This window comes from Plasmodium vinckei (genome assembly GCF_900681995.1).
Source record: "Plasmodium vinckei vinckei genome assembly, chromosome: PVVCY_14".
NCBI classification, from domain to species: domain Eukaryota; phylum Apicomplexa; class Aconoidasida; order Haemosporida; family Plasmodiidae; genus Plasmodium; species Plasmodium vinckei.
Genome location: NC_051306.1, coordinates 1,760,827 through 2,173,600, shown reverse-complemented (window position 1 = coordinate 2,173,600; position 412,774 = coordinate 1,760,827). Strand labels below are relative to the sequence as shown.

Below are 412,774 nucleotides of genomic sequence, written 5' to 3'. Positions count from 1 at the left end.
TGTTATAAAGTTATCATCTTTTTTTCGGATATTTTAGCAATATCAAAAGATAATGAAAAAATATCGAAATTAAATTTCATTTGTGAGTAGCGTCATTTCATCATCACTTTTGTAATATCCGTTATTTTATAACAATAAAACATCACAAATACTATAGCAATGATCTTGACTAAGTATTCGTCGACAAAATATCTTTTAATTTTTCTCTTACTATGTAAAATTTTCAATACCGATAATGTACCACTGAGTGCTCTATAAAAATAAACATACACTATAAAAACCTTCCAATTTATGTATTAATTTTATATATTTTGTATGCATATTGCCCCCCATTTTTTAAATAATTTATATTTTTTTAAATGACCAAAATAATAATCCTTTTTATGATATGATTATTTTGCTAAAAATCATAAATTATCCACATTGAGTTTGCATATAGAAATTAATATACCAAAACATACGTATTTAATATTATTTTTATGCAAAATAGCTACATTTTACGGTTTATATATTATAGCTAGCTATTTTTTTTATTTATAGCTAGTAGTTATGCTGTTGTTTATTATATAATTAAAAAAATGAATGAATAAAAGTTTTACTTAATTTTATAAGCATAATCAAAAGAAAAAGGTTAAAGGATGAAAATGTATAAATTATTATATGACTTTGTTCTTCAATCAGCTTTAATAATGCAATATAGAGAGTAGCATTTTCCTTTTATTGTTTTTTTAAATGGGAATTAGCAAGTAATTTTATTTTGATAAAATATAGGATATACATTTTTTTATATATTTATTATAAAGAAACAATCATATACAAAACTCATCTTTGCTACTCATCGGAGAATACATCTTTTCGAAAATTGTGGATTACGACAGACTTAAAAAAAGGTATATTACCAAGATCAATCATCAATTTTTACGAGGAAAGTAAATATAATGAATAAACACACATTTTCAATAAACATAAATAGTCATAGATTTTTTTGTAAATTATTAACAAGTTCAAATTATTTATAAAAAAAAAGTAAAAAACATTTTTTGTCTCATTTTAAACATTAATTTATTTAATTTATAACAACCGAGCTTATATGCATAACCCATATTTTCTCTTGAAAGTACGTTGTACAAAATATTTTTGCACGAAGCTATAATAAGATCATTATTTTTACTTTTTTAGAATTTTGATTTTGTCACTGCTTGGTGTATATATATACCATTTTATATTTAATTATTTGGGGAAATCATAAATACATTTATTTTTCTTATTATTTATATGTTTATATTCCGAATTAGCAATAAAATAAAATTCATCCATTCTTATTTTCTTATGAAAAATGAATGTAAGAATTAAAATTTGTTAAAATAAAAATATGTAATGAGAAAAAGAAAAAAAAGGAATAAAAGCAAAGTCGAAAGAAATATATACAAAAAAAGTTTTTCACACATTCAGCGAAAATTAATAAATAAAAATTACATATAATAATAAAGGCATAATTTGCACACAATATGAACTTATCTGAGGCAATATAACTATATAATCAATTATATGAATATCCTTTTTTTTCTTTTCTCTCACCACATTTTAAACTTCAAAAACAGGGCATAAGTTAGCGTTGTAAAAGAGTAGCATATATTATTGAATAATAAAACATATCACTAAAGTCCCAAAGATATAGAAGACGCGAAAGCGTAATTTTAAGGGGAAATAGTTTCCCCCTTTATATTTTTTGAATTTCTTTTACATTTTTTTTTTATATTTTTAAATGTAGAGAAAGATGGTGAAGGCACGGAAAAATATTGAGAATATGGAAATATATGATTACATGAAGGAGATGGACGCAAAGATATGGGAATATTTATTTGATGACTCATTAGCACATGAAACAATATTTAACTCACTAAATGAATTAGAGCAAATTATAATATCTAGACTATTGTTTATTCAGCAAGTAGTTTCAGAAAGAGCTATGAGATTATGGATTAATCCGAATTTTTTGAAAAAATTAAGTGAGAGTATAAAAAATTTAGTTGATGTTAAAATATTAGTTGAAAGTGAAACAAAAAAAGATAACTATAACCAATATAAAATAAATGATCGATTCAGATTAACATTATTAAATAAAATATATCAAAATGATAAAAATAATATTTTTATATTTAATAATAATATAAAAGTCCAACTAAATAAAGAAAAAGAATTATATGAAAAAAAATTATTTCCTACAAAAGAAGGTATTCTATGTTATGCTAGTACAAGATGGAATACTCTCTTGCATTTTATTGCATCACCAAATTTGAATAGTTATAAATATAGTCATAGTTATAGTGGTAGTTATGCTAGTACATACCCACACAGTAGTAGTATCCATGGTGGTATAGAATCCCCTATAAAAACTGAGATGGGGGCTTCAATCGATGGAAATAATGTTCATTCTTATGGAGGAGATTATTCTTATAATAATAGTTTGAAAAGTGTAAAAATGGAAAAAGGAAACTATTATCCCACTCAAACTAAAAAAAGCAAAAAAAATAATGAAGACAGTGATGAAGAATATCAGCCATATGGTGATGAAATGTATGATGAAGAAAATTATGGTAATGAATCATTTTCACAAAGAAGGAAATATAAAAATTATGGAGAATATGAAAACACAGGAAATGATTCAGAATACGACGAAGATGAAGGTTATGACGATGAAACAAATGAGCAATACGACAATCAAACACGAAATAAATATTCACAACATTATAATGACATTGAAAATAGTACTAGTGGTAAATATTTAAACACAAGAATGGGTAATAAAGAAAATGTAAATTTATATGATCCGAATAAAAAAAGAGATGGAAGGCGAGGGAGAAAGAAAAAAAAAGGAGTATATGCATATAAACAAAATAATTTATATTATAAAAGTCTTCAAAGTAGAGAAAATAATAATATGGAAGAAGAAAATAATGATTTTTTTTTTTCTTCATCAAATATTAAAAAAGAAGATTTGTTAGCATGTGCACCATGTGGTAGTTTGATAGAAGTTTTGAAAAAAAAAAAATTTATACTTGATGATGTAAATAATAGTTCGAATATTGCTAATAATAACAATAATAATAAAACAATAAATATGAGTAGAGAAGCATTTTCATGGTTTTTAAAAGATATAAGAAGTAGAATAATATCTTTAGTTATTGAATATTTGCTAATAATTGATGATGGGCATGTAACAAACATAGGTAAGCAAAATTCAGCTAAACATAAAAAAAAAAGTAATTCAGAAAATGCGACTTCTAATGATGGAAATGAAGCTTTACCAAATAGTTCCATCTCAAATACTCTTATAAATGATTATAACAATAATGATAATATGAATAATAATGTGAATGGAGGAGAGTGGGGTACTAACAACGAAGATATGAATAATGTAGATGGTGTAAATATGAGCGCAAAAGATACACAAGATTATATAACAGATCTAAATAAAAATTCTCAAAAATCGGAAATATATATAAAAGAAACATTATTATTAATTTTATCATTAACCCAATGTAATATTGGTCAACCAATATTTTTAGAAAACTTAACAAAAGCTCAAAAAGAATTTGTAGATTTTGGTATACATATAGGTTTATTTTTAAAAACACATGATAGTTATATATTTATAACACCATATGCATTATTATTAACAATAAATAATTTAAATGTTGAAAATTATATATCTATATTAAATCATTTATCTGTAGAAAAATTTTGTGAAGAATCTGGTTATAATAATAATGAAGATGAAAATATTAAAAAAAAAGCAAAATTAAGTGAAATATATTTTCATAAATATTTATTAATACAAAATACGGTTCGTGTGAAAAGTGAGCCATTAATGGATGAGGACGAGAAAAAAGATTTGAAAAAATTTGAAACAAAAAATTATATTTCTCAAGACATAACTAATCATAATATACATTCAGAAAAAAGACTAAATGAAAATGATAATTTAGAAATAGGATTAATTATTCAGAGTAATTTTAAAGTTTATTTATATACTTCGTCAATTTTAAAAATAAATATTTTAAGCCATTTATGTGAACTACAAGCAAGAACACCAAATATGGTTGTTGGTATATTAACAAGAAGAAGTGTGCTAAATGCATATAATTCAGATATTACTGCTGATCAAATTATTAAATTTTTAGAGTCTTATTCACACCCTGGGAAAACAAAATTAAAAAGTATAATACCAATTAATGTTATTACTCAGCTTAAATTATGGGAAGCTGAAAGACATCGATTAACATTAGAAGATTCTATTGTTTTTAAAAACTTCGAAAAAGAATATTTACCACATTTATATCAACAAATTGTTATTTGGGCTAATAGCAAAAATTATTTATTACATTATACCCCTTGGCCAAAAAATACAAATTCCCCTGAATTTGATGCATGGATGAAAACAGAAAAATATCTATGCTGTATATATGAATCTAAAAATGAAATTATTGATAAGATAAAAGAAATTCGTGGTAAGTTAATGAAAAAGCGTCAAGCAATATGAAGCTATAATAAATGATTCTTGAAACCATGGGTTTCTAATATTTCCGTCATTTTTTTTTGTTATATAATATTTTTAATATATATATTATTGTTATATGCATATATTTTTAGTTTATTAAATATAAATAAAACTATTTTAAAAAATATAAGAAATAATTAATTTATATATATGTATAAATATATTCAAATTTTGTTAATAATATGCCAAGTTCCAATGATCACTTGCATATTTGGGATATCAGTCGTATGAATAATCCTTTCATTTAATGGTCTTGATTTATTTTATCAAATTACGTTGGATTTATATTAAAGCATATGTACAAACATTTTTTCTTTTGATCTAAGATCTTTGAAAAGTTTATACTCATTATGTAGATGCCACTAATTGTTATAGTCTGGCCATTCCAAAATGAGTAACCTTGTTGCATTACTGTATTATTTTGTTTTGGGGCGGGTTTACTGAAATGCGGTTGCCAAAGGATATACCTCTTTACACAATTCCTAAATTAAAAACGACATGAAAATTTATATAAGTCAGATGAAAATTGGCTATATATGCATGAATATATTATTAGTATATATATGAATATTTATGAATTACCTTAAATCGGTTTGTTGCTTCTGATAACTCTGAATGATTTTTTTTGTGATTAATTAAAAATGTAAAGAATTTGAAGCATCTTCCTAATTTGTTTTTCCTTGGATCCATATATTTATTTAATAAAATATCGTCGCTTATTTTTTCATTACAATGTATGTAAATTTCGAGGGCTACAAAAAATCAAAAGTGGGAATCCATAATCATGTATATGTAAAGAAATATAACTCGAGAGATGATATTAAAAAGTGGTCATTTTGATAAGTATGCATTTTTAGACAGTTAATAATTACCTGACTGTAAATATCTTAAATCTCCTTTTTTATTTTCATTAAAAAATTTCATAAAATTATTGATATAGTTTGTTCTCTCTTTCTTTAGAATTTCCTCATTGTATGTATCATAATTTAATCCTAAAATTGTGTTCAAACTTTTTGCAATTTCTTTCATTTTTTCGTCATCAACATTGTCCTTGGATACTAATAAATGGAATAATTAATTAACAATAATATGTATATAGAAAAAAAAACAAAATTATAATAAAATATATTTGAAAGTTGCATATTTTTATATCTATCAAAACTAAAGTGCAAAATAATACCTGAATACAAATAGTGTGATATTAACGGTGCTAGTTTGTAGTGATAATTATGATAAGGGAATAATTTTTTTATCTCATTAATTATGTTGATAAGTTTGATATAATCATTTCCTGCAAAGGTGAACAAAAAAGAAATCAATGAATGCAATATGGGGTAATATATATTAAGAAAAGAATACATTCAGAATGTGTATTAATATTGTTTTGGTTTGTTGTTTTAATTTCTGGGCGGTTTACCTCTTCTTCTTTCAATCTCATAATTCAAAGCGTATACGGAAATATCTGCATTAGGTTGTGATAAAAATGTATTCATATATATCATCGCATTTTCTAAGGGATCCTTTTTCATATGTTCATAAATTTCTTTATCTTCATTAGGATTCGGTGTAGTATTAGATTTATTTTTTTTTTTATTATTTTTGCTTTGATCAGTTTTAGGTTTCATTCCAATATCATTCATATGTATGCAAATTTTAATTAATAATTTTCCAAATCTTCTGTAAAATCGGCTAGAAAAAACATGACCAGACATATACAACAAATGTTTATATGATCTGTACAATACTTTTCTTAACACATAGTAATAGAAACATAAGTGATCTTCATGTATATCAATAAACTGTTTATGCCCTAGATGCAAAAAAAATAATGACTTGCTATAATCATTATGCTCATTTAGTGAAAGAAGATCATTATCTGCTATAACTTTTGAGCTTAGTGTAATTTGCTCTCCTCCATTTTCATCGGAAATAACTTGGCCTAAATTTAATGCAGATACATCATTAGATATATCATTTGATGAGGCCGTTTTAAATTGATAGAACTTTTCTCCTTGTTCACTAATAGATCCATTTAGATGTATATTCATATGTCGGTTAAAATAACTTAAGGCTAATGCATATTCAATCCAAAAACATTGAGTATCGGTTATATTTTTTAAAAAGTTGTTATCTAATGGGTTAGTAAAAAGTGTAGCCATTTTTCTTGAATATTTTATAAGTCCACATTTTAAACCTACCTTAACTGTTTTCGAATTTATAAATCTATCACCAATATTATGATTTCTACATATATCTAAATATTTAAATGCCATTAAATAATTTCCATTTCTTTTATAAATTAATCCTTTAGTAAAAATTAATTCATATTTAAATTCTTCATTGATTTTATGTTTAATATTATTTATACATTTATCGATAAAATATAAAGAATCTTTTACACAATTAATATAATCATATAATTGACTTATAAATGAATAAATACAAAGCATAAATATTTCATCTCTTTCTTCTTTAGTTAAAATTTTTTTATTTAATTTTGGTTTTATTTCTTCTTTTGGTTTTTTATCTTTAACTTGAGTCGTGGTTCCTTTGTTCATTTTATTTTTATTGTTTATGTTTCCATTCTGCATTCCTTCTACATACATTCCTAGTGAAGAAGATGATCCAATCATATCCTTCATTTTATTTTTTTCGTTAGACATATAATTTTCCTCAGTTTCTACTTCATCAGATTTATTATTATTTATTTCTATTGTACCATTACAACAGTTTCCATCTTTTGATGTTTTATTTTTGTCTAAATCCCCATTGAGGGTTTCATTAATTGAATCTTCTCTCTTTTCAAAATCATTTTTTTCAATGTTATTTATGACATAAGAATTTGAGTTGTTATCTCTCGAAGCATAATCATTATCAAACTCACACAATTTATTGGTCTCATCATAATTCTTTATATATTTGTGTAATAGGAAAAGCAATATTTTAACATTTTTATATGTAAGAATTGGTTTTATATAATTAAATATAGTAAAACATTTTTGAAAACATAAATTTCGGAATAACTTTTCTATATAATAAGAAAATTTTGTTTCATTATAAAAATATAAAGGGAATATTTTTAATAAATTTGAGTTTTCATATTTATTTTGTAAATTTGTAAAATATGTTTCAATGCATTTTTCTTCTTTATCATTTAAATTTTTAATCTTATAAAAATATAAAATATCCATAGATTTTTCTACTCTTTTTTTGGGGTAATAAAATAAATCAAATCCTATTTTGTTTGACCATTGAATGTTGTTATAATTTTCTACAGTATTATTACTTATATTTTGACATTCTTTCTTTATATCTTCTTTTAACAATTCTATAAATTTATCTATATTACTTTCGTCGATTCCCTTTTTAAAGTTTTCAGGATTTATTGGATTTATATTTGTAAAATTTTTTAATTCAGACACAGTGTATACATCATACTTTTTCATTTCAAGATTATGACACACATAATCATTTAATATATTTTTATCAATATATGATAATAGTTTTAAATTCTTTTTGGATCCGTATATATCTAAAATAGACTCATGTAACAGTACCTTTACATTTTCATTTATTTGAACTTTTTCATTCATTTTATGTTCATCTTTATAGTCAAGATAAAACAAGCTAGACAATGATCCATTATCACTTCCTTCCAATTCCCCATTTTTATTATTGCTACCGTTTTTTTCTTCATCAATATATATTTCTTTTTCGGTAAACAAAATTAACAAAAGAATATTTAAATTTTCTGAATTTACTGAAAAGGCTTCCTTAAAATATGTATTGGCTTTGGACATATCATTTTCATATAAATATATTAAACCTAGCATTTGATTATACCATAATTTATCATTTTCAAGTTGTTTATGTTTGTTTAAAAATTGTATACACTCTTTGTACATTTTCCCTTCTAATAATATTTCTGACATATAAACTAGTAGCTGATGTTTTTCATTTGCTGTTATAATATTATTATTATTATTATTCGTTTTATCACTTTGATCATTTCCTACATCTATTTTGGATAAATCTTCTTCTACTTGTTTAATAAGATGATAACATTTTTCATATTGCTTTAACAGATGATAGGAAAATATAACAAGAGCTTTATCTTTTGGTCCTTTTGCACTATCTTTATATGTATCTATACGCAAATCTTTAAATTGTTCATATTTATTTAAATATAATAAAAGAACGGATGCCTCTTTTACTGCTTTATGATCGTGCCTATTTAACTTAATTGATTTCATATAACATTTCAATGCTTCCTCATAATTTTTATAATTTTTATATAAACATCCATATAGATACCAACAAAAACTACTCGATAAGTTATTTATTATACCTTCTTTTGCATATTTAAATGCTTCTTCTTTGTTATTCTCATCTATCAGATTTAACAAATAACCTTTTACTGATAATGTTTCACCATTTTTAGGATATTTTTTAAGTATTTGTTCGCATGTTTTAAGTGCCTTTTTATATTTTTTTAATTCTATCATCTGAGTCATCAAGCGGAAATTGTTCATTTCCTTAGTTGATAATTTGTTATTATCATTTCCATCTTTCTTCATTTTTTTTATCAATTTGGATACAATATCATAAAAATTGTTAAATTGTTTGAAAAAATGAGGCGTTCAAAGTTGCTTATTTTTGTCAATATATTTTGATTACAATTACGTAGTTATATGTTCTATAAAGACTACACGAAGTTAATCAAAATGAAGTTAAAAAAAAAATATCAAAAAAGAATACGTATGTATATATATAAATAGTATGTGAAATTTTTTATGAATACATTTACAGTTAATTCGAAGATAATGAAAAACACAAACTTTCAATAAGTCAAATAAGTAATAAATAAATGCATTCGATAAATATATAAATAAATAGTATATGTATTAAATAGAGATTATGTTCATTTTCCAGAACAAAAAAATATTTAATAATATATTTTAGGAAAGAAAAATAAGTTATTCAAAAGTATATTAAAATTTCTACGGAAAACCACGTCACTATAAAAATTAGCCTCAAAATAAATGCACATATATATAGGACTAGGCATAATAATAATACGAATTAATCTCATATATATACATATATTTTCCCTATATTTTTAAACATATGGTTGGATAATATATTTTTTTAAATCTTGGTTTTTTTACTATTTTTAGCATAAAATAAATACATTATTATTGTTTTTAACAAGAAAAATAAAAAGGGAAATTTTTTCAATGGGAAAAATTGTAAAAATGCCCTTGATATATAGGAGCATATTTATAGTGTTGTGCCTATATATATTATTATTTTTTTTGTGTATCAAAAATTAACCTTTTATACATGGTTTTAATTATCAACAACTTTTTTAATTAAGAGATATACACATATATATATACAATAGATTTCATTGGGTTTAGTGTAAAAAATAAATTTTAGGATAAGTAATAAAACATTACTTAATCTTTTTTTTTCTCGCCCCCATTTTTTTGACGATATACATTAAAAGTGTATATAAGTAATATTTTTAAAAAGTTTGAAACTGTTTTTTGTTTGAAAATTAGAAAAAAAATTATAAAAAATGGCGAAACCTATCAAATAGTCCTATCAGAAAATCCTTAATGCTACATAACATTCATCATGAAATCGAATTAGCACTATACGTATATACATCTATCTATCCAAATATAAATGCATAGATCCATGAATATTAATTCAAGCCTATACTTCACATATCAACTCTTCTATGGTTGAGGAAATGCGTATCCACTTTGGTTACAATTGCCCAAAAAAAAAACAAATCATTTTTTATGTCTTAACATTCATTATTTTTTTTGTAATACCGAATTATTCTTACATATTAAAGAAGAATACGCTATTTTTGACACCAAATTTATATAGGTAAGAAATAATTGAAAAAGGGAATGTGAGAAAATTAACCAATGCATATATACTTCCATAGAATGATATTATATCCTCATGTGGGTTCATTCATTTTGCATGTTACATTTTTTTTTCCAATTTTATAGAACAACTTATAAGAATTTCAAGAAAAATGGCAACAAATTGGATTCGAATCAAAAACTCTTTGTTGGAAAATGCCCTTGTAATGAACATGAAAAAAAATATGATGTTATAGTTATAGGTGGGGGACATAGCGGGTGTGAAGCTAGCTATATAAGTGCAAAGTTAGGAGCTAAAACTTTATTAATAACTCAATGTAAAGAGAGTATAGGAGAAATGTCGTGCAACCCATCTATTGGAGGAATAGGGAAAGGAATACTTGTAAAAGAAATAGACGCATTAGGAGGGTTAATGGGAAAAGTAATAGATAAAAGTGGAATTCATTTTAAAATATTAAATTTAAAAAAAGGATTAGCTGTGAGAGGACATAGAGCACAAGCAGATAGAGATTTGTATAATCATTATATGAAAGAATATATGTTTAATATGCCTAACTTATATATTCTTGAAAATACTGTTCATTCATTATTAATTGAAAATTCAACGACACGAAACGATAGCGCAAATATGGATGAAAATATAGAGGAGAAAAAAAAATACAAATATGTATACGGAATTAAAAATAAATGTTCGTGTGAATTTTACGCTGATAATGTTATTTTAACTACTGGTACATTTTTAGGAGGGATATGCCATATAGGAAAAGATAAATATAAGGGTGGTCGAATTAAAAGGATCTTAGGAAAAGGGAAAGATAATCAATTGAAAAGTGAAAACTCTATTGAGCTAAATAAAATAAAGGAAGAAATCGAAAAAAATAAGATTCAAAAAATAAATGACATACATAATTGTATTGGAAATAATAATGATAATAAAAATGAGGTGGAAGAAAATTCTATCTTTGATAACCTGATTGAAGAATCTACGAAAAATCTTGCAACACAACTTAAAGAAAATAATTTTGAAATAAAAAGAATGAAAACAGGTACACCTCCAAGATTATGCAAAGACAGCATAAATTTTGACATTTTAGAAAAAGAAGGAACAGAAAAAAAACATCCTTTTTACTTTTCCTTTTTAAATAGTAATAAAATAAATAATAATAAAACATTACCATGCTATAAAACTTATACAAATATAAAAACTCATGAACTAGTCATAAAATATTTAAATGAATTGCCCGATTTTGATTGTTATGATAAACTTGGTAATGGACCACGATATTGCCCATCGATAGCTAAAAAAGTTACAAAATTTTCAGAAAAAAAAAAACACATAATATGGTTAGAACCAGAAGGTTTTGACAATATATTAATTTATCCAAATGGTTTAAGTTCAGCATATCCATTAAATAGACAACAAGAAATTATAAATTCAATAAAAGGTTTGGAAAATGCAAAAATACTTTTTCCTGCTTATGATGTTGAATATTTTTATGTTAATCCAAAATGTTTAAATTATACATTAGAAACAAAAATAATTAATGGATTATTTTTATCTGGTCAAATATGTGGAACAACTGGATATGAAGAAGCAGCTTGTCAAGGTATAGTTGCAGGAATTAATGCAGCATTAAATTCACTAAAAAAAAAAAATAAATCATCCATAAATAATTTTGTATTAACAAGAAATGATAGTTATATAGGAGTTTTAATACATGATCTTATAAATAAAGGAATTACAGAACCATATAGAATGTTTACCTCTCGAGCTGAGTATAGATTATATTTACGACCTGATAATGCTGATATTAGATTAACACCAAAGGCAGAAAAATTAGGTATAGCTTCAAAGGAAAGACTATATATATTAAATCATAAATATTACTCAGTTAATAAAATTATATCCGTTTTTAAGAAATTAACTTTAAATAATTTGGAAAATCAAAAGCTTATAGAAGAAGGAATAAAAAAAAAGGATCCAACTAAAGACATTGAAAATAAATCTATCACAAATAATGATGATAGTGGGAATAATGTAAATGATCTGTCTCATACTTTCGATGGAAGCCTACCAATTATCAACACACCCAACTATAATATTAATCATAAGGAAAAATTATGTTTGAATAGCAATGAAGATAAAAAAAAAAATGGTATAAATACTGTTTATAACATATTAAAAAGTGGGGTAGAATGCTCGTTAAATGTTTTGCAAAATAAATTGAAAGAAGTAAACAACGACGACATACTAAAAAGTGTAAAACTGAATAAACAAAATAATTTAGACATATATAGAGATAATTATGATATATTATACAATTTAAATTTTAATGAAATTTTAATAAACAATTCAATATTAGAAACAGCTTGTGCTGAAGTTAAATATTCCTCTTATTTAAAGAAGCAGATAACCGAGATGAACAAAATCAAGAGCAATTTTAATTTAGCCATTCCTAATACCATACAATATGATAGGTAAGGATATATTTTTTACAAGCAATTTTTCTTTATTTTTAATTATATAATTTTGTTTAACTATTGACTTATTTTCATTGCGAAAAATATAATACATGATACGAAAGTATTCCATGTACTCATATTGTGCATGAAAATGCACGCATATTTATATGTAACTAGCCAAGAATTGATATACTATATCTTATTCCTTTTTTTTCGCCTTCAGGAATAATTTCCCTTATTTGTCTAACGAAGAAATTGAAAAACTCAACAAATATAGACCCTCCAATTTGGATGAAGCCAATAAAATCGAAGGTGTAACGATGAGTGGCATATATTATTTGTACCATTACATAATAAAAGAAAAAAAAAAAAAAAATCATGAAAAACAAAGCAACACATAGGGCATATATACCCTTTTGGCTTTGTTACGATTTATTAAGCTAAAAATATTTATCCTTATTAACTGGTTATCATTTCAAGAAATAATATTTTATCTTAATATGTATGCTTGCCTAATGTCTACATATGTAAATTTTCCGTTATTAGTTAGTTCAAACATTACATATCTTATTGTTTACATATGTTTATGTGTTATTCGATATACATTCCATACTATATTTATCTTCCATGTTTATCTATTTTTTATTACTTAGATTACTGGCATGCACACATGTATGTATATTATTTGATGTTTGTTTTATTTAGTAATACATCATTACGCTATTTTATATAAAAAAAAATAAATTTTTTTAAACATTAAAAAAATATATTCCATATGTGATATTAAATATACCACATTATTTGTAATAAATTTATTCCATAAACAAATGTGCATATTTTTGTAGTCAATTCATCGAAAAAAAAAAATCCTACGGGGATATACATGCGTATGTATGTATATATAATATATTATTTTAGATAAATATTTTTTTGTTCTTATAAAAACTTATCAATGAAAGTATTTCTTTCGTTGAAAATTTCATAGTATGAAAAAGAGAAAGAGAACAAAAAAAATTATATATTATTATATATATACACATTTTTTTTAAATGAACGCAATTTAGTCATATTTTTTGTTAGTGTTATATTTTCCGCTATTAATTTATTTTCCATTAAAATATATTTATTTTCCATTTTATTTTGATTAACTAAATGCATATAATATATGAGTATATGTTTTTTTTATAACTAAAAACCTGGTTTAATTTAAATATATAATTTAAATTGTATTTGTGTGTATAGCGCATAAAATTATTTTTATATGCTTATTAGTATTTTAAAAAATTAAAAGCGAGGAGAATACCACTTTTTTTTATATTTTCAACAAATTAATAGACAGAACTTTATTATATAAATTATAATATACATTACGAATGAATGATGAATATATATAATTATATTTGCATACCTTTATAAGTATGGAGAACAAAAAATAATAAAAGAATTTTCTTATATTTGTTTCATACATTTTTTGATTTCCATTTAAAAAAAAAGTATTCCTCAGTTGTATTGTTGTATGTGAATATAATCTTATGGGTACCAAAGAATACAAAAAAATATGATGGCACTATACTGTAGTGACATTTTTTTTATTCACATGCTTATTTAAGAACTATAATTATTTGAAATTAATAATATACATATTCTAACAAAAACAAAAGACACATTATTAGTTGCCAATTTTTTTTTATAACGTAAATTTCTCAGAAATTTATTTAAATGTGTAAATATTTAATTAATTTTTTTTTATAAACAATGAATTTTTTTGTAAAGAGACGGTTGCAGATGAAAAATATAATTTACTAGGATATCCATCTGTTTTTTTTAGAAACAATAATTTCATAAAAAAAAACAGAAAGAAAAAAAAATGATTTTGAACAAGTTTAAAAATATTGTTAATTTAAATAATACGCCAGAAAAAGAAGCAAATAAAAATGGCGATGAAAATGAAAATAAAGATCCTAATGCCCAAAATACCCAAGAACAATCTTTAGACGAAACAAATGATAAAACATTCTTTGATGATATGTTGGGAGCACCCCAATATACTTATGATGAATTTATCAAAATTTTAAAAACGCCACAAGAAGAAAGAGGAGATACCGAAGATTTAAGAAAACATTGGGGTCATCCAAGAAGATGGAAAGTTATTTTATGGGATATACAAATACAAAATTATATGAACAATGATTTTAATGCTTTTGTTGATTTTGATTTTGGAGGAGATAGAGAAGAGTGTAGAATACAGGTGAAAATTTTTACATTGCATTAGAGAAATTATATGGAAATATCGATTGTCTATGCACTGTCGAGTTTGTATACATAGGCACATAATTTAGTTTGCTTATATTTATCGCCACTAAAATGTATCAATTTGTTTCACTTTTGTTATATAAATTATTTTGTGATTTTATTTATACACATATTATTCAAATAGTAATTTATTTTTTCTTTTTGTTTTTTTCAGAGAGGTTCTAAAATGAAAATATATACCAAAGGAAAGTCAAAAAATTGTTTACGTACTCAAGTAGTTTGCAATGTGAGAGCAGAACAAAAAAAAGAAATAAAATTTAAAAAGGTTTTTGAATATAGAGGATCTTATCTTGATTTAGAAAATGAAAAATTAAGAATAAAAGTATGGGAATATAAAAAATTTACATTAAATAAATTGGAAGGTATATATGAAGAACCATTATTATCTTTTGCAACAGGACAAATATATAATGAAACGACTTTATATAAATTTATAAAAAATTCGAGAGTTAAGCGATGCCAATTATTTTTTCAATTATATTTTCAAGAGTTATATGATTTTGAATTATCTTTTTTAAATTGGTCATTTAGTGATTTATTATCACATACATATATACAAGAAAAAAGTTTAAATTATTTCGAAAATCCTGATACGATCGAAAAAAGGTACATAGACAAATCTCAATGTAGTATATTCCCTAAAATGTGTAGACCTCAAAAAAAAATAAATAAAAATAGAAATAATAAAAAATATAAAAAAAAACGATTGGGTGATAACATCGATGAAAAATTTTCATTTAATACAGTTTTGTCAAATGAATCCAATGATATTTCTAGCAATAATGTTAATAATGGTACTATAGTTGTAAAAAATAAAACCGAAAGAGTTTCGAGAAATTTAGAAAAGTTATTTTTTAGAAACCTAAGTTTATTAAATAATATCGAAGAAAATGAAGATATTTCTTTTCAAAATTTAGAAAATGTTAAATTACCAAACCCTAGAGTAACTATGAAATTAATTCATACACCAAAAGGAAATGATGGATTTACTATCGTTTCTATGTGCCAAAAAAATGTTCGTTATCCTATGTGGGAAAATTTAGGAGAAATTTATTTCAGAGGGACATTACGTGATTTAGATGTATCCTACCTTAGTGTAAGTTTTTAAAATTTTTATTTGCATTTATTTTTTCATATCTTACATAAATTAATTGAAGAAAGGCATATAATTATTTGTTAAATAAAACTTGTATACTATTCCATATTCCCATTTATTTATCCTTTACTCAGGTTAAAGTAGAAGATATGTCAGCCCCAAAAGATGCTAGAGAAATAGGTGTATGCCAAATTCCATTGAAGGGAATTGTTGATTATCCTCATATAATGCATGAATTAGAAGCAAGTCCATGGATTGTAGAAGAAGCAAAATGTGAAGGTTGGAGTAAAAAATTGAAAGAATGGAAATTTGGTAAATTAGAAGGAAAAGTAGTTGTTGGGAGAGTACCTAGATATAGACAAATAGGTGATATGTATCATATAGATAATAAATATTGCTATTTGATTGTACATATATTAAATATAGATCAAATAGTTACTGTTGACAATGTAAAAGAATTAGACAGTTATGTTGAAGTATCATTTGATGAAACAAGTAGAAGAACAAAAATAGTAAAAAAAACTTTGACTCCAAATTATGATAGTTACATTGCTATACCATTAAGATTTAATAATAAAAACGAACTAAATTATGAAAATTTTAGTAAAAAAGGATGTATATATATTGATGTATGGGGTAAAACTGATGATGTAATTTATATAGGAGGTATATCTATAACACCGTATGAAATTTTTTATAATGAAAAAAATGCAAGAAGGAAAAAAACCAAATTAGAACATACAGATTTAGAAACAAATATAAAAATAAATTATGAAACTGTAGTATATAAAGGTTGTAAAAAATTACATTTTTTACATGATGATCAAAGATTGTCAAATTTAAATTTTAGTATATGGACATATCCAGACTTATTAAATAGTGAAGGAAGTAATAAAGATACTAGGATATATTCTCCTCCAGTTTTTAATACAACTAATAATTTTCCTTTAAAATTAGCACAAAAATATGAAAAATTAAAAAGCTTATATTTTCAAGTGTTAAAAGCAATTAAAGGAATCCCTGAAAGTTGTACAGATATATCAAAAGCAAAAAGATATTTTAATTATGAATTATTAAATCAAAGAAAAGAAAATCACTTTTTACCAACTCTTATAACAAATGTTAAATCTCCATATTTCTTTGAATCTGAGAGGGCGATATTTCATTATGTTCGATGTATACCATTTATACATAAAAAAGAAAATTTAGTATTTACTCCTGATTTTACTTTACAATTAAAAGGGGGTAATGCATTAGATCATAGTCTTTTGTTATGCAGTCTTTTTCTCGGTATTCCAGTTATTTCCTTTGTTTGTTTTGGGACATTATTAGATAATCAAAAACATGCATGGGTAGCTACACTTGAATTTAATGAACATAAAAATTATGGGCTTATCAAATTTTGGGAAACAACTACAGGAAATGTATATACATTAAAAAAAAGATTCTTAGATATTAACAAATTAAAAAGTTTAAAAATACAGTTAAGTGAATCTAAACATAAATTGCATCTAAGAGATGATTTTTTACATAGGAATAGTACACAAAAAGATATAGATACAATTAAAGAACAAACTAAAAGATATATTAAAGAAATATTTCAAAATAGAAACAGAGATGTTCCACCAAATGGTCCATCATTACCATACAAAACCATTGATCTTATATTTAATAATACAAATATATATGTTAATTTACAAGATCCAGATCCTTTAAATATATGGTATGATTATTGGAAATTTGATTATTGGTTTCCTTTTTCTTCTATACAATATAATATACAACCATGTTTTACTATTAAAACATTTTCACATAAAATTGAAGACATGGAACTTGATAGATTAGCTAAAGACCTTAGAACAAACATAGAAGAAAATATAAATATTTATCGAGCTTCTAGAAATTTATCCACTAGGTGGAATAAAGATGAAACTTTAGAATTATTTTTACAAGTAGGTCTAGAATTATTACATCAATTAAATACATCAAGAAAAGATGATGAAAGATTAGCTAAAGTTAAAATTGATGATTGGAAAAAAGCATTATATCATAAAGTTCCACAAAGTCATAGATTACTAGGGTTTCCATATCATTTCAATACTTGTAAATCAAAATTTATTACTGATAAACTTATAAGTACGTTAGCAATTTTAGAATCACGAGATAAATCTTTATGTCTTTCTTTAGCTGTATGCATATATAGTCTTCCTGGAGGGTTTATCTCAGTTTATATATATATTATTACTTGCGTTAAAGTCACACAACGTGAAATGAGGAAAATTGAAATTACTAAGGAAAAGGTAAGTCTTCTGCTAATATGTTTATTTTTTTTATTAAAGCTTTATCATATTTATATATTTTCATTATTCTTTTTACACACATAATCTCTATATTTCTTTTAATTTAAAGGCTCAAAGAAAGACAAAACTCAAAAATTTGAAAAAAAACGATCACAGCAATAATAATGGTGATACACAATCAGGGGAAGCTGAAGACACGTATAATGTACAAAATGATAACGATGGTATCTTAACAAATTTTGATGAAACATTAAAGGATGATCCTTATTATGAAAATGAACAAAATACAAATGCAAACAAAAGTCCATTTGACAATTTTTATAAAAATGAAGAAAATACAAATATGATAGGACTAAATAAAGAAAATCAAAATGAAGAAAATGAAAATTCCTCAAGAAACGGAGAAAGAAGGAGAAAGAAATTACAAAAATCTGTAGATTTAATCAATATAATGTTGGAAATAAAAAATAGAAAAAAAAGTAGGGTAATAGATAAAGATGCTAAAAAGAATGAACCGGAAGAAAATAAAAATAATGAACAATCATTAATTGACGATAAAAATAACATATTAGATAAAACAGATGATAAAGACCAAATGGAAAGCAAAGAAAAAGATATTGATCAAACTCCTGGCGATGATAAGATAAAAACAAAGGATAAAGAGGAAACGAAAAAGAAGAAAAAAAGTAAATCTAAAAAAAAAGAAAAAGATCCAGAATATGAAAAATTAATGATGTCAAATGCATATCTTGAACAAGAAAGAAAAAGGCTACAAGAAGATATGGAAAAATTAAAACTTGAAAAAGAAGAACTTAGATTACAAAAAGCTATCGAACAAGAAGATGCAAATCAAAAGCTTATAGAAGAAAACAAAAAATTAAAAAAAGAATTATTAGAAAATAATACATTGGAAAGAAAAGCTTCATTTATGCTTAAAGTAAGTGAATGGGAAAAAAAAGAAAAAGAAAGAATAAAACAACAGGAAGAAGATTATAAGAAAATGATAGAGGAGGCTAAGCTAAATGAAAACAAAGAGAAACACAGCAAATCGAAAGAAAAGTCAAAAGAAAAGGAAAATGAGAAAGTGAAAAAAAAAAAAAAAAACATAGAGATGAAGATAATAAGGAAAAAATCAAAACAACCAAAGGGGATAAGCACAAAAAATCCCATAATAAAAACCAAAAAGAAATAATCCCCGAAGTAAACGATGATGATGTAGACTTAACGAAAGAAATAGATTATGGTGAAAAAACAAAGGAAATAGATCACGAAGATACAAAAAGCTATATTGGTCTAGAACACCAAATTAAAAATGAGGTATCCGAGGAATCTGATGATAGTTTTGACTCAAAGATGCGTGATAAAGATGGAAAACAACATGAAAAAGGATATATTGATTTAACAAGTTTTGATGAAAATTTAGATTTGAACAAAATTTACAAAAATACTTCAGGTAAATCATATAGCAAAAGGAAATAAAAAGAAAATACAGGCGCCCCCAAAGTGCTAGTTTACAATGAGGGCACAGCACACATGCCAAATTATATAATACAACGTATAACCGATAATTAGATAAAAATAATTTTCTTTTTTTTTTTCATTATTTTCTCAGGTTTTGGAAATACGAATGAAACAAAAAGAAACACAATCAAAGTTCACACCACCAGAAGAATATATAATGGTATGGAAAAAAATGAATATTTATGAAAATGATATTATAATAAATTAAGCTACCAATATTATGACTTTGTACACTGCATAAATGTATAAAAGCTATGTTTTACACATTATTCTTATTCTTTTTTCATTTAGACAATAAGCCCGATGATACAGAAGACTCAGATATAATTGATAACGGAAATCAAGCAAATATAGCGAGATATTTATATGATAAAAGCATATCTCAGAATGTCAATCAAAAAAAATATTATGATGAAAAACCTCATTATGGAAAGGATATGAAAAACATAACTTATAAAGAAATAAAAGACTATGATTTATTTAAAGGATTTATTGAAGAAACTAAAAAAAAGAAGAAAATAGTTTTAGTGAAAAAGCCATAAAAGATGGCAAACCATATTTAGGATGTTTTGTGATATACAAATTTTACAACGCATATTAATTCATATGTATGCGTATATATATCTATATATGCATTTTTTTTGTGATATTTGAAGGAAAATCGTTTATTTTATGCATTTTTTTTTCTTATTTCCATTCTATTAAATTTTAAAACCTTTTGTTCATATGCATACATACATATGCATATATTATGTTAATACTATATGTGGATATAATTAAATGATTATAATAATGAAGAATAAAGATTTTTAATTATAAGATATTTTATTATTTCATATTTCTTTATTCTACAAAAATTCACTGACGCTTTTTATATATATTCTCCATAAAATATCATTTGCTAATTTTTAAGTATCCATTATTAATCATTTATTTATTCTTATTCTATTTTATTTAAATAACTTTATTTTTATTTTCATTAAAATAATTTATTGAAAATATTACTTTTCTTTTCACAACTTTATTTCTCTTTTAAGGGGAATCGATTAATATACCCATATGTATATATGCATACTTTCTTTTTTATTATTTCCATTTTTATAAATCTATTGCACAATAAAAGTTATCATTTTAAGTTCAAAAATTAAGTTAAAAAAGAAAAAGTTTGACCTTTTGAATAGCAAGAAAATTATACATATAATAATGCAGTAAAACATATGCTACCTTTTTCAAGTTTACAAACAATATTTATTATAAATCAAAAAAAAGGTAAACGAATGAAAAATAAAACAAACGAAATGCATACAAATACAATCTAGACGGATCATATATAAAAAGATGAATTCTATAGTATATAAGAAAATAAAACTAAATGATGATATTATAAAAAAGTTTGAGGTGTTAAGAGCATTCAAATATAAACATGCAATTACTAGAAACATGGCATGGAGTTATGATGGAGAATTATTATTAACATCAAATAAAAATGACTCTATAACTATTTATAGTTTAGTAGAAGGACGGTCATATAAAACATTACAAAGTAAAAATTGTGGTGTAGATGTTGTTCGATTTTTAGATAATGCAAATGAAGTAATTGTATGTTCTACTAAATCTAACAATTCTGAACATAAACAATTTTTACGATTTTGGGATATAAAAGAAAATAAATATGTAAAATCGTTACCACAAATAGGTAATATATGTGAATTAAATGGAATATCTGTAAATCCAAATAAAAAATTAATGTTAGTTAATTCTGATGATTGTCATGTCAAGTTATATTATTTTAATTGTGACATTCCATTAATAATATATAAATCAAATTTCAAAAGACCAGTTTCTTGTTTTGATAATGAAGGTCTTATATTTATTGCTTCTTATGGAAAAAAGGAAATCCATTTTTATGATGTATTAATGTATAATCGTGGTGAATATAATGTTGTTAGTTTAAAAAATATATTACAAAATGATGAATTTATAACTAATCTTTTATTTACTCCAAATAATAAAGCAATTATAGTTTCTACAATTAAAAATAACCATTTTAAAATTGATTCGATTACTGGAAAATTTATATGTTCATACAAATATAGTGATGTCATTCCAAAAAATAAACAAAATTTACATTATAACCCTGGGACAACAAATAATGATTTCATAGAGGAATCCACAAATAATAATACTGCATTCAATCAATCTATAAATATTCAAAATTTATATAATAATACTACTTTTCAAAATCGACCTTACTCTTTATTTATACCTACTATTACCCCAGATGGAAAATACATAATGTGTGGTGAGTAAAATACACGCATTTATCCACTATATATATATACTTAGGGAATATCAAAAGCTTTCTATTTTCTTATTTCATATAAATTAAAATATGGCAATAAAATCGAATATAGTTAACATATTTATAACTAGATTTTATTTCCCTCATTTATTCTAATCTATTTATTATCTTTATTTTTTATCTTTATGTTTCAGGATGGAGAGACAATGGAATTCACATTTGGAAAGAAAGCGGAGAATATATGGCATCTTTATATGGCCATGCAGGTAAACTTACAATTTTTATTCGTTAAAATTTGTTTCACATGCTAAATATGAATATTAACTTGTGTTTATCTTCATTATCATTTTTTTCTCGTTTTTTGAAGGCCCTCCTGAAAACGTCAGTTTCAATCCAAAGTGCGCAATATTGGCTTCAAGTGAGAATGAAATTTTTTACATTTTTAAAAATATTTTTTTCGAATTTATGTATTTATCATATTTAAATTATTCTTATATTACTATTGTTATAATATCTTTATCGTTTTTCTTCTTCCTCTTTAGGCTGCTTAAATGTCGCATTGTGGCAACCATCCATATAAATCATTTTCCCTGCTACGCTTTCTATAGCGTTTTTTTCAGTATTTTTCAACGGAAAAATCTATCCCCTATCAGAAAAATACACACACACCAAACATTCAATATATATATGCATGTGGATTTTCTTCTTTGTATGCGGGGATCTATAAGTGGAGCATTGTAAATATGTAAACCTGCATATATTCATTTGCAACCTCTCATAAATTTAAATGATGATATATCATCAATCGATGTATAACAAATCGATACTGTTTTTGTAAATCATATATTTTTTCAATATTTTAATAATTCATAATGAGTTTATATTTTTTAAAAATAATTTCATACGCATATATATGCATTTAAAATTTTAACAAAAACTATTCAGTTTTATTTTTTTTTAATAACTATTATAATTTATTAGTAAAAATACAACCAAAAAATATACATTATATATACCTTGTCTCTTATTTTCCTATCCCTTTTAATTTATGATATTAGGGTTATCATATTAAAGCCTTTTTATTAATTTAATTATCCAGCCTTATTCTGTGTGCATTTTTTGTCTACCTTATAAAGATAGTATTCATTAGTGCCTCATCATGTTATAAGCATACAGTTTTTATCATGATTATTTAATTTTTATTCAAAGTTTTAAATTTCTTTAATAGTGTCATTGCCATTATTACTTTCTGTACTTGGGTCATTGTCATTACTACCTTCTTTATCAATGGACATGCTAGAAATGCCACTTTTATCTGCACTTTCCTGACTACTAGCATATCGAATAGAAGGATTTCCACTGTCATATCCATCAGTAGTAGAACTATCATAGAAATCATTTACAAACCAGTGTATAAAGGCTTCTGCCTTTTTTACACACAATTGATCTTGTTTGATATCTTCTAACTTATTTAATATTTTCTTATTTTCTATATTAGTAGTAAAATTAAACATAAAATTGTCAATTTTATTATAAAGAAGATCATTAGATTGTTGTACACACTTTTCAACATTTTTATGAAATGCTTCTTTATCATTATTTAATAAATAATATGCTTCTTCATTTTGAATTATATCATCATTATATACATCAGTTAAATAAAAAATATTTTTTATATATAAAAAAATGAGAGATATATAATGTCTAGTTGCTGACCAATTGTTTAATTCAGGCCCCAAATTTAATTTCCCATTTTTAGGATTAACTAGTGGATGATATATGGGGGTTAAGAAATAAACTTCTGGGACAGTATGTGGATGATTTTCACTTAATTTTATTTGAATTCGAAATTTACCATTTTTATACATAGTGCTGTATAGCATTATAAATGCATCCCAAGTAAATAAATCATCCGCTTGAGGTAAACAATAAAAACCGTGTGGTATTTCATTTAATAAAAATGAATATTCAGTTAAAATCGAATATTTATGTACGTCTTTATGTATTTCACTTAAATATTCATCTATATTTTCATTATCAAAAGTTGATTGTGCTAATAATTTAGGATTTAATGGAATTATTGTTCTGCCAAGTCTTTGAGGAATTAATGAATATTCTTTATTTTCAAATATTATATTATCAATATTTTCTATAAAATCATTACTTTTCAAATCTTTTAAACTTTTTCCATAAATACCATTATTATTAGTATCTTTTCGACTACTAATACTTTCCCTATTTATGTTCAAAATTAAATTATTACTACTATGATGACTGCTATTTTCACTTCTACTGCTTTCATCCAATTTATATGACACACTTACATCCTTTTTATCATTATGCTCTGTTACACATTTAGGGAAATAAGCAAACGTTTTCCCAATTAACAATTTGCTCACTCCTTCTTCCTCTGGAATTCGCTCATTATCATACCACATTTTTTTTGTCTAAATATAAAAAAATATTTCCTTTGCTCTCAAAGTTATATTTTAACTCTATATAATTTATGGACTTCACCTTTACATTGTTTTTTAAATTTTCAAAAAAAAATATGCATTATATCGTAAATTCATTATTAACATAATAAATAGCTCTATTTATATTTATACAACATTAATAAATAAAAAATATTATTATTTTATGTTTTAAACAATCATAGATTATGTAATATTTCTTTTAATTGCGCATTAAATTTAGTTATTTTTTTCGGTGTGTGTATTTAAATAACAATTTTTTTCAGACATTTATGTGCAAAAAAAAATAATATAATGAATAATAAATGGAAAAAACAAATAAAATAAGCAATAACAGGAGAGTATATTTTTACCTTTACAATAACAATTCATTATTTCCCCTTTTTGTGTTAAAAAAAAATTATTTCAAAAAATTATTATCATCTTAGGTTTTTGGGTGCACATGTGAGTTTCAAGATTTTTTCTTTATAAAGCAACATTTATTAGAACATTATAAAGTATAATATACAAACTTAACGTCATTATTGTTAACATATAGCTAACAGTAAAGAACAAAAGAATGAACAATATTTTTACCACCTCTTACTCTAAGAGTGAAACAAAATCACTTCAAAATGCATACACACACATTCGCATATGTACATTAATGAGTGATGAATACGAAATATCTCATTTTGTCAGACATTTCTCTAATAAAATTAGAATATTACTTATAATAATCATTTTTTTAACATGGTATTACTGCATTTTTGTATAAGTTTTTAAAATTGTTTGATTTTAGTACAATAATATACATATAAAATTAAATATACATGTGATCTTTATGAATATTAAAAAAAAAATAGCACATCATATATATAATTATATATATTTATTTATAACACGAAAAAGTAGTCATGTATTATGTACGTTTATATTTCACTACACTAATATATTAAAAGGCCTATAACTTGATTTTTGTATTTTTGCTATTAAAAAAAATATAATACAAATGCATTCTTATCATAACAATCGACGATCTTTCTTTTTAACATGTCTTTTCTTCTCTATATTTTTCTGGTTTTATCATTTCTAAATATTTTCATCATTTCATATCTTTTTAATACTTGCTTAATCCATTAAAAATAATGCCATGTGCGTAAACAATATGCACAATTGTACATGAAAAATTATTTTATTAATTTTTTTTATTGAAAAAACATTGGTACCGTTTTTAAATATATATTTATGTATATACCATGCATTATATATATATGTATATTATGTATTTTTATATATATATATGAAAATATAATGTAAATTCAAGCGCCATGTATACGTATATGGTCAATTGAACAAATTCCTTCTCGTATTAAAAAGTCTTTAACATTACTTCTTTTATCACCCTGAAGTTGAATAATTGAACCATGCTCAATATCTTCTATAATTGTTCCATTACAATTAAATTCCTAATAAAATTAAATCATACAAAAATCATATATATTCACCGAAAAATAACAAAAGGGGTATAGTATAAATAATGGATGTTACATATATTTATACAAAATGGTTATACTGGACAATAATAAATATTCCATTATTTATTATTATACAAAATAAAACAAATTAATGCATAAAGTATTGCTTACTTTTTTCAAGGCTCTGACCATTTTTTTCAAATCATACGATTTGCCTAATCCTTGTACTGTAGTAACACTTTTTCTACCATTTCTTTGTTGATTTCTAATATCTGTGAAAATCAAAAAATATTAATATATGAATTGGAAGTATAGCAAATCATTTCATAATATGTATGCATATTTGAGCCCATGGAAAAAAAAATATGCATTACATATAGTCCTTATTTAATATCGCATTTTTACAACGGTGAGGTTATGCCAATGCTCATAAAAAAAACTATATGTGCATAAATCAAATAAAATTATATGCATATAATTAATTATCGTACGTATTAATTTTTTGTGCATGCCATCACGCACACAAAAATACGTCACGTATTATTAAAAAAACAACATAAACATAAGATAATGTGATATATAATTTGAAGAAAATTAAACTTACGTATTAAATTGGTCGCGTTAGATTTACCATTCCCCTTATCGACAATATTTTCATTTGTAAAGGGGTCATTAATACCAAGATTCTGTATAGCGAGGTTCATCAAGCTTTAAGACGAATTATAAATAAGTTTAAAAAATTTTTTTTTAAGAACTTTCAAATCGTTTTATAAACTAAAACTTGAAAGGCGCGTTTCTGCTTTTTTATATATATGCTTAAATATATTTTTTATAAATTTTGTGAAAAAAATAGCAAATAAAATAAAAATATATAAAATAATATATTAAAATGAATTTTGAAATGAAATAAATTTGTTGAAATAAAAAAAAAACATATCAAAATAAAATGAAATTTTATTATCAATATATATAAGTATAAATTATAAGATTAAGGAAGTAAATTATTTTAATTATATAACATTTATAATTATGTTTTAAAAATTCATATATAATAATATTTAATTTTTTTTAATAAAATAATATATTTTTAAATATAAATATTTTTATTTTATTTCTTTTTTTTATTTAATGGTAATTTTTATTTATACGTACATAAATTTTGCATGCTCCGATTGACGATAAAAAAAAATTAATTACTACAATAATTCGCTTTTAAAATATTATCTATAAAATTTGTAAAAAATTTTATAATGTTTAAAAAACCATTATTCACAAATATCTGCATAAAAAATTATTTATAAACATATGTAATAACATATTATATATTTACAAATTAAATATGCAACTATATAATTATAAAATATATTAATATTTTACGAGTATATTGTAAATACAATACAAAATGTATTGTGTAAAAAAATAGAATAATTTAGAAGAATATTTTGAACTATTTTTTAATTGATATATCATTTATCCCTTAATTTGTTTAATATTTTTAAAATTTATTCATAATTTTTTAATGCAAAAATTTGCACAGTTATATACACAAACATATATTTATTGGGTATGTAGGCTTATGTGTAATGCAATTTATAAAAATTTAACTCAGCGTGTGGCCCCCTTGGCCATAAACACCACGTACAAATTAATTATTTATATTTTTGATATTATAATATATCCAATTGGGAGTTCATAGTTTTAAGTATATGTTGCATATTCCTATAATTAATATAAAAGATACCGCTTGGGTGAATTGATATGCTTACCGGAATTCTACTTTTTTATTTATATTTTTTTTTCACAGAAGGAGGGGGTGATAGCACTATTAATCTTATTTTATATGTGCTTTTGAAAATCAGAGGGTATAACTTATCTCCTCTTTTAGGGGCTTATTAATTTATGAAAATATATTATTCCTTTTGTTATATTAAAAAGCATGTGTAAAGCTAAAAAAATGCACTATATGTTAAATACAACAATAGATACTTTTGCGCATACATATAATTTTTTTTAATTCTAATTCTCTTCTACAATATATAAAGGAGCATTTATCAATAATATAGAAATTCATATACCAATCCCAAGGTTTCGGATTGTACCCTGAACTTCTATTTTTTCGTAAACATGGTCGCAGACTTACACATATAGAGAAAAATTACTTATTTATATACTTATAAGATGCATATTTAGCATCTGCTTACTATAGTACGCTATTATATTCATGTGTAAATATAATAAAAATGTGCATGTGATGAACATATATTGAATCATATATGTTTGTTAAATAAAAATATTTAATGATAATAATTAATTATTATAATGTAATAATCTTTGGCAATTGTTTTATATAAAAATATAAAAATATTGATATGCTATTTTAGAAAACCACATGTGTTGAGATACCAACAAAATATCATATATATGAAAGTACATTTGCGCCTCAACAATACTTTTATTATTCATGAATATAAATTTAAGCGCTAAAATCATATAGTATAGCTTGTACTATTGAGATATTTTTTTATGGGAACCTTGAACCATACATATATATATTTGTTTTATTTTTTTAAAATTATTACACAATGAGCCAAAGTCAATTTGAATTAATAACATAATTTTAATACATTCATTTTTATTATTTTATAATTGATGATTTATTCTTGTTCATTTTTCGATATGTAATGTGTGTGCAAAAACAAATATAGCAATATATATTATAGTGGTATAAAAAAGGATAAACATTAACATAAGAATATGTCTATCTCATGTAACGGCATAGAAATTTATAAAATAAATTAATTAGCTAGCTTATTGTTATTCCAAAGCTTAAATCATTGCATTTTCAATATATATAAACTAATCTTATATTGTTAAAAAAAACATATATAAATATGTTATTATAAGACTGTCTTTTGTGCAAAAATCGTAATTAATTATAAGTTTGTAAAAAAAATAAATTTGTGTATAAAAATGGGTACTCATATTAAAATTACAATATGGTCTGTTACAATAATTTATTTTTTTGGAAATTACATATATCCATATCCAATCTTAATAAATAATGACAAAGAAATCATTAATGTAACAAATTAAAATTTTTGTAACAAAGGAAACATAAAATAATAAGGCATCCTTCATTGAAAAAAAGGAAATTACGTTATTAAAAAAATTAATAAAATACTCATAAAAAAAACATTTTTTCACAATATTGTTATACCATATATAATGTATATATATTATATTTATTTTTTTTTTTATATATACTTATGTAAAAGAAAGTATCATAAAAGTTATATAAATAATAAAACATTTTTTAAACGGCATACTATTGTAACCATATAATTGTATATATGCATGTATGATATATTTTTTTAATTATGAAGTTAATAAAATACAAATTTTATAATTGAATAATTGAATAAAGCAACAAGTTTCGGTTTGGAATATATACAAGATCAAGTGTGAATTTTTTAACAGCCCTTAACAACTGAAGACTTATGTTATAATTTTTTATCGTCCTTTTCGTTTTCGTTTATTTTTTTTTTCATTTTTTACGTTTTCTCTTTTATGGAAAATTTCCTGTTATTTTGTAAATTGAAAAATATTTTTTATTGCAATTAAAAATATTTATATATATTTTTAAAATGAGATTTTGGTTTAGCAAAAAGAAAAATAGTTCAGAATATATTGATAACAAAAAAAAAAACAATGTAAGATAGTTGTATTTCCATCAACATATATGCATATAATCACATATAAATATTATATACATATATATTTTTTTACCGACTATAATTAATTTTTTATTACCATTGGCTTTTTCCATTGCAGGATGAAATATACAAAGCTATTTTAAAAAACAGGGAAGCCATTGATGCTTTGGAAAAAAAGCAGGCTCAGGTTGAAAAGAAAATTAAGGTAAACCTTGAAAAGACAGTAAAAAAATTGTATATATATAATAGTTTCTCTATTATATATGTGCTCTTATAGGACAGTTGCATATATAACCGTTTTGTCAAAACGCACACACGTATATATATATGAGAACAAATATGTGTGTGAAGCAGAAAGACATATATCCTTTGATCATATTTTAATTTGCATTTCATTTTGTTGAGTTAATCAAATATAATGTAAAAAATATATCAAATTTAATGTATTTCCTTTGTCTTTTCTCTTTCTACCATAATTATAGCAACTTGATTTGGAAGTAAAGCAAAAGGTCCAACAAAATCAAATGAATAATGCGAAAATATTATTAAAACGAAAAAAGTTATATGAACAGGAAATAGAAAACATTCTAAATAATAGATTAACACTAGAAGACAATATGATAAATCTAGAAAATATGCATTTACACAAAATTGCTGTTAATGCATTATCTTATGCTGCTAATACCCACAAAAAATTTAATAATGAAATGTACATAAAATATAAGAATATATACATATTGATGAAAATCATATTCAATTATACTATTGATAAATGCCTTACCATTTGTATTATATAAAATAATTCCCTATCATCTTACTGTAAAACACGTCAAATTTATTTCTTTCGCTTTTAATTACAGAAACACACAAAAAGTAGAGAAAATTATAGATACTCTACAGGAGCACAAGGATATACAAGAAGAAATAAATCAAGCTTTATGTTTTAATCCATTAAATAATGTGGATGATGTAAGTTTTCTCACAATATTATAAATAAATTTTTATATTATCGTTATAATAATTATTAGTATATGAATTTGTTTTTATAAATTATGAGTAACCATATTATAATTCAGAATTTGATATTTTCTCATAAGCGTTCAAAAAAAGAGCACATGTGCATAAAGATCTACACATATATTGTTTCATTTGTTTTTCTTTAGGATGAAATTGACAAAGAGCTTAATTTGCTAAAAGAGCAATCAATCCAAGAAAAAATTAGTAAATTATATTTATCATTTTATTCTAATCAATTAAAATACATACCAGCAAAAACAATATGTATATATTTTTTTTTGCAGGTGCACCAGTTAATAGTATTTCTGAAGTCGCAATTGGTATAAATAAAGCACTTTTAATGTCTTGTGTTTTTTTTTATTACGCAATTGAATCGTTGATTTATTTGCTAATGATTTTTTTCGTTCATTTTTTTTCAGATAAAGAAAACTTTTCTACAAGTAGCACTGTAAAGCAAACTACTAAAGCTAATGAAGAGGTATAAATTATTAGAAACATCCATTGTTATCCTTGCAATTATAAATATATTTTATAAGCAAACTTATACTTGGGAAAATATATGTTATTTATTTTATATTTCTATTTTTAGTCCGATGATGAAGAATTAAAAGAACTAATTGGAGAAATGACATAAGTATTGGTATTACACGAAAACCAAAACACATCTATAAAGAGTTATACATTTTAATTCGTACAAAACATTTAGTTGTTTTAGTTATAAAAAAGGTATATTATTGTAGAATGATAATATATCTCTATTCCAATTCGTATACATATATGCATGTAACACAGTAACTATGATACATTTATGTGCAAGCTACAACTTAATGGTTGAAATGTATTATATAAAATAAAAATGACATTAATTTTAATAAAAGTAAAACGATAAAAGGAAAGAGTGAACTAACATAATATAGCATGTTACAACAAGCATTTATAAGCACGATGGAAATATAATTGTATCGAAAATATATCTTTATTTTTGTATTATTTTAATATATTTTTATTTATTTAATTTTATAGTTCTCACAGTTTGACAGTTATCACCATATAACATATTAAAGGTTAACCAATAATCTTTATATAAGAATTATTATGGTATTTTATAAAATTGATAATCCTAACTATTAAAGAATTTCTACAAATAACAATTTGTGTTAGGATGAAATCAATTTTATTTTGAAATATTTACCTTTTTTTAATATGATTATATGCATTTTTAAGAAATGAGCATTTGCTAATTTACTTTATTTACAACATATTTATAAGACATGAATTACACCACATTATTTTAGTTTTCTTCATTGTTGGAGATCATATATACACTTTTATTTATTTGTTTTACATTTTTTTCCTTGCATTTTCCGTTTATTTTACATATATAATTTATTAATAATGTTTAGTAAACTTACAACATTATATACATGTAGATTTACACACGTATGTATGAATATAAAAACTTTTCATAATATACAATATCAAGCGTTTATTTATTTTTTTTTTTACTAACTATTAAATTTTTTTCTAAAAAAAATAGCCAATGATTATTTTTTCAAATTGCAATTTTTTTACACACATTTTAGCAATGGGCTTTAATAAAAAAATATATTATATTCACATGGGAGAGAAAATGAAAATACAAAAATATAACCATATTGTGCGAATTTTAGAAAATGTAAAATAATGTTATATTATAATGCAGTTGTAATAGTATTTAAAACATTTTTATTTTAGACATGCTATAATTAGCTTAAAATATTTAATATATATGTGCATATATATAGTGCCTATTCAACCGTTGTACTTCAGAAAAAAGATAAGAGAAAATTGTTGCTCGGCATTATAGAAAGCTCTTTAAAATGGTATGACAACTATAAAACTATTTTCCGAAATAATAAGTTTAATTGCATGCAAATATTTACAAATATGTATATTAAGCAGATAAATAGCGAAAAGGTCTTAAAGTTATTTAAAAGCTATCTACAAAAAAAAATAATATTCGCATGTTTCATAAAAAAATATGACTGTTCAGAATATTATGTATTTTTTTATTATAGAAATAGGTTTTATTTTCCAACATCCATAATTTAACAAAAAAAAAGCTAGATTGCTGATAAATTTATATAAGACATTTAAAAAAAATAAATATACATAATACAAATAAATTATTTGATATGATTAAATTAGGCAAATATATATTTCTTATATTATATTAATATTTTTTATATCCAAACTTTTAATATTTTATTTTTGTTATATAATTTCTTTTTATCAAACATTCTCGCTTTGCTTAAAATAAATGATATATTACGAAACAAAAGTTCGGGTGATGTATTAAAATCAACAAATAAAAATATAATTTTACACATATATATAAATATACAAAATGGGAAATAAAAATTATGAAGAAACTAATATTACCCGGGACCACATCGATAAACTTTTAAACTCTTCGAATATAATATATGAAACCTCAAGCTCTTTTGACCAATCGGTTATGAATGGAAATCCATCGAAAAAGGATAGATTATTATATCGAATCGAATACTTGCAGGTATGAAAAAAAATAAATTTAATATACACCTGCCACCGTATACTGTTGCATATGTGTGAGCTATTTATATATTCTCTCAAATATATAATGTTATTATTAATGCAAGCCAAGTGAAAATATGCCACTAACTTATATTACATTCTTGTTATATCTTTTTTTTCTTTATATAATTTGTCAGGATGGAACAGCAATATATTACACAAGAAAAATGAGCGACATTAAGAAGATGTTTTGCTGCTATTAAGTTAGCAAAGTATTATAATCATGATTTGTTTTAATTTATTTATGCATATAGCAATTTAAATTCTTACATTTCTAAGTTAATTAAATTCATATTTGATTATTTTTATATTTTTTTTATTTCAGTTTTTAATTTTATTATTTAGATATTTTTTCTCGTTATATTTGAAATTTTTCCTTTTTATAAACATAGAATAAATCAAATTTCATATGCACAACAACGAACATGTTTACATAGTCACATAAAAGTATGATACTTGATTAATACAAGAATTATTCTAAAAATATATTTATATAATATATTTCATGGTACTGCATGGTTAAGGTACAATTGAATATGGCATTCTATATTACAAATCTAAATAAGTATTTAAGTGAAATAATGTTTTTTATGTGTTTAATTTTCTGGTCAATATTTTATTATAAATAAAAGGATAAACATGTACCTATAAATAACGTGTTGTTTTACATTTTAAATTTCATTCATCGATATTTTTATTTTCTATTCTTATGTTTGTGTTTTCTATATCATTTAAATACTAATTATAGGAACCAAAACATTGTATATTTTATAAATTTGTCAATTTTGATAGTTTGTTTTCTTAAAAATGTCAATTTGCAATTTTAATGAGGTTACACATATGAAAACACACAAAAAATTGTACATAAATTTGACTCTTATAAGTATTGTATTTAAAGTGTGGTGCGATATAAACACTGTGAAAAAATAAAAAGGCATACTTTATTTGAGAGAGTATCACAAACATATATTAAAGTATATCAATAAAAAAAAAATCGAAAGACCTAAATTAACTGAGGTTATGAAACACATCAATACACCCACTTTGTGATTTTTTATTTTTTTTGTTTGATGCATATAATCAAGCAAAGCAATAATACTTACAAAAGAAAGTATTGAAAATAAAAAAACTGCATAAGGAATATATTTTATGTCTAATAAGTTGTTATAAGGTTCTAAATATATATTTGTGTTTATCGCAGCATCCATTTTATTGTTTTTAATGATATATATACATACAAAAAAATAACAAAGCAGTCTTTCATTAAGTAGCTTTTCTTCTTTTTTAAATTACATTTTTATCCGTTTGAAGAAGATGGTTTATTATCACTTTATTTTTGTACTGTTTTTTTCTCTTTTCTCTGGTTTTGATGTTTTTCTTTTATTTTTTGTAATTCTATATTATATATAATTCGTATAATTTTTGAAAACTTAATTTTGGTGTATGTTAGATGTTTCTGTGCGAAATTATTAAAAAGTTTAGTGAAATTCTTAAGTTATATTCAATTGAAATAATTTTACGCAATAAGATGCTTAGAATGCAATATTTTTACAGTTATATGTGTAATTGTTTTATTATGCCATATTTTTGTTCTATTACTATTTTATTAATTTTAGTTTTTCTTATTATCAATTACAGGATTCATATTTTATATTTTTATTTCAGGTATATAAAGAAAGTGAAAAAAAAAAGGAAAAAATCGGTTTCATGGAAATTATAAGGACATCAAAAAATATATATCAATAAAATAAATAATTTTTATATAAAAGTTTTGTGCAATTACTCATAATTCCATAAATATAACTCTATAAAATATATTTATAATGTTAGAAAGTTATAATATAATTTTCGTTAAAATTAGAAATGTATATTAATATTAAAAAAAAATGATGAAATTTAATATTTAACACAATTATATCCATAATGTAGTCGAGCTATATAATCACATACTATATATTTTCTTTTCTCCGTTGTAATGTTTTATAAAAATTATATAACTTTTTAAAAAATATAATGAATATTTTTCAATATATTTTAGTTGCAATTTCATTGTAATTAATTGTTACTATATAGAGTTGTTAAAAACGATATATTGTAAAATTTCATAATTTTTTCAAAAAAAAACAAAACAATGAATAATAAAAAAAGAAGCAACCCTTATAATAATAACGATTACAACAAAAGAAAAGACAAATTTTATGAAAATGAGAGCAAAGGAAAATCGAATGTCGATAATTATGGACGAAAAGTTTGGGATAAAGAATATTATCAAAAATTATTAGACGAAAAATCTTTAAAGGAGAAAGATTCAAATGAACAAAACCAAAATGAAGAAGACGAATTAATATTAAAACTGTTTCCAGATTTAAAAAAAAAAAACAAGATTGTCCCTCCTGATCCATCCGAAAGGAAATTATTAGAAGAAAGAACAGAAAATTTATCATTAGAAAAAAATTTAGGAAAAGTTCAAATTATTACTCAAAAAACAACTAAAGAAGAACAAGGAGGATATTATTGTAAAATATGTGACTGTACTTTGAAAGATTCACAAACATATTTAGATCATATTAATGGGAAAAATCATAATAGAATGCTAGGATATAGTATGAAAGTAAAAAATGTTACATTAGACGATGTTAAAAAAAAATTAAGTTTACTTAAAGAAAAAAAAAATAATAAATCGCAAGAAAATATTGAAAAAGATCTATATGAAGAAGCTAAAAAAGGAATAAAAGAGTTACAAGAGTTAGAAGAAAAAAAAATGCATAAGAGAAAAGAAAAAAAACTTCTTAAAAAATTGGAAAAACAAAAAAAAAAACAAGAACAATACAATGAACTAGATCACAACGACGATATGGATGAGGATTTCAAGAAATTGGGTTTACCCACATCATTTGTTTGAATACCCATTTTTTTTTGTATGTGCTTAGTTTCATAACTAGCACTTTTTATTTCACTTTAAACATGCTATAACATGTGCATGTATTTACTTTTTTTTGTATAACACTGTCTCTTTATTTTTCAAAAAATATTATATTGAAAATAATCATCATTAAAAATGTTTTTTTTTCATTTCCTCATAAAAAATTATATAAATTAAACTAAATCTAATATAAGTAATATTTTTTAGTGCTCAAAATTACATATATTTATTAAGGAATTATTTGAAAAAACGGAGCATATTGTATTTACCCGTATAATCATGGAAAATACATATATGTATATGTTGTTGAAATGTAAATTCACGAATGTTTGTTTTGTTGATTTATGAAATGGAATACAATATGAAATAGCGTCTTTCACGACGGCAATAAAATTATTCATACAAAAATAGTAAACATATATATATGCATGCTTAAAATCGGCCGAATTTAAATAATATTTTTGATCACTAAATTGAGCATTATGTACATTGGATAATATATAGGATAAATAAATTTAAACAAAGGTGGCAAATACATACGAGGAACATTTATGTATGCTATATGTGCATATAGACATGATTCTCTCGGTTTCCAAAATTGCTATTCCATGTGCTAACACATGAAATAAAGTGAAACAAATGTGTGTAACGAAAAAAATAAAATATATTAAAAAATTTATAGAAAAATTGTAAAGAGAAAAAAAAATCAATAAAAATAAAATACATCAATATCGAAATATATATGAATACAAAGTATCAATACAAATGTTTCAAAATTATTAATATCAAGAGAACAAAAATTAAAGTTGTTAGAAATGAAACACATCGTGCCGCTATTTTACCGTTTTCTTCTTTTTCTAATTTTTTTAACTGATATAAACCTTTTTCACTTTTATCTAAAGACATATCTATGTTATAATCAATTTGATCTAATAAGGACCCCTGATCAACTAACATATGTGATAATTCTTTAAAAATGTTATGTAAATCAATTACTGTATTGGCAATTTTTTGTAGATCACTATTTCTTTTATTAATGTTTAGTAAGTTGACTTGATTTGGATGTTCGTATAAGCTTTGCTGTTCATGTATGTTATATTCTTCGTTTATTATTCCCTGCATGAATATGTCTGAATTTTGTTGCTTATAAGGTTTATGGGGTGCATCATTTTGATATTGCTCAACTTGATCACAATTATTTGTCAATTTTTTAAATTCCTTTATATAATTATTTTGTTTTTTTTGAAAAGATTTAGAAATATATTGTAATTGAGAAATTAAACTGCTTTTTGCATTTTTTTTGAGCTTCTCAATAATATAGTTTTCATTATTCACATCATAATTACCATCATTAGATATTGTGTGAATTTTTTGTTCACATTTTTTTATTAGCATAGTTATATCAGTTGACATTTGTGATATTTCTTCTGATAATTTTTCATCATTATTTAAAACATTAAAAAGTTTATTTTTTTGTAATCTTTGTAATTCTAATAACTTTGCTTTTATATTATTTATATCTTCTGTACATTCTTCTGTTGTTTCGATCCAATATGGGGGTAGCATACTTTCTTCTTGCATTTCAATGTCTGCATTTTTTAGCAAATTTTCTCTACCTGAATCATTATCATATAGTTCTTCATATGCCGATAATTTAAATCGATTTCTTTTTCTTTTTATTTCTCGTCTGCAGTCAAAATATTTGTTTGTTATATTTCTATATATCACATCCATATTGTTCACACTCTTTATTTTTTTCTCGTTGACCCTTATTTAATTATACTCATTAATTTTTTTTAGGGAAATTATTGTACTGATTACTCCTTTTGCCTCTTATATATTCCCTGTAATGTATTTATACTATAAAGGCAAATATATCGTTTTTTTTGCTTATAGTGGGGTGTAAACTATCCTTGTTTTTTCTTTTGTTCGTTCTTCTTTCTTTTTTTATATTCAAATAAAAAATTAATTGGAGTAAAGAAAAACTCCTTTCACATTATTATATCTTTCATATTATATTTTTTTTTAATAAATACTATTACACAAAAGTATTCATATAAATTGTTTCTTTTATTGCAATTCTAATGAAACATTCCTAATAATATTTTTTCCGTTTTTTTTAGAAATATGTAAGAAAAATATAACTATATATATGCATGTGTTTATTATGTATTATCAAATATATGGTAGGAAATATATTGTGCGATTAAAAAAAAATGTGAGTAATTTTTATTATTTTTTTTTAATTTCGTCGAAGAAATATATTAATTTTTTACAAAATTTTCATGTAAGACTTTTTTTTATTTATTTTATTTTTTCGTCGTTCAACTATTATGTTTTTTTTCTTTCTTGTCATTTGGTATGACAATTTTTTCTTAAAGCATATGAATATAACTAGCCGTTTCCCGTAGTAACCCTTTATGATACACCTTTAATCATATAATATATATATGCGGACTTATGTGTAACAGAATATATAACTATTTTCAATTTTATTTAGCAAATTTTCCCCTATTATAATCATAACTTATATATTTGAGGATTTTTCTATGAATGTATTTCTATTAGTCGCATATAATATACTATATACCCAATTTTATATGTCATCACAACGTGGTATTTAAAAAGTATTTACTACTATAAGGTTTATAATATGGAAAAACTATAGTCATGGCTATATATAACAGTCTTTTTTCCTCAAGCGTATACATATATATATGAATACTTCTGGTTTCAACAGTTTCTCCTTAAGATATAAATAAAATTATGTCCTTATGAATATATGAAATGCATTTTCCCAGCATTATGGTTATATATATTTTACTTTCGCTTAATAAGTTGATATTTTATATTCAATGATTTGTTTAAAAGGGGAATAAAGAAAAATTTTTTTTGCTTAAACATCATCCATAGTCGTTAATTTACATATAGCACTAATATGCGCATTATATATGTTGTTAGAATAATTGAACAAAAATAAATATAAAATATATTAAGAGAAACAAATTTTCAAAACTTTAATGTTTTCCAAATAAAGAATGAAAAAAAGTATATATATTCCTGTAATTATGTAATTTTTTTGAAAATAAAATCCATTAAGTATAAAAAAAATCAGTTTACTTATTTTGAAATAAATAAAAGTTTAAAGTTTCATAAAATTTGTTAATATTTGTATTATCATTATTATTTTTACTATAATAAAAATAAGGAAAATTGTAAGAAATATAAGGGACATATTAATAATTCAAGTTTGTTAATTTTCCAATATTGTTTTAACCTTTGAGATAGTGTAAAATATTCTATAACGACATATCATCGATAAATAAATCAACATACACATAATTCTTTTCAAAAGAATATCATATATATGTAAGCAAGTGAAATTATATCAAAAACAACAAAAAATGGAATCATCCTTAACAGGGGATAATATTGATGATAAGCAGAAAGCAGCTGTACGTAACAAAATTAATATATACATGCATATATATAAGCTCTAATTGGGCTATTTCGATAAAATAATATATAAAAATGTCACTATAGGTATCGTACCATTGTATTTTTAATTACATTCCTTAGGAAAGGGAATGATAAAAATGCAACTACGAATAACCTATATATTTCAATATATTATGTAAGCATGATTAGTGATACAAAACTATTACATCCAACTAATTTTTGATATTTTTATTTTCTACAATAGCTTTTGTTAGGTTTACAAGAAATAGTACAAAGACAAAAGGAAAATGTTAAAGTCATGGATATTTGTTTTAATAAATGTGTTCCAAAAATAGGAAATAAATTAAGCTCAACTGAACAAAAGTGCATATGGGATTGTGCAAATAGCTATTTTTACACCAACGCATTTTTAAACGAGTAAGTGAAATGATAAAGACAAAAAAAGATATAATAAAATAACCATGCAAACATATTCTTTTTTTGTATTACATAAATATTATTTGTAGTTGTTTTCATGGTTTATGTTTACATCCATATAGATATATGCATTAACTTACATATGCCAAAAAATATAAATATATAACAATTTTTTTTCCTTAGACGATTACAACAAATGACCAAACTTTTAAAATCAAATTCAGATTATTTAAATTTATAATATTTTTTTTTGAAAGCTTGTTTTATCCTTTTTTGTTTAATTTTTTGCTTTTTTATATTTACCATATTTAACCCTTGTTTTACTCATTCATTACATAAAAATTTATAGAAAAAACCTCGTTATATTTGTTTAATATAATTTTAAACTTGCAATTTATTATTTTTTAAAGGAAATATACTCACTTTTTTGACATTGTATTAGAATTTCAAACTACTATTACTATATTATATATATTTTGGGGTGTGAAATAAAATGCTTAAAAATGGGTATTCTTTAAGTAAAATATATCTATTTATAATTGATGGGATAGTGAAAAAAAAGGATTTCAAATTCATATGAAAACAATTAGGATTGAACATATTTAAACGAACAGTGTTGTGTGTATACATATATAAAACCACTGATCTGATTCGTTACAGTATTATTCTATCCCAATATATCGTAAATGCATTATAGGCATTATATGGGTATAATATATATATAATATCTACAAGTAATGCCCTACTTAAGCATTTTGTAAGGAATCTTAAATCTTTGGAGGGATATAAAAAAATAAGCATATACGAATAATATCAATTTATAATCTGATTGAAATATTTTTTATTAATTTCATTACTTTTTTATATATTATAAGAAACATATTAATGAAAAAAAATATATATATACATATATTTTATATAAAGAAATATGGTAAATTTAACAGTAACTAGAAAAATATTATAGTATTAAAAATCAAAGAAATAGTAGGAATTAGAAGAAACAATAATTTTATAACCGTGTTTCTTCACAAAAAATAAATGTTATGCATGTGTAGGGTTATAATGTGCGTTTTTTTTATTTTTTTTAGTGTGATAATCTTTAGTCTTATTCATACAATTAAATATTATGTCAACTAATAAATTTAATATATTTAATTATAATATATCAATGGTAGCTTGCATTATAGTATTTAATATGTATTTATATATATATAATATTTAAGCATATATATAGTAAGGTGTTTTTAATTATTGCATATTGTTAGCAAATAATACTGCTATTATACTTTTGTATATATAATCAATTTTTTATTCGGATCATATTATTATTATTATTTTATTTTATTTATATTTTATTTATTTTTTTAATTTTAAATTTATAATAAGAATATTATTTTCAAATTACTTTTCCTCTTCTATGAGCAAATAATTTGGAAAATTTATTAAATTCGGTATATTACTAGAATATACAAAAATAATATTGAATAATAGAATCAAAAAAATATAAGAAGATAATCTAAGCATTTATAAAATTTGTTACGTTAAATTATTAGTAGAATAAGATGAATGAGCATTATGATGTAATAACTTTAAAAAGAAGAAAAAAAATATATATATACATGTATACATGTTAATAGCATAGTTTTGAACTTCTTCCATATGTTTTTATATACCTCAGAGCATGCATTTGCTCATTAAAATTACTCTACATATTCATGAATATATACATAGAGTTCGCAGCCAATATTAATAAAAAGTATATACTGTTATATATATGAATACTAATATTTTATCATTACCCTTATATTTAGGTAATTATCTTGGGAACAGGACTTAAGGAATGTATTCTAAGTGGCCTTTTGTCACATTATGGTAATAAACATATATATATTAAAAATATGGAAAAGAAAACAGAGGCCCATAGACAAAACAAGGGGAAAATGCTTAGAGATATGTATCTCTAGATATTCCTACCACATATATTAGGCAATTGATTGACTTAACTTATTTCTGCATCGTAATTCTGCACATGTGTATATACATATTTTCCTAACATAACATGGAGTATATATGTTATTTTTTATTATGTAGGTAAAAAAATTCTAGTTCTTGATAGAAACCCATATTATGGCGGAGAAACTGCTTCTCTTAATTTGACGAACTTATATAACACCTTTAAGCCACGTAATAAAAAAATAAGCATAATGAATATGTGTATATAAAGGGAAAATTGTTGAAAAATAGCAAATATGCATGCATATACTTTTATGCTTGATATTGTTATTAAAATTGTGATGTATCACCATAGTATATAGCTAAGCGATTTTCTTTTTCTTTTCCTTTATTATAGGTGAAATGATTCCAAGCAAGTATGGAGAAAACAGACATTGGAATGTTGATCTTATTCCCAAATTTATTTTAGTTGGAGGAAATTTGGTGAAAATTTTAAAAAAAACAAGAGTAACAAATTATTTAGAATGGCTAGTTGTTGAAGGATCTTATGTATATCAACATCAAAAAAAAAGTTTGTTGTTTTCGGAAAAATTTATACATAAAGTTCCATCAACAGATATGGAAGCATTAGTATCACCATTATTGTCGTTAATGGAAAAAAATCGATGTAAAAATTTTTACCAGTATGTTAGTGAATGGAATGCTAATGATAAAAGTACTTGGGATAACTTAGATCCATATAGATTGAGTATGATGGATATATATAAGTATTTTAATTTATGCCAGTTAACTATTGATTTCTTAGGGCATGCTGTTGCATTATATTTAAATGATGATTATTTAAAACAACCAGCATATATAACATTAGAAAGAATAAAATTATACATGCATTCTATTTCAGCTTTTGGTAAATCACCATTTATATATCCATTATATGGACTTGGTGGAATACCAGAAGGGTTTTCACGAATGTGTGCAATAAATGGAGGTACATTTATGCTTAATAAGAATGTGACTGATTTTATATATAATGATAATAAACAAGTATGTGGTATAAAATCCAGTGATGGAGAAGTTGCATATTGTGATAAGGTCATTTGTGATCCAAGTTATGTTATGCATTTAGAAAATAAAATTAAAAAGATTGGGCAAGTTATTAGATGCATATGTATATTAAGTAACCCAATACCAGAAACAAATGATATTAATAGTTGTCAAATTATTATACCACAAAATCAATTAAATAGAAAGAGTGATATATATGTTAACTTAGTTTCATTTCAACATGGTGTTTCATATAAAGGCAAATATATAGCCATTGTTTCAGCTACTGTTGAAACTAACAACCCAACAAAAGAAATTGAAAAGGCATTGGAATTGTTAGGACCAATTGACGAAAAGTTTATTAAAATATCAGACTTATATGTATCCACAAATCCAAAGCCAAAGGATAATATATTTGTTACATCCTCCTATGATGCAACATCACATTTTGAAACCGCAACAAATGATCTCTTAGAAATATGGGAAAATCTATGGGGACAAAAATTAAACTTTGATGACTTGAATAAAAATGATATCGAGCTATGATTTAGCCACCGTTTAGGAAGAGCATCAAAAAAGAACGAACAAAATAATTATTATTGTTATTATTAATTTATTCGATTTTACGTTCATAATGAGTCGTATTGAATTTATATATCCATCCTTTCGTTACTATGCATATAATGATTGTCTGTTTATTATGCGATGACCAATCCACTTAAAATGAATATGTTTGTATGCATTATTTTTCATATATACCATTTATTTAATATATATATTTTCCATTTGAATTTTTGTAATAAAAAATACAATATTTTCAACTAAATATGCATACATATATTATTGTATATGTTTTACCTTTCGTTTTTTTGATTTTACAATATACATTTCAACATATAAACAAAAAATATTTAAAAAATGAAATAATAATAAAAAGGATAATTTATTCTATCACAATAGAATAGTATAAGAATTATAAACAATAATTTACATATAAATATTTAGCTTTTACAAATATTATTTCATCACGACAACATCCATTTATTATCGTTTTCATAAATGTTACATATTTCTACTGTTATTATTGCTATAAAGCAAACTTATCATTTTTTTAGCATAATTTTTAAATAAATAATTTTTAATTTAAAAGTTCAAATGCATTTGTAAAAAAAGTTAATCATGAATAAAAATGTTTTATTCATAAGTAAGACGTTGATAAAAAAATTTTAAATATCTTGTTTATATATGCACATAATATTCAGTCATATAAAGCAGGATAAAAAAAATAATTACGAGCATAATAATGTGCTATTTTGTTTATTCTCTCTATATAGTATAATTTTATTTTTCGAAAAATCTCAATTTGGATGCAATTTTCTTCTAAAACTACTGATATATTTAAAATTTTTTATTGGCACTTCAACATTCATATATATAAAAATGCATAGATTGCGTAAGTTATATATTTAATACATTATTTTAGTATTGGTTGTTCATTCTGTTTTGTTTTTGATGATTTGTATTAATCATTGGGTTGTGGATTTTCATGTTGCTTATATTAATTCCCAAAGATTTAATCATTCTTACAGTATCTGGTTCTACATATATTACATTAACATCGATTTGAGATTTTTCAGGTACGAAATCCAAACGTCTTTCTCTTTCTTCTTCTTGAAGTTTTAAACTAATACCTCTAACTGGTCCTTTTTGGATTCTTTTCATTAAATGTGTAACGAAGCCAGCAACTTTGTTTTTCATTCTTTTTGATGGAATGATTGCAACTTCCTCTGTTATTTTCTTATTTATTTGAAAGTCGAGAGTAAGTTTAGCATAGTATTTCTCGACAATTTGCCTAGCGGCTCTTTTGATAGTCTTAGTACGAACTCTTCCCTGTAAACGTATAGAAGTAAAGAATGCAAAAATGTATTGTATGCATATATATGCGGGCATATGCAATATCAAGGCCACAATATTACATAGAACGGAAAAAAATAAATATATATAATTTGAAAAGCACACATAAAGAAGAAAATGGGTAAAACAGTGCTTGTATATATGATTCACTATTTATCCCACATATACTTCAATTGCTTTTTTTTTTTTTTCATATCCAATTTTGGATATGGTGAAATCCCATATAATACAATAAAATATGGATATATATGAGGAAATTACATATACATATTTTTTTTGTATCATTAGGATTATTATCACAATTTTCATAATATTACTTTTTTTTTAACATATATATTATTTAATTATTACCATTTTTCCAAGAGATTCTCAATTCGTTTGTTTTCAATTTATTCTATATTTAATATAAATAAAATATTAAAATGTTAATTTATTTTTATTTTCTTTTTTTAATTTAACTTTTTAGTAACATTATTTTTATCTTAAACATGTTATAAATATTTGTAAACAATTTTTTTTTTATTTAAAAAAAAATTATTTTTGCAACATGGAAATAAGAAAAATAAACCAGTATTGTAAATATATGAGGTACCTTAAATAAATGTATATTTTGCTAATATTAATATGTTATTATTATATGCTTTGCTTAATTAGGTATATGTATTCCTTAATCAATGTACTCAAAAAAATTAAGGCACTGGTATTATAAATAAATATTAATACCATTTGTTATTTATTTATACTTTTAATATGCTGCATATTATTATATATACACTATATTTACAATTTATAATTTTTTAAACCCCTTTGAAATACCTGTTTCTTCTTTGCATATTATAGCCAATATACCTAATAAGAACATTTTTTAATACTGCAAAATTTACTCTACGGTATTAATACGTACATATTATTATATAAGTGCATTTTCAAAATTTAAGCATTTTATTTGTTTATTTTATTTATATTTTAAAACCTATATATATAATAACTTAAAAAATAATCACAATAAAAAAATTCCCATTACACCTAAATAATTAAGCCATGAATCTCCTCCAAAATTTGAAAATTTTTTGGCTTCAAAATTTAAATGTAGAATATATATATTTTATACATTGTATAAAATAATTATAAAAAAAATACATATTTTTTTTCTTTAATACGTTTATAAGATATATACGAATATTTTTTTATTTTTTTAGCTATTTTTTCTTTTATATATCCTATTTGGATTTATAATATGTATGAACGCATAAAAGAAAGTGGTAAATAAAATCCGTACATATTTTTATAATATGAATAATATACATCATAATGTATGAAACAAGGATATTTGAAAAATGTTCAAAAATTAAGTCTTTTCCTTTTTATTCGATTTATTTCTTCAAGTATTGTAAACCATAGGGACTATGTGCATGTTGTATAGTTGGGAAAATTGTATAAATTTGTTTTGTCATTCTGAAACTTGTTCAATTATATTGGTCCATATAAAATTGTTGAAATTGTCGTTTTTCTCGAGATGTTTATAGCACTAAAAATAAAAAAATATGTAACAATTTGTAAGCATTGGTTGTATACGTATTTATTTATGCATTGCATTGTCCAAGTTGTATCATAAATAGGTACATACACATTGGAAATGCTTTTATTTTTAATTATAATAAGTTATATAAATAAATTAAAGAAAAAACATTGTGAAGGTTTATTGTTATTTTTATTTTTTCGTTCTATTTTTTTCGTATACCTGTGCTTCCTCATAGTGAGATCCATTGTAAGCATAAAGTTGGGCTAGAAATAACAGGACGGATTTTGACTTTGTTGCCAATTTTGTTAAATTATTTTTAACAAAGTTAACAATGGGTATTTCAAAAATATTATATGTACTAGTTTCTTCTAAAGATGTTATTTCTTCATTTATTTTTGATCCAATGGGTGGTAATTTTTTTATCTTTTGGTATAACTTTATGTATTTTAAAAGTATGTTGATAAAGTAGCTAAATAAAGCTTCATTATCATAAAATTGCTGACCATAATTTAAGCAAAATATAATTTCTTTTTCCAATTTATTTATATTTTTTATATGCTTTAATTTGGTAAAAATAAAATGTCTATATACCCATACAGAATTATTATAAATATCGCATTTTAAAAAATAATTTATGTAATTATATTCATGTAATAATATATTATACTTATCATAAATATGCTTATTTTTTGTGAGCATTGAAAACTTATTTAATAGCCAAGTTTTATGTGCCCAAGAATTATAATTTTTTGTATCAAGAAATATATGGCAGTTAGTATATAACAATTCGTTGTATAAAAATTCATCAATATTAATTTCTATTTCTTCGTTTTTATGTAAAGAGTTTTTAAAAAAGGTACTATTTTCAATTATGTCTTTTAAATCTTCATATAAAACATCTTCTTTCTCAATTTCAAGATCACTATTTTCTAAATTGCTCATAAATGCATTTTCATGGTAACTCTCATTTGATGAATGAATGCTACAAATGTCTTCATCACTAGATAAGAAATTTTTCTCATCACCAAATAAATCATCGTTATTACAATATATATCTTTCTCAATTTTAGGGGCATTTTTTTTCATTTCCTCGTCACCCAATTTTCCAACTTGTGTAACATCATTTTGCTCTTTTTGGTTATTAGTTTTTCTGTTTTTTTTCAGATTAGATTTGTAAATGTATTCAATTAGCCATCTTCTATGATACCAACTTTGAAAGCTTTTTATATTTTCACTAATTATAAATCGGGTGAATTCTAATTCATTCAAATAATTTAAATTTAACTTTTTCAAACATTTCCTTCTATATATCCAAGCGCTATAATATGAAGTATTTATTTTTATTACAAATGATGATATTATATATCCTTTGAAGGAATAAATTTTATTCTCTATTAAAAAAGCTAATAAAGAATAAAGTAATTTCTGATTATCATTATAATGTATATTTAATATATTTATCTTTGATTTGTTCTTTGACCAATTTTCGTCATATGTGTGTTCCAAATTTATTGCATGTTTTTGTATTTCCTCTTCTATATCATTCATATCAATATCAAATTTTTTACTTCCCATTAATTTGAATACAGGATTATTCAAAAGTGAAATATTTAGACCATCCAAGCTTTCCCTATAATTAATATTAAACTTTTTAGCGTACGCATTTAGTTCTTCCATTCTCTACATACACCTTTTATTGTAAATCTGTATAATGTTTATTATCAGTATGCATTAGTTTTTCTTGATATATGCCCATATATTTATTTAGTTTTTATATATACACAAAAGTATATACGATTATATTCCCTTTATTATTTCACTATAATAAATATTCCCCATCAAAACGAGCAATTTTCCTTATTATAATCATAATTTGGTCAAACATATTAAGGTCGTTTTTTTAAAAAAAAATTGAATTATAGTTTAAAGGGGAATGAATAGAATGAAATATCCAAAAAAACATGGGGAATGAAAAATATAAAAGTAAAAAACATACAATATTGAAACAAAAAAAAAATATAAGTGTATTGAAGCGGGGAATGAATTAATTAAAAAATTGTGCATACGATGTCGAGATGTATCACCAATTAAGGAAAAAAAAAAATAAACAAAAAAATTTTTTATTTTGTTAAATATAACAAAAAACATAGCATTTGTAGGGCTTATTAAATTCCATACAATTTTTTTGAAAGAAATATTTCAAGAAAATGGATTAGGATAAATTTTGTTTAGCAATCCCTTATTATCTGGCCATATTTTTTTCTCATCAGCGTGTTGTATAAAATGCTTTCTATATGTTTTATACTTTTCTTTTTTAATTTTCTTTTTGGTTAATTTATCAATAAATGAATATCTTCTTCTTAAATATAAAGGATCAATGAATCGATTTCTTATTGCGAAAGTTTTTCTTAAACTTTCATTTTCATTTAATAAATTGTGTAAATATTTTGTAGATTGTTCTTGTTCTTCTATTTCTTTTTGGCTTTTTTCCTTTTTATTTTCTAGACCTATATTAACATCACAATCTAAGTAATATACTTTTTCCTCACACTCATTTTCATTATCAGTTTTTTTTTTCTCATGTTGGTCTCTTAAAATTATTTTTTTAAATTTTAAATTACCATGTGTTTTTGTAAATATTATATTTTTATAAATTCTTTTGTTTACCCACATTTCTTTATTAACGTCTATATTTATTTCATTTTTGTTTTCATGACTTGATAAATCAGTGTTTTTATTGTCCTCGTCTTTGGTTTCTTCCAAAATATTTATATCGTCAGTGCCGGAAAGATTAGTATTATTATCCAAATTATTAATATTTTCCAATTGTGTTTTTATTGAATCATTATAATAATTTATATTATCAAACCAAGAGAAGTTTTCATTTTCTAGTTTTAAATCATTTATATCCTCACGTGTTAATGTGTGTTTAAATTTGTTACTAGGGACGATTGATGAATATAAGAAATAAAAATCTTTTAAGCTTTGATTTTCAATAAGCATTTCTTTTGAAATATTTGATAAAAAGTTATCTATTTTGTCTTTATTTTCAATAATTAAATTTATACATTTTTGTAAATTTATTAAACTATCATCAATTTCTTTTTTTTGAAAACGAACTGTTTGTAATCTTAAATATTCTTTCATGTTAAAATCCATGTGTAAATATTTCGAAGGAAAATAATAGTTCTGCATACTTTTACCAACTAAGGGTTTAACCCAGTTTTTTTCCCCTGGTAAACCCTGAACATACCCAAATATTTTTTTTTTGCATGATTCAATTCCTTTTAAATTCCATTTTTTAATATCAGTGACATTTTTTATTTGGCTTATTAATATCTTAGGTTTGCTCATTTAAAGGAAAAAACAAACAAAAGAAAAATTAATCAATAAAAAAAATGCGATGAAATAATAATACAAAGGAAACCAAGCAACGCCGTTTTGGGGAAATTTTAATTGTATTTATTTTTTCAAAGAATTAAAACAATAAAAATATATTTTACAAAAATAACCACATATTTTATTAGTTCCAATATACAAAGAAAGTACACGTAAATTCTTATGTATATTTTACACTTTGCAGTTTAATTTTATTTGTTATTCAATGCATTATACCTTTTAATTAAAAAAAAATAGTATGCAATTAATTAATAAAAAATGAAGGTAAAATAAATATATATATATGTGTGGAATGGAAACGAGAAATATAGTAAAACAAAAGCTATTTAGAAATAAAATATTCTTTACATATGAGCCTTATAACTTAAAAAAAAAAATAGCTAATAAATAAATGGATAAATAAAATAACTAAAACAAATGGATACATAAAAAAAACAATATTATTATATGTATTTATTAATTTATTTTATTTTTGCATAATTATTACCGAAGTATAATTTTTCATTGACGCCCAATTTGGTAATGTGTAAGTTTATATATCTATCATTTGTGCGGACCTGCATATAAATTGATATGTACGCAAATGTAAGTATATATAACATATTTGTTCACAATTTCATATAATAAGACTAGTTGTATTATGCTTTGTACTAATTAAGAATTAAATAATAATAAGCACAACATATTTATGCTTGTTGTAAAGTACACATTTCAGCATATTATGCATATCTCTCTCGCTCTATATATATATGTTGCTTTTTACTGATGAATCTTTGATTTTGTTGTACATTTAATTTTCCTTTTTTATATTAATATCTTTTAATTTTTTTTCATAAATATTTGCACTGTCTTTCATTTTCTTTTTAATTTTTCTTTGACCATATAGCAAGTTATCAAACTCTTTATTATATGTACGTATGCAAAAGTCTATCCCCTTTCTAACTGTTTTAACATCTTCCTGATTTATGTCTTTTTCTTTAATATATAAGTTTAACTCTTTATCTAGAGATTCCAAATTCAAATTAAGACTCTTTACTTTATTTTTCAAGTCCGTGTTTTTATTTTTAATATTTTCAAAATAATCATCAAAACCGTCATTTTCATTTTTCGTTAAATCTTTAAAAGCATTTTCAACTTGCAATATTTTTTCCTTGAAATTTTGAGAAAACACTTTCAAACTTTTAATGTATGCATTATTCTCATTATAAATTAATTCTAAGTTTTTATACATTACGAAATCTTTTGAATAAAACTTTAAGGCTTTGTTCAAATTTTCCCTGAAAAGTGATATTTGTTTGCATATATATAGGGAATGCAAACATGGCGAAACAACTATTGAATATATCAAAATTTGATTGATAAAGCTTACATATTTTAGTACCTGTTTCCTTCCAATGTTTTTATTTTTTCAAGCATAGATAAATTTTCGGTGTTGTGGTTATTTATTCCACTTTTAGCTTCCTTATCATTTACTTCCAACTCGTTTATTTGTTTTTTTAATAGTTTTATTTTGCTTATATTTTCTCTAATTTTAGTAAAATAATATTTTTTATAATCATCAATCATATTCATATATATTTCATTCATATCTTTAATATGGTCATTATATAAATTTTTTAAATAAATTATTTCATTTTTTTCCATAATATTATAATTATCTATTATTTCTTCCATTTCATATTTTTGGTCGTTATCATATTCTTCTAAATGCTTTTTAAATATTTCTTCGATTGTCTTTATTTTCTAAAATATTTTTCATTAGTCAGCATGCAGATAATTGTATAATACATTTAGTAATCTTGCATACGCAAATGTGTATTCATATATTTGTATATTAGTGGATATGCATATATAAATAAACATTTTGGTTGCATATAATATGAGCTAATTACCATGTCAAAGGATGTCTTTAACTCGATTATTTCATTAAAGTTTTGATTTTTTACATATTCTAGATTAATTCGTTCTTCTTCTATGTAACTTAATAGATTGTCCAATGCCTCTTCATGTTTTTCATGAATTAATACCTTAAGATGTTCGTTTTCATTTTCCAATTTCTTTAGCTGGTCCGAATTTTGAAAGTTATAAAAAACTGACTTATTTTTTATCAATTTTGTTTCCAGATCTACCTTTTCATCATACTCTTCACACCCTTTGCTAATCAATTCTATTTTATTTTTTAATTCAGTATACTCTTTACTAAAGGATTCTAACTCATCATTTTTTCTCTCCTTTAACAAAAAAAAATTAAAATATTTAGAAAAAACAGTTCTACTAGTTAATATATTTTTTAATTTTATATATTTTTTTTATTGTTTTTTATTATTGCTAACTAGTTTTTCTTCTAATAAAAGCTTCTTTTGAATTATTCTATTTAACTTCTCCTTTTTTGTCTTTACTATATTCCCCAATTCCGTAGCTGATAACTTCCTTAATGCGTTATCATTGTTTTTAGCTTGGGTTTTCTTTTTATTTTTTAGCTTATTTTTAATCATTAAATAATTTTTTTTAGTTTAATCTTTGACTATATTTCTAGCCAATTTTCCAATATCCTATATTTCGTTTTATGTATGTTTATAATAAATAGTATGCATATTTCGTTATGCCTATAATTTTAGTACACTTAATATGAACTGATGCCTATATATTACATGTTATTTTTTTGATTACTAAAATTATATAATATAGTGTATGCCGAAGAATTAATATTATAAAAAATATATCTTTTTTAATTTTCCTTTTTTTTCTCTTTTAATATTGTTTTAAAGGGGGAATATAGAATATCCTAAATGAGATGTACACATAAAAAGGAATACTGATTTATTTATTTATTTTAGGTATTCTAAAACTTGATAAATAAAAGAAATGTAATAAAAATATTTTAATTTTTTTTACATATTTTAAATTTATAAATACATTTATGAATCTATAAAACCTTTTTTATTATTTTATGTATATTTATAGACATATGTATAATATATAAAAATATATGCATATATACTACAGTGCTAATTACGTACAGTATATAAATTTTTCTTTAATACGGGAGCAGCAATATTATTTCCCACATATAACGTATTATATATTTTTTTATATATTATTCTATTTATAGAAAGAAAAGAAAATAAATACTAAATGTTATTTTTATTTTTTAAAATTTGTTAATATAATATATTTATTTTCATATTATTAAATTTTTTGTAATAATATTACTATTTTCCTTTTGAATAATGTAATACCATTTTTATTGTTTTAAAAAGGTACGAAACAATTAGAATTTGGTATATATAATAATATAACTTTTTAGAAGAACTATACTTTTTTATTGTATAGAAACAAAAAATATATATAAGTAAAATTCAAAAATAAGTAAAAGAGGAAAATGGAAACTTTTCTTAATAAGCTTGAACAATATAAACCAGATGACGCTACCAGAGAGTTTTGTAGAAAATATATATACTATTTAATAGTTTACAATATTTTTATTTTAATATTGTTTATATATAGTTTCTATTCAGACTCCTTATCTCCATATGGGTATATACATATCCCTTTTATTTAATACAATATTTTATATATAGATACTTATTCAATGTATGTACCTTTTATATTATATATATTCATTTATAATTTTCTTTATTTTTAGGTGGCTATTATTTACTAATATGTACTCATGTGTATTCCCTATATGTGCCTTTATACGTAAGTAGAAAACCATTCATTGTATAGCCAATATAAATGCATAAGTATTCATAAATATCCGTATCACGTCAAATGACAATACACATAGAAGCTAATATTTATATTTTTTTTTTTTAACTTTAGGAAAATCGTATATACCCTCATTGTTGGTAATAATAATAATAATATAAAAAATATGTATTCATAATGTAGACATATTTACAACTATATAATATTTCCATTCTATCCTATATAACTCATTGTGCATATATAATACATGCTTATATACTTTTTTCGAATTTTCAGAGGTTTTATAATTGGATGCTAATTGTAACTAGTATATTCTCCATTTATATCATTTTTGAAGGGTAATATATCCACATACTTATATGAGGCTAACTATAAATTTTTATATATTTTAAATTTTTTCCACTATATGACATTATATATATATATATATATATATATATATATATCATTCTCTTTCTTTATCGTATTTTTTTAGCTTATTTATATATGATTCTAAAAATTTCACTTTCGTAATAATATATTCTATATTAACATGGATTAATATGGGATTATGCTGGAAAGCCACACAAGTAATTTTTAAAAATAATCAATTATTTATCAAAACATATTATATTTTGCAAAATGGGTAAAACACGCATTAAAAAATATATATATTTAACTTTTATTTAATTTACAGAGAATATTCGATGGAGAAAGGGAACAAGAAACACTTTTAGATAAATTAAGTAATGCCACACCTTGAGTTTATCAATATATTTATATATGTGCTCATATATATTTGTATACTTTTTATGGATATTTTATTATATTTATTTTCTATACCATTTTTCTATTAATTTTTAGACCCCGCTTTTAGTGATTCCAAAAAAAATAATAATAAAAAATGGAAAATTAAAAAAAAATTCTTTGGAAAGGGTAAAACAACAAGAGGCAATGAAGAAAGTGATGAAGACGTATAAGAGAAAATTAGATTGCTTTAATTTTTTTTTAATTTTTTTTTTTCTTTTATTATATGTATAATATATGTTTTTTAATTTATTAAGTAAATTTTGGTTATTCGTAACTTGTTATACTGGTTTGCATGGTCATATATATATGTTGAATAATTATGTTGGTTTCATTTTGATATGTTTATATTTTTTTTGAATTAAGTATATTGTTCGTATTTTAACTATAAACAAATAATGATATGTTTAAAATGTTAATTAAAAAGTGCCACAGAATGGCATAAAAAATATAAAGTCCTCACATGGGACCATAATACAACATGATAATGCACATATGAACATGAAGAAAATAAGAAACTAATGAATGTTGAGGGAAATACCGCAAATGGTCCTTGTTTCAGGCACATTTGTATTATTTGAATTTTTATTTGGGATATGAATCATTGTTGTATCCATTTCTCCTGTACTTTATTCAAATTATTTTGAGCAATACCTTGTCGGATATCTTGCATTAAATGATTCATATAATAAACATTATGTATGGTTAGTAATGTCCCTAATAAATTATCATCAATTTTAAAAAGATGATGCAAATATGCTCTTGTATAATTTGTACAAGTATAGCAGTTGCAATCTTTCTCCAAAGGATTATTATCAAGTTTGAATATATTTAGTTTTATTTTGAGATATTCCTTTTTAATTTGTCTGTCAAGTTTTTTTTCAACTTCATTAATAGTTTTTACTTTACACAAAAAATAGCCATGTCTTGCTAACCTGGTTGGTATCACACAATCGAACGTATCAATCCCCTGTTTTACTCCATAGAAAATATCTTTAATTTGCCCAATTCCTAATAAATGTATAGGTTTGTTTTTACTCTTTCTTTTGCTATTATTATTTCTGCAATTTTCTCTTATAAAATCCATTGTTTGTTTAATCACACTATACATCATTTCTTTGTTATTACCTAAACATCCTCCTATACACAATCCGAAAAAGGGTAAATTACAAACTACCTCACAACTTTTTTTTCGTAAATCTGTATATATTCCTCCTTGTATTATTCCATATAATGCTTGTTTTTTTTTTTCTTGTTTTTCCCAAATTTTATTGGTTTTATATTTTTTATTATATATATTGTTTAAATAATCATGATAATTTTCCATATTATTAGCTCTATAAAACTCTAATAAGCATCTAATATACCATCTATGGGACCTATGCATAGATTTTTCTGTGTATTCTTTATCAACATTATAAGGGGTACATTCATCTAGAACGACTGAAAAATCTGTGCCTAATAAATATTGAGCTTGGATAGAACTTTCTGGGGATAATATATCAATCAAACCATCAAAGTAAGATTTATATAATGCGCCATTTTCATTAATTTTTATAATTACATTACTATTTCCATTGTTTGGAATAGTAGATACCCCATTTTTTATTTTTCCTGTACTGGATATATCATCTAAATGAGTATATTTACTTGATCCATTATCCTTCATATTGTTCATATTATTATTTACCCTATTACCAGTTCTTATTTTAGCTTTTCTTTTTATTTCATCTGAAACAGATCCATATGTCATACTAAAAAGTTGATATCCTCCCGAGTCTGTCAAAATTGGGCCATCCCAATTCATAAACTTATGCAAACCGCCAAGTTGAAAGATTATATGTGGTTTGGGCTGAATTAACAAATGAAATGTGTTTGACAAAATTATTTGTGTTTTTGAATCTTTTATAAAATTTATTGGAGTCGATTTCATACATGCTTTAGTAGCACAAAATATAAAGTTTGGGGTTTCTATTTCACCATGCGGAGTTTTTATTATTCCTAACCTACTTTTGTTTTCATCGCCATTATTACTACCTTGGTCATTTTCCTTCAAAATTGTAAAATCAAAACCTGGGTAGTCAAAACAATGGCTCATACTACTATTATTGATATCGTCATAGTAGCTCGTTTTTATTCTAAATAGCGTATACTTTTTTTTCCGATATTTCCAAGCATAATTATCATTAATGCTACTGTACTTACTCTTTTCCGTTTTTATTATCTTGTGATCACATTTTGATAAAAATTTTCCATGTTTTATATCAATTAAACTATTTATGAATGCGTTGATACGGCATTTATCACCTCTATTATTTTTGTTTATTTCGAACGCACCCCTTATTTTACATAGATTTGATGATTCCTCTCTGTTGTATTTTTTTGTATATATAGGCAAAATTTGTATTTTCTTTGGTATGCTTTCATTGCTTACAATTTTAGTCTCATTTTTTATAGCAAAGAACAAAAGATAAAGGAGTTTACACAGAAACAAAAAATGACATTTTATTTTTTTCATATACAAAACACAAAGATATTTTTACTTATCTCATCGATTCCCCTTTAAATTGAAGCATAGACCTATTCCCTTATGAGCATGTTATTTAATAATTATATACATACACCAAAGGCTAGAAAACTAATTTCGTTATTCATTTATCTCTGTTTTTATATGGAATAATGTAAAAAAATAACAAACAAAGATAAAAAATAATAGAAACTGAAATAAGGGAGGAAATGTCTTTCTACGCATCTTATGCGTTTTCACATGTTATTATTACAATTGTTACCGCTATTAGCGTCATTTAAACTTTTTAATGCTTCTTCTTTTGAGCTTAGAAAAAACATACTTCCCTTTTTGAGGTAAATTTGTCTATTGCTCTTAACGCTATTTAATTCATGTATTCTTACATCATTAATATTTTTGTAATTTAGTTTTTTTATTATGTCTTCTTCTTTTCTATTTAACGTATCGAATTTATTTATCATTATTTTAACAAAATAAGGCTAACGAATTTATATATGCACAATGTATATATATATTTTTAATCAATAGTACTTAAGCTTAATTGTGCTCGAGGAAAATGCGAAGCATAAAAAAACCACGAAAATAAGAAAAAAAAAAATATTAGTTAAACTAATTAAATATAAAAATATAGTTATTATTTTTATTCCTCTATTCAATTTTCTACTTCACAAAAAATGTGGTAAATTTTTTAATTTTATTAGGAAGGAATACATATTGCGTATAGCTCTTAATGAAAATTTGAAAACGCTAGTATATCCATATGTATATGGATATTAATATGCATTTTTTTATTGACGTTTTTTTTTACATTATTTTTAATTTATAAATATTATAAATTTTGTTAATTCGATAATTCGTTAATTCGTATTTTATTTTTATTCATTTTATCTTTATTTATAATTTTATATTTTTATTTTTATATTTTTTTTATATATTATATTTATATTTTTTTCCTTTTTTTTATTATTTTTTTAATTTTTTACGATTTGTTTACGTTGCATACTTTTATGATTTGTGAGCAAATGATTGGTTGTATATATGGTATTTTCAAACTGATATTTTAAATTATCCATATATACAAGTTTATATTAAATTATTTACGTAATTTTTTTTTCAGGACTCAAAATATGCATATGAAATTCTCTGAATATCATTGTATATAGATATGCGTGAGCATTTATTTTGTTTGTTTTCGCTTGTATATTAATCAAAATTTTGACTACTACTTATATATATATATATATATATATATATAACATGTGTGTGATGCCATATTGATATATTCCATTCAAATAAAATTATCAACATTTGGCATATATAAATTTATTTATGTCCCCCTTTTTGTAAATGGAACGATATTGATTATGTTATTGTATATATAAGTACGTGTAGGCTTCCGCTTTTGGGTGTTTGATTGCGCTATATATACATTTTACTATACATACACAATTACTTTAAATTTATATATTAATTTTAAAAGTCTTTTAATTGAGGCAATTGATATTATTTTATTTTATGATTATCGATATAGCGAATTAATGGTTTTATCATTTTGTAACTTTTAATATTTTTTGTTGTGCATGCATTATTTAAATGTCTTTAACCAGCCCATATGTTATTATAGAAAAAAAACTAAAAAAAATCGGAAGAGAGAAAGCAATGACCATAAATCATGACAGAAGCAAAAGATAATAAACAGAATAAATACAATTTACAACATCAATATATAAAAAACAAAAAAACAATTATTTTTATGTGCCGATTCGCCAATTAAATGAATAATAATAAAGTGATCAAAATAAATACAAGCCAAGGGAATGAGCATATAAGCAAATGTGATATGTGTTATTAATGCAAAAAATAGCAATTGGGGATTAAAATTCAGTATAACACATAGGAGACCCAATTAAAGAAAAAATAAAATCAATTGCTTAGCTGTTTAATAAAATATTAAAGAAAATAATGAAAATATATGGATATATTTTTAGCATCCTATTCATAGTGCCAAATTTGGTGCTAAATACATGGGCCACTGATCATTTAGATACTTGTAAACAGGGTGAAGTAGTGTTAACAAAATTTTGGGATAAACTAAACAATATTAAACATGGGGAGATATTATTTATAAATATAAAAAATTATTATTGTCCAGCATGCAATAGATATATGGATACATGGAATAAACTTGAAAGAGATATTTTAAATTTTGAAACAAATGTATCTATGTTTGTATTCGACTGCTCATGTACTATATTTCATCCATATTGTCGATTATTTCAAATAAAATATTTTCCTACATTTCGATTATTATACCCAATATATGATAAAATAAATGATTCCCCTCAATACAAATATTTACCACCTAATACAAAAATCGGAAATAAAGTATATACAGGAAATTTGCTACTTGCTTATAATGACGTTGAAAGAGTAAATAAATTAGAAGAATTCCAAATTTTATTACAAACATATTTATGCAATAATGTTAATTTTAATAACATAGATATAAAATCATGTTACTATGATATATTGCCACCTGGAATTGATGACAATGCATCTAATAATTTTCCATTCAGCGAAATTTATAATAATAGCATTGGAAATAGTGGTGAAACTGAAGAAGAAAGAGAAAAAACACGGTTACTAGAAAAATGGAATAATAATATTAATAATAAAGAATATATAAAGCATGATATAATAAAAGGATTACTATTTACATTAAAAAAAAATGTTTCACTAAGTGTTGACATTAATAAAGAAACTATAGAACCATATATTAATATGCTCCAAATTGTAGAGCAAATATACCCAGATTTAGCCCCCGCATTAACCGCCATTACAAACAAATTAGAATCTTTTAATTATCCTATACCCCATGCAGAATGGGTTAAGCTAGTAAACAACGAACATGATGATGAGGAAGCATCTGTCTTCTTTATTGATGGATATAATATTGACGTAGATAATATACAAAGATTCAAAGTATGTGATAATAATTCAGTTTTATGCACATATTGGTTATTGTATCACAAAATATCTATATACTGCTTATTACATGACAAAGAAGAATATAATTATTATCTTGAATCGATTACCAATTATACAAGAAATTATTTAAATTGTAGAAATTGTGTTAGTCATTTTCTTAAAGCTCAGAAATTTTGTCATTATGGTTTTTGCAATATTCACTCAGCAGAATCATTTGTTATATTTTTATGGAGAATTCATAATTCCGTTACATTAAGGACTACATATGATCATATTATTTCAGATATACGTTTAAACCTTTTAAGCAAATCAAAACAAATTAAATTTTTGCACAAAGATATTGCTTTCCCCTCAGAAAAGCAATGCAACTATTGTAGAAATAATATAGGATTTACAAAAGTTACACCAAATAGAATAAATGAAATGCTAAATGATGTTCCATATTCTAGTAAAGATTTCGATGCAGTTGATGCTTTTAATATTAGATACATACTACAATATTTGGTTGATATATATTCATAGAGTTTTTTCCAAATTTCGAAGATACAAATTTGGAAATTTCTTATATATAATATGTAATATTGACTATTATAAATTCAAGAAATTGTGAATAGGAGGAGCATGATTGCCTTAAATGTGTAGATACTCCACAGACTATCTTTTTATCCTTTCTTCGTTACATTATAATTTTTCAAGGCATGTCATATTTTTTTCACCTATGTTTCACTTTTTTTAAAACACATCTTTAATTTTCATATAGTTTGGTTAATTGATTTATGAAATTAAAGATGATTATATTGCTTTTTATTATTTATTATGTATTTTTAATTTTTATATAATGGGCATTCCCATTAATATTTATATATGTATTCATATAAACTTGCCCATTTGATGCTTTTTGTTTCCCTTACAAAATAGGATATTTGTTTTATATTTAATAATTTTTATTAACTTTTTTATCACATATTATTTAAATTGTATATGTATATATAAACTTTTTACATTTTGTTTTAAGTCATAGTTAAATGCAAGCATATGTGCGCAACGAAAAAGCTCACATGCTTATATAATGTTATATAATTAAAAAAAATAATAACAAAAGTAACATTAAAAAAAGAAAAACAAAATCAAAAAAGGGCTCGAAAAAAAGAAGTAAGGTGATAAGCTCCAAAAAGGAAACCGGCGTATCATTGCCAACCTTGAACATTTCACTTGTTTTGTTTAAATTGTATGTTGAAAGATCCATCATTGTTTGGATTTTTTTGTACCTCAAAATTGTCTAAAGACAATCCTACTTTTCCTAATAGCATATTTCCAAAATCTTTTAGCTTTCCAACCATTTCTTCTTTCTCTTTACTCAATTGTTGTTCTGCTAAAATTTTTAATCTTTTTTGTTTAGCTTCATAGGTATTTAATAATGATGAATCAATAGATATAGCTTTATTTAAATCGTTAGAAGCATCATTATATTTTTCTAAATGTTCATACGCGTTGCTTCGTCGTATATATGATTTGACATAATTTTCATCACAATTTATAGATTTAGTACAATCATCTATAACCAAATTCCAATTTTTTAATAAAACATTACAGGCTGCTCTATTTGAGTACAATATACTTTTAATAGTTTTATCTTTACATTTTTTTAAAGCTTTACTGTAATAATATATTGCATTTTTATAATCACATTTTTTAAAATGTTCATTTCCCATTTCTTTTATTTCTTCTACATCTTTATTACTCAATTCATTGTCTGTTGTATTGTCACCTTCTTCTTCATCCTCTTCAAATTCCTCTTCATCACTTGGAATATATGAGCTTTTTTCATTATCTGAATCAGAATATTCTTCTGATGAATCATCATTAAGACTTTCTTCTCCTGAATAATATTCATCTTCAGAAGTTTCATCAGATTCACTCGAATTTTTTTCATCATTATTTATGTAGTCGTCACTATAGCAGTTTCTTGTATTATTGGGAGCATCATTTGAGTCATCATCTTTATCACTCACAATTTCATTATCCTTTTTTGTTATATTATTTTCATGTGCCTCTCCTATGATTGCACCCTTTTTTTCCTCAACTAAATTTGTATTTTCACAAAAATCATTTTTTTTATTTTTATCATCTTTCGAATTTATATTATCTAAATCAGAAATAGTTTCAATGGTATTTCTGTTAGCCTTTTCATTCATTTTAATATCATCATTATAATTTTCATTTTTAAAATTTATTTTTTCATGGCCATTAATTGTACTTTCATCATCGAACTCTCGTTTTTCAATTCGTTCGTTGTTTAGTTTGCCAACTTCATCATTTTCTTTTTCTAAACTTTCTTTCTGTTTGTTTGGCAATTTATCTTTTTCCTGTGTATTGTAGGAATTTTCATCGGCATCCATATTGCATATAATTATCCGTTATTCTATTTATTATATGTTTAACAATTTTTTTACAAATACTACTTTATCATTACTTTTAGTTTTTCCTTTTATAATGTATTAAATTATAATGACTAACTTTATTTTTCGTTACAGTCTTTATAATTAATGTACCTTTTTTTTTGTTACGCCTTTAGTTCCAGTTTTAACAAAATAACATTTTTCGTTGTCACAATAAATTTTTTCTTCGCTTTCGTCGTTTTTTTTTGCTTCTTTATTTCGGTATTTATTTTTCTCAAATATTAAGTATATTAATAGTTTTGCTATTACCATAAATAGTAATAAAGCATAATACAGTACTTTTATATTCTCCATCAATATGCTTGTCAATACATATATGTGTATATATGTACATATATATATGATGAAAAAGAAAAATATATTATATGACTATATATAGCTCTCCATTCAATTGTCTTAAACTTTTTTTTATGTCATTAGGAAAATGTATGTATATGAATAATTAGAATATTTTGTATAAGAAAAAAAATTAGTAAATGGTCAAATATAGTGATGTTCTAAAAATGGAGAAACAAGCGAAGCCTACAAATAAATGAACAACATATTTTCAAAAATGTAAAAAAAATGCTTCAAAAAAAAATATATATATCAAATTAACCTACAAAATTAAAGACTAAAAGGTATTGTAAAATATAATATTTATATTTTTTGATAAGGAAAATAATATATATATTTTTTCAATTTAATTAGCAATGAATACATAAACATATACATTCATTTATATAATTATACATATGATAATATGGATAAGGTAAATTAAATGCAACACAATTTTTTACATACATTTTTTTAATTTATTATTCGTGGAATATTGTATTAATAAAAATGGAGGAATATACTTTAAATCGTCCCCATATAGTATTGGGATTTTACCTATATGCATATTCTGAAATATATATATAAAATATTACTATATATTTTTCGAGGATTCCGTTGCCCTATCACCACTTCATTGTTTTTTAATTTATTTTATTATTTATATATTTTTTCTGATTAATATCTCCTATATATTATTTTATTCATGTATTTATTCATACTTTTATTTATTAGTTCTCCAATTAGTAATTTTTATGTTATTGGTTCGCCTTTCTATATGCTTCGTCGTAAATTCGTTTATTTTAATAATCATCTTTTTAATTAATTTTTTTTAATAATTTTTCAATTTTTTTAATTCATTGTTTTCATTATGTTGTTTTGCCTTTTATACAATTGAGACAAAAAAAATATTTGCTGTAAAAAAACAAAAACAAGAAAAAAGAAATAACAACAAATAATTCGGTTGCCAAAAATAATGAAGAAATAAAATTTGTAAAAATATCAAGGAAACCCACACATAAACTTAAAAAAATAATATATAAAGTAAATTAAAATAGAATATGCGTATATCCTATGTTGAATGAATATAGTCCATTAAAAATATAAAATTGTCTCACCAAACTAATTTGCGAAAAAATAAAAAATTCGACAAAACAAAAAATAAAAATAATAAAAAATATATAAATATAAAATCGTCATATATATATGCATATATACTAAAAAGGTAGAATATATCACGGAAAACAAAGCTCCTAAACGTTCGTAGTGCGATAGTGGTAAATCAAATGGATCAAGAGGATGCGCCCCAAAGTGAAGTCGAAGGAGGAGTAGCAGAAGAAATCAAAGAAGAGGAATATGCTGAAGAAGTAGAAGCAGAACAAGATGAAATAGAAGAAGATGAAGAAGATGAAGTAGATGAAGATGAAGGAGAAGAAGCAGAAGGAGATGAAGTAGATGAAGATGAAGGAGAAGAAGCAGAAGGAGATGAAGTAGATGAAGATGAAGGAGAAGAAGCAGAAGGAGATGAAGTAGATGAAGATGAAGAAGATGAAGATGAAGGGGAAGAAGATGAAGATGAAGCCCCAAACACGATGAAAGTTAAAAATAATGCGAATGAAATGTTCTTTGACGTAAGCAACAAATTTGAGGGCTTCGACAATATTCTGTTAGATGTGAGATTAAGAAAAGCATTACTTTATTTATTTAAATTCAAGCATCCGACAAAAATTCAAAAAATTTCAATTCCAAGTATATTAAAAGGTAATGATACAATTTTAAATGCAAAAACAGGGTCTGGGAAAACAATGGCCTATTTGATTCCAGCAATCCAGCGATTGATAAAATTCAACATCGATGAAAAAGAACATTTAAAATTTTTTTATAAATGTATAATTATAGCCCCAACAGACGAATTGTGCTTACAAATATATAATGTGGGGAATAAGTTATGCTCATACTTAAAGGGAATGGTAACAATTAACCATAATGTAAATAATATTTTTTATGAGCATTCTACTATACTTGTAAGTACTCCCAAAGATTTATGTAACTATATATTAGAACATAAAAATAAAAATAACCAAAATATTTTATCAAATTTAAAAATATTAATTATTGATGAAGCAGATGTAATTCATACAAAAGAATTTCAAAAGCCAATGAATATACTAACACGTAATTATTTACCAAAAAATTTTTCAAAAAAATATCAAATTGTTATGGCTTCAGCTACTTTAAAAAAAAATATTATCGAAAAAACTAAACTCTTTTTACATAATCCAATTTATTTAACTACTGAAGAGGATAAAAAAAAAAGTAAGAAGCATTCTATTGATAGCCAAATTGTAGAAAGCTCTAAAAAAAGTCGAAACAATAATACTTTAAATGATGAAGGCGTAATGCCTCAGGAAAATGGTGATGCTGATGCAATAAATTTTAAATTTGTTGGAAGATCCTTTTATTATTTATATGATGAGCAATTAACAAAGTACATTTATCTATATTTATTGATAAAAAATAAAATAGTAAAATATAAATCGATAATATTTACGGCTTCTACAAGTGAAGCGTATAAAATAAAAATATTTTTAACATACCTAAACATTACAGCTTCTATACTTAATCCAATCCATCCTATTTTAATTAAGCAAAGTATTATTTTGGCCTTCAACAATTCAAAATTTTATTTCTTAATATGCCCACAGTTTGAAAGAAACACGGTTCGCGCTTCCCCCAAGGAATCAGTAAATGAAGATTTATCTGAAGATGACTCAACCGAGGAAGAATTACCTGATGAGGAAATTGAGGACGAATTATTTGAAAATGAGTCAGACAGAGAAGAGATCAATAATGAGGAAATTGAGGGCGAATTATCTGAAAATGAGTCAAACAAAGAGGAGGTCAATGATGAGGAACTCAAGGATGAGATCCCTGAAAATGAACCAAACAGAGAAGAAATCAATGATGAGGAGGTCAAGGATGATATGTCTGATGAAGAAACCGTCAAAGAGGAAAAGGAGTGGGACAAAATTAATGACGAAAATGAAAAAGAGAAAGACTTTTTATACAATAGAGGCTTAGATTTTCGCAATGTAAGTTGTGTTATTAACTTTAGTATGCCATTAGATAAAGAAACATTTTTACATAGAATAGGAAGAACTTGCAGATTAAATACGAAAGGTATAAGTATATCATTTGTAGATGAAAATAAACAATTTGAAAAAAATATTGTTAAAGAAATTGAGGATGAAAATATATGCCATATGAAAAAAAAAAATATGAAATTTAATAATATTGAAGATTGTAGATATAGAGTTGAATCAACTTTGATTAAATGCACACCAAAAAAAATAAAATTACTTATCCAAAAAGAAATATTATATCATTCATTAAAGTCCAATGAATTAAAGGAATTTTTTAATTCACATGAAAATGAAAAAAAACAAATTAATAAAATTATAAAACGTTTTAATAAACAAATTGTTTCACAAAAGTTTATCAAAGATAGGAACGCAAGTATATTCTTAAAAAAATTGACCCCTAGCAATACGACAAAAAAAAATGGACGTATTGGCAAAAGAAACAAAAATAATAACCGAGATATGGAACTTATTGAAAAGAAAAAACATGGATTTGCCATAACTCAAAAAGGTTATGAAGACCAATTAAAGAAAGAACCCAATGAAGAAGTTACAGACCCTACTAAGTTGCCTGCTTTGTTTGGTAAACGACTAAGAAATTATATGTACATGAAATATATAAATAACAAAAAAAAAAGTACAGTTAACAACGATGCGAAACAAAATAGTTTTAACAGTAAATACACGAATCGTGATAAAAAAGGCTTTAAAAATAATAAATTTTCCAAAAAAAGGAAATTCACAAAAACAAGATAATGGCTTCCACAAATGAAAGTACATATTTTGTTTTGTATAAATCATATTCGCATTTATTTTGAAAAATTTAATATATTTATTTTTTGCACGCGAATTTTTCGCGAATTTTTGGTTATATATATATATTCATTTTTTTTTGGGGGGTATCTCCCGGATTTTTCATCAACTTTTTTTTCGAACTAAAATAATACGAATGACTTCTATTTTGTTAATAATATTTGTGCATATTTTTATAGCATGTATAAAGCAATACAATGATCGTTGAGCATTTAAACATGTTCAACGTAAGAATAAAAAATAAGTGGAAAAAGTGAAAGGAACAAAGTATGTCAAGGTAAGGATAATTTATGTTAAGCCAGTTAGCACAGCATAGTTGCTCTAGTTATTCCATAAAATTATGGGTAAAAAAAATATATGAGCATAGTTAAGTTTATATGAATTAAAGCAAAAAAAAGTATATTACACACAAATTTGTATGTAAACATCACATTTATAAGCCCTGGGATATGCAATTATTTTAAATGGTTTTAGAAAATTGAAATGTCTTATGATCCTTTCTTCATATTATTTATCAACATTTTGCCCTAAGCGTTTTTGCAGCTATACACCAATCAGCTATCAGCTTATCTAGCTGTATTACACTTGACAAACCACTTGCCATCGTGTTGCATGCCATTGCTCCGATTTTTAAAAACTCAATCTGAATAGCTTCAGATCCGAGGTCATATCTCCTTAAAACATTTGATGACGTTAACGCAACATCAAATGGTGTATGCCCTTCTTTTATCATTTCATAAGCAATATCATGAGCTTTTCTCCATTCACTACTAATACAGTGTTTCAATAAATTTTCAATTCTTTCTGGTGAGGGAATATCACAAATATTTAGAACATTTTCTTTATTTATGACTTCTAAACCAGCATAAGTTGATTGCAGACAATTAACTGCTTTTCTTAAATCTCCATCAGCTATGAATGTTATCGTTTCTAAACCATCATCTGTATATTTAATGTTTTCGTATTCACATATTTTTAAAATTCTTTTTAAAACTTGATCATCTGTTAATTTAAAATATCTAATAATAGCACATCTACTTTGAAGCGCATCTATTATTTTTTCTGATTGATTACATGCTAGCGCAAATCTTGTTGTATCTGAATACAATTCCATTATTCTTCTTAAAGATTGTTGAGCTGCTGTTGTCATGGAATCGACTTCATCTAATATTATTATTTTATGTCTTCCAGGTGGTAAACTTATTACCTCTTTAGCAAAACTTTTTATTCTATCACGTATTACATTGATTCCTCTATCATCTGATGCATTTAATTCAAGAACCGCTTTCTTTGCTTGACTTCCTAACATTTCGCTAGCTAGACACAAAATGCTAGTGGTTTTTCCTGTACCAGGGGCCCCCTAACAAAATATCAGAAAAAGAATTGCAAATGTATAAATTATATTTTTAAAATGTTCGTTAGATGTACACAAAAATCTATTAATAAATGTTTATAAAAAATCTAAGCAAATTTTATAATCACTTTTTCAGAAGAAAAAAAACACATTTGCTTAAATCCAATACAACAAAATAGATTCATTAACAATGAAAAATATAATTTTTACAGCTAAAAGCAAATTAGGCATATTCCCCGATACTATAATACTCTTTAATGTATTTATGACAAAAGTGTTTCCGACTACATCCTCTAAATACTCAGGGCGATATTTTTCTATCCATATATCAATGTTTCTTTTTAATAATCTATTTTTAAATGAGTCTTCTTCCATTATGCTATAAATTTATATGTGTGTGTACAAGCATATATGCATATAATAATCTATTGTCATATATATTTTTTGTTTGGGAAAAAGTATAGTACTTTCACGCAATATGCATAAATATTTGTGTATTTTTTTTAACTTCTAAAAATTAAAACACGAAAAAACAAAATATAAAATTAATAACTCTAGCTCCTCACATATTGCATTTATTTTTTCCTATCAAGTGAAAAAAAACATTCTTAAATTTTTTGTAAAAAAAGAGAAAAACGAAAAAAATAGGAATATCAAATAATTTTATTTTTTCATTAAGTTCGCAAATTAAAGCTTAACTTTGCTCTTATACAATGGAAACACATCATTCTTTACGATGGGCTTAAACAAAATAAAAGTGTATCTCCTATTATTTTTTAGTAAATAAAAAAATTAAAAAAATAAAACAATATACATATATTTGATTCCATTGGGTGCATTTTTTTATACAGTATGTTATTAAATTTATTCTCATTTTATTATTAATGTTTTGTTATTTATTTTTTTATTTTATTTATATTTTTTTATATTTTGTATATTTGAATGTCTACTATATAATTTACTCTATAAGAATATCAATGGTGTGTTTATGTGATTTACACTTCTTATAAAATTGTAAATCAAGTTAACCTTACATTATGGAGAATATTTTATAATATACACATTTTCAAATTGTTTAACTATCTTATCATTGAGCAATTTAAAAAAGTCAAAGTATAAATTTTGAATAAAATGACAGAAAAACCATAGTAAATATTCCACCTAAAGCGAAAAAAATAAAAGGATTACTTTAATACTATAAAATTATAGCCATCTTTCTGATTTTATTTTACACCCCTATCCATTTTAGTATTAAAACTTATTAAACAATGTTACCGCTTTTATTTATAAGATGTATATAAATTAAAACGAAATGTGTATGTATGTGTAATATTATTGTAGAATTATATTCACATTTAGATATTTATTCTTTGTATTTATTTTGAACTAAAAACATGCCTCCATCATCTGTGTTCATGTTTTTTTATACATAACACTAAATGGTAAATAATGCATTTAACTAAATTCTATACTCAATATATATGCTCAACCTTAAATTAGATAAATCGAACAAAAATTGTAATATGATGCGATTTTCAGTATTTTTTAATTTTACATATTATATGCGTATACACATAGAGGTAAATTGGAAAGACATATATATGTTAGCTAATAGTAAGAATAAAATATTTATGAATGAGCAAAGTTTAATGTATAAATTTTAAATATGTATGCTCTTTTATGGTGTAATATATTTTAAGCGCGGTTAAATGTAAGAATTATTCTATTTGCTTTAAAGAATAGCAATACAATTTCTATGATATATAGATACCCAACACCCCACATTCTCTATAAATATACACATCTTTTTAATTTAAATATATTGAATTAAGGGATTATTATGTTTTTATATAAAAAGTTAAATTACATTTCACTAATAAAAAATTAAATATATTAAAAAATAGCCAAAACATAGGCATTCAAATAAAACACTTTAAAAATAAAAAATTATAAAAAATTGGTTTAATAATATATGAAAGTCCAATAGCAATTTAAATAAATAATGTATAAGCATATTGGAGCGTGATCACAAAATCATCAATTTTATAATATAAAAATCTATGGGATACATGATTTTTTTATAAAAATTTAAAGCTTTTCAAATCGTAACATATATATATTAATTATAGAACAAATTATAACCTTTATAATAGCAAACGCATATGCACGCATGCATTTTACATATGTATATGTGCATATATTATTTTTCAAATATTTCATATTCAAGCTAACTGATAATTTGTTTCGCAAGGTTTATCCTTTTTAAATGAAAACAATCTTAGAGCTCCAAAGAATATAAGCCCTCCAAAAAATAAATAACATGTTCTAAATAGACATCCTTTATAAAATGACAAGTATCCTTCTTTTGATATTTCCATAATTGTCTCAATATATGACCGGCCCTGAAAATTTTATTATAATTTTGATTGATTTGTATTTCAAACAAATAGAAAACATTTATAAAAAAAGAAATGATTTAATGAGCGCAAATAAATATATTTAAATAGTTTAATTCGATTTTTTTCATACATATACTATATGCTTGGATTTTATAACATCAATAGGAGTTGTTAGGAATCCAGCTGTAGCTCCTATAGAGAAAAAAATGCAAAATATGTTTGGTATTCTACACATAATAAAAATTATATTTTTATGGAAAATTAAATATTTCCCCACCCCCCCATATATTTTATGTTTTATTTTCTTACCTGCAATTCCCCCAGAAAGAGACGACATTAAAACTAGATGATTTTCATGAAATTCTCTGGAATCTTTAAAAATAAAATAATTTATGTTTTTTTTTGTAATGTTTATTTTTAATTATTGTAAGTTTTTTAAAATTTCATCTTTTATATTAAGATTTATTTTTTTTTATTACATTTTTGCCCCTTCTCTTTAAGTGTTTCCCATATGAAATATTGAATACACTCAAATGGAATATCTCTTATGATTATAACTAAATAACTCCTAAGTAAAAATGATTGAACTCCTTGCATTCTTAGTACATCATTTATTATATTTTTGACAGATGCTTCACTAGACACTTGCATTTTCTGTTTTATTATTTCAAACGGTAGCCTATTAAAGAATATATATATAATAAACTTCTTAATTGTTGTAATTCGTTATTTAGTTATTTTTTATATTTTTATTCATATACCTCACTATGGATGCTGTAAGTTCGGCTATACTGGTGGAAGCTATATATAAAGCACTTTTGCTAATACCAGGATTGTTTTCTATATATAATTTAGGGAAGTGCATATATGTGTGAAGATATATAAAAATGTGTGCACATGTACATTTGATTTTGTAACAATGATATGCTCTATTTTTGAAAATCGCAAATTTAATATATACTATCCCTTTTTTCTTTATTACCTGATATTAATTTTTTTGACATTTCATAAAAACAATAAAAAAAAGCACTAGCTGGTATAGTGCCTATAAGGGTTGGAATAATCCCATTATATAACTTTCTTGCCTCAAAAATTGAATATACTTGATTTTTTGCTTGGATGTTTGTTTTTAAGTTATCAACGGGATATAATATCGCATCAACAACAATACCCGCCAGGGCCCCAGTTATTAAGTTTTCTATATATATACATATATAAAGAAATTAATAAAAATAATATACGCGTATATTACACATTAGAGAGATAATAAAGAGTTAAATAATTATATCTTTTATATAGAGATATTCTGCTCTTTTTATCTTACTTAAATGCTCCATCTGATAATGAAAAAAAAATTAAGTTATATATATGCATACATAAATATCAAATTGCTGTATTCATAATTTTAGTGGAGAAAAGACATGAATATAAAACTATTCTGTTATATGCCATGAAGTATATAATAGTTATAATCATTACGGAATTTAAATTGTTGTTATATTAGTATATATATGGATTTATAATTTTACACATATATAGTTTTTTCATTGTTTTTTTAAATGGTTATTATATTACCTTTTGTTATTATTTTTTTTCGGCACCCCCCCTTAATTTTAACAATGGCATTTGAAATGCTGCTATTGATATAATAACAAAAAAAGACTCGATTTTTATGAATATCCATATAAATATGATGGTATTTTTTAACTATTAATAATCACAATTTATGTTTTAACTTACTATATGATTTTTTTGTAGGGGTTGTTTTAAGAGAAATTAAGGAGGAAAATCGATCTATCCAAGAAAGAAACAAAAAGGAATTATTCGAAAAAAATAAATACAATTAGAAAAGAAATTCTAAAAAAATAAAAAGGAAAGCTTATTTGCTACAATTTTTCTTTTTCACATACCTTGTTTTTCCTGGTTATTGGCAGTTAAAAAAAAATCGTTTTGAGAAAAATGATAATTTGTTTGTTCCTAAACAAATTATAAACAAGCGTTTTTCATAAAACGCTATCAATTTATCAAAAATGATACATATTATAATAATAAAATGAATGTTATAAAATTGTGTATAGTGATTGAACACATATAAATCGATAAAATAATATTTTATGCGGAATCATTCGAAAAATATTTATGTTCATAAAAAAAACACATGTTAATATGCATGCATGCATGCATGCGCTTGTATAACTATTTGTTTTATATAAAAAATATTTCACAAAAAATATTTTGAAAAAAAGAGTAATTCTATGATAATTTAATTACCAAATTTCCTTATTAAAAACGATTTATTTCCATTAAAAAATATGTTTTTTGTTTAAAAAGTAAGTAAATAATGGAAAAACAACTTGAAAAGGGAATTTCGGCAATTAAAAAATTTGCTAAGAAATATGAAAGTGTATTGAAAAGAATAAACAATGGAAAGGTTATGAAAACAATAAATAAAAGAAAGAGACCAAAAAAGAGTATAAATACTATAAATAATATCCCCAACCAAGTCGAAAATATAAATACTAACAAAGAAGATAAAATAAAGAAACTGAGTAATTATTTAATTAATCAAGAAAATGAACTGGATTCACAAGAAAATATGTATATTTTTAATAAATATAATGAAGATCCAAATAAAATTTTATATAATCCTTTAAATGATAATAGTTTATACATTATACAAAAGACAAGAAAATTGGAAACAAGTAATGATTATAATAATAAAGCCAACGATTACACGATTAATGGCAGTTATATCGATTCTATCAAACTTTTGGAATTGAAAATTAAACAAGAAATTCAGCAAAATAACGATTTATTATTCCATAAAAAACAAACCAAATTAAATGGGAAAAGTAATGCCCAATCAAAAGGAACAGAAAAAGAAATAAATGAAAAAAAAATATATAATTTGAATAAGCGTCTAAAACATCAAGCACTTAACAAATCAAAAAAAAATAGTAAAATATTATTGAATTATAAGAAGAATATAAAACAGAAAAAAGAAAAGGAAACAAAATTAAAGTGTAACGATAATAATAATTGTGAAAAGAAATCCAATGATATTCCTAAGGTTCAATTATATAAGAATAGCGTATTAAAAAAAAATACAGAAATAAAATTTTGTGAAGATGACAATAAAATAACTAAAGAAGGGGAAAAAGATAGAAATGATAAAACACTCAAACAAATCAATTCAAACAAAAATAATGTTACATTAGAAGAAAATAAAAATAGCATCCAAAAAACAACTAATATATATAATATCACAGACAAGGGGATAAATGATGTATTAAAAAATAGTGATGAAATTCCTTTAAAATACAAAAATAATTTGGTATTTGGGCTAACAAAATTTGAAAATATAAATGATACTATTCAAAATGAAATAAATCAAAAGAGCGAAACTGGAATACATAGAGATAACATTAATACCCTCGATGCAAATAAAGACGATATAGGATATAATAAAACTTATAAAAATAACGAAATGTTTATAAATGAATATTTTAGTGAATGTATTAACAATATCAATAATGAAACACCTTTAGGAAAAAATAATATAGATAATGATAATCAAAAAGATTTGAAAGCATATGATATGCAAGACGACAAACCTTCACGCAACGATTTTACCACAGAATTTAATATGTTTTTGAATGAAAGTACCCCTTTAAAGGATGAAAAATCCTTTGATATATTTTTTAATGAGCCATTAGCAACACCATCTATATTTCATGCATAATGTTTTTTTTTTGGTGTACGGATTATGAGGCTTATAATCTTTAGTCATTTTTTGGATATTATATATAGCATGTATTTTTTTGTATTTACTTGTTTATGTCATTTTAAAATTTTTTATTTTAGCCTTGATATAGGATAAAGGCTTTAACCTTATTTTCACTGTTTTGTGTATCATACGAATATGTACATATGCAAGTGAAGATTATTATTACTTTTTTTATTGTATTTCATTAATAGCTTTAGTAAAAACAAATTCCTAAAAATATAAAATGTTTTATTTTTTTGTATTATCATATATTTCAATATTTATAACGTGTACACTAAATATTAATTTTACCTCTTAACATTTATTTTTTTTTTTTTTTTTTTACTTGTTTTATACATTAATTTATCAGTATTCTTAGTATTTTAGCTCATTGTAAATTTAAAAAAAAACTTTAAATTATAATTTGTTCACTGTTATATTTTTAACTCAGAAATAAGGATGTTATATTTAATATATATGCAATATGAAAGGCATACATTGTTATATATTACATATACAGCGGTATAATTATGTAGAACATAAAAATAAATAATATTTTATTTTTTCGTTTGACAAAAAAAATATTACACATGAATATTAATTTTTTAGGTCAATTGTGACACTTACTAGTTTCAAATAAAATATTAAAGAAAAAAATGTTCATATTAAATGATTAATTTTTTCTATTATAAATATAGACATTAATTTTATGCATGTATAGAATATTAAAAAAAGCGCCAAAAAATGTACACCTTTGTATGCCGATGTTGATGTCATTTTATTTTATATTTATATATTTTTTAATATTTTTTACATTATTATTAACACATTATATATTTTTTCCTATGTATTTCCTATATATTTATATTTCTTTTCAAGATACTTAGGAAAAAAGGAGAATATCAAACTACCATTGGGTAAAACACATTTCCAACGGAGGTGTACTTTTTCTGGTACATTTTTTTTTCTAGTAATAATGGCTATGATTTATTCTTAACTCTACTTTTGATCATTAAAATTTAATTTAATTGCTCTAAAAAATATAGATATGCTTAATAGATATTTATATATTTTTTATTTTCATAGTATTTTTATTTATCCACATAACTATATAATATATTATCAATCTTCAGCTGATGTTATTTTCCCATGAAAAAAATATAACAAAATACATCAAATAGTATTTTTATTTTTTTTTATTAAAATATTTTTTAATATATATTTTTTTATCTTTATTTTATTGATATTACATTATTATTGTATTTACAAATTTTTTTTAATAATTTGCACTTACAACACTCCAAGTTTATTATCACATAATTAAGGAAAAAAAAATTATTTTACATACATTTTCCATAATCCTTACACCTCAAAAAAAAAATAAGAAAAAGAAAAAAAATACACTTTACATAATTACTATTCATGGTTTTATTATTATTTTATTATATAATCGTGTTATAATTTTCCTTTCTTTTATATATTTCCCCATATTTCCCAACTCATATATTGGATTATATACATCAATAAATGCAATTTATATTAGGAGTATCATATTTATTGACCTTATAAGTAATTTTTATTAACACATTTATAACCACTGTAAGATTATTTAAGATCAGCATATACATTTTTTTTTACGCTTTCATTTTTTTAATTGTGCATACATTTAATCTAAAAGAAACAAAATTTATGTTCATAATTTTTATTTTTTGTCAAATATCATTACACCGTAATATTTCACAAATATTATATCATTTTATAGATCATATTATTTTTATTTTAATTAAAAATGTATTACATAGTTGCATAAGAAACCCAATGTTTTGAATGAGGAATATAGATCATATATATATTCTTGTGATACTTCGTTATATTTTTACATGCACATATTTTCCTATATTAATATTTTTATTTTTTTACCTAGATATATTTTTATAATGTAATGCAACGGATAATATTTATTTGCAAATAAATTATATCGTATGCATTACACAGTATTTCTATTTATTATATATTGTGAGTGGAGGCGTGTGTTTATTTTTACATTAATGCATAATATTTTGTGTGAAAGAAAATATATGCAATATTTATTTTTAAGTATATATGTATATACTTGAAATAAATAAAATACCCTATGGCTTTATGTAGAACACGGTATATTATGCATAATTATAAATAATTATTTCATGTTCAAAATTTTTATTATTAATATTTCCATTTGTAAATTGTATAGAATATGTTTTATTTTAGTTCTATTGTAGTGTACATTTGAATTTTTGTTTTATGAGCAAATGAAATTACATATCTATTTATATTACGCATGTGTGTGTATTAAATTAAATATATAATTATATCGCGGAAAAAAATAAAAATACATAAGTATAAACCAATTATATGGTTAAGTTTATAATCATTTCATATGTTACATTCGATTTGAAAAAAGTATTTTTATAATTATTGGAATGTCTCTATATATAGTTATTTTAAAATAAAAAGTCTCTATGAATATGCATAAATAAGTATTTATACATGTATATTTTTTTTCGTGTAGTTGGAATTTTCTTTATATATATATATTTATCTATTTTAGTGTATTCCACTTATTGTTATATATAATTTCGTGAATATTAGAGGAATTTTTTTAATGACCTATGTTTTTGGATATATATAAAACAATTTATGTATATGATCGAATAATAATGTATTTTTTTCTATATATGGTGTATACACATTTTGCAGATATATGTATACTTATTTTTTGAGTAGACCTTATTTTATATATATTTTCCTAATTATTGATATATATTATTTTACAACACTTTTATTCATTAAAAAATAATAGTGAATCTTCGAGCATGCATACATAGTAGTTTTTTTTTTGTCTATTTTTTTGAGTTTATCGATATTTTATACTATATATTTTTTTTTTCAAAATACTGTTAGTATAAATATACTGCTTAAGATTGATTCAAAATACCCAAAATTATAGTAGTTTGGCCTACTCATATACATATATTTGTAGTTTATTTTATTTAAATCATTTGATATTTTAATAAAAATACGTTTTATTATATTTTTTCGCATTTTGATATATATAAAATTATTTTAATTTAAAGTTGAAAACGTCTTATTTTATTTATTTTGTATATTAGTATGTACTAATTATGTAATATACTTCTATTATAGAAGGAATTGTGTTCATCCAATAATCTACATCGTAGATTATTGTGCTTATGTATTTTTTAAATGTAGTATTCATGTATATATATATATATAGCTGCATTTTTACTTAAGAAAAATGTATAGTTTTTTTATTTGAAAAGAGAGTTATCGCAAGCAATATTTTTTCAAACACATACACAATACTTACTATTAATACGTATATTTTTCCTAACATCATATTTGAACTATTACATGAGTATATTTTTCTTTTTATTTATGTCAAAAAAATACACATAGAGATTTAAGTGATACTCTTCTTATCGTAACTATTAGTTTTTAATGTAGTTATATACATTTTATATTTCATCATTGTGCTTTAATCATATTAATATTAACTTTAAAAAGACTCTTTATTTTATTATATATTATGTTTTTAATATCTTCTTGTACATGCGTGTATATGTGTGTATGATTGTATATATGCGCACATTTTTATATTTTTAACATAAGAATACAAAAATCGAAAAAAATAATAATATTGTTATTATTATATCATAATACGAATTTGTGATAATTCGTATAAGTTTTGTTCTTTATATTTACTATAAGCATTATCGAGTGCCATTGATAATGTTTGGACATACATATTTACAACTATTTTATATGCATAAGTAAAACTATATATGAACTTGTTTTCAATTGAGATAATATATCCTTTTCCTTTTTTTTAACATACGACCTTTTATTTTGTACATATAATTTTAGTTCTACATAAAAAAGAATACAGAAATATTTTACATGCATATATATCTATTTATACATCATTTATTTATATGTTTATATTTTACTAGCACACTTATATATACACACTTTTAAAAAAACTGATTATGTAATTTTATTACCTTTTATTTTTAATATTCATTTCACGTAAGACAATTGAAGTTATATATAATTTTTGTGTTGTTTATTATATACTGTTCATAAAATTTATGCGTAATAAATATATTTTCTTTATGGTCTAAAAAATATATAAATAATGAACTAAATAAAACAAGAAGATTGTATATTCCTAGAAAAGAGAAATTAAAATATGTAATACATATAATTATAGATTATGTAATTAAAAAATAAGACCACAAGCTTTTAAGAGCATATATTATAACTGTATAGAAAACATATTTATGTATATATACATGTTCATACATATATGATCTGTGTGCTATGTATAACACTTATATAATGTAATAATTTGTCTATAACCATAAATTAAGTTAGTACACTAGTATTTACGCGATTACTTTTACTTTACTATTATTTTTTCTCTTTTTTTTTCATATTTTTATTTTACATTAATTTTTACTTCACTTTTTCTATATAGCAATTTCAATTTTTCAGTTTAAAAAATAAGAACTAACTTGCGAAATTATATATGTTTATGTACATATTCACATTTATATATATTTATTTTCTGAAGAACAGAACTATTATATGTATATATATATAATAGAGAAATAAGTAGGAATAAAAATAATGCATAAAATGACTATAGCTAATAATTATCACGATCATAGTTTTTTTTACATAAATAATAGAACGATGCTTGAAGAAGAGCTAACTTACTTTCAAAGAAATGATCTGAGTTCTGAGCCTACAGAAACTATAGACAATAAAAATATAGGAGATTACAAAACGAACGCTGAAACATTTAGTTCTAACGAGAATAAGAAAAATGATGCATTGATGAATGGCACATTAAATGGGATAAAGATAAACAAAATTTCTACTTCTTCTACCGTGGTTAATAATAATAGCATAGATAGCTCAGATGGGCAAAATGATACCAATATTATTGATAAGAAAGCAAATAAGCGAAATAGTGAGTTAGGAAAAAATGGTAAAGTTTCTATCAATAGCAATAATACCAAAGATAACATAAACAGCTCAAACAAGATAAAGAAAAATAAAATAAATAATACAAATAATAATAACTTGTCTAATAATAAAAATGGTATAAACATAAACTCAAAATTTTCCAGCAAAAATATGAATTTATTAAATAATTCAAATACTGAAAGCTCAAGTTGCAATATGTATGACGAAGCCGATTTCAAAAGCTTTGACTCATCTATAAATAGTTTTAATTATGCAGATAGTATAAATAATAAATTAGATTTAAAAGGCTTGAATAATATTATGAAATACTCAAATAACTTAGATAAAAATAAGCAGATATATACATATAATGATAATAACAAAACTTGTTGTACAAACGGAAATGGTAATGAAAGCATAAAACTGTCGGAAAATAATTTAATGCACAATTATAGTTATACAGATTGCTACAAAAATGAAACCAATAATGCCAATGTTAGCACTTGCTCAAATGGAAATAATACTTATAAAAATATCGAAAAGAGTAATCATAATAATTCGAGTGGTTTCAACCATAATAGTCAGAATAGTCCAGATGATAACATATGCAAGAATAAAAATTGTGAAAAAAATTCTGACAACAATATGAATGAAAATAATAGTACTAATAATGATGGTATTGGCGATTGTGATAGAAGAAAAAGCATGGAAGAAAATAGTAAAAATGATCACGAATCTGAGGGGAATGATGATAAAGGGGATAATAAAAATAAAAACAAGAATACCAATAATTCCAAAAGCAAAGGAAATAGCAAAGGTAACAAGAACAAAAATGGAAATAAAAAAAATAAAAAAAATGGAAACCAAAATGTGAAAATCAATTCAAATAACATTGGAGAAGATAAGACTGATCAAAAGAATGATACTTCAAATGGCAAATATTTACATGGAAATATAAGTATTACTAATAATAAGACATTAAAACATAATACCTCGTCAAATAAATCTTCTATTGTAAATCCAGGATCAAAGAAAAGTGGAACCAATATAGCCAATTTAATTATTTCTGATAAATATTCTACTGTTAGTGCTGCTTCTACTACGAATACCAATAACAATCAGAGGAGTGCATCAGATCATAGTAATGAAAATTTTGAAAAAAATAGCTGCACATGTACTGAATCAAATTCGATTTTATTCCAAGATAGAGATATAAAATATGATGAAAAAAGTGAACGGATCACAATTTGTGATAACGATAGCAATATGGCAACTGTTATAGATGAAAATAAGAGTAATGATATAGTAAATCTAAACAATACTATTAACTTATTTAAAAATAATATATACAATGCTTTTAATGATACATTTAGTGAGAAAACAGCTGAGTCCATTTATTTTTCTAAAAATGTGCCAAACAATGATATGGACATAATAATTGAAAATACAGATAATTTAAAAAAGAAAAAGAAAAAAAAGATACAAAATAATAATATAATAGATAGTAATAATAATATGAACACATTCTTATCTCACACACAAATTCCTATATTTGATGCAGAAAGGGAAAAAACATCAGGAATAAACCAAATTAGCCATAGTATGTTACAAAATAAATTCGGGTTAAATGATGAAAAAGAAAATCATTCAATGACAAGTAGCACTTATACCAGTACATCAATTAACGATGGTAGTATAACTCAATTACATAATGGCATGAAAATTCCTCTAGTTAAAACATATGATATAAATAAAACTGTGGATAATAGTACTGCAAATAATTATGGTTTAAATATAAACATAGGTAATAATACATTAAATACTACAAATCAAAGTATCGAAATTAATGGAAATGTCTCGACCCGATTTTCTCAAAACAATTCTTTAAACCAACATAAAGAAACTAATACAAATTATAATCGTTATAATAATGAAAAAAATGTAAAAGAAAATTATAATTCTATGAATTTAAGGAAGGGAGGAAATAATAATATGTCTGTAGAAAGGCCAGTGATATTAAACAATTCTCAAATGTTGCAAGCATTTATGCAAGGAAGATTATGCTTAAGTTGTGATTCACTAGATCATCCAATGCCTTTATGCCCTAATAATTCTTTTGTTTGTCCTAATTGCCATAATATTTCTCATCGAGGAAATGATTGCCCAATGAAGTGTCGATTTTGTTTAAAATATCATAATGGCATATCAATTATGGATTGTTTAAAAAAGGCAAGAATACAAAATGAAAAAAAGTTATTAAATAAGGGAAAAAATGACAATAATAATAGTACTGAAAATAATAACAAAATGGGAAATAATAATAAAAATAAAAATGAAAAAACAAATATTGGACCAAGATTTGATATAACTACCCGACCTGACAATTCTTATGGTAGAAGCGTATATGTATCAAATTTAAGTGACGAAATAACAAATGCACAACTAAGAGATGCAATTAATAATCAACTAGATAATGGGTTTGTAGTTAATATAGATAGGCAAAATGGATATGCATTTGTTGAGCTATCTAATTTAAACTCTACTTTCCAATTAGTACAAAGATCTATTAATATTAATTATAAAAAATTAAAAATCCAATTTAAAAAAACAGGGCAATTCTTAATACCAGATAATCTATCTTTTAATTCTAATAATGTATCACCGCATTTTAATATAAACAATAATGACAACACTCAAAATAAATTGAACAAAACTGGCTCAAATGCTCATGCATCTAATAAAAATTCCTCTACTTCAACGAATAGCGCATCTAATTTAGGTACTGTACAAAACAACTTCATTTCGAATCACATTCATTTTGATTTTAGCACTCAACTAAAGGACTCTAATATGAAACAAAATACAAATATTGTAAATAATATATCTCAAAACGATACGAATAATATAACTGTAAATACTAATTCCAACAACATTATAAATAATGGGCACAATAACTATATTTTACATATGGACAACATGGAAGGAGAAAATGGAGGTTCTGGTAAATTTTATTATGAGACACAAAGAAAATCACAATTACAGCATTTTAATCAAGCAAGTAACTTGAAAAAATATAAGCAAAAAGGTATCAATAATTTATATAATAATATTAATTGCAATTGTAGTGAGAATATCATAGATGCACATTTCAGTTCTAAGGTTCTTGAAAATCTAAAGAAAACTGCCCAATTAAACGAAAGAAATGAAGGAGGAAATAATTTGTTGTGTAAAAATTCTAATCAAAATATAAAATTTGAAAATATAGGGATCAACAATTATTGTAATAAAAATGGGAATATTGATAATTGTTCGAATTACCAAATAAAAGATTTATTAAGTTATTATAATATGAACAAAAATAATGGAAGGTCAGATAATTTGATAAAGCAAAATGATTTCTATGATTTTATGTCTTTTGAAGATGAAAATATATTAAATGATTATTTAAAAAAGAAAAATACAAATTTGAATAATAATATATCTCCTATGGATATACCAAATATGGAAGAGCGAAATAGTTCCATTTTTAATGATGATATGTTTTTAAAATTTATAAATCATATTACAAATGATCAAAACAAATTAAATAATACTATAATAAATGAAAGAACCAAAGCAACAAATTCTACTATTAATAATAACTCGGATAGTTTATTAAACTCCCATTTATTTAATAATAGATCGTTACTATTAAAGGAAAACAATAATTATTATAATAACACTACAGAAGATAACAATGTTCGAGATTTAAGTAGCAATATATATTTGAAAAATGATAATAATTTAACAGAATGTAATTCATCTACAGATCATAATATGATTCAAAAATATATTCATGAGAATAATAAGTTAATGGACTCTTCAACAACTTTAGACATTAAATCAATTATTGATAATGCAATTGAAATTAATCATGGTACAACAGGATCGGATGAAATGAATTTTACAAGTACTATCAAGAGTAATAGTGTTAGTAGTAACAATAGTGGATGTAGTTATAGCAATGGCATACATAAAGATGATAGTAGAGAATATTTTGCTGATGAGAATTCTTACAATATGAGCGATATATGCTCTAATAATGATCATAATAGTTTGACAAAAAATAATAGACATTCTGCCTATATCAATAATAATAATATACAAAACTTTAAGAAGGAAGTCGACGAGGATAAACTATTTAACCACACAAATTTTTCTTTTCATACTTCAGATCAAGATAAAAAATGCAATGATGAAAATGAAATAAATCAATTTTTTTGGAAAGAATGCAATAATAGTAATTGTGACAATGGCAATAATGATGATGATATATTAAGTCAGGGACAAACTGGATACAAAAATATATGTAACGATATGCTTTATAAATCTAATACCATATATGATATATATAAAAATTTTAATTCTATCAAGGATAACAGTCCTAGTATTGATAATTGCAACCAACATACATGCGAAGGGGACTACAGCTTTAGTAACGGTGCTGAAAACTCATCATCAAATAATTTTGATAATGTTAATTATGATTTTAAAACCCCCAATAATGATATATTATTCAATAATATAAATAATGAAAAAACGAAAGATATGCATAAACTAACTAGTGATGCAATAAACTATGGGCAACAGGAACAACTTAATTTTACAGATATTGATATTAATAAATTTAAAAATATTTTTAATAACCAAAATATGGAAATGTTAAATAATAATTCATATATGAAAAATATGAAATATAAAGAAATTGACGCAATTGAGAAAGATCTCGAAAGCCATATTAAAGTATTATGGAACTTAAGAAAAATAAAGCTAGGTGAATCCTACAGTAATACAAAATGATTAAACTGTAAAAGGGCAACAAAGATTGATAATTTATTTTTTGAAATAGAGAATTTTTTATGGTAGTAAAAATGTGTATTTTGTCAATGCAAAACAAGCATGGATTTTTTCTATTTCTTCCCTTTGATAATTGATATATGTGCATATATTAGATATATGCAGTGTATCATGTTTTAAATACCGCAATACGTGTAAAATCCATATACATGATCCACAAATATCAGTTTTTTTCTTTAAATTTTAGCTTATGTATTTTTCTTTGATGCTATGGATGCTTTCCAGTGTCAAACATTTCTATAAATGTGCGTGCAAATTTTATCATACGCTAATAATAACATTATTAACACATTTGATACATGTTTGCATAGTTATATTTCAAATATTTTAATTGAAAATATCAGATATGATATACATACATCTGTACATAAATGGTTATTTCCATTTTATGGATGTGTATCATATGCCCTATGTGTAGTTATTTATGCAGTTATTCATCATTATTATTATATCATTATTATTTTATTAGTGTTACATTATTACATATTATACCCTTTATAATATTTGCGTTATTATGAATTTACATATAAGTAGTGTTTGTGGTTGATAGACAAATGAACAAAATTTTCCTTAACCTTTTGCAAGTTATTTTATTATTCATTTTTTATACAATATGCATATTTACGCATATATTGTGAAAAAATATAAAAAGTTATTGGTAGTTTAATTTGATACATTTTTTTTAATGTATAAAAATATCATTCTAAGAAAACTTAAAGCCTTCAATTTTAATAGATGACTGATCGAAATATTTTCTATAAAAAATTTTGGATTTGCAATAAAATATTGTGCTTAAATTTTAAGTATATATGAAAATAATTGATAAATGGAACTATAAGGATGTTTTCTCTGTTATTTCTTCATTTCTTATGGATAATTACAGCATACCTCATAGGTACCATTCCCCAAGTTCTTAACATAGCCATGGTGTTATATATATATGTGTATGTATATAAGATTGATTATCTACTATAATTTACATTTTTATCTTTATGAAATTATTATTTATATATTAAGAAAAAAAAATATAAATATAAAATTCGTAAGTTACCAAAAGATATAATACCCATTTCATTTCTACGCATAGTGGAATATTTATACATTTGTATCCGTTGATGTATAAAAAATTATTTATTTTTAACGAATAGTTGTATTATATTTTCTTTTTTACTAAAATAATATTTTATTAAACCTTCTTAGTGTAATTTTTTACATTAAGCATATTAATAATATATAGATTTGTCGTATATTGTAAAAAATATATACCTTATATATAAATGCGAGGATATAAGGGTAATCACACTAAATTACATAAATATATGATATGTACTAGTATTTCTATAAATTCATATACTTATTATGAATAATTAAATAAGAAAAAAAACATACATATCATTTAGATAGTACCAAAAGCTGACGATGTAAAACGTCTGTAGATATTCGAAAAATATTTCACGTTTTTTATCACATAGTTTTAACACAAAATATGCATATAGATATGACATATATTTATGAATACACATCCCTGTATTTCTAGTTAATTGAATTTTATTTTGATTAGTAGAAAGAAAATGCTATTATCCTTTTCTTCTTGTGATTGTGTTGTGCTAAAATGAGACTTTTGCAAGCCGAAAGATTAGTTTTAATTCTTACAAAAAGAAAAGGTTTTTTTTTTAGCACATTTAGAAAAAGAACAAAAAATGAAAAATATGATGATTTGGAAACTAAACATTTATATTGGTCAATTAATAATTTGAAAAAGGAATATTTAAACGATGATAATGATAATTTTTTAAAAGATATAGAAAATTTAAAAATTGAAGAAGATATTTCTGATATTGTAGGAATAAAAAACAGTATACCTGAAAATCGAGAGATAAATGAACAGACTGAAAAATATTTACTTAAACAAGGATGCAAAAATCCAATTGAGAAAGATCAATTAAAAGAAATTAATAAAATTTTCAATCCATCATTAAAAGTTTTGGCATATAAAGAAAATGATTATTCAACGAACCTAGACAAATTGATGTTACAAAAAGCATTGCATAATAATATGAAGATAAATAAAATTGCAGAAATAAATGAACAAGATAAAAATGGGTCTTCGTTTGTTGAGTCACATAATAACGATAATGTAAAAAATAACAAATATGATAACAACTATATGAGTAAAAAAATGGAAAAATTTAAAAGGAAAGAAAATTGTGAAGACAATAATGAAATAAATAATGATTTTCACTTTAATGGATATGATAATAATGTGTTGGAAAAAAATGAAAAAGCAGAAAACGCAAATATTCCCAAAGCTGAGGAAGAAAACTATAATTTTGAAATTGAAAAAAATAAAAAGGATAATTCGATTTTTGATTATGAAAGTTTAAAAGGGAAAAGTTTGTACCAGGATTTAACACATGATGAATATGAATATGTGAATAAGTTGTATCTTAAAAAATGTGATGTAGATAGAAAAATCAGGTGGTTCAAAATGAGTAATATGCTTAATCCTATTAAAGAGGCCAAATCGATCATAAATTCTTTAAAACTAAGTAAAGATGAAGAAAAAGAAGCAATAAAACACCAAAAAGAAAGATATTTAAATGGAAGAGACCAAGATAATGAATTTCCTATTAAAGAAAATATTAAACCATATTATGAAGATGATGGAATGTTTGGTCATAAAATTCAAAAAATATGCGAACAAAATAAGTATGATGAAATTGTCTCACGAATACGTATGAAAATAAGGAAAGAAAAATTAGAAAATTCAAAAATTATTAAAGAAAAAATACCAAATGTAGCTCGTCATATATTAGATCCAATAAAATATCATGTTAACAGAAGAAAAGTAAGAGTAGAAAAGCTTTTACATACTCATTTAGAACAATTATTAAATTGTAATAATTCATATTTTAAATTTTATTTGTTAAAAGGGTTACACATTTCTATACATCATCTAGAAATGAAATCAAATAGATCCCTTTGTAAAATCGTTTATTCATTATTAAACAAAGATGTTACTCATGAAATGATACAAGAAAAATTAGATAAAGTTGCTTTTATTTTAAGAAAATTATTAGCTCGAAAGCTTCAACTAGGTTATACACCTCCTCTTAAGTTTGTTCCTCTAAAGGATCAACAAGAAACAAGCATTAAAAATATACAATATTATAAATTATATGCAAAATATAACTATCCTCAGCATATAACAAATAATAGAGAAACAAACCAAAAAATGATTGACTTTTATAACCAAGATATATCAGGATTTTAACCCCATATATACACACACATATTTGTATGTATAAATATGGATGATGTGCAGTATTTTCGTTGCCATCATTATTTTTCATTTTTTTGTGTTTATTTGAAGAATGTTATTCTCTGGGATAAAGCAAGTATGATTATCTTTGATCATAATGTGCCGCCCTATTTATTTGCCTTTTTATATTTTCCAATTTTGTTTCATATTGGCATATTAATTCGCCATTTATTTTATTATAATATCATTCGTTATTTTATAGTTTATATTTTTATTGTATAATTATATGTATACATAATATTTTTTATTTACTTTTTTTGTCTGTAACGTGAAAATATTATTTTTAATTGAAGAAGTCAATATCTATTTAAAATATAAACAGCAAACTTTTACTCATAATACATCCTTAGGGATTATTATTTTTTTTTTAATTAAGACAAAAGAGATGTTTTGCGTATTTTTGTAATTTTCTATTTCTCATAAAATTTCCCTTTGTAAACTTATTTTAGCATACTTGCAAAAAATAAATAAAAAATAATAATAAAATAAATGATACACATTTGCACAATATCCATTTTTTTAAATATGATATTATATATATTTTTATGAATTTTTTGAAATGGCTACTTACCATACACAATAAAATTCACAAAACTTGGGGGGAAAATGCCATACTATTGCATACATAAATAATTATTCTCATTTAGCAAAAATTTTTATTATTGAAAAATGAACAAAACCATTTAAGCACTGAAAATACGATTATTCGTTATACATGAAATTGCATATAATTTTTATCCGTAAAATGTATGTATTTTTTTTTGTATTCGTATTCTTTATATGACAATTAATTTCATCAATTTACTTAGTGATTATTTATATTGGCAAAACATAACTATTTATCATTTTATTATATATATATATATATATATATATATTTATCATTATTTTATTTTTTATTATTTTTCATCATTTTATATATGTTTATGAAATTATTAAATACGAATATTTGTTTATGTTTTAGATTATGTGAACTTAATAAAGTAGCAAAAAACAAAAAAGCTTCAATATGTAACTTTTAAGTTGAAGCCTATAATGCAGACGCAAATCTGCAAATATATTACTAAATACATGCATAAATAGATATTTACATATCCATTTTTATATTATATATTTTTCTCGTTATATATTTATGCTTAATCATAAATATATATTTTTACCATTTATCCATCACATTTTTCATCCCAAATCCTCATGAGCACACTAAAAAATATATTTTAATAAAATACAAATATACCGAACGCAGAGAAAAGAACAAAGAGTTGGGAAATCTGGTCAAAGAATACCGAAACGCATAAAAATGGAAAAGGGGAAACTTGTGAGTATTTTAGAGAGAGAGTTAAAAGAATATGGAGGTAATAAAAATGAAGAAGAATAAAATAAAAATATAAAAACAGTGGTTCGTTTTTTTTTGCTTTTCCATACATTTTCTAATTGTTATATGAGTTATTTTTATGTGTGTGTGCATATAATATACATACTTATACAATGGTTTATTTTTTTGCTGTTTATTTTAGATAAGGATATATTGATGTTTTTTCATCAATTTTACCAGTCTATAGAGGAAAATGATTATGACAATGCGCAAGATTCTTTTAATGAGATGGTTCGCCAGATGAAGTATGTGAAAAAAAAATAAATGGAATAAAATATTTCATTAAACTTACATCATTTTATTCAACTGCACTCGTTAATTTATGTCTATTTTTGTTCATCTAATGATAAATATGTTTCATAGCATAAAACAACATTTATTTTAATTTCATGTAATATATGTATTTCCATATTTTTCTTCCCATTTTTGTCTGATAGAAAATTTTATGTGGTTTATGACAAAAGAAATAAAAATGATTTAATTGACAAAATAAAAAGCTACTTTAAAGAAGAAAGTACAGAGGTGAACATAGTAGATGTATCACAAGAAAAACTTGAAGATCAATTAAATAAAACAATAGAGGAGTATGATAATTTTAGTAAAAAGTTGGATGATATTCAAAACGGCGAACTAAAAGAATATGCAGAAAAAAATGAATTTCCACGTTTTAAAACTCCCAGTTCATTTTTAAACACAAATTTATTTGACGATATAAATTTAGACAATTTAGAAAAACGTCAATTTAGTTTTGATATATTAGATTTATATGATAAATCATACATTGAAACTGCAGATGATATGTCAGATACTATTATAAACGATGAAGATTTTTATGAAACTTTTGAATATTTTATAAATTTATTATGTTTATTATATTTTTTAAAAAACATATATTTTGACTTAAGCTATAGATCAAATGAGAATTCGTATTCGTTTCTTTTTAAAGGGTTTGAAGAAAGAAAAAATAAAATAATAAGTTATTTTTTTATATTTAAAAGATTAAAAATGTATAAATTAATGGATAATGAAGTTATAAAAATTTTTTGTAATTTTTTCCAATATACATATATTAATGATTATCTAATTCGAAACATATTCGATAATTCTACAAGTATGTTTATATTTACAGCAGTTAACAATTTTAATAATAAATATGAACAAGATAATGGCCAATTTGGTAATACTGATAAAGTGCGTAATAATATTATTAATGATCAGTTATTTTTTGGAAATAATAATATACAATATGATATTGCAAAAAGGGAAAGACAAACTAATAGGGGATATAATGATAATAATATGGACGAAAACGACTTATTAAAAAAAAATGAAAATGATAACCAAGAAGATTATTTAAATAAAAAATTAAATAACTTTTTTATATCAAATCAAACCCCTAATAATAAATCGGATAAAAATTCTTTTGTGGAAATAATATACAATGATGAAGCAATTGATAATATGTATTCTGATAAAATAATTAATTCGTTATTTTATTTTTTTAATAATCCATATTTAATATTTACATTTCAGAAAAATGTTTTATATTATATTGAAAAAAAAAATAAAGATAATGAATTTTTTTCGTCTCATAAAAATTCACAGTCACTAATTAGGTATTTAAACCATTGTGTAACAACTATATCAGAAATACTTCACATTTTTATAACATCGGGTTTATTTTTTAATAATAATATTATGCAACAAAAAACAAATAAATATTTAAATTTTTATAAATTGCTTAATTTTAATAATATGGATTTTGATTATGATATAATCAATGAAAATAAAAGTAAAAATACACACGATCGACCAAATGACAATAATGTTGGTAATACTAAGAAAAACAGTAATTCGGTAAATAAGCATAAGCCTGCAAGTAAAAGTCGTAGTAAAGGAGATAAAACAAAAAAAAACTCCAGGCATCATCATGAAAGAGGAAAAAGAGGTATATTAGATGATACAATTGTATCAGATATTGATAAAAAATATCGCTACAATAATCATAACAAATTATATTTTGGTAAAAGTAATAAAATAACTCGTTTAGGCAAGTCAAAAAGATATAATTATACTAATACTAAAGAAAACAAAAGAGACATTGACGATATTAACATGGAAGATTTTAATATCACAAAATATTTGAATAAGTATAAAACAGTACTTCGTAAACTTTGTGAAAATGATTTTAATAAAGATGATAGCACTAGTAATGATGATGAAGAACAAATCGATACAGAAAATTACTATGACGAAAGGTCTAGTGATAAAAACTTAAAAAATATAAATAATAAATATGGCAATGCTTATTCACGAAACAATTATAACAGAAATTCGATGTCATATAACACAGATACGTATGATAGTGATATGGAAAGACAATCTGCTACTCATTCTAGTGGATTTAAAGAGGGATATTATAATTCCAAGCACCAAGGAAAAGATAATAAACCTCGGGGCTATAATAATAATAGCGATTCTAATAGTATGGAAGATAGCAATAGTCGATACGAAAGTGAGGATAGTGAAGGCTCTTACCAAAATTCACTTGGCCGAGGAAAAGATAAAAATGCTAAAAAGGAAAAAAACAATTCCAAAAAGTCAAACATAGATAATAATAATACTACTGTTGGTACTGTGTACAATAGTATGTATAAAAGTGAAGATATTAGCAATAAGAAAATTTTTAATGAAATTTTGAATAAATCAAAAAAAAAAAAGAAATTTTATGAAATAATAAGAAATGTCAATAAGTTAAAAAATGCATTTGATGTCAGTAATATTCAAAAAAATAAAAATATTGGTTTAAGTTATGTCGAGAGTATAGACACAATATCGTATTTTATAAGTATATTTAATTCTGATAATATATTTCAATTTGATTATTATTTTTTAAAGTTCATAGCAGAAATAACAACTAGCTATAATAATTATATTAAAAAACATATTGTTGATGATAATAATGTAAAAAATTTTGAGAATGATATTGATAAATTGGCAAATGAAATTAAGGAATACTTAAATGAAGTAACAAAATTAATATATATATATACATGGTGTATATTATATATTTTTGGCCATTCGTATTCTTATGTCAAATATGCAAAATACTTTTATCAAAAAAAATCGTTCTTTATTTTGGAAAATAAAAAACAATGTATATTCAATAATTTTAATTATTGCATACAAGAAAATGGGTATAAAAATGGATCAGGGGAAGGATATACACAAGAAACCGATCAACAAAGTGATGCATTTTATCTTCAAGAAGCCGCAGATGATGTGCATTTAAAGAATTTTTTCAATCCATTAAATGTTGTAGAAAATTTAAAATACAATTATGAAATTCGAAGAAATGTAAGCGAATTTAATAACTTCAATTTTCACAATTTGATTAATGTATATAAAAATTCCTATTTTCAAAACATTGTTGATAAACTTCAATTAAATATAAAGTTTATAGAAAATATTTTATTTACTATTGATAATGTGTTTGATAATAAAGAAAACAAAAGCAATAAGAAAAAAAAATATATAAATTACTTGTGTGTAAAGAATCAAAAATTAGATGATATATATAATTCTATTGAAAACCTTAAAAAAAATATTAATAAATATAAAAAAACATTTCATTATTGCTTAAATTTTAACAATATCAAAAATGCTATTATATTATCCTTAGAAGAAATGAATATGACTTCAGATAAGTTAGAATTAAACAAACTTTTAAATGAGGAGCTTAACAAAATTGAAAATCGAGGGCAGCTAAAAAGAAGGAAGAAAAAAATTAACGTCAAATTAATCGATAATAATTTTGTTCTTGATACACATTCGAAAAAAAAAAGGAAAAAACACCACAGGCCCAAATTAAGTGATTATTCAAGTTTTGCTGATAAAACGATGGAAGATGATATTAGTAGTAGTTATAACGAAGAAAGCAGCACTAATAGTGAAGTAAAAAATTTAATGCAGTATACTTTGGGTGCAAAAGCAAAAAAAGAAAAACGAAAAAAAGATGGAAATAAAAGCCATAGCAAACATAGTGATGCTTCTAGTTTGTTGCAAAATGAGCATAATCACGAAAATAGTGATAGTTCAAATAAATATGATGGAAGCACTGACACTTTAAGTATTGACAGTAGTTTGTCTAGTAATATAAGCAGTGATGATAGTAATACTAGAAATTATCATGATAAGAAAGTGAATAAAAAAAATATGTTAAATGGTAAATATAATAATAAGACACATAACGGTAACGTAAATGATAAAAATAATATCGAAGAGAAAGAAAATAACATCGTTTTAAATAGCGAATATAATACAGAAAGATTAATTTTTTTCTTTAACTTATTTAATGGAAATGAATTATTTTATTATTTATCATTATATTATTTAATCAAGGATGAAAAGATTATGGAGATTTTACATTTGTTACCTTTAAAATATTTACTTGATTTATTAATATTATATGATTTAACAGATTACATAAAGTTTAAAATAATAGCTCGCGTTTTTCGAATTATATATGAATTTCAAGATTTTTCGCCAATATTAAATGAAAGCATATTTTTCAATAAAGATTATATTTTTTTGAATAATGCCGATTTTACAAATTACGAATTTTTGTGCAAATTTTTAACCATTAACAATTTAGAGATATATAAAATTGAAAAAAAAGTAATCGATGAAAGTAATTATAAAGCTATCTCATCAAATAATAAAAAATCGAACAACCCTATTGGCAATAGTTTATCTATAGAAAATGAAAATGAAATGGATATAACCACAAATGAAAATATTAATGATGCATATAAAAATGAAAATAAACCTTTAAAAGAAGTTTTTTTGGATCTTATAAAAAATATGTTCTCTTTATGCAATTTGTCCACTAATATAAAAAGTTGTCCTACTGTGTTAAAAAATTTATTAAATAAGATATTAATAAGCATCATTGGAAAATATAGTTATATAAGCAATGATAGAAATAATAAAGATTATAATAGTATAACTTATTATATTCTTCGATTTATTTTTAAAAATTTTAAAAACCTCACACTTGGATATAGTAATTCTTCATACTTTAATTATACAATTACAGACCCTACAGAATTATATAATATAAGCATGCATAATTTTATTTTATACCATATATATGAATTAGCTATAAAAACAAAAGTGTTGTCTATAAAAAGCTCATGTTTTAAAATATTGAAATACTTATTAACAGAATATTATTATTACCCTGATATGTTTAATGAAAAGTCTCATGAATTAATTAATTCAGAAATCAAGATTAACAATTTTTATATTAAAAATGTTATATTAGATTTTGTGTCTTTTAATATAATGGTATGCCACCTTCAAAAAGAGCTTACTTCAAATAGTACTGTTTTAAATAACTTAGATTTATTTAATTACTCGATTAAATCAATAGCAAATTATTTAATCGAATATAATGATAAATCATTTTATGTTCTAATGGATAAAAATGTGCTTAAAACATTTTTAATCAAATTAACCTTTATGATGCCATTTATTTATAAACTAAAAATACCAGCTTGCGTAATTAGGCTATATATTCGGGTCATTAAATCGCTAGACAAAGAAATACTTGATAATATACATAACAGTAGCAAAATTAATCTTATATATGATAGTTTGTTTTATATTATTGTAAGTCGTTTTATTTATTTCTTTTTAAATATTAATATCGAATTGGATGACGAGGCAACCAATATTTTATCATCCAACCAAAAAAATCAATTTTCTCGAAATTCTTTTGACAATACAAGTTACATTAAAATAAATACGGTGGAAAACGAAAAAGGAAGGGGTAATTTAAGAGATGAATATAATAAAAATACACAAAATGGTAAACAAACTTATGATTATTTGAATGTGAATCATAATTATAACGATTATAGTCAAAATGATGAGTTAGATCGCATTGTTGAAGATATTAAGTCCTCCGGCAAGTATGAAATAAATGAGGAAGCTGTAAATACCGATGAAAAAGTTATGAATAGAAATGAAAATAGTGCAAATCATAATGAAAATGTTATAAACAGAAATGAAGAAAATATGAATAGAAATGAAAATAGTATAAGTAATAATGAAAATGCTATGAATGAAAATGAAGAAAATATGAATAGAGATGAAAATAGTATGAATAATAATGAAAATGTTATGAATGAAAATGAAGAAAATATGAATAGAGATAAAAATAGTTCAAATAGTAACGAAAATGTTACGAATGCAGGTGATCAAGAGGCAACTGGTGAAAACGAAATGAAAGACAATACAGTAATAGATGATAAGGAAGGAAGACACAGTGATGGTGCAAGTAATGAGGATATACAGAATGAAAGCAAAGGTGATAGCGATAATGAAAATAAGCGAGGCAGCCTGAGTGGCGATAGAAGTTATAGCGATAATGAAAGTAAAAGGGACAGTGTGAGCTACGAGAAAAGTTATAGTGGTAGTGAAAATAAAAGAGGAAGCCTGAGTGGTGATAGAAGTTATAGCGATAACGAAAGTAAAAGGGACAGTGTGAGCTACGAGAAAAGTTATAGTGGTAGTGAAAATAAAAGAGGCAGCCTGAGTGGCGATAGAAGTTATAGCGATAACGAAAATAAAAGAAACACCGTGAGTGACAACAGAAGTTATAGTGATAATGAAAGTAAAAGGGACAGCTTGAGTGACGAGAAAAGTTATAGCGATCATGAAAATAAAAGGGACAGCTTGAGTGACGAGAAAAGTTATAGCGATCATGAAAATAAAAGGGATAGCTTGAGCGACGAGAAAAGTTACAGTGATAATGAAAATAAAAGGGACAGCTTGAGTGACAACAGAAGTTATAGTGATAATGAAAGTAAAAGTTACAGTGATGAAAGTCGTAGTGAATATAGTAGAAGTAGTGATGACAGCCCTTTGCGAATGGATAATGGGGTTAAGGCTAATACAAGTACAAATTATATGAACAAAATTTCTGATGTGCTATTTTTAAGAAAAGTGATAAATGAAAACAATAACTTGAATTTAGATAATAATTATTTTATAAACTATTCATTGCATATTCTACACAAAGAAAATTATTCGATTTATGTATTTTTTTCTACATTCTTTAAAAATGCATTGAAAGAATATTGTGAAATATCAAAAAAACACAAAATATAACCAAACGATAGTTTGTACCTCTTTGGTATACCACAAAAAAAATTGGAATTATAAAGTAATACTAGCTCATATAATACACCCTAAGTGGATATGCTTATACCCCACACACAAATAGTAGTAACTTTTAGCACACTTTGGAGCATTGACCCCTATGAAAATATGAATTTTTAATCAATATGAAAATAAAAATATTACATGTGAATTTGCCACTTGGTAATATTTATATTTTCTTTTCTTTTGTGGTTATTTTATTATTACTACGAATATATATATATATATATACTAACATGTTTTTAATTATATTATTAATTATGTTTAACATCATTTTATTTTTCGTGGTATTTTCTTCTTTTTTCTATCAATTATTTTACCGATTTGTATTAGCTACTTATAATTTTCAAGACATAACTAAAAATATATATATTTCTTATTTGATAAATTTGTAACTAAACATATTTATACATATAATTATTTATATATAAATTCCATATTTATCATGTCATAGATAAAAATACTTATATACGTGCTTTAATTAATTTCGTGTATTTTCTTTATGTATTTTTTATTTTTTTTTATTTATTTTTTTTAAATTTAATAATGAAAAAATTTATAATATTTTGAAAATATTTTTCGTATTTTTTGGAAAAATTTCAACAATATAACTTTAATTGAATTTTTTTGAAATATCGAAATAGCTTTTCACGATTATGATAAAATGTGGCTTGCTAGATAACAAAAACATACATTAAAAATGTATGAAAACAGTGTAAAAAAAGTTGAAGGTATAATATATATGTTATCTTTGCATATGCATTGTTAGGGTTATTTTTTTAAAATACATGTTTTTGTGTTTAACACTTAAAACAATAGTCATATAATTCTTACTTTTGTTAATATATTTTTAAAATACTTTGAATTTATAATGTTTAATGACGAGCAATATGCAAGCAGTTACTATCCTACCAAGTTGGGGATAGATAGGCCCGCAGTTGACTTTAATTCATCAAGTACGTAAAAAATAGTAGTAAACTGCATGATCTGCTTATAAACGGGATACGGTTCGCTTTTCTGCATATATTATATACATATACTTATATACTTATTTTCTTGTTACAGTTTGCAACTTTATAAAGAGTGACATATACAAGAGAAAATTCGAAAGAAGGCTATACGTGAATCATCCAATATACTTACGAAGAATAAAACCATTATTTTGCTACAGTAATATGATAGATAGATTTGATGGTGTATTATCACATTTAGCATTTTCATGCTTAAATAAAAGTAAAGGAGCAATATCAAGCTTAAAATGGTTTAATGATGGTAAAAGGCTATTAACAGGCACCCAATTAAGTGAATTAGCTATTTGGAATGGAGTATATTTTAATTTTGAGGATATGAAAAGAATACCAATTGGTGGAGGCGCTGTTTCATGCTTAGAATGGTCTAAAAACGATAATGTATTTGCAGGAAATTCTTTAGGGCAAATAGTTATATTATCTTCTGCATTAAATTTATTAGATAACTATGCTTTTGAAGGTTTAACGAAATGTGTACTAGATATAAGCTTATCGTGCTGTAATACTAAATTAGCCGGATGTTCAGATACATGTGATCCTATGATTTGGGACATAAAAACTCGAAAAGTTATAAAATCTTTAAAATGTAAAAATATCGATACTAACAATACTAGCTGCTTATCATGGAATCCAATAAATGATATAGTAGCTAGTGGAAATAGAACCCAAACAATTTCTTTATGGGATATAAGAGTTACTAAACCTATTATCTCTATAAATGCCCATAAAGCAAATGTTAATAAAGTAAAATGGAATTATAACGGTATTTATTTATTAAGTTGTAGTAAAGATAGTTTAATTAAATTGTGGGATATTAGAAATTTTAAATTATTACATTCTTATAAAAATGACAATATTATTAATACTACATCTACTACTACTACTTCTAGATTTACTGCAAATTATGAACCTACATATATCACATGGAACCCAATACAAAATCATATTTTCGCTAGCGCAGATAATAAAGGAAATATAAAATTTTATAATACTAATGACAATAGATGTACACAAACGATATCATTTGCGCATGGTATAGATAAGCCATGTTCTATTACATTATTAGATTGGAACCCATTTGGGCATTTACTTACATCTTTTGGAGATGATAAATTATTAAAATTTTGGTCTGCATCTAGTTGTGATGCTATTATTTCAAAAGAAATAGATGCAAAGCAGTTAACCAGTATATATAACGGTGGAACTTTTCCTAATTCTCGATATGTTAATGATGAAAATATGCTAGATGTCAGCAGTAATCAATCGATTAAAGATTCAGATGAAGAAAATTACACGAAAAATACTTTAAATGATAATTTTTACAAAAAAATTAATAAAAAACGGCGTAAAGGAAAACGTAAACATACATCGAATATAAATTTAAAAGAGACAACATGAGATATCTCCGAGGTTAATTACTTTTTATGTAACAGATATGCAAAGTGTATATTCTTTGTGTATTATTTCCTATCCAAGCACTCGTCTTTTTATCGAAAATTTGTGCATGTTTATATGCTTTCGATAATATATGCGATGCGTCATATCAAAAAAATATATGCATTATTAATTCTTTGTTTTGTGTACTTTATATTAAATTTTTTTGTTTTTTTTTGGCATCTCTTAAAATGTTTAAGGGATTGCTATTACAAGTGTTGTATGCTCTGTCATATTTTAACATTCGTCTATTTATTCAACTTGGTTTAATTATTTTAATACGCTATTTTCAAATTTTTCATTACATTGAGTCAAGGCTACGTATTATATAAATTCATCTTTAATAGACAGTAAATTTTTATTCATTAAAATATCTTCAATAGTTTCTTCCAATTGCACAGGATTATTTTCGTGGTCCTTACTCCACTGAAAATTTTTATTTTTTTTTATTAATACTTCAGTTACTCCCTTTTCAAATGTATTAGTGTGATATAAAAAATACTGGGTCATTTTAAAATCGTTATCTAATACTTCTTCCATAGATTTGTCATAGTTATATATAAAATATGAGAACCATAATTGACAGCTAAAATAGCAATTAGCATTTATATCTGACAATAATTGTTTACAAAAATTATTATTATCTTCATCATTTTTTAAATTATTTATTAATTCCTCTAAAGTATTGGCAGATGTATAATACTTGTCAATATTACTAATTAATTCTTCTGTTAATACTGGTTTTGCATTAATATTAACTTTTGGGGGGTATTTATTTAAAATTTTAATAAGTTCTTCATTAAATTTATTTGGGACTTCTTTTTTAATATTATATAATTCATTCAAGAATGAGTCTATATTTTCTATATAATTAGTACACACTTTAAAGTTAATTAAATCAATTTCATTTAATCGTAACGATGTTAATCCTATATGTAAAGCAATATTTCGTGGAAAATGTTTTTTTAAAAAATAACAGCTTCCAACATCAGGGAAAAAACCTATTTTATTTTCTGGCATAGCAAATATTACCTTTGTATTTATGATTCGATATTTTGTATACATAGATATACCTAACCCCCCACCCATAGCATATCCATTCCATATGCATAATACATTTTTATTGATTTTTGAAATAAAATTAATATACTTATAAAGTTGTTTTAAATGATTTATCCCTTGCTCTTTATTCTGAACAATATCTTTTACATCTGAACCTGAACAAAAACAATTTTGGTTGATGCTTCTTATTACTATCAAATTACATCTATCATCATTACTTAAACTTTTTACCATATTCAATAATCCATTAATCATATCTTTATTTATAGCATTCAATTTTTCTTTCCTATTTAATATTATTTCGAATATGTTGTTTTTATATTCTACTATTAATGTTTTTTTTGACCATACATCAGATAGGGTTAGATCTATAATATCATCACAGTTACCATTCTTTGATTTTATGCCATCATTCATATTTTCCATATTATATCTATCTAATTCATTATTTTTCTCTTTTTCAGCATTCCTAAAATTATCATCTTTGTTAGGTTCGTCAGATATATATCGCTTGTTCAGATTAATATTTTCATTTGTATTTTCCATTTTTTTAGATAATACATTTTTATTATTATTTTCTACTTTCTGTGTATTAGTATGCAAATTACTATTATTAGAATATTTATAGAAACTTTTTGCGTTTTTATTTTCATAAGTCACCAAATTTTTCACGTGTGGTTTTTTCTTTTCAAAGTTTGTACATGTAAACAAATAGTTTTTATCACTAGAATTTATTTCATTCCATTTCAATTTTTTTATATGAGAAATATTTTTTAATTTTAATATACTGAGATGGAAACATTTCCTTTGATTTAGCATGATTAGTGATATCTATTGTGCAAATTCAATTATGATATACCTTCAATTATATATTCAGTATATCTATATTTCTATATATGCACATGACCTAAGATGGTGATTATATATTTATGTATGAGGTTATATACATAACATGTAATTTAGTGCATACAATACTGTTAGCATGAAACGATAAAATGAATATTTTGTCTATGCATTTATTACTATAAATACTTTTATTATCTAATAGTAAGTATACATATTAGTCTACATAGCCTTTACAACCATTTACGTATCCAAGATAATAATTAATATATCTAATTTTTTTTAAAAGTGTCTCATAAATGATTGTAGAAGAAATAAAAAATAATTTAATTATAAATCTAAATAAAATGAAAATGTATATATATTTTTACAGCTACAGCAATTAACTTTTCTTTACATATATAATACTATATAAGTGGAAGCGGGCAAAAAATTTTCCGAAAAATATATGTAGTAAAAAATTATGCAATATAATATTTCCTTATAAGAATATTTTATAAATTTATTAAAGGTGTTTTTTTATGAAAAAAATACTATGCTTTCCTCAGTTTTAATATATCTATTTTTTATATTTTTTATTTCTTAACACATTAAATTATTTTAAATCTTCAAATGAACGAAAAATTCAATTAAAATTAGCAAGGGGGAAATGCTAATATTATACTTTTCAATAATGAATATAATAGTATGGAAACCATTGTTTTTTAGTATTTTTTAATAGTATATGTTTATGATAAAAAAATATAGTATTTTCAGCGAAATTAACCTATTATTTTTTTTTTATTTAATTCTCTTCCTTTTTTTTGTACCATGTATTTTAATGAAGATATAGAATTTTGCGTATTGTATATCTCATTTATTTGAAGTCACTTTTTGATGCCATTTATAATACATAATTATATTCATTTTACAGTTTAGCTCAAAATACTGCACGCTTAAGGAGGAAATACGCATATTTATGTAACACATACATAAATATAAGCCCTGTTAACTTTCAAGAAAATCACAGACTTTCCAAAAAAATCATACACCGAATTATTTAGCGTCTACAACTTTTAATCATTTTTTATTTTTGTAAAAAATGATAAATATAAGTATAAATAAGAAAAATTATACAGAAATGCTCTACTATTGAAAGGTGTTATATTTATCTATCAACAAATAATTAAATAAATATATATATGCATATACACGATTCCCTATACTTTTACCCTTTTACTTGAAACATGAATACAAATGAATGGGAAAATATTGACAATACCTACTATGGGAAAAAAAAAGTAAGTAATATGCTGTGGGCGAACGAAGACGTACTAAAGGATAGTACTATTTGTTCAGGAAAATTAGGACTAATCGCCATTTTACGAAATAAAGATAAATTTGATATTTATAAGAAAGAAGATAATTTAAGAATATACACAAACATAGGTAGATTAATATCTAGTTGTCTGTTAAATTATGAAAAGTTAATATGTATGGGTTGGAATAAAGATAATGATCTAATTTTTCTTTTTGATGATAATATAGTTCGAGTATATTCATGCTTTTGTGAAAAAAAATATGTTTTTTCTTTAGACGATAATATTAAAAATGAAGGTATATTATATGGAAAAATAATTGATGAAGGTATTATTATAATAACTGAAAAATTAAATATATATGTTAATTATTATTTTAGTGGCAGCAATTGTGTTAGATATCCGTATATAGATTTAAAAGACGAACCGAGCGGTGTATGGGCAGTAGATGAAGATCAATTAAATGACGATTTAAATTTTGAAAATAACTATTTTGAAAATAGAACTAGTAATAATTTAATGAAAATAAATTTAAAAAGTTATATTACAAATCCTTTTGATTTTAAAAAGGGAAGTCCTAATGAAAATGCAACAGTATCAAGTAATAATGTGCTCACTGAATGCAAGGAGGATTATAGAATATCATGGACTGACGAAACAAAATCATTTCCATCCACTGGTATTAACAATAATAATTCTGATGATAAGAATGGAAACAAAAAAAAGTTAAAAAAAAGTGAGAAAACAAAAAAAAGAAAATCTTTAATAAAAATATCGGCATATGATCTAAATAAACGAGACAAACAAAACAATATAATAAATAATAAACCCAAAGAAACAAAAGAATTAAATATACATTTGATAATAACACTACATAATGGAGGATTTGTATTATTAAATAAACATCGATTTAAATATTATGATACAGATTATCCTCACCCATATATTAATATGTGTGTATCAAAATCTGGGGGTATTATAGCATTTTTATCAGACAATGGTATTATAAAAATATATTTAACTAAAAATTTAAATAATTGCATTGAAGAAACAGTTTTAGATAATAAAAAAAATATAAAACAAATCGTATGGTGTGGCGATGATTGTCTAGCAGTATATACTCCATTAATCACACCTTCTAATTACATACAACATATGTTATTTATTGGTGGGCCTAAAAATCAATGGATTCCTTATCAATATAGAAGCCATTTATACCTTGTAGGAGATATATATGGTGTTAAAATAATAAGTAATGAATATTTAGAATATATAAGTAGAATAAGAAAATCGACATTTAACATTTTTAGTATAGGCAGTTGTACTTCTTCAGCAATGCTTTTTTATTCTTATGAAAAATATGCAAATGGAAGTATATGTTTAGATGATGAAATTAGAGCATTTAATGATAATCTTGATATTGCTATTGAAGAATGTTTAAATGCTTCTACTCATGAATATGATGAAAATGTTATTAATATGCTACTTAAAGCTGCCCTTTTTGGTAAAAATTTTATGAAATTTAATTACTCCAGCAAAAAAACTATTTTATATTGCTTATATTTACGTATTTGTATGAATGTTAGAAAACCACCATTAGATATTTACATTACAGCAGCAGAACTAGAATACATGAGTATACCAAAATTTGTTCAATACATTGCAAAAAGAAAGGAATATTTCCTAGCTTATCGAATTTGTGAATATGCAGGGATTAATACGGATAATATACTAATTGAATGGTGTAAAGAAAAAATAGAAAAATCCATTGAATTAACTGATGAGCAATTATGTGCAGCTATAATTGATAAAATAGGTGATAAAAAAAATATGAACTATTCCTATATAGCATTCATTGCGGCTAAATGTTTAAGACCCCAACTCGCTACCATAATAGTTCAATATGAAGAAAATAAAAAAAAGCAAATAGAAATGTTAATAAAATTAGCTAACTATAGTTTATCAATGGAAAAAGCCATTCTTTCAAAAGATATTGAACTTGTTTATTTATGTATTACAAATATTTTAAATAAAGAACAAGTTAATGCAAATGGGGAAAAGGAATTTAATACATTAATAGATATTTTTAATCAAAATATACATGCATACAACTGTTTTTATGCTTATTGTAACAAAACAAAACAGTATAATTTACTTAAAGAATTTTATGAAAAAAATGGTCAACATTCAAAAGCTGCTTTTGTCACATTACAGTTGGCACTTTCAAAAAAAAATGTTGAACAAAAAAAAACATGGCTAGCTTATTCGGCAGGGTTTTTGACAACTGATAATATGGATAGCCATATAGGATTTGTTCACACATCTATAATGAATAATATTGATTTATTAAATTATCAAAAAGAGTTAGAAATGAAATATAATAAAAAGTCTGTAATAGGGTACCCTCATAAAATATTAGGTTTGTCATTAATGAAAACAGTAGAATATACATTAGCAGTTGGTGAATTTTTAGATGCCGATCATTTATTTAAAAGGTTCAAAATATCAGAACCAAAATTTTGGAGATGCAAAATATATACATTAGCCAAACATAAATATTTTGATGAATTATACAACTTTGCAAATTATAGAGTTTCACCAATTGGTATGGATTATTTTATAGAATGTGTGTATGAATTTGGTTCGGCTCCATTGACCGTTAAATTTATCCAAAAAATTAAAGATCTAAATACTCAACATAAATGGTTTATGAAATATAATATGCAAGCCGAAGCAGATCAAGTGTTAGAAGACATAAAAACAAAAAAAAATACACCCACATCACTGTTCCAAACAATAACAGATGCAATATCGAGCATGAGATAATACTGGACAATTTTTAACAAATATACATCTTGTCGACCGAATTATACATATATACATGTGAATTTTGGCCTCCTTTTGAATTTATGGTTTCATATATGTAAATCAAATTGTATTGTTTCCCTTTGGTGATGATTTTTCTCCGTCCTAACGATATTGGTCATTGCCCTTTCTAAGGGAGCCCTTTTCATTTTCTTTTTATTTTTTTCCTTTTTTGCAATAAATGCCTAAACGATGATACGTCGTGGGAACAATCATAAACCGTTTTTAAATTTGTTATAATAATTTGAATGACTTGTCTAAATTCGACAAAACAATAGTTCTATAGATAATTGTAATATCTAAGGTTATTATTTTATTTCCTTTGATTTTTATATAAAAATTTTAGTTAATAAAAGCATACGGAATATACAATACCCTTTTTTGATAAGCGTGTGAATAAGCCACTGTTCATGCTCAACCAATGAGAATTAAGTTTACAAAAAAAGATAAAATATTTTAAATATTAGATAGTTAAAATTGCATATATATGTGGAAACGTGCAATATTATTAATACGATTCAACATAATATTTAAAAAGAATAGAAAATCTTAATGATTGTAAAAAAAATATAAAAATACGAATACATAAGATTTGAGGTAAGATAGCATGTTATAATGCAAAAATAAAAATGTGTCTATGCTATTCATATTTAAAAAAATGCGAATAAAAAACGTAAACAAATTCAAAATACCAAATATGATAATGCCATTATTTGCATATGTTAATAAAAATACAAAAAAAATTGTTTCTCAAATAGCTTATGTATAATTATGTAGCTATATGCATACTCATCGGGGTGTTTATAGAAGCGCATGCATATTAAAACAAATATAGGTAGTGCTTTTATTAATGAAAAAATATAATTTAATAGAAAAATGTTTAAAATTTTGTGTAAAAAACATTTTTATCGCATATCCCAGAAATTATGTGCATCTCATTGGTAAGATTAACAAATTTTCAACTGCAATAGCTGCAATTTTTCCCTTAGTAGATTTTTCGACTTGAGAATAGATTTAAAAATGTTATCACATTCGCCTTTTGATAATTGTAATGGCTTGATTGAGGCGTCTATTTCGACATCTTTATTATGATCCTTATTTCTTTTCAATTTTAAAAGAGCTAGTATTTCAAAGTACAAACTATTTGTTGGATCAATAAAGAATAATATTTCACTTATGATAAACAAAACACTTTTAAATAGGTTAATATATATAAATAGATTATTTTGAACATATGTAATATTGTTTATATCAACTACTTCTTCAGGAGTAATGTTACTATATTGTAAATGCTCATTGTTTTTTGATATTTTATCTAAATGATATTCTTTTATTTGGTATTTTAAGGATACTATAGTTTCTGATTTTCCTTCTAATTCATTTTGCAAATTATTTATTTCTTCATTAAGTTTCATAACGAATGATTTTAAGCTTTCTCCTTTATAATTTTGTATGTTTTTTAAACTACTTGTATTAATAGAACCATCAAGATCATTTTCAATGTTGTTTATTAATATGCGTTCTCTTTCTTTATAATGTTTGCAAAAATCTTTTAACAGATCGTTTTGCATTTGGAAATACTCTACGTCTAAAGCAATTTCATTGTTTTCTTTCATAGCATTATTTAATTGTTCTTTTATTTCATTTATACTATTTATTAATTCTTTTTTATTTTCTTCTTCAATTTCGATTTGTTCCTTAATGTTTTCATTTTCCTTTTTTAGCATGTCACAAATTTTTTGGTAATATAATTTATTCGTTTCTTCTTTTCCGAATTCGTTTACCAATTCATCATGTGTGGATTTATAAAACTCAAGAGTAGAGTTAATATTTTTGATGTCATTATTATAATTTTTAACATCAGCTTTTAATTGTGTAATTTCATCATTTAAGACTTTAATTTCGATTTTATATTTTTCATTGGCTTGTTTTAATTCTAATATTTTATTAAAATTTTCAGAGTTTTCTTCTACATATATATCAACACATTCATTTACGGTTTTATTTTGTGCATCTAGTTTTTTTTGTTTTTCTTCCAATTCTTTTTCTAATATTTTTAATCTGCTTTCGCATAACATTAAATTTCTTTTAGCCCCTTGAACATCTTTTAATTCCTTTTTTAAAAATTCACATTTTTCCATTAAATCTGTGTTCTCATTTTTTAATACCTCGATTTTATGTTCAGCTGTTTTTAATTTATCATTTAATTCGTCTATTTTTAGATTCATTTCTTCAATCTTTACTTCATTTTCATCATAAAAATCATATGGTTCTTGGCAAGTAAATTCAGATAATCTTTTTTTTCGACTTTGGTCAAAAGTTTCTCTTCTTTTTTGTTTTGAAGCAAAATCGTCATTTTCATTTTCATGTCCATGATTTGATTTTTTTTCATCATAACCTTCAACAAATGAGCATCTATTGTTGTAACTCTTTCTTTTAATAAAACTTCGAAGTGTTGGTGATAAATTAACATTATCTATATCGAATAAATTATTTTCATCAATATTATTACATAATAATTTTATTTGATCTTTTAAAAAAATTATATATTGCTTATTTTTTTCTAGCACCTCATTTTTGTCTGCAGATTCTTGCTGGCTTTTCATAATTATATAATCTTTATTAGTAATTTCTTTGTTTAAATCTTCTATATATTTGTTTAACTTCCATATTTGTTCATTTTTTTTTATCAATTCTTCATTTTTTTTACTCATTTCTTCTATGTGTGTGATATTTTCTTGATGTGTTTTTGTTGGATCGTCTTTTCTTTGGCTAGACATTCTGTCTTTTATGCTTTCATTTTCATTGTATTGATTATTATCTGTAATACTGCATACACTTTTTGTTCCTCGAATGCTTCTAGAATGACGACCATTCTTAATTGTGTTATTTTCTTTATCATATCCAAATTCCTCATTTGTATGGTTAGATAGCATACTTCTATGACAATTTATTATATTTATTATTTCGTCATCATCGTTTTCAAAAATCGTTACTATTTTTTCTCTAATATCTACTATAGTAAAATCTTTGTTAAAACATATATCTATAATTTGTATACATTTTATTTTATATTTATTTCTTTCATTAAGTAAAGTTTCCTTTTCAATAATATCATTTTTTATCTCTAATTCATCATTGTATTTTATTGGTAAATCATTTTTTTGTATTATTTCTTCTAATTCATGATTTTTTTCACTTAATATATAAAAATCATTTTTTAACATATCACATTCTTCTTTGAGGTTATTATTATCATTTTCTAATTTACTGATAACTACTAATAGTTCATTTTTATCGACACCTTCATAGTATCTATTATGATCATACAATTCTGTTGTTGAACTATTTGCAGCATGGCCCTTAGTATGATTATTTCCCTCCTTTCGGTTTAGTTCTTCTATAGAATCATAAGTTTCTACCTTCTTTATTAGCATTTCATTAAATTCTTTTAATTCATTTATTACCTGATCATTTGATTTGATTTTTTGTGTCAAATATTCTATATTTTCTTTCTTGTCCTCGACTTGATTTTTTAGATAAATATTTTCCTCTGTTAATTGTTTTAAGGCAATTTTGTTTTTCTCATTTTCGTTATTTAAATTGCTTAAACTTTGGTTTGCTTTTTCTAAAGAATTGTTTAAATAATCTAAGTCTGTTTTTAAAAATTCATTAATTTCTTCTGTTTTTGTTTTATTTTCATTTTTTTCAATTAACTGATCTTGTAATTTTTTAATTTGATACTCGTTTTGTTTAATTAGATCTATTTTCTCATTATATTCATCTGTTAATTCTTTGTAAAGATTTTTTAAGTCCTCATTTTCAGCTATTAACAATTCATTTTGTTCGGACTCTTTTACTAATATGAGTTTCAATTTGTCGACATCTTCAACATTTTGTAAAAAGTCATTTGATAAAGAATTATATTTTTTTTTTAATAATTTCATATCTTTCTTTAATTCAGACTTTTCTATATTTGATATTTTGTTGGTTTTATTAATTTCGTTTATTATAATATTTATAATACTATTATAGCTGTATTCTAATACGTTTAACTTTTTATACATTATATCCCATTCTTCATTTTTATTTAAATTATATAATTCATTACATATGCCCTCAAAAGTGTCAAATTCATCATTTACAGCTTTTATTATTACATTTGTCTCTGGTTCTATGCCCATTTCATCCATAAATTGGTCTTCATTATTTGGGTTCTGATATTTGTGTATAGCGTCGCTCATATGTGAAGGATAATTAGGATGGGTAACACTGTGATGTCCCTTTTTGGGGCTTGCTTTTTTTCTAATCATACTCAATTTTAATGTTTCTTTTTTCTTACTAGAAGTATTTTTACTGATTATATCAAAAATATATTCTTTTATTTGAATAATTTCTTTATAAAATTGATTTTCAATGAATATTTTTTTTATAATTTTTCTATATAAAATTGCATTGTTCAAAAGACCTAGAACATTTTCATGTGTATAATTGTTTTCATTTATTATTTCATTTATTTTGATGAAAAATGGCATATTTCCTTCAAATATATTTAATTTTGATAATAGTTCATCAATTTTAGATTTATAGTCATTTATAATTTCATGATGTTTTGCATTATCCTCTTCATAGTATAGCAATTTTGTACTTAATGATTCGATAACCATGTCCTTTTCATTTAGTATATCATTTATTTTATTTGATGCCCTTTTGCCATTATTCCCATCTTCTACGCCATTTACTATTTTATCAATATCGCACGTTCCGTCTTCAGAACTATTTCCTAATGCATCGTGATCTTTGCTTATGATGCTACTATTAAATTGGTTTATGTTAATAATGCCTTCTTTGCTATTCCTATGTTTCTTTTCATATTCTATTTTCCTCTTCATTTTTGATGGGAGCATATTAAAAAATTTATTACATTCCTTTACTTTGTGGTCATAATTTATTTTTAATTCATTATATTTTAATTCCTTTTGTTCCTTTTCAGTTTCATTAACATTTTTCTCATCGTTTAATTTATCTATATTTGACAACAAAATATCAATATCATCTCTCATGTCTTTATTTGCTTGTTCCATTTCTATATTTACACTATATAGCTCATTATTTTTATTTTTTAAGTTTACAATTAATGTATTTGCATCATTGAGTTCTTCTTTAAGTTTTTTTATACCTTCTTCATCATCCATAATTTTTTCCATAAAATGTTTTGTAATATTTTCCTTTTCTTTATTTAATTCATTTATTTCTTTTTCATAACTATTGGTTATATTGTTTAATTCCTCAATTTTTTTTTCATATTCACTATGTCTTTCGGCATTATAACTATTGTTATTACTTTTTTTATTACTCTTATTTTCTATCATACTAATTTCATAAGAGGCTTGAGCCAACTTTTCCTGTAATTCTAATATTAGCGTGTTTTTTTCATTTATTATTTCTTCGGATTCTTTTAACGATTTGATAATATGTTCATCATCATTTTTATATCTTTCTAATTGGTCATCCAAATTTTTTTTATTTAATTGTTCTGCATGTAATAAATTTTTTAAATTGTCTAATTCATTTCTATATTCTTCTTTTTCTCGTTTTTCAATTTCAAGTGTTTTCTCGAAATATTCCAATTCTTTTTCACGAGATTGTAAATCCTGTTTTAAATTTTTTATTTTTTTTTTAAATTCATTAAAATAGGTTGTATATTCTAGAGAATCCAAATTTAAGTTTTCGCTTTGATTTTCTAAATTGTCTAATTCTGCTATTTTTCTCATCGACGAAATGTTGCTATTTTCATGTTCATTGTTATTTCCATTTATATTACTTCGTTCTCGGCGATTGAATAAATTATCATCATTACTTGCATCTAAAAGATCATTGATACTATTGTTTTTCAATTTTTTATAAATAGTTTTTAGTTTTGTTTCTTTTATTTTTATATCCTTTTGTTCATTGTGTAAATGCTCAAATTTTAAAATAAGGTCATTTTTTAATTCTTCTATTTGAATTTGTTCATTATTTAATTCCTCTCTTTTTCTTTCCAATTCATTATTAGTATTTATGAAATCTTCATTATTTTTTAAAATATCACTTTCTTTATTAATCAATTCATGCTCTTTTTCAATTAATTCTTTTTCTTTATGTGATAATTCATTTATTTTTTCACTAATTTCATGCTCTCTATCTATTATATCTCTTTCTCTGTTCATTATCTCTTCTTTTATTAGTATAAACTCATTTTCTTTATATACTAGACTTTCTTCTCTTCTATTTATTTCCTCTAATTTGATGTTGAATTTTTTAATTTCATCTCTTTTTATGTCTAGCTCCTTTTCCATACTTCTTAATTCGCTAATATATTTATTTTTTTGATCGTAAAATTCATCTATTTGGTGCTTCATATCTTTTATTATATCACTATGCATATCTTTTTCCGAAATAACATTATTTAATTCATTTTGTAAATTTATAAGTTCTCTTTCTTTTATCGAGAGATTTTCATCATCAGCATTTTCCCTTACCTTTGATTCTCTACTTTTTCTAGAATTTCTATGATGAAATTTTATAACAATTTCTTTAATAAATAATAGATGTTTAGTATTCATTTGTGTATTTATTTTTGTTGTTAATTCTTCTATGCTAGGGTTTTCATTTTGGAAATAATTCATAACAATATGCTGAACATTATTTATATCATTTACAATGAGTTCGATCTCTCTTTTTTTTTTATCGACATTCATTTCAAGATCGTTTATATATAAAGATTTTTGTTTTATATCGTCTTTTAATAAGATAATTTCTTTATCCATTTCTTTTATTGCTAACTCTATTAATGCATATTTTTTATCTTTTTTCTCGTTTTCATTTTTTATCTTTTTTATATAGGATTTTAAACTATTCGCCTCATCTTCATAATCTTTGAGTTTTTTTTTGTTATCAAATTTTAATTTATTATAATTTTCAAAAGAGTTTTTCAATTCCATTCTGAGTTCATTTATTTTTTCAAAATGTAAATGGCTTTGATTTAGAATATTATTATATTGTCTTTCGTTTTCATCTTCATCTAAATTTTGTTCATCATTATTATTTCGTTCGTTTTGTTTTACCATCGAGGTATTACTATGTGTTTTATGAGATGATGACACAGATTTTCTATTTGAACCGTTCTTATATTGTTCATTTTGAGAATCGTTATTTTCCCCTTTAATACTGTTTGATATTCGCTTTATATCAGTTTTTAAAATATGAATTGTATTTTCCTTTTTATCTAATTCATTGCTTAGTAATTTCATTTCGTCTTTTGAGTCATCTAATATATTTTTTAATGTGTCTACTTCATTATTTAGGTTAACAATTTGTAATTCTAAGTCATTTATATATTTTAAGTTTTTATTTTTTCCTTCTTTTAATATGTCAATTTCTTTATATAAATCATTTATTAATTCGGTTTTATTTTGTATTACATTGTCTTTTAATTGAATTTCATCATTTAGTGATTTATTTTGTTCAATAGACTTCTCCTTTATTTGAGTATTAATTAATTCTAATTTTTTAATAATATATTCTTTATCATTCATTTCTGCTTCTTTTAATCTTTCTAATTTTATCTTTTCATGTTTTAGCATTTCTAATTTTTCTTTAGTTTCTTCAAGTGTGTTTATTGAATCGTTATATTCATTTAGTAAATTTTCATATCCCGCTCTTATTTTAATGAGCATATCATCTTTTTGTGGTAATGTAGAATTATCTCCTTTATTGCCTTCATTATTTTCTTCATTTTCAAGTCTACTATTATTACTCAAATTGTTAGCAGATTCAATACGATCATTATTATTTTGGGTTCTCATCAAATTTAACATTTTTCGAAATTCTTCAGAATTGCGTTTTAAATTGCTAATTATCTCATCTTTATTATCAATACGAGATTTTAACTTGTCAATAATTTCCTGATAATTTTTTATTTCGTCTTCTTTTTCTATAATTTGGTTTATTAATTCATCATTCGATTTGTTTATTTCATTTATCTGGTCATTTTGTTTATTTTTAAGTAAATAATCTATATCTCTTTTAATTAAATTTATATACATTTCAACTTGTTTATTATTTAATAACTCATTGTTCAACTTTTCAATTGAATTTATATGATTTCTAATTGTTAATAAATCTTTATCTGAAATTGAAAAATTGTTCAAATTATTTATTTCGCTATGTATACTTTCTCTGTGTCCCTTACTTAAGTTATCTTGAGTAAAACTATTTCTTACTCCGTTTTTGCTATTTTGTATATCTGAAAAATTTATTTCGATTTTTTTCTTTTTGATAAAATCTTTCAAAGAGTTATAATCGGTTATCAATTGATTGTAATTATCACTCAACTCGCTATTATGTTGTTTATAAAATTCACAATCATTTTCTAGTTCATTATTTTTTTTTTCAATTGCCATTATTATTTCTTCATATTGTTTTATAGTATCATTTATATCACCATTGTCAACCAGTTTCTTTTTTAAAACGCTAATCTTTTGATCATGAGAAGTTAGCATGCTATTTAATAAGTCCCTTTGCTCACTTTGAGAATGTCTACTATTACGACTATTGTTTTTGTATTCGTCTGAACTATTTTTATTTTTTTCTTCATTTAATTCTTTTGTTAATATATCAATATCATCATTCATTTTTTTAATAAGGTTTTTTAATTCATCATTTTCAGATAAAATATCGCCATTTGTTAACAACAGATTTGAATTATTTTGCACAAGCTCATTATATTCTTTTAATAAGATTGTTATTTTTTTAAGATTAGAGTTTTCGATGTCTTCGTCGTTTTTATATATACTATTGTCTATATTCAAATTTTGGAATTTTAATACGTTTTCGATTTGTACTTGATTTTCTTCATATACTTTGATTTTGCTATTTAATGTATTCAGCTCTTCTAGCATATTATTATTCTTATGAACTTCTTCTTCAAGCTTTGTTATTAAATTTTCATGGATTTTAGAAAATTTCTGAACATTAGACGAATTTTCTTCTACCAATTCATTCACTTTGTTGTTTAAGTCTATATTATCTTCTTCATACTTTTTATTAAGATTTATATAATTGTCGATATCACTTTTTAATTCTTCTATTATATTTTTCTGGTTGCGTACAATTAATTCTTTATCACAATAATTTTCTTTTAATTTCATAACATACTTATAAATTTTATTTAATTTTACCTTATCTATTACTATACCATCTTCATTACTATTTTTCCAATATGATCCTAACATATTTACTATTATTTTTGAACTCATGCTAGCATTATCTTCTATATTTTCATCATCTTCTAATTTGCTATTTCTTGCACTCATGTGATCACTTCCTACATCTGTATGCACTTCGCTATAAAGGGAATTATTATCATCTCTGTCTTCCATTTTGGGTATAGGACTTAAATCATCAAAGTTGTCATTGATAATCATTAAATTAGCTGATTTTATTTTTTTTAATTCATTCTTAAAAAATTCATAATTAAAATTATTTTCCCTAAATATTTCAATAAGTCCTTTAATTTTATCATTTAAATAATACAAATAATTTTTGGCTTTTTTGTTATTTTCTTTATATTTAAAACGTTTACTTAGTGTTTCACTGTATTCATCAATTTGATTTTTAAGTTTATATATTTCGATTTTTAGATTCTCATTTTCTTCTTTTCCTAACCTATTTTCATTAATTAAATTATTGGTATGATTTTTCATTTCAATCATTTTTATTTCGTTTTCTATTTTTTCTTGACTCTTCAACAACTCCTTTTTATCAGCATCACCATAACTTTTATTAATAAACTTACTATTATCGTTTCGTTCTTCATTTTTAGACATATTAACACCATTATTATATTTCTCTTCCAAAGACGATATAACTTTTATTAATTCTTTATTATCATTAAATATCGTATCATTTAATCGTTCCATGTCTTTAATCTTAGCTTTTAATGTATCATTTTCGATGTTTAATATGTTTATATCTTTTTTTAAATTGTTTATAACAATATTACTTTTTTCGATTGTATATAATTCATTTTGGCTCTCTTTCATTTGTCTGACCGAATTTCGTAATTTGTCTTTACTTATAGCCAAATTTTTTTCATATTCTTTTAGATGGTTTAATTTATCCTCTATTATCTGTTCTTTTTCCTTTAGGCTTTTTTCTTTTAACAAGAAAAGTTTTTCAATGTTTTCTTTATAATTTTTATCAATATTTTCGTGGGTATCATTCCCATTTTTCGTCTTGTTTGCAGAAATGTCTTCATTTAAAGAAGATGAAGTAATGTTGTTTAGATCTTCAGTTGCTTTTAAATATTTCATATATATATCAAATTTTTCCTTATCCATATCTACTAAATTTATATTATATTTTTCATTTTGTTTTATCAGTTTATTCACTTCGTCAATTAATTCGTTATTTTTTTCCATCAACATTTTATTTTCTATCTTTAATTGATCAACTTCATTATTTAACAAAGATTCAATTTTTAATTTTTTGTCATAATTTGCTTTCAAATCTTCATATTCATTTATTAGTGATTCCTTTTCCCTTAATAAATCGGATATAATGTTTTCATGATTTTTTAATTTATTTATAAAATTATTTTCATTTTTATTTTCATTTTCTTTATTTGCCTTTTCATTAGTTTCAAAAATGTGTGATAGTTCATTATACTTATTTTCAAAAATACTATATTTCTTTTTCAGTTTTTCATTATATTTTTTCATTTCTTCTTTTTCTAGTACATGTTCTTTTATGTCTTCGTTTAGCTTTTTCACTATTTCTACATATTCTTTAATTTTATAATCCTTTTTAAATATATCATCAGTTAAGGACAAGAATTCTTTTTCCAATTTTAGACATCTAGCATATTCACTATCCATATATTCTTTATCTTCATTTCTTTTTTTTATTAAATGCTCAATATTTTTATTTTTGTTTTCTAACTCTTTTTCCATTTTATAATACTCTTTATCACACTCTTTTTGTTTATCTATAATGACAATTAATTCCTTTTGTAAATTAGTTATAATATCTTCATAATTTGCCGTTTTCTTTTTTAAATAGTCATTTTTATTTCTATAGACATTTAATTCGTTTGATATTGTATCTATTTGGAATTTTAAATATTTATTTTCAGCGACATATGTATAATCGGTTGGTGCATTTTCCTTTTCATTAAATTCTTTTTCTTTATTTATTTCAATAACACTATTTTTTAAATTCGTGTAATTCATTATTTGTTCATGCAAAAATTTATTTTCTTCTACTAATTTATCATTTTCATGTTTTAATATTAATAGTTCTTTTCCTTTTTCCATTACATCATTTTTATTTACATATTCATGTATACTATTGCTTAAATCTTTATAATTCATAGAGAAGTCTTTTACTTCTATATTATTATCTTTTGAAAATTCAAACATATTTTTTTTATCCATATTAAGTTCTTCTTTTTGTCTTAATTTCTTTTTCAAATCCCAAATTAAATCCCTGTCTTCTTTTAATTTTTCTTTAAAACTATTGTATTTCTTTTCAGCGCTTTCTAGTTTGGATTCAAATACTCGTTTTTTAAAAATTAATAATCTTACACAATTTAAAAACTCGTTAATATAATTAGATATTTCGCTCGTATTATTCATTTTTATATTTTCCATAATGTTATTATGCGTATCATTGAAGTTACTAATGTTTATTGATTTAAAAATTTCAATCTCATCATCATTATCTGTATTTTTTCTATTATCATCACGATCATCATTCCAATTGCTTTTAGTTCCATATCTATCATTTTTTATTACATTTTCTTCATTTATGCTTTTAGCATCGCTTTGTTTTCGATCGGAAAGTTCTTTCTCTACACATTGCTTATAATAAATAATATGTGAACATATTTTGTAATAAAAATTTAATGTTCTATTATATTCATCAAATAAAATATTTTGTTCATATTGCTTATTATTTTCTTCTTCCCTTTTCATGTCTAAATTATTTAAAAGTTCTGATTTTTCATCGACTTGTTGTTTATAAAAGTTTATTTGTTTTTGAAACACTTCATTTTGTACAATTAACTTATTTTTTACATCTGTAATCTCATATAATTCTATGGATAGTTCTTTACATTCATCACTTCTAAGTGCTAATAATTCATTAGCAGCATATAATTCCGAATTCAATTGACTTGTATCTTTTTCTAAATTTTTCATTTTTTCATTATATGAAACTATTTCATCATTCATTTTTCGAATGATATCATCTCTTTTTTCAAGAATTTTTTCCATTTCTGCATTTTTTCTTTCATTGATATATGACTGGTCTTTCATTTTTCGCAATTCTTGCTTTATCGTGTCGTTTTCTTCTTTTAAAAAAAGACTATACTTTTTCAATTCTATGACATTATTAAAATATGTTCCATTATTATTAGCATTATTATTAAATACACACATTTTTGAATCACCTGGATTTCCATAACTCATATTAATTCCAAGGTCTTCATCTGTAAACACCTTATGTTCAAATTGTGTTTTTTCTAAATCGTTAATTTTAATGTCTCCAAAAACAGCTTTTCTCAAATTGTTTTCTAGCTCCTCTATTATATTGTCTTTATTATTCTTGATATCATTAAGTATAAAAATTTCTTGATTTAATTGAGCTTTTTCATCATTTAATTTTAATAATATAGAATCATTTTCATTGATTTTCATTTCGAGCATCTTGATATCTTCGTGTAATGCTAATATATTTTTTTCTTTTTCTTCATTTATTAGTTTTTCTTTTTTTAAATCTATAGATTGTTTTTCATTATCTTTTATTAATTCGTCAATTTTATTTTCCAAATCTTGAACTAACATCTTCATACTGGTATTTTTATCTAATAAAACTTTGTATTCTAACATTTGCAATTCTAAATCTGAAACCATTTTAAGATGGTTTTTTATTGAATCTTGAATTTCTCTATTTTTTAATTTTAACTTTTCAATTTCGTCTATGTGATTTTTTTGGTTCATTTCACTATCTCGTCGTAAGGAACTTATTTCTTCTTCTTTTTTTATAGCATATTGATGTGCTTCTTTAATTTCTTTTATAAAATTTTCTTCATTTTCTTTTAACATGTCATGATATCTTTTTTCTTCTTCTAATATGTCTCTTAATTTATCAATCTCTTTTTCGTAATTATATTTTTCTTGTTTTAAATTATTAATAGTTTCTTTTAAACCCATAATTTCATCATCGACATTTTGAATTATTTTTTTAACATTGTATATATCATCTTTTAATGCTTCATTTTCTTTTTTTAAAAATTCAATTTCTTTTTCGTGTTGCAATTCAATATCGTTGAATTTTTCCTTCATATCCAGCTTTGAATTTTCTAAAGCCTGAACTTCATTTGATAAAAAGTTGCATTTCATTTGCATCTCATTATATTCTATATTTTTACCATCTAATTCTTTCATCAATAAATTGATTTCTGCATTTTTTTTCTTTACGTCTTCTGAAAGAATTAAACAATCTGCTACTCTATCATCTCTGTCTATTATTATATTTTTCATATTATTATCATATTGTTCATATAATGTATTATATTCATTCATTTTTATTTTTAATTTATTTTCTAATTCTTTAATTTTGTTCAGCATATCATTTTTTTCTTCTTCATAGTATGCATTAAATTCACTTAACCTATCAACTGTTTTTACAATATCTTCAACACTATTGGAAAATTTATCTTTATCTTTTAATTGAAAATTTATAACATTTTTTCTATATTCATCATCATTAAATTCGAAATTTTCATATAATTCATTAAACTTTTTAATTTCACCCATTTCAAAATTTTCACACAATTCGATAAATGTTTTATAAAATCCTCCAATCTTATGTTTTAAATTAGTATAAAAATATTCTTTCTTTTTATAAGATTCATTAACATTATATAAGAAATAATCTCTATTTAAAATTTGTTCTTTTAGTGTGTTTATGTTCATTTTATTTTCTCCCAATTCTTTTCTCAATCGTGATGTCTCATCATTTATTTTATTCAATTCATCATGAGCTTCTTTTAGACTTACATCATATTTATATGTAGCTGATTTCAAGTAAAACATTTCATTTTCAGTATTTTTCTGAATTAATTCTAATTCTTCAATTTTTGTCAATCTCAATTTTAATTCAGTTTTCATACTTTCGATTTTTTTTTTATAAAGATCGATATCTTCTTTATACTTAGAATTTATATTATCTAATGAAATATTATCTTTAGTTAGTATATCATTTTTTTCTTTTTCTTCTTTATATTTCATTTCCATTTTTTTTAAGTCTTCATCAAATTCGTTAATTTTTTTTTCTTTGTTTTCCATATATTTTACTAATTCATTACACTCATTAAAAACTTCTTGTGTTTTCTTTTCGTGCATTTTAATTTCATCTTGCTTTTCACTATATTTTGCAAATAAAACATTATAATCTTTTTCTATATTTGTTAATTTGTCTGTTCTTTCTTTTATTTCAGTTATTAATAAATCGTGTTCATTTAGTAAGTTTACATATTTTACATGATTACAATTTAATTCTTTTTCGTTGTCCATTAATTTTTTTTGCATATTTAGTGTTTCCTTTATTTTTGAATCATATTTTCTTTTTATATAATTCAAATCATTAATCATTTTTTTCGTTTGAAAAGTTGAAAAGAGTTGGTTATTTTTTCCGCGAGTTTTTTTATGATTATTTCTTTCTATAATTATATTTTCACCATTTTGTGCATCATTTATTTCGTCACCTTTTTCAAATTCTATCAATTTTGAACTACAACTATTAGGAATCGAATAAAATGTGTCTAATCCTTTGCTGTCGATTTGTTGTTGCGAATTTAACTGATTCAAGTTCATATTATTCTCAATTTCATTTATATTATTTAGTGTGCTATCAATTTCTCTACATGCTTTTTTGTATTTTTTTGCGTCTATTCTAAAATTATCACATATGGAAAACCTATGCATCTTAATTTTTATATAAACGCCTTTTACTGTTTTTTTTTTCGTTTTTTTATCAAAGCCGCCAATGTTATTATTATTATTACTGACTCTTTTTTGAATTGTTTCATTATTGTTCGATATGGTCCTATTTTTAAATATCGACAAAGGTATATTTCCATTGTCTGATATTCCTAATGCGGTAGTTGATTTACTATAAAAACTAGACCTAGGATCAACAATAGTGCTATTTGCACTTTTTCTTGACTTTTCAACTGATGAGAACATAAAATTAGTACTTGCTTTATCATTTTCAGAAAAATATTCATCATTAGAATTATTTTCAGATGACGAAGAAATAAAAAATGAATTATTCATGTCATTTTTTTTATTTTCTCTGTCAATTTTTTTAATATTAACAACTAAGTTTTTTACTGTTAACATCATTTTATTGAATGTTCTTTTAAGTTCATTACCTTTTCTTTTTTTTTGTTTTAATAATAATTTATATTTACCATTTTGTTTTTTCTCGTGTTCTAAATGAAATAAATATTTTTCAGCATCTGTTTTAGCATATAATAATTCATTTCTTATTTTTATATTTTCATTAGATACTTGCTCTAATTTATGAAAAAGCTCTTCATTTTCTTTAACTAGTAAATTATTTTCTTCGGATAAATTATTTATTTTAGTAGCTAAATCTCCATTATCTTTCCAAGTCTGTTTATTTGTATTTCCAAATGTCATAGTTCTTTTAATTAAACTATTTTGGTCCTTTCCTTCATTTATACCATAATTCATATCTTGGTTATTTGTTTCGTACGATTTATCCATTAAAAATGCACTATTATCCATAGGTATAAACTCGGAACTGACATTATTATAACCATCTTCATTATTAACAGTATTATCATGAATATTATTACTCGATTCTGAGTTAATATTATTTCCTCCAGATTTTAATAACATTATTTCTTTTTTTAAAAGTTCATTTTCTTTTTGTAATTGGGCATTTTTTTCAATAAGACTTACATTTTCATATGAAAGATTCTCTTTTTCTTCTTTTAATCTATTATTAAAATCTTGAAAAATTGCATTTTCTGACTCTTTTGTTTTTAATTTATCACATAATTCATTTATTTTATCTTGATAATATTTGATGTTATCATTAAAATTTTGAATTCGAAATTCAGACAATTCTAGTATTACTTGATTGTCTTTATTTTTATTTTCTGATTGATTTAATCTTTTGGTTAATTCTTCAATGATATAATTTTTTTCTTTTATTTCCAATTCTAACTTTGAACAAATATCTTTAAGATCAAAACATAGATCTTTAATTTTCATTGATTCATTTTCTGCATATTCATTTTTTTTATTTTTTAATAATTCTTCATTCAAATTGTCAATTGTCTTTACTAATTCGAGATTTTTACTTTCTAATTCTACTATTCGTATTTCTTTATCTTTAATATCACTTTTTATCATTTTCATGTGATCTACATCCACAGTAATTTTATTTTTTTTATTCATACTATCATTAGAATTATTAATATCTTTGCTAATATTATTATCTCCAATGCTTTCACTAACATTTAATGAGTCGAAATCATTTATAGAATCATCATGAATACCTTTGTCATTATTACCTATGCTCATACCATTGACTAAGGAAGTGAGATTTTTATTTTTTTCCTTAAGGTCATTAACTAGTTCTTCTAAATTTTTATACTCATTATTTAATATGCAATATTGTTGATACGAATTTTCTATGTAAGTAATATAATTATCAATATATTTTGTTAGCAATTCTTTGTCTTTATTTTGATTAGATATATGATTTTTTAAACTTCGGATTTCTTTTTTTTGGTTAAAAATAATTTTATCATATTTTTCATTTAATAAACAATTTTCATTTTTTTCAAATAAAAATTTATTATAAAGATCGTCATATTCAGAGTTTAATAACATATACTTTTTTTCTTGTTTATGAAGATCAACCTGATAGGTTAAATTAATTTTACTAATGCAATCTTTTAAATATAGACAATACATTTCATCTGAAATAAATTTTTTCAAAAAATGAATGTTTTCTTTTTCCAATGAATAAACCGTTTTGTCTTTTTCTTTCAGATCATTTTGATCATATATAATTATTTTATTTAATATATTATAAAGTATAGATACTTTGACAAGGTGTTTTTTACATACAGAATCACTAATATTATTTTCCGTATTAAAAATGTTTTGCATGACTATACAATTTTCATTATTTTTATAATAATCGAGCTCTTCATTTAAAAAACATATTTTTTTTTCTATTTCTTTGTTTGTTCTTTTTAAACTTTCATACTTTTTATTTAACATATCTATTTCTTCATTTTTTTTTTCTAATTCCCTTTTATTCAATTCAATTTCTTCATCAGTTAATTTTTTGTTATCATTTATCTGGTCATTTTCTGATGTATTACATTGGTTCACATTTTTATCACTTGTATCATTTTCATTCGCATTTGTGTCTCTTAGGATTTGTTCTAATGTTTTTATTCTTATATCATTTTGTTCATTGATTTCACACTCTTCTTTATAGAGTTTTTCTATAACTTGAAATTTTTTTAATTCTTCTTCTTTAAATAATATTTCATCTTTTAAACGGTTTAGTATAACAACATTTTTGTCTAATTCCTCTTGTAGCCTTCTTATATCTTTTACAGATTCTTCTTTATAAGTATTATACTCAATTTGAATATTATTTTTTTCATCATTTACCTCTTTTAAGAGTGATGCATTTTTTAAAGAAATTATATTTAATTTTTCAGTATCTTCATTGTATTTTTTTTTTAATTCACTATTTTCTATTATTACACTTTTTAATTCGTTTTTAAGTTTATCAATTTCATTTATATTATGATCTTCCATTTTGTCAATATTTTTTTTATTATGAACATCATTAATTTTTATATTATTATTATCTGCATTTTCTTTTTCATTATCTACTTTTGACTTTTTATAAATGTTGTTTATTTCATTATTCTCTGTATTATTCGTGAAATAGTTTTTCATATTTTATTTATTTCCTGTCCTGCTTAATTTCCCCCCTTTTATTGATAATTTTTAACACAAAAAAAATATTTTAAAATAAGTATATGAATGTATACATGTATGTGTATGCAAATGCATGTTGATATCATGTATACATGGCTATGCTAAATAATCTTAATAAATTTAGTATAACACATTATTGTCAGTACACATATACTTACATATAACCATATGTTTATTAAAAATGAACAGAAAAAAAATGAAGCTAAAATAATGTATATAAAATATATTAAATAGTTTTTAAAAATACATCCTTTTGATGTGCTTAAAAAATATGTTTATAAATAATATATAATTGTGCTACATATGTTTTTCATAAATTTTGAATTTTGCATATGCATAATTGTGTATATTTTTTATGTATTGTGTATACCTATAATATATTATAAAAATATACATATATATTGCGGGAATACATAATTCACAAAATTTTAACACTATTCATATTATAATGAATTTCTTCTGTTTTTGTTATCCTCATGAACAAAAATTCATTACAAAGTGTAAAATGTTATATAATACGTATTTTTTGTTTTACATTAAAACAAATATTAATGCTTTTATGTTTATTATTATTCCATAGGAATACATTTTATATTATATGAAGTAAAAAAACACATTTTAAGACCTTTATATTTTTACGAAAAATAAAGGAATGCATATTTTATATTTATTTATACTTTTTTATGCAAATATCCTTTTCAAAATAATCACATTATATGGTTTGTATGCAAAAATATATGCTTATTATTTAACTAACTATTTTCTAGCTTGCGCTGTATTTTATGCCTTATTTATATGCATATTAAAGAATACATTTTCTATGTATTTTTTAAACATTTCAATTAATTTTCGGTATTCGGATTTGTATACAATTTTTTTCTTTAATATATTTTTTTATTAATGGAAAATACACTTATTTTTTTTTTTCCAAAGTTATTATTTTTGGGCATACATATTAATTATTATATTTGCCTAATATTTTTTATAAGGATAAATGATTATGCATTAATTAAAGAATTAATAAATTATTCTTGTATAAATTATAGTATTTTACTTGTATTGTTTTTGGTATGTTCTCGCTTTTAAATATTATAAAATAATTATGACTATTACGAGCATTTTTTCAGCTATTTTACAATAATATTCATTATTTTCCTATTAACACATTTTAAGCATATGAATATGTGTGTGTGTGCATACCATAAAAGGGGGAATCCTAATACACCCATTTTTTTCATCTTATAAAGACATTAAATTACTTTAAACTAAAAAAATTAACATATTCATGAAAAAGGAAAAGAAATAAAATATGTGTGGCAATATGATTAATTTATTGCTGATTTCTCTATGCTCATTAATTGTTAAGGGTACATATAGTTTTATCAAGCATACACACTTATTTGTACATTTGCATAGAATACATCTATGTTTATAGCATACTATTTCATATGTTTCACCATCGTATACATATATACATAATCAAAGGGAGATTTTCTACTAATTTGGTTTACTACAAATGCAAATATTTATAATGTTCTCATAAAATAGTGAAAATTGTTCAAATTTCGGATTCGAATATATATAAGACAATATTTATTAAAAATACCGATCTCTAAAATGAAACATATCATTTTAATATGTTGATGTTATATGCGTATTAATTAGTATTAGTATTATTTCTATATCATTTTACATATTTTAATCATAGAATAAAATACTAAATTGTAAAAATCCAAAACCTTTATAAGGCAATATAACTTTTATATTAGATCGTCATGCCATATACAACATAGATAACTAATATCTATTAAATTCGCAAAAATAAAGTTATTATTTTCAACGTATTGAAAACATAAAAATAAAGAAAATTTATCATGTTTGGGCTTGCAGTTTTATTATTAATCGATTTTTTATATTGTGAAAAAAATAAAAAGAAAAAAATGTATTTAAAAATTAAAAGCTGTAAATAAACATAAATATACACAATGTAACAATGCATAGATGTAATTAGATAGCGAACAAATATATTCGCCAAAGAAATTAAAAATACTTATATATATAATAAATATTATGTAAAAAGAAATGGATGTGCAGGTCCCTTCATTAAGAAAAAAAAATTATCACTATTAAGATATACAAAATATAGTTATGCATATATATATTCTATACATATAGGATGCTTGGTGAGCATTATATATATGCATTAACTTTGCTTAAAGAAATATATATTTACATTTTCTTCAAACAACAAAGTACTGAAAAAACGAAAAAAGAAAAAGACAAAATATTAAATATGATATAATGGCGAATATACTAAATATTATTATTCTTCCAAATTTAATTATTAAAAATGTCAAATAAAAATAATTTATTCAAATTATGCTCATAAATATTGAACTTTTTCATTTCAGAAACATTTGTGATAGGTGGTATATCTACTATTTCCTGAAAATTATTATAATTTATATCTTTTGATTTGACAGAGCTTAAATTCTCATTATTATTTTCTTCAGAAAAATCGTTTGTAAAAATTTCACTAGTATTTTTTACAGTGTTATCATTATCATAATTGTTTTCACTGCCTCTAGTATTTCTAATATTGTTAGGAAAATCATCCGATAAGTTATTAATACTATTTTCTGAGTCAATGTTTTCATTTTTAGAATGATATGACGGTCTGTGACTATTTATCACTTTTAGCGCATTGCTATTCTTGGTGTTGGGATCCTTTGAATATTTTTTCTTAAGTTTTTTGTTTTCATTTTTTAAATGTTTACTTAAAACTCCAATTTCTTTATCAGTCGAAAGTGTCATTATATCTTTATCATCGATGTGTTTATGTTCGATAATATTCGCCATTTTATTAATATCATTAGATTCATCAAATTTCATATTATTGTTGATATCTTTATCATTGGTATCTATTCCTCTAAAATCGTTGTATTTATTTTCATAAGAATTTGGTTCATTCATTTCGTTTTTTGATGTGTCTGTTTTTCCATTACTTCGTACAGGCTTCTTTCCACTACTATCGTAATCATTTGGTGAATTGTTATTCTTAGAATCTTTATTCAAGAGTTTATATTTATTTGATTGGTCCCTTGTATTATTCGGATCAACGATTTTTTTAATTTCTTCTCCAGTTAATGTTTCTTTATCTAATAATGCAAAGGCTAAATTATCTAATTCTTTTCTATGCTTTCTTAAAATTTCTTCGGATATGCTTTTTCCCTTTTCTACTAATGTTTTAACTTCTGTTTCTATAGCTGATATAGTTTGAGCTGATAATCTCATAGAAGAATAGCCATCACCCATTCTTTTTTTATAATTTAATGGGCCTAATTTATCTGACATTCCCCACTCGGTTACCATTTTATAAGCTATATCAGTAGCTCTTGAAATATCACTAGATGCTCCACTACTTGTTTCAGATTTTCCGAAAACAATTTCTTCTGCTGTTCGTCCACCCATGCATACTGCTAATTTTGCTTCCATTTGGCTTTTAAAATAATTATGTCTATCATCAGCAGGAATTTGCTCTACATACCCTAAAGCACTTCCTCTAGAAATAATAGTAGCTTTATGTATAGGATCGGTTTTGGGATGAAGAAAATATGCAACTATTGCATGCCCAGCTTCATGATAAGCAGTTATTCGTCTTTGGTACTCTGATTGTTTTAACGATTTTCTTTCGGGCCCCATCGAAACTTTATCTCGTGCTTCAAATAATTCATTTATAGTAACTAAACTTTTTTTGTTTCGTGTAGCTAATATAGTTGCTTCATTTACAAGGTTTTCTAAATCAGCACCCGAAAAACCAGGTGTCAATCTCGACATTCTTTCAATATCATTCGCATTTAAATTACTTTTAATTTTTTTTATGTAAATTTCTAATATTTTTTTTCTGCCGTTTACATCTGGTAATGGGACATATACAATTCTATCAAATCTTCCTGGTCTAAGTAAAGCACTATCTAAAGTATCAATTCTATTCGTTGCCCCTATGACCATAATATGTACAGTATTACTAAATCCATCCATTTCAACTAATAATTGATTTAATGTTTGATCATGTTCTTTTTGTCCTGCACCATTAGATGCACTATTGCTTCTTTTCCCTCCTATTGCATCAATTTCATCGATAAAAACGATTGACGGTGCAACTGATCGAGCATGGGAAAATAATTGCCTGATTCTTTTTGCTCCTTGACCTACATATATTTCTATAAATTCAGGCCCAGATGTATATATATATGGGACATTAGCTTCTGTAGCTACTGCTCGAGCTAGCATAGTTTTACCAGATCCTGGAGGTCCAACTAATAATACACCCTTAGGCATTCTTGCGCCCATTTCTTGATAACGTTCTCTATTTTTTATAAAATCAACGACTTCTAAAAGTTCTAATTTTGATTCATCTATTCCTGCAATTTCATCAAATTTTACAGGTTTAAAATGTGGAGATGGTTTTTTTTGACCGTGATCATTTGGTGGTGTTTTATTATTAGGAGTATCATTCTTGTTATTTTTATCATTTATATATGGTTTTAAAGAATTTGAACTATCACTTGTTGGAAAATTATGATTATTATAATTATCTTTATAAACTAATTTATATGTAATGATTGTCATAAAAAATGGCCATATAGCGAATCCTAGGCATACGCCTAGAAAAAATATGATACAATAATTCCATTTTTTGTTTCTTCGTTTACCAAAAAATTTATCATAATATCCATAATACCCATTGTCAATACTATATTGGTTATTCTTGTTCTTGTTCATATATTTTCTATCTCCATTTGGCAGTAATGCAGAATCAACTTCATCGCCATGTTTGTCTGATTCGGAAGATGCATAGTTGCCATTTGCATATTGATTAGAATTCATAATTTTACTTGTAAAATTTTTGTAATAGTTATACATATGGCTATTATTTTATCCGACTTTTTTTACATGAGAAAATTGTAATTTAATATATATACGCATGAAATGCATATATTATAACTATATATGTAATATATTGTATATGTATATATGTATATACTTTGGTGTTGTATAAAGCAATCCTTGTGCTTATACAAACATAAACATATATATATATATATATGATTTATTGTGCCGAAATATTAAAAATGTATGGAGACACAAATCTCTGTAACTACAAAATATTATTAAAACACATTGTGCTTATATCAAAATGTGATGGATATTTACTCCACACAATTATGTACATGTATATTGCTGCTATTTAACGCAATAATATTTCTTAAAAAAAATATACATACCAGTAGGGTATAAATTAAACAATTATAAAAATGCATTCAATATACGAACACAACAAGATCAAATAAATAAAATTAAATTAAAATATGAAACAATTCTTTGTTTGTTTTATTCTAAAAAAATGTATATTTATGCATTATTATATTATCTCTCAAATGCTGAATACTTTGTAATTTCTACTAATAAAGTTTTATAAACTCATATTCCATATTTTTTTTCAAATAATTAACTAAATATATGCCTTTTTTCTTTGCATATAATAAATTTTCTTTATCACTTAAAAAATTAATGAATTTAATAGTATAATTCAATTATCATTTTTTTTTTAATTTTATTTTGTTATTTTTTTTTTTTTTTACACAGTTTGAGGGTATACCCATATACGTATATAAAAAATATTATATATAAATATTGTATATATTTATATGTGGCTACCCGCATGCATATAATAATATATATATTTTTTATGAGCCCATTCGTCTTAAATTAATAAAAAAATATTAATATAAGGGAATACTTTCCAATCTTTCACATTGTATATTTAATTTAAATTAAATATTCATATAAAATCGTAACCAAAACTTATTTATCGATTAGGAGAGTGATTTTTCTCTAACTATTTTTTTGGGGGTATATATTTTATATTTATTATATACTCGGTTTCCCCCTTCAGTTCTATAAAATAAATAATACTTGTTTTTTGTATATTCTACTAAAATTTTCATATACTAAACTACTCATTAGTTTGGAAAATATTTATATAGAATTAAATATTTTAATATTTAAAAATAAAATAATTTTTTCCACGTTTTTTCGGTATTTTCTCCTTTTTTATAGTGTGCTATAGTTTTTTATCCCTTGCTCATTAGAACTAACCTGATTTTACTCAAGTAAATGAGCATATGAGGACAAATTTGTATTATTATTGATTTATCCTCACATTATTTTCTCTTTAATTGCCAACTTTCTTGGAAAATACCATTTTACTCATTTCCTTTTTTCTATACACAATATTATGTATGGTTGCATGTATATATATATTCTATAGTTAGGCACTCAATTATTTTGGGGTTTTCTTTCGCTAAAATTATTTCTTTTTATATAAATTTATGTCGATATCGTTTGATATTTTATGTTTTAAGTATGAGTATTTCTTTTCCATTTTAAAATAGTGTCCACTATCTTGTTGCAATTGCAAATGTGTATCAAATTTTATAAGCTCAAAAAGATATGTAAATAATGCTGATTATGAATGTCCTCAATAAATAAATAAGTATATATATATACTTTGGCATATTTTTAATCGATATAATTGTATGCACACAACCAAATATTTCATATAGTATATATGAAAAATATTTATTTTTGACGATAATACGAACATTTTCTTCGATAACAAAGTTACACAATATTACATACATCGTAAATTTATAATATAAATATTTTAGAGTAATTAAGGAATGGACATATCAAAGAAAAATTCATTCCAATTGTAGATCCAATAGCTATGGGTACAACAAAATATAAAACAAATATAATTAAAAAATGCTAACAAAATGTAAGTCAAATGCTATTAAAAGAAATGTTTCAGAAATATTGTATTTAAGTAAAGAGGACAATAAGGAAAAGGAATAGATAGTAACAACGACTATTATAATGATATAGATATAATTAATAGTGCTAGATATGTAGCATTAAAATGTCATTGTACAATTGGTGTTACATATAAATATGATATTATTTTTATTCCTTTTTCATCCATTGTAACTAAAATAAAATATGATTTAAAAAATTATGCTAAGCATGATATTAAAAAGTTAAGTGAAAAATTGTTTTAAAAATAAAATTAAAAATATGATCAAAAAAGTCAAAAAGTGAGGTTAGGTTTAAAAGGCAATAATATTAATAGTCATTATTGCATCATCCAATGTAAAACCTATTTATTTCCCTCAAAGAAATTGTGACAAAAAAAATGAAACAAGATTGGAAAACATTCATACATGTGCATATATGCATGCATAGGAATACACCTAAACATACCATATTCAATTCGAACTTGAATTTTTTATAATAAAATCTTTTCGAGATTTTGAATCTTCACCCATTAATGAGTTTATCAAATTATTGGCTTTAATCGCATCACTTACTGTGACTCTGATTAATTTTCTAACTTGAGGATCCATTGTGGTACTCCACAACTGATCGGCCATCATTTCCCCTAAACCTTTAAATCGTTGTATTTCATATTTTTTTGAAGAGCTAAATGACATATCGTTACTTATAAAGGAATTTGTTTGGCTTTGTTCAGAATTATCTTGGTCATTCTGCTGATCAAAATTTGCATTATTTTCATCTTCATTAGTTGCATTAAGCTTTCCTTGCCCATTGAGAAAATTTTCTTTCTTTCTTTTTTTCAAGTTGTTTTTATTTTCAAGAGTTTGGGCTTTATCCATGTCTAATAAAGCTAGTAATTCATTAAGTTCGGAATCTGAATATGTATGTATAATATACTTTGAAGATTTTGTAGTAACATTAAATTTGCTTATTACACGGTCCTTTATATTGTTATCATAAAATTTATTATATGTAACTTTATATAAAGGCGGGCAAGCAACATAAACGTTACCATTTTCTATAATTTCTTTTTGAAACCTATATAAAAATGTAAGAAGGAGAATACAAATATGTTCCCCATCCACATCTGCATCAGTCATAATAATTATTTTCCCATATCTTAAGGAATTATCAATAAAATTATTTTTTTTTATATCTTTATTATCATTTCGTTTATTTGTGGTGGATTTTCCAGTTTTGCTATTATCATAATTAACACTTAACCCTATAGCCGTAATTAATGATTTTAATTCAACATTTTCGAATATTTTTTTATTATTTTTAATTTTTTCAACATTTAATATTTTTCCTTTTAATGGCAATATGGCTTGAATTTCTCTGTTTCGTGCTTGTTTAGCACTACCTGCCGCACTATCTCCTTCTACAATAAATATTTCATTTTTAGTTATATCATCAGAAATACAATCTACTAATTTCCCTGGCAATATTGTTGAATAATATTGATTATTTTTTGATCTTATTAAATCTCGAGCTGCTTTTGCCTCTTCATCACTTTTTTTTGCCTGTAACGCTTTTAAATATATTGTATTTAATAAGTTTGGTTCAAAATCAAATATTTCTGATAATTTTTCAAAAATTATACTTTCTAATATCGGTTTTAAATAATAGGAACCTAATTTTGTTTTTGTCTGTCCTTCAAATTCCGGGTTATTCATTTTTATTGACAAGATAGCTGTTAAACCTTCTCTTATATATTCACCTGGTATGTTTACAAAATTTTTTATCGACTCATTTTTCTTGACATTATAATTAATGCTTCTACTTATTGCATATTTCATTGCATCAACATGTGTACCTCCATCTATTGTATTTACATTATTTACAAAACTTAAGATATTTTCATTATATTGATTTGTTACCCATTTTAATTTTAAATCAACATGTATATTTTTTTGGAAGCAACTTATACTAATAACTTTGTTGTTAACCTTGAACAGGTTTGTTTTATTTTTTGTTAGCTTTTCCATATATTCATCTAACCCTCCTTCATGTTTTATTATCTCATATTCATAATTATCTAGCTTATTGTAAGAATTATTTTCACCATTTTCTGAAACTTTATCACTATTGCTTTTATTTGAATTTCTTTCATCATAAAAATAAAAAGTTAATTTATCATTTAAATAAGCTAACTGATGTAGCCGATTTTTTATAAATTCACTATTATGTTTTATATTTGTTTTAAAAATTGTATTATCAGGTTTATAATGTATTTGTGTTCCTCTTTTTTTAATTGGACAATCTTGCACATTTAATTCTTTTACTACTTTTCCCTTTTCTAATTCAATGTTATAAATTTTATTATCTCTAAAAACATTTACTTTCATAAATGTGCTTAACGCATTAGATACAGATAATCCCACACCATGCAATCCAGATGAATATTTATATTTTTGTAAACTTTCATTTGTTTTGTTTTTATCTTTATTTTCCTTTGTTCCATCTACAGAAGTATCAGCTCCCTTAGAATTATTACTTACATTGCTATTTCCAGTTTCTTGCACTTCTTTTTTCGTTTTTTTTTGTTTTACTTTTTCTTCTTCCACTACCATATTTGTATCATCATCTAAAAATTTTGCCCCAGAATGTAATACCGTTAAAACTGTTTCAAGAGCCGATTTTTTTGTTTTTTCATGGATGTCACAAGGTATACCCCTTCCATTATCCTCAATAGTTATACTTTCATCATTGTGTATTATAACTTTAATTTGGTTGCACTCATGATTATTATATTCATCTACTGCATTATCAACAATTTCAAATAATATTTGGTGCAATCCTTTTGAATCGGTGTTTCCTATATACATTCCAGGTCTTTTTCGAACAGCTTCTAATCCTTCTAATATTACGATATCTTTTGCATCATAATTATTACAACGAAAACTATGCTTACTATTTTGCTTTACAGTTTTATTCAATTCCTTCTTTTTATTATTAATTGGCTGCAAGCTTTTTAAAAACATATAGTTTGGTCCTTTTGTGTGTTTTTTTTTTCTGAGATGGGAAAATAAATTTCTATCATATTTTGAAAAATACCCAGACGCTTCTTCTGCATTTAATTTTGCTTTTAAAAAATTCAAACTATTCCCATCTTTCACTCTCAAATTATTAATATATCCATTTTGTTTACACTTAGTTTGCCGTAATAAATATGTTATAGTAAGGATTGCGAGAGAGAGGAACTTTGCCAGTCCGCCTTTCATTTTACCCAGTCGAATGTTTATTCAAGCATTTGTGTGTTCGTACTTTCACACTCAGTATATGTATCCATTCATATGTTCATTTTTATTCCCTTGTTTCTGACTTTCCCTTTTAAATATTGAAACATATATGGATGAAAAATGAAATAGAAACAATGAGTTACATTGTTTATCTAGCAATGCTATCTCGTAAAAAAACACAAAAAAACGAAATAATAAAAGGATGCTTAATTAATTTAAATTATCATTTTTAAGCGATTACCATTTTATATTGATTATTTTTTTAATTTTTTATTATTTTTTTATTTTTTTTATTTTTATTTTCGTTCTCATATTGTTCACAGTAACATTTAAAAAAAATTAAAATGGTAATACATAAATGTGGGATATATTGCAATTTAAGAGAAAAAAATTGTTATATTACTAAACTTATGAAAATAGTTGCACATGCACATATATGTATGATATACAAAAAAACATCACAATATGAGATATTTATTAGTATAATTATACTTTAGGCATTTTTCAAATTTATACATTTCCAAAAATAACTAATTTTGAGGTAGAGTAATTGTACTATAATGTTCACAAATTCGTTAATGCAATATTAAACTATTATTTTTCTCTTTTTGTAAAAGTAACATACTGCAAAAGATGAAGGAACATCTTTAACACTTCTTATATTTAATCTTCAAATGTTCTTAAAAAGGTGTTTATAAATGTAGTTATTAACTTATGTCTTGTGTATATACACAGTAATTGTATATAAAGTAGCCTCGGTCAATTGTAACTAAATAGAAAATTTGCATTTTTATAAGAATTATGCTTGTGATTCTCAATGATCCAAGCATATACCTCCTTTTGAAATATTCTCTATCCATATATATAATGACAAAAGTGTGTTGATATGTTTCTATTCGTAAATTATATAATAAAGACATAAGGTTTATATATTTTTCAAAAAATTATTTCTTTCGGTTTTATTTAAAAAAAAATTCAACAATGAATATTCTATTATATTTTTGTACTTATTTTATTTTTGTCATATCCATATATTGTATGCCTCCTTTCAAAAAGGGAAATGAAAATTTTCCTTCATCTGCCTCAATAGAGGATACTATAAATGTGGATTCTTCTTATCCATCATTTAACATACATTATAATTTCGAACCAAAGGATTGGAAAAATATAGAACTAATTGAAAATGAAAATAACCATTTTTTAAATGAAATAAATAATGAAATAAAAATGATGGAAGCGAGTAAAAAAAAAATATACTACGTTTTAAATGTCCAAAAACAACAATTTGAAGAGTTACTTTTTTTAATAAATCGAATTAAATATTTAAAAAATAACAATAAAAATGAAAAATATAATGTTAATATGCCGCAATATTTAAGAACAGGGAATTTCAATAGTAATAATAATATAAAACCAAATAAAGTCATGGAAGTCTTTAATCAAATAGATGATTATATGTTTAATACATCCCCAATAATGGGGCAAGACAGTTTTTATCACAATTTGGCTGAACAATGGATTAGGTTAAAGTGATTAAAAACTTAATCTAAGCATAAATAAAACAAAAATAAGAACCAGAAATATATAGAATTTTAACAGTAGAGTAATTTGGTAATGTTGTACATACAAATATGATCCTTTTTTAATTACATAAATAATTTATTCAAAAATTATAATGATTATTTGCATGAATATAAAAGTATATTTTGTATGTCCTAAATAATAAAAATATATATCCATTATGGCAAGATATTTATTTATATATTTCCGTATTTTTTTAGTCTTACACTTTTGTTTTCGTTTTTTTGTCATTATTTTCTTCTAAACATTAGAATAATAATTATAGAGACCTAATTATTTTATTTTTTTATCATAATTAGCTCATAAATGTGTAATGCAATAATTATATCATTTTTAAGCTACTTAAATAACTTCTATAAAATTTAAAGGAATTTTTGAAGTAATTTACAAATATTAATTATCAGTGGTATTATTATAGTTTTAAAACCAAACAAATTTGTAATAAAATCAAATAAGAAAACAAAAAATGAAAAAAATAAATATAAAAGACATGAATATAAAACCCGAAAAAACAAATATATAACATAAAAAGTAAAAAAAAAACAGAAATAGTTAAGCTCATTAGTAATAAATTGTTAATAATGTGATAATACTATAGAAATATGACGAAAATGGAAAAGCTGTAATAAGTAGGCATATTATGTATACACATTGTATATGCTTACTTGTACATAAATATAAAAATATGATATTGTGCATGGAACATTTATACAATAAAAATTTTAATTTATGCATCCATTAAATTAATGAATTAATATATATATAGGGAATTCTACAAAGGGAGTTGTACCAAAAATTCTTCATATTTTTTTTTAATTATATTTTATTTTAATATAAAAATAGATCACTATTTGTATAACAATAACTTCATATAATATAAGTAACCCTATTAGAAATGCATATGGTATTGGGACCTTGAAAAATAAAATAAGCAATACTATTAAAGTTACCAAAATAATTAAGAAAGCTAAATTAAAAACAAATATATATCTGGAATGTAAAATAGAATGATTGTTATTATTATCTACTCTATTATTTAAAACAGAATATATAGTTCTCAATAGCTCATCTTGTAAATACTCTTTATTGCTATTACAATCTTGTGCCCATTTAAAATCATCACCTTCTTCTTCTATTTTTGCTACACCTGTTTTGCATATTGAACATAATATTGGATCTGATTTATTTAATCCTAATAATTTTGATCTAAGAGAATTTAATTTTTGTGTTTTCCTCAACTTGTACCAGCATTTTTTATGAACAACTGCTGAACATAAAGAACAGCATGGATATAAAACAAAATCTTTAGAATTTTTTTCCAAACATATAAAACAAAGAAATTCTGTTTTTTCATCTTCGAAATTTATATCTTTTCTATGCAAAACTGGTTTTATATCTTCCCTTTTAGGGATTTTTATATAATTCGTTGCGTCCATTTTCCCTAAATTTATTATCAATAGAAATCCCCTTAGAATATAGTATGAATATAAAATTTACATACCTTATATCTTTGTATTATATATATGTATAATTATTGTCCTGCATATAATTCTTTTTTCTACTATTATTGGGTATCATCATATATTCTTACTTTTATCATTTTCATGCATCTTTATATACCAACGCCTAAAGTATTACTATTTTTCTGCGACATTTTTATTATTATATTTTCGTCTTATAAAAATTATAACATTTGTAAATTTTTAAAATAATTTTTTTTTTAATATATAACAACCTACAGTTTATAATAAATAAAAATAAGCAAAATATAATAATTTAGCGTATTTTTTATAATATTAATGTTTTAGGAATCTTCTTAATAATCTATATTGCGAAAAAAAAAATATGAGAAAAAATATTTAAATTAAGAAGCGTTTTAAATATATTTTAGAAAAAAAAAATAATAAAAGCACGATAATAATTTGCTCGCTTTCAATTGATGTATGTTGCATACATAAATCTTATAATTAATAAAAGTTACAAATATTTCGTTCACAATTTATATAAAAGTAATGTGATTATTTTAAGTAATAAAATGTTTAAGGTTTAATTTTTTTTAATAGTATTACCATAAAATAATATCAATTAATAATATAATATCAATTCATTTTTTTAAAGATAATCTCGTTTTCATGTTATAGGACTCATTGTTGAGTAACCTGATGAATACCGATTTTTTCAATTCTCGAAATATTAATAAAAAATTGGCAGCTATCAATAGATTAGCATTATGTTATTATAGTGTTTCATTTTTTTCAAAAAAAATATGTAATAAAAAAAATGGGTGTTATAAAAAAAATAATGGTGATACCTCTAAGGCGTATATATATAGCACAGGTATCCTTCACAATTTCGGTATTAACATAAAAATAATATAAAATAATTGTGAAATAACTAGATTAATAATATGTTTAAAAAATAAAGTGTCATATACGCAAGTATATATATATATCAATTCATTAGTTGACAAAATAAATGGGCAATATGAAACTTGTTCAGATATTATTAATGCAAAATAAATGAAATAAAACGAATACATTTATAGCATATGCGCTTTCATAATAGGATTCTTCATTCACTTGAGAACATCATTTCGAAAAAAAATGCATACTGTAATATTGTCTTTTTATTCCGTAGAATTTGTGGTATATGCTAATTAAATTTAAAATAAAAAATTGGAATAATAATTAAAAACTGTAAAACAATATAAAAATAATATCAAAACAATAAAAATTAATAAAAATATTTATTATTGCTAAGAAATAAAATATCCAAAGCATAATCATAAATTGGTTATAGCTTTTGCATTCTGCACACACATGCGTTTGACTTTATTCCTTCCATTTTATTTATATTTATCTTCAAACACAAATATATGCAAATATGCATATGTATATTTAGTGTGATGTCTGAAATCTGTGTCACTATGTATAATATTTGCAATAATCGACAAAATACTGAAATTAGAATATACAAAAATGCGTAATTCTCCTATGTAAATTGTAATAAATATATTAGGCCAAAAATAACGAGCCAATAATCGTGGCTCAATTATATTTTGCTCACAATTACATTAATGGATATATACCTTTTGTAACAAAACATCGACTTGTAAAAAATATCATATGTTATATATGTATAGACAAAACGGATCACGTGTATACGCCCTATACACATATGTGCTTCATAACAACATTGATGGAGTTATGATTCCCGGATCTTCGGCAACTGAATATTCGGAAAATTTTTCTTTATGATCAAATGAAGGTAATATATCACTATGAATTAATGAATCAATGAGAACATAAAGTTCAGCATATGGTAAATCAGTTGGTAAAATACATTTTTGTATATAATCCCCAAAAACGTTTAAATATGGAATAATTTGTTCTTCATGTTTTATTAATGTTAAATAATTTAAATGGTGCTTTATGCATGCTTTATATATATTCGCATTTTTATTTAACATAGGCGTGTCTAATTCTAATATTGTTTCTAAATCGTGTAAAATAAATAATATAGCATCTCTACATAAATTTATTCTTGTATCTATTGTGCCAGAATTTTTTATATTATCCCCATTGCAATTCATATTATCATCATCATAATCATCTTCGTTTTTATTATGATTACTTGAAGTTGTATCAGCAGTAGACATAGCAGCAATGTTATTACCATGAGTATTATTATCATGATTCATATCATTTATATCATTAGAGTAATTATTTTTGTAATCATAATTATTCATGTTATCTTCATTTTTAGGCATTCCTTTATCATCTTTTGATGAGCTATCTTCATCACTATCTTCATTAGATGGTTTTTGTGAATTTCTAAATGCTATAGCTAATTTTCGTGCCCCTTCAAATCCATACTTATTAACTGAAAAAATTCTTTCGATTCTTTTACATTTTTTATATGCTTGTCCAACCCATCCCATTCTTTGTGGTGTTGAATTAAACCATACTCCTCTAACTTTTGGCATATTTTTACTCATAGATAAATATTTTATTCTTAATTCTTCTACTGATTCCCTATTAGTTTTTGCTGCTTTGTTTATGCAACTAGCATTATTATTGCTCTTTTTCTTTTTATTTACAAATTTATCCCACGCTTCTCCTCTAATTCTAGCCTTTTTCCATTCAATAGCTAATCTTTTTGCTTCTTCACATCCATGTTTTTTCACAGCAAAACTCTGAGCACATTTAACGCCATTTATTTTATGTTCACCAAACCATCTTTGTGAATTTTTATCATAATATACTCCTGGTATTCTTTTCAATTCTTCACTTTCTTCCTGTCCATCTCCTTGGCCATCTCCTTTTTTTGATAAAGTTTTAGTATAACCTTGTGGGTTATGCGTTGGGCAATTAGCCAATGTGCACACATTTATATCAATTGGGGGTTTGGAACTTGAAATAATATTGCTAGATCTTCCATTAGAAATACTACTACTTGTTTTATTACTTCCCATGACATTATGTACTTCATTTATATTATCATTCATTGGGTCGTTATTTGTATCATTATGCACCTCATCATTTAGGTCGTTGATAATATTTCCATGGATTGTGTTTGACAATTCATTTGACATTCCAATATCTTGATCATCGTTTTCATTACATTCTTTTTCGACCTTTGTAATTAAACCATATTTTTTTCTACTTCCTACTTTTGATAAATTACGCATTTCATTTAATGGGGGTTCAGATGCAAGAGGGTTTGAATTTAACATATGTTCTTCAGTAACATTAATCATGCCATCATCTCTATTATTTTCTCTACTAGAATAGGAATTAATATGATTATCGTCTCCATTTTGTTTAGTATCATATTCTTCTTGATCATTTGTTGATATATTTAGATTCATATTTAGACTTTTTGTTCTATTTAATAAAAATTTACTATCATTATTATGAATATAATTTGTATTTTGTAATTTATGTTTCTTTTTTGTATTTTCTTGCTCGTACTTATCATCATTAAATTCAGAGAAAACAGATGATTTTTTGTTTAAATAAAGATTTGCAAGTTTGACTTTTTCACTATAACTTTTGCTTTTAAATAATATACTTCGTTCGAATTGTTCATCATCATCTTTATTATTTCCACCTTTATATTTATTTACAGAAGTATTACTTATTTTTTCGTTATACCCCATTTCCATTTGTGCACTTGTCTCATCAGCACTTCGCCATAATACATTATTATTTTTACTATCACAAGCACTATCTTTTCTTAAAATATATGAGCTATTTCCTGTTTTATTTATTCGTCTATTATATTTAGTTTCATCATGAGATATCATATCATTATCATCATCATCATCATGAATTTTATTTTTGCCATTTAAGTTTGAATTAAAATTTTGGCCATTACTTCTAATCATGTTTGAACTAGTATTGAGATTTATATTTTTTTTATTTTCTATTTCATTGGTTGTATAATCATCATCAAACATAATACTGGTATCTAGTGTATCATCCATATTTACTCTATTACCTTTACCCATGTGCTTCAATCTTTTTGAATTTATTAAATCGGTATTCATTTCTTTCATATTCATATAGCTAATAGTATTTGAGTTTGCATCAAATGTGTTATTATATGAATTTATTCCAAATTTTTTGCCTTCGCTTTTTCCTCTTTTTTTTTTATCAAATGGAGTAGAATTAAAACTTGTGTGTGTTTTAGCCAATTCATCATTCATATTCAAATTACTTGGTAATGTTTCATCACCATAAAATTTATTAGTAAATGCATTTGAAGATAATTCATTTATACTATAATTTTGAGTATTTGTTTTTACATTATCATTGCTATACCCACTACTTGTACTAGTACTTAATAAATTACTTGGTAAATTTGAATGTAATTTAAAGTAATTTTCATTATTGCTATTTAAAACATTGTCTTTATTTTTCATTTCAGACATATATTCTTTTCTTTTTTTATCATTTTTTATTAATTCATGAAATTTTGTATTATTACTATTACAAATATCACCAGATTCATACCCTTTTAAATCTTTATTTATAATTTCGCTTTTGACTTTACCTGTATGTATATTGTCTATATCATTTAATTCTTCCCCACGATTTATATTGTTGTGCATTTTTACAAATTTATTACTATCATATATATTAGTGTGCATATCTTCATCATTATCACTAGGAAGGTTATCGTTTTGATATTGACCATCGTCATCTACTCTATCATGCCCATTATACTCATTGTCATTATTTGTAGGAGAAAATTTAGAAGCTCGATTTCTTTTTTTTCGTTCTCGTACATTTATAGCTTTCCCATTAATTCTATTATTTCCATTATTTTTATAAGAATAATTTTTATTAGGTAAATATAAATCATCCGAATAATTATGTTCATCGTTTACACAATTTTCTCGTAATCCTTCAATATAATTTTTATTCATTTCATTTTTTTCATCATATTGCATCATATTATTACTAATTTCATCACCGTCTTCTCGTGAATTACTTTTTATATATGCTATTAATTGTTTTTTTGTTAATTTATCAATGTTTGTATTTTTTTTTAAATTAAACATATCTGTATTTACCTCGTCGTAATAATATATATTATCATTAGTTTTTTTTTTTTTGTTTCTTCCAGTTTTTGGTAAGTCTATGCTATTTCTATATTGTGAAATATTATTTTTTGCCGAATTATTTTTTTGGTTCATTTCATAACCAATATCATTGTCATATTGTTCTGAATATTCATCATAATAGTTTTGATTATTTTCATTTTTTTCTTCCCTATTAATGATTCGAATTTTATTTCCATTCCTCCTATTTATCCCTTCATAATTTTCTTGATTTATGCTACCTCTTTTTGTATTTATTTTTCTACTATCATCATTATCGTCATCATATTCATCACCATCATCATCATACATTTTATTCTTTGTATTGTTACATGCAATATATGATTCATCGTATTGCTTATTATAGTTATTTTTATAGTTCATATTAAATACTTTAATTTTTGAATTATTAATAGCTGAATTAAAGTTTTCTTCATCATTTTTTGATGCATTTTCTCGGCCTCTAATTTTTCCTTGTTTTATATATATATCATTATTTGGATTGTCTATGCAATCATAATCATTTACGGATTGTCTAGACATAGAATCATTTGTTTCTGCATCATCATTTTCTCTAGCTTGGGGGTTTTCATCTAATGGGTCATATGAATTATATCCATTATTTTCATTTCCATATTCACCCTTTATGTTTCGTAATTTTCCAACATGCAAATTTCCTTTTGCACCCATTTCATCGTTCATCTCTCTAAAATGGTCAGGAAAATGTTACGTAACAACAAAGAGGGTTATATATATATATATATAAGAAAAAATATAAATTAGAAGTAAATTAAGAATAAAATATATAGTAATATCATTAATAGTAAATGTGTATATGTATACAAGCAATAACGAGGTTAATTAATCATTAAAAATTATATTATTATATTTTTTTGAATAATTCCGGACTCGAAATAAATTTGGAATATTCTTCTTGATATTAGCAATATATCACTAAATATATAAAATGATTTTAAGCTAATAAATAGAAAAATGTATTATGTCTAATTTGGTGTTATATATGTATATATTATGTTTTTAATAATAATCTGAAAACAACACAATAATGCAAAATGCTATATACAGATAGCTATAAATATATGTTCATAAAATCGATGAACAACTAAATAGATAAATAAATAACATAATTCTCCATAAAAATGCATATAATACAAAAAAAATATGCACTATACCCATAGACAAATTTGTTACAATATTTTATTTGACAAATGTATATAAAGTTGTTCTAAATTTTTTAAGAAAAAAATGTAATTATATATTAATTTTTATGATTAATTTACCATTTTGATTAAAAATAATAGGGAATACACATTGACATGCTTGTATATATTTATAATGTCTTTATAATGTTTATTATAAGACATATATAATATGTATGTTTACATTTTGACAGGTATACAACAGTATTAATCATTAAATATAAAATAAATTACATTAATTTAAAAAAAACTAAGTAAAGGAAATTATTATTTGACATATATTTATAAGTATTAAAATATACACATATTTTAAATACAATATAGATATAGGTGAAAAAAGACAGGCATCAAACATAAACATACATAATGTCTTATGTATTAAATATCGATAAAATAAAAAATTATGAAATATATACATATATTATCAAATTAATAATTATTAATATGTATAAATATAGCAATAAATATTTTTATTTTATCATTAATATATTCAATACAAAAATACGGTGTTATGTAATTAGTTCATAAGCATTTTAATAATATAATCATAAAAAGGCATCTTTTTTGTTCTAGCTTTTTAATCGTTGTAAAAGACATATAGACTAAATTAATGAAATTCATGTATCGTAATATATGTATATCTAATTAGTACACCGTGATATTTTGATAGTGGTCTTGAGAAAGTTTTATAATTTTGTTACATTGAATGGATGAATAAAAAAATTATAAACTTTTTTGTAAAAATATCAATATTCAAACATTTATAAATTAAAAAATATAGTATTCAAAAAATCATTTAGTCGTTTTAATTGACACATAATATACCATTAATTTATTTTCGTTATATATACATGTATAATTGTTGTATTTAAAATGTAAATTCATAATAATTTATAAGCTTAAATATTTTTTACATTATTTATAAGAATACTATGAAAAGCAACGAAAAAACAATATCTCTTTTTTCATTAAAACATATATATGTGCATAATATATTATAAAAACTAAAAATAAATAAAAATGATATAATTATAAATATCAAATTAAAAAAATAATATGCATATATATATTTCTTCTAATGAAACATGTTAATTTTTTATAGGTTTAGACATTTTATCATACTAAATATCAACCTGGAATTAAAAAAAATATATAAAAAAATAGGAAGCATACACGAAAAATTAAATAAACTCAACTATTTTAAAAATTATAGTGAATCAAAAAAATAATAATAGTCACAATTAAAGAATATGAAAAATGTCTATATTTAATATATTATATAAATTACAAGATTTTATAAATTATTTCATTACATATATAAATTTTGTCATTTGTTCAACAAACAACTATATTCAGATATACTTGCGCATAAATTTATTTATACTTCATTAATATGTGAATATATCATATACACATGTATATGTAATATATATTATTTGTTCTACCTCTCTAAAAAATATACGAGAGTTTACACAAGTGTCCATATACCTATATAATTTCTATATGAAAAATGAACATGTTACACATAGATATTTGTATTGTCATAAAAAAAATAAATATAATAACTAGAGAAATAACAAACAAAAAAAAAAGGAAAATATATAGCGCTTTATTTATAAAAAAAATTTTCATGAAATTCATAAGAAAGGCATTTTACATTTCTATAATATTGAAATGTTTTCATGCGTACTAAATATGTGTATATTTGTAATGTAATAAAAAATATATATTTGGAAGATAAAACAAGTATGTATAGTATCTATAATGACAATAATATATTTTTTAAAAAACTTCGAAATATACATATATATGTGTAAATATTTAAGTGTTCATATTGTATTTATTTTTCTGTATATATTTGTCATTCAATATATTTATGCGTTTTATAAATACACATGCCTAAGTGCTTATTTATATATATTACTTACACACATGTATATGTATATGAAAATACACTTATGTAAGCATGTATATATTTTATGGGAATATATTTAAAAATAGTGTATAAAATATGAAAAAGGAATGAAACATATAATAGCGTCATGCATACATATATAAATATATTTAATTCATCAAGGATACAGCCAATATAAAAGAAATACATAACAATAAATGTAAATTACTTAAGATCATGAGGAAATACATAAAAATATGTAAATATATATATTATATATATATGCATATGAATTATATGGTATTCCATTTCCACTTTTTTGGTTTTTTTTGTATTCTTTTTTATATGATTGGTTTTTATTATATTTTTTAATTTTTGGATATTATTTATATTTTTTTAGCATACATTAGTCTTGTAAATATTATATCACATTATTTTATTTATATATCTTGTATGTCACTTAATTTGTATTTAAGAATATTATTTTCACACTTATTTCTTGAATTTTTATTCGTTGTATTTTTTATGTTCTTTTTTTTTTTAGAGCATAGTGAATATTCTTTGCATGTGTGCATGTGTCTATCAAATAAGGCACTACAAAAGGGTTTAAATCATTTAAAAAAAAATCTCAAACATGCTTAACATACTTAAAATATACAATATTTTAAACATATAAAAAGAAATACACTGCACGAAAAAAAATATATCATGGCATTTATGTATATTTCATACACACATTATATATATGACCAAAAAGGCACAAAAAAAAATATATATAAAAAGATGTTTCAAATTTTATAAGTTCTTATTTATTGCTACACAAATAAACAGTATATATTAATATGCTGTTCATACTATTATTTGTGAAAAAATAATGTAATGTGTCATAAAATAACAAAAAAAATCAAACTTAAAAAAAAAAAAAAAAAATATATAGGAAAACCCATTGTTTTAGAATAAGAGTTTTATATTTCATCACGGATACTACCATTTTTTCACAAATTTCACTTTTTTTATTAAGGTACCTTTTACCTTTTTTTCATATATTATCTGATCTTATATTTATATTTTTTTTTTTTAAGCTTTTTTACGCCTTTCATTTTCTAATACTTATCTTTTTATAGCTTATAAATCTTTTTTTATCTATGAACATTTTTTTTTAGAAAAAAAAGATGAGCTTTTTTTTCTCGGTATCGTCATTTTAAAGTTCTTATATAGTTTATGTTTTATTATTATATTTTTCTATACAATTTTAAAGACTTTATATACTTCATTAATTTTAAAATATGTATAAAAATAAAGTGTTATAAAATTAAAAACCCTCAAATAAAAAATATATCTCTTTTTTAAGAATTTATATATTATACTTATAAAGAAAAAAGTATAAAATAAATGCACACATTTTTGGTGTAAGCATTTTCCATGAATCAAATATATATATAATATATTCTACGGATAAAACATCTATCAATTATTTTTTTTTACTCTCTATTTTAATTGCTACATAAACTGGTGTTAATTATATAAATAAGAGGCCTTTAAAAAATATATATAATAGGAGAAACATAATATTAAGAATTTATAACAATATATTTTTTTTTTCATGTTTTCTTAGAGCATTACCCAAAAAGTGAAAAACGTGCATATCCATATAATGCTTATGATTCTAAAAAAAATTACATAAAATATATTATTTATTTGTTTGTGATTCATTTTTTATTTAATGAAATAAATGTTTCGAAATATAAACAAAAAGAAATGACACTATCATAAGTTTATCTATAAAGGCATTAGTATATATATAGTCATATTATCATTCAACCATTTTATGATTGCATTGATAATGGGATAGTCAAAAGATATATGTATATTCTCTCCATAAATATACCGTTTTATTGAAAAAATGTTAGTTATTAAATAAACTACAAAACAACAAACTATAAAATGATCAGCTAACATATGAATTTACAAAATAAATGACCCATTAAATTGTAAAATCAGATAAAACGAAATTGTAAAAATGCAAATTATTTAAAGTTCAATTTTGAAACTGTAAGATTATATAGGCATAATAATACACACAAATAGTCAACTTAATTCTATATATGTATTGTTTAATACTGCATGTATATATCAAATGCGATGTTAAAAAAAAAAAGAATAATATAACATAAAAAATGAAAGAAATTAACTTTGAGAAGAAGCAATTAAGATAGTACATATAAAAATATAAACATGAATTTCTTTTGTGTCGTGGTCAAGGTTTATAATTTATTCTTCCATTATTATGATGGAGGTTTCCATTCACTGCTTCTGGAAGATTTTCTATCTCCTTTATTTTGATTTGCATATTCAATTGTTTCACTACGTTTAGAAACATGATGCAATGATTCGGGTGGCGCTAAAGTACCTGAGTCATATATTTTCTTTACTTGCCTTCTCCAAGGTGTTAAATTAATCTATAAATAAGAAACAAAAGCAATAATTATTGAACGGATTTCATAAGCTAATTATCTAAATACGTAGAATATGCATATGTATAAGTGTGTGGTTGAAGGGGAATAGCACACTAATATATCCTCATTCTCTAATATTGTCAAAAATAAAGATTTATAAATATATTACATGAGGAAATGTTTGGTCAGGTACATTATCCGGTTTAAAAGTTTCTGATGAAACACCAGAATGCATAAACGGTTTTGTAGGATCTGGTGCGAGTTGAACATAATTTTCATCAATTCTTAAATCAGGATTTAAATTCATTTTATAATCCGCTAACAAATTTGTTAAAGGCAATCTCCATGAATATCTACATTCTCCCATATGCCATAGTTGCGATCTTGTTGGTGTAATTTTTACATCACTTCTAACACCGTAAATAACATTTTTTTTTGTAATATAAGGATTTCTACCTATATTTTTACACGATTGAATCATTTTAACACTATCTGGTACTTCATGTTCCAATGTTATAATTGCTTTTTTATATATAGGCCCATTTCTATAATAATTAAAACGATGGTCACTTAAATTTCTCCGCCTTTCTGGTATTTTAATTAACGTATTTACCTTGATTACTTTTGCATTGTATATTTTTCTTAAATATTCTCTAATTTCAAATTTTGTTAAATTAATTGGTACTCTTAAAGCTAACCTATTTTTTTCTAAAAAGCTTCCTGATTTATGCACACAAAAAGTTTGCCATGGAAAAAAAACATTTCGTGGGGTTTTCGGCGGTGTAAAATGAATTAAACTTAGAAACATAATATATAAAAAAAAGGATAAAATAATTAAAGCTAAGTCGGCTAAAACAAACAACTAAATGTTCTACATATGTATGTTATTATGTAAGCTTATATTATAATGTGTAGGTGATTGCCATTCTTATATTATCCCCCGTTACCAAAAAACATAGAAAAGAAAACTAAATGGAAATTGAACTTTTTATTTTTCCAAAATATATATTATTGTTATAATTATTTTCCTTATTAAGCATTTTGAATATATTTATTATTTTTTTTTTTTTCTCCGTGCTTGCAAATGCTATATATATATATATATATATATCGAAACTCTTCAAATGAACTTTTCTATTCATTAACTAATTCGATTTTTTCTTATATATATTAATGAAGATGTAAACTTTTATTAATATTTATAAAATATATTCTATTATAATTAATTCGTATACATGTAGCTAATTGGGGCGGGTATTTTCATTTTTTTTTTAAATTCAAAAAATAGTTTTACTTAAAAAATGTGTTGCTTAAAAATATATGCTTCTCACTTAGCAATATAAAATGATAATGATACGTGGAAATATTTATTTCAAAATTAAAAAATATCAAAAGGAAAAATTTATGAAAAGTTTTATTTATCTATATATTTTTTTAAAACAGTAATTATAAAAAAGCACACTTAATTTATAAACCAAAATAAATCAACTATGTTCAATGCCTCTATATTATTTTACATAAAATACAATATCATTTTTTTTCAACACCAAAATAAATAACCATAATAATGTATGTGTTAATACCACAACCATTATATTACTTTGTAGACTTTCTTTTTCATCTATTAATTTACCAACAGAAAATAGAATTAATAAAAATAACTTAAATATCTATAATGTGTATGTTAAACTAAATTTATTAAAATAATATTTGTTTTCTTATCATGATTTGTATAAAAAACTATATATTTAATATATAGACATTTTGTATATATTAATAGTTGTATGTATTGTAGCATTTCTATGATAAATAGTCAGCATCCTATATTTGCATTATTATGTGCAAGTGAAAATTTGTTTAGCGATTTTGTGTTTTACACTTGTTATTATTTTCTTTACATATATATTGACACAGTGTTATATAAATGGAATATTATTCAAATTAAAAAATGCATAAATATATTTTTTTTTGTCATTATAATTGATTTTACAATTTAATCTTTTTACACACTAGGAAATTCCTTATTTGTTCAATGATAAAATATAATATTATATAGAACAAATTTATAATTTTTCACGTATATTTATACATGTATAATATTATATATGTTGCATATTCATTTATTTTAATTTGTATATACAAATAAACATTTTTTTAATAATCTAATTCGTCGTCAATCAAAAAGAATATTCACCTATTTAAAATTTACGTAAATTACACCGTGATTTCTTTTTATTTGTTGTTATAAGAAATATACTGAAAGAAAAAAAAACTGTTATGTGTTTGTAACTATTTATTTATATTTTAATGCCAACTAAAATCAAAAAGATAAAACACTAAATTATGCAATCATATTCCCATCAACAGGCAATGTAGAAATTATATTTTTTTTTTTCTTTGTATAATTTATTTAAATTTTATTTTCCATATATATTTTTCACCAAGTGAAAATATTTTATACTGTTTTAATTTTTTGTAAAAATATTATAATTAAAATTTGATAGTTTACTATTTTTATATCACACAAAAATAAATGTTGTTTATACAAAAAAATTATGCATTCTACACAATATTATCATTACAATTAATAAATAAAATTTATAAAAATAATTAAAATATTGTTATTCAAATAATGAAATATCAATAATAGTTTTAAATTGGGGTAAATAAAATTAATTTAAATAAATATATACTGTGCATGTAAAACGTGTAGAACTACCATGAACTACAATATTAATCATATCAATGAAACTCAAAATCTAAAAAAATTGTTTCAAAATGTATCTCTGGACAGAGAAGATATAATATTACAGACATTTGAAAGAAAGAATATACAAACTATATATGATTTAGCAAAAAGTTTCTCATTTTTTAAATTTACTACTTCTGTTAATACATGTAATGATGATAATGATGATTCAGTTGAAAAAATAATAAATGAAAATGGAGATTATTATAACATCCATGGAGTTTCATATAACATAAATTTATCTCCAAATTGTGAAAATAATAATGAAAATATTAACGGAACTACACCCAAGAAAATAATAAATATTAATGGTACACATAAAAATGAAAATAATGGGTGTGTAAATCCAAATTGGACACATACTAATGGGAATTTGAATGGTATTCTAACAAATAATGGTCATAATAAACATGATGAAAATAATCATAATAAAAGTCAATGTATAGACAAATCGTATACCAATATAGAAGCAAAAGAAATGCATAATTATTATGAAAAAATAAGAAAGGAACAGAGTGATTTGAAAAATAATACTGATTCGGTATATTTTGATATACATATTAATATTGATGCTATTAAATTAATTCAAGCACCAGATAGAGATAAAGTAAAATTAATAAATATAATTTATGATATAATAAAAACAAATGATATATTAATGATGTGTATGTATTTAAATTTAGTAAATTTATGGCCACGGTTTGAATCGTGTAACATCCGTGATTTCAAAATGCTTAAAAGTTTAATCATAGACGAAAAAAATTTTGAATATATAAAAAATGAAATTGATATTTCATTTTATGAATTTATTATAATTTTAAATTTTATATTAAAAGTAAAAAAAAAAAGAATTTTTTGTAAAAATATATTTAATCAATGTAATCAATATAATTACACAAATTCTATTAGTAATAAAACCAAGAAGGAAACTAAAACTATATGTGATAAAATTCATCAATTTATTGAATATGATAACTGGATATTTCAAAATATTATAGATAATCCATTTTTTCAGAGATTAAGAAATTTATCACAATTAGGAACTTGTCAGTTTGTTTATCCTGGAGCTACACATACAAGGTTTGAGCATAGTTTAGGAGTTGGTTATCTATCTGGAAAATATTTTACCCATTTATGTAACAGATCCAATTTATCACCATATTATGGTGAGTTAAATAGAATGTTCCGGTGTGTACAAATAGCTGCTTTATGTCATGATTTAGGCCATGGACCGTTTAGTCATACTTTTGAAAGCTTTTTTATGAATTATAAAAAAAAAGAAACAGAATGTAAATGGAATCATGCTTATATGTCTCTTAAAATTGCAGAGCATATAATTGAAAATTTAATAGGTAAGGATGATGTATTAGATGTTAGTGACATAAAAATTATTAAAAAATTAATAATTGGACGAACTCGTAATAAATCTTTTTGTGGCATAGATCCAATAGATTCTTTAATTGAAGCTTCATTTGATATAATATGTAATAATACTAATGGTTTAGATGCTGACAGATTTGATTATTTACAAAGAGACGCAACAATTGCTCCACCCAATGGTACTCTTCCTTCATTAAATTGCAATCGTATAATTGGGGAAAGTGCAGTTATAAATGGGAAGATAACTTATAATATCAAAGAAATTCATCCAGTTTGGACAGTTTATGCTAATAGATATTCATTATTTAAACAAGTATATACACATAGAAAAGTTCGAGCTATGGAACTAATGTTGTGTGAAGGATTTCGCATAGCAAATGATATATTTAAATGGTCTGAATCATTACACGAATTAGATTCTTTTATTGATTTAACTGATTTTTCTATAATCAATGATATAAAAAAGAAAGTAAAAAAAACACCAAATGATCAAACTATTAAAGACTCTTTAAATATAATTAATGCAGTCATCCAAGATAGAAATTCAGATTATGCATATAAATATATTTCAGAAATTAATATTTCAGAGCCTACACTAATTAATCATTTAAAAGGTGTAGCAAATGAAGATCGAATTTCGAGATATGTTCATGGATTAAGTCCTGATGATATAATTATTGATTGGAATAACTTAAATTATGGAATGAAAGCAAATGACCCATTAGACTATGTATATTTCTATAGTTCAGATAATGAAGACGATGCTTTTATTGCACACAAGGAATGTAGAGGAACGTCGCCAAGATATTTTGAAGAATGCAATGTTAGGTTATATTGCAAAAATAAAAAAGTGGCTCATTTGGCTAAAGAAGCTCATTTAAAATTTCTATCCAATGATGTTTTCCCCCATTCTTCCCCCGAACTAAAGGGAAAATTTTGAAGCTAAAATGCGAATAGAAAACTATTCCTCATTAAACAATCATTCGAAAATTCATATTAAATATCTCTTTATTGAAAGGAAAAGAAGTAAAGGAAAGCATAATGGAACAAATTCCGGCATGCTAATAAATATGTTCGATTTTGACATATATTACGTATACGTGTGTAAACGTTTAACACAATTATTAGATTTTTTTTGTATCGATTTGTACTTTTACACTTGTCCCGTTATTGTATTTTATTTATATTTATTATTTTTACAAATTATAAATATGTTATGTGCCATTTTTTTCATTCATAATAATGTGACAAGGAAAAACACCTTTGCGTTGAATTGCAAAATAACATACAGATCGAATTTTTATTTCGAGAGTTTACATATATATATTCATGTTCCTATAGTTATTTATATACATTTTTTGTAAATTATTTTGTAGTATATGTTATTTGTAAGGTATTAACATTAATTATTATTATGCTTTTTGCTTTTTTTTGTTCCATGAAATTTTCAAAATGTGTTTCAATAATTTATATTTTAGAGACTATCAATAACTCAAATTAGCACTTATTTATATTTGATAGATAATAAATTTTTCATAAGGGCTTGAGAAATCTCTTATAAGATAAACTCGTCGCTAATTATGTAATTCATTTGGCAGTCACCAAAAAACAAAAATCCCATGAAAAATTAAAGCAAAAAATGTCAATTACATTAAAATAAAACAACATTTTAATCAGTATAGTGAAAAAAAGGAAAAGGAGAAAGAATGATAATAAAAAATGCCATCACACACACGCACACACATAAGATAACAAGACAACCTCAATTTTTCATTTATTTTACATGATTGCAGTAAACCCTTTTGTGTTTTTGTGTTTTTCTTATTAAACCATATTATTTATACAATTTCGTGATTTTTATTTTAACTTTTTTATACTTAAATTCTCAAAAGTAAAAAATGAAAAGAAAAATGAAACATAATTTCGGAGAATAAAGAATGCCATAATATATTATAGAAAGCCTTTTTCGCATATAAATATTATGCTTAAAAACTTGTAAGACTTTTTTTTTGTTTTTTTTATTTGTTCATAAATATTAACGTATTTTTTTTTTTTTTTACTATAATAAAAAATAAATCACCACAAAAAAAAAGAAAAAAAATGAAAATTCTCTTATATGTTCATTTAGCTTATTTATTATGTACAATGGGTATATAAAACAAAAAAAAGTTATGAACATGCAATAAAAAAACAGAAAAAATCACCTTATAAGAAAAAAAGAGTTAGCTATTATGTGTGTATATTTTATTTTCAATATAAATTAATTTTATAATTTTTGGTTTCTGTGCAATATAGTATAGTAAATTTTTTTTTGTAGAATTTTGTATAATAAAAAAGGGAAAAAAACACATAATATATTTATTAATATTCGCTTTTTTTTTTTGCACTTGAATTTTTAAAACGTTAAAATTTTTATTTCACCTTTTGTGGAAAAGTTAACTATCGCGTTTTACTTTCTCCTACAATGGGACAATTTTTTTTTACACCCTCCAATTAATATTAAACAACGGTTGAGAATCGTAATAAAAAAAAAAAAAAAGTTATATATATAAAAGTTTATAACTTTGAATGGTACACTGGTATTTTAAATTTCCCCGTAACTTAAAAATTTTATTAATTATAATTATTTTGAATTTAATTACATAGGAAACAACTGAATCAGAGGGAAACAATCTATAAATAAAAATTTATGAAAAAATATACATATATTTTTTTTTTCACTTATTTGTGTTCATATATAATTAAATGTTTATTTCTAATGTGAATGTTGGAAAAGATGTGTTTTTTTTTATGATGAGCAACCGCTTTAAAAAATATTAGAAAATTATTACTTCCCCTTTTGGCGTATTTTTTCTTTCACATTATGTGTTATATATAATTAAATTTCTTTTTAAGGGCATTAGTTGTTTATTAATTTTAAATTATATAATTAAATTTTGTAATAAATACATAATTTACCCCTTTTTTCTTTTTTTTAATTTACACATTATATTATATACTATATTTTTTATGCTTATATATTTTATTACTTTTTATATTCGATGATTTAATACTTTTAAAAAAAATGCCTATAATATTTTAATTAAATTTATTTTTCCTTTTTTTTACGAGATTTCTTTCTTTTTAATTAATAATTTTATTTGCGCTTTTGCATAAAACAACAACAACCTACTAATTTATACTTTTTAAGGTTCACCATTTATTTCCGTAGTATATTTATTTGTGATTTTATATAGCAATTTGCATAAACAACTTTATCATGTTTATTAAGCTAGCGATGCTTTTCCATAAATATTATATATATTAATAATTTTTGTCATTACATAGATTAATAAATCATATATAAATCTTCATATATACATACTTAGACATGTACATTTTCATGTATAGTTGTATACATTAATGCTTATAGATTCCAAATATGAGAGTAGTGTAACCGATTTTGTTTTGGAAGATAATACAACTGTAATTCATAATTAATAACTTAGAGAGATCAGCAAGCGTAGATATATGAAAAAATGAATAATATCCAATATAATGTAAATTGACTGTTGTGAGAGTGAACAATGATAGAATTACATATTAAACGTCCCAGAGGAATAAATATATATCCATGCTTTCTTTTTTGTCTTTTCATTTTTTTGTCAATTTTTAATCTTCATTACTATTTCATTAACATTTAGAAACAGAGCTTTGTTCTGCTATTGTTTTTTTGTTTTTTTTTGTTGTTTTCGTTTTTTTTCGTATTTAATTATATAATTTTCTAAAGTACACATTTTGTATATATATACTGTTAACATTTACACTACTTAAAAAATGTGCTTATATTTGTGATGTTTTTTTATTAATTAATATGTCCATATATATATATGAATGATTGTGTACTAATAACAATCTCACCGTTGTGTGTGTGTTAAATTTGCATAATTTACATTATTTTTTATTTTATTAATAATATACTATATATACAGGAATAAATGTCTTTATATGGGGATAAAGATATACAGAAGTGCTCAAATATTTATACTAGTATAGTGTATACTGCTATAGACGTTTTTATATTTGGTTTATTTTTGTGTATGTTTCCATTTGTTTGAAAATTTATATAAATTTATTATATTTTATTTGCATCTTTTAAAGCTGTATATATATATATATATAAATATATATATGTATATATTTTGTAATTTAAAATGGAGAAAAAATATCATAAATTATTTAAAGGGAAGAGAGTCGAATTTCCTTTAGCAACAGGTGCAGCAACTTATGTTTCTTTAACATATGATGAAAAGAAGAATCCATATTTGTTATGCTGGTCTTATATGCACCAAGAGGAACCCGAATTCACAGTACCATTAAAAGGATGTAGAATAATTAATAACATAACTGAAATTGGATCATGCATTCATATAATAACAGCAAATGAAGAATATCAATTTCAATGTAGAAGTAAGGAAGAATTTAATGAAATGAGTCATTTTTTTAATATGCTTGATTTTCCTATTTTAGGATTTAAGAATGTTTATGTTTTAAATAAAAAAATAGGAAAAGGAAGTTTTTCCAATGTTTATATTGGAACAAATATATTATATGGTAATAGAGTAGTAGTAAAAGAAGTCGATAAATCAAAAGTAAAAGAATCTAATGTTTATACAGAAATAGAAGTATTAAGAAAAATTATGCATAAATATATAATAAAATTAATATCAGCATATGAACAAGAAGGATATGTGTATCTTGTTTTAGAATACTTAAAAGGTGGTGAATTATTTGAGTATATAAATAGTAACGGTCCATACTCAGAACAATTAGCAAAAAAAGCAATGAAAAGAGTTTTAATAGCTTTAGAAGCATTACATTCAAATGGCGTAGTACATAGAGATTTAAAAATGGAAAATTTAATGCTTGAAAATGTGAATGATCCAAGTTCATTAAAAATAATAGATTTTGGGTTAGCATCTTTTTTAAATAGTCCATCAATGAGTATGAGATGTGGATCACCAGGTTATGTTGCTCCTGAAATTTTAAGATATTCTTCCTATGGAACTAAAGTTGATATTTTTAGTTTAGGTGTTATATTGTATAATATACTTTGTGGATATCCCCCATTTAGAGGTAATAATGTAAAAGAAATTTTTAAAAAAAACATGAGATGCCATATTAGTTTTAATACTAAACATTGGTTAACAAAATCTGAAAATGTTAAAGAAATTATACTATGGATGTGTAGTAAAAATCCAGACGATAGATGTACAGCCATACAAGCATTAGGACACCCATGGTTTTTGCCTAAACTTACTGACATGCACATGTCATCGAATATGAATGAATTAGCAAATAAAGACATGATTATGCAAAAAACAACTGAATATGATATGTGCAAAAAATGTAAACATTATCCTATTGAAAATAATGAAAAAGGAAATAATAATATGATACAAAATAATAAAAAATACCATGATACTATGCTCAAAATTGATGAAAAATATTCAGAAAATATAATTAAAGCTAAACCTAGTATTGACTCTATTTCTTTAAATAAAAAAAAATATGATATGCATTATATTACAAATTCAAATGAATATGAAACCGTAGTTTTACATGGTGGCTATTCTTCTCCAAATTATGGCCCATCATCAGCCGCACATAATAATTTGAAAAAAAAAATAATGAACTAATATCTTATATTTTTTATCCGCTTTCAATCGTAGTATAAGGTTAGATAAATTTGCGAAGGCTGAAAAAAGGGAATAGGAGCATGTCGTGGTAATAAGGAAAAAAGATATAGCACGAAAATTGTTTAAATTGTTGACCACTTACATTTGATGCTTATAATTGAATAAATCTAAATAATATATTTCATGAAATATTTTTAAGATAGAGAATTTTATTTCAATCTTTTCAACTTTTGAATGTGTGCACATATATATATATGAATGAAAATTTGTTGAAATATTATAAATATATGGAATTAATTTTTACAATTTATATAATTAGCATTTTTTTTACTTTTTTTTTTATTGTCACTTTTTGTTTTTCATAATTGCATCATATAATTAAAATAAATTATGTCTTTTTTATCCATTTTTCCAAATTTGGGATATAAAATTTGTATGTTCTCCATTTTTAATCAATTCAAAAAAAATAAACTAATTCAACTTATATACATTGATGCATTTTTTTTGTGAACAATTAAAAATTATCTCATGTTTGTAATATGATGGATATCAATATAGGTTATATACCCTTTCTATATATTATAAAAAAGTTGGCTAATTAAAAATTGTCAGTTTAAATGGTTGGTATAAATAGTAACATATTTTTGTGGGCCATAGTTTATCATTCCTTTGTGCAGTACCTAATAATAGCTGTAATAATAACACCAAAATACGAATAAAGAATAAAAATAAGCAAGCAGAAATGCAAGAACGAGGAAAGCATTACTAAATTGCATCTTATAATTTGAGTTGAGTTCAATATCCATTTTTTGATCTGAATAAGTTTATATCTAAAAATAAGGTTTTTTTATTTAAATTTTTAGAATTTTTCAGTCTCTTTTTCTGTGTATTATACTTATGATTATTTTCATCACGAGTGGGTATACTATTCATTAAACTGGTTTAGCACATTTTATCTTCCCCTCGAATTTATATCAAATATATTTGCAAAATCTATATGTATATATATATATATATATATATATATGCGTGGATAATCTTTCGATTTTTAAACAGTCGTATTTTTACGGTAGTTTATGAAGATAGGAAATTATTTTATATTCGAAAAGGCAATACAATTATTTATAGAAAAACACAAATAAGGATAAAATGAATAAAAGTTACAACAATTGAAAACTAGCATATACCCAAATATTAAGCAAAAAATTATGGATGTCTTATTTAGATTAAAATGTTTATAATTTTTTGTATTTGGGATTTCACTATATTTCCAAGTTAAGAATTTACATATTTAGAATTCCCTTACAGTCATCATGCACTTTTTGCACATTTCTCATAAAATATGAGATAAAAAAAAAAAAAAAACGAAAAGCAATAAAACAAATCAATAAATATATTAAGCAAAGTAATGAATATATTTTTTTTATAAAAAAAGTTGAAAAAATCCAATAAACTTAAGAAAAAAAAAAAATGTTTTTATGTTGTTCTGGAGGCATATAATTCATCGATAACAGTCTTGTAATATTCTAAGATAACATTTCTAACAATTTTATGTGTGGGTGTTAGTTGTTTATTTTCAACTGAAAATGGAATATGAGTTAGATGGAACAAACGTATTTTTTCGATTCCATTAAGTTTATAAGTTTTAGATGCAGACAAAATTTCATCACTAATCAATTTTTTAATAGTTTCATTTTTTAATAGTTCCTCATAAGGTAAATCAATATTATGTTTTTTTGCATATTCTTTAACAAAAATTTCACTAGGAACTATAATAGAAACTAATTCATTTTCCTGACTATATCCATGTACAAATATATGTTCTATATATATACTATTTGAATAGATATTTTCTAATTTTTCAGGTTCTATATATTCACCTTGTGCTAATTTAAATATATTTTTTGCTCTATCAATAATTTTTATATATCTATTATTTTCATTAACTTCTACTATATCACCAGTTAGAAAAAAACCATCTTGATCAAATGATTTTTTTGTTAATTCTTCATCTCGAAAATATCCTACCATGACACTGTCACCCTTTACACATAATTCACCTCTATTGGGATATTCTTTAGGGTCATATTTCATATTTGGTACTTTAATAACTTTTAGTATAATATTTGAAAACATTCCTCCTATAGTTCCTTTGATATTATCATTTCTATGCTGTACAAATCCAACACCAACTTCAGTCATTCCCCATCCTTCTGAAATAGGGGTAGAAAGAAGCATCTGTATATCTACTAATTTATTTTTATCCATAGATGATGAACCCATAACTTGTATTCTTAAACGTCCACCAAGTCTATTTCTTATTGGTTTTAATATTAAATCCCAAAATTTATGACTAAATTTTTTTGGATTTTTAGCATAATTTTTTCTTTTACATTTTAAAGCAAGTTTTACTAATAATTGAGATATTATATTTTTATTTTTTAAAGTTCCCATAATATTATCATGAATTTTTTGTAATATTCTTGGGACAGTAATTAAAAAAGTTGGCTTTAATGCATTTATATCACTAGATATATCTTTTATATTTCCAGAAAAATATCCAATTTTAGCCCCAAAAAATGGTAAAGCGGACTCAATTAATCTCTCATATATATGAGCTAGTGGTAAATAACTAAGTGTTACTTCATATTTGATTATGCCTAATCTATTACCATCTAATAAATACGAATGAGAAAAAGCAACAAAATTATAATGAGTTATCATGGCTCCTTTTGGATTGCCTGACGTTCCAGATGTAAAAATTATTGTACATATATCTGTTGATTTGGGTTTATTATTTTTTAGCGTTTCTCTCATATTTTTTAAACTTTCGTCATTTATATTATTATTAGTAGTGTTCCCTGTTTTGTCACCTTCTGAATTACAAAATAGGTGAGCATTTTGAGGAATAATATTTTTATTTTTATATTGATCAATTAATTTTTTATAAAAATATATTTTATATCCAGCCTTAATTGCTTTTTTCTTTATATCATCTTTTAAATTACTATCATTGTATATAATTAATATATTTAAATCTGGTAATTCGGGTTTTAAACTTATTAATGATTCCAATTTTTCTGCTTCAACACAACAGACTTTCATTTCTGTTTTTTGAATAATTGATTTAACTGAATTTATACCTATAGTATCATAAATAGGAACTGTTACAAAATTTATGGCAGCACATGCTATATCAGTAATATACCATTCAGGTCTATTTTTTGACCAGATTCCCATAATTTTTAAGGTATCATATTTTCCATTGTCGGTAAATGTAGTTGGTTCGATATTTTCAAATTGATATAAAGCTGATGCAAAAATTTCGATTTCATTTTTTACTTCTCCATATGTTTTAAATACATAATCTCCTAATATGGTTTCACCATCTTTTATTTCTTTTTTTCGTTCTCCTAAAAATTCATGATTTGCATAATATTTTGCACACATTGTAAATATTTCATATCTTGTATTCACATCCGTACCAAGAATATCATTGCTCTTCTTCTTGAAATAATTATATGCTTCATAATTACATGCCCTATATAGATTACTAGAATTTTTTTTTGCAGTGCCTTTTATTTCCTCAAAATATTTAAACTCTCCATTGTCATTATAATTTATATCAATAATATTTTCATTTTCTAAAAATTCAATAAGTGTTTTTTTTATACTTTCTGGATCCATTTCTTTACAAATTTTATACCAAACAAAAAATGTATATTACTTATTTATATATATATATATATGTATGCATATGTATATCATAGGATTATGGAAGGTTATCCACTTTTTATTTTCCTTTTTTTATTAAGATTGATTTTAATTGTGTTGTAAAAAATGAGGAAAACGAAACGAATGGGGGGGGTATATCAAAAAGGAAAATAAAATACGGATAATTTTTTCATAAAAGTAACTATAAATAATTTTGATAAATATATATATATATATTTAACAAAATGTTTTACATTTCAGTAAAATACAAAATTAAATATATATATATATTCCAAAAATTGTTACATTAGCAAAATAGTTATCACATTGTTACACAAATTTGTTTCCAAAAAAATCTGCAAATTTAGTTAATTTATATATGGAAATATATATACCATAATTGTATAATAATTTTGGTAATTGCAGTATAACATATATTTTATCATTACTTTGCAATTTGTATATATTTAAAAATCGATATAACTGTAAAACAAAAATATTTGTAATAATGCAAATTAAAGAATATAAAATATACATATGGAAATTGAGTATATGGAAAACAAATATAAATATACGAAAAAACAATTAATTGCTTATAATAAAAAATTATTACATAAAATCTTTATGTTTAGCCATAATATTTATTTTTATTTAAATAACAAATATTGGATAAATAGCATTATTTATTTATACTATTTTAATACTCTTAATGTTTATTTTTAGGTAAAATATTTTTTTTTTTTTTTTTGAAATCAACCATATAACTTAAAAAAATTTTATTATATAATTTTTATGAATACAATATGTTCATATATATATATATATATTTTATATTATATATATATACATACATAATAGTATTATATATCATTGTATGTATTACTTACTAAGTAGGCATATTATTATGCATATTTATTTTTTATTAAGGCGTAGTTACATTATATTTGTATCTTTTATACTATAGTTTTATTTAAAAGGGTATTTCAGCATATTTTTAATTTATTTTATGGGGAAATAGGAAATGCTTATATTTATGTAATTTTATATATATAGTTATTACTGTTCATAAATTCTAAATAATTTTTCGATATTATAATTAAAATATTTGCAAAAAATAAACATGATTTATTAAAAAATAAATAGGTAAAATAATTTTTATTTAATTTTGTAAAATACTAACAACTGTTACCTTTTATGGCACATTATTTTTTTCCGTTTTGATCATTTTGTCAAAAAAAAATAAAATACATCTATATTTCATAAGTATTATAACAATATTTCCATTTCAACTTTATTACTACCAACTTATAAACACAAATATTGGCTATACATAATATGGCTATCACATAATATGTCATATTTCTGTTTTACACTTTCCCTAAGTAATTACTTTCATACTTGGCTATATAATACAATAACATCCATTTTTTAAATACATATTTTGCTAAAACACACATATATGCAAAATTTCCAAAAGGTTCCCATATTATGTTATTTTTTAAATAAAACAAAATAATAAATTATTAGGATTGTATGCTATACTTAATTCATCAAACAAGATGAATGATTTATTATGAATATACATTTTTTGTAAATCGGAATTTTTATTAAGGTTTTTAATTATATTTATAAAATAAACTATATTAACATGGGGCATTGATATATGCACATATGTATGCACAACATATACCCACAACAAGATAATTCATTAATTTATCTTTCATTATATATATATAAAAATAAATTATTTTTCAAAAAAAAAGTAAAACATAAAAGAGGAGTTTTAATTTATTTTTAAAACTTCCAATTAACAAATCAAAAAAGGTGTATAAAGAAAAAACTGCAAAAAAATATCTGCATATCATGTTTTAACAAAATTTTAAAAGGAAGTGTGCATATAAATATATTTTATTTAAAAAAAATATAAAATATATGTACATAAACATTCATATTAAAAATCTACAGTGGTGCTAAAAATCTGTTCTCCTAAATTTATGTTAGGCATGATAGGGTAGTTGGAAGTTTCTTCAACATCATCAATTTCTGGATATACCATAATAGGATTCCTGACATTATTTTTCATATTATTATATTCATAATTATATGTCGATTTTTTATTACGCACACTATTTATATAATTTGGAAAATTATTATGTTCATCTTCACATCCATATTCTTCGTAATCTCGATATCGTATATAATCATTATTCCCTATATAATTCAATTCACTAACTTTATTGTTAATACCATTTATGTTTCTTAATCTACTTATGTTCTTAGGGCTACTATTTGCCTCCTTTTCAGCTTTTGAATTTTTTATGTTTCCCAATTGGTCATCTTCGCTCCAAGTCTCTGTATAAAAAAAGTGTGTAAAAGTAAATAATATAAAAATTAATAATATATAAATTTTTTCTTTATTTTATTAATTCAAAATAACAAAGAGACAAACGATTGTTACATATTTTAAATGTGTCACAAAAGGGTATTTAATATATATTTACCGCTATTATTGTAAAAAATTATATCTTTTTCCCCTGAAAAGGAAACATATTTATGACCGATTGTTTTTGGATTATAATATTCCGAATTTTCATGAGCATCTTTTTCACTTTTTTCTAAAGAATTTGTATCGCTAAGATGGTTATCCTTTTTATCAACATCATTTTTTAAATTGCTATTCAGCATATCTTTTGACACTTTTCTTTCTATTTTATTTGAAAATTTTAAATTTTGTGACTCACTTTTTGTGTAAATATTGGAAATATTTTCCTGACTGTTCATATTTTTTTCCGAATTTATATTTGTATCATAATAGCTTTCTTTGTATGCATTTGTTTTCTTTTTTTCTTTTTCATGTGTGATGGATTGTAAATTTAACTTATTTGTGGATTCATTTTTTTGATAATGTGTAGAGTCATTCTTATTGTGTCTGGCAAAACCCTTTTCGGTGTCTGTATTCACATGATTTATTTCGTTAATAATATTGGAATTATTTAAAATGTTTATATAAGTTTTTTTTTTTTTTTTTTTTAAATTAAAATATTTTAGTTCACTATAATTAGAAATAATGCTTGACAATTTTACCAATTTGTTTGTTTCCTCTTTTCTATTTTTTTCTATTGTATTTATAATTTGTTTAAAAACATTTTTATTTACACTATTATTCATATTAGAATGTAATAAATTAATTTTTTTTTTTATTATTTTCATTAAAGAAAATAATTTAAAATAAATAGCTTCGATTAAAATCCTAGTTAGGACAATGATGTCATTTTCGCATATTAAGACCCCATCTCGTAGAAAGTCAAGGATGTACTCAAATCGGTTACCTAAGAAACCAATGGGTAGGATAAATAAAATAATTATCATACACACGGTCATATATATATATAATTAAAACGTATACAGCTTTATAGCACATTCTGTTTACATAAAAAAATATGTATAATATGATGTATTTATTCAAACCGTTTCGATCGATGAATATTTCCCTCTTCTTATAATCGTCTATAAAGTAAAATAAAAAATAATAGCATGTTTCAAATTTATGCCAAAAAATGTGATTATATTAGTGGATACTGATAAATATAATGGGATAGGGAAATTCACTCATATTATTTATGTTTACTTGATAAATCGGGTATATTTGTCAATTTTTCTAAAAAGTTACAAAATAATATTATTGTGTGTATAACAAAATTTGTAAAACCACACACATATGTAACTTTGACATATTTATATAAAAACATATTTTTCAAAGTTTCTTTTTTTCCATTTCTTTACATACCTTGTACTATTTCATATAATCGTGAATTTTTGTATCGCGATATTAAATTAAGAGTGGTCATGTAAATTTTCCCTCCTACATTTATACTAATTATATGTTCTGTATAGAAATAAAATATGATAGGTAAATATGAAGCTATGAAAAATATATCAAATTAAATAGCTCTATATTCTATTAAAAAATTTATAAAAGACGTTTTACCTTTGTTTAATTTATCCATAATTTTAATAAATTTTGTTCGTAATTTAGAAAAAGAGTCAGTGGTCTATATTATATGTGTATATGCACATGCATATATATATGTGGATATTCTATAGCTACACATAGGTATAGCTATTAATTTATTTATGAGTTAATTATTATTATTAACTGTTCATAAATTTTCACACAAGTTTGGTCATTAGTTTATTTGGATATATATATACATGCATGTGCTTATGTATTATATTTTTAATGTGTATATGAATAAAATTAGTCATATAATATAGCTTGATAAGTATTCATAAATTCCCACATCAAAAATAGTTAGGATATATATAGAGAAAGAAAAAGGGAAACATCCAAGTACAAATGTATGTATTTATGTGGAGATGCTTATATTAATACATTTGTATATATATAAAAAAACAATAAGGTAGAGGGTAGGAAGAATAAAATATGTAAAAGTTGAACAAGATGATTAATATAGTGAAATAAATACTTTTGTATTTTGATATTTTTAATATTATATATATATTTTTTTTATGCTTTACACATTATATAATTTTTTTTATAAAAGTGTAGCGTATCTTTTAAGGATTAAGGAGCAATATATATGTGCTTATATATTATATAACAATTTAATGTTTGATTTTGTATGCATATAAAAATCGAAAAAAATGCTAAGATTTCCTATACATGTTTCTATGAATATTTAAATATGGCAATTAAGAATTATTTCATTTTAATCATTATTATATATATTAAAAATGTTCTAAAACATTCTTAAACAGTTATTTATTTTTCCATATAATTGTAAAGAATAAATTTCATTTGCAAATAGTAATAAAGATAAAAAAAAAATTAACCGACAAATAGTATTAGTGTGCTCCATATATGTTTACTATGTGCAAAGGATATATATTCATAATAATACATATAAATATTTAATATAATTTTATTATTACTTTTTAAATATATTTCACTATTGTTTAAAATATGATAGAAAAAATAAGAAGACAGTAAGCTAATAAGATAAATATCCATAAGTATGGATATAAAATAATTAAGATAAAATTTGTTTATTTAAAAAAATTATTTTATATTATTTAAATATGCCATTAATGTTACATTATGGTCAGACATAATTAGCAGCATCATGTGATGTGTATATAAGGACATTTCTTTTATGCTCGAATAATTTGGCATGATGTTTTTTTACTAGTATAAAATCGAATCATTATTAATCATTTTTCATTTTATTAAATAACATTTGTTTGTTTGTATATTTTATAATACTATATATATAATAAAATAGTTGACTATATATCACATAAAATAGGATATTTGGACAATGTCATAAATAAAATTCAATGAAATATACTTATATTTTTTATTATTATGAATTATTTACAATATTATTTATTTTGATAAACTGTAAATTATTATTCTATATTTTACAAATCCACATATATATATATATATATATATTAAAAACACACGATCGCATAAACTAAATAGTGTGCATAATCTATAAGTAATATATTGCAAATAGAAAGAGGTGAATATTAGAAATGTAATTTATTTGATAATGTGTATTTTTGTGGAAATTATATATTATAAATGTAAATTAAGAGTAAAATAATTTATATAGTATAAACCATATTAAATCAACGATTTTGTATTTTGAATTTTTCAAAGGTTTTACAAAAATATAACAAACACATTAGCTAATAACTGATTGTAGACAAGTTTCATAAAAAAATATAAAATAAATTATTTAGAAAAAATACACATTTATTATTATAAAATTTTTTTATTATTTTTTTCAGTGCAAATAATAAATGCCAACATAAAAAGTGTGTGCTGCGAATATAAAATAAAACAAATATAGATTGTATGTTATAAATTAGAATCATAAATAATTAATAAATGATGGGAATAAATAAATAATTTTATGTTTATGACTTATAAATATTTTTTATAGTTGTTAAACCTTTTTAACTAGTTAATAAATTTTGTAAAAAAAAAAATTATTAAATTTATTTAAATATTATAATAAGTTTAAATATGATTGATGATTATTATTAAATATTTGCTTTATATCGGTTAAAATTCCGAGTAATTGTGATTTTATATTTGTTTTTGTTTGTTTTATTGTTTTTACAACATTATTTTTCATATAAGTTAAGCATATAAATATTTGTATCATATATATAAATATGCATATATCTATCTATATGTTTATATAAAGGTATGTGCATAGATAGGATATGCGAGTTGTATATACTTTATTTCTAACATCCCTTAAACAAAATTAATAATAAAGTTGAAAAAAATGGCGTTGGAAACTTCCTCAGACCAAAATTTCACTATTATGTTTTATAACGTCCAAATGATACAGGTTCCATTAAGTAGAAAAATAAATTTAGGGTATCGACAAAAACCGTTAGGGGAGTATATATGTGAACTTGATGATATTTATGATATTGATGTTCTTGCCCTGAATGAAGTTTTTACAAAATCAGCTTATGAAATGTTTACTACCGGTGAAATAAGAAAACGATTTCCTTATTATACTAAAATATTAGGAGATAAAACAAAAAGTAAAATTACAGATGAAGCTGTTAGTGATGATGATGAGGAGGAGGATGATTTATTTAGTAAACATATAGAACGTGATATAAAAGAATATGTTTCAAATGATTGTTGTAATGACGATATATATAATGAAAATAAAGAAAACAGACACGAATGCGAATGCAATGATACTGAGTCAGAAAATAGTAAAAATGAAATAAAAAATGAAAAAAAATGTACAAATTCAAATGGTAAACTTTGTAATGATACTGAAACTAATGCAAATAACTCTTTACGCGAGGTAGATAAAAATAATATCACACACTCAGATAAATCAATTAAAAATAATATTAATTCTGTAAATAAACTCAATAATATAAATGGGACAAACAAAGAAAAAGATGAAATAAATCGAAAAATTGCATCCACTGATAATAAAAATTGTGAATCATGTGAAGGAGAAAATAATAAAATAAATGGCAATAGTATGGCATTATCTCCTTCCCCCATACTTAATAATGCCAAAGATTCCATGAAAAAAGAAAAAAAAGAGAAAAATGAAAAAAAAAAAAAAGAAAAAAAAAAAAAAGAAAAGAAAAAAAAAAAATACAAGGACCCCCCACCATTCGATTCTATTTCAGGAGGGCTCAGATTCCGTCATTTTTTAAGCGGAGGTATAATAATTTTGTCAAAACATGAAATAACACAGAAGCATGCATTAATATTTGAAAATTGTAAATTCCCTGAAATGTTTAGTGCAAAAGGAGCTATATATATAAAAGTTAATATAAAAAATCGTTCTATTAATTTAGTATCAACACATTTACATTCCGGAAATAGTAAGGGGGATCAAAAATGTAGACGTAAACAAATAGATGAATTAAGTAAATGGGTATATCAAGGTCCTCCAAGTGAATTTATAAAAAAAGGAGAACCATTATTTTTTGTTGGTGATTTTAATATAAGATATATTAAAGATGAAAGTTTTTTTAAAGAAGTAACATCAAGTAAATATTTAAACTGTACAGTAACAAATAAAACACTAGAAACAACTTTTGATTCATCTATTAATGATTATTGTGAATATGGTGAAGATGATTATGATCATAAATACATTGATACACTAGATTATATTTTAGTTTCTAATGATTCAAAGGTCACAACTATAATACCCCAAACAGCCATACAATGTGGCTATAAACCTATATCTATATTTAGAACTATTTTATGTTGTATACCATACAATAATATAAATATACATCATCCTAGTGATCATTTTCCCATATATGCTACTTTCAAATTACCTGATAATAATTAGAATTTGTCTAAACTTGTTGGAAATAACAACCAAAATAAAAAAATGGTACAATACACATTCCTTTAAAAATTTTAAGAATGAAGAACAATTTTAGAGAGGAAAAACAAATTATCATTTTTTTATTTGTTGAATTAAATGCATAAGTAATTATTGTTTATATATTTCCACTGTTTGTATTATATTTTTTTTTAGTGTTAAACATTTTAAAAATTGTCAATAAAAATACATAAATTTGTTTATAGTTTTAAATAGTCTTCATTATTTGTTAATATTCTAAAACTAAGAAATTAAACTTAAAATTTGTATTTTTTTTTTCATAATAATATTAAAATTTTTTTTAATAAAAAAGCTTAATAATTTAATGGAAAAAAACAAGAAATACATATTACATAAAGTTTGAAATATGCACAAATATAAATTTATAAAAAAAAAAAAAAAAGGATATCCTTTCCATTCTTTCTTTATATATAATAACATCAATTTGTTATAATAATTAGTTTCCTTCCTATATATTATACTGCACTTTTTGATAATAAAATTCGATAAGTCTAATAATGTATAAAAATTTTAATCCCTCGTAAAATATCGTAGGAGGCTTGACTTTCTTCGTATTGCTAAGAGTTTAGAAAAGGAACACAAATGTAGTGTAGTGTAATGCAATGTTGTAGGTATACAAAACGGGCAAAATAATCAGGCCAATGCATAGACAAAAAATATGAACCTCATTCAAACTTACTTAAAGAAAGATTCAATTAAAAATAGCATGTTCATGATAATGTTGCCTCTATTGTTTCCAGCTTCCATTTCCTAAAAAGTTGAAAAAAAAAATGAAATAAAGAGAAATATGCTAAGAACGTAGTATGCACATTTGTTTATTTTTCCAAATTCAAAATAGATATAGACTTACGTGGTATATGAGTTTCTGCTTCTCTACGTTTGGTATTGGAGAATAAAATATTTCAGGAATATTTTCATCTGAATTTCTTGTTTTGAAAAATGTTCGTAATATGTTTATAAAAACATAAGAAAAATGTACAATTGCTTGAAAACTAGTATCATTAGGATAAGCAAAACTATTAATAAATATATCATATGAAATAGTATTTTTATATTTTAACAAATCCATAAATGCATTTTCATTATTATCACTTTTATTTTTTTTTATAACTATAATAAATTTTCCATAGGATGTAAAAAATGGAATAATAAAATAAGATTCTTCAACTATATAATTAGATAAATGATTTAAAAATTGTTCATAAATTTTATTATTCTTTATAATATTATTACATGTTTCTTTTAATTTTAAAAATTCTAAATATTTTACAATTTGGACATTACAACAATATACTGATGGTATTTCTGATAAATAAGTATAATTATATTCATACTTAAAAAAATATTTTTTTTTATATATTTCTTCATAATTATAATTTAAACAATTTATAAGCATATTTATACATTCAATGTTTGGCACAAAATTTGAATTATATAATGTTTGTATATTATATAAATATGTGTCTTTTATTTTAAAATCTTTAAAAAAAAATTTACAATAATCTGGTATATCTTTATCATATTCAATATAATATAAAATATTTTCTAACTTATCTTGTAACAATTTTTCATTAAAAATTTCTTTTAAACTACATGATAATATTCTATAATTTTTTAAAGGTATATAGGATATGTATTTTTTTTTTTTTTTTTGTCTGTCTTTATAATTACAAATATTTCTTTCCGAATCAGTGTAAAAATTTTTTTTCAAAAAAAAATGATTTATTATATTATTTTCTTTTTTTGCTTTTAATTCATCTTGATTATTTTTACAATTTAACATAATATCAGTTTCATTTTTTAAATACTTTTCAATTCCTGAATTAATAAATATAAAATTATCCATTTCTTTTATTTCTTTTTTTAATCTGTTAATATCTTTTACTATGGCAAATAGTATAGACAAGAAAATTTTATATGCCCTTTGCAATTTATTACACTTAAAATTTTTTATTTTTTTTTCCCATTCTTTTTTATATTTATTATCAAATTTTTTATTTTTTATTAAATCAGATATCTTTTTTATATTTTTAATAAATTCTATTTTTTCATTATTATGATTTTCTACATTACAATTTGTATTACATTCAAGACTCTTCTTTAATGTCTCTCTATATGCATGTTTATCTATATGCTTTGTTTTATCTTTTAAAAATTTTATTAGTTCCTCATCTTCCTCTTCTTCACTTAGCTTTGTTTCATATTGTTCACCTGTTTGGTTATTCATTTCGTTGGGTTCGCCTTCCTTTTTTTTAACTTCCTCTTTTTCACCTTCCTCTTTTTTAACTTCCTCTTTTTCACCTTCCTCTTTTTTAACTTCATCCTTTTCAGCTTCCTCATTTTGTAGAACAACAGTTGGATTATTTATTGAATTTTCCTGATTATTAATTACTTCAACATGCATAATGTCGTGATTTTCTTCTTGTGCATCATGTTCGGTACCATTCTCGGCTTTTTCACCTTCCTCTTTTTCACCTTCCTCTTTTTTAACTTCCTCTTTTTTATCTTCCTCTTTTTTAACTTCCTCTTTTTTATCTTCCTCTTTTTCAGCTTCCATATTTCCCACTGCTTCCACATTCGAAGAGTGCATGCCAATCTCCATATTAAAAATCTGATCAAAAGGATTTTCATTGTTTGCTTTATCTGGTTCGTCGGTTGCTTCTTTCTTATTAGGACCGTCATTTGAGCTGATAATAACTTTAGCATGATTATAAAAACTAAGAATTAGTTTTTCTAAGGAGTTTTTTTTTCGTTCTGGTTTACTATTTTTATCACCTTGCTCAAAGGATGGAGTAACGTTACTATTTTGTGTTTGATCAACTTCGTCCATTTCTTGTGTGCATGTAGATAATTGGCTACCTTTAAATTTTTCTGAATTTTCAAATATCATATGTTCATTTTTTTTTTGGAAATCGATAGAATTCTCTGAATTTGAATCCCAACTTTCTTCATCACTATATAATAAAACTGTATCTGTTTTAAAAAATTGACTATCATTATTTTCTACTTCACTGTTTGTATGTTCATTTGTTTTTGATATCCCATAAAATAAATCAGGAATTTTACTTAATTCATTATAAATTTTTTTGTTACATTCATTCATAGATAAAAATAAAAATTCTTCATCTGATTTTTTATTTTTCAATATTTTTAATTTTTTTTTTATTTCTTCTATATTATTAGGTTTATATTCTTTTTTTATTTGTCTTACAAATTGGGTGCTTTTTTCTTTTGCTTGATTTACAAACATATTTGAAAATGACTCTATATCATTTTTTTCTGTCTCATAAATTAAGACATCATAACAATATTCCACAAATAGAGCAACTTGTTCATATATCAGATTCATTTTGTCATCTATCATTTCTTCTTCTTTGTCATTTTCATTATTTTGTGAGTCATCTACCACTTCTTCTTCTTCTTTATCGACAGTATCGATGGGTGTGTCCATTTGTGACACAGCCCTATGACCAATATAATTTAATACATTGATAATATCAACAAAATAATAATAATTTTTTAAGTTTGCAAAAAATATAGTATTAAATATAAAAAATAATCCATATTTTTCATTAATTAAATTAACAAACATATTATTTATATTATCTTTTGACAATCTTTTATTTTCATTTATTTTATAGTTTATTATATTATTATTTTTGTTTTGACAGTTATTTATTTCAGAATAAATATGTTCATTGTTTGGTGATATTGTCTTTATAATATTATGTGATTCTTTTGTTAATTCATTACATGATTGAGGAGATATTTCATCTTGAACATTTTCTTTATTATAAAATTCATAAATACATAACAATGATTTTAATAATGTCATATGATCAAATGTGTTTCTATAACTTGTGTTTAAAATGATCTTTTTTTTATTAGCATTTGGAATATTGTAAATGGTATTATTTTTTCTTTTATTTTTTCCATATTCATTTTCATTATTTGTTTTGAATATTATTTGACATAAATTATTTATTTTTTCGTGTAACCATATTTTTCCACTATTGTAACTATCAATATATATTACTCTGTTTTCTTTATTATCTTTTTTTTTCTCATCAATGTTGCATGTTTTATAATTCAGACAATTTATTTTTTGTTTCTTTATTACAGCATTTGCCATTTTTATTGAATTGTATATGCCAATGAAAAAAAAATAAGCCACACTATCAAATCAAAGAATAGACAAGGAGAAAAATACAAATATTACAAAAATGTGAGAGAAAAAAAAGAAAGAAAAAAAATTACGCAAAATGAAATAAGCAAATTATTATTTCATTTTTTTATATGCTGCTTTGCATATATTTTAAATCTGTTTATTGTCCATTCTTCACAATTATACATAAACATTCATTTAGCCAATGACAAAATATGTTACTAAAAATGTATCAAATAAAGGAAATATATCAAATAAAGCAAAAAAAATAAATGAAAAATAATAAGGTGATATTTTGTCTTACTAATACTTTTTCATTTTGATAAAATGCGCATAAATTTTATAAAAATAATATATACACACACATAGATTAATATTATATATATACAAATAAAATATGGAAATTAAAGTAAAATTTTTTACAAATACATATATACTTTAATTGATATTTAAAATAAAAACAAACAAAATTTATAAGTAACTTTTTACAATTAAATAGTCATTTTTTTATGCATTTTTTTATGTATTTTTTGTGTATTTTTTATCCATTTTTGTGTATTTTTTATCCATTTTTGTGTATTGTGTTTAATAAATGCAATCATATTATGACCTAATATATTTTTATAACACTACATAAGCACACGCAATTTTGTTCTTATAAGGTTAGAAAATTAAATAAGCATATTTTATTAAATTATTATATTGAATTGTTTTGCATATTATATTGAATTATTTTGTACATTTTTTAAATTAAAAATAAAGCCCATATTGTTGTTATATACTCATAAAATTGTGAAATTTTTTTTTAAAAATATTTACAAATATATGTACACTGTTTTAATTAATTTTTTTTTTTACATACAGTTTATTTCCACAAAATAAGAAAGAAAACATTTGTATGCGCAATATTTTATTTATTATATATTTATTATGTCTTATCTTATTTAAGCCTATACAGTTTCACACTTGTTTCAAAGACATAAATTATATGTATATAATTAAACGCTTCCTCCTTATTTAATTAAAATTTATATTTATTTTTTTCAAGACAATTTGTATTGTCTTCTTAAATTTCAATGCATATGTCTAGCAACACTGTTCTCTAAACATTATAAAATAAAAGTGTATATAAAAATAACAGTCATAACATATTGTCGGCTGAAATAATGGAATTAAGTATAAAAGAAAAAAAAAAACTTTTGGAAAATTTAAAACATCGAATGCTGAGAATTGAAAGGATTATAGGTGACATAACATTCTATGATAAAAATATTCAGTTAAAAAAAAGTCCTTCTGAAAAATCGCTTGATAATAAAAAAAATAATTTAATAGATGAATTTACTGAAAGTTCAAATCAACATGATGGTTTTGAAAACTCTGATGAATATAAAAATAACTTAGATCAAATAAAATCATCTTTGCAAAATCTGTCAATAGGTAACCGTCTTTATAATAATACATGCACACTTCATAATATTTTTCACTACATTTTGATTTACTTTACAATTTTATCAGATTTTTGTGACGAGAAAAAGAAGGATGAACTGATAGAAATTGTCAAAAAACATAAACATAATAATAGTATTTCAGTTCATATATGTATCATCAAATTAATACTTGAGCAAATATCAAAAGATTTTCTCCATGATGTTTACAACCAATGTAAGATTGTAAAATAATCACTGATACATAAAACAATTTTTAATGCTTTTAAAAAATGTAAAAAAAAAAATTAAAACATTGTTAAGGGCTATTCACACACTTATATACTTATTTTATAGATAAAGAATTTTACATTTATATTCATAGTAGTAGTATTTTAGACGTATATAATACATTTCAATATAAGAGAAATATTATATTGTCTCATATAAATTTTATAAAATGCTATAGTTCTCAAATTAAGCAAGCAATGGAATTAAAGGATTACATAAATAGCCATAAAATATCAGGTTATCATCTCATTGAATAAATGCAAATAATTTTGTATCCTGACTTTTGTAAATTGCTTACTCCACTGATGTAGCCTTTTTATCTGGTCATTTTTTTTCCCGAAAATTTGCAGAAACAGACTCATTTATGAACCGACTAAACGAGATAGAAAGAAAAAGCAGAGCTTTATTTTCAAAAATCTCGGCAATTAATGCTTCCCTAGAAAATGTCACATATAAATATGCCTTAATAGTATGAAAAATAAAAACAAGAACGATTAAAGGCATGTACCTATATTTACCCATAAGTATATATATGCATTTCTTTGGCACATTATTACTTATTTGCAGACAAAGATTTTTTCCTTAATCCTTTCGAAGCGTATATCCAATATATCTTAATTAAAAACAAATACAAAAATAATTAAAATAAAAAAAGTTATAAATAAAAGTTATAAAAAAAAAATGTCCCTTATTATATGGGGAAGGAATAAATAAATTTTCATTTTTAGTATCATAAACATGTAAAGTTGATTGTTTGCATGTGCAATGTTAGGCACGGTTTACATATTTGTTCATTTTTCCGTGCATTTTTCTAGAAACTTCCAACAATTTCCATCCTTTTCTAATTCATATGTATCATTATTTGTTACTGCTTATCACGCTTATTGGCCCTCGGCCGAGAGCAATTTCCTCATCGAACTTGTTAGTGCACCCAATCCAATGGCTGTAAAAAAGTTGATACTAAATCGGATATTTTGAGAATTGTTCGATGGAAATAAGCCAGATAAAAATGGGGATATTGCAGGATGATTAATTTTAAAATAGAATGTTTTAATTCCCATATTATTTGTTAACTCTTGTAATAAAATTTTAATAAAAATTCTTGTTGATGATGTAGTATCTTCTTCAGTTAATTTGATTAAAGTAAATACTCTCCATGATATAGCATCTGTATATAATAGATGTGCAAAAAATTTTGAGCAATTTCGTAATTTAGCTGTTTCTAATCTATGAGCTGTATTATATGAATTTTCAAAACATTTTTCAAAATTTTCTTGATAAATAGTTTTTAATTTACATAATCTTTCAGCTTGTAATGCATAAAATTTTTGAAAAGTTTTTTCCATACAACAACAATCAATAAGCATATTACAAATTTCTATTTCATATCCACTTTTAATTGTTAATTTTAATAATTTATGTACACATTCTTCAAAACTTAAAGATGACATAATTGATAAATATATATTTTTTCTTAAGTTAATTAAATATTGTTCTGTCATATCATGTATTTCTTCTTTATTATCATCTTCCTCATCATTTGATTCATCACTTGTGTTATTGTTTCCAGAATTGCTATCATTTTCTGAATCCGTACTACTATCATCAGTGTAGCTTTCACTTTTGCTGCTATCACTACTTCCATCACTATCACTTCCTTTTTTATTTTTTCGTTTACTTCTGGAATTATCATCATCATCTAATAGTTCTCTTGATATATCGGCCCATTCTTGATCTTCTTTCTCATATTGTTCATATGGGACTTCTCTAAAAATATTTAATTCTTCTTGATTATTAATTGTTTCATCAAGTAAATCTATTTCATGAACTATTTTATCGTCTTCACCAATTATATCTAAATCTTCTACAACTGTAGGAAAATCTTTAAAGTAGTTTTTTCTATAATTCCATAACTTTTCAATATCATATTGCGTTTTAACATTTATATTTCCTTCTTGTATAATATCTTTTAATCTATCAAAAATAATATCTAATCCACTTCTACATATATTCATATATAATTGCCCTACTTCAGCTAAAAAATATGTACATACCTGAACAGAATCATTGGTTATATTTTGTAATAATAAAGAACATAGTTGAAGTCCTACTATTTCATTAAGAACTCTTTGATTTATCATATGTGCTATAAATTTAACACTATTAAAACATGCAATTTTGTCACATCTTTTATAAGCTCTACGAAAATGTAATATAGTTCTATGTATTGTTAATAATCCTATGTTTGGAAATTTTGAATTAACAATACATAAGAGACATGTAAAAACATTTGTAAATGCTGGTGAACTTAATTGTGCATGTAATATAGCACGACTAAATATTCCTTTTCCTCTTATCAAATTACATTCAAATAATTCATAACATATTTCTCCAATATTATCTATATTTACTTTATTAACAATATTATTTATTTTTTTTTTTAATTTCATCCATTCACTTTTTTGATATGCACTACTTTTTTTATTTTTTATTTCATTTTGTAATCTTTCTAATTTAAAAGGAGGTATATATATTCCTCCTGTTCTTCCTATATCTTCAGTAGTAACATTTGCTATTTTTTTTTTTGCATATTCAATTAAATTTTCATTAATTTCTACATCTTTATTTAGATCTTCATCAAATGGATCATACTCCTTTTCTTCACTATATTTATTTCTTTCATTTTCTCGTTTTTTATATCTTCTGCTTCTATCTCGACCTCTACTTAGGTCGCTACTACTACTACTACTATGGCGTCTATGTTTTTGTTTATATCTATCCCGTTTCCATCGAGCATTGTGCTTTTCTCTTTTCATTTTGTGCCCATAGTCACTCGAATCCTCCAATGAATCGGAATATTTTTTTTTTCTTTCATAAGATGACGATGAAATAGATGAAGACCTTTTTTTATTTTTTATTTGATCTCTACTGTGATAATCATTTTTATCTTTTTTTCTTTTTTTCTTAAAATCATTTGAACTGTTTGATACACTTCTTTTCATATCCCTTCGCTTATTATGTTTTTTATTTTTAAAATGTTTTTTTTCATTTCCGTGACTTCCTCTAGTGTAGCTACTATCACTACTACTGCTACGTCCTCTCTTTAATTTAGTTCTGTCCTTTTTTTTTTCTTTTTTATAATTTATACTATCACTTTCACTTCCTTCAGAATTACTTAATTTTTTTTTTTTTTCATTAGAAATTTTACTTTTTTTCTTATGTCTATTACTTTTATATTTTTCTTCCTCTTCCTCACTTTCATTTGTCCCCCCCTTTACGGACTTTTCTTCCGCTTCACTTGTTTCAGAATTTGACGATTTTTTTCGTGCATTCTTTTTTTTTTTTTTTAATTTTATCGATTTTTGCAATTCACTTTGATGGCTATCATTTTCAGCAGAACTTGTGCTATGGCTATTTTTCCTCACCCCCTTTTTATCGATATTTTTTCCACTTTCTCTATCACTTTCCTTATCACTTCCTCTGTCCGTTTCATGGGAGCTTGAATATTGGCTATTACTTATGCTTATGCTATTACTTATGCTTTTGCTTTCACTTTCACTTTCACTTTCATTTTTATGTTTGTTCAGATTTTTTTTTTCCTTTTTGGGTATCCGTTCTTGGCTAGTATCAATATCCTTTTTCTTCTTTTTCATTTTCTTTATCTCATTTTAAATATACTTTTAAGTTTATTCTAATCATATATCAATTATATGATTTCATTTTCATGATGTTCGGAAACAAATATAAATATTGATATGCATATATAGTTATATATTTTATAATTTTAAAGGGAATATTTTGTATTAATAATAAAAAATATATTTTATTTTCACTGTTGGTGTTCCATTGTTTTGACATATTTTTTTACGATAATTATGTAATTATAATTATTGTTATAAAAATAAAATATGTTTATAAAAATAAATTATTATTTATTATTTTTTTATAATTATATTTTACTTTTTTTTTATTATCATTTTTGCCCAGTTATAAACAAATTGTTAGTCATACTTATGTAAAAAAAAATATTTAACTTGCCATTTGGTAGGAAAATTAACTAAAAAAAAATATTCGAAAATAATTAAGGGAATAAATCAAATATAAAGAAAAAAAAAATGTAAGAGAATTTGTTTCTTGTATAAAGATAAAATAATTAGTACATATTTAAAATGTAAAAATAATACAATTTATTATTTATTTCATAAATAAAAGAAATATCCCACTAAAGGGCTAAATTTACAATAATTCAAATATAACCTCATTATGTATATCCTTATTTACTGTCTTAGATTAAATTAAATATTACACTTGTTGTAAAGCCAATATTATATATACAAATATGTGGTCATTCATTTTTGTTTTTGTTTTTTTTAAATAAAGGTTAGGAAAAAGTAAAATAATGTTCTTACTTTTAAAATGGTACAATTAGGGGATACCTTTTTAATCATGTTTAATTTTCTTTAGTTCTAATTATGTTTTTTTTCAAGTTTATTGGCATATATGTATATACTCTATAAATATAAAAATGTATATGCACACACATATAAGTATGGAAAATATGGAAGGTCATTTTTTTTTTTCTTCTTTTTCAATAACTTCAACTAATTTAATATGTCGTTATTTGTTATAAATTTATTTTATACAATTTTTATTTTAAAATAAAAAATATGGCACTAGTAAAATGAATAGACAAAAATAACCCTATATTTTATAGTAACTATTTGAGTTTATTTTTTTTTTAATTTTTCACTTTTTTTTTTGAAACATGAGACAAAGTTTAAGTTCTTCTGCACACAGGGAAATTGATCTATGTAACCGTCAAAAAAATAACAAACGATGTCTTATATTTTCCTTGAACAGTACCTGTAAGGTTTAAAGAAAGTTGTGAAAATCTTGACTGCTTTGTGTATAGCTTAATGCTCAACATGCTTCATATTAGCATTATGCATACGTGTGTGTATATAAGTAGTAAGACTTGTATCCTCTCTGTTCTTTCCAGTTTTTTTCCTTTGGCTATATTTAACTTTAAAAAACGGTAATATTATTTTATTTTTTTTTTATTTTATTCATTTTTTGATAGTTCAATTTGTGCTAAGCGGATATTCAGAACAAAATGAGCAAACAGACGAAGATATAAATAGTTTAAAAAGTTTGCTAAAATTTGAATTGTGTTTTATATTATATAACATTAATAAATATTCAAACCAGTGCAAATGGCTACTTATTTTATGGATGCCTGATGACAATTTTGAAAAAGGAAAAGACAGTAATGATATGAAAAATAAAAAAAACGAGAAAAACCACAATCATGTATCTAACTTAAACAAGCTTATATATTACAATTTGAAAAATAAAATTCTTGACATAATTAATGATAGTGATATTTCATTTTTTCAAATTAAAACATTTGAAGAATTAGAACAATGCATAAATAGGAATGTTTTCAACTTTAACAACCACAATAATATCGACACTAACTGCTTAGATCCATTTACAAATGAAACAGATAAAAATAAACAATTAAATATAAAAAGTTGTCTATATAATAATTATATAATAAATTTACAAATAAAAAATCTTTATTATAATTTTATTGAAAAAAATAAACAATTTATAGAACATATCAAATTAGTAAAAGAAGAAAAAAATTCATGCTTATTATTTTTAAAATTAAGCACAGATAATTATGAAATAATAAGTAACTATATAATAGTTCAAGATATAGAATTTATTAAAAATAAAATAAATAATGAAAACCTATTTTATATTGTTTATAAAATATTAGATACATATACTTTTTTTTTTGTGTGTAATGAAAAATGTAATATAAAAGACAAATTTGTTTATTCACTTTTTAAAACAGAAGTTATACAAGCTTTAAAAAAAAATAATATTATTATTTTTTTAAGTATTGAAATAAGTAAACCTAAACATGTTCTTGATTTTATTAATTCAGACATATTAAAAACTGAAAAAAAAAAAAAAAAAATCAAATAAAGTATACAAGCTACCCACCATTTTGTAAGCCTATCAAAAATACAAACCAAACAAACCTTCACCTTTAGTAAGAACAAATACTAATATATACTATTTCGTAGAAAAAAGGTGACTAAAATGGAATGTGGGTTACTTATAATTTATGCAAAACCAAGTAGCTAATTTTAAAAATAATAAAACATATAATAGTATCATATTAAAAATATATATATTTTTTTCATATAATTCAAAATAAAATGAATATATATATGTCCCTATTCATTGTATAAATATTTTAGAAGCCCCTATGATGTCAAATTAACTTTGCCAATGATCCTCCCACGGTTTGGGCCTATACATTATATATCCCTACATTTTGCAAATTAAATAAAGTTGTATTTACAAACTTATTTTATCTTTTTAATGAAAAATATGATAATATATTTTTCTACATATTTTAATCTTGTCAGTTTGAAAAAAAAAAAAAATTACATTTTTTGTATATACTATATTTTGCATGTTGAAAAAATTATGTTTTTTTTTCTTCCCCTTGAAAATAAATTATGGGCGTGACCAATATTTTGTACATACATATTTTTATGCAAATTTAAATGGCATATAAATATAGATAAGTTCAACATGTTTTTATATTATTTTTTTTTACCTTTACATTTATTTTATAAGCATTACTAACAATCAGCTTGTAACATATATTAGCCATAATAAAAATAACATCCCACTTTGTAGTTATATTTGTAAGTATATAAATATATTATACATAATAAGTATATAAAATAGAGTGACATAAATATATAGCAAGGCAATAGGCCATTCTCTCTCTACATACAGTTTTATTCCTTTAATTAATTTTCCCTCACCGTGTTTTATAACAATGGAGTCTGAAAAGATAAAGCAATTAAATGAGGATATCGAAGAATTAAAAAAAGTATTATCTACAGTAGTTCGAGAAAATGTAAAAAGAAAAATAAGTCGAGTTATAGAAGATATAACAGTGGAAATAGCTAAATTAAAACTTGATGAATTTCAAAAACCTAATAAAATAAATAATATAAATTCAGATAAAAATGATAATAGCATATCATATAGTTCTGTTCCATCTTTTGCTTGGAATCAAGAAAAAAATAAAGTAACTGTATTTTTAACTATTAAAAATATACAAAATATTAGCCAAGAAAATATAATATCCGAATTTAATGAAAGAGATTTTGAAATAAAAATACATAACGTTGATTTAAAAAATTATCGATTTTGTATTAAAAAATTACATGATAAAATTATACCAAATAAGTGTTCTATAAAAATTAAAAAGGATCTTCTTCAAGTTTATTTAATTAAACAAGACAATAAGCATTGGGATAATCTTCATTATAAAGAGTCTCCTATGTCAAAAATACGACCACCTAAAATGAATGACCAAGTAGAACCTTCAGCTATGCTTATGGATATGATGAAGCAATTGTATCAAGAAGGTGATAGTGACATGAAACGGACAATAGCAAAAGCTTGGTGTGAAGCAAATGAAAAAAAAAATGATTTTGTTCCCCCTGCTTTTTAAAATAAACACCTACTCATTTTTTATGCCAAATGAAAGAGCATTTACATTAATATTGTATATACAGTTTATTACTACTTTTAAAAAGAATAAAATTGTTTTTTCCTTTCAAACTGTTTCACCTTTATTTAATCAGTTTAGTTCATTATACTTTATTTTTCTTTTTTTACTTCGAAATATCCATCCCATATACTACCTCTTTTTGGGGACATGAGAAATAAAGAATAACAACTTATGTTATATAATATAGAAAATAATTTAAATTTCAAATAGTTTTAATTATAAATTTATGTTTACAATTTTAAAAAGTTATTAAAAATAAAATATAAAACAATATACACACCCTATTAATTATTTTATGTGCATTTTTACTGCTAGTATACAACGATATTCCTTTTTATATACGTATATACACAAAGTAAAATATAATGCACCACACATAGAGATCACATATACAACGATCACTTTAAAAAAAAAAAATAATGAATATGCATTATTAATATAAAATTATTCTTTTATCTTTTTTTCAAAAATCCAAAAGTTTTTTTTTTTTTTTTGGGTTCGGATCCTTTTGTTCCAAAGCTTTTTTCTGTTCCTGTTTCTGAGTTAGTTGCAGTTTCTACTTCTTGAGAAGCATTAGTACGTTTATCATTGGTTTCGCTAGTTTCAGAGGCTTTATTGTCTACGCTTGCAACTTCGGCCTCGCTTGAAGCTTTTTTCTCATCCTCAGTTTCTGCTGCTTTGGGTTCGACTGGTGCTACAGCTTCTGGCTCAACTGGGGTTTCAGCTTCTACTGGAGCTTCAGATTCTACTGGAGCTTCAGATTCTACTGGAGTTTCAGCTTCTACTGGGGCTTCAGATTCTACTGGGGTTTCAGCTTCTACAGGAGTTTCAGCTTCTACAGGAGTTTCAGCTTCTACTGGGGTTTCAGCTTCTACTGGGGTTTCAGCTTCTACAGGAGTTTCAGCTTCTACAGGAGTTTCAGCTTCTACTGGTGCTTCTTCTTCTATAGGTGCTTCTTCTTCTACTGGTGCTTCTTCTTCTATTGGTGCCTCTTCTTCTACTGGTGCCTCTTCTTCTACTGGTGCCTCTTCTTCTACTGGTGCCTCTTCTTCTACTGGTGCCTCTTCTTCTACTGGTGCCTCATCTTCTATTGGTGCTTCTTCTTCTATTGGTGCTTCTTCTTCTATTGGTGCCTCTTCTTCTACTGGTGCTTCTTCTTCTACTGGTGCTTCTTCTTCTACAGCTACCTCTGGTTCAGCTTCTGGTTCTACTTCTGGTTCAGCTTCTACTTCTACTTCTGGTTCAGCTTCTACTTCTACTTCTGGTTCAGCTTCTGGTTCTACTTCTGGTTCAGCTTCTACTTCTACTTCTGGTTCGGCTTCTACTTCTACTTCTGGTTCAGCTTCTGGTTCTACTTCTGGCTCTGCTTCTACTTCTACTTCTGGTTCAGCTTCTGGTTCTACTTCTGGTTCGGCTTCTACTTCTACTTCTGGTTCAGCTTCTGGTTCTACTTCTGGCTCTGCTTCTACTTCGAACTCTGGTTCAGCTTCTACTTCTGGTTCTGCTTCTGGTTCGCTAGGAACATCGCTGTCATGTGGTTTCTCGCTGTGTTCTGGGTTTTCTTCAGAGTCGATTACTTTGGGTTCTAAAGCATTATCGTTTGTGGTAATGTCACTATCTTGTTGGTCTTTATCCATGTCCTTATTTACAGGGAATTCATCAATATTAGTTATGTGTTGTTCAGGGATACTATCAAATGAAACGCTTTGATCATTATCGTGTTTTACCTCATCTAAGTTTTGTCCCCATTCTTGTTCACTAGCTTCAACATTAATATCGTGTTCAGCTTGTTTAATTTCTACACTAGTATGATCATCAAAATTGTTTGGTTCGAAACTTGTGTCAAACATAGTTTTATTTTTACTAGCATTGTCATAAGCATGAACACTACTTGCAGATTTAGAGTATACACTTCTTTTTTCATCGTCATAATTAGTAGTATATTCATTTTTATCTGAACTGACATGATCAGGGAATGATTTTTGGCTTTGTGTATGTACACTACTACTAGAATCTTTATTACTTTTCTTTTTCTGTTGTTTATTTTTTTTAATTTTTAATATTTTAATCATTTTTTCACCATGCTTTGATTCTAAATATTTTTTTTTTTGTACAAAAGTAATATCATTTGAATAATAATTTACGAGATATTTAAAAGTAAATAAGTTTGGAATAATATCACTATTTTCATTTATAATTTTTTCTTCAACATGTTCAGTTGATTTTTGTAGTTTATCGAAAAATTCAGGATCTGAAAAAGTTGCATCTACATCAAAATCTTCACTTTTTTTAATCATAGAATCAATTTTAGCTTTATATATTTTTCTTTTTTCTTTATATATTAAATTAGTTAAATTAATTATTACATCTTTTGAAATATTTTCATCGATACTTGGTAATTTAGGTGTAAATCCAAGTAATGATTCATTGTACATTTTTTTGATTGAGTTAAGCGATTTTTGAATATCTGCATCTTTATCATAATTTTTTAATTCATCATAAAAATCATCTGCATTAACATTAAATTTATTTAATACTTCTTTTTCTACATCTTCTATTTTTTTTTTATAGCCTTGATTAAGTATAGCTTCCTCTAATTTGCTCACATCTATAGCTGCATTAGGATCACTTTTTATCATATCATAAACTTGTTTTGTTGTCTTTGAACTCTCATTTAGTACTTTATATATTTCAAAGCACAAATGTCGTAATATTAGTAAAATATTATCTTTTACGATTCTTCTTTTTCTTTTAAATAATTTTTCTCCTGTTAAATACCAAATTAAAACAAAACTTCCAACGAATATTCCGATTTCTAACAATCTACTTAATCCGGTACTCATTTTGGATATTTTCAAATTACAAATACGGTGTTTTTACTGATAAGCATGTATATTCATGTAATATTTTAAAAAAAAAAAAAATTGATACTTATTAATATTATCAATTTTTTTTATGTACTTATCGGTACATTATCTGTTATTTTTTTCTTTTCAAATTTTTGTAAAATTTAAAAGATTTAATGTCTATATACAAAATATAAATATATACATGTATATTATTGCATATCTATGTTTTTATATATGCACACCGTGTTGGTATGTATTATTCATTTTAAAGGCAGTGGTATGCAAATTATTATATATATATATATATATATATATATATAAATATATAAATATAATCGTTCTTTGTCAAAAGGAATGAATAAGACTATAACTACACTATAGATAAAACTAAAATCGTACTCTCTTTATTTTTATTTGATTTTAAAATTTATGAAAATATTATATATAGCATATCTTATTGTATATATCAACTGCATATATAAATATATATACATATCTACAAAATATGTATAACATAGTGTCATGAATATATATACATACATGTATATACGTATGCACAAATAAATTGCTATACAACTATGTATATAACATGCTTACAAATAATTAAAAACTTATTCACATAATATCTTACGATCTACACAAATACATTCAATATATTTTTAAAAAATATAATACTATTTTTAATATGCACATATAAAAGTACATATATATATCATTGCTTTATATCCAAATTTGCATTTTAAAGATTATTTTCAATTGTATTTATACTTATACAATAATTACGTATTAATTAATAAAAAATATAAAAATAATATAAAACATATATTATATTATACCCCTTCTTTATGATATACAATTTAATTATTTACATAAACGAGGATTATTTAATAAATAATAATAGCGGCAATTGGGTTATGAAAAAAACGAAAAATATGAAAACTAAATAAGAAAATGCAAAATAAGCAGAATAAATAATAAATATAAAATTAGGTACTAAAAATTATTAAAGTTCCAGAAAAAAATGCATTAATTTATAATACGGTATTTAATTTACAATATGCTAATAAAATTACCATAAAAATATAGCATACAATAATATTTTATATATAATTCTTCAAATCTATAATATAATATATAAATTTTTTATTATTCTTTTTACGTATATATAATTAAAATTAATATATAGCAAAAAGGCTAACATGCGTTATTATTTCATTGAAAAAAAAATATTGCATTATAAATAATATACGTAATAAAAATAAAGGACATGAAAATTTAAGGGCATATTTATATTCTTTCACGGTTTTTTAATAAGTTTATCAAAATAAAAAAATTACTATAAATATATTAAAAAAATATTATATTTATATTTATAAAAATATAAGTAAAAAATCGCGTTGTTTGTAAAATAATATATATTATGCATTGAAAAAACTATAAAAGTGGATATAAAATAGCAATATTACTTGTAAAAAGGAAAATTTGAGTACTCATAAAAAGAAAAAAATGTGCATTATAAACAATTTATTTTACCTATTATTATTTTATATGCAATTATATTAATATGTAAAGTTTTAAAGAGTAAATATAATTTTACAAGAGAAACGGAAAATACCCCTATTCTATAACACATTTTATAAGCTGGTATTTTTAATTTGTATTATTTATATGTACTCCATAATATATTCTATAATTCCAATTTCAATAATATTCATAATATAGTAACACAAAAATATACAACAAAAAATAATAACAACAAAATAATGACGAAATATCGCCAAAATAGTTATTGTGCCATAGGTACAATTTTATATATAAAAAAATGTATTTATTGAAAAAAAAAAAATGTTAAACACTTTTCCATTATAGCTCGAAACTTTTTTTTTTTTCCTTTTTCACCTGACCGGCAATATAATTTTCGTTAATTGTAATATAACTCCAAACTCATTCCGTCCTTAATTTCATAATCTTGTAATGTTATGTGATCCTTATAAATAGTGTACCATTTTTGAATTCTTATTTTATCTGCTCTTGTTCCTGTTCGAATAAAAAAAGGGTATAGGTTATGTAAATAGGGGACACATTATATTATGCAAAATACACAGGGGAATTTAATTTCCATAATAATACGGAGAATGGTGATTTAAAAAATATATTCCATGGTCATGAAATAATGAAAAAATTATGTACAATGCATAATATTATTCATTTATTCACATATTTGGTTATTTATATAATCACAAACTTAAGACGAAATAATGTCAATAAAATGTATATGTTTACCTGTTTGAGCAGCTACAAGTTTTTTTAAATCTCCGATTGTATCATCAGGATTGCATTTTACTCTAATTTTTTTTCCTAATCTATCATTAAGTATTATTTCGATCATTTTTTTATGCCAATGTAATGTATTTTTATTATTTAATTATTTTTTGTCTTTATTTTTACGGATAAACAATGGTATTTTTTTACAATATTTTAACAGTCTTAATATTTTGGATAAATTTACATGTCGGGTTTAAATATGGTTATATTATCTGTTTGGTATGTTTATATTTGTTTTGTTTTCAATTTAATTCAAAAAATATATTACAAAAGTTTATCCGGGTTTTGTACTTTTAGTCAGCCCTTTTACAATACTGTAATCGTTTGTTTTTTAGTTATATATATATATAGGTATATTTTTTTTGCGACCAAATTAACAGAATTTTATAAAAATAATAAATTATGAAATTGTTGAATTGTTGTAAAATAAATAAAATATATAATATGCTATCTATATTTCTAAGTATTTGAAATACTTTTATTCTTTGCATGTATTGGGAAAACTCTCAGGATGCTAAAATGTAGATAAAAATATTAAGCATTTATAAAGTTTGCATTTTTTTCAAAAAAAAAAATTCAAAATCGTGGAAAAGTATTTTTTCTTTGAAAAAAAAACAAGTTATCAGTTTGGGGATTGAATTTTTTCAAATAATTTGCACCATTCTATTTTTATATGAATTTTATAGAACTTGGGTTTCAGTTTTATTTTTCCCTTTTCTATATCACATAGGTTAAAAAAAAAAAAATGAAAGAAGAAAAAGGTATAGCAGTTTCAATATCTCTATTGGTATTGAAAATTATTGTTTTATAAATATTAAATATTTATTTTTCTTTGGTTTAAAAGTTACTTTTTTTCTTTTTTATATTTTTATATATTTTTCATGAGGGTTGGTTCCCTCCCGCAAAAAAAAAAAAAGAAAACTAACAATGTAATATAAACGTAGTAAAAAAAATGATACACTAATTAAGGTGGTATTTCATTAATATTGAAAATAGCAATCAACCACTTTGTATTTGAAGTGGGTATACATACATGTACATAAATATTATATACATGCATAGTATATGCATATATATATATGAGCACATACCTATTCAGACATACACGCAACTACACGCTTGTGTAAAAAATATAAACATTCCGAACACAAAATATTATGTAAAAACATATGGGGTTAAGCCGAAAAATGATGAATATAAAAGTAAAAGAGATAATCCATGATGTATGTGGAAATCGGTTTTATTTTTTTTTAAATCAACTAAAATGCTTGCATCTTTTGGTCTATCAACCATATCTTTAAATAAACTTTCTTTTTTTAAAGCTAATGCATGAATTTTATTTTGGAAATACATGTTGTTTAATATGGATGATAATGATACGATAGTTGAACTTATTCTTAATTGCATATTATGGTTTGCCAATTTAACAGTAGATAATAATAATATACTTGAAAATAATGTAGATAAACTAAAAAAATATCTAAAGTCAATATTTCTTCTATTAAAATCTCCTTCGGTACTTTTTAATTCTTTTAATTGTTCTTTTGCTTGTTCAGCATTTTCGGGAAGGTCTTTTTTTTTAGGCGCACCTATTCTTCTCACTAACCCAACTTCAGAAAAAAAACATAGCCATATTGTTGATCCAAATAAATATCCCCAACTAACATTTAACAATGGTCTAAACAAACTAGGATTGTTTGCAATTAACCCTGGAAACATAGATACTACTAAGCTAGTTAAGCCTACCAAATAAAGCAAAACAAACATGTATTATATATATGTATGTATATGAAGAAAATAAATAATGAGCATCTTTAATGCATGGGGTTTTTATTTGCTAAGATATAAATTGATTAACTACAAGTTTTTATTTATTTTCATGACAAGTTGTGAGTTTCCAACTTTTGTAATAAACTTGTATAGCCCTCCCCCATTTGGCTATGTTTGCAACACGACATATTTTCTGCATTTTTTATTTTTTCAAATTTATGTTTCTTACCTGCGATACTAGTTATACTTTGAAGGTGACTCATGGCGGCTCCCATTTTATTTTTTAAGATAATTTTTTTTTTTTTTTCTTTGCAATTTCTTCTTTTTTAAATATTTCGCGCAGTTTTTTTCGTAATTTTTTTTTTTATTTTAATAATATATTTATAAAAGTCAAAAAAAAGAAAAAGGTCAAACCTTTTTTTTATTTAACTAGTTAATAAGAAATATTTCGGAAAAAACATGTTAAAAAATATTATTTTATATATATAACGATCTATATATATTTAATATAAAGCGTTATTTTATTTTTTATTTCTAATCATATATATTTTTTAATTAAAAAAAAAATATATAAAATAAACCTGAAAATTAGCATATAAACAATATTTACAATATTTTTTTATATGCAACGTCATACATACCGTTTGTTAATTATTATTTTTTTAAATAATCGATTTATATATATATTACATTTTTTTTTTAACGATCCTTTTATTTTTTTTTATTTTACTATATATGCTTATTATATAGCATACTTTATTTTTTATATAAAATATGTTATACCCATTTGGCGATGCCCTATTATTTTCCCCCTATATTATTGACATTATAATAAGTAAATATAAAAATAAAAATATTGGAGTATGCATACGATATTATATATAACATCGTTTTACATAAATTTATAAATAGCCTCTTTATTTCATTTATATATTATATAATTGGATAGTCATATATAATTTATAATGCATGATAAAAAAAAAACGGTATATTTTTTTTCTAGATTTCAAATATATACAATATAAAATAGCGGTATTTATAAATTATGAAAAAATTCGTTTTATATGGCAATCTATATTTTTCTTACTATAATATGCTGATTAATAATTATAATATTTTTTTTCCATGAATAATATATTTTAAATTATAAAGAAATTTTTTTTGTTTCTTTTTCAAAGTAATTCATTATACTTTTATTATTTTTTTTTTTTCCTTTTCGTAAACACACTATTATTTATGTATTTTTATAAAAAATAAAAAATTAATATTTTTACCAAACAAATAGTATGCATATGCATGCATATAAAAAGTTTGAAAAGTATCTTCATTACTTATGAAAAAAAAAAAGTGAGACATAAATGAACAAATTATAAATACTCCTATGCAAAATTGTAAATTTGATAAGCCATAAAAAATTCATAACCCTGAACAATTTAACATGTTTATGAAATTCTTTAAAATGAAAGACAAGTATATTTTATAATCTTCCACATTAAATGAACAAAATTGGGGGCATGTGCTACCTCCCTACCATTAAACAAACAACAGCAAAAAAAATAAATAATTAATTAATTAAAAATATAAACATATGTACTATATCGTAGTTCTTCTAAATATGCATGACAAATGATTACAAACTTAGTCATATATTATCATAGTTTAAAATGTTTCCTTATTTCTTCACACTCTTTTAAATCCCAATCATATAAATTATCGCATCCGAAAAATATGACGTGTGACCAATCGCTATTGTCCTTCATAAAAAACAAGTTCTAAAAAAAAAAATAAAAAAAAATAAAAAAAATGAGTGAGCAATGGTTAGAAATGGAGCAGTGTCGATGAATGTGGTAGAAAACGGATTCGTTTTTTTCTTTCTCTTTTTTTTCTTCCTCTTTTTTTTTCTTTCTCTTTTTTTTTCTTTCTCTTTTTTTTTCTTTCTCTTTTTTTTCTTTTCTTTTCTTTTCTTTCCGCCTACCTTCTTAACATTCCGAGTGTAAATAAGGGGGGGGTCGTCGTTTTCGGTAAACTTTGAAAAGTCAAAGGCCTTTATGATTCCATCTTCTGATCCAGCTAAAGCCAAATTTGTATTACATTCCAAATTTAATAATGATATACAGGATGTATCAAATGCTTTAAATTTGACAATATTATCTTTATTATTAAAACAATTTGGTGTTGTTATAGCATTTCTTATATCTATTTTATTTATATATCCATGAATATCAGTAGAATATATTGTATAATCATTTGCTTTACTCCATATTGTTGATTCAGGAGTACTATCTAATTCGATATCTAATCCTACTTGATTTTTTCTAATGTCATAAATTTTTAATGTTTTATCCGAAGAAGTAGATAATAATAAATTTGTATCGTTTTCATGAAAATTAAGATTATTTATTTTTTTATTATGAAAATCAAATGTATGTAAAATTTTAAGACTACTTAAATCCCATAATTTTATAGTATGATCTTTTGAACCACTACATAATAAATTTGGAATTATTTTTGAAATATTTATACACGTTACACTATCTGTGTGTCCTTGAAGTTCATTTTTATATTTTTTTTTTTTTTTTTTTTTTTCATAGCTCGATGGTTTATCTCCTATTGTAGCGTTTTCATATGCTACTGATTCGTCGTTTTGTAATTCTTCCTGCACTTCATCCACTTCTTTTACTTCATCCAATTCTTTTGCTTCATCCGCTTCTTGGATTTCTTGTCCTGCTTCCGGTTCTACTTTCCGTTTCTTTTTGTTTTTTGCATTTTTCTTTTTTTTTTTGCCATTTAAATGGATTTCATCATATATATTATCCTGACTTCCCAAGTAACATACTGGCTCTAGTGAGTCCATCGAATGTATATCCCATAATCCTATATTTTTATCTAATGTACCTATAGCAACTAAATTAGTATTTTTATAATATGATGAATTTACAACATCCATACATAAAGGATAATTATCTATTATTGTATCATCGTATATATTAAATATAGACTCATCATAATTAAAAATATGTAATTCTAATGTCCCAACATCATTATATATTTTTCCATTTAATATTATCGAATCTGTTTTTTCAATATTTAATTCATCTTCATATATATATTTCTTATCATCAGATATAATCAAATCTTCTGATATTATTTTTTTACTTTTTTTCTCATTTTGAAATATAGAATTTATCATATACTTATCTTTTTTTTTTCGTTTGCGTGAAATATCGTCCACATCAGAGTCATCACTACTTTCATCGTCACTGAAAAGGGAGGAAGTAAAAAAAAAAAAAAAAGAAGTTACATTAATGAAGTGACACTAATTTATGCCATATATTTTTTATGTCATTTATTTTTCATTTTTATACAATACCTGTATATTTGCTCCTTTTTGGAGTAACGTTTTTGATCCTTCGATAAAAAGGTGATACAACTTACTATATCACTAGGCTTAGCATTTTTTTTTTTATTATTTTTATCCTTTTTTTTTTTATCTTTTTTTTTTTTTCTCTCAATCGTTATGCTTGTTTTTTCTTCTTCGTTTTCCATTTCTTTACAACTTTATAAAAAAATTATTTTATTAAATTTTGATAAAGCATGTTAGTCGTATGGACAATCCAAACAACAATTTCATTCCATAAAATATTTAACCTTTATAGACATAAACTTTTATAAAAGTCCTTATGGTACCGTTTAAATTGGTGTTATGCAAGTACATATGCAGACCTATAATAATACAGCCTCAAACTGTACAGCTGTATATATCTCTAACTATATTAAAGGTTGTAATAAAAAGGTTATAAGCAATGTAAGGAATGTAAATTATTACTAAATAGAGCTAAAATTGTATGAGAGCATTTCTTCTATTACATTATGTATATTTTTTTTTTAAATAATAATTTGGTGGGTCATATCTTTTTACGGTAATTGAAAATATGCAATATTCACCATTTCCTATATTATTTTACAACAAAAATATAAAATAATTAATTTTATTAAACTTTAATTAGTTTGTGAAAAATAGGTGAATAAATACTCTTTAAATTTTGTTAGTATTATATATGTACATATTTTAAAATAATATATTTTTTTTTTAAAACATCCCAAATGGTTATACACGGATAATTATATATGCGTACATTTTTTTCCTTAACAAAAAGAACATACAATTCTAATCAAAAAAATTTGATGTTATTTTTTTTTAAAACATAAAATATGTTAATTATTAAAAACGTATAGAACAAAATAAACTATTTTTTCTTTGTATATATTTTGATAAATAAATTATATACATAATAAATAAAGACTATAAGTATATATTTTATTATTATTATTTTTAGCTAAAAAAAATAGTAATATTTTTTTTTTTTTTTTATAAAACTTTTATTATATATATTTTATAACTATTGAAGAGGGTTATATACAATTTATGTATATCCCATCATTACAAAGAATAAATGGATAAACATAAGTTAAGTAAAACCCTTGTTGTGTTACATTATACTAAATAGAAATATTATATTAATAAGCCATTTTTATTTTTATGTTTTGATTTCTTACTTTTTATACAACAACCCGTTTTTGTTTAGCATTTCCATTTCATGTAATATATACACTATGTTTTTTGTCCTAGTAGTTATATAACAAAATTAATATTCTTTAAAACGAGCTGGAAATTTATTTTAATAATTGCCTATATTTCCTCTCGTTGTATTATATATAATTTTATGCTCATAAAAATTAAACAAGTATTTTTTTAATTTTTTTACTTTTTTATTTATTTATGGACACTTTAAATTGTGTACAAATTGGACAAAATGCTTGTACATTTTTTTCTTATTTTTTCCATATTTCTCTTACACATGTATATACATACTAAACAATATTAGGGATGATATTTCCTGTCCATATATAAAAAAATAATAATATAATTATTTCATTTTGTTTCAAATTAATTCATTATATAAATTTTATTCTCTATATGTTTTTAACTTGAATGTGTGCTATTCATTTTTAAACTTTTCCCTTGCACCATTTTTTTTTTTTAAACTAAATTTTATTTATATTGTTAAATTTTATGATTTATATACTTATTTAAAAATATTATATTTTTATCGCATATTCTGCGCATATAAAAATATATATACATATGAATATATTTTCCTTTTTTAAATATATTATTGTTTTTCTTAATTTTGTGAATTAATAATTTTTTTTATAACATTTTTGATGAATGTTAAGAATTTTTTTTTACTGTTTGCCTTACCTTTTTAACAATTGCAAGCATTATATGTATACCTATGAAATATGTGAGAACTTTTGTATTTTCACGATATTGTAAAATTTATACATATTATATGCATATACAATCATGTATGGATAAAATATTAGTGAATAAGTATTTGCATTTATGCATACCGTATATATATAAACATACATGTAGATTGTATAATATATACATAACCATCTCATGAATATATATATATTGTATAATTAAATTTAAAAATACTTTGATATACTTTCTTTTAAACTAGTATTGTTAAATTGGATTTATATAATATATATCAATATATATGTACCCTTTTTTCATTTTATTTTTGATTTATTTATTTGAAAAAATAAATATGAATATACATATAATGCCGAAAATAATGTCTCATTAAATTTGTGTGTACAAGCAAAAAAAGGAAACACGTCAAGAAAGGATAGTATTATTAAAAACGGTTGTTAAGTGATAGTCAAAACATTTGTTGAATGATAATCAAAGCATTTGTTGAATGATAGTCAAAACATTTGTTGAATGATAATCAAAACATTTGTTAAGTGATAGTCAAAGCATTTGTAAAATAAATAAAAATGTGATTTTGAAAATATTTAAAAAATTTAGAAATGAAAGAACGAAGATATTAATAGACAAAATAAATGAGCATATAGAAGAATAAAGAAAATAAAAATATTTATATATGCATAATTATTTACGTACACATTTGTACGGCTAGACGTACTTGTATACCCTCCCCTTTTCCTGTTACTATTTATATTCCATGTTCAGGCAAAATGGATGGGTTTGACGAGGCAAAAATGAAGCAGCTTCAGCTGTTAAAGGAAAAAATGAAAATAGCAAAAGCACAAAAACCTGATGATAGTGCAAAAAAAGTTGAAGGTAATTTTTCTCATGATGTTAGAAATGTTCGATCTTTTGAAACTGAAGATATGCAATTTAATAAACCAGGAAAAAAAATATTTGACATATTTTCAACAAATAAAAAAATATTAAATCCAAAATTAAACAGAAACATTTTTCAGCAATCAAAAAGTGCCACCAATTTGCCTTTTAAACCCAAAAATGAAAATGGGGTAGTGGCTAATGATACTGAAGTATTTGATACTCCTCTTACTTTTGAAGAAGTTATGAGACGAAAAAATGAAAAAAAGAAATTAGAAGTCGAAAAAAATCCACAATCTATTTTTTCTGGCATGTTAAATAATAAACAAGATAATATGACTCCCGAAAAGGGAAATATAAATAATATGTCTTCAACATTTAATGGAACAAGTTACAATACTACTAATAATATAGGAGACTATCGTGGATTTGAGCAAAATAATTTTAATATTGAATCTCCTGAAAAAAAAAACACATATCCTGGCACAATTCCAACTAATACGAATAGCACTGATAATATTAATAATCGTATTGGTGATAATTTAGTAAAAAATCCAAATGTGTTAAGTTCAGGAAATATGAATACCAAACTAGCTTTTGGAACTAAAGAAATAAAAAATTCAAGTTCTCTAAATTTAAATACTTTTAGTAATATATTTCAAGAAAATACTTCAAATAATAATTCCGTTTCTCAACAACGGAATATATTAAGTGAAAGTTTGCCTCTTAATTTTGAAAGCCAAAATGCAAGAATGAATATTTTAAATAATGCTAATAATAATGAAAAAAATCCAAACATAAATAATAATAATAATAATATTGGAAAATTTAACAATTCCAATAATAGTATTAACAATAATAGTAGCAGATTATTTGATATGAATTCAGGTGCTCAAATGAAGGACTTTCAGCAAATGCAGCAACAAACTAACAATAATGCTTCAATTTTTGGTGGTGCACACAAATTAAATGAATTTAATCTGAACAAGTCAGGGAATTTTAATAATTCCAATAGTGCACTAAATAACAACATGAACATGTCAGGCAATTTTAATAATTCCAATAATGCACTAAATAACAACATGAACAAATCAGGTATTTTTAATAATTTAAATAGCGGACCTAATAACAGCATGAACAAGTCAGGTATTTTTAGCAATTTAAGAAATACCACAAATAATGCTGACAATTCCGAAAGTAAGAATATGACAAACACAAATAATATTTTTAATAATAAATCAAATATTGGAAATATGAATAATTCATATGGTAGCATAATAAAGCCAAATGGAACAAATAATATAGCCAATACAAACATTCCCAATAATAATGATAATAATAACAATTATAATGACGGGGCAAAAATTTTTAATTCAAATATGAAAAATAATATGTTTAATAATACGACCACTAGTAATAACAATTCTCTTATAAATAATAATAATAATGTTACATCATCGATATTTAGTAAAACCAGTAGTTTATTTAACAAAACGCCACCTAAAGAAGGTAATATATTTGGTAGCGCTGGGAATAATGCATTTAATAATACTACTAGTGATACAATTTCTAATAATCAATTTAATAATACTATAAATTTATCTAAAAGTAGTGGAAATATTCTTCCAAATGAAAAAAATATATTTGGATCATCGAATGTTAATCAAACAATATTTGGTACTACTACTACTCCCCCCACTTCTACTATTGCTAATAATACGGGACCCAAACCGAATAATATATTTGGTAATGGCACTATAAATAGTAATAACCTCACACAGAATAGTGCACAAAATAATATATTTAATAATCAAATGGGAGAAAGTAAAAACATATTTTCACTTAATAATAACTTAAATAATTCTGAAGGTTCTAAACTTAATTTTGCTAACACCAATTCAAATGTTGTACCAAATAATAATGAACAGCTAAAAATGATGAAATTTAAAAATACATTATCACAAGTAAAAAACATAAATATGAATTCACCAAATGGCTCTATTCAAAACCCGAACAATTTTCCAATAACAGCTACTGAAAATGGTATAAAAAATGGTCAGGTAATTGCTGGCCAAATAAATAATACCCATCTTACAAAGCCAAATTTAAATGATAATAAAATAAGTTCAATTTCTGATCAAAATAAAAATTCAGATAATAGTGTTGACCTTCCATCAAATAATGCTAATGATGATAAGGAAGGTAAAAATCTTCGAAAAACTATATCAACATATTTTAATAATTTAATACCATCCATATTTTCAAATTCTAGCAAACCTGTTCAAAACACAGATAATGTCAAAGAAACAAATGCAAGTGAAACGAATGAAACATCTGTACAATCTAATGAATCAAATGATAAATCAATTTCTCATAACTTAAATGAAAAAATTATAAACAAAGAATCTAGTAATAATAATTTTGCTGAAAATGTTAATACTAAACAGATGGCACCACAAAAAAATAATGAAAATAAATTGGGTAATAATAATTTTTCAAATAAATTACCTCTTGAAAATAAACAAATTAATCATGCTTTTCCAAATCCAAACATGCAAAACACACCAAATAATGGAAAACCCTTATTTCTTAATCAAAATGCCAGTTTATTTGGGGCTCAGCAAACAAATTCTAACAATCTACTTAAAAATAATAACATGTTTGGTGGAGAACAAAACAAGAATAACACCCCTCAGCAAAATAATAACATATTTGGCGGTAATAAAAATATTTTCGGAGCAAGTAACATTTTTTCGAGTAACGCGAACCCTGGCATAAACGTAAACAAACTATCAAGTTTGAACAATGATAATACACAAAATAATAATATGCAAAATAAGGCAAATAATAAAGTCCTATTATCATTATCAAGTGATATGAAAAAAAATCTGTATGAAAACAATTCAGTTACAAAAGAAACCGCAATTTCAAGTATGGCTAACAATACGACAAATAATGACATTTTTAAAAAAAATAAAAATAATAGTTTTATTAATTTAAATTCAGAAAATTTTGAAAATAAAGAAGAATTTGAAAAGTTTGATAAAATATATAAAAACATAAATTGTATAGATAAAAATATAAATTATATAAATAAATATGCCCCCGAAAATATAAACAATACAAATAATTATATCGGTGAAAATAGTAGTACCGTTAAAAATTATGAAGCTCTATCTGCGGCAAATAAACTATTATTAGAAAAAATGAACAATCCTAACAATACAACAGAAGGGAACAAAGAAATGAAAACGATAGTCGATAATTTAAATAAAAATATAAACAAGAGTGGTGAAGAAAACAAATTAAATGTGAGAAGCACTGAAAAGGGAAGCAGCTTAAATAATATGATGTTAGGGAAAACTCTTTTCGAAACCCAAATGAAAAATAATGGAATTGAAAAATCAGTAGCTCTAGGATTTAATATCAATACTAATGAATTGACTCCTATTCAAAAATTAAGATTAATTAATGAAACATCAAAAGAGATTTCAACAAATGATGAGCCAGATTTAAATGAAATGATACCTGAACATGTTCAGAAAATTATGCAAAGAAGAGAATATTTTAAAACAAAAAATAAATTATTAAAAACAGAAACAGATCAAGGAAGTGTAAAAAAAATAAAACCATTTGTTCCAACAAAATATAGTGAATCATTTAGAAATACATTTTATACAAATGAAAATAATAAAAATAATATTTTTTCATTAAAAAATTTAAATAGTATGGGTATATTAGATACCCCCAATTATACAAAAAATAATAATGAACATAATGGGAATGCAAAAAATATTTTAGATTTAAAAAGTAACACATATAATAATGATTATAACACACATACAGCCACAATTGACAACTTAAGAAATTGTAGTAATGCTAGTAATATAAGTAATAGTAGTAATGGTAGTAAATTTTCTCAGATGATAAATAGTATATACACTAGTGATCAAATTGCAAATATGGAAAATGAATTAAATTCACAATCTGATTTTGTATCTAATATTTATAAGTCTTTGGATAAAGAAAATCATATATATGGAAAACGTGATAGAAATAATTTTAATATTGATGATCAAAATTGTATAAATAAAAGTAATAATTCAAATGATTCAAGTTTTGTAAATAATAATTTAACCCCTGAACATGAATATTTAAATTGTGAAACTAAAAAAAAAAAACACAAATCAAACTCAGATATAGATAATGCTAACGATGAAGATAATACCTCGGACTTATCAAAAGGAAGTAGTAATAATACATTTTTTAATATGGCAAATTATGTAAAAAATATTAGAGATTCAAACAGTTTAAATGATATATCCATGAATTTAACTAAATATACTTTTCAAAATGAAAAAATTTTATGTGATATAATTAATGAAAATTTTAATATGGCATTGAAAATTTCTTCTTTAAATGATTTACCATTTTTATCTGAAGATTTTTCATAATATATATAGCCATTGTGTTTATGTAAATATGTTGATTTCCCATGGGTGGAAAAATTTACCTTCACACAACTAAATCCAGAATTATATCAACCTAATCTAACAGCTCATATGTATGTGATATATATCTGATATGTTCATACATAAATAAGCAGTGCACATGTATATATATTATACACTTTTTAATTATTTGAAAATAACATATTTTTATAAATTATTTTCCTTTTTTTTTTAAATACCATTAAAACTAGCTATGTAGTTTTTCCTTTTCTTTTTTTTTTTGTTTATTGCGCTTTTGTTTTGAATTTTTGTGTGTATATATTTATTCATTATTGGCGCAATTATTGTATAGACACAAACACTTTTTAATTAAATTTTCAACTTAATATATATTAGTATAAATTAAAGAAAACTTATAAAATTGTTTACCATTTTTAATATGTATAATAGAATGGCAAGAAAAATAGAAATAAAAATATATGCTTAATAGGATAAATTAAAAAGTTTGAATTAGTCTATATATACACCCATAAGATATCACTAATTGGTTTATTTAAATAACTTCAAAATTGTAATGATTTTTTTTTTTTTTTGAGCTAGCTAAATTATTACTTTTGTTAATAAATATTATGAACAGGCAATAATAAATGTTGCTATTTTGCACACACTTTAATAAAGTAATAAATATAACTGCATATCAAAAGTATACAGATTTTAAATATGGAAATGCTTAGACTCGTTTTTATTAAATTTATAAATACTTCAAAAAAATTTTAATGTGCTTAAGTTTTAATAATATAATTTAAAACATAAAAAAGGTAAACATATTTATAGAATAAATACAAAGTACATAGTTTAAAAAATGGATTTATAATTACGAAGAAAATTGTATATACAATTTGCATATATATACATATGATAACATCATAACTGTCAAACTTCATATAAAAATACGTATAATATTGTAAATCAAAATGTGAGGAAATGAAAAAATAAAGTATATGATTGTTTTAGGAAAATTTCTCCGATCTATCAAGTCTATTGTTTTATATTCTTGAACTTTTAAAAATCACAGGGAGCAAATAATCCATCATGTGCCAAAGAAAAAGAAATGTCTGGGTATTTTTTAGACAATTTTTGAAGGTATAAATTAGTAATATTATGCTCAACATCACAAGACATTCCAATAAAATAAACTTGTTTAGGTTTAATCAATAAAGCAAATTGTATACTTTCATACATAGAAAAATGAGAGTAATGTTTTGATTTATAATATAATGCATCAATAACTAGTATATCAATTGGTGCAAATTTTTTAATATAATCTATAACATATGTAGAAACATAATTACAATCAGATATATATACTAATTTATGATTATTCCCAACTATATAACCAACACAAACATAATTTTTTCCATGTTGAAATGGAATAAATCGTATTTTTTTATCATTTTCAAATGTAGTATAAATAAAACCATATTCATCTTTTTTATCACATGTGTGTATATTTATCCATTTTTTATTGTTCATATCATTTGTATCATTCAATGTTGTATGGTTAGTTGAATTAGTATTGTTACTTTGATTTGATAAGCATAATACTTCATCTTTAATTTCATCTAAATGTTTATCTTCATGTATTAAATAATTATATCTTATATCCCTTAAAATAAGAAAATTAAGAGCTGCAACTTTTGAATAAAATCGATTTTCAGTGCGTTCTTTTGCAAGATATTCAAATCCATTTCTTAGTCGATCATAAGATACATTATTTAAATAAATATCAATAGGTTTTTTACATTTATAATAATAAATGTCCCCATGAGAAACTCTTTCATATTCTTGTAAGTCTCTCAAGTCATCAATTCCATTCATAGCATCAGTGTGACTATGACTTATCAATACCGCTTCAAGATTTATTTCCTAAGAAAAGAAGTTTAATTATGTAATAAAAGTGAAAAGATAAAATTTGGCATAGTATAGTATTCTTTTTTTTGGCTTACACTGAAGTTGATTTTGTCATTGTTAGACAAAATACTTTCTCTAAATGTTTTTCCAACATCAATAAGGACATAAGAATTGTTTGATTTAAGTAAAACTGAAATGTTATTTCGTTTGTTTTTTGAATTTTCTACTAACGCATCATAACATGAATAACATTTTAAATTTGAACAATCAGGATATTTTTTTTTTAAATATAAATTATTTAATTTATCTATATTTTCTAAATCTTGGGAAACTAAATCGTCAACAAATTTTTCTACTTCCTCAAAATCTTCTTTACTTAATTCTGAATTTGAAAAACCATTTTTATTTTTTTCTGGCAATATTTTACAATTTTTAAAAATGTGTGATAGTTTAGGGGTTGATGATGATGAGCCAGTACCTGGAAGTGAACAAAAAAAATTAAAAAATTCAGAAAAATTAAAAATTTTGAAAAAAAAAATTCAATTCGAACATAGCAAAGCGGATACATGCAACCCATAAATCGAGGATGTATATGTAGTACTCCTCATAAATTTTTAGACTTCCTAATTAATATTTAAAAAAATAAAAAATAAAATTTTGTCTATTTTTTATATAAATTACCTAAAAAAATGATACCGTTTCCAGTTATCATACTTAACACACAAAGTTATACTATTTCAAATATTATAATATTTTTTTTTTATTATCTTATATACTCTATATTATTTTTTTTCTTTAAAGTTTGGTATTATGTAGCAATAGAATGTATGACTGTTTTTTAATCGAGTTATTCACCAATGTGCTAAATAAATAATTGTATATATCTTTTTATAAATACAAAAAATGATAAGAAAAATATCCAATTTAATTTATTAGTAGTGTGGCAATTTAATTTATTGGCAGTGTGACAAATTGATTATTAACAAAATGGGGAAATAAAAAAATAATGAATTTGAAAATAGTAAAATACACAAATATGTGAATTGCACAAAATTGTAAAAACTAAATAAAGTATGCTAAAAAATATGTATATATGTATAAGATTAAAAAAGTGATTTAATTAAAATCAGTATTTTTCAATTTTACTTTTGAAATGTGTATATTACATATGCAAACAAAATTAATTGGGATTTCGCGAGAAAATTTCAAAGTCCTATGCATGTGGAAATGGCGGGGAAAATAAAAAATGTAAACATGTAAAAATTTGAAAAAAATTAAAAAAGATAAAATATATTAAAATTTTTTTAAAAAATATTCTTTATTTTTAAAATATTACAAAATAAAGGTGAAAGAAAAAATAATATTCACCAAAAAATCATAAAGACACTTTTAATAAATAATAATAATTAGTGACACAAAAAATAGCATTATTTATTTACATATCATTACATATTACTACATATTACTACACATTATTGCATATTACTACATATTACTACATATCATTACATATTACTACATATCATTACATATTACTACATATCATTACATATTACTACATATTATTGCATATTACTACATATGGATGAATGGTAAAAAATAAAAATTATATAAAAACAAAAAATACACTTCTCTGTATCTTAAGCCTTATTATAAAGTATTAGTAAATTGAAAAAAAAAAAAAAAAAAAAAAAGTACATACGACAAAGGCGCATATTTTGGTAGGCCCAGTTTGGTATACCTGAAATGGAAAAACATGTATAAGTACGTACTACTACTACTACTACTACTACCACAAGTACATGTATAAGTACGTACTAGTAATACTACTACTACTACTACCACAAGTACATGTACAAGTACAAGTGCATGCATTAAGTACCCCCGTTTTGTTTAAAGGCGTGTACGAAAACCACTTTGAAAATATGCATAACATTTTAAGTATAAACTATTTGAAATTAACTGAAGAATTAAAAAATCACAATTTTAATGAAACAAAATTAAATTTAAAATGGAATAATTTAGGGATTGAAAAAAAGAATGAAATTATTGATTATAATATAATAGAAAATTTTTGTAATGCTTTAAAAAATAATAAAAGTTTTAAAGGAATAATAGACATATCTAATAATAATTTAAATGAAATAAATTTATATAATTTGATTTGTAGTCTTAGTGAAAATAAAAATATTATAGGATTAAATGCTAAAGGAAATATAATAACAAAAATGATATTTAAAAAATTATTATTAATTATAGAAAGTAATAATATTGAATATTTGAATATACAAAATACACAATTAAACCATCAAGAGATTAAAAATATTATTTTCTCTTCTTTAAATAATAATATAAAAATATTAAAATTACATTTTTTAACTTTACAAAATTTTATATTTCTAATTAAATATATAAAAGAAAATAATAATTTGCAAAAAATCCATTTTTATCTTACATATAATACTGAAATTGTTAATACACCAAATATAAAAAATGAAAATGCTGCTCAAGCCTATCCGCTCTACATACACGTAAGTACACTTACCATCCTCCTACTCACATGTCTATAAATTCACTACTATTATAAATAAACATGTTAATAGGTGGTAGTGTGTGCATGTAATTGGATTGGGAGTAGTGACCTTCTTTTTATTTGTCTTTTTCTTTTTTGATCTCTTAGAATTTACGAAAGGCATTCAAAGAATTTTTAGAGGTTGTTGAAAATAAAATTAACATAATAAATGTAAAATGTAAAACTGATATTTATGATGTAGAAATAAAAGAGATGATTGATTATGTTACTCATATTTGTAATAAACATGTAAAAATACAAAATATTGATAAACAAAATTCAAAAAAAGAAATGGAAATAAATTCGATGGAAAAAGTACAACTCTTATTATCTGACATTAATGGGTATGCACACAAATTTCAAAATAATTAATAACTTACTTTTATCAACCTATTTTAAGTCCTCATATTTATACATGTTTTCTCTTCTCTTTCTTAAGCAAACAAAAGCATATTCAAAAATTCGAGAAAGAACTCCCGATTGTCTTTGACAAAGATATCATAGCATTTGTCGAAAAAATGCTGCCATAGTTTTTTTAAACTTATCCAAATAAATAATTATAAATAAATATGTTTACATTTTTTTTCATAAAGTTGAAAGTGACAAAAATTAAAAAGACAAAACCATGCAATATGGACAAAACACAAAACCGTGCAATATGGGTAAAAAAAAGAAAACAATATGTATAGACAAATTTTTTGTAATAAAAAATAAAGTGTATTGTTTTTTTTTATTATATATAAATTTTTACTGTTTAAACTTTAATCTTTTTTGGGTTGTACATAGCATCATGTAATGGACGTTTATTTTTATTTGAATTTTGAACATTATTGAGTGGAATGTTTATATCTTTAACTTGGATAAAATTAATTAAATTTTCTACTTTTTTGTAAAAATTATTTATATTAATACAAATTTGTTGTGTGTTAATTTTTTCGTCTAATTTATTTTTAAATATAAAAATCTCATTCATATGTTTACTAATTAGTTGATCTTTAAATAATAAGACATTTGGATCATTTATAAATATTATTTCACTTATTTTTTTCAATAAAAATATAAGTGTTATATTTCTTTTTTTATTAAAGAGGTATGGATTATTTTTATTTAGTACATAATTTAATTGGATGAAAATATTGTGAACAATATTTTTTAATTCATCTAAATTAAATGGGCTTAAAATATTTTTATTATTTTCTTCTCTAACAATTATATGATTAACATAGCTGTCATAATTTTCAATATTATTTTGTTCTACATTTTGTTGTCTTTTTACAACATTTTCCATCATCTTTTCAAATACCATTTTTGACATATTTTCTTTGTCTTTCCTATTCATTATATTTATTTTTTTTTCATTATTTATATAATTATAAATATAAAAATCGGAAGTAAATTTGTCTATAAGAACGGGAAATATTGTTTGTCCCCCATATTGCCCACTAAACATTTCATTACTATTTATATATTTTATAAATGTACTTTTAAAAAAACTTATTAAAAATTTTAAATAATATACTCTTGCTTTTTTTATAAACATTATTATTTGTACAAATTCATATAAATAATTAATTACAATATTTTTTTTTTTTTTGAAAATTTTATTTTCCATATTATTATAAAAATCTAAACATTTTAAACATAAATTTATGGTATCCAAATTATTTTTACCATTTTTTATTAAAATTACTAAAATTTTTAATACATATTTTTCTATTAAACCTTCTACATTATCATTAGTCTCCATCTCTAATTTGTTATTTACTTTGAAACTTATGATAGAATGTTTTATTTTTTTTTCTAAGTTTAGCATATCCTCTATATACATATTTCCGGCCCTTCTCATTTTCATTTTGTATGCCTTTTCACTTTCGCTCTCGTACTCGCTGCTGCCGTCCTCCTCATCTTCACTCTCATCTTGTTCGCTGTCCTTCTCTTTTTCACCCTCTTTTTCACCGTCCTCTTTTTCTTCACCCTCTTTTTCTTCACCCCTTTTCAGTGCACTAACCCTCTTGCTTGCCACTTTAATTTGCTTTGAGATTAGGATGGCCGATTTGAGCAAAAGGTATAATGACTTGATGGCTGCTTCACCATTTTGTGTTTTGGTATTTATTTTTAGTAATGTTAATAAGGCGTTTATGTTATGGAATAGATCAGTATGTTCTTTCTTCTTTGTTACACTAATCTTGTTTTCATTTTCATTTTCATTTTCATCATTTTCAACAGTTTCATCATTTTCTTTTTGTTCTTTAGTTGGCTCGTCAGTTAAAATATTTAAAAGTGCACTACTTGATACAACAATATCTTCTTCTCCTTTTTCTGAAGTATTTTGCATTTCTAGACTGATTGGTAAATTATTATTTTTGTCTTGTTCATTTATTTCTTCAACTTCACTTTCAGAATAATCTAAATTATTTGCATTAAATAATATTTCATTCATTGATGTATTTTTTAATTGTTTAAATATTTTTTTTGAAATATGTAGAGCTTGTTTATTTTTTTTTTCATTTTTTTTTTGTAAATAATTATAATTAATAAATAAGGATAAATAATTTTTTTCAAATTGTGTATTTAATTTTTTACTTATAATATAATAATATTTTGAAAATGTTGCTAAACTTGTTTGTAATTCCGTTGAAGTTGTCAAACATTGTCCTTCATTTTCATCACTATGCTTATTTATAATTTTATTTATATTATTTAGTTGAATAAATATATTGTTATATATTTTTTTAAATCTATATATTTTTGTTTTAGACATGTTGTTGTTATTTACATTTTGTATAGTCATATTATTTATAATATAAAAAATAAGAAAATCGAATGCAAATAAAATAGCTGTACCAAGCTCATATAAAATTGTAACTTCATTTTCATTATTACTTTTAAATGTTTTTTCAATAAAATTTACATATAATTTTATACAACTTTTGACAAGTTTGAAATATTTTCTTTTTCCTCCCCATTCTTGTCTAAATCGCAAATAAACAATCTCTTTTTGTTCATCTTTTTTATTTTTATGTTTTATTTTTTCATAATAATCATGTGTTGTTAATATATATTGTTTTTTTTCATTTATGCAAAGTACACATTTTTTACCTGACTTGGTAAGGTTAAAAATGGATATCATTGAATTTGAAAAATTATACATACTTTTAAATATAATTATAATTTGTTTTTTTAATTTATTAATTTGATTATATATAATTTCTTTTGTTTCTTCATTTTTTTTTTCTTTTAAATTAGTTGTATGTAAGTAGTTAAATAAGGATAAGCCTTCTTTTGTTAATTGCTGTATAAGAATGTTAATAATATTTTTATTGAATATAAAGTTTGCATTATTATTTTTTAAATTTATAAAATCTATATTTTTTAATATAATAAATAAATTTTCAGTTTTTAAAGAGGCTATATTATTTATATCTTTACTGTTTATATTAAATTCATTTATTTTAAGTCTAGCTAATTTTTCATTTTCTTTTTTAAAAAAGTAAACCAACCCAGTAGTATTATTTATACGATGTTGTAAGGGCATGCTATTTTTGTCAGACGAATTTGTGTGCAATGTTTTGTCTACTGTTTTGTCTACTGTTTTATCTACTGCTTTGTCTTGTAATTTTTCATCTTCTATTAATAATACATTATTTAAAACATTTCTTAATATAATTTTTTGAAAAAAAAGAAAAATATTGATTTTGTTATATTTATTTTGGGAGTCATAAATAAGCATATTATATAGGCTTTTATAATTTACAGACTTATTTATTAAAAATTTATAAAATTCATTTAAAAAATAATAATTTAAAACATTTTTATCAATATTAATATATAAACATAATCCATTTTTAATATTGTCTAAAAATATGTTATTATATATAATTTTAGAATAATCTGCTTGATGAGAATTTGTTTTATTTTTTTGACATTCATCATATAAATTATTTATAAAAAATTTTTTATAAAATATAATATCCATTAATATATTAGGAAACTCATAAATTTTAATAATTCTTTTTGTCAAAGTATAAAAATATGAAAATATTGTTGTATAGCAATAATCTGTCTCAGTAATTTCGTTGTATAAAAATTTATATATTTCTTTTTTTTCTACATTATTTACACACATGTTTAGCATATCACATTTTTCTGATATTCCATTTTTTTTTTTATTATAATTATTTATGTTACTTTCTTTTGCAAACATTTTATTGCTATACACGATTGTACGTATTTTAGCTTCCGTAACTATATCATCTTTACAATGGTGAGACAATTTTTGAAATATTTTTTTATATTGTAAAAAAATGTCTCTATACTTTTTAAATGCTATTATGCTATCATTATTTTGGGGAAACACTTTTAAAATTGTATTATGATTTGTATATATTAAGTTGATTATATATATAATAGCTAAACAAAAATTATAAAGTTTATTTTTTTTGCTATTATTTATTGTGATTATACAATAGTATAAAATGGTTTTGTAATCTGCTAATATATTTGTATATATGTCTATAATTGTCTGGGCTTCAATATTGTCATTCAATATTGAATTACATTTTAATGGATATAAATATATATATACTACCATTTTTATTTTATATAAAAAATATGCATAAAATAATAAGTTATAATATTTTTTGATTGTAAATTTTTTATGCATTTCATTATTTTTTATATTAATTATATCTGATATTTTTTTAAAAATGTTTCTTATAAAAAATATATCTAAATTATTTCTAACAAAAAAAAATAGATTAAATAATGTGTCTATAAATATAGGAAACTTGGGATATTTTAAAAAGGATAGCAAAACATTATTATTATTACAAAATGTTAGTATATATTTTTTGTTTAATATTTTATTTTTTAAATTTATAAAAAAATAATGTTCATCATAGCACAAGTTTTGTTTGTTCTCCTTTTTAAGTCTTTCCAAATATATCAGTATGTTGCTGTTTATTAAAAAGTTGAAAATGTCGTCGTTTTTGTTTGCTTCATTTTTTATGTCCGTTTTTGCTTCACTCTCTTTTTCACCTTTGTCTTGACTTTGACCTGAATTACTTTCCCTTTTACCATCGCTATCCAATATTGAAACAGTTTTTTTCAAAAGTTTGTAACACTTTTTCACATTTAATATCCTCATATATTTATATAAATGGAATAAAAAATCTGAAAGTAATTCTGTATATTCATTTTGATTTTTAAATAAAATTAAAGTTTTAAAAATTTTTTTTAAATTATTAAAAATTATTTTTTTTTTTTTTTCATTATCTAATGAATTTATACCCTCATTTAGTATCCCATCTTTTTCAAAACCTTTATTTAAAATATTTGATATATATTCAAATAATTCTTTGATTTCATCTTTCTTTCTTTTTCCATTATGTTTTAATATATCTTTAATTGATATCAACAATTCTTTAGGGATTTTTTTTTCATATCCACAATCCAAAATAGTTTCTAATACTTTTGTAATCTTCATATTGGTTACTTTCCCGATCGCATTCTCAACTTAAGTTGATTCTTTGTAATTTTAAAATGGAAAGCATGCAAACTGGTTTGAGAATTTCTTTTTCTTTTTTTTTTAATAAAATAACAATGTTTCTTTTTCTCTCTTTCTATATATGTATTAGCATTTCATTACTCGGACAATTTGACTGCTTAACTATTTTCAAAAATTGAAGAACAAATAAAATGATCAAAAGAAAGTAATATATAACAGTTAGAAGTATGCACAAATAGTAATGCTTATTTTTTCGCTATAAAAAATTATGTAAAATAAAAAAATATCCCTGACTGTATGTTGTAGAGTGTTGAACTTACTCAAGGGATGGCATTACATTAAAAATGTAAAGTAAAAATGGAAAAATAAAAAAATAAGAATAAAAATTAAAATTAAAAAATGGATAATAATATAAAATAAAATTGTATGAATAAAATACCAAGGCAAATTATGAAAAAATAGAAAATAATAGAAAAAAATGGCAAAAATTTTCAAAAAAAAAAAAAAAAAATTACAAAACATATGTATGCATAATATATAGAGGCCTATAAGTATATAAAAAAAAACAACAACACAAAATGGTTTGAAAAAATGTTAATTACCTTTTTACATGTAAAATTGTGTTATTCTTTTTATATTTATTTATAAGAAAAAAAAAATATATTTCATTTTTATATATAAAATGGAATATTATTGGATGTTTAAAAATTAATTACATTTCCACGGGAAATAATAAACCTATACTTACTTTTTTAAAAGTCAAAAAAATGCAGAGAATAATATGCTATGTATATATCATATTGTAACTGCTTATTAAGTAAATATATATAATATATGAAAAAAAAAAAAATAATAAATTGTATGTATTGTCAAAATTAGGTAGAACAATCAGAAGTGTCATATATGGAATTTATGGGAATTGGCAAACAAAAGGATTAACTATTATGGCCTTACAATGACAAAAAAATAAAAAAATAAAATTAAATATTACAAATAGAGTAGTATATAAAAAATGTTACTAAACAAAAAATGATTCAACGTCTATAACATTAGAGAGAGACAATATATGCTCACAATATTATTATAAAAATAGATTGTACTTAGTCTGATTTATTAAATATAGAATGTAATGCTAGACTTTTCAAATAAAGAAACAAATATATATACACACAATTGTGTATAGACATATATATATAGTTATGTGTAAATATATAGATATACTTCCTAACTTATAAGAGTTTATTTTTTAATTATTAAAATGAACAATTATGCCAAATTTGTTTATGAAAAAAAAACGAATACATTTTGTGAATATAAATTTAAAGAAAAGTTTGTACAAATGTAATGAAATATATGACGATAAAAATGTTGGAAAAAATGTTGGAAAAAATGTTGAAATATATGACAGAAGGAAATGCTTTGTTTTTACGAGGAAGGTGAAAATACAGGAGAAAGTTAAACTGGTTGGCAACTTAAAATACAATGAAAACGTTCAAATGTTTGGAAATAGTTTGAATAGTGAAAAACATTTTTACTATTGCAACTTCTTATCATCAGACATAATAACACTACTAAAAATAGATATAGAAAGTTTAAAAAAAAAAAAAAAAAAATCTTATTTATATATGACCAATAGAAAAAGTTCATTTAAAAAAGTTTTACAAAATTATATACAAGAACCTAATGATAGTTTATTTGAATTAATTAAAAATAAATATATTGCCAACTCTAGTTTATATAATTTATTTGTTATATTAAAATTAGGTCTATATTTTAAAAGTGTTGAAAAATTTAAAGTACACACATTAGAAGAATTTATAAATAAAATCGAACAAGCCAAAGAAAAGGATAGTCAAGAAAGTTTATATAAATTAAAAAAAAAACCTAAATTAATATTAACATTCAAACAATTGAGAGATAATAAATTTTTTATAAAAAATAATAAGCTTGATAATGATCTTTACATTTTTGATTTTATCCATTTTATAAACAATATAATTAGTAATGATAAACCTTCTTTAGATTTCATTTTAAATCAAATAAAACTGACACATCATAAAGTTAGCAAGGACAATCATGACCACTCCTTACAAAATTTACAGAATTTACAGAATTTACAAAATTTACAAACTTCTCAAACCTCTCAGCACAACAAGTTGTCTAACTTAGACGAGAAAAATCGGTACGAAAAAGAGGGCAGTAGACGACTCGGGTTAAATTCTAAAAAGTTTAAATTTACAAAATTTCAATTTAAAAAAAAAGATGATTGTATAAATAGGACAGATAAAATCGATCCTGATGAAGTAAAATATTTTTTTTACAATAAAAAGGTAAATACTTTAGGTGTGTATAAAGAAATATATGAAAAATCTGATCAATATAAAAATTTGAAATTTTATGAGAGTCTTAAAAAGGGAAGTGAAAAAAAAGAAGTACCTACTAAATGTTCTGCAGAAGAGTTGAGAGAAAACTATATTAAGTGTAAACATATAAGAAACAATTATAAGACAGATAAAATAAATTTGGATAATGACAAATTGATAAATTTTTCTAATAATTATTTATTAAAGGAAAATGTTTTAAATACATTTTTACAAATATGTATAAATAATTATGATGATAAGATTTATAAATATATGAAATATTTATATTTTTCAAATTTATATTTTTATAATCCATTATTTATTTTTCAGTATTTTCAATTTATTCCAATAAGTGAAAATAAATATTTTGAAAAATATTTAAAAATATTTTTAAAATTTTTAAATAATATTATTATTAATTTTCACTTTTATTTAATTCCATTTTTTATAAATCTAAATTATTCGAAGATTTTTTTTGAATTTTTTAAAAAACAAATACAAATAGATTGGCCCCAAACGGATGCAACCATATATAGAGTACTAACTACTGACTTATCGATACGATCCATTTTTGCAAGTAATAGAAAGAGCACACAAAATAATGCTAATGAACTAAACTACAAACAGAACCTGGCGTATGCGTTGGCAGTTTTCTACAGAATGTATAAAGATGATGTGACTTTGCAAAAGTGGAAAAAAATTTATGAGGATAATTTTTATTTTTACAAGACAGAGTATGACCGAAAAAAAGACCTCGAACTTGTAGGAAGTGAAAATATGATGGATATCTTTACAAACTTTTTAAATTATAAAACAATATTTAATAAGTACAAAAAGGAGTTAAGTACCATTTTTTTAGACACCACCTTATTTCAAAGTTTTAAGAAAAAGGATGAGAAGGACATCGAGAAGGTAGACAACCCTAAAACCCAAGCAGATAATAATTCACAAACTACAAATGGGATAAAAGATAAAAACAATTTTCAAAGAAAAAAAGTAAACTTTTATATAGCCACATTTCAAAATATGAAGAATGGAAAAGTTCAACACTCTTTACTAGATCATTGTAAAAACAAAATAGACATAATTTTAAATGATAGAAAACTAAAATATAATAATATATCTTTAAAAAAAAAAGATTTTTTAACAATATTTTTATATATAAATAAAAATCATTTTGGAGAATGCAGTAATTATTTAACTAAATTTATTTATTTTTTTTTAAATGCATATAATGAAAAAGATATAATAAATATTTTTGTTAGTTACATGAAAAATAGTAGCGGAATAAATCAGGACATATATCAACATGATCTATTATTAATCAATAAAATGTTAAATATGTTTATTTATAAAAAAAAAAATTTATCTTTAAATAATAATATAATAATATCAAATATATTAGCAAAATATCAGCTATATAATAATAATTTTTTTTTATTAGACAAAACAAATTTTGCAACAGAAATAAAAGAGACTAACATACATTCATTAGTTGCTCTTATATATTCGATGGGTAAATTAAAAATAAGAAAAATACATACACATTTTTACAAACTAATTATAAAAGAAATTGTAAAAAAAATTGACAAAATAAATGAATATGGGTTGTCTTGTTTATTATATGGCTTAAACAATTTGATAGATAAAAAAAAAGAAAGAGAAATAACCATCCCTATAGTAGGCATAGAAAAATCGTTACATTTTAAAAAACAATTTTTAAATTCAAAAAAGAATACTTCCACCGATATTGAAAATGATGTTAATTACAATTTGAATGATTTAGTTTCTTCAGAAGAAATAGCAAAAGTTGAAAATGAACTAATAAAAGCTATAATAAATAAATTAATTGTTTTTAAAAATATGAATATAAATTCTTTTTGTATTTCTATATCTTGTCTATCTAGACTTAACATATTTCCAATTGAATTATATGATGAATTAAAAGATATTACTTATAAATATATGCATACAGTAAATGTAACGTCTTTACAACATCTATTACATGCTTTATCAAAATATTATTTAAAAACAAAAAAGCAAACAAATAATTGTGATGAAATAATTTATGATATATATAATTATTTATTTATATATAAATATAAAGAAATATCTTTTAAATGTGCATGTAAATTTTTACATATTTTAAGTTTACTAAATTTAAGGAATGAAGATTATATATTGTTACTACTTTTGATAATAGCAAATGAACAAAAAGTGTTAGACAATATTTATGAAAAAAAAATTGAAAAAAATATTTCAACTCGTTTAATTGGGTCAAATATAAATAAAGAAAGATTTTCAAAAAATTTGATGAACCAAAATAATAATGACAATAAAAAAAGTTATTTATCTGTTGAAGAATCTACAAAGAAATATCCAAATTCTATTTTTAAAAAATTAGAAAAAATAAAACAAGATAGTTATTTTAAAAGTTCTTATAATTCATATATGTTCTTTGATATAAAAAATTATAAATTTGATATGAGTAATATTATTAGCATTTTCAAAAATGTTGATAATAGTTATTTAATAAATATAATAGAAGGTTTACATAACTTATCTTATTATTCTTATTTTTCAATTCACTTATTTATAATTATTAAAAACATATTAATAAAACAAATACATGATATGAAAGTTTCAAATATTATAACATTATTTTTTTCGTACCTTGATTTACATTTTTTTGATTATTCTCTATACAATATTGAATCAAATTTTTATATAACAGACGAGAACAATGCAAAAAATACTTGCAACTCAAAAGATATCCCTGACTGTTCTACCACATTTGATGACCTAGACAAGGTTGAAGAAAGTTTGAATATAAAAATGGAAAATGAAAATATAAATAATCATATAGAAGACCCAGAAAATGATGGCACATTTTTAAGAGCTCAATTAAATAATGTATACAAAAGTTTGACAAATAATTTTAAAATATTATCTGAGGAAGAAAAAAAAAAACATGTTGAAGAATTAAAAATTATTATGACTAGATTAAAACAAAATAAAAATTATTTTGTTGAAAGTATTTATCAAAATGATGATATAATTAGTCCTGAATATATTATATCTATGCTATACGATTACAACAATTCAAGTGACAAATTTTATAATGAAACAAATTATATGTCTCCCCCTAAATTGAGCAATACACAAGAATACGTACCAAATAGTGTAATAAATGAAGAGAGAAAAAAAGAGCTAGCTAAAAAAGTTGAACAAAATAATATAAGCTTTGATGAAAACCCTATTTTGTGTTCTACAAAAAAGACATACAATTTTGATGAAATAAAAAATATTGTTGATAATTTTTGGTCGGAAAAATCACAAAAAATAAACTTAAAAAATAAAAGCTTAAGTGAAAAATTAGAAAAAAAACAATATTATGAAAATTTATTATTTTTAAAATATAGAGAATATTACAAAGAAGATTTAGTTAATCTATGTTTAGAAACTTTATTAAAAAATACAAATTATATTTTAAATAATTATAAACAATATAAAAATTGTAGTATATTTTTTTTATCACTTTTTTATAACATATTCTTCCCATACACCAATAATGATATATTTATATTTTTTAAATCCATACAAAAAAATTATAATATTTACAACGAACCAAAGAATTATAAAAATATTCATAACTTTGAAAGCATACTAAAAAATATTGAGTTGTCTGACTTTACTGAAGATACTATAAAAAATATTGTTGGGTCTAAAAATTTATCACATGCTTTTATTAATACCTCAAAAAGTACCCCTCATCTCATTATACCATATTTAAATATTTTGCAACATGATAATAACTTTTTAGATAAAGCTATTTTAAATAAAAAAACAGAAATTGAAAATGCAGAAATTGATCAAATAGATAATGACCAAGGTATTGATACCGAAAAGGAACTCAACCAAACTAACACAAATAACGACATTATAAATGAATATGAATATTTTATAAATACATATAATTCAGATTGCACTATGAAAAAAATCAATATTGAAAAGATCATTCCCCTCAACCTTCTTTACAAATTTTTTCAGTTATTTAATTTTAACATAAACAACATTCAGTTGATTCATCTTTTAAACGAAACAAATAAAGAAAATGACTTTACTGAAAAGTCTGAGGAAAATGACAATAGTGAAGATTTAAAGCTAAAAAAAAAAAATGACATTTTACCTTACCAATTCAGAAATATACATTGCCCGTTAATTCAAATAAAAAATAAAACCTTAATTGTTCATAAAAATTCGAAAAAAGTTTTTTCAAAAAATATAAATATTATAGACCATTATTTTAAACCTTCTCAAGGTTTGATTATACAACATTTGGATAATCACATGAATACCCTAATTAATATTTATGTTGATATTTATGTAGTTGCATATAAAGTCGATATTTTAATTGAAAGAAAAAATAAGCACCATTACACAGGATAATATGTGTATGTGTGTGCATGTTGTTTGGCTAGCTGTAATTAGCTAGTTTTTTTTTCATCCTATTTTAGTGACTATATTTTTTTTTAATTTATAAAGTTCATAAAATTTATAAAGTAAATTTGTAATTTTTCTAATTTGGAAAATTGTTTATTTTTAGAACTTTTAATGCATGCTGAATTATCAGCAGCTTATATCGTTTCATTCTTTACTCCTCAACGAGTTTGTCCTTAAATCCAATTTTTAAGAACAACTTTTTTAAAAAAATTTTATTTATAACGACACAATAAAAAAAAAAACTGGTATCTCACTATGAGTCCATACTTTTAATCAATGACTACAACTGATTCTTCATTATTTTCAGTGTTGTCGATTATTATTTCTTCAACTTTTTTCTCGTCATTCGTTTCAGCGTTATCCACAATAATAATATCATCCTCTGGGGCGGATTTCATTTTTTTTGCACTGAAAAAAAAAAAAATAAACATAAGCATCATAAGTATCATAAGAAAAAGTTATTACAAAATATATATGCCCACAAATCATAGTGTATATTTTTGATGTATACCTTTTTGCGGGTCTTTCTTCGATTTCTGCCACCTCTGGTTTTCTTTTTTTGGTTAATTTGCTACTTATTAAGTATAAATTTTCCAATGATTTATCCTCTTTTAAATGAATTTCTATTTGATTTTTAGTATCTTGAGCATCAGTTAAAGTTAGAATATCATCATGTTTTATATCCCATTCATGTAACGAATTTGATAAGCTTTTCATATAATCATCATCATTATCTAAAAATGTATCATAATCAAATATGTTTCTATCTTGATTATCTAAAAATGGATTTAGGAATGATAATTCATTCATACAAATTTCTTTTACAAAACTATTTAATGTTATATCATTAAAATTTTTGATATAAATATTTATCACTTGCTGTTGACATACATAGCAATTTGGATTTGGTTTTTCTAAATTTTCTGCATTAACAATATTTCCTCGTGAAAATATTTTATTTCCATTGACAACATTTTTAATCCATATATGTTTAGCTTTACTATCCCTTAAAGTTATTTCGTTTTTTTTATTTTCATTTTGTTCGGTTTCTTTTTCTTTTAAAAGTTCAAAATGCTCAATGACATGAACAAGTTGAACAGCTTGAAAAGCAGCAACAATTGCATTGGTTGATGAAATAGCAGGAATTATATTCCCTGCTATTGATTGTATATCAAATTTACTTTTTTGTTTAATTGAAAAGTTAATCATTCTTAAGTTCGATAAGGATGTTATAAAATTAATACAATCATCATCATCTTTATCAAATATTAAATATTCTTCTGTCTCTTTTTTAATATTTAAATATTTATATAATTTATTAAAAGTACTTACATACATTTCTATACACTTTTCTTTATCCCATATATTTTGAGAAGATAATTGTATAGAATTATTTTCACCTATTTTATTATCATTTGTTTTCAAATTGTTGCCTGATTTTTCCTGGTTTGACTTTTCAATATTATGAGATTCTTGATTGTTATTTTCTTCAAACAATATTGGTTTGGGCATAATTGCATAATCTTTTTTTAAAGCGATTAATTCATTTATTGTATCATGAAATAAATAATTAAAAATAAATCGGATAATCTCTTCTTTATCCATATTTCTTTTCTTTGATTCTTCTTCAATATGCTTTTTTATATCAATTAATGTTTCATTGTCATTTTTACAAAAAAATGTTTCAAAAATAAGTTTTCCCCATGCAACACAATGTTCAGGTAAAGATGGTGTTTGTCTTATAGTACATATTGCATAAGTTTTATTTTTGGGTTTTTCTTCACAATTATAACATTTTGTTTCATTTGAAAATATTGGATATACTTGTCCATTATATCCCGTACTTCCTGCTTCTATCAAAACTTTTTTTTCTGTTATACATAACTTATTAACATATTTTCGAGCCTTAATATTATCTAATGCATTTATTACATAATCATATTTTGAAATATCACTACCTTTCATAGTACACACATCAAATGTATATGCATTAATATTTAAATCTTTTCGATGTTTTAATGCTCTTTCCTTTGCTACTAATGATTTATGTTTTTTTACATCTTTTTTTTTAAATAAAAATTGTCTATTTAAATTTGTTATATCAATTGTGTCAATATCTATTATATCTATGTTTTTACATCCTATAGTAATTATAGTTTTTAAAAATTCACTTCCTATTCCCCCAGCCCCTACCAATAATATATTCATACTCTCTAGTCTTTCACATATTTTACTATCAAAAATTTTTCTTATAGTTTTGTGCATTTTGTCAAAAATAAATTATTGCTTATAATGTAGCTAAAAAATCGATAAAAAAAGTAACAAAACAAGATAAATATTATGTATGCTATAAATTTACAAAACCTCTTAGCAGTAATCCTTAAATTTTCACACCACCTTCAAAGATAAACTTCCCTTCATAATTTCTTACATAAATTATTTTTTTAATATATATTTATTTTATATAATTTTTATTAATATTTTATTATTTTTTATTTTTTGTGTATTTTAGAAAGAGGCACTCTACGAAATATTTTTTTTCTTTCTCTTAAAAAAGCGTGTACATTTATATATGTATTAGTAAAAATGCCATGTAATTTTAACAGATAAATCGGTATATTTAAAAATGTAACAATAAGAAATATGTATATATTTACTACAAAATATAATAATGCTACAGAGTAGCAATATAAATGATTATATTATCCATTTCTAATTTCATAAACACAATTATCGCCTTTTCTTATTTTCAATAGTTCAGTACTTATTTCATTTCACCTTTCTATACATTTATAAATACTAAGGGATAGACAAAGAGCTTTTATATTCCATATAATACTTCTATTTCTTTAATATTACAAAATGGGAGAATGGATATTTTAATAATTTATGTATTCTTTTTAAACATGGTAACTTATTTTTTATAAAAAAAGAAGCTCATAAAAATATAAACACAATGAAAGCATAATATTTGTTTTTATAAAAAGTAATATGAAATTATTCAAGTATAAAATGGCTTAAACATTTCTTTAATAGATCACAAGCATATATAATATTTTACGGGTTTACCAATTTATGCCATTTATACTAACTATATTTCTATCTATAGGGTTTGAAAATTTTTTTTGTAGTGACATCACATTGCCATATATAAAGTTCGCCAGATTGTGGGGATTCATATTAAATTCCATTGAGTTTCCTTTTCCACCTTTCCCCCCAAAAGGATATACATATGTGTATATATAGTCATTGATTTATTACTATAGTTACAAAAGTAATTTATTTCATTAGTATATGTATTTAAGAGTTTTGTTCTCATAATAATTAATACAATGTGTAAAAAATGTCATATAAAAAATAGGTTAATATACTAAATTTATGATACAATATATTCAAGTAATTCATAATTATAAACTAATTATATTAAAAATGTTTTCATTATTATTTTCTTTTCGCATATTATAGAATATATTGTTTTAACACACTTTTATTTTAACTGGTTGTACTTGTATGTGTGTGTGTTTTTGAAATACTCAAAATTACAACTACATAAATAGGTATAAATTCTTAACATGGAATATTTTTTTTTTAAAATAGCTATTTAAAAATAGTTTTTTTTTTAAAGTTGCATTTTAAAACATGTTTTACCTGCACATGTTTTAATATTTTTATAAAATTCGAAAAAAATAGCTATATACAGAAATATTTATAGCTACCTATAATTGTATTAGTACCTACTTTGTGTGTGTTTTTTTTTTTGTTCATGTGTGTGCATACTTTTTTTTACATCCCATTTAAGTATTAAAAGTATGCTATTTTATGTATATACATGTGTATTCCACATATTTATATTTTCCATTTTAAACTATATATAATTTTACCTTCTTAAAGTATTTTTTACATTATATTTTTTTATTTAATTAATTATAAAAAATGTTTTAAAATATATATTTTGAAAAATTGGTATTTCCCATTTTTTCGATTTGATTTTTTTCATTTTCATTTCCATTAAAATAAAAGCTTTTATGTCAGTGAACATATCAGTATTCCATACACACACACGTATATAATTATATATACGTAATAGAAAACCCTAAAACATTGTTTAGACAACTTTTTTTTTGTATTTTTTTCCCCAAAATTTGTACACACAGTTTAATTCAAAATGGCTTCAAACAAATTGCCAATATGCTTAATTTGTGATCAAAAGGGATTTAGATGGATTCCCTTGATAATTAAACAATGGGAAATAAAGCATATGTTTTGTCAAGATGAGGAGATGAAAAAAACAATTATAGACACATTTGGTTTATATAATACAAAAACAAACACTGTGAATAATGTTATAAAATATATAGACGAACTAAAAGATGAAAATATTTCTTTATTATTTTTAGCATTAGGAACTAATAAATTTCATGAACTAATTTTAGAATATGTTATAAGTAAAAAAAAATTTTATTATATATTCAGTTCTGATTTACCATCATTAAATGTCCATACTTTAGAGAAATTAAAAAATTTATTAAATAATTTTAATTCCGATAAAGATATAATATATGATGTTAAAAAAGAGTTTAAAAATATTAATAAGCAATTTTATTGGAATATATTTAACCCTTTAATGAATGAACGTGTTTTTTATAATCTTAAAAATACACTGAATGAATTAGGAAATATTTGTGCAGTACAAATCGAATCAACATTTATTCCATTTTTAGTTGAAAGTGAAGATATAGTAAATCCATTATTTTATAGATCTATTTTACTTATCTCTTTAATAGAATTTTTATTTGAAAATCCCAAAAATATTCTTGCAAAATCATATTATATTAAGACTAAAGAAGTTACAATTAATTGCTTATCTGGAAATGTATCATTTGATTCCTTAAATTGTTATTTTAATCTTTCAGTTAATAATTTAAGTAAAATATTTTCCTTAAAAGTATATGGTGAAAACGGGTTTATTGATGTATCATATAGCAAGGAGCATGACTGTAAGGCGGGAAAAAGAAGCACATTCATGTGCATGTACAATGTACATATACTTTTGTATATTCACTTTTATGTACTTACCATTTTCACATTTTATATTCTTCTTTTTTGTAGGTTTTCAAATGCAGCGTTACTTAAATCACTATGAATATCCAAGCATATATTCCGAGGATTCCCATAGGAATGCACTAACAGTAAGTCATGATAAAAAATAATCGGCAGTATAACAATAAAACATTCATTAAGCATGTATGCATAAATATTTAACATATATATATATATATATATATTAACATTTTTAATGCATATTCAAATTGTTAGGAGTTACAGTATTTCTTAGATGAACAGTTGTATACGAATAAATATATAAATTCCTACATTAGTGCAACACATACTGCTATATGCTTTTGGAAAAGTAACGGAGATAATATAGAATTAAAACATAAAGCAGTTACTAATGATAATGAAATTGACATTGAGTGTAAAGTCGAGTCAGGAGAAGGTTGTGTCTTCGCATAAAATGCAAAAGTATATAAATTTTTTTTAGCATGTTTGCAGTGAAAATAAAAAGTGATATAGATAAAAATAATTGACAAAAAAAAATGTGCAGCATTAATGTAGCCATAAATAAAGAAACAAAACGATATACCAAAAAAAAAATGATAAATTCATAATTTTTTTAAAGATAAACAAATAATATAAAACTTGATATGCATTAAAATTTCAATATATGGTACTCCCTGATTCAAGTAAACTTTTTTTTTTTCAAAAATTAAAAATAATCACCGTAATACTAATGTAGTATTATTCTGGGGGTTACAAATCTTTCATGAATGGTATACTAAAAAAAAAAAAAAGTAAAAGGATAAATAATAGTGAGACAATACAGAATAAAAATGTGAGTTTCATATAAACTTTGTTTACACTAAAAAAATGTGCATAAATATATATTCGATAAATATGTGACAATATGTTTTGTAATTTTTTTATCTTTACTATATATGTGGTGTTTGTGCTTTGTATTTCCGATATTCTTCATCATAACACTCGATCAAAAACTTTTCTTCAAGTTTGATTGTATTGTAAAAGTATAGCCACGATACAGTAAAACATAAGAAAAATCCAAAAATATTAAATAAGGAAAGCTGTAAAACTGTGAAAATGAAGTATACATATATATATGTATGTACATGTAAGACATGTGCATAGGGAAGTGTTGAAAAAAAATCGATTAGTAACTTACATAAAGAGTAGTAGAACCAGCCAGTATAACATGGATGACGCATATATTTATATAGTCCCCATGTTACCAAACTATGTTTATTTTTGATATATTTATTTATTAAAGAATCAACATTTAAAACATAAAAACAAAAATTTTTGGAGCAATGTAGCAACCCAAATATTCTTAAAATCAATCCCATTATGCTAAATAACAATGATAATAAAACAATAAATAAATAATAGTTTGTATATTTTGTGTTATAATATTTTGGTATATCATACTTTTCAAATATATCCCCATATTTTAAAATAGTTTTGATAAAAAAAGAGTTAGCTAAATTATATGATTTTATATTTGGCTTGTTCAGAATATTTGATATTTTATTTGTAAAAAGACATTTTTTATATTTATCCATAGTAATATTGTCAATATTAATAGGGAAGGGATGTAAATTTTTATTTTTATTTGTTTTTATGTGTACTGGGTTTAATGTAGTTCCATATTTACTGAAGGTTGTAATGTTGTATTTATTTGAATGAGTAGCCATAAATATTCTGTTTCGAACTTTCTCAAGTGAAGAAAGTTTATTTGTTAAAAACTTTTTTGAAAATGTAGAATATGTTTCAACATTTGCTTGTGGATAATTTAGCCATTTGGCTAAGACAATTTTGTCTGGGTAGTTGTAGGTGCATATTCCATAATTTTCAATAAAATTTTTGAAAAAAAAATAATTAAATATTAAAAGATTATGCAATACTTTTTTATTTATCCATTTTTCACAAAAATATAATATAACAAATAAAAATATTTTAGTATAATATTCAATTAATGTTAAGACAAAAAAATATACATAACCATAATTTGGATTTACTAAGAAATTATAATAATTATAATTATTTTTATTATGTATAAAAGACAAAAAAAATTCAGATAAATGAAAAATAATAATAATTAAATAAAATGCATTAAGTGGAAAATTGTTTTTTATATTAATAATGAAATGAAAAAGGAAGAAAAAAAAATATATTAATAATATTTTGGCAAATATATAATTATATTTACTACGCTTTTTATATACATTCTTAGTAGGCAAAAATGCAACAAAAACATATATACACACAAATCCATGTTCTAAAAATATATGTAAATAGTATTCAGCATATTTATATATATTATATTTATACAATAATTGATATAGATTTTCATTCACTAAATATATCAAACTCTCATAATTTAAAAAGAAGGTATACATCATCAAGGATGTCACGAACCATATCACAACATTCATTTTGTATGGTTGAAAAGTTTTATTTTTCACTTTAATTATGGCATATCATTTAAGAGGTTGATAATATATGAAGATACATTTTATCTAAATATTAGACTATTCACAAATTATTAGACTTGTGAAAATGCAAACAATATATCTACATCTTTATCTTCAAAACAAAATCACTACAATATAGATATGTATAAATATACCATATTATGTATGTTTACTATTTTATAGATATACTTAAATTGTTACAAGGCCATTATGAAAAAATAAAAAAAATAACAGAATTTTCAACTAAGTATATAATTAAGTTTTAAAATGTTTTCTTTAAAATTGTATTTATCTGTTTAGATGGAATAAAAAATATTCCAACCAAAACTGGTATATCAATTTTATTCAAATGTAGTTTATATAATTACTATTTTATTTTTTCATTTAGATTTATGAACATTTTTTTTTACAAAAATATGTAAAATAAATAAATTGAAAACCATATTTTTTACCACTATTGCGACGCAGCATTTTTGGCATACGTATGTTCTCTCTCTACTTCTGTAAATGGGTGAAAAAATTAATTAGCAGCAAAATAAATGAGAGAAAAATAATTTGTTTCCCTTTTTATCTTAACATAATTACATGATTCATTGGCTAGTTCCCATTTTTGTTTTCTTTTATTTTTATATCTCCTTGATGAGAATATGCGTTTGAACTTACACTGATGAATGAGTAAAATATTGCTTATCCTTTTTTTAATCTTTATCGATTTAAAAAAATGTTTTAAAATAAATAATTTAAATAATGCCCAACTATGGGGCAAAATTGTTTACTCACCCCAATGCAATAATGTATTTAAAAAAGAAAAAATTAAAAAAAAGGAAAATTATATTTATAACTATTCATTAAAGGAAAAGGAAATAAATCAAGATGAAACAAACATATTTGACAACTCCTACATTTATCATACCCCAGTACTACTCAATGAAGTAATACAAGTTTTAGATACTTCATTATTGGGCAGACAAAATGATAAAACAGTTAGTAATTTAAATACGGATAAAGATGAAATACCATTGGATAGGATAAACACATTAGTTGGGAGTGATAAACAAAAACTTTGTGACAATATGAACTATGATCAATCCATTTTGTTGGATAAACAAAATGAATATTTGATCGATGCAACCTTAGGAGGGGGAGGTCATACTTTAGAAATTTTAAACAAATTTCCAAAATTAAAAGTTATATCTATAGATAAAGATATAGAAGCAATTTATTATAACAAATATAAATTAAAATCATATATAAATAATAATAGACTTAAACTAATTCATGGAAATTATAAAGATATTTTATTTTTACTTAATTATTATTCTTTGCCATTATTTAATAGTTATAGTGCTATTCTAGTAGATCTAGGAGTATCAACACATCAACTTAAAAGCAGTAAAAGAGGGTTTAGTTATAAATATAATAATATCCTTGATATGAATATGAATAAATATACTGAAAAAGAATATGTAGAAAATTATATAAATAAAGAATTTAAGCAAGACAATGAAATAAAGGAATTATATATGACTAGCGAAATTGAGGATTGTAAAAAAATTCATAATATTTTAAATACATATAATTTAAAAAAATTAAAATATATTATACAAAAGTTTGGAGAAGAAAAAAAAGCTTTTAAAATTGCAAAAAAAATAATTGAATGGAGAAAACAAAATGGAAAAATTGTAACAACATTTGATTTAAAAAATATTATTCTTTCAACTTGTAAAAATAATTATAAATCAAATAATAAAGTTTTATCAAGAGTATTTCAATCATTTAGAATTTATATTAATAATGAATTATTATCATTAAAAAATTTATTATTATCTTCTTATAAAATATTGAAACAAGGAGGAGTGTTAATTATTATTTCATATCATTCCTTAGAAAATAAGTACATTGATTTATTTGTTAGTAGTAAAACAAAATTATGGAAACAAATTAATACACACCCAATAGTACCAACTGATCAGGAAATCAAACTAAACAAATCATCACGATCTGCTAAAATGTTTGTTTTCGAAAAAGTATAAATAAAATGTAAAGATGGGAATTCTTTTGAGACTTCCAAATTTGTATATATGCACATGCATAGCTATGTTCATTTCTTTGTTTACAAATCTGTGTATAGTTATTTCCATATTTTTAATAATTTTTACTGTATTGTTTAAAATTTCATAAATATAAACATTTTATTTAATAAAATTATTTTATATCATTACACAGTTCTATTTCTCTCGGAAATATTACTCTACATATGCATGAGCTTCCCATAAAAGGGGCATGCATACCATATCTATCCATTGGATTGCTGATTGATATATAAGGCATATATTGTTGTATATGTTTATTTGTTATATCCTCACTATTTATCACTTATAAATGATTTAGTTTATAGGACTTTTTAAAGGTAGTTCTGCTTTTGCTTGGCATGCACTAAAATGTCTATTTAAAAATATTATGAGCATTATATTATAAATTATATTTTATCTTTTATAAGCTGGGGCTTGTCGATTTCTTCTTATTCTCCCTCCATATCCAGTTTTTCTCCTAATATATTCTGTACCGTTCATAATTTTCCTTTTTCGATCCGAAAAGTACCTTACAATTGCCTGTTAATAAGTTGGGAATAATGAGTATCATATTATATATAGTTAAATTTATAACCTTTTAAACTATTCAGCATTAAAAAAATATTGTTTCCTTTTTCGTTATCCTTTTTATTGGAAATTTAAACCTTACCAAGAGCTTTGGAACAGTTGGAATTTTGGGGATTATATTTATACCATTCATATCTTGAGGTTTCCAAAGTAACAAAATTGTGATATATCTACATATATATATATATATAGCATATAATAGCTTGAATAATAGCCAACGAAACTGTATAAAATTTACAGTAGTCAGCTTTAATGATTTAAAACCCTTTTCTTATTATTTTATCAAAAAAATGGTGAAAATTTTTGAATTTTTCGAATACTATAATTTTTTTTATTCTCAATTTTTAATCCCGATAAAAAGGGAAAATACATGTTGTTTTCATAAATTAGGAAACATCATTTTATTAAGTTTTATAAAAGTCATTGGTACCATAAATTAAATAAAAATAAAAAAAATATATTTTACATGCATATGCATAATATATTATAACAAATTTAATCTAAAAAAAAAAAGTGTTAATATATTTTTATTTTCTAGCTATTTCCTCATATAATTATATGCATATGTGTTAATGCAAATATTTTAATTACACAATTCTACATGAGCATGTCATAATATTAGCTATAAAAAAAAGCGAAATAAAAAAAAAAAGTAGCTTTATTATTGCCTATTCATATAAATAAAATGAATAAGCAATAATATTATATGTGTGTATTTTTTTTTCCTTTTTTTGTCTAAATTATATAGTTTATAACATTTGAATAAATTTACAAGCCCGCATTTATATATATATTTTTTTTAAATCCAATTTATATAAAAAAATATTTCTCTTTTTATCATGCCGATTTTTGTTTTTAATATTTAGCAGTAATATATATAATTGAATGATACTCATGCCTCTATTAAAAATTAACTGATATCTTATTGTCCATCTTTTTATATAATAATTTTTTTCTTTTAAATATTTATACAAATTTTATAAAAATGGAAGCAGTTTTTAATATATACACAAAAAATATGCCTGATATGGACAGTAGAACCTTTGTCAAAATTTTAAAAGACTCAAGTAATATGCATATATATTTTTATTTCAAAACATATTTTTATAATTTCATATGTAGCATACTAAAGTGTATTACTTATAAATATAGAAATCAAATAAAATTTTCCCTATAATGATAAAATAAAAAATTATAAATTTGAAAACCACTTGTCTTACCATTCTTGTGTATACATAAAAGATTTTTATTTACATACTTGGTATATATTAACATGATAATAATTTTTTTTTGTCAGAATTGCTGAATAAAAAAATAACAGCAGTTGATGCAGATCTTACTTTTGCTAAAGTGAAAACAAAAGGATCTAAAAGAATTAAATATGACCAATTTGTTGAAGCAATAAGACATATAACTGAGAAATATAAATTAGATTATGATCAGTTTGTTGAAAAATTATGTAATGAAGCTTCAAATGGCCCAATATTATATGGAACAAAAGCTGAAGCAACTAGATTTCATGATGACAAATCAACATATACTGGTGTGCATAAATTAGGGGGACCAACAACTGTTGATAAAAATCGAACACAATTTTCAGACATATCTGAAATCACTGACCGTTCTGAATGTAACATAAGAGGAGTTAATCTTAATGTCGAAAAAAATATGTAAAAATATTTTCATGTCCCTAAAAAAGTCTATTTTTGAACAGAATAAAAATATATATAGAGAGAGTAAATTATTTTCTTTTTCCGTTTAGATTTTATCCCTTTTATGCAATCTGTTATTGTGTTCTTTATTTTTTTTAAAACTATTTTTTAATACTAGTGTTTTTAATTAAAGGGTATTTCAATTTTATTTTTTTTTATACATACCAATAAAATTGTGTCATAAATCTTTCAAGCTTTTATTTTTATTCCATAAACATTTAAAAATAATAAAAAAAAAAATTAATGAATGGTATAGCATAAAGACAAATATGCAGAAATTGAAATATTGTAAAATATAATTATGGTTAAAAAAAATAAAGATATATCCTATTTTGTTGTCTTAAAATATATATGAAATTATAATTTTTTGATTTATTATGTTTTTTATTTTTTTAAATTAATCTACATTTTATAGGTTAATTTGTTGTGCATATAATTTTGATTTTAAAATGTTGTATGATAGGAAAATAATATAGTAGAATAAGATCGACAATTATACACATTTTCAAATAAGGTAGTAAGACAATTTTGTAATTTTTCAATGTTCTTTTTTTTGAAATAGAATTAATTTAAATATTTATATGTGCATTTCACGATATTTCCTTGCATATATGTTGTGTGTGTGTGCGCATATTATTTATGCTCTTTTACATATATAGAAATAAGAGATTATTCTCAAGTATATTTAAATTTTCATTATTTTTCCTACATATATTTATTAAAAAAATTTACTATAATTTTTAAACATTATGTATAGCTCTCTGCTCTCGTAAAAATTATTAATAGAGAGAAAAAAAGACAATAGGATTTGTTTTTTTTTTATTTTATCGTATTCATTTTTTTTAATTTTTATTGTTTAGTAAAAAGCGTATGCAATTTATTTGTTTTTTTATTATCCATTGTTTTGACATTCACAATACGATCAAAAATGTACGTAAGCGTATGCATAGTTACATGTTGTGTTTTTTTATTTTTTTAACGTCTTTTTATAGTGTATTTTTTAACGTTTTTTTCGTGGGTAAGGGTAAATTAGCTGGAATAGTATATAAGCAAGAATAATAAACAGTTTTTGTGAAAATCAATTGGGCTCGCGTGATAAGGAAGAAATATATACATAACATTTTAGTAGGGTTTGTAAAACGGAGTGGATTATATTCTTTACTTAATGAGATAAAGTGTGTGCATATATTTGTGGTAGGAATAATGGAAAATATTGAAGTGCTTAAAAGAAGTTTGAATACAGAGAAAGTATTCTATGAATTAGATTGGCATAAACTTGAGATGGATAAATCATTTGGTGATCCAGTTTATGATAATTTTGAACGTCTTAAAAGTAATGATGGTCTTACATTGAATAAAAAACTAAAATATAATATTAATAAAAAAAAAAATGTAAATAAAAACCTGATTGATGGTAAGAATAATGTTGAAAAAAATTGTAAGTCTATTCTAATAAATAAAGAAGATAACCCAATAAAAAACGAAAAAACAAACACATCCAAAGAAATTAAATGTGATTGTAAGTCACAACTATGTGGATATAATAGTGATACTAATAAATATGAGCAGAATTCAATTCCAAGTACTCCGATTTTTTCATGTATAAGAGAAAAATCACCAGAAAAAAAAAGTATATATGAAATAAAAAAATGTAATTTTATAAAAGAAGTAAATAGTGAAGACCCATCTAAAATATGTTTTGTCCCATCTGTTGATATTTTATATGATGATGAAAAAGTTATATTTTTATTTTTTATATCTGGAAACTTAGAAAATTTTAGTGTTCAATCAAATGATAATTATATTACTATATCAGGTAATAAAATCCCTTATGATATACAAAAATGTGCCAATTATTATTCCTATGAAATAAAAAAAGGATATTTTTTAAGAACTTATTTTTTTATGAAAGAAATCGATAAAGAAAATATACATTATGAGCATAAATATGGAATTATGAAAGTATGTGTCTATTTGCTCAAATAAGGAAGCACATCAAATTGTACATCCATCAAATTGTACATCAATAAAATTATATATCAATCAAATTATTCAATTAAAAATTATATAATTTATCAAATATATATTAAGAATATATTTTGTTGGAAGCGTTGTTTTTTTTTTATATATTGGAATGTCTCCATTGTTTATTATTATTAATATTGTTCTACATATATTTTGTATACTTATTATGTCCTTTTTTTATACAATGATTTATTTTTATCCATTAAATTGTGCTAATAAGTAATTTTCAAAAAAAAAAACGGAATAATACTAAACATATAATTAATAAAAAAAAATTATGAGGTTGGTTTAAAAACATAAAACAACAGTGTGTGTGCATATGCAAATAGCTCGAAATGCAATTATACATGTATGTACATAAAAAAAAAAATTAGCTGTATATAATAATATATAGTAATACATAGTAATATATAGTAATATATAACAATACAGTGATGGCTAAGCATGGTTAAAATTGTGTCTACTATAAGGAGAGTAAAAAATGGGGTACCTCAATCAGAAGATATAAAAAAGATTATATTTAAGTAATCAAAATAATCACTATAATAATTATTTATATAGTTCTTTAGACAATCTTTTATTCTTAGCAAGCTATCTTCCAGATTTTTTTTTTTTTTTTTTTTTTGGTGATTTATGGAATAATTTTTCGTTTGATTATTAACAAGCAAGGTTAATTTGTCATCGCTTGTGTATATTTCAAGGACATTTGCGTCTTCTTTCCTTAGTATATATATACCATCGTTAAAAATATAGTCACTAATTGCGCAGAAAATGCTGTCTAAATTTTTACCAGGATACAAAATTATGATAATGTACACTTCTCTGAAAAGAAATAAAAAAAATGGAAAAAATGGAAAAATGAATATGGAATAAATTGTGACAGTTTTAGTGGCTGTGCAGATTTCATTACTTAAAATGTGGAGTGAACTTCTCGTTTGGTATAGTAAAGTTGCTCAACAAATTGTAGGTCAATACAACATTAGTGTTATGGACAGAAAACTTGTAAAGATATTTATGCTCCTGGCTATAAAACTGATTTAAAAAATTATATTCCGACTCAAGCTTTAATAGGTATATATTAAAAAATGGATAAGCAGTGTTATATTTATTATTTTTAATAATATTATATGAACTTAATTTTTTAAATTCAATCATATCATGCTTATTATGTATAAAGAAATTATCATTGACTACTCTATTTCCAACATAAAATACATATATGTAATCACCATTTTGATTAAATTCTTCATAGTCTATTTTTTGATTTGTAAAAAAATAACCATAATTATAAATATTATATACGTTTACTAATTGTCCATCATAAAAAAAATCATAATTGACATGATATAATATTTGATTTGAATTTATAAATACAGATATATACATATTAAATATGTGTATAGCTATATAATCGATTTTTATATGATTATAATTTTTTTTAATATATTTTATAAGCTTTAATAATTTTTGTGACTCAATTAAAATTATTTTATTATTATAATAATTAACATTTATTCTATTAATTACATATATTATAAATCCTTTATTATAATTTTTTAAAAAAACATTAAAAAAATGAGACAAGTCATAAAATGTATGTTGTTCTAAAACTGATGATACATCCATCATTACAATTTTATCTTTTGGATCATTTAATTTTTTTTTTAATAATTCAAGATAAAAAGTGTCTGAAAAATTATTTATATATTTTTCATTTGAAAATATATTTAATGCTTTATTATATTCATTATATTCATTCATAAGACTGTCACTTAATTTATTTAATTTATCTTTATAATATTCTTTTCCAATCTTATATATATAATTAATATTTTCTTCATACACATCACATAAATGCATAGTTTTTGAAAATATACCTGTTATTATTTTATTTAAATTCATTGTAGTTACATTTATATATTTTATATACTTACTTATTCCTCTTAATTCTGCTATCGAATTAGGAAATAATTCTTTCATTTTACTTTTCAAACTTTGATGAAATTCATTTTTATTATTTTCTATACTCTCTGTACTAGTATCTTTAAATTTATCATAATGTTCTTTTAGTTTTTCCATTTGATTTATAAACTCTCCTGTTTTTAAGTCATTCGTATTGAGTAATCGTTCTTCTCTTTCTTTTGAAGAATTTACGGCTTTTATAAAGTTGCTATATCCATTGTTTAACCCCTCTATGTTTGTTTTAATTTCACTTATTAGGTAGTATAATGCTCCGATATGGTCCATAATCCGTTTTTTATTGGCCTTATGATGAAAAGGGTTTATCATACGGGATTGAAAAATCCCTAAATAATAAAAAAGGAAAGAGAAACAAGTTACACATAATTGCCGTGAAATAGGAGCTCACCATTAAATGAGCTCTCAATGCCAAATGTGTGTGCACATATTCATAGAAAATAATTCATAACAATATATATATATATATATGCGCATGGAGTAAACCCAAAGAATTTACACACACTTGTTTGAAAATAATTACTAATCAGTATAACTACTGCATATACTTACCATCCCTTGGTGAAACATACTGTGCCATAAAAAATGCTATTATAAGGTAGGAAAAAATCACAGATAGCCGGCTCATTTTTCTGCATTTTTTCCATTTTTTTTCTCTTACTTTTTTGAAATAATTTCTCTATGCTTTTAACATAGAGGATAGATGCTTTTTAACCAGCGAGGACATTCGAAGTTTATTTTTTTAAAGAAAGAATTAATAAAAAAAACGGAAAAATTGCAAAAGTTAATTGTGAATATGTATAAATATTATATATAGCATTGTGTATACATAGTATAATATTAAAAAATTTATATAAAAAAAAAATTTACTGTAAAATTTGTGTTTTTATTATTTGCGGCATATGCATAGGAAATAGGCCTAAGTATATATACGAATTTTTTTATGTAAAACTCATGCACATATACTTTCAATATATTTTCACAAATGTACAAAGGTTGTAATATATAAATAAAGAATATGCCTTTTAATATTTTTTCACTTTTTCATTTATATAATTATCACTGATTCTTTTGCCCATTATTTTATGGCCTAAAGATAAAAAAGTGCCACTGTATATTTGGCTTTTAATGGATAGTAAAATGAGAAATTTTAAATATTAAGGAAAATGATTAGTTTTCCAATTTTAGCAACTTTTATTAATTTTTTCAAATTTTTATTTCCAATTAATATAAACAATTTCCTGAAAAAAAAAATTATGGAAGTAAAGCAAGTATCTCCTGGTCTTCCTGCAAATTTTTTTTAATTATGTCATTAGTATGGCTAACTATTTCACTTTTTGTTTTTGTAAATTTATATATATCATTTAGATTTTGAACAATAGAAGGAAATACATTTACATAGTTTGTATTTATAATATTTTCCATGTGGTGAATTGAATTTTTTAAATCACCATTAAACATGGATGTTATTGATAAGTTGTTATAATAAATAGCATAATCGCTAGCCACATTATTTCCACTTTTACTACTACTATTGTTACTATTATTATTGTCGTTTTTATTTATAAAATATGGATTAATATTTAGCAGCTCTTTAAGAGCTAGTTCATATTTCTCTAAATATAAATATAAAAAATTAAAATTAATTTGAGAGTGTACACACAGATTGCTATCATTGAGTGAAGAAATAGGATATGTGTCTTTGTGTGCAAATTCAGGATGTTTATTTTCGATTATATTTTTTACAACATTAAAATATGACTCTGCAAGGTCAAAACTTCCAATAAAAAGAAATAGCTTTCCAACCAATGAAAGTGTATTTATATGATTAGGAAAATATTTAAGTATTTTTTCTTTTAATAATCCTATAGCTTGTTCTATATAATTTCTTTTTAATAGCAAGTCACATAATATATAGCAAATTATAGTCATATAGTGAAAAATTATACCAAATTGTCTATTTTGTTTAAATAAATCTGAGGGGATATTATTATTGGCTATATTTGGTGATCCATTTTTACCTGCACATTCATGTTCATTTATTATCTTGTTCATAATTTTTTCATATTGTAATAATAAAATATATAATCTATCAAATGACGTAAAAAATAAACCAAGAGTATAAGGATAATAACAATTTATTAACTTTAATAAAAATGGGACCATTGATCCATTTTCTTTTTTATATTTTAGTGGGTATTTTTGAAATTTATAATTTTCTCCATCCAAATTTTCAAGTAAATTTAAATCATTGGAAACATATCGATAATTATGTAATCTTAAATTACAATAAATTTTTATTGTCATAAATAGTATATATTCAAATGGTTCTTTTGAAGCAAAATTGTTTATTATTCCCTCTAAAAATTCTACGCAAGTTTTTAATTTTTTTTGTTCTATATAACTTTGTGCTGTGCTTAAATATTCCCTTGTTATTTTATTTATTTCTTCATTCACGTTTATGTTACCTGCATTTAATTTGTCTCCCAAGTCATATATATCAAGGGTTTCTATTTCCATATTTTGTAAGCCCACAAATAAATAAAAAGAATCTAGATAATTAAACTAAACAATTACACTAAAAAATAAAAATGCATATTTATGTACTATACAAATTGGCATACTTTTTTTTTATCTGTTTTCCTTTTCTATTGATATTTCCCCATAATATATTGAGGCTATTTAAAGGATTATACTTTCATCCTCAAAAGCAATTTATACAATCCTAATTTTAGCTGATTTATGTAAAAAAAAAATTAATATTCTTCATTATTTTTATTTATGTTATAATAAAATTTATTTTTATATAATTAAAAAAAAAAAAATAAATAATAGCTATTAAATATGTTTTATGTACCTATCATATTTTTATATTTTCTTGGTGCATTTTTATATTTGTTTGATTTGAAAAAATATAGGAACAAAAAAAAAAGAGACATAAATATAATATATACTTGTCCATTTAAATTTAAAACATTTTTTTTTATTCTCTATTTTTATATGTTGATGTTTCCTATATTCATATTTTCCTGAGCATTTATTTTTGCCGGTTGTTCATTTTTTTTTAATTTTGGCATGCATTTATTTGTTGTTTCTTTAAAAATGGAAAAAAAGGGGGCATAATATATATACATATAATATAGACCAAATTGAAATAAGATCAATATTCGAATTAATAATATGTATGTACCACATTTGTGTGTTGTATATTTATACTAATTTTATTCTCCCGTTATTTTATTTTGTTTTATTTGAATGTTCACAAAAAACAACATTGTGTAACAATAGCTATTGAAAATAAAAAAATAAAAACGAATATGGTTAAATTGAAAATATTCATTAAATAAATAAATAGTAAATATAATAAAAAAATTATTATACCATAATTTACACCATATAAAGAGGCACAATAATAGCTTATACATATTCTCTACATAAACAGTTTCTTTGGTGTTATATTATTTTACTGTTTATTTCTTTGAAAACAATTATGTCTGCTATAATTGGTAGACAAAATATTTTTTTTAAAAAAAGTGTGTGTCATATTAATGTCACTAAACAATGAATTAATTATATATGCTATTTTATATATTCCATTTTACCTTTGTTTTTGTATTTGGTTATTATGTGGATTAAGCATATATTTGGCTCTATAAAGAATAAGGGAATATTATTTTTTTTAATTTTATAATAATAACAATATGCTTTCATCCTATTTTTGGTATTTTTAAAAAAGTGACACATTTTTTTTTAACCTTTTCTTAATTTCATTATAATTATGTTAATGCCTATCAGCTAGCCAATCTATATTTTAGAATAACGCTAGTTTTTTTTTATATTTTTTTTTACAAATTGTTTTGGCTACATATAGCGAAATAAAGGAAAAAAGTGACTATATTTATATGAACGTACATGCAAAATGATTTTCAATAGATTGTTTAAAAAAAAACTCGAAATTGAAGTTGACTTGTACATACTAAAGAAGGAGTCTACACCCCTGGCTTTGGATGCAAAATTAAGCATTAACAAAAATGAAATATCGATTTATAATTCTTCCAAAAAATATATATTTAATGAAAACAATATTCATGATTTTAAATACCATGAAATAGACATGTGCCAATTTAAATATTTGCAAAATGGATTAGTAGAGGAATATGGGTTAGTTTTTTCGGAAGTAAAAAACATGTACTATTTTTATAAATATATAATGCTCAGTTATTTAAATGGAAATATAATTTTAACTCGGAAAATAAATTTGTATAAATATACTCAACTTGAAAAAAAATTATTCAAAAAAAATTATTTTGCAGTTTTAATTTTTAATACGTCGAAATGTGAGCATATATTGGTGGTCGTTAGATCGAATAAAGTAAAAAAGGAAAAGTGTGCAAATATTCAAGGAAATGAAAAAGATGTTATAAATATAGATTTAACAACACTTGGAACGGAACAAGAAGAAAACAAATGCATTACCATTTCTGATGATACAAAGAGTGAGCTAGCATATGATAAAGAATGTGAACAATATTACGAGGAATTTAGTATAAAAAACCTTAAAGAATTATACAAAAGAAATAAAGTATTTTTAATATATATCCTAAACTCCTTTAACGATATTTACTTGGGAACTGAATCTATTGGTTTGCATATACAAAAATATTTTATTAGTAACATGCTCAAATTTATTGAATATAAAACATTATATTCCGATGGGGAAAATTATAAAAAATATTATGTAGAGGATAGTGAAAGTTCTGAAGACATTTCTAATAGTGCTAATATTGATGATAAAGAAAATACAAATATATGTGAAATTAAAAAAGGGAAAGAAAAATGTCTAGATAAAATAAACAAAGAAAACAATGTCGATAATGATGATAATTTAGGAAATGAAATAAACAAATTAAATGAAAAACTTCTAATCATTATAGAATCGAATAAAATATTAATAGAATATATTCGAAATATATTGATATATAGACATGACTTTAAAAACAATATAATTCATATAAAACAAAACTATGCTGATACACATTTAAACTCTCAAGTATATGGAAAATACAGCGATATCGATGAAAGGGAGAGAAATGATAGTAGATATAGTGACAATGATAAAGAAGACAATGATGATAATAAAAGTAAGCATTATTCAGTATTATCTGATTTTGAGAATTCTGATAATTTAGATGATAATGATTCAAATAGTGATATGAAATATAAATATGTAAATACAAATGAGAAGTATTCATTTGTTTTTAGACAAAATTATATGCCCTCAAAAGGAAGACGTAATAATAAAAAAAATAAATGGGTAGAACGAAGAGAAAAAAGAGAGCACATTATGGATAAAATAGAAACCGAACTAGATGATATGAATTATGATAATGTGCTTAACGATTTAAGTATTTACAAATTTGATGAATATGGAAAAGAAAAGAAAATATATAATTCTAAAAAGAATTTATTTGAATATAAAAATGAGAAGTGTATACCAAAGAATGCCCATATTAACGATCATGAAGGAACTAAAATAATAGTACTAAATGAAAAGAATGAAAATAATTTATTTATGATTGATATAAATAGTGAAAAGATAATACGAAAATGGGATACGGAATATATACCTATAATTGAACTATTAAAAAAAGAAGAAAATATTTATTGTGGTTATAATAAAAGTAGTATATATTATGTTGATACAAGAATAAAAAATTGTATACAAAACCAATTACAGTATAGCAAAAATACACCAGGTATTGAACATGCTAGTATGGATAAATATGGAAGAATAGCTTTATCAAATACACATGGTGAAATAAAATATTTTGATGGTAAATTAAATAAATATAATACAATAAAAAATTGTAAAAATTCTATTTTTTGTTCAAATGATATTGTTGATTTAATTGTATCACAAGACGGTTTATATTCTGTAATTACATGCGAAAAAAATGTAATAATTTGTGAAAATGTAATAGAAAATAATAATCGTAATGATAATGTTTTTGAAAAATTAATTAAAAAATCAGATCGTTCAAAACAAAAAAAAATACTTTTACAAATACATTATATTGATGTATTTACATATAATCTCGGAAATTATGTATTTATTAAAAGTCTAATAAATAATGACAACAGTTTAATTTTCACTTTCTCCAAACAGTTCTATGTAGTATGGTATTTAAAGGAAGCAATTAATAATCAAATTTCATATATTATTAAAAAAGTTAATGATAATATTTCCGATATGTCATTTTATAATACAAACAATATTCAAGGAATTATTATGGCCACTGAAAATTCTCTTAAGTCTAAACAAATTAAGTACATATAGCTATACAACTTTTTTATTTGTGTGTGTATTATTTTTTTTTTTTAGCTAGCCAATTTTTTTTTTTTTTTTTTCGAGCTATTTTTTATAACTTAATTTTTCTATATTTCCATTTTGGTTATTTTGGCTTAATTCTTTTCATTATGCTTTTATATTATATTTTTTTAAAACTTGTCTACACACATTTGTAACATTAAAAATTTATTCGATTATAATAATTCTTCCTATTATTGGAACTAGTAAAAATTTGAAGATGGGTTTTATAGGCTTTTTTCTTAATTTATGAATTTTATAAAAAATATGAAACTATACTAGTGCATATAGACATATATAAAGATTTGGCTAACACATAATAAGACATTTTTTCTTGTATAAATAAAAAAATAAGCATTAAACACATTTGTGCAATATAGATCCTCAAATAAATGGTTAAGAGCATTTTTCAATTCAAACAAAATAAATATTACTTATCATACTATATAATGAAAAGGGTAAAGGTGTATATTTAAATTTATTTTATGCCACCCCAATTTATGATGTGCCTACATAATTACTTTATATGTGTATATGGAAAAAACTAGTGATATATCGATTGAATCAATGCTCAAATTATAAATATTTTAGAAATATTTCAAATTTATACTTTATTATAAGTATATAAATATGCATTTACATATGTATTAGCATATAGTGTAGAATTTTGTATGTATATATTTACCTACCACTGATAATTTGAAAACAGTTAGATCAACTAGCCTATATTTGTTTAAAATGTAGGTATATTCAATTTTATTTAAGAATATGTTTATGTACGAATAAAAGAGGAAGGTATAAGTTGTGTAGCTCTAAAAATGAAAGTATGAAGATCAATCTAATATTTGATTGCTTTATAGTTGATTATACTTTTTTATGGTTTCATTAAAGGAGTTTTAAATGATATATGTATATCTAACTTTTAAAAAATGTCTTAATTTTGTAGATTATGTATATTTTACTTTGATAACTATACGGAGGTAATATATCATATTCAAAAATACGTTCAACTCCTTAACGTTGTAAATATAGATATACCTTTTTTATTTTATAATTTACATGAAATATGTTCCTTTATTATTTCCAGATTATTTTATTTTTCGAAAAATGGGAAGTTTGATAAAGGGTAAGTTCATTTATTGAGTCATTTTCCTTAACATGGTTTTAATGTAAAATTGTTTTAATACTTTTGTAAAAAAAGGAAAATTATAATATATATTATAAATATATATATTTTTATTTATATATTTTTTGACATTTCTTTTCCTTTTTATAAAAAAATTAATGTTTTATAGATATGTGTATTTTATAAATGAAATTTTCTACAATTTATTGAAAGGGTTTAATAAGAAGGGAACTTATTATTATGTGTTTTTTTTATAATTCGATTTTTATTACTTTTTGTAATTTGTTATTTTTGTAATTTTATTTCGAGTTATAAAATGCTTATTTTATTATTATAGGGGATTTATTATAATTTGGGCCATACTTTCACCTCTGTATTTTTTTATGCATATAAAAATTATATTTATTTCATATTATTACGTTATTATATTAAAAAGTGATATATATTATAAAGATATTAACTATATATATGCTGCTTATATTTTATATACACATAATAATATTTAATAATGTTTATTATTATATATATTTATTTTCTTTATATATTTTACATTTTTTGATTGTTCTTAATTTATAATTTTTTTATTTATATATATTTATTTATATTTAATCAGATTTTTTATTTATTCTGTTTCTTTTAAGTCCCTCTACAGTTTCATAATCTTTTTAATATATCTTTCACCTTTTATATTTTTTGTTTTTTCCTTTTCCATTCCTGAAAATTCAGAATTATATTTCATATATTATATTGAATATGCATTCTTATATTTTTATAATTTGATTTTATTTATATAATATATCAAAAAAACGCATTTACGATTTTTGTTTAAATTTTTATGCCATCTATAACAGCTTTACATTGTTACTAATTACAAAAGGGTGAGCAAAAAGGCTAGATGTATATATAGATACTTATTTAAGCACATAATATATCAAAGAATATATGCATAGGACTGTGTAGAAATACATAACATGGTTATTGGCAAGTAAAACATTGGAAAGAGTAGGATATATATATATTTACATACTGTTTTGTATACATATTATTACACACAAAGATACTTAAATTAATAATAATAAAATGAGTAGTGAAATATTAAATGCAACAATAGATGGAGTTCTAAATACGAAACTTCATATTCAAAATATTCCCCCACACATTACCGATGCCCATTTAAGGTCGGTATTAGGAAATGCAGGTCAGATTAAAGATATATGCTATTTTAATAAAAGTAAAAAGCAGATAAATAATAATTTTGGTAATAATAAAAAAATATATAATACAGCTTTGATCACATTTAATACTCATGAAGAAGCATTAAATGTTTTGAAAAATATAAAAACCCTAATTGATACAAGTTCTGAAGAAAGAAGTATTGAAGCAAAATTTGCTGTTCCTAATCTTAATAACAATATGTTTAATAAAAATAATATGAATGGAAATATGTCTAATAATAATAACAATTTTCAAAATAATTTTAATAATGGAAATTTTGGTAATAACAATAATAATATGAATAATTTTAATTTTTATAATAATAATTCACAAAATAGTTTTATGAACAGAAATATAAGAAATAAAAATCCAAATAATATAATGAATATGAATAATACACAAATGAATAATATGGCTATGATGAATCAAAATAATTTTATGCTTAATAATAATTATAAAAATAATAAAAATATGAATGATATGTTAGGAGATGATACAATAAGTCCCAAAAGTGGTAACAGCAATATTAATAATAGTGGTAATACCAGTCCAATGTTCCGACAAAATAATAATGTAAATATGTATCAAGGTAATGATAGTGCATTAGATGAACATAATGAGAATACTGAAGGATTAAGTTTATGGGAAATATATAAAGATAAAAATAATAATACATTTTATTATAATAATTTAACAAAACATAGTCAATGGAATAAGCCAATACATCCAAATAAACTTTTTCAACATAACAATAATGAAAAAACAAAACAAAATGGACCTAGTGGAAGTAATTTATTTATTTTTCATATTCCTAGTGAATGGACTGATTTAGATTTATTTCAACATTTTTGTTGTTTTGGAAATATAATTTCTTCAAAAATTCAAAGAGATAGTACAGGAAGAAATTCAGGATTTGGTTTTGTTAGTTACGATAATGTTATGAGTGCACACCATGCAATTCAATTTATGAATGGCTATTTTGTTAATAACAAATATTTGAAAGTTCAACTCAAAAAGGGAGAAGACACAAAGGAAGTACAAGATTAAAAAAAAAAGTGTAAACTACATGCCATTATTATCAAGCAAAGTTAGTACAACTTTTTATAACACAAAACAATTAGCATATGAATATGTACATTATATTGTCTAATCTCACCATTATTACAAGTTTTACCTTACTTATGCAGGTTTTTAAGCACATTATTATATGAATATGTAACATATTTTATGCATTTACTAGCTAAAAAAAAAAGTTTTATAACTATAATAATATTGTTAAGGAAAATGTTCATAAAGTGGCAAAAAAAAACATGCCCTGTTCAGAAAAAAAAAAGTAATTTATAAAAATGCATATTTCATAATATATTTATTTTTATTTAATAAAGTTTTAAAATATTTATATATTAATGCTTTATGTTTTTTTATTCTACAAATGTTAAAATAATAACATTATATTTATCCATATATATACACAATTATATATGTGCGCATATTTTTGGTAAAAGAATTTACTAAACATTCATAACAAATTTTAATAAATATGCATGAACACACACATGCATAAGTACACATATTCATATAATATGTTCCTATACATATAAATATACTTATGTATAAGTTCATATAAATTTGTATCACAATTATGTGCCTTATAAAATACAATATAATACCTGTAAAATAAAAATATTTACCGTGTATATATATATGCTTATTCATATATATGCATGAATTTTACTATTTACTTGTATAGATATTTATTTATCTCTATTTTTTAAGACAGCATATGCCTTATCATAATATGCTTTACTTTTTTGATTTAACAAAACAATAAAACTCAATTAAATAAACTTTACATAATACACCCATTTATAAATAAAAGAAAAATATTTAAGACCATTGAAAAAATCAGAAATCGACCATTTTTATTATTTCAATTTTGTATAGAGTATGTTGTAAATATCACACATACTAATATATACATAATTTTTGTTCGATCTATATTTTTTGGTAATACCACGCCTAGTAGCTATAATAATAAACCCCCATATTCTTCTTTCAATTTCAAATGCAAAATATAATACAACAATTCTCAGTCATGGATATCCTATTATAAAAGCTACAAGCAAATTGTATCTTACATTTTTCAATTTATATTATTACAGGTTTTAATTAAGCATCCTTAAAAATGTTAATTTAATGGTTAAATAAGTTCGGAATTATGGACATAGGTTTATATGCATACATACATATGGTGATCATTTAGGTATACATGTAATGAATAAAATTATAATGGAAAACAAAAAATATATACAAAATGAACACGATTATATTTTAATTTAGCAAATATATAATAAAATATAGAAAAATAATCACAATATTTCTGAATAACACATGCATATAATTTGAAGGAAGCTACATTATTTTGCTTATTTCTTTTCCCATTTTTATAAAAAAAATTATAAGCAAAATAATTATCTTTATATGATAAAATACACACATATAAGTGTATATTGGGATTGGCAAATAAAAATAAGCTACTTCAACAAGTAACTTGTAAATATTTTTTTACATATAAGTACTTTCCTTTATTCATAATACCAATTATTAAAAAAATACATATAATACAAATTATAAAATTGATAAAGTTTATTATTAATTTTTTGTATAAATAATATAAAAGGTATTTATAATTATTATGTATGAACAGTTGATATAGCTATTTGTGTATTTTGTTTAACTGTTTAATTTTTATGTACACAGCTAGCTATATTTTTTTTTTTTTTTTTTTTTTAGCTGTATTATAAATATGTCAAGAAATTATATGACTATTCATCGTTTATGGTACTATTATCACTTATGTTTTGAATATTTTTTTCGATTTTATTTGTATCACTTTGTTCATTTTGAATATTATTGTCTAAATTGTTTACTACTATATTTGTTTCATTTAAGTTTGGTAAATTAGTTATATGGTTATATGGATCATTTTGTATATTAACATTATTAACGTCGTGAATAAGATTATTTGTTTGTATAGGTGGATTAATTGTGCTTGATACATATCGATTATATTTTACAATTGTAATAAAAGAAAATGTTAATACGATAAATATATATATAATATACAATCTATATTTATTAAATAAGTCTTTATTTTTTAAACTTTTGATAATATTTTTAGCAATATATAATTTATCAGTAACAAAAGAAATATTTGAAATATTTTTTTTTATAGATTCCTTTTGTTTATTTAATAATCTCATAACATCATTACTAATATATTCTGAATTGTCTAATAATATTTTTGATTGATTAATATATACATCCCCTTTTTCTAATATGTCTATATCAGTAAGAAGAAATGCTCTATCATCATCAAAGTTATTACTTACATTTTTTTTTGCTAAATTATTTTCTAAAAATTCATCTTTATATTTTTTTAATTTATATTTATATTCTGTTATTTTTGTATGTATATCATTTAGTTCATGTTGACGATCACCAATTAATGAATTTGTTTCGACTTCCAATTGCATGCGTTTAAACATGCTTTCAGCACTGTTTACTGCTTTTTCATAAATGTTTAGTAATTTGTTTTGATCTGAATTATTATCTTTTATAATTTTTTCAGTATAATTCACTGTTTTCATATATTCATAGCAATTGTTTTTGTAATCATTATATAATGAGTCCGACATTTTTACGTTAAGCAATTATTTTTTTTTACAATTACAAGAATTAAAAAAGGAAAAGTGACACCCTTATATGTTTATTTTGTGTGTATATCTTTTTGATATATAACTAAGCTTATATACTTATGTTTGTTTTGAAAAATCTAATGATAATGTCTGACGTCTTGAATTTGAAAAACAAAACAAAATGAATATCCAATGATTAGATATATGCGGTATTTGACGTTATTTCGAAAGGGCAGTAACTATTTTTACTTTTACTTTTTTTTATGTTTTGTTTGGTTTGTAAACAATGTGAATACTCCTCCATGTGTTTGTGTATAAAACTTCCCTCTCTCGATATTATTCACAAAATATATGAAAAAATTTAAGGTATATAAAAAAAATAAAAATATAATAACGAGCAAATAGTCAAACGAACAAACTAAAAATATAATTTGTTTACAATTTATTTTCCGTGCATTTTATTCCAAATTTTATTAAAAATATTAAGTCATGGAAAATTAATCACATATATATTAATTTTTTTTTTAATACATTAAAAACTGTATTTTTCATTTTCCAACAAATAAAAAAATATAAATACACAAATGTATTCCGTTAAAAATGGCAAAATAAAATTATAAAAAGAATGATAAGAAAAAAGTATAATTTTTTTTTTTATATGGCAGGAAAACAGTATTCTACTGTAAATTGGCACATATATTATTATGCATAGCAATTCATACCGTTTTGTAAATTTTCAAAAAAAAAAAAAAACTTATCTAACGGAACTATATGCTTAAAAATAAAAGTTAAAATGGAAAAACAAAGATAAGAAATTATTAGAAAATTTAGAGTATTATTAATGGTACTACAAAATATAGCTAATATTGTTATATTTCAAATACTAATGACAAATAATACTCAATTATGGATTTTATTAAAATGAAAAAACAGTTTGTGGTGAAATTCAACAAAATATCTCAACCAAGTATTTAAAAATTTTGTTATTTTATCTACCCATTTATTCAATAATTTACTTATCCATAATTATTTATACATTTGCTCATAAGAAGGGAAAAATAAATATCCCCAGAAAAGGAACAGTATTTTTTAAAATAAGTATATATCTCTATCACGTATATGTACTACAGGAATATCAAACAATAGTTTATGTATCCGCATCAGAAAAATCAAAATGAATGACACAAAATAGGTAAATATATAAATAAAAGGGATACAAACATATGTATATATATGTATGCTTGATATTTTTGGTGAACATTTTTGAATATAATCCAATTTTATCAATTAACAATGGATGAATTAGGGAATGTATATGATTGTGATTTGCTTTTTAATAATGATGATACAACTTTTGGGGAAGATGGAAATAATTGTGACGATACAGTAGCATGGAAAAATGAGGAAAATGAAAGCTACTTGAAAAATATCGACTTTGATATAAAAAATAATATGGATAAAATATCAACACAATATTTATTTTTATATATAAACACATATAAAGAAAAGAATATAAAAAATGTAAAAAAATTATATAATTTAAAATTTTATGATATACATTTGAAAAAAGATGAATACTCTCTGTTGGAAACCGAGCACAACATTGTAGAGTATTGCATTAATGAGCTGATAAATAAAGAAAATGAAAAGATTGAAAATAATAGTGATGATATGGAGGAAGAGCATAAATATTATTTATTAAAAATTTATGAAACAATTTTAAAACATTTTCCTTACAGCTTTAAAATATGGTATCATTATATAAAGGATAGTATTGAAATGATTAGTGATATATATTATAATAATAAAAAAGAATATGAAAAAATTAATAAAATTTTTGAAAATTGTCTTTTATATTTATATAATTTTAAAAGTATATATATTATGTATATACAATTTTTATATATTCAAAGAAATGTAAAAAAAATAAGAGAAGTTTTTAATAAATCTTTACAAAATATTTGTCTAAATCAACATGAAGATATATGGAATTATCAATTAAAATTTATATCAAAAATAGATAGTAAATTAATTAATTATGAATATATAAAAAGATATGTCACAATATATCCTGAACAAGTCATATTTTTATTTAATCATTATATTAAATATAAAATGCATAAACAAGCTTTAAGCACATTTTTTTATATATTAAATAATGATGATATAAATTTTGATTTAGGAGATAAAACTAAATATGATTTATATAAAGATATATTTAATTTAATTAATTCATCAAAAGTGTTAAATAATGATGTTATGGAAATTTTAAGAAAAAATCTGGATATTTTTAAAAATTATGAAAATATTACATCAATATATATATTATTAGCTAATAATTTTGTATATGAAGGGAGATGGAATAAAGCTATGGATATATATGAAGAGGGAATATCTGAATCATATTCTATTAATGATTTCTCTGTACTTTTTGATAATTATATAGAAACATTAAAGGTTTTGATAGATCTCAAAATACGAGGCCAGGGTGGAAATTCCATTAAGCTAGCCAATAAAACTAACCAAGATGAAGAAACGGATGAAAGTGAAAGTGAAAATGAAATGGATATTTCTGACGATTTTATTATTGATTTATATATGGATAAAATAAATTATTTGTTAGACAAAAGAAAAATATATATTGCAGATATAAAACTTAAAAATAATAAAAATAATGTATATGCATGGTTAAGTAAAATTGATGTTATAGATAATGAAAATGAAAAAATCGATTTATTTAATCAATGTTTAAAATTTTTTAAAGACAATGATTATACTGGAAAATTAAGTGATGTATATATTACCTATGCTTATTATTATTATAATAATAATAATTATAAAGAATCAGTAAATGTTTTTCATAAAGCTATAGAAGATACAAATATAAGAAGTTTAAATGAAATGGCAAATATATTTTGTTCATGGATCGAATTAGAAATATTAGAAAAAAATTATAATGAAGCATTACAAATTGCTAGATTATCCATCGATTTTAATAAAAGTAATAATTTTGATAAAAAAGGATTACAAATAGTTAGTTACAATCCTGATACGACATCAATCAGGAAGGATAATTCCAATTATGGCTTTAAAAATGTACAAAATAAATTTAATTTAAAAAATTCTATAAAATTAGTATGTTTAGTATTAGATATGGAAATAAATTATGGAACTGTTGAAACAGCTTTATGTATGTTTGATTTATTATATCATTCTAAAAGTATTACTATTAAAATGGTTTTGTCATTTGCTAATTATTTATATGAACAAAAATATTTTAATGAATGCTTTAAAGTATATGAAAAGGCTATTTCTATTTTCCATTATCCATATTTATATCCAATTTATGTTAATTATATTAATAAATATATTGAAAGATATAAAGATAAAAATATTTCGTATGTACGTGAATTATTTAAACAAGCCATATATGGAACGGATAATAAAACATATGTCCCTAAAGAATTTTCAAAGTACATTTTTTTAATGTATATTTCGTTTGAAGAAAATTATGGATTTCTGAAAAAATCTTTAAGTATTTACAAAGAGGCTATTCCATTTTTGGAGGAGCAAGATAAAATTAAATTTTACAAAATATTTATTTCGAAGGTAAGGAAATTTGCTCGTTTTTTTATGACATGTTCATATTTATTTTGTTCATGTTATTTATTTTAGCTAGCTATTTTCCTAATTTTGCACACACATATATTGGATAATTTTCATTTTTTCCATTTTTAGATATCCAAATCGTTTGGAATTCACAAAGCTAGAGAAGCATTTGAAGAGGCTATTCAAACGCTGACAGATGATCAAGTAAGTTTATTCATCTAGGATATATATGTGTGGGGAAGCATTTTTTTTGAATTTTTTTTAATAATATTTTTTATACACTTATATTATTACAGGCTAGAGAAATTTGTTTGTTGTATATTGATATGGAATACAAGTTAAATGAATATGATCGAGTAAGAGCACTTTATGTATATACTGCTCAGTTTACAAATCCATTGAAATTCCCCAAATTTTTCCAGGTTAGACTTTTTACATGCCACACTTTTTGAATGTGCCCTACATTCTGTCTACACAATAACACATGAACATATGTACATGTAGGAATAGCTGTACAGGTTTTTTTTTTTAATGATGAGATATTACACACACATATTTAATTTATTTTTTCTGGTATAGGATTGGAGAGAATTTGAGGCATTGTATGGAAATGAGCACACATTTAGAGATATGATAAGAATTAAAAGAAGTGTCCGGAGTATGTTTACGTAAGTTTATATAAAAAATAAAACAAATGAAATAAAAATAATGAATAGCTTTTTTTAGCTACTCCTATAAAGCTTCAAATATAGAATAGCGGAATAATGCATATATTATGATATTTATTTTTTTTTTTTTAGAAATTCAAATAGTGCTTCATTTAAGGATAAGCACGAGGAAACAGAAGAAGGAAAAATAGAAGATACGAAAAGAAAATTAATGGAAATTATTGAAAATGAAACAGCTGAAAATAAAAAATTAAAAAAAATATAATCGAAAAAATTCATGCAATTATGGTGGAAAACTATGAAAAAGCAGTTGGATAAAAATATAATACATTGTTTAAACAATCTGCTTGGCAGTTTTAAGATATTTATATATGTGGGTGTATTACCCTTGTTCATCTTTTTGAATATCATAATTTGTATTACTAATTTGCAAAATACCTTCATAGTAATAACCTGCATTAAAACATAATTTGTAGCAAACAAAAGAAACATATATATATGTATGTTTGCATTATCAAGAATATGACATGTACCCCTTTGTTTTTAAGAATTTTTTTTTTCTCTATTTTTATTTCTATTAAATTAAGTTTATATTTAGTATATATACTATATTTATTTCTTATTGTTTTTTGGTATTTTTTTAAAATTTTCTCCTTTAAGTACATTGATTATATATTTAATACAAAAAAAAATGCTATGAAAAACACATAAATGAATAATCCTATTAAAATGATAAATTAATAAAAAAAAAATATATTCAAAAATTTTTTCCAATTTAAAGAAATAAAAATATTAATTATTATGCAGTGATAATATATTGCGATTTTTTGTTATGATTGATAAGGAGAAAAAAATATAAATGTTCTGTCTTATTGAAAAATAATTATGGGTAAAAAAATTATTCCCCTAAATATGTGTATATGTCTATACCCCGCTTAAATTAATTTATATATACATAATAAAATAATAATTCATATAAGCTTTGGTCATATATGAATAGCAGAATTATGGTTAGTGGTATGGAATTATATTGGGAAATTCTAAGGGATTAAGAAAAATAAAAATATATATAAAGACAAAAATAAAGGGTTTATACAAAAATTATGATTTTGTGTAAGCCTTTTTTTCATGTCTTGCTTGTATTAGCATTCCATATGTGGTAATCCACATTTTGTTATAGCCCATAATTTATGGTTTGTAAAATTACTATAAAAAGTAGAAATATAGAGAAATTGATTTATAATAATATTATTGAAATAAATAAAATGGAATATATATTCAAGTCTTATAAGCATAAGCATTTAATGCTGCTAAAAGAAAAATGGGGAAATGAAATAAGTAAGTATTTATTATATTCCTTAAATAATGTTGATACAAGGGTCGGAACAAAACAAAATAATAAAAATATAGAACCTGATTTATATATAATAGAAAATAAGGACAATTTGAATGACCCTATTTATGAATTAAATTATTCTAATATATTTAACATGATACAATATTCATCAATATGTATAAGTATTTTTGTAAATAATAATAAAAATGAAACAAAGGATAACATTGTTGGGATAATTTCGATAGATCATGATTTGCTACCAGATTTTGAAAATGAAGAAAGCAAATCTTATTTGGGTGATAATAAATTAGAGAATACTAACTATTTTGATAATGAATTAAGTTTAGATGATTTTTATTATTCTTTATCCTTATACATAAAAAAATATAATATTGTGTCTAACTTGAATAGTAATAATACATTAATTATAAATTTGGTAATAACAGATAATACAAATTATTATGATGATTTATTTTTTTATTTATTTAATGAATTTGAAGATATATTTTTTATTTTAATTTTTTTGAAAACTGAAAATAATATTGAAAAAATGGATATATCAAAAAAGGGAATAATAATTGATTTGGATAATTTGAATTATGACAATGTAAAAACGAAATCCAATTTAAAATATAATAAAATATTTATAATAAATAAAAATATGTTTGTTAATAAAATATATATTAGACCTACAACTAGTTCCGATATATATGATTTACATGAATTGTTCAAAAAATATTTATATCAACCTGAAAAAGAATCTAACAAATATTTAGTATATGATATAATTGAAAACAAAACAGAAAATGATATACTAATCAGTATTTTAAATAGTAGAGAAAAAATTGTAGGATTTGTTTGGTTAAAAAAAAATATAGACATTAATATTCTTGTTAATTTATATAATCTCAAAAAGTATAATTATTTAATTAAGCAAGACTTGTTTTCTTTGATATCCTCTTACCTCGTATGTTCACATAAGTTTGTAATTGTATATATAGAAATAGGCAAATTATTTATCCTATATATTTACCATCGTAGTTGTTGTAGCTTGAATTTGTCATCTCTAAGATGGGTGTACTACATAGAGAAAGAATGAACATGCGTGCGGTTTACCTTTTGTTTGATAGACTCTCATTTATATTACTTGAATTAACATTGGGTTGTGGTATTTTTATTTTTAGATGCCTTATAAAGATGGAGATAAACTTTTAAACAGAATGAAAAAAAAATATTTATTTGTAGAATTTAAGCAGTATATATTAAAGAGTATAAAAATAGAATCTGTTGAAGATTTAGAAAAAAAATATGAAATTGATAATAAAATTATTTATGATTATTTAAGTGAGCATTTAATTAAAGATGTAGATTCATATTTCGAATATTTTAAAAATAAAAATTTAAACATAAGTAATACCATAAAAAATATATATAACAAAGTAAGTTAGACACACTTAAAATTGTAAAACATGTCTACATATTTTTAATAAACCTTTTTAATATATGATTCACAAAAAATATACATCTATTTAAGCTACATATATGTATGTACATACATTATTTGGTTCTCCTTTTTCAACAGATGCAGTATGACTACGAAAATATAAAGAGTGATGGTGAAGGAGGTTCTATCAATTTTTTTCAGCTGAACAAGTTAATCAACTTGTATGCCCATATAAGTTTTGCTGACGTATGTAAATCATTAAAAAAGTGAAAAAAGTGAATAAATATATAATGTAATATACTATGCATATGTGGGGTGTTCATTCCTTTTGCCATAATAATAGAATCATTTTGTTTTCTATCTTTTTCTGCTTTCCCCAATTGATGGGTAATAGATTTCCAAAGTTAGCAAAACCTTTTATGATAATTTTGAAAAAATAGAGATACTATATTTTAATTTTAACAATGATAAGACATATAAAAAAATATATGAAAATATAAAAAAGAAAAAAGAGGGACTAAAATGTGATGACTTATCTGAGAATAGTAAGAAATAAAAAGGAAAAAGAAATAGTAGTTATCCTACCTATGCAATTATAATATTTCTATAGATGCATAGCCAAATTGTAAACCGATAAATATGCCAATACATACCACAACCAATTTTTAGATACAAGCAAAATGAACATTATAAAGTTAAACTATGATAGTAGTGCTAGAAAAACAGAAAGTGAATTCACAAAAGTTGTAAATTTGTCATATTATGATATATTTCTTTTGTTGCAAAATATTTATCCGGACATTTTCAAAACGGTAAAACATGTTTATCTCAAGTATTTGCTTTTGTTTTATTTTGTTGTATATCCCATTTTCTGCTTCAACGAGTGTGCCAATTCTATAATTCCACTTTGGGGTCTTCATATTAATTTACCTAATTCTGATCGCTAAAAATGATAATTTTTTTTTACAATTTTTCCTTTAGAATGAAATAATACTGTTATTTTTATTTTTGGATTTATATGAAATAATTTTAGTTACTGAATCGACAATATTTGATTGTGTTTCTTTCAAGGTAATACAAATTTATAATTTGTTATGAACCCCCTTTTTAACCTTAAAATGGAGATATTGTATCATATATTTTCAATTTTATTTATAATTTGTTTGATAGACATATTTAGATGAACTGATAAATATAAACAAAAATTATTTTATATACAAATATAAGCATATAGACTGGTTATCGAATTTATGTGACAGTGAAAAAAATGCCTATTCCCTAAATTTGTTCGTTTTAAATGATAAGGTAGGTTGAGAAGTGAGTAATGCCAGCTATTTTTCTTTGCTTTATTTTAGTAGTTATAGAGACGTTTAAAGTACTTGCGTGTGTTCCTTCTATTTACTTCTTCCCTTTGCTCCTTCACTTTGCTGATCTTCTTTCACTTCACCAATTGCAGTATTACAGTAATTCAAAGGATATTTTGCTAAAGATTGAGAAGATATTTTTTAAAGAAGTTGATTATATAATTGCTACAAACAATGAGCGAGGATATATTCCTTTCATTTTGAATTATTTTAATCGGATTAAGAAGAAAAAAAAAGCAAATACTTTAGAGTCATTATATATACTAAATAAATATACTTTATTTTTACCACCATCAACAGATTATATGAAAATAAGTGATATAAAGGATGTTCAAGATTTTCTTAAAAGTTGTGACTTTGATAAGAAGAATGAAATATTTCACACAATTTTATCTCTAAAAGAGTATTGCAAAAGTAAATTGGATACTGATAAAAATATCTATTCATCAGACGAACATATTTGGGGTAAGAAAATGATGGAAATTTAAGAGTATCTACATATGTACATCGCAAAGTTGACAGTCCTTTTCACTTTACAGTATGACATATACTGCTACACATTTGGGCATACATTATTTATTAATTACTTTTCCTTCATTTTATAGAGCTAAATTTTTATCGAGAGCAAAATTATTACATATTTGTGAGTCGGTCTGGAAACAACATAATTAATGTGACATCAGGACGTATATTGAATAATCTCGATTTTTATTATAAAAATAAAATTTATGACTTTAAAAATATTATAGTACAAAATGAAAATAAAAATACAAAGCATTTTCTTATGTCTTTTTTTTCCTCAATCATAATTTTCAAATATTATGACAAAGCCGTTATTCACAACATTTTACGGTAAGGCACAAAAAAGTCTACAATAAAAAGATAACCACATCACTAATTTGAAGTGCATACATTTTCATGCCATTTCTTATGTCATATTTTTCATGTCATATTTTTCATGTCATATTTTTCATTTTCTTTTTCATGCGTGGCAAAGACTAACGAAGGCGTGCTCGTGCCACGTCGAAATGGACGACAACAAATTTCGAGACGTATATAAGCACTTTAAAATATTGAGAAAAAAAAACAACAAAATAAGCATACTTAAAAAAAAAAACATTTGTGATAGTACAAAATGTATGGAAGTAAATAAAGAAGGAGGAAATAAAAATAAGTACCTAATTATAACAAAACAAATGTGCTCAAAAAAAAGTGTAAATATAGATAATAATTTAGTTTTTTGGGGGTTGAATGATTTATGTTTATGTATATTATATAAAATTCTTAAAAATAATGAATACCTTTTTAATAATATTATTTTAATAATTAGATATAAAAATAAATATTTATGTAAAAATGTAATTGATAAATATAATAATATAAAAAATATAAGTCTTGATCGATTAACTATTTATAATAAATTAAAAAATATTATGACTAATGATAGGATCAAAATAATTTATGATAATGTTTATAGTATTGATAGAGAGAATAAAAAACTTGAATTATCTCAAAAGAAATGGATATATTATGATTACCTATTTTTATGTTTTGACAAGGAAGATATAACAACCTATTCCTTTGATATAGATAGTTATCAAATTGGGAAGAAAAAAAATTTTAACTTTTTAGAGCAATCTCATCATTTACATGATAAAAACGGGAAGCTCGACTTTTTGGTCAAGGCCAAGGACTATGAAAAATATGAAGATGAGGAAAATCGAGAAAGTGATGAAACTAATGAATGTTTAGACAGAGACAAAGATGGACAAGAAGAAATAAACAACGGTGTGAAAAAATATAGAAAAAAAAAAAATGAAAAAGGATATAAAAATTATAGAGATAATGGTGATGAATTAGATAATGAAAAAGAAAAGGAAAATTATACATCCTCTGAAAGTTCTGATATATATGATGATCGAACTGAGCAGAAAAATAAAATATTTCAAACCACTGAAAATGGAGAAAAAAACAATGAAATTAGTAAAACTCAAAGGGGAAAAAATTCTGATAAATATAAAGGAAACGATCCTGAAATGGTTGTAAAAAATGAAGGGGAAAAGGACTGTTCTATACAGGATTATACAAACTATTCAACCCCACCATCAAGTTGTTTCGATACTAGTGAGGAAAGCAGTGACAGTGTTAAAGATATATCAACTAATGGGAAACAAACAAAAAATTTAGAACAAGAAAATGGTGAAATAAAGAAAGAAGAAGAAAAAAAAAAAAAATCAAAAAAAAATAAACGTTCGATTAATGGAGTATTTAGTATTAGTGATCCTATGATTGAAAAACATTTTGATGAAAAAAGTGAATATATGAAAATTGTAAAAAATTGTGTTAATTATATTGTTATATATAGTAACAATTTAGATATTTTAAGTATGGTTAATTTTTTTTTAAAAAATAAGATAAGCACATATAAGCTAATTATTATCTGTCCATATAGCTGTAATAAATGTGATAGAGAAATGAAAAGAGACAATAAACAAAATGACGGAGGAAATATAAAAGATTATATTTTCAAAGAACGAGGATATTATAAAAATAAAGAACATTTAAAAAATAATTATATATTTTTAAATAATACAAATTATAGTAATAATTATTATCATAAAAATTATGTATTAAAAAATATAAAATATGTATTAAATAAAATATTCTTTTTATTTCATCTTTTAAAAATACGAATAATTTATGGAAAAATTATTGCAATTAAAAAAAATAAAGACAACAAACTAAAGAATATTATTGTCCATTTTTGTAAACATAAAAAAACCGATCAATCATTTATTAATTCAAAAAATGAGCTTTTAAAAAATGTTATATTACTACCATGTCAAATACTTTTATCTTCCTACAACTTTGATATGAACAATCATGTTAATTATATTCTTAGAAAGTCATCAATAGTTTATAATAAAAAAATATGTCTTAATCATAATTTTCAGGTAAGTTAGCCAATATCACTGTCTATCATTTTGTATTTCACACACATATATGCATTACGTGGTTGTCCTTTTATTTTTACTTATGCATTACACTTGTTTTCTCTTTTTCTACACACTTTAGACTAATGACAAATTCATTTTCAGTGGTGGCGATCTGTGTGCATTTTCAAACAAATACAGGATTAGCAAAAACAGTGAATTAAATCATGAATATTACAATAGTGTTGAAATTGGAAAGTTGGCTAGTAGACAAATTTTAAAAATAGTTATAGACAAATATAGAATACCCTATAATGTACTTAAATTGAAAAATAAAAACAAACAAATAGAGAAATATGAAAAAAATGGTAGTAAAACACAAGAGAAAAACATATTGGAGACCGATAAACCATTTATGGAAAAAATACAAGACAAAGAAAATGAATGTGACGATATTTTTTACCATTATAAAAAATTAAAAGTTTTTGAAAAGCCATTTGTTTATTTTAATAAACTTCCTTGTGATTTTTATTTTTATTACTTTCAAGCTTCAAATGGTGATTTATGTAAATATAATAATTGGCTAGCACCACAAACTGGTGAAGAAAATATCAAGCCAAATAATAATGACAAAAATGATAATTCTGAAGAAATAAAAAAAATATATAATAATGCATTTTGTACTGATACCTTAAAAATAAGTATAAAAAATGAACCAGAATTAAATGAAAAATTTAATGTAAAATATTTTGATATATCAAAAAATATACAAGCTCAAGGGTACTATTGCCGAATTACAACAAACTCACTAAACATGATAAATTCGTTTACTTATTTGGGTAAAAAAAAAAAAAAAAAAAAAAAATACATATATAATAGCTAGCTTGCTAAAAAATATGACATTTATAGCTAGTACACACATTTTGTATTTTTTGGTTTGTATTATTTTAGGACGAGAAAAACTAAACTTTTATAATTTGAGTAATCTTTGCAATTTGTCTATAAATTATTTTTATACTATTGTTAAAAAAATAAAAAATTGTACTTCCCCCAATTATGATATACTTAGCATGATGAACGAAGAGAGGGAGCAATTTATTTTTTATTACAAGTATGCTAAACAATTTGGGCTGAAAAAGAGAATATGTCAGTATAATTCATTTTACAATGTGTACTATATTATGTTTGCTTATATTTTATAATCTTTTCAGATTTCAAGAATATAAAACTAAACTAAAAGAAAAAATAATTAACACTCCACATATGAAAAAGTCTATAGAACTGTTGATCAAGGTATTTACAATTTACACCCCCAAGTGTTCTTTATATTTTTATGAATATTATACTATACAACCTTTTTATTATTTAGCCTGGTTTATCCAATTCATTACTTTATCTTTCCTTTTGGCACTATATTTAGGATATCTATGACAAAGATTTATTGAAGAATTATTTCGAAGGTGAAAATATAAATGCAGAAAATAATGATGTGTGTAAACATATTAAGCAAAATGTTCAAATACATTTAACAGATTATATAAAAAGAAATAGAGATTTATTAAATGGTTATTACATACCTACATGTGATTATTGGCATGCCCAATGCTCCCCCAAAAATAACTAACTTAGCAATTGTAGACATGTATAGAGATAAAGTACTAATGAGAAAGTATAATGTGTGGCTTAATTATTATCCACATTTTCATGCGTTTGTGCATGCATATATATTTTTTCATTTTTCTTAAAATATCAAAACTATGAATAATATATAGTATATAATAATAATTATATTTTTTTATTATGGCAATAGTTAATATATTCTATATCTTTTTATTAAAAAAAATATAATAACAATAAAAATTGTCAAATGGGATTGACTTAGTAAAAAATATATAATACGTGTATGTATAAAAAAAAAATTATTCTTCCCTGAGCAAACATTTGATTAAGGGAAGATAAACTTCGATGAGATGGGGTATGCAGTATTTTGTAAACTTCGAAATGCGTGAGACATAAAAGGGTGTTAGCAAAAAAAAAAAATAAAACAACTTGCATATATGCATATATTTGTAGTTTTTTGTGTAAATTTTTGTCCCTCTTTAAGGTTCTCAGATTTCTCAAAAATATTTTACACCTGTTTAGCCATCTCTATTGCTTTTGATTTAACTTCATCTAATCCTCCAACCATATAAAAAGCCATTTCAGGAAGGTCATCACAATTTCCTTTGAGTAATTCAGAAAAACCTTTTATTGTATCTTCAAGTTCTACAAATCTTCCTGGTTTACCTGTAAAAACTTCAGCAACAGCAAAAGGCTGTGATAAAAATCTTTGAACTTTACGAGCTCGTGCAACAGTTAATTTATCTTGTTCCGATAATTCATCAATACCAAGAATTGCAATAATATCTTGTAATGATTTATAATCTTGTAAAATTTGTTGAATGCTTCTTGCAACTTCATATTGTTCTGCTCCTACAATATCTGGTGTTAACATACGTGATGTTGAATCTAATGGATCAACAGCTGGGTATATTCCTAACTCTGCTATAGATCTTGACAAAACAGTTGTTGCATCTAAATGTGAAAATGTTGTAGCTGGTGCAGGATCTGTTAAATCGTCAGCAGGTACATAAACTGCTTGCACAGATGTAATAGAACCATTTTTTGTTGTTGTAATTCTTTCTTGTAATGCACCTAAATCAGTAGCTAAAGTTGGTTGATATCCGACAGCTGATGGTATACGACCTAATAAAGCAGATACTTCAGAACCAGCTTGTGTAAATCTATAAATATTATCTACAAATAATAAGACATCTTGATTTTCTTCATCTCTAAAATATTCAGCAACAGTTAAACCTGTTAAGGCAACTCTTGCACGTGCTCCTGGAGGTTCATTCATTTGCCCATATACTAAAGCGGCTTTTGAACCAGTAAAATCATATTCATTATCTTTTATTTTTTTTTTTTTTATAACACCAGTTGTTAACATTTCATGATACAAATCATTACCTTCTCTTGTTCTTTCACCTACTCCTGCAAAAACAGAATACCCACCATGTTTTTTAGCAACATTGTTAATTAATTCCATAATTAGCACGGTTTTTCCGACACCTGCACCTCCAAATAATCCGATTTTTCCACCTTTTGCATATGGTGCAATAAGATCGACAACTTTTATTCCGGTTATTAGTAAAGCAGGTTCTGTACTTTGATCAGTAAATAGTGGTGGATCTCTATGTATGGGTAACAATTTTTTACTTTTAATATCACCACATTCATCAATAGGTTCACCAATCACATTCATAATTCTTCCTAATGTTTCTTTGCCTACAGGAACACTAATTGGAATTCCACAATCGATAACATCTTGTCCTCTTATTAATCCATCAGTAGCATCCATAGCAATTGTTCTAACAACTTTATTACCTAAATGTTGAGCTACTTCAAGTATTAATTTTTTATTATCTAGTTCTACTTCTAAAGCATTTAGAATTGCTGGTGGTGTTTTTTGAAATTCTACATCCACAACAGCACCGATGACTTGTGATATTTTCCCGACATTTACATTTTCTTTTATATTTCCTTTTACATTAGATTTTTTTAAATTAGCATTTTCGGCTGTGCTTAAGAAACGCCGATTTGTTTTTAAGTTTTGTGAACTTATTTGATTTGCAAATTTTTTGGAGCACACGCTCTTTAAAAATCGAAACTTATTCATTGGGACATAAAAATATATATATATTTAATGTATGATCAGTATTCCCCTTCTTTTTGTTGACGTGATATAACGTTGATCTACAAAAGAAAAATTATTAAACTTAAGTGTAATTAATGAATTGACAAGCTTGAAAATATGTAAAATTTGTTGATAATTTTAAGCAAAGTTTTGGGTTTTTATTCTTACTTAAAAGGTATACCTTTACTTAAATGATCATATATACAAAATAGCACACATTTGTACGTGTATACATATGTATATATATATATGTGTGTGTTTGTTTATGTATACAAACACTTGTTATTTTTTTAATGGGATGTTTATACTGTTTGCATTTTTATTTTTCTCATATAGTTCTTTCCCTATGTACTAAGGTACCTATAATAAATTTACGAAAACAATTTTTTTTCTTTTATTTTTCTAATTTGGAAAAATTATATGTACCTATGTACATCCATATATATAAATGCTATTTTTTTTTTAGCGGCGATTATTTTTTCCATACTTTTTGTATCCCTAACTTAAGTTACATTTATTTTGAAAAAAATTTTATTTCATAACCATACTTAAATATAATCATAACATTAAAATATATAAGCATACGATGAATTATTATTTTTTTTTTCCCATATAATATATTCCTTTTATCACAATGTGTGACTATACAAAAAAAAATATAATATAATAAAAAAAAAAAGCAATAAAAATATAGGAGAAGATTAAGCCCTAGTATTGCATATATACTTTTATGAATACACACATGATAATAAAAATGTTAATTGTTTGCTGAAGCACTTATTAAAATGAAGAATAATCATATTGACAATATCCCATATTTTTTTTTACTTTATTTTAATAAAACAATCTCTAATAATTTTAATAATAACAAAAAAAGATTGGAATAATTATAAGCATGTTTTGTTCTTTCACTTAGTTGGAAATAGCTAGTTGAAAAGTTTATTAAAAAAAAAAAAAAAAATACATTTTCGCTAGCTGAAAAGTAATAAAAATATGATTATAAAGTTTGTTAATTTTATAACATAGTTCTTTTTTATTCATTGTTTAAAAAATGTGCAACTTGTTTAGTTTAGTTTCTTTTTGATAAGTTCAGTAAATGTGAGTACAAATTGTATAGATATATGCTATACACATATTTTTGTGTATTTTTTGTCATAACTTTGTATGGAAAAAAATAAATATAATAATATAAATAGGATATAAAGATATCGTTATAAAGGTTTTTATATTTTTGTAATAAAATGCCACTTGAAATGTCGTATAGTTTTTTCATGATATTCTCACTTTAATATTGTTCAGCCATTACACACATGGGAAGAAAGAAAAATATAGATTATGCGTGATAACACGCTTAATCGGATTTATATATATTAAAAACTATGACAAAAGTGAAAGCACACATATAGGGGCAATAATGACAATATATTTTATGCAGGATGAAAAGAAAACAAAAAAGGTGTGCATGCAGTATTGAATAAAAATGAATATGTAAGACGGACTAAAATGGGAAATTAAAATGATATTTATTTCCATTTTTGAAAGACTTATGAGATAAAATAAAAAATTTAAGGGAATGCAAATTTTGTTACCCATTGTATAACTTCATTCTTTAAGGTATCAATTTCAGGATTATTAGTTAATCCCTTTTTGAAATCTACTAATTTTTTTCCATACTTTTCTTGTAAAGAGACTGCAATTTTAATGGATTTTAATAAGGCATTTGCTATAAATTCCATATCATTTTCTTTAGCACCACGTGTTGTCATAGCGGGTGTTCCTAGACGTGCACCATTTGGTGATACACAATCATTATCACTAGGTATAGTATTTTTATTAAGGGATATATTGACTGCATTACATACTTCTTGTAATTTTGATCCGGTTATACCAAAACTTCTGAGGTCTAATAAAACAATATGATTATCTGTTCCGCTTGTTACTAGATTGATATTATTATTCATTAAAAATTTAGCTAGTGCTTTACTATTTGCTATTACTTGTTTTGTATATTTTTTAAAAGATTCGGTTTTAACTTCTTTGAGTTGACATGCAACAGCAGCTATTTTATTATTATGTGGACCTCCTTGAAAACTTGGAAAAACAGAACTATTAATTTTTTGTTCGATATCTGGAATTCTTTTTTTATTAAAAAATATAATAGCACTTCTTGGTCCTCTTAAAATTTTGTGAGTAGTAGTAGTAACTACATCTGCATATAAAAATGGATTATTTAAATCTCCACATGCAACAAAACTAGATATATGTGCAATATCTGCTAATAAATATGCATTGACCTCATCTGCTATTTCTCTGAACTTTTTATAATCTAGATCTCTAGGGTAACTTGAATATCCGCATATTATAACATTAGGTTTAAAAGATAATGCCATTTCTCTAACTACATCTAAATCTATATAACCTTCACTATTACTCTTATATAATCTAGATTCAAACATATCAGATGTAACAGAAACTTTTTTTTTCTCATCATAGAATCCATGTGTTAAATGCCCACCTGAACATAAATGCATTCCTAATATTTTCCCTTTTATTCCTACTAAAGCATATAATGCTTGTACATTTGCAGCAGACCCAGATAAAGATTGAACGTTTACTCCCCATTCTTCTGGACTTAGATTAAATGCATCTAAAGCTCTTTGACAACATAGCTCTTCTATTTTATCTATATAATCATTTCCTCCATAGTATCTCTTTCTAGGATATCCTTCGGAATATTTATTACTTACTACATGGCCTAAACATTCTTTTATCGATGCATTTATTAAATTCTGTGAAATAAAATTAATAAAAAAAGTGAATCAAATGGGGAAGTGACAAAATTTTGTACATATATACATTGAAATATTATAGGAATGAACATAAAAAGTAATATATGGGCTTACCTCTGATGCTATAAGGTTTATTGTCTCTTTTTGTCGTTTCTCTTCATCTAATAAAATAGAATGTAACTCCGGGTCGAATTTTTCAAGGGGTTCATTATTAAACTATAAAAAAAAAAGAGTAAGTTATGCACATATGTTATATGGATATAAATATGTTGACAATTTTTTTTATTATATTCACATATAATGGAAGGAAAAATATTGAAAAATCACATGTACATATATTGACTCTCTATTTTTTTCGTTTTTCCTATAAATATTACCATTTTGCTTAAAGGGATAAATTATAATTGATTGATATTTGGTTTGTGTGTATAGTAATTAAACTATATTTTCATTAAATTTTCGATTTTTTTTTATTTTCTTTTTTAATTGTTTGTATTTTTACACAATTTTAATTATATATTATTATAAAATGTTGGTTTAAAAAATAAATACTTTACATTTGGGTTTTCTCAGATAGGGAAAGTGTATTACATGTGCATATTTTTTTTATGTACTTTTAATTTATTATTTTGGTTTTTATAATTAATTAATTAGTATGTAAAAGCACCAATAGATATCAAATAAGTAATACCATCATTTTCACTATATTCTATATAGGTGCTCATATATATAATCGTACACATTTATTTGCTACATGTTTATACTCTCATTTTATTTTATACTTAAGTGATAAAAAAATATGTTATCCTTTTTAAATGTACTTTCAATTTTATAATAACATTAAGAGAATAGCATATAATGCTTATAAAAAATTTATAATATATCACTAAAAAATATAATAGAGAGAAAAAAAGAGGGTGCACTTCTACTGGTGGGGTTTATGTATTACCTGCTAAAAATCGTACAAACATGGAGAGAACTAAAATATGCATATATACATAATAGATAATATTAAAAAAAATGAATAAGCAAATTTAAATATGCCTTCTTTTTGAACTTATATTAAAAGTTAAACAATAATTACGCATATTTATATGGATCTAGATAATAGTTTTTTATTTTTTTTTTCGAAATTATTACATCATGCATATAATTTATTTACACATCTGATAAAGTTCGTTGTGTGTTTGTCCTTAGCAATGCTAGTATAAAAAAAAATATATATAAATATAGCAACATCTAGCGATGTATATAAATTAGTATTAAATAAAAGTAGATGTGGAAATAATTTTATGATTCACAAGTATATATATATGGTATTATAATATGAAAAATTTGTAAATTATATATAATTAAAAAAAAAATAAGATATTATTTTATCGGATTAATAAGATGGATATAAGATATATTAAACTAGCTAGCCATACAATGTGTATATATTATGTGTGGTTCTACAAAAAAATTACATAAACAATAAAAACAAAAAAGTTCACTATTTTTAGGATATTCACTTTTTAATAAAATAGATACAAAAAATTAATAAAATGAAAAAAAATAAAAATATATTAAAAGAAACTTATCATCGTTCTCAAACGTATTATGGGTTGGCATTTCTCGGAGGAGATTTTGGACGCAGATTTTCGATTTCTGGTGTTGTCCCCATATATTTTCCTCCTATATATGAAGTTGCTTCTGGCCAAGCAATATCACCTTCAAACCAACTTTTATATTCTTCTTGGTCAAATAATGTAGCATTAATATTTTTTCCTAATGTTAGCCATCCATTTCTTATATTTGTATTTGTACCAAAGAGTTCAATTTTCCTTCGACCTAAACAAAATTTTTCAATAATTTTATAAAGCTCTTCTGGTTTATTATTATTATATATATTTTCTTCTGTTTCTTCTGCAATAATAACATCTGTATCTAAATTGGCATGTATTAGATGTATATCATAAGATCGTCTAACTGCACCTTTAATTCCCATTAAACAATGTTCTGTTGTTCTTTGTAAATATGAGTTTTCATTATTTATTTCATTTAAATATTTAATTTTTTTATTTTTTTCATTAATATTTGTTTTTAACCAGCATATATCTTCACATCTACGATATCCCCATTTATTTAATAAAAGTCTAGCGTCTTCTAGATGTGTTACACCACACCAAATAAAAAGAAAAGATGGGACATCTGCTATTTGTTCTATTTTTAAATCAGATAAATCTTCTAAAGACCAGTATTTATCTTTATCATTATATATATCATCATTTATATCATAATTATCTATATGTATACTATTTAATAAATCTAGATTTTGCATTTTTCGATCATAATATTCTTTCCAAGGGGGATCAATTAATATAACATCAAATTTCATATCTAAACTAGATAAATCAAAATTTCGTAAATCACATTTTATATATCTAGCTGGTGTTGATCTTTTTTTTATTATTGCATTTTTTAATTCTAATAATTGTTTTAATTTAGGATATTTAATAAATCTTTTATTTTCATCACTATCTCTAATAAAATTTTGAGGTCTTTCTCCTGTATTTATAAAGTTTTGATTATAATCATTTTGTAATCTTTCTCGTCCATCTACATTTATATTACAACTAGTATTTTTATATTCATTTTTTTTTAAGTTAGCATTTGATGAATTTCTACTACTATTCCCATTTTCGAAATTCTTATTATCTGGGGGCATTGGAGGTTGGCTCGGAATTGGAGGTGGAGCTATATTATCATTATATGAATAGTCATAAGTTTTCATATCTTTTATAAAATTATTTTGTATCATAGTTTGATCAGGATTTATGTTAATTCTATTGTTAGGATATTCTCCATGATACCCCATCATAGGTGCATTTTTTTGCATATTATGTACATTGGATGGTGGTACTTGATCAGGAAATTTATTATTAGCATGACTTCCAAACATGTTACTATTATTGCCCATATAATTGGCATTATAATGGCTAGTTTTACCATACTCTTGCCCTAACATATTATTATTTTCAATATTCATTCCTTCAGATATAGGATTTTTTAAATTTGCATTATTACCATAGTCCATATTTGGTGAACCGGGTATACTTGGGGGACTGGGGATGCTAGGAGGGTTTGGAATATTAGAAGGACTTGGAGGAATGTAGTAATTATGCTTATTGTTTATGGGCATGTTATTTGGTGGGGCACTACTTGGTGGTGGCACAATGTTATTATAATTACAATAATTTGGATTTACAAAATTTGGGTTATTATTATAGTTCATCATTGTGGGATTATTTGTTTTTGCGTAATTTATATTTTGGTATTGATATGATGGATTATTGGGTTGTTTATTATTTACCGTATTGTTTGTAAAACTTTGATTAAAATTTTGGGCCCCCATATTTTTATTATTATTTGGATTCATTTGATTGTTATTCATCTTTTAATTAATGTTAGCATTAGAATCGTTATTTTGTTAATTATTAGTTTTTTGAACCATCAAATTCGAATTATAGGAAGGTACATAAAGTTAGCATATTTTGTATATCATCAATATATCCATTGAGGGTCTTAATACATAAATTATATGACATTTAAAAAAATTGTTTACTATATTAACCGTTGTATGTTTCTTTTTTATTTGTTTGATTATACTTTTTTAAATATCTCCATACATTTATTATTATCATTAATCTTATTTTATTTATTTTTTTATTAATAATATAGATATATTAATTTTTATTAAAAAAATTAAAAAATCCTTTATAGTATGTTTCATTATGCCATTTACAAAAAATAGCTACATATGGATTTGCGTATAAATATTGGGGTATGTGATAGCTAATTCTTCTCTTCCAAAATGAAAATTTACTATAATATCATATTCCTTGTAAAATAGGAATATTATTCGAATAATCAAAGTATTAACATAAAAAATAAGATAATACAAAATGGGGTAAATAAAATATAACACAAAATATATTTACAGCTGAACAATTTTTTAGCTTGCTAAATTATACGCATATATATATTTTTTGTTCCTGCTGAACGCAAGGAAATGCACCTTTATATAAGATGAGAAAAAATTATAAAACTTTTTCAATTAAATTTTTACATAATTTATAACTTTAAGAATGTTGATATTTTAATATACTTTGCGAAATTATATATTTACCTGCACATACATTCAAATGACGGCATTTACTGACATGTTGATGCATATAACATAATTTGGAAGTAAATAAATATAGTTAATTCTGTATATATAAGGTTAGGAAAAGGAAATAATGGGAAATATTATTAACTATTTTTATAAATCAGTTTGAATAACAGCAATTGAAGAATGGTATGTTAGTATGGACGAGCTATATTTCTATATAAACTTCTATAATATAGAAAATGCACAAAACAAGGAATAGGAAAAATACAAGAAAACAATTAAAAAAAAACGAAGAAAGACGATGAAAAAAAAAATAAATACCAAAAATTATGATAAAAAATCTCAGTTTTGTAATGTATATTTTTTATTTGCATTAACAGTTCATGTGTTTTAGCTGTTCAGTCTTTTTGATTTCCAAAAAGGGAGCAAAAAAATATGAACACAACATAAATAAATATCTCTTTCTATATACAAAAATATTTTTTATTATACTATTTATGTGTGGGTTATTTGAGAAAATTGCACACAAAATAGCTTTTTTTTTTTTTTGTTCATATTATGTTAAAAAAATTATTAACAGTTCATAATTTTTATTTGAAATATAATAAACGTTTTTTTTGTCATGATGTAGTAAATTTAGGAATTCTTGCACATATTGATGCAGGAAAAACAACAATTTCAGAAGATATTTTATATAATTCGAACGAAATAAGAGTAAAAGGAAATATAAATGATCAAAACACACAATTGGATTTTCTTAAACAGGAAAGAGAAAGAGGGATAACAATAAAAACAGCTTATTCATGTTTTAAATGGAATAATGTAAATGTAAATTTAATAGACACTCCTGGTCATATCGATTTTAGTAATGAAACTTTTTTATCTTTGTGTGTATCAGACAAATGTGTTATTGTTGTTGATGCAAAAGAAGGTTTGCAGATCCAAACATTAAATATATTTCGTTATATAAAAGAAAATATTCCAATTTATTTTTTTTTAAATAAAATGGATATAAATGAAATAGATATTGATTACAATTGTAATAGTCTAAAAAATGGTTTAAGTAAAAAAAGTATACTTATAACATATCCAATTTATGAAAACAAAAAATTAAAATATATATTAGACTTGCCTTCTATGCATTTATATTATTATCCTCAAGTTAAATATGGTCAAAAGCTAGCTTATAAAAATATACCTTTAGCCAATATTTTAAAAAATCGTAACCATGAAAATATATATAATCATTTTTATCTCATTGAGCCATGTATAGATATAGACGAAAGCGATAAAATTGAAGAGGCTAATAACATTTTGAACATTTTAAATGATGAAACAATTGATTATATAATAAAAAAACGAGAAGAACTTGTAGAATTTTTATGTGATTTAGACAATCAAATTGAATATAAATATTTAAATAATATTCCTATAAAATATGATATTCTTAAAAGCAGTTTGATTAAATATATAAATATGAGATATATATTCCCCATATTTTCAGGGAGTGCTCTTAATTCTTATGGGGTTCATATCCTCCTGGATTATATAACACACAATGATAAAAACGGAAAAATCGAAAGTATAAAACTTGATCATATAAATGATGGTAGTGAAAAATGTAAAAATAATTTAAACGTTTCTAATGAAGCTGTATTTGATAAAATAAAAAATAGCCATAATATATTAAATAAAAAATATGATATAAGTAATATTTATAAAACTATCTTATTTATATTCAAATTAGTAAATGAAAAAAATGGGTATAATACATTTTGTAAAGTTCTTAAAGGGAATTTATTAAAAAATTCCAAACTGTGTAACATACGAAATAATAAATATGAACTAGTAAAAAATATTTATAAAATAAAAGCAGACCGATATATAATGACTAATGAATTAAATAGTAATGACATTGGTATGATAAGAGGGTTTGAAAATATATTAGTCTGTGATATTATGTATGAAATAAATGAATTAGCAAGTTCTATGGATAAAGAAAAAGTAAAGAAAGACGATAATAATTATTATATAAAAGAAGAAAAGAAATATAAAAATATTAACGACATCAATAAAGTTGAGATGATAAAAAATATTTCTGATATTGTTATGAGCAATTCTGGAAATAAATGGACAGGAAATAGTGAACTAGCCAAATTCAATGAAGTGTACAAAATATTGGGTAGTGAAATAAAAAATAAAGGATTATGGTATTTTTTAAAAAATTATAAAAAAAGAATCAGTAAAAATATAATTGTTTGTACTTGCTCAATAGAACCTAAAGATTATAGAAAAGAAAAAGAATTGAAAAAGATACTAAATGATATATGTTTAGAAGATAATAGTATAATTTCATATACAGATAAAAATAATAAATTAATAATTGGATCTATAGGTATATTAAATATTGAAGTAACATTAGATAAAATAAAAAGTGACTACAAAATTGATATTAAAACTGATGATGTTGAAATAGTACAAAAAGAATATATTTTAGGAAGTTATGAAGATACTATTAAAAAAGAAATAAAAATAAATTCTAAATTTTCAAGCATATTAATTGGTTTAAATATTAAAGAAAAAGAATTTATAGATGTTTCAAAATATATTCAAAATATTTTAAGATGTGATGATTTACCAGAACCTTTATTATCTCCAAATAAAACAAGTACCAATGTTAATTATTCATCTTATGAAGATAAAAATAAAAATAAAATTCCCAAATATTCTTTTATAAAAAGTAATTCTGCAACATATTATAATAATTCCAAGATTCAGACAGATGTAAATAATAGTACCACCTTTGATTCTAATATTAATGAAGTTAGTAAAACAGAATCTAAAATTTCAAATACATCTGAATTATTAGCAGATAGCCATTTAGACAATAGTGATAACATACTTGATGAAAATGATGAATCAGATGAAGTTGATGATTATTTATTAAATTTTAATTATGAGAACTTATTTCAAAGTACGGTAGTAATTGATAAAAATGTTGAAACATATATTGAAGATTTAAAAAAAAGGGATAAAAAAAATGAAAAATTTTATGAAGATATATTAAATAGTTGTATAACTACTTTAAAAAATTGTTTAAGTAATGGATATAGAACAAATGGAAGTATTATTAGTACAGAAGTTAAAGTAACAAAACTTGAAATACCTGATGATTGTACATTAGCTGTTGCTAAATATGCATGTAATGATTTATATTATCAAATAATTAGAAAAGCAAATATATGTATAGCAGAACCAATAACATTAATTCAAATACAAACTCATGAATCTTATATTGGGGCTATAGTAAAAAATCTAGTTCAACATAAAAATGGAACTATTATACAAATTATGAAAAATAAAGAGCAAAATGATTTTAAGATTATGAAAATAGTTGCTCTTATTCCTGTTAAGCATACCACCAATTATGCCTCTGTTTTAAGATCCATTTCGAGTGGACATGCAGATTTTTACATGACTTTCTGCGGTTACAAAAAGGTATAAAACTTTATACTCATATAAGCTATCAATTTTGGACATACACATGTGCATACATATATTTGTGTGCAACATTTTCAATTCAATGTGAAATAAAATGGAAAAGTTGCTTACACCCAATTTGTTCATAAATTTTTTGTTTTTTTTTGCAAAAGCATTTTCCGTGATTTGAGAACGGGCAGAACGCTCGAATAAATGCTACATGCATTGTTCATTTTGTTATATGCTTTGATATTGATATGTTTTAGTTTTACCCTTTTATTATATAACTTTTTTTTCCTACCTTAAGTTAAGGTTACACTATCCAACACGTGCCCTCGAGTGTTGCACGACGTAAAAATGTTTAAAAAAAATTATTAGTGTTTTTTAATTCGAAAAATAAATTAAAAATTGCAAATATAACAAAAATAGGAAAAAATTAAAAAAAAAAAATAATAATAAAAACATGGTAAAATAAACAAAATTATATGAACCGTGCATAATTTTTTTTATTCTGTCTATGACACGCTTAGGTTTGCGTGTTTTTTTAATTTACTTTCAATGAGCATTCATAAGTTTTAAAAAATCTATGAGCATTTGCATTGGCTACAAATTTGCATGCATATGTATGTATATGGAATTCGCATAATATGTGTATACATAATTCCTCATAGATATATGTATATACAATATGGGTGCAAAATTTTTGTAGTAGCTATGCGCTCAAATTAACTTTCTCATTCATTTCATTAGTATAAAATGATTTATTAAAATTTACCCAAAGATTAGGGGAATAATTTAATGGCGAGTTTTTTGATTGTTTTTCATAATTATTTAGTTTGTATATATAACTATTATCTCCTTTTTTATTTGAGCTAGCTATTTTATCTCCTTGGTTTTGGCTATAATAATCTCCTTTACATAATTGTTGTATTAAATTAATTTCTTCATTAAACATTTTATCAAATATTATATCATTAGCTGTGTGTAAATTTGTGTTTTTTGAAAGAATTAATTCTTTATATATATCAAACATATCATCTGTATTGTATTCATTATTATTTGTATGTGTAATATCTTCGGAAAATTTTGAATAATCATTATTACTTGTTGTTATGTTTGTTTCTTTTTTAAAAATATATTCCATTACTCCTTTGTAAGGTTTCAAAGAAAGATTATCATCATTTCCATATAATAAATAATCGTTGTATGTTTTGTCCTTTGTTTTGTTTTTCCATTTTTCTTCTCCTTCTATTAAATAAATAATATCATCATCCATACCATCATTTTTCATAGCTTTATTTTTAGTAATACATAAATCTTTTACAAAAACTTTTAAATCATTAAAAAGTACATTATCTTCATAAAATTCATTGAATAAATTCATTTGCTCAATCATAGCTTTTTCATCATTTTTTATTTTTTTTTTATTTTTTTTTTTATTTTTATTATTATTAGCAGCAGTGGCAGTAGTAACATTGCTTATGCTACTACTTTTACCTTTCATTTGTAATCTATGGATCATTATATCTTTTATAATATCCATAATATCATCTTCTATTTCTTTTTGTAAAATATTTTTTTTACTTGTTTTTTTCTTCTTTACTACTTTATCACCTTCCGTTTCTGTTTTTTTCTCTATTTTTTCATCGTCAATTTTGTCTACATTTTCTTTATCTACATTATTAGGTAATTCTATATTAGATTGTAAAGTCGTGGCACAATTATTTGGATCTTTATTTTCCGGATGCACACTAACAAGATCATTGCTACTTACATTTACGCTACTAGCTAAATTATCATTATCAGTTGTATGTATTATATCTTTATCTATTCCTTTTAATATATCAGGTAGTTTATTTTCAGTGATATAATAATTAATAGCATTACAAAATTTATTTATATTAATATTTTGTTTCTTTTCTTTTTCTCCCTTACCTTTATAAATATTTTTAAAATATTCTACAACTATTTGTTTATATTCCATTTTCGGATTTTTATTTTTCATTTTTATAATTTCTTCCATATGCATAATTTGTTCAGCTATAATATTATCATTGTTCTTTTTATTATTTACATTTTTTGTTTTCTTATCTTTATCATTTTTTCCTTCATATAATTCATCTTCTCTTTTTTCAAACGCATCTTTATTTTTTTGGTTACCAATTTCTATACCTATTTCTAAAACTTCTGTATTATCTTTATTTTGTTTTGTTTTTTTTGACAAATCTTCTTTACTTTCATTTATTTCTTTTTGTGTATCTTTTTTTTTATTTAATTTATTTTTTGCGTCATCTTGTTTTTTTTTACTTTGTTTACCAGTTTTACCATCAATATTATGTTCAACCTCCTTTGTTACTTTATCTATTTCATTTACATTTTTATCTTTTTTTACATCCTCTTTTAAAGTTTGTTCCTCCACTTTCTTATTGCTTGGAATATTATTTTCATTTAATTCAATGGGAGAAGTTGTTTTTTTATTTATTTCAGTATTTATAGAATTTGTTTTATCTTGGTTTTCAATTGTAGTTGTACCTTTTTTATCGTTCTTTTTTTTAGATCCATCTTTTTTACTTTTATCAAAAAAAACATTAAATATATTTCCTATTTTAAAGGAACTTTTTGTACTTTTTTTTTTCTCCTCTTCTTGTTTCTTTTCACTTCCTTCTATTTTTTCAACATTTTCATCATTCTTTATTTCCGTCATTTTTTTGGAGGATTCACGATTTTGATTATCTATAGTTTCATTTGGAATTGTATTAGGAATAGAGTTAGAAACAATTTTATTATTACCACCTGGTTTAGTCTCAGGTTCTGGTATAGTACTTGTTCCTTTTTTTTTCTTTTTTTTAGATTCTTTTTCATTTACATCGGCTTCTTGTTCTACTTTTTTAGTTGCACTTTCTTCCTGATTTGGTTGTTCCGGTTCAGTGATTTTTTTTTTATCTGTTTTTTTTTTTTTTTTTTTTTTTTTTTTTTTCTTTTGCGGCATCCACTATAAGAGGATAATTTTCGGACATGTCATCACGGTAATACGGATCATCTTCTTCACTAGCATTTTTTTGAGCATTTTTATTACTATCGTCCAAAGTTAGAGTACTATGAAGAGAATTTAAATAATTTTTCTCTTTCCATTGTCCCCCTACTTTGTTATTATCACCATCATTAGAAATTTCAATGTTATTTTTTTTATCACTTTTATCTAAATAGCTAGTTAAAACATCTTCGCTCTTTGTTTTTTTATTTTTTTTATTAGTTTTTGATATTAAATTGGGTGTTTTATCTTCTTCAATATTTTGTGTAAGGTTATCTTTCATGTTTTTAATTACATTTGAAAGATTTTCCTCTGTGTTCCATTTTGTTCGATGTTTTTCTTCAGCATTGTTACTTTCATTTGTTTGTTTTAATTTCAAATTATTTTTTAAATCTTCGTTATGTTTATTAACTAATTCTTTAGAGTTTTCTAGATTTTTAGTTTTTAATTCAGTTTCAGTATGAGATGTAATTAGTTTATTATTTTTTGCTACATCACTAGTATCATTTTTTCCCATTATATCTGGATTTACAGCAGTGATATAATTAATAGGTGTCGAGCTAGCCACATTTTGTATCGGTGCATTAATATTTTTATTTTCTTCTTGCTGTTCAGGTAATTTGCCCCCTTTTGTTGTATTACTTAATAAACTTACAGCAGTAAGATTATCACCCTTTTTATTACCATCTGGTAATTTTTTAAAATAATGATATAATAAATCATGATATATATGTTTAGGACCATGTATATCGTCTTTAGAAAAACTATCAATTACATTACCAAGTTCATGTAAATAAAAACAATCTTCATTTACACACGAATAATTTTTTAAAAAGGAGGAACAATATTTTGTTGTTCCAAATGAAGCTTTTAATGTTTTATTATCTAATGTCATACCATCAATAAAATAAATAGCATTAATAGCTTCTTTTTCATTACTATATGTTATATATGCACTAAATGATGGACCATTATATTGTGGATTAAATGCTTGAGACTTGTTAATAATTATATTTGATATTTGTCCATACTTTCCAAAATGTTCATTTTTTTTTAATATATTTTTTTTTGCATAATTTTCTGTAATTCCAATAACAAAAACTAAATTTCTTTGAACTACTCTTATATCTTTAATTACTTCTAATATGCTATCATATTCATGTATATTATAAATATTTGAATTTTTATATAAATCATTCTTAGCAAATATTGATGTGCTTGATGTTCCCGTACCACTATTGTTGTTACTATTATTGTTGTTGTTATTACTGGCAGTATTGGTATTATTTTCACCTTTATTTTTATGTTGATTTTTTGTTTTTTTCATTAATTTTTCATGAGTTTCTCTATTATATATAAAATTTTTTTCATCATAGCTTCTTCTACATGCAGGACATTTATTACTCATATGATCTCGTATATAATACAAGCACCATAAACATATTTGATATCCACAATCACATGGAAAAAAATTTCGATCCGTCTCATCAAGTTGTTCAACACATAAAGGGCAAATTACATTATTATTATTTTCTGCTGTACTTGTTTGTGTATCTTTTTCAATTGTAACACTTTTTTTTTTTGTTATTTTATTATTACTACTCGATGTATCATTTCTTTTTGTATTTTTAATATTTTCAGAAGGATGTTCATTTATTTCAGTTGTATTTATTTGATCTCCCTCTTCCTCTCCTTCTTCCTCATCAAAATCTATTTCATCTCCTTCTGCTTTATTATTAATATTACTGCTATTATTACTAAGATTTTTTATTTTTTTGCTACTATTACTGTTCCATTCTTCGGCTTTCCCACTTTTCTTATAGTAGTAGGGCCTATTAAAACTTCTTCTTAAAAACCGTTTATCAGTTCCGCCCCTTCTCATTTTGCTCACTATGCTGTGATTTGTGTTTATATTTTTACTGTTACTATAGGATCGTATATGTATGTTTGTATATATATATATGATATATACGCGGTTGAATGATTAACTTGTTTTGATTTTATATACTATTTGAGGAAATGATGCGGGTAAATATTCGCAACTAAACATTGATATCTTTTACTCACTATATATATGTGCGTATATGGATATAAGTACAAGTTTTGGACCCACCAAATTCTTGTAAAATCAAAAAAAAAAAAAAAATAATAATCAGTTAATAGGAGCGTGGCTAGTAATACGAAACAATATTAATGGGAATGGCTAAGGGAAGGAAATTTTTCCTTATATTCATCAATTTTTGTTATTTATCACATCCCTATTTGTATTGATATGATTTATTATAGTATTGTTTGTTTATTAATTTTCCCCCTACTCATTTTGACTGCCAATAAATAGGCGCCTAGGGGAGAGAACTATATATACATATATATTAATAATGTAAAAAAGGAAAAGTAAATATCAAGCCACAAATATGAATAAATAAATAGGTATACAAAAGAAAAAAAAAGTATATAAGCGCATAATTAGATTGCGCAATGCTTGATGGATATCATTATTATATTCAAATTTATCTGAAATTAACTTAGTATATATTCTTATATGTATATATGATGAAAATGGGCATTTTATTGACCCACATAACGAATAAAATTAATAAATACCAAATTAAAAAATATAAAAAAAAAGAAATTTTCAAATTAACAATTTTAAAAATATTATTTTTATAATAAGCGATGCTAAAATAAATCCTATCATCAATTTGAAGGAAATATATATACATAATATGTATATATTATACATAATGCATTATTAATATATGTACATTACATATCACTAAAAAGGCAATAAATTATTTCAGATTGTTTCTCTTTAATATGTAAATAAATATTACTGAAAAATTTTAAATTATTTTGAATTAATTTGGCACAAATAAGTAAAGAAATAAATAAATGTATGTAAATATTTTTTTTTTCCAATTGTTAGCTAATCAAACTTATCGTATAAACTTCAAACTTTGTTTTTTTTATATATAAAGTATGTATATATATATACTTACTAAAATAAGGTGAAGAGTACACCCCTATTTCATAATCATGTTTTTTTTTTTAATTTTAGAAAGGACGTAATTTCACTGAACTTTATATTTTATTAACATGTTTAAAGAGATAAAAAGGTGAATATGAAAAAATATAATATGATGGTATTTTATATACATAGGTACTGTCGTACTTAATTACTATACAATATGTGTATGTATAAATGTTGCCTATTTATTTGTTTTCATATGACATGAAAAGCAATATAAATAATTCCAGTGTAGGGAAAGATAGTTTACAATTTTACATGAGGATAAAACTCTTCGTGGACAGAACATGTGAAATAAATAAGCAAAGCTAAGTGAAACATTTTTTATAAAAAATGGAAAATGTATTTTATACACTCCTTATTTATATATCCCTTATTTATAATTTTACTTTATAATTTATGGCATTATGCCAAGCATATAATTTACTTTGTACTTTTTAAAGCTGCGAAAAAAAAATATGTAGAAAAAAAAAAGCAACTAAGGTTGTTTATGTAATATATTACTGCACATATACTTGCTTAAATTGGTGAAAAAAAAAACCCTCTTCGTAGTCTTATAAGGAATAAACATAAGAATTAAAACTTTTTATATTTTTTCTCGTATATACTATTCATTCTTATTTACTATATATGTGGACATTTCCCCTTATAAAAAAATAGACAATAAACTAATATTTACACAATAGCATATTTGCAATTATTTAATTATCCTGGGTTTATGCTAAAATAAAAAGGTCGTATAAAAAAATATACAATAATAAAAATTAAATAATTTTTCCACATATAATGTAGTATGCATATAATTTTTTTTTTATAAATAGTTAAGGAAGTCACATTTTCATGACTTTTTTTTAACATAAAATATGTGTAAAAAATGTTAAAAAGTACATATTTGATAATGTATAAAAACTGTTTTATTATTCTTTGCCCTTTAAAAATACTTTGCAACTGTTGCAGTATTTTTTGTTCTCCATATTTTCCGTCCATACCTATTATTTTATTTTGTTACATTATTGGTTTATGATTTGTATGTCATGCACACAATATATGCCCTATGCCTATTTTTGCATTATAACTTTTTACTCTCATTTATCGAGTTCATATTTATACATAATAATTTGAATGGGCTAAATGTGAAAGACAATAAAATTTAGTTAGCTTAGTTTATTGAAATTAAAAAAAAACAAAAAAATAATAGCAATATATATATAGTATACATATACATATGCATACACACACACATGCATATATAAGCCCGTTCTCGATTTTTTTATTTGAGTGTTACTTAAAATTTCGACAATAATGTATGTGGAGACATTTTCCTATTTTTATGTAGCACAATTATTCGAGCTTGTTAATTTTTTTTCATAGTACTAAAAATCGAAAGAAAAAATAACAAACAGATTTATAGTAAAACGTTGGCATTTTACTTATGAAAATATATTAAATATCTCTGTCCATATAAAATTAAAAATTCGATCTAAAATTAGTTTGTTAAACAAAGAGAAATAAAACGAGGACATTTAAAATAGTCTAAAAACAGTATATTATAGATTCATAAGTTGTTTTATTTTTTATATCCAATTTTATAAACTAAATAAAGATTAAAAGTCGTTGGAAAACTACATATGCATGTGTACCATCATAGCACTATAGAGAATATAAGGTGTGAGGAAATAAGAAGGTGTTTCTTTTTGTGATAAAATGAAAATGAATTATAATTCAAAGTATCATGAAGTACCAATAAATTTGATGAACAACCAAAATGGCAGAACTTTTTTTAAAAATTATAGCTATCAAAATATGAGCAGAATAGAAGATGGAAAAAAAATTGAAAAAAAAAAAAAATTATTTTCAGTAAAATTTAGTGGATATAAAAAGTTAAAATTTTTTAAAATATGTAAATTATATATTAAACAGACAAAAAGACACCGAATATTAATTAACATATTTATATTTTGTTTATTTTTATTAATACAATATGTATGTTACAATAAAATAAATAATATTAAAACGAATTTTTTGATTGGCTTAATTCTATACAGTTTATATTTTTTATTATTTTCTCTTTATATGTTTAGTACAATAATGAATACTGGAGATAGCTCTTATGAAATTATCAAAGATAGTGACAACATGTCTAAAAAAAATAATTTAAAAGAAATGCATTTACAATGTTATCCTGAAAATGTTTTATATAAACCATATGAAAATTGTTACATAAAAATGAGTCATGAAAATAGTAACATAAATTATAACGATGCTAAGAATGCTTGTAAATATGAGTACTCAGGAAATGACAATAACCGGATTGGTGAACCTGATGAGGGATATGAAATTATTTCCCTTGAAAGTATAGGTAAGCCAATAAAGGAAGGTGCAGAAGGATTTTTTACTGTTCAATATAATTATATTTTTAAAGTATCCATTTTTTTTACAATATTAATTTTATTACTTCATATAATTAGGGGGAATGATATGAAATTTGCTCAGGAGTTTGGGAATACCCCAAATAGTTCCTCTCTAGAAACCTGCATTTTAAATAATAAAAATATATGTTATGTTGTCATATCACCACTAGCATATGGGGTCATAACTTGTGCATCATTTTTATTAGGCGCTTTTTGTAGCTCTTTAGCAGCTTATAGTGGAATTTATGTATCAGTAAGAGCTAACATGAAAGTATCGAGAGCAGCTACATATTCGTACAACAAAACTTTAGTAACATGTTTTAAAAGTGGAGCAGTTAGTGCTATTGTAAATATATCTTTAGTAATATTTGGCATTTCATTATTAATGTTAATAGTAAATATATTATACCCAACTATATCTTTTACAAAATATCCTACAATGATTGTTGGATATGGTTTTGGAGCATCACTAGTAGCAATGCTTTATCAGCTAGCTGGTGGGATATATACAAAGGCTGCAGATATTGGTGCTGACTTGGTAGGGAAAATTGAAAAAAACATTCCAGAAGATGATGCAAGAAATCCAGCAGTTATAGCTGATTTAGTTGGAGATAATGTTGGTGATTGTGCAGGTCAATGTGCTGATTTATTTGAGTCGATATCCGCTGAAATTATTGCGTCTATGATATTAGGGGGTGCATTATGTGAAAATAATATAATATCAGATCCGGTTTGTAGTTATTTTGTTTTATTCCCCTTATTTATACATTCAATGGATTTATTTATATCAACAATAGGCTCCTATTTAGTTTACACAAAAAAGGATAATTTATTATTAGGAGGTAGCCAAAAAAGTTTTGAAAAACATGAAATACGTTCAGAAAATTTAGAAGACCCATTAAAAATTATGTTAAAGGCATATTTTATAATTTGTGGTTTTTCTATTTTTGGATTTTCTTTGTTATGTAAATTTTTATTTAGCACTGTTGATAATGTTACAAATGCTGAAGATGAAACTTATAATATAACAAAAGGAAATGCATGGATTTATTTTTCATTTTGTGGAATTATTGGAATGATTTGTTCATATTTATTTGTCATATCTACACGATATTATACAGATTCATCTTATTCAAAAGTTAAAAAAATAGCACATGCATCTTTAAGTGGTCCAGCTACAAATATAATAGCTGGTTTATATGTTGGGCTTGAATCAACATTTTTTCCAATTATAATTATATGCATATCATTATTATTTTCATATTATTTAGGAATACAAAGTAATATAAAAAAAGGGGATGATGTAATAAATGGATTATATGGTACATCTATTGCAACAATGGGAATGTTATCAACATCTGTTTTCATATTAAGTATGTCTAACTTTGGGCCAATAGCTGATAATGCAGGAGGAATTGCACAAATGTCTAAACAACCTGAATATGTACGTAGAATAACAGATAAATTAGATGTCGTTGGAAATGTAACAAAAGCCAATACAAAGGGATATAGCGTAGGTTCTGCTGCACTTGCCTGCTTCTTATTATTTTCAGCATTTCTTAGTGAAGTATCAGATATATCAGGAACAGCATTTGCAACTGTGGATATTGCATTACCAGAAGTATTTATAGGAGGGATTTTGGGTTCCGCAATTGTTTTTTTATTTGCTGGATGGTCTTTAGATGCAGTTGGAAATACAGCAGAAGAAGTTTTAAAAGAAGTTCGAAGACAATTTAATGAACATCCAGGAATTTTAACATATAAAGAAAAACCAGATTATCATAAATGTGTATATATAATAAGTAAAAGAGCATTGAAAGAAACATTTAAACCTGGACTTTTAGGTATTTTAGCTCCTATAATTATAGGTATTTTATTTAAATTTATAGGAAATTTACAAAACAATAAATTATTAGGAGCACAAGTTATGGCTTCCTTTATAATGTTTTCAACATCTACTGGTATACTTATGGCTTTATTTCTAAATAATGCTGGTGGAGCTTGGGATAATGCAAAGAAATATATAGAAACCGGTATGTATGGCGGGAAAAATAGCCCAGCTCATATTTCTAGTGTTATAGGAGATACAGTTGGTGATCCATGTAAAGATACTGCTGGGCCGTCTATACATGTTCTTATAAAACTCATCTCAACAATAACCATGGTAAATCCGTTTATTCATTTGCATTTATAGATATAATAATATTGTTACTTTGAAAATTTTCAAAATTTATTATGCCCCTTCTTATACAATATATTCCTTTCATGTATTACACTTTTTTACAGGTGATAACTCCTCTAATTGCTTCAAGCGCAAGCAAATGATTTGCAATGGATTTAATTTTTTTTTTATTTTTTTTCAAAAAATTTAAGTCATCCATTTGTGTAATAAAATGGAGGCATATATATACATAATACATGCATAATTATTGGTTTAAAATTTTTGTATACTTCTTAATTTTTTTATTGAATTAATTTGCCAAACATTATAAAATACTTTGGCATTCGTAAAAATGTATATAAGCAAATTCAGTCTATTTGCTATGTTACCGTTTGCTATTTTGCTGTTTACTATTTTGTCGTTTTCTACTTTTTTTTAGACAAATAAAACAAACATAAGTCATAGGTCCATATGCCTTTACTCCATATTTAATTCATTTTTTATGAGCAAACCGTTCTTAATATAAATGAAAAAAATGGCAATATTTAAGGCACATTTTTTACATTACAAATAGTGGTTTACTTATTTAGTGATTACACTATTTTTTAAGTAAACAATTTAAAACATATTACAATTTATTTGAGAGGATAATTTAATGAAGGGGTAAGTTTCTATGCAAAGTAATTCATAACAAGCCCCAGTAAACAATTTTACAACTATATATGTGCATATATTTATGGCAATGTTGAAAAAGAGAGAACTATATATGGGGCTAATACGCACGCATTCATGCATACATATATACGTACATGTGTAATATGCATATATATTGTCGGAAGGTAATAAAATAATTATTGAACAAATGTGATAGTAGCACCAAATGGAATATACATATTTTATGCAAACTTTTTTATTTGATTAAAATGGTAGTATGGATTATATATTTTTTAATTAAAGAGATTAAAAAAAATATAAGTGGTATTTAGAATATAATAATGGAATAAAAATATAGCCAAAAGAAAATAATTAAATTTTAATATACAATTTTAAAGAATGAAACGGTTTAAATCGATGAATAGCTAATAAGGGGGTAAAGAAAAAATATTTAATCTGTTTTTTTTTATTAAGTAATATATAATTGTGTAAATTTGCTACATATTAAAAATAAGATTTGTTTAGTATTATATATAATTATATATCTATATATTTGTTTATTTCTTTTTTGTAGTAATTAATTTTTTTTTCGTTTTCACATGCATTATATTTCCTATCCCAAATACCGAAGCTTGAAATTGAAAAGTGGCTTATAGTATTTCTCTATTATTTTTCTACATAAATAACACACACACATTTTATAAATATAATTTGGGTTAGACAATAGTATAATAATTATATGTTTTTTTTTCATATTTATAAATATTTTAACATATAAATTACGATTTATTTGTTTTTAAGCAATCAAGGACGATGCTATTATATAAAATACCCCCTCTATTGTTGTGGCAACGGCCTCGAGTGCAAATAATTACATATTTATATAAACATATATAATTAAAAAAAAAAACATCAAATTTATATCGAATTTAAATATTAGCTATATATTTATTTAATTTTTTGTTCGTTTTAAAAAAAAAAAAAATTTCATTAAAAATTCAATTACCTACTATAAATTCAAAACAAAAATTGTAACAAACCTTTTTTATTTATATTTTCAAATTTTTATATTCAAAAAAGTTTATATATTTTATCTACTTCAACTTAATTCTCTTTTTAATTTATAATAAAAGTTTTTTTTTTAAATTTTTTATTCTTCAAAGACATTTTTCAGTCAAAATTTTTATATACATATAACACTACAATTGATATATAAATAATTAGTATTATATATAATTTAAAAATATTTTATAAGCCCATTCTCAAAATAATCATATTCACGAATAAAAATAAGCTAAATTTTAAGTTAATACAAAATGGTTCATCCAAATAAAGATAAAAATATTCGCCTTGAAAGGCACAGTGCAGGAAAAACTCCAGCATATGGTGATTTGACTGTACGCTCTGGAGGGGGGAAATATAATTGGGGTAAGGAACTATAGATATGTTATAGTGTGAAAAACGTATTTCATATGCTACATTGTCACTTTGCTACTTTAAATTTATACATACATATGGAAACATATATAAACACATGCAAACATATATAAACATATGGAAATACTATACTTGTGTACAGGAAACACGACTTCTGAAATCCGTGCCATGGACTCCAAACCCATTGATGAGGGCGATCCCATGTATGACAGCGAGCTTGAGCAAATCAACAAATAAATGGAATAATAAAATATGCTAGGCTTCCATAAAAAAAGGAAAAAATATTCACCATTTTTTTTTTCACCTATCCGTCCATCTGTGCCTTATACATTCCTATCATTTTTTTTGCATAATGACATGAAAAAAAATGTGTATGATTATGTATTTATATGTACCGTTTTATGAAAAGGAACGCGTATAGTACGATCCGACATTGAAAGAACGGCTTATATTTCATCAAAACGTAAACTTGTTTGTCAGTTTGATACAACAAAATAAATAAACTGAAAAGAATAAGCATCATGTGTGTACATGTGAATGCAATTTTATGTAGCACATAATAAAGGAGGTTGAAAGTTGTTTATTTTTTAGCTTGTAAAAATAGTTTTTTTCTACACATTTTGTAACGGTCAAAATATAGAGTCACAACTAGATTCATCTTCATCTGAAGAAGGATTATCATTTATATTTTTAGCAACTTCTTTAAATATTATTGAGGATGCACTATTTTTAGTGACAGGTATTATGACATTTAACAAGGTATATTTTTCTAAATATTGTGATATAACTTTTGATGATTTATAATGAAAAGGAAAACGAATAGTGAAATCTTTGTATGGTGGATTATATTCTACTGGAAAAAGTGGTGATCTAAAAAATGGTACATAAATAAATGGGGATGTATGTGTGGATATTTTATCAAAGAAATTGTGCATGCCTATTTTATGTGACTTTTTTGTCTTACTTTTTGAAAAGAATTTTCAAACATTCATCACTTATGTACATGTTCATAAACTGTCGAATAGGAAAGATATCAATTGAACTTTTCAAACTACGTTGAGCAAAAATAAAAAAGGGAAGTTGAATTTGAATAACACAAATATTATTATCAACTTGTTCGTAGGATAAAAACTCATCATCTAAATCTATATTATAGTCATTCAAAAACGATCTAAAGTTTGTATTGGAACTTTTTTTTCTTTCATTAGTATTTAAAAATGGGGGTTTAAAATCAAAAGCATAAATTGCATTGTCTAGCGGAAACATACGTATGTATGGTATATAAAATTTATTCATTGTTTTATATTTTTCATCAAGTACATTTTTACTAACAAACCACATATCCCATTGTGGTTGTTTTACTGTTAATAATTTTTGTATATCAACCAGTTCATCTTTATTAGTGTTTACATTGTTTTCTTTCTTGTCCCCTTCTTCTACAATTTCAAATTTATGTTGTTGATCATCTTTTATGAACTGATCCTCTGGATAATTACCTGCCCCGAAAAAAAAAAGTCATAATAAATTGTGAGTAATAACCATGATATGAACATGCGTGCATGTAAAAGTGAGCAATTTTCTAAATGAGCTTAAGCTATCATTTTTTAGTAATCCTTTCATGAGATATATATAGAAAGATATATTTTTATTTGTCCCCTTACCTTTATATTTATGATCAGGAAAAAAATACAAGTTTGCACATGTTTCTGTTTTGTATTTATTTTTTATAGCTGCTTGAACTAGTTCAGCTATAATTTTTTTTAAATGAGAATCAGTTTTACTTTGTGTAACAACTTTGGTATTAAGGACAATATCATAAGTCTTGTATTTATTTCCTTTTTTATCTTCTTTAATTTTTTCTTCGCCTATACTTAAAGGTATTCTTAATCCCTCTTGATTATTTAAATCCGGTATTTTTTTAAAATGAAATTCTGAAATTAAGCTAGAAGAACATATATTAAAATAAACTTTTTCTCCATTTTTTTCATATGTCTTTATTACATAACCTTTTTGTGGAGTTATTTTAATTGTTTTTTTATTTTGTATTAAATTGTTTATATTTTCCGAGTTAAATTCGATATTTTTATTTGGCTGTTGAAAATAATATTGGTGAATTTTTTCCATGTTAGGTATTCATTAAGTCTCTATAAGTGTGTACGTATATGTGTCACAATGGACAAACAAAGAACTATATTATATATTCCCTAATTATAAAAAGTATATAAAAAAAATGAATAGAAATAATATGAACTTATTTAATTGGCTATACACTTTATAATGTATAAAACTGATAAGCTTGAGAATTAGTACAATCACAAAAAAGTTATCATAATAATTTGAATAAACTTATCAATCAAACTATTGTATAAGATTATTTATTTTTATACTTTTCTTATGCAAAATATATGATTAATAATGATACCCAAAATGTATTATTACTTAAAAAAATTAAACTTTTTTACGTCTATATAAAACTATATTGTATGTCATATAATAATGTATGGAGAAATATAATAATGTATGGAGAAATATAATAATGTGTGGAGAAATATAATAATGTATGGAGAAATATAATAATGTGTGGAGAAATGTAATAATGTGGGGAAAAATATAATATTTTAATTCATTATTATTATTTTTCTTTACATATACAATTATACATTTTTTTATATTTTGTTAATCTATAATAGTTAAAAAAAATGATAGCATAAAACATAAATATATGGCCTTATTAAAACATTTTAAAAATAATAGTCCATATACTATTTTTCAGTAAAAAAAAAATAAATTATTATGTATGCGAATATGTAGCTTAAATAATGCGCATACAAATGAATGAAGTTATAAATAACGTACTCATATAATGCAAGAAAAAATATATATTTCATATTTGCAACTCCTTTTATAAGTTGATAAAAATATTGTTTTATCTTTTTTTATATTGGATTGGATAGAAATTATATTTTCTCTCTTCATTAGCATTTTTAATATATTTTTTGGTGGGTGTCCTTTTAATAGTTATACCATTTCTTGCTTACATAGATTGCTGACATGACTTTAGGGAGTCGGCGTAATTTTGGCATAGGCTGATATCAGAATGGGACATCATACACTAAGTATAGAGAAGTAAAATAAAATAAAATAAAATTAGTAAACAGATGTGTACATAAATATAAAGAGTGCCGATTAAAATATTGTTTTATTTGATATTACTTGATTGAGTTCATCTCTAAATGTTTTACATTTAAAGTCATTATTTCTTTCCATATTCATAGCTCCAACTTGATTTAGTTGGGCATTATTATTGGCTTGTGATACTTCTAAATGTCTTGGGCCTAAAAGTGAATCAACAGCTCTTTGAGCAACTCCAAAACCAACACCTGATGCCATTCCACTAGCTACAGTTCCCATCATATTTGATATAAACCCTCCTGACTTTTGCTGTGGGTGCATAATATTTCCTCCTGCATAATTTTGGGCACTTGTGTTGTTTCCTCTTCCTAATCCATTTGAAGATGAAGGTTTCAAAAAGGATGACCTCGCGGCTGGCATAAAAAAAATAGGTTGATTTTTGTATTATTTATTTATACTTTTAAAATACTGATTTAAAAAGATAACTATGAAATATATAGCTTGAATTAAAATGTGTTAAGCATATACATACAAAGCAACAAACAAATTACATAGCCATTTATTATTTTGTGAAATATATAAAAATGTAACTTAATACTTACTTAAGCCACCTGAACGGCGTTTTGAAGAACGGCCCATTATGTTTTATAAATTTTAAAATGTGTAAAAACAAAAAAATATTTTCTATGAATATATATTTAACCTTTAAAATTAACGTTAAAAAATGTATATATTTATTATAATTAATATTTTTCTTTATTGTATTTTATAAAAATAAAATTATTTTTTATAATATTAAACAATATATCAATTTTTTTTAAACTTTTTTTTTATTATTATGTAAAAAGGAATGTTGATAAAATTTAAGTGTTTATTGTAGCAGGTGATAAATATTTTTTTTTTTTTTTTTGAAAAACAATTTGCTAAAAAAATATACATAAAACCGAAATAAAAAAATAACGTAAATATTGAATATTTTATATTTTTTGTAGATTTACTTTTACAAATTTTATTAAAATTAATATACAATAAGAAATACATAAAGTTTTTTTATTATTCATTTTATTTTGTTGGTCTATCATTTGTTTTTATTAAATCCTGTATATTAATTAGTATTTATATACTCATATTAAATTTAAAAAAAAATGAATGTAATTTATATTTCTATTATATATTCACATATAGATATAAAGCAGTTAATTATTATTTTTAATCTGGGTATAATGATTTATAAAAAAAGTTTGTCGATGGATAATTTAATCGATTGGGTTTCAAAGTTGAAAATATAAACAGTGATGTTATTATTTGTTGGTATTACGTGTTGTCTTTATCTTTTACATGAACAAACCAATTAAATTAGGCTATATATAAATAAAGATAATAAAATAAAGTTATGCATTTCTTTCTCCTGAGTAATAGACATTAATAAATATGTGAAATTGATTGTCATGAAATATTTTCGGAACTTGTCTAACATTTTGTAATATTTTATTTTAGTAAAAAACGATAAAAAGTTTTAGTGTTATTTATTCATATGGCAATATCATAGAGGGGAGAAAAAAATTATACCATCACACAATATGCATATCCAAACACGTAGATAAATTACGTGCACATATGCCTATGGCACCCCCTTTTCGAATTTTTTTTATAAATAACAAAAAAGAAATACAGAAGAAAAAAAAAGTATAATTTAAAAAGTGTAAACAAAATTTTTAGAAAAATTTAATATTATTATTTAAAAAAAAAAAAAAAAAAACATAAATTAATTAAAATGGCAAATATAATTCAAAATATATATTAAAGTATTTTATTTCTTATGTCTTCTAATTTTCTTAAAATCTCGTCTGGTGTTTTTTCTAAGTCGGATGCAACTTTTCTTTGAACATCAAATGGTAGGCTCGAAAATTGTTCACATAAATCACCATCAATAACATGCTATATAAAAAAGTATAGACAAAATATGTGCATTATAATAAGTAGGTATATAAAAATGTGAGTCAAACTCATGCTTATTTTATGTCATTTTTTATGTCATTTATTATGCCATTTATTATGCTTCTTTTTACCTGAACGGGGTGATAATAAGAACGAAAAAATATGTGCTCTCTTCCGCAAAGAGCATGTTTTTCTGTCCTCAAAATTATTTCCAAATGTTGAGTCAGTTCCAGCTGCATAAAAAAGTAAAAAAAATTATTATTATATTAAAGAGGTACAAAACTGGTTGCTACTTTTCATTTTTTCCTTCTCATTAATGAGTAGGTGAACATTTTTATTAGCTAGCCATTTATTACCTCTTCCTTGTTATCATACGGAATAAAGGCTCCTATGGTTCCCATGATGGTGGAATATATTATGCATTCACTGCTCGCAGGGGATAGTTTGATTTTTTGTAAGGACGTCACGATTTCGCCAATATGAAAACTCATGATGTGTTCCATCTGGGTAGAAGAAATAGGAATAGTAATAGGATGACATGAATAGATGCACATTATATGATGATATATAAGAGAGTTGATTCAAATAATTTATAGTGGTTGATAAGGAAAGATATACTTTATGTTTCAATTCATGTACTTACCTTTCTATTTTTGGTTGAACTACTTATTACTTCTCCACCATACCAGCATTTGTTGGCTATTCCATATTCCTCTTGTTTTGCTTCCTCAGGTACCTTAACAAAACAGGAAAATGACACAATGTTGTAATAAATGTGGTAAAGGAAAAAAAGGTGAGCAAATTGCATGAACAAGACCTACCCTCAGTATGAAAACGGAATCAAACTTGTCTGCAGCCATAATAGTATGGTGATCCAAAATTTCGGAGCATGTTATCCATCGAGGTATAATATCATCAGATATAAGTCGTATAACATTTTGATTCGAATCATAGAAAAATATAAGAACAGATTCTCTGATGTCAGATGCAAAAATTCTATCTCCCGAAACTTTTATTGAAACAATTGCTTCAGGAATATCTTTATATTCACATTTTTTTAACAATTTTTTTTTCCCTAATGCATATATCCTTAATTTATTGCCAACCGATACTATAACTCTACCATTAAATGGACAAAAACAATATGGTTGATCTTCAATAGGTGTAATATGCAACAAATTAAGTTTGTAATTTATATCATATGTATATACTCTTAAAGATGCTGATGGGACAATTCTACTTTTTAATGTCATATTAGTAGTAGTCCCAACTATTAAACAATGTAATGCTTCAAGTTCACAAGCACAAACACTTAAAGCTGCTTCTTCAAGTTCTAATGATACTTTATCTATAACTTGTAAGTTTATTGGGTTAATAATTTTGATACAGGATCCCCATTTCCCTGCACCTGCTTTTGGAGTTCCTATACGATCATATAATAATTCTTCTTCCTCATTATCTGGTTCATCTTGTGGTATCTCATCTTCTTCTTCTTCTTCTTCTCCTTTTCCTTCGAGCTTAATATCACGTAATGCCTTTTGGATTTCTCGTTGGGTATTTTCATCATATGCATTATGGTCTGCTTCAATAACAGCCAACATTTGTATATTTTTAATTCTCTTAATTTCTAGAGAAGTATCATTATCATAAAATAATGAAGGGAATGGTAATGGGACAATTTTTCTTGGTGTAAATGTTAGATGTAAAATATTTTGGCTAAAAACTTCACCAAGTCTATAAAATCGGAAAATTCTTAAACTACTTCCAGATATAGCTACATAACCATCTGAACATTGTTCAGAATAAAAAGATGATGCATATTCTAGTACATCATAATTTAATGGGGAATAAATATATTTCCCTTGATATACATAACATAGATATGTTTTTTCGGACAATACTAAAAGTGCTGGATTTTTATTAACTTGTACATGACAGATTTTAACAGATTTAGCACCTAAATATTTTGAATAATGATTACTCAATGTACCACATATAGGATCTATAACACTCCTTAAAAGTACTCCTGTATTTAATCCGATATTTAAATATAAAATAGTATGTTCTTTTTGATTACCCAACTCTTTCATTTCAGATATACAAATATCTTGAGGTGATGAATTATTAGGTAATATATATGTAGATAGTTGTTTAAAATATTGATCTTTTTCAATTGAAAGTAAACGTACTACATTATCAAGACATCCAACTGCTAAAAAACTAGCTCTTAATTTATTTTGTTGTAATTGTTGTATTGATAAGCATAAAATTTCGACGTTAATATTTTTTCGAAATATTTCCGTTAAAGTATGTGATTCATCAATTTCAAAATAAATTAATTCACCACCACTAAGTGATACTACAATTTGTGATCCATTTGAAGTAGCAGCATTAATTTGTTTATTTTTTGGTGATACCCATTCTTGTACTATCTTACCATTAATATGTCGTATTCCTGTATCATATACTTGTATAAAAGAATTATCATATAATAAATTAATATGTATAGTTGTTACATTAGTTAGAAGTAAACTATCATATACTTCTTCTACAGTTTCTCCAATTTCTAATATTAATGTATTTCCTTCAAAACTTACAATAATATATCCATCATATTCACTTAAGTTATCTTTTTTAATTGTCCAAATATATTTAGGTTTTCCTGGTAATTCATTATTTGCTAGTTCTTCGATACTTAAGCCATGTTGTAGTATTCGTAAAGAGGATCTTGGTCCTCTACCACATAAAGCATATATTTGTGGAAGGCTTGAATTTTTTGCATCTAATATTTTCATATCAATAATTGGTGATAAAGAATATATTTGATCTACTAAATATAAATTTTTTAGTTTTTGTGTTTTAAATGCGATAATTGCATTTTTTCCTGATGGATGATTAGATGTACACATAGATTCATTGGAATCGTTGCCAATGCCAGAGAACTGATAAAAAAAATGATTTCCAAATTCTGCTGCTACAAATAATGCTCCTGATTTTAATACACATATAGAGTTAGCTATAGGTACTGTATCAAAATATTTACAAATAATTTCTTTTACAATACCATCTTCATGATTAACTTCTATTTTATATAAATCACCATATTCAGATTGTATTAAGATAAAAAAGAATGTTTTAATTCTATGTATTGTCCAACAAACAATAGATATATTTTTTTCTTCACCAACTTCTAATCGTCTTGGATATGAGCAATATATATCATCATGATCTATTTTTTTATATACTAAATAATTTTCACAGCAAACAATTAAACCACTAGGTCCTTGTTGACCACCTGGTAAAGGTATTAATAAATGTGCAGTAATATCAATAGGTAATGTATGTTTTTTAATTACATGATTTAATCCGAGATCCATTTCCCAAAAACATAATCCTTTTTTAGGATATTCCATTATTTGTTGATCTTCATTTGGATTAGAAGTTAATTGTATATTTCCATTTGTAACTTCTTTATCTAAAATTTCATAATTTTGTTCGATTGATACAAACATTGGATTTTCAAACCCAACATTCAATCCAACTACAGCATGACAAATAGAATGAGACTTATGAGCTTCTAAAGGACTACTAATAGTTAAATTTTCTTTATTATCTCTATTTAATATATATACAAATTTTTGTTTTTCTATAGCACATAACATTAAAGCTCTACCTTTTGGATCTACAGCAATATACTCACCAGGTATAATCCGTCTAATGCCACTTTTACCATATGTTTCACAATGGACTCTAATAAAATCATTTTTTTCATCATCATATTTTAAAATTACTAATCTTCCTGAGTCACTACCAATTGCTATATAATCTTTATTACTGCCAGTTAAACGGAAAATTTCTAAACTTCGAATTATTCCAAATATATCTTTAGATACGATAACACTCAATTTCCCTTGTTTATCAGCTCTTAATAATTCTAATACTTGACCTTTTGCGACTATTATTTCATGTGCTTTGGGACCTGAGAAATTCCCATACACTGTTCTGGTGATTGCTGTGGGTTTTTGTAAAGTTAGATGATATAATATAGGCATTTTTTACTTTTATTTTTTTAAAATATATGAATATATTCTTTAATATAATTACACTGTTTTTGGAAGTATGGGGGTGACAAATTTTATTTGTTTTTTTATAAAATCTGCCTTGTGTATTGTATCGATATGTACATATATTTATGTATATCTCTTATTATTTTGTATGTATATATGTGAATCCGCATGTGCATATACAATTATTGACTTAGTATTACACATGCTGGACAAGGGGAATAATTATACTTTTCCCCACCCCCTATATCTGTTATTAAATTAAAATATTTCTAACAACTATACAATTAAAATTCGAAAAAAAAGTATTACATTACTAGTTTTTTTTAATCATCATTTATATATAAGTATGCTATTTATTTCACTTTTTATTTTCATGGGTATTATTTGCATAAATGGCTAGTTGTTCATAAATATATATCCATATATAAAATCATTTTATTCTATTTTGGCTATATATATTAAAATGTTTATAATTTACGTTTATGTTGGCTACTTTTTGTAAATTTTCTTCTTTTTTGTGTTTATCCTAGTTGTGTTAAAAAAATATTTCTATCTCTTTAGTCTGCTTATATTGATTATCATTTAGCTTGCTATGTTTGTTGATAAAAACAAAAATGTATGGTGTATAATTCCAATTTTTATATGATTGATATTTGACAAATAGCTTTGATTTGATTATGGGATAATATCATTGAAATTGTTATTGTGTTATTAGAAAGTTATGTACATATGTAGATATATTCTTCACTTTTTTTTGTTTACTTTTTCAAACATACATATAATAGGTTTGTTTTTGTTTGAAAATAAAATATATAGTTTTTATTAAAAATCTGTGAGGGGAAATATTATTATTTAAAATAAAGGTTAAAAAATGCCCTCTTTTTTTCGTTTTTTCTTACTATTTTTAGATTAAAAAAAAAAATAATATTATATAAATTAGTATATATGTAAATAAATATTTATTTATATATCATTTTAATATAGCCCAATTATTTATCATTGTTATTTTTTTATTGTTTGAAAACAAATGGTATATAAAAATGTAGGCATAATTTTTTTATATCATTTTTTCATGTTGCTAAGAGGTATTATATAATAATATATGGGTGATATATGCTACAGTATATTTTATATATAATATTTTCACCCTGAATTAGATAAAATAATTTACATAATTTAGTAGGCATATACATATAATTTATTATAATTGCATTTATTTTTCTTTTATATATATATACTTATTTTATGAATACAATTTTTCGCAGAAAAAAAAGATTGTTTTATATTGTATTTCTTTTATTTAATTTTTCTTAAGCCCTAATTTTTATTTATAGCCAAAACATATTTAATAACAGAAAAGCAATCCCTTAGGGGTGTAGAAAAAAATGCTGTGAAAATTGGTCAACATTTTATGACCATACTAATAACCTAAAATTTTTCATAATATTATATCCAAAAGTTTAACAAGCTTGCTTATATAAATATAAATAGAATAAAAAGAAAATTATTTTACTTATACATGAAATGTAATACTAAAATATTATTATTGAATGTTTGATAAAATATGGAAATAAAAGGGAGGGTGTTCATCGGTCTATAGTTATCACTCTATGGATGTTTCAACAAATGGATCTGCATATGTGTACATGTGTTTTTTTTAAATTATTCGGAAAATTGACAAATATGATAAATAAATAAATAAAAATGCAATAACATAATAATAGACATTTATTTAAAAAATTCTGATATAAATATAGAATTGGGTATTTCCCATTTAATTAAGGGAATGCAAAAAAGTGAATATAAAATTGTCACAATTTTATAGGGATATAATAAAGGATAGTCTAATTTTTCTTTTAACAATATGACTATATATAGAGAATAATGTATTTATTTATTTGGCAATTTCCCATTTTATGGAGCATAAAAAAGTATATAATTTTGTTTGCATGTTTAATTAGGATTATTAAAAAAATGTTAGGTAGTGTATATACAGCCATTTTTTATGTTTTTTTGTTTATTGCTTATCATTCTATTTATTTACGAAAAATATTTGCAACATTCAATGGTGGCTAACATACATGGGTTTTCTAAACAACTGTATGCATATGATTTGATATTTTGTGTTATCCATTTTTACTTTTATTTTATGCAATTGTGGCGTCTTTTTATTAATACATCAACAAAATATATTTGTATATATATCCCTAATATATGGAAGTATAAAATGTTTTTTTATGTCAATTTTTGAAATATTTAAATAATAGTCGAAATGGTGATTTTACAACATATATTGTTTTATTTCATGTTTTTATTGGCTTTGATTATATATGATAAGGAATATGTTTTTTTTGTAAACTCTTTGAGTAATGATAAAAATAAAAATCTTAATACTTTAAATGCAAATAATGATGAGGACAATTTTAGTGGCACGTTTTCATTTTCTGATGAGCTGGTAAATTCCATTTCAAAGACCTTGAAAAGGGTTCCTCTTGGAGGTTAGATTAAAATGGCTATTCATAATGTTAGCATATTTTTATCTGAGTCTCAACTTATTTAATTAAACAAAATGGTGTGTAGTAATCATATTCTTGGACTTTTCCTTTTGCCAAACTTTGCAGTGCTGAAGAAAAAAGTAACAATAGAACTTGATAAAGTTGCAAAAGATCTTAATTTGCCAAATCCTGATGAAGAAACATGTGACATTAATTATTCAGAATTATGCCCAGAAGGATGGATAAATTTTGGGGATGGAAAAAATTGTTTAAGTCCAAGTAATTATATTGGATCATGTGAAAAAAAAGTATCGTTTGAAAATAGTACAGCTATTAGTAAATATGAGTTTTCATTAAAATGTAATGTATCATGGCCTTGTATAGGAAAATGTGTTGAAGACTTTACAAAAGAATGTCCTGAAAATTGGATTTTAAAAAAAAAGAATATTTGCTATGCTCCTAAAGATTATAAAGATATATGTGTAAAAGAAAAAAGTTTTATTAATTTTTCTAAGTCTGAAAAAAAAATATGGGGAGATATATGTAATGTTAATTGGCCTTGTTATGAAAAAAATTATAATTTATTATGTCCATTAAATTGGGAAAAAAGTCCAGACAATAAAAGTTGTATAGGACCTGAATCTTATATAGGTCCATGTAAAAATATTTTATATTTAAATAATTTAAATAAAAATGAAAAAATATTATTAAAAAATAAATGTAATATTGAATGGCCAATTAATCAAAATGATGAACAAAATTTTGATTCATTTTTATGTCCAACAGGATGGAAATTATCACAAGTAAATAATTCAATTTGTATTGCCCCTAAAGAATATGAAGGTCCATGTGATAAACAAATTTCTTTATCTATGTTTAGTAAAGAAGAGAAATATAATTTTTCGAAAAATTGTCTTGTTCATTGGCCATATATACAAAGTACGAAAAAAAAAAATAGTAACCAAAATTTTAAATTACCATGTCCTGATAATTGGAATTTGGTGAATGAAAAAGAAAATATTTGTAGTGCCCCAAAAGATTATACAGGACCATGTCATAATATTGTCTCTTTTAAAAGTTATACTAAAGACATGAAAGAAGCTTGGGCATATGCCTGCAAAGTCAATTTTTCATATGGTAATCTACAATATGAGGAAAGTCAAAAAGGGAGAAAAAATCAAAAAATATATGGAATAAATAATAGTAACAATAGTATAAATATCCCATCAATTAATAATGGGCCTTTTGGTCCTTCAGGATCTATATATGAAGGACTAATTTTAGATGCAGATAATGGAATTGAATATGCTAAAAATGATATTAACAAATCAAAAAATAATATTATTGTACAAGACTTTGACAATATCGATAGTGAAAATTTTATTATTACAGATGAAAAAATTAAAGATCTTATATTATTAAAAGAATCAACTGAAAATGAAAATTTGAAACAAACTATTGATGAAACAATAAAACAGCTAAGAAAAAAATATACTCTTTATGGGGAACTAAAATAAATGAAGAACCAAAACTTAGTACCCACGTTGTAGTATAACCTATGATATGTCTTTTGTATGAATAGATATAGATTAATTAATCACCTTATAAATAAATTCGCATAAAACTCCCATTTATATGTTGTGAAAATAGTTATATTGTAATAAATAAACTGCAAATTTTCAATAAGATTTTCTTATATTTGAACAAGTATTAAAGATATGTTAATTTTATGCATGCAACTGAGCATTTAAAGGGGTATTGAAATGGTAGTTGGCTTTGTAAAATAAGTGTGATAAAAATTTTATCAAATACTCCTTTATAATTGGCTTTAAAAATATGATGTAGTTAAGTTATATCACTATACAATGTGACTAGATGTAATTTTTTTTCTCGTTATCCAAAAATTGGGGTATGTTGAATTGTTTTCTTGCTTTTGAGAGAGCATATATATATCCAAATTTGTGAGTAAATTGACTTAAATTTTCACACGTTTTTTTAACTTTTTTTAGACTATTAAATTTATTCATTTGTATTTTAAGTTTTTGTGTCACCATTGCACATAAAGGTGTGCATCTTATGAGAAAGTTTCCTCGAATTATTTCATATTTATTATTTTTCGTTGTTTATGTTTTTTTTTTTTTTTTTTTTTTTTTGAAAATGTTATGAACAAAATTTTGTTATAATATTTGCATAGGGTTTTTTTCGGCTTTCTTGCAACTTGTGCCAATGTTTAGTTTAAATAAAATGGAAAATTCACATTGCATATGCATATAAATATATATGATATAGTATAATAGCTAAATTCTAGGCTTGGTGAATAAAAAAAATATTTATAATTGAGCTTACAAAATTATGGAATATTTTAGGGCAATTGAAAATTGTTCTTAATTATATTAACAGGAATGTATTTTTTTTGTGATAAAAAAAAGTGTTTCATAAGGGGTTCAATTTTATGTTTAAGTAAAATTTGACAATATAAGATTAATGGGGGGAATATATTAACAATTTTTTTTTATCAAAGGTTTAGGAGAGTTACAAATTATTTCATCTCCTAGAAATTTTTATTAAAAAAAATTGAAGAAAACAAAAAAAATAATCAAGGGATACGAAAATGTGGTGACAATCCAAGGAAGTACTTAAATGGTGTAATCAATTTTGGTGATATGTAATTTATTTTTTTTATTTTTTACGACTTTATTATGTAGTAATATAAATTGTGGGCCGAATTTTACACAACATATTTGCGTATGTACATATAAAAAAGTATATGTTATACATATATTTACACACACAGTTATGAGCATTTGCATATGGTGATATAATCATCCACACATTTACAAGTACATGTATATTCTGTAGAACATTTTATATATTTCAATTGAAAAATATGAAAAATGTTTCACATTTTTATAAATACATAATAGTTATTCTTATATGCATTTTAGCTAGTATAAAATGTAATAAGATCCAAAAACCAGGATATAGTAATATACAAAATAAATTATATGGGAATTATAATAATGAAAGCCAAGAATATAAATATAAAAAAGTAATCCCAAATAAATTATTTTATCTAGAAAATACAAATAAATTAAAAGAAATATGGGATAAAGTTAAAAATGGTTATGCACGTGACCCTAAAAATGGGAGTGAGAAAAATATAAAGACAGACTCAGAATTTCGTTCCTCTAAAAGTCCCATACAAAATGATACAGGTGACAATAATGAAATAATTAATAATGTCATAATAAATAATAGTACAATAATTGATCAAAATGGATTATCGAATTTACTGAAACGTAATAACTTAACTACTATTAGTCATAAAGACATTAATAAAATAATAAAAATTATCAATGAATATTATATTCAAACTAATCATATTTTCTCTAATGTTTTAAAATATGAAATAAAAAATGAAAATGATAAAAAAACACTAATAATATATGTCAATGAATTGATACTTGATAAAGACTGCATAAAAGTTAATGTTTATAAAGAGGGTGAAAAAAGGGATGAAACCAAAAGTGTACAAAAAGAAGATGAACATGCCACTGAAAAAACGGAAAAAGAGGAATTGTCAAAAAAGGAAACATCAAATGATAAACTACCCATAAATTTGCCAAATACAAAAGAAGAAAACGTAAATAATGTAAAAGAAATAATTTTTGAGCGTGAAAATGTCTTGAGTAAGGATGTACTACAATATGAGCTAAGTGTAAAAAAAAAAAAATATAGTGATCGGATAAAAAAAATGTTTGAAAAAAAAATGAATATAAAAGAAAGCTCGATTTTTGTTTGGGATGAAAAAATGTATGACTTGTTAATAAAATCTAACTTATTCAAATATATACATGTTAGATTAGCATTTGACAAAAGTATCAATAAGCATATATTAGAAATAGACGTAGTTGAAAATAAAAACATGATATTTATTCCAAGTATATCAAAAAGTTTTAATTCGATATTTGAATTTTGTATAAATTTAACATTTTCCTATTTACACAGTTTAAATTTTTCTGACAAGTTCAGAATAAAATTTTTTCAAAATTTAAATTACAAAAATAATAAACATAATTATGATATAATTTTTGTTAATGATACAATAGAGATAGAAAAACTAAAAAAGAATTTTCCATCCTATTCAATTTATGGTTTTAATACAAATAGAGTTTACAAAAAAGAACTTAATAATTCATTTTTAAATGATTTTATAAATATTATTAACAAGCAATGTAAAAAAAAAAATGAAGAAAATAGTGAGCAAAAGAATTCCACCAAAGAACAACGACGTTTCAAAGGTTTTATACAAACAAAAGATATTTATAATTATTTGAATACAAATAAGTTTTTCATTTTTTATATTAAAAAAATTCATAATACAATTTTTGAATTAAAAGTAAAAATAAAAAAAAATGTATTACATAACTTTTTATGTTTTTTGAAAACACCTGATAATACGGTAGCTAGCCAAAGTTCGCTATCTTCTGGAGATACAAAAGTTCGAAATAATTCCCAAATTAGTAGAATGGCTCAAAAGTTTTTAAATTCTAAATATAATTATTTTATAAAAAGAAAAACAAATGATGTCTTACTTAATAAATTATATAATATTTATGGATCCACATTTAAATGCTCACTTTCTTTAAATGCATGTTCTTCAAATATATTTGAAAAGACAAAATTTTTAAATACTTTTTTTAATTTAAAAAATAAAATTGATTTGATTTTTTACTTTAATACAAACAAAAATTTTTCTGTAGACAGTTTTGCAAATATATCTTTGGATGAAGATGGAAAGAATACAAGCAAAAGCATTAATACGAAAAATTTTTATTCTTATTTATTATCCTATTTTAAAGATATTAATAAAGGAAAATATTATAACATAGACAAAATAAATAATATACATTTGAATTACACATTTTATTTTAATAAAAATTATAAAATACCAATATCTAAATATGTTTTAAATCTCAAAAATGTATTTAAAAAAAAAAAATTGAACAACCAAATTGATGGGATAGAAAAAGAGGAAAAGAACACACAACAGATTATTCAAAACAATATGCTCAACAAAGTAAAGTTAGGAGGATTTTTCCCTTGGAATTTTATTAACCTAAATATAAACGATATACAATTATTAATAAATTTAGAATTTTCCATAACAAAAAATTTATGGAATTATAAAGGAATAAATCTTTCCAATAATAATAGCAAATGGTTTGAAAAAAAACTTGCTGATATTCCCTATGCTATATTTAATGAGCTATTTAATATGAGCAATGAGCAAAATACACACAACAATTTGGATTTTTTTAAGGAGAATATTGAAAAAATAGAAATATATAAGAATGATTTATCCGATAGTCGTAATTACAACATACATAATGTAAATATAAATGATGCCACAAATGATTATTTAAATAAAATGAACTGTTCAGTAAATTATAAATTAGTATTCCCTATACTTTTTAATAATTATTTTTTAAATTTAATGAATATGAAGTTATATTTATTTCTTAATTATAATTTATTTGACAAACCACAAATAAATCGTAACATATCTATAGCTAATAATAAAAACAAAAATACGATTACTTCAAATTTTCTAAAGTTAAATTATTTAAAAAAAAAACAAAAAAAAAAACAAATTCCATCATATGGATTTGGTATTATATTTTCAAATATTAATGTTTTTTTGAATTTTAGAATTAATTCTAAAAATATGTTACCTTCTTTAGTAATGCAATTAAATCAAGATACATCCAAATTTAAATATTTGCTCTAACCTTTAAAATGTCTTCTTTTCAAAAGAAATCGAAATTGAACAGTTGAGAAAAAACCAGTACCTTCTTAACTGTAAAATCTCCAAATAAATGTGTTTTATTATTTTTATTTTTTTCTCTTTTGTTTTTATTCTATATTTGTGCCCCCTATTTTTATCAATTTTGTTTTTTATTTTTTTTTAACCTTTTGGAACTTATACTAAACACACACTGTCTTGTGACATTGATTTTTTTATACACCTTTTTTTTATAAAAAAATATAAAATTGTAAAAACCTATACATAAAAAAATGAAATAATATCACATGATTAAACTTGTTTACTTATTTTATTATCATGAACACCGAACAAAATATAGAGAATAATTTTCAAATTAAAATCCATTCTCTTTATGTTATTATATATTTATAAAAAAAAATATGGCACCTGACAATAACCCCATTATATTTTATATGCATATTATTTATAAACAATAAATTAAACAATTTCGGGATTATAAAAAAAAAGGAAACAACTACTTTTTATAATTTTTCATTTAATATATAAATCATATGTATTTATAATAATTTTTTTTTAAAATAAATTTTTTTATGTTTCTATATTTTGTTATATTGTTTAATTTTTTGTTAGCCAATGCATGGAAGGAACAATAATAAAAAACCTTGAATGAAATATTATTTTTTTTAAATAATTAAATTTGGTGTTAAACATTTTTAAGTAACAAGGGCTAACTGTGGCTATATCAAATATGTAAACTTTTGATGTAGGAGTAGTCATTTTTACTTTACCTTATATATTATGGATTCATATATGCATGACTACAGGATATGGCATATAAATATGTATAACTAGATTTGACAAGAACCAACATAAAATGTATAATCAACCTCTCTCCTAATGTTGATCCTTATGTAGTACCTCATTTTTTACATGCCTATTATTTTAATATTTACAATTTTTATGTAAAACATATAATTCTCATATTTACATATAGATACCGCTTATTTATTTATATGCCAAATAAGGGAAGGTATTCTTTGGCTGAAATAGGAAGGAATAGATATGTACCTCCTAAATATTACCGTTATATATATAGAGAAAAAAAAAATACTATATAGATAAGGCAGGTTGAAAGATATAGAAAATGATAAGCTCATTGGATGTAGTACACGAATTACTAACGACAATATATTGGAAAATATTTTCAAGGAAAAGAAATGAAATTGTTAAATATGATATTTTATTATTTATAGATGATTACTACTACTTTGATGTTTTAAATCAAGTAAGTAGAGATATAAATGAACTAGATAATAAATGCAAAATAATTGAAGATGACAACTTTAATGAAATATTTACAAACTTTTGTAAGGATAGAAATTATATTATAATTAATAAAATATATTCAAATGATAATGAAAAGAGAATAGATTTTCTTCATGAAATATGTTCAGATTTGCTATGTCTTATATATGAGGATATCAAAAATAATAAAAACAAGAATGAAACAAAAAGGAGAACTATATCAAAATGTGTAAATAATAAATGTAAAAAAAGTACATGCTTAGAAGGAATAAATAAAAATTTAATAGAAATATCTAATCTAATTAATTATGTAAATAAGTCAAATAATTATATAAATAAAAATGATATTAAAAATATTTTGGATTTAAAAAAGATGGTATTTAAAAATGATGATGTAATAATAACGAGTAAAATAAATAAAGAGAAGGAAAATATATTAACACAAATATTAGAAAAATATAATAATGAATATGAATTACGATATTATTATTTATTTTTAAATAATATGCTAACAATACAAACAATGTTTACTTCCCCTCTTGTTAATATATATTCGAATGAGATTAAAAATATAATTAAAAAAATAATTGAAATAAAAAATGATATATATATACCTATAACTATTTATGATATTTTATCGTTTCAATATGAGCAAATTATATTTAATAAAAGTTCATATGCTAATTTAATTACACCTGTAAAAAAAATTAAAATAGTAGACGATGTTATTGAAAGAGGAGGAATACCTACAGAGTTTACTAAGAAGGAAATTATCAAAGACCTTGTCAACGCAAATATAGCACTAAAAGAAAAATATAGCAAATCTAGAAAACAAAGCGAGACTGTTTTTTCCAATAAATATAGAGTCAATAATTACTATAATTCACGACGCTATTAATTTTTTTTTTCAAAAAAAATTATATATATTTGCTAATTGCAAAATAGTATGAGCATTGAATGGGGACATATTTAATTTCCATTTAAGCGATATTTTTTTATATTTAAAAAAGGTCACCGTAAATATATATGTGTGTATTTCTATATATACTATTTTTATCGTATTTTTTTTTGCATAACATTTTTTATTTCACGATTAAAAATGTGCTATTAAGCACTATCTCAACTAGCTAAATATGATTATTAAAAAAAAAAAAAATTAGAAAAATCGTGCCTTAAATATTTTTACACTTTTTGCATACGGTCTAAATGCTAATGTACTTTTATTAGCATTATAGTTCGCGCGATATTTTATAATAATTTAGGATATGAAAAAAAAATTAAGAATATGCACACACTTTTATATATTTATCTATCTACGTTCCTTAATCACGGTGTGTCTTTTTTATATATGAGACTCATAAATAGCAATATTACAAGGTATTTATAATTTAATTTTAATTTTTTTTTTTTAAAATTAAATAATACTTTATGTGTGAATCAAAAGAAATACAGCGATAATATTGACAAAAAAAAAATTTATTTATTATATTTTTTTTATATTTCAATAAAAATATTTATATAAATATAATTTAATAAGACTATTTTCATTTCTATATTATAATAATTTTTTTATTACTTTTAATTATTTTTTAACTTATATATTTTTTCACATTTTTTTGATTCTATAATTTTTTTTTATTTATGCTTTTTCCATATTATTGGTTTTACAATATCATGATTAAAAAGAATATCTAAAACATAAGTGGAATTCACTTTGTTTGTGTTGTTGTTGTTGTTTTAAGTGCTCATAATATAAGCACAGACAGCTATATGCGCTTAGCTATACACAATAAAATTTATATATATAATATACGTGCCATACATTTTCTGAATAAGCAATATATACAAAATGTCTCAAAGATATTTAGTGCTTCTTCATTGCGTTTTTCTTCTCTTGAGTGTGTTTAAAACCGATTGCTATTCATTACAATCTCGTAGCAATTCGAAAGCAAAGCATTCTCAAAATAATGGTGTTGTACAAGGAAAAATAGGAGTTTTAAGAAACATAGGAAAAAGAGATCATAGAGCAAATAGTGCTTTCTTAAAGGTACATGATGAAGAAAATACTGATTTTTATAACCTCAAATTACATGAAAAGAATTTTAGATGGAGTTTACCTTTAGCTTTAGGATCCGAAAAATCAGTCGTTGATTTAGTTTTAACACTTGGCAATTCCTCTACTGCATTCTATTGCCATGATGAAACAAAACCCTCTCCAGAAACTGAAACATTAGGATATGATTTATCACAATCCAAAGATTTAAAATATGTTGATTGCAAAAGTGAACAATGTACTGAAGTTTTAGGAAGTAATGAATGTTTAGTTTTAGATGAATATTTTAAACAATTAAAAGGATACGCTTTAAGAAAAAAAAATTGTAAAAGCAAATTTTGCGATTATGTAAATAGCATGAACTTTTTAAGTATGAGCGATCCAGCAGTTGATAGAAATGCATCTGTATGTCCATTTGATCAAAAAATTGATAGCGACCAAATTAAAGGATTTTATTTTAATGATTCCTTTTTAATTAATGAAAGCACAAAAATAACATATGATTATTTTGGATGTATAACAGAAAACACAAATTTAAATCTTAATGCAGATACATCTGGTGTTATTGGATTAGCTAATGATCATGATTCTACTAAGAAATATTCATCTATTTTAAACTCTTTCGTTTCAAACTCTGGCTCAAAAAAAAATGTATTTGGTTTATGTTTAATTGAAGGAGGTGGATTTGTTTCTTTTGGTGGATATGACAAAGTAGCTTTAGGCCCTGTTCCCCCTGTTAAAGAAGAAGCAGGCACAGTTTTAGATGATAGTGATTATGATGATTCAGACTTGACATATAAAAATACATTATTATCTGTCGATGAATCAGATGGTTTCCTTTGGGTACCTTATGCTGAATCTGAAAAGGGAGCATACAAAATAAAAATTCCAAAAATCAATTTGAATGCCACTGGTGATAATTCAGAACATGAAGTTAATAAAGATTTTACTCTTGATACATGTAAGTTATATATTTCATATAGAAATCTATGAGTTTGATGAAAGGGATAAAGACACATTGAAAAGTGTAGTTTTCCTTTTTCATTTTGCATTCCCCCTATATATGCTTATAACACATTTATACTTCTTTTCCTTTATAGATGACTATTTTCTATCATTGCCAAAAGAAGCATCAACTAAACTTACAGAACAAATCAATAAAATATGTAAAGGTTTAGGTGAAAAATGTAAATATGATGCCGACTCTGCATCATTCCAAATGGGAAGCGAACAAATAGGCTCTTTCCCATCCATAGAATTCATTTTTGGGTAATAAAAAAGGGCAATTTACAAAATTTATAAAATATATTAATAAAGAAGTAGATATTTCATTTTTTTTTATCTATATTTGTTCATCATTATTATCACGTTTCATTTTTTAGTGAACACAAAGTGATAGTCCCCCCACAAGAATACATAATAGACAACGGGTAAGTTTTGGCTAGCCAAAATGGATAAGCAAACATACATAAGTAAGTAACTAATTAAATACAATTTCTCACCGACATTTTTCTCACCCCTTTTTCAGAAAAAACCATTACAAAGTTTTAGTAAAACACGCTGAAGGCGTTGAAAAACTTGGAGTTCCATTTTTCTTAAGCAAATATATAGTATTTGACAACGAACAAAAAAAATTAGGTAATACACACATGCATATGTAAATATATTTATATATATATAATGATGGTGTTATTTATAAAATATATTGAACTTGTGTATGTTTAGTAGAAAAGAATAAGTATGCAAACATTTATTTTCCTATATAATTTTAAAATTTCAGGTATTGCACAATCTAAATGTCACACCACCAACGCATATGCACCCGTCGCTTCTCCTCCTATAAAACCAGAAGTACCTAAAGTACCAGGAGGAGATAAAGAACCAGGTGAAGTTGTTATAGTACCAGAAGTACCTAAAGTACCAGGTGAAGTTGTAGTACCAGAGGTAAGTATAAAAATGAAATTATACATACATAAATTAAGTTTATGCACATTACAAGTATACATAATTTATTATTATTTTTTTGTAGGATGGCCAAGATAAAGGTTTTTATGAAAACAATAAAACCGCCATTTTAGCAGTTTCTGGTGTTGCTATTTCAGGATCTATTATTGGAAGTATTTTTTATCTTTTATAAATTAAATATAATTGAAAATTTTTATGATTAAGATTATTTAATCAGCACTTTCTATTCAAAAAAAAACAAAAAAAAATATATATATATCTATTTAAGTGTGTAAAAGTGTGTACATAATAAAAAAATAAAATCCCATGGAGAATATCGTAATGGATATATAAAATCATAAAATGGTAATGCTCATAAAATATGGAACAATTTTAGTTTTTTAAAATTTATATTTTCAAACTTTTCAACTATACACACATTCTTTTTATTATTTTTCAGGTCATAGTATAAAAATGAAAGAAGTTAAAGACCTGTGAATTATACTAGCATTACTTTGGATAATAGAAAATATTTATCTGAACTTGATATGATGAAATATTAACAAAGCTAGTTACATAAAATATAAATTTATGTCGTGCTTGAATAGTTTATATGATTACACTTATATATCCATTTTTATTTATTTACTTTTTTGGGGACAAATTTATAAAATATATCGTTTTTTTTTTTTTAATTTATACTAATAACAATATTAATTACAAAACTGAAATGAAATTAAAGAAGCTTAAATTCATAGAAAACATTCAAAGTTTTTTTTTTTTTAAACATTTAAGTCCGTTCTAAAATACGGATATATATATAAATGTGTATATGATACGGAATATTTTGAGTATTGAAAAAAATGTATAATATTTATAATTATATGTTATACACAAATAATTCCCTTTTTATGGATCTTTATTTTTAAATATAATTTTTTTTTAATTATAAAAAGGTCATTTTTTTTACACAAAAAATAATATACAATTTAAGCAAATATGAAAATGTATCCCTAAAACTGCCAAGCTTGTTATAAATACAATTTTTATATATTTTGCATTTCATCTCTTTAAAGAGGTTCAAGCATATGCAGTAAAAATAAAAAAGGGAAACCATATTTACTTCGACTATGCTCGTTTAGTTGGCATTTTTTAAATTCTTTTTCCTTTTCTTACGTTTTCTTACCTTTTCAATTGCCATTTTGAGGTTTCCCTACCCTTTTCAATGCGCACACAAAACGAGCAATGCAATTTAAAATAAATTTAATATCAAAGACAAGGATATTAGAATAAAGGAAAGAAAAAAGTATATGCCCACGCAGAGGCACACACAATAATAATATTATTTGGATAGATATAGAACTTTTGAAGGTTGAAGTGGGATTACCTATGTGCATATGAAAAAAAGGGATATAAAAACATTCTTTAAAAAGAAGTTTAAAAATAAAATAGAGAAAAAAGTGTATGAATAGTTATAGATATATATGAGCATATTTATGTGTTAAAGCATTTTAAACTATTTGAGAGATTGAAAAATGGACAGCTTCATAAGGGAGAGAATTATTGGGAGTGTATTAAAAAGCCATGATATAAAAAATATAAACTTATATTTAACTAATATCGAAGAACATATTATAAAAATAAAAAATGAAGGAGGAAGTATAATTGATGAAGTATTTTTAGCTTTTAATGGATCAATAAGTCATATATCTTTATATTCATATTTATATGACCATAATATTAATGTTGATTTAGATTGCTTAAGTACTATATATGAGCATGCTTATATTGAAGAAGAAAAATTAGTTGAAGAAGCTAAGGATGATAAAGTCGTTGAAATAGCCAAGTTTGATTCAGAACTTATGTATTATTTAGTAAAAACATATAAAGAGAATTTTGACGATGAACAAAATTTAACTGTTAAAGATATTGAAAATATAATAATAGAATATAAAGAAAAAAAATATCAAGAGACAATTAAATTATATAAAGATAAATATCAGGATGGTATAAAAGTTTATAATACATTTTTAGATTTAAGTCATTTTTATTATGATGAAAAACGTATGAGATTTTTAAAAAAAAAAAAAGAAGGATCTATAGAAAATTATAATGAATATATAAATGCAAATGCAGATGTAGAATTTTATGATTTAAAATATCATATATTAAGTAAAAAAACAAAAGGACATCCATCGATTTTATTTTGGTCTGATGCAATTAATGAAATACATATCAAAGACAAAACTATTATTACATCTGTTGATGCTGTAAAACTAACAAATACTGATCATCAGCATATTATTGGAATTTTAGGATTAAATAGGGATGGTGATTTAGTTATACAAGGTATTAGAAATGAAGTAAAATTAGTTATTAACAAGTCATGTGTTATAAACCATGGAATATATTGTATCGGTCATGTTATACTTGTTCAAGGTCGAATAAAATTAACAAATAAAACATTTTATGCCACCGAAATAATGCACCCGCCCAGGTTAGGCATTGTGTATGTTCATGATTATGCATATTCGTGATTGTGTAAGTAGTGAAAATGAATTCTCCATTTCACACCTTTGCAGGAACTACCATGACGAGAAAAATGAAGGGGATTTGTTCTACAATTTTGAAAATGAAAAAGATAAGATTGGAATGACAGAATACGAACTAGTCGTAAAAAATAATGACAAAAGTCAAAATTGGATAATAATGCATGATATATATTTAGATAATCCTTACACTTTTGAAATATTAGAAAAAATGTTTTCTCTTTATGTAACTACATACCCAGATAATGAATTACCTGTTGGTTTTATATTAATGGGTGATTTTATAAGTTTAAAGTTTGACTATAATAAAAATTTTAATAATTTATATATTAAAGGATTTGAAAAATTATCATATTTATTAATATCAAAATTTAAATTAATTTTACAAAATTGTTATTTAGTTTTTATTCCTGGAAAAAATGATCCATGTGCATGTAAAAATAGTTTACCTAAGTTGCCAATTCTTCCATATTATATTAAAAAGTTTAAAGAAAATATAGAATCATTTTGCCCATGTGAGGACAGAATCATATTTGCAACAAATCCATGTCGGATCCGACATTTTAACACAAGAATGATATTTTTTAGACACGATATATTAAATGATTTAATTTGGAGTGCATCTATAAATGCAACAGATGATAATAAACAAAATCTTCAAAACATATTAACATCAACAATCATAGGTCAAAGTCATATATACCCAATACCTCATGATAGTCGAATACTAAAACGATATTCTCCATTCCTATTTATATATCCCTTACCAACTTTTATATGCATATCCGATAATACATGTAATAGTTTTATATCTTATGCATCAGAAAATACTAGTGACTCCATAATATCAAATTCAGACATGTCCTTTACTAAAAAAAAAGCCTTTACTGTATATAACGTTCTACAGCATGAGGCAAAGCGATACATCGTTCCTGTTTAGGTTAAGAAGCAGATGTGTGATTCTATTTTGACTAGATCATTATGCATGTATTAGTAATAGCTACTTTCCTATCAATCATAGTAATATATTTTCGATTTTGATTTTATGTAACTCCAGATTTTATTTTTTTGAACAAATGCTTGGTGAGCAACAATTATTAATTGATTTCTGGATCGACTTAATGCAACATTTATTCGGTTTTTATTTTCGAAAAAATAATTGAAAGAATCTGTAGATGATAATAATTGTTCTGCATGTTCTTCTGTTTTTGGAATTTGTCTAGTTGTATTTTTTTTAAAAAAAAATTGATTTTTATGATGCCCATTAGTTTCTTTTTTTCCCTGTTCTGTTTTGTTTACTGTATATTTTTTTTGATCATCTGAAAAAAAAGATAAAACACATGAAAATAAAATAATTTCTTTTTCAATACCTTGAAAAGAATCTACTGTACTAACTTTTATTTTTTTTAAATTGTCATAATTTTTTGATAACTTCATTTTATTTTGAATATAAATAGCTTGATATCTAAATAAAGAAATTATGCCTATATTATCTGGATTTATTTTATTTGAAACCATATGATCACAAATATTTAAAATAATATTTGCTTCTAACACATTAATAAAATTAGAGTTTGAATGTATTCCTTTATATTCTTTTCGTATAAGTATAAAATTTAAATGTGCATTATATTTATCATAAATTATATTATTTTGTTCTGTACATTTTGCATTCTTAATACAATTATTATAAAAAAGATGACTACATATATTGCTTATATCTGGGTGGCATCGATATTGTTTATTCATTATTATTAATTTGTTAATAAATAAATTCGTTTGTTTATACGGTTTAATATTGTTACAACTATTGTCGTAGTGCAAATTAAACATCTGCTCATATATTTCACTTTTATAATTTGAATACTCTAATTCTGTCAGTCTGATTATGTGATCTACTACGGTGCTTACAGTAATACTTGCTTGGACATTGCCATTTCCAATGGCGTCTTTCTCTTCTTTACCATTCCCATACCGATTTATGAAAAAATATTTAATGAATAACTCATTTTCTATAAGTCTCGAAAATAAACTACGACATAAGTCACTTTTACTTTTCATAACAAACCCCAATTGCATAATATCCCCTATAAGTATGATTTTTTTTATTGGATATTTTATAAAAAACTTTAAGAGTGTTAATTCATCAATTTGAGTACATTCATCAGCAATTAAATAATTAATACTATCTTTAATTGTATTTAACTTTTCAAAAATATATAAACTTTTACATGTTCCTGCTATAACTCTTTTATTTTTATACTTATTTTTTAAAATCGAATTTTTTTTTTCTTTTTTTAATACATCAATTAATTTATTTATATCTGTTATTTTGTGTATTTTATTTGATTTGATCGAGCTGTTTACATTTGGATTACTTATGTCACTTTCGGCATCTTTAGAATTTTCCTGGTCGTCTCTACTCTTTTCTATATCACTCATTTTATCATGTCTATTATGGTCATTATATTTTAGGTCATTTTGACTATCATTTAAATTTTCACTTTTCATAGTATTCGTATCAAATTTGTCTAAATATTTTTTTATGTCTTCTGCATTTTTCCCTTCCTTTGATGTTATACTAATAAAGTTAGTAATTAAAAAAACGTTAATTTCAGATATGCTACCTATTCTTGCAAAATCATAAAATTCAAAATCTTGTTTCAATTTTAAAAGTATATTATCAACTGCAAAATTAGTATTACACATTAATAATATTTTTTTTTTTTCGTCGTTTATATTATTTTTCGATTTTTCTTCCTCTTTTATTTTGCTCAAAAGGGATTTATATTTTGGCATACCATTTTCATTTAACTCAGAATTTGAATCATATGTATATCCTTTTTCAGATTCTTTTTTTTTCCTTTTGTTTTCTTCCTTTATTAGTTTTTCTTCATATCCTAATATTTTGTCTAAGTACATAATTGTATTACATATTAATGTACTTTTCCCAGATCCAAAAATCCCATTAACTAATATGCAGCTATTTTCTTGTTCATCTTGCTTATTTTGGCTATCTATATCATTTACTTTTTCATTTTTATACTCAAACCAGTTTATTACAGATTGTATAATTTCCTTTTGTTTTTTATTTAGTTTTTTATTACTTTGTAAATTTTCGACTAACTCATTTTTATATTCAATATTTACATTATTTAATGGTATCAAATTAGTATGGGACTTTTCTATGCAATCCTTTACTCCCACTCGTTTTCCAACAAAGTTATAATCTATAGATTTGTCCTTACTATTGCTCATATAATTTATGTAGTTTATATTTTTATGAATATTTTTTTTATTATAACATAGATGTTCGTCTTCTATATTTTTGTAAAAATAAAAGAGATGTTTCAAATTGTCTAAATGGTCAGACAGTTTAATAAAAAATAAACATTTTTGAAAACTTATGGATTTATATTTCTTTAAAAAGTATAGAAACTCTTTTGATGTTAATACATTTTTTTCTTTTTCAAATAGTTCACATATATATAAGAAGGTTTCAAAATTTAGGGGATATATTTCCAAATAATTATTATTAAACCCATTCCATTTAGTAGTAAATAAAAGTAAGTCATCCTTATGAGTAGTATATACATTATTTTCTCCATAGTCACATTTTTTTCTTAATATAATTATATGATTAGTATTTATATATTTTTTTATATTATTTTTAACCTGTGTTATTCCATTTTTTTCTATCAATGTTGCATTGTCTGTATTTTTTTTTAAAAAATATTTAATCCCTGTATTTTTTTCATTTTTTGTATTTAGAAATGTTCCCTTTCCATATTTGTTGACATTCCCATCTTGTAAACTGCACACAAGTTCAACATCTTCCAATAATAGTATATAATTATCCTCGGTATTATTTTTATAATTTTTTTTTTTATATTCTCCCGTCAAATCCAAATTAGTTTCATTATTAGTGCCATTAGTAGAAGTGAATTTTCCGCTCATTTTAGCAAAAGGACCAATGTCTTTGTTTTTTATATTTACGTTTTCACTACCAGATTTTAAGTTTGAATTTTTATACATATCACCTTTTAATGCATATATTAAATTATCGTAAATATACATATATTTATTTGTTATCTCATAATATATCTGAAATAGTGTAGCATTCATAAAACACAAAATATATTCTGACTTGTTAATAAAAAAATTAAGTATTTTAAAATGTGGTAATTCATTTAATTTATTTTTTATATCTTCTTTTTTTTTAGGAATCGTTATATAAATAGGTAAAAATAAATTATTCCTATTAATGTTTTCACTATCATTTATACAAAAACTATTATTAGTATTACTAAAGGAAAAAATATTATTAATTTTGTATACGTCACAATATAAATTTTGGTCTAATGTTGAGGGAGTTAACTTTTTCTCTGTTTCAAGAGCTGTCTTTGTTTCCAGCACATGAAGGGATGCATCCTTTTTCGTTAAAATTGAGTTATTCTTTTTTTCGTTTCCATTTTCTAAATATATATTCTCATTATGATTGATAGACAATGAATTATAAACATTTTTCTCATAACTATCATCATATTTTTCATTATTGCCCATTTGCCTATTGTTAATATTGTTATAATCTTTTTTGGGATTATCAGAATGTTTTGCATTTTCTAAAGATGATAACCGATTTATATTGCCTGACTGTTCAGAATTATTATCCTTTTCAATGTTTCTATCTTTGTTATAATAGTTAATTGATTCTTTATTTAATTTTATTTTCATTGAGTTGTTAAAAACATTAACATGAGAAAAAAGATTTTTACTAACAACTTGACCAATATTAACTATTTCTTCATATTTATCACAATTTTCTCTATTTCCAGAAAAAAAAACAATTTTTGTATTTTTTTTCTTTTCCTCCTTATCACAATCATAATTTGTATGAAAATGTAATTCACATTCATTTTTATTTGTAATATATATAGATCCATTTTTTTTATCTTTAGAGGTGTCTTTTATTTGTTCATTACATTTCTCAGAAGGTTTTTCTAAATTATTTTGATTTTTTCCTTCATATGCAATATTATCATAATTGTTATTTTCTTTAGAAAAATCCAAATTTCTTTTTCGTGGAATTGAAAAAATTCGATTTTCTATCCCTAAATTGGGGTCATTGTTTTTATAATATTCCATTTTTTGTTGAGTCTCCTTTTCATCATGATTTTTCACATTTGTACTACTATTTTTTGATATCCCACATTTTAATACACTATGAAGATTGGTATTGAATTTATTTTTTTTAACGAGATTAGATGATTCTAAAATATTATTACTACCACTGGATGGTTTGTTTGAAAAGTCGTTATAAACAATATATGCTCCAAATGGCATGTATTCTTCATAAACAATATTATCTTTTGTTTTTACAAATAATTTTTCTTCAACAAAATTATATAGTTCTATTTCATTCTCTTTATCGACTATATAGCCATCATACCATTTAGTTGTATTTTTTTTATTAAATAAATGAGTGGTTGTATATGTTATACTTATCATGTTTTTCTTATCCATAGAACTATGTTTTTCTTTATTTATATTACTAAATTGTATTCCCACATTTTCTATTACTTTTTTTGTATATTTTTTATCTTTTGTAATATTTTCGATTTGTTTATTGTGCATATTTTTCAACTCATTTTTTTCGGGTTCTTCACTTTTGTCTTTAGCTGGCTCTATTTTCCTAGGGACTTCAAACTTCCTATTAGTATGGGCATATTTATCGACTCTTTTAGATGGAACTAATATCTCTTTTGGCCTTAATATCTCTTCTTTTTCTACCTGATAAGGTTTGTAATTTTTATTAAAATTGATAGTCTCATGTTTGTTTTTTATTTTTTTACTATTTGTGTTGTCATTTTGCTTGAAAAATTCGTTTCCTCTTTTCCGCGATTCATCATTTATAATTTCATTTGTTATTTCACTTTCAACATAATTATAAATATCAACAAATTGTACTAAATGAGTAGATAGCTCTATTTCTTCTTCTATGTTTTCAAAGTCTATGATGTTACTAATAAAACTTTCCACGCAAACTCTATTTGAATTTAATAGGTATATTTTCGTTATACCATAGCTAACTAATATTTCACAGTATCCATCTTTCCATTTTTTATTTTTTTGTGTTTTTTGATGCGTATATAAGCATTCGTACGTTCTCTTAACTGTGTTGCAAGACATTCAAGGCTAGTGGGTATAACTTATATATAAAAAAGATGGTATTCCCAATGAAATGAAAACAAAATAAACTTTCACGTTCAAATAATCCTTAATATTTATCAAATAAAGAGATCACGAAAAAAGGTGTGTTAAAAAATATATGCAAAGTGATACCAAGTTACACATTTAAAAAAAACAAAAAAAATTCATAATCAAATTGCATGTGCTTATAAAAATTAAAAAAGTAAAAAAAATAAAGAATTAGTAGATTAATTTTCAAAGTTTATTTTAATATTTATTTTATTTTGGAAATAATCATTTTTTCTTAATAAGAATATAATGATATAATATATATATTTTGTGTTATTGTTTAATTGTATTTATATTTATACACATCCTTTATAAGAGGATTCACTAATTTGTATGCCTTAATCATATACAATAAATTGTTACTTTTCCTTTTGTTATAAAAATATAGCTTATTGTTAATATTTTTATGACTTTTTTTTATGAACAGTCATTTTTTTTCAAAATATGTTAATAAAAAATTTTAAACAAGTTCAATAAAATGCCATAAAATATATGAACGTTCATAAATATAATATATATTTTTTTTTATATTAAAAATGGTTATGTATATTCCACAAAATGAAAAATATTCGAAAATATATACAAAAAAACGGAAAATATAATTATGATATAATAATATTGGTAGTTGTTATAAAGTAAAACTACCTAAATGTGTAAACGTGTGTGTGTGTAGTATAAATGTGGATATCTATAGAGAAATCCATATATATATTCGGATATATTATACATGCACACGTATATAAACAACAAAACTATAAAATTAATGTATATGCACATTTTAAAAGAGAAAGAATAAAAAGTGCATACACCCTAATATAACAGTAAACAATAAGCTGTAACAAATCCTTTATGTAATTATAATGTAGCAACGACGTAGGTGGGTATGGGGTTTTATTTTTTTATAAATTTTTCCTATTCTTTAGCATTATCATGGTCGTCTTTCAATTTATTCATGCTTGCATCAGACTCCACGTTGTTAAAATTGCTGCTATTAAAATTTGCAGACATGGTATTTAAATTAAAATCAGTATCCATGGTATTATTGTAATTTCTGCTTTGATCTATTGAGGTCATAAGGTTGCTTGACAAATTTTCTTGTTGCATATTATTAATTGTTAAATCGGTTATTTTGTTCATACTTAATTCTGAATTATTAAGTAAATCACTTTGTTCTATATTTATACTTTCCCATGTATTGTTGAAATGTTTATTTTTATAAAAATGTTCTATTAAAATGGTGTTATAGTTTTGTAAATTATCATCTCCCTTTATTTTATTAACTATATCAAGAAACATATTATCAACAATATCACGTAAGTATGCACTAACTGATGTGGGGGTATTATAAAGTTTACAATTTGTTACTATTAGATATACATCATCAATAAATAGACTTAAATTATTATATTTTCTTTTTTTACATCGGAAAATGATTTTATTTATATACATTGGTTTTTTTATAACACTATAATACATAGGTGCATATGTTTCATTAACTTGATTTAAAAATGCTTTATAATTTAATACTTGTGATATATCTTTCATAATTGTTAATAATTTTTCATTAAAATTTTCGATTATTTCTTTTATATTATTATATGTATTTCCTTTTTTCGATTTCTTTCTACTTGATTCATCGGCATTTTTATCATTCTGTGCATTTAAATTTACACTACTTTCTGATACCATACTAGAACCTCTAATATATTTTTCTGTTGTTGAACTAGTTTTATTCATATGTTCATCAGCATTATTAATAAGTTTATCTTTCTTTCTTTTTTTCTTTTTTCTTTCACTTTCATCTTCATATCCTCTCCTTTTCCCAGATTCAATCATATTATATTCATCAGTTTCTATTTGCTCATCATTTTGTTCTGTATTGTTTGTATCGTTGTTATATGATTTTTGATTGGCTTGTAATTTTCCACCTTTTCTTTTTTTACTTATTGATAAGTTACTTTTTGCAGTATTATAAACATTTTTATCCTTACGTTTTAATGCTGTATTTTGTCTATATCGTTTATTATTTTTTTTAATATTTATAGAATAATTTGTATTCATAAATTTTTTATTAATTATTTTTCCATTATTATCCCCAGATAAATCATATAAATGTTTTTTTTTATCTTTATTTTTACCATATTCATTACCATGTGCATATTTATCTTTTAATTTTTTTTTCTCGGTTTTTAGATTATTTTGTTCAGAATATTTTTTATCAGTATTCCAATGTTTTATATCATCTCCTACCGTTGGGAATATATTAATAATTGTTTTAAAACTTTCAGGTGTTTCTAAGAATTTTTTTTTATGTTTTTTATATTTTCTTTTTTTAACAATTCCATTATTAAATAATATATTATCATTAATAGTTCCTTGATCATTATATGCATATGAATCATCTCCTGGTTGTTTTGGGTTCAGTTGATTTATTTCTCCTGCATCTAAATTTTTTTGTTCTGATTCTTTATTTTGCATAAGAATAAAATATTTTTTTATAAGACTTCTAAAATGTTTCCATTTTAAAAATGTTTCAATATTTTTTTTTCCATAAATATATAAAGTTTGTACATTCTCAATATAATTATTTTCACTACTTAGGCATTTTTCAACACCTTTAAAGGAGTTTTTTAATAATATTTCTTTTCTTCTTTTCATTATTTCATATTTATAATTTTTGTTAGGACTTATTTCATTCATTTCATCTTCTTTGTAGTTGTTCTCATAGTTATCGAGTCGTGAGTTTGCATCTAAATTTCCATAATTTTCTGCTGGTTCAGTAAACTCATAAATGCTTGTAGTGTTGTCATTTTTTTTGATATATATTCTAGTCCATTTTAGACAATGAATTAATTTATAATTATTTTCATTATCTTCTATATTATTATTTTTTGCTTGCATTTCTCTTATAATTTCTAATTGTTTTTTTTCTTCTTCTTCATCTTCTTCATCTAAAAGTTCATTAATTTTTTTTTTTTTTCCAATCTCGTTATCATGTATTCCACCTCCTAATTGTGAATCAGAACCCGACGATGAACCCACATCGGATGAACATACTGAATCATCATTAATAGAATCTCTAAAAAAATGTTTGATTAATCTCACTCTATTTTTTTCTACTTTTTTTGTCCGTTTAATAATTATATCTCCCGAATGTGTTGAAGAATTATTATTTAATTTATTTAACTCATCAACGTTATTTAAAAAATTTGTTGTTTTTTTTTCACTTAAATATAAAATATTATTATTATATTTTAAATAGACTGGAGAATGTAAATTTTTAAATTGTTCTAAAATAATTTTTTTAATCATTGTAATGTAAATAATTTTATTTTGGTTTGTTATAGTTCCATTTTCAATGAATTTCCTCAACTTATTTATCTGATCATTCTTATTCATTTTTTTAATATTTAACATGCTAAGTCCAACACTTAAAAGAATATTAATGATGTCTTTCCCATTTAGATGTTCTATAACTCTATAAATATTTATAAAATTAATATTTTGACTAAGTTCTTTACTATTAAATTCATCAATATAATTTTGTGTTTCTTTAGATTTTTTATTTTTTAAGTTTTGATTATTTCCTAAGTATTTCATATATTTTTTTGCCCCTTTATCTTTTTTAGCTAAACTAAATGTGTTATTTACTTCGTAATAATTTCCTTGTTCTTTTTTTTTTTCTTTTTTATTTATATCTTGTTCAAATTTATTTGTTTCCCCTTCATCCATTTCTTCATAAAATTCTTCAATACCAGAAAATTCGTTGTATGCATTTTTTTTTGTCTCATCATTTTGAGTTTCATTTTTAAGTTCATCCCGACCTTTGTTTATACGTTTATTAGCATTAAAATAGCTGAAGTTATATTTACCTTTTCCGTGAAAAGTACATCCTTTACTATCTTTTGCAAAATTTGTATTCCCTTTTTTCTTTGCCTCATTTTTTTGAAAAAGATTATTGTGAATAAAATTTCTTCCTTTATATTTTAAGTTTTGTTGATATTTTTGTTTTTTTAGATAAGCATTATTTTTAGAAGCTCCGGCATCATTATAATTATTATTGTCTAGGTATTCCTTTTTATTTCCAATTTTTTGTTGTATTTTTTCATTATATATGATATGATTAAATAGATAGAAAGCGTAGGAATAGTTTTTTTTATTTTTTTTTTTATTTGTTAATACATCATTTTTATTGTCTTCATCATTTTTTTTTTTTTTTTTTTTCCGTTTTTCATCACTTGAACTATTGCTATGTTTATCATCATTATCATCATCAAGACTTTCATTATCTTCTTCACTAAAGCTAAAATCAGTAAGATCACTAAAACTATGTTTTCCTTTATTTTTTTCTTTTTTTTTTTTTTTTTTATTATATTTTTTTTCAACTTGATTTTGTTCCTTATTTTCTTCATCACTCATTTCAAAAATATCACTATCTTGTTTGTTCTTGATTTTTTCTTTTCTATATTGATTTATATCTTTTTTTTTTTTTTTTTTCAAATATTTTTTATCATACCCTTCAAAATCATTATCACTATAGCTATTATTTGTTGGGTCGTTATCATTGCTCGTTGTACTTAAAGTAGCGTCGTTGTCTTTTTGCTCATAATAAAGTTGTTTATTTTTTTTTATTTTTAATTTTTTTTGTGCATTTTTAAGTTTATTTTTGTTTTTCTTTTTATTCAAGGATTCATATTTTTTATTATCTAACCCTTTTTTTTTTTTTCTACGAACTTCTTGTTTTGCATTATTATTGCCATATTTCGAAGTAGACAAATTATTTGAATAATCTTTTAATATATTCCAAGGGGAACAAGAAATAAGGTATTTAATATATAGAAAATAATTAAGAACATTTTTATCGTAAAAATGAGAGCCAACATAATTATAATTGTCTATCATATCAATATATATATCTTCTTTGTTTAGAGAAAATTGTATAGATTTAGCTTCTGATTTATAACAATATCTATCGTAAATGATTTTCATTTTCTTTTTAATATTAATAATGTTGTTATTAGCTCTTTCTTTTTCCATATTTAATAGATAAATAATTTTATTTAATCTGTCTTGATTCTCTAAAATGTTTTTAAAATTTATTCCTTCATATTTATATAATTGTATAAAATGATAAATACATTCTAATATACAAACATTTTTTGATTTATATGAATTTTTGTTATTTCTTTCATCAGTATATTCTTTACTTAAAATAAAATTTATATCAACTGATTTTACAATTGCATTAATATCTTTATCATTTATAAATGTATTTAATTTTGTTTTTAATATTTCTTTAATTTTTTTACTGTCTTTAATTTGATGTTTTATTATTAATTTGATTAACCAGCTTCTTATATAATTCCTTTTTTCATCTATATATTTTTTATAAAATGGATTATATGTACTTACATGCATATCTAAAAACCCTACATTATAAAATATACAATTTGTATAATTAATATTTAAATAATTTTCATTTCCTTCTCTATATTGATTATTTATATTTTCATCATATATATTATTATAATTATTGTCTTTATATTGGTCTTCATATTTATCTATTTGGCTAGTATCGTAATAATTATGCATGTTCAGGTTGTCTACATTATTTTCTTTCACATTTTTACACATGTTTATGTCAACATAAAATGGCTTAATATAATACTTCCTTCCATTATTTAAAACATTTCTTATAAGTAAAAAATCGGTATGATAAAAGAGGTTGGAATTGTCTTTGTTATTGCTTGTAACATTAGGAGGAGGATTATTTTCATTCATCTCATATTTAGCAGTGTTTGAATAATTTTCTACTTCTGAGGTGGTGAGCATATGCCCATCTAGTTGATTTTCCGCAAAAATTTGATCAGAATGATTTAGCTTACTTTCCATATTGGGTAATACACCATTTTCTTGAGCATGACCTGGGTTATCAAGGTGGTTGGCTATTACTTGTGAAGGCTCTTCGAATATGGGGTGGTCTTCATTTTCTTTATGCATAGAGTATACAGGAATTGTAAATAGTAATGCTTTAAATATTTCATTTTCAATAAATGTAAGTTTTTGATCTTGTTTTTTAATTTTAATAGGGACACCAAAATAATTAATGGAATCTTTTATAACATTAATTTCACCAAATGGTTCTATAAATTTTTTTAATTTATTTTTATATTCAAGAGAATATAAACTCTCATCATCTTTTGTTGTAAAATAATGATTGATTTTACTATTCATTCCTAATTTTAATAAAACAAATGGATCTTTTTCAACATATTCTAAAATAATTAATGGACTATCATCATTTAGTAATAAACATGAATTATTATAAAAAAAAGAAGAATGATCATCAATTTTATTATTTACATTATTATCAATATTTATATTTTCATTTGTATCATCTTCATCAAATATTGAATGGTCATAAGTTTTTTCAATTGTCCATGCATCTAAAATATGCATATCAAAATTAAAATTTTCATTATTTAAAATATTTATAATATTTTTAAAAGTTTTTCTAATATAATAATTTTTATTACTTGCATTAAAATATTTATTTATACTTTCATATTTATCTATGTTTCCTATACTAAGGTATTTCCCGCTTTTACTACTTTGTCTATTTCCTAGTTTAAAAAATTTATTTATTGCATGATTAAAATAAGAGTGTGTTTTGGCAACTTCAGGAATAATATAATTCCAATATGATGAAATAATTAAATCTTCATCTTTTTGTGTTAAATATTTTTTTTCTATATTTTTCCATCCCCATGGTACTACATCTTCACCATTTTCCAGATCTTCTAATTCGTTTAGTTTAGTATAATTATTATTAAACTGTTTATATTCTTGGTAATATTTATGTATACCTGTTCTAAAATCTAATTTATGAAACCGAGAAAAAGCTATTACTCCTTTTTTATTTGATAATTCAAAACTGTAATAATAGTCTTTTGTCATTTGAGTATTTACATATACATTGTTTTGGGAAAGAATCATATTTTCAATTTCATGAGGATTATTTTTTTTATAATAGCTATCTAATTTTAAATGTGAGAAAAAAATAATATTTTTTGTTTTTTTTAAAATATTTTCAGCACATTCTAATCTATCCTTTTTGTTATTAATAAAATAGCTATCATCAAATTCGATTAGCTTATTTTTTTTTTTAATTTTTTCCAAAGTTGTTAAAGCGGTTTCTTCACCAATATTAGACAAGGTCGACCCCTTCTTATTAATACTTTGTAAATGTTCATCAAAGATATTATGAAAATTTATTGTTCCAACATTTTGGTATTCATCAGGTTTATAAATCAAACACTTTAAGAGAATATCAGAATGTTTTTTGTCTTTTAAAAATAGATTTCTTAGCATGTAAGAAATATAATAATTTTTTTCTACTTCATGTAATAATTTATTATTTAGCTTATCAAAAATATAATGTTCATTATATTGAATATCTTCCATTTTAAACTCATCCATAATTTTAGTAAAATTTCCTAAATATATTTTTGTATCGTTTTGTCTGTCTATATAATTATCATCATTATTTAAATATGTATTAAAATCCATATAAAATAATTCATTCATTTTTTTATTTTTTAACAATTTATTATTATTTATAGGATGGTATGTGTGCTCATATTTTTCATTAAAATTTTCGGAACCCTCATCATCATTTTCTTCATCACCATAATTAACTTTATGTTTTATCATGTTAGAAATTATATTATTCTGTTCAGCATCTAACATATTGTTTGCACTGTTGTGATCTATATTTTGACTCTCTTGGATGTTACCAGAATTGTTTATATGCCCATTTGCATCAACAATAACATGATTATTTGGTTGATTAACTAGGTTTGTATCTGTATTTATATCATGAGAGTTTATTATATGACTTCCATTTTCCATCACATTTGTATTTTGATTTCTAAGCATAGGGGATGAGTTAAAATTTTTCAAAAGATTTGGATCAGAAAATAATGGGTTTTGATATAAATTTTGCATATGTTTTAAATTTGATCGATTTTTAATTTTTTTTTTTAATTTATTATTTCCTTGTGTATGCATATCATCATTGATTCCAAACACTTCTTGAATTATATTTTCATTTTGTAAAATATTTTTATCTAAATTTTTATTTTTAAAAAGGTAATTTGTATAATCATCACTATTAAATGGGTATATCGAATTATTGTAGTTATAATTTTTTATGTACTTATAATTTAAAAGCATAAATATGTAACTATTATTTATTATATGATTTCCAAATAATTCAAGTTCATTTTTTAATTCATCATTATTTATGGTATGATAATATTCTTGATATATATTTTTAAAAATATTATATTCATTATTATTTTGTTTTAAATGTGTATAATTATCTTTATTATTATAATTATTATCAAATGAATAAACAACTGAATTATAAAAATCGGTTTTTTCCTTATTTAAATCAAAATCTTTTATAATTTCATGTTCTTCATTTATTTGAGAATGAGTATTATTTATATTTTCTACATCATCCTTATCATCATTTATATTATCCTCTTCAATGTCATTCATAATAAGCATATTATCACTTATATTATTTTTGTCTAAGTCATAATCGGCCATAAATTGATCGTCACCACTTTTATAATATTCATCTTCTAATTTTATATTTTCTTTTTTTTCATCATCCTCAAAGAAAAAATCGCTAATTTGTTCAGAAATTTCATCACCATTTTTAAGATCCGTTACTTTTTCTTTTTCATCAAGAAATTCTATATCTAACAAATCATCTACATTATCATTTTCAAATGTGATATCATTTTGTTTGTTTTTTTCGTCACCTATTTCTTGTTCATCATAATTATTTAGAATGTCCATCAAACTGTCATTCTTATCGCTAACTTTGCTGCTATTCTTTTCAGAGAATATAAGATCATCTTCTAATATTTCATCATTATTATGTTTGTTTTTTGTGTCGTCGTCATTTTCATTAAATATAAATGGGCTTTCATTATTTTGATTTTTACTCGGTTTATCACCCAAACTTTCATCGTTAAAATGGAATTCATTATCTATATCAAAATCTATTATATCATCACTAATATTATTTTTAGACTCCTCAATTTTATTTTGATCTGATTCTATTTCATCAATAAAATCATCATTTAAATTATTTGGAATATAATCATGGCTATCATTATGAGATATGTTATTATTTATTATGTCTGTTTGAGAATTTTTCTCATATATACTTAGATTGTCTACATTTTGTTCTACTTCATTAGGGGGTGATTTATTATTTTTTTCATTTTCAGTATGAATTTGATTTTCTTGTAAATGATCTGTGTAAATAGTATTTTTTTTTTTTGCAGAATTCATAAGCTTATTCATATAATTATTTTCATTTTTCCTAAACTTTTTTAAATCTACATTTTTATAAAAACATAAATTTTTATTTTTAACATAATTTAATTTGTTTTCATCAAATATATCTTGAATTTCAATATAATCTGTATTATGAATGTTAATATAATTATTTACTAACTTATTATTAAAACTTTCTAATAAATAATTTGAAGAAAAGTTATTTGGCTCGAAACTTAAAATATTCGATTCCAAATCGGTAGGATATATATAATTTTTGTCTATATAATCTTTATTTTTATTTTTTCTCTTTATTTTTTTATAATTTAGTATATTTTTATCATTATAAAAATTTATTAAATTGTCTGTTTTGTAATATTTATCTATATTTTGATATTTTATCATATTATAAACTTCATAAGAAGTTTTTAAAAATGTATTATCATCCTCCTTAACATGTGCAGGTAAATAGCCATTACACATGTGCGTATTTACATCATTATGATGATCATCACTTTTAATCGAATTTTGGTTACTTAATAATTTCACTTTATCTTCTTTCTTTTTCCATATCAATTCATTATTTTTTAATATTTTTAGTAACAAATTTTCCTGATTTAACCCCAAAGTATTGCTTTTTTTTTTTTTGTCAGTAAATTCCTGACCTGACTTGTTCATATTATTTAGGGTTATATTTCTTCCCTGTTCATTTAAATATAAATATCCATTTTCTTTTCTTTTTAAATCATTTATTTCTATATTTAGAAAAGAATCAGTTAAATCCATTTTATCTTTTTTCCTTTTTCTTCGCCCTTTTTTTGTTTTTTAGCGTTTTTTTTTTTTATATTCACAATGTTGCGAAGAAGAACAAAATACTTTCATTTATATTTATCAGCATTTTATTATAGGGAGTTATATTGAACTAACTGAAAAAAAGTAAACTATTGTTTACTTAAATAAGTACAATAAAAAATGAAATATATATATATTATATTTGTAATATTATATAGTGATGGTATCACTTAAACAGAAACAATGTTTGTACAAAAAAAGTAAAAAAAAAAAATAAAAGCAAAGCAAAATATGGAATGAATAAAACAAATAGCAGTAAAAATATATATTTTGTAAATAATTAATCATCAATTATTTTATTTAAAAAAATATTATATCTTTTGTTTGGAATAATTCATATATATTTCACTTTAAATAATGTTGCTATATATATATCCCATTTTTGAACAATATATGCACAAATTTTTTTGCATGGTGATATAAAAATGTGGCTATTTTTTTTTATGTATTTTTTTGTTGATATTATAAATATACATGAATATATATTTTATCTATAATAATAAGTGTAATCATATATTATTTTTTTATTTTTTTAATTTCAATATATTTATATAAGTAGAAATATATTATATTCCTTTTGAAGTACATTTTCTCATTTTAAAATACAATTATAATATAGCTACTACTTTTCCATTTAAAATATATATGCGTGTATGCATACATTTGGGGGGTTGTAAAAAAATATTAGTTTGATTGTAGTTCAAACTAGTATTTATATAAATTTATTAAAAAAAATTAACTCCAGTTTTATTTCCAAACAAAATAGCGTATCTACATATGTGTATTACTATATAGATATTTGCAAAAAAATGTGTATACTTTAATCATTACCAATGATATAAATAAAGTGTTTTGTTTAAAATATAAATCTAGCATAAAAAAAATAAAATTTTTATAAAGTGTATAGCATATATGTAAACGTGTGTGTTTATGCATAATATTGTACTATACATGTGTAACTATATTGCTGAAAATAATTATATTAGAAATTGTTTTTTCCATTAATTTGTATGGACATATAAAATAAATAAGACATGTTAAACTATCATATAGATAAGTAATATTTTTTATTGTGAAAATGTGATATAGGGAGAAAAAAAAAATAACAAAATCAAGAGATATTGAAAGTGAGACCAAATAATAGTAGGAATATGGCCCTTCAAACATTCAAATATAGTTTGTTTGTAGTCCGGAATACAATAAAAAGTAGACAAACAAAAAAATATGCATTCCTTTGGTGTCATAATATTTGTTCTAATAGTACAAACAAAAATAATTTAAAGTTTCAAATCAAGGAAAAAAATGAAATTAACTTGCTAAAAATTTTAACAGATAAAAATATAACACCAAGTAGTGTAACTACGAATTGTGATATTGTAAATACTATTGGAAGTTTTAGAGTCCTTGGGAAAAATAATAATTTAGAATATGATAGAATTTTATACAAACCAGATAACTATGATAAGTTAAAAGAATTTGTAAAAGCTATAGAGAAAGACGAAAAAATAATAAACAATTATGAGATATATTATTATGAAGAAAATCTTAATAATATAAAACTAAATAGAGATCAAAAACAGAATGAAATATTTATAAATATAGAAGATATATTAAAAGATAAAAAAATAGCTAGTTATGAAAAAAAAAACTTTCTTGAAAAAAAAAATATAAATAATCTTTATTATTATAATATACAAAGATATGAACATAATTCTGATCCATCTTCTTTTTTAATTGATAAAAGACGACTAACAAAAAGTGAATATAGATATCAATATATATCAACAATTTTACCATATATATGTTTTGCTTTTATGTTATTTTTCCCCCATTTTTTAATATGTTTATATATACCATATATAAAAGAAAAAAATAAAAAGCACAGAGAAATATGTAAAGTTATACAAATAAAACAAAATATACACCTATATAAAGATATAAAAACTGATAATATTACAAGTATATTAGACAATAATATTAAAACAATTATTTTATTTTATAATAGTAAATTATTTTTAAATAAATATATTAAATCATTAATGATAGACTTATCCAAGATTTTTAAAAATAACTCGATACCTATTAATATTGTAGGTATAGACACATCAAAACAGAATATACCATATAATGTTATAAAAGATATTAATAATAATCATTATCCGTTGCTTTATTTTATTTTGCCATATCATTATGACAATGATAGTGCCGTCCTTAAAATTGAAAACCCATTCACTTTTGAAAGTATTCTTTTTCAAATCAAGGACTTTGTTTATATCCCCGAAACGGTTATGCAGCAAATAAAGGTTTGTATATAACATATTGTCAAATTGTGTAAAAATAATAGAGATTTATACTGTTCATTTCGTTTATTATACTTTTTGTGTGTGTAAAATAGCGGGTTATTATTTTTGAAAATTTTATATTTTTATTATTTGCAGGAACTAAGCATTAAGACTAAACTTCTCAAAAAATGCATTTTTGAGCATGAAATAGTTGGGAAGAGAGACGAAGATATTTTATATGAGTATGGAAGTGAGTTAGCTCATTTGTCTTGTCTTCAATATAGTAACAAATTAATTTTTTAATTATTAGTTGTTTAAAAATGTAAAATTTAATTTATTACATATGGTATTGTCCAATGTATGGTTTATATTTTTTTGTGCATTTTCGAAAATTTGCACTTTTGTTTTTACTAATTATTCTAATATCCATTCAATTTTGTATTTATTTTTTAACTTATTTATTACTACCATTTTAATTTGTATTTTATATTAACACATCACCAAATCAATCCATAAAAATGGCTAGCTAAAAAAAAAAAAAATTTTAAATAAAAGTGGGCATAGTATTGTAACTAGCCAATAAAATTTGTTTAATAAATAAAAAGCGAAATATGGCTAGTTAAAGTTTTGTATATACACATGCTAAGTATCGAAATTAGTTTGTGTATAAAGCGAAAATATTATGCTTGTTACGAAAAAGCATTATATGATTAAACGAATTTAGACATAAAAAATGAGGATATAAATAAAGTCAAAACAAAACGAATAAAATGATATATGTTATGGATGGGGCAAAAAAAAAAAATGTAGGGACAATTGGAAATATATATCAAATCCAATTCGAGGCAAGGATTATATAAACAAATTAATGCATTTATTTGGTTTCTCATTTATGGTGACTAAAACACGAGATGTCCCTGAGATATTTCATAAACCTACAGAAAGAAAAGAGTAAATGAATATGTAACGAAATTGTGTACGTATATGTATTTATGTGATACGGATGTTGGTGTGCATACCATTTTTAGTCGGATTTCTTTGATGTCACTTTGGCTAAAATCAAAGTCTCTGTTGAAAGTTAAACATTTTGCAAACATGCATGTGAAAACTCCACAGTCATATCCATTTTCCTGACATGGTATTCCTTCCTGTTAAAATGGGAATAAAAAAATAAAATATATAAGTATTAAAATTTATCAGAATGGGTAGTAGTCATTTTTCAGTAGGTAGGGTACCTCTGGTAATCCGCTAGGATTGTATGTCCATGGAGATATGTCTATGTTGATTTGTTTTTTGTCTTTAACTTCATCAACAATGTAACGTTTCATATATTCAAAGAATTTTCTATTTGGCATATTTAAAGAATCATATAATTTAATGTGTTTATCTTTTATATTGATAGCACCTAAAGTCCAATGATTTCCACCAACATGCAAAGGTATAAGTATTAGATCATATTCTAAGATATCAATTTTTTTTCTTTTTGTCCATCGAGCTACTTTACTATAATTATATGAACCATTAAAATTTAAAGATTGAAAAAAAAACGTACTAAATGTAAACATTTTGGGTAGATATGTTACTCCACTTTTTATACCCGCTTCATTATATTCTTGTAACATGCTAAGATAAAAATTAATAATTTCATCATTTAACCAACGTGAGTCAATAAGACATTTAATTTGTGAATACATAAGTGGGACATTAAATTTTTCAATCAAAACATTATTATCACTTTTTTTATTTAATATTAAAATAGCTTCATCATAATAATTTCTTTTTCTACATTTAAAAAATATATTTTTATCAATTTTATTTATTTTTTCATATTTATTTTCTTTTTTATTTTTTTTTTCAGATTCTTTCTGTTTATCAATACGTAATTTTTCTAATGCTTCAATAAGTGAATCTTCATCATATTTTAATATTACATATTTATCATCATTCCCTAAATTAATATCATCAACAATTTTTATGGTATCATTATATTCATTAAAGGAATTATTTGTTATGGTTCCTTCTTCAACCTTTTCATTATTTAGTGTATTTTTTTCATTTTTATTTTGATTAATAAATGAATTATTTAAACCTTCTCCATTTATATTGTCGTCTATATATGTATCTATAACTCTCATTAATGTTTTATATTGATTTCTCATTTGTTTCATATACTCGTTATTTTTTATATAATTACTAACAGGTTGTTCTCTAAGGTTATCATTTTGTTTGCTCATTAAAGAAGATTCATTTTTATTATTATCAAATCTCTTTTCAAATTGTTCCTCTTTTTGATAATCTATTTTTTCATCGATTATAGAATTACTTGATTTGATGTCAGATAATAGTATTACATCGTCGTCTATATTTTGTTTAGAATAAAAAAGTGAATCTAAAAAGGCTGATTGATTATAATTTTTATTAGTACCAATACTTTTTTTTTCGTCCCCTTTTTGTGACTCTTTAATTGTTTTTTCTTTTTCAGTAAGAGTGATAGTACTCATTTGTTCAGCTAAATAACTTTTCACGCTTTTATTTGTTTCTTTTTCATATTTATCTTCTTTTTCTTTTTCTCCAATAATGTTAATTTTAGTTTTTGAATAATCCATGTCCTTATTTCTTATTCTATGTTCTGTCAAAAGGTCATGCATAGTATTTGTCTCGACACTTTGTGCACCTGTAATAATGCTTGCCTTTTCAGAATGACTATCTTTGTTAATATCTATTTTTATTTTATGTTCTTCCTCCTTTTCGGTTTTGTTAATTTTTACATTTTCATTTTGTTCATGGATTTGCGACGTTTCAAAAGGGGTGTGGTGGAAGTTCGCTTTAGGAGTAATAGTAGAATCATATAAATTATTAACACTTTTATTTTCAAATTTGTTATTTATAGATATGTTATCCATCTTTTCTTCTTTCACAGTGGGCATATGAATATCATTTTGTTTGCTTTCTGTTTGTTCATTTAAAATATTTTTATTTTTTAAATCGGGACTATGCAGTTGCAAATTTTCAACTACATTGTTTGTTGTAGAGAAGATTAAATTATTTTCTTTAAGAATATTGTGATTACTAATTGTTGATTTTGAATCAGCATATTTAGCAACTATATCTAGACCTTTATGTACTGCATCGTTTATATTATTTTTAAATGATAGATTATTATTTTCATCGATTTTTGTTAAATTGTTTTCGATAGATTGATGATAAGGATAATCTATCAAATCATTACTTGACATAAATAAGTTTTTAATATCATTTTCTGAAAAATCGTATGTAAAATCATTTTTTGTTTTTCTCTTTTGAGAGATACTTTCCCCATCACGATCTTTATACTTGTCTAGATTTTTTTCACTGTATTTGTCTGCATTTTTTTCACTGTATTTGTCTAGATTTTTTTCACTGTATTTGTCTGCATTTTTTTCACTGTATTTATCTAGATTTTTCTCACTATATTTGTCTGCATTTTTTTCAATATATTTTTCAAGTTTTTTTTTATAATGTTCTTTAATTTTAGCTGAAATTATTGACTCATTTTTATGATAAGTATCTACAGAATATTTATCATTACTTATTACACTATGTGAATATTTACTTCGATTTAAATCTTTTTCTCTATATTTTTTTAATTTTTTATCTATTAATCTGTGTTTATCTGAAATTGAATTTCTATCATGTCTTGAGGTATTATCTCCTATACCATCACTAGTAAATATTTTATTTTTGACGACAGATGAAACAGAAGAATATAATGATTTCATGCAATTCCATAAAAGTCCAGTAGGTTCTTCATTCTTCTTATTATTGTTGTTGTCATTATTTATGTTAGTATGTTTACTATGATGTTCTCTATGATGCTCTCTGTGATGCTCTCTATGATGTTCTTTATGGCTGGTACGAATACTATGCTCATATTTATCTCTCGATTTTTTTTCTGAATGGTAATTTCCTATTCTTTTTCCACTTTCTGCAATAGAATGTTTACTTGCATATTTACTCGAATGTTTACTTGACTTGTGATGATGTGGTCTATGTGATTTATCGTGTACCATCTCTTTGTCTTAATTTTTATAATAATATTTTAAATGTTCATTTCTGTTACTTTTTAGTTTCGAAAGTCTTTAGGTTATTATTAAATTATAGCATTATTTTATGTTAATATTTTTCCCTTTATTATTTCACTCTTTATAATTTATTTTATTCACCCTTACGTATGTTTATATATTTATGTTTGTGTGTGTGTGCAGCTAGCCAAATGTATGTTTGACTCTCCAACGTATAATATCAATTTACCCACGATAGGCAGGTTTCTATTAGGGTGATATCAAAAAAATGTATGATATCAAAAAAGGCAGCGTGTAAACAGAACAAACATTAATTTAAAAGAAGAAAACTGTGCATTAGTTAATGCTTTAATTATATATAATTATTAATTACATATATAAAAGATGATGTAAAAAAAAGAAAGAATAAAACATATATGCAATGAGATGGGTTAAAAATAAATGCTCATCATTTAGACTACGTTTTTAAGAATATGTATATCCTTAGAATGAATGAAATAAATTTATAAGTATGGTTAACCACGTAAATGTAGAAACACTAACAAGTTTTATGTATATATGTGGGAATACACACACATGAATTATATATTAATGCCATTTAAGAATATAAATACTAATAAATAATGTGTAGGATATGAGCATATATTGTATATACGTATGCATGAAATGTTTGAATTACATTCATATTCTAAAAATTGTAATTTTTATGAGCATATATATTATCATTAATAGGGTTATATCTCATATGTATAATAATCAGAAAAAGTTTTATATTTTAGTGGGGGTGCATTCTTTTTAATAAAATAATAAATTCGACAAATTTGTAGATGAAATAAAAGTGTTTCACTTTTTGTATATATAAAGACAAATAAATAAAAAGGACAAGAAATAATATTTCTTTATATTTACTAAGTATTTTTTGTCTTCCCCAAAACTATACATAAGCATATTATACTCAAACCATAAAGCCATTTGATATTTACTGAATATCTAAATTCATATTGATACATATATATGTATAACTAAGCATTAATATATATATATAATACAAAATAAATAACTTGATATACAATATGTTATTATATAATTTGTTGGGGAGAAAAAAAAAACGTGTATAAAAAAAATGCAATATTGTAAAACGAAAAAAAAAGAAATAAAAACAATAATATAGTTATAGTAATAATATTAGAAATGAATAAAAAATATATATACTATTTTTCTATTTGCAAATATCACTTTACGAAATATTTGCTAAAATTATTTATCAATTAATTTGTACAGTTCCCCTTTTTTTGTGTCATTTTTTTATGTCATTTTTTTGTGTCATTTTTTTGTGCCATTTTTTTTTTTTTTTTTCAATCTAAATTGCATAATACGTATGTTCACTTTATTATATACATATATAAATACGTGGTATAGTGCATTTTTTTTCAACATTTATTATATTATTAATAAAATTATATAAAAAAATATATTATGTGAATGTAAAAAACAAAAGTAAATAACCTTAAACTTTGAATATTTATGTATTTATGTTTTGTACTCATGTTTATATTGTCAATTTCACCAATCTATGCATAGAATGTGGATGCAAATTAGAGCATCCATAATAAAACATATGCATATACGAAAATATACAGCGGACTGCTGAGTATAGGTAAAAAAAAATAAAAGAATAATTAAAATAGGTAAGCCTTTATATAGGCAATGAAGATGTTCACCGCTTACTAATAAGTAATATCTAACTATATTGTAAAACCATATCACAAAAGAAAATAAATAAACATAACAAGATAATGTGCATATATATATATAACTTACCAACCTATACATTGTTGCAATATGGTATTACATCTTGTGGAAGATTAAAAAAATTACACTCATGAAAATATGAAAAACATGTAGTAAAACACAAACAATATTTATGTAATAATAATATAGCTATATAGTTTGAAAAAATGCCTAAAAAACTGAACATTTTAAAGGCAACCTTACCCAAGGCACCAACAGGGAGAAGACCTATTGGATATAGAGGTTCAAACAGATAAAAATATCAAAAGAAATGTGAAAAACATTATTAATTTGTGTAGTATCGTCTGTTTTATTTTTCAAAACAATTTTCAAAATTTTCCTATTTTTTACAATTTTTTAATTTTCCCCACTTTTCAGGCAACCACAAACATGGGAAGGCATTGTATGACCCCGTTTACCCAACAACAAAGGTAAGAATAAAATGGAAAATCAAATTATCAAGCCAATATGTGTATATATGGATGTTATGGTACATGATTTTATTTTATTATCCATTTTGCAGATTCCATCAAGTCTTGTTCCTAGGTACCCATTGGACTGGCGAAATGGGGGACGTTTTTTATTATGTGTCGGTTTAAGGAGGATAGAAAATAGAATTATAAATAAAATGAAAGAAAGTTTAAATTATAATATGCCAGAATGTAGTACATGTAATGATACATGTACAAAAATGTATAATCGATGTTTATGTGCATGGTATTGTAAATATAAATATAGACATGTATATAATTGTGACAATATACTTATGGAATATAAAGGAGAAATAAATACAGATAAACCAATTTTTACTATAAAAAAACAAGTAGCTAAAAAAAATATGTCTAAAGCTATTGAATATGTTTATAATAATAATCTATCAAAATTTCAAACTGTCGAAAAAGATGACATATATACAAAGTTTTATAAAAAAATTCAAAAAAAAAATCAATCGTCTTCTCAAGAAGAAACAATCGATTCCGATTCGGATGCAACCGATAGTGATGAAGAAGAAATGTGTAACGATAATTAAATTAGTCATTATCAAAAAAAAAAAAAAAAAAAAAAAAAATTATTTTCTACCTTGGCAAGTGGCATATTTTCTACCTCACTGTAAATCTCTTTTGAGGTCCATATCTGTAAAATAGTTTTTAGCAAAAAAATAATCCAATTTTTTCTGTTCCTTTTTATATGTTTAGTGCAATAAATGGGAAAGTCTAAACAATTTCATCGACCCCCAAAATTTATGTAGCTATCTTGGACAATCCATAATTAATCAATGAAATGTCATAGGGAGTGTAGTAGCAACATCCACCAAATCCATTTATTCCTACATCAATCCATTTTTCGATATGATTATAAACATGCATTTTTTTGTTTTTAGAATGGGTTTGAAAATTGACAGTATTATTATCAAAAGAAACTTTGTCTAATGTTTTATTTGGGGAGCAAAAAAAATTAACATCATAAATATATCTATTTTTTTTTATATTACTCAATATATTTTTAATGAATGGATTTATTTGTTGATTTTCACTTTTATATAATTCAATATTTATATTATTATATTTAGACATATATTTTTTAAATGGTAAAAACAAATTATGAGCATAATTAATATTAACACAATTTAAGCCAATGGCATAAATATATTTATTATATGAATCTAAATATAATAATAATGATACAATATCAAAAAAAGAATAATTTGAGCATCCAATATTTTTCGGATCGTTACAAAAAAAATTTATAATTACATTATTATTAAAGCTTGTTGCATAATATTTTATGGCATTATAAAATGTGAATACTTCTCTTATATTTGTACATGTTAATAATGAAAAAAAATTTAATTTATTTTTATTTCTACAAAATGATTCTAATTTAAATTTACAATTAGCTAATATTTCTTCATCTGTTACATCTATATAATATTCGATTCCATAATTAAATAATTTTTGTGTTTGTAAAAAATTATATTTAAAATTGTTATCCTCATTTGTTTCACATTTTTCATATACCTTTTTACACTTTGGAATCATTTCAATGGGACTTCTAACTTCTTTGAAAGTTTTTTTAAACGGAATTAGGTTTAATCTTATGTCATACTGATTGGTTAGTTTGTTTTGTACCTTGTTCTGTACCTTGTTCTGTACCTTGTTCATTTTATTTCTTTGCAATTTGCTGGCTTTATTTTTTTCTTTTTCCTCACCTTGTGATATTTTCCCCTTTTGAAAGACCCCGGAATATTCAGTAAAATTTTGAAACGATGAATTATAGGATCCATTAGAAAATGCAATAAAATTATCTGACGATTTTGTCATTTTAATTTTTTTTTCAAGTATATCATTTTGTAAATCTACATAATTAAAATATTCTTGTACATTAATTTGATCATTAATATTACAAACATTTAAATTTTGTCTAATATTTTGAAAATGATTAACATAATCATATGGTGATTTATATGTTTCTAAATCGGAATATAAACATGTATTTCTTTTTTTTATTTGTTTATATTTTTCACAACTTTCATATGCTATATCTATATATGTATTTATAATTTCTTTTCCTTTTTCAATACTTATATTATTTTCTTTTAAACTATGTAAATTAACTTGATAAGTATTAGTAGTTATTATATTTGATCCACTTAATAGGTAGCTTAAATGGATCTTCTCCAGACTTTCTATTCCTTTTATTTTTTCTTCTTCATTATATTTACATGATAAAAAATCAAAATGACTCAACCCTAGTCTTTCAAATTCACTTATTTTCCCTCCATCGAGGGTAAACAATCGTTTACTCATTTTATAGTAACTAAATTAAAATCATATATGAAAAAATAATTAATCATAATAACATTTTTAAACTATGACATAAAAATTATCTTATAAAAAAATTTGCATATTTTTCCTTTCTAAATTCATGGCATTTAATATTAGAAGATGTACTCGACTTTGCTGGTTTTACAAATTATTTAAATTCGATGCAGCATAAAATTAATGGATACACAGGTAATATATAGAGAGTGATGCTTCATCTATATCTTACATTTTTCAAGGACGTTTAGTGGCATTTTTTTAAATCGACCGATGAATAAATAAAAAAACAAAAAAATACTAAAAACAAGGATTTTAATTAAACTTTTTTTATAATTTATTTGATGTATTGTCAGATATATTAAATTATTATTATTTTAATTTTTTTCATTACTACTTTTAATAAAAAAAAAAGTTCTAACATTCATAATGTGCATTGAATTTAAAAAAAAAAAAAAAAGAAAAATGGTAACATCGATAATAATGCAATCATATAATAGAAGTTCGTAAAAGAAATATTTAATATTTATCACATTGGCATGGATATAAATGTGTATGTAAATATGTGTAGGTCAGATTGGGTCATCGATATCCGTATTTTACTCGGCCTTTAAAGTATGCTTATATATTTCAACATCTGAAAAGGAAGGAAATTGAGGAAGTATGTTGTAAATGGATTGGATTGTATAAAAATATGTATATATGTAGATAGTGACATGGTTTGAAATCCTTACCAGCTGTCGAATTAACAATGACATCAAATATTTGATTTAATTTGTGCTGAGAAAGATATAGATTTTTTCCTCTTTTAAGATGAGGATCGATATCTCCATTTTTATCTACATAAGGCCCACTCATGAATTCAAACCGATTTTCACTAGTAAATAATATCTGTATAGGAAATAAAAAAAAAGAAAGAAAGAATCAATATGTAAGTCGATTTTTCTAACAATATTAAAAGTAATAAAACAAAATGGAATGTATATTAATTTTGTAATAAACTTACCGATGACGTGTTCAGGCACAAATAGAGACATTGATCTCCACCACAAATTGTAGTATGGTAAATACATTTGCTAATTGTTTGAGATAAAGGACCAGTAGCTTCATCACTTTCATGTAAACATATGGTTGATCCACAATATAAACAGATAAGTATTTTTTTTGGTGATTTATTACAACTTACACATTTTCTTTTAAAATTTTTTTTAATTAAAGTAAAATAATTTTGGCTAGGTTGGAATATCGAATTTGATGAAATAAATTGTTCAAGATTTTCATAAAAATCATGAAGAGCAATTGGTGATGCATCTATTTTTAGGTACTTATAAATTTGATACATCCAATAAAAATATGGATGAAATATTAATTGCATTGTTTGGTATGTATATACTTTATCGATATTATTATTTATATTTAAAATGTGTAGGAATATATTATATTTGCTTATGTCACTATATAGATGTATATAATCTAAATACTTAGTTGCCAATGTGTTATATTCATATATAGAAAATAATATATATGCTACAAATTGTAAATATATATTTGCGGATTTTAAATATTTTTTTAAAAATTGTGAATATAATTTTATGCATCTATTTCGTTTTCTTTTTTTATTGTATTCTCCAAAATTACAATCAATAAAATGATTTTTTTTTAAATATTTATAAAATATGAAAAATATTTTTTTTATTCCTAATATGTCTTTTTCATCTTGTATATTATTATAGAATTGATTTATATTACCTCTTACACCTTTTACATCATTATAATTATTTTCTTCGTTAATAAATTTCATTTTGAATGTTGATTCTCCTTTGTTGGTGTTTTTAGCAAATTGGCTAGAACCTCTTATATATGTATCAGATGCACAATCACTATGATTTGTTTTCATTTTTTTATTAGCAAAATAGGAGTTTCTATTTTCTCTACTATTTTCTTTTTCTGTGGATTTACATTTTTCGTCGAATAAAAAATTATGACTAAAAATTGAGGGACCTAATATGTTGGTGAATGAAGAATTTTTTGAAGTTGCACCGAGAGGATCGACATATTCATTAATATTATTTGCACCATTATTTTTTATATCATATGAAAAGTTACTTCCCATTTTAGAGTCATTATGTGAAGCGCTATCTTTATCCCATTTCTTATCAAAAGAACAAGAGCTTGTATCATAGTCACTTTCCTTTTTACTATATATACCTTCATATTCATTATTATTTTTATAATTTTTATATTTTTCATACTGTCTTTTCCATTTATCGGTGTTAAAATAATTACTTGAATAACGTGTATATTCATATTCACTTTCTTCATTATATGAGTTAAACAAATTATTAATTCCATCATTTTGTTCATCATAATAATAGTAATGATTTACATTTTTGTAACTTTTTTGATAGTGTAATAAAATATTTTGTATTACATATATTGGAATAAAATCAAGTATATTATAAACATAACTATATAATTTTCTAATGTTATAAAAAAATTGACTACTAAGATCATTTCTTCGTAATAACATATTATATCTTTGTATTTTATTTGAATCTTTAAATTTTAAAAAGTTAATATGATCATTCTTTGATTTATTTTTATTATTTTTATCATTATTATTTGATGTATGATCATCAAACCGACTAAAAAGTAGTTTACTAATTGTATTTTTTTTTTTATATCTCATCTTTTCTGCACCACTACTTGATTCTCCATTATTATTGTAATATAAAAAGTTTTCATCCGTGTAACTATTTTCACTTGATATTGAATATGCTGTATTTTCTAAACTGCTATCACAACAATTTTCTTCGTTTCCATTTTCATTATTTTTATTTATTTTATTTTCTTCTATCACTTCTTCTTTATGTTCATCTATTTTGTCTAAGCATTCTGAAATATCTACATTTTTTAAGTCGTGGGGATCAATAAATAAGTTTGCTGTACTTATGACATGATCCTTTTCATCATCAATGTAATTACCATTTTTATTTCCATTATATTCGATAGTTCCATTTGTGTAACTTGTTTGTAGACCTATTTTTTTTTCTAATTTTAATCCATCTCTTTTATTTTGCTCTTTTTGCATAGCCTTGTTAAAAAAGTTGATAAAAAAATTATTGGCATATTTATTTTTGTATATTTTTTTTTTTTTTTTTTTTTTTTTCAAATCTTTTATGAGTTCATTAACATCGAGAATTTCATTTAAGACATTAAGAGATGATGTGGTATAATTTTCCTCTTCATTTTCATTTTCATCTTTTTGTTTAACTTTATCAGAATTATTATTTTCCTCTTCATTTTCATTTTCTTCTTCTTCATAAGCTCGTATCGTTTTACTACTATCAAAACTTTCATCCGAGAAATTATTATAATTATCATATTGATCATATATTTTATCATCTATTTGTGATAGTAAAAATTCATTTGAGCATAGATCTATATCGTTGTCTTTTTTATTATGGATATCTTTTATTTGATTCAATTTAAATAAGATAGGATATACATTATAAATATAAAACAAATGATTAATATAGGGAATATTTTCATATTGCCATTTTAATGTATTGCAAATATTAGTATGTTTATGTTCTAGATTATCCTTACTCAGTAGTGATAAATAATTTTCATCTTTATCATTCATTAAATAAAAATCGTTCATTTCTTCATTATGTATATTATATAACTTATATTTAAATTGATGTATTTCATTAGGATTAGTATAAAAAGAATTTTTAGAATTTTCATAAAGTTTTTCATTTTTTTTGATATCATCTCTTTTATGTAGTGTAGGGGATTCAGTTATTGAATTTGATGTTTCACCATTTGGATAAGACATAACTTTTGAATTATCGGTATTAACATGTTTTAATTTGTTTTCTAAATATGATTGATCTTTTGGTGTTTGTTCTTGAACAATATCACTACAATTATTAATTATATAGTTAAAGTCCCTTTTCATAACATTTTTATTTTTTTTTAAACTTTTTTGTTTGCTATTTTTTTCTGAAAACTTTTCTTTATATAAAACATGGAAACTTCCCCATTTCGAACTAGTCTTTTTATTATATAAATAAGGATAATAATTATTAAAAAATTCATCAAACCTTATAAAGTTTGTACTAAGAAATATATTGATTGGTATATATCCATTATAATATACATACTTCATATATTCGCAATTTATTTCACATAATAAAAGCATAATTTTTTGTGTATCTGTTTTGAACTTATTTAAGCTTATCATTTTTTTTAATGTTTCATATAAAACATATAGTATTTTCTTTTCTTCATATAAACAAAAATCATCAAAATTGTTTGGTTCATTATTATATACTGTTTTATTTAGGCATACATTCTTTTCACAAGTATAAGAATAACATTCTTTTTTTTTTATATTAGCAGAAATTATTTTATTTTTTAAAATTGCATTTTTTATTTCTTCAATTTCTGACTCACTAATATCGTTAGCTAAATTTATCAAATTATTAAACAATGTTAATATATCCATTTTGTTAATTAATTTTGTATATTTCTTAGATCTACCATTGCTATTCATATTATCACCATCACTATAGCCACTTCCACTACTAGTTTGATTTGCATATCCCTTTCCAAATACATCTTTATTCTTTAAATTGGAATGCTCATCTATTTTGTCGTTTGACCCATCTAGAGATCCATCATTGTTAAAGGTATTATAATTTCCATTTTTTTCGTCACCATTCTTACTAAATTCTGATCCATCATTATTAGCAAAGTTTTCTACATTTTGAGAAGAAATCAATTCTTTTGTATTCTTTACAAAATTGTCAAAAATGAAATTTTTAAATTGTTCGTGTGCAACACTTTTACTTTGGCTAGTTGTGTTCATATAATTAGGAATTGAAAAATTATCATTTTCTTTAGGTACATATTCAGATTGTGTGAAATGACTTGATAATTTAATTCTATCATGTAAATGTGTATCCTTATTTATTGGATATGATTCATTTTGTATATTTATATATATTTTTTCAAAAATATTATTAAAATTTTTTCTGACTTGTTCAGGTGAAAATTTTGAAAATATGAATTGTACATATGATTTTGAGATTTCTTTTATAAAAACTTCATTCATAACTTGAAAACTTATAATAATTAAAGAGATTGAAATAAAGTGCTGAATAGCTGCAGGTGTGTGTAATAACTGATTTAAGAAAAAAGTCATAAATAATTTGAGAACATCAACAGATAATGGTAAAAATGATAATTTATTTAAAAAATGTGCTTTTTTAATTTTATCAAAAAACTTTTTATATTTATTAAAGGTAAATCTATATGGATATACATAATAAAAAGAAATATTATGAATATTTTTCCATAATTGTAGATTAAATAAGTTTGAAATTTTATCTTCTTTTACTATATTTAATTCATGTTTATATAGGAATAAGTTTCTTACTAAAGTTTCAATTAAATTATTGCATGATACATAATTTATATTTTTATAAAATACATTAATTAATATTTCGTTGTATAAAATCCAATATATTTTATTCATTTCTGTAGCTGTATTAATATTTCTCCAATATTTTATATTTAACACATCCGTTTTTATTGTATTTTTTTTTTTGCTATCTACTCTGTTTTTCATTCTTTTTTTTTTCATAATTTTTTTGTGAATGTCACCTTCGCGTTTGTCCTCATCTTCCTTGTCTTTACATTTTTTTAATTGGTTTAGACAATTTTTCATAAAGCTTAATTCATTATTTGTTTCATTTTTAAATATGTTTCCTCCTAATTTTTTGGTATATTTTTTTTTATCTTTTTTATTAAATAATAGTAGATCTTCTTTATTTACGTTTTTTAATTCACTTTTATTAACATATCCAATGTTAATATTATTAAATAAAAATTCAGGATATACATCAAGTTTTTTATAAATTTTTAATACATCATTTACGCTTATTCCTTTTATATCAGTATCTTCATCATTGTCTTGTATTTTTGTGGAATATTCAAAGTCAATTATTTTTTTATAATTTTCTGAATGATGTAATATAGTTGAAAATGTTGTATGATTTTGATGAAAAATTCTCCATGATATTTCTGTTATTCCTCCTAATAATATAATAGATTGTCTTAATGCTTTCATATCAAATATTGAATCAAAATTTTGTTTATATACTGTATTTTTATATGTTTTATAAAATTTTTTATTCGTGCTAATTATACCATCATAGATATCTACAGCAAAACAGTTTTTCATTGATATAGCATGTGTTTTTAAATCATTCTTATCACAGTTATATTTAAATTGTATTGTATCATTATCTTCATTTTCATCACTTTCACAAATATCCAAATTATCATTACTTTTTATTATTCCCATTTCTTCCATTTCTTGTATACTTCTTCTTCGGCTATTTCGTTTTGGCTCTTCTTCTACTTTTTTGCTTTTTTCAGAAATAAAATATTCTGAACTGTTCATAATTTCTTCATTAGTATTTACACCAGATACTGTCATATTTTCTGAATTGCCATCTTGCATATCACAATTATTATTTTCTATTAAACTCGAATTTATACCGCTACCTGTTTTGATGGAATATTCATTAGATTCCTTATTTTCTATTTTTGTAGTAGGTGAATAAGAAAAATTTTCATATTCAGATAAAATATTTTCTCTAAATTCAGATTCATAATCTGTTTTAAGTCTTTTTTCTTTTTGAAATTCATTTATTTCATTAATTCCTTTTTTTTTTCCATTACTAATTGAGTTAGAATTACTACTACCACAATTATTAGCCTGTGATGTGTTAGCTTTATTTTGGAATATTCTATATTTTTTAATAACCTCATCACAATTTATTTTGTTTATATTAAAATTGTGTTGTATATATTCGACCAAATTTTTATCTATATTATAATTTAGTTGTAAGTTTAATTCAGATTTATTTATATCATTATTATTTTCTACATTGTCATCATCATTTTTTTCTACATGTATTGCATCTACTTTGTCTGTGTCATTTTGTTCTTCTTTATTTTCGATGGGTTCAATATTTGTTGTTTTTATTTCTTCCACAGATGTTGTGAAAAAAAATCGCTTGGACTTTTTATTATTAGAATTATTTAATGATTTATTTTGTATCATTACAAACTCTACATTTTTCATAAACTTTAATGGAACACTAACATAGTAAGATAAGAATCCGTTTTTATATCTATAAAAAAAGTTTGAATTATGGTAAGTAAAAGTAAAATCTTTATTAGGGTAATTAAAAGTATTTTTGTAAAGATATAGCTCTGTTCCTGCTCCATCTTTAGATCTAACTTCTTTCACATTGTCACTATTTTTATAAGTGTTCATATTAATTTGGTGAGAATTATCAATGTGATTCAAATCTTTTCTATCACTCTGAGTATCATACTCGGTCTTTTCAATTCCATTATTTCCATAAGTATTTTTTTTGTTCGATTCAAAATTAGAGCTACCATTACAACCATGACAATACATACTTCCACAACAATCATTTGTATTGTATAACTGCTCATATATTTTATTTTCATTTAGATATATTTCTCTTAATATTTTTTTTTTATTTTTATCATAACTTCCATAAGATAGCAAATTATCAAAAAGGGAATTTTTATCAACTATATTTTTAAAGTTTAAATTAAAAATGTCATTATTATTTTCTTCGTTAAAGACTGGATTAGTAACATAATTATTCCAACTAGTTTGATTTATATCACTTCCAATATTTTTATTATTAGATGTGTTATTATTATTTGTTCCTTTTTCTTCTCCATATTCACTATTTTTTGTAAAATTTTCGAGTTTTTTTTTTTTTTTTTTTTCTTCTTCCATCTTTTGAATACTTTTATATTTAAAATAAAATTCATCGGCTACATCACTGTCAATAGATTTATTCGATGATGAACTTAAAAAGGTTGATTCATTTTCAAAACAAAATGATTCCGAATTATCACTATAACTATTATCATAGTCATCATATTTTTTATGCACATTGTGATGATGTAACAATTTATTTTTTTCTCTTTCATTGATATCTAAAGATGTTTCTACTTCTAGATAGTTATTTTGTTCTCTTGAATTTATCGAATTTTTATTTACATCATTATTATCATGATTATAATCTGTGATATCCATCATTTGTGCATCTGATGTGATAGTTCCTATAACTTTTTTTCGATTCCACAATTTTAAAGCAAATGATGCAGATTTCAAAAGATCTGAGAAATTTTTATTAGAATTATCAATAAAGAAATCTGTTTCATTACAATCATAGATTCTATAAGTATCATTTTTAGATGTATATCTTTTTGGTATATATACAATAAAACAATTGGCTATACATCTACATAATGGGCATGTAAATTCATATAAAGTAGGTTCATTTTTAACACTAAACAATTTTCGATATTTCAATATTTTTGTGTTATGTAAACAATTTGTATGTATAAAATGTCCACATGTATATATTGATGGATGCTTACAAGGAAATGACATTTTATTTTTTTTTATTATTTTTTTTAAAATATTTGTATGAGAAGCAAAACACATATATGCTAATAAATTATTCTTTGACATTCCTTCTTTACATAATACACATATACAATTTTTTTCTTTTGCTTTTTCATATTCACATAAAGTATTATTTTCTTTATATATATCATTTTCCCCATCTTCATTTTTATCGTCATCTAATTCTTTTTCCATTTCTAATTCTTCATCATCATCTGAAAGAAATTCATCGTCTAAAAATTGGCTAAATTTTAGTTGTTGTTTTTTCATACTATCTAATAGATCTTGTTGTTTTTTTTTAGCTAGCTCAATAAATTCATTATTATTATTTACATTTTTATAATTATAATTTTCTGAAGATATTTCTTTTAATCTTGAAACGATTGTATTCCGTACTTTTAGAAAACATTTATCTTCATTTCCATTTATGTTATTAATACTGTTAATAAAAAATTGAACTGTTTTTTCTCCCATTGAATATCCTTGTTTTTCTTTTCTAATTTTTTTTTCTTTCATTACATTTTGGCTATCATTTTCTATATTTTTGTTTTTCTTTCCTTTTTTTTGTTTTTCTACTATAGATATGTAATCAAATATAGCATCATCATTTGTGATAGCATCTCCATTGTTTTCTCCTTTACATTTTTCATCACCCTCTTCAACATGATTCTTACAATCGTTATCTGAATTTTTTTCATTATTAAAAATGTATTGATTAGGGTTGGATGCTTTGTTTAGTTCCTTTTCGATAGTTGGAGAACTTGGTTGATAATAATCTTCATCGGAACTTTCCTCGATGGAATCAGATTCAGAATCCGAATCATCAGTATCGACTTTGCAATTGGAATAATAGAACCCATTTATCTCTTTAAATGGATGACTAGAATCGATTAAAATACTTAATACTTTTATAACTTTAATTAATATATCAATAGTATTACTTAAATTAGCATTATTAGCATTAGCAATTATTTCATTGGAATTTAAAATTACATTTAAATTATCTAAATTATTATCTCTACTAGCTAAATTGATTCTTAATATATTAGAACCTTCTGAATCAATATCATTTAATTCTTCACTAGATGTATAACAATCAAATATTAAATTATCATCTGAATTTCCTCGTCCTCCACCTCTATTTATATTATTATTTTGATTTGAAATAATAGGACGATTATGATTTCTTCCTATATTTCCATTATTTTCACCACCAAGTATATCAATACCAGATCCACCATTTCCCAATAGTGTTTCATCAATTACATTACTAATGATATTATTTTCATTTATTAAGCTTCTAATTAATTCAGATAATCCACCAGCAGTTAAATGTCTAGAACCTCTTCTTGTATTTTGATCTCCAGAATGAGTATCAGTAATATTTACAATTTCCATATTTATAGAATTATTAGGACTTCTATTTACTAATATTTCAGCAAATAATGTTTCATTGTCGCCATTTTGATCTACAATTATATATGTATTATTATTATTAATTGTTTGATGTATATCTTGTCCATTTCCAGTTTGATAACTACTTTCACTACTATCACCACTGTTGCCATCTCTACTTCCTTCAATAGCTCTTGAATTTTCATCTTCTTGATTTGTTTCTGCGTTTGGTGCTACCCCTGTGTTAGTGCTATGGTCACCACGGTTTGGGATAGCTTGATTATTTTGGCTGTTTTGACCATTTTGGCTAGCTTGGTCAGTGCCTAAACTGTTATTTAGGCTTTGAGTTAGCAAATTAAAAACGTCAATATCACTAAGTAGTGACAAATCTGTAGGAGTTCGATTGGGGTTTGGTTCTTGGCTTTCGCGATTTCTCGAAGTAGGATCTGAATTTACATCTATAGAATTTCCTGTCGAGAGAATAGAATCATTTTGAGTCTGTTCTTGAGTATTATTATCAACAGCGGAGCTTACATTGTTTGATATGTTTGATGTGCTTGATGTGTTTGATTCATTAATAGGAGGGGCATTTTTTAATTGATCAAGACGTGTTTGAAAAGCTTCATTAGTTACACAAATAGTTAGAAGCATTGGAGTAAGACAACTATTTTTGAAAGCATAATATAATAAATTTTGTAACTTTTTAAAAGGAAAATTAAGATATTCTTTATCTTGACTTCTTGATGGGCCAATGTATGTAGCATTTTCTTCTTTTATTGATTTTTCGTTAGCTGATTGAAAATCTTTATATTCTGCAACAGGCCAAAAAGCATCATATAAATACCAAGCATTTTTATTTAGCTTAATTAAATTTACATTACTTCGATCCATATGTGTAGTATAGCCATATTTATTTATAAGCTCATAAAAAGTTGGATGATGTCTAAATTGTTTAGGAAAAATATCTTCGAGTTGAAAATGTTGAAAATCTTTAGATGCTAATAATTGTAATAATATTTTTTTTACTTGATATTTTCCTCTTTTTGTATATTTTATATAGGATGTTTTTCTTGGTATATTACTTGAATCGAAATAATATAATTCATTAAATATTCTTATAATTATATCATAAAAAAATTGAAAATAAAATATATAAGTTATTTTACGTGAATCGATATTCCATTTATTTAAATATATATCACTAAATATTTTATATATCACTTTTAAATGATGTATCTGTATTTCCATATATATATCATTTATATTTGTTTTATCTAAATCTATACGAAAATTTTTAAATATTAATTGGTAGATAAAAACAAATGGATTTCGTATATTACTTTCCATAAATAATTTTAAATATTCAGTCCATTCTAATTTTTTATAATTTATTTTATTACTTCTAATTTGTTCGATATTTATTATTTTCTCTTCATTGTTTACATTTTCGCTAGCTGCTTCACAACTATTTTCATTATTTGGGTTTACTGATTCTAGGTTAGATGCATTAGTTTCCTCTTCATTGTTAGTATTTCCTTTTTCTCGACAATACTCAATAAGTAATTTATATATTTGTGTAAATTCAATTTTGTTTTGGATTTTTGTATAATCATCATTATTAGTAGAAAAAAAATTATTTCTTAGATTGGCCCAATTTATAGATGTATCTGTCATTCCATTTCCACAAAAAATGTTAAAAAAATTATCATTTTCATTTATATCTTTATTTTTATCATATATAATAGTTTGTTTATTATTTTGATGTGTTTCATTTTGATTTTGTATATATTCAATTTTGCCATACATATTATCATTTATTTCATGATTTAAAGTATCTAAACTTTTACTCTGTCTAAAATTGGGTATATCATTTTCATTTACTTTATTCCCTGTCTCAATCATCATTGATGAAGATTTTGTTAATAATACTTTTGATTTATTATTATCTTCATTAGGTATTGTAGTTTTAGAAGTAGTTGGAATTTTTTTTAGTTTGTGTATATCATTACCTACTAAATTAGCTATACGTTCATTATATATTTTTCTAAATATTTTCATTAAATTTTCATTAATTTTTATTCTTTGATTTTCATATAATGGTAAAATATTCATCATAATAAATGCAAATTGTATTCCTATTAAATCATTTTTTAAAAATATAGATGCTTCATATTCATTTGATTGAAAAACCATTTGTGGTCCATTCCGAACCCAATATCCATATTTGATTTCATATATAAATGCTAATACATTTATATTTATAAATAATATATTTTTTAATAATTTTAAATTAAATAGATTTAAAAATTCAAGTAAATCTTTCATATATAACTGTATATATAATGGGTGTAAATATATATTTTTATTTTCCTTTTTATATTTGATCTCTAAAAATTCATTAAATTCAATTTCTTTATTATTAATTTTTTTTTCGATAAATAAATTTTTACACTTTCCCTTTATTTTTTTTTCTTGTATGCTTCGTCTATAATGCACTTTTCCTGATCCATTCCCAACATGACTAGTGCTAGGGATAGCACCAGTGGTAGATGTAATAGGAATAGTAACAGGTGCAGTAACAGATGTAGAACCCACTTTTGTAGAATCCTTGGGAGTACCCATATTAATGATCCATTTGAAGTAGGTTTCTTCTAAAAATTTATGTTCTTTTAAATAATTATCAACTTTAGAATGTTCAATAGGATTATATGAATTTAAAAATGGTTTATAATTAAATAATTTCATTTTAATTTTATTTCCATCCTCTTCATATCTTTCTTGTAACAATTTTCTTTTATTTATGATTTCCTCGGGATATTTTTCAATAGAATAAAAATCGTTTATGTATTCTTTTATTATTTTTACTTTATCACTATGTATTGGCAAATTTTGTGGTTGTTCTTTTTGCTTCTTAACCTTTTTCAGGTATACATATTTATACCAATATAGATCATCAATACATTTTCTAATAACATCAAAGTTTAATATCATAATAAAAAATCTGACTAATGGAGAATGTAAGGATCGTAAATGTTTTAATCTTTTTTTTTTTCGTTCTTCAATAATTTTTTTAATTTCTTTTTTTTGTTTTCCTTGACTAGGAGCTGCTGCATCAGTAGGCATTGATTGAACGACCCCACTTACATTTTGTGATTCATCGGAAGAAGGTTTGTCATTACTAAATGGGAATAAATTTAATGAGCATATTGCTTCAATAGTAAGTTGATAGAGAAGAAAAAAGTTTCTATAATTTGCATTTTGCTCGCGTTTACAAAAATTAGCTAACGGTTCAAATACTTTAAGTAAATAATTTTCTATAGTTATAGAATATGAACTTGATAAGTCTTCATATATAATATGTCTTTTTGTATATCGCAATTGTGAATTCATTCTATGGAGAAGTGTTAATAGATTTAAAATTTTTTTAATTATATATTTATTAAAGAGAATAATTTTAATAACTTCTTGATGATATAATAAATATTTTAAATCTAAACATATTCTCATTATAATTTCGATTTCTGATCTTAATAAATTTTTAAACATAACACATTTTGAAACATTACTATATGTACAAAAAGATTCTATTATTTTTATCAGGTCGTTTAAAAAATTATTAATAACTAAGGTATACCCAATTTCGGGGACTGTCAAAAGTTGCACACTCAATCCATTCAAACTATAATCATTATATATCCTATCATCAACAACTCTTACAATAATATTATAATGTTTAGATAATTTAAATGCAAATCTTTGTTTAAATTTTGGGTCTACAAATAATGACAAGTATAAAGAATATAATGCTTTTTGAATTCCTGTATGAAAACAATAATGAAAATTTATTAGAAAATCTATTTTAGCTCCTGTAAATACTTCACATATTATTTGACGAAGTAAAAAACTTGTTATTCCTTGATCTTTAAAAAATTCAAAAGAATATTCAACATAATCTGCATTTACTAATGATAAAAAAAAACCATCTTTTAATATTATATCTTTAAATAAAATACCTACTAATTTTTCTATATCATATTTTATTTGATTTTTGACATTTTCTTTTAGTATATTTTTTTTAATAATTAAACTTTCTTCATTAATTCCTCTATGATTATAACAAGCCCCATTGATATTCCATGATGTATCACCACAATCACAACAACCACCACTAGTATGAGTTAATTTATATACATGGTTCTTATGATTGGATGCGAAAAAACAATTTGCACATATTGCACATGTTGGATCACCTTCACAATTATAGCACTTAAATGCAAAACTCCCTTCTTTCCATTGACGAGTACATACACCACTATTTCCATGAATTTCTTTTAATTTTTTATATATTTCTTCATAATTTTCATTATTATTATATATACGTTTTCTTAAACTTCTTATAACATCCTTTTTATTTATTTTCCCTTCTCCATATTCTTTTAAAAAATAAGCATTTATCGGAAGTATTTCTTCTTTTACTTTTGCTTCAATAGGCTCATTCATTTTTTTTTTTTTCAAAATAAACCTAGCATATTAATAGGCATATATATATTGTAAAGTTATAGATATGCATCCCCGTTTTTGTTTAAGAGGTTGAAAAATATTGGATCACAACCTTTTAAATAATATGATGGTAGTTTATAGAAAGGGGCATAGGGGATGTGTCGTCGTTTTTTTTTTTACTTTCTTTTGCTTCAAATGGCCATAACATGCATGTGTTGAAGAATATACGGACAAGAAGATATGCTCGAAAGGGGTTTACTAAAAACACAATGGAAATAACAATATAGTAATATTAACATGCAGAAATATAAATGTATAAAAATAATGTAACAACAAAATTAAATCGTTACTCAAACATGCTTGTGAGGAATGGTATGGTTATGCATGTACATTATATATTATAACATGGGTATGATAGAAATAACACACAAATAAATATCCATATAAATATGCATATAAATATATCTATACAAATGTATACATTAATATATGTAATATTATTTTTATAGATTTATAACATATATAAATAAAATTTCGCATACATAAAATTATGCAAAAATAAGAACAATAAATAATAAAATATCAGCATTAATTTTTATAATTTGATCCTTCCGCATATTTATAATGATATATATATATGTATAATATCCATTTATTTATATACGTTCCATATATAAAAAATAAAATTATATAATATTTACACAATATATTATATATAAATATGTAAGCGGTAGAAAAAAAAAGGAAGCACATATATTTCTACATATAATATACCCTTTTGTTTTATTTGGATTGAAAAATAAAAAAAAATAATATAACTATATTATAAAAATAAAAATATTTCAATATATTCTTAATAGGGCAAAAAAATATAAATAAAAGTATATGATATATTAACATATGTATAATACTCTTCCCTAAGTATATCCAAAAAGGAAGAAAAGGAAGTATATAAAAATATACACAAATAAATTATATTATTCTTCTTTCTTATTATGTATACTTCCTATATATGATTCTATATATAGTAACTATATATATACTCACACAAATTTAGAAATTTCTATTTTTTTTTTTTTTTTTTTACAATTATTAAGCCATATACTATTGTCCTAATGTCATTCATTTTTAAGTGAATATATTCATAAAAATTTTGAAACAAAATAGAAAAAAAAAAAATAATATGGTACATGCAAATATTTATAAAGTAGTAAAAATTTTAAGATAAAGAATGTGTCACTTGGTTGATGTTAAGGTTTATAACACCATTGGTAATATATAGTGGCCTTCTATATCAAATATATTAGAGATACCACCATTTATTAACATACATGTTTATTACTATTTTCAAGTGAGAAAAAGATTATACTTCTTTTCGATCTACATTTAATTTACTTCCCCATGAGTATTCATATATTGTGTAAAACAATATAATTCTTTTCATACTATATACTATTATATAATTAAATGGGTAAAAATACACAATAAAATGGATATATAAAATAAATTAAAATTTTTATTTTTTACATAAACCTATTTAAGAACATTTTCACAATTGTTTACACAAAACAATCTAAGTTTAAAAACTGGTTTGACAATCATTTGTTGTCTCTTTTTCTCATATTTGTTTGCATTTCGACGACTTTCATTATGCTTTAAAGTATGTAAAGCAATAATAGAATGTTTAGAGGGAGTAAGAACCTTTTTACCATAAAAATAAGCTACCTTTTTTCCAATGAAATTGAAATAGAAAAGAATGTATATTCCTTATACTGCTTAGCAAATAATAACGGGGTTGTTCTTACATAACATATAGAGAATTGTACAGCTTGGGTTTGGTATATTTCAAGAGATAGCGGATTAAAAGATGTATTAGTAAAACTATTTATTTTTTTAAATAAAATGTAAGTAATATAATAGGTTTTAATATAAAAGCTTGGGGAATATATAATTTTTTAATTTGCTTTATTATATACCCTATTTATAGATACATATATATATTTCAATTTTCTACTATGTTTATTTAAATTGTCGATTTCTTATATAAGAATTGTTTTGTTTTTTTCATTCAAATAGGATGTAATTTTTTTTTTTTTTTTTTTTTTTTTTGAAAAATATGTTCATAATAATTTTTTTAAAGTGACAAAAGATATGCTCCAACATTTTGGGAAAAAATTTATTGAAATGAAAATTATAAAATATGCATATATGAAAGGGTGTGATTTAAAAAATTAGATATATATATATATATATATGTGAAAAATAAAATTATAAAGAAATTATTTTTATTTAATTTTTATTAAACCATTTGAATAGGGTTTATTTCTCCTAATAATTATTAAGGATAAATTAAAAAAATATGGAGAAAAAAAGTTAATTGATATATGTTTATATTTGTTTGGATTTTAATCCTAATTCTATGTTTTCTTTTTTTTTTATAGATATGTTGCTTTTTTAAATTTATATTATGCATACGTACAAATATATAGTTATGTATGCTATTATTTTTCCCGAGTTTATTATGATATTTTTTTTTGTTTTTTGTTTTTTTTTACTTGTTCCTTTTCCGTTATAAAAAATGAAAGATTCATTGCTTTCACAAATATTAACGGAAGCCGAAATAATTGAATTAGGCTTGAATGATAGTTTGATGAGACATTGTTCATCTCCTTTTATTTTAAACAAAGAACATTATATACAGATTTCCATTTTATATTTGATTACTATATTTCTTTTTTTTTGTGTGTATGTAACTATTATTGTACTTCGCATAGTAAACAATAAAGTTGGATTCACAAATGATATATTACTAGTCTTATATGTTTACATTTTTGTTTTTTTTTACATCGATTTAATAATTAGTAATGATATTAAATACAGTTTAGTTCGAAAATATAATATCAAAGAAGTCAAAAAAAGAATATATGAAAAATATCTTAGTTATAAAAAAAAACAAAAAAAACAAAATATAGCCAATCTCGATCCTATCAATGCCAAACAAGATAATGATAAAAAAAAACATACAGACAATAAACTTTTTTCAAAAGAAAAATATTTTATTATTTGTGACAATGAACCAAATGAAATACCAATCAATGAGAATATAAATGACGGTGAAGATAAATATTATATATTGGACGAGTTAAAAGATGTTAACCATGATTTAAATAAAGAATTATTGAAATATATTCAATTTGAAAATAACAATTATACAATTAATCATCGTAAATTTGATATATTTTTAATTATAGCAGGAATTATCAACCAATTAAATACGTTTTCTGATTTAATATTCTTATTTTCTATATATAATCATAGTAAATCTTTATTTTATATTTCATTATTTATATATATATACTATTTAGTATATTTTATATTAATAATTAAATATGCTGTAGATTTGTCTTCTACATTAATAAAAATATATAGGAAGTCTATACATCGCTCATATAAAAAATTTATCAAATACTCAAAAAAAGTTATGTCATATATAAAAAAAGTTATGTCATATATTAAAAAAATTACACCATATATTAATAAAATTATATCATATATTAATAAAATTATATCATATATTAAAAAAATAATTTACAAATGTGTAGAAAGTAAGAATATTTATATCCAAGTTTAATCTAAAAAATATTATTATAATATTAAAAGTTGTATATGATTGAATTTTATTTTTTCCTTATATACATAAAATAATGTTGCCAATTTAAGTGTTATAGCTAGCTAAATTTTGTCTTATTTTATGACTATTTCATTTTATTATTTTTTTTTTTTTTTTTTTTTTCAGAATATTTAAAATTCATAATCACTATAAGGGGTAATACAATAATGCCAAATGGAAATGAACCAAATTTATTTTTGAATAAATACACATGTCATGGTAGTTGGCTTTTTTATTATAAAGAAAATACTGATATAAGTAATGACCTACAGGATATAAAATTGATTTATGACACTGACTTTGAAGATATTCCAAAAAAAAATTTTAAAAAAGATATTAAAAAAAAATACATTAATAGGAGCAGACAAATTGAAATGAAAACACAAAGTATGAGTATCCCATTTATTGAAAAAAATCATATAAAATTAACATCCAAAAAAAAAGAAAAAAAAAATTATGAAAAAGCTCTAGTTCCAAAACATGTCCAAGCTATTGCTGACATGTCAAGCATTTTATCCTATTATCACATTCTCAATATCTTGAAAAGTGTAATATATATATTTCTTTTATTTATAAATTTAAAATAATTACGTTTGTTTTGTCCACACACACACACATATAATTTATTTGGCTAGCTGCTTACCAATTTAGCTGCTAAATTTTTCTATACCTACTTTTACAACCTGAACGTTCATAATTTTTTTTTCGTTTTTTTTTTTTCAGAAATTTTTATCAGCACACAACCTATATTATCATATTAGCTTCACACTAATTTTTTTCATCTGGTAAGATTAATCAATTAAAATGTGAAAAAAAAAATAGTTTATTATGCCAAACACACATATATATATTTTCCCCAACATATTTGATTGCAGGAAACTCCTTTATATGGACATTATATTATTTCTTTTAAAATTTTACATTTTATTTTATAGTGGCGATAAATTAACTATAGAGATAATTTTATTTATATCTCTAGCAAATATAGTGATTTCATATATAATAAATTTAGTTGATAATAATTTATTAAATTACACTAATTTTAATTAAAAAAAATAAAAATAATAAATGAATAGACAAAAAAAAAACATTAGGCATTTTAACTGCTCGTTGTTAAATAAATTAATTGAGGACACAGCATCAAAGAAATGCCTATATTCATTACCACTTTGGGTATTATGTGATTACCATTTTATATATCTGACTTTTTATTTTTTTTGTTTCATCCTTAACATTTTATAATTTTTTAATATCTTTTGATGAGAACTAACTTGCGTATTTAATTTTAATAATTCGAAAAATAGTGGATGTCATACTATAAATGGTGTATGACACTGTGAGAAAACGGAATAAGGGGATGTAGTAAATAAAGCTGCACAGATATAATTATATTATATGTCAATCGAATGGAAGGGGCCTGGGTCTGTCAACTTTCTTGGCATAAATCTCTCCTCCCTTTTTCTTGCTTTGCAAATATTGCCCATAAGGTAGCCAATCAGATGATTTTTTATTTTTTGACATTTTTTTATCCTTTTCAATTCTTTCCTTTCTTTTAAAAAATTGATCCCTTACTTGATCGATCTCTGATTTGGTTTTAAAAGTTTTACCATCTTTAAATAAATTCAATTCATATTCATCAATATTTAATTGTATAAGTTGATTTTCTTTAACATTTTCTTCATATATGTCTTTTTTTTGTTGATGTATCATACTATTAATAATAAGTTGAATATCTGTAATATGTCTAGCAACATGAAATAATTTTTTAATCGTTTTAGGAGTTGGATAAATTTTGGCAGTAAACATATGCCGTAAAATAAATAAAGTATTTTTTGACGATTTTGTTTTAATAGCTGAATTTAATACTAAATCAAATGTATGTTCATCTATTTTTATATTAGTATTATTTACCATATAGTTGTACAGGCATATAACCTTTCCATAATCTTTTTGTTTATAAAAAAGCATTTTAAATAGCATATTAAAAGTATAATAATCTGGGATACAATGGAAATATGAATAATATTTTAGCATATTTATAGAGTATTCATAATACTCACAATTAATATATAATAGAACTATACTGTTCAGTAGTTTAGTATTTACAATATGATTTTTTTTTTGAATTAATGGGGAATTTGTATGCTCATTTTCTGTTGATGATCCTGAAACATTAGATTTGTCATTTATGTTATTTTTTCTAATATTCATCATATAATATATAATACCCCAAGCATATTTTATATTGTTGTTTTTTTCACTTATTTGCATATTTCTACTTTTACAGTTATTTGCAAAAGCCCTTATAATATAACAATACATTTCATCAGTGATTTTTATTTTATATTTATTCATAGTTTTTAATATTTCTTTTAGTCTTTTTATATTTCCACTATTTGAGCAAGCTATAATCATATATAACATAATTCGATGGTTTAGTTTCATATCGTTAGCTAAATAAATATTATAAAAATGGAAAACTTTATGAAAATAATCAACTCTTTTTGATAAACAATTAATTATTTCTATTAAAGTTATATCAGTTATTCTCAAATTATTTGATAACATTGTTTCATAAATGTTTAAACATTTTTCAGCTTCTCCATTATATGAACAATTTTTGATCATAATAGTATATAATATTTCATCAGGTACAACATTTTTATAATTTATAATATAATTATAAAAATTTTCAGCTCTTTTATATAATTTATGTTTTATTAATCCATCTATTAGTGTTGAATAAATTGGTAGGTCTACTTCGATTTCCTCTTTAACCATTTTTCTATATAAATGAAAAGCACTTTTTATATCATTATCTAATATATGTGATTTAATCATAATACAAAATGTATTTTTATTAGGTATAAACATATCTTTTATCATTTGCAAATAAATTAATCTACTTAATTTAGCATTTTTCTGAACAATACATGTGTACATTAAACTATTATATGTATCCACATTTATTTTAAAATCATATTTTTTTAATAAATTAAAATAATTAAATGCTTCTTCTTCTTTATTAAATAGTATTTTACTTTTTATAAGCATATTATAATTTTCGATAGTAAAATTTTTATCCTTTATTACATCATAAAAATTTAATTCTGAATATTGTTTCATCTCTTTTATTTTTTCTTCCTTTTCTATACCATAATAATAATTTATATATTTTTCACACCCTTCTAATATATATGGTGACATATTTTCTTTTTTAAATAATTCATAATTTTCTTTTAATTTTTTGAAAATATTTTTGCTATTATCTATTATACCTTCATATGTTTTATCTTTTGGTTCCCTTTTTATGTCTTCTTGATTGTTAGCTTGACAAATTAGCTCATCAATAACTGTTTCATCATCTTTTTTATCATTTCCCGCCATGGGAATAAACTCCAAACTATGCTCACTATCTTTGTCACTAGTAAATTTGTGGACTGAATTTGAATCTATGTTTGTGTCTGACAAGTTTAGGGGTTCTTTCTCTTTATCTAAAATATTATTTAAACTTAGTTTGCTTTTTTTATCTTCCAAATTGTTCAAATACATTTGTATCAATGATTCCTTTTCTTTTTCTCGTGCTTCTTTTATTTTTTCATCATTCTTATTATTTTCATTTTCTAATTCCTTTTTCATATCTTTATTTTCCTCATCTACTACATTTATATTTAACTTTTTTAAAAAGTTGAATGGAGATATTTTCTTTTCTATATAAGCTCTTTTTGTTTTTTTTTCTTCATCTGTTTGAAAATTTTCATTATTTTTGTCGAGAATTAATTTTTGTTTGTCTAATTTATCATAAGCAGATATATTTTTTCCTTCTTCTACCATGTCAGACTCAGGAGTATTATTTTTCTCTAGACAATTCAATTCCGTTACATCTATTATATCATCCTGTTTGTTCAATCTATCAGGTGAAATATTCCAATCAATAGACCTATGAACTTTTCGCTTCAACCAAAAAAATATATCATTATTAAAGATATTTTTTTCTTGACTATTTTTATTTATTTCATTTTGCATATTTTTTTTTCTTTTGCATGTATCTAATATTTCTTTTTTTCCTACTTCAGAAAAAATTGATATATTTGTATTATTTTTTAAATATTTAAAATTTGTATTTATATATTTATTTTCATCAATATTTTCTCTTTCTACTTCATGCAAATATCCAAATTTATCATTTGCTTTATTTCCGTCTTGTTCTAAATTTGTAGAATTATTTACACTATTATCCAAAGCATAAAATTTGTCTTCATCAATTTCTTTAAATTCTTGATATTTATTAATTAAATCCATATAATCACAATTACTATTAAAAATAAGTCTTTTCATTAATTTTTTTTTTGTGCCTTTTGAATAAAATAGTTCATCAACAGAATTTTTTATATTCTCATCATCTATATCTCTTTTATTTTTTTTTTGTAAATTTTTTAAATAAATTTCATCCATACTACTAACATCGATTTGAGTTGAATAATCCTCCTGACTGTTTTTCAGTTCTTTATCTTTTTGCTCAATATTGTTCATAATAATTTTGTCTTCTCGATTTTCATAAACATTCTCTTTTGTATTATATTCTGATTGAATGCCCATGCCATTAAAATTAACAAAATTAGATTCCGTATTTGTATCCCCTAGTTTGTTTTTTTTGCTGCAAATTACCCCATTTTCAAATTCTTCCGATTTTTTATTACCCTTAAGTATTTTCTTTATATTTACTCTTTTGTAGCTTTTGACAATATTACCATCGTCACTTAAATTTACAACATTTTTTTTTCTATCAACTAGCTGTCCTAAACTAGAGTAATTTTTTCTTACATTGTTTAACTGACTTAAGTTATTAATACAGTAGTATAAAAACGAGTTTGTCTTATATTGCCCTCTATTGGTGTAAAAAATTTTGCCTTTTATATTATTCACTCTCAGATCTTTAAAACGTATCAAACTGGTTGGGTAGTTCATATCTTACGCTATCTACATTTCGTTTTGCTTTTTTTGAATTCTTGAAAAGGTAAAAATCGTGAACTAGCACCAATTGAAGCACATATATGCAATGTGCTTAATATTTAACTTGTAGAATAATTCCAGCTTTGTTTTATTTATTTTACTTTTTCTAACTTTTTAATTAATGACTTGCTTATAAAAGGTTTATAACAAATTCACATGGTATAATATATTATTTTTATTTATTTATTGTACTTTGTTCCATTTTATCACATTTTTCTTTAACAGTTTTTCTCAAAGCATTAATAATATATAATACCACCTCAAAATATTTCCAAGTATTATTTTTTGAAATATTGTTTTAATAAAAATTAATATATTTCTTTATCAACATATCTAATTTGTTCATTTATTTTCAATTTCATCACTTACAATTATTTTATTTATATTATTATATTTTTTATTTGTTTATTCCCTTTGTTTTTGTATCATGCTCCGCTCCTATATTTCCTAGTATACTGTTTTTTATATAACCTATTTTATAGCATGTGCATGTAAATTTTTAAAATAATTCTTGCTGTTCATAAAATATTTTCCATAATTGAATATTTATATTGTTATTTTTATTCCATGTTCATATTTTTTTTTTTTATTAGTCACACACAATTTTATTTTATATTTTTAAACATTTGTTTTATTTTTTTATGATATTTCTTTTACATGGGGCCCATTCTTTTAAAGATGAATAAGAAAATGAACATATGTGTATTAACTGAAATGTTGATTATTTTTAAATAGTAACAAATATATATATAATATATTGGATATGGAAAATCGTTGTATTAAAATGATAAAAAGTTTGGATAGTGATCATGGTTATACTGTCTCCATTACACCCACAAAATAATATATACAATTTCATGCATATTTTAAAGGGAATATTTACAGCATTTAATAGAATTTTCTATTAACATTATTTTATATTTATATATGTATATAATGTATCATTTTATTTTAAAGCTTGACTAAAACCGTTTCAATACAATATGTGAACAATATTACGCAGGATAAGCATTTTTACGTGTTGTTGCCATCATTATGCCATTTTTTACAATTTTTTTTGTTTAAATGGATATACAATTTGTATACTTTTGAAAGAATATGAAAAACCGAAAAAGGAAAAAATTAAAACATGTTATCCATAAAATGCAAAACAACTATTATTTATTCATATTTTTCACGTTTTCTTTTTATCGAAAATTTTATTTACATAATACGTTTCACTATGATAGACGTTGGCTATACAAAGATAAAAATAAATGCATTCAGGTATTATTTAACAATTTGGAATAGATATAATAATTCGAGAATACAACGAATGGAATAATCAGTTAGCATGTTAACTATTTCGATTTTTTGTTTTCTTTCTACTTAAATATTTGAGCATTATTAATAATTCGGTGTGCTCTTTTGTATTTTCTAAAAAGTTGTAAATAATTTATAATGCTTGAATTTTAATTAAGGGCTGTTATCATCACATATGCATGAGAAATTAAGAGACGGAATATTCGTTGAGTACACACATGAATGTATGCATATGTGTGTACACTTATTTTTTTCATTTTTTTATTAAATAATCTTATTTATGTAACACCTAATTTGTATCATCTTCTATTTAGAATATCTCTTTTATGTTTGCCCTTATGCCGTTTAAAAAATAAATCCAAAACTGTAGGTAGTTACTATATATACATATTGGATATATCGTAAATATATAGATAGTAACCCGTTAAAATATTTATATTTTTTGTATGTAAATTAATTTATTATATGTATATGACTTTGTATACAAATACGGCATACTAAAATAATTATGCCAAATTAAAATAAGAAATATATATTATAGAAATAAAATATAATTTTAAATGTGAAACCATATTTTTAAAACATATAGTTTATCCTATATCACGCATTTTTTTTTTCCTAACCCATTTTTCATTAAATATGAAATTATGTCATATAAAAAAAATAAAAATATACATGAACAATTCATAATAAAGTTATAATACGGCCTGTTTAATGAAATACTTTATATGTAAACAAAAAAGAGGGTAATACTTACAGAAGGGTGTAGTATGCAAGTACTTACAGTGGCAGCATACACATCCTATCTCAACTATTTATATATTATTTGGTATGTATATATATATATACATACTTAAGGATTTATATATATATGAAAGATAGAAATAATAATATGTCCATAATATGAGAGAAAAAAATAGATTATCCAAAAAAAGTACTCAAATTAAAATGATATACAAGAATATCCGTTTTATATGAAAAAATAAAATTATCAAATGCACCTAACAATATATATATATTTTATATGTTACAAAATTTTATTTAATATATATTTTATATATTTTTTTTTGGGTATTCTTATAATTTAAGTGAAAATATTAATAACATACAAGTGCTATAAAAGAAATATATATAATTAAGAAATTCTATTGCTATGATGTTATGTATGCACACAACACCATATATGTACAGTAAATACTAATGTAGGAAATGAAAAAAAAAGGACATATATATATATTAGAATTATAGCTACCATAGTTTATATTCATATCGTTTTAGTATATACCTGTACACATATATATACATGAATAGTACATAGATTTATATATAACAAATAGACGGTATTCCTTGGATTAGTACTTTTTTTTTCTTTATATTTAAAGGGAAATATGATAAAGGTGTACTTTTAAAAAATAATAATAAGTAAAATAAATATTTAAAATAAAAAATATAGATATATAAAGACCTTTTATTTATTAATTTTTCTTTAATTATTTCAATTGTTGTGACTTTTATTCTTTAGAGAATATTTCTCATTTTTTAAATAAAAATATTTTTAACATACAAATGTAGAATTATTATAATTAATGTCTTAGGATTATAAAATTAAAAATTATTAAAACAAATAAAAGATAAAGAAATATTTTAATTTTTTATTAATGTATACTCTTTTTTAAATCGATATATAAAATTTTGAAAAATAAAAAATGGCCAAAATATATATACACATTACATTCTTAATATGATTGTATCATCATTGTATATAACTATTTTAGCTAACCTTATGTAATTATTTTTATCCTTGAATTTATGAGAATAAAAAATATAAATCCATATAAATCCATATAAATCCATATATATATATACAGGTGTATATATTTATTTAACCATTATAAATATCGCATATATATATATTTTATGAATAAATAGCTGTATACTTTTGTTAATATAAATATATAGAAATAAAAAAAAATATTATACATGCTTATGAAATGTAAGTACTTTTTTAATTTATAAAAAAATAGATAAATGATAATATATGTATATGTCTATACATATATTTTATTTTCACTTTTTAAATTATTACACTTAAAAGTTTTTATTATAAATAGTACATGTATTTTTCTCCTTTATAGTATTTCACCTTCGTAGTAATGTTTTATAAAACTATTATATCGACACCTATTTATACAAACATTAGTATGCACATTATAAAAATATACTTATTCGATTCATATATAAGTACAGTGTTTCTATAGAATGCACACAATTGAAGTTATAAACATATGCTCTATTTTTTCTCCATTTTGAATTTTTTAAAACATTTTAAATATTTTTAATCCATTTTTAATATTTTCTTAATACGGACCCTGTTTGCACATTTTTAATATTAATTTATTTTTTTAATGTTTACACATTTTTAATTTTATACCTATATATATTTAAAAATATTGCAAATTTAATTTATATGCATATTCATTTATTTATAATTCATGCCATAAAAGCATAAGACACATAAAGCAAGTGCATAACAATATATTAAGTTTATTTTATATCATAAAGCCATACATAAATATATGTACATGTCTATATTGTTTAATTTTCTTTAATTGTTATGTTATTTTTTTTTTTACATACATTTTCTTAATAGTTCATAAGCCTTGTCTATTTCATTGGGTGGTATAGGCAAACATTTAGATATATAAAAAGTATATATAAAAAGTATATATAAAAAGTATATATAAAAAGTATATATATATATATATAGGGTATGCATGTACTTGTATGTTGTATGCGCTTTATGTACACCTTTGATTTTTATATTTAACCGTATATATATCGGTTGATATTCCTGTCAAGTAGATTACACATCATAGTTTTCCATTAAATAGTTTATACAAAACGATATGCATATTTATTTTAGTAAATTGTCTAAACAAGTGCAGACATATGCATGAATAAAGTGATAAACATATTTTTACAAAATTTCGAAAAAAAATAAAGTTGTTACTACAAACGGTGAGTAGTTGTATTTTATTTTAATTAGTTTTATAATATAGTTAATTTATATATGAATATTATTACCACCATTTTAAATATTCTCTACACAAATAAATATACATGTATATGCATATACCCAATTATATATATTTACATATTTATATACCACTTTTGCAATTAGAGTGTCCTCAAATTGTTTTTTAAACATACAATACATGAATGAAGTTTTAAAATATTCTCAAAAAATTTTATGTACAATTAAAAAAATATATATTTAATTATTTTCTCCCATTCTTACCGCTATACATTATACCCTATTATTTATATCCTTATTTAATGAATAAATATAACCTTATTGTATTGTTCTTCCTCTCTTTAATTTTATTTTATATTTTATTTTTTAAACTTATGTAGTATAAATTAATAATAGTGTTGTACACACAAATAATCGTTTCATTTTTTTATTCTCTTGCATGTTTGTCCCTTTATTTTTTTTTTATGGTTATACATATTTTTTTTAATTTTTTTTTTTATTTTTATTTATTTCATATATCTATGTTTAGAAATAAGCTAATTTATGTGAATAATAATATTTTCCGTTTATAAATTAACAAATTTATGTGTCCATTTGTTGATCAACTATTATTGTTGTATCAACCTGTGCATATATAAATGTGCGTGCATCTTACCCTATATATATTATATTACATATATGTATATAGGCTTGTTATGATTACACACCATGTTATTTTTAAATTTCACAAATTTTACTTCCATACTCCTACACATTTATATACCTTTTATTCTTTAATATTAACATTTTTTAAGGAACTATATATAAAATAGTGTATTAATATTTGTAGAATGCTGTACGGTGATATTTATTTAATTTTGGAGAGTAGTATTTATATTATCTATATATGTCTATATTTTCAAATAAATATATTTATCCGGTTTTAATTTTTTTATAACATAATTTCATTTTCCCGAATTTTTCAACTTTTTGTGCAATCCCCTTTTGCATTTATTCATATTTAAATATATCTTAATTTTTTATTTCTTCTACACGTTTATTATTAAAACAATTATAAGCATGAGTATGGTTAATGGGCAAGTCTTAAATCCTAATGCTAGCCATTCCGGTAAAATTGGAATCCCTAGTGAGATTGAGTATTTAAAAAAAAGTGAAATAGATCGAGACAATATAAATGGTATAGACAATCTTACAGCATATAGTAGTGTCCCTATGAATGCTAAAATAAATTCTAATGTAAATACAGAAAGTGTAATACAACAAGATTTATGTATATCTAATACTAGTAGTGTTTCAGGCAAATGTATACCAAGCACACCTATATCAATGGGATTAAATGGGGGATCAAATTATTATAATGAAGTATATATGAGTGAAAATAATTTGAATAATAATAAATATGATAGCTTGATTTCTAAAGATAATTATATTAACAAAGAAATGGAAAATAATTGTTTATCTAATATGAATAACGGGAATGAAAATGGAATTATAGAACCTGGGAAACCATTTGTGGATTCATGTACAAACGAACAAAATGAAGAGGATCAAAAATATGATATAAATCTTAATAGTGAAATTTTAAATGGTGAAATAGTAGATAGTGAAATATTAAATAAACAAATGGTAGCATCTGAAATATTAAAAAATAATATACTTAGATGTAACAATGCACAGAATCAAATTATTGGTGATGCTTCGAATAATCTTGTACCTCAGATAAACGATGAAAACAGATGCATGAACCCAGAAATTTCGACGGCCAGAAATGGGGAACAAAATGGGGTTCCTGTTAATATTGCATCTGGTAATGAGCACACATTATTAAACTCACATCTGAATAATACAAATATGTTTAATGGCGATACAAGAACCGATTGTCATGCTAGTGGAAATGGTGAAAACCAAATCGGGGGTATAAACGAGGAATTAAATAAAATACAAGATATAAAGGAAAAAGATGCACAACAAAATGATGAAGAAGAACTTAATAAACAAAAAACCAATTCAGGAATGAAAAAAACGAAAAAGATTTATAATAGACGCTCGAAAATAGTAAAAAGTGAAAATGTGACTGAATCAAATTCATCAGGTGATAGCCCTCGTAAACCATCTAAAATTCGAAAGAAAAATGGGAATCATAAAATGGGTTCTAGTACAGATGCAATTTGCTCAAACAAGGTACAGGAAACTGATTCTGCTGATAATATACGAGTTAAAGACGAGATAGAAGAAAGAACAGGAAACGGAAACTTAGAAAGAACTCAAGAATCAATCGGAAGTTCACAAGGTTTTAGTGACAAAGAAAATGATGGACAGACAATTGGATGTAGCACACCTATACCTAATGATAATTGCAACATGCCAAATATTAATGACAAAAATAAATCTATGCATAACTCAAATGGAGAAAAAGAGTTTACTAACATGAATCCATATATTCATAACTATGGTTCTGGTACAATTAATAAAGATAGCAAAAATACATTTAAAAATTCAGACCAAGGAAATAATATAGGAATGATAAACCAACTATGTCAAGCTCGTGAACATCCACAATTTGGGGTTCCTAATTTTGACACATCAAACGGCGGAATAGATAGAGGTGCAAATATATATCCCCATTTTATATACGAGCAATTAAGTAAACCTATTAGTATACCAGTGGCAGGTGAATTAAAAAAAAATAATGTAAATGGTAATGAAAGAATGTATAATAGTGAGATGAATCCAGGATATTGTCCAGATAATTCTAATGGTGGTAATATATTTCCATATAATGGAAAAATGAATATTAATAATAATTATTACAAAAACCCAAATCAATTAAATATGGAATGTATGGGAGGTAATCATTTTGAAGAGTTTCCAGGATATAGAAATGAGATGTTTAATAATGCTTATGATGGTTGTAATGGAATACCACCTATAATGAATAATAATCGGTTTCTTAATAATGGGTCACCATTTGGAATGCAAGATATAATAAATATGAATAGCAATATAGGAAATATAATAAATGGTGAAGAGAATATATTACATAATGGAAACTTAGATCGAAATAAATTATGGGCAGATACAGTAGTTAATAATGGTATACCAAATCTAATGCATAATAATTCTCCTAACATGAACAATATGTTTGAATATCCTATGGGTTCAAATTTTTCAAATTGTGAAAATATGGGGCCAAACAAATTAGTTGGTATAGGAAACAATAATCATTTGCCAGTATCAAATAATATAGGAGAATATGATATGCCTAACAAATCTATGCAAAATAGTAGTAACTATATTAGTACAGATACAAATGAAGATAGACAGTTTGATGAGATAAATCAATTTTTAATGAATAATGAAAATAATTTACATCAAAATCAAATGCATATGAACTTTAATAATAATCAAAATAGCAACATGCCAAATATGTGTAATGGAATGGACCCCAATTATGATGCTGGTAATATTGGGAATGTTGAAAATGCTGAAAATGGGAAAACGCAAAACAAAAATGCAAAAAATGGTAATGGTACTCGAAAGGGTGGTAAGTATAAAAAATCGAAATCTTTTGGAGGTACTATAAAAAAAGGAGGAACAGTTTTTAATTTAGATTTAGAATCATATAGAATTAAAAAAACGCCACTTTGTATATATTCGGTAAGGGATATATGTAATAATTATAAGCTTAGCAAAAAACATATAAAATATACAAATTCCTATGAAGTAGCAGTAGATTGTGATTGTACTATACATCATAGTATCCAGTGCGTTAAGGATTATGTTGTTTTTTTAAAGGAAGAACATTTAAAAAAAAAAAAAAAAAATGAACAAAATAAATCTGGATTGAGAAATAAATCGAATAGTAAAGGTCGTAAACAAAATAAAAATTCAGAAAATGGAAAGGAACCAAATAAAGATGATGGGAAAAATGATACTCAAGGGGGAGAAGCACAAAAAACAGACGTAAAAGTAGAAAATGAAACAGACCCTATTGTGAAAGTTCCCATAAAAACAGAACAGGTAGAGAGCGAAGCTGAGCAAAAAGGTTGTAATGATCCAAAAAAAGATGTAAAAGAAAGTGCCAAAATAAATGTAAAAAAAGATGTAGAAGAAAATGCGAAGGAAAGTGCCAAAATAAATGTAAAAAAAGATATGGAAGAAAATGCGGAGGAAAACGAAAAGGAGAGTGCAAAGGAAAGTGCAAAAGTAAACGTGAAAAAAGATGAGGACGAAGTTGTGAAAAAGGAACCCGTGGAGAACAAAGGAGTTGAAGTAAAGAAGGAAAATTGCAAAAATGGTGAAGAAAAAGGCGATGGAAATAAAGAAAAAGAAAGTGATAAAGAAAAAGAAAAGAATAAAGAAAAAGATGATGAAGATGACGATGAAGATGAAGATGAGGAAGAGGATGAGGAAGAAGATGATGAGGATGCAGACGAGGAAGAGGAAGATGGAGAAAGTAGTATATATAACTTAAGCCAATGTAATAATATATTATATAATATAAATAAAATATGGCACCCAGGATTTAATAGACCATTAGGTGATGTTGGAAGAAAATTAGTTTTAAAAGAAATTAGGGAACATCATCATAGGGATCCTAAAAAAACAACAGACTTATTATTAGAAAGAGGTTTAGATTATGGAAAAGTTCGATTTATGAGAGTAAATGAATTATATCATTATATGTATGCATTAGATAGTTTTGAATATGCAATAAAAATATCATTAGAATTTGGATCAAACATTAGAATGAGTACCATTAGTAATAGAGTAGATCATGCATCTTTATGTTTAAATTTAAAAAGTGGCTATTCATATTGTTTGATATGTTGCTCACAAAGACCAGATATTTATGGATTATATTCTAGTATAAATTTAATGCAAAATATGTTACTCCTACAAAGTTCTTATAAATATCTGAACAAGTTTGCGAGAAAAACAAAACTTCCAAAGAAAGACAAGCTAGCTAGAGCCATGCGAAAAAATATGGAAAGAAAACGAAACGGTAATAATAAATTAGTTATCCTTTCTGCTGAGTGTGTATCTAACCTTTTATATAAAGAAAAGAAAAATAATAAAAAAAACACTGAGAAAAGTAATGATCAAAGTAATGATAAAAATAATGATAAAAGTAATGATAAAAATAATGATCAAAGTAATGATAAAAATAATGATAAAAGTAATGATCAAAGTAATGATCAAAGTAAAAAAGGCGATCAAAATAATAAGAAAGATACTGATAAAATTAAAAAAGAAGATCAAAATAATGATCAAAATGAAAAAGACGATAAAAATAATGTATGCAACTCTGACTCTTTAGATGATATAGAGAGTGGATTGTCTGACTATGAAAGTGATTCTACTTAAGTGCATGAAAAAAAAAGGAATCACTATTATAGCTTAAACTAGTTTGTATTCGAATATGCATAGTCATGTGCATCTATTTAGGTCCTTGAGAATGTAGTCGTAAATAGCCCACCAAAAGAATACTACTAAAAAATAGATATAGTGTAACTTTTAGTATATAACGTAGATAGTCATATTGCTTATCAATTTGATATATGAACTTATTTAGATGTGAGAGAAATAGTTGTATATGTAGTAGAGATATGTATATTTATATATATGGGATGTTCTGCATTTTTCTTATGTTTTTTTCTTTTTTTGTGAATTAATTTCAGATTTAACTAAAATAAAGGAAGCATTGAAAGAAAACGAAGAGATTTGCAATAAGTATCCTGAAGAAGATATAGAAGAACGACATAGATATTATATGATTCAAAAAAATTGGGACTATAAAAAAAATAAAATCAATAAAAATGATACACAATGTTCTACTACTTGTTTTGATGATAATAAATTTTCAAATACAAAAAAAGATAATACTAACGATTATATTATTGAAAATGATAAAACGGATTCATATAATAATTTAGATGTAAATATAATATATGACGATAATACAAATGAATCAATAATTTATGAGTCAGCTAATAAATATAATTACGGAAATAGATATAGTCTTAATGAAAATAATTTGTATAGTACTCGTAAAAATGTAAAAAATAATAAACAAATATATTATGAAAGTGAAACAGAAGATAAAAATGAGGATAACTTACATCAAGAGGAGTATAAAAATGTAAATCAAAATAATTTCCTTGATCATAAAAATTATAATGAAATTGAGGAGGACCAAAATTAATGTAATAAGTTTGAATAAAATGTAAGTAAGACATATTTTACGAACTTATTAAGCGTGTTGAGATTTATTTTGTCATTTATAAGATGAGGGTACTTATAATAATTGTGCCGATTAGTAGTTGCATACACAATGAATTGCAGAAGTACAAATGCAAATATTTTACTTGCATTTATTCTTCTATTTAAAATGTGTTAAATTATGTAGGAATATATATGCACATGATTTATGTTCCATATTTGGGCATGTTTATAGAATGTTGTAAGTTTAGTATGTTGTTTTATTATTTAGAGAGTTTTTAAAGAATCACAATAAGAGAGTGGTTACTATGTTGTTTTCACTCTGCTTATATTTGTTCCTTTGTTTCCTTTGTTATTCTTTTTTTGCATTGTACAACTTTTTATTCATCTATGTCTATATACATAATACTAAGGCGCAAACTAATTTCAGACATACAAATTTTTGTGCATGTACATGTGCATAATATATTCAAATTAATTTTTTATTTTTATAAAATACGAAATTGTACAAAGAAAAAAATAGTTTTTTTTTATCCGTTTTAATTTAAAAAAAAAAAAAACCGAAAAAGGTAAACATGCAAAATGATTGATACTACAGTATATGTAATTGCAATTGAATAATTATATTAGAATTAGGTTTGAAAAAAAAAACAAACATATTAAACAATTTTAAATAGGTGTATAAATTTATACATATGTAATAAATAGTATATGGGTTTTTAACCTGGGCCAACCTTGGGTATATCAAAGTGCTCACTTAATGAGGCTAAATTATCATTAAACTTTTGTAATCTTTTACGATAACTTTCTTTTAAAAAATTTTCCATTCTTTGTTTTTCTCTTTTTTTTAAAACTAATTGATAAGCTTTTTCCGATTCCGTTAAATTTAATTGTAATAATTCTTGTATATTTTTGTCGTCGTTTGAGAAATTAATTTCAGGTTTATTCTCATCATTACTATTATAATTATTTTCTTTATCTGAATGATCATAATCTGTTTTTTTTTTTATATCATATTTGTCTTCATCATTTTTTGTGTGTTTTTTTTTATCACTTTTTTTATTTCCATTTTTTTTTACTTTTATTCCTTTCAATTTTAGCTTTCCCCCAACAAATTCGTTGTCTTTCATTTTTTGATTATAGACAAAAAAAAAACATAGAAATATGTTCGCCTATCTAAATTATATATATTTGTATCTCTTCATTGGTATTCCCCTTTTTTCTATTTCCTTTATCCAAATATGAAAAAAGAGAAAATAAAAAAATGCCATCAAATTAGCTAGCTAATATAGCCATAACAACGGAAAAAAAAAAAAAAAAAAAACTTGGCTAGATTATAATTGAAAACTTATAGTAATATACAATGATTATAAGTAAACTGGGGAAATAATAAAGACTTAGTTACTATATATGGTTCTGTAATAGGGTCAACATTTGAGTGGTATTCATTTAGTTGAAAATCGTATTAATAGTCTAAATGGCAAATTTTGTAAAAAATGAAACTAAAATATCATATGTTTAATCAGATCCATAAAATAAGTAATGAAAAATAAATATTAAAGCTAAGATAAATATACCTGAAAAATGAAAAAGAAAGAAAATATATTTATTTCATAACATAGTAAAATAAATATATGTTATTCTGATATTATTTCATTTCAAATAAAATTAATTTATATTACAAAGAGACAGAAAATATATTAGATTAATTACCTAAAATGTTTGAGATTAAATACAGTTCAAAATCCATATTTTCGAATTCCTGGGGATACGAAAAATTTGGATAATTTTAAATAATTTACGCAGTTTGAAATATGTCAAAAAAATCAATACTGCAAATTAGTGAGTACCAAAATAAAAAAACAAAAATAAAATATAAATTAAAAAAAAGCAAATAAAAATATGCATATACTATTTTTCCTGCTCTTCGCCAGCTGTACTTCGTTGTGCGCAGTGTCCCAATTTCTGCTATAGAAAAAATGTAGCCATTAAATAAATCCATATATTTAAATATTGTGTATTTCCTTTGATACTATATTTAGTGAAAAAAAAAAATAATACTCATTCCTTATCATTTCATTTTAAGGATATGATAAAATGACAATAATTAAAAAAAATAAAATTAATTAAATTGAAATCCCATCATGATTATGGAAAAGATTAAACTGGGATAACTATTAAAGTCCTCATACAATATTCATTTTTTATAATTTATCTAACGATATATACTATCTATTATTTATTTTATTTTTTGATACTATGCATATGCATGGATAATGTTTTTTTTTTATTTCTATAATTTAAATTATTCAAACTTCGTTTCACACAACACATGATGCATATATGATCGAATGTATGTTGTCGTATCAGTAAATTTGTTTACTATCTCTTCAATTTAGCATGTTCTATCTTTATTTTTCAAAAATGCCGTCTGCATTTGTAGAAAAAGCAAGATAATTAAGGATAAGAGTGTTATACATATGTATGTGTGTACTTTCTCACATTGCGTGATCATAAAAAATGATGACTCGGCATTGTGTTTTTCTTCTGAGAAAAAATTTGTATAGGACAAAGAAAGTAATTCCTTCTCGAGCAATATTATTTATGAACAGTTCATGTAATTTTTCTTCAATATGCATTGATAATTTACGAAATATTGGAATAAGTGCACATATTGATGCAGGTAAAACAACATTAACAGAAAGGATATTATATTATACAGGTAAAATAAAAAGTATACATGAAGTTAGAGGGACTGATGGGGTCGGAGCAACTATGGATTCCATGGATTTAGAAAGAGAAAAAGGAATTACCATTCAATCAGCAGCAACACATTGTGTATGGAATGTAAATAATAATAAATATGATATAAATATAATTGATACACCTGGGCATGTAGATTTTACTATTGAAGTAGAAAGATCATTACGAGTTTTAGATGCAGCTGTTTTAGTTATATGTGGTGTATCAGGGGTTCAAAGTCAAACCTTAACTGTTAATAGACAAATGGATAGATATAATATACCGAGAATATTGTTTATAAATAAATTAGATAGAGATGGTGCTAACATTGAAAGAACATTAGAAACAATAGAGAAAAAATTAAATTTAAATACAGTTTTGTTGCAAATACCAATTGGAATAGAACAGAAATTGAAAGGAGTTTATGACCTTGTCAATAAAAAAGGTTATTTATTTAAAGGAAAAAGTGGTGTAGATGTAGAAGAAATTCCAAGTGATCAGGATGTTTTAAATATTGATCCATCGTTTCCTATAAGTTTAGTTGAACTTCTTAGGAATCGAATTTTTGAAAAACTTGCAGATGCAGATGATGAATTTGCAGAAATATATTTAAACAATGATGTGAATGACATTAAAATTGATGATATTCATAAAACAATACGTAAGTGCACTATTCTAAATAAAATAGCACCGATATGTTTAGGTAGTGCAAAAAGTAATGTCGGGGTACAATTACTTCTTGATAATGTATGTAAATTTTTACCATCTCCTCGAGAAGTTAAGAATTATGGATATGTTTATGATGGGCAAAATGTTGCAGACACCGATATTGTTAATAACAACATGGATGGTGATGTTGAAAATAGAGAAACAAATGATAATTATGTTCAATCAAATAAAAATAAAAGAGAAGTACAACTTCTTTGTGATCATTCAGCACCGATGGTTGGATTTTTATTCAAAATTCAAGAAGATTCAATGTATGGGCAAATGAGTTATTTTCGTATATATCAAGGAAGAATACGAAAAAAAGATATGATAACAAATATGATAACACATAAAAAAGAAGTTGTAAAAAAAATAATGAAAATGCATTCAAATACTGCACAAGAAATTAATGAAGCACATGCAGGAGATATAATTGCTATAAATGGAATTAGTGGGTCGACTGGTACGACATATACTAATGGTATTACCACCAATTTGCATTTATTAAATATATATGTCCCTAAACCTGTTATATCTGTTGCAGTTGAAATATTGAAAAAAGGGGATATGACAAAATTAACTAAAGCTTTAAATAAATTTACAAAGGAAGATCCAACATTTTATGTAAAAACTGATGAACAAACAAAAGAAACAATTTTTGAAGGTATAGGGGAATTACAACTAGAAATATATAAAGAAAGATTAAAACGTGAATTTAATATTAATGTAAATTTAAAAAATCCTAAAATAAATTTTAAAGAGACAATAACAAAACCATATGAATGTTCATATACATATAAAAAACAAAAAGGGGGTGCAGGTTTATATGCACATGTACATGCAATTTTTGAAACAGTATCAGATAATTATAATGACACACCACATTGTCAATTTGTAAATGAAGTTATAGGAAATGATTTACCTAAAAATTTTATACAATCTATTGAAAAGGCATTTAAAGAACAAATAGAAAAAGGATATTTAAATCAATCAGAAATTATAAATGTGAAAATGCGGTTAATAGGTGGAAAAATTCATGAAGTTGATAGTAATGATTTAGCATTTAAAAAAGCTACTATAAATTTAATAAAAGAAAATTATCAAAACTTTTGTCCTGTACTTTTAGAACCTATTATGCTTGTAGAAATTATTTCAAACTATGAGCATCAAAGTAATATTTTAACGAGCATAACAAAAAGAAAGGGATTAGTAACAAACATTGTAAACAATATGAATATAATATATGTATATGCAGATATACCACTAAAGTACATGTTTAATTATATAAATGAAATTAGAGCAATTACACAAGGCCAAGGGACATATACCATGGAATTTTCGAGGTATGAGCAAGTAAGCAAAAATGATCTCGATGATATATTGAAGCAAGCAAACAAAAAATGAGCAAAATGAACAAAATGAAAATAAATACGATAATAATTTTATCAGGAATTTATCCTGTTATATTTACATAATTTTTGTGTGTGTGTTAATATCCATTTGAATTATACTACCTCATTAACCATTAAGCAAATTTATTTGTGAATTTTTTTTTTTCTTGCAACGTTGTGTGGAATCACTGAACTGCAAACACATTATATATGTGCTCCTATTAATTGGTATGAATTTCGAAGGCGATTTTCATACAATATACTTGTTATTAGTAGTAGGAGTGGTAAATACAACTACACGCCATATAGCTATCTAGCTAGCCATTTATATATGCAATTATTTTTTTAATAATTTTTAATTAACTTATACTCTAAACTATCCATTTAAAAAAATATTTTTTTAATTATAATAATACCAAATTATGATGTAAATTTTTATGTCATTATTTATTTAATTTAATAATTTATCGCAATCTAAGAGTTGGTATACCAATTCAACATCACTAATTTCCCATTTTTTTAAAAGAAATATATTTTAACAAAGGGGGAAAAAAAAACAACAATAGAATATAAACAAATTGATCTATACATGTATGCATATGCGTATAATTTGGGATATAGAAAGAATGCGTTTTAATTTTCTCTAAATTTTGCGTATTTTAAGGAACTACAAAGTAAATTGTTATAGTGAAAAGATTTTAATTAGTATCTCCTTTAAATGTATGTATAGTAAATAATTATATGAACTAGCCAGTAATATGATGTGATAATTTCCTTTTTTTTCATTATTATTCTTATTTTTATAGTATTATTTTTTTTCATTTTGTGCAAAATGGAAATATTGCATATGTAAATTATTCTATGTTATAGTTTCTTCTTTTCCTCGTTTCAAAATCATTTAATCGACTGGTTATATATACATAATTTTTTCGAGCATATGAATAAATTTTTATAAAAAAATGATATGTTAGCACTTTGAAAAAACAGAAATATTTATGAAGAGCTGACAAAATAAATAAAAAAAAATATAAATGTTCACAAGGTAAGCTATACCAAAGCATTTTGAATATTTACAGTGGAAAGTTTTATAGAACATGTGACATAGAAAAAGTATATTAATAATGCAGACTTAACAATATATCAACTTTATTCAAAATATATATACTAATACAAAAAGATAAAACAATGATGAAATATAAATAAAAATATTGTCCTTTTGAAAAAAATGCATGGGATTAATGCTATTATTAAATTTAATATGCCCCCACAAATTCCAGAACACATAAAAAATGCCTTTATACAAAAACAAAAAACATCAAAACAGGTACTATACCTCTTATTAAAAATAAAAGACTATGAAAAATTGGTTAGTAATAAAGGCATAAACAAATTTGATGATACATATATAAGGGATGATGGGAAAACAAATACAATAATGGCTTGTAGAAAAAGAGCACATAAATTCTACTACACATCATATAGAAACTTTTCACAATATAATAATTGTACTACACCACATATTAACAAAAATAATAAAATACAATTAGCAAATGATTTTTTAAATATGAATAGTTTAAAAAATGAAATTTCTAATATTCACGAAAAGTTAACAGAGAATTCTTTTATTGACAAAAAAAAAGAGGAAATATATTTTTTATTAAAAAATGCAATATTTCCAAATTTGAAAGGGAAAATATATTTCATTGGATCCTGTGAAAATAATATATGGTAACAATTTTTAAATTAAAAAAAAAGAGCACACACATGTTACATATATATATGTGTGCGGTTCTATGAATTATACTAATAAAAAAAATATATATAAATAAAAAGTGTTATTTGTCTAAAATACCTTGCATGTTCATAAAAATATGGACATTTTTTGTTTTTTTATTAACAAACTAGCTATAAGCAATGTATATGGATATATATTTTTTTTTATTATTTTATTTTTTTTAATTTCATTCTTAATTTCAAGGATAAAAAACTCAGATATAGATAGCTGTATAGTTGTAGAAAATTGCGAAGATAAAAATTCATATTTATATATTTTGAAAGTTATTAAAAGTGCTATTAATTTAATATACCCATCTTTAACTGTAAATATAATTAAAGCATCAGTTCCAATAGCTAAAATATACAAAGATCAAACTAACATATGTGATATTAGTATTAACAACACGGTAGCAATAGTCAATACACAATTGGTTTCATGTTTATGTAGCATTGATGAAAGAATTCCAATAATAAATAGAATAATAAAATATTGGGCAAAACAAAAAAATATTAACAACAGGTAGGCTTATAATATATAAACAATGTCGTTTTTTTCGATTTGTATATGAACATTTTATTCAATTGTGTATATTCATATATGATATCCCATAACCTATTACATATATTTTTTTAAAGATCTCAGGGTACTTTCAGTTCTTATGCTTTATTTTTATTGACCTATTTTTTCTTTCAAAATTTAGAGACCCCACTATTGCCTTCATACAAGTAAGCATGAACATACTTTTTTTCATACTTTAAAATATAAAAATTTGAAAATATATAATAGCTATTACATTTTTGTGATTTATTAACAGATCCATAGAAAGAGCTAGCACAACACCATTTGAAATTAATAGTGAATGTAAGAAAAAATAATTATTACACTTATTCCTTATATATATTAATAGATATTTTTAAATATATATTATGTATATTTTTTTTAAGACTTTTTTTTGAAAGATGAGGTAGAAATGCCATTCTACACAAAAATTGAGTAAGCTTATGTGCAGCCAAACAAAAAAAAGAAAAAAGGAAAAGACAAAATATTTCACACCATTATGTTTCACTTATTTTATCCTTCTTCAGGGACATAAAAAACAATTTTCAAGAGTTTCAAAAAAACACAGACGATGTTTCAAAGTTATTGTATGGATTTTTTGAGGTATAATAACTATGTAAAAGGAAAGGAAATATTTGAATGCTCTCTTTTTTATATTAAAAATGTACAGCCTTCTCATACGTATACATATTATATTTTTATGCAGTTTTACTCGAATGATGTTTGTAAAAATGGGATAACCCTTGATGTATATAATAATCAAATAATTGAAAACAAAGATATGACTGCAAACATATATTGTCCAATAACAAGGAAAATTGTTAATACCTATAGCATCAATACATGGAAAAAAATGTTTGAAAAAATCCAAGCAGCTTATATTCAACTAAAAAATGTAACATAAGAAAAGAAAAGAAAAAAATAAATGATATTTTGCCATTTTTCATGTAATTTTATTCTTTAATTTTTTATAGGGAAGTAGCTTAAATACAATATGCGAAGAAACAAAGGATGACCCATCTAATATAAAAATAGATCTTAAAGGTATGTAATGCTTACTAAATAGGCAACAAAAAGCAAAAATAAAATAATATAAAACGATGTAATAGTTAAACAATTAAACCGAAAAAAATATATATGCATATCATTGTATTTTCCATTATATTGCCTAATTCAGTGTATTAGTGTTTGTGTTATGATGTATCTTATATTTTTTTATTACTAAAATATATTTTTTATAAAAGTGTCACGTACCTATATATTATATACTGGTATACGTATGTGGATACTTGCTTTAAATTTTTTATTGTTTACATTGCAATGGTTTTAATATTTCATAAAAAGTTTTCATATTAAATATTATTATTTTTTTTTTATGTAGATCATTTGTTAAGACGAAAAATTTTTCAAGATTTTTATATGCCCTAGAGATAAATATTTTTTGCTGTGCATTTTTTTTTTGTTTTTTTTTTTTTCTTATCTGTTATGTATATAATTCTTCTATCGTTCTATGGATTTATAATTAGGTAATTTATTTGTTTTATTTTTTTAACAAGTTTAATATGTATATATAGATAAGCCAATTTTTATATATACACACTTTCTTATGTTTTTACAATTTTATCATTTGTTTGGATGTTATTTATATTGCTTAGCATATATTATTATATGTATACTATTTTTTTTATTTATTATTTTTTTACTTATTAAAAATGATTAAATTTGTTTATACTAACCCATTTTTTAAAAGATATAAATATATTTTTACAAGTTTGAAAGCTTTAAATTTTTCTAAAATCAAAAGTTTACAAAAAGAAATTATTGAAAAAAAAAACGTCGAAAAAAAAGGTGTAGAAAACAAAGGCATAGAACAAATAAGCGCACTAAAATATTTTACCAAATTAGAAATATTTTATTTGTTCTTCATTCCTTTTGCTTTTGTTTCAACTTACATTTTTTTTATGTGGAATGTTTTCAAATATATTTGTGGAGTCAAAGATGTAAGTTAAATTTTTTGAATTAAAAAATGTTTACATATTATTTGTATGTGTATAAATGTGTAAGCACATATAAATTAGTATGTAAAAAAAAGGGAGTGTGAATTTGTTTTTCTTATCATTTCATAGATTACCCCTTTAGTTAATTTACTAAACAAGCAAAGTAGTTTTTCCACATATTTATTTAATAACATTTTTTTATTTTCTTTTTTAAACAGATAAATCATTTTTTCAAACTCATCCGATGGTTAAATGGAAAGGATTCATATCCTTTTGATCACCTCCATAATAAGAAAATCGAAAAAAAGGTGCATATATATATGAACATATCTTCGATGATTTATTTATTTCATTTTTATCTAATTGTAAAAAGGGACTTCATACTATTGAAGTGTTTAATTTATTGTCATATATTCCATCATATTATGTCTTTTTCCCAGTCCTTGATTTTCTTGTAAATAATCACTATATAAAAATTATCACAATTTTAAACAATGGAAATTCTCTAATTTTTTAGGCACAACCCATAATTTTGTCAGTAAAAAGGTTTGATTGAAAAGAAGTTGTAAAAGGGATTTAATTTTTCAAGAAATATTTTTTGGCACCAAAATTGGATAGCTTACTTTTTCACAATTCTGAATATGGTCTCCCTTTTTTGTATTGCTTAGTATTTTTTTCGTTTTACCCCTTTTTTCTTCATAAACAACCAATTAATGCTTCACGACACAACGTCTAGATTCTTTTGTATTTTTTGCTCGATCGCAATAGCCTTTTTATATAAATCTAAAACACTTAATGATTTAATGAAACCGATAAAATCGAAAATTTGCATATGAGTAAGGGACAAGCAGTTTATTTTGTAGTCACAAATAGTGTTTAATAAATTTAAGACAGAATAAATAAAATCTTTATTTGAAAATAAATATATTTCTTTAATAACTAATGGGATAATATAATTACAAATTTGGCTTTTAATAATATAATTATATTGTGCAATCTGTTTAAAAAAATAAATAATTTTAATTTTATTGAAAGAAACAAAATCTGTTGTTTGATATATATATATAGCAACTTCAATTAAGCCTATATAATTATTTAATAAAAAAATCCCATATTTTTTGAAATTAAGAACTTGTCCAATTATACATAATATATTTATACATATTTCTTTTTTTATTTTTAAATTTATAGAATATAAATCAAATAATATGTCTAAAAAGTTGATGAATAATCCATTATTAATCATATCATCACACATATATTCTTCTTTACTTAAATTGATATATAATAAAATAATTTTATGTACAAGCTCATAATCTTTAGACAAAATAAAAAAATTGGCAACTTTACTTATGTTTAATTTTATTAATTGGTGTTTTATTTCTTCATTATTATTTGTAATATTTATTAATGTACTTAAAATAAATAAACAAAAATTTTGTCGATCGGAATTCTGATATAAAAATGTTACAATAGAATTAACTAAAGGATTATATTTATTTTTATAATCATTTGAAAATATTAATAAATTTTTACATATACTTTTTTTGATTTTTAAATCTACTCCATATTTTAATATATAAGAAACTATTTTTTTATAATCATTGTCATTCTTATATTTATAATATTTATTAATATATCCAGATTGGTGTAAATAAAATAAAAAAAAATCATTTACTGTATATTTTCTACTGTTTAATAATTTATTAATTTTCATATCACCATCTTTTTCAATTTCCAACATTTTTAAACACTCCTTTTCATAATCCTTCCCATAATCTGTTTCTCTTAAATGCAAAAAAAAGTTTAAGATATAGTTAGCATCCTGTAAATGTGAAAAAAATAAATAGAAAAATGGTTAGCCAATTAGTAATGACGAAGTAGTGATAAGTCTTTTGCTTCTTATTGCTTTGTCATACTTCTCTTCTCTCCTGGCTTATTTTTAATGCACCATTTATAAAGTCTGTGATGTTGTATTTGTGCGCTAAGAGGGAAAGTAAAAAAAAAATTCGAGTGAAAATTATAAGTTGAAAGAGAAACAGTCCTATTCGGTTCATATAAACATAAAAAAAACTGTCTACATATAATTAGGCATTGTGTTGATTTATATTCCTTACATATAAATCCAGTATCCAAACAATAAATAATATAATCTGACAAACGGTGCAATATTCGGTTTATTTTTTTTTTTTCACTTATGTGTGTATCCATTAAATTAATGCCTACAATACAAGTACAACAAAATAAGAGAAAAAAAATAAAATATATAAAATAGAAATTGTAACTAATAAAATGAAAGACAATGTTATATAGTCATATTTTCTCCTATGGTTATTTTTATTTTTTTGAAATTTTAACCTGGAATTTGATTTAGTATTAAATTTAAGAGGTAGCTAAAATCTCTTTCCACTTTTATTTCATCCTCCAAAAAGTCCATTATATCTAAAGAAAGTGCACAATAAATGGAAAGGCATATACATATACATATATATATGCATTACTAGGGTGTGCATAAAAATGGTAGCATTAATATGGATTCATTTTCTTATTTAATTTTTTTAAAACCTGAGCTGATGTAGACATCGCCTTCCTTTAGAGTTACCAGCATATATTTTAAAAACATTTTTATATACTCGAAATAAATCGGCTGTTGGATAGGAAGTAAAAGTAAAGATGTTCATACATATATAGCATATATAAATATGCATGCAAACAAAATTGATGTATATTATTCCTTTTTTTTTAACCTTTATTTTAATTTGTGTTTCAATATGGTGATAAATCTCGGCATTGTATATAAGGGAATTCACTTGGGCTTGAATCAAATTCACATAACTTCAAAAAAAAAATACAAATAATTTAATAAATGCATTTATATCTTTTGTAATTAGATTAAAAAATTTTCAATAAATTCTTACTAAATACTGTGGGTATCATTTGGTGTCATCGAATTAGCAACCATATACAGCTCGTCATATAAAATTTTGTCAGTTACATTATAATCTGTATCAAAAAATAAATATATTTTCAATTTTAAGGATAAAAAAATTAATAATAAAATGATGGGTAGTTAGATTAAAAAATGTGTAACTACCTTTTTGGCTCTGGTAAGATATTTTAAAGGTGATGTAAATGTCTTGTCTCTTGTCCAAGAGGGGGGGAATAACTAAAATTATGACAATTTGTAAATGGAAATAATATATAATCACGTTTATACATTAACATGTTAATGTGTTAATATTATTTTTAATCCATTTTTTATAATTACATGATCGTCGAAATATTATAGATACAATAGTGTGCGTTTCGGTTTTCAAAAATATCTAAAAATGGGAAAGTAAAAATAAAATAAAGACATAAATAACGATGCAAAGTGATGTAACTTCATTTTTTTCAAAAATATTTTTACCTCATATCCAGACCATTTAGCTATGTCATCAGACAAGTTCATCTTTTTGTAATAAAAGTTTTTCTTCAAAACATGATGAGATTTTTCGGAACTCTGAAAAAAAAAGAAAATTTTACAATCACACATTATAATATATATGCATAATTATATAGAAATTGTATATCGAATTTATTACCGTTAGATGATTAAGATAACTTCGAGCTAGTTGGTAAAAACTACTATCAGGGGCCTAAAGTATTTTTAAATTTGAAGTAAACTTATGTAATGTATTTTAGAAGAAAATTGAAATAGATATCATACATAATAGTTTTGTGAATTTTTTTATAACCTGATCTAAATCGATCATTGTTTTCTGGTCGTTGATTCGGACACATATTTCGATACCTAATGGAAGAACAAAATAGTAAATAAAATTGTAGAAAAATTAAAAAAAAAGGAACAATAATAATGAAATGATAATGTATATTACCTCGGTAATCAATGTAGAGGGTTCTTTCACTAGATGGAGATGTAAAGTCTAGTTGAAAAAAAAAGTGAAATATATATGCATATGTTTATGTGAATAATGTTAGACGCAAATTGTACAAGCTTGAGCAAGGTAAAGTCTTGTCCGGTTTTATTTTTTACTTTGAAAAGATTTGTGAATAAAAAAAAAGTAGTCATCACAGAACGCCTTCTTATATCTAATAATGGGAAAATTATAAATACATATATGGGCATGCGTATTTACAATTATTTATAACATGATATAGAAAATGGTGATTTACTATATTTTTACAAACCCTATAAATGGTTGTATAGATAAATCTGGCTTTTTTATTTCTTGGAATTTATTTGTCCTTTTGCATCTTTCTTCATAAGTTTCAATTATAATTGGCATATATACATTCTTAAGGTATTAAAAGTAGAAAAAAATAAAAAGTATGTATGTATATGTAACATAGGGAAATAGTATATATATTTTTTATTTCGTGGGCTTTTCCTCTAACCTTATTCAAATGAAACATATAATATGTGCTATAGCCAACACATAAATGTTTTATCAAGACATTTTTATTTATCCCCTTTATTCCTATGTCGTTGATCGACTATAAAGAAAAAGAGTAAAGAGACAAAAAAAATATATATGTATGCTTGTGGTTTTGTGAAAATTAACACAATAAATGGCATATATAAACAGTTTAAAGAAAAAAAAAAACATTAATATGATGTACATAAAATTTAATCAGAAAATTTTTTCGATTTATTACCGCTTGGCCCTTTAGGGTGATGTGTATATAATTCGATGAGTCACATTGGTATATTTGGAAAATATCACAAAAAAATATTTTGAATTGTATTTGATAAAAATCTTTTTCATAAAATATTAACTGATCATAAGAAATGATTAAATAATATTTTCCTTTTTTTGTGTAATTAGACAAATTTTTACATTTTACAAATTCAAAATGAAGAACAATTGAATTGATACTTTTACTCAAGCTTTTATTAAGGTAGCACATTTTATTTCTTTTTTCTCGTTGAGGGGAAATAACAAAAATATAAAATACTGGTAGCAATAATGATGGATCATCAAACCATATCCTACTGGTAAAACAACCCCCAACATAAAAAGAAATAGTGGAATTATTTATAGCCTTACATAGGATAAAAATTAAATAAATGTAATACTAAAAGTGTGTAACATATATAATACTCTCTCCTTTTAACACATGGTGTGTAGCAATATATTATTTTGTTTAAGGAACAAACATGAGAGTATTTTTTTTTTTCATTTAAAAAAAATCAAATTATTAAAGTTTTTATTACAGTGAAAATATTTTATTATTTTATAGCTAATTCGGTTACAAAAAAAGAAAAAAGAAAACGGGAAAAAAACCAAAAAAATTAAAAAAAAAATTAAAAAAAAATTAAAAAAAAATTTCACAAAAAAATAAAAATAAGTGATTTTTCATACTAACTTAGATTGGTAAAAAATGTGTAAAAATAAAATAGTGAAATTAAAAAATGAAACAAAATGGAATAGGTAAATAATTAAAATTCTTAAATTGGCAAACTTGTTTAATGTATTATTTTTTTGAAAATGTTTGTAACTAAATATTCATGATTGCATTAAAAAGGTAATGAGATGATTCATTTGTGAATAATCCCTTTATATGATATCTTATGTAACAATAGTTGTCAACCAATAAAAGGGAAGGTAGTTTACTCATATTATTTTGTAATAACAATACATTTTCATCATTTGTATTTAATTTACTATCTATATAAAAAAAATTTTGATCATTAAAATAGGTAGTCTTTAAATTTTTAGCAATTTTTTTACTGAAATATGATGATAAGACAAATTTATATGGGGATATATAACAATAAAATATATGAATAGTTTTTTTTTTATTTTTCAAATAAATTATATTTTTTTCATTATTAAAAATGTTATCTTTTATATTATAATGGTTTTTTCTCTTATTAAAATCGTCTAAGTATTTATTCATTTCTTCAATATATTTAGTGTCTGGAAATAAATAAACTAAGCTATATTTTTTATATAATATATCAAAGAGACTCTTTTTCGAAACCATATAATTGTTGCTAATATAATTATTCCCTGTATTCCCATTAGTAAACAGATTTACGTTTAAATAGCTACTTATCCTATCACTATATTTTAAACTTTTTAACTTTGTAGAATATAAATATGCATTGTTACACCCATCACTTTTTTTATATAGCATATTGTGTTGGTATACTTTTATATCATATGATATTATATTTAAAAATGTTTTCTTTTTTATTATATATGGACAAAATGTTTCATCAATTATGTATTTTTTATAAATAGGAGTTTGTATGTTTATATTATTTGGGTTGTCATTAAATTTTAGTAATTGATTTGTTTCACTTTTTTTAATATTAACAGTCATATTATTTTCTACCCCTATTGATGTGTGAACAAAGTAGGAAGAAACAAAAAGGGGATGCCATTTTTTTTTAATAAAATTATATCTATTACATAAAAAATTTAAATCTCTACAAATTATCACCATAATATTCTTCTTCCGCTTTATCATTTATTTTATTTATTTTTTTTTTTTTTTAATTGACATGATATTTTTGGTATGTCACAAAAGGAAAACAAATAAGAAATAAAATTGAAGGAAAAAAGAAATCAATATTTTATATATAAATATTTGTAACATATATTTATCATTTTTAATTAAAAAATTATGTACATCCATAGATGAAATGCCCTTTAAAATTGGCATGACATAAAAAGGTATTGCCCCTATAACTTTATATACGTAGTATAGTAGTGATGCCACGTTTTTTTAATTATACATGAATGCATATGGAAATAAAAAAAAAAGAAAAAAAAAAGTTCCTTCAAAAGGATAAACCGATTAAATTAAGAAATAATAACAACCAAAAATGTCAAGAAATATATATATACAATATAAAAGTAAGGAATATATTATGTGTATGTGTAGGCTATATTTAAAATTATGAACTGTCCAATTAAATATAAGGAAATTTTAAATATATAAATTCTCGAAAACGGAAATAAAAAAAACAAAATGAGAATTAACAAAATAAAAAAGAAAAACACAATAAATATATACTGTAAAATATTGTGGTATTATTTAATTGGTATGTAGTAAAATTAAAAAAAAAAAAAAAAAACATATAATTTACGTATATACATAAAATAGGATGAAGTTAACCAACATTTGCACTTCTTTTGTGGCAAAAAACAAAAAATGGAAAAAAAAAACACACACACACATATATATTTTTTTAGAAAATATTTTATTTGTTAACATTTTTGCTATGTTTTTTTTTATTTCAATCATATATTTTTATTTGTCTTATCATTTTTGCTATGTTTTTTTTTATTTCAATCATATATTTTTTTTGTCTTATCATTTTTGCTATGTTTATGATTTTTTTTCGTATTTTTACTTTATACCTTTTTTTGATATTTAAAATTTTTTTTTTTTGTATTCCTCAATTATTTTTAACCAATTTTTTCTTCTGCCATTTGAGATATAATGAATAATGAAAATAAAATATGCCTCGTTAATTTTTCAAACGACGTTTTTTATAGCATTATAAAATACTTAACAATTAACGAAGCTCTAAAACTAAGGTTAGTGAGCAAACGATTATATGAATATTTTAAAGATGAGAAAGCGTATACTTTTAATAGTTGCATTAGTTTAAACAACTACATTAAATTTGTAAGATTTGTAAATCCTGATAAATTAAGTATTTTTTTTCTTTCCCTATTAAATGATGAGGAAAATGTTTATTCCAATCCACTATTGGGTAAGGAATATAGAACAATATAAATGAAAAAAAAAAAAATTAAAGAATTAACATAAATTTGTAATAACATTATTTATGTTTAAACAATGTTTTGTGTATACACACTTTATTCTATATATGTCTATTTCACATATTCATATTTTGTCATTACTTTATTCTTCTTTTTTCCATTGTGATAGCAAAAGGGGATGCCAACTTTGGAATAAACAGAAAACAGTTGATAGAATGTGATAAATCTTTTTTAAAAAAAATTATTTTGAAAGGTGAATTTTTAAGGAACACAAATTTTTATGATATAAGTATATTAATAAGTTCCCATGCAAATACACTGGAAGAATTATCTATTCATGGATTGAACGATGTGAATTGCCCTCTGTTTATTTATTACAATTACAGTATATTATTTGAATTTCTTTCAAAAGAAATATTAATAAATAATTTGCCTCTCAAACTTGTGACTAAACATGATTTAGAAAATATCCAAAACCGTATTTTAGAACTCAGTAAACAAAATGACAAAGTAGAGAATGTTATTAACAATGGCATACATAGTAATATTGATGAAAATTGTCAAACAAATTTTGCAAATAAAACAAAACAGCATCTTCTATATGAGCATATAAGTATTGTATATAATTGTAATAAAAAATGTGTTGAAAAAATAAAAAATTATAAACAAAAAATAAATATAAATAATTATGTAACCAATTTAAATGCTTTAAAAGTTTTAAATTTAACGGGTATACAAAGTTATGATATGATAGAAATGTTTATACCTATACGAATGCCCTTTTTAAATACTTTAAATATATCATGTTATGATTATTTTTTTTATTTTTATCATATGGCTATATCTGTATTCTTATATGGTAAAGGAGAAGAAATTTTTACACAATATGCTAATTTTAAGAGTACACAAAATTGGGCAAATAAATATACAGAGGGTGAAAAAAAAAATATATCACTAGACAGACATACATGCAAATATTTTGAAAAAAATGATAAAAAAAAATGTGAAAAACAAAATGATACAATATATAATGATAAGGAGTTATATGAATTGTTAAAAGATATTGATGATAGTTTAATAGAGACCCATAAAATGTTGTCTACCTTTCAAAAACGGTATGAGCAAAATGCTATATATTCTTATGAACAAAATATAAAAAATAATGAAAAAAAAATATTTTTCACACCAGCATATAAAGACAATATATATATGAACAATATAAATAATCCTGTATATTATGCGGATGGTAGTTATATAAATTATGACTCGGACATAAATAATAAAGAAGGTAATAAATATATCACAAAAGGTTTGGCTATTTATGAAGATAACCATATTAATGATTATAATAAAAAATGTGAACATTTGAATAAAACTAATTATAAAAATTTGAAAAATTATCATAAAATTTTAAGTTATAGTAAAAGTGATAGTACTTGTGAAAGTATTATAAATGTTGATAGTTTTTACTCATTACCAAGTAATGAAAATTTTTCAAGTAATAGTGCATGTTTAAGAGATACAGCTAGCGAAAATACAGCTTATGAAGAAAAAAAAAAAAAAAAAAAAAAAAAATATTAATCGAAATTTAAATGAACAAAATTTGCACACACAAAAAGAGAAAATAAAAAATTTAAAAAGAGGGGGATATGTGTGGTTAATTGAAAATAGTAAATATAAAAAAAATGTGAGTATAGAAATATTATATTTATTTAAAAACATAATTGAAAAGGAAGAGAAAAAAAGTAGAAAAAATATAATATCATTATTATATAATTTAAAATTAGAACATTTTTCATTATTTAATTATAGTTTAAGTAGCCCATTTTTATGGTTATTATTATTAGTAAAAAATGAAAATTTAAAAACATTGTGTATATTAGATTTATGTCTACCACATTTATTATCAGCTTTAACATTTTTAGAGGCATTTTTAAAACAAAATTTATTTAATTTTCAAGGGATGATGAGAAGACGAAGAAAAAGACTGGGTAGTATATATTTTAAATTTAATGATGAAGATGAAATTCGATTTGTTAATCAAACGTATTCGGCAATTATAAATGAATTAAATAGATCAAATTTTCCTTCAAACAAAACAAAAAAAAATAAAATTTTACATATAGTTATTTATGTATATAATAATAGAAAAGAAAATAAACAATTTATAAAACATATTCGAAAAATTTCAAGATCATTATGGCGATGTAATTATATAGTCCACTATACAATTCAGTATTATAAATATAAATATTTTAATAAATATTTTGAAATTGATAATTTGTATAGAGATTACATACTTAATATTATCATGTCTAATCATAGATTTAATCAATCTGCATCCAATCACCATTGTTCATCAATCATTCATAAATAAGCAGATATATTATCTCTTATAGAAAACCAAATTAAAGAGAATATTATAATAACTATTCTTACGCTTACTCGGGCTTTTTATTATCACCATCTTTTTTTTCTATCCTTTTCGTTTTATTTGTTTCACATTTATTTTTCTGTTCTATTGTTTTAGTAATTTTTATTTAAATTTGTATGCGAAAAATATTTGTATAATATATGATTACATATGCAAAGGAAGGCCATATTTGCTTCCCCGCTGTTTTTTCGTTTTCCGTTTTTTGTTTTAATTTAGTACTTTTAAAAATAAATTGACGTTTTACATTTTTTCGTTTTTAATGATATTATATATGTTTTTTTTTGCATGTCCGTTATGTGCTTCCTATCTTTGCACATGCATATATAATACAAATAAGTATTATCACCAATTTTAGCATTGGTGTTTCTTTATTATTTTTTTTTTTTTTTTTCGTCTTTTTAGTGTAAATGCGGTAAATAAATATATTCCTATATGATAATTTATTTTTATCAATGTTTTCACAATTTTCTTATTTTTTAGTAACTTTATATTTGCATTTTTGTAGCAAAGACTGCATAAAGTCTGTGCTATGTATTTATATTACATATATTTATAAAGCAAAAACTTTATTTTTCCAGGTCTTTTTAAAAAAAAAAATGATAAAGAGAATAATTAAAAAAAAACAAATATTGATAGACGTTTATTTACTGTCACGGTTTATATTATACCTACAATCCTATATATACCATAACAAATTAAAAATATTATCAACATTTATTTAATACCCCCACAACGAATTAATATATATATGGGCGTAAGTCATGCCTTTTATTGTTTTTTTTTCATAGAAAATATTTGGCTGCTTATAATTTTATATAATAATAAAACAAATAACCTTTTTTAAAATAATGATTATAATTAATTAGAAATGGAAAAAATATTTAAGTATTTAATTGTGTTGCAAATATATATCATCTTTGTATCATATATGCACATTATTAATTTTTTGCGGGGAGCATTTTTCAAAAAAAAAAATTATTTTTTTTATTTTAAATAAAAATCTTTTTGTTTAATATGGCAAATAAAATATATGCATATTGCATATAAAATTATTGTTATTTTTTTTTACTTTTTATTTATAATTTTTTATATTTCTTTTATTTTTTTCCTTTTATACATGGCTTACTCTTACCGCGTTTTTATTTTTCCTTTTATACCCACGCCATGCTATCACTAAAGGCTTCAAGAGCTGATAACTTCTACTATGGAAGTGTTGAAGATGAAGATTTGAAGAAAAAAAAAGAAAAGGATTTTAAAAAAATAAACAAAAAAGATTATAACACTATAAAATTTGAAATACCATATACTATAATATGTAAAAATTGTAATATATATATTTATAAAGGAGAAAGATTTAATAGTGAAAGAAGAAAGGCGGGTTATTACTTAAGTACATGTTTTTATTCCTTTTCTATTTTTTGTAAAAAATGTCAAAATAAAATTGTTATAGAGACAAATCCACAAAAATGTTCATATGATATTATTGAAGGCGCAAGAAAAAAAAATGAGCACTATGAAAATATTTTAACAGAAGGAGGTATAAACAATATTAATTATGTAGATTTCGAACAAAATAAAAAGAAAAAAACAAACCCGTTTATGATTTTAGAAATAAATGCTCTTAATAAAAAAAAAAAAAATGAATTAGAAAACCATTTTGAAAATAATATATTAAATAATGATGACCAAAAAAGTGACACCAACCAAAGTTTACAAACAAAAGATAAAGAAAATGATAATAGGGAAATAGAAGAAAACAATGATATACTATCTAAAGAAAATAAATACATTGACAAGCCTATTGATGATACTCAATCAGATGAAGACATAAATGATGTTATAAAAGAAACTTATAAAAGAAATGTTATGCTTAAAAATGATTTTGGATGTAACCGAACTCTAAGAAAACAACTTAGAGACATTAAAAATGAGAAAATCCAAAAACGAAAAGAAAATATTGAGAAAAATATTTTTATAAATATTTTAAAGGATCCATGTGAAGATTTAAAAGTTAAAAAGTTTCTTCATATGAAAGAAAAATATAAGAAAACGATAAACGAAAAAACAAAATTAGCAAAAAATAATTTAATAAAAAAAAAAAGTAGTATATTTGATAAAAAATATTTGAAGAAATCCAAGTAAAAAAGGGGTTTAAAAATACAAATGATGAAATAAACTACTCAAAATATTTTCTTTCACATGAAACATATATATATATATGTGTAAATAAACATATTTTTAATTACACAGAATTACCCTCTCTACGCATATTTGTTTCAAGGAGATCTTCTACCAATTGCTTAAAACACTTTTCTTTTGCGCAGCACACCGATTAATTTAAAGTATTACATTTTTATGTGATGTATGAATATTTGAAATAAATTTTTTGAATTATTATTTTTTAGTCTATATTTAAAGAAATACACACGCATTTTATGGATTATAATATTTTTGGGTAGAAGAAAATAACCTTTTTGCCTTTATTATTTTAAAAACATCAAATAATAGGCAATGCTAAACCCAGCTACAATACCAGCGACGAGCATATAGTTCGTGTTGTCTTCTTTTCCATTCTATATAGAATAAAGAAAAATAAAACAAAATTAAAAAAAATGATAAATGTTGTGTGCATATTTAAATTTTTAATATGTCTACTAGCTATTTTTTTTTTTGTATTAAATTTATGAATGTACATGTAAAATGTAAGTATAATTGTACATATTTGGTTATTTTTTTTTTTTCAAATTATTTGTTTTTAGCTATTTTATTATTAGTTTTTTTTTTTCAACTCTTATATAATTTTTTTAAAAATAAGAGAGCATATTTCTTATATGTTCTATTTAATTCTTACTGTTTCGGGGATGTCTATTTTTGGTGACTCCTTTTCTTTTATTTCTTCCAACAAATAATCAATATACTCTATTTTTCCATTGACAGTTTTTGTATTTTTATTTTGTTCATATAATGGGGAGTTTTTTTTTATTCCGATTAAATAATTTTTCATTAATTTTTGAGCATTAATAGAATGCCCAATTTGAACAAACGCCGTAGTTGTGTCTTTTCCTGTTTATGGGGAAGTTAATAAATAAATGATAAGGTGATAATATATTAAAATCGGGAACATATTGCAAATTATGGTAAATGCGTGCATATAATATCAAAGCACGCCTACCTTTTTAATCTTGATGCAATAATAATATATATAATAGCATTAAAATGGAGTACAAAAAAAAATTCTTCTAATATTTTGTATGTTTATATTACCCGCATATTCCTTAAAAATGTCATACCCCCCTGGGTGATCAAAAAATGAAGTTACATCATAGACCAAATCTTTTATTATAATACAACATTTTGATTCCTTTTTGAATTTATCCAAGCACTTATCGTCAATTACTCTTAATTTTTGATAACTCATATCTCTCTTTTATTTATTTATATATATTTAATTATGTATACACGAAAATGTGTGTAAATTTTATAGCGTGTGCATATATTTACACATACAAAAGCTACAAAATAAGATATGAACTTTTACTTTGAAAATATAAAAATAGCAAAAAATACTAAATTATAAACACATTCCAACAATGTAGATCGCATAAATAATGTTTTATATTTAGTAAGATCAAATAAAAAAGCGTAGCATAGGAGTATAATATGCTTACAGATTATGAAAGGTTAACTAATCCATAATATTCGAGAAGTGATTTTTATTAAATGTTAATATCTTATCCTTTATTTTATATTTTTTTATTTGTTAGTGATTTTTGTTTTTAATTTTTAATCCAACTCGACATATTCCACTTTTACACAATTCAAAAACAGAATAAATGCATAGCTTGTTTTTAATTCACTTAAATATATATATACTTTAAGGAAAAAACTATCAATATCTTTTAACAACTTTGTAAAAAAAATACGCATGTGTGTGGTGCATATATACAGAAAATGTAACACTTTTTTAATCTGAGTATAGGCCACACTACATTTATTATGCCCACTACACCGTGTTGTAATTTAATTATTTCATTAATTTTTTATTCTACTATATAATATAATTTAGTATTTTCCTCTTCATTAAAATTTATAAACTTTTTTTTTGTGGATAAATATATAAATAGTGCTTAAATTTATTTTTTAAAAAATTACACAGGGTTTATCCGTATGTACATATATGCTACATATTTTTTTTTATTTACACTTTTAAAATATGTAAATTTTCGTAAATGCAGAAAAGACATATATATGTATTATTATAAAAATACTTGGATAAAATTATAAAATTTTGTTATTTTATTTTGAGTAAGATTAATAGGTATATAGAGAAAAAATGCAATTTTTGTGTAAAAAAACAAAAACATACAATAAAAAAAAAGGTGTGAAAAAAGGAATATGTTATAAATATATATTCATTTTATCCTTTGAAAAAAACGGAAAAAAAACTAAACAATATTCTTTTTCATTATTTTTTAACCTTTTTCGTAATTTTATTTATTCCCATACAATGCTTACAACAGTTATCTGCATAGAAGTAATATAGTCTATACATAAAGCTTGTTTACATGTGTATAGCCTTATCAAAGGATTGTAGAGCTACTTCCTTAATTACTTCAGAGAAGGTTGGATGGGGGTAAATAATTTTACTTAAATTTTTTGATGTTCCTTTATGAGAAGCATATATAGAAAGAGGAAGAATTAGTTCACTTGCATTATTTCCAATAATTTGAGAGCCCAAAATTACATTTGTATCCTTTTCAACGATTAATTTGATTAGTCCATCATAATCATCGATAGTTCTTGATCTACTATTTGCAGCAAATGGAAAAGAAACTGCTTTATAATTTAATTTTAATTCTTTACATTTTTCTTCAGTATATCCAACTGATGCAACTTCAGGATGTGTATATATTACACTAGGTATCAAATCATAATTGATATGATTTTTTTTTGTTTTATTATTTTTTAATTCATTGAATATCATATCAGCTACTATATAACCTTCCTCTTCTGCTTTATGTGCAAGCATAGCACCATCAATGGCATCACCAATAGCTTTAATAGTTGGTTGTGATTTGACATTAAAATATTCATCAACTTGTATTTTTTTATTTTTATTTAATTCAATACTTAAGTTTTCTAAATTTATATTTTCTAGGTTCGCCTTTCTTCCAACACAAACTAAAACAATATCTGATTTTACTTTTTTTATTTGATTTGTTTTGTTATCTCGTGCATATAAAATAGCTTCATTATTACTTGTATTTAAATTACCACCAATAATTGATGTATTAAACATAAATTTAATTTTAATTTTTTCTAAAACCTTTTGTAAAACTTTACTTACATCTGGATCGAGAAAACCACATAATCTACTATTATATTCATATACAGTTACATCTGATCCAAACTTGGAAAAAACCGAACCGATTTCTAACCCTATAACTCCACCCCCAATAATTGACATTGTTTTAGGGATCTCTTTAAAGTTTAATATATCATCAGATGTTTGAAGAAGTTTGTGATCATACTCTAATATATCCTTCACATTTTCAACATCATTAATATTATTATCATCTAATTTTTTTAATGGAATTTCAATAGGTTTAGAACCAGTAGCTATAACAATACGTTCAGCTGTATATTTTTTTGGACCTTCATTTTCTGTTTCAACTAAAATTGTATTACCATCAACAATACTACCTCGACCAATTATATGTTTGACATTATTTTTTTTATATAAAAATGATATACCATCTGCTAAACTTCCCATACATTTATTTTTATGTTTATGTAATTGCTCAATGTCTAATTTTACATTATCAACTAATATACCACATTCTTTAAATTTATTTTTAGATTCATAATAATTATGAGCAATATGTAATAATGACTTTGAAGGAATACAACCTCTATTTAAGCATGTACCTCCTAGCTTTTTATCTTCATTTACATTTAGTACTTTAAGTTTGTTCTGTCCACAGCGGATACTACATACATACCCCCCTGGTCCTCCTCCAATTACTATCACATCATAACTGCAAAAAGGGAAAAAAATAAAATGTGATAAATATTTTCATTTCTATAATCATTTTGAAGAAAGTACAGCAAATTGGCATTCCCCTTGAATGGCATAAAATTTTAGATTGTATAAACCGATGTATGTAATTATATATACACATTTTTGTATGCACATAATCAAATTAAATTTCTTTAATTTACTCCTTATTAGTTGAGAAATTCCTGCGCAACGGATAAAAAAAAACCTTATTTGTTTTGCTAAAAAACCCATTCATCCTGAAAAATTTGAACGATTGAAATTATAAGGTGTGGAAAAGGAAAAATATACATATGTGTACATTTTTTACAGCATACTAAAGAGGTTAAGCAGTATATGCATGTATATATATATGTGTGTGAGTATGAGGTGTAAAAATGTTTTAAATCCTCATAGTTATAATTATACCTGTTTTACATTCTACTTTTGGACGCAAGAATATAAATATTACTTTATTTATTAGTTTGAAGTTTTTAAAAAATATGCCTTATATTTCTTGCATTTAAGAGGTTTATGATTTATATATACAATTTCTTATAAGCCCCATTTAAAGTTATATGTATGCAATATTTTTAAAATGAACAAATAGGAAATTATGTGAAAAAAAAATAAAATGTATATTTAGCATAATATGTGTTTCAATTGTAGGATATATTTCAGAGGAAAATATTTAAAAAAATGAAAAAAGAAAAGTAAAAAATGGAAATAAAGTAAAAAACAGAAAATTCAGAAATAATTTGAAAATGTATTTTATATATACATTTTACAGAATGGCCATATAAGGTACATAACTTTATGTGCATTAATTTAACTCGTAAAAAAAAGTAACAAAAAAATGTGACAAAAAATGTGACAAAAAAACAGCATATATAAGTATATACCTATAAATACAATGTAGTCAGACTTTTTTGTTTAACACCCTACTGATATATTTTATATACATAATATACCACATTAATCTATTAAATGTATTTTTCTAATTTTGTATCGAAAAAATATGATGATGTATATATAGTATATAAAAATGCAGGTACTATGACGGCGCCCCAAAAATATTATTTATAGCTACCTACTGAGAAATATGCCTTACTTTCCATATGGAAGTAGAAAAAAAAATTAAAACAATAAAACATAGTTCATATATGCCATTAAAATAGGTGGAATTATTTTACAATTTTCATCATTTTTATATATAATTTAAATTAAATTTAAAAAAAAAAAAAAAAAAGGAGAGATTTATAATATATGTATCTTGCCACAAAATAATGAAAATATCTACCTTTTTTAGCAAGTAATATTTGAATTTGTTATTTATAAATATAAAAGTTAGTTTGTTATATATATAATTTCATGTATGATACATAGATTATGCATATTGACTTTAAGCTCATAATACTTTCTCAAAGAAAGTAATCCTATTATATGGGGGAACATTTAAAAAATGCTCACAAGCAATGTATATTTATTTATATAAGTTACATGTTTATGCATTAATAAAATTGTAGCATATATGAATGTGTATGTTTTAACGTTTGTGTAGCCTTTTCCCATATATATATATTTTTTTTGTGTCCTCCTAAACTTATGTGGTATACCACTATAGTATAAAATTACTGTGGCAACTTGAAAGCAGGCAACAGAAAAATTGAAAGTGAAAACTTATAATAAAAAAAGCACGAGATTTTCCTTTCACAGTTTTTTTGAATAAGTAGTAGTAATAGTAAAGGGAAGCAAAATGAAAACAGCCAAAGGCATATTCGCTTTTTTGATATTTTTTATGCTGCTCCTAAAAGATGGTAATTGTATGAAGAAAAGAAGAAATTTTCCAAAAAAAAATATAAAATGTTTAAATAAAAGACTAAACTATATAAATAGTAAAATAATAAGTAGGAGGAAAGAAAATTATGTTAAAATGAACATGACAGAAAATAAAATAAAAGGAAAAGATATTATATATGGAAATGAATGTCGTAATGAATTATTAAAAGGTATATTAACAGTATCAGATGTTGTAAAACTGACATTAGGTCCAAGAGGACGAAATGTTTTATTAGAAAAGGATTATGGAAGTCCATTAATAATTAATGATGGTGTAACTATAGCAAAAAATATTTCATTAAAAGATAGAAAAAAAAATAATGGAGTAAAATTAATGCAAGAAAGTACAAACATATCAAATGATAAAGCAGGAGATGGTACTAGTTCAACTGCTTTAATGACAGCAACTATAACAAAAAAAGGTATTGAACAAGTAAATAATAATCATAATCCTATACCAATACAAAGAGGTATACAATTGGCATCTAAAATGATTATGGAAAAAATTAAATCTCTTTCTACACCCATAAAAACATATAAAGATATATTAAATATAGCAACTATTGCAAGTAATAATGATGTACATATGGGTCAAATTATTGCAAATGCATATGATAAATTAGGAAAAAATGCTGCTATTATATTAGATGATAATGCTGATATTAATGATAAGTTAGAATTTACTGAAGGTTATAATTTTGATAGAGGTATAATTAACCCATATCTTTTATATAACGAAAATAAGGATTATATTGAATATAGTAATGTTTCAACTTTAATTACTGATCAAAATATTGATAATATACAATCGATTTTACCAATATTAGAAATTTTTGCAAAAAATAAACAACCTTTATGTATTATTGCTGATGATTTCAGTAACGAAGTTTTACAAACTTTAATCATAAACAAGCTAAAGGGTGCCATCAAAGTGGTAAGTACATATTTGACTAATAAAAACAATATGCGGTTTCTCTAAAATAAAATATAAGGCATATACAATTTTGGCTATTCCCTAATTTTTCTTTATTCTTATTAAAGCATCAAATAAGTGTATATTTATTTCATGCTAATAAAACAGGGATATAAAAAAGCTAAGAATTATAAGAAGTAGAATAATTTATAATGATATAATTATTTTCTTCGGTACATTCTTCGCACACCTCATTTTTATGAGATAAAATAAAGTTGAAATAGTAGCGAAATTGTAGCGAAATAGCTATTATACTGATAGTAATTATTGCCAATGAGTTGATGGAAAACTTTCATCAACTTGGTCATGCCTTTTCAATATACTCCTGCCACCGCTACATATGTGCATGTGTTTTTATTTTTCACCCCTGTTCATTTCTTTTTTTTTATTTCTCTTTATACAGGTTCCAATAAGAGCCCCCTCATTTGGTGATAGAAGAAAAGATTACCTAAAAGATTTATGTATTGTCACAAACAGTAAATACATAAGTGCAGATGTCGGATTGGACTTGAACAACTTGCATAACAACATGAGTAGCTTTGACAACAACTATTTATCATTATTAGGAAATGCAAATACTTTAATAGTAAAAAAGGATAGAACGAGTTTAATTACAAAAGAAGAATATAAGGATAAAATAGATGAAAGAATTAATGTTTTAAAAAAAGAATTTGAAGAAACAACTTCGAAATATGATAAAGAAAAATTAAATGAACGTATAGCAGCATTATCAGGAGGTATAGCAAAAATATTAATTGGTGGTAATACAGAAACCGAGCAAAAAGAAAGGAAATTTAAATATGAAGATGCAACTAATGCTGTAAAAAGTGCTATCGATATAGGTTATGTCCCAGGTGGTGGTGTTACTTATTTAGAAATAATAAAATCGAACTTTATAAATGAGATACATAAAAAAATAGAAGAACAGTTTCAGAATCTCGGAAGTCAAGAAGACAAAAAATATCTTGATTTAGTAGGAAATTTAGAATCAGAAATAGAACTACAAAAAATGGGAGCTAACATAGTTGTTAGTAGTCTAGATGTCATTACAAAACAAATTGCAGATAATGCTGGAGTAAATGGAGAAAATGTTGTTAAAATTATTTTAAATTCAAAAGATAAATATGGATTTGGTTATGATGTCAATACAAATAAATTTGTTAATATGGTAGATAATGGAATTATTGATAGTACTAATGTTATTTTAAGTGTTATTAAAAACAGTTGCAGTATTGCTAGTATGGTATTAACTACTGAATGCATGATGGTAGATAGTGAAAAGAAAGATAAAGGAGTGTTAGATCCATCTATAGACTCTAGGCATTATCTTTCTAGACATAGAAGAAGAGATTATAGAAGCAAACTTGATGATATGGATGATGAGGATGATCTTGACGATGAAGATGATGATGATGATGAAGAAGATGAAGATGACGAAGATGATGAAGAAGATGAAGATGATGAAGATGATGAAGACGAAATGGATGATGATGATGGATATAATTACGATGAATAAATGTTAACGAAATGGCATATAATAAATATATTATAACAATGTATATACTTGAAAAAAACATAACTATACACACATTTATATATGTATATATATAATGCAAAATGGCAACAAAACAAAAAATACAAAAATTTGTTACAATAATAATTTACTTTTATTTTTAGCATACACAACTTTATTATAAATGAATTAAATTCATTTTTTTTTTTTTGAAATAATTAATTTTATGGAACATGCATATATGTTCCTTTTATTTCTGTGGCTGTATATTTATTGGCTTTATATCATCATATTTTTTTTATTTATTCATTAATTTATCTTTTTTATAAGTTCCATGATCTTATAAATTTTTAAATATTCAGGAGAAAAATATATGTATATTTTCAATGGTATTTTTTTTTAACATTTTTAAACAACTTTTTGCATATATTTTCTAATTAACAAGAACAATGATAAATATTTTTAAAAATTAAATAAAAAGATAAATTCTTTATTAAATAATCTTAAAAAATATTGTGTAATATAATTAGTAACATCATTTCAGTTCACTTAAATGTATTGCATATATTTACGAATTTATATATATTATGTGCATCTCCATTGTTTCTTATTTTCCACCCATATTGATATTATTAAACTGCCGTTATAAGCTAAAGGAACGGTAGTTCTAATAACATAGTAGGTAATAGCGAAATTGTGTAACAATATAAAAAAAATGAAAAATTAGCTCTTCAAATTTTATGAACAAACAAGGTTAAATTGCGTAAAAAAAAAAAATATTTTTTTTTTTCATAAAAAATGTAAAAATATTCTGACTGTTAAGGTTTTTATGAAGATATATATATGATTTTCAGCTAATCCTAGTTTATATATATTTTGTAAAGGATTGTACTATAAAATTAAGATTATAATAATGGGTTTGTTTTAGTTTTTTTTGTTTCATTCAATTTAGAAATGCTTTTATTTTATGTTTCCATTGTAATACTAGCATTTTTTCAAAAACATATTATCACATATAGAAAGAAACCTCAATTTATTAATAACATAATTATATCAAAACTTAATAAAGATTATAATATTAAAGATGATATAGTCAATTATGGAAGATTTAAATATGTTTATAACATAAAAAATCACCCTATACACAATGTTACAGATCAAATACTGAAATTTTTAAAAACAAAGGACAATTTTTATGCAATTTATAACAAATGCCCCCTCTATAGTAGTAACACATGTTTTAATGACATATTGATTAAAAAAACAAATGAAACAACGTCCTTAAAAAGCAATTTTTACTTTTCCGATTCATATTTATACATTCCTCAAGCTACATCATTATTTCCACACATTCACCAATTAATAAATAATTACCAAAAATATTCAAAAGAGAGTGAAGCAAAATTAAATGAAGATAAAAACAATGATCATGATAAAACTTTAAACTCGAAAAAACAATATGGGGGCATATATCAGAACGAACTGAATAATGGAGATAATTATATTAATGATGAAACAGGAAAAGTTGGGAGAAGGAAAGGAAAAAAAATAACTGATCAATATAATAACTTAATTTGTGATAATAGTTTTAATAATATTGTAACAAATATTTGTAAAAATAATGAATGTAACGAAACACAAGGTATTAAACCTAATGTTTTTGGAAGCTCATGTTCTTGTACTAATATAAACAATTTTAACGGTTTTGAAAATAACTATGCAATTATTTCAAATGTATTTAGAAAAGATAACATAGACAAATTACACTTTTCATTTTTTAATCAAATGGATATTTATATGAAAATAAAAAATGAAACAATTAGTAAGGAAAAAGAAATGATATATTTTTTATGTGAGCTGTTATCATATATTTTTGGTAAAAACAGCACGTGGAGGATTAAAGTAGATTCTTTTGATTTTACAGACAAATCATTACAGGCAGAAGTCTTTTATAATAATAAATGGGTAGAAATTTTGGGATGTGGAATATTAAAGGAAAAAATACTTTTAAAAAAAAATAAAAAATATGATATGCATGATTATTTAGCTGTAGGATTAGGGCTAGATAGAATTGCCATGATTAAATATGGCATAACTAGAATTAGAGATCTATATTTATACACATCAAATACCCATCAAAATTATATAAGTAACTCAAATGAGCAAAATTATTGCACAGAAAACAAACAAATAAATATGCATGATGAGGTTAGAAAAAAAAATGATTTAATAAACAACATGAACAGTTGTGATAATCGTTACAGTAGCCATAGTGGAAAAGAAATTCATATTCAAAATGTCGAAAAAAATGGTATAGATAAATTAAAAAGTATTTCAAACACGAATGAAAAAAAAACGTGTAAATTGTTTAAAGATAAAGAAAATAATATTTTATTGAATTGCCCTCAAAGGGAAGGTTTTGAATTAAAAAATAAGTTGGAAATTCTTTTTAAAACAAATAAAATGATAGATAAAAAAAAAACAAATGATGAATTTTTGTATTTTATAAATTTATATAATATAAAAGATGAAGAATATGATCTGTCATTTTATGCGAATTGTGAATGGGATAATCAACTATTTATAAAAACAGTTTTGGATCTTAAAAATATCCAAAATTTTGATTTTTTAAAAAATATTATTCTTCTTGATGTATTTTTTAATGAAATTAACAACAAAACAAGTTACACTTATAAATTTGTTTATTCCCCAACTTCGGATGTAAAGGTATTTACACCTATATATGTATAGTACATATATTTTTTTTTTAAATTATCCTTACACATTATTTCTCTTTTTTTTTTTTTTAGGACCAAAATATTTTTAAAGATTATGTAAAGAAATTGCACAATCAAATAAAGGAAAAAATTGCATCTATGTACGACATAAGTATTAGATAAATCTAGTAATGGTGTGATATACAGCAATTTATAAATTTTCCAATATTTTTATGTTTATTTTTCAATAATATTTTCTAATCCTTTGGTTCTTTCCTAACAAGAGGATACTTCAAAAAATTCCACAAAAAAAGAAACTGCTCAAGACCTCCAAAAACAAGATATATTTTTTGTTTTATAGAATTATAAAAAAATTTCATGGATATAATACTTCCAATTTTATTTATATGATCAAAAATATAAAAATTAAAAAATTGAGCAATTAATTCACCTTCAATTTGCGAATTTTGTTCTAATATAATGTCATTTTCTTTGGATATTATTTCATTATGTTTATTATTAATATTGTTTTCGTGTGTGTTGTTATTTATATAAACATTCTTCATATCTATTTTGTATATAGAAATTGTCTTTTTTTTTGAAAAAATGGCAACATAAATATAGTCGCCTATATTATAAAAATCGAACAAAATAATTTTAAAACTATTTGTTAATTTTAATTTGATAAAATATAATTCTCTATTTTCTAATATATCTTTATTATTATCACAATTTGTATCATTTTGAGTATTGGTCATTTTATTGGATTCTATGGAGGATTTATTAATTATTACATGTACATAAGAAAAATAGACATTGCTATTTGAATGTATAAATATAATATTATTCCTTATATACATTTTATTAATTTTTTCATTTATTTTTATTATATAACTTGTAAAAATAAAATTTTCATCAAATATAAGTAAATTTTTATCATATAAAATAAAAACATAGCACATATTATTTAGTATAGTTGAGGCTATATATTTTTTTCTTTCTTTAAAAGCGAATAAGTTGTTTAACAAATTATTATTTAATTGTTTTATTTGTTTGTTTAGTATGTTATACAAATATAATGAATTATCAGTTAATACAACAATATGATTATCACAATTGTCATAATTATTAATTTCGGAATAGTTTTTTTTTTTTCGTTTCTTTTTTGATCCTTGTGTTGTTTCTTCAAAGTTTTGTATAGGGTCTGTTATTAAATTATTGCAAAGTTTATGTACAGTAGTATCATCATGATGTGATAAATAAGGGCTAAGGGATTCTTCATCATTTTCAAGTTTGTTATTTTTATCAAAACTTAAGTTATTGGATAATTTATTATTTTCTATTATCAGTGGTAATGATAAAGGATGTCTTTTCTTTTGAAACCAACATATAGATAAAACATTTTTATTTTCATTTATAGAGGGAATAGATATTTTTTTTTTTTTTTTATCATCATTATGAAAAAAGAAAAATCCAAATTGTGACTTTTTGTTAATAAATGATATAATAGACAAAAAAGGATGATTAACTAGATATATACAAATATTTATATTTTCATAATAAATATTTTTTATAAATATATCTTCATAATTTGTTGTTTGTAAGTTATATATATTTTCATTTCCTAGAGAGAAAAATATATTATTATTAAAACATAAAATATTATATATCCAAGCACTTATAGTAAACTTTTTATAAATGATTTTATTATTATCTGTATCATATAAAAAATAAAACTTTTCAGAGTCATATGCATATATATATTCTTTATTATCTAGTATAAATTGAAATAAATAAAAAATCCGTTTGCAAAAAATGTTTAATGATTTCATAACCTTTTTTTCTTTTAAATTATATATATATATTATTCCTATATCACTTGATATATATAAATTATTTTTTGAATCAAAAGATATACAAATATGATATTTTAATTCTTTCTCTTCTTTATTTGTCCCTATTTTGTTTTTTTTGTCCTTTTCTGTTTTGAGAATATTTAATGAGGTGTCGTCTTCCAATTTATTAATTTCCACATTGTCTACATCAAGACTGTTGTTATTTTTGACTGACTTTATGTCACCAGGGTTTATGCTCACATTGTCTAATTCCTCTTTCTTATTGGCATTAAAAATTTTGACATATTTTTTTGTAGAAAAGGATATATAATTTTCAAAATCTTCATTAAATTTTGAGCTAAATGAATAAATTTTATCTTCCTTTATTAAATCAATAATAAAATATATTTCATAAATATAAAAATTAAGTATATAAATACAATCTTTATATCCAATAAAAATATAGTAATTATTTTTGATCAAATTAAATAGGTCATATTTATTTTTTACATTGAAATATTCTTTTACATTTGTTTCAATAAAATTAATATCCACAATTTCTTTTCTTATATTTTTTTTTAATTTAATTTTTTTCTCAGGTAAAAAAAAATAAATATTTCCTTCATTATCACCATATATTAAAACATAAAAAAGTTTTTTTAAAAGATTTAGTCCATTATTATAGTCACAATTTTTGTGTGTTAAATGGTGTGCACATTTTTCCTGTGCCAATTCAAAGCAATATTTATTTTTCATAGCTAATTTATTGTCTACACAATTTAAGTCAATTGTTTTAATGTCGTTTTCGTATATATCATTTGCCATTTTGTTATATAAACTATTTTTTTTATTTATATATATATAATTAAAATTAAAACAGTTAATCTTTTTATTTTCTTGTATTTTTAAAATAGAGTATTTTTTGTCCATATTAAATAAATGTATTTCATTTTTTTCATTGTATAAATATAATAGGTATGTCATGTTTTCATTTTCCTCACACTGTTCTATCTCATTGTTTTTGTTTTTCCTTTCTATGCCTTCTTCATGTTTACATTTTTCATCAGCTTTTGATTTTCTTCCCTCATTTAGTAAAGAAGATATTGAAAAAAAACGTGTGTAGGCATTTACCAATTTGAGTATGTAACTTATATTAATATAAAACAAGCATGATAAAACTTTTTCATCATTAAACATACTTACTTTTATTATTTCATTTTTTAATATTTTCTTTATAATTACACTATGTTTATGTATTGAGCATATTATATAATCTTCTACATTATAACTATTTTCATTATATTTGATTAAAGGCATAGGTGGACAAAATTTTCCATTATACCAGAATAAAGATGGAAAAAATAAAATGTTCTTTAAATCATTTTTTTCTTTTTTTTCTTTTTTAAATATTTCATTTTTAAGTAAATTTAAATCATACTTTTTCAAATTTTCATATTTACTATTGATCATTTTGCTAATTATTATATTTACTGGGTAACACTTTTTTTTTTTGCTTTTTTTATAAATTTCTTCTCTCTATGCAACTTCAGAAAAGTTGGAATATCATTTTTGTAATATCATATAATTTAGCCATCACCCTATATATAGTACATAGCCAAAATAAATTGTAAAATATTCATTATATATCAATAAAAATATAATTTTTTTTCCTTTTTAAAAAATGTATATATACTTTTTAAAGAGAAAAAAATTACTCCGACATTTCCTTTGCAATATTATATATAGGTACCAATTTTGCAGAAAATCAAGTGGAAAAATGGAAAAAAAAATTGTATTTTTTTTAGAATATTGATGGAATTCATTAATTATGTAGAGAAATAACATCACTATATCTAACGAATTTTATTGCGCATTCATAGATATGCTCACCTCACGAACTGAGCAAGCATGTATTATCAAATTATGCCACCTTTTCTTATACAATCTTAGATTTGCATATATTTAGTTACATTTCAAAATTTTCCAAACCCATTGAAGTGGGACCTTTTTCGAAGTTTCAAAAAAATAAATTTTCAAATATTTTAATTAATTCGTTTTATAAATATATATGTATATATTCCTTTTAAAAAGTTCTCGTGCTTTGCTTTAAAAACTTCATAAAAAAAATAATAATATAATAAAAATAAAACAGATTTTCACATATTAGTTCGATTAAAAATGAATAAAAATAACATATAGCTGTTTATAATTGTGTATAAAAAAAAATCGACGAACTGAACATATAACACATAATAAAAATCAGTTGCATAGACATACGATATATGATAATAAATATATAATAATAATATTAATAATAATATTAATTAAAAAAGGTAATAATATAATTTTTATGCCCGTTGCATCCTTTCTACAGATTTGCGTACATTGAAAATAATATGCACGTAAATATTATATTTATGTTAATTAAATTAAAACATTCAAATAATGTAAATTATTTGGATTTCAAAATAAGTGGTCGAAAACTATATCTTGAGAAAACAAGGATAAAAAAAAATATAAACGATAAAATAATTAATACTTAAATACAATAACAGATAGCCAAAAATGGCAACTAATATATGACAACTTAAATAATAAATAAAATAAATGCGCATATTGTATATCAATAAATTAATGTGTCTATATATATGCCATTCAAATCGTACACGAAAAATTAAAAATGCATAATATGCATATTTATGTTATCATATCTTCTGAATTTTTTTTTTGGAAAAAAAAAAAAAAGGATGGCTTTTATTTTAATTTTGGATAGTACAATTTTATTAATAAACTCAAAAGAGGCGAATATATATATGGATACGCGGATAACTGCACATTTCGAAGATTTCGAATGTTACGAAGGTTGGAATGGACAGACGGTATGTGTGTGTGTGTGTGAATTATAGACAGAAAGGAAAAGTGGGAGTTGTAATTTATTTTTAAAAAAATTATTATATATAATTTTTTAAAATATTTGATAATTTTCTATTCACATTGAGTGAAGAGATATATATATATTTAAAAAAAAAACTGGTATTATCAGTAGGTGTCATGCTATAATCGGGTTTGATTTGTCACCTCCTCTTTTAATTTAATTTTGAATTATTTTGTATAACATATCTCAAAAGAATAATATTGATGAAAGGTCAGTCAATTCCATATACACTTTAAAAATTATGATAACTCTATATAATAACTGGCTATAGGAATTATCATTATTATTATAGTTTGTAATAATAGTACTACTATATCAACTACATGTGGGGTGTATTATCATTTTTCCTAGTAATATGCTTAATAATAAGCTTCGTTCATGTTATTGATTTTTGAATTTCCGTGAGTGTTATTCTCGACGCAATCAACAGAACTAAAGTTATCATTTAAAGAAGCTTCACTAACTAGACTTAAATGACTGTTGTTATTATTATTACTACCTCCATTGTTATTTGTATTATTATTATCTCCTCCAATATTATTGTTGCTAATTAATTTATTATTTTGATTCATATGGATATTACCAGTACTAGCAGATTGCATCATAGAATTATAATAATTAAAAAAATTATTTTTATTATTATCATATAAATTTGATTTGTCATCTGAAAAATAATTATTGAATCCATCAGGCATGACTACACATGAGTCATCAATGTTTACTCCATCACATACATTTGCTAAATTATTATTTATATTAGCACTTGGGTATGAAAAATCATTTTCATTAAAATTTATATCATTCGATTTATCTCCTACATCATTGATAATACTGCTAAAGTCGTTTAAACTTTTAAAATCTTTTATGCTTCCAAAATCTTTCATATTATTAAATGATAAATTTTCATACATACTATAATCTCTTCCTTTCATAGTAGTACTACTAGTACAATTTCCAGCCCTATTTTCTAACAATCCATCACTCAAACAATTGCTCAATGGTATATATCTTTTTACACTTCCTTGTTTTGGATGTAAATGGCTATTAGAATTTCTAGTAAGAATATCATTAGTTATACTATGATGGGTTTTTTCTTCATAGTCCATATCTATATCATTTATAAAATCGATATTAATTAAATTTTTAAAGTCCTCTTTTATATCTTCATTATTATTGTTATTATTATTTATATGATTATTTTGCATATATTTTTTGTTTAATAGGTTTGAGCTAAAAGCGGGATTGCAAAAACTAGTATTATTATGCGACTTTACATTACCTAATCTATGCATACAGCTATTTATCATTCGATCCATATTGCTACTACTGCTACTTCTACTTCCATTGTTATTATTATTTAGTGTTCCATTAATTATAGAAGCATTCGAATTGGTATTATTATTACCAACCTTATTGTTATCCATATTATTATTGCTATTATTATTTGTATCAATATTATTCATTGTATTATCATTATATGTATTACTACCCATGTAGCAGTTTTTAAATTTTTTAAGATGGTTTTTTTCTTTTTCAAAATTTTGATCCATAATAGTATTAAAATGAGTTAAGTTTCCTGCTTCATTTTGTAAATCTCTATTAGAATAATTATTGCCGTTTCTCGAATTTTCATTTAATATTCTATTATTTAGGGCTATTGATATGTTATTATTATTATTATTGTTAGTATATGAAAATATATGATCATTTAAACCGTTGATGTTTCCATTAGTATTATTAGAGTAAGAAGCATAATGTGTTTGTTTTTTTAGATTAAAACTTTGGTTGTTATTCATTATATCTTTATTAATTGAATGGCCAGTGTTTGTGTTTACAAATGTAGATGCTGATAAAAGTGAAGCTCCACCTGTGTCTGTTTCTGTTCCCATACCATTTCTATTCATATTTTTATTTTTTAAAACATACATATTCCTTGATGGATTTCTAGTTGTAAACATGGTTGCACTATGATTAATATTATAATTTAATTTTCCATTTTCATTTTTTCCATTTATGCATATATTGCCATTACCAATATTATTATTGTTATGTGCACTATTTCTATCATCATCATTATTAGTATTAATAAAATTGTCGTTATTTAAATTATTAGGCATTAGGTTATTACCATTAAACATGTTACCTCTGTTCATGTGGTTATACATTTTATTTTCGAAATAATATTTTCCATTTTCTTTCATATTGTGCATTCCTATTCTACTACTACTTACAGTGTTACTAATATTTTGGCTAGTATTATTTCTATTTCCTATCATTCCATTAGGTATCATAACAGTAGTAGCTCCAATATTATTTCTACTATTATTAACGGAGTATAATCGAGAAGTTTGCATAATATTTGTACCATCACCTGAACAGTTAGCCATATTGTTGTTGCAAGGAACATTAACAGAATTGTCAGCATCATCAGCATTATTATTATCATGAGCAAATATTATATTATTATCCATATCATCAAATGTACTATTATTGGACATCATACTATTGTTTACATATTCTGAATTTATATTGTTAAATCCTTTTAATTTAGGGAAATATTTCTTTCCAGCATTATACTTTTTAATATTATTATTGTTTCCCATATTGTTTATCACGGAATTGTTATTCTTTACATTACCACCTTGCATAAAAGAATGCATTGTAGATGTGCTATTATTGTCACAACGACTATTACCAGTAGAACCTACTGTCCCCATAATATTTTTGCTATATGAATCATATTGAAAATTAATTTTTTCTAATTTTTCCGTTGAATTATCTTGACACAAATTATAATTTTCCTTAAACAAGAACAAATCATGATTATTTTTGTTGATTTTTTTAATTTTTTTAAAATCAGTTGTAGAAGATCTAGGTACTGCTCTTTCGATTCGAAGGTCTCGAACTGATATGCTACTTCTTAATGGGATGTTAAAAAAGTTAAACATATCTTCTTTCCATTTATCTGGGGTATTTTTATAAGCTTTTAAAAATTTATTCATACATGCTAATGTTTTAAATTTTATTTTTATATGTGACCCCTTTGGTGGATGGAAATAAATATTATCGATTTCTTCATATCCCATTAATTTCAAAATATAAAGCATCTGTTCTTTGGCTTCAATATATTCAGCTAGCTTATTTCTTTCAGCAGAATTTTTAGGTAATTCTAATGGGTATTGGCATCTAGCACTTTTAGGAACCCAAGAAATATATACCATCATATCACTAAAATAATCATTATCTGATACACTATTGCAATTGTTATTATTAATACTTGTGTTGTTATTCATAACTCCATTAACAATACCTCCTAAAATACTATTACTGCATATATTGTTGCTATTTCCTAAGTTTGTACTAGCATTTGTACTCATATTACTATTTGAATTATTATTTCCATTGTTGCTACTAGTATTACTACCATTCAAACAATTGCTATTATTTATTATACTATTAGTAGTTCCATTATTACTACCCATATTACTGGAGTTAAGTGTTGTGTCGTTGCTATTGCTACTAATGAGAAGATTATTTGTTGTAGTATTCGTGTTTAAGTGATTTCTATCATATGATATACTTTTAGATGTGCCTTTATCATTAGACAGGATATGATTATTCTTCGAGCTATTACTATCATTACTCATTATTTTTTTTTTAACATTTTTTTCCCTTAATTTTTTTTCAACGAAAGAGGACGAAGCATTTGTTGTACATGTTGATAATAAAACTTGTGCATCATTATTTTCTTTACGGAAATAATTTTGTGTTTTTTTATTGAAATTTAATTTATTACTTCCATTTCTTAAAGAACTAAATGGTGTTTTATTTTCTAAATTTGAATGCTCATCTTCAAATTCTTGTCTCTCATCAAACTCATCATCATCCATTTGATCAACTTCATTAATACCTTCTGAAACTTTTTGAATATTTCTACTAATACTCATCAAATAGCTTTTATTGCTGTTACTATTTGTATTACTATTACAGCCAACCATAGACATATTATTGTTTATACCATTTTGAAGAACTGATGATAATTCATTTTCCACAGCATCATGGACGATATTATTATTTGTGCCATTCATGTTGTTCTTAATTCCGTTGCCAATTATATTTTTAGCATTCCTATCAACATTGTTATTTATTTTGTTGTCCCTATTTGTACTATTAGAAACATTTACAGTTATTATAATTCTTGTAAAATTGTTCATATTGGCAAGTCTTTTTATTACTCTATTTGTTTCTTCAACATTATCAACTGTTGGTGCATAGACAATTTTATATAGATCGTCTAAAACATATATTGTTTGGTTTCTACAAAGGATTATAAATGCAGCACCTAAATTTCGATTCCTCATTACCCTTTCCTCAAGATCATTATAATATTGTTCTAATGATTCTTCATCCATTCCTTTTAATATTTTTTCAAAGTTGTCAAAAAATGAGTTTTTAATTTCATTTCGTGTTGAATCATTCAAATTTAACAAAATATTATTTTTCTTCTTTTTGAAATTTTTTAAAAAGTGAAATGTTAGTTCGTTATTTTCTTTTAATTTTTCAATTTCTTCCTTTACAAATTTTTTAAGATTATTACCTCCAATATTAATATAATCTGTTAAATCAATTAAATATTTATATAATTCAGTATACAACAAATATATCTCATTATTTTTATCATCATAAAGTCCATCAGTCATTCTTATTTCCTTTATTAGTTCTTCTATTTTTTCTCTACATTGTGATTGTCCAAGTTTCATTACACTATCATTATTGGCATTATCAATGGCATTACCTCCGTTCTTTTTATTACAATTATTATCAGCAATATCCTCAGTTTTCTTTAATTCTCTAGCATTACCATTTTTAGTTAGTTCGCCATTTTTTGCTGCATGTTTTTGAGGAGACCCTTTTGAACAGCTTGCATCGCTTTTAGAACTTACATCACCCTTTTTAGATGCATCAGCTTTTTGTGCTGGTTCACCTTTTTTAGATGCACCACCCTTTTTGCCTGATTCAGCCTTTTTAGATGCACCACCTTTTTGAGCTTGTTCACCCTTTTTATTTGTGCCGCCTTTTTGAGCTTGTTCACCTTTTTTAGTTGCATCATTTTTTTTTGCATTTGCCTTTTCTGGCTGACCAGCATTTAAATTTTCTTTTTTCAATTCATTTTCTTTTAAGGTAATATTATCATTCCCTTCTGTGTCGCAATTACCATTCATACCAGCTTCTTCGGATGGAGATTTGGATTTGGGTTTTTTATAATTATTTAAACGGCCTAGCAAATTAAATAAATATCCCCCACCATTTCCACCTACTAAGTTATCATTATCTAAACAATCATCATTGTTACACTCCCTCTTTTCATTTTGATCAACTATAGTTCCTCTCTTTGTTATTTGATCATCAACCTTCATATTAATTTCTGAATTAGTACCTTCCATTTTTTTTTTTTTTTTATTAAATATTAAATAGGAATGAAAAACACAAAATGTGTCAACAAACTATAAAAAAAAAAACGTAAAATAGAAAAGAAAAGAAAGTGGTATAATAAATTCACAACCTATTAATAAAGTAATATTCCTATATGGAACAAAAAAAAATAATAATGTAGTAAAATAGTGTTACTACGTGTGTAATATACATATACGTGGATAAGACACGTTAATATACATGCACAGGTTGTATATGCAGGACAATATATATATATAAATATATATATGCTTATGTAAATAATTTCTAAATTTCTAATTTAAACCACATAGATTAAATAACAATAAAAAATAATAGGTTTTATAATTTATAGTAGTAATATATATATGTGATTATTTATTTTTTTATATTTATATAAATTCTCTATTAAAAAAAATAGTTACATATTACAAAATATTTGTATATAAAACAAGTATATATGGACAAAATATTTGGTTATATATTAAAAAATAAATAGTGTATGCTAAATATATAATAAATGCGTAGATCACCGAGAAATAAAATAAAATAACTACGAGGCACGGTAATTATTATAATTAATAATTATATGGAGGTTATATATAAGTAGTGTTATATACACAAATATTTTTATCAACAGGGTTTTATATTTTACAGTTTTTTAACCAATGTTGTCTTTTATATATATATATATATATATGTGTGTGTATATAATCACAGGTATGAAAAGAAAAAAACAAGCGTATCCTTTATAAGTATAATTTTGAATTCTATACTTTTTCTTTAACAATAAAAAGAATACAAATAATATATATTGTATGTATATAATATATA

The 412,774-nt window shown here is 23.2% G+C and overlaps 111 protein-coding genes across 111 annotated transcripts; 55 read left to right on the top strand and 56 right to left on the bottom strand.

Annotated features, from left to right (window-relative positions):
• Window positions 1–1,777: 1,777 nt before the first annotated feature.
• PVVCY_1405960 (RNA polymerase II transcription factor B subunit 2, putative) lies at window positions 1,778–4,543 on the top strand (the record flags this gene model as incomplete). The annotated part of the gene is made up of 1 exon (XM_008624438.1): window positions 1,778–4,543. One exon carries the CDS (start codon window positions 1,778–1,780, stop codon window positions 4,541–4,543), a length of 2,766 nt encoding a protein of 921 aa, XP_008622660.1.
• A 455-nt stretch (window positions 4,544–4,998) lies between these two features.
• PVVCY_1405950 (N-alpha-acetyltransferase 15, NatA auxiliary subunit, putative) lies at window positions 4,999–9,138 on the bottom strand (the record flags this gene model as incomplete). The annotated part of the gene is made up of 5 exons (XM_008624439.1): window positions 4,999–5,043; window positions 5,144–5,313; window positions 5,434–5,619; window positions 5,742–5,852; window positions 5,979–9,138. The coding sequence occupies 5 exons, from the start codon at window positions 9,136–9,138 to the stop codon at window positions 4,999–5,001; spliced, it is 3,672 nt and encodes a 1,223-aa protein (XP_008622661.1).
• Window positions 9,139–10,307: 1,169 nt separating this feature from the next.
• On the top strand, window positions 10,308–13,328 carry PVVCY_1405940 (glucose inhibited division protein a homologue, putative; the record flags this gene model as incomplete). The annotated part of the gene is made up of 3 exons (XM_008624440.2): window positions 10,308–10,462; window positions 10,591–12,942; window positions 13,151–13,328. The coding sequence occupies 3 exons, from the start codon at window positions 10,308–10,310 to the stop codon at window positions 13,326–13,328; spliced, it is 2,685 nt and encodes an 894-aa protein (XP_008622662.2).
• Window positions 13,329–14,794: 1,466 nt separating this feature from the next.
• Window positions 14,795–20,699, top strand: PVVCY_1405930 (double C2-like domain-containing protein, putative; the record flags this gene model as incomplete). Its single annotated transcript, XM_037634913.1, has 7 exons — window positions 14,795–15,175; window positions 15,395–16,336; window positions 16,471–18,636; window positions 18,746–19,695; window positions 19,746–20,089; window positions 20,249–20,317; window positions 20,449–20,699. 7 exons carry the CDS (start codon window positions 14,795–14,797, stop codon window positions 20,697–20,699), a joined length of 5,103 nt encoding a protein of 1,700 aa, XP_037490951.1.
• Window positions 20,700–21,495: 796 nt separating this feature from the next.
• On the top strand, window positions 21,496–23,039 carry PVVCY_1405920 (WD repeat-containing protein 82, putative; the record flags this gene model as incomplete). Its single annotated transcript, XM_008624442.2, has 4 exons — window positions 21,496–22,459; window positions 22,654–22,725; window positions 22,827–22,877; window positions 23,002–23,039. The coding sequence occupies 4 exons, from the start codon at window positions 21,496–21,498 to the stop codon at window positions 23,037–23,039; spliced, it is 1,125 nt and encodes a 374-aa protein (XP_008622664.2).
• A 631-nt stretch (window positions 23,040–23,670) lies between these two features.
• Window positions 23,671–24,897, bottom strand: PVVCY_1405910 (ubiquitin-conjugating enzyme E2, putative; the record flags this gene model as incomplete). Its single annotated transcript, XM_008624443.2, has 1 exon — window positions 23,671–24,897. The coding sequence occupies one exon, from the start codon at window positions 24,895–24,897 to the stop codon at window positions 23,671–23,673; it is 1,227 nt and encodes a 408-aa protein (XP_008622665.2).
• Window positions 24,898–26,234: 1,337 nt separating this feature from the next.
• On the bottom strand, window positions 26,235–27,094 carry PVVCY_1405900 (translation initiation factor SUI1, putative; the record flags this gene model as incomplete). Its single annotated transcript, XM_008624444.2, has 3 exons — window positions 26,235–26,381; window positions 26,562–26,662; window positions 26,995–27,094. The coding sequence occupies 3 exons, from the start codon at window positions 27,092–27,094 to the stop codon at window positions 26,235–26,237; spliced, it is 348 nt and encodes a 115-aa protein (XP_008622666.1).
• Window positions 27,095–30,034: 2,940 nt separating this feature from the next.
• On the top strand, window positions 30,035–31,754 carry PVVCY_1405890 (vacuolar-sorting protein SNF7, putative; the record flags this gene model as incomplete). Its single annotated transcript, XM_008624445.2, has 8 exons — window positions 30,035–30,100; window positions 30,222–30,308; window positions 30,586–30,812; window positions 30,964–31,072; window positions 31,267–31,324; window positions 31,405–31,440; window positions 31,540–31,598; window positions 31,710–31,754. The coding sequence occupies 8 exons, from the start codon at window positions 30,035–30,037 to the stop codon at window positions 31,752–31,754; spliced, it is 687 nt and encodes a 228-aa protein (XP_008622667.2).
• Window positions 31,755–33,506: 1,752 nt separating this feature from the next.
• Window positions 33,507–33,918, top strand: PVVCY_1405880 (conserved Plasmodium protein, unknown function; the record flags this gene model as incomplete). The annotated part of the gene is made up of 2 exons (XM_008624446.2): window positions 33,507–33,674; window positions 33,853–33,918. The coding sequence occupies 2 exons, from the start codon at window positions 33,507–33,509 to the stop codon at window positions 33,916–33,918; spliced, it is 234 nt and encodes a 77-aa protein (XP_008622668.2).
• A 753-nt stretch (window positions 33,919–34,671) lies between these two features.
• On the bottom strand, window positions 34,672–34,923 carry PVVCY_1405870 (conserved Plasmodium protein, unknown function; the record flags this gene model as incomplete). The annotated part of the gene is made up of 1 exon (XM_037634912.1): window positions 34,672–34,923. The coding sequence occupies one exon, from the start codon at window positions 34,921–34,923 to the stop codon at window positions 34,672–34,674; it is 252 nt and encodes an 83-aa protein (XP_037490950.1).
• Window positions 34,924–35,846: 923 nt separating this feature from the next.
• Window positions 35,847–36,617, top strand: PVVCY_1405860 (zinc finger protein, putative; the record flags this gene model as incomplete). The annotated part of the gene is made up of 1 exon (XM_008624447.2): window positions 35,847–36,617. The coding sequence occupies one exon, from the start codon at window positions 35,847–35,849 to the stop codon at window positions 36,615–36,617; it is 771 nt and encodes a 256-aa protein (XP_008622669.2).
• A 777-nt stretch (window positions 36,618–37,394) lies between these two features.
• PVVCY_1405850 (SNARE protein, putative) lies at window positions 37,395–38,372 on the bottom strand (the record flags this gene model as incomplete). Its single annotated transcript, XM_008624448.2, has 1 exon — window positions 37,395–38,372. The coding sequence occupies one exon, from the start codon at window positions 38,370–38,372 to the stop codon at window positions 37,395–37,397; it is 978 nt and encodes a 325-aa protein (XP_008622670.2).
• A 1,670-nt stretch (window positions 38,373–40,042) lies between these two features.
• Window positions 40,043–40,755, top strand: PVVCY_1405840 (mitochondrial import inner membrane translocase subunit TIM13, putative; the record flags this gene model as incomplete). The annotated part of the gene is made up of 3 exons (XM_008624449.2): window positions 40,043–40,093; window positions 40,342–40,514; window positions 40,698–40,755. 3 exons carry the CDS (start codon window positions 40,043–40,045, stop codon window positions 40,753–40,755), a joined length of 282 nt encoding a protein of 93 aa, XP_008622671.2.
• Window positions 40,756–42,076: 1,321 nt separating this feature from the next.
• PVVCY_1405830 (rab specific GDP dissociation inhibitor, putative) lies at window positions 42,077–44,057 on the top strand (the record flags this gene model as incomplete). The annotated part of the gene is made up of 4 exons (XM_008624450.2): window positions 42,077–42,094; window positions 42,326–42,386; window positions 42,606–42,698; window positions 42,865–44,057. The coding sequence occupies 4 exons, from the start codon at window positions 42,077–42,079 to the stop codon at window positions 44,055–44,057; spliced, it is 1,365 nt and encodes a 454-aa protein (XP_008622672.1).
• A 933-nt stretch (window positions 44,058–44,990) lies between these two features.
• On the bottom strand, window positions 44,991–45,779 carry PVVCY_1405820 (40S ribosomal protein S17, putative; the record flags this gene model as incomplete). Its single annotated transcript, XM_037634911.1, has 2 exons — window positions 44,991–45,401; window positions 45,777–45,779. The coding sequence occupies 2 exons, from the start codon at window positions 45,777–45,779 to the stop codon at window positions 44,991–44,993; spliced, it is 414 nt and encodes a 137-aa protein (XP_037490949.1).
• A 1,096-nt stretch (window positions 45,780–46,875) lies between these two features.
• PVVCY_1405810 (protein farnesyltransferase subunit alpha, putative) lies at window positions 46,876–48,624 on the bottom strand (the record flags this gene model as incomplete). Its single annotated transcript, XM_037634910.1, has 2 exons — window positions 46,876–46,953; window positions 47,167–48,624. The coding sequence occupies 2 exons, from the start codon at window positions 48,622–48,624 to the stop codon at window positions 46,876–46,878; spliced, it is 1,536 nt and encodes a 511-aa protein (XP_037490948.1).
• A 522-nt stretch (window positions 48,625–49,146) lies between these two features.
• Window positions 49,147–50,301, bottom strand: PVVCY_1405800 (conserved Plasmodium protein, unknown function; the record flags this gene model as incomplete). The annotated part of the gene is made up of 1 exon (XM_008624452.2): window positions 49,147–50,301. The coding sequence occupies one exon, from the start codon at window positions 50,299–50,301 to the stop codon at window positions 49,147–49,149; it is 1,155 nt and encodes a 384-aa protein (XP_008622674.2).
• An 835-nt stretch (window positions 50,302–51,136) lies between these two features.
• Window positions 51,137–52,841, bottom strand: PVVCY_1405790 (GAS8-like protein, putative; the record flags this gene model as incomplete). The annotated part of the gene is made up of 4 exons (XM_008624453.2): window positions 51,137–51,623; window positions 51,728–52,089; window positions 52,239–52,577; window positions 52,680–52,841. The coding sequence occupies 4 exons, from the start codon at window positions 52,839–52,841 to the stop codon at window positions 51,137–51,139; spliced, it is 1,350 nt and encodes a 449-aa protein (XP_008622675.2).
• An 887-nt stretch (window positions 52,842–53,728) lies between these two features.
• PVVCY_1405780 (conserved Plasmodium protein, unknown function) lies at window positions 53,729–55,016 on the top strand (the record flags this gene model as incomplete). Its single annotated transcript, XM_008624454.2, has 7 exons — window positions 53,729–53,883; window positions 53,993–54,048; window positions 54,172–54,197; window positions 54,334–54,395; window positions 54,533–54,626; window positions 54,734–54,782; window positions 54,901–55,016. 7 exons carry the CDS (start codon window positions 53,729–53,731, stop codon window positions 55,014–55,016), a joined length of 558 nt encoding a protein of 185 aa, XP_008622676.1.
• A 428-nt stretch (window positions 55,017–55,444) lies between these two features.
• Window positions 55,445–57,361, bottom strand: PVVCY_1405770 (queuine tRNA-ribosyltransferase, putative; the record flags this gene model as incomplete). Its single annotated transcript, XM_037634909.1, has 1 exon — window positions 55,445–57,361. One exon carries the CDS (start codon window positions 57,359–57,361, stop codon window positions 55,445–55,447), a length of 1,917 nt encoding a protein of 638 aa, XP_037490947.1.
• A 1,971-nt stretch (window positions 57,362–59,332) lies between these two features.
• PVVCY_1405760 (conserved Plasmodium protein, unknown function) lies at window positions 59,333–60,880 on the top strand (the record flags this gene model as incomplete). The annotated part of the gene is made up of 1 exon (XM_008624457.2): window positions 59,333–60,880. The coding sequence occupies one exon, from the start codon at window positions 59,333–59,335 to the stop codon at window positions 60,878–60,880; it is 1,548 nt and encodes a 515-aa protein (XP_008622679.2).
• A 686-nt stretch (window positions 60,881–61,566) lies between these two features.
• Window positions 61,567–62,757, bottom strand: PVVCY_1405750 (tetratricopeptide repeat protein, putative; the record flags this gene model as incomplete). Its single annotated transcript, XM_008624458.2, has 1 exon — window positions 61,567–62,757. One exon carries the CDS (start codon window positions 62,755–62,757, stop codon window positions 61,567–61,569), a length of 1,191 nt encoding a protein of 396 aa, XP_008622680.2.
• A 1,661-nt stretch (window positions 62,758–64,418) lies between these two features.
• Window positions 64,419–67,028, top strand: PVVCY_1405740 (ATP-dependent RNA helicase DBP9, putative; the record flags this gene model as incomplete). The annotated part of the gene is made up of 1 exon (XM_008624459.2): window positions 64,419–67,028. One exon carries the CDS (start codon window positions 64,419–64,421, stop codon window positions 67,026–67,028), a length of 2,610 nt encoding a protein of 869 aa, XP_008622681.2.
• A 571-nt stretch (window positions 67,029–67,599) lies between these two features.
• PVVCY_1405730 (replication factor C subunit 4, putative) lies at window positions 67,600–68,814 on the bottom strand (the record flags this gene model as incomplete). The annotated part of the gene is made up of 2 exons (XM_008624460.1): window positions 67,600–68,445; window positions 68,650–68,814. 2 exons carry the CDS (start codon window positions 68,812–68,814, stop codon window positions 67,600–67,602), a joined length of 1,011 nt encoding a protein of 336 aa, XP_008622682.1.
• A 1,847-nt stretch (window positions 68,815–70,661) lies between these two features.
• Window positions 70,662–72,175, bottom strand: PVVCY_1405720 (mitochondrial carrier protein, putative; the record flags this gene model as incomplete). Its single annotated transcript, XM_008624461.2, has 7 exons — window positions 70,662–70,841; window positions 70,969–71,030; window positions 71,148–71,210; window positions 71,318–71,517; window positions 71,600–71,678; window positions 71,821–72,036; window positions 72,163–72,175. The coding sequence occupies 7 exons, from the start codon at window positions 72,173–72,175 to the stop codon at window positions 70,662–70,664; spliced, it is 813 nt and encodes a 270-aa protein (XP_008622683.2).
• Window positions 72,176–73,179: 1,004 nt separating this feature from the next.
• On the top strand, window positions 73,180–74,580 carry PVVCY_1405710 (conserved Plasmodium protein, unknown function; the record flags this gene model as incomplete). The annotated part of the gene is made up of 1 exon (XM_008624462.2): window positions 73,180–74,580. One exon carries the CDS (start codon window positions 73,180–73,182, stop codon window positions 74,578–74,580), a length of 1,401 nt encoding a protein of 466 aa, XP_008622684.2.
• A 4,716-nt stretch (window positions 74,581–79,296) lies between these two features.
• On the top strand, window positions 79,297–84,477 carry PVVCY_1405700 (RNA-binding protein, putative; the record flags this gene model as incomplete). Its single annotated transcript, XM_008624463.2, has 1 exon — window positions 79,297–84,477. One exon carries the CDS (start codon window positions 79,297–79,299, stop codon window positions 84,475–84,477), a length of 5,181 nt encoding a protein of 1,726 aa, XP_008622685.2.
• Window positions 84,478–86,146: 1,669 nt separating this feature from the next.
• On the top strand, window positions 86,147–87,808 carry PVVCY_1405690 (conserved Plasmodium protein, unknown function; the record flags this gene model as incomplete). The annotated part of the gene is made up of 1 exon (XM_008624464.2): window positions 86,147–87,808. One exon carries the CDS (start codon window positions 86,147–86,149, stop codon window positions 87,806–87,808), a length of 1,662 nt encoding a protein of 553 aa, XP_008622686.2.
• A 1,348-nt stretch (window positions 87,809–89,156) lies between these two features.
• Window positions 89,157–96,407, top strand: PVVCY_1405680 (conserved Plasmodium protein, unknown function; the record flags this gene model as incomplete). Its single annotated transcript, XM_008624465.2, has 3 exons — window positions 89,157–89,211; window positions 89,374–89,476; window positions 89,669–96,407. 3 exons carry the CDS (start codon window positions 89,157–89,159, stop codon window positions 96,405–96,407), a joined length of 6,897 nt encoding a protein of 2,298 aa, XP_008622687.2.
• Window positions 96,408–97,329: 922 nt separating this feature from the next.
• On the top strand, window positions 97,330–98,884 carry PVVCY_1405670 (polyadenylation factor subunit 2, putative; the record flags this gene model as incomplete). The annotated part of the gene is made up of 2 exons (XM_008624466.2): window positions 97,330–97,414; window positions 97,524–98,884. The coding sequence occupies 2 exons, from the start codon at window positions 97,330–97,332 to the stop codon at window positions 98,882–98,884; spliced, it is 1,446 nt and encodes a 481-aa protein (XP_008622688.2).
• A 360-nt stretch (window positions 98,885–99,244) lies between these two features.
• Window positions 99,245–100,801, bottom strand: PVVCY_1405660 (3-hydroxyisobutyryl-coenzyme A hydrolase, putative; the record flags this gene model as incomplete). Its single annotated transcript, XM_008624467.2, has 1 exon — window positions 99,245–100,801. The coding sequence occupies one exon, from the start codon at window positions 100,799–100,801 to the stop codon at window positions 99,245–99,247; it is 1,557 nt and encodes a 518-aa protein (XP_008622689.2).
• Window positions 100,802–102,051: 1,250 nt separating this feature from the next.
• PVVCY_1405650 (vacuolar protein sorting-associated protein 16, putative) lies at window positions 102,052–104,949 on the top strand (the record flags this gene model as incomplete). The annotated part of the gene is made up of 1 exon (XM_008624468.2): window positions 102,052–104,949. The coding sequence occupies one exon, from the start codon at window positions 102,052–102,054 to the stop codon at window positions 104,947–104,949; it is 2,898 nt and encodes a 965-aa protein (XP_008622690.1).
• Window positions 104,950–105,935: 986 nt separating this feature from the next.
• PVVCY_1405640 (conserved Plasmodium protein, unknown function) lies at window positions 105,936–123,056 on the bottom strand (the record flags this gene model as incomplete). Its single annotated transcript, XM_008624469.2, has 1 exon — window positions 105,936–123,056. One exon carries the CDS (start codon window positions 123,054–123,056, stop codon window positions 105,936–105,938), a length of 17,121 nt encoding a protein of 5,706 aa, XP_008622691.2.
• Window positions 123,057–125,435: 2,379 nt separating this feature from the next.
• Window positions 125,436–127,988, bottom strand: PVVCY_1405630 (ATP-dependent zinc metalloprotease FTSH 1, putative; the record flags this gene model as incomplete). Its single annotated transcript, XM_008624470.2, has 1 exon — window positions 125,436–127,988. The coding sequence occupies one exon, from the start codon at window positions 127,986–127,988 to the stop codon at window positions 125,436–125,438; it is 2,553 nt and encodes an 850-aa protein (XP_008622692.2).
• Window positions 127,989–130,429: 2,441 nt separating this feature from the next.
• Window positions 130,430–133,222, bottom strand: PVVCY_1405620 (DNA gyrase subunit B, putative; the record flags this gene model as incomplete). The annotated part of the gene is made up of 1 exon (XM_008624471.2): window positions 130,430–133,222. One exon carries the CDS (start codon window positions 133,220–133,222, stop codon window positions 130,430–130,432), a length of 2,793 nt encoding a protein of 930 aa, XP_008622693.1.
• A 999-nt stretch (window positions 133,223–134,221) lies between these two features.
• PVVCY_1405610 (conserved Plasmodium protein, unknown function) lies at window positions 134,222–134,773 on the top strand (the record flags this gene model as incomplete). The annotated part of the gene is made up of 1 exon (XM_008624472.2): window positions 134,222–134,773. The coding sequence occupies one exon, from the start codon at window positions 134,222–134,224 to the stop codon at window positions 134,771–134,773; it is 552 nt and encodes a 183-aa protein (XP_008622694.2).
• An 860-nt stretch (window positions 134,774–135,633) lies between these two features.
• Window positions 135,634–136,257, bottom strand: PVVCY_1405600 (conserved Plasmodium protein, unknown function; the record flags this gene model as incomplete). The annotated part of the gene is made up of 1 exon (XM_008624473.1): window positions 135,634–136,257. One exon carries the CDS (start codon window positions 136,255–136,257, stop codon window positions 135,634–135,636), a length of 624 nt encoding a protein of 207 aa, XP_008622695.1.
• Window positions 136,258–138,005: 1,748 nt separating this feature from the next.
• On the bottom strand, window positions 138,006–142,130 carry PVVCY_1405590 (transcription factor with AP2 domain(s), putative; the record flags this gene model as incomplete). Its single annotated transcript, XM_008624474.1, has 1 exon — window positions 138,006–142,130. The coding sequence occupies one exon, from the start codon at window positions 142,128–142,130 to the stop codon at window positions 138,006–138,008; it is 4,125 nt and encodes a 1,374-aa protein (XP_008622696.1).
• A 4,697-nt stretch (window positions 142,131–146,827) lies between these two features.
• On the bottom strand, window positions 146,828–147,806 carry PVVCY_1405580 (mitochondrial ribosomal protein L23 precursor, putative; the record flags this gene model as incomplete). The annotated part of the gene is made up of 2 exons (XM_008624475.1): window positions 146,828–147,001; window positions 147,168–147,806. 2 exons carry the CDS (start codon window positions 147,804–147,806, stop codon window positions 146,828–146,830), a joined length of 813 nt encoding a protein of 270 aa, XP_008622697.1.
• Window positions 147,807–149,718: 1,912 nt separating this feature from the next.
• PVVCY_1405570 (phosphohydrolase, putative) lies at window positions 149,719–152,067 on the top strand (the record flags this gene model as incomplete). The annotated part of the gene is made up of 1 exon (XM_008624476.2): window positions 149,719–152,067. One exon carries the CDS (start codon window positions 149,719–149,721, stop codon window positions 152,065–152,067), a length of 2,349 nt encoding a protein of 782 aa, XP_008622698.2.
• Window positions 152,068–155,320: 3,253 nt separating this feature from the next.
• Window positions 155,321–156,805, top strand: PVVCY_1405560 (protein kinase 2, putative; the record flags this gene model as incomplete). The annotated part of the gene is made up of 1 exon (XM_008624477.1): window positions 155,321–156,805. One exon carries the CDS (start codon window positions 155,321–155,323, stop codon window positions 156,803–156,805), a length of 1,485 nt encoding a protein of 494 aa, XP_008622699.1.
• Window positions 156,806–158,281: 1,476 nt separating this feature from the next.
• PVVCY_1405550 (acyl-CoA synthetase, putative) lies at window positions 158,282–160,492 on the bottom strand (the record flags this gene model as incomplete). The annotated part of the gene is made up of 1 exon (XM_008624478.1): window positions 158,282–160,492. The coding sequence occupies one exon, from the start codon at window positions 160,490–160,492 to the stop codon at window positions 158,282–158,284; it is 2,211 nt and encodes a 736-aa protein (XP_008622700.1).
• A 1,978-nt stretch (window positions 160,493–162,470) lies between these two features.
• On the bottom strand, window positions 162,471–164,526 carry PVVCY_1405540 (conserved Plasmodium protein, unknown function; the record flags this gene model as incomplete). The annotated part of the gene is made up of 6 exons (XM_008624479.2): window positions 162,471–162,871; window positions 163,021–163,848; window positions 163,988–164,026; window positions 164,148–164,177; window positions 164,307–164,405; window positions 164,508–164,526. The coding sequence occupies 6 exons, from the start codon at window positions 164,524–164,526 to the stop codon at window positions 162,471–162,473; spliced, it is 1,416 nt and encodes a 471-aa protein (XP_008622701.2).
• A 2,373-nt stretch (window positions 164,527–166,899) lies between these two features.
• On the top strand, window positions 166,900–168,402 carry PVVCY_1405530 (sphingomyelin phosphodiesterase, putative; the record flags this gene model as incomplete). Its single annotated transcript, XM_037634908.1, has 1 exon — window positions 166,900–168,402. One exon carries the CDS (start codon window positions 166,900–166,902, stop codon window positions 168,400–168,402), a length of 1,503 nt encoding a protein of 500 aa, XP_037490946.1.
• A 505-nt stretch (window positions 168,403–168,907) lies between these two features.
• On the bottom strand, window positions 168,908–172,591 carry PVVCY_1405520 (conserved Plasmodium protein, unknown function; the record flags this gene model as incomplete). Its single annotated transcript, XM_008624481.2, has 3 exons — window positions 168,908–169,016; window positions 169,139–169,209; window positions 169,310–172,591. 3 exons carry the CDS (start codon window positions 172,589–172,591, stop codon window positions 168,908–168,910), a joined length of 3,462 nt encoding a protein of 1,153 aa, XP_008622703.2.
• A 1,199-nt stretch (window positions 172,592–173,790) lies between these two features.
• Window positions 173,791–174,957, top strand: PVVCY_1405510 (conserved Plasmodium protein, unknown function; the record flags this gene model as incomplete). Its single annotated transcript, XM_008624482.2, has 5 exons — window positions 173,791–174,061; window positions 174,140–174,286; window positions 174,406–174,576; window positions 174,690–174,808; window positions 174,907–174,957. The coding sequence occupies 5 exons, from the start codon at window positions 173,791–173,793 to the stop codon at window positions 174,955–174,957; spliced, it is 759 nt and encodes a 252-aa protein (XP_008622704.2).
• Window positions 174,958–175,220: 263 nt separating this feature from the next.
• Window positions 175,221–177,992, bottom strand: PVVCY_1405500 (pre-mRNA-splicing factor CWC22, putative; the record flags this gene model as incomplete). The annotated part of the gene is made up of 1 exon (XM_008624483.2): window positions 175,221–177,992. One exon carries the CDS (start codon window positions 177,990–177,992, stop codon window positions 175,221–175,223), a length of 2,772 nt encoding a protein of 923 aa, XP_008622705.2.
• A 1,112-nt stretch (window positions 177,993–179,104) lies between these two features.
• On the top strand, window positions 179,105–180,336 carry PVVCY_1405490 (conserved Plasmodium protein, unknown function; the record flags this gene model as incomplete). The annotated part of the gene is made up of 2 exons (XM_008624484.2): window positions 179,105–179,204; window positions 179,420–180,336. 2 exons carry the CDS (start codon window positions 179,105–179,107, stop codon window positions 180,334–180,336), a joined length of 1,017 nt encoding a protein of 338 aa, XP_008622706.2.
• Window positions 180,337–181,207: 871 nt separating this feature from the next.
• On the top strand, window positions 181,208–181,891 carry PVVCY_1405480 (calcyclin binding protein, putative; the record flags this gene model as incomplete). The annotated part of the gene is made up of 1 exon (XM_008624485.2): window positions 181,208–181,891. One exon carries the CDS (start codon window positions 181,208–181,210, stop codon window positions 181,889–181,891), a length of 684 nt encoding a protein of 227 aa, XP_008622707.2.
• Window positions 181,892–182,403: 512 nt separating this feature from the next.
• Window positions 182,404–184,794, bottom strand: PVVCY_1405470 (conserved Plasmodium protein, unknown function; the record flags this gene model as incomplete). Its single annotated transcript, XM_037634907.1, has 1 exon — window positions 182,404–184,794. One exon carries the CDS (start codon window positions 184,792–184,794, stop codon window positions 182,404–182,406), a length of 2,391 nt encoding a protein of 796 aa, XP_037490945.1.
• Window positions 184,795–186,721: 1,927 nt separating this feature from the next.
• On the bottom strand, window positions 186,722–187,189 carry PVVCY_1405460 (ubiquitin-like modifier HUB1, putative; the record flags this gene model as incomplete). The annotated part of the gene is made up of 2 exons (XM_008624487.1): window positions 186,722–186,837; window positions 187,084–187,189. The coding sequence occupies 2 exons, from the start codon at window positions 187,187–187,189 to the stop codon at window positions 186,722–186,724; spliced, it is 222 nt and encodes a 73-aa protein (XP_008622709.1).
• A 1,091-nt stretch (window positions 187,190–188,280) lies between these two features.
• On the bottom strand, window positions 188,281–189,170 carry PVVCY_1405450 (conserved protein, unknown function; the record flags this gene model as incomplete). The annotated part of the gene is made up of 2 exons (XM_008624488.2): window positions 188,281–188,867; window positions 189,125–189,170. 2 exons carry the CDS (start codon window positions 189,168–189,170, stop codon window positions 188,281–188,283), a joined length of 633 nt encoding a protein of 210 aa, XP_008622710.1.
• A 1,377-nt stretch (window positions 189,171–190,547) lies between these two features.
• Window positions 190,548–192,441, bottom strand: PVVCY_1405440 (periodic tryptophan protein 1, putative; the record flags this gene model as incomplete). The annotated part of the gene is made up of 3 exons (XM_008624489.2): window positions 190,548–190,667; window positions 190,871–192,155; window positions 192,266–192,441. The coding sequence occupies 3 exons, from the start codon at window positions 192,439–192,441 to the stop codon at window positions 190,548–190,550; spliced, it is 1,581 nt and encodes a 526-aa protein (XP_008622711.2).
• Window positions 192,442–194,949: 2,508 nt separating this feature from the next.
• On the top strand, window positions 194,950–199,512 carry PVVCY_1405430 (conserved Plasmodium protein, unknown function; the record flags this gene model as incomplete). The annotated part of the gene is made up of 1 exon (XM_008624490.2): window positions 194,950–199,512. The coding sequence occupies one exon, from the start codon at window positions 194,950–194,952 to the stop codon at window positions 199,510–199,512; it is 4,563 nt and encodes a 1,520-aa protein (XP_008622712.2).
• Window positions 199,513–200,571: 1,059 nt separating this feature from the next.
• On the bottom strand, window positions 200,572–202,132 carry PVVCY_1405420 (conserved Plasmodium protein, unknown function; the record flags this gene model as incomplete). The annotated part of the gene is made up of 3 exons (XM_008624491.2): window positions 200,572–201,435; window positions 201,516–201,898; window positions 202,102–202,132. 3 exons carry the CDS (start codon window positions 202,130–202,132, stop codon window positions 200,572–200,574), a joined length of 1,278 nt encoding a protein of 425 aa, XP_008622713.2.
• Window positions 202,133–203,222: 1,090 nt separating this feature from the next.
• Window positions 203,223–204,522, top strand: PVVCY_1405410 (conserved Plasmodium protein, unknown function; the record flags this gene model as incomplete). The annotated part of the gene is made up of 3 exons (XM_008624492.2): window positions 203,223–203,951; window positions 204,101–204,336; window positions 204,432–204,522. The coding sequence occupies 3 exons, from the start codon at window positions 203,223–203,225 to the stop codon at window positions 204,520–204,522; spliced, it is 1,056 nt and encodes a 351-aa protein (XP_008622714.2).
• A 224-nt stretch (window positions 204,523–204,746) lies between these two features.
• PVVCY_1405400 (conserved Plasmodium protein, unknown function) lies at window positions 204,747–209,477 on the bottom strand (the record flags this gene model as incomplete). Its single annotated transcript, XM_008624493.2, has 1 exon — window positions 204,747–209,477. The coding sequence occupies one exon, from the start codon at window positions 209,475–209,477 to the stop codon at window positions 204,747–204,749; it is 4,731 nt and encodes a 1,576-aa protein (XP_008622715.2).
• Window positions 209,478–210,781: 1,304 nt separating this feature from the next.
• Window positions 210,782–216,310, top strand: PVVCY_1405390 (conserved Plasmodium protein, unknown function; the record flags this gene model as incomplete). The annotated part of the gene is made up of 1 exon (XM_037634906.1): window positions 210,782–216,310. One exon carries the CDS (start codon window positions 210,782–210,784, stop codon window positions 216,308–216,310), a length of 5,529 nt encoding a protein of 1,842 aa, XP_037490944.1.
• Window positions 216,311–216,633: 323 nt separating this feature from the next.
• Window positions 216,634–218,629, bottom strand: PVVCY_1405380 (SUMO-activating enzyme subunit 2, putative; the record flags this gene model as incomplete). Its single annotated transcript, XM_008624495.2, has 2 exons — window positions 216,634–216,772; window positions 216,876–218,629. 2 exons carry the CDS (start codon window positions 218,627–218,629, stop codon window positions 216,634–216,636), a joined length of 1,893 nt encoding a protein of 630 aa, XP_008622717.2.
• A 1,900-nt stretch (window positions 218,630–220,529) lies between these two features.
• On the top strand, window positions 220,530–221,878 carry PVVCY_1405370 (conserved Plasmodium protein, unknown function; the record flags this gene model as incomplete). The annotated part of the gene is made up of 3 exons (XM_008624496.2): window positions 220,530–221,361; window positions 221,474–221,553; window positions 221,681–221,878. 3 exons carry the CDS (start codon window positions 220,530–220,532, stop codon window positions 221,876–221,878), a joined length of 1,110 nt encoding a protein of 369 aa, XP_008622718.1.
• Window positions 221,879–222,175: 297 nt separating this feature from the next.
• On the bottom strand, window positions 222,176–223,872 carry PVVCY_1405360 (protein-S-isoprenylcysteine O-methyltransferase, putative; the record flags this gene model as incomplete). The annotated part of the gene is made up of 3 exons (XM_037634905.1): window positions 222,176–222,200; window positions 222,356–222,512; window positions 222,603–223,872. 3 exons carry the CDS (start codon window positions 223,870–223,872, stop codon window positions 222,176–222,178), a joined length of 1,452 nt encoding a protein of 483 aa, XP_037490943.1.
• A 710-nt stretch (window positions 223,873–224,582) lies between these two features.
• On the top strand, window positions 224,583–225,944 carry PVVCY_1405350 (S-adenosyl-methyltransferase, putative; the record flags this gene model as incomplete). The annotated part of the gene is made up of 1 exon (XM_008624498.2): window positions 224,583–225,944. One exon carries the CDS (start codon window positions 224,583–224,585, stop codon window positions 225,942–225,944), a length of 1,362 nt encoding a protein of 453 aa, XP_008622720.1.
• A 453-nt stretch (window positions 225,945–226,397) lies between these two features.
• On the bottom strand, window positions 226,398–226,704 carry PVVCY_1405340 (uncharacterized protein; the record flags this gene model as incomplete). Its single annotated transcript, XM_037634904.1, has 2 exons — window positions 226,398–226,523; window positions 226,654–226,704. 2 exons carry the CDS (start codon window positions 226,702–226,704, stop codon window positions 226,398–226,400), a joined length of 177 nt encoding a protein of 58 aa, XP_037490942.1.
• Window positions 226,705–227,556: 852 nt separating this feature from the next.
• PVVCY_1405330 (p25-alpha family protein, putative) lies at window positions 227,557–228,245 on the top strand (the record flags this gene model as incomplete). Its single annotated transcript, XM_008624499.2, has 2 exons — window positions 227,557–227,638; window positions 227,869–228,245. The coding sequence occupies 2 exons, from the start codon at window positions 227,557–227,559 to the stop codon at window positions 228,243–228,245; spliced, it is 459 nt and encodes a 152-aa protein (XP_008622721.1).
• Window positions 228,246–229,486: 1,241 nt separating this feature from the next.
• PVVCY_1405320 (conserved Plasmodium protein, unknown function) lies at window positions 229,487–230,269 on the top strand (the record flags this gene model as incomplete). Its single annotated transcript, XM_008624500.2, has 1 exon — window positions 229,487–230,269. The coding sequence occupies one exon, from the start codon at window positions 229,487–229,489 to the stop codon at window positions 230,267–230,269; it is 783 nt and encodes a 260-aa protein (XP_008622722.2).
• A 530-nt stretch (window positions 230,270–230,799) lies between these two features.
• On the bottom strand, window positions 230,800–232,913 carry PVVCY_1405310 (conserved Plasmodium protein, unknown function; the record flags this gene model as incomplete). Its single annotated transcript, XM_008624501.2, has 3 exons — window positions 230,800–231,130; window positions 231,219–232,614; window positions 232,838–232,913. The coding sequence occupies 3 exons, from the start codon at window positions 232,911–232,913 to the stop codon at window positions 230,800–230,802; spliced, it is 1,803 nt and encodes a 600-aa protein (XP_008622723.2).
• A 626-nt stretch (window positions 232,914–233,539) lies between these two features.
• Window positions 233,540–234,805, bottom strand: PVVCY_1405300 (conserved Plasmodium protein, unknown function; the record flags this gene model as incomplete). Its single annotated transcript, XM_008624502.1, has 1 exon — window positions 233,540–234,805. One exon carries the CDS (start codon window positions 234,803–234,805, stop codon window positions 233,540–233,542), a length of 1,266 nt encoding a protein of 421 aa, XP_008622724.1.
• A 1,399-nt stretch (window positions 234,806–236,204) lies between these two features.
• PVVCY_1405290 (conserved Plasmodium protein, unknown function) lies at window positions 236,205–238,622 on the top strand (the record flags this gene model as incomplete). The annotated part of the gene is made up of 1 exon (XM_008624503.2): window positions 236,205–238,622. The coding sequence occupies one exon, from the start codon at window positions 236,205–236,207 to the stop codon at window positions 238,620–238,622; it is 2,418 nt and encodes an 805-aa protein (XP_008622725.2).
• A 2,236-nt stretch (window positions 238,623–240,858) lies between these two features.
• Window positions 240,859–242,040, top strand: PVVCY_1405280 (clustered-asparagine-rich protein, putative; the record flags this gene model as incomplete). Its single annotated transcript, XM_008624504.1, has 1 exon — window positions 240,859–242,040. The coding sequence occupies one exon, from the start codon at window positions 240,859–240,861 to the stop codon at window positions 242,038–242,040; it is 1,182 nt and encodes a 393-aa protein (XP_008622726.1).
• A 1,778-nt stretch (window positions 242,041–243,818) lies between these two features.
• PVVCY_1405270 (vesicle transport v-SNARE protein VTI1, putative) lies at window positions 243,819–244,691 on the bottom strand (the record flags this gene model as incomplete). The annotated part of the gene is made up of 1 exon (XM_008624505.1): window positions 243,819–244,691. The coding sequence occupies one exon, from the start codon at window positions 244,689–244,691 to the stop codon at window positions 243,819–243,821; it is 873 nt and encodes a 290-aa protein (XP_008622727.1).
• A 1,293-nt stretch (window positions 244,692–245,984) lies between these two features.
• Window positions 245,985–249,233, top strand: PVVCY_1405260 (pre-mRNA-splicing factor SYF1, putative; the record flags this gene model as incomplete). The annotated part of the gene is made up of 5 exons (XM_008624506.1): window positions 245,985–248,300; window positions 248,430–248,504; window positions 248,597–248,722; window positions 248,880–248,968; window positions 249,101–249,233. 5 exons carry the CDS (start codon window positions 245,985–245,987, stop codon window positions 249,231–249,233), a joined length of 2,739 nt encoding a protein of 912 aa, XP_008622728.1.
• Window positions 249,234–250,158: 925 nt separating this feature from the next.
• On the top strand, window positions 250,159–257,669 carry PVVCY_1405250 (conserved Plasmodium protein, unknown function; the record flags this gene model as incomplete). Its single annotated transcript, XM_008624507.2, has 14 exons — window positions 250,159–251,271; window positions 251,489–251,743; window positions 251,887–251,994; window positions 252,143–252,293; window positions 252,418–252,560; window positions 252,730–252,819; window positions 252,919–253,053; window positions 253,205–253,577; window positions 253,718–253,964; window positions 254,110–256,066; window positions 256,188–256,884; window positions 256,997–257,156; window positions 257,257–257,338; window positions 257,466–257,669. 14 exons carry the CDS (start codon window positions 250,159–250,161, stop codon window positions 257,667–257,669), a joined length of 5,715 nt encoding a protein of 1,904 aa, XP_008622729.2.
• A 504-nt stretch (window positions 257,670–258,173) lies between these two features.
• On the bottom strand, window positions 258,174–259,763 carry PVVCY_1405240 (ATP synthase subunit beta, mitochondrial, putative; the record flags this gene model as incomplete). The annotated part of the gene is made up of 1 exon (XM_008624508.1): window positions 258,174–259,763. The coding sequence occupies one exon, from the start codon at window positions 259,761–259,763 to the stop codon at window positions 258,174–258,176; it is 1,590 nt and encodes a 529-aa protein (XP_008622730.1).
• Window positions 259,764–261,346: 1,583 nt separating this feature from the next.
• Window positions 261,347–262,950, bottom strand: PVVCY_1405230 (serine hydroxymethyltransferase, putative; the record flags this gene model as incomplete). The annotated part of the gene is made up of 3 exons (XM_008624509.1): window positions 261,347–262,570; window positions 262,685–262,786; window positions 262,948–262,950. 3 exons carry the CDS (start codon window positions 262,948–262,950, stop codon window positions 261,347–261,349), a joined length of 1,329 nt encoding a protein of 442 aa, XP_008622731.1.
• Window positions 262,951–264,167: 1,217 nt separating this feature from the next.
• Window positions 264,168–266,003, bottom strand: PVVCY_1405220 (mRNA methyltransferase, putative; the record flags this gene model as incomplete). Its single annotated transcript, XM_008624510.1, has 1 exon — window positions 264,168–266,003. One exon carries the CDS (start codon window positions 266,001–266,003, stop codon window positions 264,168–264,170), a length of 1,836 nt encoding a protein of 611 aa, XP_008622732.1.
• A 1,278-nt stretch (window positions 266,004–267,281) lies between these two features.
• PVVCY_1405210 (tetQ family GTPase, putative) lies at window positions 267,282–270,227 on the top strand (the record flags this gene model as incomplete). The annotated part of the gene is made up of 1 exon (XM_008624511.1): window positions 267,282–270,227. One exon carries the CDS (start codon window positions 267,282–267,284, stop codon window positions 270,225–270,227), a length of 2,946 nt encoding a protein of 981 aa, XP_008622733.1.
• A 688-nt stretch (window positions 270,228–270,915) lies between these two features.
• PVVCY_1405200 (CCR4-NOT transcription complex subunit 4, putative) lies at window positions 270,916–275,116 on the bottom strand (the record flags this gene model as incomplete). The annotated part of the gene is made up of 2 exons (XM_008624512.1): window positions 270,916–273,108; window positions 273,197–275,116. The coding sequence occupies 2 exons, from the start codon at window positions 275,114–275,116 to the stop codon at window positions 270,916–270,918; spliced, it is 4,113 nt and encodes a 1,370-aa protein (XP_008622734.1).
• A 2,850-nt stretch (window positions 275,117–277,966) lies between these two features.
• Window positions 277,967–280,998, top strand: PVVCY_1405190 (inorganic pyrophosphatase, putative; the record flags this gene model as incomplete). The annotated part of the gene is made up of 2 exons (XM_008624513.2): window positions 277,967–280,837; window positions 280,960–280,998. The coding sequence occupies 2 exons, from the start codon at window positions 277,967–277,969 to the stop codon at window positions 280,996–280,998; spliced, it is 2,910 nt and encodes a 969-aa protein (XP_008622735.2).
• A 1,806-nt stretch (window positions 280,999–282,804) lies between these two features.
• Window positions 282,805–283,162, top strand: PVVCY_1405180 (conserved Plasmodium protein, unknown function; the record flags this gene model as incomplete). The annotated part of the gene is made up of 2 exons (XM_008624514.1): window positions 282,805–282,916; window positions 283,068–283,162. The coding sequence occupies 2 exons, from the start codon at window positions 282,805–282,807 to the stop codon at window positions 283,160–283,162; spliced, it is 207 nt and encodes a 68-aa protein (XP_008622736.1).
• A 392-nt stretch (window positions 283,163–283,554) lies between these two features.
• On the bottom strand, window positions 283,555–285,049 carry PVVCY_1405170 (PIH1 domain-containing protein, putative; the record flags this gene model as incomplete). Its single annotated transcript, XM_008624515.1, has 3 exons — window positions 283,555–283,795; window positions 283,890–284,421; window positions 284,587–285,049. 3 exons carry the CDS (start codon window positions 285,047–285,049, stop codon window positions 283,555–283,557), a joined length of 1,236 nt encoding a protein of 411 aa, XP_008622737.1.
• A 910-nt stretch (window positions 285,050–285,959) lies between these two features.
• On the bottom strand, window positions 285,960–286,696 carry PVVCY_1405160 (conserved Plasmodium protein, unknown function; the record flags this gene model as incomplete). Its single annotated transcript, XM_008624516.2, has 3 exons — window positions 285,960–286,037; window positions 286,139–286,470; window positions 286,660–286,696. The coding sequence occupies 3 exons, from the start codon at window positions 286,694–286,696 to the stop codon at window positions 285,960–285,962; spliced, it is 447 nt and encodes a 148-aa protein (XP_008622738.2).
• A 1,161-nt stretch (window positions 286,697–287,857) lies between these two features.
• Window positions 287,858–292,047, bottom strand: PVVCY_1405150 (splicing factor 3B subunit 3, putative; the record flags this gene model as incomplete). The annotated part of the gene is made up of 5 exons (XM_008624517.1): window positions 287,858–287,995; window positions 288,127–288,228; window positions 288,352–288,498; window positions 288,639–288,731; window positions 288,817–292,047. 5 exons carry the CDS (start codon window positions 292,045–292,047, stop codon window positions 287,858–287,860), a joined length of 3,711 nt encoding a protein of 1,236 aa, XP_008622739.1.
• A 2,287-nt stretch (window positions 292,048–294,334) lies between these two features.
• Window positions 294,335–296,074, top strand: PVVCY_1405140 (CPW-WPC family protein; the record flags this gene model as incomplete). The annotated part of the gene is made up of 2 exons (XM_008624518.1): window positions 294,335–294,560; window positions 294,684–296,074. The coding sequence occupies 2 exons, from the start codon at window positions 294,335–294,337 to the stop codon at window positions 296,072–296,074; spliced, it is 1,617 nt and encodes a 538-aa protein (XP_008622740.1).
• A 1,370-nt stretch (window positions 296,075–297,444) lies between these two features.
• Window positions 297,445–300,348, top strand: PVVCY_1405130 (protein TOC75, putative; the record flags this gene model as incomplete). The annotated part of the gene is made up of 1 exon (XM_008624519.1): window positions 297,445–300,348. The coding sequence occupies one exon, from the start codon at window positions 297,445–297,447 to the stop codon at window positions 300,346–300,348; it is 2,904 nt and encodes a 967-aa protein (XP_008622741.1).
• Window positions 300,349–301,489: 1,141 nt separating this feature from the next.
• PVVCY_1405120 (conserved Plasmodium protein, unknown function) lies at window positions 301,490–302,548 on the top strand (the record flags this gene model as incomplete). Its single annotated transcript, XM_008624520.1, has 1 exon — window positions 301,490–302,548. One exon carries the CDS (start codon window positions 301,490–301,492, stop codon window positions 302,546–302,548), a length of 1,059 nt encoding a protein of 352 aa, XP_008622742.1.
• A 951-nt stretch (window positions 302,549–303,499) lies between these two features.
• PVVCY_1405110 (aspartyl protease, putative) lies at window positions 303,500–305,840 on the top strand (the record flags this gene model as incomplete). The annotated part of the gene is made up of 6 exons (XM_008624521.1): window positions 303,500–304,664; window positions 304,804–304,972; window positions 305,086–305,133; window positions 305,232–305,341; window positions 305,484–305,647; window positions 305,733–305,840. The coding sequence occupies 6 exons, from the start codon at window positions 303,500–303,502 to the stop codon at window positions 305,838–305,840; spliced, it is 1,764 nt and encodes a 587-aa protein (XP_008622743.1).
• Window positions 305,841–307,182: 1,342 nt separating this feature from the next.
• PVVCY_1405100 (DNA polymerase epsilon subunit B, putative) lies at window positions 307,183–309,136 on the top strand (the record flags this gene model as incomplete). The annotated part of the gene is made up of 2 exons (XM_008624522.1): window positions 307,183–308,144; window positions 308,230–309,136. The coding sequence occupies 2 exons, from the start codon at window positions 307,183–307,185 to the stop codon at window positions 309,134–309,136; spliced, it is 1,869 nt and encodes a 622-aa protein (XP_008622744.1).
• A 71-nt stretch (window positions 309,137–309,207) lies between these two features.
• Window positions 309,208–314,385, bottom strand: PVVCY_1405090 (conserved Plasmodium protein, unknown function; the record flags this gene model as incomplete). The annotated part of the gene is made up of 1 exon (XM_008624523.1): window positions 309,208–314,385. One exon carries the CDS (start codon window positions 314,383–314,385, stop codon window positions 309,208–309,210), a length of 5,178 nt encoding a protein of 1,725 aa, XP_008622745.1.
• A 981-nt stretch (window positions 314,386–315,366) lies between these two features.
• PVVCY_1405080 (bromodomain protein, putative) lies at window positions 315,367–324,597 on the bottom strand (the record flags this gene model as incomplete). Its single annotated transcript, XM_008624524.1, has 1 exon — window positions 315,367–324,597. The coding sequence occupies one exon, from the start codon at window positions 324,595–324,597 to the stop codon at window positions 315,367–315,369; it is 9,231 nt and encodes a 3,076-aa protein (XP_008622746.1).
• A 1,217-nt stretch (window positions 324,598–325,814) lies between these two features.
• Window positions 325,815–327,248, top strand: PVVCY_1405070 (conserved Plasmodium protein, unknown function; the record flags this gene model as incomplete). The annotated part of the gene is made up of 2 exons (XM_008624525.1): window positions 325,815–326,966; window positions 327,102–327,248. 2 exons carry the CDS (start codon window positions 325,815–325,817, stop codon window positions 327,246–327,248), a joined length of 1,299 nt encoding a protein of 432 aa, XP_008622747.1.
• Window positions 327,249–327,844: 596 nt separating this feature from the next.
• PVVCY_1405060 (sentrin-specific protease 1, putative) lies at window positions 327,845–330,994 on the bottom strand (the record flags this gene model as incomplete). Its single annotated transcript, XM_008624526.1, has 3 exons — window positions 327,845–327,880; window positions 327,965–328,093; window positions 328,181–330,994. The coding sequence occupies 3 exons, from the start codon at window positions 330,992–330,994 to the stop codon at window positions 327,845–327,847; spliced, it is 2,979 nt and encodes a 992-aa protein (XP_008622748.1).
• A 1,970-nt stretch (window positions 330,995–332,964) lies between these two features.
• On the top strand, window positions 332,965–333,827 carry PVVCY_1405050 (conserved Plasmodium protein, unknown function; the record flags this gene model as incomplete). Its single annotated transcript, XM_008624527.1, has 3 exons — window positions 332,965–333,040; window positions 333,176–333,228; window positions 333,321–333,827. 3 exons carry the CDS (start codon window positions 332,965–332,967, stop codon window positions 333,825–333,827), a joined length of 636 nt encoding a protein of 211 aa, XP_008622749.1.
• A 211-nt stretch (window positions 333,828–334,038) lies between these two features.
• Window positions 334,039–335,604, bottom strand: PVVCY_1405040 (homocysteine S-methyltransferase, putative; the record flags this gene model as incomplete). The annotated part of the gene is made up of 1 exon (XM_008624528.2): window positions 334,039–335,604. The coding sequence occupies one exon, from the start codon at window positions 335,602–335,604 to the stop codon at window positions 334,039–334,041; it is 1,566 nt and encodes a 521-aa protein (XP_008622750.2).
• Window positions 335,605–336,215: 611 nt separating this feature from the next.
• Window positions 336,216–350,047, bottom strand: PVVCY_1405030 (asparagine/aspartate rich protein, putative; the record flags this gene model as incomplete). Its single annotated transcript, XM_008624529.1, has 3 exons — window positions 336,216–336,253; window positions 336,351–336,507; window positions 336,623–350,047. 3 exons carry the CDS (start codon window positions 350,045–350,047, stop codon window positions 336,216–336,218), a joined length of 13,620 nt encoding a protein of 4,539 aa, XP_008622751.1.
• Window positions 350,048–352,625: 2,578 nt separating this feature from the next.
• Window positions 352,626–354,767, top strand: PVVCY_1405020 (conserved Plasmodium protein, unknown function; the record flags this gene model as incomplete). The annotated part of the gene is made up of 4 exons (XM_008624530.1): window positions 352,626–353,652; window positions 353,844–354,265; window positions 354,441–354,502; window positions 354,593–354,767. The coding sequence occupies 4 exons, from the start codon at window positions 352,626–352,628 to the stop codon at window positions 354,765–354,767; spliced, it is 1,686 nt and encodes a 561-aa protein (XP_008622752.1).
• A 348-nt stretch (window positions 354,768–355,115) lies between these two features.
• On the bottom strand, window positions 355,116–358,685 carry PVVCY_1405010 (pentatricopeptide repeat domain-containing protein, putative; the record flags this gene model as incomplete). The annotated part of the gene is made up of 1 exon (XM_008624531.1): window positions 355,116–358,685. One exon carries the CDS (start codon window positions 358,683–358,685, stop codon window positions 355,116–355,118), a length of 3,570 nt encoding a protein of 1,189 aa, XP_008622753.1.
• A 5,440-nt stretch (window positions 358,686–364,125) lies between these two features.
• PVVCY_1405000 (conserved Plasmodium protein, unknown function) lies at window positions 364,126–369,271 on the top strand (the record flags this gene model as incomplete). The annotated part of the gene is made up of 2 exons (XM_008624532.1): window positions 364,126–368,419; window positions 368,748–369,271. 2 exons carry the CDS (start codon window positions 364,126–364,128, stop codon window positions 369,269–369,271), a joined length of 4,818 nt encoding a protein of 1,605 aa, XP_008622754.1.
• Window positions 369,272–370,007: 736 nt separating this feature from the next.
• On the bottom strand, window positions 370,008–370,418 carry PVVCY_1404990 (conserved Plasmodium protein, unknown function; the record flags this gene model as incomplete). Its single annotated transcript, XM_008624533.1, has 1 exon — window positions 370,008–370,418. The coding sequence occupies one exon, from the start codon at window positions 370,416–370,418 to the stop codon at window positions 370,008–370,010; it is 411 nt and encodes a 136-aa protein (XP_008622755.1).
• Window positions 370,419–371,808: 1,390 nt separating this feature from the next.
• PVVCY_1404980 (elongation factor G, putative) lies at window positions 371,809–374,142 on the top strand (the record flags this gene model as incomplete). Its single annotated transcript, XM_008624534.1, has 1 exon — window positions 371,809–374,142. One exon carries the CDS (start codon window positions 371,809–371,811, stop codon window positions 374,140–374,142), a length of 2,334 nt encoding a protein of 777 aa, XP_008622756.1.
• Window positions 374,143–375,354: 1,212 nt separating this feature from the next.
• PVVCY_1404970 (nucleotidyltransferase, putative) lies at window positions 375,355–377,892 on the top strand (the record flags this gene model as incomplete). The annotated part of the gene is made up of 9 exons (XM_008624535.2): window positions 375,355–375,857; window positions 376,108–376,425; window positions 376,542–376,631; window positions 376,721–376,767; window positions 376,851–376,899; window positions 376,992–377,067; window positions 377,171–377,359; window positions 377,439–377,508; window positions 377,846–377,892. The coding sequence occupies 9 exons, from the start codon at window positions 375,355–375,357 to the stop codon at window positions 377,890–377,892; spliced, it is 1,389 nt and encodes a 462-aa protein (XP_008622757.2).
• A 284-nt stretch (window positions 377,893–378,176) lies between these two features.
• On the top strand, window positions 378,177–379,017 carry PVVCY_1404960 (conserved Plasmodium protein, unknown function; the record flags this gene model as incomplete). Its single annotated transcript, XM_037634902.1, has 3 exons — window positions 378,177–378,464; window positions 378,680–378,769; window positions 378,979–379,017. 3 exons carry the CDS (start codon window positions 378,177–378,179, stop codon window positions 379,015–379,017), a joined length of 417 nt encoding a protein of 138 aa, XP_037490941.1.
• A 162-nt stretch (window positions 379,018–379,179) lies between these two features.
• PVVCY_1404950 (conserved Plasmodium protein, unknown function) lies at window positions 379,180–383,372 on the bottom strand (the record flags this gene model as incomplete). The annotated part of the gene is made up of 17 exons (XM_037634901.1): window positions 379,180–380,286; window positions 380,381–380,445; window positions 380,579–380,683; window positions 380,820–380,903; window positions 381,027–381,108; window positions 381,209–381,296; window positions 381,380–381,464; window positions 381,556–381,627; window positions 381,730–381,784; window positions 381,871–381,963; window positions 382,046–382,099; window positions 382,199–382,254; window positions 382,340–382,387; window positions 382,498–382,553; window positions 382,653–382,759; window positions 382,860–382,958; window positions 383,121–383,372. 17 exons carry the CDS (start codon window positions 383,370–383,372, stop codon window positions 379,180–379,182), a joined length of 2,508 nt encoding a protein of 835 aa, XP_037490940.1.
• Window positions 383,373–383,963: 591 nt separating this feature from the next.
• PVVCY_1404940 (conserved Plasmodium protein, unknown function) lies at window positions 383,964–384,941 on the bottom strand (the record flags this gene model as incomplete). The annotated part of the gene is made up of 1 exon (XM_008624538.2): window positions 383,964–384,941. The coding sequence occupies one exon, from the start codon at window positions 384,939–384,941 to the stop codon at window positions 383,964–383,966; it is 978 nt and encodes a 325-aa protein (XP_008622760.2).
• Window positions 384,942–385,919: 978 nt separating this feature from the next.
• Window positions 385,920–388,583, top strand: PVVCY_1404930 (CG2-related protein, putative; the record flags this gene model as incomplete). The annotated part of the gene is made up of 3 exons (XM_037634900.1): window positions 385,920–386,196; window positions 386,376–387,704; window positions 387,826–388,583. 3 exons carry the CDS (start codon window positions 385,920–385,922, stop codon window positions 388,581–388,583), a joined length of 2,364 nt encoding a protein of 787 aa, XP_037490939.1.
• Window positions 388,584–389,804: 1,221 nt separating this feature from the next.
• PVVCY_1404920 (conserved protein, unknown function) lies at window positions 389,805–390,782 on the top strand (the record flags this gene model as incomplete). The annotated part of the gene is made up of 1 exon (XM_008624540.1): window positions 389,805–390,782. The coding sequence occupies one exon, from the start codon at window positions 389,805–389,807 to the stop codon at window positions 390,780–390,782; it is 978 nt and encodes a 325-aa protein (XP_008622762.1).
• A 341-nt stretch (window positions 390,783–391,123) lies between these two features.
• Window positions 391,124–392,058, bottom strand: PVVCY_1404910 (cytochrome b5, putative; the record flags this gene model as incomplete). Its single annotated transcript, XM_008624541.2, has 3 exons — window positions 391,124–391,213; window positions 391,492–391,703; window positions 391,905–392,058. 3 exons carry the CDS (start codon window positions 392,056–392,058, stop codon window positions 391,124–391,126), a joined length of 456 nt encoding a protein of 151 aa, XP_008622763.2.
• Window positions 392,059–393,201: 1,143 nt separating this feature from the next.
• Window positions 393,202–394,936, bottom strand: PVVCY_1404900 (dihydrolipoyl dehydrogenase, mitochondrial, putative; the record flags this gene model as incomplete). Its single annotated transcript, XM_008624542.1, has 2 exons — window positions 393,202–394,678; window positions 394,863–394,936. The coding sequence occupies 2 exons, from the start codon at window positions 394,934–394,936 to the stop codon at window positions 393,202–393,204; spliced, it is 1,551 nt and encodes a 516-aa protein (XP_008622764.1).
• A 1,497-nt stretch (window positions 394,937–396,433) lies between these two features.
• On the top strand, window positions 396,434–399,005 carry PVVCY_1404890 (60 kDa chaperonin, putative; the record flags this gene model as incomplete). Its single annotated transcript, XM_008624543.1, has 2 exons — window positions 396,434–397,450; window positions 397,893–399,005. 2 exons carry the CDS (start codon window positions 396,434–396,436, stop codon window positions 399,003–399,005), a joined length of 2,130 nt encoding a protein of 709 aa, XP_008622765.1.
• Window positions 399,006–399,956: 951 nt separating this feature from the next.
• Window positions 399,957–401,902, top strand: PVVCY_1404880 (phenylalanine--tRNA ligase, putative; the record flags this gene model as incomplete). The annotated part of the gene is made up of 2 exons (XM_008624544.1): window positions 399,957–401,729; window positions 401,813–401,902. 2 exons carry the CDS (start codon window positions 399,957–399,959, stop codon window positions 401,900–401,902), a joined length of 1,863 nt encoding a protein of 620 aa, XP_008622766.1.
• Window positions 401,903–401,976: 74 nt separating this feature from the next.
• On the bottom strand, window positions 401,977–405,024 carry PVVCY_1404870 (conserved Plasmodium protein, unknown function; the record flags this gene model as incomplete). The annotated part of the gene is made up of 1 exon (XM_008624545.1): window positions 401,977–405,024. One exon carries the CDS (start codon window positions 405,022–405,024, stop codon window positions 401,977–401,979), a length of 3,048 nt encoding a protein of 1,015 aa, XP_008622767.1.
• Window positions 405,025–406,848: 1,824 nt separating this feature from the next.
• Window positions 406,849–411,933, bottom strand: PVVCY_1404860 (asparagine-rich protein, putative; the record flags this gene model as incomplete). The annotated part of the gene is made up of 1 exon (XM_008624546.1): window positions 406,849–411,933. The coding sequence occupies one exon, from the start codon at window positions 411,931–411,933 to the stop codon at window positions 406,849–406,851; it is 5,085 nt and encodes a 1,694-aa protein (XP_008622768.1).
• Between the last annotated feature and the right edge of the window lie 841 nt (window positions 411,934–412,774).